Below are 576,716 nucleotides of genomic sequence, written 5' to 3'. Positions count from 1 at the left end.
GTAGAGCCTCTCTGTAGGTGGAGGAGTATGCCTCATGATTAACTCTACTTGGTGCACAAAATATCAGTGCTGTCTCAACTCTGCTCACCAGAATTAGAATATCTAGCAGTTAAGTGCCGTCCTTTTTACCTACCACGAGAGTTCTCCAGGGTCATTTTTAATAGCAGTGTACATTCCACCTCAGGCCAATGTCAATCAGGCATTGGATGATCTGAGCAATGGGACCAACATGCGCGAAACAGCGCATCCTAACGCCTTCACCATAGTTTTGGAAGATTTTAACCAGGCCAGTCTGAAAAAAATCCCTAAGCAATTACCATTAACAGATCACTTGCAATACTAGAGGAAATAACACACCAGACCTTTGCTACACCACCATCAAGAATGCCTACCATGCTATTCCTCGCCTTCATTTTGGGAAGTCTGATCACCTGGCTGTACTTCTACTCCCTGATTATAGACAGAGACTGAAAACTGCAGCACCAATAGTGAGGACCAAGAAGGTATGGACAGGAGACGCACAGGACCGCCTACAGGACTGCTTTGAATCGGTGGACTGGACTGTATTCAGAAATTCATCTTCGAACCTGGATGAGTATGCTGTAGTTGTTACCGACTTCATTAAAACCTGTGTGGATGAGTGTGTGCCCACAAAGACTTACTGGACATTCCCAAACCAAAAGCCGTAGATGAAACAGCAGGTATGTCATCTGCTGAAGGCTAGATCTGTGGCATTTAAGTCTGGTAACCCAGCCTTGTACCAGAAAGCCAGGTATGATTTGCAGAGGGCTATTTCAAGGGCGAAGGGACAATTTTGAACAAGGTTGGAGGTGGCATTGGATGCATGAGAACCCTGGTAGGGTTTGCAAAATATTGCTTCCTACAAAGCACAACCCAGTAGCATGAATGGTAGCAATATTTCACGACTTGATGAACTCAACGTCTTCTAAGCCCACTTTGAAAGGGAGAGTACAATTACAGCTGTGAAGCTCCTTGCTGCACCTAATGACCCTGTGATCTCTGTCTCAGAGGCCGATGTTAGGCTGTCTTTAAAGAGAGTGAACCCTCACAAGGCAGAAGGTCCCAATGGAGTACCTGGTAAGGCTCTGAAAACCTGTGCCAACATTCAAGGACATTTTTGACCTTTCACTGCTACGGGCGGAAGTTTCCACTTGCCTCAAAAAGGCAACAATTATACCAGTGCCAAAGAAGAATAATGTGAGCTGCCTTAGTGACTATCGCCTGGTAGCACTCACATCTACAGTGATGAAATGCTCTGAGTGGTTGGTCATGACTAGAATGAACTGCCTCAGCAAGGATTTGGACCCATTGCAATTTGCCTATCACCACACTAGGTCAACGCTTATGCAATCTCAGTGGCTTTCCACACAGCTTTAGACCACCTGGACAACACAAACACCTATGTCAGGATGCTGTTCATTGACTATAGCTCAGCATTGAATACCATCATCCTCACAATCCAGTTTGAGAAGTTGTAGAACCTGGGCCTCTGTACCTCTCTCTGCAATTGGATCCTCGACTTCCTAACCAGAAGACCACAATCTGTATGGATTGGTGATAACATCTCTTCCTCGCTGACAGTCAACACTGGTTCACCTCAGGGGTGTGCTTAGCCCATTGCTCTACTCTCTAAATACCCATACTCTAAATACTGTGTGGCTAGGCATAGCTCAAATACCATCTATAAATTTGCTGACGATACAACCATTGTTGGTAGAATCTCAGGTGGTGACGAGAGGGCGTACAGGAGTGAGATATGCCAACTAATGGAGTGGTGCTGCAGCAACAACCTGGCACTCAACATCAGTAAGACATAAGAGCTGATTGTGGATTTTAGGAAGGATAAGACGAAGGAACACATACCAATCATCGTAGAGGAATCAGAAGTGGAGAGAGTGAGCAGTTTTAAGTTCCTGGGTGTCAAGATCTCTGAGGACCTAACCTGGTCCCAACATACTGATGCAGTTATAAAGAAGGCAAGACAGTGACTATACTTCGTTAGGAGTTTGAAGAGATATGGTGTGTCAACAAATGCACTCAAAAACTTCTATAGATGTACCGTATTGCTGTCTGGTATGGGGAGGCTACTGCACAGGACCGAAAGAAGCCGCAGAGGGTTGTAAATTTAGTCGACTCCATCTTGGGTACTAGCCTGCAAAGTACCCAGCACATCTTCAAGGAGCGGTGACTCAGAAAGGCAGCGTTCATTATTAAGGACCTCCAGCACCCAGGGCATGCCCTTTTCTCACTGTTACCATCCGGTAGGAGGTACAGAAGCCTGAAGGCACACAATCAGCGATTCAGGAACAGCTTCTTCCCCTCTACCATCCGATTCCCAAATAGACATTGAACCCTTGGACACTACCTCACTTTTTTAATAAATAGTATTTCTGTTTTTTGCACAATTTTTAATCTATTCATTATACGTATACTGTAATTGATTTAGTTATTTATTATTTTATTTTGTGTTTTTTTTCCTTCTATATTATGTATTGCATTGAACTGCTGCTGCTAAGTTAACAAATTTCACGTCACATGCCCCTGATAATAAACCTGATTCTGATTCTGAGGTTAAGAGTGCCATGATGGATGAGATGGCTTGAAGAAGCAAGTATGTGATGGCTCTTGTATCAGACATTGATTAGACTGTTACTGTGTAATTGCATGATTTTGGAAAATGCAATATATGATGTGTACGTAGAAACAAACAGTGAAATGTGTCGTGTATGCTAACAACCAACATACTTGAGAGTGTCCTGGGGGCTGCCTGCAAGTATCGTCACACATTTCGGTACCAGTGTAGTATGCCTACAAATATCAAATATATTTATATGATTGCAATTATATATTATATACACAGTGGCCACTTTATTAGTGTATTCTATATTCAGGGTCTTCAGCAGCTGTAGTCCATCTGCTTCAAGGTTTGATGTGTTGTGCATTCAGAGATGCTCTTCTACACACCACTGTTGAAATGTGTGGTTATTTGAGTTATTGTTGCCTTCTTGTCAGCTTCAACCAGTCTTGCCATTTTGCACTGACCTCTGTCAGTAACAAGGCATTTCTGCCTACAGAGCTGTCATTGGACGTGTTTTGTTTCTATATATTTCTTATTGTGGTATTTTTATAATGTATTGCAATGTACCGCTGTCTCAAAATAACAAATTTCATGACATATGCCAGTGATACTAAACCTGATCCTGATTATGGATTCTGTTGCTTCTGCTTGATTTAAAAGGACAAAGTGCTTCAGAATGGTTGGACTGACTGTGAATACATCAACTTTTTTCAGGATTGCAGTCTAGGTTGCTCAGATTATGAATGTGTTTATTTAGTCCCTTTCATTTGAGATAGGTATGTCAGTGTCTGCAATATTAGACCCATATAATATAGAATCTATTAACGTACAACATTATCTTTCTGGAGCTACTTAATATTGGTTTGCCTTTTGGTAGTTTTTTACTGCGGTATATTTGGGATTGCAGTTTCCAATTAACTTGATCCCAAAGCTATGGCAGTTCGAACAACGGAAATTTGACGTTGTAGAATTTACATACATGTAAAAACAAACAATGTATATTTTTTCAACTCTTACTTCCTGACACAAGCACATTATGGAAAGTTGCTTTACAGTCCGATTAATAGGATCTCAATTCCCTCACCCGTAAGATGGGGGTTGCCTACATCTACTCAGCCACATACACATTCTCCAGTGGCATAGCAACCAGCAAAAAGCATTCTTATTGGCCAAAAGGAGCAAGAAGCTTTAAATGTATATTCTCACTAAAAGGATGATCCTCCTGATGCATAACAAATACTTGCTGTAGTGTTAAGGTTGGTAATGCAAATACTTGACAAGTCACTCTGATCTATCAAGCAGATTCAATGGGCTGAATAGCCTAATTCTGCTCACAGCTAACACCGAGGGCCATAATTTCTCATAGTCCTATGCCTTAACTGTACAGAGAAGGAATAAATGTTTTGTGTCAACAGCCCTTCATCATTTAATCTCTCCTTCCTTCCATCCTGTTGTAGATCTTTTACAATTTTCCTCTTAACTTCTCAATTCTGGTAAAATCTCTTTGATTTGAAATGCTAACTCTGCATCCCTCTGTAGACAGGTCCTGATTATTTGCAGTATTTTCTGATTTTTTTTTCAGATTTGAAATATCTTTGGACCATAGTCGTTGGAGCATGAGACTGGAGATTTGATTTAAATCTTACACTTTGTCATTGGTTTTAAAATTATTTTACTATTTGATGGTTGAGTTTTATTATTGTTTAATAGAAAAACTCGCACGGTGTTTTGTTCCCCTCAGAGCAGAGCAAATGAAGAAGTGAATTGGCCATGGTGTTTAAAGCCATGAGAAGTTACTTTAGATGAAGGGTTTTGGTTTACAATTGTCACATGTGAAAAGCTTATCTTGCATACTATTCATACAGATCAGTTCATTGAGAAAAAACGGGAAAACAAAATGCAGAATAAACTGTAACAGCTATAGAGAAAGTGCAGACAAATAAACAATAAAGTCATAACAAGGTAGATTATAGATAGGGTCAAGAGTCCCTCCTATTGTACAAAAGGTCCATTCAAGAGTCTGATAGCAGCAGGGTAGAACCTGTCCTTTAGCCTGATGGTTTATGCTTTCAAGCTTTTGTTTCTTCTGCCCGATGGGAGGGGGGCGAAGAGAGGCTGTCCGGGGTGAGTTAAGTCTTTGATTATGCCGGCTGCTTTACTGAGGCAGTGAGAAGTGTGGACAGACAAAGGGAAAGTCTTTCCTATGATAGGATGACTCATTAATCAGATTGCACACATTTAATTTGCTGGTTTGCCAGAAGGGTCAGAGATGACACAAGGAGAAGTACTTATTGATTGATTAATATTCACGGTGCACAAGCTGATGGAGATGTGACTGGAGCTTTAACTTATAGTTTTCAGAAGTAAATTGGACAAAATGCTGGAGTAAAACGACAGTGCAGATATCATCTACATCATTTGCTCTCCTTTCTGCTTTGTAGCCGGACATCCTGTTTAGATGATAAGACATAGGGGCAGAATTAGGCCATTCGGGTTATCGAGCGTTCTTCGCCATTCCTTCATAGCTGATTTATTATCCTTGTCAACCCAAATCTCCTGCCTTCTTCCTGTAACCTTTGGCTCCCTGACTAATCAAGAACCTATCAACCTGTGCTTTCAATATACCCAATGACTTGGCCTCCATACCGTGCCATTGGAGGTAATGAATTCCACAGATTCACCATCCTCTGGCTAAAGAAATAGCTCCTCATCTCTGTTCTGAAGGGACCTCTTTCTGTTCTGAGGCTGTGTCCTCCAGTCCTAGACTCCACCATGATAGGAAAATCCTCTCCATGTCCATTTTATCCAGGTCTTTCAATATTGGGTAGGCTTCATGAAATCTTTCCTCATTCTTCTAGACTCTAGCAAGTACGGGCCCAGAGCCTTCAAATGCTCCCTTATCATTCCCACAGTTAATCACAAAGCCTCTAAACCTGGCCTGCAGAGGATTGTAGACTCGTTCATTTCCAACATGGGTACAACCTTCCCCACCATCAAGGAAATTTTCAAGAGGTGGTGTATCAATTATTAGAGGATCCTCATCACCCTCTTTTCAGGGAGGAGCTATAGGAGCTTGAAGACGCACACATAACGATTCAGAAACAGTTTCTTCCCCTTCACCGTCAGATTTCTGTATGGTCCATGGATCCATGAACGCTACCTCATTCCTGTTCTTTTTGCAGTATTGATTTATTTTTGACTTAATAGTAATTTTTTAAGTGTCCTTGACCATAATTGTTCTTGGCAAATTTTTCGACAGAAGTGGTTTGCCATTGCCTTCTTCTGGGCAGTGTCTTTACAAGATGGGTGGCCCAGCCATTATCAATACTCTTAAGAGATTGTCTGCCTGGCGTCTGTGGTCACATAACCAGGACTTGTCATATACACCAGTTCTCATTCGACCATCCACCACCTACTCCCATGGCTTCACATGACCGTGATCATGGAGATAAGCAGATGCAACACCTTGCCCAAGGGTGACCTGCAGGTGAGCAGAGGGAAGGAGCGCCTTACACCTCCTTTGGTAGAGATGCAGAAGTGACATGCCAAATGTCCTTAAACTCCTAATGAAACAGAGCCACTGGTGTTTCCCCTTTGTGTTGGGACCAGGATAGATTCTCTGAGATGTTGACGCCCAGGAACTTGAAGCTGCTCACCCTTTTCACTGCTGACCCCTCAGTGAGAAGGACTTAAAAGAAAACAAAAAAAAATTCACCTGAAAATGTGACTAAAAATCACAGTACGAATTAAGGTTGTGATTGTGAGCAAGATCAATACATATTACCCTGTATTCTATTTTATTTGTCAGAGTTTTCTAGGCCCTAGCAAGAGAGTGGGGGGTGAATCTGTGGAATCCATTGTCACACATGGTTGTGGAGGCTAGATATAAGGTATTTAAAGTGCACATTAATAGCAACACACTTAGAATGCTGGAGGAAATCTGCACGCAAGGCAGCACCAATAGAAAAGAGTAAACAGTTGATGTTTCAGGCCAAGACCCTACTTCAGGAGATTAGTAGGTTCTTGATTAGTCAGGGTATCAAAGTTCATGGGGAGAAGGCAGGAGAATGGGGTTGAGAGGGATAATGAATCATGATAGAATGGCAGACAGACTTAATGGGCTGAATGGTCTAATACTGCTCTTATGACTGAAGGTCCTGATACCAGAAAGAATCAGAATCAGGTTTAATATCACCGGCACCTGTTCTGAAATTTGTTGTCTTTGCAGCGGCAGTACATTGCAATACATAATATAAAAAACATGAATTACAGTAAGATATAGATATTAATAGTATGTATTGAATAGATAATGTCAGTGAATATTCACTGAGGGACATAAAGTTGTGATTTTTTTGCAAGCTGTCTGTTCATTGGATTGTTTGGCTAGAAATTGGAGGGAAGCTTGCATATTTACACTTGTGCTGGTATATTTGTACAGAATTGTACAGAGTTTGCTCAGAATTCCACTGTATAACTTTCCGATGCAGTGCCGGAAGGGGTTAATTGCAGTTTTAGAGCATTGTACAGAGGTAGAGAATTAAGCTTTTGTGTGGGACCTGTGACAGTTTTAGAAATAGCTGCTTAAATTCTTCTTTCACCGTGTGATTGCTCTGCGTAAGGTGGGGTTACTTGGAGCAGTGGTGATTGGGCAGCCTTCATATCTGTTTGATGTAGTTTGTGTTTCTTAGTAAAGAAGAATAGACTGCAGACAGCCGAGAATGCACAGCTGTTCTCGTGCTTAAAGAATGGAAATGCTGGCAGGAAAATCACAACTATTGTCTCCGACTCTGCCACTGAAGTATTTATTTGGAAGGCATACTACTTGAGTTCAGAGTGTTGGTTGGTTATTCTCTCTTTCTAAAGCTTTTCTTTCTGATATTGGTGTATAAGATCAATAGCACCAATAAAAAGAATTAACTATCATCAGTGGATTAGCAGCTTGATCCTTCCTCACCGTTATTATATGTAACTCTCTCAGATTTATGCCAGTAGTATTTTGAAGGGAAGGCTTTGATTCTTCGGGCCATCGTTGAAAGAAAGTGCTGCGCAGTCTTGCATAGGCAAAGCTTGGAAAAACTGTCTCATTGTTGTTCATTTTTTAGAAGCCCAAGAGATTCTGCAGATGTTGGAAATCCAGAGTAACAAAGACAAAATGCAGGTCAGGCAGCATCTATGAATGTTTTGGGCTGAGATCCTTGCATCGTGTTTAGCAAGGACTTTACACTTCATCTGACTTTAACAAGGCCTTTGACAAGGTGCTGCATGGAAGGTTGGTCAAGAAGGATCAGTTACATGGCATGCAAGATGAAGTAGTAAAATGGATTAAATGTTGGCTTTGCGGGAGAAGCTGGAGAATGGTTGTAGATGGTTCTCTGAATGGAGGCCTGTGACTAGTGGTGTGCAACAGGGATCAGTGCTGGGTCTGCTGCTTCTCATCTTTGTCATTGATCTGGATAATAATGTGGTAAACCCCATCAATAAATTTGCAGAAGACACCAAGATTGGGGACATGGTGGACAGTGAAGAAGGCTAAGAAAGCTTGCAGCAGGATCTGGACCAGCCGGAAAAATGGACTGAAAATTGCAGATGGAACTTAATGCATCGGTGTGAGGTATTGTACTTTGGGAGCACAGAGCAGGGTAAGACTTGCGCAGTGGCTGGTAGGGCACTGAGGAGTGCGATAAAACAGAGGGATCCAGAATTCCTTGGAAGTGATGTCAAGGGAGGTAGGGTTGTAAAGAAAGCTTTGGGCAAATTGGCCTTCATAAATCAAAGTATTGAGTAAGGAGTTGGGATGGTATGTTGAAGTTGTATAAGACATTGGTGAGGCCTAATTTGGAGTTTTGTATGCAGTTGTGGTTATTTACCTAGAGGAAAGATATCAATAAGATTGAAGGAGTACAGGAAAAATTTACAAGGATGTTGCTGGGTCTTGAGGGCCTGAGCTGTAGGGAAAGGTTGACTAGGTTAGAACCTTACTCCTTAGCACATAGGAAAATGAGGGGAGATTTGATAGAGGTATACAAAATTATGAGTGGTACAGATAGGGTAAATGTGAGCAGGCTTTTTCACTGCAGTTTGGGGAAGATTACAACTAGAGGTCATGGGTAAGGGTCAAAGGTGAGAAGTTTAAGGGGAACATGAGGGGGAAACTTCACTCAGGTTGGTGAGAATGTGGCACAAGCTGCCAGTGTAAGTGATGGATACGGGTTTGATTTCAACTTTTAAAAGAAAATTGGATAGGTACATAGATGGGAAAGGTATGGAGGGCTGTGATCCGTGTGCTGGTCAGTGGCACTAGACGGAGTAATAGTTTAGCATAGACTAGATGGGCCAGAGGACCTGTTTCTGTGCTGTAGTGTTCTCTGACTGGAAAGGAAGGGGGCAGAAGCCAGAATAAGAAGGTGGGATGAGGGAAGGAGTACAAGTTGGCAAGAGATCAGGTGATGAATGAGAAGGTGGGAGGTGACAGGTGAAAAAGGTAAAGTGCTGAAAAAAAAGTAATCTGATAGGAGAGGAGATTGGACCATGGAAGAAAGGGAAAGAGGAAGGGTACTAGAAGGAGGTGATGGGCAGGTGAGGAGAACAGAACAGGTGAGAGAGGAGCCAGAATGGGGAATGGTAAAGGAGATGGGGAGGGGAGAAATTACCAGAAATTAGAGAATCAATGTTTATGCTGTCAGCTGGGCGCTACCCAGATGGAATATGAGATGTTGCTCTTCCAACCTGAGGTGGCTTCATTGGGGCAGTCGAGGAAACCATGGATTAACATATCTTCCACCCAAGGGATTGGCCGTGAAGGGAAGAACTCGATTTATTCTGTAACATTCAGGCAATTTAATGTAATAAAATTTTGTTGGTAACCTTTTAATTCCACCTTTGTTTAACTAATTGGACTTGGATTTTCCGGTTACCATGGTGTGTTTGAACTCGAACCTGCAGATCATTAGTCTGGACTTCAGAGCTACTTGCCCAATGGCTGTCCCATTAGTGGCAAGGTGGTGCAGCAGTTTGAATAACGCTTTGCAGCATTTATGATTGGGTTTCAATTCCTGCTACTACCTGTAAGGAGTTTGTATGTTCTCCCCATAGGTTTCCTCTGGTATCCTCCCACGTTTCAAAAACATATGGGTTAGAGTTAGCAAACTGTGGGCATGTTATGTTGATGCCAAAGCATGTTGACGCACATGACACAGTTCACTGTATAGTTTGATGTACACGTGATGAATAAGGCCAATCTTTATCTTACCTGTTTCAGTTAAATTTCAAAGTTTAGAAGTTTTATTATCAGAGCACATATATGAACCATGTACAACTCTGAGATTCATTTTCCTGTGGGCATACTCAGCAAATCTATACAATAGTAACTACAACGGGATCAATGAAAGATCAACCAGGTGCAGAAGACAAACTGTGTAAATGCAAATATAAACAAATAGCAATAAATAACAAGAATATGAGATAAGAAGCTAAAGAGCTCTTAAAGTGAGATCATTGGTTGTAGGAACACCTCAATGGATGGGCAAGTGTAGTTATCCCTTTTGTTCAAGAACCTAATGGTTGAGGGGTAGTAACTGTCTTGAACCTGGTGGTGTGAGTCCTGAGGCTCCTGTACCATCTACCTGGTTGGGGTCAGTGGTGATTCCCAGGACATTGTTCATTGAGTTTCAGTAACGGTATTGCTGTTAGTTATGTGCATTTCTGGTCACCACTTCACAGGAAAGGGTGCAGAAGTTCACCAGAATGCCGTCTGGATGTCAAGAGTATGAACTATAAGGAGAGGTTGGACAAACTACAGTTGCTTTCCCTTGGATATTTGAGACTCAGGTGAAATGATAGAAATTTATAAAGTTATGAAAGGTGTGGATAGACCAGTCAGAATTTTTTAAAATGTCAAATGCTTGAGGATGCCCATTTAAGACGAGGGGGAAAATTCAAAGGTGTGCAGGCCAAGTTTTTTTTTACAGAGTGGTGGGTTTTTGGAACTGGCTGTCAGGGGTGGTAGTAGAAGCTGTAGTAGTAATTAATAGATTGTTAGATGCATGAATTTACAGGGAATGGAGCAATATGGGCCACATGCAGGCAGAAGAGATTTAATTTAATTTGGCATTGTGCTTGACGCAGACATTTCAGGTGGAAGGGCCTATTTATGTGTTGTACTGTTCTCTGTTCTTTGTTCAATGTCAAGAGAATAATTTTTGGGATTAAGATTCATTTATTTATCACATCTACATTGAAAAATAGAGTGAAATCTGTTGATTGCATTTAACAATCAACACAGCCTAAGGATGTGTTGGGGGCTGCCCACAAATGTTTCCGCACATGTTGGTGCCTACATAGTGTACCCACAATGCTCAGCAGATCAACAGCAACAAAACACCAACAGCAAAACAAGCCTTGTTCTTCTCTCCTATCCGGGTGCACGCGCTCACACGTACGCACACATTCACTCTCTCTTCATCAACCCTAGGACAGGCCGCCTCTGGGCCTCCAACCTCCGTTGCACTCAGGGACTTGCAGATGATGTTACTGTGATTTCTCCAGTGGATGTGTATTCTCACAGACTCTGCATCGGTCCCAATCCCAAACTCCAGGCCTTGAACTTCAGACTCACTGATTAAGGGCATGACTTAAAGATTGAAGGGCGCCCATTCAGAACAGAAATGCGAAGAAATTTTTTTAGTTAGAGGGTGGTGAATCTATGGAATTTGTTGCCATGGGCAACAGTGGAAGCCAAGTCATTGGGTGTATTTAAGGCAGAGATTGATAGATATCTGAGTAGCCAGGGCATCAAAGGTTATGGTGAGAAGGCGGGGGAGTGGGACTAAATGGAGAATGGATTAGCTCATGATAAAATGTGGAGCAGACTCGATGGGCCGAATGGCCGTCTTCTGCTCCTTTGTCTTATGGTCTTATGAAGTGACCCTGAATTCTAGGCCTTGAACTCCGGACTTGCCTGGTGAGATAGGGACATGCCTCTCCTAGCATATGAAGTCAGCTCTGGCGGACTGGGCAGATAAGATCTAGTGAGATCCAACGGCCAAGAAGGTGGTTCTGCAACACTTCATGGAGAGTGAGGGCATGATGAGACACAGAAGAAGCCATGGTCACCCACTGTAACCAAAGAAGACCCCAGTACTGATGACTACTCATGCCACCGGACTTGGACTTTTGAAGTCGAGAGAGTGGAACAGCCCCAGTGCAATGGCTTTTCCCACTTATGAAACTCTTCCACACAGGTTTCCTGTCATTGTTGGGTACGACGGACAATCACCATCAAGTAAGATGCAAAAAAAACAGTTCTTAGTGCTGCTGTAGTGGGTGAAGTGCTAAAACGTTGCACGTATTGTACAGGTAAAGCTTTAGCTGTCTCCTGTGAGCTAGGCTACACATGGAAGAACTCCTGACTCTGTGATTTCTGCAACCAAATGTCCATTCACCCACTGACTCTGCATTCATGGTGTAAATGAAACCGACATTGACATTTTTAGATGAAGTTGAAACACTCAAACAGTTGTGCACATTCATCCGTGCCCATGAATTGAAGCCAGTCCATAATGAACCTGATAGCGGCTGTTATTTGGGTCACTATTCCCTTTGGAGCTTCTGAGGGTGTGGATTGCTGTGGGCACCTGCTTTATTTGTATTTTCAGGGTATATATCAGGATAATATTTGGGATTGGGGTGAGAAATGTTCTCATTCGGTATTGTGGCTCTGGGAATCCCTTCTCAGAGGGCAGTGAATGCTCAGCAATTGATGCGCTTCAAGTCTGGAAGTGACAGATTTTCAGGGTCCAAGAAGATCGGAGGAAATGGGAAAACAGGTAGGGAAGTTGGAATCAAAATTGGTATATGCTGTGAATTATTCTTGTGTGGCAGTAGTATAGTGCACTGTGCAAAAAAAATTGCTGTCGTTGCATTAAGAAATGTAAAAATAAAGTAGCCCAGAAACAGTGCAAAACGTGGGGTAGTGTTCATGGAGCGTTCAGAAATCTGATGGCAGAGAGGAAATTTAAAAATTATTATAAGTTACAAAGTTTTAGTGCAAAGTAAATTTCAAAATAAGTTCAAAGTACATGTATATCACCGTGTACAACCCTGAGATTCATTTTCTTGCAGGCATACTCAATAGATCCATAATAGAATAATAACCATAATAGAATCAATGAAACTTGGGCGCTCAATCAGTGTGCAAAGACAACAAACTGTTCGAATACAAAAAAGGAAAGAGATGATAATAATAGTAATAAATAAATGAGCAATAAATATTGAAAGCATGAGATGAGTCCTTGTAAGTGAGTCCAGAGGATGTGAGAACATTTCAATGATGGGGCAAGTGGAGTTGAGTGAAGTTATCCCCTTTTGTTCAAGGCTGACGGTTGGGGGTAGGAGTAATAACTGTTTCCGAACCTAGTGATGAGAATCTTGAGGCTCTCGTACTATCTTGACAGCAGCACCGAGAAGAGAGATTTTCCTGGGTGATAGGAGCCCCTGATGATGGATGCTCTTTTTCATGATGGTGATTCATGCAGATGCACTCAATGGTGGGGAGAGCTTTACCTGTGATGAACTGGGCCATATCCACTACTTTTTGTAGGATTTTCTGTTCAAGGGCATTGTGATGCAGCCAGTCAATATACTCTCCACTACACATCTATAGAAGTTTGATATAGTTTTAGATGTCATGTGCAACAGTTGCAAACTCCTAAGCAAGTAGAGGTGCGTAAATAAGTAGTGCAAAAAGGGAGCAAAGTTATGAGGCAGTGTTCATGGGTTCATGGTCCATTCAGAAATCTGATAGTAGAAGGGAAGAAGCTGTTCCTGAAACACTGAGTGTGATGCTTGTTCCACCTCCTTGATGGTAGTAATGAGAAGGGGACATGTCCTGGATGCTGCAGTTCATAATAATGGAAGCCATCTTGAATGCTGAAACGCTTCGTCGGGACTGAAACATAGACTGTTTACTCCACTCCATAGAGACTGCCTGACTTAATGAGTTCTTCCAGTATTTTGTGTTACTGCCAAGCAGTTTGAATGTCAGTGGATGGTATTTCTCGGAGAAAGAGGCACAACAGTTAAGGGGCTGCTTGATACAGTTGTGCATTTTTTAAATCCACGTCCTTGGTGCTGGTTCAGTGGTTTGCACTTATGCCTCTGAGTCAGGTGGTTCAAGGTTCAATTCCAATTCCATAGATTCAAGAACAAAATCTCAGTTAATACTCAACACACAAGAAAGGAGAGTGTGAGACATAAGAGACGGCAGATGTTGGAATCTTGATCAATAAAACAAACTGGTGGAGGAACTCTGGGTCAGACAGCATTAATGGAGGGAAGTGGACAGAGGATGATTTCAGGTGGAGACCCCTCAGGGAGTGATGAAGTATTAAGGTGCATTATTTTTCCTGTTGTTCTGCTCAAGTTGACTGCAATGTTTTTTTACATTGCAAGTGACTACACTTCAGAATGAATTTTACAGTCTGTGAAACGCTGAGGACTATCTTGAAAGTCTTTTATTTAGAGATCAATACGAGTACAGAACAGACCTTTTCGGCCCCACGAGCCGCACCGCCCATCAAGCCACCTATCTAACTCTGGCCTAATCACAAACGCAAAATAATCTGCAGATGCTGGGGTCAAAGCAACACTCCCAACACACTGGAGGAACTCAGCAGGTCGGGCAGCATCCGTTGAAAAGATCGGTCGATGTTCCGGGCCGGAACCCAGTCCTGACGAAGGGTTCCAGCCCGAAACGTCGATCGATCTTTTCCACGGATGCTGCCCGACCTGCTGCGTTCCTCCAGCGTGTTGTGAGTGTTGCTCTGGCCTAATCACAGAGCAATTTAAAATAACCAATTAACTTGCAAGCCAGTACATCTCTGAACACCCAGAAGGGACCCACACACTTGGAAGAACAGTCAGACAGTGTCAGAATTGAACTCCAAACTCCGACGCCTTGAGCTTAATAGCGATAAGCTAATCGCTACGCTACCGTGGCTTACTTCACTTCTTTCTTTCTTCTGACGATATGGCGGTAGAAATAATTAAGTAATGGCTGAAATAATTGTTCAAAAGTGCAACGTTTTCAACATTACAACAGTAGCTTGCACTTGGCATGTGCTATACCGAACTCTGGGTTGACATAGAGGCAACAATACTGCAATCCTCTTTCATTTTTAAGCGGGGATGGTTCTGGAAATTGTCCTCTTGTTGCTGTGATGAGCAGAGATTATCTTATTTTGACATACTGTGGTGGCCATTCTCCTAAACTCAGAATGAGCAAGGGTGAGTCACTGGGGGTCTTTTGAGCGATTCTCAATTCATTTCCATTGTGACCTTTTGAGTATAATATATATTGAGAATGATCCTGAGAAAGAAAAAGTTAACATATGAGGAGTGTTTGGCTCTGGGCCTGTACTCATTGGAGTTCAGAAGGATAGGTCCATAAGATATAAGAGTAGAATTAGGTCATTTGGCCCATTGAGTCTGCTCCACCAGTACATCATGGCTGATCCATTTTCTCTCTCAGTCCCATTCTTCTGTCTCCTGCCTCTCTCTCCACTCTTCCCTCCCCCCCCCCCCCCAATAAAGACTTGGCCTCCACAGCACTTGTGGCAATGAATTCCACAGATTCACCACTCTCTGGCTAAAGAAATTCCTCCTCATCTCCATAATAAAAAGATGCCCCTCTATTCTGAGGCTGTGTCATCTGGTCTTAGACTCTCCCACCATAGGAAGCATCCTCCCCACATTCACACTATCAAGAATAAGGAGGTTCTCATTGAAATCTATTGAATATTGAAATGCTTAGATGGAGCGGATGTGGAGAGGATGTTTCTGATAGTGTGTGAGTCGAGGACCAGAGGGCACGGCCTCAGAATAGAAGACCGCCCTTTAGAACAGAGATGAGAAGGAATTTCTTTAGCTAAAGGGCAGTGAATCTGTGGAATTCATTGCCATATATGGCTGTGGAGACCAACTCATTGATAATATTTAAAGTGGAGGTTGATTAGATTCTTGGTTAGCCAGGGCAGGGTGTCAAAGCTCACGGAAAGAAGGCAGGAGAATGGGGTTGAGAAGGATAATAAATCAGCCATGATGGAATGGCTGAACAGATATAAATGGCCTATTTCTGCTCCAAGTCTTTTGGATTGTCCATGGCAACAGTGAAAATCCCCTTGAGTTTTCAAGTGTTGATGGCTAAATTTAATAGTTAAATGACACCATGTTATTCTGAAATATCTTTCAGGACCTCAAGACTTATTGGAATATCTGGAGCCAACGAAGTATTTTTGAAATGAAGTAATATAGAAAAAATAGCAGTCAGTTTGTCTATGGCAGTGTGATAATGACCATATAATCTTGCTCTAGTGAAGCTGATTAAGACTAAGTCTGGAAAGAACTCTTAAAGTATTTGCCCTAGGATCTTTTAGATCAGTTTAGGCTTCGTGCTAACACTGACTTTCCCTCAGGATTATTTTGGGACTGCTCGTCTGGATTAGATGCAGAAGTCTCTTTAGTGTATTTTATAACCATGATATCATGGTTTTCTGATCCCACGGTAATAGATGGCTCATTTGTAAGGCTTTGCTTCAGGAACTAAACTTTACATGACAAGCATGTGCAGACTGGAAAATTGTGCACAGAGGTCAGTGCAGGATTTGTTCTTTGAATTTGCCTCAGTGCCTCATTGAATCTGCTCCATCTGAGATGTCTGTAAATCCATGAAATCTGTCGAAGGCCAAACATAGCCTGTCTTGTGATTAGAAGACTGGGTGGGTATGGGGAGGGTGGAAGAGGGAAGAATGGAGCTTGTTTTGCTGTTATTTTATTGCATGGTATGTTCTCCTTTGTCATGTTCTGTGTTATGCTGAACTTTGTGTTGATGCAGGAATGTGTGGCAATACTTGCTGATTGCCCCCAGTCCATCCTTGGATTTGTTCGTTGTTGACACAAATGACACATTTCACTATTATGTTTTGATTTATGTACAGTATGATAAATAAATCTGCTGTGGAGTGTTTTGGTGTTCAGTCACAGAAGACTGAATGGCAAGAAAAAGTCTTGAAGATTTTTACAAGTTGCTTTGATGAGCATTCCTGACTTAGGAGAAAGATGAATTTCAGTGAGACTGCATTATCCTTAAAAACAAAAAATTGTGAAGTAATTTTTTTGTAAATACCTGTTTAAGTGAGGATATAGCCTCTCTCCTGTTGTGTGGGAGAGAGAGGGAGGAACAAATGCTGCTTCCTTGCTGTCCATTGCTTTGCAATAAGCTAAGGTTCAGCCTTTCTGACTCCAAATCTCTGCAGCGTGCTTCTGTCCTTTGCTCTTGAGACGGTCTGAAAGTTGTATGTTCCTTCAGAGCCACTCCTGAAAAATTGCTTGCGTCTGGAGGAGTCTGCAAGTGTATCCAATTTCGTCTTTGCAGCCCTCTTCAGACAAACCCCACAGTCCAGTCCGCTGAAATACTGTGAACGCCCAGGTAGGATGCCGAGGAACTGAACTTTTTATGTAAAACAGTTCATTAAACTTAAAATTCCAGTAAAAAGTTGTAAAAGTATATTTTCTCAGTGGTGATCTGCAATCATAGCTGTTTCTCTTTTGTCTGATTGGAAGCAATTTTGATTTCTTCGATTATATTCCTCTACCAGACAGTGAGCCTGTGTAACTGGCCTCTAACAACGTATATAATTTTACATTCTTGGAGGGAACGATTTCTACAATATACAGAATTCTGTATTTTGAAACTAATTTTGTGCAACATAAAACCGTGTGTCTTTGCTAATGGTCTGAAAGCATATGGAATTTGGTGTCTGGGGAGAAAACATACAATGTAATAATCATGGTCTATTTGAGGACAATTTGTCCCAAGTGTAGGAATTTGTGTCTTTGGGAGCATTCTCTAGTATATAGAATTCTGTATATTTAACTTTCTGAGATTAAAAAATTATTTATTCTTATTTTGCCTCCTAAGCTGTGGTTAGAATGTGTCTGCTTTATATGTTCAAGCATGCTTCCAATGCAAAGTGGCTTCATTGCCAACTTTGACACGGAAGATGACTCTGGAGTCAGAATCAGGTTTAATATCACCAACAGTGGTTGTGAAATTTGTTGTTTTGCAGCAACAGTACATTGCAATACATAATAATAATAAAAATACTCACAAATTACAATGGTATATTTAAAAAAATAATTAAATAAGTAGTGCAAAAAAAAAAGGCAAATTAATTAATTAAATAGTGAGGTAGTGTAGACATGTTCATTGTCCATTCAGAAATCTGATGATAGAGGAGAAGAAGGTGTCCCTGAAACATTGAATGTACAGACTGGGCTGGGATGTCGGGCCAGCAGACCAGCGAGGACAGAGGCAGGTCGTTTCCCGAGGGTAAGCGAATACAAACCAGGTTCTGGAGTTGGAGATCCATGTGGGTAGGAGGAAAGAGTACATTGTAATTCTTCTCCCCCCCCCGCCCCCCATTCGTGAATTGATGAGACTAGAGTTCAAGGCTTAGAGTTTGGTGATCCACGGGTTCCATGGTTGATGCTGAGGATTGAATCGGAAATCTGGATATCAAGGCCCTTTGGGCAGAACCCAAGGTCTGTAAATCTCTGCAAGTCCGCTGGGTAGTCAAAGGCCCAATGTCTGAGTCCGAATCGGAGTCTGCTGGAGGCTGGAGACCGAAGAAGGTAGACTGCCTTGAGGTTCGAGGATTCTCTCTGTATGTACATGGGTGGGTAGGAGGAACAGGGCTTGTTTTGCTGTTGTTTTGTTGCTTGTACTGTTCTGGGAATTCACTTGTGCTCTGTATCGTTTGGCCGAGCATTGCGGGTCTGCTATGTTGGTGCTGGAACCTGTAGTGACTCTTGCGGGCTGCCCCAACACATCCGGGATGTGTTGGTTGTTAACACAAATGTTGCATTTTTACTGCATTTTTTGATGTACATGTGATTAAATAATCTTTCATCTGGGTCTCACTGGAAGTCCTTATCAAGACAGCTACTACTTTTGGTTTGTGGGACTCGTACCTCTTAATTTACTCTGCTTGCACCAGGAGCATTCCTAGCTCTCCAAGTTGCCTCCTCTCGTGAAGAAACAAGTGAGTTTTCACACCAAGCACCAACCCATTTCCATTGTTGGAATCATTGACCAAAAATTATAGCCTGTGGCAACCAAGTTCCAAGCCTACAAACGATGAGAAGTTGCATACAATGGTGTTTCCAACAGGGTACCAGGCGGGGGTGGTGGGGTGAATCCGAATTGCACTCGTTTTATATTCTGTCTGGGTAGCCTCCAAAGATTGATTTCTCCACCTTCCAATAATTACTCCACACTCCCCCCTCTCTTGTTTCCATTCCCCATTTCAGTTTCCCTCCTCCTTCCCTTTCTCCCATGGTCCACCATCCACTCCTGTCAGATTCTTTCTTCTTCAGCCTACAGATGTTCCACTGTCCTCACCTATTATATTCCTTCTAAAGCCCTTTATATTCTTCCACCTATCACCCCCCTACTTATTACCACCTCCACCCACCCACCCAGCTGACTTCACCTGTTACCTGCCAGCTTGTGCTCCTTCTTATCTGCACCCATCTTCTTATTCTGGCTTTTGCCCCCTTTCTTTCCAGTCCTGACGAAAGGTCTCAACCTGAAATGTCAACTATTTATTCCCCTCCATAGATGCTTCTGACCTGCTGAGTTCCTCTGGCATTTTATGTGTGTTGTTGTGGATTTCCAACATCTGCAGAATATTTTGTGTTAAACATCTTTTGTTCTGTTTCTGTTCTTTTTTCCTTGCTCTCTACACTTATTCATATTTTCCTGCTTTCTTGTGTTGTTTGCAAGATCCTGACTGTGCACAGGCTTTTAAATGGAGATGCTCAGGTATGCATGGAATGTCTGTTGTTTTCATAGTGACTTATGCGGAGAATGAACTTAAAACTGTTGGATTTGACTGTTTTCAGTGCAATTCTTGAGGGACGTAACAGAGCAGATTCACCACAGTCTAGCTAAAGAAAATCCTCTCATCTCTGTTTGAAAGGGATGTCCTTCTATTCTGAGGCTGTATCCTCTGGTCCTAGACTCCCCCTTTATAGGAAACGTCCTCTCCACGTCCATTCTATCTCAGAATAAATGTGTCACCTGCCTATCACTTTCCCCTGGTTCCCCCCGCCCCCCACTTCCTTTTCTCTTATGACCCACACTGCTCTCTTTTTCTCCAACTTCTTGACCTTTCCCACCCACTTGCTTTCACCTATCATCTTCCAGCTAACCTTCTCCTCCCTACCCCCACCTTTTTATTCTGGCATCTTCCCCCTTTCTTCTTGGTTCTGAAGAAGGGTCTTGGCCCATATTATCAATTGTTTATTAATTTCCATAGGTGCTGGTTGACCTGAGTTTCTCCAGTTTTTTGTATGTGTGTTGCTCTGAATTTCCAGAATCTGCAAAATCTCCTGCTATGTTACCTTATATTTTTCCAAAACTGCTCCCTGTTCTAACTTGCACCAAATTCCATTCACTGTTTCGCAGCACCGTCAAAGGTAATAATTATTGGGAAGATTTTCAAATGAATGAATTGTGGTCATCCAGATGAAGAAGTCATCAGGGAGAAGGTTGTATTGTAACTGATGAATGGAGGGCAGCCTATCTCAGGGAAGTGATGAGGACAAAGCCATTAAGAGGGAAAGGGACTGAAAAGGTAGAGTAGGGTAGGTCCTGAAGATACTGTCTGTCCATCTAAAGGTAAAATTATGAGAGGGTTAGGGAAGAAATCTCAAATACTGGAGGACATACCTTTAAGTTGGGGGGGACAAGTTTAAACTGGATGGTGATGATTCTGTGGAATTCATTGCCAGAATAGCTGAGGAGCCCAAGTCATTGGGTGTGTTTAAAGTGGAGGTTGATAGGATTTTGATTAGTTAGGGCGTCAAAGGTTATGGGGAAAAGGCTAGAGAATGGGGTTGAGAGGGATAAGAAGTCAGCCATGATGGAATGGTGGAGTAGATTTGATGGGCTGAATTGCCTAATTCTGCTCCTGTGTCTTGTGATCTAATGGAGATGTGTGGGGCAGGGTTTTTTTTTGACATGGAGCTGGTGCTGCTGCATCTCACCTTTGAGGACCAGGGTGTCGATCCTGAGTATTATTTGTATTGGCGTTTGCATGGTCTTTCTGCCACCCTGTGGGTTTTTTCTAAATGCGCTTAAACAGATCCTGCAGATGCTGGAAACCAGGAGTTACACACACAGAAAGCTGAAGGAACTCAGCAGGTCAGGCAGCACCTGTGGAAGGGAATGAACGGTCGACATTTCCTGTCCTTTTTCTGGGTTCTGCCCCCTTCCTTTCCAGTCTTGATGAAGAGTCTTGTCCCAAACCATTGACTTTCGAGATTAGATAAGTAGTGCAAAAAGAGACTGGAAAAATGATAAGGTAGTGTTCATGGATTCATTGTCCATTCAGAAATCTGATGGTGGAGGGAAGAAGTTTGTTCTGGAAATGTTGAGTGTGTGTCTTCAGGGTCCTGTACCTCTTCCTTGATGTTAGCAATGAGAGAAGGGCATGTCCTGGGTGATGAGGGTCCCTAATGATGGACGCCACCTTTTTGAGGCATCGCCTTTTAATGGTATCCTCGATGCTGGAGGAGGTAGTGCCCATGATTGAACTTAGAGTTTGCAACTTTCTGCAGCTTTTTCCAATCCTGTGCAGTTGCTCCTCCATACCAGACCGTGATGCAGCCAGTTAAAATGCTGTCCAGGGTACACCTTTAGAGATCTGCGAGTGTCTTTTGTGACAAACAAGTCTCCTCAAACTCCTCGTGAAATGTAGCCACAGTTGTGCGTTCTTTGTTAATGCATCAATAGGTCTAGGTATAAAATGCACCAGCCTCTGCATGGTAAACAAAGTTGTGTACAGGCGTCCGTCATTACCATCGCCGTAACATAGTGGATATGTAGATTCTGGATAGGCTTCTACAGCCACCTGAGGATCTACCAATAGACAAACCCTTAGGAGAACATCATATCGCCTCGAGTGATAGCAATGAATTAGAGCTGTAATTGCAGGAGCAGTCAGGAAGAATACTTTGGAACCAGTACTGATGGATTATTAGCCTGGGTAATTTTAAATATGTGACACAAAAATCTGCTGTTCATGCCTAAAAATTCTGGGTAGATATGTTAAAAATTGTTAGCCTGGATTTTCCAGCAGAATTTTTATTAATATAAACTGATGAAATGGGTGACTCTCAACGTTAAAAGACTGCCCGTTGTACAGTTGTTTGGCTTGTTCATCCTGGGTGTCAGTTTTAGCATGCATTTATTTTTGAGCACAGTTGGGCTGAAGCAGCCAATATTAGAATGACTGTTAGGAAACATTTGGACTTTGTCACGTGAACTCTTGGGTTGGGTTACTGCCATGCCATTATGCACAGGTATCCATTACTGTGCACGAGTTTATCACGGAATGAATATGCATGGCTTGGCGACCAGTTAAAAGCCAGGCACTCAGAGGTTTGGAGAGTAAATCATTTTTCAATATGGCTGCAGCTTTATTTGTGACTTAGTTTAACATTAGAAAACAGGCAGTTCATTGGATGTGAAGTGTTAGTAATGTAGCACTATCTTGGCTTACATTAGATAGTGATATTAATCACTTCCCCCAGACATCGAAGGCTTTATCTTCATTACTAATTAACAATCCCCACATCGTCTGGTAAAGTCTCTGTTGTGGGGAACCATATTAGTGAATAATGAAAAGGATCATATGCATTTCCTTGCCCTCTGTCTACTGTTTATGCTGGTGGAATTGTGATGAAATAACAACCAAATATGAAGTAAGAGCAGGAAGATTGGTGCCTTTGGTGATAATCTTACAGTAGATCTTTGATGAGAGATATGTCCATTCTTCACAAGCTGCCTGGGTGTCAAAGAATCTCAGGGTTGTATATGGTGATGTATATGTACGTTGATAGTAAATATTACTTTGAACTTTGATTATCTTAAGATGGTGATAATAGCTGAAATTATTCTTGCATCTTTGTTCAAACTTCCTTCTTCACCAAACTCTTGTGTGTGGACACCACTAAAATTCAATTGTTGCTAATGAGACCCCTTTCTCATGTACATATAAAAGTGAAGTGATACTACAACGATAACTGCACTGATTTCTGCTATGCACTAATTGTCTGTCCCTCTGTATTCATCTGTGTTCCTCTCACTTTTAGCCTGTGCCCTCTTGCTTTAGACAACCCTCCTGTACATTTATAAATTTGTTACATAACATGATAGGGTGAACTGAAGATCTGCTGACCTTACAAAAGCATATATCATTGTGATTAATAATTACCTCATTGCAGCTGTCCCGTGAATGAAGTGGAATAAACAGTGTTGCATGGATACTGACTTCCCATAAGCCAGACCTTACCCTTCTTGCGGCTGGAAGCTTGTTTCGTTCAAAGACAAGTTGACGCACTGTACGTAACAAAGCTTTCTTAAGAGGGCTTTCATCTCTTGAATCCCTTGAACCAGAGCTTTCTTGTCTTAACCAAGTTTCCACTGGTCCTCATTCCATTCACCCTCAACCACATGCATCTAAGTAGAGGATGTGTGTTCCATCTCATTGATTTGTGTCGGGAAATTGAAGAAAATCAAAGAATAGTAGTCAATAAAAGGGTACAGTAGTGCTCTCCTGTAGTTATAACGACATAGCATCCTCACCAGTTCCACCAGATCCAAAACTGTTATTTTCCCTAAGCAGTTAGGCTGATCATCACCCCCACCCACTAACCCACCCTTCCACACCCCCAACCACCACTACTTATTATTTCCTGTCGGTCAGTCATCTTACATACAGACACTCCTGTGCCAAGCATCACTTTATAGATATACAATCTTTCAATATATGTAAGCTATCTTAAGTATTTATTTGAATTGTGTTTCTTTTTTAATGATTGTGTTCTTTATCTTATTTTTTTTTTGTGCTGCATCAGATCAAGAGTAACAATTATTTCGTTCTCCTTAACACTTGTGCACTGGAAATGACATCTAATAATCTTGAATCTTAGACCATAAGACGTGGGAGCAGACTTAGACCATTCAGCCCATCGAGTCTCTCCGCTATTCCATCCTGGCTGACTCCAGATCAAACACAACTCCACACACTTGCCTTCTCACCGTATCCTTTGATGCCCTGACCGATCAGGAAACGATCAGCTTCTGCCTTAAATATAGACACGGACATGGCCTCCACCGCAGTCTGTGGCAAAGCATTCCACAGATTAACTATACTCTGGCTAAAAAAATTCCTCCTCAAGGGTGGCCCCTCAAGTTTGAGGCTGTGCCATCTAGTTCTGGATACCCCCACCATCCTCTCCACATCCACCATATCTAGTCCTTTCAACATTCGGTAGGTTTCAATGAGATCCCCCCCACTGGTAAGTTGTCATGCTCTCTTCAGTCATCAAACTAGGGCCCTTTGCTATCACATTAACTATTTCAGAATTTACACTCAGTGGCCATTGTACACCTCGTTAATGCAAATATCTAATCAGTCATTCACATGGCAACAATTCAATGCATAAAAGCTTGCAGACATGGTCAGGAGGTTCAGTTGTTCAGACCGAATATCAGAATGGGGAAAGAGTGTAATCTAAAGTGACTTTGACCGTGGAATGATTCTTGGTGCCAGATGTGGTGGCTTGAGTATCTCAAATTGCTGATCTCCTTGGATTTTCCCCTGTCTCTAGAGTTTACAGAGAATGGTACAAGAAACAAAAAAGCATCTTGTGAATGGCAGTTCTGTGGATGAAAACACCGTGTTAATGAGAGAGGTTAAAGGAAAATGGCTAGACTGGTTCAAGCTGACAGGGAGATGATAGTAACTCAAATAACCACACGTTACAACAGTGGAATGCAGAAGAGCACCTCTGAATGCACAACATGGCGAACCTTGAAGTGGATGGGCTATAGCAGCAGAAGACCACAAATGTACACTTAGTGGCTACTTAATTAGATACAGGAGGTATGTAATAAAGTACCCACTGAGTATATATTCTTGTAACCAAATAAGTATATCTTTGGGCACACTATATTGGTGCTGGAATGTGTGGCGACATTTGCGGTCTGCCCTGGCACATCCTTAGTTTTTATTCATTATTAGCACAAAGGACACATTTCACTGTATGTTTCAATGTACTTGTGATAAATAAATGAATCTGATTCTGAAGTTTGTCTTCCTGAAACAGCATCTAATGCTTTCTAAAATGAGGTCTAAAAACAGCAACTCTTGAGAGACAAGGGCCATTTGGTGAAGTTAGAATCAGAAAGAGCTGCAACAGAGTAGATGGATATTTAGATGCAGTAAGGTAGTTGAGATATGAAGGGGTGGTGATAGACGAGTAAGAGACAGCTGCTGTGATTTGCTTTGATTGTTGTCACAGTCAGAGGTAAGCTTGACTTGGTCTAGTTGGCCATGCTTTCCGGCAATATATCATGGTCTGTGTCATATTCAGTATATTTAAAGCAGAGGTTGATAAGATTCTTGATTAGCTTGGGTGTCAAGGTTATGGGTAGAAGGCAGTGGTAAGAAAGGCAAATGCAGTGTTACCATTCATTTCAAGAGGACTGAGATATAAGAGCAAGATGTAATGCTGAGGCTTTATAAGACATTGCTCAGACCACATGGAGTATTATAAGCAGTTTTGGGCCCCTTATCTAAGAAAAGTTGTGTTAGCATTGTAGAGGGTCCAGAGGAAGTTCACGAGTATGATTCTGGGAATGAAAGGGTTAACATGAGAGGTTGCTAGCTCTGGACCTGTACTCACTGGGATTGAGAAGAATATGGGGTTATCTCAATGAAACCTATCAAATATTGAAAGGCCTAGATAGAGTGGATGTGGAGAGAACGTTTCCTTATAGCGGGTGAGTCTAGGACCAGAGAACACAGTCTCAGAATACAAGCTTGTCCCTTCCAGAACAGAGATGAGGAGGATTTTCTTTAGCAAGAGGGTAGTGATCTGTGGAATTCATTGCCATAGATAGTGTAGAGGCCAAAACATTGTGTATATTTAAAACAGAGATTGATAGGTTCTTGATTGGTCAGAGTGTCAATGTTATGTGGAGAACACAGGAGATTGGGATTGAGAGAGATAATCATCCATGACTAGTCGAGAAAACTTAATGGGCTGAATGGCCTAACTCTGCTCCAGTCTATTATGGTCAGCCCGTGAAAGGAGTACAGTCGGCCCTCTGTATCTGCAGGGGTTTGGTTCCGGGACCCCCCGTGGATACCAAATTCTGCAGCTGCTCAAGTCCCGTATATAAAATGGCGTAGTATTTGCATATAACCTACACGCATCCTCCAGTATACTTTAAATCATCTCTGGATTACTTACAATACCGAATACAATGTAAATAGGTGTTATACTGTATTGTTTAGGGAATAATGACAAGAGAAAAGTCTGTACGTGTTCAGTACAGACGCAACCATCGTAGCTCTTCCGCAAACCCCGAGCAGCGAGTGTGGCGAAAAGCGAAAATAGCATTCAGCATTTGTTTTGCTCTCAAATTAGATTTGAACCTGCAAACTTCTAACACATTGGTGTTACTTGGAAAACCTTGACTGACACCAAGTCTGACATCTTAGCACGAAGGATTTCTGGTTCATGTGTCAGATTGATGCAGTTTGGCATATGCCTCTGGCTGATTGCATTGTAGTCACTGAGAGTCAGACCTAAGGCTAACTGAGGAAGGACATCAATTTTCACTGTTTTAAAATGTAATTATTGAACAAATTGAAGGTTTAGCAATGGGCCTGGAAAAACAGAAACAGAAATTAGTGTTCAGTTGAAGCCAGAGATGACAATTGTTGTGATTTGAAATAATATAGGTAACATCAGCCGTGCATTCCTCAATTTGTATAATTTATTTTCTTTTGCACATTGGTTGTCAGTCTTTCACGCAAGAGATTCTGCAGATGCTGGAAATCTGGAGTAACACACAGAAAATGCTGGAGGAACTCAGCAGGCCTGGCAGCAATGTTCCCTCTAATTTTTAGTAGTCAGAATGTGCAAAAATCTTACGTTGTGCGAATTGTTTTCCTGCGACAAAAGTATGTGCACATAAAACTGCACAGAATAACAACAAAATAACATACAAATTTAAGTTAATCAGTTATTTTTTCTCTCTCTCTTGTCTTTGGCATTTACCCATTCTTTGTAAACTCTGTCTAGACTAATAGAACTTTCATCCAATTGATAGCTTTTGATTCTCATTAACATATCCAAATGACATTCACCTAAACGATTTCTCAGCTTGTTTTTGAGTTGATTCATTAGGCTAAAACCTCGCTCACAGTCCTCACTAGACGCAAGAAAGGTTCCCCCAATGTCCATCAACTGTGCAAGGTCGCAGATCTGTTCATTTTGAAGTACAAATGCCACCATTTGAGCAAAGTTTGACATCAGTTTGCATTTAATGTCTGGGAGTTGAACATACTTTTCCATATGTTCATTAATGTGTTGAACTATATGTAAAGAGTTATTCATTTTAACAGCTAACAACACACTGTTGATAAGAACTTTGATCTCCTCTGGGTTCGATTGTTTTCGCTCTTGCTCATCTGCAGTCAACTGTAACATGCGTAGCGCTCCTGTAACGGGTAATGACGGGTTCTGTTGCCTGAGCTTTTGTACACCGTCCAAATGCGATTTACTTGCCAAGTGACGCTTCAAAAAGTCAAGTTTCCAAATATCATCCCACTTCTTACCTCTAGCAAATTCTCCAACAATTTTTGCATCACGACAATACAAACAGATAACTCCAGTTTCTGAATTATACATAAATATTTCTTGTAGCTGAACGTTCATGACCTCATGAGCTTTCGGTGTAGCAGTTTCTACTATATTGTTAAGCCATTCAACTTTAAACAAATTTGCAGTTTCTTTGTGCTTCACACCCTTCGCTTCTTTTGAATTCGACATAGTGAATCAATTTTTTTTCAATAAAAACTTACTAAGCTATCTACAGGATTTGAAACAGATCTTTGTAAACTTTACGATATGAACACTATCCGCCAAAGATGGCTGCCTCCGTGATGCAGCTGTACAAACTGGAACAGGAAAGGTGAGGTGACGTAAATTAGTGACGTGCATTGTGGTATTTGAAAGACTGACTAACTAGTTAACAGAAACAGTTAGCTAAAAGATTATTTTCAATAAGTATAATTATTAATTACTATATTATTTTAGGTAACTAACCTTTTGTGCGCACATTAATTTCCTTTGTGCGCTGGTTGAAAAACGTGGAACGGGTGGGTTTCCTTTGGGTGCTTCGAATTCCTCCCACATTCCAAAGATGTACTGATTAGTAGGCTAATTGGTCATTGTAAATTGTCCCGTAATTTGGCTAGAGTTAAATTGGGGGTGATGAATGGTGCAGGTCGAAGGACCGGAAGGGCCTGTTCTGCGCTGTATCTCAGTTAATAAATAAAAGTTGGCTATTTATAGACAGATTCTGACAAATGAAAGGCATTGCATCCTTACTGTACTCAGGAACTGAAACCAGCTATTACAACTCTCTCCCTCCTGGCACTTACCCTTGCTATACCTGCCCCTACTCCTCCTCCCTCATTACCATAATGGACCCCAAACAGTCCTTCCAGGTGAGGTGACACTTCACCTGTGAGTCTGTTGGAGTCATATACTGTGTCTGGTGCTCCCAGTGTGGTGTCCTATATATCGGTAAGACCTGATGTAGATTGGGAGTACTTATGCTCCGTCCACCAGAAGAAGCAGGATCTCCCAGTGGCCACCCATTTTAATTCCACTTTCCATTCCCATTCTGATATGTCTATCCATGACCTCCTTTACTATTGCAATGAGGTAGCACTCAGATTGGAGGAACAACACCTTAAATTCTGTCTCAGTTGCCTGTAACCTGATGGCATAAACATCAATTTCTTGAACTTTTGGTAATGGCCTCCACCCTCTTCGCCATTCCCCATCCCTTTTTCCCTCTCTCACCTTATCTCCTTGCCTGCCCATTGCCTTCCCTCTGGTGCCTCTCCCTCCTTTTCTTTCTTCCATGGCCTCTGTCCTCTCCTATCAGACCCCCTCCTCACCTTGTCCAGCCCTGTATCTCTTTCACCAATCAACTTCCCAGCTCTTTACTTGATCCCTCTTCCCCCAGGTTTCACCTATCACCTTGTGTTTCTCTCTCCCCTCTCCCACCTTTTAAATCTACTCCTCATCTTTTTTTTCTCCAGTCATGTCGAAGGGTCTCGCCCCAAAACATTGACTGCACTTTTTTTTCCATTAGATGCTGCCTGTCCTGCTGAGTTCCTCCAGTGTGTATTGTTTGGATTTCCAGTATTTGCAGATTTTCTCTTGTTTCAAGTTATTTGGTTTGGAGGCCCGATGTCTGTGAGTCTGAGAGTTCAGGGTCAAGGAACAGAGGCCTGGTGGTAGTCTGTCCTGGGATGGAATGCCTGTCTGTGTGTGAGGGGGTGGATGGAAAGTGGCTTGTTTAGATGTTGTTGTCATGCTTTGTGTTGTTGTTGTTGATTGTGTTGATCTGCTGAGCATTGTGGGCATGCTATGTTGTGACAACACAAACAAGATTCAAAGTACATTTATTATTAAAGTATGTACACAGAATACAGCTCAGATTCATCCTCCCGCAGGCAGTCAGAAAACAAAGAAACACCATGGAACCCATTCAAGAAAACATCAAACACCCAACACGTGAAAAAGAACAAATTGCACAAGTGACAATAAATGAGCTAACACTTCATAGAATATTGAACTAGGAGTCCAGTAGTGCTCAGTTCAGTGCCATGCCACTAGCCCACTGCAGGCAGCAGAGCCATTTTTGACATAGTGCCCAGGTTCACATCGATTGCCCCAATCAAATAGCTCAAAAACAGCAAAAAATATAACCAGAAGCCAGGGACGGATGCAGTATGAACCTCATAGTCCACCAAAACGAGTCCACAGCCATGAACCTTTTGATCAATCCTTGCAATGTGGAACCCAAGACTCCTGCACTGTCCTGTGATAGCAGCTAGCAAGGAGTGGAAGGCAGGTCAAGCACAGGCAGATGGCGTCGAACACTCGCCTGCACACTCTGCTCTTGTCTTTGTTGACTTCAGTTTTGCTCGATGCCTCACTTGGAGAGGAGCAGTGGAGTTGGTCATGGCCTCACAATGCCACAAACTATAAAACGGGGCGGGGGGGGAGATACTTTTTATAGGCACTGTATGTACTTTAAATAATGGTAAATTTACTTTGAACTTTGAGACATTGCAATATCTATCAATAAGCGTATGAAGCCAAATATATTCCTGTGCTGTACTGTTCAATGTTCAAAAGAAATTATTTAGCCATGTGATTACTAATTTAATTCGTTCGGCACAATATTGTGGGCAGAATATGTTCTATGTGCCATGGTCTGCTGAATGAGATGGGGAGCTGAAATACCAGTATTTGCTAATTTTAGTAGGGTGCCATTAGAGAGCCACAGCTATCACATTTTTGGATAAAATTACCAGAGGGATTGTGGCTGTTGAAGTATCATTGCATCTCTGAAAATGTGCCATGTTTGTAGTTGAGTTAGGTGTTAGAAATTAAAGCTATGTCTGATTTGATCCCACACTTTCAAGAATCTTAGCCTGGTATTTCTAGTTTGCTTCTAAATAATAGGAAATGTATTTTAAAATGAAAGCTGTAAATATATCATTGTTGCTTCCAAATCTGATTCTATGTCACTTCTCCTGATCACTGTAATGTCTTTCAGCTTTATAGCCTCCCGAGATAGTGGCTTTCCTCCCATGTCTCACCTATGCACAACATTGTTTCGTTAATGTACCACCAGTAACCTACAGCCTTCAGTCATGTTCCCATGTTATAGTCATAGAAAACTTCAGCATAGAAACAGGCCCTTCGGTCCATCCAGAGTGTGCTGAACCATTTAAACTGCCTAGTCCCATTGACCTGGACCTGGACCTGGACCAGGGCCCTCCATATCCTTCCTATCCATGTACCAATGCAATCTTCTCCTGAGTGTTGAAATCGAAATCACATCCATTTCCCACTGGCAGCTCTTTCCAGACTCACACCACCATCACAGTGAAGAAGCACCCCCTCATGCTTCATGTTCTGCTTAACCATTTCACCATCACCCTTAACCTATGAACTCTGGTTGTAGTCTCATCCATCCTCAGTGGAAAAATTCTGCTTGTATTTACCCTGTCTATGCCCCTCATAATTTTATATACCTAGATTTTCATCCTGTACATTGAGAGATCTGGATCCAAGTGGGTATCACAGTTCGTTCTGTTTGGGCCTCCTCCAGTCTCCTGACTCCTTAAAACCTACCTCTCCAACTAATCTTTTGGACAATTATTCTAATATATCCTTTTGTGGTTTGCTATTGAAGTTTGTTAATATTCGTTTGCAGTGCCTTATTGATTATATTAGTTGCCAGCACATGTTTAGGGTTCAGTTTCTTATCAGATATATTTTGTTGTTAAACTTGATATATTTTTCTCTCTTGAACAAATAAATTTTGGCTGGTTTGGTACTTGATTCAGGTCAGTTTTACTTAGTGTCCTCCTGTTCCATAAGTTTGTTATAGCTGGGCTGGGGGTGGGTAGTGGGGATAAGCTCCTAGTACTTATTAAATGCTCCGAGTGGCTAGCATCTCAGCCTCTGACAACTAAGTCCAGCTCCTGGCCTTCATGTGTGGCTTAGCTACTAAGCCCAGCACAGGCAGGTTACTGGCACCCTAAAACCAGTCGTTCTCAGGCAGATGGGGCTCATCAGTCATGATTGGTAGCTCATAAAGAAGAAAAACTCTGATCCCAAAATTCTGCTGCCTGGCGGCTTATACCCACTTATGGAGACGGCTTCGGGAGTAAACCCAACAAAAAAATACGGAGCTGGCACATTGTTGAGTTCATTGCTGACTGTCAACTCCTGCGATGCTGCTAGTGCCAGACTGTATCGGTCCCTGCCGTTCATTTTGATTCATCAACTGCATGGAGGGGGGATCCTGCTGCATGGGCAATAGCTTGCTCTCCATATTGTACTGCCTTGGCTTATTTATCATGTAAACAGCTAGGATGTAACATGTATGGTCAACCCCAACCAGTGGAGGGCCTCCTCGGGGTGATAGCTGAGGTAGACACTAGGTCAGGGAGGAGGTTACTGACTTGGAGACACCAGAGACCTCACGTGCTGAAACCCGGAGCAAAAAAACAAGACGCTGGAAGAACTCGGCAGATCAAGTAGAAGGATCTCAACCCAAAACATCCTCTCCACAGATGCTGCCTGACCCACTAAAGTTCCTCCAACACCTTGATTTTGTAGATGAACTACCTGGTGTCACTTTCAAGTTCGATTTGAGGTCAGTCACAGAGTTTGATTCTCTGCAAAGGAGGGGATGGCGGAATGTTGGCCATACGTAGACAATCTTTGGCACTTGTTTCTTGTTGTAGGTACAGCACAGCACATCAGAGGAACCAGCCTCCCCTCTGTGGACCCTGTTTATACTTTTCACTGCCTCTGCAAAACAGCCAGCATAATCAAAGACCCCACCCAGGCCATTTTCTCTTCTCCCATTGGACAGGAAATACAAAAGCCTGAAAGCACATACCACCAAGATCAAGAACAGCTTCTATCCCAGTATTATCAGACTGTTAATGGACGTCTTGTAGGATAATATAGAGTCTTCACAATCTACCTCGTTATATTCATGCACTTTATCCTTTACCTGCATTACACTCCTTCAGTAGCACTTACACTTTACTCTGGATTATTATTGTTTTACCTTGTTCTCCCTCAATGCACTGTGTAATGATTCGATTTGTTTAAATGGTACTCAGAACAGGCTTTTCACTGAATCTTGGTACATGTGACAATAAACTAATACCAAGTTAGCCTAGGTGTCGGTGGCTCCTTCACTGTCCACACCTTAATCAATTTGTGAGGGTGAATAAGGAGCGGACTGTGAGCATTGTCTGTGGGCCATGCTCTCTTCTCACAACTACCATTGGCCAGGTTCAGGAACAATTACTGCTCCTCAACTATCAGGCTGCTGAACCAGCTTGAATAACTTCAACCACCACTACTCTGAACTGATTCTACAACATTACAGCCTCGCTTTCAAGGACTCTTTAGAACTCATGTTCTCAGCATTATTTCTATTTGCATGGTTTTTCTTCTTTTAGAGCAGGGGTTTCCTAACCTGGGGTCCATGGATCCCCTTAATGGCATTGGTCCATGGCATTAAAAAAGGCTAGGAGCCCCTGTTTTAAGCACAGGAGAAGGCCATTTAGCTCATCTAGTTCATCGCAAATTTATTCTGCCTAGTCCCATCGACCAGCACCCTGACCACAGCCCTCCATACTCCTCTGATCCATGTTGTTATCCAAACTTCTCTTAAATGTTGCCATTAAATCTGGATACCTGCTTACCATCCTTTGAGCCTTTGCGTATTTACAGTTTTTTTATAAAGTATTATTGTATTTTTTTTTCCCTGAATCCCAAGGTAGAAAATGGAGACCTATGCATACTTTGATAATAAATTAACTTTGAACTGAGCTTTGGGCTTGTATCTTGTTGCAGAATGTCGTCAGTGCCACAACTAGGTGGTGACATTCACTGGCAGCATGTGAGAGACTGGACTAGTCTTGGAATAAAATTTTCTAGACCTGTTTGACAGCTCAAGCTCAGGAATCAGTGACCCGAATGGTTAGTCTGCAAGAACCGGTGGGTAAGGTACGGAAGAAGTTATGCCCATCATCTTGGGTCGGGTTCAGAGTGACTCTGTTTCTGTCTTGTACCCAAAGAGCCCTCTCATAATTGTCCTACTGTGGTTGGGATGGAGTCGTTTGCAGTCGATCCTGTGTTGTCAAACAGCTGGCCACCAGGCAGCTGTTTAATGTTTTAACTTATTGCTTTCCTTTAGATTTGCGTCAAAGGATTATGGTTCAGTTATTTTAAGCCATATTTCATATTTTGAGCCAAAACTTTAAGCTTTAATTACTTGTGGCTGATGGGCAGACTAGGATTCTGTTCTGTAATGTTAGTTAAATCTACAGTTCTTAGTGACACATAATGCTACCCTCTGAATGCCACCTGTGGGTAGCATACCAATGGAACGACTGACACTTGCTATTTTAATCATAATAGTAGGATTAGCTAATCCACTAAAATAGTACGACATGGAATTGTAGACAACTGCTCTGTTTGTGGTGGAGTTTTTAGGTTTGAGCTATTTATTTCTGTATTGTGACACATTTGTGGCAGGTTTAGATTTTGTTTTGAACTGTCATCATTGGTAATGATGGATTTGATACCTTGAGGCTGGTGTCTTATTGAGCTTCTGACATGTGACTGCCTACCCTGAGCTAAAATGTGCTTTGATTACCTTCTCATACCTCTGTTTATTCAGTGCCTCCATCTTTGTATTGATCCGTAAGTGTTTTATCTCCATTGATCGTAAAGAAAAGCTACAAGATCTAGCAAAATGTTAATAGTTGTGAACATCATGAATCTTATTGTTTTATTATGAGTTCAGATGAGTTAATTTTATTTACCGTAAATTCCGGAGTATAAGCTGAGAATTTGGCTCTAAATTTTGGTCCTAAAATTAGGGGGTCGGCTTATATTGAGGGTGCCAACTTTGGAAGAACGAATACGCAGAAGACAGGTCGTATTTATTGGCTGTTCTTGAGTCAAATTCGTTCCACTGTCGATGCATGAATTCTTTGAATGGTTTGTTTAAACTCACATCTAGTGGCTGGAGTACGGATATCAAACCACCGGGGATGACTGCAATGTCCATATTTCTAGCTTTCAATGCTGCTTTTGTCTCACCAGACAAGTAGCGGCTTTTCCATCCTGAAACCTTCGGGACGTCGATGCCACACCTCTTTAACCCACTTCAAGCAACCCGCTTTGTCATCCAGCAGCGTTTTTGGACGTAAACATCAACACCCCGCGGGAATTTTCTGAGCAATCTTTGTTTTTTGTCTCAACACAAGATCACGTCTATTCATAAATCGGGTGCACCAACTTTGCGTAGCTTTGAAATTTTCACCCACCTCACGGTGCTTTTCGGCCCATTTTAACTCTTGAACTCGGATCATTTCTCTGGTAACAATGTATTCAGACGATCGCTGGTGATTCACCCACTCTAAAACTTTTTCTTCCAGTTCTGGCCACTGGCATATTTTCCTGCAGTTTGCACATTTCGTCTTTGGCACTTTCCCTCAGAGTGTCCTCTGCCGTTCTCCATTCTCTCACTTGTTTCTCGTTTACAGTAAAATTATTAGCAGCTGTAGAATTATTTGTTCCTTTAGCAAAATCAACAACCTTCAGCTTGAAGCCAGCATCATATCGCATCCGTTTTAATCTTTTGTACATGGTGGTCTCAAACTCAGTATTGAGTACATGTACTGATCCTGCCACCCCGTATTATGTTTTAATGAGATTACGATGGGTGCTAAATGGTTTCATGGGGGTTAAATTTCAGAGGATTCTTTACCATTAGAGACCTAATCCAAAATTTCCCTCCCTGATTTATTTATTAAGAATTCACTTATAACGCTCTACAGTGTGTAGGCCTGTTTTCTTAGCAGGTACTGGTTCACAAAATTTCCACGTTCCGGATCTGGCAAAGCTGAGTACTGGCATGTCAGATCTTGCGATCTTTTCTGGTTAAATCAAAGACCTCTACAAAATGGGTCGGCTTATACAAAGGTAACATGAAAAAGTCACTTTTTTAACCTGGGAAATGGTGGGGGGAGGGGTTTGGCTTATACTCTGGAATATACGGTAGTATTCAGCGATATAGAACAGGTCCACTAAACCAAGCAGATCAGCAACCCCCGGTTGCACTCTAGCCTAATCACAGGACAATTTCAAACAATTTATTTATTTATTTTTTAAATTTTTTTTTAGAGTGGTATTAGTGTAATGCTGTTACAGCACCAGTGACCTGCATTTAATTTTCACTGCTGACTGTAAGGAGTTTGTATATTCTCCCTGCAACCATGTTGGCTTCCTCCGGGTGCTATATTCCAAACACGTGGGTTAGTCTCATGGATGTAATTGGGCAGTGTGGGCTCATTGGACTGGAAAGGCCTGTTACTGTGCTGTATCTTCCTTTATTTACAATGATGATTTGGGGAGGTTAAATATAACTGTGCTCCCTCAAAACACGCAGAACACCTTCTGGTCCTGCTTGAAGGGTCTGGGCCTGAAACATTGACTGTACTCTTTTCCATAAATGCTGCTGGCCTGCTGAGTTCTTCCAGCATTTTGTGTGTGTTGCCTGGTGTAGGTTATTATCCTTGAGACTTTCTGGGATTTCTCAAACCCTTTCAGGAAGAATTTTTCATTTGCAGTAGGGTGGTAGATTAAGATAATGTGATGAACATTTTAAGTGACACACATCAAAGTGGCTGGTGAACGCAGCAGGCCAGGCAGCATCTCTAGGAAGAGGTACAGTCGACGTTTCAGGCCGAGACCCTTCGTCAGGACTAACTGAAGGAAGAGCTAGTAAGAGATTTGAAAGTTGGAGGGGGAGGGGGGAGATCCAAAATGATAGGAGAAGACAGGAGGGGGAGGGATGGAGCCAAGAGCTTGACAGGTGATTGGCAAAAGGGATATGAGAGGATCATGGGCCAGGAGGCCCAGGGAGAAGGAAAAGGGGGAGGGGGGGAAAAGCCCAGAGGATGGGCAAGGGGTATAGTCAGAGGGACAGAGGGAGAAAAAGGAGAGTGAGAGAAAGAATGTGTGTATAAAAATAAATAACAGATGGGGTACGAGGGGGAGGTGGGGCATTAGCGGAAGTTAGAGAAGTCGATGTTCATGCCATCAGGTTGGAGGCTACCCAGATGGAATATAAGGTGTTGTTCCTCCAACCTGAGTGTGGCTTCATCTTTACAGTAGAGGAGGCCGTGGTTAGACATGTCAGAATGGGATGTGGAATTAAAATGTGAAGCCACACTCAGGTTGGAGGAACAACACCTTATATTCCGTCTGGGTAGCCTCCAACCTGATGGCATGAATATTGACTTCTCTAACTTCCGCTAATGCCCCACCTCCCCCTCGTACCCCATCTGTTATTTATTTTTATACACACATTCTTTCTCTCACTCTCCTTTTTCTCCCTCTGTCCCTCTGAAAATACCCCTTGCCCGTCCTCTGGTTCCCCCCCCGCTGCCGTCTTTCTTCCCGGACCTCCTGTCCTATGATCTCTCGTATCCCTTTTGCCAATCACCTGTCCAGCTCTTGGCTCCATCCCTCCCCCTCCTGTCTTCTCCTATCATATTGGATCTCCCCCTCCCCCTCCAACTTTCAAATCTCTTACTCACTTTTCCTTCAGTTAGTCCTGACGAAGGGTCTCGGCCCGAAACGTCGACTGTACCTCTTCCTAGAGATGCTGCCTGGCCTGCTGCGTTCACCAGCAACTTTGATGTGTGTTGCTTGAATTTCCAGCATCTGCAGAATTCCTGTTGTTAACATTTTAAGTGTTCAGCTTTGTGATATGTGCAGTATTATTCTAGTAAGCATTTATTGCCATTTCCTAACAGCCATTCAGAAGCTTGTGTTCTTTAAGTGCTGTTCTCTATGTGATGTTCATGATTTGCTACAAGTGAGTGATAGACCGGGACATCTCAGAGGATAGCTGATTCAAACACATTGCATTTGGGCTGGAATCTGATGTAAGGAGGGCAAATTTTCTCTTCCCAGAGAGGATCAGTGAACAAAATGGAACATTTACAACATTGATGGTACTGATCTTGGACTATTTAAGTAATTGAATTTGCCTTCTCTGTCTTGTATGGTATTTTTATATTCATGCCTCCAGATCAATTGTCCAGGTCTCTGAGTTTCTTGTCTTATAACTTAATACGTGCTACATTTTAACCAGGTGTGTTCTGTTATTTGAATAACGCTAATTTAAATATTTAGGACATAAAACAGTAAAGCACAGCTCCAGGCTCTTTGGCCCACAGAGTTGTGCTCAACTCCTTAAATACTAATTAAAAGCACAACTAAACTGCCTTCACGTCTCTGTACTCCCTGCCTATGCAAGAGCCTCTTAAAGACCTCGGTTGATTTAGCCTCCACTCCCACCACTGGCAGTGCATTCCAGGAACCCACTACTCTCTGTGCAAAATGAAACTTGCCTTTCGTTTGAATTTACTCCCTCTTACCTTAAATGCACACCCAGTAGAGTTAGACATTTAACTCTGGGGGAAAAAAAACTGTATCAGCAATCTGTTCTATATATGTCCCACATAATCTTAGTGTCCACGTACCACCTGGTAGAGGTTTTAGAACATAGAATAGTACAGCTCAGCAATAGCCCATGATGTGCCAAACTAATTAAATTAGTAATCAAGTGGCCAACTAAACTAATCTTTTCTGCCTACACAATGTCCATATCCTTCTATTTTCCTCACATTAATGTGCCTATCTAAATGTCTGTTGAAAGTCTCTAATGTATCTGCCTCTACTACCATCCCAGGCAACGCATTCTAGGCATCTACCACTCTTTGTGTTTATATAAAAAACAATTATTGCCCCTCACACCTCCTTTGAAATTACCCCCTTTCACCTGAAGTGCCCCTTTTGGTATTGGGTATTTCAACCCAGGAAAAAAAGATGTTGTGTGTCTATTCTGTCTACTCCTCTCATAATTTTATAACTTTCTAACAGATCTCCCCTCAATCTTGGTTGCTCCAGAGAAAACAACCCAAGTTTGTCCAACTTCTCATTATGACTCATGCCCTCTAATCCAGGCAGCATCCTGGTAAACCTCTACTGCACCCCCTCCAAAGCCTCAACATCCTTCCTGTACTTAGGTAACTAGAACTGTATGTAATACTCCAGATGCAGCTGAACTAGAGTGTTATAAAGCTGCAACATAACTTCCTGACTCAGTGTCTCAACTACTAAAGACAAGCATGCCATATGCTTTCTTAACCACCCTATCAAACTGTGTAGCCACTTTCAGAAAGTTACGAAGTTGGGCCGCAAGATCCGTCTGCTCCTCAATACTGTTAAGGGGATCTTTCACTTTTTAAGAATGGACTGTCTGTTAACATTTGACCTACTATAGTGCAACTCTTCTGATATGGCTGGGTTAAACTTCATCTGCCATTTCCCATATCAGCAACTGATCCATATCTCGCTGTATTTTTTGCCAGTCTTCTACACTCTTCGTACCATTATAATGTTAAACATATTATCATATGTTATTGTAATATTCATACAACTGCACAAAATTTAATGCATATGAGTTTTTATTTGATTATAAATGCAAACCTTGTACTCCTGAAAAATCAGCCATTTTACATTTGCAGTCCAACAGGAATGGAGTGAATATTTTTCTCGGTGTTACCTGCCAATCTTCCATTGAAGCTTAATGTTACATAAATGATGCATTGCATCTGTACCCCCTAAATGCTAGAATTTAATTTGCTTTAAATTGTGGTTTTCCACAAGAAAAAAATTCCACTCTAAAAATTGGCAGGTTCAAAATTGTCCTGAAACTTCTGAAATCAGTCCTTGGTTGGGTTTTTGGAAGTTTCCAGTCAAAATCAAGGGACGTTGCAACATCATCAAATTCCTCAGTGCTGTCTGCATTTGGTAAAGTGGCTTTCTGTATTCTTTGCTAAAGTCCATTTCCTGCAACAACTCAGATGGATGACACTCTTCTGCAGAGAGTAGTAATGGAGGGCCCAGGTGAGTGTGTTGACCCTTGTATGGGATGTTGTATCTCAGTGTAAAATGCACTATAATGTACCCTAGGGGTTTTAAAACAATTATTTTTAAGAGAGTTAGTCTTCTCTTTCAATGGTGAATCCTGGCTATAGATATTTGTTTTTCTTTTTTGGCCAGTGATCAAAGCATTTGGCATTAAACTGGGCAAATCTGATGATGTGTGATTCAGTCGAGTAGAGTTATGTTCATATACAACAGACAGTTTGCAGTCATTTGTTACTGGCAGGTTCCAAGTGGATAAAACAACTTTTTTTGTGCATTCATGTTCACTGATGCAATATTGTACCTGTGCAGTATTCCTGGATGAATGATTAGTTCTCCTAGTCTATTCTTTCTACAGAACAGTGTAGCACAGTACAGGCCCTTTGGTCCACAATGTTCTGCTAACTTTGTAACCCATTGATCTAACCCTTCCCTACTACGTAGCCCTCCATTTTTCTTTCATCCATGTGCCTAAGAGCCTCTTAAATATCTGTGTATCTGCCTCTATAACCACCCCTAGCAGAGTGTTCCACACGTCTACTATAAACCTACCTCTGACATTGCTACTATACTTACCTCCAATCACCTTGAATTTATGCCCCTTCGTATTAGCCATTTCTGACCTGGCTGAAAAGGAAGCTCTCTTGCTACCCACCTGATCTATGCTTCTTATCACCTTGTGCAGCTCTGTATAGTCACCTCTCATCCTTCTTCACGTCAAAGCGAAAAGCCTTAGCTCATAAAACATGCTCTGTAGTCCAGGCAGCATTCTGATGAATGTCCTGTGTAAACATTTAGGGATTTATCTGAATACCTTTTAAAATGCTTCTGAAGAATCCGCTGTTTTCCAGACAGTTGATGCTGGAGATCTGAGTTAAACAGAATGCTACAAGAACTCAGCAGGACAGGCTGCATCCGTGGAGAGAAAAGCTGCCAACGTTTCAAGTCTATGACCCTTCATCAGAACTGGGAATGAGAGAAGTACCAGTTAATTTTCAGTAGGAAAGAAAATGATTGGGGGGATGTGAAGAACTAAGGGAATGATTGTGAAAGGATCCACCAAACTACCTTAATGACAAGAGCCACAAAAACATTAGCGCACACAAAATGCTAATGGGACTCAGCAGGTCAGGCAACATCTATGGAAGTGAATAAACAGTCTCAAACAAAAGAAAATCTGCAGATGCTGGAAATCAAAGTAATACACACAAAATGCTGGAGGTACTCAGCAGGCCAGGCAGCCTCTATGGAAAAGAGTAAACAGTTGACGTTTTGGACTGAGGCCCTTCATCAGTACTGCAGAGGAAGGGAGAAGAACAATAAGAGGGTGAGGAGTGCAAGATGGCAGATGATAGGTGGGACAGTGTAAGGGAAAAATGTGTGGATGGTTAAGGGAGCAAGTGAAATGTGGTAGTAGTTGCCTCAGTTCTTCCCGTTCTCCATTTTGGCTTTCCTCACACCCCTTTTTTCCCTCACCTCTCTCTGCTTCCCCTTCTTCTTTCCTTTGTCCCATAGTCCACTGTCATCTTCGATCAGATTCCTTCTTCAGCCCTTTACCCTTTCCACCTATCACCTCCCAGTTTTTCACTTTATCCCACCTTTCCCCTCACCTGTCAGCTTGTACTCCTTCCCCTTCCCCAACAGCTTATTCTGACTTGTTTCCCCTTCCTTTCCAGTCATGATGGAGGGCCTTGGCCTGAAACATAAACTGTTTATTTCTCTCCATAGATTCTGCCTGACATGCTGAGTTCCTCCGGGATTTTGTGTGTGTTACTTTGGATTTCCAGCATCTGCAGATCTCGTCTTTATGATTCACTAAAACATTAAGTAATTTGGTCTTTGTAATGTCTAATTAGCAAGGTGGTGGGACCTACCTCTACAAGTAGGAGAAGAAAAACAGGCATTGTGATATGCACTCAGTGACCACTTTATTAAGTACACCTGTATACTCCTGCTTGTTAATGCAAATATCTAATCAGCTAATCATTTGCCAGCAACTGAATGCAGACATGGTCAAGAAGTTCAGTTGTTCAGACCAAACATCGGAATGTAGAAGAAATGTGATCTGAGTGACCTGACTGTGGAATAATTGCTGGTACTGGATGGGTTGGTTTTAGTATTTTAGAAACTGCTAATCTGGAATTTTATTGCACGGTAGTCTAGAATTTCCAGAGAATAGTGCTAGAAACAAGAAAACATCCAGAGAGTGTCGTCCTGTGGGTGAAAACGCCTTGTTAATGAGAGAGGCCAGAGGAGAATGGGCAGGCTGGTTCAAGTTGCCAGGAAGGTGACAGTAACTCAGATAACCTTGAGATACAACAGTGGCATGCAGAAGAGCGTCTCTGAACACACAACACATCGAACCTTGAAGTGGATGTGCTACAGCAGCAAAAGTCCACATATAGCAGGAGGTTTCTTTATAAGCCATTCCTTTACCTAATAAAATGGCCACTTAATGTAAAAACAGCAAATGAGAAATACTAAAAAAAAAACTAAGCAGCTCAGGCTGCGTTGCAGGAAGAGAAACATTTCAGATCTGTGTGAAACCACTCTTGATTTTTTGCCAGCAACCTTAAATCTGTATCCCCTAGCCGGTGGAAAGAATTTCTCTCTGTTGGATTCAACTCGAAGGGGCTTTGGAGCCTGCTGCAGTTTTGTTCCTAAAGAAACTGCTGATGTAGTATTGATGTTGCCTCTGGACTTTCCATTGATTCCTTTCACTCCTGGGAAATGAGCAAATGCAGATCACACATTTAGAAAAGGACTTCTCAATAGAGCAAAGGGAAATCCCATGAAAATACTGAGTATTCGCATCATTGCTTTATTTCAAATATCATCTGTCAGATTTTCATTGTTTAATGGTTCTGAAATAAGTCCATAAGGCGATAAGACATATGAGCAGAATTAGGCCATTTGGTCCATCAAATCTACTCTGCCATTTCATCATGGCTGATTTGTTACCCCTCTCACACCCATTCTCCTGCATTCTGCCAAAAACCTTTGACACCCTTACTAATCAACAACCCATCAACCTCTACTTTAAATATATCCCACTCTTGGAGAAGGTTAAAAGGTCAGATGTCATGGATGAAAGGTCTGTGCTGTGCTATACTATCCTATGTTCTGTTATGTCATTAATGCAACAGATTGCTTTGATTTCGAATGCACTGTTTGAAAGGGTGGTCGGTACAGATTAAATCACTGAGTGAGTATTGTTTCTCAAATATTTATTCAATTAAGTGCAGGCCGAGGAGGTTGAAGGAAGTGGTGCTGTTTGGTTAGTTTCCCATGTAACACAGGTATTATTAATGGAATGACTCATGATTCTGAGATCCAACACGTGACCAACTGTCTTGGCAACTCTCAGGTCGTTGGCATTTATTTGGAAGAGAAACTAATATAATGGCAATAGGGAAAATTATCTCTTCCTTTCCCTTAAACCTTTAGTCAAAGAATTGCTTGCGTTGGTGACCGTTTAGCTGTTGGTCATTCTCATACAGCTTACTGAAAGTGGCCGCACAGGTTGATAGGGTGGTTATGAAGGCAGATGGCATGCTTGCCCTGGTTAATTGAGGCATTGAGTTCAAATGTCAGGAAGTTGTGTTGCAGCTTTATTAATCTCTAGTTAGGCCACTTTGGCCTACAGTTGCATACAGTTCTGATTGCCTCATTATTAGAAGGATGTCAGGGCTTAGGAAAGGGTGCAAACAAGGTTTATCAGGATATTACCTGCATTGGAGGGCATCTGCGATATTAAGAGATTGGACAAACTTGAGCTTTCTCTGGAGTGGTAGAGTCTGAGCGGAGATCTGATAAGAGGTTTATAAGATTGAGGGACATTGACAGACAGCATCTTTTTCCCAGGATTGAAATGTCTAATTACTGAGGGCATGCATTTAAGGTGAGAGAAGGTAATTTCAAAGGAGATGTGAGGGGCAAGTTTTTTTTACAGAGTGGTGTGTGCCTGAAATGTGCTGCCTGGGGTGGTGGTAGGGGCAGAAACATTAAGGACTTTTAAAAGGCGTCTAGATAGGCACATGAATGTGAGGCAAACTAAAGAATATGGACTTGGTGGAAGAGATTAGATTAGTTGGCCATTTGATTACTAATTTAATTGGTTCAGCACAACATTGTGGGCCGAAGGGTCTGTTCCTGTGCTGTACTGTTCTGTACTCTATGTTCTAGTTACTGGGGCATTCTCATAGAAATCCCCATGAATCTCTTCACAGATAGTAATTGTGGGTCTCAGACGCTAATGATGCTGCAACTCCTATCCCAGGGAGTTGTCAGGTTGCTTGAGAGAAACCAAAAACCATCTTCTGGCCACTGCCTAGTTTGGTGCAGCATCCTCTCACACTGTATGAAAACTACAGATGGTCGGTAGAGAAAGGAAAGTAGCTGCAGTCTACCATCACTGCACGACTTGTATGTGTCCAGGACAACCAGGAAAAATAATAGTGTTACCAACCACCAAGCAACCTGCCTTTTTCAAGTGCTTCCTTCTAGAAAACACCATAGGGCTATTTTTTTTTAAAGTCTTAATGCCATCTTAAAAGTTCCTTTTGCCATCTGATCAACCATGTTAGTTTGCCCTCCCTCCCCCAACCATTAGATTGTACTGTAGATACTTGAAACTACTTTTTATAATGCTGTTATATTGTAAATACATGCTGGTATTTATTTATTTATATATAGTTTATTCCATATCTGTATTTTAACCTCTAACTTGATTAGTTTCTTTTACTTTTAAATTTTTTTTTGCATTGCATATCACAACCTGCAGAATACACTGCAGCAAATTCCTAATACAGGACATGTATGTGGTGAATAAAGTTGATTCTTGAGACCTTCAACATTAATTTCTCTTGATATTATTCTCATTGTTGTCTTTGGTTAGGAACCTGATTGGAGGTGATAGAGTGGATCCACTACCTTATTGTTCTCCTTTTTTTTTGCGCTATTTATTTATTTTGTAATTTATAGCAATTTTTTGTCTTTGCACTGTATTGCTGCAGTTAAACAGAAAATTTCATGTCATAGGCAATAGTGATGTTGGATCCCGGTGACTGTGTGGTCCAGAAGTTTAGAAGTCAAGGATGTTCAAAGTTCAATGTAAATTTATTATCAAAGTACTGTACATATATGTCACCTTGAGATTAATTTTCTTGCAGGCATTCATAGTGAATACAAAGAAACAAAATATTAATAAATAAGGGCTCATCTTATGCGTATTGCTTAAAAGTGATTTGATAGTTAGTGGGATCAGTTCAGTGTTGGGTTGAGTGATGTTATCCAGTCTGGCTCAAGAGCCGAGTGATTGAGGTGTAATAACTGTTCCTGAACCTGGTGGGGTGGGCCTTGAGGCTCCGGGTATCTACTTCCTTATTGCTTACAGGTGTTTACTTGTTGCATGGGCAGAGAATGAACAAGGTCAAGAACACAGAACAAAGTCGTCATGATTGTTTTAATCCAAAACGAACTCTGACAAAAAAGATAACAACATTCCAATGATAACAATTAACCTATAAAATAGCAAGCTTCAGGCGGCGTGACTCCTGCTGCGGGAGGAGAAAAGTAATAAGCTTCTAGAGAATACAGAAGCAGCTGTACTACAATTACTGGAAAATTCCCTAAACAACTACACATATATGCAGAGGTGATAATAATACAAGCAAGCATAGAAATGCTAAACTACAGAAAAAATTCTAGAAAAGTAACAATTTTGCACCCTAATCCAACAGTGCTAATAAACCTGATTCCTGACATAATACCTTTGCAGTTTCTCAGATTCTGTAACAATGACATTGCCATCCTAAGTGACTCATGACCAGGAGATGATAATTCTAAGAAAACAGTCTTGGGTACACTCTGTTCTAGAAGAGCAAGCGTGAGCAGTCTTCATTGGTTGGGTTTTGCGTCACAGCTGAACTAACCGGACATCTCGGCAACCCTGTAGAGATGTATGATGCACATGACCTCAGGCTCCCTCACCTGGAGCAAGTACTCTACAGTCACTAGCATATTTACCCCGATCATGAAAGCTATTGATGCAGACAAAGCTCACAGATCCTAAGCTCAGTGCAATCTGGTCAATAAGACTGGGTCCAAAGAGTTTCTCAGTCCTCTGTAGCTGATTACCTGTTGGAGTGGATCTATCTGGAAGACATGGGAAATGGTTCAGTTGTGTTGCCTCCACTCCAGCCTAGCTTCAGTCATTGAGCTACATACAAAATGGTGCTTGGCTGGAGTCATGGAATCACAGCACAATAACAGGCCTCTTGGCCCATCTAGTTAATGCTGAACTGCTATTTAGCTTAGTCCCATGGATTTGCACCTGGACATTAGCCCATACACGTACTTATACAAACTTCTCTTAACTGTTAGAGTCAAACCCACATTCGTCACTTCCACTGGCAGCTTATTCACGCTCACACCACTTTGTAAGTGAAGAAGAACCTCCCTCAGTTTCCCCTTAAATATTTCACCTTTCACCCTTAACCTGTGATCTTCAGTTTAGCCTCACCCAACCGTGGTGGAAAAAGCCTGATTGCATTTACCCCATGATCACAGTGAATGGCGGTGCTGGCTCGAAGGGCCGAATGGCCTACTCCTGCACCTATTGCCTATTGTCTAATTTTGTATATCTCAATCAAATTTCCCCTCATTCTCCTACACTCTATAGAATAATGTGTGTCCGACAGAGTGATCAGCAGCACTGGGGCTCCACAGGCGACTGTCTTGTCTCCCTTTCTCTTCACCATTTACACCTCGGACTTCAACTACTGCACAGAGTCTTGTCATATTTGGGAGTTTTCGGATGACTCTGCCATAGTTGGATGCATCAGCAAGGGAGATGAGGCTGAGTACAGGGCTATGGTAGGAAACTTCGTCACATGGTGTGAGCAGAATTATCTGCAGCTTAATGTGAAAAAGACTAAGGAGCTGGTGGTAGACCTGAGGAGGGCTAAGGCATCTCTCGGTTTTTCTGCACTACCTTACTTGCCATTTTTCTATTTTCTATTTATGATTTATAATTTAAATTTTTAATATTTACTATCGATTTGTTATCCAGGGAGCGGGAAGCACAGAATCAAATATCGCTATGTTGATTGTATGTTCTAGTATCAATTGTTTGGCGACTATAAAGTATAAAGTAAATCTTTGGTGCGTTCTGTCCAGCATTTGACTTACAATGTCCAGTGACTTTATATCTATTTGCACCGTTGTTGGGTGCCAGAAATTCCAACTCATTCCAATGCTTGCATTTTTGTTAAAACTTGTTATTTACCAGGGTTAGAAATGAACTTAATATGTCCTGCCTCTTCCATTCCTATCTCCCGCCCACTTCATTCTCCATATCTTGCTTCACTGTTGATTATTTGTCTTGGATGACATAATTTCAGAAAAAAATCCCTCAACTAAGTGAACTTCTAGCCACATTGCATATGTGAAGACCAATTTTCCATCGCTAGTTCTTCAAACATCAGTGGGCTGTCCAGACTTCTGAGAAACTAGTATTTCTCTGTTGCTTATTTTTTTTAAAGCAGGGGAAAAAGTCCAAATTACAGACCAAAACAGGAATTGTATGACTGGATATTCTAGCCAAAGGAAGGAGTCAGTTTATGTAAATTGTGTTATAAAATATCTTCCAAGGCTTGCTTGGTCTAAAGTTTGTAAGTGACATACTCTCAGTTGAGGGCTGGAATTAGAAGAGAAACCTTCCAACTGTTGTGGGCTGTATTAAAGGTGGTGATGAATCAGCATACAGGAGGGAGACTGAAAATGTGGCTGAGTGGTGTAATAACAGTAGCCTCTCATTCAATGTCAATAAGGCCATGGAACTGATAGTGGACTTAGTTAGAGGAAAACCAGAGGTCTGTGAGGCTCAGCGTTGGAGAGGGTCAGTAACTTAAATTCCTGGATGTTACTATTACAGAAGACCTGACCTGGACCCATCGTATGAATATATTTGCGAAGGAAGCACAACAGCACCTCTACTTCCTTAGGTGTCTGTGGAGATTCGGCACGTCATCGAAAACCATGGCAAGCTTCTAAGGATGTGTGGTGGAAGGTGTGGTGACTGGCTGCATTATGACCTGGTATGGGAATACCAATGCCTGAGCAGAAAAATCCTACAAAAGGTAGTGTATTCGGCCCAGCACCCGAGTAAAACCCTCTCAACCATTGAGCACATCTACATGAAATGTTGCCATATAAAAGCAGCATCCATCATCAAAGATCCTCAGCACCCAGGCCATGCTCTTTTCTCGCTGCTGCCATCAGGTAGAAGGTACAAGAGCCTCAGGCCTTGCACCACCAGCTTCAAGAATAATTACTACCCCTCAACCATCAGGCTCTTGAGCAAAAGGTGATGACTATGCTCTTTTAAGGACTCATTTGTCTTGTTATTTCATGGTCATTATTTATTGTTATTTATTATCTGCATTTGGACAGTTTGTTTACAGTTTGTCGATCTTGTTTACAGTGACTATTCTATGGATTTGCTAAGTATGCCTGCAATAAAGAATCTCAGTGTTGTATATGGTGATATGTATGTACTCTGATAGTAAATTATACTTCTAACTTCCTGCTGGTATGCTCCCCTCTCTGCACAAAGTTGGCTGGTTGTCCAGGAACAATGCAGACCTCCCATGCATGATATAAGTTGAGTTAAAAAAAGACAGGGTAAGCTTTTGGATGTCTGCTCAAACATCTTTTCCTTTTGGTTCATTGTTTTTGTCAAATTGCACTCGTGCATCACTTTGAGGTGATTAAGTATGTGAAAGCATAGTTGTTATTACTCCCCCCCCCACCCCCCCACTTGGTCTCTTCATCATCAAGGACCCCCACCACTAAGGCCTTGCTCTCTTCTCATTACTGCTATCAGGAAGAAGGTACAGGAACCTCAGGACCAACACCACCAGGTTCAGAAACAGTTATTACCCTTTCACCATCAGGCTCTGGAACCAGAGGGAATAACTTTATTAGTTCCATCACTGAACTATTCCCACAACCTATGGGCGCGCTTTCAAGGACTCTTCATCTCATGTTCTCGATATTTATTGATTATTATTTTGTATTTGCGCAGTTTGTTGCTTTCCGCACATTGGTTGTCTGTCTGTCCGATTGGGCACAGTCCTTAATTGATTCTATTATGTTTCTTGGATTCACTGAGTATGCTTGCAGGGAAACAAATCTCGGGGTTTATACGTATGTATTTTGAAAATAAATTTACTTTGAACTTTGAATTTTTGAAGGTATCAGCTGCCAACTTGTACTCTTTCCCCTCCTCCTGTCTTATTCTGTTTCTACCCATTTCCCTCTCTGTCCTGATGAAAGAACCTCGGCCCAAAATGTTGACTATTTATTCCTCTCCACAGATGCTGCCTGACCTGCTGAGTTCCTCCAGCATTTTATCTGTGTTGCTTTGGGTTTCCAGCATCTGTAGAATCTCTTGTATTTATGGTTGTCATTACTTTGCTGTCCTTTTCAGCTAAATTTAGTGGGTGACGCAGTAGCAATTAACACAACTCTTTACCGCATTGGCTGTAAGCTCAAAGTCAAATTCCTGCCATGTCTGTAAGGAGTTTGTATGTTCTTCCTGTGACTGTGCAGACTTCTCGGTTCTCGAGGTGCTCCAGCTTCCTCCCACGTTGCAAGTGACGAATAGTTAGGGTTATTGAGATGATGGTGGTGGAAGTGTGGTGATACTTAAGGACTGCTGCTGGCTCAATCCTTGCTTATTTGAATTGACACAAACAGTGCTTTTTACTGTATGTTTTGATGTACACGTGACAAATAAAGCTAATCTTTATATTTATGATGGTGGGATTAAATTCTCCCTTACTGTTGCTTTTACGTTCGCAACAGTGTGAGCCTGTCTAATTTGATGTCATTAGAGAAGGCACATGGGTGCTCGGAGGAAGAATTGTCAAATTCATTAGACAGTGGTCCACTAGTGCACCATCATTTTTGAAAAAAACAGATGGCATTTTCATTTGCTTTTGGATCTAGCTGGCAGGTTTGCAATGTGTTCTGTTAGTTACAACAGGGGTCCCCAACCTTTTTTGCACCGCGGACCAGTTTAATATTGACAATATTCTTGCGGACTGGCCGGCGGGGGGGGGGGGGCGGGGTTGTTCAAGTAGGGTTGCCAACTTTCTCACTCCCAAATAAGGGACAAAGGTAGCACTTGTGTTTACCCCAAGGAAGACTACCATGACCATGAAGCCTTGCGCGGGCACCTGTGTGCACATACATGACGTGCGCATGCATGTACGTGCTGATTTTTTTTTCCTACAAATCGGTTTTGGCTTAATCTTCCCGATTCTGTTAAGTGAAGCTACACTGTACATACATTATTTCTACTTTATATAGGCTGTGTATTTATCATATCATTCCTGCTTTTACTACATGTTAGTGTTATTTTAGGTTTTATGTGTTAGTTGGTATGATTTGGTAGGTTATTTCAAGTTCAACAGTGCGTGACAGGGAATGAGGAAAGGTGCAGCTGACTCATATCGTTTCATATTGCCAAATCATATCGTTTCTGCGCGGCCCAGTAGCACATGCTTTGTGGCCCAGTGGTTGGGGATCACTGAGTTACAACATTATCGGGTCAATATACCACCTAACCCCAAAAAAATTGCAAAAAAAGTTTTATGATCGTTTATTGTACTGTTCGATGTGGAGAACAACATATCAAAAGTTGGACAATTTTGACAAAGGGAAAGTCTCCAAAAATGACATCAAAAACAAGATGGCCACTAGCAGAGAAACGTCAAAAATCTGACTGATAACCATCAAATTGCAAGTTTTTTTAAACCTGATGTTCTAATGAATGCTCTTTTCACCAATGTTTTCAAATAACAATAGTTCCTGGAATGAAAGTTGCATTTATTTGTTCTGACGTCATGACACATAATATGCTATGTTATGGCTTCTCAGATGCAGTCTTGTTCATCATCCTCTTCTATCACTGGCTCGTTTGTCATATTGTCACAGTTGCCATCTTGGCAATGCCCACATGCACTGGTGCATTCCAGTCCATGCTTTCTGCAGGTATACTTTAGCATATTGCACCCTCCTGAACAGTTGCAGTGAATCATCTAAATAAGTACCTCTGGAGCAGGCCTTTTGTCTGTCATCACTGGAGTGAGTGTTTCCCCCTTCTACCCTCCATCCCCAGTCAGACGGCTCCATTTCATCACTACAGCTCATCCACTCCATAACCTGGTAGTAAGTCCGCAGGGAGTGAAATTTACAGGCTGAAGTGGTTGGTGGCAGTCTTTCAAGCATGACAAAAGTCTTAGCTCTCGCAACTTTCTTGCAGAGCATATTGCATCTGATAGATGCCAGGGAGTTGTTCTGGTTTCCATTGAACAACGCCACCATTGCCCCACAGCCATTGGTTTCCACAACATCCTGACTTTGCTTTGGTGAACAGGACGCTTTCGAACAGTCTCTGATTCCCTTTTCTTTCTTGATGATTGTTTGGAACCCTGACTTCTTTCCGATCTCAAATACTCTGGATGTTGAGTCGCATCCGGTAAAGGCATGGAGAAACAATAGATCATTACAAGCTGCTTCTCCGAGTATCTGCTTAAGGACCTTGATATTATAGGCATTTGATTTCACCATGTCCGAGTGGAAATAGAGTTCAGTGCAGTTTGTTACGACTACATGGTAGAGCAAGAGTACGAGGAGATCTGTGTCTTCTCCAGTGAGGGTGGTAGGTTTGAAAGCAGACATTGTGACGGCTGCTTTTGCGATCTCAACGTCGGCATCTCCTTCAGCTTGAATCACTTTGCAGCCTCTCTGTCGCAAACGTTCCATGATGAGCTGGATAATTACCTGTGTGTTTGCCTCATTCGACAAGAAGTCCTCCTTTTTTCCAACAAATTTTGTCGCCCCTGTAATGTTCACCTTGTTCGCATTCAAATTTCTACTTCGACACTGATGAGTACAGTCTTTTATGCTTGGCTCAACCCCATAACCATTAAACACTACAGTGGCTCTGGCATAGTGTTTGACAGTGAATGAGGCGTGGTCATCTGCAGTTGACGGTGCACCCCTCTGTCCATTTTAAGCGGTGCAGAAGTGATCCCCCATCTAGAACATAGTGATCTGTCACTAGGACTGTCTGAGTGACCGCATTGTCCGATTTGGAGGTGACGTAGTTCTTTATCGCTTCTGCCAGTTGTGGCTTATTCGGCTGGTGCAAGATGTTCTTTCCTTCAAACAAAGACATCGGATATGGACAGAGTTCATAGTTCATCACTTCATCTAGCCAGAAATCACCTGTCTGTGACACAGCTAGTAACCTCTGGAATAACAATGCTGGATCTGTGGTATGGTCTTCAGCAACTTTGACTGCCCTGCTGGATCCTAGTGTCTTGACCTTTGAACTCCTTTTGTGCGAATACGAGAAAATAGAGTGTCTGTCCATCTTCCTAACTATGTCATTTCCTATTCTGAACAGGTCATGTACATTGACGTACTCATTTGCATAAACCCCTGTGATGATGTTGCGCCATGATTTACCATCTGAAAATGGCGTGAAACAGTCCAGTTTTGCTGCCACTTTTTCAAGGTCAGCCTCATCCCTACTCGCTCTGGAGATGGACAACTCCTTATGTTGTTCACCTGTTGTGTAACTATCCGCGGTCAGTTCTTGCATGGCAAGGTTGTAAGAGGATGACAAAGTGGAAGACATCGTCCAAACTGCTCTCTGGTGCTCTGACATTCCACTTCCTTGTGTTAGGCCCCCTTGGCTTTTTAGTGAACGCATTAGTGTCTGTTCTATCACAAGATCAGAGCCAAGGCCAGTCCAGTATTGGCTGCTGCGTCTGATTACATGGAACCCAGACTGAAATTTCTAATGAACCTCAGGGTTGTCATCCTCCAATGCATGCATCTTCTGGAGATAGAGACGAGTCGACTTCGGATGGCCAGCGACCGCAATTATCAGTAAGAAAGCTGAGATGGCACTGAGATACATCTCCTATGACCCCATTCAATGGGCTACAACAAGTGCCCTAGCAATCCCTATCATGTGCTGGTAGTTGACCGACAGTGTGCTGGTTTTGGAGGTCCCTGCCAGTTCATCCTTTTTGAGAGTTACAGTTTTGTCAATCCTGCGAATGCAATCTGATTTCAACAACGACTCTAAGTCACTTGCGCCAGTCTCCATCAGCATGTACAGTCTCTCAAGTTCCTCCACTTGGTCTTGAAAACCAGCGTCATCCTCCATGATCCTCCATTTTATACCACAGTAATGGCACTACCATTGTTAGAAACAGTGAAATATAGCAAAATAAGACAGGTATGGGTCCTGCTGCATTGCTGCATTGCTCAATGCTGCATTGAGTCAACGTAGTAGTATTAGGAGTAGCATTGAACTAGTGTGGATAATTTCACTCACCTCAAAACTGAACTGATCACTGAACACCACCTATGAACTCACTTTCAAGGGGAGATTTGATAGAGATGTACAAATTATGAGGGGTATATATCCAAGCAGGGTTCTAGAGTTCGTGGGTTAAGGATGAAGGGTGAAATGTTTAAGGGGAGTATGAGACATGAGGGAGAGCTTCTCCACTCAGAGGGTGGTGAGAGATTAATGGTTTGGCATGGACTAGATGGGCCAATGAGTCTATTTCTGTGTTCTATGACTTTTCAACTCGTGTTCTTGGTGTTAATTTCTTGCTTTTACTTTTTTGTATTTGAACATTTTGTTGTCTTTTTCAGATTGATTGCTTGTCAATCTTTGTAGTTTTTCATTGATTCTATTGTAGTTCTGTTCTACTGTGAATACCTGCACGAAAATGAATCTCAGGGTAGTATATGGTAACATATACTCACTAATAATAAATTTGCTTCGAACTTTGACATCCCAAACTTTCTGCACAGTTATTCTGCAACTAGGTGGAGTCAGTCTTAGTATACTTATTGGCCATTTTATTATCTATACGAGTACACCTACTCATTGTGCAAATACATTGGTCAGCCGATCATGTAGCAGGAAATCAATGTATAAAAGCATGCAGCCATGGTCAGAAGGTTCAGTTATTGTTCAGACTGAACATCAGAAATGCGGAAGACGTGATCTAAGTGACTTTGACTGTGGAATGATTGTTGGTGCTAGACAGGATGGTTTGAGTATCTGTGAAACTGCTGATCTCCCAGGATTTTCGTTCACAACAGCCTCTAGAGTTTTACAGAGAGTGGTGTGAAAAACAAAGCAATCCAATGAGTGGCAGTTCTGTGGGCGAAAATGTCTTGTTAGTGAGAGAGGTCAGAGGAGAATGGTCAGACTGGTTCAAGCTGACAGGAAGGTAACAGTAACTCAGATAACTATGCTTTACAAACAGTGGTGAGCAGAAGAGCATCTCTGAATGCACAACATGTCAAGCCTTGAAGTGGATGGGCTACAGCAACAGAAGACCACACTGGGTTCCACTCCTGTACCTCAAAGTGGCCACTGAGTATATAGGTACTTCGATAATAAATTTACTTTGAACTTTGACATCTGGCATCTCAAACATTCTGCAGTTTTTCTGTAACCAGGTAGAGACAGTCTAGCTATATAAAGAAAGGTGGGCTGGCATAATTTTGCCAAGCATGCTTACACCTTCAGTCTGCTGGAGTTACAAACATCATCCTTCTGGAGGTCTCTGCTGTTCTACTGATAGGTGCATCACAGTGAAGCCAGTTGGACAGGAAGTGTTGTAACAATGCCTAGGGGACCTCCTCTCATTCTCTTCCCCCAGTGTGAGCAGAGCAGGATATGTTTTGGTTCGAGATGGCTCTGAAAAAGAAATGGCAGGCACACCAACAAAAATTCGGGTATGGTTGTTCTATACACTCCTAAGGAGTTTGCATCATGTTTAAACCAGAACACGGTGATTGTTGAGCATTTCAGTCATGTACTTTCTTGACGACTCTTCATATAAAAATCTTTGACATAAGAAAAGAGAATTTTCAGTAGATCTCTGCCTTTAAAACAGACTGAAGGGGAAATATTAGATTTTCATAGAAAGAAGCATCTTATTTCTAGTTAAAGAGTTTGTCATGATTTTCCTGTGACATTAAAACAAATTAGAATTATTTTGAACTATTATTGGTCTTGAAGGGAATGATTATGACTTTATGGTGATTTAATAACATCAGTTGTTCCCTGTTAGTACTTTTCAGGAAATTGCAACAACTTTGAACGTTTTCTTGCTTAAGCCGTGAGTGCTGTCAACAAGGCTTGTTATTGAAGCTGACAACACTTACTTGATGCTCTGTGAAGCACTTGATTTAATGACCTATCCTCATTTTTAAACTTCCAGAAAATTCCTCAGTCCTTTGTTTACCAAGTAAAATTGTTCAAAACCCACCTTGGATCAACTGAGAATGAACTCAATGGACTTGCATTCCAATGGCTTGAGAGGCCATCTCTTGAAACACGTAAATTACTCAAGAGTGCTGACAGAATAGTGCTGGTTGAAATACCTGGAGCTTGAAGTTCTAGATAGAGGACCCAAGCTTGATCATTTATTATTTTTTATTTTTATTTATTTAGAGATACAGTACAGTAACAGGCCCTTCTGGGCCAGCAAGCCCATATTGTCCATTTGAATGACCAATTAACCGACTAACCTATGTGCCTTTAAATTGTGGAGGGAAACTAGAGGACCCAGAGAAAACCCATACGATCAAAGGGAGAGTGTACAAATTTCTTACAATTGGAATTGATGCTGTAATAGTCTTACTGTATGTGCAATGTATTTAGAAGTGAGGTGTGGAGAAATTGTCTTACAGAGATGGTTATTATGTTTGGAATTTTCAACTCTGGAAGGCTGTGGATGCTTTGTTGTTGAGTATATTGAAGTTGGGATCCATAATTATATGGGATCACAGGTTCTGCGGAGACAATGAGATTAGGCTGGAAAGTGGAGATGAAATGGCAGAACAGGGTGAAGTGGCTGCATTTTCCAGTTCTTTATATTCTGGTAGAGTTGTTCATCTCATGGAACAGTCTTTAGTGATGTCTTGGGTGTGAACACTCATGGCCCTATGTTTATTAGGTACCCATAATATATTTTGGCTTGTCTACAAAATAAGAGCTGGGCAAATAACATCGGTATTCTAATTTGGGGAATTGAAATCAAACAGTTTTGTTTTAAACCATTGTCATCTAGTGTGCTGTTCTATTCTAGAACCTTGGCGGTTTGTAGTTTGTGCTCCATGTCAGTCATTAGGATGCCGTATAGTGAATATAGTGAAGTTATATGGATCAGAATGTTGGACAATATCTAGTAACATGAGGAAACTAATTGAAGCAGCAGAGATGTGGTTTTTGAGGAGGATGCAAAGAATATCATGGACGAAACGAATATCTAACAAGGATGTCATGAACAGAGCAAGCACAAAAAGAGAAATAATGTATGAGATCATGAAAAGGCAACGTAACTTCATTGGAACAACACACATCAAAGTTGCTGGTGAACGCAGCATCTCTAGGAGAAGGTACAGTCGACGTTTCGGGCCGAGACCCTTCGTCAGGACTAACTGAAGGAAGAGCTAGTAAGAGATTTGAAAGTGGGAGGGGGAGGGGGAGGGGGAGATCCAAAATGATAGGAGAAGACAGGAGGGGGAGGGATGGAGCCAAGAGCTGGACAAGTGATTGGCAAATGGGATCATAGGACAGGAGGCCCAGGGAGAAGGAAAAGGGGGGGGGAACCCAGAGGATGGGCAAGGGGTATAGTCAGAGGGACAGAGGGAGAAAAAGGAGAGAGAGAGAGAAAGAATATGTGTATATAAATAAATAACGGATGGGGTACGAGGGGGAGGTGGGGCATTAGCGGAAGTTAGAGAAGTCGATGTTCATGCCATCAGGTTGGAGGCTACTTCATTGGACAGGTGATTAGGAAAGAGGAGTTAGAATACGCAGTAATTATGGGAAAGATTGAAGGGAAGAAAACAAGAGGAAGACAAAGACAAATGATCACGGAGATAGCAGCCAGATAACTGGAAATGAATACTAATGAAATGATCCACTTGACCCGAAACAGGAGTGTGTGGGCTATGACAGTCAAGGCTCAATCTGGGCATGGCACCTGATGATGATGAAAGTGAAGTAGTTTATCACGCCTGATTTTCCCATCCAGTGAACCATTCACCGCAGGAACAGACATTGCCACTTGACTAAACCTACACGGATTCAGTTAAACAATGTCCAGAGTCCAAATGGCCATCTGGGGCAATGAATTCCACAAATTCACCATCCTTTGACTAAAGAAATTCCTCCTCATCTCTGTTCTAAAGGGATCCTTGTATTCTCAGGTTGTGCCCTCTGGTCCTAGACTCCGACTATAAGAAACATCCTCTCCACATCCTGGTAGAAGTATCTTACTACTTGCGAATTGTTCAAGTTTTTTGCCTTAGTAATTATGGCTTCTTGGATCTGATAGATTTATTTAAAGAAAGCAGAAACAACTTATCTTCCTGTGATGATCAGAGCTTTCCATTGTGACACCATACTATGATGCAGTGAGCTCTTGGTATCTGCTAACTCTGTTGTCACCTTTTATATCGAAGGATGCAGGGTATATTGAATGGCACTGGGCAACTTCCCATTCGGCACCCAGCCCTGTTTCTCTGATATCACTTGCTGAACTTCATTTGTAAAAGGCAGCAGACGTTGTATGTACTGGTCTTTAGCTAGACATTAAATTTCATCTTTTGGTTTTAGTCAGGAGATGGTGAATCTGTGGAATTCATTACCTCAGACAGCTGTGGTGGCCATGTCATTAGTATATTTAAAGTAGAGGTTGATAGGTTATTGATTAGTCATGGGGGGTTAAGAAGGATAGTAAATCAGCCATGATTGGTGGAGCAGACTTGATGGGCCATATGGCCTAATTCTGCTCCTAAATCTTATGGTCTTACGGTCAGATGGAAAGTTATACTGCACTTATTTCCTGAGTATAACTTACTAACTGACATGCCTTGGTTTCAAGAATTTTCTATCCATCTTGAGTAATCTAAAGGGCATGAATGTGTCCTTCTGCAGTGCATTATTGTATGTGAATATTAGTAAAAATTAAGAAGTCTGACAGTTTTAAACTTTTAGTAATGATGTGCTCTTGAAGTTTTTGGAGTGCAAAACTGTTTTGTTTCTGGTTAAAGAACTTGTTGAATATTTATGTAATATTTCCCAGAAAAGAAAACTTGTTATTCAATGTCTCTTCACTTCTGACCTTGGCCGTTTTTTCCCTCTGCATTGCCAAATAGCCAGAGAACTGATCTGTGGTAGTGGTTCCCAATAAACACCTCAATTGTTCGGACTTGGTAAAATGTGCCCATCCCTCCCATTAAAAGGGCCGGTGACATCATGGGTCACTTCTTCTCAAGCGATAGAGCTGTTGCTGGGATTCCTTAGCTTTGATCATCACTTTAGCCAGGGCAGTAGGCATGTGAAGAATTTTATTTATGAACATTTTAACTAAATTACTTAATCAAAGCCTCAAACCCCCTGTAATCATTGCCCATTTCACCCGGTTCCCAGTTCTTTTGGGAGCCAAGCACCACAGGTTGGGAGTGCTTGAATAAACGTTCTTGCATCACATTCTGAAACCACAAATTGTAACCCTGGACTATAGCCAGAGGACAAGAAATTGGCTCAGTATGGCGGGAATGTTGGTTTTCTAATGCAGTTTCCAACTGAGGTCCGATTTCCTATTAAGACAGAAACAAAACATCCAGTGACACAGATATTTTTGAATGTCTTGCCAAAGGTTATTTGTCAATCAAGATAACTATTTAAAAAAAGATATGAATTTTGCAATTAACTGCAGACATTTTTGTGAAAGATTGCACTGCCTAAATGTCTTTTCTATTAAACGAGTGACTGATGCACTTGGATCGGACGTGTAAGGTTTCAAACAAATGCAGCTGACTAAGATATCAGGATGTATTGATGAGTGGGTGGAAGGTGGAAGAATCAGATTAATTGTCACTACTTAGCTGATGTGAAACGCCATCCCCTTCTCGCAATTCCTCCGTCTCCGCCGCATCTGCTCTCAGGATGAGGCTTTTCATTCTAGGACGAGGGAGATGTCTTCATTTTTTAAAGAAAGGGGCTTCCCTTCCTCCACTATCAACTCTGCTCTTAAACGCATCTCCCCCATTTCACGTACATCGGCTCTCACTCCATCCTCCCACCACCCCACTAGGAATAGGGTTCCCCTGGTCCTCACCTACCACCCCACCAGCCTCCGGGTCCAACATATTATTCTCCGTAACTTCCGCCACCTCCAACGGGATCCCACCACTAAGCACATCTTTCCCTCCCCCCTCCTCTGCATTCCGCAGGGATCGCTCCCTACGCAACTCCCTTGTCCATTCGTCCCCCCCATCCCTCCCCACTGATCTCCCTCCTGGCACTTATTCGTGTAAGCGGAACAAGTGCTACACATGCCCTTACACTTCCTCCTTTACCACCACTCAGGGCGCCAAACAGTCCTTCCAGGTGAGGCAACACTTCACCTGTGAGTTGACTGGGGTGATATACTGCGTCCGGTGCTCCCGATGTGGCCTTTTATATATTGGCGAGACCCGACGCAGACTGGGAGACCGCTTTGCTGAACATCTACGCTCTGTCTGCCAGAGAAAGCAGGATCTCCCAGTGGCCACACATTTTAATTCCACATCCCATTCCCATTCTGACATGTTTATCCACGGCCTCCTCTACTGTAAAGATGAAGCCACACTCAGGTTGGAGGAACAACACCTTATATTCCGTCTGGGTAGCCTCCAACCTGATGGCATGAACATCGACTTCTCTAACTTCCGCTAAGGCCCCACCTCCCCCTCGTACCCCATCTGTTACTTATTTTTATGCACACATTCTTTCTCTCACTCTCCTTTTTCTCCCTCTGTCCCTCTGAATATACCTCCTGCCCATCCTCTAGGTCCCCCCCGCCCTTGTCTTTCTTCCCAGACCTCCTATCCCATGATCCTCTTGTATCCCCTTTTGCCAATCACCTGTCCAGCTCTTGGCTCTATCCCTCTCCCTCCTGTCTTCTCCTATCATTTTGCATCTCCCCCTCCCCCTCCAACTTTCAAATCCCTTACTCACTCTTCCTTCAGTTAGTCCTAACAAAGGGTCTCGGCCTGAAATGTCGACTGCACCTCTTCCTACAGATGCTGCCTGGCCTGCTGCGTTCACCAGCAACTTTGATGTGTGTTGCTTGAATTTCCAGCATCTGCAGAATTCCTGTTGTCTGATGTGAAATTTGCTGTTATTGCAGCAGCAGTACAGTGCAAAGACATAAATTTGCAATGAATTTTAAAAATAAATTGCAAAGAGAAGCACATATGGAATGCATTATATATAGAGAATACCAACTATATATTTCTATATAGGTTATAGAGCTTTAAAATTTTGAATGCCTCATTCATATACAATTAACCAGTGATCCAAATAGCTGTCACATGTTTGTCCACTAAAAAAAGTGATGGATGCAGCCCAGTCTATCACAGGCAAAGTCCTCCCAACTATTGAGCACATCTTAAACACAAAATACTCTGCAGATACTGGGGTCAAAGCATCACTAACAACACGCTGGAGGAACTCAGCAGGTTGGGCAGCATCCGTGGAAACGATCAGTCGACGTTTCGGGCCGGAACCCTTCGTCAGGACTGAAGAGGGAAGGGGCAGAGGCCCTATAAAGAAGGGGGGCGGGGTGGGAAGGAGAAGGCTGGTAGGTTCCAGGTGAAAAACCAATAAGGGGAAAGATAAAGGGGTGGGGGAGGGGAAGCAGGGAGGTGATAGGCAGGAAAAGTGAAGAAGGAATAGGGGAAAGCACAATGGGTAGTAGAAGGACGTGGAACCACGAGGGAGGTAGTAGGCAGAGCGAAACTGGAATGGGGAGGGAGGGGGAGGGAATTACCGGAAGTTGGAGAATTCAATGTTCATACCAAGGGGCTGGAGACTACCTAGATGATATATGAGATGTTGCTCCTCCAACCTGAGTTTGGCCTCATCATGGCAGTAGAGGAGGCCATGTATGGACATATCCGAATGGGAATGGGAAGCAGAGTTGAAGTGGGTGGCAACTCGGTGATCCTGTCTGTTGTGGTGGACGGAGTGGAGGTGCTCGACGAAGCGATCCCCCAGTCTGCATCGGGTTTCACCAATGTAGAGGAGGCTGCAATGGGAGTCCTCTTCAACCCTGACGAAGGGTTCCGGCCCGAAACATTGACTGATCGTTTCCACGGATGCTGCCCAACCTGTTGAGCACATCTGCAAGGAGCGCTACCACAAGAAAGCACCATTCGTCATCGAGAACCCCCCCACCATCCATCTAGGCCATGCTCTCTCCTCACTACTGTCAGCGGGACGGAGGTACAGGAGCCTCAGTTCCCATACCACCAGGTTCGGGAACACTTACTACCCTTCAACCTTGGGGCTCCAACATGGATAACTTCACTCACCTCAACACTGAGCTGATTCCACAACTGACAAACTCACTTTCAAGGACTCTGCAACTCATGTTCTCTACGTCTCTCCGTCTATTCTTCCACAGTTTGTCTTTTTTTTTGCACATTGGATGTTTTTCAGTCTTTGTGTGTAGTTTTTCATTAGGGAAATGAGCACTCAACATTTCGGGCCAAAACCCTTCATCAAGGTCTTCACCCACTGACTACCCATTTCCTTCCATAAGCATTTCTACCCCTATGTCATATGTTATGGGGTGAAAGCTGGAGTATGGGGTATAGAGGGATAATAAATCACTCATGATGGAATGGCGGAGCAGATTCAATGAGCTGAATTGGCCTAATTTTGCTTCAGTGTCTCATGGTCTAAATGCTGCTTAATCTGTGGTGTTCTTCCAGTATTTTTGCACGTGTTCTCCAGATTTCCAGCATCGTCAGTCTCTCTTGCTTCTCTGTGTTAGCATTTGCAAGGCTGAGGTTGTGTTGAATTGTTTACTAATCCTTTATTTTCTCTGTCCATGCAGGTATGGCCTCACAAGTTTTGGTTTGCCCACCACACTTCTATCAAACTCAGACAAGTGCCTTTTGTAGTGTGAAGAAGCTAAAAGTTGAGCCAAGCAGTTGTGTGTACCATGAAAGAACTTATCCACGGACTTACCTAAACGGACGGAACCTTGGGGTTGTCCACCCTGCTCACCTGGCCATCTCTTCCTTCCAGTTGAAGGACTCCGCCGGCAGAGCTCGCGGACAGAGCATCCTGGTGGCGGCGGGTGCGATTGCACTGGACCCACTGTGCGCCGCTGGGGTCACAGCAACGCAGCAGCCTCTGGCAGTGGTACCGCAGGGCGAGAGGCCAGGAGGCCGTCTGACCTCGCTAGAGAGCTACCAGCGATGTGGGCTGAAGAGAAAAAGTGAGGAGCTCGATAACCGAGGTAGCGCCATGCAGATTGTAGATGAGCTGCCAATAATGCCGGCAATGTTGCAGGCGGGTGTTGGGAACCCTGTTACTGTTGTGACCACTGCCCCTAAGCAGAACAGTGCAAGCGGAGATGGCGATTACCACCTGATGCAGCACGAGGTGCTGTGTTCGATGAAGAATACCTATGAGGTTCTTGACTTTCTGGGGCGTGGGACCTTTGGCCAGGTGGTAAAGTGTTGGAAGAGGGGTACGAATGAGATTGTGGCGATAAAGATCTTGAAAAACCACCCCTCGTATGCACGGCAGGGGCAAATCGAAGTCGGCATCTTAGCACAGTTGAGTAACGAAAACGCGGATGAGTTTAACTTTGTGCGTGCCTACGAGTGCTTTCAGCACCGGAATCATACGTGTTTGGTATTTGAGATGTTGGAACAGAATTTATATGACTTTTTAAAGCAGAACAAGTTTAGTCCCTTGCCCCTAAAAGTGATTAGGCCAATCTTGCAGCAAGTGGCCACTGCACTGAATAAACTGAAGAGCCTTGGTTTAATCCACGCGGACCTCAAACCAGAGAATATCATGCTGGTCGATCCCATTCGGCAGCCTTACCGGGTTAAAGTGATCGATTTTGGGTCAGCCAGCCATGTGTCCAAAGCCGTATGTTCGACGTATTTGCAGTCGCGGTATTACAGGTGAGTGCCAGTTCATCTGCGGAGGCACAGCCAGCGGAGTGAGGTGATGAGTTTTGGCAGAGGTTTTTTTTTACATCATGTGCTGTACACATTAACAAGAGGTTGTGAACTTGTCAATTTGGTTTTACGATACAGGGTATGTTTCCAATAGAAAGCTGAATTTAGTGGGGAATTTTGTGCAGCACTTGTTGGTGATAATGCATTTAACTATAGCTGTGCTTTTTTTTTATTATTGCAAGCTTCTACAGTAAATATTTTTCCTATTGTTTTTTTTTAAACTGTTGTATCTTTTAGATATGTTGAATATGAATTCCAGGACATTGGCTGGAGAATTTCTATTCATTTTTTTATTATTGCCTGCAGTAGACTTCTGCGAGGTGGCAAGACCATGAGACCATAAGACATAGGAGCAGAATTAGGTGATTCAGCCATCGAGTCTGCCCCGTCATTTCAACACAGTTGATTTATTATCCCTCTCAACCCCATTCTTCTGCTTTTCCCCTAAAACCTTTGACGCCCTCACTAATCAAGAACCCATTAACCTTCGTTTTAAATATACCCCCTGACTTGGTCTCCACAGCTGTCTGTGGCAATGAATTCCACAAATTCACCACCTCATCTCTGTTCTAAATGGACGTTACTCTGTTCTGATGCTGTGCCCATTGGTCCTAGACTCACCTATATAGGAAACAAGGATGTATTTCTATCTAAGATGATTGTGTGTTGGTGTCGTGCAGTCTGGAAGATCCTCAGTTTGTTTTTAAGAATTCATTTTGAAATCGGTAGAGTATAAAAGTAAGAATGTAATGCGGAGGCTTTATAAAGCATCGGTCAGACCACTGGAATAGTAACTAATCGTGGGTATTGGGATCTCAGAACAAGTCCATTACTAAATTTTTTGTCTGTGTAGCATTAGCTCATCTTAAAACAGCATAACAATTGGAGCAGAAATTTGATCTACAGTTCACGTGGAGTGGTTAGGTTCGTAGTGGTTAGCGCACTGCTTTGCAGTACCAGCAATCAATCATTGTGGTTCAATTCCCACCAGTGCCTAGGAGTTTGTATGTTGTCCCCATTAGTTTCATCCCACATTCCGGGTTGGGATTAGTAAGCTGTGGGCATGCTATGTTGGCGCTGGAAGCATGGCAGCACTTGCAGGATGCCAAGCACAATCCTCTCTGACTTGATTTGACGCAGACGATGCACTTCACTGAGGTTAAAACAAGGCAGCAACAATGTCTTTTACCCCCATAAAGTGGCAGATGTATAGTTTTGAATGGCAGCATTACTCAGTGTGTTTTGAGAAGGATGAAGGGGCTGGCCCTCATGGAGTCGTTTTCCCAGGAGTTGTTGATTGCTTCCATTACTCTGATGTTTTTGGCACTGATGGAGAAGCTTAAAACTATTCCTGGAAGACAGTTGCACAACATCATCATTTTTGCCAGCTACTTTCTTCGTACCGAAGGGCTATATTTAGAGAATCAGATGTTTTATCTATCAGTATTATCACCATGTGTTGTCTGAACACCCACTTTGCTGCTGAGTTACGCATATACAAAGTGCTGGAGGAACTCAGCAATTCAGCTAACATCTATAGAGAGGAATAAGGAGTCAACATTTTGAGCCAAGACCCTTCATCAGGACCTTGCATCAGTAGTCCTGGTGATGGGTCTGAAATGTCAGCTCTTTATTCCTCTCCATGAATAATATCAGACCTGCTGAGTTCCCCCAGCATTTTGTGGATTTTCAGATGACACGGTGATAATGTCACCACATACAACTCTGAGATTCATTTCCTTGTGGCCATTCACTGTAAATACAAAGTAACACAACGGAATCAATGAAAATCTGCACACAAGACAGCCAAATAACCAATATGCAAAAGACAGCAAACTGTGCAAATACAAAATGAAAAGATCAAACAAAATACTAACAATAAATGCAAACATGAAGAAATCTGCAGATGCTGGAATTTCAAGCAACTTTTATGTGTGCTACTAACAATAAATATCTAGAGTTCACTGAGTCCTTCAGGATGTCGTAAAATCAATTGTTCATTAAGATGGGTTTAAAAGTACGTTACTTCAAGGGAAATTCAAGGCTGCAGATACCAAGGAATGTACAAATGTAGTTCAGAGGAAGTATATTTTGAAGTTTTGTAAGCAGCCCGCAAAACATCACCATGTATCGCCAGCGCCATCTTGGATGTCCTCAAACTATACATTAGCAAACACTAATGCAAACTGATGGATGTTACAGGATTCAGAGTATCCGTCCATGTTCTCAGATTCCTTCATGGCTTTATCTTTCAAACCAAATCTATAGGCGTCTTGAGTCTTCAATTTTGCCCTTCTGTTCCCTTCATCAGATTGGATTTATTTGTAGCATGTTTATTAAAATATACATCATTTGTTTCAAATTAAGTCAGTGAGGATTATGCTGGGGCAGCCCACAAATGTTGCCATACTTCCAGCAACAACATAGCATGTACACAATTTCCTAACCGTAACACAATGTGTTTGGAATGTTGGAGGAAACTGGAGCACCCGAACGAAACCCAATGTACAGACTCCTTATAGACAGCGGGAGGAATGGAGCCCCATTTGGTCATCGCTGGTCCTGTAAAGCAATTGCACTTAGCGCTATGCTACCATACTGTCCCTGGATCATCTTGGGTTTGCAAAGTGACCTGCCTCTAGTTGTCTTGATCTAAAGTTTTATTATTGTCCTCCCTAAACCACTGTGTCTCTATCTCCACATTTAAGATCCATTGAAAAAGTTTTCCTTCCATAAAGCTTTTTATCTCTTACAATATAGAACACAGAACAGTACAGTACAGAACCAGGCCCTGTGACCCATAATGTTGTGCTGAACCAATTAAATTAGTAATCAAATGGCTGGCTAAATGGATCTCTTCTGCCTGCACAATGTCCATATCCTTCCTCTTTCCTCACATTCATGTGCGTATCTGAACATCTCTTAGAAGTCCTGAATGTTTCTGCCCCTACCACCACCCCAGGCAGCGCATTGCAGGCACCCACCACTCTCTGTGTAATAAAAAGACACTTGACCTTCACATCTCTTTTGAAGTTACACTCTCACCATAAATGCATGCCCTCTGGTATTAGACATTTCAACCCTGAGAAAAGGATATTGTCTGTCTATTCTGTCTATACCTCTCATAATCTTATAAACCTCTATCAGATCTCCCTTTGCCCTAGTTATTTCCTTGGTGTCAAATTCTGTTTTAAAACTTCCTGTGAAGTACTTTGGGATGTTTTGCAACATTAAGTGTACTATTTTAATGCTTGATGTTCTTGTTGATGGATGATATAATGTGCATGGCCTTGGTTGGTACTTACTGATCAATCTTAGAGCACAGGGAGAAATTGGCTGCTCAGTAATCCATGTTTAATTTTGCTTTACCTTGTTACTCTATTGCAAATACAAAGTGATTTAGTACCTGTTTTGTTTATAAATTGTAAAAGATTTAAAGAAATAGAGATAGAATGAGAGGTGGATGATATAAATGATGTATTGTAAAAAGAAAGGTTGAGATTGGGTATTCAGTATATCTGCTGCCCTTCACTTCTGCCCATGCAATTCAGGGTCGTGCAGTGAACCATTATGGCCACAATTTTGATTCCATCCAGAGGTTTTCCAGTATAAAGGAAACAAAAATAAGAGAGGTCACTAAAATTTGAAGCCTGTGATCTTTTCCCCAAAGTCAAAGTAAAATTTATTATTAAAGTACGTATATGTCACCATGTACTACCTTGAGATTCATTTTCTTGCAGACATTAACAGAAAAATAAATACAATATAATTTGTGAAAAACTATGCATAAAGACTGACAAATAACCAATGTGCAAAAGAGGACAAATTGTGCGAATAAAGAAAATAATAATACTGCGAACATGAATTGTAGAGTTCTTGAAAGTGAATCTGTAGGTAGTGGAATCAGTTCAGAGTTGAGGTGAGTACAGTTATCCGTGCTGGTTCAGGAACTTGATGGTTGTAGGGTAATAACTGTCCCTGAATCTGGTGGTGTGGTTCCTAAGGCTTCCGTAATTCCTGCCCGATGGTAGTAATGATAAGAACTTTGCCCTCCTCACCAGTATTTCAAGTATTTTAGATGTTGTGCATTTCCAGTATTTCCTAATGAAGGGGTGCCCGTCTAATCTGAGCATGCCTTGATGCCTGTCACAATTACAAGAGTGTATTTTTTGTGACATAATAATGAAGGGAAGCCATCATTGGACTGCAGGCTCTCACATTGAATAATGAACCAGATATTCCGCCTTGGTTGAGGGTTAAGTATCGGGTGAAATCCTGTTCATCTTTGAAATGATGCAAAGTGACCTTCCACTTTCACCTAACATGACAGATATGGCCTTGGTTTAATACCTTCTCTCAAATATGGCACATCCAACTGTGTGTACTTCTTACTTCTGATGCTTATCAGGAAAGACCATGGATTTTATCTAATAGTTCACCATATTTTGTCATTTTACCCCACATGTTGGTTTATTATTGTTAAACTTGCAGACTGGGGTGGGCACAGTAGAGTAGTGGTTAACACAAAGCTTTGTAGTACCAATGACTGGGTTCAATTCCAGCCATTGCCTGCAAAGAGTTCCTGCCATTACCTTCTCCCTGTGACCATGTGGGTTTCCTCTGGGTGCTCCGGTTTCCCCTCACAGTCCAAAGACACACCATTTGGTAGGTTAATTGGCCAATGTAAATTGCCGTGTGATTAGGCTAGGGTTAAGATCAGGGGATTGCTGGGCAGCATGGCTCGAAGAGCTGGAAGGGGCTGTTCTGCACTATGTCTCAAAAATATGTATATTTTAAATTCTTCATGTACCGCGATACACTGAAGAGTTTTCATTTTGCATGCCATGTGGACAGATCATATAAGCACAGTGATGTAGTAAAAGAAAACAATGTGATCATAAGACATAGGAGCAGAGAGGCTATTTGGCCCATCAAGTTTGCTTCCCATTCAATAATGGCTGATTTATTATTCTTCTCAACTCCATTCTCTCGCCTTCTCCCTGTAATCTTTGATGCCATGACTAATCAAGAACCTTTCAACCTCCACTTTAAATATATCCAATGACCTGGTCCCCACAGCCATCAGTGACAATAGATTCCACAGATTTCCCCACCCTCCAAATAGTGGTGTTGCAGTTGTAGAGGAAGTACAGTGTAGGTAGACAAATAAAGTGCTAGGACCCCAAAGAGGTAGATTGGGACATTAAGAGCTCATATTTTAATATATGAGAGGTCTCTTCAAGAGCCTGGCAACAGCAGATTCTTCCCTTTTGTTTTCAAGTCCTGATGAAGGGTGTCATCCTGAACATTGACTGTTTATTCCTCTCCACAGAAGCTGCCTGACCACCTGAGTTCCTCCAGCCTTTTATGTGTATTACTCTGGATTTCCAGCAACTGCTGAATCTGTTGTGTTTAAAAGTTGTCTTTGAGTACGGTGGTATGCATTTTCAAAGTTTTGTATTTTCTATATGATGGGAGGAAAGAGAAGAGAGAATGTATGAAAGGGTGGCAGGAAGGTTGGGCAACTTGTGGAGGTTCACTACACACTTCCCATCATTGTGTTTCCACACATGTGCAATGTCACGTTGAGAAAGTCAGAGCGTCTCCTCAGACTGAGAGCCAGGTGCGTTTGAATCTCCATAAGATAGATACGTAGGCTCTAAGTCGTGCACAGGACATGCTCTGGAACATATACGTCATGTTTTATTCACCTTCCTTTTGAAGATCAGAGTAAAAAATATGAGGTGACTCATCAAGTGCTCTTACTTCACTCATCAATTAGCCATTCTGTGTAATGTGGATTATCGTCAGTAGAGCTAGTCTGTCTGCCCTGTGTGGAGAAATAAACAAGAACAGCTGCCATATACTCCCAGGCATTTGGTTACTAAGTGTCATCAGAACAGAAACAGACCCTTTGGCGGCCGACCAAGGTGTCTCCCTGAGTTAGTTTCATTTCCCTGTATCCATATCTAACTTCAGAGTTCCCAACTTTTTTATGCCATGGACCCCTATCATTAACCAAGGTGTCTGTGGACCCCAGGTTGGGAACCCCTGCTCTAAATCTTTCCTATGTTAGGATTCAACTTTCAAGGTTGTTTATTACCGTTCTTCAGTACACAAGTGTAAAAAAGAATGAAATTATTGTTACTCCAAATTGAATGCAGCAGAATATTGAATCTGTCCAAGAAGGACTTGGACAGATTGGGTGAATGGGCAAAGAAGTGTCAGATGCAGTACAGTGTAGGGAAGTGTATAGTCATCACTTTGGTAGAAGGAAAAAGGTACCAACTATTTTCTAAACGGAGAGAAATTCAGAAATCAGAGACGCCAAGGGATTTTGGAGTCCTTGTGCAGGTTCCCTGAAGGTTAACTTTCAGGTTGAGTTGGTGGTAACAAAGGTAAATGCAATATGAATAGTCCTGATGAAGGTTTTGGCTCAAAATGTCGACTCTTTACTCTTTTTCTTCGATGCTGGCGGGCTTGCTGAGTTCCTCCTGCATTTTGTGCATGTTGCAATGTTTGCATTCATTTCAAGAGAACGAGAATATAAGAGCAAGAATGTGATGCCGGGGCTTTATAGGTCATTGGTCAGACTGCCCTTGGAGTGTTGTGAGCAGTTTTGAGCCTCTTATCTAAGATGTGATAGCGATGGAGAGGCTCCAGAGGAACTTCACAAAATGATTCTGGGAATGAAAGGGTAAACATTAAGAGTTTTTGGCTCTGGGCCTGCACTTGGTGGAGCTTAGAAGAAGGAGAGGGATCTCAATCAAACCTTTCAGATATTGAAAGGCCTAGATAGAGTGGATGTGCAGAGGATGTCTCCAATAGTGGGACTCCTCTTTCTTGGGGGAGAATTACTGTGACCACCCATCTTATTTCTGCATCTCATGATCTTATGAACCTTCATAAGGTCTCCACTCACTCTCCTCTTGCTCCAGGAGAAAGAGTATCCAGTCTCTCTCCTTATAACTCAAACCCTTCTGTCCTGGTAACATCCTTGTGAATCTTCCTTGCGCCTCTCCAGCTTCATGGCAGCCTTCCTATGGTATGGTGACCAACAGTGTTCCAGGTGTGATCTCAGCGATGTCTTGTGCAGCTGTAACATGATGTCCTGCCTCTTGGACTTATTGGCCCACCCAGTGAAGACCAGCATGCCATAAGCTTTCTTCACTGCTTTATCTATCTGTGCCACCACTTTCAGGGAGCTATGTATTAGGATCCCTAAGTCTCCCTGTTCTGCAACATTCCTCAAGTTCCCATCATTTATTAAGGTTAAGGTGTTGAGACCAAGGGTAAAAGCCGATCTGGTGTTCAGCCACTATTCCATGAGGTTTTTCTCACCTCTGCACTGAACTGACCATGTAGCTGTGGCCTGCAGCCATCGGGTTCCTGGACTGGCTACGGTGCTGAACTGGCTCCTTGACTGTGGCCTATGGCCGTCACTCAGTCGCCTGAACCGGTTGCAGCACTGAATTGGCTCTGTATCTGTTTACTTTTTTTATTGTTTTGTATGATTTGTTTTTTTTCACATTGTATGTTTGACGGTCTTTGTTATGTGGGTTTTTTCCATGGATTTTATCATGGTTTTTTTTGCTTTTTTGCTGATTGGAAAAAGCTGTTAAAAGTTGTAAACTCAGTCACTCCATCATGGGCACTAGCCTCCCCAGCATTGAGGACACCTTCTAAAGGTGATGCCCCAAAAAAGCAGCCTCCATTATGAAGGACCCTCATCACCCAGGACATACCCTCTTCTCATTGCTACCATCTTAAAGACAAAGAACAGCAACCTGAAGACACGCACTCAACGCTTCAGGAACAGTTTCTTCCCCTCTGCCATCAGATTTCTGAATGGACAATGAACCCATGAACTACCTCAGCAATTTTTCCCCTCTTTTTGCACAACTCATTTATTTTTTTAATATACTTTTTGTAACTTCTAGGTTTTATTAGTATGTATTGCAATGTACTGTTGCTGCAAAATAAATTTCACAACATATGCAGGTGATATTAAACAAGATTCAGATTCTGATGAATCTCAATGCTATATATGGTATACATACTTTGATAATAAATGTACTTTGAACTTTGATTTATTGTGTAAGTCCTGCCTTGGTTTAAGTTCTCAAAATGCATCACTTGGCACATAATCTGAGTTAACTTCCATTTGCCAGTCCTTTGCCTGCTTTCCCAATTGATCTGTATTCCTGTTGTAACCATATAGGACCTTCACTGACCACCACACCATTGGTTTTTGGGCAGCACAGTAACATGGCAGTTACTAGACCAGTATTACAGCGCTAGCAATCACACAAAGTGATAGAGGAATTCAGCCGATCAGGTAGCATCTCCGGAGGGGAATAAACAATCAAAGTTCAAAATAAAATTATTATCAGAATACATACATATCACTACACCTTGAGATACTGCTTATTCTGCAAGCATACTCAGCAAACCTATAGAATAGTGACTGTAAAGAGGATCAATGAAAGAGCAATAGCATAGAAGACAAAAAACTGTGCAAATGCAAATATAAATAAGTAGCAATAAATAATGAGACCATGAAATAAAAGATAAGAATCCTTAACGTGAAATCAGTGGTTGTAGGAACACCAGAAAAAGAATGAGTGCAGTTATCCCCTTTTGTTCAAGAGCTTGATGATTGAAGGGTAGTAACTGTTCTTGGACCTGGTGGTGCAAGTCCTGAGGCTCTTGTACCTTCTAACTGATGGCAGCAGTGAGAAAAGAGTATGGCCTGAATGGTGAGGGTCTTTGTTGATGGATGCTGCTTTTCATGAAGATGTGCCCAGTGATTGGAAGGGCTTTACCTGTGATGTACTGGGCCAAATCCAGTACCTTTTGTAAGATTTTCTGCTCAAAGTTGTTGATGTTCCCATACCAGAGCAGCTGGTCAGCACATTTTCCAACACATATCTTTAGGAGTTTGTCAAGGTTTTTGATAATGCCAAATCTCCTTGGACTCCTAAAAAAAGTAGAGGTGCTGTCATGCTTTCTTTGCAAATACATTTACATGATGGGTCCAGGGCAGGTCCTCTGAGATGGTGACACCCAGAAATTTAAAGTTACTGGCCCTCTCCACCTCTGATCCTCCAGTAACAGTAATAGCTGTTCCTGAACTTGGTGATGTGGGTCCTGAAGATCCTATACATCTTTCCTGATGACCAAGCGAGAAGGAAGTATGGCCTGGATGATGGATGCTGCTTTCCTGCGACAGCACTCCCTGTAGAGGGAGGGCTTCACTGGTTCACTGGTGGGGAGGGCTTTACTCTTGATGGACCAGGCAGAATCCCATTACTTTTTGTAGGCTTTTCCATTCAAGGGCATGGTGTTTCCATATGACGCCATAGTGCATCCGGTCAATATACTCTCCACTGTGCGTCTATAGAAGTTTGTCAGAGTTTTAGATGACATACCCAATCTACTGCCAGCATTTATTAAAATGTCTTAGTCAATTATAGATCTTTTTTCTGGCTTGCAATTGTGCCTTCAACTACGTTCTGTTGTTAGTTCAATCTGTATTCTCTGTGCCATGGGTTACGTACAATGACATGAAAAAGTACTCTTTGGTGAAGTGCATTGTAGTCTCCTCTTCCCACAGAGATAGCCACAAGGATATAAACAACCTCCCTTCACTTATTTCTCTTATTTTACCAAATAAGTACAGATATTTTCAAACTATTTAAAGAATTTATGGAACAAATTCTTTAGCAGAACTTGTCTCTGGCCCCATGTGCATTGCCGTGACTTTCCATTATTTTCTTGCTGAAAAATGGAGTGTCTTTTTTCGACTGTCAGAGCACACGGGATTATATGGGATGTAAACAGGAAAAAGAGCTCTGTTCCCATCTTCTGTCTGGCTGAGTGCTTCAGTCATTGAATCTTTTTACATGCAGGAGTAGTTTTTGAACTGGAGTTTGGATTGCTGGAAGCCAATAAGGCAGCTTAAAATAGTCTTGGGGTAGGGCAGAGCTGTGGATGGAGTGGCATGGACAGCAGTGTGTGGCCTTTGCTCATTTACTTCTATAGATGGTGTGAGAGGCTGGTTGGAAAATTGAAAGAAGCCAGAAGCAAATGCCACATTGGCTCATTGGCATGCCCAGTGCCAGGATGTTCTATAAAGAGCGCGCATGTGTGTGTATGTGATACAAGTCTTACGTCCAGTAGTTTATACATTCAGTGGCAACTCTATTAGGAACCTCCTATACCTAAAAGTGGTCACCAGGTACATGTTTGTGACCTTCTGCTGCTGTATCTTATCCATTTCAAGGTTCAACATGTGCATTCAGAGATGCTGTCCTCCATATCACTGTGTAATGCGTGGTTATGTGAGTTACTGTTACCTTCCTGAACCAATCTGGTCATTCTCCTCTGACCTCTCTCATTACTAGGACAATTTCACCCACAGAACTGCCGCTCACTGGATGTTCTTTGTTTTTCACACCATTCTCTGTAAAGTCCAATGACTTTTGTGTGTGAAAATCCCAGGAGATCAGCAGTTTCTGAGGTACTAAAACCACCAACAATCGCCTTGAAAGATCATGCAGAAGGTACAGAGGAAATGACTCAGTATGAACTAAAGAAAGCTATGGACACTGTCAACCCTACACATACACACTCAGAAGGCGTACACATTTATCCAGTTAAACCTAAACAACTGACTCATATCCAAAGTAGACCTAAAGCTATTTAGGCACCAACAATCGTTCCACAATCAGAGGCACTTGATCGCCTTCACTCCTCATTCTGATATTCGGTCTGAACAACTGAATCTCTTGACCATGTCTGCATGCTTTTATGCACTGAGCTGCTGCCACATGCTTGGCTGATTAGATATTTGCATTAAGAAGGAGGGGTACAAGTGCACCTAATAAAGTGGCCACTGAGTATAATTTCCTTACTCTTGAACTCTGTGCCTTGACTCAAAGGTAAGCATGCGATTTGCCTTTTTAACCACCCTGTCAACGTGTGTGGCTACTGACAGGGAGCTGTGGATGAATCAAGTGGCTACTGAGTGTAACTGCCGAATGTCTGATTGAGACACTGTCCCTCAGCGTTGGAGTTTCTGGAAAATGGTCCTAAAGGTCTTGGAGAGCACTCTGACCTTCTGCTCCTGATCTCACAAACATATTGAAGTGACGTACAAATAAACTCTTCTTACATGTTTTGCCTCTATTCTTTGGTCAAAAAAAAAGCTGGAAATGCTCAGTCGATGCAGCATCTGTAGGGGAAGAGTCGTAGAAAACTACAGCGCAGAAACAGGCCCTTCAGGCCATCTAGTCCGTGCCAAACCATTTAAACTGCGTAGTCCCATCGAACTGCATCCTGACCATAGCCCTTCATACCTCTACCATCCACGTACCTATCCGAATTTCTCATAAAAGTTGAAATCAATATCACATCCTTCACTTCCACTGGCAGCTCATTCCACACCCTCACCGCCATTCTGAGTGAAGAAGTTTCCCCTTGTGTTCCACTTTAGTGTTTCACCTTTCACCCACTATCTCTAGTTATAGTCTCACCCAACAGAAATAACATTTGAAATAGGCATAACATTTCACTTCATCTGCTCAGTCTACATAAGACCATACGATAGAGGAGCAGAATTAGGCCATTTGGCCCATTGAGTGTTTTCTGCCATTTCATCTTGGCTGATTTATTTTCCCTCTCAACCCCATTCTCCTGCCTTTTCCCCCATAACCTTCGACACCCTGACTAATCGAGAACCTAAAAATCTGGGTTTTAAATAGTCAATGACTTTGCCTCCAGAGCTGCCTGTGTCAATAAATTCCACGGATTCACTACCCTCTGGCTAAAGAAATTCCTCCTTATCTCTGTTCTAAAGAGATGTTCTTGTATTCTGAATCTGTGCCCTCATGTCATGGTCTCCCCCACCATAGGAAACACCCTCTCCACGTACACTGTAACTAGGCCTTTGAATATTCAGTCAGTTTCAGTTAAACCGCCCACCCCTCTTCAGTGAGTACAGGCGTGGAGCGATCAAGTGCGTCTCATACATTAAGACTTTCAATGCCAGTGAACCTGGCAGTTAATCATTCTCGTGAACCTGGATCCTCTCCAGTGTCAGGAAAGGAAATGCTAAGGAGGCTGGGGCCTTTGGGAATGTATAGTTCTCTAGCTGATAGAAGGGGACACTTTAACCTGTCAAGTCATTCTAATACCACTCATTTTTTTATTCCACATACTTGGAACAGATTTTGGAGTGTTATCTTTGAATTTGTCTCCATTGCTGTCCCTATCAATTCATCCAGATGTTAAAAAAATGCTTCTCCTTGTACACGATGATTGAATCTGTCCTCCAATGAGATCGAGAGTTACATTGTAAACCAACAAATGTGTATAATATTAAAATCATTAAACTAATAGGGGCTGGGTACAAATTATGCAATGTTTGCCATAGTAATTGTACAATAAGCACAAAATGCTGGTGGGAATCAGCGGCATCCGTGGAGGGGAATAAACAGTGTTCTAGATTGGGAAGGAATAGAGAAGAAGCCACAATAAGAAGGTGAAGGGAGGGGAAGGAGTAAAAAAGTTTCCCCATTCTGATTATTACTCACTCCTATTCGTGACCTCCTGTCACTTTCCTCTAATTCCTCTCCTTCTCTTTTTCCCATGCTCCACTGTCCTCTCCTGTCAGATTCCTCAGCCCTTTACCTCTTTCACCTATCATCTCCCAGCATCTTACTTCATCTCCTCCCCCTCACTGACCCAGCAGCCCCCACACCTGTCTCACCTAACACCTGCTAGTTTGTACTCCTTCCCCTACCCCCCACCCTTCTTATTCTGGCTTTTGCCCCCTTCCTTTCCAGTTCTGTTGAAGGGGTCTTGGACTGAATCGTCGGCCAGTTATACCCCTCCATAAATGCTTTTGTTTTGCTGAGTGCCGAGTTCTTCCATCATTCTGTGTATGTTGTTCAATACAGTATTTGCAGAATCTCTTGTGTTTATAACTGTGCAATTAACTTTATCAAAATAATGAAGTTGATTGCTCCCAAGTTAACTCCTGTTATTGTCATTTTGGAACTTCAAGCTCCCACACTCGTATTCTCCAACTTTAAGCTGAAGGTGTCAATGAAAGGGCATTTCCTTGACCTCACTGACTCAAGAGACAGATACTCTCAATAATAACTGTAGGATGGCTGCACTTTTTTGATTTCTCTCAGTGGACTTGAGCCTGTGTATAAATTTTTTATTGGAGTGAGAAAGTGAGATGATTTCCAACAACTCGTGGTTCAATAGCCTGTGAAGATGGAGCTAGGGTCATCAAAACAAATGAATCGGAATCAGGTTTAATATCACTAGCATATGTTATAAAATTTGTTGTTTTGTGGCAGCAGTACAGTGCAATACATAATAAAAAATAAATTACAAGAAGTTTGTATGTATATAATAGTGCAAAAAGGAAAAACAAAATAATGAGGTAGTTCATTCAAAAATCTGAATGGTGGAGAAGAAGCTTTTTCGGAAACGTTGAGTGTGTGTCTTCAGGCTCCTGTACCAATGAGAAGAGGGCATGTCCTGGCTGACGGAGGTTCTTAATGACAGGTGCCAACTTTTTGAGGCATTGTAGCGATGTGCTACACACAGCGCTAGAATAACCACACGGAGTCGGTGAGTTAGAGTTGCGACGAAAGAGATTTATTCAAACTTCGCGGCCCACTTTAAAGCCTTCCCGTTCCTGCCCTCCCTGGGCGGGATTACTGTGGGGAATGCATAATTCCCAGACCCTTTCTGCGCGCGGGATTTTCCCCCTGCTGGTGAAGATGGCCTGGCGCCCTTTTTGGGGCCGGCCCTCTGTCTGCGCGCGCTGTTGTGAGCCGGTTCGTGTGTGCCAGAAAGTGGGTCGCCACATAACTCCCCCCCCCCCCCACAGAACCGGCGATACCTCCCCCAATGTCCACAGTCTGGATCGGCCTCTGTTTGGGAGGTCTGCCCCTGCGCCGCGGTGCCTGAGCCTGGACCGGTTGCACCAAGTCCACATGGGCCGGTTTGGGTCGGTCCACCGTGAAAACCTCCTTTCTCCCCCCAATGTCCAGCACGAACGTGGACCCATTGTTCCTGATCACCTTAAACGGTCCCTTGTAGGGCCGCTGTAGCGGTGCCTGGTGTCAGCCCGTCGTACAAAAAGAAACTTACAGTTCTGCAGGTCTTTGGGTACGCAGGTTGGGCTCTGTCCGTGCTGTGAAGTGGGTATTGGGGCCAGGTTACCAAAACTCTCCCGTAGTCTGTCCAGGACTGCTGTGGGTTCTTCCTCTTGCCCCCTTGGGGCTGGTATGAACTCTCCTGGGACGACTAGGGGCGCGCCGTACACCAACTCGGCCGACGAGGTGTGTAGATCCTCCTTGGGCGCTGTGCGGATTCCGAGCAGGACCCAGGGAAGTTCGTCCACCCAGTTGGGTCCCTCCAGGCGGGCCATGAGAGCCGATTTCAGGTGACGGTGGAAGCGCTCCACTAGTCCGTTCAACTGTGGGTGGTAGGCAGTTGTGTGGTGTAGCTGTGTTCCTAAAAGGCTGGTCATAGCCGACCACAGGCTGGAGGTGAACTGGGCGCCCCTGTCGGAGGTAATGTGGGCCGGTACCCCAAAGCGTGCTACCCAGGTTGCGATCAGTGCTCGGGCACAGGATTCGGAGGTGGTGTCGCTGAGCGGGACTGCCTCTGGCCATCTGGTGAACCGGTCTACCATAGTTAGGAGGTACTGCGCTCCTCACCACACTGGCAGGGGCCCCATGATATCCACATGAATGTGGTTGAACCTCCGGTGGGTGTGTTCGAACCGCTGCGGCGGAGCCTTGGTATGCCGCTGCACCTTGGCAGTTTGGCACTGCATGCACGTTTTGGCCCATTCACTGACCTGTTTACGAAGTCCATGCCACATGAACCTGTTGGCGACCAGCCGGACGGTTGTCCTGATGGAGGGGTGCACTAAGTTGTGAATGGACTCGAAAACCCGCCGGCGCCAGGCTGCTGGGACGACAGGGCGGGGTTGGCCGGTAGCTACGTCACATAGTAGGGTCCTCTCACCTGGGCCTACGGGGAGGTCTTGGAGCTGCAAACCGGAGACTGCAGTCCTGTAACTGGGGATCTCAGCGTCTGCCTGCTGTGCCTCTGCCAGCGCTGCATAGTCCACCCCCTGGGACAGGGCCTGTATGGTCGGTCTGGAAAGTGCGTCCGCCACGACGTTCTCCTTTCCCGAGACATGCCGGATGTCCGTCGTGTACTCGGAGATGTAGGACAGATGTCGCTGCTGGCGGGACGACCAGGGGTCAGACACCTTAGTGAACGCAAAGGTAAGCGGTTTGTGGCCTGTGAACGCGGTGAAGGGCCTACCTTCTAAGAAGTACCTGAAATGCCGGATTGCCAGGTATAGTGCCAATAGCTCCCGGTCGAAAGCACTGTATTTGAGTTCAGGTGGTCGTAGGTGTTTGCTGAAGAACGCCAGAGGTTGCCAGCGACCCTCGATGAGTTGTTCCAGCACTCCACCGACTGCTGTGTTGGATGCGTCCACCGTGAGGGCAGTAGGAACGTTCGTTCTGGGGTGCACTAGCATCGTGGCGTTTGCTAAGGCTTCTTTGGTTTTAACGAAAGCGGTTGCGGCCTCTTCGTCCCAGGTAATGTCCTTGCCCTTACCCGACATCAGGGTGAACAGGGGGCGCATGGTTCGGGCTGCTGAGGGGAGAAAACGGTGGTAAAAATTCACCATACCCACGAATTCCTGCAAGCCTTTGATTGTGTTGGGTTGGGGGAAGTGGCGGACCGCGTCTATCTTGGCGGGCAGCAGGGTTGCCCCGTCTTTAGTAATCCTGTGGCCCAGGAAGTCGATGGTGTCGAGTCCGAACTGGCATTTGGCTGGATTGATTGTAAGGCCGAATTCGCTCAGGCGGGAGTAGAGCTGGCGGAGGTGGGACACATGCTCCTGCCGACTACTGCTGGCTATGAGGATGTCGTCCAAATAGATGAATGCAAAGTCCAGGTCGCGTCCCACTGCGTCCATTAACCGCTGGAAAGTCTGTGCGGCATTATTTAGACCAAACGGCTTTCGGAGGAATTGGAAAAGTCCGAACGGGGTGATAAATGCTGTTTTGGGGATGTCGTCCGGATGTACAGGGACTTGATGGTATCCCCGGATGAGGTCTACCTTGGAAAAGATCCTTGCGCCGTGTAGGTTTGCTGCGAAGTCTTGAATGTGCGGCACAGGGTAGCGGTCTGGCGTTGTAGCCTTGTTCAGTCAGCGGTAGTCACCGCATGGTCTCCAGCCCCTAGCCTTGGGCACCATGTGAAGGGGGGAGGCCCATGGGCTGTCGGACCGTTGTATGATCCCTAATTCCTCCATCTTCTTGAACTCCTCCTTCGCCAGTCAGAGCTTGTCTGGGGGAAGCCTTCGAGCACGGGCGTGGAGGGGTGGTCCCTGGGTCGGGATGTGCTACTGTACTCCGTGTCTGGGCATGGCTGCCGTGAACTGCGGTGTCAGTACTGATGGGAAATCCACCAGGACCCTGGTGAATACATCGTTGGACAGCGTGATGGAGTCCAGGTGTGGGGCTGGCAACTGTGCTTCACCCAGGGAGAACGTTTGAAAAGTTTTGGCGTGGACTAATCGCTTCCCTTGCAGGTCGACCAGCAGGCTGTGGGCTCGTAGAAAATCTGCCCCCAGCAGTGGTTGGGCCACGGCGGCCAGTGTGAAGTCCCACGTGAACCGGCTGAAGCTGAACTGTAGCCGCACCGTGCGGGTGCCGTAGGTTAGTATTGTGCTGCCATTTGCGGCCCTCAGGGTGGATCCTGGTTCTCTGTTGCGGGTGTCGTAACTCGTTGGAGGTAAGACGCTGATCTCCGCTCCGGTGTCGACCAAAAAGCGGCGTCCCGACTGCTTGTCCCAGACGTACAGGAGGCTGTCCTGATGGCCAGCCGCCGTAGGCATCAGTGGCGGCTGGCCCTGGCGTTTCCTGGGGATTTGCAGGGTGGTCTGCAGCGGCGGGCCTCTGTGCCCCACCGCTGGTGGTAGAAACACCATTGTTCGTTGGGCTCCTCACTCCCGTCGCCGGGTTTTGTAGGCTCTGCTGCCAGGCCTGGTCTGGTCTGTCGTTGGGCACGCGGCTTGGTGATCTGTGCGACGGATGCCCCTCTCTCTTTCCTGGCATTCCACAGCACATCTGCTTGGGCCGCCACCTCCCGGGGGTTGCTGAAATCTGCGTCGGACAGCAGCAGGCATATGTCCTCGGGCAGTTGCTCTAGGAACGCCTGCTCAAACATGATGCAGGGTTTGTGTCCTTCAGCCAGGGCCATCATCTCGTTCATTAATGCTGACGGCGGCCTGTCTCCCAAACCATCCAGGTGCATTAAGCGGCGTGTTCGTTCGCGCCGTGAGAGTCCGAAAGTCCTTATGAGCAGGGTTTTGAATGCTGTGTATTTGCCGTCCTCCGGGGGCGACTGTATAAACTCCTCAACTTGTGCAGCAGTCTCCTGGTTGAGTGAGCTCAGCACGTAGTAGTAGCGAGTGGACTCCGAGGTTATCTGCCGAATGTAGAATTGTGCTTCTGCTTGATCGAACCATAATTGGGGTCGCAGCGTCCAGAAGCTTGGCAGTTTTAACGAAACTGTGTGAACAGATGCAGCGTCGGTCATCTCTGGTCCAAATATCGTTTGGGCCGTCGGGGTCACCAATTGTAGCGATGTGCTACACACTGCGCTAGAATAACCACACGGAGTCGGTGAGTTAGAGTTGCGATGAAAGAGATTTATTCAAACTTCGCGGCCCGCTTTAAAGCCTTCCCGTTCCCGCCCTCCCTGGGCGGGATTGCTGTGGGGAATGCATATTCCCAGATCCTTTCTGCGCGCGGGATTTTCCCCCTGCTGGTGAAGATGGCCTGGCGCCCTTTTTGGGGCCGGCCCTCTGCGCGTGCTGTTGTGAGCCGGTTCGTGGGTGCCAGAAAGTGGGTCGCCACAGCATCACCTTTTAAAAATATCCTGGATGCTGGGTAGGCTAGTGCCCATTATGAGCTGAGTTTACAACTTTCTGCAAGTGTTTTTTTCTGATCCTGTGCAGTGGCCCCTCCATATTGGATGGTGTTGCAACCAGTTAAAATGCTCTCCACAGTGTATCTGTAGATATTCGTGAAGGTCTTTAGTGACATACCAAATCTCTTCAAAGTCAGAAAGAAATGAGAATTATTTTAACAAAGTGATATCATGCGTACTGCCTGAAAGGGATTGGAAGGAGATGATTGGTTGTTCATATTGGGTCAACACTTGATGGGGAAAATTTGTTAGTGTGATAGAGAAAGAGGAGTGAGATAGATTAGATCATTCATTCAGACCCTGCACTGATACAAAAGATAAAGATTAAAGATAAAGGTCAGCTTCATTTGTCAACGGTCCATCCAAACATACAGTGAAATGTGTCATTTGCATCAAACCAAATCAGTGAGGATTGTTCTGGACAGTCTGCCTGCGTTGCCAGCATAGCTGGTCCACACTCACTAACTCAAACCAGCCGCCTTTGTAATGTGGGAGGAAACCCATGGGGTCACGGGGAGAGCGTACAACCTCCTTATAGACAGAGGTGGGATTCAAATCCTGATTGCTGACCGCGATGGTACCGTGTTGCCCGACACGCTTCTAAACACAGTATGCTGGCAGTTGGGTGGTTGCTGCAATGATTGATCTGACAGACAGTGGAGATTGACGCAGTTGGCACTGCATGCAATCAATATTAGTACATTAGTATCCCATTGTTTGTTGGAAATCAAAGCATAGCCTGATTACTAATCAGCCTCCTGCCACCAAAAACATTATGTACTTGTGTTACATGGACCAAGCTATAAAATGACAGAATTATTGAAGGTTCGAAAGAGGAACCAAATCCACTGGCGTGTAGAGAATTTTAAAAGCAAAGAATTCCCCTGCCCCTGAGCTCGCTGGTTGTACAAGGTGTTGAGAGATGCGATGCAGGGTTTTGACCCAAAACAACAAGAATTCTTTCCTCCCACCCAGATGCTGCTAGAGCTGCTGAGTTCCTCCAGATTATTTGTTGCTCTGGGTTTCAGCATCTGCCATCTCTTTTTTGCAGCACCTCTCCACTTTAGATGTTTGTAGAGAGTCGGCATGTCATCTAAAATTTTGATAAGCTTCTGTAAATGTGCAATGTAGAGTATACTGACTGGTTACATCATGGCCTGGTCTGGAAACACCAATGCCTTTGAAAGGAAAAGCCTACACAAAGTAGTGGATATGACTCAGTCCATCAAAGCCCTCCACGCCATTGAGTACATCTGTATGGAGCACTGTCGCAGGAAAGTAGCATCCATCATCAAAGACTCCCACAATCCTTTCTACTTGCTACTGTTATAAGGAAGTAGGTACAGGAGCCTCAGGATTCACACCACCAACTTCTGGAATAGTTACTACCCCCACCCCCAGCCATCAAGCTCTTAACCCAGTGGGGATAACGTAACTTCACTTACCCCATCATTGAACTGTTCCCACAACCTACAGACTCACTTTCAATGACTCTTCATCTCACGTTCTTGATATTTATTGCTTACTTTCTTACTTATCTACCTATGTGTCTTTTATTATTATTTTGCTTGTTCTTTAGTTGTTTCTTTTTATTTACTGTGATTGCCTGGAAGAAAATGAATCTCAGGATTGTATATATGTATTCGTCCATCGTCAACGTCGATGAAGACCTCGACACCATTATGACGATGATGGTGTTGAGTTTAGCGTGTGATTTGAATTTAAGTGAGGGAGAGTTGTACTGCGTCAACCTTACTCTCTCTTCCCAATTCCCATCTGGATCCAGTGACAAGACAGAGTTGAGATGGCTGGAGATGGGACTAGGCGCAGTGGATGACCAGGACGTCTTCTGTGTCTTGTCCTGCTTTACATGTTCCATGACGCTTACAGAGACCGCCTTCTTGACCGTTGGACCTTCCATTGGTCTCATCCGCTCGATCCACCAGTCTCATCCGCTCGATCCACCAGAGTCTGTCTTCACATGCTGGGATAGACAACTCCCTATCTCACCAAGGGTTTGAGACCCGTCGGCTACCTTCACCTGGTTTAGTCAGCTTGTCGAAGCCATCGCCCGCGGTGTGGCCGCTGTCGCATGCAAACAGCTATGGGGAGCCACAGGTGAGAGCTGTGTGCCAGGTGGGAACCAAAGATGGACTAACCACCTTGAAAAGGATGCGATATGTTCCCCCACTAGGGGTACTACCCCTCCCTGACGCCCCATACACCCCTGTATATATGTACTTAGCTAATAAATATACTTTGAGCTTTAAAGATTGAATTTTCTGCAGTATGAACCAGCTCAAATTGATGCAGAAAAGATGGTGAATAACTGGAGTGGGTATTTTTTGCTGAATTGAAGCGATAAGGTTTCATTTCCCACTGTTATCTGTATGTAGTTTGTATGTTTTCTTCTATGGCTGCATGGGTTTCCTCTGGGTGCACCAGTTTCCTTCTACCTTCCAAAGAAGTACAGGTTAAGATTAGTAAATTGTGAGCATGCTGTGTTGGTGCCGGAAGTATTGCTGATAAATGTGGGTTGCTCCTAGCAAGAGGCTGCAGAGGATTGTGAGCTTAGCCAGCTCCATCACAGGAACAACCCTCTTCACGACAGAGGACATCTTCAAAAGGTGGTGCCTCAGGAAGGCAGCATCCATCGATAAGGGCCCTCACCGTCCTGGAAATGCCCTCATTGCCATCAAGAGGAGGTCGAGGAGTCTGAAGACCCACACTCAATGACTCAGACATACCTCTTTCTCTTCTTAACAGTTCATGAACTATTGTTTTTTTTGCACTAATTATTTATTCTTGTAATTTATAGTAATATTTTGTCTTCGCACTGTGCTGCTACAAGAAGACAAAAACCAGTTCATATAACTCACTGATAATAAATCTGATTCTGGCTCTCATTTCTGCTGTGAAAATTCTTTTTGAATCCTTTGCTCAAGTGATTCAGTGCTTTATACCTGTGTCTCCAAGGTTAGATGGAGTGTCAAGGCAGTAAATATTGGATTGAAGCATAATATTCTTTCTTTCTGCTTTGGATTAGTTTACAGACAGGAGCCGAGTTTCCATGACATGGCAATCTCCTGCATCATAAATTGTTCTGGTAATTCCACAGAGGAACTTGAGTAATTCCTTCCAAGGTTGTTGTGTTTTTTAAAAAATTCTGTGTCCTGGTCTAAAAATGAATAAAATCTCTTGCTCCAAAATCAAACAAGTGGATTGATTTTTTGCAACCAGTTTCGCTGAGCTGTATTTTTATAGAACCTGTGCCTGGCTATTTTGAACACTTGGTTGCAATGGGTTTTGACTATAGTCTGGGTTTTCTGCCTGGTCACAATCTCACTAACTCTCCACTTGGTTTTGGAACACCTGGAGAACAGCAATGCATACATGGGACTGCTGTTTACCAATTACAGTTTGGCATACAACACCATCATTCCCTCAGTACTTAGGAATCAACAAGCTTCAAAACTTGATCCTTGATTCCCTCATTGGGAGACATAGTCAGTATGAATCTCCTCCCCGCTGACAATCCACACGGGCGCACGTTAAGGATGCATGCTTAGCCCACTGCTCTGCTGTCCCTACACCCACGACTATGAGGCTAGGCACACAATTTGCTGGTGACACAACTGTCGTCTGCAGAATCTCACATGGTGATGAAGAGGCATACAGGATAGATCTGAGATAAATCAGCTGGTAGAGTGGGGTCGCAGAAACAAACTTACGTTCCATGGACGTGGCCTGACCTGCTGAGTTCCTCCAGCATTTTGTGTTTGTTGCTCTGAATTTCTAGCATCTGCAGAATCTCTTGTGTTCAGAATATGAGGTGTTGCTCCTCCAGCCTGAGAGTGGCCTCAACATGGCATTTGAGGAGATCGAGGAGAGACGTGTCAGAATAGGAATGGAATATGACACAGTTTTCATAACATTGCTAGCCACCCAGAATGGGGAATGGAAATACAGACCTGCTGAGTTCTTTCAGCATTTTGTGTGTGTTTCTGTGGATTTCCTGTATCTGCAGAATCTCTTGTGTCTATGATTTGCTGTTTTAATGTTTGTAATAGATGATGTTCTCACAAAGAACAAAATCCATTTTAAGATTGACCTTGTTGGTTTCTGATAGTATTCACTCTAAAGGAGTATGCTGACTAACTGTTTTGACCCAGGTCTAATATTAAAGCTGGGTTAAAGCAGCCAGTCTGTGTACTCCTTTGGAGTGAGTACGGAGATAGGGGAAGTTGGAAGGTCGATGACGCACACAGCTTTAAATCATTGTAAAACTGCTGTCAGAAGATAATGATGGCTGCATTTGGATGGTGATTTGAGTTGCTTAGAAACATCTTGAAATGCTCACGTAATGAACCTGGAAGTGCAGTGACTTGCTGGTGTATATAGCCAGATTTTGCTAATTATTAATTTGATGAAGTACAATTCATCTGCCAACACAGACACATGTAGACACTGACACAGGCATACAACTGCTCCCAGACACACACAAATACACACCACATACAGGCACAGTTGCTTGGTAATTATCAATCTCTCATCCTGTCAAGTTAAATAGTCTGATGTGAAGTTAATACCATCAAGGAGAAGGTACAGGAGCCTGAAGACCCACACTAAATGATTCAGGAACAGCTTCTTCCCTTCCGCCATCGGTTTTCTGAATGGGCCCATGAATACTACTTTGTGAATCCTTATTTTTGTACTATTTATTTATTTTATAATTTACAGTAAAGTTTATGAATTTGCACTGTACACCTGCCAAAAATAACACATTTCATGTCATATAAGTCAGTGATAATAAAGCTAATTCTGATTCTGGAGAGTTGAGACAAGAATACAAATCCCATTTGTTTTGCCATTCTCTTTGGGGAGATGTGCTTTGTACTTTTGATGTTGTTGTCACTGTTAATGAGTTATGCTTTTACAGTCATTCTTAAGTCAATTTTGTCCATACGTCAGAAAATACACAAAAATCATTCAATTTGGTAACTTTTTATTTAGAGATACAGCACAGAATAGGCCCTTCTGGCCCAACAAGCCATGCTGCCCAGCAACCCACTACTTTAACTTGAGCCTAATCACAGGACAATTTACAATCATCAGTTAATCAATGAACCAGTATGTCTTTGAACTGTGGGAGGAAACCAGAGCACCTAGAGAAAATCCACACGCGCAGGGGCAGAATGTACAAATTTTCTTACAGAGAAGGCCAGAATTGAACTCCGAGCACTGATACCCTGAGCTGTAATAGTGTCGCCCTAGCCACTATGCTGCTGTGGTGCCTCAGTACTCAATAGTCATGCACTTTGGTAGAAGAAATAAAAGTGTAGATTATTTTCTAAACGGAGAGAAAATTCAAAAATCTGAGGCGCAAAGGGACTTGTGAGTCCTTTTGCAGGATTCCCTAAAAGTTAACTTGCAGGTTGAGTCTGTGGTGAGGAAGGCAAATGCGATGTTAACATTCATTTCAAGAGGACTAGACTATGAAAACGAGGATGTAATGTTGAGACTTTATAGAGCACTGGTGGGATTTCCCCCAGGATCAATAAAGTATGACTATGACTTGGAGTATTGTGAGCAGTTTTGGGCTCCTTATCTTAGAAAGAATATGCTGACAATGGAGGGGTTTCAAAGGAGATTCACAAAACTGATTCCAGGATTGAACAGCTTGTCAAATGAAAAGCATTTAATGGCTCTGGGCCTGTATATTCACTAGCATTCAGAAGAATGAGGGTGACCTCATTGAAACCTATTGAATGGTGAAAGGCTGTGACAGAGTGGATGTGGAGAGGATGTTTCCTATGGTAGGAGGGTCTGGGACCAGAGGAAACGGCCTCAGAATAGAGGGACGTCCTTTTAGAACGGAGAGGAGAAGGAATTTCTGTAGCCAGAGAGTGGTGAATCTTTGGAATTTGTTACCACCAGTGGCTGTAGAGACCAAGTCTTTATGTATATTTAAGCAGATGTTGATAGATTCTTGATTGGTCGGGGCATGAAGGGATATGAGGAGAAGGCAGGAGATTGGGGCTGAGAGGGCAAGTGTATCAGCCATGATGAAATGGTGGAGCAGACTGGATGGGCCAAATGGCCTAATTCTGCTCCTATATCTTATGGTCATAATATTACCTCGAGCTGTAAAATGAATTGATATCAAAACACACACGACTAATAAAAAATGTACTCATAGAAAGAGAGAGACAGATGAAACTGCTTATACCATTTGTAAAAACATATATATATACCATAATATCTATAATAAAATATTATATAATATGAGAACTGATAGTTTACAGGTGTCTGTAATGTAACTAGCAACAGCAGAGTGTTAATATCCAAACAGACGTTTATTGGTGATTAAAAATTGGCCAAGACAGAATAGTTGGAAGAGGTTCAATATGTGCACTCAACAGATCTAATGGGGCCTTTGTTAACCCTTGAGAAGCAGACTGACAGCATTGCACTGCACAGTCAACCAAAACTCAACAATGTCTTCTTATCCAAAGGGCATATAGGCACGTAGTGAGAAAGCAACACACACACACACACACACACACACACACACACACACACACAGGAGGCTGGAGGCCGGAGATGGCCAGTTCTGGGGTTGGAGGACTGTGTGTGTGAGGTGGGTTAGTTGGGAAAACGGGGCTTGTTTTGCTGTTGGTCGGTTGTTGTTGTCAACTGTCCATTTCTCTCATAGATCAGAATCAGGTTTAACATCACCGGCATATGTCATAGCTGGTGGGGGTCCTTAATGATGGATGCCATCTTCCTGAAGTACCACTGATGCTGGCTGACCCACCGATTTTCTGTTGCTCAAATCTCCAGCATCTGCACTCTGTGTCTCAATAATGGGATGCTGCTGTTCATGTCTGCTCATTCACTAGCGCAAAAGAGGATGGAAAAGTACTTGCATGCTGTAGGGTAGTGACTGGTGCAATGAGCCTTGTGTATGCTTTATCTTCATCACGGTTTTATCAGCAATTACTATTGGGATGCTTGCCAGAGTTTGGTAAGAAGGGCTTATTGGTGATGTAATCCCATTGCTCTATATTTAACACAAACAGTGATAGCACATTGCTAGAGTTCTGTCAACAGTCAGTCCTGTTAAAGGTCCAAGGAGAACTTGAAGGTTGTTCAGTTGGATTGCTACTAGCAGAGGCTATATTGGGAGCCTGTTTTGTGATGTCGGATCAGGTCTAGTTGAGTGAGCAAGGTGTTCGCACTGCAAAGAAAATTGAGGGGATTGTTAGAAGTTCCAGAGGTTTATCTGATGAATTCATACTTGTTCATTAGCTCTGTTGATTAGAGTTGCCGGGTCAGTTAATAATTATGTGATCTTCAGATGAAAAGTGTCCAATAGAATTGTAAACTGATCCTGTGCACACGGACGCAATTTGATCCTTTGTTTATTTGTTGGGTCTTTAGAAAAACTGTCTCTTTATCTTTTCTCTTACGGCTGAAATATTTTAATTTTAAGTAGCTATCCAGTTTCCTTTGAAAATTATGGTTGAACCTGGCTCTTCCAGATCACAACTCACTACTCAGGGAAAAAAATTGGTTGTCGGCCCTCTGGTTCTGCTTACATTATAAGACAAAGGAGAAGAATTGGACCATTAGGCCCATAGAGTTTGCTTTGGCATTCCATCATGGCTGATTTATTATCCCTCTCAACCCCATTCTCCTGCCTTATCCTGTACACTTTGACATCCTTACTAATCAAGAAGCTATCAACCTCCGTTCCTTGGTGTGCACATAATGGACAATTTAACCTGGACCCCTAACACCTGCTCATTAATCAAGATGGTACAGCAGTGTCTACACTTTCTGAGGCGAATTGAGCTGTGCAAGGCTCCCTGCCCCCTTCCTAACAACTTTCCACAGGAACACCATGGAGAATGTCCTGTCTGGCTGCTTCACTATGTGGTACGGAAGCTGCAAGGCATCAGACCATAAGACCTTACAGAGGAGAGTAAAATCTGCCAAGAGGATCACTCGGGACTTTCTCCTCCCTATTTGTGACATTTACTAGGAGCATTGCACGTGAAGGGCCCGAAGCGTTATTGGGGATCCCCACTACTCATCCCACAATCTCTTTGACCCACTACCATCAGGAAGGACGTACAGGAGCGTCAGGACCAGGACTGCCAGACTGTGTAACATCTTCTTCCCCCAACCTGTGAGACTAATGAATACCCTGCCAACACTGAGGGTGCTATCACTAGGATCGTGAGCTGTTTACTGCTTACTTGCGCTGCACGCTACATGCATTTTAAATTTTTTAGTAACTTATTTATAGTAATATTTTGTTTTATGTGCTGTGTGTGAAATATGTGTTGTGGGTGCATCATAGTCTGAAGGATTATTGTTTCATTTGGTTGTATATATGTACAGACTGATGATAAACTTGAACTTCAATTGTCTTTATTTTAAATTTGGGACACAAGCATCACACCAAAATTTCTCAACTACAATTGTTATGATCAATCATATTGTTATTATTAATAATAATAACACAATTATAAATCATTTTTTATACTGATGATGTAGATTAAAGTCCTTTACAAAGTGATAAAGTGCAAACATGAAAATAAAAGACAAAAATATGTTAGTTAAAACCAGAGTTAAATAAATAGGTTCTGAGCTGGCATTTAAAAGTATCACTTGAGTCTGCATCCTTTATAGTTTTAGGTATTTAATTCCATAGTTTAGGAGTGTATTTCAGAAAAGCTGATCTGTCAATTGTCTTTTAGAAAACATAGAAACATAGAAAACATACAGCCCAATACAGGCCCTTCAGCCCACAAAGCTGTGCCGAACATGTCCCTACCTCAGAACTACCTAGGCTTTACCCATAGCCCTCTATTTTTCTAAGCTCCATGTAGCCATCCAGGAGTCTCTTAGAAGACCCTATCATTTTTGCCTCCCACCACCGCTGCCAGCAGCCCATTCCATGCACTTACCACTCTGTGTAAAAAAACTTACCCCTGACATCTTCTCTACCTACTTCCAAGCATCTTAAAACTATGCCCTCTCATGCTAGCCATTTCAACCCTGGAGAAAAGCCTCTGACTATCCTCACGATCAATGCCTGTCATTATCTTGTACACCTCTATCAAGTCACCTCTCATCCTCTGTCGCTCCAAGGAGAAAAGGCCAAGTTCACTCAACCTATTCTCATAAGGCATGCTCCCCAATCCAGGCAACATCCTTGTGAATCTCCTCTGCACCCTTCCTATGGTTTCCACGTCCTTCCTATAGTGAAGCGACCAGAATTGAGCACAGTATTTCAAGTGGGGTCCGACCAGGGTCCGATATAGCTGCAACATTACCTTTCAGCTCTTAAACTCAATGCCACAATTGATGAAGGCCAATGCACCGTATGCCTTCTTAACCACAGAGTCAACCTGAGTAGCAGCTTTGAGTGTCCTGTGGCCTCGGACCCCAAGATCCCTCTGATCCTCCACACTGCCAAGAGTCTCACCATTAATACGATATTCTGCCATCATATTTGATGCCTACCAGAATGAACCACCTCACACTCATCTGGGTTAACTCCATCTGTCATTCCTCAGCCCAGATTTGCTTCCTATCAATGTCCCGTTGTAACCTCTGACAGCCCTCCACACTTTCCACAACACCCCCAACCTTTGTGTCATCAGCAAATTTACTAACCCATCCCTCCACTTCCTCATCCAGGTCATTTATAAAAATCACAAAGAATAGGGGTCCCAGAACAGATCCCTGAGGCACACCACTAGTCACCGACCTCCATGCAGAATATGACACGTCTACAACCACTCTTTGCCTTCTGTGGGCAAGCCAGTTCTGGATCCACAAAGCAATGTCCCCTTGGATCCCATGCCTCCTTACTTTCTCAATAAGCCTTGCATGGAGTACCTTATCAAATGCCTTGTTAAAATCTATGTACACTACATCTACGGCTCTACCTTCATCAGTGTGCTTAGACACATACTCAAAAAAATTCAATCAGACTAGTAAGGGACGACCTGCCTTTGACAAAGCCATGCTGACTATTCGTAATCATATTATATCTCTCCAAATGTTCATAAATCCTGCCTCTCAGGGTCTTCTCCATCAACTTACCAACCACTGAAGTAAGACTCACTGGTCTATAATTTCCTAGGCTATCCCTACTCCCTTTCTTGAATAAGGGAACAACATCCGCAACCCTCCAATCCTCCGGAACCTCTCCCGTCCTCATGGATGATGCAAATATCCTTGCCAGAGGCTCAGCAATCTCCTCCCTCACTTCCCACGGTAGCCTGGGGTACATCCGGTTTGGTCCCGGTGACTTATCCAACTTGATGCTTTTCGAAATCTCCAGCACATCCTCATCCTTAATATCTATATACTCAAGCTTTTCAGTCAGCTGCAAGTCATCCCTACAATCGCCAAGATCCTCTTCCATAGTGAATATTGAAGCAAAGTATTCATTAAGTACCTCTGCCACCTCCTCCGGTTCCCTACACACTTCTCCACTGTCACACTTGATTGGCCCTGTTCTCTCATATCTTATCCTCTTGCTCTCCACATACTTGTAGAATGCCTTGGGGTTTTCCTTAATCCTGTCCGCGAAGGCAATTTCATTCTTAAGCTCCTTCCTGCAAGCCTTATCATCTTCTAGGTCTCTATCATTACCTAGTTCTTTGAACCTTTCGTAAGCTTTTCTTTTCTTCTTGACTAGATTTACAACAGCCTTTGTACACCGTGGTTCCTGTACCCTACCATCCTTTCCCTGTCTCATTGGAACGTATCTACGCAGAACCCCACGCAAATATCCCCTGAACATTTACCACATTTCTTCCGTACGTTTCCCTGAGTGCATCTGTTTCCAATTTATGCTTCCAAGTTCCTGCCTGATAGCCTTATATTTCCCCTTATTCCAGTTAAATGTTTCCCTAACTTGTCTGTTCCTATCCCTCTCCAATGTTATGGTAAAGGAGATAGAATTGTGATCACTATCTCCAAAATGCTCTCCCACTGAGAGACCTGATACCTGACCAGGTTAATTTCCCAATACTAGATCAAGTACAGACTCTCCTCTTGTAGGCTTATCTACATATTGTGTCAAGAAATCTTCCTGAACACACCTAACAAACTCCACCCCATCTAAACCCCTCACTCTAGGGAGATGCCAATCAATATTTGGGAAATTAAAATCTCCCACCACAACAACCCTGTTTTACTTCTTTCCAGAATCTGTCTCCCTATCTGCTGCTTCATGTCCCTGTTACTATTGGGTGGTCTATAAAAAAGCACCCAGGAGAGTTATTGACCCCTTCCTATTCTTGACTTCCACCCACAGAGACTCTGTACACAACCCCTCCATGACTCCCTCCTTTTCTGCAGTCGTGACTCTATCTCTGATCAACAGTGCCACAGCCCCACCTCTTTTGCCTCCCTTCCTGTCCTTTCTGAAACATCTAAAGCCTGGCACTTGAAGTAGCCATTCCTGCCTCTGCATCATCCAAGTCTCTGTAATGGCCACAACATCATAGCTCCAAGTACTGATCCACTTTATTCATCCGCTTTATTCATAATACTCCTCGCATTAAAATAGACACATCTCAAACCATTGGTCTGAGTGCGTCCCTCCTCTATCACTTGCCTATCCCCCCTTTCACACTGTCTCCAAGCTTTCTCTGTGAGCCAACCTCCCTTTCCTCTGTCACTTCAGTTTGGTTCCTAACCCCCAGCAATTCTAGTTTATACTCTCCCTAATAGCCTTTGCAAACCTCCCCGTGAGGATATTGGTCCCTCTCAGATTTAAGTGCAACCCATCCTTTTTGTACAGGTCACTCCTGCCCCAGAAGAGGACCAATTATCCAGAAATCTGAATCCCTGCCCCCTGCTCCAATTCCTCAGCCACGCATTTATCCTCCACCTCATTCTGTTCCTGTACTCACTGTCACGTGGCACAGGCAGTAATCCCGAGATTACTACCTTTGAGGTCCCTTTTCTCAACTTCTTTCCTAACTCCCTGTAGTCTTTTTTTCAGGACCTCCTCCCTTTTCCTGCCTATGACGTTGGTACCAATATGTACCACAACCTCTGCCTGTTCTCCTTCCCACTTCAAGATATCGTGAATTTTGAGGGAGATTGTTTAAGAGATTGGTGGAAGAGGTCCTGAGAGCCTAGCAGGATTATGAAACAAAAGTGATTCTGTGGTATATTCAGGTCACAGACAACTGAGAGATTTAAAATCAGGTAATAGAACTGTAAAATCAATTCTAAGAGATAGAGCAAGCCAATGCAGAGTGGCTAATATGTGAGTGATTTGCTCCCTCATCCTGGTTTTCATTAAAAGTATAGCAGCAGTGTTCTGAATGAGTTGAAGTTTGTTCTTCGATTGCTTTGGAAGGCCAGCGAAAAGTGCTTTGCAGTACTAAGACCATAAGACATAGGAGCAGAATTTCGCTATTTGACCCATTGAATCTGCTCTGCCATTTCATCATGGCTACTCTATTTCCCTTTCAGCCCTAATCTCCTGCCTTCTCCTCGTATCCCTTCATGTCCTGACTCACCAAGAATCTATCAAACTCTGCCTTAAACATACCCAATGACTTGGCCTCCACAGCCGCCTGTGGCAACAAATTCCACAGATTCACAGATTAATCTCATCTATTCGATATAAAGGTGTGATTTACAATGGGATAATTAATTAATCTAGTCTCATTACACAATACCTGATTTAAAATAGCCCATTCCCTGGTTGTACTCTATAATTGTTGATCCCTCAAAGGAGCAGCTCATCAGCTAAGCAGATTGCTTTACCTCCACTTCGCTAAAGAAGTTACGTTGTTAGTGTCAGGATCTAGTTCACAGCTCGTGGTCTTCTTGACTCTTATTTAACAACTTAAAGTTGTGTAGTGCATTTTCTGTAATTAAAAGACACTAAGACATAGGAGGAAAATTCCACTCAGTCCATCGAGTCAGCTCCACTGTTCCATCATGGCTGATTTAATTTTCCTTTTTAACCATATTCGCCCCATAACCTTTGACACACTTACTAATTAAGAGCCTATCAATCTCTGCTTTATATATACCTAATGACCCGCCCTCCACAGCCATCTGTGGCAATGAATTCCACAGATTCACCACCCTCTGGATAAAGAAATCCCTCCTCATCTCTGTTCTAAGGGAACGTCCTTCTATTCTGAGACTGCGCCCTCTGGTCCACTATAGAAAACATCCTCTCCATCTTGTGATCTGCTTCACAGTTGTGTTACCAAACAAAACAAATTCAACTGGGGATAATTAAATGCGCTAGGTTTTAGGTTAATTGGCTGTTGTAAATTGTCCCTGGTGTGTAAGTAAGTGGTACAATCCAAGGAGAATTGATGAAAGTCTGGGAAGAATAAAATGTGGTTAGTGTAAGCTGAGATAAACAGGTTCTTGAAGGTTGGTGCAGACTGATGGGCTGAATGGCCTGTTTTCCACTGTATGACACTGGTTAAAGCAAATAGCAAAAGAAAACTGGATGAGTAAAGCAGTTTTCAAGGAGTGATTGGCTAATGTGTGTAGGGTGGGAACTTCAGGAGGCTATTACAGAGACACAGCAGATTCTGCAGATGCTGGAAATCCGGAGTAACACGCACAAAATGCTGGAGGAACTCAGCAGGTCGGTCAACATCTATGGAGGGGAATAATGAGTCAATATTTAGGGCCGAGACCCTTCATCAGGGTTTGGACAGTTATAATAGGCAATTAAACTAGTCACTTCCGCTAAGGCCTGGTCCCTTCTTAAAACAGCTCACTTATCCGCATGGCTTGGCTAGAATGTCTCATTTATGTTGAAATGCTGCTTCGGTTGAATTTGCTTTTGCTCCCTGTCTCTGAAATACTTGGCTGCTTACAAGTTCCCTGTTCTTCTGTATTTCAAAATCAAAACTGACTGTTAGTGGTCTGCTTGTGTTAGAACATGCTTATAAATCTCTACATCCATACAGACTAGGAGAAACAGAAATAAAATTCTAGACACAGGATCTGTCTCCAAGTTGCATTTTACAATGTCGTTGAACATATTTGGCATTGTTGCAATCGTTGTGAACTATCTTAAATGTTTCTAGAGTTCATAAAGCTTAAGTCAACCAAATTAACTACAGAGAGAAAATGGCTTCTAAGATTATTTCATTTTTTTTTGTGGGTCTGGCAGTAGAAAATATTGTTGTTGATTAAAATGGGTGAGTAGAATCATCGCATGGACCTGCAGAAATTATTTTACAATGCACTATCACAGTTTACAATTTAGATTAAGATTCAGATTTATTTATCACATACATTGAAACATACAGTGAAATGTGGCTTTTACATTAACAACAAAAGCAACCTCAGAATGTTTTGGGGGGGCAGCCTGCAAATGTCATCACACATTTGGTGCCAATGTAGCATACCCACCACGTTCTGCAGAAGAACACAAGCAACAACAAAAATCACCAGCAAACAAGCCCCTTTCCCACCCTCCCACCCACCCACCCACCCACTGACTTGTACATACAGACAGCCCTCCAGTCCTTGGCCCTGGTCTCACAGACTTGCAACCCTCAGCCTTCCAACCTCCCGTCCCTGACCCAGACTGACAGACATCGGGCCTCTGACCTCTAACCCCTGGTCTTTGGCCCCAGACTGTCAGATATCAGGCCTCCAATATCCACTCCATAAGACCATATATAGGAGCAGAAGCAGACCATTCAGTCCATTGAGTCGGCTCTGCCATTCAGTCATGGGCTGATCCAGGTAGCAGGCCAAGCAGCATCTCTAGGAAGAGGTACAGTCGACGTTTCGGGCCGAGACGTCAACTGTACCTCTTCCTAGAGATGCTGCCTGGCCTGCTGCGTTCACCAGCAACTTTGATGTGTGTTGCTTGAATTTTCAGCATCTGCAGAATTCTTCGTGTTTATGGGCTGATCCATTTCTTTTAGTCATCCCCATTCTCCTGCCTTCTCCCCATACCCTTTGATGCCCTGGCTAATCAAGAACCTATCTACCTCTGCCTTAAATACACCCAATGACTTGGCCTCCACAGCCTCTCGTGGCAACAAGTTCCACAGATTTACCACCCTCTGACTAAAGTAATTTCTCCGCATCTCTGTTCTAAATGGACGTCCTTCAATCCTGAAGTCATGCCTTCTTGTCCTAGACTCCCGTACCATGGGAAATAACTTGGCCATATCTAATCTGTTCAGGCGTTTTAACATTTGGAATGTTTCTGTGAGATCCCCACTCATTCTCCTGAACTCCAGGGAATACAGCCCAAGAGCTGCCAGACGTTCCTCATACGGTAACCCTTTCAATCCTGGAATCATTCTCATGAATCTTCTCTGAACCCTCTCCAATGTCAGTATATCCTTTCTAAAATAAGGAGCCCAAAACTGCACACTGCACTGCAAAGCTGCACTGTCTAAACATCTGAGAGTCCTTGGTCCTGAACTCTCAGATGTTTAGCTCTCTCCCTCTTTCTGGCTGCTTCCTCAGGTCCCATCATTCACTAAGTGCATTGCCCTTGGGTAGTTTAGCCTCGACATCAGGGTGAATTTCATTTCTGTGATACTTCAATTCTAAATAAATAGTGTACAGATGATGGACATCTATATAACCATATAACAATTGCAGCACGGAAACAGGCCATCTCGGCCCTTCTAGTCCGTACTGAACTCTTACTCTCACCTAGTCCCACCGACCTGCACTCAGCCCATAACCCTCCACTCCATCTAGAGCAACACACGCAGAATGCTGGAGGAACTCAGCTGTTCAGACAGCATGAAGTGACTCAGTCAACTGTTTATTCCTCTCCATAGATGCTACCTGACCTGCTGAATTCTTCCAGCATTTTGTGTGTGTTGTTCCACCTGATTGTTCCTCTTTTGTACTATTTATTTATTTATTCATTCATTCATTCATTCATTCATTCATTCAGTCAATCAATCTTACAAGAACTTTTATGTACTCAAACTCAGGAGATTCTGTAGATGCTGGAAATCTAAAGCAACACACACAGAATGCTGGAGGAACTCAGCAGGTCAGGCAGCATCTATGGAGAGGAATAAATAATCAGTGTTTTAGGCTGAGAGCCCTTCATCGGGACTAGAAAGGAAGGGGGCAAAAGCCAGAAGAAGAGGGTGGCGGGCTTGTATATGCTTTCAAAGATTTGCTGTTCCGCCTCTACAGGGCTGCACCGGTCAACCCACTCAAGAGCAACAAACACAAAGTGCTGGATGAACTCAGCAAGTCAGGCACAATCTATGGAGGGGAATAAAGTGAACACATTTAGGGCTCATCTAGGAGAAGGAAAATTCTGATCTCAAACCTCCCATTCATGGGAGAAGGCTTCGGCAGTAAATTCAGAGGAAAAATTTCAGAGCAAATTTCCAGCTCTGTAGTTCAACGGTGACTAGTAACTCTTGCAACGCCACGGATGCCAAACTGTATCGGTCTCCTTTGGATACACTAGCTGGGTGGAAAGAGAGAGCCTGCTACATAGGTGACAGCTTGCTGTCCGTGTCATACTGCCTTGATCTTGCATATCTCTCAGACAGCTCTGATACAGTGGTTGACCCCGACCACTGGAGGCCTCATTATCATCAATCCAAACTTTCACTTGCATCTTGGATCCTCTAAAGACATTTAAGAGATGCATAATAAAACAAGTATTTTAAACCAGTCCTGTGACTAGTGACGTGCGTCCTAACACACGTTTCTACTGGCGCAAGTGAGTCAAGGACACAGATTTTTAAGAAATCAGCAGAGGATCATTCAATGATGGAGAGGTTTTGTTTAAGAGCAGCAAGTCAATATGATATGAAGCACTCATTATTTTGAAAGTTTGGAGAAAGAAAATTTAATGGTAAATTTGAAAAAGGAATTGTGCGTTAATTCTTAGAGTTGTGGGATGGGCCCTTTCAAGGTCTGCGCAGGTTGTAATGTCTCCATTTGTGCTGTGCAGTGCAATACTCTAGTTTTTATATCGATAGATACAGGCCCTTTGGCCCATTATGTGCTGATCTTTCTCCAAGATCAATCTACCCTTCTCCTACATAGCCCTTCATTTTTCTATCATCCATGTGCCTATTTAAGAGTTTCTTAAATGTCCCTAATGTATCTGCCTCTGCCACCACTCCTGGCAGGGTGTCCCCCACAAGTCCTTTCTCATTCTCTTTCTCTCCAAATAGAAAATGTACAGAGTAGTTATTATCAGGGCTGTGCTTATTTTCCCCATGACCTCCCTTGCTCTGCTGTGCTCAACTAAAGTCGGTCCTGTTTTACTTTATTTAGAGTTACGGTGCATTAGGCCCTTCCGGCCCTTCAAACCACACTGCCAGTAACCCACAGATTTAACTTTAGTCTAATCACAGAATAATTTACAGTGACCAATTAACCTACTAACTGGTACATCTTTGGACTGTAGGAGGAATTTGGAGCACCTGGAGGAAACCCACATGCACACGGGAAGGAACATACAGACTTGTTTATAAAGGACGCCAGAATTGAACTTTGAACTCCGATGACCCGAGCTGTAATTGTCCCCAGCAGGCTCAAACCCATTGGTGGGTGGCCTTCTTGCTTTGCATTGAGGGTGTATTTATAACCTCTGTATTTTTAGCCTGCAATCCGAGCACACTGCATAATTACTGGCGCAGATAAGTGGCCAGATTTAGCGACTCAATTCTTGAGTTGAGACTAGAAAACAAACTCATTTTGAAGGAGATTCTGACTCACAGTGTTCTGAAATATCATTCATCTGTTTTGCTGTTTGTTTTAAAATTGATTTTTCAATTGACTTAGATTAGATTAATTTATTAATCACATATACATCAAGACATATAGTGAAATGCATTGTTTGCATTGCCAGCGGGAGGCCACACATTCCAGCATTTGCAATGTTCAGCAGAACAACACAGCCAACTTACAAGCAACAACAGCAAGGCAAGCCCCTTTCCCAATCCTCACCCATGCACACAACAGAATCAACAAACTAATTCGTAAGGCCAGTGATGTTGTGGGGATGGAACTGGACTCTCTGATGGTGGTGTCTGAAAAGAGGATGCTGTCCAAGTTGCATGCCATCCTGGACAATGTCTCCCATCCACTACATAATGTACTGGGTGGGCACAGGAGTACATTCAGCCAGAGACTCATTCCACTGAGATGCAACACAGAGCATCATAGGAAGTCATTCCTGCCTGTGGCCATCAAACTTTGCAACTCCTCCCTTGGAGGGTCAGACACCCTGAGCCAATAGGCTGGTCCTGGACTTATTTCCTGGCACAATTTACATATTACTATTTAACTATTTATGGTTTTATTACTAATTATGATTTATGGCGCAACTGTAACAAAAACCAATTTCCCCCGGGATCAATAAAGTATGGCTATGACTATGACGTGCAGATGGGCCACCTACATGAGGACAGACTGTCTCTGGGCCACTGACCTCCAGGCTGTGACCTCTGATTTGTAGACGTCAGGACTCTGACCTCTGGGCTCGCCAACCTTGGGACTTTGACTATCAGCTTATGACATCTGGACTTGCCAGCCTTGGAGCTTCGACCTCTAGACTCACCAATCTTTGGCCTCCTTCCCTCCTACATAGCAGTTGGAGAGGGGTTCTTTTCATGAAATCCTGCACCTTTTTTTTCTCCAAATATAACTTTGCTCATTGCGGCCAAAAAGTTCTACTTTAACTTCATCAGTCCATAGGACTTGTTTTCACAATGCATCAGGCTTGTTTAGATGTTCCTTTGAACCTTTTGAATAGAACTTTTTGGCCGCAATGAGCAAAGGTATGTTTGGAGAAAAAAAGGTGCAGAGTTTCATGAAAAGAACCCCTCTCCAACTGTTAAGCACGGGGGTGGATCAATCATGCTTTGGGCTTGTGTTGCAGCCAGTGGCACGGGGAACATTTACTGATAGAGGGAAGAATGAATTCAATTAAATACCAGCAAATTCTGGAAGCAGACATCACACCGTCTGTAAAAAAAAAAAGCCGAAGATGAAAAGAGGGTGGCTTCTGCAACAGGTTGATGAACCTAAACACAGCTCAGAGTTCACAATGGATTACCTCAAGAGGTGCAAGCTGAAGGTTTTGCCATGGCCCTCACAGTCCCCTGACCTAAACATCATCGAGAATCTGCGGATAGACCTCAAAAGAGCAGTGCATGCAAGACGGCCCAAGAATCTCACAGAACTAGAAGCCTTTTGCAAGGAAGAAAGGGGGGAAATCCCCCAAACAAGAATTGAAAGACTCTTAGCTGGCTACAAAAAGCGTTCACAAGCTGTGATACTTGCCAAAAGGGGTGTTACTAAGTACCGCCATGCAGGGTGCCCAAACTTTTGCTTAGGGCGCTTTTCCTTTTTTGTTATTTTGAAACTGTAAAAGATGGAATAAAAAAGTTTTCTTGCTTAAAATATTAAAGAAATGTGTCATCTTTAACTTTATGCCTTTTGGAAATCAGTTCATCTTTTACTCGCTTAGCTATTCACAGTAACAGAAATTTTGACCAGGGGTGCCCAAACTTTTGCATGACACTGTATGTTTGTGTGTGTGCGTGTCAGTCAGCTGGGGAATGAGAGGAGGATTGCGTGTTCTCAACACTCGCCCCACAACTCATGGACTCACTTTCAAGGACACTTCAACTCATGTTCTCGGTATTTATTATTTTTTATTGTTCTTATTGTTTTGTTCTTTTTTTAATATTTGCACCATTGTTATCTTTTGCACATTGGTTGTTTGTCCATCTTTGTGGTATGTGGTTTTTCATTGATTCTACTGTATTTCTTTATTTTTACTGTGAATGCCCACAAGAAACTGAATCTCATGGTGACATATATGTACTTTGATAATCAGTGTACTTTGAACTCTGAACTTTGAACAGAACAGTGTCAGGAGCGGTGCATAGTTTGCTCATAGTTCATTTACTGCTATGTGTGGCATTTGGTGCTATCCTCATTCAGCCAGTTCCAGGGATTACAGCATCCTAGTGAAGTAACTGTTTCCTCTTCCAGACCAAGCATCAGACAGTTGTGGAGAGTTGGGCTGTGTTTTACAGGGTCCACTGGTGGCTATAGATCTGACACTGATGGATCTCCAAATTTCACAAATAACAGAATCCATCCCATCACAACTGGGAGCTGTAATCCCACCGGCCTCCAGAGCTCAGCCCTTGTAGTCAGGCTCGTCAGCTGTTCGAAATAGATGCTTTTCAGTGTGCTTCAATGAGACACATTAGCTCACAACAGCTGCAGACCGGTAAATGTATCCCCGCGATGGAGAAGGACATGAGTCTTAGGTTTTTTTTAAATTTAAAAAATGCTTGCTTCACCGTCTGGTATTGAGGGGTCACCGCACAGGTTTGGAAAAAGCTGCAGAAAGTTGCAAGTTCAGCCAGCTCCATCATGGGCACGAGCCGCCTCAGCATCCAGGACACCTTAAAGAAGCGTGCCTCAGGAAGGTGGCACCCATCGTAAAGTACGCTCTTTGTGCCCTCTTCTCGTTCCTACCATCAAGGATGAGGCACAGAAGCCTAAAGGCACGCATTCAACATTTCAGGAACAGCTTCTTCCCCTCAGCCATTAGATTTCTGAATGAACATTGAACTCATGAACACTACCTCACTATTTTTTCCTCACTTTTTACACTCCTTACTTATTTTTCATTTTATATAGGTATTGTAATTTCTTGTTCTTTTTAAAATTGTGTTTTGTAATGTTTTGCTGCTGCGTCCCAACGAATTCCACAAAATATGCCAGTGATATTAAACCTGATTTTGGTTCCTCGAAATCATCACAAATATGACTGATTTAGGGACTTTTGGTGTCCATGCTTTGAATTTTTTATTGTACGTACTAGTGGAATTTCCCAAAGAAACCATAGATGATTTCACTAGATGATGTTGAAGGAGATGATTCTGCTGACTGCCGAGCTCTGTGCATACCACCAAGCCAGTGCTCACCTCCACAATGCACCCTCTGAGTCCCAGATATGCCTGTTACTACGATAGCGTAGTGGTTAGCATAACACTTGTTACAGTGCCGGTTCAATTCACTCTGTTGTGGACAAGGAGTTGGTACGCTCTCCCCATGTTTTTGTGAGTTTCCTCCCACGTTCCAAAGACAGACAAGATAGGGATAATAAGTTGTGGGCATGCTATGTTAGCACTGGAAGCATGGTGACTCTTATGGGCTACCCCCAGCATATCCTTGGATTGTGTTGGTCGTTGATGCATTTCACTGAATGTTTCAATGATTTGATGTATTTATGACATATGAAGCCAATCTTGCACCTTCCCTGGGTCCTTCGGCATCACCACCTTTTTTAACTTCTCACCCTTGTCTCTCCCTGATTTTATCTCTCTCTCTTTCTCCTCTCCCCACTTCTTTCTCTCTCTTTCCCTCTCTTATTCCCCCTTCTCTATCTTTCTCTTTCTGCCTCTTTATCGCATCGGAAGGATAGGCAGGTAGGCAGAGGGGGAGGTGTGGCTTTATTGGTAAGAAATGATATCAAATCATTAGAAAGAGGTGACATAGGATCGGAAGGTGCAGAATCTTTATGGGTTGAGCTAAGAAATTGCAGGGGTAAACGGACCCTGATGGCAGTTATATACAGGCTTCCAAACAGCTGCAGGGATGTGGACTACAAATTACAACAGGAAATAGAAAAGGCTTGTCAGAAGGACAGTGTTATGATAATTGCGGGGGATTTTAACATGTGAGTGGATTGGGAAAATCAGGCCGGCATTGGATCTCAAGAGAGAGAATTTGTAGAATGTCTGCGAGAGGGCTTTTTAGAACAGCTTGTTGTTGAGCCCACTAGGGGATCGGCTGTACTGGGTTGGGTATTGTGTAATGAACCAGAAGTGATTAGAGAGATTGAGGTGAAGGAACCCTTAGGAGGCAGTGATCATAACATGATTGAGTTCACTGTGAAATTTGAAAAAGAGAAGCCGAAATCCGATGTGTCGGTATTTCAGTGGGGTAAAGGAAATTACAGTGGCATGAGAGAGGAACTGGCCAAAGTTGACTGGAAAGGGACACTGGCGGGAAAGACGGCAGAGCAGCAGCGGCCGGAGTTTATGCGAGAAATGAGGAAGGTGCAAGACAGATATATTCCAAAAAAGAGGAAATTTTCAAATGGAAAAAGGATGCACCCGTGGCTGACAAGAGAAGTCAAACAATGTTAAAGCAAAGGAGAGGGCATACAAGGAAGCAAAAATTAGTGGGAAGACAGAAGATTGGGAAGTTTTTAAAAGCTTACAGAAGGAAACTAAGAAGGTCATTAAGAGGGAAGAGATTAACTATGAAAGGAAGCTAGCAAATAATATCAAAGAGGATACTAAAAGCTTTTTCAAGTATATAAAGAGTAAAAGACAGGTAAGAGTAGATATAGGACTGATAGAAAATGATGCTGGAGAAATTGTAATGGGAAATAAGGAGATGGCAGAGGAACTGAACGAGTATTTTGCATCAGTGTTCACTGAGAAAGACATCAGCAGTATACGGGACACTCAAGGTGGCAGGGAAGAGAAGTGTGCGCAGTCACAATTACGACAGAGAAAGTAATCAGGAAGCTGAATAGTCTAAGGGTAGATAAATCTCCTGGACCAGATGGAATGCACCCTCGTGTTCTGAAGGAAGTAGCTATGGAGATTGCGGAGGCATTTGCAATGATCTTTCAAAAGTCTATAGATTCTGGCATGGTTCCGGAGGACTGGAAGATTGCAAATGTCACTCCGCTATTTAAGAAGGGGGCAAAGAAGCAAAAAGGAAATTATAGACCTGTTAGTTTGACATCGGTGGTTGGGAAGTTGTTGAAGTCGATTGTCAAGGATGAGGTGACGTGAGTACCTGGAGGCATATGACAAGATAGACAGAACTCAGCATGGTTTCCTTAAGGGAAAATCCTGCCTGACAAACCTATTACAATTTTTTGAGGAAATTACAAGTAGGCCAGACAAGGGAGATGCAGTGGATGTTGTATATTTGGATTTTCAGAAGGCCTTTGACAAGGTGCCACAGATGAGGCTGCTTAAAAAGATAAGGGCCCATGGAATTACGGGAAAATTACATATGTGGATAGGGCATTGGCTGATTGGCAGGAAACAGAGAGTGGGAATAAAAGGATCCTAATCTGGTTGGCTGCCAGTTACCAGTGGTGTTCCACAGGGGTCCGTGTTGGGGCTGCTTCTTTTTACGTTGTACATCAACGATTTGGATTATGGAATAGATGGCTTTGTGGCTAAGTTTGCTGATGATACGAAGATAGGTGGAGGGGCTGGTAGTGCTGAGGAAACAGAGAGTCTGCAGGGAGACTTGGATAGATTGGAAGAAAGGGCAAAGAAGTGGCAAATGAAATACAGTGTTGGAAAATGTATGGTTATGCACTTTGGCAAAAGAAATAAACGGGCAGACTATTATTTAAATGGGGAGAGAATTCAAAGTTCTGAGATGCAATGGGACTTGGGAGTCCTCGTGCAGGATACCCTTAAGGTTAACCTCCAGGTTGAGTCAGTGGTGAAGAAGACGAATGTAATGTTGGCATTCATTTCTAGAGGAATAGAGTATAGGAGCAGGGATGTGATGTTGAGGCTCTGTAAGGCGCTGGTAAGATCTCACTTGGAGTACTGTGGGCAGTTTTGGTCTCCTTATTTAAGAAAGGATGTGCTGAGGTTGGAGAGGGTACAGAGAAGATTCACTAAAATGATTCCGGATTGAGAGGATTAATATATGAGGAACGTTTGTCTGCTCTTGGACTGTATTCCTTGGAGTTTAGAGGAATGAGGGGGGACCTCGTAGAAACATTTCGAATGTTGAAAGGCATGGACAGAGTAGATGTGGCAAAGTTGTTTCTCATGATGGATCTAGTACGAGAGGGCATGACTTAAGGATTGAAGGGCGCCCATTCAGAACAGAGATGTGAAGAAATTTTTTTAGCCAGAGGGTGGTGAATCTATGGAATTTGTTTCCACGGGCGGCAGTGGAGGCCAAGTCATTGGGTGTATTTAAGGCAGAGATTGATAGGTATCTGAGTAGCCAGGGCATCAAAGGTTATGGTGAGAAGGCAGGGGAGTGGGACTAAATGGGAGAATGGATCAGCTCATGATAAAATGGCGGAGCAGACTCGATGTGCCGAATGGCCGACTTCTGCTCCTTTGTCTTATGGTCTTTACTCTCTTCTCTCTCTCTATTCTTTTCTCTCCTCTCTCTCTCTCCATCCCTGCCCGCTCCCTCTATTCCCCTCCTCTCTCTATTCTCTTTCTCTCTCTCCCTTCTCTCTCCCCTCTTCTCTCCCTCTTCTCTCCCTCTTCTCTCTCTCCCTCTTTTCTCCCTCTTTTCTCCTCTCCCCTCTCCCCTCCATTTCCCCTCTGTCTCTCTATTCCCTACTTCTCTCTTCAGTCCTTCCCCATCTATTTAATATAGTGGTGACAATACTAAGTAATGGAAACTTTGTACTCCTTAAATTCTGTCACAGAACAGAGAACAGTAAAGCACAGAAACAGGTTCTTCGGCCCACGATATCTGTGCTGAACATGATGTCGAACTGAACTAAAATCTTTTCTGCCTGTTCCTGAGGGGTGTGATTGGCAACTAAATATTCCAGGATTTCGTTGCTTCAGGTGTAATAGAATAGGAGGGGCAAGAGGGGGAGGTGTTGCATTGCTTGTCAGAGAATATATAATGGCGGTGCTCTGGCAGGATAGATTAGTGGACTCATCTAGGGAGGCTATTTGGGTGGAATTGAGGAATAGGAAAGGTGTTGTGACGCTTATAGGGGTGTATTATAGACCACGTAATGGGGACCGAGAACTGGAGGAGCAAATTTGTAAGGAGATAATAGATATTTGTAGTAAGCACAAGGGTGTGATTGTGGGAGATTTTAATTTTCCACACATAGACTGTGAAGCCCATTCTGTAAAAGGGCTGGATGGTTTGGAGTTTGTCAAATGTGTGTAAGATAGTTTTTTGGAGCAATACATGGAGGTACTAATTAGAGAAGGGGCAGTGTTGGATCTTCTGTTAGGGAATGACACTTCGGGTCCAATGATCACAATACCATTAGTTTCAGTGTAATTATGGATAAGGATAGGACTGGACCGAGGATTGAGATTTTTGATTGGAGAAAGGCTAATTTTGAGGAGACACGAAAGGATTTAGAAGGAGTGGATTGGGACAATTTGTTTTATGGGAAGGATATAATAGAGAAATGGAGGTCATTTAAAGGTGAAATTTTGAGGGTTCAGAATCTTTTATGTTCCTGTTAGGTTGAAAGGAAAAGTTAAAAGTTTGAGAGAGCCATGGTTTTCAAGGGATATTGGAAACTTGGTTCGGAAAAAGAGAGGGATCTTCAATAAATATAGGCAGCTTGGAGTTAATGAGGTACTCGAGGAATATAAAGAATGTAAAAAGAATCTTAAGAAAGAAATTAGAAAAGCTAAAAGAAGATACAAGGCTGCTTTGGCAAGTAAGGTGAAAATAAATCCAAAGGGTTTCTACAGTTATGTTAGTGGCAAAAGGAGAATCAGAGTGGACAGCTATGTGCGTTGTCCAAAGAGAGGGGGAGATTTTGAACAATTTCTTTCCTTCGGTAGTCACTAAGGAGAAGGATATTGAATTGTGTAAGGTAAAGGAAACAAGAAGGGTAGTTATGGAAAGTATGACAATTAAAGAAGAAGAAGTACTGGTGCTTTTAAGGAATATAAAAGTGGATAAGTCCCTGGTCCAGACAAGATATTCCCTAGGACCTTGAGGGAAGTTAGTGTGGAAATAGCAAGGGCTCTGACAGAAATATTTCAAATGTCATTAGAAATGGGGATGGTGCCGGAGGATTGGCATATTGCTCATGTGGTTCCATTGTTTAAAAAGGGTTCTAAGAGTAAACCTGGCTATTATCGGCCTGTGAGTTTGACGTCAGTGGTGGGTAAATTGATGGAAAGTATTCTTCGAGATGGTATATATAATTATCTGGATAGACAAGATCTGATTAGGAACAGTCAACATGGATTTGTGCATGGAAGGTCATGTTTGACAAATCTTATTGAATTTTTTGATGAGGTTACTAAGAAAGTTGACAAGGGTAAAGCGGTGGATGTTGTCTATATGGACTTCAGTAAGACCTGTCACACAGAAGGTTAGTTAGGAAGGTTCAGTCGTTAGGCATTAATATGGAAGTGGTAAAATGGACTCGAGACGCCAGAGAGTAGTGGTGGATAACTGTGTGTCAGATTGGAGGACGGTGCGTAGCGGTGTGCCTCAGGGATCTGTACTGGGTCCAATGTTGTTTGTCATATATATTAATGATCTGGATGATGGGATGGTAAATTAGATTAGTAAGTAGGCAGATGATACTAAGATAGGTGGCGTTGTGGATGATGAGGTAGGTTTTCAAAGCTTGCAGAGAGATTTAGGACAGTTAGAAGAGTGGGCTGAAAGATAGCAGATGGAGTTTAATGCTGAAAAATGTGAGGTGCTACATTTTGGTAGGACTAATCAATATAGGACATACATGGTAAATGGTAGGGCATTGAAGAATGCTGTAGAACAGAGGGATCTAGGAATAATGGTGCATAGTTCCCTGAAGGTGGAATCTGATGTGGATAGGGTGGTGAAGAAAGCTTTTGGTGTGCTGGCCTTTATTAATCAGAGCATTGAGTATAGGAGTTGGGATGTAATGTTGAAATTCTATAGGGCATTGGTAAGGCCAAATTTGGAGTATTGTGTACAGTTCTGGTCACCGAATTATAGGAAAGATGTCAATAAAATTGAGAGAGTACAGAGGAGTTTTACTAAAATGTCACCTGTGTTTCATCTCCTAAATTACAGAGAAAGGTTGAACAAGTTAGGTCTTTATTCTTTGGAGCATAGAAAGGGGGACTTGATAGAGGTGTTTAAAATTATGAGGGGGATTGATAGAGTTGACGTGGATAGGCTTTTTCCATTGAGAGTGGGGAAGATTCAAACAAGAGGACATGAGTTGAGAGTTAAAGGACAAAAGTTTAGGGGTAACATGAGGGGGAACTTCTTTACTCAGAGAGTGGTAGCTGTGTGGAACGAGCTTCCAGCAGAAGTGGTTGAGGCAAGTTCGATGTTGTCGTTTAAAGTTAAATTGGATAGATATATGGACAGGAAAGGAATGGAGGGTTATGGGCTGAGTGAAGGTCGGTGAGACTAGGTGAGAATAAGAGTTCGGCACGGACTAGAAGGGCCGATATGGCCTGTTCCCGTGCTGTAATTGTTACATGGTTATATATGATGTATATCCATTATTCCCTGCATATTCATGTGTCTATTTAACAGCCTCTTAAAGACAGTGATCGTATCTGCTTCTTCCACTAACTCTTGACAGTCTGTTCTAGGCTCCCTCCACTCAGTGTGTGAAGAATCCTCTCCTGTGCATTTCCTTTAAACTTGGCCCCTGTCTCTTTAAATGTATATCCTCCAGTATTTGACACTTCTACCTAAGATTCTAAATGTCTGCCCTCTCTATGCCTCTCGTAACTTTATAAACTTCTACCAGGCCTTCCCTCTGCCTCTGATGATTCCGAGAAAGCAATGTCCAAGCTCATTTTAAAGCTCATACCCTCTAATCTAGACAGCATCTTCTTAAATCTCTTCTGCATCCTTTCCTAAGCTACCACTTCCTTCTTGTAACAGGGCAACTGGAATTTTGTGCATCTTCATTCTCTTCTTTGTTTTGCTTTTCATTGCTACAGGCTGAGCATCCCTTATCTGAAATGCTTGGGGTAGGAAGCATTTCAGTTTTTGGATTCTCCAAGAGAGAAGTGAATCTGTGGAATGCTCTGCCCAATGAGGCAGCGGAGGCTGGCTACCTCAGTAAATAAATTTAAGACAAGGTTGAATAGATTTTTGCATAGTAACGAAATTAAGGGTTATGGGGAAAAGGCAGGTAGGTGGAGATGAGTCCATGGCCTGATCAGCCATGATTTAATTGAATGGCGGAGCAGACTCGATGGGCCAGATGGCCTATTCCTGCTTCTATTTCTTATGTCCTTATGTTGGAGGGGAGGTGGTTTCTGTGATCTGCTGAACTGTGCCCACAACTCTGTGCAATTGTTAGTGGACTCGTGTAGAGGATTGCCATACCAAGCTGTTATGCATTCAGATATGTTGCTTTCTATGGTGCATCAAAAAAATTGGTAAGGGTCAACGGGGACACACCAAATTTCTTTAATAATCAGATATAAGATTAAAATTAGATGCATGGTTAGCCCAGAGAAGCTGAGATTTCTATCCTTTCAGTAAAGAAGTTAGTGCGGATGCCTTAAATCATGACAGGTTTAAATCTGGTGGAGAGGAGCTGTTCCCATTAAGAGATAGTCAAGGACTGAAAGAGACTGTTCCTTCATAAATACCTTCACATCTCATTCAGTAAGCTCATTTATTATCTTCTCAGTCAGAAATTACTCTTATCCTGTACAATCAAAGCAGTTTCATTTAAATCAGTATGTTCCCATAGTAACCTGACATATTTCTTTGATGCCATTTCTGATGGCTTCAAAGAAAATTTATTATCATAGTACATATTGTGCTTGTCAGCATATACAGTGGATTCTGGTTAATTGGACCATTGGTTAAATGGGGCAGCTGCTTATTTGGGACAGCTCTTAGAAAAACAGAAGCAAATCGAGAAAATAGCTAGATTCCCTTTGTTTGGGACCGGAGACTTTGTCGAATATCTTCTAATTTAGCATCAGTTGTGGGTACTTGTGTGGATGTTAGATACTACACCATGCTCAGAGAGAACTGGGTTTGAATAGCATCAGTTGCATGTTTTCATGTTATGTTATCCATCTGGGTCGACGGATGCTGATTCAAAAAGCCGTGATTTTTGGTCATTTAGATCCTGGAATACAACACTACTTTATGCAGGAAGGCAGTAAAGGAAGTCCATTATCTGCACTAGGTACGCTGATTTTGTACACTTACAGTCAATCGAAAGAACCTGGTGGCATACACTGGATGAATTCCTCTGTGAAAAACTATTAGGAATTAATACAGTTTTATAGTACTGTTGCGGTATTGTTAGTGTTCTAATTTGTTCTGTATATTGTTTAAGTACCTAATTTGTTACTCAGTTAAATGATAGTTTATCTTTTCTGTACTTTTTAAACTGATTCCATGAAACTTTGGCTAATTGAGACGGCTGCTTAATTGAACCAAAATGTTCTGGTCCTGGTGTGTCCCAATTAACTGAAGTCTGCTGAACTACCTTGAGAGTCATTGTCTTGCAGGCATCCACAGTAGGACAAAGAAATACAATAGAATTGAAAAATTACACACAGTCAATGACAACCAACCAACCAACCAAAGAAGACAAACTGCAGATTAAAACAATAATACTGAGAAGACTTAATAAACTTCTAAGGCTGCGCAGTTTCCTCATTCAATCTCCTGATATTGAGGTTCTGTTCATGTGTCTTTTTCACATTTCCAGAACATGAGAAGGGTACAACTGTGGCAAAGGGATTACATTATTAGAATAGTTTGCTGATACTGGTCTTCTTGCACACAAAATCTTGGAGGAACTCAGCATGAATGGTAGTGGAAGGGAAACCATGTTCTTTGAAGAAGGTGGACATTCAGTTGTTCTGGAATGGATAGCCACTAACTTCCAGTAACTTCTTTCCCTTCTCCCTTCCTCTTTTTCTATTCCCCCATTCTAGCTCTTTTCTTACCCCTTCTTCTCACCCTGCCTGTCACCTTCTGGCGTCCCTCCTTCCCTTTCTCCCACTGTCCATTCTCCTCTCCAATCAGATTCCTTCTTAAGACCATTGTCTCTTCTACCAGTCACCTCCCAGCTTCTCCATTCATCTTCCCTGCCCCATTCACCCACCTTCACCCTCACCTGGTTTCACCTATCTGTCGCTTGCCAGCTTGTACTCCTTCCTCTCCTCCCCATCACCTTCATGTGGTTTCTTCCCCCTTCCTTTCCAGTTCTGATCTTGTTCTCAGCACAAAATGTTGACAGTTTATTCCCCTCCACAGATACTGCTGAGTTCCTCTAGCATTTTGTGTATGTTGCTCCGGATTTCCTGTATCTTCAGAATCTCTTGTGCTTATGATACCTGCTCATATTGATTAAGTGACAGAGAGAGAAACAGAGTTGGCCTTAGAGGGGAAGCAAGACAGCTGTTGAAGTCTTGCCAAAGATGAAGAAAAGTTGACACTCTGAGGTTCCTCTTTCTTTTGGAGGCAGAGAGAGTGAATACAGAGTGAGCTGCTAGAGATTGTGCTGATGCTGGAGCAATGCACACAAAATGCTGGAGGAGCTCAGCAGATAAGGCAGCATCTGTGAGGGGCAATGGCCATTCAGCATTTTGATCGAGACCCTTCATCAGGACTGGAAAGAAAGAGCCAAGTTCCAGACCTTCTCTGCTCCTCCTTTCCAGTCTTCATGACAAGTCTCAACCCAAAATGTTAACCGTCCATTGTCTCCTCAGATGCTGCCATGTTCCTACAGTGTTTTATGTGTTGTGACAGGGGGAGCTGCAGTTATGATGGAAAATATAGAAAGGGAGCTGAGCCAACCTGCTACATGCAAGTAAAGAGAACAGACATGATCCCTGGAGCAGTCCCTTTGAGCCACAGTGAGAAGAGGAACAAGGGCTTTAGTGTGGGATTAGGAATGTGGAGCTGGAGCGTGAATGGTGATCTGGACTTGAGAAGGTACATTGTTTGGGGTCCAATATTAACTGTAGTGGAAATGGTGTAAGTAGGGACCAGGATACAGAGTCGTAAAGTACTACAGTACAGAAACAAGTCTTTTGGCCCATCTAATTTGTGTTGAACTATTATTCTGCCTCATCCCATTGGTCCATATCTGGACCATAGCTGTCCATACCCCTCCGTTCATTTTCTTATTCAAACTTCTCTTAGATGTTGAAATTGAACCTTCATCTGGTAGCTTGTTCCATACTCTGAGTGAAGAGGTTCCCCCTCAAGTGGATTGGTGCAAGAGATAACAGGCTGGAGAAGGAAAACCTGATGGGGAGGGTGGAAGGCCATTGAAGAAAGGAGCGGGGAAGGAGCACCAGAGGGAGGTGATGGTCAGTTAAGGAAATAAGGTGAGAGAGGGAAACCAGAATGGAAGAATGGTGGGGGGGGGGGCGGGGGTGGCGTGGTTGGAATTACTGGAAGTTCAAGAAATCGATGATCAGCAGTCGGGTTTTAATTCCTGCTGCCGCTTCTAAGGAGTTTGTATATTCTCCCCATGTCCACGCGGGTTTCCTTTGGGTACTCCGCTTTCCTTCCACATTCCAAAGACATACAGTTAGGATTTCTGAGCTGTGGGCATGTTATTTTGACGCCAGCAGCACGCCAACACTTGTGGGGTGTCCCCAGTGTAATCTTTGCTGATTTGATTTGATTTGATGCAAAAGACGCATTTCACTGTGTGCCCCGATATTTAGATGTACCTGTGACAAATAAAACTAATCTTAAAAAGATCTTTAATCTTTTAAAAAAAGCCTTGTAAACATGCTCTCAGTGTTAACCATTTGAAAACCAGTGACTAAAGGACTGTTATTTAAGCCTCTTAGCCGCTATCCATCAGGCACTCAAGGTTTATTCATCTGCTGTTACACAGTCTGCTGTGTCATTAAATTACAGTCTAATTGGTGACTGCTGCCCCATGTTTTCAGTCTAAACTATGTAGTAATATTCAATGTGTAGGTATAATTTTCGAAATTAGATGTGTCAGTGAAGCATAATGGTAGGCACGCAGTGTTTTGGTTTTGGACTTAATTGAACTGCCAAACAAGATTTCATTCAATATTTAGCATCTCATCAGCATTAGAATGTAAACATAGAAATATAGAACAGTACAACACAGGACCAAGCTCTTCAGCCCACAATGTTGTGCTGAACCAATTAAATTAGTAATCAAATGGCCGACTAATCTAATCTTTTCTGCTTACATAATGTTTATATCTTTCCATTTTCCTCATATTCATGTGCCTATCTAAACGTCTCTTGAAAGACCGTTATGTTTCTGCCTCTACCACCACCCCAGGGCAGCGCATTTCAGGCAGCCACCACAAAAAGCTTGCCCCTCACATCTGCTTTGAACTTATCCCCCTCACCTTAAAAGTTCCAACTAAAATACATATGTGTTACCAAATAAAACGTTGAGATTCAGTTTCTTGTGGGCATATACTCAATAAATCCATTGTAGAATAATAACCATAACCAAATGTTTTGAAATGTTTTGAACGGCTCGTCAAGCCTCATATCACAGCCAGCCTCCCCTCGTCACTGGATCCTCTACAGTTTGCTTATCGTCCAAATCGCTCTACGGAGGATGCAATATCCACCACACTGCACACAGTTCTCTCTCACTTGGACAACAAAGACACCTATGCCAGAATCCTGTACATTGATTCAGTTCAGCTTTCAGTACCGTCATCCCGCAGAGACTAGTGGAGAAACTGTCGCTGCTTGGCCTTAGCACTGCCATGTGTCGCTGGATTCTGGATTTCTTGACAGAGAGACCACAGTCAGTCCGTGTTGGCAGGAACATCTCTGACTCCATCACACTGAGCACTGGATCCCCACAAGGCTGTGTGCTTAGCCCATTGCTGTTTACACTGCTAACACATGACTGTGCAGCCAGATTCAAGGAGAACCTGATCATTAAATTTGCAGATGATACCACAGTGGTGGGGCTCATCAGCAAAAATGATGAAACAATGTACAGGGAGGAGGTCAAACACCGAGAGAGCTGGTGCAGGGCTAACAACTTGATGCTTAATGTCACCAAAACCAAGGAGATGATCGTCGATTTCAGACAGTCTCAGCCCGAGCACACACCCCTCAGCATCAGCGGCTCCACAGTGGAGAGAGTGGAAAACATCAAGTTCCTTGGGGTGCAGATCTCGGACAATCTCACCTAGTCCAGGAACACCACTGGGATTGTGAAATGGGCCCAGCAGAGATTGCACTTTCTGAGGAAGCTTAAACAAGCATCACTCCCCACTAACATTTTAACTACATTCTACAGAGGCGTCGTTGAGAGTGTGCTGACCTTTTGCATCACAACCTGGTACTCCAGCTGCAGTGCTGTCGACAAAAAAGCCTTGCAGAGGGTGGTTAGGGGAGCAGAGAAGGTTATTGGGATCTCCCTACTTTCTGTCCAAGACCTCTTTCAGAGTCGATGCCTCCAGAAGACACGGTACATCATTAAAGACCCCTCACACCCTCTCCATGAACTGTTTGTTCTTCTGCCATCAGGCAAACGTTACAGGAGCATCAAAACTAAAACCACAAGGCTACTAAACAGCTTCCTCCCACAGGCAGTCAGACTGCTAAGTAGTTGCTCCACCTGACTCTGCTTTGGACACTTTTCACTTGCACTGGACACTTATAACTTGATTTTAACTGACGTGGCTGTTGTGTTTTACTATTTATTGTTATGTTTATTCTTTAGTGTTGCGTTTGTTATGTTATGATTGCACTGCTCCTGGGAAACGCTGTCTCATTCTGCCCTGCAGAGCTGATGTACAGTGAGAATGACAATAAAGTTTTTTGAATCTTGAATCAATGAAAAGTCATTTGTCTTTTGTTCAGCCAGTGTGCAAAAGACAAACAATCAAATAAATATGTAATAATTTCATGCTCTCTGGTATTAAACATTTCAACCCTTGGAAAAATATACTGTCTGTCTTCTAATGCTTTCTAATCCAGGCAACATCCTTGTAAACCTCTTCTGCATCCTCTCCGAAGACTCGATATCCTCCCTATAACGAGCTGCCACTTCTGCTGGCAGCTCGTTCCACACTCTCACCACCTTCTTTCAGTGAAGATGTTCCCCCTCATGTCCCCCTTAAACATTTCAATTTTCACCCTTAACCCATGCATGACCTCTCGTTCTAGTCTCACCCAACCTCAGTGATAAAACCCTGTTTCCATTTACCCTATCTATACCCCTCATAATTTTGTATACATATCTTGTACATGGTAACCTATGCATGCAGTACTTTGATAATAAATTTACTTTGAACTTCTAACTTTTGACTTTGGCAGGGGTCGGATGAGTCAAAAGTTTAGGTTGCATGCAATTCCAATTTTAGTGACCCAGACTGCGCCTGCAGAATGACAATTAGTTCACGTCATCAAGCAGTTCAGCCTCAAGCTTTCTGATTACCTACTGGTCCACAGTGCTGGCAGTGTTCAACTGTGGTAGCAACAGTTGTGGACAGAGTTTACAATTGCACAGGAGTTCAAGGGCAGGACAAGCAAACCGAACAACACTGCGCCAAGGAAAAGGGCGTGGGACAGAGTTCATGCATTGCATTTCTCTCCCAGATCTCCCATTGGAATTGGTTTATTATTGTCACTGCTTTGTTGTGTCCTGTATTGTTCTGCCAAGCAGGGTGGGAATGTTACGTTGGCAGCAGAATGTGGGGTGACACTTGCAGGCCTCCCCCAACGCATCCTCATACTGTGTTGGTTACTAACACAGACGACACATTTGACTGTATGTTTCCATAAAGGCATAAGATATAGGAACAGAATTAGGCCATTTGGCCCATCAAGTCATCTCCGCCATTTCAATCTTGGCTGATCCATTTTCCCTGTCAGCTCCAATCTCCTGCCTCCCCCCCACCCCCACCGAACCATATCCCTTCTAATCAAGAACCTATCAACCTCTGCCTTAAATATGTTCAATTGCTTGGCCTCCACAGCCACCTGTGGCCATGAATTTCACAGATTCACCACTCTCTAGCTAAAGAAATTCCTCTTCATCTCTGTTCTAGAAGGACACCCCTATATTCTGAGGCTGTGGCCTCTGGTCTTAGACTCTCCCACAATAGGAAACATCCCTCTCCACATCCTCTTTATCAAGGCCTTTTAACATTCAAAAGGTTTCAATGAGGTCACCCTTCATTCTGCTGGATTCCAATTTCAATGTACATGTGATAAATGAATGTGAAAAGCTTGTCTTGTGTACTGTTGATACAGATTAGATCATCAAACAATGCACTGAGGTAGAACAAGGTAAAACAGTACAGGTGTACAAGATAATAAGACACATACAGTATATCAAGTGGATAGCTGGAGACTTTTGCTCAGGACAAAAATATCTCAATACAAGAGGGCATAATTTTCAGGTGATTGGAGGAAGGTGTAGGAGGATGTCAAAGGTAGAGTTCTTACACAGAGAGTGATGTGTGTGTGAAATACTCTGCCGGGGTGGTGGTGGAGGCACAGACATGAGGAACATTTAAGAAGCTTTTGGATAGGCACATAGATGATAGAAAAATGGAGAGTTATGTGGGAGGGAAGGGTTAGATTGATCTTAGAGTAGGTTAAAAGGTCGGCACAACATTGTGTGCAGAAGGGCTTGTACTGTGCTGTACTGTTGTAATGACAATGCATAATGAAGTGTGAAAGCTACAGAGAAAGTACAGAACAGCTAACTGATCTGAATGCAAAGCAAACCTTGATTCATCATCATCACTATGTGTTACGTTGTATGACATGGGTGATCATGGTCATAAAGATTGTTCTTGGCAAATTTTTCTACAGAAATGGTTTGCTATTACCTTCTTCTGGACAGTGTCTTTACAAGACGGATGACCCCGGCTGTTATCAGTACTCTTCAGAGATTGTCTGCCTGACGTCAGTGCTCACATAACGAGGACTTGCGATATGCTCCAGCTGCTCATATGACCATCCACCACCTGCTCCTGTGGCTTCACATGACCCTGATCGTAGGGCTAAGAAAGTGATATACCTTGCCCAAAAGTTACCTGTAGGCTAGCGATGGGAAGGAGTGCCTTACACTTTCTTTGGTAGAGAGGTATCTCCACCCGACCAATCAAATGCCTTGATTATGGCTTGCACAAGTATGGTGAATAATATAGGATGTGAAGGATGTGGATTCAGACTATTCTGCTTAAAGTTAGTTGTATCCGGCGTGTTGTTGGTTATCGTTGGCTACTGTAGTGTAGAATGCACAGGATTGTTAGTGGTTACAGAATATTGTAGACTCATACGTGAGCACAACCCTCTCTAACATCAAGGACATCTTAATGATGCCTCAAGAAGGTAGCATCCATCAATAACTCTCAGCTCCCAGGACATGCCCTCTTCTCATTACTACTAGCAGGGAGGAGGTCCAGCATCCTGAAGACCCGCACTCGACAATTCAGGAGCAGCTTCTTCCACTCTGTCATCAATTTTTTGAATAGTCAATGAACCCATGAACACTTCCTCATTCCTCCTTTTTATGCACTATTTATTTTGGTGTGGCGGCCCGCACACGCGGGACCCGAACCGCCATCGGGAGCTGCAGGCAGACATGCGGTAGCGCGCTTGGAGCTATCAGCTCAGGGCGGACCTTCTGGGGACAGTCTGTCGTCACGTCCGCCCCACGGGTCGCAGGGGCCCATGGGAGGGGAGACTTAAGCACACGATTTTGAATCAGTGAGGTATATATGTAGTTTGCATGCAACTACATTGGTAATTTATTGTAATTATGTTTTTGCACTGTACTGTTGCTGCAAAACAACAAATTTCACAAATAAACTCTTGTCAGGCTTCCAGCTGGGTACAGATACCGATTATAACCAATGTTTTGATGACAAACTGCCATCTTCATCAGGGTTGCTGAAGATTTCACATCATATATGTCAGTGATAGTAAACCTGATTCCGATTCTAGAGAAGGAAATTAAATAGACCCCTCGTGCCTGTACCGGCTGTTTGAAAAAGAGTAATCAAAGGGCTGTGTGGTAGCATAGCAGTTGGTGCAATCGCTTTACAGCGCTAATAATCACCAGTCAGGGTTTGAATCCAGCCACAGTCTGTAAGGAGTTTGTATGTTCTCCCAGTGACCGCGTGAGTTTCTTCCAGTTTCCAATTTCCTCCCCCGTTCCAAAGGCATGCGGATTAGGGTTAGTGAGTTGTGGGCTTGCTCCGATGGTGCCAGAAACGTGTCGACACTTGCCGGCTGGCCCAGCACAATCCTCCCTAATTTGATTTGACACATTTCACTGTATATTTCAATGTACGTGTGACAAATAAAGCTAATCTTTACTCTTTAAATAAATCCCACTGCCCTTGTAGATGGTTCCCTGCCAACTGCTTATCGTGGTACCCTTGGAAAGTTTCCATTGAAACTGCTTCCACCATCCTTGAAGGCATATTCCAGATTGCAACAACTATTATATATGGAAAGTTTTTAATGGAAAGACTGCTTTTTTTAGATTGTGCGTTGCTTTGTTTTGCATGTCACTCGAATGGCACATGCCAAGTTGGTGTTTATTCTCACACTCGCGATCACCTAGCAGCAGATGTTTGACCTTTGTGAATTCTGTTTCTTCATTGAATCAGTTATACCCTCTGCAGTTTGTGGAAGTGAGATTGTTCTGTGCTATTGCGCAGCAGCCCAAGTTGTGCCATTCACAGGTGGTTGTTAATTTCCTCAAATAAGGCAAGGGGCCAGCCAAGAAACTATTGGGGTGGCATGGTAGCATAATGGTTTGTGTAATAATATAACAGATCTGGGGTCAATGACTGCTGCTGGCAGTAAGGAGTATGTGTGTGCATGGGTTTCCTCCGTATGCTCTGGTTTCCTCCCACGTTCAGGTTAGTAGGTTAATTGGTCACATGGATGTAAAAGGGCGACATGTGCTTGTTTGGCTGGAAGGGGCTGTTAATGTGGTGTATCTTTAAAATAAATTTAAAAAACTAATGTAATTTTATGCCTCGTTTTTGTTTATCTTGTGAATTTTGTTTACTAATGTTAAGTGCCTGTGATGCTGCTTGTGCATCTGGCAATAAACTTAACTTTGACTCTGTGACTGTGTTTGCAATCTCGAGCAGCTCAATGGAAAAGGGTTGATTGAGTTCAAAAAATTGCTATCCACCCCCCATCCCTTCAACCTTTTCAGAATCAGATCTCTTAAAAGATTAATGATCAGCTTTATTTGTTACATTCTATGTCAATGTTTCAATGTATCTGCATCAAGGTTCAAAGTAAATTTATTATTAAAGACCATATTACTACAGTACTGTGCGAAAGTCTTAGGCACATATACAGTATATAGCTAGGGTGCCTAAGACTCTTGCACAGTACTGTAGTAATTTTATGCATTGCACTGTACTCCTGCCACAGAAAGAAAACAAGTTTCATGACGTGAGTGGTGATAAACTTGATTCTGATATGGGTCACTATTGTGGATTGAGAGTGGGAAGGGGGCAAGGAGAGGGAAATCATAGTTAGGAAAAGGGGAAGGGGGAGGGAGTGGGAAGCACCAGAGAGACATTCTCTAATGATCAATAAACCAGAACAAATGTCACAAACTGGGGTCTTCCTTGGTTGCAGTGGATAAGCATGACGTCTTCTGTGCTTTGTCATGCCCTTCACTCTCCACAGAGCGTTGCAGTACAGCCTTCTTGACCGTTGGATTTCTCTGTAGATCTCATCTGGCCAGTCTGCCAGAGCTGACTTTGCATGCTTGGACAGGCAAGTTCCCATTTCCCCAGGGTGTGAGTCTCGTCGGCTATCCTCACGTGGTTTAGCCTGCCTGTTGAAGTGGTACACCAGGGTGTGCCCATTATTGCATGCAAACAGCTACCTGGACCAACAGGTGAGAGCTAAGTGTCTGGTGGGCACCAGAGAGTTTGCATTGATTTTACCCGAAAACACCTGACTGTAACAGAAAACTTTGGACAAGAGCGAAAAGGAACAGGGGTGAGCTGTTATTGCTCTTAGTACTTCTCACTCCTGCAAGTGACAGCACAGAAATGGCCAAGTTAGTTAGAGGTTTATTGTCACTGGTAAGGACATCAAGCTTGCCGTGCTACTCCATTCAGTGCAAAACAGCATACTGGCAATTCTGTTACTAAAAACACAGTGACTACATCCGAGTTAGTTAGAATGACATCTAAATTACAATCAAATTATAACTAAATTTAAAATTTAAAAGGAGATGTTTCTATATCTCCTACAGGATGGTAGGAGATTGAACAGGTGATTACCTGGGTGGGATGAGTCCATCATGATTTTGCGAGCCTGACATAGACATTGTGAATTGTAGATGGTTTCCATGTATCCCAGTGATGTTCTGTGCTTGCTAAATTTAGTAAGACTGAACTTGGAACCAACCAGTCTGCAGATGAAATTTCAATAAAGTTTGTTGAAGGTGGGATCAATGACGGGCGTGTTTTGGAATGTAGGGATACATCAGCTGGTTGAGTGGTGCCACATCATCAGCCTTGCACTCAACATCTGTAAGACTGAGGACCTGATTGTGCACTTAAGGAAGGGGTGGTTGAGAGAACAGATACCAGTCCTCATCAAGGGATCAATAGTGGAAAGGGTGAGCAGCTTCAAGTTCCTTGGTGTCAGTATTTCAGAGGGTTTATTGTGGTTGCAATGCATTGATGCAATCACAAAGAAGGCTTGCCAGCAGCTACATTTCATTAGGAGTGTGAGGAAATTTGGTATGTCATGAAAGACTAGCAAATTTCTACAGACGAACCATGGAGAGCCTTTCTGACTGGTTGCATTGTACCTGGTATGGAGGGGGCAACTGGATAGGATCAGAAAAAGCTGCAGAGGGTTTTAAAATCTCTGAGCACCAGCCTCCCATCCATCAAGAATATCTTCAAAAGACAATGCCTAAAGAAGGCAGCATCAACTCCCACCATCCAGGGCATGCCTTCTTCTCATTACTGCCTTCAGTGAGGAGATACACGAGTCTGAAGGCACACATTCAACATTTTAGGAACAGCTTCTTCACCCCTGTTCTCAAATTCCTGAGTGGTCTTTCAAACCATGAGCACTACACTGACAATTTTGTTCCCTTTTTGCACTATCTATTTTATTTAACATATTTCCCAGTAGGAAAGGGAATAAATTATTATTTTTTGTAACTTATAGTAATTTTTCAGGTGTTGCACTGTATTGCTGTTGCAAAACAACAAATTTCATGACACGTGTCAGCAATAATAAACCTGGTTCTGATTCTGATTCTGCTATGTTGAATTAGTGGAAATATGAGTTCACCTCACACTGTGGCAGCTGAGGCATTTAAATTTGGTGAAATGTGTAATGTAGAATAGAAAGTTGGTCTCAAAATAGTTACAGAGCAATACAGCACAGAAGTAACCTAATATGAGGAGTGTTGGATGGCTTTGCGCCTGTTCTTGCTGGAGATCAGAAGAACGAGTGGGATCACATTGAAACCTATCAAGTGTTGAAAGGTGGATGTGGAGAGGATGTCTTCTATAAAGTTCAAAGTTCGAAAGTTTATTATCGAAGTACAGCCCTGAGATTTATTTTCTTGCAGGCATCCATTGCAGGACATCCATTGAGAGCAAAGCTGAGGAAAAATTCCTTTAGCCAAAGGGTAGTGAATCTGTGGAATTCATTGCCACAGGCGGCTGTGGATGCCAAGTCATTAGGTATATTTAAAGCAGAAGTTGATAGGTTCTTGATTAGTCAGGGATTCAAAGGTTACAGGGAGAAGGGAGGAGAATGGGGTTGAGAGGGATAATAAATCAACAATGATGAAATGGCAGAGTAGATTCGATGGGCTGAATGGCCTAATTCTGTTCCTTATTGTCTTAATTCTAGCCTAATGACTAAATGGGGCCAGGTTTATCCCTCTAAATTTTTCTTCTCCAAGCACTTGTTCAAGTATTTTTTCAATACTGAGTATGAAACGATCAGATTGATTGAGAAACATTTTTGAGAGAAGGTTCTAAGTTAAACGGTGTGCAATCCAGGCTCACATTCCAGTTTGCAAAGTCTTAACTTGACACCAAGCTTTTCCAGAATTACAGCTGTTAAATGTATAAGTTTTTAAAATTTGTCACCTTGCCGTAATTCTGTCTGTGAGCTATGATTCACATCCTCAACTCTGTAGAAAGGGGTTATTTGAGTCCAATAAATAATTTACTAGAACAGTTAATCCTATCTTCCACTCTCTGCAAATACACTATGGTCAGCTACATCTTTCCATTGCTTTCTTCTTCTCTTTTAGATAAGTGATTCCAGACCTACAATAGTGTGGTCTGCTCTTCTTTATTCCCCGAAAATCCAGCAGGGCTCTTGTTCCAGACAGTCAATGTTGTAGTGCCATTCCTACCCCTGCATCCATGACGCAGTCAGCCCATGGAGGTCTTACCCCAACCTGACTGACTTCCAATTTGAACCTTCTGGGGAAAAGAGACCATCTCCACATCTCGTTTATGTCAGAATATGCCTCATGTTTATATTCATTCTATTCCTGACTGGAATTTGCAGGCCTTCACAGAATCTTGAATTTTAATTAGCCTGCACTGTTGTGGTGAAGAATTGGCATATTGGCATACTGCTTATTTGAGTTGCTGTCATTTTCCTGTCAGCTTGAACTGACGCTGTTTCATTGGCTCTTCTCTCAATCCTGGAGTGCCTGGACAGTGAAGATGGATACATCAGATTGCCCTTCATCATCTACAGCTCGACATTCAAAACTATTGTCCCTTCAAATCGATAAGCTTCAAGATCTTGCCCTCAATACCTCCTTGTGCAATTAGACTAACTCACTTGCAGACCCCAGTCATTTGTGACTGGCAACAACAGCTCCTCCACAACCTCCATGAACATAGCTGCACCACAAGGCTGTGTACTTAGCCTCCTGTTCCGCTCGCTTTGTACTAATGACTGTGTGGCTAAGCACAGCTTCAATGCCATATTTAAGTTTGGTGTTGACACCACTGTCATATGCCAGATCAAAGGTGGTGATGAATCAACATATAGGAGGGAGATTAAAAATTTGACTGAGTGGTACCACAGCAACAACCTTCTGAAGCTGAATTCAAAATATCCGCCAATGGGATTTGTGGTTTATTAGGTTACAGAGGATATGGAGGTTATTGTATTCACATAGGGGCTAGTTATGGTTGGAAATGCTCTGCCAAGAGGTAGAGGATGCATATTCTCACAACAACTTAAGAAGCATCTAGGCAACTTGGTCAGGATGGATGAGTTGGGCTGAAGGGTCTGTTTCTGTGCTGTATTTATTTATTTTAGGCCTTTCTGGCTCTTTGAGCTGTGCTGCCCAGCAACCTTTGATTTAACACTAACTTAATCACAGAACAATTTACAATGACCAAGCAACCTACGAACCAGCATATCTTAGGAATGTGGGAGAAAACTGGAGCACCCAGAGGAAACCCACGTATTCCCTGGAGAGAATGTAAAAGACTCTTTACAGGGGACGCTGGGATTGAACTCCGAACTGCAGTGCCCCTAGCTGTAATAGCATTGCGCTAACCACTATGCTATTGTTGCCCCAATAATCATAAGTCACCAGCATTAGGAAACCTCTCAGCCAATGTCAGCAAAACCAAAGAGCTGATTATTGACTGCAGGAGGAGGAAATCGGAGATCCACGAGCCAATTCTCATCAGGGAATCAGCGATGTAGTGGGTCAGTAACTTTAAATTCATTGGCATTATCATTTCAGGGGATCTGTCCTGGGAACCGCACGTAATTCCCATGACAAAGCAGGCACAGCAGCCCTCTGCATTCTTAGAAGTTTGCGCAGTTTTGACATGTTGCCTAAAACTTTAATTATTTTATTTAGAGATGCAACAAGGTAACAGGCCCTTCCAGCCCAGTGAGCACACGCTGCCCAATTACACCCATAAGACTGAGTAACTCATTAACCCATAATTCTTTGGACTGTGGGAGGAAGCCCATGTGGTCATGGGAAGAATGTACAGACAGGTGGCAATTGAATCCAGTTCTCTGGTGCTGTAACAGTGTTATGCTAACTGATATGCTACCATGCCACCCCCAAAAAATTTGATAAACTTAGATAGATGCACCGTACAGTGGTTGCATCACATCCTGCTATAGAAACACCAGTGCTTATGAAAGGAAAAGCCTACAAACAGTAGTGGATACAGCCCAGTCCATAACAAGAAAAACCCTCCCCACCATTGAGTACATCTATCATTGAGATCCCTTAACATCTGCCGGACAATGCTGAGGATGTTCTACGAGTCTGTGGTGGTCAGTGCTATCATGTTTGCTGTTGTGTGCTGGGGCAGCAGGCTGAGGGTAGCAGACACCAACAGAATCAACAAACTCATTCATAAGGCCAGTGATGTTGTGGGGATGGAACTGGACTCTCTGACGGTGGTGTCTGAAAAGAGGATGCCGTCTAAGTTGCATGCCATCTTGGTCAATGTCTCCCATCCACTACATAATGTACTGGGTGGGCACAGGAGTACATTCAGCCAGAGACTCATTCCACCGAGATGCAACACAGAGCGTCATAGGAAGTCATTCCTGCCTGTGGTCATCAAACTTTACAACTCCTCCCTTGGAGGGTCAGACATCTTGAGCCAATAGGCTGGTCCTGGACTTATTTCATAATTTACTGGCATAATTTACATTTTACTATTTAACTATTTATGGTTCTATTACTATTTATTATTTATGGTGCAACTGTAGCGAAAACCAATTTCCCCGGGGATAAATAAAGTGTGACTATGACTATGACTAAGAACACCTCTTCCAAATCTCCCTGAAGGTCACTGTTCTCATTTCTCTCATACACTCTGTCCTGGTTTCTCCTGGTCTCTCTGTGCCACATACACCACTAACCTCCTCCCCAACGTCGTGGTGCTATGTATATTTTGTGTGACCTATTATTGGGACGCAGTTCACTTCTCAAGAACAAGCATCTCTTTTGTTTGGGTATTGACACTAAGGAGCACGCATTTATTTGAAAAACCTTCAAGGTGGTATGACCTTGCAGGAGGAGCTGTGTTCACATTTGATGCCATTGGACAGGAGATACAGAAGCCCTTAGTCCCACACCACCAGGTTCAGAAACAGCTACTTCCCTTCAACCATTCGGTTCTTAAACCAACCGGCACAACCCTTATCACTACCTCAGTATAGAAGCACGATCACCACTTGGCTAACTTTGCAGTTTGTAAATTATGTTTAATTTGTGTTTTTCTTGTGAATGCCACAAGGACCAACACCACCAGGTTCAGGAAGAGTTATTATTCCTCAACCATCAGGCTTTTGAAACAGTGGGGATAACTTCAATTGCCCCATCACTGTACTGTTTGCACAACCTAAGGTCTTACTTTCATGGGGACTCTTCATCTCATGTTCTTGATATTTTGTATTATTATTGTGTTTTATGGTTTTTCATGAGTTTGTATTTTAAAGCAAGATTTTGGTGAATGGTACTTGCCACTTGATTTTACCTTTGTAAGCTATCAGATTGAGTTAAACTGCTGCAGGAATCTGTAATGTGTTGGATTGTTTCTGGTTTTTCTTGGCATATTCTACATTTATCGTCTTGAATTTATTGGTCGTTTATTATGTATTTCTGGTAATTTTGTTGTGTTAACCACCTGGTTCTCTATTGCCACAAGGAACCTCTGTGTCTCTGGGAAGAAGTCTCCAACTCTGAGCCAGGTGTTCAACGCTTCCTTGTCGACATCTAGTCTGCTCAGATCATGGGGATGACTTCTACAGAGGGTCATGTTCTTCCACTGGTTTACCTTTTTTTCTGTAGTGATAATTTCTTCATTTTTCTGAGTTGTGCTTTCACTTAAGTTTAGTGGCGTGTATTGCAATCAGAATTGCGTATGTTTGCATGGAGTGCTGAGTCCTGTTTTCATTGTTGAAAATATACCCTTAGGAGTTTTATCTGACTTGTGTAAATTTTTATTATTATCATTATTATTATTATTATTTTTGTCTTTTGTATTTGCACATTGTTGTTTCTTTGCACTTTGGTTATTTACCCATCTTGTTGGTGCGGTCTTTCATTGATTCTGTTCTGTTTCTTGGCTTTACTGAGTATGCCCACTTGAACTTGAAGTTTTGAACTTTGAAGGAAGTTTTTCATTGTACCTGTATATAGATGTAGTTGCACAGATGATAATAAACTCGACTTTGTGTCATGGGCATTACAAGATGCCACCTTTGTGTTCTGGCTGTTACAAAGTCTTTTGGTTTGTTGTAACACCTTGCAACTTGATCTTGATCACTTAAATCATTTAGAATCAGGTGTGTTATCACCATCTTAGATTACATGAATTAGTTAGATGTTTTGCAGCTTATAAATGAATCATTTAAAAACATTTACGGAAAACTAATTTATGGGAAGAATGCAGTCAGTCTGAATTGGCAGCAACACCTCAAGCTCCATCACACTGAGTACTGGTGCCCCTCAGGGTTGTGTGCTCAGTCCGCTGCTGTTCACACTGCTGACCTGCGACTGCACTGCCAGATTCACCTCAAACCACATCATCAAGTTCACCGATGATACCACAGTGGTTGGTCTCATCAGTGGCAATGATAAGTCAGCATACATGGAGGAGGTAAAAAGGCTTGTCAAATTCTGTTTGAACAACAGTCGGACTCTCAATGTGCATGAGACAAAAGAGATGATTGTGGATTCAGGAAGGTGCCGGTTGACTACTCTTCATTGCACATCAATGGCCCTGCCACGGAGAGAGTGAAGAGCACAAAGTTCCTTTGTGTGCACATAACGAACAATCTAACCTGGACCCACAACACACCCTCATTCATCAAGAAGGCACAGCAGCATCTACACTTTCTGAGACGATTGAAGTCGGCGAGGCTCCTTGCCCCCATTCTAACAACTTTCTACAGGAGCACCATTGAGAGCGTTCTGTCTGGTTTCTTTATTGTGTCGTACAGAAGCGGCAAGGCTTTGGATCACGAGACCCTACAAACTACCGAACGAATCACCAGGGTCTCTCCCACTCCTATTTGTGACATTTACCAAGAGCATTGTGTATGAAGGGCCGAAGCATTGTTGAGGATCCCTACTACCCATCCCATAATTTCTACAGGGGCACAATTGAGAGCATCCTGTCTAGTATGGGAACTCAATTGCTAGACAGTGTCGCACTAACTGCTATGCTACCTTGAGTTGTAGAGTTTTTGAAAGTGAGTCCATAGGGTGTGGGTTCAGTTCAGAGTTGAGGTGAGTGAAGTTACCCATGTTGGTTCAGGGGCCTGATGGTTGTCAGGTAATATAATACTGTGCAAAAGTCTTAAGCACAAATAAACAAAATTCTGTAAGGCAAAGTTGCTTTCAAAATAATGAAACAAAAAGTTTCTGAATATCAGAAAAATTACTATAAAGAGCAGTAAACAGTAAAAAAAAACTAAATCAAATCAATATTTGGCATGACCAACCTTTGCCCTTAAAACTGCATCAGTTCTCTTAGGTACACCGGTGTGCAGTTTTATAAGAAAATTGGCTGGTCAGCTTTTACAAGCATCTTGGAGAACTTGCCACAGATTTTCTGCAGACTTCGGCTGCCTCGTTTGCCTCTGTCTCTCCAGGTAATCCCAGCCAGCCTTGAAGATGTTGAAATCAGAGCTCTGTGGAGGACATACCACCTGAAATCATATTAAAAAATCTAAGGTGCCTAAGACTTTTGCAGAGTATTGTAACTGTCCTTGAACCTGGTTCTGTTTCGAGAGGGTTGTTAGGCTAATTCACCAGGCAATTAAAGCTCAATCACAAGACTGTAGGCCTAAAGATAATTATAGAGCAGATGGATCACATTGGCAAATTCTCTTCTCTTAAGGATAGTAGTATTGAATTCGAAGTGATTTTGTGGAAAATTCTTGGTCGCACTTTCTAATGCTAGCCTTACTTAATCATTGAATGTTAATAGTCTCTCATCGTTTTGGGATTTGGACTTGTCTCTCTCTATTGTAGCATTCCCCAGCCACCGGGCCGCAAAGCATGTGCTACTGGGCCGCGAGGAAATGATATGAGTCAGCTGCACCTTTCCTCATTCCCTGTCACGCACTGTTGAACTTGAACATAGGGTTGCCAGCTGTCCCGTATATTGGGCTAAATTGGTTTGTCCCATACGGGACCGCCCTTGTCCTGTATTTCCCCCACTAAGGTAGTGTTTCTATGAAACTTTTCGTGCCGAAATGGCATAAAGCGCTGAAGCAATTACCATTAATTTATATGGGAAAAATTTTTGAGTGTTCCCAGACCCAAAAAATAACCTACCAAATAACACATAAAACCTAAAATAACACTAACATATAGTAAAAGCAGGAATGATATGATAAATACACAGCCTATATAAAGTAGAAATAATGTATGTACAGTGTAGTCGGGAAGATTAAGCCAAAACTGATTTGTGGGAAAAAAAATCGGCATGTAAAAGCGCACGTCACATATACGCACGTCACGCATGCGCACACAGGTGCCCGCGCAAGGCTTCATGGTCATAGTAGTCTTTCCTGGGGTAAACACAAGTGTCCCGGGATTTGACTGCTACTTTTGTCCCTTTTTTGGGAGTGAGAATGTTGGCAACACTAACTGTGAAAGACATGTTGAGGTGAGTTTAACCTTACTTGAACATCCCCGGCCCCCGGTCGGCCGGTCCGCAAGAATATTGTCAATATTAAACCGGTCTGCGGTGTAAAAAAGGTTGGGGACCTCTGCTGTATTGGATTTGCAGTTTCTAGTCCTTTAATGTAAACGCAGTGCTGTGAACCGATAATGGAATGGCAGGTGAGAGCGGGCACGTGTAAACCTCGGGACAGAGTGAAAGTCAAGAGAGAGTAGGAGCATCAAACATAAAACAGAGCACAGTACAGGCCTTGATGAAGGGTCTCGGTCTGAAGGGTTGACTGTTTATTCTTCTCCATAGATGCTGCTTGACCTGCTGAGATCCTCCAGCATTTTATATGCATTGCTCTGGATTTCCAGCATCTACAAAATCTTGAGTTTATGACAGTACAGGCCTTTCTGCCCACAATGTTGTGCTGACGTGTTAACCCAATCTAAGATCCATCCAGCTCTTCCCTCTTTTATAGCCATCATTTTTCTAACATCCATGTGCCTATCTAAGAGTCTCTTAGATGTCCCTAATCTATCAGCACCCCGGACAGGCCGTTTCATGTGGTTAATGTTCTCTGGGTAAAGAACCTGCCTCGGACATCCCCCCCATATTTTCCACCAATTTCCTTAAAATTATGCCCCCTCATATTAGGCACTTCTGCCCTGGGGAAAATGTCTCTTGTTGTCCATTCTATCTAAGCCTCTTATCATCATGTACTCCTCTAGCAAGACCTTCTCATCCTCCTGGTTAAGTGAGTCATGGGTTTGAGGGGGTTGGATGAGCTAATGTAACCACAGCGTGATCTATATATCTGTCTGTCAATCAACCAGTCTATCTATCTTTCTATTTATCTGTCTTGTCAGTCAGTCTATTTATCTGTCTGTCAGTAAATCTGTCTTTCTACCTAGCTGTCGGTCTATCTAACTTTCTATTTGTCAGTCTATCTATCTATCTTTTATTTTTATTTTATTTATCCCCAATAACAGCAATTTAACCCTAACCTAATCATGGACAATTTATAATGACCAATTAACCTACTAACTGGTACACTTTTAGAATGTGGGAGGAAACAGGAGCACACAGGGATGACGTACAGTGACTCCTTACTGAGGACGTCAGAATTGGACTGTGATCTCTGATACCCCGAGCTGTACTAGGGTTGTGCTATGTGCTATACATGGACAAGAGGTTGAGTTATTTAGATCAGACATCAGAATGGGGAAGAAATTATCTAAGTGACTTTGACTGTGGATTAATTGGTGCCAGAAGGGGAATTTTGAGTATCTCAGAAACTGCTGATTTCCTGGGATTTTCATGCACAACAGTCTCTAGAGTTTATAGAGAATTGTCCAAAATAAACAAAAAATATCCAAGCAACACACATCAAAGTTGCTGGTGAACGCAGCAGGCCAGGCAGCATCTCTAGGAAGAGGTACAGTCGACGTTTTGGGCTGAGACCCTTCGTCAGGACTAACTGAAAGAAGAGCAAGTAAGAGATTTGAAAGTGGGAGGGGGAGATCGAAAATGATAAGAGAAGAACGAAGGGGGAGGGATGGAGCCAAGAGCTGGACAGGTGATTGGCAAAAGGGATATAAGAGGATCATGGAACGGGAGGCCTAGGGAGGCTAGGGAGAAAGAAAGGGGGAGGGGGGAGCCCAGAGGATGGGCAAGGGGTATAGTCAGAGGGACAGAGGGAGAAAAAGGAGAGAGAGAGAGAGAGAAAGAATGTGTGTATATAAATAACGGATGGGGTACGAGGGGGAGGTGGGGCATTAACGGAAGTTAGAGAAGTCAATGTTCATGCCATCAGGTTGGAGGCTACCCAGAAGGAATATAAGGTGTTGTTCCTCCATATCCAGTGAGTGGCAGTTCTGTGGGCGAAAATACCTTGTTAATGAAAGAAGTCAGAGGAGAATGGCCAGACTGGTTTATGCTAACCGGAAGTTGACAGTAATTCAAGTAACCATGTGTTACAACAGCGGTGTGCAGAAGAGCATCTCTGAATGCTCAACCCTTCTAACCTTGAAGTGGATGGGCTGAGCAGCAGAAGACCGCTAATGTACACCCAGTGACCACTTTATTAGGCACAGGGAGTATCTAATAAAGGGGCCTGTGAGTGTAGAAGTGGATTCAGAATTGTTTATCACGTATACATCAAAACATAAAGTGAAATATGTTGCTGGTATTAACAACCAACACACCCAAGAATGTGCTGGGGCCAGCCCTCAAGAGTTGTCACACATTCTGGCACTAACGTAGCATTCCCACAGCCCCAGGACAGATCACCTCCAGGCCTCTAATCCTTGGTCATGGACTCGCAGACATTGTGACTCCAACCTCCAGTCCCTGACCCAGACTCACTGACTTGAGCTTTCTGGCTTTCTACCCAAAATAGATTAGTGTTCTTCAGTTTCCAATACCCAAATCAAGCACGTTCCTTTAATCTTTCTATAAATTGTACATGGATTTAAAGTATAGTTTTCTTGGATAGTGAGAGTTCATGTGGACATGTTGATTAATTTGTCCACATTGGGCATAGGTAAAGTCACTATGCTGTCAAACTATGAGCTGTTTATCCACTGAGCCTCCTGAATTAAAGGTAAGAGTTTAGGAACAGTTATTACCTTTCAACCATCAGGCTTCTGAGCCAGTGTGCATAACTCAGAGTTATAGAAAAGTACAGCACAGAAACAGACCCACCTGGTCTTTGCCAAATCTTTCAAGCTCCCTACTCACCTCAACCTCCACCCGGACCATGGCCTTCCATACCCCTATCATCCATGTACCTATCCAAATTTCTCTTAAACATTGAAATTGAGCTCGCATGCTGCACCACTTCTGCTGACAACTTGTTCCATGCTCTCACGACCTTCTGAGTGAAAAAGTTTTCCCTCATGTTCCCCTTAAACTTTTCACCTTTCACTCTTAACTTCACTTCCTCATCACTGAACTGATTCTACAACCTATGAACTCACTTTCAAGAGTACTACAACTCATGTTTTCAGTAATATCTATCTATTTATTTATTTTTATGTTTATTTATTTAATATTTTTTGTATTTGCACAGTTTGTCTTCTTTTGCACATTGGTTGTTTGTCAGTCGCTTATGTGTAGTTTTTCATTGATTCTATTGTATTTCTTTGTTCTGCCATGAATGCCTGTAAGAAAATTAATCTCAGGGTAGTATATGGTGACGTGTGTATACTTCAATAATAAATGTACTTTGAATTTTGACATTCCCACTCTGACCCAAGTCTGGTACCTCAGCGCTCTTATGCTTCTGGTCTCTTATTGTTAGCTGCTGATGGTGATCTATGTACACGTGATGGCCCTTCTTTGGCAGTTGTGACAATCCGGCCCTGTTTTGATGAGCGTCACATCGGGTAGGTGCACGTGGATGGACAGTGCTTCGGTTTGCCAGGATTAGCCTGCTGTTGATCTACTTACACAACACCGCAGCTGTAACCTCACTGCATGAACAATCCTGAGCTGCAGGCAGCTGGTTGTGAGGGGTATCGTGCACTACATCAGTTACTGACAGCTGGCTCACAGTCGAGCATTAAATTAATTATATAAACCATACCGTCTGCTCCTGAAAGTCTACAAATCCGTGGCTGCAAATTTGCATAAATTACCTGACATACATTTGTATTGTAACAGTCTTTGGAAGTTAAGAATGACTTTCTTTCACTCCTGTTGTGTGGGGTCACCAGACTCTGCCACAGCTGGCATTTGACAGAGTATTCTGTGTGTTTGACTGTTGGTAAACTCCTGAGATTTTTACTTGGCCTCTGCATGCTCCCATTGAAGAAACTCTCTGTTCTCAGTACCTTCCTGGGCACACATCCATTTCAAGAGTTTAGTGATCCCTACAAATTGGACAGAGACTACATTCTATCAAGGTGGGTGTGAAAGCATCTTTGTATCTTTCTCCTTTATTGTCTTGGTAATGTTTTGCTCTGGAGAAAGCATGTGTTTCTATGGTCTGGTATAGGCATGAGAGCACAATGTTCTGTCCAGCAGCGCTGGTTGAGTGTAACTGAGTCAAAAAGTCTTGATGCTGGGATTCGTGAACTGGGAGTTCAGTGACAGAACAAAGAACAGTGCAGCATAGTACAGGCCATTCAGACCACGATGTTGTGCCGACTTCTTAACCTACCCCAAAATCAATCTCAAACGAGAGAAAATCTGCAGATGCTGGAAATTCAAGCCCCACACACAAAATACTGGAGGAACTCAACAGGCCAGACAGCATCTATGTTTTGGGCCAAGACCCTGCACCAGGACTGGAGAGAAAATGATGAATAGAGTTAAAAGGTGGGGGAAGGAGAGGGAGAAACACAAGGTGACAGGCGAAACCAGGAGTGGAAGGGGTGAAGTAAAGAGCTGGGAAGTTGATTGGTGAAAGAGGTACAAGGCTGGAGGTGGGGGCGGGGTGGGGTGCATCTGATAAGTGAGGATAGAAGGCCATGGAAGAAAGAAAAAGGGGAGAGGAGCACCAGAGGGGGGCGATGGGCAGGCAAAGAGATAAAGTGAGGGGGACGGGGAATGGTGCAGAAATTTACCTGAAGTTCGAGAAATCGATGTTCATGCCATCAGGTGGGAGGTTCCTGGTACTTGTCTTTGCAAGCAGAACGTGTGCTATTCCTGCCCCTATATCTCTTCCCTCAGTACCATTCAGGGTCCCAAACAGTCCTTCCAGGTGACATGACACTTCACCTGTGAGTCTGTTGGAGTCATTTACAGTGTCTGGTTCTCTCGGTGAGACCCGACATAAATTGGGAGATTGTTTCACCGAGCACCTACGCTCCGTCTACCAGAAGAAGCGGGTTCTCCCAGTGGCCACCCACTTAAATTCCACTTCCCATCCCCATTCCGATATGACTATCCATGGCCTCCTCCGCTGTCGTGATGAAGCCACACTCAAGATGAAGGAACAATACCTTGTATTTCATCTGGGTAGCCTCCAACCTGATGGCATGAACATTGATTTCCTGAACTTCTGGTAATGGCCCTCCTCACCGTTCCCATCCTCTTTTCCCTCACTCACCTTATCTCCTTACCTGCCCATCGTCTCCTATCAGATCCCCACTTCTCCAACCCTGTATCTCTTTCACCAATCAACTTCCCAGCTCTTTACTTCACCCCTCCCCCTCCCAGTTTTACCTATCACCTTGTGTTTCTTCCTCCCCCTCCCCCACCTTTTAACTCCTTATTTTTTCTCTCCAGTCCTGCTGAAGGGTCTCAGCCTTAAACATCGACTGTACTCTTTCCCATAGATGCTGCCTGGCCTGCTGAGTTCCTCCAGCATTTTGTGTGTGTGGCTCCAAAATCAACCTAACCATTCCCTGCCACATAGCCCTCCATCTTTCTTTCATCCATGTGCCTATCTCTTAAATTGCCCTAATGTATCTACCTCTACCACCATCTGCTACATGCACCTATCACTCTCGTGTAAAAAAAAACTTGCCTCTGACTTCCCTCCAGTGTTTTCTTCCAATCACCTTAAAATTATGTCCCATCATATTAGCCTGTACCCGTGGAAAGGTCTCTGGCTGTCCACTCTATGCCTCTTATCATCTTATATACAGTAGCTCTATCAAGTCGTCTCTCATCCTCCTCTTTTCCAAAGAGAAATGCCCATGCTTTCCTCAAAGATATCCCCTCTAATCCAGGTAGCATTCTGGTAATTTTTTTTTCTGCGCCCTCTCTGAAACTTTCACATTCTTCCTATAATGAGGTGACCAGACAAAATATCATACTCCAAGTGTGGGCTAACCAGATTTTTATGGAGCTGCAGCATTACCAGATGTTGAATTCAAACCATGCTATCAGCTTGCACGGCAATTTCGAGGGATCTATGAATGTGGACCTGGAATGTGAGAGAGCAAGTTCGAGGATCCAATGATTTCAAACAGAAGAAGCTACGCCCCCAGAGGACAGAACCCCAAGACCCTGCAGTTCCTCCACACTGTTAAGAATCCTGCTATTTGTTTGAGTTGTGGTGCACTCCTGAGATTTTCACTTGGCCTCTACATGTTCCTGTTGAAGAAAATCTCTTTGTTCTCTCTTCCTTCCTGGGCACACCTCTATTTCCAGAGGTCAGTGATCTTTACAAATTGGACGGAGAATACATTTTCTCAAGGTGGCTTTGAAAACATCTTTGTATCTTCCTTCTCTGCTTTTCTGGTAATCTTGCACCTTTGCAAAAGCACGTGTTTCAAGGGTCTGATGCAGGCATGAGAGCTGTCCAGTTCAGTATATCTAGAATCTTGATACTGGTGATGGTGAACTGGGAAATTGCTGATGTTGGTTCACTTATTGATTTGGAGGATTCTGTTGCAATGACATTGGTGGTATCTCTGGTGCTTTGGAGAGCCTGTCATAGGTAGTCAAAGATCTTTATTAAAGAGCCCAGAAGAGATTAAGTTCACCATGTCAGCTGGTTTGCCTATATCTATTCTGTCAGATGCAGCCTACTGAAACTCATAACAAATTACTCCAACCTGATTTCAATTCATTAGTCGATGTTGACTCTTCCCAGCTTTATTAATATTTTCTGAGAGATCTCCTGTCATTCCTTATTTGTGTTGGTGTTAGTTTTTTAAGATACAGTGAAAAGCTTGTCATGCGTACTGTAGATACGCATCTACTGATTAACAGAGCATTGATGTAGAACAAAGTAAAACAATAACAATGCAGAATAAAGTGTAACACTTACAGAGGAATTTCAATACAGGTAAACATCATAACGAAGTAGATTGTGAGACCAAGAATTCATTAAATTGTACGAAGCCTTTCCAAGAGTCTTACAACAGTGGGATAGAAGCTGCCTTTGAGTCTGGTGGTATGTGCTGTCAGCCATTTTGTACCATCTGCCTGAAGGGAAAGGGGAGAAGCGAAGAGAGAATGTCCAGAGTAGCTGGGGTCTTTGATTATGTTGGCTGCTTTACTGAGACAATTTAAAATACAGTCAGAGTCCAGAGAGGGGAGGCTGGTTTCTGTGATGTGCTGAACTGAGTCCCTAACTCTCTATGGTTTCTTGCGGTCACTTACAGAGGAGTTGCCGTACCAAACCATTGTGCATTCATCAGAATGGTTCATTGATAAAAATTAGTAAGGGTTGATGGGGACATGCTAAATTTCTTTAGCCTCCTGAGGAAGTAGAGGCATTAGTTAGCTTCCTTGGCCATGACAGCAACGTGTTTGGACCAGGACAGTCAATTGGTGATGTTTACACATGGGAATTTGAAGCTGTCAACCCTCGCAAACTCAAGCCCTTTGATGTAGATAGAAGTATGTGCACTCCTCCCATTTCTGAAGTCAGTAACCAGCTCTCTTATTGATATTGTGGGATTGGTTGCTGCCACGTCACTAAGCTCTCCGTCTCCTTTCTTATTAATCAATCTGGGATTTTTCTTGCCAGAGCCATACTAACTGGTCAATAGTTCACTGTTATCTCTCTCCCCTTAAAGAGTACCCAGAGAAGGAAAGACAATAGATTGTGTAACACTTCCTTGGTTTAAGATGGTGCCACCTAAGATGTATGACAGCTTACTGGTAAATCATAAGGCAAGAGATTCGACTAAAAACATTACTTATAACATCTTTTCTGAAGCAAATTGTGGTGAACCATCGCCATAGACAGTGAGGAGGCAGGTGGAGGTGAGGCTGGTTGGGGAATGAACTGTACTGGGGCTCATTTTGTTTTCTCTCTCTCCTTCTCTACACAGTGGTTTTCAATCTTTTTTAAATTGGGTTATTTGAGTTTCTTGCTTTGTGGCTGAATGAAAGTAGACAAATTTCAAGGTGCATAATTTATACATTCTTTGATATTATATGTGCTTTGAATCGTGAACACCCTAAGACCCAGACCCAAATTACTGAAAGTGCGACAAAAGAAAGTTAACTCACTTGGGCACTGCCTTACCCTCTACGTCAACAGCGTTACCAGCTCCCCATTTAGGGGCACCCTGTACAGAAGGGGCGGGTTATGAGGAGGATCTTCTGGTGGGCTTGTTTCTGGGCCTGGCCAAGATGGCCATTCATGGGTGGAGGCGGAACAAAGTGGAGGGGTGTACCAGGGCCGACTGCCTGCCCCTCTCCGAGGATATGTTCGTGCCTGGCTGTCCTTGGAGAGGGAACATGTGGTCACAATGGGTACTTCGGGGAATTTCCGGGAGCGGTGGCCTCCCCAGGGAATTGACTGTTTTATCGATGATAGTAATCATATTTTAATCTGCGTGTACTCACCATATTGTAAATGCTGAATCTCTGTACCTTGTATATTAGTTGTGTAAATAAACTTTTATAGTTAAAAAAAAAGCTACTAAGAAAAGAAGATACTGTATGAATAATTAGGCAGGAGTGTAGCAAACTGTTGCAAGCTCATTCTATTATAATTGTTTTCTTTGTAGCTGTTACATTTTATTCTGCATTATTATTGTTTTACCTTGCTCTACGTTAGTGCATTGTGTAATCATTTGATCTGTATGAACAGTATGCAAGACCAGCTTTTCACTGTATCTTGGTAATAATTGACCAAGCCTACTCACCCCAGACTTTCTCTCTTCTCCCCTCTCCCACCGTGATGAGATTATTGAATGGTTCCCTAGTACATTAAGATGGGCCCTTGACCTTGCAATCTACGTCACTGTAATCTTGCACCTATCGTTTACCTACACTGTACTTTTTCTGTAGCTGTTACACTTTATTCTGCATTCTGTTATTATCTTGTTCTGCCTCAATACACGATGGAATGATTTTATCGGTATGTACAGTATGCAAGACAGTTTTTTCACTGGATCTTGGTACATGTGTCAATAATAAAACCAATTCCAATTCCGACAAGGAGAAGATAACCTGCACCCACCCTGTGAAATGCATCTGTTCCCCGTTGCATGATGCTTGAAGCTTTCATGTGTACAACCTTAAGGACCGAAGGTAAAACCTTAAGGATAGAATGGAGGTACTCGACAAAGCGGTCTCCCAATTACCCCAATAATTGGGGGACCGCTTTGTTGAGCACTTACACTCCATAGAACTTAGAGCATAGAATAGTACAGCACAGTACAGGCCCTTCGGCCCACATTGTTGTTGCGACCCTCAAACCCTGCCTCCCATATAATCCCCCCACCTTAAGTTCCTCTATATACCTGTCTAGTAGTCTCTTAAATTTCACTAGTGTATCTGCCTCCACCACTGACCCAAGGCAGTGCACTCCACGCACCAACCACTCTCTGAGTAAAAAACCTTCCTCTAATATCCTTCCCACCCCTTACCTTAAAGCCATGTCCTCTTGTATTGAGCAGTGGCGCCCTGGGGAAGAGGTGCTGGCTGTCCACTCTATCTGTTCCTCTTAACATCTTGTACACCTCTATCATGTCTCCTCTCATCCTCCTTCTCTCCAAAGAGTAAAGCCCTAGCTCCCTTAATCTCTGATCATAATGCATACTCTCTAAATCAGGCAGCATCCTGGTAAATCTCCTCTGTATCCTTTCCAATGCTTCCACATCCTTCCTATAGTGAGGCTCCATCTGTCAAAAGTAGAATTTCACGGTGGTCAGCTATTTGAATTCCTATCCTCATTCCTGTTCTGACATGTCGGTCCATAGCTTCCTCTTTTGCCATGATGAGGTCACTCTCATGGTGGGGGAGCAGCACCTCAAATTCTGTGTGGTTAGCCTCCACCCTGATGGCATGACCATTGATTTCTCCTTCTGGTTAAAACAAAAATTCTCTCCACCTTCCCTGTTCTTCAATCCCCACTCTGGCCTCTCAGCTCTCTCTTACCTCTTCTCTTCAACTGCGTATCACCTCCCCCAGGTGCCCCTCCTCCTTCCTTTTCTTCCATTGTCCTCTCTCATCCCCAATCAGATTCCTTCTCCTCCTGCCCTTTTCCTTTTCCACCCACCTGGCTTCACCTGTCAACTTCTAGCTAGTCCTCCTTTCCAGCCCTGAAGAAGGGTCTCTGCCCAAAATGTCAACTGTTTATTCATTTCTATATATGCTGTCTGACCTGCTGAGTTCCTCCAGTATTTTGTGTGTGTTGCTTATCACTATAAGGTGATTGGAGGGAAATATGGCAGGGGGGGGGATGTCTGAGATAAGTTTTTTTTTTACACAGAGTGGTGGGTGCCTGGAACACCCTGCCAAGAGTAGTGGCAGAAGGTGATACATGAAGAACATTTAAGAGACCCTTAGATAGGCACATCCTGCAAGAGAAACCACAACACTGTGGGTGTGGGCCGAAGGGCCTGTACTGTGCTGTAATGTTCTGTGTTCTTAACGCTTTACTGCATTATATCCTGGACCAGAAAGAAACCTTGCACAGTGTAAGGAAACTGGCATGAAGTCTATGGAATTAAGGGAAACAAGTAGTGAGATCATGGAAACTGTACAGATTGAAAAGGAGGAGGTGCTTGCTATCTTGAGGCAAATTAAAGTGGTTAAATCCCCAGGACTTGACAGGGTATTCCCTTGGGCCTTGAAGGAGACTAGTGTTGAAACTGCAGTGGCCCCGGCAGATATATATAAAATGTCGGCGTCTACGGGTGAGGTGCCGGAGGATTGGAGAATGGCTCATGTTGTTCTGTTGTTTAAAAAAGGATCGAAAAGTAACCTGGAAAATTATAGGCTGGTAAGTTTGACATTGGTAGTGGGTAAGTTATTGGAGGGAGTACTAAGAGACAGAAACTACAAGCATTTGGATAGACAGGGACTTATTAGGGAGAGTCAACGTGGCTTTGTGCGTGGTAGGTCATGTTTGACCAATCTATTGGAGTTTTTCGAGGAGGTTACCAGGAAAATGGATGAAGGGAAGGCAGTGGATGTTGTCTACATGGACTTCAGTAAGGCCTTTGACAAGGTCCTGCATGGGAGGTTAGTTAGGAAAATTCAGTTGCTATTTATACATGAAGAGGTAGTAAATTGGATTAGACATTGGGTCAACGGAAGAAGCCAAAGAGTGGTAGTAGAGGATTGCTTCTCAGAGTGGATGCCTGTGACTAGTGGTGTGCCATAGGGATCAGTGCTGGGTCCATTGTTATTTGTCATCTATATCAATGATCTGGATGATAATGTGGTAAATTGGATCAGCAAATTTGCTGATGATACAAAGATTGCAGGTGTAGTGGACAGTGAGGAAGGTTTTCAAAGCTTGCAGAGGGATTTGGACCAGCTGGAAAAATGGGCTGAAAAATGGCAGATGGAGTTTAATACAGACCAGTGTGAGGTATTGTACTTTGGGAGGACAAACCAAGGTAGAACATAAGGGTAAATGGTAAGGCACTGAGGAGTACAGTAGAACAGAGGGATCTGGGAATACAGATACAAAATTCCCTAAAAGTGTCGTCACAGGTAGTTAGGGTCGTAAGGAGAGCTTTTGGTACATTGGCCTTTATTAATCAAAGTATTGAGTATAAGAGCTGGAATGTTATGATGAGGTTGTATAAGGCATTGGTGAGGCCGAATCTGGAGTATTGTGTTCAGTTTTGGTCACCAAATTACAGGAAGGATATAAATAAGGTTGAAAGAGTGCAGAGAAGGTTTACAAGGATGTTGCCGGGACTTGAGAAACTCAGTTACAGAGAAAGATTGAAAATAGGTTAGGACTTTATTCCCTGGAGCGTAGAAGAATGAGGGGAGATTTGATAAAGGTATATAAAATTATGATGGGTATAGATAGAGTGAATGCAAGCAGGCTTTTTCCACTGAGGCAAGGAGAGAAAAAAACCAGAGGACATGGGTTAAGGGTGAGGGGGGAAAAGTTTAAAGGGAACATTAGAGGGGGCTTCTTCACACAGAGAGTGGTGGGAGTGTGGAATGAGCTGTCAGACGAGGTGGTAAATGCGGTTTCTTTTTTAACATTTAAGAATAAATTGGACAGATACATGGATGGGAGGTGTATGGAGGGATGTGGTCCGTGTGCAGGTCAGTGGGACATGGCAGAAAATAGTTCGGCACAACCAAGAAGGGCCAAAGGGCCTGTTTCTGTGCTGTGGTTTTTCTATGGTTTCTATCCACAATCTACACCATGAAAGTCTGCCACACAATACTTTAAATGTCAGGCTGGCTCTCAGTTGCTGTGAATGAACAGGCAGGAGTGCACATTCCTGTAGGTTGATCATCCGAGCAGTGCCAATAGGAGTGGCTGGATAAACAAGGCCAGAGCCTTTGCACTGTTGTGGTTAATGTGTATATTGCAGAATATAGTCCTCGTAAACTGAAGCTAATGTATCCGACCTTGGTGATATCACACTTGGAGCACTGTGAAGCGTCTCATCTGTTTGTATAAATAGGATGTTGTGTGAATGGGGTTCGTGTGGTGAACTCTAACTACCTGGGTGCTGCTGTAAGAAAGCTGAATCCATCATCAAGGACCCCCACCATCTAGTCCAAACCCTCACACCATTAGGCCAATCCCACACCATTACGAAGAAAGCATGGCAGCGGCTTAGAAGTTTGTGAAGATTCGGCATGTCATCTAAAACTCTGACAAGCTTCTATGGATGCGTGGTGGTGGAGAGTATACTGACTGGTTGCATCATGACCTGGTACGGAAACACCAATGCCCAAGAACAGAAAGGCCCACAGCCCAATCCTTCATGGGTAAAGCCCACCCACCATTGAGCACATCCACATTGAGCACTGTTGCAGGAAAGCAGCATCCATCATCAGAGACTTTCACCAGCCAGAACCATGCTTGTAATGTAGCTGGCACTTACTGGCTCCCAGAACTTTATTTTTATTGTTTATTTATTTAGGGTTACAGTGCGGAACAGACCCTTGTGGAGCAAAGAGCTGCTGTGTGTAGCAGGTCACCTATTTAATCCTAGCCTAATTATGGTGCAATTTATAATGACCAGTTAACCTAACCAGACTGTGTTTGGTCTGTGGGAGGAAAGAAGACTGTTTAAGGTGATGGTGTGGTGCAATTTTTCGAGTCAGCCAAAGCACACTGTTGTCAAGATCTGGTGGTGACAGTAAAGTTGGTCTGATAGTTTGAGAAGGAAGAACTCAACAGGTCCGGCAGCGTCTGTGGGGACGGAGAAGGAATAGTCAATAGATTCACTTTCAAGGACTCTTCGTCTGGTATTCTTAATATTTATTGCTTATTTATTATTATTATTTTTTTTTTCTTTTTGTATTTGCACAGTATGTTGTTTTTTGCACACTGGTTGAACACCTGAGTAGGGTGGTCTTTCATTGCTTTTGCAATGGTTATTATTCTTCATACCAACTGAGCCATGATAAAACATGTACACTTACTTTAACTTTCTAATGACCGGTTGGTATAAAGATACCATGCATGAGTCAGAGTGTGTGTGTGTCCACGTATCAGTGTGCTTGTGTGTTGGTACACTCCTTGTCTCTGCATTGAGTCATATAGCACTACAGTACAGAAACAGCCCCTTCGGCCCGTCTAGTCGGTGCCAAAGTATTATTTTGCCTAGGTGCGTTGACCTGCATCTGAACCACAGTGCTCCCCCACCTCGCCCATCCACATACTTATCTAAATTTCTCCTAAATGCTGAAATCAAACCTGCACCTGCCACTTCCATTGGCAGCATTCAGAGGAGAATTTACAAACTCCTTTCAGGTTTATGGGTGGTAGATTTTCTTTTCTCCTATTGCTACTTTGACTGTCCTCGGCCTTCAACCATATCCCTGCCTGTTGCTTTGCCCCTCATCACTGCTGACCGAGGGACTGTTGGAGTCAAATTGTCCTCATCTGACTAACTGGCATGAGACTCAGTCTAGTGGGGAAGTAGATCTGCAAAACACAGCCTGCATCCTGTCCTTTGACAAACAATGGCACTCCGTGACAACAACCAGTTAAAGGCAATTCAGCCTTGGTAATTGCTTGCTGATCTATCACTGCCTGTGGGGCCATTCAATAAATACGTGCACAACTTATTTACACACATATATTCCAAAGTGTGACTTAATGTGATAATATTCAAAGTTCAAAGTATTTATTACCAAAGTAATATTTGTCACTGTACTGTACACAAGCATGAGATTCATTTTCTTGAGGGTTTTCATGTTGTTAGTAAGGAAGGCAAATGCAATGTTAGCATTCATTTCAAGCAGACTAGGATATAAAAGCCAGGAGGTAATGTTGAAGCTTTATAAGGCATTGGTCATAAGACATATAGAGAACATGCTTCCATTAGTGGGGGAGTTTAGGACCAGAGCGCACAGACTCGGAAAACAAGGGCTTCCCTTTAAAACAGAGATGAGGAAGAATTTCTTCAGCCAGAGGGTGGTGAATCTGTGGACTTCATTGCCACAGATGGCTGAGTATATTTACTGCAGAAGTCACTGAGTATATCTAAAGCAGGAGTTGATAGTTCCTTGATTAGTGAGGGTGTCAACGGTTATGGGAAGAAGGCAGGAAAATGGAGTTGAGAGAGATAATAAATCAGCCATGATGGAATGGCAGAGCAGACTTGATAGGCCGAATGGCCTAATTTAGCTCCTTTGTCTCTGGTCTTATATTTATTTGTAGTCTTGGCTTGTCCCTTCTAATGAGGCTTTGTACTTTTTTGTTTCCCACAGAGCGCCAGAAATTATATTGGGTTTGCCATTTTGTGAAGCCATAGACATGTGGTCACTGGGATGTGTGATTGCTGAGCTCTTTCTTGGATGGCCTTTGTACCCAGGAGCACTGGAATATGACCAGGTAAGCAATTATTCTAATCAATTACACAGTACGCCATTGTTATAGGTAACTGCCTGCTTACTAAATCTGGCAGAGTGTCGCATTATTTTTCAAGATAGCATCAAACTGCCATGGCTCAGACCTAGTTGTTATTTGGGGATGGTTTTGGGACAGAGAAGGGAGTTCAGGTTAGGGGTTAGGGACAGTGCTGCGGGGAAGTTAGAGGTCATATTAGGGTTTAGGGATGGGAATGTGGAAAGGTTAGAGGTTAGGGCTCCGTTCCGCGCTCCACGGTCAGAGACCAGTGGTGTTGATAGGTGACAAAAAACATCCACAGTCCAGGCTTCCACTCGGCACTCGAAGGCTAGCAATGTGGACAAGTAACGAATGACAACTGTGGGTGTCATTCGATATTCTCCACTCTGGCCTCTTACCTCTTCTCCTCAGATGCCTATCACCTCCCCCTGCTGCCCCTCCTCCTTTCCTTTCTCCTATGGTCCACTCTCCTCTCTTATCAGATTCCTTCTTTGCCAGCCCTTTACTGTCTTCACCCACCTGGCTTCACCTTTCAGCTTCTAGCTATCTCCTTCTTCTCCACCCACTTTTATCCTGGCATCATCCCCTTCCTTTCCGGTCCTGATGAAGGGCCTCATCCTGAAGCATCAACTGTTTATTCAGTTTCATAGATGCTGCCTGACCTGCTGTGTTCCTCCAGCATTTTGTGTATGTGTGACATCTATAGATGCCAGGCTGTCCCAGTCAGTGTGATCTGGGATCAGATGTCCATGTGAACAAGAAGTATGAGAAAATACAAGGTCAGGTCAGTTGATGCTTCCAAAGTTTGAGCTTATGGTCTTGTCATCAGCAAGTCTGGAAATCGAAACTGAAGATCAGAACTCAAAGATCAACAGGTATTCCAGAAGTCGAAGGCCAATAGCTGAAGCCTAGAGGTCCAGAGGCCTGACTTGGAATTGGAGGACTGCCCATGTGTGGAAGGAAATGGGCTTGTATTGCTGTTGTTTTGTTATTTGTTGATTTTTATTGTTGATTATTGTGGGCATGCTGTCTTGGCACCGGAATGTATGGTGACACTTGTAGGCTGCCCCCATCACATCCTTGTCTTGTGTTGGTTGTTTACGCAAGCGGCACTTTTCACTATATGTTTCGATGTTCATGTGATAAATAAATCTGAATCGGTATCGTGATGGTCTTTCTAATTAAAAGAGCAAGAAACAGCATTTTGTGTGAAAAGCTTACCCTTGAATGAAGAGAATGTGGTTCTATTTCTGCTCTTCCTCATGTCACTTTCTTCGTAAAAGAGAGTTGTATCTTGATTTAGGGTTTACCAAAGGTCACATGATCTAGAGGTGGCGATCAGCAGTCCCTGAGAATCAGGTCCCTTTCATGAATTAAACTCAGGGGACAGAGATTGTAGTAAGCAATACAACGATGGGTAAAACCAGACTGTAAGGAAGAAGGTCGCATGTATTTCAGATTATCGCGAGTTTCAGTGACAGACTGATAATTTCGATTTACGCTCAGTGGCCACATTATTAGGTATACCTGTACACTTGCACGTTAATGTAAACACCTAAGCAGCCAATCATATGGCAGCAACTCAATGCATAAAAACAGGCAGACGTGGTCAGGTTTAGTTGTTGCAACACACACAAAATGTTGGAGGAACTCAGCAGGCCAGGCAGTATCTTTGGAAAAGAGTACAGTCGATGTTTCAGGCCGAGACCCTTCAGCAGGACTGGAGAAAAATGGATGAGTAGAGTTAAAAGGTGGGGGGAGGGGAGGGAGATTTTTCTGCATCACTGGTGTGCAGGGGGCATCTGTGAATGCACAACACGTTTAACCTCGAAGCAGGTAGGCTACAGCAGCAGAAGAGCATCAGCATACTGTACGTGTAGTGGCCACTTTATTAGGTGCAGGAGGTATCAGATAAAGTGGCCATTGAGTGTAAATGCAAGTATATAATGAATACGTTTAAGAAGTAAGAACCGTCTTTGTAGTTAACAATGAGGAGGAACGCTTCAGGATAGGAAAATATGTAGATAGTCTAGTCAGTTGGGCAATAAAGTTGTGAATGGAATTCAATGTTTTGTTTAATAGATGCTTTGGAAGGATGCCAGAAAGCAAGGCAACACATGATAGATAGGGGAACATTGAATGGTTCTGAAGAAAAAAAACTACTTTTGATGTACTATCACAGTCCTCAAGGGTGGTTCAAAGTTTAAAGTAAATTTATTATCAAAGTACTGTACGTATATGTCACCACTTTCTTGCAGGGATTCACAGTAGAACAAAAAAGTATAATAGATTAAATGCACAGCTACACACAAGCTGTTAAATGGTGAAAATACAAAAAGAAACAATAATAATAATAATAAATAAATAATACTGAGAAAATGAGTTGCAGGGTTGAAAGTGAGTCTATAGGTTGTGAAATCAGCTCAGTGTTGTGATGGGTTACGTTATCCACACTGGTTCAGGAGCCTGGTGGTTGAGGGGTAATAACTGTTCCTGAACGTGGTGGTGTGGGACCTAAGGCTCCCGTACCTCCTGCCCAGTGGTAGTTGGAAGAAGAGAGCATGGGGACCTTGATGGTCAGTAAGTTGACAGATCAGTAAATGTGTTGAAAGGGCATGTGGAATTATTTCCTAATTTTAGCCAAGGCTTGGAGTATAGGCAGAGATGTTATGCTAAAACTGTATACACTAGTCATGGACTTAGACAGCAAAATAACAGACCCTTTGGCCCAACCTGTGCGTGCTACCACACTGTACATCCACCTATCATGCCATTGTATTCATTCTCCAAAACCACATCTCTTTGTGCCAGGAAGCTAAAATTCAGCACATAAAATCAAATGTAGACAAATTATTATTGAACAAAATCATTACAACTGCTGTCAGTGCACAGATTATGAAAGTGTTACAGAATTAGCGCTTGTCTGGAAGACAAACTAGAAAGCCTTCGTCTATAGATAACCCTGCATAAGATGAGGAACTGTTGCATGCTTGTTCTTGTGGAAACATGGCTCCAGACAACATCTCATGCATCATCAGTCATCAGGCCATGCCACGCAGGAACTTGGGCTAATATTATTTTTGTGACTGTTTGTGCTATGGTAACTGTGAGCTGTGTGTGACTGTATGTATTGTGTTTTGCATCTTGGCCTCAGAAAAATGCTGTTTCATTTACCAAGCTGTCTACATGTGTATAGCTGAATGACAATTAAACTTCAACTTCAGCTTGTCTGTCAACATTATTCTAATGACATGCTTCAGCTTAAAGTCAGCGTCAAGTTAGTTTAATATAATAAGGTGTTTCTTTTTCAGACATTCAGATTGAAATTATAAAGTTATGGAAGAGGTGGAATCTATCCTAAAGCCTGATTTATACTTCTGCGTCAAATGTACACCGTAGGAAGCGTGTACCCTGTGTTGTAGGGTGAAGTACACCTTCCCAAAAAAGTAACTCGTGCTTCAGCGACGCAGACCGCAACAACTGTGATTGGTCCGCTTGGTAGCATCGCATTTCCTCCTACGCATTTCCGGTTGCTTTTCTCCGCCGTGTCTGTACACTGATGCGAAATAAATGGTTGGAGACGATGAACCAAATCGTCAAATCTACCTGCCGACGTCCGAAAATATTTGAAATCCATTTCCTCGTCCATGTCTCTCACGAAGAAACTCAACACAGTGGCATAGAAACCCCACCGCCAACTAGCGTTTTGGTGGTGAATTGCAGAGCGACGCAGACACAACAATGCATGCTCGCTACGGCGTAGGGCTACGCAGAAGTATAAGTCAGGCCTACAGCATAGGCTACGGCGTAGCCCATATGCACAAGTATAAATCAGTCTTTAGACTGGAATAGGAAAACTTACAAAGCAATACAGCATTGATGCAGACCCTTCGGCCCAACCAGTCAATCACGGTGTCTACCCAACTGATCACAATTTCCCCCATTCGACCCATATCCCACGAAGCCTCACCCTTCCAACTCTTTCTTAAATGCGTTGCACCAGCTTCAACCACTTCCTCTGGCAGCTCGTTCCATTTACTCATGGAAAAAGTTGCCTTTTAAATCTTTCCCCTTTCACCCTAAATCTATTTCCCCCCCCCCTTCGGTTTCAGACTTGCCCAACCTGAGGAAGAGACTATTACCATCCATCTTAACTTTGCTCCTAGAATTTAAAATATATCTATAAGGTTGCCCTTCATTCTCCTACTTTTCAAGGATCTAAGTTTACAGGTGTGCCTCAGTACTAACCTGCCTGATCGTCAGCATTACCAGCCAGATCAGATGACTGGGTATGTGTGCTTTTTAAATTTGCAACTGCAGAATTTTATTTTTATTTTCTTTTTTAATGAACAATGCAGCACAGTAACAGGCCCTTCAGCCCAACGAGCCTGTGCTGCCCAGTTACATCCATGTGACCAATTAACCTTGTAACCCGTACATCTTTGGAACGTGGGAGGAAACCGAAGCACCTAGAACCGGGATTCCCACGCTGGGGTCCACGGATCCCCTGGTTAGTGGGAGGAGTCCATGGCGTTAAGAAAGGTTAGGTATCCCTGACCAAGAGGAAACCCATGTGGTCACGGAGAGAACTGACAAACTCCTTACAGACAGCAACGGGAATTGAACCTGGGTTGCTGGCGCTGTAATAGTGTTACGCTAACCGCTAATCCACTGTGCTACCCACTTACTTCCGGGGCTCCTTGGGAATGGCGATCTCATAAAAAACAGCTTGATGGATATGATTAAAAGTTCCAGTTTCAGCCTGATACAGCTGAGAATCACAACTGCTTCCAAGGTCTGTACAGTTAGTAAAGATGTTTTAATGTGATGAATAAATATCGCTGCTTAAAACTGAAGGAAATTATGTCAGTTGTGGCCATACTTCTAGTGGGATTCCTCGTAGGAAACGTGGTTGCAGGTCAGAGATACAGGTGTAGTTAAGAAAATGGGCTTTAGACTACCAGTGCTGACTATCCTGCTGGCAAGCGTACAGTCTATAAAATTGAAGATCTCAGAGCTAAGGTGCTGTATCAGAGGGACATTAGGACTGCTTGCATCCTTTGTTTCATGGAATCCTGGTTAACCCCTTCCACACCAGATGCAGCAATTCAGATTGACTGGTTCACTATACACAAACAAGAGAAAATCTGTAGATGCTGGAAATCCAAGCAACACACACAAAATGCTGCAGGAACTCAGCAGGTCAGGCAGCATCTGTGGAAAAGAGTACAGTTGACGTTTTGTGCTGAGATCCTTCATCAGGACTCCTCATCAAGATAGGACTGCCGAGTCTCTCAGAAGCAGAGTTGGAGGTGTATGCCTCATGATCAACTCCTCTTGGTGCACAAATGTATCAGTGTTATCCCAATTCTGCTCACCAGACCTGGAATATCTTGCAATTAAAGTGCTGTCCATTTTACCTACTGCGGGAGATTTCTGCGATCATTTTAGTAGCAGTGTACATTCCACCTCAGGCCAATGTCAAACAGGCTCCAGATAATCTGAGCGCTGGGATCAACTTGCACGAAACAGCACACCCTGATGCCTTCACCATCATTTTGGGGAATTTTAACCAGGCCAGCCTGAAAAAGTCACTAAATAATTACCATCAATAAATCAATTGTAGTACCAGACGAAGCAACATGCTGGATCACTGTTACACCACCATCAAGAATGCCTACAGTGCTATTCTATGCCCTCAGTTCAGGAAGTCTGATCACCTAGCCATACTTCTACTCCCTAAGTGTAGGCAGAGACTGAAGACTGTGGCACCAGTGGTGAGGACCAAGAAAATAAGGACAAGGGAAGCACAGGAGTGCCTACAGAACTGCTTTGAATTGGTGGACTGGACTGTATACAGGGATTCATCTTTGAATGTGGATGAGCATGCTGCAGTTGCTACCGACTTCATTAAAACCGGTGTGGATGTGTGCCTGCGAAAACTTGCTGTACATTCCCAAACCAAAAGCCATGGATCAACCGGGAAGTATGTCGTCTTCTGAGGGCTAGATTTGCGGCACTTACGTCTGGTGACCCGGCTCTGTACCAGAAAACCTGGTATGACTTGCAGAGGCTACTTCAAGAGCGAAGAGACAATTCCAGGCGAGCTTAGAGGCGAGATCGGATGGACGTCAGCTCTGGCAGGGTTTGCAAAGCATTACTTCCTACAAAGCGAAACCCAATAGCATGAGTGGCAGCTATAATATATGGACCTATTTCTTTTAGAGCAATGATCCCCCCCCCCCAGCACTACATATTGATCTGTTGTCTGCGCATGTGTGTTGTTCTCTCTCGCTGCAATGTGAATACACCTGTTAAAGCCATCACCTGCACGTGTGCTTTTATTTAATTGATACGTAGTTGTGCACAGACTCAACAAATTGGTGAAGAGTACAAACCTGACTCTCAGAAAATATCACAAACTGCACCGACAGTTACAGGACAAAACAGCGAGAGTTGAACAGCATGCAAAAGCCAGTTCGAGCTCCAAGAACTGGATGCTTCAATCCCTTTGATAAGCAGGTTGTAACTATAACCATATAACCATATAACAATTACAGCACGGAAACAGGCCATCTTGGCCCTTCTAGTACGTGCCAAACTCTTACTCTCACCTAGTCCCACCGACCTGCACTCAGCCTATAACCCTCCATTCCCTTCCTGTCCATATAGCTATCCAATTTAACTTTAAACTACAACATCGAACCGGCCTCAACCACTTCTGCTGGAAGAGGTGGGATTTGGTGGGTGGCAGATGCTTCCCAGGGGTCATCAGGTGGCATTCCCCCCCCCCCCCTTTTTAGATGTTTCATCATTTTAAGCCCACTGTATCTCCAGAGGGCTCAACAGTGCAACTGTGCATCCCAGAAGCAGCCCCCTCCACATCTGGCTATCCATGGGTCATTATAGGGCCCAGCTGCTGTCACTCCTCTTCATCCATAACCAGTGGCTCGGATACCTTCGAGAGTTCTTTTATAGCTGGCCTCAGACTCCCAACCCCTTCAGCAACCTGACCATGGAAGTAGCCACAAATCCTCTGCAGCCAGCCCCTACCGGGAAAATCTGCATCTTCCATCCACACTGAGCATCTGTGGCCAGCTCAGCATACCTTACATGTTTCCGCTCGTACGCTTCGCAGACTGCATCCTCCCAGGGCACTGCGAGCTCGGAGATTACTATAGCCTTCAGACTGCTGGTCTGAGGGTTGTAGTGGCTATCCTCGGGGGAATTATTAGCATTTTGTCAAGGTCGACAGCCCAGTTCCAGTCACGACCAGGCTCCAGTATGCCTGACACCAACCGTGTCAATGAAGGTGGTACTGTCTGCCCTTGCTGGACAAAGGAAATGGTGGTTCTTCCAGTCATATTGGGCTTAGGGTTGTTGTTCAGCCTTTGCTTCTCCACAATGGATGCCAAACATCTGAGGACCTGGTTGTGCCTCCATGTGTATCATCCTTGAGTTGAGGCTTACTTTGCAAGATGAGAGGATGTGCTTGAGGTTTGCTGTTCTTCCACAGAGTGGACAAGCTGGGTCTTCACCAAGCCAATGGTTCAGATTTTTGGGAGTTGAGAGGACATCATACACTGCTCTTATAAGGAAGGTAATCTTTCTTTCTCCCTTTTCCCACAAGTCTTTCCATCTGAATTTTATTTTCTCAGTGTTATCCCACCTTGTCCACTGTCCCTGTTTTGCCTGAGATACTGCTGTTGCATACCTCATCAGCTTCTCCTGTCACTGTACTTCCTCCACCACCATAGCTTGCCTTTGTTTTTGTGTTGTCACCTTTTGCCAAACGGGCCTGTTTGAGCCTGTGCCAAGGCCCCCTCTTCCAGATTGCACCTGGCCCACCATGTCTGCAAATCTGAATGCTGCTTTTGCCTGTTTTACCGACTCTGCTGGACACCACTTTCTCCCTGTTAAGGTTCTGGGTGCAGTATACTTGGACAACACTGCCACAGGATTCCAAAAGAGTCATCTCGAGCCTCACCTTGGCACACTTGAACTCTTCAGTCAGCCCCATGACAAGCAACTCCAGAGCTCCTTTGCATACAGGTAGATGTTACTTAGCGATCTTGGTAGGCCCATCCACTTCTTAATGGAGGAGCTAACTGTCCTCTCCAGCTTTTCAACATGAGTGATGGGGACTTCGTACTGAGTCAGTGGCCACAACACCCGAGGGTGCAATCCAAACTGAAGGTACCAGAGCCTGAGGTTTCCTAGCAGTAAGGTCTTATCGATAGCATTAAGCCCTTTAATGATTTCTTCTCTCAGCAGTTTCACTTGATTTTTATCACTGAGGTTTACATCGTACCAACACTCCAAGGTTTTAAGTGGCATTTCTGACACAGTAGGAATTACTTTGCCAAGCACATGGAACTTACAGTCGACCAGCTGTGCTTTGACTATAGAAATGCTCCTGGACTTCTTTGTTTTAATCGTCATTCTGGCCCATTTGATGTTTGAATGGAGCTTCTCAAGCAACCGTTTGGTACATGGGATGGTAGTTGTCAGGATGGTTAAATAGTCCATAAATGCCTGAATTGGTGACAGGTGTAATTCTGACTTCAGTCGTTCTCCTCCTACTACCCATTTAGAAGCTCCAATGATTACTTCCATTGCCATGATAAAGGCTGGCAGAGAGATGGTGCAATCTGTCATGAGGATCCATGAGTAACAGTGAAAGACACGCTGAATTTAACATGAAAATAACATGGCAATAGCTTCAGTCGGGAAAAGTGAAAATTTGATAGCGCTATTGAAGGCTGGGAGTCGTATATCGAGAGGGTGGAATTATATTGTAATGCGAACAACGTGGAGGTGCAAAAGAAAGCCCCTACACTTCGTAGCTTAATGGGCTCAACAGCCTACAGTCTTGTACACAACTTGGTAACCCCGGCAAAGCCAGCAAGCAAGACGTGATGAAATTGTTACAATCCTACAAAATCACTTGAGCTCTAAACCACTGGTGACAGCTGAGAGATTTAGAATTTTCAAAGGGAAACAGTCAAAAGATGAAAGCACTTTTGAATACCTTGCAGAACTGCACAAATTGTCCCATTACTGTGACTTTAGAGATGGACTTTCTGATGCATTAAGGGACATATAGGTTTATGAAAGGGAAATTGAATGTTTTGTACATATACATTTTTATGTTGCATTAATCTAAAGGGGGAGGTAGTGCTATGTGGGATCTATTTCTTTAGAGCAATGCCCCCCCCCCAGCACTACATATTGATCTGTTGTCTACGCATGCACATTGTTCTGTTTCTTGGTGCAACGTGAATACCCCAGTTAAAGCCATCACTCGCATGTGTGCTGTTATTTAATTGATATGTAGTTGTGCACAGACACAACACCGATGCTTGACTTCCAGATGAGCTCAACACTTTCTATGCCTGCTTTGAAAAGGAGAATGTAACTACAAGTGTGAAGATCCTTGCTGCACCCAGTGACCCTGTGATCTCTGTCTCTGAGGCCAATGTTAGGCTGTCTTTAAGGAGGGTGAATCCTCGCAAGGTGGCAGCCCCCGACAGAGTAACTGGTTCCCATCTGCTTCAGAAAGGCAACAGTTATACCAGAGACCGAGAAGAGTAGTGTGGGCTGCCTTAATAACTATAACCCAGTAACATTTTCATCTATGGTGATGAAGTGCTTTGTGAGGTTGATCATGGTTAGAATGAACTGTCTCAGCAAGGGCCTGGACACACTGTAATTTGCCTATTGCCACACTAGGTCTACAGTAGACGCAATCTCACTGGCTCTTCACACAGCCTTAGATCACTCAGAAAATGCAAACACCTATATCGATAGGTGTTAACGGGTCGAGGCGAGGTAGGTTACCTATGAGGAATAGAAACAGGAAGTATGTCAGTGAGGCTGGTGTTCTGTACTGGGTGTCAGGTGTGGGATGTCCGGGAGACCCCTAGCCTCCTGGTCGGCCACATCTGCACCTGGTGCATCAAGCTGCAGCTCCTTAGGAAACTGGAGGTGCAGCTCGATGACCTTCGTCTGGTCAGGGAAGTGAGGAAGTTATAGAGAGAAGCTATAGGCAAGTGGTCACACTGGGGCCTTTGACAGATATGTGGGTAACAGTCAGGAGAAGGAAGGGCAAGAGTCAGATATTAGAGAGTACCCCTATGGATGTCCCCCTTAACAATAAGTACTTCTGTTTGAATACTTTTGGGGGGGACTGCCTACCTGGGGGAAGCAATAGTGACTGTGCGTCTGGCACAGTGTTTGGCCCTGTGGCTCGGAAGGGTAGGGAAAGGAAGAAGGCAGCAGTAATAGAGGACTCTATAGTTAGGGGGTCAGACAGGCGATTCTGTGGGCGCAGGAAAGAAATACAGATGGTAGTTTGCCTCCCAGGTGCCTGGGTCCGGGATGTTTCTGATCACGTCCATGATATCCTGAAGTGGTTGTGGTACATATTGGTACCAATGACATAGGTAGGAAAAGAGAGGAGGTCCTGAAAACAGACTACAGTGAATTAGGAAGGAAGTTGAGTTGCAGTACCTCAAAGGTAGTGATCTCGGGATTACTGCCTGTGGCACGCGACAGTGAGTATAGGAGTAGAGTGAGGTGGAGGATAAATGCGTGGCTGAGGGATTGGAGCAAGGGGCAGGAATTCAGATTTCTGGATCATTGGGACGACTTTTGGGACAGGCATGACCTGTACTAAAAGGACGGGTTGCACTTGAATCCGAGGGGGACCAATATCCTGGCAGGGAGGTTTGCTAAGGCTATTGGGGAGAGTTTAAACTAGAATTGCTGGGGTTAGGAACCGAACTGAAGAGACGGAGGAGGGGGTGGTTGGCTCACAAATAGAGAAAGCTTGGAAACAGTGTGAGAGGGAGGATAGGCAGGTGATAGAGAAGGGATATGCTCAGACTGATGGTTTGAGATGTGTCTATTTTAATGCAAGGAGTATCATGCACAAAGTGGATGAGCTTGGAGCTTGGATCGGTACTTGGAGCTATGATGTTGTAGCCATTACAGACACTTGGATGGCTCAGGGGCAGGAATGGTTACTTAGAGTACCAGGCTTTAGATGTTTCAGAAAAGACAGGGAGGGAGGCAAAAGAGATGGGAGCGTGACACTGCTGATCAGAGATAGTGACACGGCTACAGAAAAGGAAGAAGTCATGGAGGGATTGTATACTGAGTCTCTGTGGCTGTAAGTTAGAAACAGGAAGGGATCAATAACTCTACTGGGTGTTTTTTGTAGACCACCCCAATAGTAACAGGGACATCGAGGAGCAGATAGGGAGACAGATTCTGGAAAGGTGTAATAATAACAGGCTTGTCGTGGTGGGAGATTTTAATTTCCCAAATATTGATTGGCATTTCCCTAGAGCAAGGGGTTCAGATGGAGTTTGTTAGGTATCTTCAGGAAGGTTTCCTGACACAATATGTAGATATGCCTGCAAGAGGAGAGGCGAACTTTATCTGGTACTGGGAAATGATCTTGGTTAGATGTCAGGTCTCTCAGTGAGAGAGCATTTTGGAGATAGTGATCACAATTCTACTTCCTTTACTATAACATTGGAGAGGGATAGGAACAGACAAGTTAGGAAAGCGTTTAATTGAAGTAAGGGAAAGTGTGAGTTATCAAGCAGGAACTTAGAAGTATAAATTGGGAACAGCTTTCTTTGGGAAATGTACGGAAAAAATGTGGCAAATGTTCAGGGAATATTTGCGTGGTGTTCTGCATAGGTACGTTCCCATGAGACAGGGAAAGGATGGTAGGGTACAGGAACTGTGGTGTACAAAGGCTGTTGAAAATCTAGTCAAGAAGAAAAGAAAAGCTTACGGAAGGTTCAAAAGGCTAGGTAATGATAGAGATCTAAAAGTTTACAAGTCTAGCAGGAAGGAGTTTAAGAATGAAAATAGGAGAGCTAGAAGGGGCCATAAGAAGGCCTTGGCAGACAGGATTAAGGAAAACCCCAAGGCATCCTACAAGTATGTGAAGAGCAAGAGGATAAGACATGAGTGAATAGGACCAATCAAGTGTGACAGTGGAAAAGTGTGTATGGAACTGGAGGGGATAGCAGAGGTACTTAATGAATACTTTGCTTCAGTATTCACTACGGAAATGGATCTTGGCGATTGTAGGGATGACTTACAGCGGATTGAAAAGCTTGAGCATATAGAATTTAAGAAAGAGGATGTGCTGGAGCTTTTGGAAAGCATCAAGTTGGATAAGTCTCCAGAACTGGACGAGATGTACCCCAGGCTGCTGTGGGAGGTGATTGCTGAGCCTCTGGTAATGATCTTTGCATCATCAATGGGGATGGGGGAGTTTCCGGAGGATTGGAGGGTTGCAGACATTGTTCCCTTCATCAAGAAAGGAAGTAGAGATAGCCCAAGAAAATATAGACCAGTGAGTCTTACTTCAGTGGTTGATAAGTTAATGGGAGAGATCCTGAGAGGCAGGGTTTATCAACATTTGGAGAGGCAAAATGTGATTGGGTATAGACAGCATGGCTTTGTCAAAGGCAGGTCGTGCCTTACGAGCGTGATTGAATTTTTCGAGGGTGTGACTAAACACATTGATGAAGATAGAGCATGATAAGAAATACAGAGAAAGAATGTCCGTTCCCTCTAAATTCATGATGCACAGATACCAGTGAGAGGGTGCTGCTGTTCTTGACTGAAGATAAGTAAGTTGTTCACGGCTCAGTTAGATAAACCAGGTGAAACTACACCCTGGATTGTGTGCATTCATTCATTTCAAAATACACTGCGTAACAGACATTTCTGGCCCTGGCCCAACAAGCCGCGGCACCAAGCAACCCCCAATTTAAACCAGCCAAATGAAAGGACAGTGTGCTGCTTTCCTGCTGGGTTCTAAACCAAGCTGATGTGCTCGAGTTGGCTTTATGATGCCTTTCCCGCCATACAGAGCAGAATATTCCATTCATTTATTAATGGATATGTATAAATCTATATATGCTGTTTGCATACCGTTTTTAAGGTAGACACTCTACTTGTTTGTTTTGTAATATGATTGTAACTACATTGTGGGGTGCATCATTGTCTATTTCATATGTTGTCCAAAGATAACTTTATGGGTAATTAAAGATGGTATGTCCTAGTGCAGAATAAAAAGGACCTCTTTGCCTTCATTGGGGGGAGAGAGATAGGGGCTGCTGAAGGTTCACACTGGACAAGAATAAATATGGAGCTATTACTGTGTTTACCTGTAGATATCAATTTGTAAATATTGGCATTTTTCTTTTCACTAATATTTGTAAGTTTGATTTTGTTTTATACAGCCAATAAACACCCTTGCGCTAAAGTGCTAGCAACTCCAGCCATTTTGTCTTTGGTCATAACCCACATTTTTAACAAGTATGTGCACTGACCCCTTCCTGAAGTTAGTGACCACTCCTTTGCTTTGCAGACATTGAAGGAAAGGCTTTTACAATTAATTAACTTTATATAGAAACATTTGTTTTTAAAAATATAGAGCACAATGGAAGCCTGATATAAAGAGCTACAGAAAACTATGAGACTGTGTCACAAAAGGTACAGATAAGCCATAATTTTGCTTATGGCCTTACAGGAAAGGGTACAGAGACTGGAAAATTATAGCTACTCGAAGTAATTGCAAAGGCTGCAGTTGTTTTCTTTGCTTCAGAGGAGGTTGGGGGAGAGTTAGTTAAGGTGCATAAAATTGGGAGAATCCAGTCAGAGTAAATGGGAGGGTATTATTTCCCTTGGCAGAGGAGTCAGACACCAGGGGCACAAGCCTGAAGTCATTAGCAGTATTATAGCATTAGAGGGGAGGTGAGGTAACAAGATTCCATCCAGAAGGTGGTAGGGAATTGAATCTCGCCCTCGAACAGAAAAGCCTGCAAAAAGTAGTGCTCATTTTAAGTTGTCCTGTGATTAGGTTAGGGTTAATTGGGTTTGTTGGGATTGCTGGGGTGGTGTGGCTCAAAGAGCTGGAAGGACTTACTCTGTGCTGTACACTGACCAATTGACCTACTAAACGGTACATTTTTGGACTGTGGGAGGAAACCAGAGCACCCACAGGAAGCCCGTGCATTCATGGGGAGAACTCCTTACAGACAGCGCGGGAATTGATCTCCGAAGTCTGGAACCCCCAGGCTGTAATAGCGTTGCGTGAACCACTATGCTATCATAGCAACCTGCCACACAGCCCCAAGGTAAGGTTGCACCTCTATAAAACCCTAGTTATACCACATTTGGAATATCGTGTTCAGTTCTGGTCACATTATAGGAAGGATGTGGAAGCTTTAGAGATGGTGCGAAGGAGATTTACCAGGATGCTGACTAGACCAGAGAGCATGTCTTATGAGGGATGGTTGGACCAAACTTGGGCTTTTCTCTTTGGAGTGGAGGAAGGTGAGATGTGGCTTGATAGATGGTAAGAGACAGAGGCTGAGTGGACACCCAGATGTTTTCCCCAGGATGGAAATAACTAATACAAGGGGGCATCACTTTAAGGTGATTGTTGGAAAGTAGGGGGGTGGGGAATTGTCAAAGCTAAGCTTTTTAAATAGAGAGAGGTGAGTGTGTGAAATACCGTACTGGAATGGTGGTAGGGCCAATACATTGGGGACTTGTAAGAGACTTAGATAGGTACATGGATGATAGAAAAATGGAGGGTTTTACAGGAGGGAAGTCTAGATCATCTTAGAGTTGGTCATAAGCTTGACACAACAACTGTGCTATAACACACATCAAAGTTGCTGGTGAACGCAGCAGGCCAGGCAGCATCTCTAGGAAGAGGTAGTCAATGTTTCGAGCCAAGACCTTTTGTCAGGACTAACTGAAGGAAGAGCTAGTAAGAGATTTGAAAGTGGGAGGGGGAGGGGAAGATCTGAAATGATAGGAGAAGACAGGAGGTGGAGGGATGGAGCCAAGAGCTGGACAGTTGATTGGAAAAAGGGATATGAGAGGATCATGGGACTGGAAGCCCAGGGAGAAGGAAAAAGGGGAGGCGGGGGGAAACCCAGAGGCTGGGCAAGGGGTATAATCAGAGGGACAGAGGGAGAAAAAGGAGAGAGAGAGAGAAAGAATGTGTGTATATAAATAAACAAATAAAGGACGGGGTACGAGGGGGAAGTGGGGCATTAGCGGAAGTTTGAGAAGTCAATGTTCATGCCATCAGGTTGGAGGCTACCCAGACGGAATATAAGGTGGTGTTCCTCCAACCTGAGTGTGGCTTCATCTGTACAGTAGAGGAGGCCGTGGATAGACATATCAGAATGGGAATGGAACGTGGAATTAAAATGTGTGGCCACCAGGAGATCCTGCTTTCTCTGGCGGACAGAGCATAGGTGTTCAGCGATACAATCTCCCAGTCTGCGTCGTGTCTTGCCAATATATAGAAGGCTGCATTGGGAGCACCAGACACAGTATGTAATATTCTTTATCCCATGGTGTCCTTTGTTATATCTTTGAATAATTCATGACAGACTTCAATCCTTCAGTTAAACCCCACTTCAGTGTGAGTGGTCCGTGTCGCTCCTGGGTGTCCAGCACATTGCAAGGGTGATGTCAAATCACACCTTGCTCATCATAATTGTGGCAGTATGGTGGCATAATGGTCAGCGTAATGATATTTGCAGCGCCAGTGACCCAGGTTGAACTCGCACTGCTGTCTGGAAGGAGTTTGTACTTTCTCCCTGTGACTGCATGGGTTTCCTCCAGGAGCTGCGGTTTCCACCTGTACCCCCAAAACGTACTGGTTAGTAGGTTAATTGGGCACATGGGTGTAACTAGGTGGGAGGGCTGTTACTGTGCTGAATCGTTAAGTAAATAAATAAATAATACCTTGTCTGGAAGAAGAATCATCAAAGGTAGGGATTGGATTTGTAAGGGTATGTTATGCATGCATGAACTGGGTTTGAGATAAAATTGTTATGCTATACAAGAAAATTTTTAGGCTGTGATAAAAATGCAAGTTTGTTTTCCTAATCTGGTGAACTGCTTTTCGGAATGGGCTATGCAGTCAGGAGACTGTTAGCAGCTGCAGTGATGACGACAGCTTCAGGAAATACTTACAACCCAAAAACTAAGTACCTGTTTGACTAAGCTGTTAGTATCGGTGCTGTAAATATTTCTGTCTTCTGCTAGGAATTCTTTTCATTTGCAGCCAGGCCAGTGTCCTGCTTGTCTGGAAAATTAGTGAAAATGTTATTTCTGGCAGGATAGGGCCAACTTATCCGAGTGCTAAATCCCTTCTCTGATCAAAAATGGAAAGTTTGGGCCCTGGTAGCTATTAAAGTATTTTTGCACAGTTTGAGCCCCGCTGTCAGTTGTTTTTAAAAAGAGTGTGCATGAGAGAGATGCACATAAACACAATCCTGTACATAGACGCATGTAAATACTATCTGTGTGTGTGTGTCTGTCTGTCTGTCTGTCTGTCTCTCTCTCTCTCTCTCTCTCACTCACTCACTCACTCACTGCAGGAACACACATTCACCAGTACTCTTGTTTACACTCTGTGCTCAGAAAATGCCATAAATGGATGGGGGCACTGTTGTGATTCCTCACTGTGACCTTCGGAGGCCTCTAATACATGAATCTGAGCCAAGCTGCTTGGCCAGTTACTACAGGATCCTCACTGTTCTGTATAAACGTTCTGCGCCACACTAACTGCCAGAATTCAAAGCCTTCCCCGAAGAGCCGAGCAAGTGCCCTCTGTTTCAGAGAGGAATGCACGTCCTTTTCGTCCTACAAGTGCTTTGCTTGGGCAATACACACGCACACGCACACAGAATGATGGGAGGAACTCAGCAGCTCTATGGAGGGAAATGAACAGTTGAAAATTCAGACCGAGGCCCTTCATTAGGAGGGCATCCATCAGTAAGGACGTCCGTCACCCAGGGACATGCTCTCTTCTCAATCCTACCATCAGAGAGGAGAAGCCTGAAGATACACACTCAACCTTTTAGGGACAGTTTCTTCCCCACCACCATCAAATTCTTGAACAGATTATGAACCAACCCATGAACACCACCTCACTATTTATTTGCTGATTTATTTAGCGGTCCAGCGTGGAATAGGCCCTTCTGGCCCAACGAGCGGCACAAACCAGCAGCTCACTTATTTAATACCACCCTAATCATGGGATAATTTACAATGACCAATTAACCAACAAGCCAGAATGTCTTTGGACTGTGAAAAGAAATGAGCACCTGGAGAAACCCATGTGCTCACAGGCAGAGCACTCCAAACTCCGATTCCCAGGGTGTAATAGTGTTACGCTAACTGCCACGCTACTGTGACGTTCCTGTATCTTGGTACATGAAACTCACGCAGTCAGGGGGGGGAACATGCAAATTCCTTACCGCAGCACCGAAATGGAATTCCCAGCTCCGAAACCCCGAGCTGTAATAGTGTCACACTAACTGCTGCGCTACCACGGTGCTACTGAGTTTCTTTGTTCTCTTTATGCGCTACTTAGTTAATTTATCTCATATATTTCTTACTGTAATTTATAGATTTTTATGTATTGCACTGTCCTTCTGCCATAAAATAACAGCTTTCTTTACATATGCAAGTGATATTAAGCCTGGTCTGTGACCCTCTCCACTAGCTCTCCATTCCCGTTGGTCATTCTTAAGTGCCAAGCAGTAAATCACAAGACCCATGATATCTGGGCTGGAATTGCACCCTCCAGTCTTAAGGCCTCCTGTGCCAAAATAGGCTCTCATTACCTCACACCAGCAGAAGGTATTTTTAAACAAGCCCTCGTTCTCATCTGACACTCTCCACTTTCACTTGGACAGAGAGAAAACAGCTCCAGGCAAAGAGGAGCTACGTTTGTTAAAGCTGTGCCTGTGTAGGAAATTTCCACAGAGCTTCAGTATCAGAATCAGGTTTAATATCACTGGCATATGTCATCAAATTTTAAATACGAGGAAGTCTGCAGGTGCTGGAAATCCAAAGCAACATACACAGATTGCTGGTGGAACTCAGCAGGTCAAGCAGCATCTGTAAAAATGAGTAAACAGTCGACATTTAGGGCTGAGACCCTTCTTCAGGACTGGTCAACTGTTCATTCACTTCCATAAATACTGTCTGACCAGCTGAGATCCTCCAGCATTTTGTGTGTTGTCATGATATTTGTTGTTTTGCAGCCCATTACAGTATGATACATAATGCAGGTTTCCCCCGCCATCCGAAGGTAGAGCGTTCCTATGAAACGGTTCGTAAGCTGTAATGTCGTAAAGTGAAGAAGCGATTACCATTTATTTATATGGGAAAAATTTGTGAGCGTTCGCAGACCCAAAAAATACCCTACCAAATCATACCAAATAGCACATAAAACCTCAATTAACGGTAACATATAGTAAAAGCAGGAATGATATGATAAATACACAGCCTATATAAAGTAGAAATACTTTCCTACAATCATTGCCGCACTGTTCTCTGTAGCGAAAATCTCACGCAAGCGCTCTCGGCAGAAACACTCTCTCCAGTAACCTTTAAGCTATGAAGCTGCCAAATCATACCAAATAACACATAAAAATACACAGCCTGTATAAAGTGGAAATAATGTATGTACAGTGTAGTATCACTTACCGGAATTGGGAAGACAGCGCCGAGCACACTGATGATGGTGTGTTAGGCTGAGTCGTCGGAGGTTGGGGTGGCGCAGTGGTCCCCAACCTCTGGGGCGCCGACCGATACTGATCCGCGAAGCATGCAGTGGTGCAGCGGTGGCCGGGACGCACCCAGCACATCTTTAAGAAAAAAGCCGAAATAAACAAGCTAATTAATTAGGTGCCGCCTGGCATGTAAATGTCAGCCCAGATCAAAGGTGACGCAGTCGACAATCGCCTCTGATCTGGGCCAGTATTTACGTGCCGGGCGGCACCTAATTAATCAGCTTATTTATTTCAGCTTTTTTTCTTAAAGATGTGTTGGGTGCGCCCCGGCTAGCGCTGCATTCTCCGCGGTAATGTATGGGTCCACAGCCCGGGGGTTGGGGTGGTGGGACACTGGGGTGTCATCTCATCGTCGTCTGTTTCCATCAGGGCAGGCAGGTCATCTTCTTCTATGTCTGCCTGCTTCGATGTCGAAGGTCGAGGTTCATTGTCTGCCGTGGCTGATACGGAAGGCTTGAAAAATGACAGTATGCTTGACTGCTTAGCCTCGCGCATTTTCCTATCATCTCAATGCAGTTGCTTCACGTTCAGTTCCTGGACAACTTCACTTACGGTCCGTTCGCTACTGCATTCAGTTTCGATTGTTATCCTTTCCTCTTCCGATTGCATCAGCTCTTCATCTATCAGTTCTTGGTCATGGGATGCCAAAACCTCTTCAACATCATCTTCGTCAACTTCCACAAGCCAAACTCACTTTGTCCTTACTTCGTTCACCACGATCGAAATGCTTAATTATGTCTAGTTTTACGCTAAGTGTAACACCTTTACGAGCACTTTTAGGCTTTTCCACTACCGTAGAACTCATCTTGCTAATGGCTGCTCACAGGCTCGTGTTTAAACAATGCCGGCGAGAATGCAGTTCCAGGGGAGGAGCCTGGCTGCTCGGGGCGCGCGCTGCCTTTTTTCGTAACAGTGAAAACACCTTCTGTTAGCGAAAACAGGTAACTAATGCAGGTTTTTCGTAACAGCGAAGTTTCGTAAAGCGAACGTTCGAAAAGCAGGGGACACCTGTAATTGAAAATACTATAAATTATAATAAGAAATATATATTGAAAGTATTAAATTAAATAAACAAGACAAGTATAAATTAAAACTGAGGTAGTGTTCCTGGGTTCACTGTCTATTCAGAAACCTAATGACAGAGGGGAAGAAGCTGTTGGTAAAGCATTGAGTGTGTGCCTTTAGGCTCCTGTACCTCCTCCTTGATGGCATGTCCTGGGTGATGGGGGAGTCCTTAATGACCGATGTCACCTTTTAGAAGTGTCCCTGATGCTGGGGAGACTAGTGCCCATTATGGAACTGGCTGAGTTTGCAACTTACTGCAGCTTTTTCTGATCCTGCAGAGACCCCTCCATACCAGATGGTGAGGTAACCAACTAGAATGCTCTCCATGGTACATTTGTAGAAATTTCCGAGTGCCTTCGGTGAACTTCAAACTGCTTACTCTTTCCACATATGATCCCTCAATGAGGTCTCGTGTGTGTTCCCTTGACATTCAATTTCTCATGGAGAGTGTGTTGAATGCTCTTCATGGTGGTGGCCATCCGTTAGTCTCGCGGGACCATGGATCAGCGCCTGGAAAGTCTTGCTTCAGTCTGTGTTAGAGCAGCATCTGTTGTGGCTGTAGAGTCTCGGCTGCAGCAACTGCACTTGAAGGCACTGTCCTCCAGTGTTGTCTTGGTGCTGTTTTTCCGATGAGTGCGCTTTTCTTCAGCAGCAAGCCTCAGCTTCTCTTCTCTTTTTAGACCTCTGCGTAGTTCCAGCCTCCAGTGAGAGCGATCGCTTGCGATGTCCTCCCACCTCTCGACGTTCATTTTCAGTGACTTCATGTCTCTCTTGCAAACGTCTTTGAAACAAAGATGGGGCCACCCTTGTGCTCTCTTGCCGGAGGCCAGTTCCCTGTACAGCAGGTCTTTCGGAATCCTCACGTCTGACATGCGGTGTACATGGCCCAGCCAGCAGAGACGGCGTTGTCGGAGCAGGGTGAAGAGGCTGGGTATCTGGGCGCGGGCCAGGACCTCATTGTTGGTGACTCGGTCAGTCCACGTGATATATCTTCATGGTACATCTGTAATAATTTGCACGAGTCTTTGGTCTTGTATCAAGTCGCCTCAAACTCCTGCTGAAGGTTAGCCACTTTTCAGCCTTCTTTGTAATTACATCAGCATGTTGGGCCTATGATGTATCTTCAGTGATGTTGATGAGATGTCTCTCAGTTTGTTGATAGTGTTTTGATGTTGTGATTAGCATCGCACAGAAAAGTGAGGTCATTTCAGGTTGGATCTAAATCTGTCATGGAACATAGAGCACAAAAACAGGCCCTTTGGCCCAGAATGTACTTGAGCTAATGACCCCGACTCAGTTTCAAATTCAGATTCACTTTTTTATCACATGCACATCGAAGCATACAGTGAAATGTGTTGCTTCTGTTAACAGCCACACACCGCAAGTGTTGCCTCACATTCTGACCCCAACATAGCTTTTCCGCAATGTTCAGCAGAACAAGCAGCAATAATAACACAGCAAAACAAAACAACTTCAAAATAAACCCCTTGCCAATCCACCCACCCATTTGCCCATAGATAGGCCTCCAACCACAAGACAGGCAGACTGCCTCCAGGCCTCTAGTCCTTGGCCCTGGAATCTCAGACACTGGGCCTCCATCCTCTGGCCCCTGGCCTGGACTCTCACCTCTGGACAAGCTGGGCTTCGAGCTTTGGACCTCTACGTCCAGACTTGTCAAATTCAGGCTTGTTCCTCCATACCGGCTGAGCTCCTGAGCTCCGGACTTCAACCACCAGCTTTGCCTTTGGAATTTGCCGACCTCTGGGTATCGACCACAGGACCCGCTGATCACGGGTTTGACTTTCGGGCCTCAAGTTACAGATCTTTGGCGCTGGTGATCTGGGGAGTCACTAGCCCTCGTGGCTCCTTCGGACCTCTACCTAATCCCTTCTGTCTGTGTGTGGTCCATATCTCTCCCTTCTCTGAATATTCATGTGCCTATCTAGGAGCCTGTTCAATGCCTCCATTATATTTGTGTTCGCCACCACCCAGGCAAGGCATTCCAGATACCCAGAACTCTCTGTGTAAAAAAAACTTATCCCACACATCTCCTTTGAACTTTCCTCCTTTCACCTTAAATGGCTGCCTTCCAGTATTAGACATTTTGACCCTAGAGGAAATGTACTGGCTGTCTACCTGTACCTTTGATAATTTTATATTCCTCTATCAGGTCTCCCCACAAGAAAAGAACCCTAGTCTGTCCAATGTCTCCTTGTCGTTCATATCATCCAGTTGAGGCAGCATCTTGGTCAACTTCTCCAAGGCCTCCACGTCCTTCCTATAATGGGGTGACCAAGGCTCGCAGATCACAATTAAATTTATTATCACTGAAAATTGTAGCATGAAATTTGATGTTTTGCAGTAGTCGTATTGTGCAAAAGACATAAAATTTCTATAAATTACAAAATTTAATACTGTGGTGCAAAAAATAAATAAGCCATTCATGTATAGTTCTTAAGTCTGATGGTGGAGGTGAAGAAACTGTTGTTTGGTACAGGAGCTTGAAGACTCTCAAATCACTGAGTGCGGATTTTCAGGCTCCTGTACTTCCTTCCTGATAGTAATAACATAAAGAGGGCATGTCCCAAATGGTGAGGACCCTGAGTGATGGATGCCTCCTCTTGAAGCTGTCTTAGTTGTAGGCAGGGTTGTGCCTGAGATGGAGTGAGCTGAGTGTACAGCCTCTGCAATCGTGTGCTTTTGAGCCTGTGATGCAGTCTCAGAATGCTCTCCACTGACCGTCTGCAGAAGTTTGTACGATGTTATGGTGATTGAGTCTCCTCAAGTTCCTCGGGTGGGAGGAGAAGATGGCAGCGCGACACAGCTCTCCGGTGAAATGGTATCGTATTTGTTAAACGGGCCGTGGACAATTCTGATTTGATCAAGGCAGACATGAGAAGCAGAGGAACATCTGGAGAAGTTTCTGAAATGCCCGGTTCGCTGCTGCTGTTACTGTGCGATCGAGAATCTCTGGAGAGAAGGCCCCAACATCCCCGGCTTTGCCTGCTGCTGGTGACCGAGGCTGAGGTCGAAGTGTTCGGATAGAGATGGTGCTTGGTACTCAGTGTCGGAGGGCTGATCAGAGCTCGAAGTTTTCGGACAACTCAGAGTTAGACTGTGGTCGGGCATGGCAAGGAGAGTTTTCTTCCTTCTCCCGTCTGCATGAGATGTGGGACTTTTAAGAGACTTTGAACTTTTTTACTGTGCCATGGCCTGTTCTTCATCAAGTTATGATATTGTTGCACTGTTGTAACTATATGTTATAATTATGTGGTTTTGTTAGTTTTTCAGTCTTGGTCTGTCCTGTGTTTCTGTGATATCACACCGGAGGAATATTGTATCATTTCTTAACGCATGCATTACTAAATGACAATAAAAGAGGACTGCGTGTCCTCATAATCTAATCAAAAAAAAAATAGAGCCGCCGGGGTGCCTTCTTCATGATTGCATCAATGTGTTGGGCCCAGGATAGACTTTCAAAGATGCAAGAACTGGAAGCTGCTCGCCATAACTAAAGCTGCAACATGATAGTGTTATGACAGTGTGTTTTATTTTTTCATAGAATATTTTTTGTATGGTATAGAATTTGATCCTTGCCACCTGGTGACTTTTCACTAGATAAGAGAATGTAGATCTCTTCCAAGCAACTGAGATGAATAATAGAGATATAGAGCAGCATACTGAAGAAGAAACACAGCAAGGGTCACACGAATAGGAGGAGAATGTATATCCTCTTGTGATTAACTTATAGTCACTCATCTCTGCAGCTATCTAATTAGTCTCGTTTTCCTGCATCCCTACATAGCTCAGCACATTTTCCCCTTTTCCAGGTTTTGCACTGTGGCACACATAATATTTTTTTGATAGGGAGAAGGCAGGTAGGTGGAGCTGAGTTCACAGCCATATCAGCCATTGAATGGTGGAGTAGGCGCCATGGGCTGTTTGGCAGACTCCTGCTCTTACTTCTTATGCCCTTATGCAACCAATTTACCAATTTAAAAATAGCAAAAAAATCAAACCATGTGAGCTTCACGAGTGCTAAATCTGTTATCTATCTTCATCTTTTATATCAGAACAAAACAGCTTCATTCCTTCTCAGAGTAATTTTGTTCCAAATTACCTCAACAAGGCAGAGTTACTACCTTATTAGTTGAAAGTGCTTTCAAGTAAAAATGAAATAATTCAACTTGAATCAGGTTTTCCATAACCTGAAAACCTTTTTTTATTTTTTTAATGGAAGCTTTTCTTTGTAATTTTTTTTACTTCATGGTGGCTAGGGAGAGGGCTGAGCCATTAAGGGAAGAACTTGGAAGGGAAAGCTATTTGAAAATTGATGATGCGGGCTTGAAGCAGAGAGATGCGGGCTTGATTTCATGATTTATTGAGTTTAGGTGACGTAAATCAATGATGAGATCATCCTTGGCGCAACCTTATTTCTAGCATCACTATTTTATGCCTTAAAATGTTAATCTTGTGCACTTCTCGTTTAGCAGAAGCACTTTGAACTGAGGTTGCTGTTCTGTGGAGGCAGCACGAGACATGGCGAGTAGTGCTGCTCTGTACAGCTCCAAACATCCAGGTTCCGTCCTGACCTTGGAATCTGCCTGTGTGGAGTTTGTACTGTCTCCCTGTTACCTTGTGGGCTCCCATGCAACATAAGAGAAGAATTAGGCCATTCAGCCCCTCGATTTTGCTCCATAAGACATAGGACCAGAATAAGGCCACTTGGCCAATCAAGTCTCCTCTGTTATTCCATCATGGCTGATTTAATATCCCTCACATCTTCATTCTTCTGCTTTCTCCCCGTAACCTTTGATACCCTGACTAATCAAGAACCTGTCAACCTCCGCTTTAAATATCAGATATGCCACCCTTTGGCGAAAGAAATTTCCCTGCAAATGCTCCGGTTGTCTCCCACAGAAGTGGAACATGGTGATTTAATTGGCCACTATAACTTTCCCCAACATCGAAGCATACATTGAAGTGTATCACCTGTGTCATCATTTGCGATGTGCTGGGAGCAGCTTGTAAGCATCGCCATGCTTCTGGCTCAAATTTAGCACGCCTATAACTTACTAACCCTAAACTGTACATCTTTGGAATGAGGAAACCCACACTGTCATGGAGAGAATGTACAAACTCCTTACAGACAGCGATGGGAGTTGATGGAAGGGCGAGGAGAATTAAATGAAAATTAATTTTATTGTAACAGTGTACGATGGTTAGTGCAGGCTGAAGGGCCTGTTTCTATGCTGTTTGACACAATGACAGAAGCTACTTTGTGAACAGCAAGGACCCACGAGCAGCAGTTGGGTTGGCTCAGGGCAAAACTTGCCAGGCTAAGAAACCATATTTCCACCCTTCTCCAAAAGGTGATTTGCAATCTTGTTTCCTGTCCTTCACCACAGAAACTTGCAAACACAACCTTGGAAATAACTCGGAAGACGTGTAGCTCGTGTGGTTGATGGTTGGGTTGGGTTGAGTTGGAGACACGCACTGAGTCAACAACGCACTGACGACATCCCCTTGCATGGTGATGAAATGGTTGCAAGAAAATTGCCAAGATTGGAGGACAACGCTTGACATCTGAGAGTGGAGCCTCCGGGCGGAAGAGGCTTTCTTAGAATTTTATTCTCAGTCCTTTGCAAATATCAGAGGATCTGTATTGGGACCAGCATGTACATGCCATCACAAAGAAGGCACAACTTCCTTAGAACTTTATTTTCCTACAAGTTTGTGTAGATTCAGCATGTCATCTAAGTTGACAAACTCGTATAGAAGCACAGTGAAGAGTATCCTGACTGGTTGCATCACGGTCTGGTATAGAAACTCCAATGTCCAAGAAAATTCAAGTCTGTAGAAAGTTGATGGTCAAAGTCACTTAGATCACATTTATTCCCATTCTGATGTTCGGTATGGGCAACAACTAAACTTGTTGACCATATCTGCATTAACTTGCGGGTCTATAGGTATACCCAATAAAGTGGGCACTGAATGTTTTTGTGTTTGTCTGAGTTTGATGCTTTGGATTACTGGTCTGTACTTGTGTCTGAGGTTCTCAGATGGTGCTGTTTGGGACCAAGTTCAGGGATTTGGACACAGTGATGAGGGGAGCTGCATTGAACTAGTGAAGGAAATAAGCCTTTTCCCATGAAGTCCTCTATCCACTGTTGACACTTTGTAGACATTGCACCGGGCAGATACATTAGCGACATTTAAGAGACTCTTACGTTCAAGATCAGGTTCAGATTTATTTATCACATGTACATTGAAACAGACAGTGAAATGTGTTGTTTGTGTCAACGGCCATACGTTCCAGTGCCCATTTAGCATGCCCACAATGTTCAGCAGAACAACACAGAACACAACAGAATGGAACATAACAATCAACAAAACAAGCCCCTTTCCTCTCCCACTCATATGGACAGCCCTCCAAATTCAGAACAGGCCTCCAGGCTTCAGCCATTGGGCTTTGAGAACTATGTAGGAGGGAAGCTTTAGATTGCTCTCGGAGCAGGAAAAGGTTAGCACATCATTGTGGGCCAAAAGGCCTGTAATGTTCTATGTTCTATATGTAGCCAATTAAATGATTAGTGATTTTCTTTCAACCCACAGATACGTTATATTTCACAAACACAAGGATTACCAGGAGATCATTTACTAAACGTTGGGACAAAAACGGCACGGTTTTTCTCCAGAGAAACCGACGGAACATATTCAGGGTGGAAAATGAAGGTACATTTTGAATTTGCTAAACTTACCAAATCTAAAGCTTTATTTCCAGTGAGGTGCATTTTGTTTTCTTTAGTTCCTGTTTTATTTGGTGTGTTCCTTTGACTAAAACTCACGCCATGTGTTGTTTCTCACCCAATATGTTTCTCTGTGACCCAAGATATCAATGGGTCATTTTTGTATTACAGCTTAGACCCAGAGTTTGAATTGATCAAAGGGAGAAAAAGAGATTGGCTTTTTTTGTCACATACATCATGTTGTTTTGTGTCAATGATCAACACAGTCCGAGGATTGAACTGTGGATAGACCGCGAGTGTTGTGACGCTTCCAGTGCCAACATAGTGTGCCCACAGTTTGCTAACCCAAACGATTTAGAAAGTGGGAGGGATACGGAACATCTGGAGGAAACCCACAGGGTCACGGGGAAAACGTAGAGGTTCCTTACAGGCATCGAATCCCAATCTTACAGATGACATTGTAAATCTTTACACTGACAGCCACATGTCCATGCCATTTAATTGTAATTAATTGGCAGTAAAGCCTGATGTCCGGTCCCTACATCAGCTCATCTATTTCCAGTTTACCATTTGATCTTTGGCAGCAAAGACACTGTGTGGACAGAGTGGTTAGAAAAAAAGCTTTTGGTACATTGCCCTTCATAAATCAGAGTATTGAGTGCAGGAGTTGGGATATGATGTTGAAGATGTATAGGATGTTGATGAGGCTAAATCTGGAGTATTGCGTGCTGTTCTGATCACCTACTTACAGGAAAGGTATCGATAAGATCGGAAGATTGCTGAGAAAATTTATAAGGATGTTGCTGGGACTTGAGGACTTGAGTTGTAGGTTCACTTGGACTCAGAGTCTTGATGGAGGGTCTCGACCCGAAACATCGACTGTCCTTTTCCCTTCGTAGATGCTGCCCAGCCCACTGAGCTCCTCGAGCGTTTTGCGTTTTGATCCAGGTTTCCAGCATCTGCAATCTTATATAAAGTCAATTAACTGAGAAAGAAAACTGATGCGGGTCGATTTTCCCTCTATCGAATAAGTCATACACTTACTCTTTTTCTTTTCTCAGACTCCAGAGGAGCACGAAGCGGAAACAGGAATGAAATCGAAGGAAGCCAGAAAGTATATCTTTAATAGTTTGGATGATATAGCGCACGTAAGTCACAGAATCATTAAAACAGGTCCTTTTGACTGTCCTCCACAAAAACTGTGATGTCTACGGACTTGAATCCCATTTGCCTGCATTAGGCGCATATTCCCTCCTATCCAGGTACCTGACCAAATGTCATTTAAACATAGTCAAATTTATTCTGTCTCCTCCCCTCTTTCATCAAGCAGAAGACAAAAAAGCTTAATAACACACACCGCCAGACCCAAGGACCTCTTGTACAATAAAGATGAACTCTCAATTTCACAATCTACCTCATGGTGACCCTTGCACCTTATTTGTTTGCGTGCATTACACTTTCTCACTTTATTCTACATTCTGTTATTGCTTTTCTCATTGTACCACCATTTGAACTCTACTCTTTGGTTACTGATACCAAATGGAATGTAATCTACCTCCTCTTGCAATTCGTTCCAAATTCTCACCACCCCCTGTATGGAAAAATTTACCCCTCAGATATTTAAACTCCTTTCCTCTCACCTTAATCGCAAGGTCCTAAAATCTCCACCTTAGAAAAAAAATTGCAACTGTTTATATCCTATCTGTTCCCACAATCTACGGACTCACTTTCAAGGACTCTTCATCTCATGCTGTTGATATTTATTGTTTACTGATTTATTTATTATTATTATTTCTTTCTTTTTGTATTTATACAGTTGGACGCCCTAGTTGGGCAATCTTTCAATGACTTTATTTTGGTCATTATTCTATGGATTTATTGAATGTGCACATAAGAGAATGAATCTCAGGGTTATATATGGTGACATACTTGTATTTTGTGAACTTTGAACATATTTGAATGTATGCAGTATACGGAATAAGGTAGGTGATCTTGTAGCGCAGTTAGAGACTGGCAGCTATAAAGCTGTAGGCATCTCTGAGTCGTGGCTGATTAAAGATCATAGTTAAGAGCTTAACATCCAAGGATACACAATCTATCAAAAGGACAGGCAGGTAAGCAGAGGGGTGGTATGGCTCTGTTGGTAAAAAAGGAAATCAAATCCTTAGAGAGAGGTACATAGGATTGGAAGATGTAGAATCTTTGTGTGCAGAGGGTTGTAGACTCAGCCTCCTCACCGTCAATGGCATCTTCTCATTATGACCGTGAGGGAACAGGTACAGGAGCTTGAAGACACACTCAATCAACATTTTAGGAACAGCTTCTTTCCTTTTGCCATCATAACATCACCTTGCTACTTTGTTCTCTTTTTGCACTATTTATCTATTTTTTTTACTATATTGTGACTAGTAATATTCTATGTATTGCACTGTACTGTTGCAAAACCACATATGTTTCATATGTCATTGATAATAAGCCTGATTCTGGTTCTTAGTTTAACGTGCCTTCTGGCCTTAGGTGAACATGGTGTTGGATTTGGAGGGAAGTGACCTGCAGGCGGAGAAGGCAGACCGCATGGAGTTTGTCAGTCTGTTGAAGAAGATGTTGCTGATTGATGCTGAGAAGAGGATCACCCCGGTGGAGGCGATGAGCCATCCCTTTGTGGCCATGCAGCATCTACTGGACTTTCCACACAGCAACCAGTAGGTCCCTCTCTCATCGATCCCAAGGGCATGGTAACAGGCCCCTCGGCCAATTCATCCAAGCAACCACATCTAACATAATACCATTTGCCTGTGTTTGGCCTAAATCCCTCTATGCTTGCATGGTAGCACAGTGATTATCACATTGCTTTAAAATGCCAACGATCGCGATTGGGGTTCAATTTCCACTGCAGTCTGTAAGAAGTTTGTATTTTCTGCCCGTGACTTTGTGTGTTTCCTCCGGATGCTCTGATTTCCTGTCACATTCCAAAGGTACATGGCTTAGGATTAGTGAGTTGTGGGCATGCTATGTTGGCACTGGAAACATGGCGACACTTCTGGACTGTCCCCAGCACAGCCTCGGAATGTGTTGGTCATCGACACATTTCATTGTATCTTTTGATGTATATGTGACAACTAAAGCTAATCTTTCCATGAACATATTCAAAATGTCTTTTAAGCATTTTCAACCACTTCCTCTGGCAGCTCACCACCCTCTGTGACTGCAACACATACCACTAAGTGCTAGAGGAACTCAGCAGGTCGGGCAACATCTATGGAAATGAATATGCTGTCAACGTTTCAGGCCGGGACCCTTCTTCAGGATTGGAAAGTAGGGGGAAGTTGTTGGGATAAGAAGGTGGGGGGAGTGGAAACAGGACAAGCTGGAAGGTGATAATGAAGCCAGGTGGGTGGGGAGTGGGATGGAGTAAGAAGCTGGGAGGTGATAGGTGGAAAGGGTAAAGAGTCTGATAGGAGAGGAGAGTGGGGGAAAGGGAAGGAGAAAGGGCACCAGGGGAAGTGTCAGGCAGTTGATGTAGTGATTTAGTTGGTGGTTGTCCATTGTGGCCAAGGAGACAGGAAACCTGTGCAGGAGAGTTTTTAGAGTGGAAAAACCATTGTATTGGGGAAGTTCCACTCTCTCAACATCAGAAGACTGGGTACAATGGTATGAATAAAGTGTTACAAACTGGGGTCTTCCTTGGTTGCAGTGGATGGCCATGATGTCTTCTGTGTCTTGTCATGCCCTTCATTCTCCAGGAGCGTTGTAGAACTGCCTTCCTGGCTGTTGGACCTTACTGTAGATCTCATCCACCCAGTCCACCGGAGCTGTTTTTGCATGCTGGCACAGGCATGCCCCTCTTTCACCAGGGCATGAGGCTCCCCAGCTGCCATCACCTGACTTAACCCGCTTGTTGAAGCAGTATACCAGGGTGTTGTTACTGTCGGGCAGCTGAGGAGAAGAGGTAAAGGTCGGAGTGGGAAATTGAAGAAGAGGGAACAGGAAGGGGAAAACTATTACCGGAAGGAGAAACGCAAACACGAGGAATTCTATCTCTTACTAGCTCTTCCTTCAGTTAGTCCTGACGAACGGTCTCGGCCTGAAACGTCAACTGTACTTCTTCCTAGAGATGCTGCCTGGCCTACTGTGTTCACCAGCAACTTTGATGTGTGTTACCGGAAGGAGAAATCAGTGTGAAAAAGTTGCCCATCAGATCCCTGTTAAATCTTCCCCCCACCAACCTTACTTTATTTTTTATTTATTTTAGTTTGAGATAACAGGCCCTTCTGATCCAATGGGCCCAATAACTCCTGTGTGACCAATTAACCCACTAACCCGCACCTCAATCCCATGCTTTCTGGTTTTCATTCCCCTTCTGCGGGAAAAGGAGAGTGCATTCATTCTATCCGTGGGCTTGTGCCCTGCTGAAACATCATGGCTGTTGGCCAGTCTTTGAGTAGTTCAGATGTAACCTGCTGCAGTCTGCATGCAGGAGTTGAGTTAATTATTTACATTAGAGAGCAACTTACCTGCCACAGCATGTTATCATGCTCAAATGCTTTTCACAAACCTACTGTTACGCAGATCAGGGAATGGTTGAATAGTTTGCCGCGGGATCGTGGGAGAATGAGGGGAGATTTGATAGAGGAGTACAAAATTATGAGGTGTACAGATTGGGTAAATGAAAACAGGATTTTTTTTTTCACTGAGGTTGAGTGAGACTAGAGCTAGGGGTCATGGGTTAAGCATGAATGGTCAGATATTTAAGGGGAAACTGGGACAACAGGGTATTATAGTGGTTAACAGAACACTTTACAGCCCCAGCGAGATGGGTTCAATTCCCGCCATTGCCTGTGAGGCGTTTGTATGTTCTTCTGGTGACCGCGTGGGTCTCCTCCAGGTGCTCCAGTTTCTTCCCACAGTCCAAATACATACCGGTTCAGAGGTTAATTGGTCATTGTAAATTGTCCTGTAATTAAGCCAGGGTTAAGTAGGGCCTATTCCACGCTGTATCTTAAACAATAAATTATAGACAGAGGACTTCTTCGCTCAGCAGGTGGTGAGGGTGTAGAACAAGCTGCTAGTGAAAATGGTAAATCCAGGTTTGATTTAATGATTAAAGAGATTAAAGATTACTTTTATTTGTCACGTGTACATGGAAACATTGAAACACAGTTATGTGTGTCGTTTTGCATGAATGACCAACTAAGTCAGAGGAGTGCTGTGGGCTTGCCCGCAAGGATCGCCACACTTCCGACCCCAACGTACCATGCCTATAACTTACTAACCCTGCCTATGTCTTTGGAACGTGGGAGGAAACCGGAGCATTTGGAGAAAACACACGCGCACACACACACACACACGCATGCGCGCGCACGCACTTTATTAGGTACACCTGTCCACTTGCTCGTTATTGCAGATATCTAATCAGCCAATCATGTGGCAGCAGCTCAATCCATAAAAGCATGCAGACATGGTCAAAAGGTTCAGTTGTTCAGAACAAACATCAGAATGGGGAAGGAATGTGATCTATGTGTCTTTGACCAGGGAATGATTGTTGGTGCCAGACGGGGTGGTTTGAGTATCTCAGAAACTGCTGATCTCCTGGAACTTTCATGCACACCAGTCTCTGGAGTTTACAGAGAATGGTGCGATAAACAAAAAACATCCAGTGAGTGGCATTTCTGTGCTCGAAAATACCTTGGTAATGAGACAGGTCAGAGGTGAATGGATAGACTGGTTCAAGCTGACAGGAAAGTGACAGTAGCTCAGGAAACTGCACGGTACAAATGTGGTGTGCAGAAGAGTATCTTTGAATGCACAGCATGTCGAACCTTGACGTGAATGGGCTACAGCAGCAGAAGCCCGTGAACATACACTCAGTGGCCACTTAGTTAGGTACAGAAGGTACACAATAAAGTGGCCATTGAGTGGACAGGCCTGTTACAGACAGTGGCAAAGAGCAGACCTTGATTCATCATTACCGGTGCTGTAAAGCGATTGTGCTAAATGCTATACTACCATGCAGTCGGTTTGTAAGATTTAAGAGAAGTTTACTGGGAAGAATTTCAAGGTTTCAAGGGATGTGGTCCAGGTGCAGGTAGCTGGGACTGGGCAGAAAATCAAACCAGCGTAGATTAAATGGGTCGAAGAGCCTGTCCTGTGCTGTATTGCTCTATGACTCTAAATCTATGAATTGCCCCCTGTGCTGTGGTGTTTTTGATTTAAAAAAAAATTCAAGGGATTTACTGTACTTGGAATGTGGGAAAATAAAACGGAATGATTGAAAGTGGGTCAGTGCAGACTCACTGTGCCAAAGGCCTGGATCTCTGCTGCCTGATTAAATAGCAGAATTTATTTACCGGTGATTGATAAGTTTGTGGCCTACGGTAGAAGGAGTCAATTTTAGAAAACCTAGCACATTTATATTTCAACATAGTCCCCTCCTACATTTACACACTTAGTCTAGCAGTCGTGGAGCATACGGATCTTGGACCTCCAGAAAGTGTCCACAGCAGGGGTGATTGATAAGATTGTGGCCTAAGGTAGAAGGAGATGAGTTATTAGCTTCAAACTTTCTGCATAATCACTCAAAGAGTTGACCTGCATGTGCATGTAACGAGAGCTGCATTACTCATCTCCTTCTACTATAGGCCACAAACTTATCAATCACCCCTGCTGTGGACCACTTCTACAAAGAAGGGATCCGTATGCTCCACGACCGCTGGACTAAGTGCGTAAATGTGGGAGGGGACTATGTTGAAAAATAAATGTGCTAGGTTTTCTAAAATTGACTCCTTCTAACTTAGGCCACGAACTTATCAATCACCCGTCATATTTTTATTTATGGAGATACAGCATGGCAACAGGCTGTTCTTGCCTAATGAAACCAATTACACCCATGTGACTAATTGACTAATTAACCTACTAGCTCAAACATATTTGGATGGTAAGTGGCAACCAGAGCACATGTAGGATCCCACATGGTCATGGGAGAACATGCAAACAGTGGTGGGAATTGAACCCTGATTAGTGGTATGATAAACCGCTACGTTGCTGCCCTTAGGACAGGGGTGGAATAGGATATGGTCGGCTAGGGATAGACTGAGTGAGCTGAATGTGATGTAAACTCCATTTCCTTCTTATTCACGAATGGTATGTTTGAGTGGGAGGTAGATGCACTGTGACATGAGTACACGACTCGGGCAAGTAAACACCATGCGTGTTTCTCTCCCTCAGCGTCAAATCCTGTTTCCATATAATGGATGTCTGCAGATGGAGGCCAAGCTTGTACGACATGATAAACCGCAATAAGATGCCATTCATGAGACCTGTTGCCTCGAATAACACTGCAAACCTGACTGTGGCTTTCAATAAAATGGGCTCAGTACCCAGCCAGGTAAGGGAAGAGATTCAGAGTGACCATCAACTGAGAGTGGGGAAGAAGGAATTTGTAGAACTACCTGTACAGGTTTCCTCCTCTCTCTTCTGACTGCTACCATCGGGAAGTAGGCACAGAAGCCTTAGGTCCTACACACCAGGTTCAGGAACAGTTATTACCCTCCAAGCATCAGGCTCCTGAACCTGAGCCAACAACTTCACTCACCCCAACACTAAACTGATTCCACAACCCACGGAGTCACTTTCAAGGACTCTGCAACTCATGATCTTGGTATTATTTATTTACTTTTTGATTATTTGCATGATTTGTGCTCTTATGCACATTAGGTGTTTGATAGATTTTGTTACGAATCGTTTTGGGTGTGGAGAGGATGTTTCCGATAGGGGATGAGTCTAGGACCAGAGTGCACAGCTTCGGAATCAAAGGATGTCACTTTAGAACAGGTATGAGGAGGAATTTCTTTAGCCAGAGGGTGGTGAATCTGTGGAAATCATTGCCACAGGCAGTTATGATGGTCAAGTCATTGGATATGTTTAAAGCAGAGTTTGGTAAGTTCTAGATTAGTAAGGGCACCAAAAGCTACAGGGGAGAAGACAAGATAATGGGGTTGAGAGAGATAATAAATCACCAAAGTGGAATGGCGGAACAGTCTTGATGGGCCGAATGGCTTAACTCCGTTCCTGTCTTTTAGTCTTGTGGTCGTTCTCAAGGACCTCTATTGCTTTTCTAAATTTTCTTGTAAATACCCACAAGAAAAAGAATTTCAAGGTGACGTGGTGACGTATACATTCTTTGATAATAAATTTACTTTGACTTTGAACATTGAACACAGGGAATGTGTTGCATTAGACAGGCTGAGACAACTTCCGGAGGAGAACGTATATAAATATTCAAAGATTCAGGAAACAAGAATGGCATGGTAAAGCCATCTCTCTGCTGTACTGAGAAACTCTGGCACTCCAAAAGAATTGGTGATGTGTGGCCTCTTTTGACTGAAACACCCAGGACCTTGACGTGCTATTCATGTTGTCTGTGGGCTCTTCCAGTAGCCTGGGCAATTCATTGTAGTAAATTCAGTTTATTTGTTTTTCACATGTACATCGGACCGTACAATGAAATGCATCGTTTGTGTTAACAACCAACAAAACTTGAAGATGTGTTGGGGTCAGCACACATTCCGGCAACGGCATAGCATTCCCACAATGTTCAACAAAGCAACACAAGCCACAGCAGCAAAACAAACCTACCTACCTACCTACCTACCTCTCTCTCTCTCTCTCTCTCTCTCTCTCTCTCTCTCTCGCTCTCTCTCTCGCTCTCTCTCTCGCTCTCGCTCTCTCTCTCGCTCTCCCACACATGCACACACGCAGCGTCCAGCCCTCGAATCCCTGAGCCGGACTCAGACTTGCAGACATCAGGCCTCTCACCTCCAGACAAGCCTGATACAGAGGCTTTGACCTTCGAGCCTGTACCTCTGGACTCACCGAGCCCTGGACTTCGACCTTTAGCTTTCCTCTCCAGACTTTGCCCTTCAGCTGCACCCCACCATCTTTGCTGACCTCTGGGGATCGACCCCAGGACTTGTTGATCATGGCATTGGTGTGCCTCAGGGATCTGTACTGGGTCCAATGTTGTTTGTCATATATATTAATGCTCTGGATGATGGGGTCGTAAATTGGATGAGTAAGTATGCAGATGATACTAAGATAGGTGGAGTTGTGGATAATGAAGTAGGTTTTCAAAGCTTGCAGGGAGATTTAGGCCAGTTAGAAGAGTGGGCTGAAAGATGGCAGATGGAGTTTAATGCTGAAAAATGTGAGGTGCTACATTTTGGTAGGACTAATCAAATTAGGACATACATGGTAAATGGTGGGGCATTGAAGAATGCAGTAGAACAGAGGGATCTAGGAATAATGGTGCATAGTTCCCTGAAGGTGAAATCTCATGTGGATATGGTGGTGAAGAAAGCTTTTGGTATACTGGCCTTTATATCAGAGCATTGAGTATAGGAGTTGGGATGTAATGTTGAAATTGTACAAGGCATTGGTGAGGCCAAATTTGGAGTATTGTGTACAGTTCTGGTCACCGAATTATAGGAAAGATGTCAATAAAATTGAGAGAGTACAGCGGAGATTTACTAAAATGTTGCCTGAGTTTCATCACCTAAGTTACAGAGAAAGGTTGAACAAGTTGGGTCTTTATTCTTTGGAGCGTAGAAGGTTGAGGGGGGACTTGATAGAGGTATTTAAAATTATGAGGGGGATAGATAGAGTTGACGTGGATAGGCTTTTTCCATTGAGAGTGGGGGAGATTCAAACAAGAGGACACGAGTTGAGAGTTAAAGGGCAGAAGTTTAGGGGTAACATGAGGGGGAACTTCTTTACTCAGAGAGTAGTAGCTGTGTGGAACGAGCTTCCAGCAGAAGTGGTTGAGGCAGGTTCGATGTTGTCATTTAAAGTTAAATTGGATGGATATATGGACAGGAAGGGAATGGAGGGTTATGGGCTGAGTGCAGGTCGGTGGGACTAGGTGAGAGTAAGCGTTCGGCACGGTCTAGAAGGGCCGATATGGCCTGTTTCCGTGCTGTAATTGTTATATGGTTATATGTTTTATGGGTGTTGCACACATCCACCACTATGTGAAAAAAACTTACCTCTGACATTGCCTCTATATTTATATACACACTTATAGTAATTTCCACTGTACTGTTGCCAATAAACTACAAATTTTATGACATACGCTAATGATAGTAAACTGGATTCCGAATAAAGTATAGCAAAGTTCTCCCAGCATCAGACTTTCTCTTTGTTAGTATACTAAACAAGATAATCACGTTAATAGCAGATCTCTGTAGCAAATTGGCTGCTACCAGTAGCCTTAAATTGGCTGCAAAGTGCTTTGTGCTGCTGAAATGATTTAAGAAATGTTGTGGACATGCAGTCATTTCTTTATATGGCTCAGAGTCAAATTAAGTCTAAAAATTTTTGTTTGAAGCCCCTTAGGTTGTTTGGCCTTGTCACTAGCCGCACAAACTTCACATCTCAGAAGTGCTGAGCCCTACAAATGATTGTGGAAGCAATTTTAGTGTTGTGCATGGAGGAAGTGGTGACTGTTTTGATGGTTCTTTTACACGAGCGCTGAACGTGACAACGCTCACATAGACTTTCCATACATTGCTCGATTGTGCCACCTTGTGTTGAGCAGTGGATTACTCAGACCCTGTGTCTTCACTAAGGGAACACACAGGGGAAATTCTTTCTTAGCCCTACCCATGCAAATGCCAAAGTCAAGTCAAAATCAAGTTTATTGTCACATGCACAAGTATGCGTATGCACAAATGCAATGAAAAACATACTTGCAGCAGCACGTGTATACACACACACACAATGCTGGAGGAACTCAGTAGATCAGGCAACATTTGTGGAGAGGAGTAAAGGGCCAATGTTTTGGGCCAAGACTTGTGTTTATCAGTGTTCAAAGCTCCAATTTTATTTTTTATATAATCTTTATAATTGTTCAATGTAGTTTTTTTGTTGCATGTCACACCCTGATCAACACACCACAGCAAATTCCAAATATTTGGCAAACAAAGTTGATCCTTCATTAGGGTTAGGGTTAGGGTACATAGCATAATATAAGCACCATTCACAAGAAAAATTATGTTAAACATAAATTATGCACATTTTTTTTTACAAGAAAGAACACAACTAGAACAAAAAAAAAAATGAAGTCTACTTTAGTACAAAGTGGTCCTAGTGTTGCTAAATTGTGGTGATTAGGGTTTTGCCAGTCAATTCAAGAACCGAGTGGTTGAAGGGAATGGTCGTAGCTGTTCTTGAACTTGGTGAAGTGGGACTTCGGGCTTCTGCACCTCCTGCCTGATGGTAGCTGTGAGGGGGCAGCATGAGTGTGTATTTCGAGCACTTTTGTTCCTATTTATTTTTGTTTTATTTATATTACTTATTTTATTTAGCAGTACAGTGCGGAATAGATCCTTCTGGCCTTACGAGCCATACCCCCAGTGGCCTTCAACAAGCCCGACTTAACCCTAAATGAATCACAGGACAATTTACAATCACCAGTTAACCTACCTGGTACATCGTGAGACTGTGGGAGGAAACTGGAGCATCCAGGAAAACCCACGTATCTCATAGGGAAGGGCATACAGAGGCTCCTTACAGAAAATGCTGGGATTGAGCTCTGAGCTCCAACACCTCAGCCTGTAATAACGTCACACTAACAGCCACACTAAAAAGAGATTCATTTCCAATTCTCTAAAATGTCTCGTGACCACAAAGTCCCAAATCGCTGTGTAGTCAGTGATGTGTGCACAGAACATAGAACAGTACAGCACAGTAGAAGCCTTTCAGCCCACAGTGTTGTGCCGATCCTTAAACACCGATCTAACCCTTCCCTCCCAGATAGTTTTTCATTTATGTATTTTGTTCTGTGACATATTTTGATATGTCATCATCACTCCAGTATATGAAATGAAACCACCATAATTTGATAATGATCACAGAAACACAGGAGATGCTGCAGATACTGAAAATCCAGGGTAATCCACACAAAATGTTGGAAGAGCTTCACATGTCAGGCAGCATCTATGGGACAGGAGCAGGAGACTAACTATGTGCTCTCTTCATTCAGCATCTACCACCGTCTGGAGCATCCCTACTACACCAGGGGATTCCGATGCAGTCTGGAGCTGCTCAGTTTGGCTGCAATGAATCCTTCCAGCAGACCCTTATCCTGTGTCCACAAACACTTCAAGGTATGAGGGGCAAAACGGAGGATGGGTGTATCTGTGTGCTGGCTGAGAGTGCTAGGTCTAATCTGAACTTCACGGCTATGAACTCAGTTTTGTAGACTCTGTGTTCATGTTCTGAGTGTTATTTGTTTACTTTCAATGTTTTGCATGATTTGTTCTTTTTTTGCACATTGAGTGTTTGACGGGTTTTGTTATGTGGGTTTTTTTTAATGTACTCTATTTGGTTTCTTTGTTTTGTAGCTGCTTGTAAGGAGACAAATCAGACAAATCTCAAAGTTGTACATACTTGATAATAAATGTAACACAACACGCTGGAGGAACTCAGCAGGGCGGGCAGCAGCATCTACAGAGTATTTTGTGATAATAAATGTAGTTTGAACTGTGAGCTGTTCTGCCATTCCTCTTGTGTCTGCCAGGGTCTTACCAAAGTGTCAGAGGTAACTCTGGAAAGGTGATTGGAATAGAATATGAAGGGGAGGAATATTCAGGATATTTGGGAAGGGGGAAGTTGGGGTAATTGGATTCTAATCAAATTCTGGTACTGTTCCTCCCCACCCATCATGCTGCTCCCCTTTCCATTCTGTTATCTCCCATGCGCTCACATCGTCCCACCTCTTGCACTATGTTTCCTATAGTTTGGGGGGTGGGGTTCGAGAACCAGAGGTCATTGGGTAAATGTGGAGGTTGAAAGGCTTTTTTTTTGGGGAATTTACTTTTTATTGAAGTTCATCATCAAACATACATTTCCATAAGATGTATTTCAGATACTGTACATATATATCATATAGTCATAATTGTCATAAATCTCCACATAATATTTATCTGAGGTATACACTTATAGAAAGGAGAGGAAAGAAAGAACAATCAAAAGAAGAAAACTATGTACAAAGTGGGATTTTTTCTGTCTTTTTGTACTAATTTAATTTTTAAAAATATTTATTTTTTGTTGTAGTTGATAGTTTTTTGATGAATTAACTCTTCTTGGGCTTCTATTCAGGTGCAGGTATCAATTATAACCGCCATTTTGATAACAAACTCTGCCATCTTCGTCAGGGATGTTGCTGGGGCATGTCTAGTTCGGTGGTATTTACACCCCTGTAGTCCATCCCTCCTGATTGGTTAGTCCCCATCCATTCTGGTTTCCACTCTCCCACCTTGCTTTTAATTGAATTCCAGTTCTTTCTTAGAGCGAGACCTTTGTCTTTGTTAAAATTCTTTTCCTCTAGTTTTATTTCTATGGTTTCCTTTACCAGGTGGTCCCAAAAACTGTTGGCACGGCACAATAGTTTTGTGTTGTCAAAGCCAATCCTATAGCTATTGTGAATGCAGTGTTCTGCTAACGCTAATTTCTCTGGGTAACCCAAATGGATACACCACACGTGCTCCTTGATGTGGGTTTCCACCATGCATCCCGTCTGGTTGATATTCACTGCTCCACATTCACAGGGAATTCTGTAAACACCCACCAACCTGAGTCCCAGGTCATCTTTGGTGGCTGTTATTGTTGAGGTACAAGTCAGTGTGAGTAGGTTTCCAATAGATGCCATGCTTGAGCCTCCCATCCGGCTTCTGTCGTATTAGAGTGTCCAGGAATGGGAGGCAACAACTCTTCTCCATCTCCATTGTAAATTGAATGTTTGGATGTATACTGTTCAGATGGTCGTGGAGCTCAGACATCCCACCTCTCCCGGAAGTTCTGGGAGTTTCCCGCATATGAATAGTGGCTCCCTGATGCCTGCAAATTATATACAATATCACAGAAATCAATTTTTTTGAGAGCGAGCGAGTGACAGAAAGCAAACGAGAGAGAGAGAGCGCGAGAGCAAGCAAGCGAGAGAGTAAGCAAGCGAGAGCGCGAGAGAGAGAGCGCGCGAGAGCAAGCAAGCCAGAGAGAAAGCAAGCGAGAGCGCGAGAGCAAGCAAGCCAGAGAGAAAGCAAGTGAGAGCGCGAGAGCAAGCAAGCGAGAGAGTAAGCAAGCGAGAGCGCGAGAGAGAGAGAGAGCGCGAGAGCAAGCAAGCCAGAGAGAAAGCAAGCGAGAGTGCGAGAGACCATGAGAGAGAGAGAGCGCAAGCACGCCATGGCAGAGTGTTCCAAAAAAAAAAGAAAATATAAAACGTATGTCACCCCGGACTACAGTAAAGTGTACCCCTGCCTAATAGGGGTCAAAAATAAAGACAGAGTTGCTCGCTGCACTGTTTGCAACAGTGACTTTTCTATTGCCCATGGTGGGTTAAGACTGTAAAAGACATGTTGAGGTGAATTTAACAGGTGTCATTCGTTCATTATCGTAGCTAACATTATTTAAACTAGCTGGCTAGCTGCTAAAGAGCTACTCTATTGCAGACATCCCACCTCTCCCGGAAGTCTCCTGCAAATTGATGGTGCTACCTCCCTGAAATCAGTTTTTGCAGGGTGGGATGTCTGGGAACTGTTGGTGTGCCTAGAATCCATGAGGCCACACTACGAAGGTGTCATCGACGTATCTGAAGAAATTTATGATGGAGTTGAAGAATGTTGCCTCCCATTCCTGGGCACTCTAATACGATGGAAGCCAGAGGTAGCCTCAGATATGGCGTCCATCGGAAACGTATTCACATGGACTTGTACCTCAACAATAACAGCCACCATCACGCTTCCCAACATAGAGCAGTTCTTTCTACTTTGATTAACCGTGTGAAAACTATTTTGGACCTGGAGAGTCTACCCGAAGAAGTAAGATGTTTACGCATGACGTTCCTACAAAATGGCTAAAATGTAAAGGAAATCAGTCGGGCCTTTAAAAGGGCCGATGGAAAAACCAGGAAACATTATAATAAGGAGGAAGCCGTCGCTACTACCGGTCTTCCCTTATTTCCACTGTTTGATGAGTCACTGGGGCTAGGCGAGACATTGGATAAGTCACTGGGACTGGACGAGATGTACCCCAGGCTACTGTGGGAGGTGAGGGAGGAGATTGCTGAGCCTCTGGTGATGATCTTTGCATCATCAATGGGGACGGGAGAGGTTCCAGAGGATTGGAGGGTTGCGGATGTTGTTCCATTATTCAAGAAAGGAAGCAGCGACAGCCCAGGAAATTATGACCTGGATAAGGAAGTGGAGGGATGGGTTAATAAATTTGCTGATGACACAAAGGTTGGGGGTGTTGTGGATAATGTGGAGGGCTGTCAGAGGTTACAGCAGGACATTGATAGGATGCAAAACCGGGCTGAGAAGTGGCAGATGGAGTTCAACCCAGTTAAGTGTGCAGTGGTTCATTTTGGTAAATCAAATGTGATGGCAGAATATAGTATTAATGGTAAAACTCTTCGCAATGTGGAGGATCAGAGAGATCTTGGGGTCCGAGTCCACAGGACACTCAAAGCTGCTGCGCAGGTTGACTCTGTGGTTAAGAAGGCATATGGTGCATTGGCCTTCATCAACTGTGGGATTGAATTTAAGAGCCAAGAGATAATGTTACAGCTTTATAGGGCCCTAGTCAGACCCCACTTGAAGTACGGTGCTCAGTCCTGGTTACCTCACTACAGGAAGGATGTGGAAACTATAGAACGGGTGCAGAGGAGCTTTACAAGGATGTTGCCTGGATTGGGGAGCATCCTTTACCCCCTCCCTCATAGTGTTCCTTTATCCTCTCCCATACTATTCCTTTACCCCTCTCCCATACTGTTCGTTTACCCCTCTCCCTTATACTGTTCCTTTACCCCTCTTCCATACTATTCCTTTACCCCTCTCCCATACTGTTCCTTTACCCTCTCCCATACTATTCCTTTACCCCTCTCCCATACTGTTCGTTTACCCCCTCTCCCTCATACTGTTCCTTTACCGCTCTCCCATACTGTTCCTATTGACTCCACACACTTTCCCAACAGCACTACTAGACCACGGCTTTTGCACCACATTGTTTCCTGTCAGTCACCTTACGTACAGACACTCCTGTGCCTGGGCGTCATTTTATGAACATATTTAAGCTATCTTCTGTATTTAAATTTATTGTGTTTTTTTATTATTGTGTTCTTTATCTTATTTTTGGCACTGCATCGGATTTTGAATAACTATTATTTTGTTCTCCTTCATACCTGTGTACTGGAAATGACATTAAACAATCTTGAGTCTTGAATCTCTGTGTTGGCAGGCATCCCAGGTAACCCCGGTAAACGCACAGGATTTTCGGTTCGGATGGACAATGCCGTGCCTCTCGCAACGCAGGCTCCCACCATGCAACCGCTCCACCTGCGGCCCGGAGTGTTAGCCCAGGTTTGTACTTTCCACTCCGTTTGTAGCGCCGGACAGTAGATACCGTCACTGTGGCACATCCACGTGGCAGAGGTGATGCCCCGTGAGAGAGGGCGATGCCAACGTCATTGGGTCAGAATTCTGTGAACACTTACAGCAACGGTTCCACAAGGCAGTTCACCATTACCTTCGCAAGGACAATTAGGGTTGGGAATAAGCATCAGCCTTCTCATTCTGTGATTGAGTAAAGTACTCAACAAGTATAATACCAGTCATCCATGGTAGTGTAACAGTCAGCACGATGCTACTACAGCTCAGGGTGTCAGAGTTTGGAGTTCAATTCTGGCGTCCTCTATAAGAAAGTGTGTGCGTCCTTCCCATGGACATGTGGGTTTCCCCTGGGTACTCTGGTGTCTTCCCACGTTCCAAAGATGTACTGTTTAGTCGATTAATTGGTCATTGTAAATTGTCCTGTGATTAGGCTCGGGTTAAATTGGTGGGTTGCTGGGTGGGTGCGACGCAGTGGGCCAGAGAGGCCTGTTTCCATGCTGGTTCTCTAAATAAATAATTAATAATGCTGTTTAAGAACTGTCACTATCTATTTCCACCCCAGACAGGCTCAGTTGTATCTGGCTTAAAATTGCAGTCTGTTGTATAAAATCAGAAGAGGTTTACCATCACCATTTCACGACCAGCAAAGGCCGCATTCAAACTGCATCTATAGATGAATGTTACTGAAGTCTTAAGAACATAGGGGAACAGGAGTGTGCCACTTGGCCCGTCAACCCTATTCTACTTCACAACATGATTATGGCTGATCTCTGCTGACCCCAACTCCTGTGCCCATTCCCCGTAACCCTCAATCGCTGAATTTTTCACATCATCTTTCAGGTGCCTTGCCGTTTCGCGTGGGCGATCATGTCTCTCCATTCATCATGGTCCCTGACCCTCCGAATTGTAGTTGTTGCCTCCCATGTTTCTAACCATGATATTCCATCCATCATTTTCATTCTCTGTCTGCCTCTGCTTCTTTTTCCTTCCAGCTTTCCAGTTGTAACTAAATGTTCTAATGTCTCTCTTCGCATGATGTGTTCAAAGAATTTTGAATGCAGTTTTCTGATTTTTTTAAGTAATGGACGTTTTGTTTTCATTCTCTGTAGAACTTCTTCGTTGGTTATTCCTGTCCGTATATGATATGCATAGCATTCTTCTGAGGAAACACATACCTGCTGCATTGATTCGTTTTTCCATTGCATTTGTGATGGTCCATGACTCGCAGCCATACATCAACATAGGAAGAACGTAGCAGCTGAGAGTTCTAGGGCGGATGTCAATTGCTATTTTCTTGTTCGTTAGGATGTTCCTCATTTCTGTAAATGCTGTTCTTGCCATTGCTATTCTTGCTTTTATGTCTGTTTCACATTTGCCATCAGATGTTACCCATGGTCCAAGGTACTTGAAGTTGTGAACTTGTTTCAGGATTTCATTTCCCAGTATGATCCTACAGTTTGGGATATCAGGTTTTTTTGATAATATCATTACTTCAGTTTTCTTTTTGTTTAAGGTTAGGCCAAGTCGTTCACTCTCTGTGTTGATGGTAGATACTAGTTTCTGTAAATTTACTTCACTGTTTGCTATCAGTACTGTATCATCCGCATAGCGGAGGTTATTGATATTGTACCCTCCTATACTTATTCCAGGTAGGTCTTGTATGGTTCTCATGATGTTTTCACTGTACAGGGAGAACAGGTCTGGTGATAGAACACAACCCTGTCTGACTCCTCACTTTATTGGCTATTATTCACCAATCTCGTGTTGTCTATCCGTATGGCTGCACTTTGTTGCCAGTAGAGATTCCTGATTATTCTTAGATCTTTTCCGTCGATATTATTATCTTTAAGCATTTTCATGATGACTTGGTGTTTCACTGTGCCAAAGGCTTTTGTGTAGTCAATGAAACAGAAGTATAGGGTTCTTTGGTCTTTCCCCTTACTGGTTTTTCACCTGGAACCTACCAGCCTTCTCCTGCCCACCCTCCCCCACCTTCTTTATAGGGCCTCTGCCCCTTCCCTCTTCAGTCCCGACGAAGGGTTCCGGCCCGAAACGTCGACTCATCGTTTCCACGGATGCTGCCTGACCTGCTGAGTTCCTCCAGCGTGTTCTGAGTGAAACAGAAGTATAGGTCTTGTTGTACTTCTATTGACCTTTCATAATATTACTGAGAATATAAGTGGCGTTTGATGTTCCCTTGCCTTTGACAAAGCTGCACTGTTCTTCACTGATCTCTGGTTTAATTTTGTTTCTTATTCTGAGCATGATGATTCTAAGTAGAATTTTTGTGAAGTGGTTCATTAAACTAATTGTTCTGTGTTGCACCTGGTTTCTTTGGCAGTACAATGAATACTGTCTTTAAAAGACCTTCTGGTACTTTGCCACTGTTGTATATTCTATTCAATAAGATTGTTAATTTCTCTACACCAAAATCTTCTAGTGCTTCATACAGTTCAACCGAAATGTTATCTGGTCCTGATGATTTCCCCTTTTGCACTTTGTTCATAGCATGGTCCACTTCTTCTTTCAGTATTGCTGGGCCCTCGTTGCCAATATCAAAGTTGTCCTCTTGGTCTTTGTTATCGTATAGGTCTTTGATGTATTCTGACCATCTTTGCATTATTTTTCCTTTTTCAATAATTGTCTTTTGCTTTTATACATCCTGTTGTTGCCCCGCTTTTCTTCCGATTCGTGACCTCTTTGATCTCGTCGTGCATACGTTTGTTGTTGTTGGTCTTCTGCAATTGTTCTATTAACTCACATTTGTCCTTAATCCACTTTTCTTTTGCTTCCTTGCACTTGGTTGTTATCTGTCCATGCAAGGTACATAGGCTTTTTCATTTTCCTTACATTTTCTTCTTTGTTCCATAAGATTCAGAATTTCTTCTGTCATCCATTTCTTTCTAGCTTTTTTCTGTTTGGGAATCACCTCTTGTGCTGCTTGTGTTATGCTGTCTCTGAGGTTTACCCATTGCTGTTCTATAATAGTGATGTTTTGTAGAGCCTCGAATCCGTTCTTCACTGTTATTTGGAATTCATTTTGATGTCACTGTTTTTTCTCAAAAGTCTCAAATTCAGCTTTGGCACTACTCTTGGTCTTTTACACAAAATAATCTGCAGATGCTGGGGTCAAAGCAACACTCACAACATGCTGGAGGAACTCAGCAGGTCGGGCAGCATCCATGGAAAAGATCGGTCGACGTTTAAGGCCGGAACCCTTCGTCAGGACTGTAGAGGGAAGGGGCAGAGGCCCTATAAAGAAGGTGGTGGGGGGGGGGTGGGAAGGAGAAGGCTGGTAGGTTCCAGGTGAAAAACCAGTAAGGGGACACGTTCCCAGGAAGGAGACGTGGCTGTGGTAGCGGGTCTGGGTCAGGATCTGGTCGAAGAGTCGGAGATCACAGAAAGGCAGCAGTGAGAGTGGGTCTCACTGAACTCCCATCGAAGAGAAGATTTAAACTTCTTCAAGGTAGGCATACCTCGAAGAGACTCCGCAGCGGAGTAGCGAATCGTAAACACAAAATAATCTGCAGATGCTGGGGTCAAAGCAACACTCACAACATGCTGGAGGAACTCAGCAGGTTGGGCAGCATCCGTGGAAAAGATCGGTCAAAGTTTCGGGCCGGAACCCTTCGTCAGGACTGTAGATGGAAGGGGCAGAGGTTTTTCACTTGGAACCTACCAGCCTTCTCTTTCCCACCCTCCCCCCACCTTCTTTATAGGGGCTCTGCCCCTTCCTCCTACAGTCCTGACGAAGGGTTCCAGCCCGAAATGGTGACTGATCGTTTCCACGGATGCTGCCCGACCTGCTGAGTTCCTCCAGTGTGAGTCTTGGTTTTTTAAGCTTTCTGAGTCTCAGGTACATCATGCTGATTATTGGTACATGATCACTGTAGCAGTCTGCACCCGGATATGTTTTGCATGATTTCGGAGCATTTCTATACCTTCTCCTTATAAGCACGTAATCAGTCTGGTTTCTGGTGTTATCCCCGGGCTCCTCTATGTCCATAGTTTACTCGGGTGTTGCTTGAAGATGGTATTACCATTAATATTAATCTTTTTCTGTGACTCATGTAGCTAGTCATTCACCTCTCTCATTTCTCTCACCTATGCCATAATGCCCAATGTTGTCCTTGTCCCTGGTCTTGCCTACGTTTGCGTTGAAGTCACCTTGAATAATGGTATTTTCTGAGCTTTTACATTGTCTTAATGCTGTTTCTAGTTCATCATAAAATTGATCGATCCTTTCTTCACTGCTGTCTGCTGTTGGGGCATAAAAGAAAGATGTTAATGTCAAAGGTTTTGCATGTAGTTTCACAAGTAACATTCAATCTGATATTGTCCAATAGCCTTTTATTGACTTTGCATGTTCTTCATCTAACATAATTCCAACATATTTTTCATGTATTTCTCCTCCTGAGTAAATGATGGTATATCCCTCTGAGCTTGTTTTACCAGCTCCCTTCCACCTCATCTCGCACATTCCCAAGATGTTGATTTTTAATCTTTCTGTTTCCTGTTTGATGTTGTCTAGTTTACCAGGTTGGTTAAGGGTTCTTACATTCCAGGTTGCTAGTCTGATCTTCTTTGCTTTTGATCTGCCGACAGTCGCAGGATAACGGTCGAGGTTCACCTGTGGCACATGAGATCCTCTACTGGATGAGGCTCCTTCAGTGAAGACTCCATTCACATCTCTGAGCTGAGACCGTAGTTGATTTGAGTTCATGATTGTACAAGGGAGGAATACTGAAGTGGTTTCCCATTGCCTTCTTCAGTTGCAGTGCCCATACTGGACGGGTAACCCTGGCCATTGATCAGCAGGTTCAGTTGCCCAGCGTTTTTAGTTTTACAACCATAAATTCCAATTGTAGCATCTGCTTGTAAAACCATCCACCACCTGCAAGCCATGGCTTCACGTGACCCTGATTGGGAGGCTAAACAGGTACTACATCTTGCCCAAGGGTGACCTGTAGGCTATCAGACAGAAGGAGCACCTTACACCTCCTTTTGCTGATCTAACGATTTAAAGTGGGGATTGATTGCTTCTTGATCAGTAAGGGCATCAGAAATTCTGAAGGGGCTGCTCCTGTTCTAGCTGCACTTCAGCCCTGTGTTCCTGGTGTGGACACTTGGGGTATCTACTGGTGGCTTGCTCATGGCCCTGGCCAAGATGGCCATTCACAGGTCCGGGTTGTCGAGGGCTCTGCCTGCCCCTCTTCCGGGGTTACCTTCGTGCCCTTGTGTTCTTGGAGTGGGAGCATGTGATCACTGTGAGGGATTTCCAGGAACGGTGGACACCCCACGGAATTGAGTCGTACCTCTATTTTAATTTGAGTTCATCAACAGCATTGTAACCTCAAACATTGTACGTATATTGTATTTGAATAAAAGTCTTTTTAAATTGGTCAAAGGTTACATGGAGAAGACAGGATAATTGGGATCAGGGTGTTGAATAAATCAGCCATGATTGAATGGAGGAGCAGACTCAATGGGCTGAATGGCCCTATTCTGCTTCTGTCTTATGGTCTCCCTTGAATACATCTGACACTCCAGTCTCCACCATCCTTGGGCATTGGGGAAGAATTTCAGACAATCGCTACTCTCAAAATTTCTACAGGCATCATTTTTAAGTGAACAATCAAATGACTTTTCAAGCCAAGACCCTTCATCAGGACAGATAAGGTCTCAGCCCGAAACATCGACTGTTTATTCCCCTCCATAGAATGGTGCCTGGCCTGTTGAGTTCATCCAGCATTTTGTGTGTGTTGTTCTGGATTTCCCGCATCTGCAGAGTCTCTTTATCAGTTTTAAATGACCAGTTCCTGACGTTGTAGCTATGAAACCTGGTTTGGGACTCTCACACACGGTAAACATTCACTTGTGGAAGAGCCTTGATGTTTTTTTAAACCTCAATTTTTATTTTAAGGTTTTCCATGACACCACCCCTCTCTGCCTCTGTAGCCTGCTCCAGCCCTACACCCTCCTGCATTTCTCTTCTTTCCTACTCGTAAGACCTTAAGAAATAGGAGCAGAATTAGGCCATTCAGTCCATCACCATTCCATCATGGCTGATTTATTATCCCTCTTAACCCCATTCTCCTGCCTTCTCCCCATAACCTTTGACACCCTGAGTAATCAAAAACCTGTCAACTTCCGCTTTAAGTATATCCATAGCTGTCAGGGGCAATTAATTCCACAGATTGGCCACCTCTGGCTAAAGAAATTCCGGAGACTAAAATGTATTCAGAACTCACCACTCAACCACAGGACTTTCTAACCTCTGGAATTCCCCCACTCGCCTTGATTTCATCCCCACCCTTTACCAGGGGTTTCAGCCTGGTCTGATATCTGGTGCTGTTGCCCCCCCCTCCCCCCCCCACATCCACGCTAACTCTCAGTATGGGTATAGGCTTTGTTGCTGTTGTTTGTCTCAAGCTCTCATAGAACATAGACAGAACAACACAGGAACGGACCCCTCGGCTCACATTGTTGTGCTAACCAATTAAATTAGTCAGTCTCCCCTCAGCTGCTGATGCTCCAGAGAAAACATCTCAAGTTTGTCCAACTCTCCTCTCTGTTGATGCAGGCGTGGTCCAGTCGAAGCCAACAGATACTTGTCCCCACCTGGCACCAAGTTACGGCAGTGGCGCCCACCACTACATCGCTTCCATCTGATTCTGTGGCTGGTCCACAGAGACTTGGCGACTGGGGGTACGTACCAATGAGGGGAGTGTGTGTGCGCGGAGCCCAGCAGTCATACTGACAGGGTCTTTTGGGATCTTCTACTGTAGCCATTGGTACCACCATGGTCTCCTGTACTTTGGCGAGACCTGATATAGGTAGAGGGACTGCTTCGTCGAGCACCTCCACTCTCTGCCACAAAAGGCAGGATTTCCTATTGACCAGACATTTCAATCTGACTTCTCATTTCCATTCCGACGTATTGGACCATGGCCTCCTCTACTGCCATCTTCTGCCACAATGAGGTTACCTCATATTCCATCTGGCTAGCCTGCAACCTGACAGCATGAATATTGATTTCTCTAACTTCTAAGGTAATTTCTTCCCCCTCCCCCTTCTTTCTTTATCCATTCTCCATTCTGGCTCCCATCTTACTGTTTCCCTTCTCACCTGCCCATCACTTCCCTGCCTCTCCAGCCCATCCCTTTGGTCACTGATCCTTATGTTTCTTATTTGACTTTTGTTCATCTTCTGTTTGGTGTTATTCCCAGAGTCACAGAGCACTACAACTCAGAACAGACCTTTACCCCATCTAGTCGATGCAAGCTGTGGCCCTGTCCAGTCCCATCGACCCACACCCAGACCATATCCCTCCATACCCCTCCCATTCTCGTATCTATCCAAACTTCTCTTAAATGTTGCAATCAAAACCACATCCACCACTTTCGTGCCAGCTTGTTCCATACTCACACAACCCTTGAGTGGAGAAGTTCCCCATAAATATTTGACCTTTCACCTTTAGCCCATGACTTCTAGTGCAGCCTCACCCAACCTCAGTGGGAAAAGCTGTATTTACCTTATCTGTACACCTCATAATTTTATATTCCTGTGAAGCGCTTTGAAATGATATGCTCCCTTGTTCTATTGTTGAGGTAGAAGTTGTTTGTTAACCTTTGGTAAAATCAGCAGTTAATAAATCGTGGTGATGTTACCATGTTTTCAAACAGGTGCTGATACAGATTGAACATTGCGTAGAGCAGGTTTGAATATAGTACAGAGCATTCCTCTCGCGGAGTTTATGGGCTGATGTGTTTTGTTTTGTCCACTTGACCAGCCCCTTGCCTTTTTCTCTCTCCCCCACCTCAGGAAGGTGCGTGCGCCAGGCAGCTGTTACAGTTCCACATTGCCACAGCATCTCATAACCAATCAGATGGCACTGTCGGGCGCACAGCCCATTAACGTGGGGATTGCACAGGTGGTCTGGACCCAGCCCTGTGCCAGCAACAAGAAGAGGATCAAGCACTGTCAAAAGAGGTCAGTGGAGATGGTGGTGAGGGGGAGGGGGGTTGCTGGAGCCGCGGGAAATGAGGGACTGATAAAAGAGGTCAGTGAAGATTGAGCACTGCCGCTGCAGTTGCAAAAAGCAGAATTCCCCAGTGGCCTCCATTTAATTCCTATCCCCATTCCACTTCTAACATTTCAGGCCATGGTCTTCTGCCACAATGAGGCCACTCGCAGGTTGGAAGAGCCGCATCTCACATTCTGTCTACGTAGCCTCCAACTTGATGGCATGAATGCAAATTTCTCCAACTTCCTCCCAACCCCTTCCCTTTTCATCAGTTCCCCCACTCTGGCATCTTACCTCTTCTTATCCAGTCCTGGTAAAAGGTTACGGCCCAAACATCAAATATTTATTCCATTTCCATAGATGCTGCCTGACCTGCTGAGTTCCTCCAGAATTTTGGGTTCATTGCTGTGGATTTCCAGCATCTGCAGAATCTCTTGTGTTGGTGAAGGTGTTGGGGGAGGTGGGCAGGGGGTGGTTTGGAAGAGGGTTAAATGCCAACTGCAGACATTCGGTTCCCCATGACAGTCCCAGATGATTTGAAGACAGGTTAAGTGAGCTAGGCCTTTAGGAAAGGTGCAGAGGAGGTTTACCAGGATGCTGCCTGGATTGGAGAGATGTCCGATCAAGATAGGTTGGGTGAGTTAGGGCTTCGCTGTCTGGAGCGAAGGAGGATGAAATGTGTACAAGATGGTCAGAGACAGATTGAGTGGACAGCCAGAGATTTTTTCCCAGGGTGGAAATGGTTAATACAAGGAGGCATAACTTTAAGGTGAAGGAAAGTATAGAGGGGATGTCAGAGGTGGATTTTTCACACAGAGTGTGGTGTGGTGTGGAGTGTACTACCAGGGACGCAGGTAGAAGTAGATACTTGAGGGACTTTTAAGAAGCACTCAGATGTGTACATGGACGAAAGAAAAAATTCTGTCCGCTGGAGGTCTGTCCTGGGGTTAAAGGACTGCGTATGGGTGTGAGAGTCGGAGGGAGGAATGGGGCTTCCTTTGCTGTAGCTGATTTGTTGCTTGTTGTGTTCTTTGTTGTTCTGCTGAGCATTATGGGAATGCCATGTTTATTTATTCGAGCCCTGCTGTCCCAGCAGCGCTACAACTCTAACCTAAACGTGGGACATTTGGCAGCACTTGCAGGCTGTGCCCAGCGCACCCTCAAGTGTGTAGTTTAACTCAAACAATGCATTTTGATGTCCACGTGTTAAATAAAATTGAATCTTAATCTTGAATAACTTTAAAGAGTTGGGAGAAAAGTATAGGGGGATGTCAGAAGTAGGTTTTTTCACACACAGAGTGGTGAATTCGTGCATCTCCCTGGTGGTGGTAGAGGCAGATACGTTAGGGGTGTTTAAGAAACTCTTACAGTGGATAGGCACATGGATGTAAGAAAAATGGAGGGTTATGTGAGGGGGGCAGAGTTAGATTGATCTTAGAGTAGATTAAAGGGTTGGCACAATATTGCGGGCCGAAGGGCCTGTACTGTGCTATTTTCACATTCCTAAGAAATGAGTATCACTTTAAAATGCAGCAAGCCTGAACGGAGTTTTCTTTTGAATCCACCCTACAACACTGAAGCAGACCATTTGGCTCGTCTGGTTCATGCTTGCCCTGCCACGACAAGGTGCAGCAGCAGAACATCCTGATCCTTCCTCCCTCACACATTTATGCAGCCTCTTGTCTGATGATTCTGTCCTGTTCATCTCTGTCAATCCCATGTGGTAGGGATTTCTTCAACCTCAGCATTACCCAGATGAACTCCTCCCCCATTTTTGAGTCATCATCTCAGAGGCAGGCCATTCAGCCCATCAGCGTAGCGGTTAACACAATGCTATTACACCTCGGAGCATTGAAGTTCAGAGTTCAATTCCGGCACCATCTGTAAAGAGTTTGTACATTCTTCCCGTGAGCATATGTTTCTTTGGGTGCTCCGGTTTCCTCCCACAGTCCAATGATGTGCTGGTTAGTAGGTGAATTGGGCGTTGTAAATTGTCCTGTGATTAGGCTAGGGTTAAATCGGTGGGTTGCTGGTGGTGCACCTTGTTGGGCTGGGAGGGTCTGTTCTGCGCTGCATCTCTAAATAGAAAAAATAAAATCCGTGTTGACTGGAAAGCAACCGTTCGCGCTAATTCCACGTGAATCTATTTCATGCTTTTTCATTCATTTATTATGAGCCATGTCATAGGACGTGGGTGATCATGGTCTTGACCATGATTGTTCTTGGCAAATCTTTTTACAGAAGTGGTTTGCCATTGCCTTCTGGGCAGTGTCTTTACAATACGGGTGACCCCAGCCATTATCAATACTCTTCAGAGGTTGTCTGCCTGGTGTTAGTGGTCGCATAACCAGGACTTGTGATATGCACAAGCTGCTCATACGACCATCCACCACCTGCTCCCATGGCTTCACATGTCCCTGACAATTTACAGCAGCCAATTAACCAACAAACCCGTGCATGTTGGGAGGTGGGAGGACTCTGAAACACTCAGATGAAAAACATAGGGTCACAGAGCAATCCACACAAAATATGCTGGAGGAACATAGCAGATCAGGCAGCATCTATGACGGGGAATGAACAATCAAATATTTGGGCCAGGACCCTTCAACAGTCACAGGGAGAACATGCAAACTCCATATAGACAGCATGGGAGATAAGAATTGAACCAGGGTCTCTGATGCTGTGAGTCATTGGCTCCCCTAGTCATGGACCATAGCATATAACATAGAACAGTACGGCACAGTACAGACTTCGGTCCATGACTTTTTAACTACTCTAAAGTCAATCTTGTCCTTCCCTCCTGCATATCCTTCCATTTTTCTGGCATGAAAGTCAAGGCATTGAGATCAGAAGTCAGGAAGTATGTTGCAGCTTTATAAAACTTTAGTTCAGCTGCATCTGGAGTAATGCAATCTCAAACGAGAAAAAATCTGCAGATGCTGGAGTAATGCATACAGTTTCAGTCACCCCACCGTAGGAGGAAAATCGAGGCTTAGGAGAGGGTGCAGAAGAGGTTCACCAGGATGCTGACTGGATTAGAGGACATGTACTATAACGAGAGGCTGGACAACCTTGGGTGGTTTTCTCAGGAGCAGGAGGAACTGAGAGGAATCAGATCAAGGTTTGTAAGATTGTGAGAGGCATAGATACAGTATCTTTTTTCCCAGGGTTGAAATGTCTGATACCAGAGGTCATGCATTTAAGGTGAGAGGGGGGTAAAATGGAGTTGTGAAGGACAATTGTTTTTACACAGAGTGGTGGGTGCCTGGTATGCACTGCTTGGGGTGGTGGTAGAGGCAGATACCTTAGGGATTTTTAAGAGATGTTCACGTAAGCCGTGAATGTGAGAAAAATGGAACGATATGGACATTGTGTAGGCAGAAGAGATTAGTTTTGTTGGCCATTTAATTTCTAATTTAGTTGGTCTGGTACGTCATTGTGGGCCGAAGGGCCTTTTCCTGTGCTGTCCTGTCCACATGCACTGGAAATAGACGCAGATACACTGCAGCCCAACTTGGGAAGAGAGCCCGTTGCCCAAAAGGAGAATGAGACCTTTCACTGCATTGACTCCCTCCCTTAGAACTCGGTAGGAGGTGAAGAGAGGAATGTTTCACAGCGAAAAATCAGTGGGGGGATTTGAGAGTCGCTGTGGACTTGATGGGATGAATGGCCTCTTATGTCGAAGGAAATGAGGAAGATTACCAAGCCCCCTTGCCCCGAGAGAGGTGAGTGATCACGTACGGGGATGAGGTGGGGAACCTGTGTCGATTCACTCTCCCCCTTTGTTTCCCAACAGGAGCAATACATCATCACAGAACGGCCTGCAGGGCACGACAATGGCTTCCCCAAAGACCGCCAGCAGACCGAAGGCTGGCAGTGCCGGGGGCTGCCCCACGGCACAGGGCAATCAGAACAGCGAGGGCGCCAGGGGCTTCTGCTGCCCAGAAACGGTGGGCCCGCATCTGGACGGCAACCAGCAGCGCCAAGCCATTGTCATCGCGGACTCGCCCAGCCCCACCGTCAGTGTCATCACCATCAGCAGCGACACGGATGACGAGGAGGCTTCCCAGACCCATTCCCCCGGAGAGTGAGTCCCTTCACTTTTCCCTCTATCTCCGATGGGCTGTGCGGCTGAGGTACTGGTATGTTCAGTCCCTGGGACTGCCTGTTCGAAGTTCAAGTACATTTATCATCCAAGTATGTATACCATGTACAGCCTTAAGAGTAATCTCCTTGCAGGCAGCCACAAAACAAAGAAACTCAATGGAATCCATGAAAAACCACACATAACACAGACGGACAAACATTCAATGTGCAAAAGAGGACAAGTCATGCAAATAGTTAAAAACAAAAATACTGAACAAATAACACATAGAACATGAGCTGCAGAGTCCCCAAGAGTGAGTCTACAGGCTGTGGAGACAGTGCAGAGCAGAGGCGAGTGAAGCCAGTCCAGGAGCCCGATAGCTGCAGAGTAACAACTGCTCCTGAATCTGGGGGCATGGGACCCATGACCTCCTACTTGAGAAGAGAGGGAGACAAGAGGAGAGCCAGTTTAAATCAGTCGTTCACTGACTCCATTCACTTCTGTTTGCTCTAGATCCCGCGATTGCAATTTGCGTTCTCAGTATTATTTCGTTACTTTTGTTTTGTATTTACACAGTTTGCCTTCTTTTGCACATTGGTTGTTTGTCAGTCTTTGTGTGTATGTTCTTTTTCATTGTATTTCTTTGTTCTGTAGTGAATACCTACAAGAAAATGGATCTTAACTTAGTGTATGGTGACATATGCATACTTAGATTAAAAATTTACTTTGAACGTTGAACTTCGATTGCCAGGGGTCGGAGGTGAGTCGGGATCAACCACTCTAGGGTCTTCATGATGTGTGAGGGTAGTGAATCTGGAATTCAATGAGTATATTTGGAATCACTGGGTATATTTAAAACAGAGATTGATAGGTTCTTGATTATTAAGTGTGTCAAAGGTTGTGGGGAGAAGGCAGAAGAATGGGGTTGAGAGGGATAATAAGTCAGCCATGATGGACTGGTGGAGCAGACGATGTGCTAAATAGCCTAAATCTACTCCTATGTCTTATGGTCTAATGGTCTTCTGCAAGGGCGGCTATCTAAGAGCTTCTTGAATGCCGTCGTCATATCTGAAATCAGAGGTGCAATGAGACTTGGGAGTCCTTGTGCAGGATTCCCAAGTTGAGTCAGTGGTAAGAAAGCCAAGTTCATTGTAGCATTCATTTTGACAGGACCGGAACATAATACCAAGGATGTAATGTTGAAGCATTATAAAGCATTGGTCAGACTATATTTGGTGTATTGTAAGCACTTTTGGCCCCATATCTGAGAAAGGATGTGCTGGCATTGGAGAGGGTCCTGAGGAGGTTTACAAGAAAGATCCCGGGAATGAAAGGGTTAATGTATGAGGAGCACTTGATGGCTTTGGGCCTGTACTCGCTGGAGTTTAGAAGAGTGGGGTAGGGGAATCTCATCGAAACCCATCAAATATTGATACTCTCCACTGAACATTGACGGCTCCTCCGTTGAGATCATTAAGACCACCAAATTTCTTGGTGTTCACCTGGTGGAGAATCTCACCTGGTCCCTCAACACCAGCTCCATAGCCAAGAAAGCACAGCAGCGTCTCTACTTTCTGCGAAGGCTGAGAAAAGTCCATCTCCCACCCCCCATCCTCACCACATTCTACAGAGGCTGTACTGAGAGCATCCTGAGCAGCTGCATCACTGCCTGGTTCGGAAATTGCACCATCTCGGATCACAAGACCCTGCAGCGGATAGTGAGGTCAGCTGAGAAGATCATCGGGGTCTCTCTTCCTGCCATTACAGACATTTACACTACACGCAGCACCCGTAAAGCCAACAGCATTGTGAAGGACCCCACACACCCCTCATACAAACTCTTCTCCCTCCTGCCTTCTGGCAAAAGGTACTGAAGCATTCGGGCTCTCACGACCAGACTATGTAACAGTTTCTTCCCCCAAACCATCAGACTCTTTAATACCCAGAGACTAGACTGACATCTACATCAGTTATATTGTAATTTGTCCTCTACTGTGCCTATTGTCTTGTTTATTATTTACTGTACTTCCCTGCACTTTGTGCACTTTAAGTAGTCCTGTGTAGGTCTGTAGTCTAGCGTAGTTTTTGTGTTGTCTTATATAGTCTAGTGTAGCCTTGTGTTGTCTCACTTAGTCTAGTGTAGTTTTGTGTTGTTTCATGTAGCACCATGGTCCTGGAGGAACGTTGTTTCATTTTTACTGTGCGCTGTACCAGCAGTTTATGGTTGAAATGACAATAAAAAGCGACATGACTTGACTTGACTTGAAAAGCCTAAGTAGAGTGATGTGGAGAGGAGGTTTCCAAAAAATCGAGGAGTCTAGGACCAGAGGGCCTGGTCTCAGAATATAAGGGCATCCTTAAGGCCAGAGATGAGAAGGGTTTACTTTAGTCAGAGGGTGGTGAATCTGTGGAATTCATTACCATAGACTGCTGTGGAGGCCAAGTCATTGAGTATATTTAAAGTGAAAGTTGATGGGTCCTCGATTAGTCAGGGCATCAAAGGTTACCGGAAATGGGATTAATAGGGGTAATAAATCAGCCATGATAGAATGGCAGATCATACTTGATGGGCTGAGTGGCCTAATTCTGCTCCTTGTCTTATGGTATTAAAGCAAACTAGCAGCCCCTTTCAAGCACCCAACACCTTTGCACTTGGGAGAGGTTCATGTTTATCGTTGTCATACCCAAGGTATAAATGTCAGGAAAATTAGTTTGTAGCGACAGCACAGCACAATGGTTAGCGTACTGCCATTACAGCGCCAGCGACCATAGTTCAATTACCACTGCTGTCTTCAGGAGTTCTTATGTTTCCCCGTGACCGCATGCGTTATTCTCTGTGCTCCTGTGTCCTCCCACATTCCAAGCACCTACGGGTTGGTAGATTAATTGGTCACACCAATGTAATTGGGCAATGTTGGCTCATTAGGCCAGAAGGGCTGGTTGGTCATTAGGTCGGTCAGTGGGTAACTTAAATTGACACAAGTTGCTTATTACTTACACTTGACCAAATCAATAAAATGAAAAATGCCAGATCTGTAAGTGAGAGAGAGAGAAAGAGAGAGAGAATGTTATGAGGAACCATGTTTCTGCCATATGGGAAAAGGTCTCATTGATTTAATTACGGAACATCCTGTCAGTAATAAATGATAATAAAAAACATAAGATCTATGTTAAGATAAACAGTAAATCATAAACACGAGATTTTGCAAATACTAGGAATCTAGAGCGACACACACAAAATGTTGGAGGAACTCAGCAGGTCAAGCAGCATCTATGGAGGAGAATAAACAGTCAGGGTTCTGAGCTTGAAATATTGGCTATTTATTCCTTTCCTGCTTCCTTAAGGTTGTTTCAGCTAGACGGGTGGTATTGGAGACAAGCGCCCACTAGCTATTAAATGCTCCCAATGGCATGCATCTCAAATAGCCTCTGACGACCAAGTCTAGTGTGTGGCTCAGCTGCTGAGCCCTCCAGAACTATTTCTACTGACAGGAGAAGGGGCAAAGGTGGATTACTGTCACCTTAAAAAGAGTAGCTCCTGGCAGATGAGACTCATCAGCGACGGTTGGCAGCTGATCAAGGTGAAGGAAGGCTCTGATCTCAAACCTCTGCTGCCTTACAGCTATACCCACTCAGGGGGAAGGCTTTGGGGAAATCCTGAGAGTAAAATCCAGAGCTGGAATCCCTAATACAGCCCTGTGTTGAGCTCAACACTGACTGGCAACTCCTGTGACACATTGTTGGTGTCAAACTGCATCAGTCTCTGCCGAATTCATGGTCGACCCTGACCATCAGAAGGCCTCCTTCTGCAACGCAGGGAAAGTGGGCATGATTCGAGGTTCAAAATTCAAGTTTATTTATCACCACTTTATCCTGATTGAAATTTGGATTTATTCATCACATTTACATCAGAAGATGCAGTCAAATGCGGCATTTGTGTTAACAACCAATACAACTGAGGGATATCCATAAGTGTTGCCACACATTCTGGCACCCCAATTGCATGCTCCACAATGCTTGGCAGAACAACACAGAGCCCAACAAGCAACAAAACCAGAACAGCAAACACTGTTCCTCCCTTCCATCCCACACCCCCCCACACACACACACATACCTAAACCTAAGATTGTTACATGTCTCTAAGAGAGAGAGAGAGAGAGAGAGTCATAGAACACTATAGCACAGAAACAGGCCCTTTGGCCCATCTAGTCCATGCCCAACCATTAAACTGCCTGGTCCCATTGACCTGCACCTGGACGATAGCCCTTCCATCCATGTACCTATCCAAATTTCTCTTGTATGTTGAAATTGACCCTGTATCCAACCACTTGCGCTGGCAGGTTGTTCCACACTCTCACCACTCTCTAAGAGAAGAAGTTCCCCCTTAAAACATTGCACCTTTCACCTTTAACTCATGACCCTTAGTTGTAGTCTGACCCAACCTCAGTGGAAAAAGCCTGCATATCCATACCCCTCATAATTTTGTATACGTTCTACATTCTGGAGAATAAAGTTCTAACCCATTCAACCTTTCAGTATAATCCTTGTAATTTTTTTCTGCATTCTTTCAATTTTATTTACATTGTTCCTGTAGGTAGGTGACCAAAACTGCACAGAATACCCCAAATTAGGCCTCAATTTCAACATAACATTCCAACTCCTCTACTCAGTACATGCATTTATGAAAGCCAGTGCACCAAAAGCTCTATTGTGACCCTATCTACCTGTGACATTTCTTTCAAGGAATTATGGATTTGTATTCCCAGATCCCCCTGTTCAGCCACATTCCTCAGTGCTCTAGTGCTGACCGTGTAAGTCTATAACCACTCTCTGGCTTCTTCCATGAAGTGAACGTCTAATTCAGTTTACTACCTCATCCTGAATGCCAAGTGACTGAGCCTTCTTGACCAACATCCCATGCGGGACCTTATCAAAGGCCTTGCTAAAGTCCATGTAGACAACACCTGTTGTCTTGCCTTCATCAACTTTTCTGGTAACTTCCCCAAAGAACTCCCATATCTGGTCCCTTAGAATACCTTCCAATAATTTTCCCACTACTGATGTCAGGCTCACCAGCCTGTGATTTCCTGGCTTATTCTTAGAGCCTTTCTTAAGCAATAGACTACATTAGCTACACTCCAATCTAACCATGGCTAAGGGTGTTTTAAATATCTCTGCTAGGGCCCCTGCAATTTCTGCACTAGCCTCCCACAGGCTCCGAGACCCGATCTGCAAAAATTTCTTCCTCTGTAATCTGTCTAGGGTTAATGACCTTGCTTCTGCATTGCTTCACTTCTATAGACTGTGCAAGCAAAATTGATGGAGCCCGGGCAATAATTTTGATAGATAGTTTTTATTTGATGAAACACACGATATCACAGCTGCCTGCGCTGAGGTGTGTTGGAGCTGTTTACCATTCTACTGGCTGTAAGAGCTGGCAAAATGTTAAGATTAGGCGCCGCCCTGTGGCTTCAAATGGTATTGCTTCAGAACTGAGGAAACAAAGATTTTAAGATTTGTCACATGAAAATCAGAACATACAGTGAAATGCAGCATTTGCTGGGGGCAGCCCACAAGCGTCAGCATAGCATTCCTGCAACTTACTAACCTGCATGTCTTTAGAATGTGGGGGGAAGCTGGAGCACCTGGAGGAAACTGACTTGGTCACAGGGAGAACATACAGACAGTGGCAGGAATTGAACCCCGACTTTACAGTATTATACCAACTGCAACGACACTGTGCTGCCCTTTTATTAAAAACTCCAAATGAACTTTTATTTGAATATGAAATAAACAAAGGACTGGCTAATCTCAGACACGAGAGATTCTGCAGATGTTGGAAATATAGAGCAACACACACAAAATGCTGGAGGAACTCAACAGGTCAAGCAGCATCTGAGAAGATGAATAAACAGTCGACCTTTCGTCAGGACTGGAAAGGGAGGTGGATGAAGTGAGAAGAAGGTGGGGGGAGGGGAAGGAGTACAAGCTGGAAGGAGATACAGGTAGGTAAAGTCAGGGAGTGGCTGAGGGAGGGGGTTGAAGGCGGAAAAGACAAAGGGCTGGAGAAGAAGGAATCTGATAGGAGAGGAGAGTGGACAATGGGAGAAAGGGATGGGGGGGGGACCTGGAGAAGATGATAGGCAGGTGAGAAGAGGTAAGAGGTCAAAGTAGGGAATAGAAGAAGAGGGAAAATTATTAGAAATTAGAGAAATTGATGTTCATGTCATCAGGTTGGAGACTGCCCCGATGAAATATGAGATATTGCTCCTCTAACCTGAGAGTGACCTCATTGTGGCGGAGATGGCAGTAAAGGAAGCCGTGGACCAACACGTCGAAACGAGAATGGGGATAGGAATTAAAATGGTTAACCACTGGGAAATTCTGCTTTCTGTGGATGGAGCGAGGGTGTTCAACTACCCTATCTCACTATCCCAAATTACATTTAAAAATATTAAATTAGTTTTTCATTGCTGATTGTAAATATCAAGTATTTTTTTAAACAGAGACCATCGTTTTTCAATTAAACACTTATTTTACCAAATTCAACTTGAAACTTGCAAGATCTTAAATCCTTGTAAATTAAATTGTTTTTAAAACATAATAAGTCTGACTCCAATCCAAGTGCATCTTGTGTCAAATCCTCATATGTAAAGAAATTAAAGGGTCAACCAATTTTAAATTAGAATTAGATTCTAATCTTTAAATTTTGTAAGTCATTGTACATATCAATATCTAACAACTCACTGGCATTCTGATCTGACAAGTAATAAAGCAGCCTTTGCTATTTAATACCATAGATAATTTATCACAAAAATATTAAAGAACATTGAGCATTTTTCAATGTTTTCTTTGAAAACACTATTACATTATTACAACTTAAAATAGAGCACCACGGTAGCATAGGTCAACTACTAAGTTGGTCAACCGAACTATGGACCAGGCTATACGAGCATCAGCTATTGAACAGAAGGCACGACCCACTCTCGCTGGTATCTACTCATGAGGACGAAGAGGGCACCATTTCAACTGGACAACAGCCATAGTCTTGACTAAGCAAGAACAAGAAAAGAATGAGAATTTCTCGAAACGTGTTTCTGTATGGAAGAATCCATCAACAAACATATCGACATAGATCCGGTTTATGAACCTTTATGGAGAAAAGAGAAATGATGACATCACCAGTAATCTTTGGGATCTGGGCAGTGAAGCAAACACTTCTCCAGTGGATCTCCCTCAAAGCTAGCCAATCAGAATCTTCTACAGTGAAACTGTTCACAGTGTTTTGAACCAGCTGGCCAGATCACGACATCTACATAATATCCATTCGGCCACCGGAGGAGTGTATAAGCCCCATTCTGAGGAGACAACACCCTCAACTGTGCACTGCTGACGGCTTCTCGATTGGAGCTGAAACGTCTGCAAATATTTTGCGAAGCTTAGTGATCAACCAAGCTTCCAGACAGATAGATAGCTGGTAGAAAGAAGGAAAGAAAGAAATTGATAAATTGGATGTATGAATAAATAAATAAGATTAATGAAATAAATTAAATATTAAACCTTAGGTAATATGCTGAGCTGCAGGCAATTTTGTTATTGAGTATTAACGACAGTAAAGACTCTCAGGAGTCTTTTCAATATTTAGCGGCCAGACACATAAATGGGACTCAGGAGAGGGTTTTGGAAAAATCAGGTTTAAAGAGTCTCACATCAACGTTCTCCAGAATTGTTCAGTGTTTTTTGCCGTGGTTGGTAGTTAGAGAGGGGAGTAATGGTCAAAGTGCAGAGGGCTGCAGAGACTTTGTTACAAAAAAGGTATTGATGCAAGGGCAAAGTTTGCAGGAGTCTACATGTGGTCTCCTAAGCTTTTGCTGGAAGAACAGAAAGGGATACGAGGCTTGACAATAGGGAGAAGATGGGTTCTCGTTGTTGGAATTAGTGGGGAGAGATGATTGGAAGAAGCTTTTCTCTTTGGAGAGAAGGAGGATCAGGGATAACTTTCAGAGATGTACAATAAGATAATGTAAAATAGGCAAGAGTGAATATTGGAGCACTGAAGAACGATGCTGGGGAGGTAGTAATGAGGGACAAGGAGATGGCAGATGAACTGAATAATTATTTTGCATCAGTCTTCACTGTGGAAGATGGTAACAGTATGGTGGATGTTCCAGGTTTCAGGGGTCATGAAGAGGGTGAAATTACCATTACTAGAGAGACGCTTCTTGGAAAACTGAAAGGTCTGAAGGTAGATGTCACCTGGACCAGATGGTGTACACCCCAGGGTTCCAAAAGAGATGGCTGAAAAGATCGTAGAAACACTAGTAATGATTCTTCAAGAATCTCTAGATTCTGGAAAGGTTTCGGAAGACTGCAAAATTGCAAATGTCACTCCACTCTTCAAGAAGAGCGAGAAGCAGAAGAAAGGAAACTATAGACTGATTAGTCTGACTTTAGTGATTGGGAAGATGTTGGTGTCGATTATTAAGGATGAGGTCCCAGGGTACTTGGAGGCACATGTAAATTAGGCCGTAATTAGCATGGTTTCCTCAAGGGAAAATCTTGTCTGACAGATCTGTTAGCATGCTTTGAAGAAATAATCAGCAGGATAGACAAAGGAGAATCAGTTGATGTTGTGTACTTGTATTTTCAGAAGGCCTTTGACAAGGTGTCACACATGAGGTTACTTAACAACCTACAAGCCCATGGTATCACAGGAAAGATTCTAGCAGGGATAAAGCAGTGGCTGATTGGCAGGAAGCAAAGCGTGGGAATAAAGTTAGCCTTTTCTGGTTGACTGCCAGTGACTAGTGGTGTTTTTTTACAGGGGTCTGTGTTGGGACTGATTCTTTTTATGTTATATGCCAATGATTTGGATGATGGAATTGATTGCTTTTTTGTTGCAATGATATAAAGATAGGTGGAGGAGCAGGTAGTTCTGAGGAAGTAGAGAGGCGACAGAAGGATTTAGACAGATTAGGAGAATGGGCAAAGAAACAGCAGATGGAATACAGTGTTGGGAAGTGCATAGTCATGCACTTTGGTAGAAGAAATGAGAGGGTTGACTGTCTTCTAAATAGAGAGAAAATATGAAAAACTGAATTGCCAAGGGACTTGGGAGCCCTTGTGCAGGATTCCCTAAAGGTTAATTTGCAGGTTGAGTCTGTGGTGAGGAAGGCAAATGCAATGTTAGCATTCATTTCAAGAGGACTAGAATATAAAAGCAAGGATGTAATGTTGAGACTTTATAAAGCACTGGTGAGGCCTCACATATGGTATTGTGAGTAGTTTTGGACCCCTTATCTTAGAAAGGATGCACTGGAACTGGAGAGGGTTCAAAGGCGGTTCACGAAAATGATTCCAGGATTCAATTCGCTTGTCATATGAAGAGTGTTTGATGGCTGTGAGCCTGTATTCACTAGAATTTAGAAGAATGGCGAATGGCAAAAGGCCTTGATAGAGTAGATATGGAGAAGATGTTTCCTATGATGGGAGAGTCTAATATCAGTCTCAGAATTAAGGGGTGTCCTTTTAGAATGGTGATGAGGAGGAATTCTTTAACCAGAGAGTGTGGAATTCTTTGCCATAAGCAGCTGTGGGGGCCATGTCTTTGTGTATATTTAAGGGAGAGGTTGATAGATTCTTGATTAGTCAAGGCATGAAGGGATACAGGGAGAAGGCAAGAAACTGGGGCTGAAAGGATAATTGGATCAGCCATGGTGATATGGCAGAGCAGACTCGATGGGCCAAATGGCCTAATCATGCTTCTATATCTTATGGTCTTTTGATAAGAGGCATATTTCAAGTAGATAGCCAGAGACTGATTCCCAGGGCAGAAACAGCTAATACCAAGGTCATAATTTTAAGGTGATTGGAGGGAAACATAAAGGGGATGTCAGAGGCAAGTTTTTTTTTACACAGAAGTGCCCTGGCAGGGTTGGTGATAGAGTCAGACACATTAGGAGCAATTAAGAGATTCTTATGCACATGGATAATAGAAAAGTGGATGGCTATATAGGAAGAGGGAAGGATTAAATTGATCTTAGAGTAGGTTAAAAGGTCGTCACAACATTGTGGGCTGAAGGGCCTGTACTGTGTTGTAATGTTATCATAACAATGTATAATAAAGTGTAAAAGCTAGAGAGCAAGTGCAGTGCAGCTAACTGGTCTGAATGCAAAGCAAATCTAGATTATGGCTGGCACAGGTATGGTGAATAATATAGGATGTGGATTCAGACTGTTCAGCTTAAAGTTAGATGTACCCGGCATGTTGTTGGTTATCATTGGCTGCTGTAGTGTAGAATGCACAGAATTGCTAGCGGTTACAGAACGTTGTAGACTCATACAACTCCATCATGGACACAGCTCTCTCTACCATTAAGGATGTCTTCATGATGCCTCAAGAAGGTGGCATCCATCACATGGGTGATAGAAAAGTGAAGAGCTATGTAGGAGGGAAGGATTTGAATGATCGTAGAGTAGGTTAAAAGATTGGCACGACATTGTGGTCCGAAGGCTCTGTACTGTGCTGTAATGTTTAATGTTCTAAGCTGTTTTGTCACAAATGGGTTTGTTTTATCTGACATGTGACGCTGTTGATTTTTATCTTCCCCCCAACCCCCACTGCACAGTTGTAAAGGCAGCCCAGACTGCGAAGCCTGCCAGAGCACGCTGAACATCGACCGCGTGTGTTCATTGAGTAGTCCGGACAGCACCTTGAGCACGAGTTCATCGGATTCTGCGCATTCCAGCCCGTCTCCCTGCAAGAGGCCAAACAGGTACCAGTCGGGGCGGGGGAGTGGGTTCAGAATCAATATTAGGTTTATTGTCACTGATGCACCTGTGCTGTGGATTTGTTGTTTTGCAAGACATAAAAATTAAAGATCAGGCTTTGGTTCTCACATGTACTCCGAAACAGTGAGACCTACAGTGAAGTATGTTGCTTGCTTCAAATCAAATCGGCAAAGGCTGCCTTCAAGTGTTGCCACGCTTCTGGCACCAACATGACATGCCCACAATTCACTAGCCCTAACCGTACGTCTTTGGAATGTGGGAGGAAACCGGAGCCCCCGGAGTAAATCCACACGTTCGTGGGGAGAATGTACAAACTCCTTACAAGACAGCAGTGGGAATTGAACCCCGATCGGTGATCACTGTGAAGCATTTCACTAGCCATTACACTACAGTGCCTGTATATGGTTACATATATATGGTACAATTATACAATTTCTGAATGGACAATGAATCCATGTACACTACCTCACAATTTTATTCTGTTTTTTGCTCTCATATAATTGTATATTACATAATATATTATATTATTGTAACTTATAGCTTTTTTAATATGTATTGCAATGTACTACTGCCACAAACTTTCGCAACATATGCTCGTGATATTTAACCTGATTCTGAAATGCTCAGTGCTCAGAAACAGAACAGTGCTTTGTGTACGTGTGGAAAGGTTTGATAAGGGAAAGTGTATTGCAGTACAGGCACTGATGTTACTAGCCAAGCATGGCATTCAAATACTGGGAGTGAAACTCTGCCTTGTGTACCGAATAATTCAACACACGGTTTTTCCCAGCAAACAACTAATTCAACCTGAAGCTTTCAGAGCTCTCCGTAGTCACAGTGAGGTCCACCCTCACTTACAACACGCAGGAGGAACTCAGCAGGTCGGGCAGCATCCGTGGAAAAGATCGGTCGACGTTTCGGGCCGGAACCCAGTGTTGCTTTGATCCCAGCATCTGCAGATTATTTTGTGTTTGAGGTCCACCCTCAGTCTCTGCATGTGCCTTTCAGAATAATACCTTGCTATACATTGCAGCCCTTCGCAGCTACACTGACAGGAAGTGTACAGTGCACTGCATGCAACACGGGCAGAACTGAGTTGAGCTGTTGCCTTGGTACGCAAGCAAGGAATCTCCAGGTCTTGGCTGGGGTCTCCTGAATGCCTGTGATGCAGAAAGACAAGTTGAGGAGCATTAGAAAGGGGTTACAAGCCGGCCCCTCCTCACTACTTCCATCGGGGTGGAGGTACAGGAGCTTGATGACCCACACTCAACAATTTAGGAACAGCTTTTTCCCCTCTGGCATCAGATTTTTGAACGGTCCAAGAACCCGTGAACCCTTGCTCTTTTGTACATTTTGTCAGCTTAAAACATCAACTGCTTATTCCTCTTCGTAGATGCTGCCTGACCTGCTGAGTTCATCCACTATTTTGCATGTTACATTATTTATTTATTTATCTATCTATCTATTGTAATTTATACCATTTTCATGTATCGCACAGTACTGCTGCCACAAAACAGATTTTATGGCATATGTCAGTGATAAAAGAGTGGATGTGGAGAGGATAGTGGGGGAGTCTAGGAACAGAGGGCACAGCCTCAGAATAGAGGGACACCCCTTTAGAACAGAAATTTGTGCATTGTCAGCTCTTAAAAAGGTAAAACATTTAGCCCAAAGCAGTGCGTGGTCTATGAGAAATTATTCAACTAGAATACTCGTTGGCATTGCCACTAGGGAGTTTTGCAAAGCACCCCCTGGCCTGAGAGGTTTCTGTACGAAGAACCAACCATTCAGCCTGTGAAAACACCACCTTCTGAGATGGAACTTGAAGGGTTCATGGAGACACAATTCAAAAGTTTTATTGTCATTGTACAGTGCACAAGTGTACAAAAGAGAACAAAATAATTGTTACTCCATAAAAAATACAATCAACATAAAGAACACAATAAATATAAAAGTAATCCTATGAAATACAATGTACAAGTAACTGTTATATACATAGACTAACTGCAATTGACCACAGAAGCTGAGATCTGGAGCGCAAAAAGCAAGCTGCTGGGGGAACTCAGGGTGTCAGGCAATGTCTGTGGAGGGAAATGGACAGTCGGTGTTTCAGATCGAGACCCTTCATTCGAACTAAAGGAATAGACAGGACATTGACAACAAATAGGTGGAGCAAGGATGCTTCACTTTCTTTTCCCATCTGCTTTCACCATCTGCAGCCTATTATCGCCTCCACCTATCACCTCCCAGCCCTGGCACTATCTCCACACCTGTCTCCTGATGCTGTTCCCACTCTCCCCATCTGCATCTGCATATCAGCCCCACACCTGGGTCGACCTATCACCTCCCAGCCCCTGGCACTACCTCCACGGCCCCCACCCCCTCATCTGTCTTTCAGCCCCACACCTGGATCCATCTATCACCTGCCGGCACTTACTCCCTTCACTTCTTTGTACTGATCTTTCAGTCCAGTTGACATACTACTGGCTTATGGTCACTATTACAGTCTGCACCTGGATATGTTTTGCACTGAGTCACTGAGTTCCTAAATCTTTGGTTTATAGTAATAAAGTCAATTTGATTTCTAGTATTATCACCTGGACTTTTCCAGGTCCACAAGCATTTTGGATGGTTTCTAAAGTAGGTATTCATAATGACCTGATTATTCACCTTGCACCATTCTACCCATTTCTCACCTCTTTCATTTCTTTCCCGTAGTCCAAATTTTCCTATGGTATTTCCATCAGCATCTTGTCCTACTTTAGCATTTAGATCTCCCATGACAATAACAATACCTTGAGATTTGCTTCCATTCTTTGCTTGTTCAAGCTCTTCATAGAATTTATCTATATCCTCATTTATTCCATCTGTTGTTGGTGCATATGCCTATATAACTGCTAAATCAAATGGTTGTCCTCTGAATCTAACAAGGAGCACTCTTTCTGATATTGAGTAATAATAATAACCCAGTATTATGTCATGTAAAAGTAAAACTTAAAAAACTAAAGAAGCAAAAACCTGAACAATCCCTTGACTACTTGCAATTAAAGAAGAAAACTTAAGACAAAAATTTACAATTGAAGTAAGGAATAGGGTTCAAAGTCTAGAAATAGAATCTGTTGAAGATGATAGCAATCATGTAGAAATGAAATTTAACTCTCTAAAGGATGCCTTGGTAGAATCAGCAAAGTCAGTGATTCCCTAAAAAGGAAAAAGCACAAAGAGTAAATGGATGACAGATGAGATCAAAAATCTAATGGAAGAAAGGAGACGGAAGAAAGCAAATCCTATAGAATATAAGTCCTTCAATTAAAAAAGTTAAAAGCTTCTGTCAAAAAGCCAAAGAAGAATGGTTAAACCAGGAATGTGAGCAAATAGAAAGAATCCTTATTACTGATCCAAAAAGGTTACATTATCAAATCAAGAATATCACTGGTAAGAAGCTCCTCTGTTCTTCAGGTGGATGTTTGAAAGCAAAGGACGGTACCATTATCATGGAAAAAGATGAGATTATGAATAGAAGGACTGAGTGTACTCAGGAATTGTTTGAAGACGATCGAGGCAAAAAACCAGAAATGAAGGAAAACACTGAAGGTCCAAGTATTTTAAAATCTGAAGATCGTAATGCAATAAATAAGTTGAAGAAAGGAAAGGCAGCAGGTCCTGATGAATTAGTTATAGAACAAATTATCACCCTTGAAGATTATGGAATTGAAAAACTTACTGATTTAATCAATGACATTTATGAGACTGGAATAATACCAGAAGAGATGAAAAAATCAGTATTTATCACTCCTCCTAAGAATCCGGGAGCAATAGAATGTGAATTACATTGGACCATAAGTTTAATGAGTCATATCACCAAGATACTTCTAAGAATTTTGATGACTAGAGCTAAAAGTAAGATACAAGCTGAAATAGGCAAAGAACGATGTGGTTTTGTGAAAGACGAAGGTACAAGAAACACAATATTGATGTTAAGGATACTATCAGAACGAGCTATTCAAGTGCAAAAAGATTTGTTTGTTTTATTGACTATACAAAAGCATTTGATAAAGTGAAGCACAATAAGTTTTTGAAATATTACAGAAAACTCTAGATCTAGATTCAAAAGACCTTCGCCTAATCAGAAATCTGTACTGGGAACAAACTGCCGCTGTAAGAATAGGTGGAGAAGTGAGTCAGTTTATAAAAATCAAGCGAGGCATTAGACAAGGGTGTGTTTTCTCCCCTGATTTATTTAGTGAAACAATACAATGAAACAGTGAAACAGTATTACAAAAAATAAGAGACATCTTGGTTTTCAAAGTTGGTGGTGAAAACATCAATAATTTCAGATATGCAGATGACACTGTGTTAATTGCAAGTACAGAGGAAGAACTACAAAACTTAATTGATATAGTTGTTGAAGAAAGTGCAAAAAGGGGTCTATCTATCAATTGCAAAAAGACAGAATGTATGGTGATATCCAAAAAGAAGGAGAATCCTATCTGCAGGCTGAGAATAAACGGGGAAGACATAAAACAAGTACAGAACTTTTGCTACTTAGGAAGCTGGGTGACATCAGATGGCAGGTGCGACATGGACATCAAAAGGAGAATAGGGATGGCAAAAGACACCTTTATGAGAATGAAGAGTATACTGACCAATACTAAACTAGGCATGGCAACCCGCCTCAGAGTACTGAAATGTTACGTTTATCCAGTTATGTTATATGGCTCAGAATGTTGGACAATATCTAGTAACATGAGGAAACAAATTGTAGCAGCAGAGATGTGGTTTTTGAGGAGAATGCAAAGAATATCATGGATGAAACGAATATCTAACGAGGATGTCATGAAGAGAGCAAACACAAAAAGAGAAATAATGTATGAGACCGTGAAAAGGCAACGTAACTTCATTGGACATGTGATTAGGAAAGAGGAGTTAGAATGCATGGTGATTATGGGAAAGATTGAAGGGAAGAAAGCAAGAGGAAGACAAAGACAAATGATGATGGAGACAGCAGCCAGAGAACTGGAAATGAGTACCAATGAATTGATCCACCTGACCTGAAACAGGAGTGTGTGGGCCATGGCAGTCAAAGCTCAAACTGGGCATGGCACCTGATGATGATGATGATGACGGTTCAGTCCAGTTGAAGGGGCTCGACCCGAAGCATCAGCTTTTTATTTCCCTCCACAGACACTGTGCAACCTGCTGAGTTCCTCCAACAGTTTCTTTTTTGTTAAAGGGTCCATGCCCTGTCCCAGTGATCTAAGTATGTAATCCAGTACGGTACCGAGTTGCCAGGGCTTCGTTCTGCCAGCTAAGACATTTAAACCAATCCCCTATTCAACAGACAGAATCCAACATCACAATGTAGAATAAAAGGTGGCACGGTAGCATAGTGGTTATCACAGTGCTTTACGGTGCCAGCAACCCAGATTCAACTCCCACCACTGTTTGTTCTACCGGTTTCCTCCGGGTGCTCCGGTTTCCTCCCACAGTCCAAAGACATTCTGGCTGATAGGTTAATTCATTGTTGTAAATTGTCCTGAGATCAGGCTAGGGTTAAATTGGGTGGCGTGGCTTGAAGAGCTTGTTCCGCACCGTATTGCGACAGACAGACAGGTAGATAGATAGATAGCTGCTTAGACACACGGACAGCTAGATAGACAAGCATTAGAGTTCACCCTGCAGTTGGACCAATGTTTGTTCCACACCAACATGACTAATAAAGTTATCTCAATAAGAAGTTGAGGCGTGGGGAAGGAGTACAAGCTGGCAAATGATCAGTGAGACCAGGTGAGGAGGAAAGTGGTTGTGGGTGGGGGGGATGAAGTGAGAATGGGTGGGGGAATAGATGGAAAAGATAAAGGGGTGAAGAAGAAGGAAACAACCCCCCCCCGCCGCATCCACATACCTCCCCCACCATCTAATCTTACCTATCACCTTCCAGCTTTCCATCCTCTACTCCCTTCCCCACCCCTTCCCCCATCTTATTCTGGCTTCTTCACTCTTCCTCTCCAGTCATGATGAAGGGTCTCAGCCCAAAAGGTCGACTGTTTATTCCCCTCCATAGATGCTGCCGGACCTGCTGAGTTTTTCCAGCATTTTGTGTGGGTTTCTAGCACCTGCAGAATCTCTTGTGTTTATAATAAAGTTATCTAATCATTGCAGTTGCTGGGAACTGGAACAGCACCCAAAGTGCCAGAGGAACTCAGTGGGTCGGGCAGCATCTGCGGAAGGAAATGGACAGTCAACAATTAATTCCGATGACGGCTCTAGCCAACCGCCCATTTCGAGATTGTTTAATACATTTATTGTGCTAGAAGTGTAAAGGAGAACAAAATAATTGTTACTCCGGATTTGATACAGCGTAAAAATCATTAAGCATAATAAATACAATAAAGACACAATAAATATATACACGTAAGGTAGCCTATACATAGATAAATTGTATATCCATAAAGTCATGCTAGGCACAGGAGTGTCTATACATAACGTGACTGATAGGAAATGATAGGTTGTGGTGGTTGGGGCAAGGAGGGGTGGGTTAGAGAATGGAGGTGTTGATCTGCCTTACTGCTTGGGCAGAGTAACTGTTTTTGAGTCTGGTGGCCCTGGTGTGGATGCTACGTAGCCTCCTCCCTGATAGGAGTGGGACAGTCAGTCCACAAGCGAGTGAATGGAGTCCTTCATACCACAAATGCAGCCTGATCCGCCAAGTCCTTCCTGCTGCTTGTTTGTTCCCTACTTTGCTATTTGTGGGAGTTTGTTAAGTGCGTTTTACCTACACGTAGCAGCAAGACAGCCTTCAAAGGGATGGAGCTGTATTTACCTGTGAAGATATTCGGGGGTGGGGGGGGTCTTGAGGTTGTGTGTAAGCCCAGTTTCGCCCTGTACAGGAGCAATGTAGTGGCAGCTTCCTTTGCTTCACAATATCTGAAACGTGTGTGTGTGTGTGTGTGTGAGAGAGAGAGAGAGGGGAATGGGGCTTGTTTTGCTCTTGTTCTTGTGTTGCTTGTTGTGTTCTGTTTTGCTCAAGGTCAAGTTCAGTTGTCACTCAACCATACACATGAATAGGACTTAGCGAAACATTGCTCTGCTGGGACCAAGGTGGAAAACACAGTACCAATAGTCACACAGCACATACAGTACATATAAAAACATACAGTCACAACAAATATTGTTGTGCCTTTTGTTCTGCTGAACATTGTGGGCTTGCCATGAGGGCACTGGAATGTGAGGTGACACGTGCGTTGTTCCCCCAGCTCATCTCTAGGTATGTTGGTTGTTAACACAAATGACGCATTTCACTGTATGTTTTGATGCAGATGTGATAAATAAATCGGAGTTTGAATCAGAATTAGTAACCAGTGCATTGTAACCATTCACATTCCAGCATGTCGGAGGATGAGCGGGAGATTAGCTGCGACACTGTGGATGGATCACCGACCACTGACTCATCCGGCCAGAACGAGAGTCCCTTCCTGGAGGAGCGGTTCCTCCAGGACGCTGCCAACCGGAACACAGCTGGTCTGGGCTCCAAGGTGGCGGACAGCACCAAGCCTGCTGGGCGCAGTGTGGTGGTGCAGAACAACAACTCCATCTCTGTGACGGATCTCAGCGAGCGGGTTTCAAACACAGGTAGGTGCCTCCCTTTTACACCTGGCCCGGGAGAACAGAGGCTGCAGCTATTGCAGAGCGGAGCAACGCGGTAGCCTAGCTGTTAGTGTAAAGCTACTAGAGCCCCAGTGATCCGGGTTTGATTCCTCTGCTGTCTGTAAGGAGATCGTAAGTTTTCCATGAGTGCTTGGGTTTCCTCTAGGTACTCTGGTTTCCTCTCATATTCCAGAGACATACTGGTAGGTGGGTGATTGATCACATGGGTGTAATTAGGCATTGCAGGATCATTCATCCAGAAGGGTCTGTTACCGTGCTGTATCTCTAAATAAAAAGAAACAGCATGAGGAGTGGTCTCAGGTTGAGAAGGGCACAGAATTGGTTAATTATTGTCGTCCCACCTGGTTTCTAGCAGAGTGGCCCTATCAAGGAAAATGGGTTTACGGATCCTTGGCTTTCGAGAGATATTGAGGCCCTAGTTAATAAGGAGGAGGTGCATGGCAGGTTTAGACAGGAAGAAACAAATGAGGTACTTGAGGAGTATGAGAAATGCGAGAAAACACTTCAGAAGGAAACCTGGAGGGCTAAAAGAAGCACGATGTTGCTTTGGTAAGTATGGGAGAAGGAGAATCCAAAAGGCTGCTTTAGGTAGGTTAAGAGTGAAAAGATAGTAAGCGACAAAATTGGTCCTCTGCAAGATCAGTATGGTAATCTATGGATGGAGCTAAAAGAGATGGGGGAGATCTCAATTTTTTTTTTTTTGCATTTGTATTTACTCGGGAGCCGAACACAATCTATAGAACCGAGGCAAAGCAGCAGTGAGGTCGTAGAATGTATGTGGATTACAGAGGAGGAGGTGTTTTTTCTGCCTTGGGGCAAATTTGTGTGGATACTTCCTGAGGGCCTGATAGGATGTCCCTTCAGACCTTGTGGGAGGCTAGTGCAGAATTTGCAGAGGCTCTGGCAGAGGTATTTAAAATCTCGTTAGCCACAGGTGAGATGCTGGAGGACTGCAGGATACCTAATTTATTTCTGGCCCTACAAGCTGCACCACGCAGCCACCCATCTAGCCTGTTGTTTGTCCATCATCGTCGTCGATGAAGACCTTGATACCATTATGATGATGATGGTGTTGAGACTAGCGTGTGATTTGGATTTAAGTGAGGGAGAGTTGCACAGCGTCAGCCTCACTCTCTCTTCCCAATTCCCATCTGGATCCAGTGGCAAGACAAGAGTCAAGACGGCTGGAGATGGGACTAGATGCAGTGGATGACCAGGACATCATCTGTGTCTGGTCGTGCTCTACACGTTCCACGACGCTTGCAGAGACGGCCTTCTTGACGGTTGGACCTTCCACTGGTCTCGTCTGCTCAATACGCCGGAGTCTGTCTTCACATGCTGGGATAGACAACTCCCTATCTCACCGAGGGTTTGAGATCCGTCGGCTACCCTCACCTGGTTTAACCGGCTTATCAAAGCCGTTGCCCGGGGCGTGGCCGCTGTCGCTTGCAAGCAGCTACGGGGAGCCACGGGTGAGAGCTGAGTGCCAGGTGGGGACCAAAGGTGGGCTAACCGTCTTGAAAAGGACGCGATATGCCCCCCCACCAGAGGTGCTGCCCCTCCCTGACTCCCCATACACCCCAATCTAGCCTAATCACAGGACAATTTACAATGACCAATTAACCTACTGACCGGTACAGCTTTGGAGTGTGGGAGAAAACCAGAACACTCAGAGGAAACCCATGTGTTCATGGGATGACATACAAACTCCTTACTGATGTAGTATTTTAGCATAGCCCAGATGGGCCGAAGTGCCTGGTTCTGTATCGTAGTGCACTCTGACTCCCTGACACTGTCGTTGGTGCAGGTTGTTCACTGTGAAACTCTTTAATCTCAAGTCTACTAGCAGTGTGATGGGAGCACTCCACAGATTACCCCGTCTCACATCTTTGCAATGCTTTTCCCTCCTAGATACGATGAGGCGGTCAGGGACAAAGCGCTCATCAGCTCCTGCAAGAATAAACCAACTCTCAGCAACAAGGATTCGCCAGCAGAAGTCCTTATCAGCATTCCAACAGCAACCCATGAATTTTGGTCAGGTACGTTTGGTCAGCTGTAACTCAACCTCCTTCCCCTTGTGACCCTCAGTTACCTTTTTCCCATCAGTTCCTTGGGCTGGAGAGTGAGTTGCTTCCTCTGCAGTGAGAATTGACAAGCGGCAGGGCGTGATTTCTTTCAATTACGCCAGCGAGGTCATGACTCAAAGGCAAGGATAAGGAGGTCCAAGACTTGCTTTACAGACTTAATGAACGTACACACACTCCCATGAGGCACGCATGCACACATGCTCACATATGGTTCGCACATGCACATAGTCTCTCACATATACAAATGCACAGTCTCAGATGTACACACAGATTGTCTCACACAGAAACAAAGCCTCACGCATGCACAGACACACACCCACTCATTCACAATGCTCACACATCAGTGCATCACTGCACAATCCCACTGGTGCAGTCCACTAATGCATAGCTAAACGAGACCCCTGCCTCGTTGTAGTGCATCATTCCACAGTGCACTGCAGCAATGCATTGTTGTTTAAATCCTTACCTTGCTATAGTGCAACAGTGCATTTCACATAAGTTTTTACCATAGCTGCAGTACATCAATACATGCGTTTATCTGTACTCACTCTGCACTGGAGTTTTGGTGCACCACTGCATTTCATAGACCCTGACCGTGATGCGGTGACCTATTACATCACTGCATAAGCCCTAGCCTCAGGGCACTGCATTGCTGTACACACCCGAATGACTGCAGCACTCAGGTGTGATATGCACAAGCCCTAGCCCTGGCTGGATTGCTGCATGGGTCTCCAAAGTTATGGCTGCTGTGACCAGACAGGGGGATGCCAATGGGAGCTGGTGTCTGGGTGGGAGGCTCTGCCAGTCGCTGTAACACACAGAACACACTGGCGGAACTCAGCAGGTCAGGCAACATCTGTGAAAAGGAATAAAGAGTTGATGTTTTGGGCTGAGACCCTTCATCAGGAAGGATTGAAATACCGACTCTTTATTGCTCTCCACGGATGCTGCCTGACCTGCTGAGATCCCCCAGCACTTTGTGTATGTTATTGCGGATTTCCAGCACCTGCAGAATTACTGATCACGGCCATCCCTGTCTCCCCAGGTTCATCACCACGGATCGATGCCTCAGGAACGGAGCGGCAGCTACGGACCCCGCAGGCAGCAGGCCTTCGCCGGCACACACCCCTTCTCCCTGGCCCATGGGAGCCCCAACCACTCCACTGCCCACGGGCACCTGTCAGCGGCCGCCCACCTCGGCGGGGGCCAGCCTGCCCTCCTGTCCTACCCTCCATCGGGGCCGCTGGGCACCGCCGCTCCCGTGGCACACATCCTGGCCTCGCCCGGTGCCTCGAGGGCCGTGATGCAGCCAGCGGCATACAGCCTGTCTCACCCCGGCGGTCTGCTGCACCAGATACCCCTGGGGCTGGTGTCCCGCCGACTGCCCTCACCGGCCGTCCACCAGAACCACTACAAGCCCTTGTTCCACCCTCACTCCTACGTCACCGCCTCCCCCGTCTACGCCGGGTTTCCACTCAGCCCGACGAAACTCAGTCAGTACCCTTATATCTGAAGATTACTGAACAAAGCAGAAAGAAAAAAAAATGATCTCTGGTCCAGTCATGTAAAGCTTCTGGAACGGAAGGAACACATTACCAATTAAAAGAGAGAAAAAAAATTCCAAGTCGTGGCACAAGAAAGTCAACTTCTTTGTGTTTGTTTTTAATCATGGCGGAAACAATGGTTCATAAACATGAAAGGCCAGGCTCTGAATCAAATCCACTTCTGACGTGTCTGTTTGCACAGTCGACGACGTAACTGTTCGCCGTCACCCGGGCTCCAAGGATCTGCATGGCAGCCACGGAGTGTGGGGCAGGAGAGAGGGAGAAAAAAAGAAACAGCTCTCTTCCGTTTGCATTGCCTTTGGTGCAAGACACGTGAAACCCACATAAACACACACACACACACACACACACACACGTGAAGCCATGCTTCTAACACAGCGGGCACACATTATGTCTGCCATGTGGTATACACGCTAATATCATGGTGATTGTCTCGAACCCCCTCCCCTCTCCCCACTGTGTCTTTGATGTTTATTCAGTGTTGAATCATTAATCTAAAACGGGGTGGGGGTGACTCTGCACCTTGCATGCATTTCGCATGGGCAAGCATTGCCTAACGTTGGGGATCTTTTTGCTCTTCAACGTCATCCATTGACGATGGTTTCCACACACGTAGTGCCTTAAATATTCTGAGGTTGTTAATGTTACTACTATGTAATGGACTGTAGCACTTAAAAAATCTTATCTAATCCAGTGATTGGAATGAATTAAAGAGGGAAGGGTTGGGGAAGAGTTATTAACGCATTAGAATTTGGGATTTGGTGTGTCGTATGCTTAATCTCTTTGAGAAGTGGAAATTGTTTTATATTGTACCTCACTTGCCGTGGGCCAATCCTCTTTTTTCTCCTCTCTGGATGGTTTAAAAATAACTTTACAAGCATAGAGCAAGAAAGAGCATAAGAAATTGGCTTAGGCGATTTGATCACTGGTTTTGACTTAAGATTAAACTCGTATAATAAGCAGTGTTTATACTGTCAGAGAAAAAAATAATCTGCAATACTGTACAATCCAAATAGTGTGCTTTTGTGCGTGTGAGAGAGTGAGTGACTTTTTTTTTCTAAAGAAGTTTGCAGTTAATGGAAAAGTGAAATTATTAAATTTCTGATGGCACGGCTTTAATTAGATAACTGAGAAGAATGCAATTCATTTAAATCTATCTCATGAGGTGGTTTCTCCTTAGCTTGGGCTGTACGTGCAGTATTTGATATAAGTAGTAATATAATAATTCGTACTGAAGCTTGATGAGGTGCAGGTTTATAGTATGCAATGTTATCATTTATGCATGTGGCAAATTTACCCACTTCCTTCATCCTTCCTCGCTCTGGGGGTTGGGGAGATGTGGTGAGTTTGATCTCCGAAGCTCGTTCTTGTGTGTCCACTCGCTTATTTTTTATACATTCCGTCAGGGAAGATAAAGAAAACGGCGCGCTCTGCGGTTGAGGTGTGGCGCCGGGAGGAGCACGAGTCTCTCCCGAGCGATGAAGTTGCTTTGCACAAGCACCAAAGACCTTTCTCCTCTCATCCCCATTTCCTTAGCGAAGTTTGCTACTCTGCATAGACCTCAAAATAAAAAAAATCAAAACTAAAAGTGCGTGGCAGAAGGAGAGAGAATTTACAAAATTTAAAAAAAAACTTTTTTTTACGAAAAAAGATGATTTCAAAAAAGTTTGAGGCTATGTTTTAGCTCCTGAGGCAAGTTATAAATTGTATCTTTTATCTTGAATGTATCATAAATAAGCTGCTATTATAATGATTGCCACTTCAAATAGCTGTGAACTAGATGAACATTAATTTCCTTAGCCTTCTCATTTCTGTAAGTCTAATTACATTAAGTAGAAATGGGTTTTAATTAATTTGGCGTTAATGTTTGGAGTGTCTTTGTAACTACTGTATTGTAAATGATGAAACGTTAATTGCTCTTCCTTTTCATTTTGGGTGTGTGTTTTGGCATCAGTATTTTAACCTCTGTAAATCTGAGTTCATTACTGCATATAAATGGATGTATTGATGTAACTTGATTTTACGTTTTCATATCGGCATTGTGTTAGTGAATCGGAATTACTGTAGCTTGCAGAATTGACTTAACTTTTTTTTTAAATGAATTGTTTTATACTAACAGTTCACTATTGCAATCTACAGAATCCTTTAGCAATCTAGTGGAGATCGCATACCTGATTTCTGCAAAACTATATTGACATTAATATGTGTTTCCAAATGCAGATCCTAAAGTATAATTAAAAAACAGCACCAGTTTGAGTTTAATAAGCTAGTTTTGGGAACGACTATTCTTGGACGGGTGGGGCTGTAGTTGGTTTTACCTTTGAATAAGCAAGGCAGTGTTTTATTTAATATCAGCCTTTAGTCATAGCCAAGGACAACAATGTGCCTAAATGCAAAAAGGCTTTTAAACAGCAGAGCAGTTGTACAGTTAAGTCACATTTATATAGTACCTCTTGTGAAATTTGGTGCTTTCTAGCATAGTTCTATTTTTATCAACAGACACCATACGTTTGTAAAAAAAAAACTTACAAAAGAACTCTAAATACTGACAGGATGAAAAGGAATGAGCTAGCACAGATTGGAAAAGCCTTAGCTCTGTCAAACGATACAACCATAAAGCCTAAAGACTTCAACAAAGCATTGCATTGAAATAGTTTCACTGGTGGATGCCTTAAGTGATTCTTAAATAAGACACTGAGATGCAGGGATCAAGCGAAGCGGGACGGACAGGCAAACCGCATTTTAAATCCAGAATGTATTTTACAGGCTGATTGGATTTTAAATCATTTTTACTCTAGCTTACTAATCAAGTTCAGGATCTTGATGAGATTGAACATTAGATCATAAGACATAGGAGCAGATTTAGGTCTGTCCCGCCATTCCATCCTGGCTGATTTATTTCCCCTCTCAACCCCATCCTCCTGCCTTCTCCCCTTAACCTTTGACGCTATTACTAATCAAGAACCCATCAACCTTTGTTTTAAATATACCCTATAACTTAGCCTCCACTGCCCTCTGTGGCGATAAATTCCACAGATTCACCACCCTTCTCCTTTAAACTGTTCCCCTCTCAGCTTAAAGCTATGTCCTCTAGTATTTGTGATCTCTTTGTCCTGACAAAGAATGCCTCTACTGTTTTAGTTGTAATTGCTTTGAGCTGATAGGGTTATCAGTGGGAGGACGGGGAGGGGGGTTGCAATAGGGAGGAGGTAACCAAGACTTTTAATTTTTCCTTTATCTTTTACTTGTCCCTCGCTCCCTGCTGTACCTGCTTTCTGTCCAACAAGCACCCAATCATAATTCGATTAAGAGAGTTAAATCAACACTGCAAGTTATAGAAACTTGTTCAGCTTACGCCCCCAAAAATAACTTACACTTGATTAATAAGTTGGAAGTGTTACTGTTAAAAGAAATTTGTAGATTTTTTTTGTGGCTGTTTGCTTTTGATTTTAACGCTACACTGATTTGCCACGTAGCAATTGCACTGTGCAATATTTACAATATGAGGACTGGGAATTTTTTATGGATGTATGTCTCTTACAATTTGCGATAGTATTTCTTGCTAGTTCTCAGTGATTTCAATGTGACCGAGCCTCAATAACTTCGTCACATAAAGCGGGTTTTCCAGGTGACTCTTTTGGTGAGTGTCAAAAAAAATACGAGTTTATGGTGTATTATTGTCGAAATTCACTTTGAATTAAAATATATATTGCTGCAGCAATGAGTGGTGGGTAATTAATGAAAGTGTCATGACAGGGAACAGCCTGCCGATCTGCCAAACCTCGGTCTCTGGTCGGACATTTCTCAGAACTGCATCCGTTTCAGCTGCCGCTGTAAGTTTCAGAGCGGAGGAGCAGACAGCCGCAAATCTGGAAAACTCTCCACACCCCAGCAAGGAAGAGAGGCAGATGCTTATGCAAAACCTTCCGCAGGCACATCATGTACCATTGGCATTATTGTCTCTGGATTATATGTGACTTTAGACTCGCCATTGTAGTCCACCATTGACTTCCATCTCAATTGCCTGTTAGCCCCCTCACCTGGATCTACCAGCACTCCCCCTCGCCTGGATTTGCCTGTCAGCTCCTCACCTGGATTTGTCAATCACCCCCCCCCCTTTACCCAGATCCACTTTCACACCCTCATACGGATCCACCAATCACCCTCCAACCTGGATCCATCCATCATTACCCTCACTGGGATCCACCTATCACTCCCTTACCCAGATCCACCTATCACTTCCCCTCACCTCAATCCACCTAATCACCTGCTCACCCGGATCCACTGGTCACCTTCCCACCTGAAACACCTATCTCCCCATCACCTGGATCTGACTATCACCTCCTCACTGGATCCACCCATCACCACCTCATCTGGACCCACCTATCACTCTCCCTAACCTGGATCCACCTATCATTCCCTCACCTGGATCCACCTATCACTCCCTCACCTGGATCCACCTATCACTCTCCCTCACCTCGATCCACCTATCACTCTCCCTCACCTGGATCCACCTATCACCCCCTCCCTCAGCTGAATCCACCTATCACCTCCCTCATCATGGGCCAAAGGGTCTGTTCCTCTGCTGCGCTGTACTGTTCTGTGTTCTACAGTCTCTGCTTAGCTATTAGGATAATCATATTAGAAAAACGTTCAAGAGCCTGATAACAGTGGGTTTAGAAATTGTCCTTGAGCCTGGTGATACATGCTTTCAGGTTTTTGTATCTTCTGCTGATGGGAGAGGGATGAACAGAGAATAATCCAGGGTGGGTGGGGTCTTTGATTGGCTGGCTTTTTTACTGAGGCAGCAAGAGAAGTAGAGTCCATGGGAGGGTGGCTGATTCCTGAGAGGTGCTGAGCTGTGTCCACAGCTCTTTACGGTTTCATCCGATCACGGGCAGAGCAGTTGCCATGCCAAGCCGTAATGTATACGGACTTAATGATTTATGTGGTGCATCAATAAAAATAGGTAAGAGTTGACAGGGACATGCCCAATTTCTGTAGCCTCCTTAGGAAGTAGAGGCGTGGGTGGACTTTCTTGGTTGTGACATCAAAGTGGTTGGACCGGAACAGGCAACACAGATTTCCTCTTGTTTCTGATTGGACCAGAATGTGCTATCAGTAATGTTCTCTTCTAGGAACTTACAACTCTCAACCTTCTCAATCTCATCACCATTGATGTAGACAGGAGCATGTGGACACCTTTTCTGAACTGAGTGGGTTCAGGGCTGTCGGACCCTCAGGGCTCCCCCAACAACTCTCGTGTTGCTCCAGCATCTGTATTCTCTGGTGTCACAGAACCACCGCCTCCCCACCCCAGTGATTGATTTATTCCTCACCTCCAGCACTGTCGGAGTGTGGAGTTTGCATACTCTCACTGTGACCATGTGGGTTTTGCCCTGCCAACCCAATCTCCTAAGGAAACCTGCCATTGCATAAGTGGGTGTTGGAATCTTGGCAGCAGATGATGAAAATATGGTGAAAATAATAATTTTTCAAACAAAATATTTATTCATTAAAATTTATTTACTAGAATAAACCATTAAATGCCTTTTCATTCTTTACATTCATAAGTCAATGTTTTCTGTACTGTTCTATTGCATTAATGAAAATGTAATTTTCTATTAGATGGCAAACATAAATGTATTTACTGCTGCAGTAAGTCATAGTTTTAATATGGGAAACAAGGAAGAAACAGTTCAGATAACTGTTAGCATAACTATCACAGAGCCAGCAGCCTTCAATTCTCACTGCTGCTCATAAAAGGTTTGATTGTTCTCCCTGTGACTGCATGGGTTTCCTCTGGGTGCTCTGCTCTCCTCCCATAGCAGACATCCCACCTCTCCCGGAAGTTCTGGGAGTCTCCCGCATATTAATAGTGGCTCCCTGATGCCGGCAAATTATGTACAATATCACGGAAATCGATTTTTTTGAGACCGAGTGAGTGAGAGAAAGCAAACGAGAGAGTGAGCGAGCTACCATGAGAGAGAGAGCGAGAGTGCGCCATGGCAGAGTGTTCCAAAAAAAAAGAAAATATAAAATGTACGTCACCCCAGACTACAGTAAAGTGTACCCCTGCCTAATAGGGGTGAAAAATAATGACAGTGTTGCTCGCTGCACTGTTTGCAACAGTGACTTTTCTATTGCCCATGGTGGGTTAAGACTGTAAAAGACATGTTGAGGTGAGTTTAACAGGTGTCATTCGTTCATTAGCATAGCTAACGTTATTTAAACTAGCTGGCTTGGCTGCTAAGGAGCAACTCTATTTCAGACATCCCACCTCTCCCGGGAGTCTCCTGCAAATTGATAGTGCTACCTCCCTGAAAACAGTTTTTGCAGGGTGGGATGTCTGCCACAGCCCAAAGATGTATGGGTTAGGTTAACTGGTCACATGGGTGTACTTGGGTGGTGCAGGCTTATGGGGCCAGAAGGGCCTGGTACCATACTGTAACTCCTAAAAAAAAATCACAGACTGAATCGGAATCAGGTTTAGTATCATTGGCTTATATCACGAAATTTGTTGTTTTGCAGTAGCAGTACTTTGCAATACATATTCATTAAAAGTTATACATTACAATAAGAAATATATTTTTAAAAATTGAATTAATTAAGTAGTCCAAAAAGAAAACTAAAAAAAAATTGAGGGCATTTATATGGGTTCATTGCCCATTCAGAAATCTGATAGTGGAGGTGAAGAAGCTGTTCTTGAAACATTCAGTGTGGGTTGTCAGGCTCCTGCACCTCCTCCTCGATGAGAAGATGGCAATATAAAAGTAATTAAGTAACTTGTTTCAGTGTTGTTGATTGAGGGTCCCCTGGGCACACCCTTTAGTTCCACCTGGAACTTGTAGCACAGAATCTTTTGCATTCATCCATCAAACAGTGTGGTTAATGCTTCATCCAAAAGGAATCGTCTCCTGCAGTGCAGTTATTACCTCAGTGCCGCATTACACTTTCATCTCTGTTCCTGACCATCTGGTCCAGGAGAGTGCACTATCCCGTGAGCTTTACTTGACAGACCTCACAGTGCAAGCCTTATCTACAATAATGCCTCTGTTGAACATAGATCATAGAACAGTATGGCACACAACGGGACCTTCAGCCCACAATGTTGTGCCAACCCTTTAACCTCATCCAAGATCAATCTAACTGTTCCCTCCCACATAGCCCTCCATTTTTCTATCATCCATATGCCTAAGAGTCTCTTACATGTCCCTAATGTATCTGCCTCTACCACCATCCCTGGCAGAGCTTTCCACACACATACCACTCTAAAGAACTTACCTCTGATATCTCCCCTATTCTTTCCTTCACCTTAAAATTATGCCCCCTTCTTATTAGCCATTCCCACCCTGAGAAAAAGTCTCTGTCTATCCACTCTATCAATACCTCTGATCATCTTGTACTCCTCTATCAAGTCACCTCTCATCTTCCTTCACTCCAAAGAGAAAAAACCTAGTGCATTCAGCCTACCCTCATAAGACATAAGTCTCTAATCCAGGCAGCATTGTGGTAAATCTCTTCTTCACCCTCTCTAAGGCTTCCATATCCTTCCCATAATGGGGTGACCAGGAATGAACACAATATTCCAAGTGTGGTCTAATCAGGATATTTTTGGAACTACGACATTACTTAACAGTTCTTGAACTCAATCTCCCAACTAATGAAGGCCAACACACCATATGCCTTCTTAACCACCCTATCAACTTGCATGGCAACTTTGAGGGATCTGTGGACTGAGAACCCCAAGATCCCTCTGTTCCTCCTCACTGCTAAGAATTCTATCATTAACCCTCTATTAATAGTCCCATTGACCTGAACCTGGACCATTGTCCTCCATTATGTCCCATCTATGTACTTATCCAAACCTCTGAAATGTTGCAATCGACCCTACATCCACCACTTCTGCTGGCAGCTCACTCCACACTCTCATCACTGTCTGGGTGAAGAAGTTCCCCTCATGTTCCCTCTAAATATTTCATTGTTCACCTTTAACCAATGACCTCTAGTTCTAGTTTCATCCAGCTTGTGGAAAAAGCCTCCTTTCATTTATACTGTCTAAACCCCCACAATTTGTGTAAATTTCTATCATATCTCTCCTCATCCTCTTCCTTCTTTACACAAAGAATTTAGTTGGTCAGATCCTCTTCTTGACATTCCGCTGAAAGAGAGTCAAAATTCATACTTCAGTCAAGTATCTGAGAGATGTAATCCCTCGGGCTGATAGACTAATAAATACCCTGCCAGTATTGAGGTTTTGTCACTCGGACAGTGAGCTGTTTACTGTTTACCTGTGCTGTGCACCACATGCATTTTGAGTTACGTACTGTGTGATATTATACTTTGTTAACTTCTTCTTAAGCCCATTACCCCTACTGGGGCATAGGCCACCGAGAGTAGCTCGCCAGAGTCCTCTGTCCTGAGCCAGTCTTGCAAGTTTTACTAGGTGTAGCCCATCTACTTGGTGTATTCTTCCTCTCCCAGGGATGAGGTCGTTCAAACTTTGATCTGTGTTTCTGTAGCATCGACTTTCATGCATTGGGGTTACTAGACCCCTGCCCAATCCTCCTCCTTTTGCAGCCCAGCTTGGGACTGTCCATAGCAAAGTTTCTATTAACTTGTCTGTGGTAATATTTTGTTTTATGTGTTGTGTGTGATATATGTTTTGTGGGTGGACCGTGGTCTGGAGGAACATTGTTTTGTTTGGTTGTATATATGTGCAGTCAGAGGACAATAAACTTGAAGCTGAACCTGAACTTGAAGGGACCCAAGTGAGAAGGGAAGGGAGATCTTCTGGATTTTTCCCCTCCCACTGCAAATTCGTCTGCAAGTCAGATAAGTTGTCCCAAACTCCTCAATCAGTCTGTTCTGCTCCAAGTAGGACAGACCCAGTTTCTCCTCATGTCTGAAACACTCCATCCTGGTGAATCTCCTCTGCCCCTTCTCTATTGCCAATTGCAGACTAGAGCAATAACATCTTATAATATCTGGGCAGTGGGGTAGCAAAGCTGTTAGAGTAGCAGTATTGCAACGCCAACTGTAAGTTCAAGTTTCAATTCCTGCTGCTGTCTGTAAGGAGTTTGTACTTTCTTCCCATGACTGAGTGGGTTTCGTCTGGATGATCCAGTTTCCTCACACATTCCAAAGATGTACGGGTTAGAGTTAGTAAGTTGTGGACATGCTGTGTTGGCTGCCCCCAGCACATCCCTGGGCTGTATTGGTCGTCAATGCAACATGATGTATTTCACTTTATGTTTCAATGTAGATGTGACCTATAAAGCAAATCCTTCAACCTTTACCTGGATCATCTACAACACAGTGGCATGAACATCGAATTTTACAATTTCAGGTAACCTGCAGTCCCCTCCCCACCTGGCACCCATCTTCCCATCAACCCCACATCGTCTGGTTCCGCCTATCACCTGCCACTCCCAGCCTCACCCCTCCTCTTTGTACAGCTACTCCCTCTCCATATTTGCAATCCTGATGTAGGGTCTCAAACTGGAAGGTCAATCTTCCCTCTGCCTCCACAGATTCAGCCTGACCTGAAATCCTCCAGTGGGTTGTTTTAAACTCAACACAAATCTAACCCAACAGTGATGGTTCAAGACCATGGACTTGAGGACCAATATGAGGCTTAAGTAAGTATTCTGAACAACAGGAGCAACTATTCCCATACAACAAGTCTGCTTCATTTGAACATAGCTGCTGTATTTCCCCTTTCAACTTACTGAACACTGACCAAATATGACCGACCTAAATAGAGTGGATGTGGAGAAGACATTTCCTGTAGTGGGGGAGTCTATGACCAGAGGACACAGCCTCAGAAGAGAGGGACATCCCTTTAGAACAGAGATAAGGAGGAATTTCTTTCACCAGAGTGTGGTGAATCTGAGAAATTTATTACCACAGATGGCAGTGAAGCCAAGTCACTGGGTATATTTAAAACAGAGGCTGATGGTTCTTGAATAGTAAGGACATACTGGACTTCCCCACTACTGGAAACATCCTCTCCACATCTACTCTATCTAGGCTTTCAATATTTATAAGTTTCAATGAGACCCTCCTCCCCCCCCCTCCATCTTTCTAAACTCCAAATAATAAAGGCCCAGAGCTTCTAGAACTAGAGGGCACAGATTCAAAATTGAGTGGCAGCCTTCTAGAACAGAGGGAGGAATTTTTTTAGCCAGGCAGTAGTGAATCTGTGGAATGCTTTGTCACAGACTGTAGTGGAGGCCAGGTCTGGTCACTCGTCTGAGTGTTACTGGTACCATGTAACCCAGTACTACCTGTCACATGGTCGGGTGGTCGGCGACTAAACCGGCTCCCCCACCAGGCTTGCCTGGTGAGGAGGGTGGCTAGACACCCAGCAAGACAAAAAGCAAGACCTGTCAAAGGGTGGATGAACCCTCTCGTAGGGTCAACGGCCATCTGGCAAACACGTGCCATGAAGCGCGGAAAGGGCATCCCTTGCATCGAAGCTTGGCCTGGCCATTCACTGCAATAGAACATCCCCCAGCCGTCTTGGACCCCACCATGCCACTGGATCTGGGAGGGGATGTCGAGAGGGCGGGTCTGGACCTGTGCAACCCCCTACTCATCTAAAATCCACTCTTGCACACGCTGTTCCTTTCTGAGGAGTGGGGTCAACCCCACTAACTGACTGAAAGGAACCATCATCATCCTCTGGGATGGATAGTCAGAGAGAGAGAGAGAGAGAGAGTGGAGGCCAAGTCCGTGTGTGTCAAAGAGCATCAAAGGATATGGCAAGAAGACAGGTGCACGGGGTTGAGTGGGATCTGGGATCAGCCATGATGGAATGGCAGAGCAGACTCAATGGGCTGAATGGCCTAATTCTACTCCTATGTCTTATGCTTTTATCGTCATAAATATTTCTCATACATTAACCCTTACATTCCCGGGGTCATATTCATGAACCACCTCTGGACCCTAGCCAATGCTAGCACATCCTTCCATAGCACAAAACTGCTCACAGTGTTGCCCTGTGCCAACACACACCACTTATTTTGTTGCTCATTGGGCAGCCTGTTGGTAAGAGCAGGTGTCCATTACTAGCATGGTGAGAGAAAGTGCCCACCACTGTTTATAACACAGATGCATTGCCATTTGGCTGAACTCCAGTGAATACAGGCCCAAAGTCTTCAGCCTTACTAATCATCTCTGTTCTGGTATGGAGGGAGCACTGCATGGGACTGGAAAAAGCTGAAGAAAGGTGTAAATTCAGTCAGCTCCATCATGGACACTGCCCCCCGCCCCCCCAGCATCAAAGACATCTTCAAAATGCAATGCCTTAAAAAGGTGACATCCGTCATTAAAGACCCCATCAGTGTGGACATGGTGGAGGATTACAAATACCTAGGGATACGAATTGACAATAAACTGGACTGGTCAAAGAACACTGAGGCTGTCTACAAGAAGGGTCAGAGCCGTCTCTATTTCCTGAGGAGACTGAGGTCCTTTAACATCTGCCGGACGATGCTGAGGATGTTCTACGAGTCTGTGGTGGCCAGTGCTATCATGTTTGCTGTTGTGTGCTGGGGCAGCAGGCTGAGGGTAGCAGACACCAACAGAATCAACAAACTCATTCGTAAGGCCAGTGATGTTGTGGGGATGGAACTGGACTCTCTGATGGTGGTGTCTGAAAAGAGGTTGCTGTCCAAGTTGCATGCCATCTTGGACAATGTCTCCCATCCACTACATAATGTACTGGGTGGACACAGGAGTACATTCAGCCAGAGACTCATTCCACCGAGATGCAACACAGAGCGTCATAGGAAGTCATTCCTGCCTGTGGCCATCAAACTTTACAACTCCTCCCTTGTCCCTCAGACACCTTGAGCCAATAGGCTGGTCCTGGACTTATTTCCTGGCATAATTTACATATTACCATTTAACTATTTATGGTTTTTATTACCATTTAATTATTTGTGGTGCAACTGTAACGAAAACCAATTTCCCCTGAGATCAATTAAGTATGACTATGACTAGGAGACTCGGGTTGTTTTCTCTGGAGCGGCGGAGGCTGAGGAGAGTTCTGATGAAGTTCATAAGATTACGGAAGGCATAGGTAGAGTAGACAGAGGGTAACTTTACCTCGGGGCTGAAATGTCTCGTACCAGAGGGCGTGTATTTAAGGTGGGTGTGGGGGGGGGGGTAATTTTAGAGAAGATGTAAGGAGCAGGTTTTTCCCCCACAGAGTGGTGGGTGACTGGAATGCACTATCCCAGGTGGTGGTAGAGGCAGAAACATTAGAGACTTTGAAAAGAGGTTTATATAGGCACATGAATGTGAGGAAAATGGAAGGATATGAACATTAGTATAGTTGTCCATTTAATTACTAATTTAATTGATTCAACACAAATTGTGGGATGGAGGGCCTGTCCCTGTGCTGTACTGTTCTCTGTTCTGTGTAAATATTTGTCACATTGGGGTATATTTAAGTTGGAGGTTGATCCTGATGAAGAGTCTCAGCTTGAAATGGTTTATTCCTCTCCGTAGATGCTGCCTAACCTGCTGATTGCCACCAACATTTTGTGTGTGTTGCTCTGGATCTCCAGCATCTGCAGAATCTCTTGTATTTAGGAGGTTGATAGGTTCTTGATTGATCAGGGCGCCAAAGTTTACGGGGAGAAGGAGGAAGAAGGCAGGAGAATGGGATTGAGAGGGAATATAATAATAATAATAATACTTTATTAATCCTGAGTGGAAAATTCTTTCTTTACAGGAGCAACATTTAAAAACACACTTAGCAGTGTGCTTAACTAATAATAAATACGGAATAATAATATATACAAAAATAGTGTACCAATGTGCAATAATATGCAATAGTAATATACAAAGACTGTTATACTACATACTATTGTACTTTGATGCCCTCATTAATCAAGAACCTATCCTAAACAGATGCAGGAAACCTGGAGCAACACACACAAAATGCTGGCGGAAAGCAGCAAGTCAAGCAGCATAAGCCATGATACAATGGCAGAGTAGACTCGATGGGCTGAATGGCCTAATTCTGCTCCTATGTCTTGTGGACTCATATACATCGGACCATTCAGTGAAATATATCACGTGTCAAGGATACACTGGTGCAGCCTGCAAACGTCGCCACTCTTCTGGCGCTAACACAGCATGCCTTAACCCTAACCCATACGCCTTTGGAATGTGGGAGGAAAGCAGAGCGCCACTGGGAACCCAGCGGCCTCAAAGAACAAACTCCTTAGAGACAGCTGCAGCAACTGAGCTCCAGTCAGTAGCCATTAGTGCTGTAAGCATTGTATTAATTGCTACACTACTGTGTGCCGTACATGACAATAATAAGCCATTTATTATCAATCTCGAGAATTTTTGCAATGCTTCCTTCCTTGGATAGAAACCAGCTCTGTACACGACATTCCAGAGCAGTTGCAATTACGACCAATATTCCAATTGGATTCTAATTCACAGTATGCAAACACTCAGTGATTTATGATCAAGGATAACCCAGTAGAACAGAAGGATCTGGGATTACAGCCCCACAATTCCTTGAAAATAATGTCACAGGCAGATAAGGTTGAAAAGGGAGTGTTTGGCACATTGGTTTTCTGTCAGAGTACAGAGTACGGGAGGTGGGATATTGTGTTGTAGTTGTATAACACATTGGTGAGGCCAAATTTCGAGAATTATGTGCAGGTCTGGTCACCTACCTACTGGAAAGTTATCAATAAGATTGAAAGAGGTCAGAGAAAATCTACAAGGATGTTGCCAGGCGTTGAGGAACTGAGTTAAAGGGAAAAGTGGAATAGGTTAGGACTTACCTCAAGGTGGGTGTTCAAACGATGCCTCATACACCAGGAAGTTGGTTAGCATGATCACCCCTCAGATGCTGGTGAGTAAACAGTCCCCGGTGGGACTCACCGCCCTTCCCTGTCTGTATCTTGGACTCCTTGACAGAAACACCCCGGTCAATCTGAGTTGGCAGTAACATCTCGAGCAGAGCACTGCTGCCCCCTCAAGGATTGTGCGCTCTGTCAGCTGCTGCTCACGCGGCTGTCTCTGGACGGCACAGCCAGATTCAGCTCAATCTGTGTTGTCAAGTTCACTGATGATACGACCTCATCAGCAACAGTGATGAGTTGTCATACAGAGAGGAGGTAGAGAGGCTTGTCAAATGGTGTGAGAACAACAACCTGAGTCTCAACATGGACAAGACAAAAGAGATGACTGTGGGCTCAGGAAGGCACACGTCAACCACTCTCCATTGCACATTAATGACCGCCATGGAGAGAGTCAAGAGTACAGAGTTCTTTGGTGTGCACAGAATGCACGATCTACCCTGGTCCTACAACACCACCTCATTAGTCAAGAAGGCACAGCATCATCTACACTTGCTGAGGAGATTGAAATGTGCAAGGCTCCCTGTCCCCATTTTAACAACTTTCTATAGGAGCACCATCAAGAATATTCTGTCTGGCTGCATTATTGTGTGGTGTGGAATCCGCAAGGCATCGGACAGCAAGACTCCAGAGAGAACAGAAGAAAAATGCCGAGAGGATCACCAGGGTCTCCCCTCCCCACTATTTGTGACATTTACCAGGAGCATTACAGATGAAGAGCACAAAGCATTGTTGAGGATCCCTACCACCCATCCCACAATCTCTTTGACCCACCACTGTCAGGAAGGAGCATCAGAACTAGGTCTGTCAGACCGGGGAACAGCTTGTTCTCCCAGGCTGTGTGACTAATGAATACCCTGCCAGCACTGAGGTCTCATCACTAGGACAAGAAGCTGGTTACTGTTTACCCATGCTTCACACTACATACATTTTGAATTATATTTTATTAACTTATTATGGTAATATATTGGTCTATGTGCTGTGTGTGATGTGTGTTTTGTGGGTGAACTGTGGTCCGAAGGAAAATTAGTTTGTTTGGTTCTATGTACTGTACGTCAGTCCTGGGTATGACTCTAAACTGCAACCGATGATGAGGCTCTGATTGGGGACTTTCAGAGCTTTGGGGAAAATGGAGTTACCCCTTAGTCATTCATTGCTCCCAGGGCCGCTCTGACCCGGAACGGTAGCACCTGCAAGGGTTCCTGCTCAGGATACGAGTGAAGGCCAACGGCAGATCCGGCAGGTTCAGTAACTGAACTTATGATGGAGAAGGCGGATGAGCTACGACCTCAAATGACAACGGCTATAGTATAGGCAGATGAACATTTGATAAAGTGAAGCACAATAAGTTATTTGAAATATTACAGAAAACTCTAGATATAGATTCGAAAGACCTCCGCCTAATCAGAAATCTGTACTGGGAACAAACTGCCGCTGTAAGAATAGATGGGGAAATGAGTCAGTTTACGAAAACCAAGAGAGGTGTTAGACAAGAGTGTGTTTTCTCCCCTGATTTATTTAATGTGTACAGTGAAACAATATTGCAAAAAGTAAGAGACATCTTCGGAATCAAAGTTGGTGAAAACATCAATAATTTCAGATATGCGGATGACACTGTGTTAATTGCAAGTACGGAGGAAGAGCTACAAAACTTAATTGATATAATTGTTGAAGAAAGTGCAAAAATGGGTCAACTATCAATTGCAAAAAGACAGAATGTATGGTGACATCCAAAAAGAAGGAGAATCCTATTTGCAGGCTGAGAATAAATGGGGAAGGCATAAAACAAGTACAGAACTTTTACTACTTAGGAAGCTGGGTGAGATCAGATGACAGGTGCGACTTGGACATCAAAAGGAGAATAGGGATGGCAAAAGACACCTTTACGAGAATGAAGAGTATACTGACCAATACTAAACTAGGCATGACAACCCTCCTCAGAGTACTGAAATGTTACGTTTATCCAGTTATGTTATATGGCTCAGAATGTTGGACAATATCTAGTAACATGAGGAAACGAATTGTAGCAGCAGAGATGTAGTTTCTGAGGAGAATGCAAAGGATATCATGGACAAAACGAATATCTAATGAGGATGTCCTGAATGGAGCAAACACAAAAAGAGAAATAATGTATGAGATTATGAAAAGGCAACGTAACTTCATTGGACATGTGATTAGGAAAGAGGAGTTAGAATGCATGGTAATTATGGGAAAGATTGAAGGGAAGAAAGCAAGAGGAAGACAAAGACAAATGATGATGGAGACAGCAGCCAGAGAATTAGAAATGAATACCAATGAATTGATCCAATTGACCCAAAACAGGAGTGTGTAGGCCATGAGAGTCAAAGGTCAAACTGGGCATGGCACCTGATGATGATGATACTGTATGTACAGTCAGATGATAGAAAACTTGAACTCGATTCCCTGGGGTATAGGAGAATAAGTGGAGATTTAATAAAAGTGTACAAAATTATGAGGGGTATAGGGAAATTATGAGGAGGGTGTGGAGTGAGCAGCCGGTGGAAGTGGTGGATGCAGATATTGATTTCAACATTTAAGGGATGTTTCAATAAGTACATGAATGGGAGGGGTATGGAGGGTTGTAGTTCAGGTGCTGGTCAAAGGCACTCGGCAGAATAACACTTCGACATGGACTAGATGGGCTGAAGGGCCTGCTTCTGTCCTGTGGTGCTCTATGATGGCACAGCCGTAGCTAACAAGAGAAGTCAAAGCCAACAGAAAAGGCAAAGAGAGAGCACATAATACAGCAAAAAATAGTGGGAAGTTAGAGGATTGGGAAGCTTTTAAAAACCAACAGAAGGCAACTAAAAAGTCATGAAGGAGGTAAAGATGGAATACAAAAGTAAGCTATCCAATGATATTAAAGAAGGTACCAGAAGTTTCTCTGGATACATAAAGTGTAAAAGAGGTGAGAGCAGATACCAGACCACTGGAAAATGATGCTGGAGAGGTAGTAACGAGGTCAATGAAATGGTGGATGAACTGAATATGTATTTTGCATCAGTCTTCACTGTGGAAAACACTAGCAATATAGTGGAAGTTCCAGGTGTCGGGGGCATGAAGTGTGTGAAGTTACCGTAACTAGAGAGAAGGTTCTTGGGAAACTGAATGGTCTGAAGATAGATAAGTCATCTGGATCAGATGGTGTGGACCCCAGAATTCGGAAAGTGGTTGCTGAAGAGATCATGGAGGCATTAGTAAGGATCTTTCAAGAATCACTAGATTCTGGAATGGCTCCAGAAGACTGGAAAATTACAAATGCCACTCCACTCTTCAAGAAGGAAAGAGGCAGAAGAAAGGAAACTATAGACCAGTTTGTCTGACCTCAGTAGCTGGAAAGATGTTTGAGTCTATTATTAAGGATGAGGTCTCAGGGTACTTGGAGGCACATGATAAAATAGGCCATAGTCAGCATGGTTTCCTCAAGGGAAAATCTTGCTTGACAAATCTGTTTGAATTTTTTCAAGAAATAATAAGCAGGGTAGACAAAGGAAAATCGGTTGATGTTGTGTACTTTGATTTTCAGAAGGCCTTTGACAAGGTACTATACATGAGGCAGCTTAACAAGCTATGAGCCCATGGTATTACTGGAAAGATAAAGCAGTGGCTTATTGCCAGGAGGCAAAGAGTGGGAATAAAGGGAGCCTTTTCTGGCTGGCTACTGGTGACTAGTGGTGTTCTACAGGGGTCTATGTTGGGACCGATTCATTTTACATTATATGTCAATGATTTTGATCATGGAATTGATGGCTTTGTTGCAAAGTTTGCAGATGATATGAAGGTAGGTGGATGGGCAGGTAATTTTGAGGAAGTAGAGAAGCTACAGAAGGATTTAGATAGACGAGGAGAATGGGGAAAGAAATGGCAGATGGACCGCTGTGTCAGGAAGTGTATGTTCATGCACTTTGGTAGAAGAAAAGAAAGGGCTGATTATTTTCTAAAAAGAGAAAATTTTTTTTAAAAAAAACTGAATTGCAAAGGGACTTGGGAGTCCTTGTGCAGGATTTCCTAAAGGTTAATTTGCAGGTTGAGCCTATGGTGAGGAAGGCAAATGCAATGTAAACATTCATTTCAAGAGGACTAGAATATAAAAGCAAGGATGCAATGCTGAAACTTTATTAAACACTGCTGAAGCCTCACTTAGAGTATTGTGAGCAGGTTTGGGTCCCTTATCTTAGAAAGGATGTGTTGAAACTAAAGAGGGTTCAAAGGAGGTTGACAAAAATGATTCCAAAATTGAATGGCTTGTCATAAAATAGTGTTTGATGGGTCTGGGTCTGTATTCACTAGAATTCAGAAGAATGAAGGGTGACCTCAGTAAAACCTATCAAATAGTGAAAGGCCTTGATAGAGTGGATGTGGAGAGGACATTTCCTATGGTGGGAGAGTCTAAGACCAGAGGACACAGCCTCAGAATAGAGGGGTGTCCTTTTAGATTAGAGATGAGGAGGAGTTTCTTTAGCCAGAGAGTGATGAGTCTGTGGAATTCTTTGGCACAGGCTGATGTCAAGGCCAAGTCTTTATGTATAGTTAGTGCAGAGGTTGACAGATTCTTGATTGGTCAGGGCAGGAAGGGATATGGGGAGAAGGCAGGAGATTGGGCTAAGAGGAAAATTGAATCAGCCATGATGAAATAGCAGAACAGACTCGATGGGCCAAATGGCCTAATTCTGCTCCTATATCTTATGGACTTGCACTTCTCTGACCCGTTGCAAGGCTAAAGTGATAGCAACCATCTCAGATGTGAATACTGATACTTTGATAATCTTTTCTTCCCAGTCACCTGAAACTTTGGAACAGAAACAGAAACGCCTGAACGACCTGTCCCTGGATCTTTTGAACCATTTTTGTAGGTATGTAAGAATCCATTATCTCTGCCCTGCATATACTGCTGAACTTCCCGTGTCTCTGAAATACAGTCAGCCTTCATTTTGATCTTTTCTTGAAGGCTTAAATCAACTACAGGCAAAGGGGAAAATCAGGGAGATGTGACAGAAATAATATTAATATTTCATATTAGACAACCCCAGATTTTGTGCCCATCCACCCAAAACTGGAGATCTTACAAATACAGTGTTCTCAGCACTCTATGTTCCCAAAATTGGATGACTAACTTTATGTCCTCTTATGTTAACCCGATAAACCGCCGCTAAGTGGAATCTGCTTAGCTGTAAAGGTACTTCACCCACTCCTACCAGTAATGCTGAAATTGAGGGTGATTTAACAGCATCACAGCATAATCTCAATGCCTGAGCTTGAACTTTATCGAGAGACTTTAAGGCCACTCCTTTATGGCTCTTTTACAGGAAACAACTTTCCTTTTATCATCTCCCAACAATCTGGGAATTGATTTGAGTACAGAGCATGAGGTATTACTGGACCTCTCGACCATGTTTGCATGCTTTTAAGCAAAGAGTTGCTGCCACGTGAGTGGCTGATGTGATATTTGCGATACCGAGCCGGTGTACGGGTGTACCTAATAGCGTGGCCGCCGAGTGCATCAAGTATTCCAGAACAAGATGATGCCAAACTGGCTATCTGTGTTTGGAAAGATGGGTAGAAAACTCAGACAGGTCATTGATGCGACTGTCGCCAGTGTGAATGAATTGCTCGTGGTTGTAAATCTCCCAGGATTGGCACAGCGAGGACTGGTTCCACCAGAGGTCGTGTTTGCTACAGCGGAGATGCGAACCACCCCCTCCAACTGCAAAGGCTGGACTTGCAAGAGACGTGATTGCTTTTCTCTACTCCCACCACCCCTCTCCTCTGACTCCCTCTCCCTCTCTCCAGAAGAGGGGGGAACGAGGGGGAGAGACAGAGAGGCAGCGACGTACGTGGGCTGCCTTCCTCTCGTCTCCTTGACAATGTCCAGCCACGGAGCGGCGCCTCCAACATCTCCGAAGACGCCCGGTTTTTCTCTCCCGGAGTACAAAGCCCCAGCCGCACGCACCCCTCTCCTGGAGTAGCCGGGAGGGATGAGACAGGCTGTCGGCTCGGACCGCGCTCTGGATGCCGCCACTTGCATGGGCTCCCCTCGCTCTGGGCTCGCTGCCGCCCGCGATGTCGCCGAGCCGCGCCGGAGACTGTGTTCCCAGCGCCGGGAGCGGGCTGCAGGTGACCGCGGCCAGGTGCCTCTGGCTCTGCGCGCTTCTGCTGCTCCAACCCGTCTCTTCATGGAACGGTAAGGGGAGAGGACAAACTTGGGGGTCGTGCTGGAGTGTGGGGAGTGGTTGACTAAATCAGGCTGACGATAAATGCATGATTAGGTAGTGCAGTCCGCGTGGTATCTGATCTCAATTTGACCTCAGCCTCTGTGCGATCACTGGACACATTCTCAAGGATACGTCCCTCCCTTATCAACCTTGCTTCACTTCTTCATCGATTGCTGGAACATCGCCGGTGTGTGTGTGTGTGTGTGTGTGTCTGTGTCTGTGAGAGAGAGAGGAAGGGTGGCGGGATGCAGAGAGGGACTGCTCCTTCTCCCAGAAAACGTTGCAAATCCTCAATCCGATTATTCGCTTTGCTTAAAGATTTACCTATTTGTTGCAATGGCTTGAGACGGAGTAGTGCGTGTCCGTGTGTGTGTGTGTGTGTAGCAGAGAAGGTCCTTTCCATGTCCTCAAATCACCGTGAATCGACTCGCACAATGACAACCTTAATGCACTGTTGGTAATGAATTGATATAGATGTACACTAAGACAAGCTTTTTGCTTAAATGTGACGATTACAAGTCAATTTCCATTCACAACGCAAGATGCTTGGTAAACATGATGAGGAGAATTAGAGCCTCAAATCCATTCTGCCGTCTGGTTATGTCATGGCTTGCCAATAAAACTTAACCCCCACCCATTTTCAACTTGGTTTTATAACCTCTTACCAAGTAAAAGTCCAACCCATCCTCCCTCATCCCTTGCCTTTCCTCACTCTACCTCTCTTCCCCCTCCCCCCTTGCCTATCTCCCCTCTCCACTCTAATGGATTTCAACCCAAAATGCCCACATTCCCCTCCCCTCCACAGATGCTGCTTCACCTCCTGAGTTCCTCCAGCAAAAAAGACAAGCAGCTGGGTGACGTAGTAGTGTAGCGGTTAGCGTAATGCCTTACAGTGCCATTGATGGTGATGGGGTCAATTCCCACTGCTGTCTGTAAGGAGTTTGTACGTTCTCCTCTGGACCTCTGGGTGCTCTGATTTCCACCCACGTTCCAAAGACATACGAGTCAATCACATAGTGAGTGAATTGTGGGCATGCAGTGTTGGCGCCTGCCATGTAGTGAATTTGCGAGCTGCCCCCAGCACAATCCTTGGACTGTGTTGGTTGTTGACACAAAAAGATGCATTTCAATGTTTTGATGTTTGTTCTTTACGTGCCGTGTTGTATGACGTGGGCGATTGTGGTCTTTCCATGCCCATGATTGTTCTTGGCAAGTTTTTCGACAGAAGTGGTTTGCCATTGCCTTCTTCTGGGCAATGTCCTTACAAGACAGGTGACCCCGGCCATTATCAATACTCTTCAGAGATTGTCTGCCTGGTGTCAGTGGTCGCATAACCAGGACTTGTGATATGCACCAGCTGCTTGTACGACCATCCACCGCCTGCTCCCATGGCGTCACGTCACTCTGATCAGGAGGGGTAAGCAAGTACTACACCTTCCCCAAGGGTGACCTGCAGACTAGCGGAGGGAAGGAGCGCCTTACTCCTCCTTTGGTAGAGACCAATGTCATAGACATAGTCATAGTCATACTTTATTGATCCCAGGGGAAATTGGTTCATATTCCCTCTAAGATGAGTGCGTGCACACATCTTTTGCTACTAGTGTACAAAGGAATTTAAACTACACAGAAAAGGTTGTCACCCTCTACCATGTTAAGTATATTTCACGATGGTACACAATCACATTTCCTTTTCCGGTTTCTGTTGCGGACAGTATTGACAACGTGAAGTTTGCGATGATTTGTCTGATTTGGTTTATTTATACTGTTTTAATTTTTGAAGAAATTATTCAGAGCACACATGTTGTTGTCACTGGGCAAAAAGGGAACACTGGGAGAGACGTATCTCCTTCCCGCCACCCAGTTTTGATGTACATATGACAAATAAAGCTCATCCCTTTAACCTTTGAACTCAGCTGGTCAGGCAGTATAAGTTGGGGGGGGGGTAGTAGAGATCCCCTCCCCATGATTCAGGAAGAAGACTGGAAGGCCCACACTTTCTGCCTGTTCCTGCCCCTGCCCCTCCCCCTGGGCTTAACTCCTCAGACCTCCATACTTATCATATCTGCAGTCCAGATGAAGGGTCAATGTTCAGTTCTCTCCTCGGATGCTGAGTTCCTCCAGCAGCTTGACTTTTAGCTGACCAACCCTTCCTAGTTTTGGAATGCCCAACAGTTGTGGGAAAAACAAATCACATACACAAAAGACTGTGCAGATGCCTGAAATCCAGAGCAACACACACACAAAATGCCGGAGGAACTCTGCAGGTCAGGCAGCATCTATGGAGAGGAATAAACAGTCGACATTTCAGGGACATGTGAAGCCATGGGAGCAGGTGGTAGATGGTCGTGTGAGCAGCTGGTGTATATCACAAATCCTGGTTAAGTGGCCACTAAGACGCCAGGCAAACAATCTCTGAAGAGAATTGATAATGGCTGGGGTCACCCGTCTTCTAAAGATGCTACCCAGAAGAAGGCAATGACAAATCACTCCGGTAGAAAAATTTGCCAAGAGCAATCATGATCACCAACGTCATACGACACAACACATAATGAACAAATGAACAGGGACAGGCAGTAAGTACTGGCACTGCCAGTGATATCCATATCCCATGAACTAATAATCCAAAAATTCACATACCGTGGAGAGCATTCTAACTGGTTGCATCACTACATAGTATGGAGGGGTCAGTGCACACGATCGGAAATAGGTACAGAAAGTTGCAAACTCAGCCAGCTTCATCATGGGCACTAATCTCCCCGGCACTGAGGACATCTTCAAAAGGCAATGCTTCAGAAAGGTGGCATCCATCATTGCGGACCCCGGGACATGCTGTCTTCTCATTGCTATCATCAGGGAGGAGGTACAGGAGCGTAAAGGTACACACTCACCTCTTCTCCTCTGCTGCCAGATCTTGAAATGGACAATGAACCAGTTTTTGCATTACTTATTTAATTTAATACATATATATATGCAATGTACTGCTGTTGTAAAACAACGTATTCCACAACATGCCAGTGATATTAACCCTGATTCCGAATCTGATTCTGATTGCTAGATAGAGCCACACTGTCCCTTCAGCCCAGGTCGCCAGCCATTGTGACTGTTGGATGCTGGGGAAGGCTGGGCTGCCCCAGTTACAGATAGATTGGTAACAGAAGCCTGGAGTCCCACACCAGCAAGTTCAATAACAGCTATTTCCCTTCAACCATTCGGTTCATGAACTGACCGCACAACCCTAATCACTAGTTTGGTGAAACTATGACCACTGTATACCAAAATAGATTTTTTTGTGTTCTTTATTGTAAAAATGCCTATAATTTATGTTTGGTGTTCTTTTTGGGAATGCTTTGTATCTGAGGCTCTGTTCCTGTGATGCTGCTACAAGTAAGTTTCTCATTGCACCTGTGCAGACATGGACTTGTGCAGGACAATGTGAAGGTGGGAAGTGGGGAATCTTGGACCACAAGAGTTCAAGGGACCGTGTTCACTGTGAAACAGTCTGTGCTTGTTTTTAAGTGTGAGAAGACAGATAATTATCACAGGCTGTGGCTGTTTTCTTGATCTCGCCAAACGTTACCCTGGCGTAATCTTCCAGATGCAGCCAGGATCTGTTTATCTGCCGCTTGCTGGTCGGAGATCGAATTTGAATGCAGAGATTCTCTCAACCATTTTGGCATGAGCTCAGGCAAACAGTGTAGGGTTTGTTATCACTGATGAACAATTGTGATCCATAGAAACAGCTCCAGGAGATTGGAAATTACATGCTGGAATGAAACTGCTGTGTGGTTGGACGTCAGCGCTGTTACTGGGCAGAGGCAAAGAATCTCTGTTACGATTGTAGTGTGGATTTTTTTAAATGTATATCTAGCTAATTATATTTCAGCCTGAGTCAGGTCATGGGTTCAGTCCTGAACACAATAATGCTGCCAAACCTTTATGGGATGGTAAATTGGAATTGGTTTATTTTTGTTAGATATGCAGTGAAAAGCTTGTTATTACAGATTAGATCATTACACGGTACATTGAGGCAGAACAAGGTAAAACAATAACAGTGCAGAATGAAGTGTAACAGGTACAGAGAAAGAGAGACAGACATTAAGGTGCAGGATCACAATGAGGTAGATTGTAAGGTCAGGAACCCATTTTATTGTACAGGGGATACATTCATAGAACATAGAATAGTACAGCACAGTACAGGCCCTTCGGCCCACATTGTTGTGCCGACCCTCAAACCCTGCCTCCCATATAACCCCCCCACCTTAAATTCCTCCATATATCTGTCTGGTAGTCTCTTAAATTTCAATAATCCTCTCAACATCTTTCTGAATCCTCTTGGTGAAGATGCTCCCAGAGTGTTGTAGGATTTCTCAGGGTTTAATTGGAATTGTTTTATTATTGTCATAGGTACCAGGATACATTGAAAAGTTTCTCTAGCATATTGTTTGTTTATTTTATTTATTTATTGAGATACAGCATGGTGCCCAGCAATTTAATCCTAGACTAATCATGGGACAACAAAGTACATTTATTATCAAAATATGAGTGCAGTATACAACTCTGAGATTCATCTTCCCACGGATATCCACGAAACAAAGACTTTGAATCTTAAAGCGTAATTGCTGCGTCTTGAACACAGTGAAGGGGCCGAGGCTCTCACAATGTTTCAGAAGTATTGAAACAAACACTTGAAATGTTCAGAGGTGGAAGGCAATGGAGAAAGTACTAAACATGGGATTTATAGAAATGGTTACATGGTGGCTAGTATGGGTCATATGGGCCGAAGGGCCTATTTCTATGCTGTGTGACTCTTGAATCTGTTATTTAGTGGAGTTTTGCCTTTACGATGTCCATATCCCTCTGCAGATGCTGAGTTCATCCAGCAGCTTGAAGTTTAGTTGAACAATCTTTCCTAGTTTTGGAATGCCCAACATTTGTGTGAAAAGTAAATCACAACCACAAGAGACTATGCAGATGCTGGAAATCCAAAGCAACACACACAAGATGCTGGAGGAACTCAGCAGGTCAGGAGAAGGCATACAAGAGGGCAGGTGATTGGTGGTGGTCTGGTCTCACCCGCCATCTTCCAGTTTGTAGTTCTTCCCTTCCACCCACCTTCTTATTCCCAATTCTGCCCCCTTCCTTTCCAATCTTAATGAAGGGTCCTGGGCCAAAACATCGAGCGTTTGATTCCTCTTCGTAGATGCTGCCTGAGTGACCCGCTGAGTTCCTCCAGCATTTTGTGTGTGTTATTTGTGTTTGCTGCATCTGCAGAGTCTCTTGTGTTTAGTCGATATCCTTGTGGAGTTGGGTAGACTAGGAAAGTGGTCCCTGTAGGGTTGATGACCTATTAGCGACAGTGTTGTCCGTCACTTCACAGAGGGAAGAACAGGTTAATACTGGAAACAGAGCATTGTGCAGGGAGCATGAGGAGAGGACAGGAAAGTGGGATTGGTTTAAGATACTTCAGTTCTGAGCCTGCACTGAGGGATGAATGGTATCAAACTACTCTGCAGAGAAAGGCTGCAACGTGCAAATAAAAAGGTTTTCAAAATCAGTGAAACCTACAGGAGAAATGGACCACAATTTGTTATCTGATAAAGGGTTGCCTGTTGTGCTGTATCACAACCATTACTATGGGCCTGGAGTTACTAAAGCACACGTTCATAAATCCACAATCCATTTTTAGAGTTATTTTCCTTGTGGGAACAATCTCAGTCAGCCATACACACTTAGCACAATAACAGTGTTTTTTCAATGTCTGACTGCAGATGGACAGACATGAACACAGACACAGACGCGTGTGTGCATGCGTGTACACACACACACACACACACACACAGAGTCAGAAATGGAGACACAAATGGCCAAACACACTCTATACTTATTCTGTACAGATTTGCACCGTAGTGTAGCAGTTAGCCTAACACTATAATGACACCAGCGACCCAGATTCAATTCCTGCAGCTGTATGTAAGAGTTTGTACATTTTTCCTGTGGGTTTTCTCCCACGTTTCAAAGATGTACGGTTTAGGGTCAGTGAGTTCTGGGCGTGCTGTTTTGGCTCCAGAGAATGGGGTAACATTGCCTACGCCGTGTCCATATCCTTCCCTTTCCTCACATTCATGTGCCTATCTAAACTTGTGGGCTGCCCCCAGCACATCCTCAGACTGAGTTGGCTGTTGGCATAAACGACACATTTCACTGGTATGTTGTGATGTACACATGATAAGTGAAGCTAATCTCAAAGGTTCTGGCGGTGATCGACAAGAAGGGTGTCTCGAGGCTGTTGCTCTCCGGCTGGAACCCCAGAATCAGTGGATAATGGTAACTTGGTTACCATCCATAACCAATTCCGAGAAGGCTTGCATGCAAAGTGAGAGGGGGAGGGTTTAAAGGAAATGTGCAGGGGCTCAATCCCTTTTACACAGAGATTCCTGGGTGCCTGAAATGGGTTGCCAGGGGTGGTGGTGGAGGCAGAGACGACCTGATTTTAGTTAAGAGCCCGTTAGGGTGACACATGAATTTGCAGGGAATGGAGGGATGTGGGCAGAGAAGATTTAGTTGAATTTGCCATTGTGTTCAGACATCATAGAGCATAGAACACAGAATAGTACAGCACAGGAACAGCCCCTTCGACCCACAATGTTGTGCTGAACCAAATAAATTAGTAATCAAATGGCCAACAAAACTAATCACTTCTGCCTACACAATGTCTACATCCTTCCATTTTCCATACAGTCATGTGTCTATCTATATGTCCCCTAAAAGGCTTTAATATTTCTGCTTCTTCCACCACCCCAGGCACCCACCACTTTGTGTAAAAAAAAAGAAAATTTGCTCTCATATTTTCTTTAAGTTATCCTCTTTCACGTTAAATGCACATCCACCGGTATTAGACGTTTCAACCTTGGGAAAAAGATACCGTCTGTCAACTCTTTCTGTGCCTCTCATACTCTTGTATCAGATTCCCCCTCAGTCTACACCGCTCCAGAGAAAACAACCCAAGTTTGTCTACCCCCTCGTTATAACACATGCACTCTAATCCAGGCATCATCCTGGTAAACCTCTTCTGTACCTTCTCCAAAGCCTTGACATCCTTCTAATAACGGGGGCAGCCAGGACTGCTCCAGATGTGGCCTAACTAGAGTTTCAAAAATTTGCAGCATAACTTCCTGACTTTTGAACTCAGTGCCTCGACTAACAAAGGCAAACACACCATGTGGCTTTTCAACCACACTATCAACCTGTTAGCCACTTTCAGTGAGGGCTGAAATGCCTCTTCCTGTGCTCTGTTCTAAAACCTGCATAGCAGTGCGATTGAAAGAGTCACTACCTCACAGCACCGGTGACTCACTCTCCTTATAACCCAGGCCCTTGAGTCCAGACAGTTTTCTGGCTTTGTAGCATAGCAGTTAGCTTAATGATATCAACAGCATCAGTGACGTGGGTTCAATTCCTGCTGCTGTCTGAAAGGACTTTGTAATTTTTCCCTGTGTCCCTGTAGGTTTCCTCTGGGTGCTACGGTCTCCACCCACAGTTCAAAGACATACGGGTTAGCAGGTTAATTGGTCACATGGGTGTAATTGGTTAATTGATGAGGTAAATTGTCCTGTGATTCGGCTAGTATTAAGTGGGGGGACTGCTGGGTGACGCGACACAAAGGGCCCATTCCGCGCTGTGTATCGATAAATAAATAAATTGGGCTGGAAGGGCCTACTGCAGTGCCACATCTCCAAATAAAAAAAAAAGTAAAGCTTTTTTTCCCGCACTCTCTCTGCTTTAACAACATCTTTCCCATAATGGTGTCACCTGCACTGTTGGATATTTGCTCAAGCACAAACCAATCCTTTGGGCTCGGCAAGGTTGCCTTTTAGTTTGATTTTTAGCACCAACTCATGGTCACCATGGTAACCTGAAGAAAAATTGTATTGAATGCTTTTGAATTCGGTGATAATAAACCTGATTCTCATTCTGAAATTATTAAATTGATCTATTCTTGTCATACGTACTGAGGTATAGTGAAAGATTTGTTTTGCACGTCGTCCATGCAGATCATTTCATCGTAAGCCTATAAGACAAAAGGGCAGAAACATGACATTTGGTCCATCGTATCTGCTCTGCCATTCCATCATGGCTGATTTATTATCCTTCTCAACCCCATTCTCTTGCCTTCTCCACGTAACCTTTGACACTCTTACTCTTTGAGACCTTCATTGGTCAGGGTCGACCATGGATTTGCATCCCAGCTGTCCAGATATGCAAGCCAGGGCAGTACAATATGGAGAGCGAGCTGTTGCCCATGTGGCAGGCTCCCCCTCTCCATGCAACTGATGAACCCAAAGGAACGGCAGAGACTGATACAGTTTGGCACTAGCAGCATCGCAGGAGTTGCCAGTCAGCATTGAACCCAGTGTAAAACTACCTTACAGACCCCAGCTCCGGATGTTTTTCCTGGGGTTTACTCCTAAAGACTTCCCCACGAGTGAGTAAGGCCGCAAGACAGCGGAGGTTTGAGATCAGAGTTTTCCTTCTAGATGAGCTGCCAACCACAGCTGAAGAGCCCTACCTGCCAAAGCAACTGGTTTTAAGGAGCCAGTGACTTGCCTTTGCACTTGATTCTGCTGGACTTGGTAGCTAAGTCACACGTGAAGGCCAAGAGCTAGACCTGGTTCTCAGAGGCTATTTGAGATGCACGCCATTGGGAGCATTTAATAGACAGGGGAGCTTATCCCTATTACAACCCCACTCTAACAACTTTAAGGAACCAACACACTTACTAATCAAGAATTTATCAACCTCTGTTTTAACTATATCCAATGACTTGGCCTCTACAGCTATATGTGGCCATGAAATTGCACAGATTCACTACTCTCTGACTAAAGAAGTTCCTCCTCATTTCTGTTCAGCATGTTGAGGAAGTACAAGGGAAAACAATAGCAGAACGCAGAACAAAGTGTTACAACTACAGCCGTGCCAGCAGATTGTGAGGTTATCTACCTGTCCAGGAGGTCCATTCAGTAGTGTTAGAACAATGGGGGTAGAAGCTATTCCTTGAGCCTGGTGGTATGTGCATTTGGGCTTTTGTATCTTCTGCCCAATCAGAGAGGGAAGAAGAGGAAATGTCCGGGGTGGGTGGGGTCTTTGATTATGCTGGCTGCTTTGCTGAGGCAGTGAGAATTGTAGACAGAGTCAGTCTCTAGAGGGGAGGCTGATTTCCGTGATGTGCTGATTTGAGTTCACATCTCTCTGTGATTTCACTAGAAGAGAGATCAAGTCAACCAGCAGGGCTGTAGCTGAGACAGCAGAGGAAAGGATCAGCACGGGTGTCGACCAAGTATGTCCAGAGGGGCAGATAGTCGGACAGTGTATACATCTTTTGCAAACCCTTCAGTAGTTACATAGACACCTGAAGAGTAGACTATCTGTTGGATGGAAGTGACTGATAGAGGCAGATGCCAAGTTTTTAAGCTCACCAGTGGGAGGTGGTGCTTTAGCACTGCTGGCCCACCACCTCGAGGGAGTCTTGATCATAAGCGGGCCGAAACTCCTGAAGACAGGTGGCAGATCAACTGATGATAGCACAGGACAGTTAACATCTTAGTCCACGTGTATTCTCAATTCTTAATTCGGCCTTGGGCCTTTGAAGACGTGATACATCCTTTCTGTGGTGCATTGGTAAAATTTGGTGAGGGCAGATGGGGATGTGTTGAGTTTCTTTTAGGTCTTCTGAGGAACTGTCTGGTGAGCTCTCTTGGCCATGGTGTTCACGTTGGACCATGAATGGCTCTTGGTGATGTCCGCGACTGCTTGTTTTATTATAATAGTGTCAGTAACATTATACTGTCTAACGTAAACATGCACTTCACACTTTATGTCAGCCTGTCAATCTTCAGGCCATGTCACCCAGGGATTCGTGCTAGTATTATTTGACCATATGTTCTGTGTTTTGCACCTTGGCCCCACAGGAATAAACAATAAACTTGAACCCTCAATCCTGTCTGCCTCAGAGCTGTTGATGTAAGCTGGAGCACGTGCACCATCCCTCCGCCTGAGGTCTGCGTCCGCAGTAATTTGATTTTGTGTGGTTCTTGGTGGTCCGTCAGTACAGCGACAGGAGACCTCTGCGGAGAGTTTTTAACGTTGCTCTGGGGGCAGTTCCACTCTCTCGACCCCTGAAGTCCGGATCCAGGGTCAGAATCGGATTCAGGTTTAATATCGTATGTTGTGAAAATTGTTGTACTTGTGGCAGCAGTCTTTGCAATATGTAATCATAGAAAAAAAGTGAATTACGGTAAGTATATATAAATCAACACATATCAAAGTTGCTGGTGAACGCATCAGGCCAGGCAGCCTCTCTAGGAAGAGGTACAGTCGACGTTTCAGGCCGAGACGTCGACTGTACCTCTTCCTAGAGATGCTGCCTGGCCTGCTGCGTTCACCAGCAACTTTGATGTGTGTTGCTTGAAATTCCAGCATCTGCAGATTTCCTCGTGTTTGCGAAGTATATATAAATGTTAGTTAAATAAATAGTGCAAAAATAGAAATAAAAAAGTAGTGAGGTAGTGTTCATGGGTTCAATGTCTATTGAAAAATTTGATGATGGGGGAAGAGCTGTTCCTGAATCACTGAGTGTGTGTCTTCAGGCTTCTGTACCTCCTTCCTGATGATAGCAGTGAGAACAAGACATGACCTGGATGATGGGAGTCTTTAATGATGGATGCCGCCTTTTTGAGGTGTTGCTCGTGGCCAAGTGGTTAAGGCGTTCGTCTAGTGATCTGAAGGTCGCTAGTTCGAGCCTCAGCTGTGGCAGTGTGTTTGTGCCCTTGAGCAAGGCACTTAACCACACATTGCTCTAGTCTGTGCGAGGAGTGGCGCCCCACACAGACTTCCAATCTGCGCCTTGTAAGGCTTGAAAGTGCCTGACGCAGGCCTCTCATGGTCTGAGTCGACGTTCCCCTCCCCTTCCTCCCCTCCTTGAAGATGTCCTGTCTACTGTGGAGGCCAGTGTCTGTGATGAAGCTGACTATGCTTTCAAGTCTCTGCAACTTACTGTGATCCTGTGCAGTAGCCCCCACCCCACCACCCCTCTCCCCCAGACCAGACCGTGATGCAGCCAGTTAGAGTGCTCTCCATAGTATACCTGTGGTACGAGTAGTTGTGTGACTTTATGCACAGTTAAGCTGAAAGCATGTTTTGCTTTTTGTAGTTTCATCTGCTGGTGGGTGGTCTTGGCTCCAGTAGAAGTGATAATGGTATAAAGCTAAAGGTGAATGATTTGGAGATAAACACTACTTGAGATTTTTGGTGCAGTTTTAGCAGCTAATTGTTCATTGTGCATAAGGATGTCGAGGCTCTGGAGAGGGTTTTACCAGGATGTTGCTTGGATCAGAGGGCATGTGCTACAACAAAATGTTGGACAAACGTGGGATGTTTTTTCTGGAGTGGTAGAGGCTGACGGGAGATCTGATAGAGGTTTATAAGATGATGAGAGACATAGACAGAAAAGACAGACAGTATCTTTTTCCCAGGGTTTAAATATCTAATACAGTGAGCATGCATTTAAGGTGAGAGGGGGTGACAGTGATGGGTGCCTGGGGTGGTAGTAGAGGCAGATACATTAGGAAGTTTTAAGAGACATTTATATAGGCAGATGAATGTGAGGAAGGTGAAAGGATATGGACATTGTGTAGCCAGAGGGGATTAGTTAGGTTGGCCATTTGATTATTCATTTATTTGGACTGGCACAACATCATGGGCCAACAGGCCTGTTCCTGAGCTGTTCTGTTCTGTTCTACAACAGAACTCACTGTGCAATAAATGTCACCGCTTCATTAAATGCTGTATTGATTGGATGTCCGCTGTATCTAATGATGACAGTTAGATTTGTGCAGCTTCCAGGATCTAGATGGAGTGCAGTGCAGAAAGAAACCTGCGCAGGAGAGTTTTAAAGCGTAAGGTCCATTGCACAGGGACAGTTCCACTCTCTTGGCCTCGGAAATCCGGGTCCAGGGGTACGAGCAGTTGTCACAACTGGAGAATCACACAAAAAATGTTGGAGGAACTCAGCAGATCAGGCTGTATCTATGGAAATGAGGAAACAGTCAGCGTTTTGGAGGTCAAGACCCTTCTTCAGAATGGGAAAGAAAGGTGAAAGAAAGGCCAGTGATGTTGTGGGGATGGAACTGGACTCTCTGACGGTGGTGTCTGAAAAGAAGATGCTGTCCAAGTTGCATGCCATCTTGGACAATGTCTCCCATCTACTACATAATGTACTAGTTGGGAACAGGAGTACATTCAGCCAGAGACTCATTCCACCGAGATGCAACACTGAGCATCATAGGAAGTCATTCTTGCCTGTGGCCATCAAACTTTACAACCCCTCCCTTGGAGGGTCAGACACCCTGAGCCAATAGGCTGGTCCTGGACTTATTTCCTGGCATAATTTACATATTACTATTTAATTATTTATGGTTTTATTACTATTTATTTATTTATGGTGCAACTGTAACGGAAACCAATTTCCCTGGGGAACAATGAAGTATGACTATGAAGATGAATGGGGGATTAGGATAAGCTGGAAGGTGATAGGTGAAGCCTGGTGGGTGGGGGAGAGGCGATGAAGTAAGAAATACCCCTTCCTTTCCAATCTTGATAAAAAGTCTTGGCCTGAAACTTCGATTCTTTATTCCTTTCCATAGATGCTGCCTGACCAGTTGAGTTCCTCCAGCAGTTTGTGTGTTACTCTAGATTTATGCAGTTCTTCTTTGGATGATGTGAATTGCACGAAGAAACCTGTGTGAGAGTATTTAAGGTGGAAAAGTTGTTGCACTGGGGCAGTTCCACTTTCGCGATCTCAAAAGTTCGGGTTCAGTGGTACAAGTAGTCATCACAAACTGGGGTCTTCCTTGGCGCTCTTGACTTCTTCTGTGCCTTGTCCTGCCCTTCGCTCTCCATGAAGCATTGCCGAACCACATTTCTGGCCGTTGGATCTCACTGTAGATCTCATCTCCCCAGTCTGCCAGAGCTGACGTCGTATGCCAGGACAGGCATGTCCCTATCTCACCGGGGTATGAGGGCCACTGGCTCCTCTCACCTGATTTAGCCCGTCAGCTGAAGCTGAGCTTTGGAGGAATATATTATTCCTTATTTAGTTATATATTTGGAATCAAAAGGTTTGATAAAATTGCACTTAAGGTGAGAGGGGAAAGAGTGGTGGGAGCCTGTGGGGTGATGGTAGAGGTAGATACATTAGAAGATTGAGGGGGGATCTGATTGAAACGTATAAGATCCTAAAGGGATTGGACAGGCTAGATGCAGGAAGATTGTTCCCGATGTTGGGGAAGTCCAGAATGAGGGGCCACAGTTTGAGGATAGAGGGGAAGCCTTTTAGGACCGAGATGAGGAAAAACTTCTTCACACAGAGAGTGGTGAATCTGTGGAATTCTCTGCCACAGGAAACAGTTGAGGCCAGTTCATTGGCTATATTTAAGAGGGAGTTAGATATGGCCCTTGTGGCTATGGGGGTCAGGGGGTATGGAGGGAAGGCTGGGGCGGGGTTCTGAGTTGGATGATCAGCCATGATCATAATAAATGGCGATGCAAGCTCGAAGGGCCGAATGGCCTACTCCTGCACCTATTTTCTATGTTTCTATGTTTCTATTAGGAGTTTTAAGAGGCATTTAGATAAACACATGAATATGAAGAAAATGGAGGGATATGGAAAGAAAATGGAGGAATATGGAAGGAAAATGGAAGGATATGGAGATTGTGTAGGCAGAAGAGACTAGTTTAGTTGGCCATTTAATCACTAATTTAATTGATTCAACACACATTGTGGGATGAAGGGCCTGTTCCTGTGCTGTACTGTTCTATGTTCTATGTAAATATTTGTCACATTGGGGTATATTTAAGTTGGAGGTTGATAGGATGGAGGTTGATCCTGATGAAGAGTCTCGGCCTGAAATGGTTTATTCCTCTCCGTAGATGCTGCCTGACCTGCTAATTTCTGCAAGCATTTTGTGTGTGTTGCTCTGGATTTCTGGTATCTGTAGAATCTCTTGTATTTAAGAGGTTGATAGGTTCTTGATTGATCAGGGCATCAAAATGGATGGGGAGAACACAACATTGGGGGCCGAAGGGCAGTTCCGTGCTGTTCTATGTTCTATGTGATTATTTGTCACATTGAGTATATTTAAGTTGGAGGTTGATAGGATGGAATTTGATGCTGATGAAAGGTCTCAGCCTGAAACTTCGACTGTTTATTCCCCTCCATAGATGCTGCCTGACCTGCTGAGTTCCTCCAGCATTTTGTGTGTTATATTAAGGCATCTGTTAGTCTTGCGAGACCATAGATCTGCGCCTGGAAAGTCTTCACTCTCCAGGGCACAAGCCTGGGCAAGGTTGTATGGAAGACCAGCAGTTGCCCATGCTGCAAGTCTCCCCTCTCCACGACACCAATGTTGTCGAAGGGAAGGGCATTAGGACCCATACAGCTTGGCACCAGTGTCGTCGCAGAGCAATGTGTGATTAAGTGCCTTGCTCAAGGACACAACACGTTGCCTTGGCTGGGGCTCGAACTCATGACCTTCAGGTCGCTAGTCCAGTGGCCACGTGCCCACACTTGTGTGCACTTGTGTATGTTTTGCGTGTATTGCTCTGAATTTCCAGCATTTGCAGAATCTCTTGCTGGAAATCCAAAACACAGGAGGTCAGGCAGCTTCAGTGAAGGGGAATAAACAGTTGATGTTTTGGACTGAGACCCCTTATCAGGCTAATTAATCCTTCCCACAGATGCTGCCTGGACTGTTGAGTTCCTTTAGCGTTTTGTGTTCTGGCCTTTTTACCTCTTCTCACCTGCCTGTCACTTCCCTCTGGATCCTCTCCTCCTTCCCTTTCTCCTCTGGTCCACTCTCCTCTCCTATCAGATTCCTTCCTCCAGCACGTTACCTACCCCCACCCATCTGGCTTCACCTATCTCCTTCTAGCTTGTCCTCCTTTCCCTCCCCCCTCCCCCCACCTCTTTTATCCTGGCGTCTTTCCCCTCCTTTCCAGTCCTGAAGAAAGGTCTCAGCCCAAAACGTCGGCTGTTTGTTTCTCTCCGTAGAGGCTGAGTTCATGCAATGTTGATTTAGTTTTCCATTCGTTATCAAGTGTGGAGGTTATACTTTCAGAAGCGGTTTTGTTCCCATGTGTTGACAACCTCTTGACACAGAGAAAGGAAGGTTGGCATATCCAAAGTGTACTTACCTCCCACACACATTGCAGAGTGCTGTGCAGTTATTCAAGTATTTTCGGAGAGTAGTGCAAAAAATCTGCCAGCTAATTTCTGCATAGCAAGATGCCACTGACAGCAATGTTAATGACGGGAATTTGCTGAAGATAAGTAGGCCATTCAAGCCATCGTGTTCAGGCTGTCCGAAATATGGACTTCAGACTAAACCCCATTTCCCACCTCTTTGTCTGTCTCTCCACAGGTTTCCTTTTTGTTTGTTTACAGGACGTTGTCATTCCCAGCTAAGCCAGCTAATTGCCCATCCCTAGTTGCCCTAGAGTAGGTGGTGATGAGCTGCCTTCTTGAACCGCTGTAGTCCCTGAGGTGTAGATACTCCCACACCGCTGATGGGGAGGGAATTCCATGATTTTGACCCAGTGACAATGAAGAAATAGCAGTATGTCTCCAAGTCAGGATGGTGAGTGACTTAGAGGGGGATTTCCAAGTGGTGGTGTTCCCAAGTATCTGCTGCTCTCGTCCTAGATGCCAGTGGTCATGGATCTGGAAGGTGCTGTCTTAGGAACTTTGGCGTGTTATTGCAGTGCATCTTGTAGATAGTACACACTGCTGCAAATGTTCGTCAATGGTGGAGGGATCGGATGCTTGTGGAAGGGGTACCAGTCAAGTGGGCTGCCTTGTACTGGATGGTGTCAAGCTTCCTGAGTGTTGATGGAGCTGCACCCATCTGGGCGAGTAGCAAGTATTCCATTACACTCCTGACCTGAACCTTGTAGATGGTGGACGGGCTTTGGGGAGCCAGGAGGTGAGTTACAAACCGCAGGATTCCTGGCCTTTGACCTGCTCTGGTAGCCATGGTGTTTATATGGCTAGACCAGTTCAGTTTCCTGTCGGTGGTAACCCCCAGGATATTGATAGTTGGAGATTCAGTGATGGTGATGTCTCTGAATTTCAAGGGACGATGGTTAGAGCCTCTCTTGTTGGAGATGGTCGTTGCATGGCACTGGCGTGGCTCGAATGTTACTTGTCAGCCCAGGCCTGGATATTGTCCAGGTCCTGCTGCATTTGGGGATGAATTGCTTCACTATCTGAGGGGTCACAAATGGTGCAGAACATTGTGCAGTCATCTGCAAACATCCCCACTTCTGACCTCATGATGGAAGGAAGGTCATTGATGAAACAGCTGTAGATGGTTGGCCCTCATACGCTTCCCTGAGGAACTCCTACAGTGATGTCCTGAGGATGAGATGATTGACCTCCAACCACCACAACCATCTTCCTTTGTGTCAGGTATGATTCCAACCAGCGGAGGGTTTTTCCCTAATTCCCATTGACTCCAGTTTAGCTCGGGCACCTCGATGCCATACTTGGTCAAATGGTGCCTTGATGCCGAGGGCTGTCACACTGAGAATATTTGTGGAGCTGCCTCCTCCAGTGAGTTATTTGATTGTCCATCACCATTCATGGCTGGATGTGACAGGGTTACAGAGCTTAGATCTGATCCATTGGTTGTGGGACCTCTTTGCTCTGTCTATCACTTGCTGCTTAAGGTATCTGGCATGCAAGTAGTCCTGTATTGTGGCTTCACCAGGGTGCCACCTCATATTGAGGTATGCCTGTTGTTCTCCTTCTCCTGCACTCTTCATTGAACCAGGATTGATCCTCTGGCCTGGTGGTGATGTTAGATTGGGGGATATGCCGGGCCATGAGGTTACAGATTGTAGTTGAGTACAATTCTGCTGCTGCTCATGGCCTACAGCGCCTCAGAGATGCCCGGACTTGGGCTGCTAGATCTGTTCACTCTATCCCATTTAGCACAGTGGTAATGCAACATAACGCGGTGGAGGGTCTCTTCAAAGTGGAGACAGAATTTAGTCTCCACAAATACTGTGTGGTGGTCACTTCTACCGATGCGGTCATGGACAGAAGCTTCCATGGCAGGCAGGTTGGTGAGAATGAGATAAAGTGTGTTTTTCCCTCTTGTTTGCTCCCTCACCGCCTGCTGTAGTCCCAGTCTAGTAGCTCTGTCCAGTAGGACCTGACCAGCTCGGTCTGTGGTGGTACTACCGAGCCACTCTAGGTGATGGACATTGAAGCCCCCACCCAGAGTACATTCTGTGCTCTTACCACCCTCAGTGCCTCCTCCAAGTGCTGCTCAACGTGGAAAAGTACTGATTCATCAGCTGAGTGAGGACGGGACGTGGTAATCAGCAGGAAGTTTCCTTGCCCGTGTTTAAGCTGGTGCCATGTGACCTCATGGGGTTCAGAGTCAATGTTGAGTGTTGCCAGGGCAACTCCCTCTCTACTGTGAACCACTGTGCCACCATCTCTGCTAGGCCTGTCCTGCTGGTGAGACAGTACGTACCCAGGAATGGTGATGGTGGAGTCTGGAATGTTGACTGTGAGGTGTGATTCTGTCAGCACAACGACGTCAGGCTGTTGCTTGACTAGTTTGTGAGACAGCTCTCCCATCTTTGGCACAAGCCCCCAGATGTTAGTAAGGAGGACTTTGCAGGGTCGACAGGGTTGGTTTTGCTGTTGTCATTTCCAGTGTCTATGTTGATACCGGGTTGTCTGTCCAGATTCATTCCTTATTATTTTCTTTTTAGCAGTTGGATACAACTGAGTGGGTTGCTAGGCCACTTCAGAGGGCACTTAAGAGTCAACCACATTTCTGTGGGTCTGGATTCACATATAGGCCTGACCAGGTAAGGATGGCTGGATTCCTCTCCTAAAGGACGTTAGCGAACTGGATGGGTTTTTACGGCAATGGTCATGGTTTCATGGTCATCAGATATTTTTTATATTGAATTCAAATTCGCCATCTGCCAATGCGGGATTCAAACTCCTGTCCCCGGCGTATAACTGGGTCTCTGGATTACTGATCCAGTGGTAATTATCACCATGCCAAACTCACCCTACAGGTTACAGAGTTATAGGGCACTTCAGCACAGAATCAGGCCCTTTGGCTCATCTAGTCCATGCCAAATTGTTACTTTTCCTAGTCCCATCGTCCTGCACCTGGCACAAGCCCTCTGTTCCCCTGCCCTCCATGTGTTTCTTCAAACTCTCTTAAGTGTTGCAATTGAACCTGCATCCACCATTTCCGCTGGGAGCTCGTTCCACATTCTCACCACCCTCTGAGTGAAGAAGTTGCCCCTCCTGTTCCCTTTAAACATTTCACCTTTTACCCTTAACCTATCATCGAGTATCAGTGGAAGAAGTCTGATTCTGCTGTGTTCCAGAGAATGAAGTCCCAATCTGTTCAGTCTTTCCCAAAAACTCTTTATGACCCCCATCTACCTGTGGTGCCACTTTCAAGTAATTATGGATCTGTATTCCCAGAATCCTCTGTTCTACCATTCTTCTCAGTGCCCAACCACTTACTATGAAAGTCCTACACTGGTTTATCCTCCCAAAGTGCAACACCTCACATTTGTCTACATTAAATTCCATCTGCCATTTTTTTAGCCCATCTTTTTTTTTAACCTGGTCCAGGTTCTGCTGCAAGCTCTGATATTCTTCCTTGCTGTCCACCACACCCCCAATCCTGGTGTCAAATGCAAATTTGCTGATCCAGTTTACCACATTACCATCCAGATTGCTGATATAGATGACAAACAACAATGGATCCAGCACCAATCCCTGCGGCACACCAGGAATCACAGGCCTCCACTCTGGTACGAAGTGAATGTCTAATCCAAATTTACTACCTCATCCTGAATGCCAAGTGACTGAACCTTTTTGACCAATCTCCCATGCGGGAACTTGTCAAAGGTCTTTCTAAGGTCCATGTGGACAACATGCACTGCCTTGTCTTCATCAGCTTTCCTGGTAACTTATCTGAAAAGCTCTATATGATTTGTTTGATACGACCTATCACACACAGAGCTATGTTGACTATACGTACCTATCCAAATTTATCTTAAGTGTTGCAATTCAATCGCATCCACCACTTCTGGTGGTAGGTCCCTGCACGTTCTCCCCACTGGATCCTTCACCGGATGGACCGCAGTGGCTCAGCATTACCTTCACGAGGGCTGGTGCGGGATGAATAATACGTCGCAGTGATGAGCACCTCCCAAACAATACTGACAGAATGTTACATTGATGAGGCCAAACTTGGAGTATCGGTGTGCAGTTTCAGTCATCTGTCTGCAGGAAAGACATCATAGATTGAAAGCGTGCAGAGAAAATTTACAAGGATGTTGCCAGGACTTGATGACCTGAGTTATTGGGGAATTTTGAACAGGTTAAGACTTCATTCCCTGGACTAAAGGAGAACGAAGGGATATTTGATAGAGGTTTACAAAATTATGAGGGGAGAGATATGGTAAGTGCAAAGAGGCTTTTTCCACTGAGATTGGTGAGACTAGAACTAGAGGTCATGGGTTGAGGGGAACATGAGGCAGAACTTTTCACTCAGAGGGTGGTGAGAGTGTGGAATGAGCTGCCAGCGGAAGTGGTAGATGTGTCTTTGATTGCAACATTTAAGAGAAATTTGGATAGGTACACGGAAGAGAGAGGTATGGAGGGTTATGGTCCATGTGTGGGTTAATGGGACTAGGCTGCAGACTGAAGGACTTATTTCTGTGCTGTAGTATTCTTTGACTCTATGATGGGAGGGCGATTGAAGGCTATGTTCCAAGTGCAGGTTGGTAGGACTAGGCAGTTCAGTACAGACTAGATGGACTGAAGGGCATGATTCCATGCTATTGTGTTCTACGACTCTATCAACGCAGATATTGACTTACCGTCAGTTTGTTCATGTGGTGGGAGATGTCTGGCTAATGCTCTTGTAATAAAAAATGTATCTGGACAAAATAGAGGCTGTGAGAAGGATGTCGGAGAGTTGTGAATACAAATAAACCGATATGTTCCTGATGAATTATGGCTGTTCTGACTCCAGAGGAGATAGCTCAATTTTCCTACAGTTGTTGGGCTACAGCCATTGTTTCAGCTACTGGTCACTCCTTTTCCTGACAGATATTTCGCAATTTAAAGTTACTGCCTGTTACACTGGTGTTCAGGGCAGCAATGAAGGTCCTCCATCTCAGTCTGTCCTTGGCCATCTTCTCTTGTGTGCCCAGGAATGGTTCAGGCTGTTCATTTCTGCCTCATCGGTACGGGGCCTAGTTGCCTTTGGTCTCCTGTGCTTCGTCCACCCTTCAGGAGTCCAGTGAAGCTCTGTCTTGAGGAAGTTGGCCTCTCTTCTCATCACATGTCTATTCCATCTCCAGCACTTCACATGATGATTGTTGTCATGTCCACTTGATGACACTGAAGGAGTAGGGCGTGATTGAAGATTTTTCTGGGCCAGAAAGTATGTAGGGTCTTCCAGAGGTTCATGATGTGGAATGATGACAGCTTGGTGAGGTTGTTCCCTGTCAAGTGCCAGCATTCTGACGCCCAGTCTATGTAGGTTGTAACGACGCATTTCTGCAGTTATTTGTGCTAGCTTGCCAGAGTTGTACATGGTTCGTACATTCCAAAAAACTATTTTGGTCTTGGTCTTGGCAATGTTTAGGGCTTCCTTCATCATGACAGTAGATTCTTCTTGGTTTCCAGTACTACCAGTCATGCCTGGATTGAGACTCAGGAATACCATTGCACTCAGATATAGAAGAATTCTTCATTGCTGTTTTTGCAACAATTTTTTTTTACCAATCAGGACTATTAGCCCTGAGTTGAACCCCCAAATCTGGAGGACCAATGGACTTGCTGTTAGTCTGGCCTCTATCCTTTGACCTGTTTGGCATGGGTGACCCTACCAAGAGTCAAAGCATAAAGCCCTGACTTCAGCCAACATAGCTTTCCAGGTCATTGAGGCTCGCAAGCCTCCAAACCCGATGACAAGGTTGTGGTCCTCTTGGAGACTGCAATTCAAAAAATAGACCAAAAAGTCAAAGACTGAGGGTTTATTAATGACTGCACATGAAGGAGTCCAGGTATAAGACCATAAGACATAACGGCAGAATTAGGCCATTTGATTCATCAAGTCTGCTCCACCATTTCATCATGATTGATCCATTTTCCCGCTCAGCCTCAATCTCCTTCCTTCTTCCTTCATGCCCTAACTAATCAAAAACTAACAATATCTCTGTTAAGAATCTAACAATATCTCCCCTCCCCCTTTCTTTCTCCCTAGGCCTCCTGTCCCATGATCCTCCCCCTTCTCCAACTCTGTATCCCTTTTGCCAACCAACTTTCCAGCTCTTAGCTTCTTCCTTCCCCCTCCTGTCTTTTCCTATCATTTCGGATCTCCCCCTCCCCCTCCCACTTTCAAATCTCTTACTATCTCTTCTTTCAGTTAGTCCTGACGAAGGGTCTCGGCCTGAAACATCGACTGTACCTCTTCCTATAGATGCTGCCTGGCCTACTGCGTTCACCAGCATTTTGTGTGTGTTGCTTGAATTTCCAGCATCTGCAGATTTCCTCGTGTTTGCGTTTTTAATTTCTCTGTTAGCATCTCTGTGGACCTAACCTGGTCCCAACATATCGATGCAACTGAAAAGAAGGCAAGACAGTGCCTATATTTCATTAGGAGTTTGAGGAGATTTGGTATGTCACCTAAAACACTTGCAAATTTCTACAGATGTACCCAGGGAGCATTCTTACGGGCTGCTTCACCATCTGGTGTGGGGGGTAGGGTGCTACTGCACAGGATTGAAGTAAGCTGCAAAGAGTTGTAAAATTACGCAAACACGAGAAAATCTGCAGAAGCTGGAAATTCAAGCAACACGTACAAAATGCTGGTGGAACGCAGCAGGCCAGGCAGCATCTATAGGAAGAAGTACAGTCAATGTTTCAGGTCATACCGTACTTTTTCCTGTAGATTCTGCCTGGCCTGCTGCATTCCCCCAGCATTTTGTGTGTGTTAGTTGTAAAATTAGTCAGCTCCATCATGGGCACTAGCCTCTGTGGTATCCAAGACATCTTCAAGGAGCGGTGTCCTCCCTCATTGTTCTTAATTCCAGTGAGTACAGGCCCAGAACCATGAAATGTTCATAGGATATTTCATTACCAACAGAGCCTCAGAGGTGCGGATGAGCGGATCCATTGTGTTGGAGAGAATGGGTTGTCTTGCAGTATTGCTCAGTCACTCCTGCAAGGCTCTGTTCGTATTCCTGTGTCTAACTGCATGTATTTGTCTCCTCCTGGGGATTCTGCAATTCCTCTGCTCCTGGGTCAAGTCGTGAGCCTGCCCTCCGCAGCTCCTACATTGAGTTGGTGCAGCAACCTCCGTGACAGAGAAAGCCTGCCATTCCTCCGTACTTGGGTCCAGTCCTCTGTGAGCACACTGTGACAGCCAAGTCATTCCATTCTTACCCTCATTAGTGCGTGGCACAGGCCGCAATCCAGAGATTACTACCCTGGAAGTCCTGCTTTTCAGCTTTCTACCTAGCTCCTTAAAATCTCTCTTCAGGACCTCACCTTTTCTATCTATGTCTTTGGTGCCAATATATACTAAGACTTCTGGCTGCTCACCCTCTCCCTTTAGAATGCCATGGGCCTGATCTGGGAGATCCCTGACCCTGGCACCTGGGAGGCAACATGCCATCCAGATGTCTCTATGGCATCCACAGAATCTTATCTCTGTTTCTCTAACTGTGGAATCTCCTTGCACTACTGCAGTCTTCCTCACCTCTGTCCTGTTCTGAGCCACAGTGCCAGACTCACTGCCCGAGACCTGGTCACTGCAACTCCCCCCAGAAGGTCATCCTCCCCAACAGTCTCCAAGGTGGTAAACTTATTATCGAGGGGTACTCTGTGCTGACTGTCCACTCTCTTCCTTCTCCTGACAGTCACTCAGTTACCTGTCTCCTGCAGCAGAGGAGTGACTACCACCCTGTAGCTCCTATCTATCACTTCCTCTGTCTCCCGTATGAGCCAAAGATCTTTGAGCTGCAGCTCCAGTTCCTTAACATGTCTCTGAGGAGCTGAAGCTCGGTGCACCTGGTGCAGATGTGGTTTACCCACATCTTACACACAGAACATAACACAGCCCCTGGAGCCATTCTCCTGCACTATCTGTGGCCTAACAGATGAGGAATGAAAAATAAAGAGGAAGAAGAAACTTACTTACCTTGCCTAAGCCTGATCTGTCCGAACAACATGCACAAAATGCTGAAAGAACTCAGCAGGCCAGGCAGCATCTTTGGAAAAGAGTAAACATTCTCAGCCTGAAATGTTGACTGTTTACTCTTTTCCATAGTTGCTGCCCGGCCTGCTGAGTTCCTCCAGCATTTTGTGTGTGTTACTTGGATTTCTAGCATCTGCAAGTTTTCTTGTCTCTGATCTCTCTGAAGCTTGATGAGCCAAAGCTACACCAACTCAGGCCCTCTCACTCGATGGCCACTCAAACAGGGGCCGCTCCACTTCCCCTTCCCCCCCACTGTCTTATTTTTATTTGCTCTTTCTAATGAATCTGTTCACTGATTGGACACATTCCAACTCTGAAACTGCCGCCAAGTTCTGCATTTTTTAAGCTATAGCCGTGGGTCTAAATTAAATTGCTGCTCCTTTTCGTGCTCCTACTCACTAATTGGGCACAGTCCAACTCCGAAACTGCCACAAAGCACTGCCTTTTTTAAGCTTCACCTGTGGACCTAAATAGATCAGGCACAGTCCAACTCCTGTATTCACCACATTGGCAACGGGCGTGCTCTCCTTCTGTCGGAAAGCTGTTCTGGTCTGAGATTTTTGCATTGTATTGGTCTAGTAGAATGGTGTGAGCAGAACTTGAGTCTCAAGATGGACTAGGCTAAAGAGGTGATTGTAGACTCTAGGAAGATGCAGGCTGACCGCTCACTACACATACATGGCTCCTCTGTGGAGAGAGTTAGGAGCCCCAGGTTTCTGGGAGTCCACATAATGGACAATTCCACCTCGTTCGTCAACACGACCTCTTTAGTCAAGAAAGCACAGCAGCATATCCACTTACTGAGGTGATTGAGGCTCTCTACCCCCTCATTTTTATCAAATTTCACAGGAGCAGCATTGAGAGTGTCCTGAACTGCTGCATCACCGCCTGGTATGGGATTTGACCGCAAGACCCTACAAAAGATTGCGAGGACTGCTGAGAGGATAATTGGGGTCTCTCTTCCACCTATCAGAAATATTTATCAGGAGCACTGTGCACGCAGGGCCCTTAGCATTGTCAATGATCTCTCCTATCCATCCAACAATCTCTCTAACTTCAGGCAGGTGGTAACTTACAAAGAGAACGAGGACTGTTAGGATGGGAAACAGCTTCTTCCTCCTTCTAACGCCTTATTATTCGTTAATTTATTTGTGTGTGAGTTGTAGGTACTGTGTTGTGCACCTTGGTCCTGAGGAATGTTATTTCGTTTGGCAGTATACATCTATCGACTCAAAGACAATAAACTTGAACTTTAACTTGACCACTTGAGTGAAGCGTGATGTTCCCCTAAGGGGTCATCTATTTGTGGGTTCTTAGGTGGATGTAGAGGCAGATGGCAGATCCAGGATTCACATATTCTGCCCTTAATGGAGGACGCCTGTGTGTGACGTTGTTTAACATGGGGAGGCTGATGTAAAGGCAGTCTCCACATCGTCCTTGACCAGTCAGGGACTAAGTCCCTGTGGCATGGAATGCAAGACAACTGGGGACCCGTTACTGCTGTAGCCTTCCTCCACCTGCGCTACTGTTGTGATGAGTCATCATCTCCGCTAGTTCCACCGTTGAGATCTTTGGTTGAATTGCTCTTTGTCTGGACCCTCGCCCTTGACCTCACTGCCATGGGTGACCTCACCAGGAGCTAACGTCACTCTCGGGATCTCAGAGACTCACAAGCCTCTCTACCACAAGGTGATGATCCTTGAAGAATCGAGGATCTCTCTTTCTGAGGATAGTCACCTTGAGATTTAGTGTAGAATTACACTGAATGTGTTCTATTGCTATGAAGTGAAAAGAACACAGAACGTGGGAAGGACAGTGGAGGTCCTTCAGCTCACAATGTTGAGCTGACTGTTAATCATCTCTAAGATCTACCCAACCCCTCCCTCCCACATAGCCCTCCATTCTTCTTTTAGTGCATTGTTGGTGTTTATCTTCAGGGTTGCTACAAGAATGCAGGCTGAGGTTCACAGGGCAGCACCGGGGGAGCCCCAACTTCCAAACCCTGAAATCTTTGAGCTGCTGCTTTGCCTTGCAGTTGGTGAGTCTTCTTTCTTCTCCCCACTCTTATCAGTCAGAAGATACAAAACCCTGAAAGCACATACCACCAGACTCAAGGACAGCTTCTATCCTGCTGTTATCAGACTGTTAAACAATTGCCTAGTATGATAAAATGGACTCTTGCCCTCACAATCTACAGTACTGTCCAAAAGTTGTAGGACCCTGGTCAGACCCCACTTGGAGTACTGTGCTCAGTTCTGGTCGTCTCACTACAGGAAGGATGTGGAAACCATAGAAAGGGTGCAGAGGAGATTTACAAGGATGTTGCCTGAAATGGGGAGCATGCCTTCCGAGAATAGGTTGAGTGAACTTGGCCTTTTCTCCTTGGAGTGACGGAGGATGAGAGGTGACCTGATAGAGGTGTATAAGATGATGAAAGGTATTGATCGTGTGGATAGTCAGAGGCTTTTTCCCAGGGCTGAAATGGCTAACACAAGAGGGCACAGTTTTAAAGTGCTGGGAAGTAGGTACAGAGGGAATGTCAGGGGTAAGTTTTTTACGCAGACAGTGGTGAGTGCGTGGAATGGGCTGCTGGCAACTGTGGTGGAGGCGGATACAACAGTGTCTTTTAAGAGACTCCTGGATAAGTACATGGAGATTAGAAAAATAGAGGGCTATGCGTAACCCTAGGTAATTTCTAAAGAAATACATGTTCAACACAGCATTGTGGGCCGAAGGGCCTGTATAGTGCTGTAGGTTTTCTATGTTTTTTTTCTATTTGTATATATCCAGGGTGCCTAAGACTTTTGCACGGTACTTGTCAATGTGGAGCGGAGAGTGAGTTTGTAAATCTGGCAGGAACAAGGATGTTGGGAGTGGCAAGGGTGGAGTGTTACAGGAGGGGTGTGGGACAGGTGGCAGAGAAGGAGTGCCAGTGTCTGGGGACACGCCCAGTCCTGAGACACCAGGCAAGGTCACTGGATTCTAAATGAGGCTTAATGGATGCAGGAGAGAAAGGTACTGCAAAATTGTGGATGGCTTTAATCTTCAAATAGGTTGGACAAGTCAAATGGACAGAGGTAGCCTTAAGGAACAGATCAGTCATTGTATTCAGGATTGTGGAATAATATTGCAGGAACCAACCACAGGGCGGATGATGTTAGATCTCCTCATATGTGGAGACAGGTTGGATTAATTATCTCTTAGTAACTGATTGTCTGGGGACTAGTGATCATAGGTGATTAAATTTAACAGATCTGAAACTAATGTCATGAAACTGAAGAAAATCAGAATCAAAATCAAGTTTATTGTCACTGACATATGTGTGAAAATTGTTGTTTTGTGCCAAAAAAAAATTTACTACAAGTTACAATAAGAAATATAAAATGAATTAATAGTACAAAAATAGTGAGTAGCGTTCTTGAGTTCCAAGACTACTCAGGGTTCTGAAGGTAGATGGGAAGAAGCTGTTCGTGACTCTGGCTCTTGTACCTCCTCCCTCAGGGTAGTAATGAGGAGAGGACACGTCCTGGATGGGGAGGATTGTGCCCATGATAGAGCTTGCTGAATCTACAACCCTCTATAACCTCTTGCAGTCCCATGCATTGGAGCCTCCAAACCGGACAATTTAGAGCAGGAGTTCCCAATCACTGTTACGCCATGGACGCCTACCATTAACCGTGAAAGCCATGGATCTCAGTTTGGGAATCCCTGGTTTAGAGGTATATGGCCCAAATGCAGTGAAATTGAACTAGCTTAATTAGGCAACTGGGTTAGCACTGATGAGTTGGGCTGAATGGCCTGCTTCCATGCTATATAGCTCTCTGACTTTGAAGGCAGGTGGAGGGGCAAGTAGTTTTGAGGAAATAGAGTGGCTACAGAAAGATTAAGAGAATGGCAAAGAAATGGCAGATGGAATCCAGTGTGGGGAAGTGTATGGTCATGCACTTGGGTAGAAGAAATGAAAGGGTTGATAATTTTCTAAATGGAGAGAAAATACAAAAAACTGAAGCACAAAGGGACTTGGGAGTTCTTGTGCAAGATTCCCTAAAGGTTAATTTGCAGGTTGAGGAAGGCAAATGCAATGTTAGCATTCATTTCAAGAGGACTAGAATATAAAGGCAATGATGTAATGTTGAGACTTTATAAAGCACTGGTGAGGCCTCACTTGGAATTTTGTGAACCTTTTTGTGCCCCTTATTTAGAAAGAATGTGCTGACACTGGAGAGGGTTCAAAGGAGGTTCACAAAAATGATTCCAGGATTGAATGGGTTGTCATATGAAGAGCGTTTGATGCTCTGGGTCTGTATTCACTAGAATTCAGAAGAATGAGGGATGACCTCATTGAAACCTATCAAATGGTGAAAGTCATTTTGTGAATGGCAAATGGAGAGGATGTTTCCTATGGTGGGAGAGTCTAAGACCAGAGGACACTGCCTCAGAATAGAGGGGTGTGCTTTTAGATCAGAGATGAGGAGGAATTTCTTTAACCAGAGAGTGGTGAATCCATGGAATTCTTTGCCATGGACAGCTGTGGATGCCAGGTCATCGGGTATATTTAAGGCAGAAGTTGACAGATTCTTGATTAGTCAGAGCATGAAGGGTTACAGGGGTAAAGCAGAAGATTGGAGCTGAGAGGAAAATTGGATTAGCCATGATGAAACAGCAGAGAGGACTTGATGGACCAAATAGCCTAATTCTGCTCCTATACCTTATGGTGTTATGAGAAACTCTCAACAAGTTTGAAAGAGAAAATGTGGGAAAGATAAAACAATGTAGTGAGATATTGTTGGTATTGTTAATGTGTTCAATGTCCGTTTACAAATCTAGTGACAGAGGGGAAGAAGTTCAATGATCCCTGAATCATTGAGAGTGTGCCTTCAGGCTCCTGTATCTCCTCCCTGATGGCATGTCCTGGGCGATGGGGGTCATGCTGATGGATGCCACCTTTTTGAGGTATTGGTCTTTGAAGATGTCCTGGATGCTAGGGAGGATAGTGCCCTTGATGGAGCAGATGCTGGAAATCAGGAGCAACACTCACAAAATGCTGGAGGAATCCAGTAGATCAGGCAGCATCAGTGGACCAAGACCCTTCTTCAGGACTGGAAAGGAAGGGGTATGATGCCAGGATAAGAAGGTGGGAAGAGGGGAAAGAGGACAAGCTAGAAGTGATAGGTGAAATCAGTTCGGTGGGGAAGGAATGATGTGAGGTGATAGGTGGAAAAGGCAAAGGGCTGGAAAAGAAAGGGATCTGATGGGAGAGGAGAATGGATCATGGGAGAAAGGGAAGGACGGGCACCTTCAGGTCAAAGATCCTTCGTCAGATGTTTTGATGATTTGGTTAGTGTGAGAACAAGGGCCTCAGTGAATAGATGGGACTCCTCTCTCCTCCACAGGCTCTTTCTCCCTCATTTCTCTCCAATACCCCGCAGCACCTCACTCCCTTCTTCCTTTCCTCCTCCATTAATCCCACAACCTCTAGTCGGTGACCACGTGGGTTTCCTCTGGGTGCTCTAGTTTCCTCCCACATTCCAAAGTAGAGGGCATGCTATGTTGGTGTCGGAAGCATGGTGACACTTGCAGACTCCCCCCAGCACATCCTCAGACAGTGTGGGGCATTGAAACAAACAACACATTTCACCGTGTTATTCAACCTACATGTGGAAAATAAAGCTCATCTAATTTTTAACTGGGTGAGCGCTTATTCCTCAGCATTGGCTCCTATTCTAGATTCTCTCCCAAGTGGAAAGATATGCTCCAGCCTACCAAACCCTTTTCAGTCCCAATTAAGTCACCTCTCTCACTTCTAAACTCTAACAGAAACAAACCTGCAGTGGATTTCCCACTTTCAATGACTCTACATTTCATTTCATAAAACCATTAGATATATTAGCAGAATTAGGCCAATTGGCCCATCGAGTCAGCTTCATTTCATCATGACTGATCCATTTCCCTCTCATCCCCAGTCTCCTGTCTTCTCCCCATATTCCTTCATGCCCTGATTAATCAAGAATCTATCAACCTCTGCCTTGAATATACCCAATGACTTGGCTTTCGCAGCTGCCTGTGGCAACGAATTCCACAGATTCACTACTCTCTGGCTAAAGAAATTCCTCCTGATCTCTGTTCTAAATGGACATCCGTCTATTCTGAGGCTGTGTCCTCTGGTCTTAGACTCCCCCCACCATAGGAAACACCCTCTCCAAATCTACACTATCAAGGCCTTTCAACATTTGATAGGTTTCAATGAGATTCCACTGCCCCCCGCCCCCGAATTTTTCTGAATTCCAGGAGTACAGGCCCAGAGCAATCAGAAGCTCCTCATATGATGTTTATTGATAAATATCCTCTATTTATTGCTTATTTAGTTATTATTTTGTTTTTTTCTTATTTCATAGTTGCACAGTATGTTGTGTTTTGCACACTGCTTGTCTGTCTTTCCAGGTGAGGGGACACTTCACTTGTGAGTCTGTTGGGGTCATATACTGTGTTCGGTGCTCCTGGTGTAGCCTTTTATATATCGGTGAGACCCGACGTAGATTGGGAGACCGCTTTGCATAGATCACATCTGCACTCCATCCGCCAGAACAAGTAGGATCTCCCAGTGGCCACCCATTTTAATTCCACTTCTCATTCCCATTCTGATACGTCCATCCATGGCCTCCTCCACTGTCGGGATAAGGCCACACTTGGGTTGGAGGAACGACACCTGTATTCTGTTTGGGTAGCCTCCAAACAAATGGTATGAACATCGATTTCTCAAACTACTGGTAATACTAACACACCCCACCTTCACCATTTCCCATCCCTTGTCCCCCTCTCATGTTATCTCCCTGCCCGCCCATCCCCTCCCTCTGTTGATCCTTCTCCCACCACCCATTCTTCTTTCTTCCACGGCCTTCTGTCTCTTTCACCGATCAACTTCCTATTTCTTTGCTTCATCCCTCCCCCTCCAAGTTTCACCTATCACGTGTTTCTCTCTCCCCTCCACCCACCTCTCAAATCTACTCCTCAGCTTTTTTTCTCCAGTTCTGCCGAAGGTTTTCGGCCCGAAACATTGACTGTACTTTTTTCCATAGATGTTGCCTGGCCTGCTGAGTTCCCCCAGCATTTTGTGTGAGTTGCTTGGATTTCCAGCGTCTGCAGATTTTCCCTTGTTTGTCTGTCCTGCTGGGCGTGGTCTTTCACTGATTCTATTGTTTTTCTTGTATTTACTTTGAATGTGCACAAGAAAATGAATCTCAGGGATTCAGGACCCTGAGATTCGTTTTCTTGTGCACATTCAAAGTAAATGCAGTGACATATGTGTACTTCGATAATAAATTTATTTTGAACTTTGAACCCCCTTCTCTTTATCCACTCCCCCTGTTGTCACTTTTCCTCCCATCTTCCCCTGACCTCTCCCCGCAAGGGACTAGAACTGCAGGTCACGGGTTAAGGGTGAAAAGTTAAATGTTTAAGGGGAGCATGAGGGGGAGCTGCTTCGCTCAGAGGGTGTGTGTGTGTGGAACAAGTGGTGGGTGCAGGTTCAATTTCAACATTTAAATGCAATTTGGAAGTACATGGATGGAAGGGGTTTGGAGGGCTATGGTCCAGGTGTGGGTCAATGGGACCAGGCAGAGACTAGAAGAACTAGACAGGCCGAAGGGCCTGTTTCTGTGCTGTTATGCTCTATGACTAAGCTTCCATCCTTCCCTCTGGCACATGCACTTTCTCCTGCCCCCCCGCCGCGCTGCCCTCACTGCATCCTTTACCCCTTGCACCTTCCTCCACTACCCTCAGCAGCCTCATCTTCCAGCCCTTCCCTGAACCCTTACCCAATCTCCCCCCCCCCACTCTTTGCCCCTTCTTCACCTTGGCCCCAGAGGAACACTGTTCTGTTTGGCTGTATTAACGTGTATGGTTGAACAATAATTAAACTTGAGCTTTCTCTCGCAAAAACCCCCTCAACTCTCTCATCCCTCACCTCCTGCCCATCTTTTACCTTCCCCCTCCAGTCTCCGCACCATGATTAATTGACTGCAAACCCTCGTTCCCTAGAGCCTCTGTGTTCGTCGGTGCGCTTTACAGACAGTGGTGACCCAGATTCCCTGCATTGCCAGGTGCTGTCTCCTTCTGTCTCCTGTATCGCTGCTGCACACAACTGAGCTATTTCTAGTTGAAGAAATAAGAATCAAGTCTGACTTCCTGAATCCTAATTGATGCTTGTCTGAGGTGTTGCTTCGTTGAGCTGTGAAATCATCGTTCAGGTTCGGAAGAACAACAAAGATACTGGGAATGTCATAATGATGCTCGTAGCATATAGAACATAGAACAGTACAGAACAGGACTAGGTCCTTTGATCCACAACGTCTGTGCTAAGTATGATGTCAGTTCAAACTAATCACATCTGCCTGCACAGAAGATCATAAGACAGCAAAGTAAATAACTACATTTCTATTCCGTCATCCATGTCTTATAGATTTTGTAAAACATTGAAGTCATGAGAGGATTATGCCTCTCTACCCTATTCTCCTGCCTTCTCCCCATAACCTTTGACACTGACTAATCAAGAACCTATCAACTTCCATTTTAAATATACCCAATGTCTTGGCCTCCACAGCCGTTTGTAGCAACAGATTCCAAACCGTTCACCACCTTCTAGCTAAAGAAATTCCTCCTCATCTCTGTTCAAAAAATGGTCCATATCACTCTGTCTTAGAGATTGTTATTGTTCCTGCTTCCTCCAATTCCCCTGCAGTGCGTTCCGGGCACCTTCCACCCTCTGTAAAAAGAAAAACCTTGCCTCACAAGTATGCAGCTGGTGTATATCACAAGTCCTGGTTATGCAACCATTGACACCAGGCAGACAATCTCTGAAGAGTATTAGTCATGGCTGAGGTCACCCATCTTGTAAAGACACCGCCCAGTAGAAGGCAATGGCAAATTACTTCAGTAGAAAAAATTTGCCAAGAACAATCATTGTCATGGGAAAGACCATGATCGCCCACGTCATACAACACGGCACATAATGAAGATGATGATGATGACCTCATGTCTTCTTTAAACTTTCACCTTTCACCTTAAAGCAGAGCATAGAACATCAAACAGTACAGCTCTGGGAGAGGCCCTTCTGGTCATGATGTTGTGCTGGTCCAGTTAAGCTAATGATATCTCATTCTCTCAGTACATGGTCCACACCTCTCCATTTCCTACATATTAATCTGAGAGCCATTTACACATTTCTGTAATGTCTGCCTCCAACACCTCCGTGGGTGGTGCATTCCAGGCACCCACCACTCTGTGTGCAAAAAAAAACTAAAAAAAAATCTGGTCTGCACATCTTTAAACTTCTCCCCTCTTACTGTGAAGCTACACCCACTAGTATCTGATGTTTCCACTCTGCCTGTAAGGAGTTTGTATCTCTTCCCTGTGGCCATTGGGTTTCCTCCAGATGCTCTGGACTCCTCCTAGTTCAAGTTCAATCTCATCTGACTGTACCTATGCGGTGGTTGTCCATTGTGTCTGATGATGATAAGAAACTTCTGTGGGAGAGTTTTTAAAAGTGGAAACGCTGTTGCACTGGGGCAGTTCCACTCTCTCGATCTCAGAAGTCCAGATCCAGTGGTATGAACAAGTATCACAAATTGGGGTCTTCCTTGGTTGTGGTGGACGACCATGACATCTTCAGTGCCTTGTCCTGCCCTTCACTCTCCATGGATTGTTGTCTAACTGCCTTCCTCTCCATTGGATCTCACTGTAGATCTCTCCGCCCAGTCCACCAGAGCTGACTTTGCGTGCTAGGACAGGCATGTCCCTATCTCACCGGGGTATGAGGCCCACCGGCTACCCTCACCTGGTTTAGCCCACCTGTCAAAGCGGTGTACCGGGGTGTGGCCGCTGTCACATGCAAAACAGCTACTTGGACCCACAGGTGAGAGCTGGGTGTCCAGTGGGGACCAAAGGTGAGCGAGCTGCCCTGCAATGGACACCCCATACATCCCGTACATATATATAACCAAATTAAACAACATTTCCTCTCGACACTGAAAGAACATATATCACACAATGCACATAAACCAAAATATTATACTATAAATTAGTAAAATATAATTGAAAATACATGTAGTAAAATGCAGGAGAGGTAAACAGCCCTACATTTCAAAGACGTACGGTTCGGGTTAGTGAGATGTGAACATGGCGCCCGAGACGTGGCAACACTTGTGTGCTGCTCAGCACGGTCCTTGCTGATGTGATTTGACACAAATGACGCGTTTCACTATATACTTCCATGTAACAAATAAAACTAAACTTCCTTAATCTTTCATTCTGGGAAAATGAGTCTGTCTACCTTATTTCAAAGTCGAAGTAAATTTATTATCAAAGTACATAAATGTCACCATATACTACCCTGAGATTCACTTTCTGGCAGACATTTACATGAAAATGATGAAAAACTGTCTGAAAAAAACTTGTGAAAAACTGTATATAAATAAGACTGACAAACAGCTAATGTGCAAAAGAAGACAAATTTTGCGCTATATATAGAAATGAAAAAAATATATAGTACTGTGGAAATGTCTTGGGCACAGATATATAGCTAGGGTTCCCAAGACATTTGCTCAGTACTGTGATAATTTTATGTATTGTACTGTACTGCAGTCACAAAAAAATCAAATTTCATGACATGTGAATGATGATAAACCTGATTCTGATATGGGACTTCTATTATGGATTGTGTAGAGTGGGAAGGGGACAGGGAGAGGGGAATCATGGTTGGGGACAGGAGAGGGGAGGGAGTGGGAAGCAGCTGAGAGACATCCTGTAATGATCAATAAACCAATTGATTTGGAATCAAATGACTGTGCCAGGTGTCACTAGGCTGGGTGTGTCTGTGTCTGCACCATCCCCTATGCCCCGGGAACTCTTTCTCTTCCACCTGACCCACGCTCCTCCTTAATAATACTGAGATCATGAGGTGTAAAGTCCTTGAAAGTGAGTCCATAAATTGTGGAATCAGTTCAGTGCTGAGGTGAATGAAGTTATCCACACCAGTTCAGGAGCTTGATGTTTGAAGGGTAATAACTGTCCGGAACCTGGCGATGTGGGATCTAAGGCTTCTGTACCTCTTTCCAGGTGGTAGAGGCGAGAAGGGAGCATGAGGAACTCAGCAGGTCGGGCAGCATCCGTGGAAGCAACACTCACAACTTCCCCTCGGATTCTGCAACTCCAGAGAAAATAACCCATGTTTGTCCAACTTAGTATCAAGGTGTGCAATGTAACTCAGAATATGCTTGTGGCATTTACTGGTATCTATGGGACAGGGCGAGCTGCCGGTGCTCAGGACTGACCCTGGGTGTAGCGCAGTGGTACAGTGGCTGAGGCAGGTACTTTATAGCTCCAGTGACCCAGTTTGATCCCGCCCTCTGGCGCTGTCTGTGCATGGAATTTGCACATCCCCCTGTGACTGCCTGGGTTTCTCCACATCTCAATGAAACACGTTGGGTTGGTGGGTTCACGCCTGTGTTTTCCCCCGAGTGGTGGAAGCGGGGGGGTGCTTGATGGCGATGCAAGAGGGTGCAAGGAAATAAGTTGGGGAATGGGACTGAAAGGATTTCTCGGAGAGCCGGCACGGAGTTGATGGGCCAAATAGCCTCCTGTGTTATAAGAAAGTAAGAGAAGGATGAATTGTTCTGACTGGAAGAGTTCTTGCAGGGAATTTTTAAAAATTTGAAGTACAGTATGATAACAGGCCATTCTGACCGAATGAGCCCACGCAGCCCATTTACATTCATGTGACTAATTAACCTACTAACTGATAAATCGTTACCTGTGGGAAGAAACCAGAGCACTTGGAAGAGACCCATGTTGTCACAGGGTGAACATACAAACTCCTTACAGACAGCGGCGGAATTACTGGTGGTGAAATAGCGTTAAGCTAGCGGCTACGCTACATTCGTGCTGCTTAAGCACAAGAGATCCTGCAGATGCTGGAAATCCAGAGCAACACACACAAAATGCTGGAGGAACTCAGCAGGTCAGGCAGCATCTATGGAAGGGGATAAACTAGTCGATGTTTTGGGCCGAGGCCCTTCATCGGGACAGGAAAGGAAGAGGGCAGGTCAGAAAATAAAGGTGGGGAGGGGGAAAGAGCACAAACTGGCAGGTGGGAAGGTGGGTGGGTTTGTGGAGGGGGGGGATGAAGTAAGAAGCTCGGAAGGGATAGGTGGAAGGGGCTAAGAGCTGAAGAAGAAGGAATCTGATAGGAGAGGACAGTGGGCCATTCTGAATATTGGCAGGGGCTTCCCCGAACTTTAGATATGTGCTTGCCTGTGTTGATCTCTGAGAATTCCCCTTTGGAATGGGAATTTGAATAAGGAACTCAGAAGGAGCCTCTTTGCATGGAGAACGGGGAGAATGTGGAATTTCACCCCCTCAGAGAAGGTTCGAGGTGATTAGGAGAGATGGGTTTATGTGGAAAACGGACAGAGTCATAGAGCACTACAGCACAGAAGCAGGCCCTTTGGCCCATCTAGTGCATGCTGAACCATTATTCAGCATTATCCCATCGACTTACATATAGATCATTGTCCTCCATACCCCTCCCATCCATGTACCTATCCAAATTTCTCTTAAATGTTGAAACAAAGCCCACATGCACCACTTCTGTGGGCAGCTCATTCCACACTCTCGCCGCCCTCTGAGTGAAGAAGCTCACCTTAATTACTTCATCTTTCACCCTTAATATTTGACCTCTATTTCTGGTCTCTTTCAAACTGAGGGAAAAAAAGCCTGCTTGCATTTACCTTATCTATTCCCCTCATAATTTCCTATTCTTCTGTCAAATCTCCCCTCATTCTCTGCGCTCTGGGGAATAAAGTCCTCACTGTTCAACCTTTCCCTACAACTCAGGTCCTCAAGTCACAGCACCATCCTTGTAAATTTCTCTGTCAAGGGATTATGGATCCGTATTCCCAGATCCCTCTGCTCTGCCTCACTCCTTGGTGCCCTACTGCTCACCATGTGAGGCCTACCTAGTTTGTCCTCCCAAAGTGTAACACCTCACACGTGTTCTGCATTAAATTCCATCTGCTATTTTCAGTCCATTTCTCCAGCTGGTCCAGATTCCACTGCAAGCATTGATAGCCTTCCTTGCTGTCCACTACATCTGTCAGGAAAAGGAAAGGAGGGAGAATGTGATTGGGATGAGCATTGAAAAGAAACAAAAGCATGAAACATCTTTCATGCTGGGTACATTTGTTTGTAATTAGAAATATATTGTGCGAGTGACTCATCTCTCTCACATGCTAACGAACCAAATGCAGGCTGGTCTGTAATGCAAACACAGCAGCAATTAGCAGAGAGCAAAGCCTCTCAAAACACTGGCGATATTAACACCAGCTAAATCAATAAACTGAGAAATTGTTTAACATCTTACTTGAAAGACAACATTTCAGATAATCCAGTAGCCTGGATGTTATGGTTGGGTCTCCATTGGGATTTAAACCTCAACATTCTGACTGGAAGGATGGGAGACTACATTTTGAACATTAGCCTTTCTCAAATAGGCTCAAAGCCAGTCCAGTTTATACCGTACGTGTCTGCACAGGTGCAATGAAAAACTTACTTGCAGCAGTTTCACAGGACAGAGCAGCAGATAAGCAGCATTCATTTATTTTCATCTAATTGTGTTCCCACTTGTAAAAATGTGCATAATTTATGCTTCATTTATATTTTTCTTTTGAATGCTGCTTATATAATGCTACATAACCCCCAACCACCACTAATTTATCGTTTCCTGTTAGGTTTCAATTGATTTCAATTGGTACATTTAATGTCAGAGTAATGTATACAATATACATCCTGAAATTCTTTTTCTTCGCAAACATCCATGAAAACAGAGGAGTGTCCCAAAGAATGAATGACAGTTAAACATTAGAACCCAAAGCACCCCCCAGCTTCCCCCTCCCATGTGCCTTATGTACAGACACTCCTGTGCCTAGCATCGCTTTAAGGACATACAATCAATCTATCAATAGAAGTTCCCTTAAGTATTTATGTTTATTGTGTTTTTTGTTATTGGGTTATTTAACTTATTGTGTGTGTTTCTTTTTGTGCTACATTAGATCCAGAGTAACAATTATGTTACACTCGTGACATTGAACAATTTTGAATCTTGAATCTCGAATATTGATGCTGCTGCAGATAAATTTTTCATTGCATTTGTGCATAGATAGAGCATAAAATAAAGAACAGTACAGCACAGTTCAGGACCTTTAGCCCACAATGTTGTACTGATATTTTCACCTACTCCAAGCTCAATGTAAACCTTCCCTTGTACATAGCCCTCTAATTTTCTTTCATCCATGTGCCATGCATTGACCACTCTCTGTTAATCAAAAATCAAACCAAATCAGGAATAATTATCATTCAAACCATACATAGATACAGCTGAATGGGACAGTGTTCCTCTGGGGCCAAGGTACCAAACATTCAAATAGCAAGCAAACATTCAGAAATAGCGAGTCACATAATGCAAAATAACGAGCACTACCCCATCCCTCAAAGTTGCTGCACAAGTTGACAGGATGGTTAAGAAGTCTAATGGCCTTCATTAGTCAAGTGATTCAGTCCAAGAGCTGTGAGGTAATGTTACAGCTCTATAAAACCCTGGTTAGGCCACACTTAGAGTAGAGCTACTAGGACTTGGATGTTTCAATCCCTATGGTAAGTTGGCACTCTCGATGTTGGCAGTGGGCTTGGAGTGGTGACAAGGAGGGAGGGTAGGTACGTCATCGGGGTCATCAGGTGGGCACCCTCCTTCTTTGACATTTCACTGATAAGCCCACGACATCTCCAGAGGGCTCAACGGTGCTACCTGGCGTCCCAGATACACCCCCTCAGTTCCATACCCTGTCTTCATCTTGCAGCCCAGTTGTTGTCTTTCCTTTTAATCCAAATCCAATTGCTGCTTTCTTCTGCTGTATTTGACAAGGACTTGATTGCTTGTTGGAGGGTGTGACCCCTCACCCCCATTTTCTTCAGTAGACTGGTTGTAGATGTAGCAACGAATCCCCTGCATCCCACTTCTACAGGGAAAATCTTGGTCTTCCATCCATTCTGGGCAGCTTCAGTTGCCAGTTCAGAGTACTTGGTCTTTTTCCTCTCATGAGCTTCTTCGACACTATCTTCCCATTGTGCTCAGTTCTGTTCACCTCATTATAGGAAGGATCTGGAAGCTTTAGAGAGGGTGCAGAGATGATTTATCAGGATGCTGCCTGGATTAGAGAGCATGTCTAATGAAGATAGGTTGAGTGAGCTAGGGCTTTCCTCTTTGGAGCAAAGGAGGATGAGAGGTGACTTGATAGAGGTATACAAGATGACAAGAGGAATAGATACAGTGCACAGGCAGAGATTTTTTCCCTGGGCAGAAATAGCTAATAAGAAGGAGCATAATTTTGAGGTGATTGGAGAACAGCAGGGGGCAGATATCAGAGGTAAAATTTTTTACACAGAGAGTAGTGGTGCATGGAATACCGTGCCAGAGGGGTAGAGGCAGAGGCAGCTACCGTCGTTCAGGACATTTAAGAAAGAGGATAAAATAGGAATATTGATGAAAAAAAATCAAGGCCCACCTGTGGGAGGAAAGGAGGATGAGAGGTGACTTGATAGAGGTGTATAAGGTGATAAGAGGCGTAGATCGAGTGGACAATCAGCGCCAGATTTTGGCGATTACCATCCCACAGATGGCCCGGGTAAATTGTTGTTGCACTGAGAACAGACGCAGCAGTAATGCATACCCAAGAACTGCGGCCCTTGGCATTTGCCAGCAGCTATAATTGGATTTGTTGCCAACTATATAGAGCAGTTCCAGATGGCACTTTCTGACGCAAGGTTCCACAAGTAGTTCGGGAATTACTGTTGCATTTCTTGTCCATCTGACTGATTTTTCACTCCAAGCTGTGTTTCACTATGAATATTTCAGGTTTTCAGGTCTCACTCTCCCTTTACGATACCTTAGAAACTCCAGTCACCGTTCAAACATCGGGATAACGCAAATGCCCATATTGTTGCAAGATTCAGCATGATTTTAAGAACAAATTATTTATTTATTTTTATTTTGAGATACAGTCAGAATAGGCTCTTCGAACCACACTACCCAGCAATCACCTTAATCACAGCACACAGGACAGCTTAATCACAGGACAATTTACAATGACCAATTTATCTACCAACCAGTATGTCCTTGGACTGTGGGAGGAAACCGGAGCACTTGGAGGAAACCCACGCGGTCACAGGGAGAATACATAAACTCCTTACAGGCAGCGGCTGGAATTGAACCTGGATCGCGTTGTGATCCAATGAACCAATGTAAGCTGGGCGCTGAAAATAGAGTCATACGACTCCATGACTTTACAATGCAGAAACAGGCTCTAGTCTGTGCCGAGCCAGTAACCTGCCGAATCCCATTGACCTGCACCTACACCATAGCCCTCTATGGCCATCGCTTTCATGTACCTATCCAAATTTCACTTAAATGTTGAAATTGAACCTGCTTCCACGCAGCTCATTCCACACTCGCACTACCCTCTGAATGAAGAGTCATGACCTCTAGTTCCAATCTCAGCCAACGTCAGTGGAAAAGGTCTGCTTGTATTTGCACTACCTAGACCTCTCATATAAGGCCATTATCACAACTGATTTATTATCTCTCTCAACCCCATTCTCCTTCCTTCTCTCCATAACCTTTGGTGCCCAAACTAATCAAGAACAACTCATGAACCTCCACTTCAAATATACCCAATGACTTGGCATCTACTGGCATCTGTGGCAATGAATTCCCCAGACTCGCCACCCTCTGGCTAAAGAAACACTTCCTCATCTCTGTTCTAAATCCCTCTATTCTGAGTCTGTGCCCTCTGGTTCTAGACTTCCCCACTACAGGAAATATCCTCCCCACATCCATTCTATCTTGGCCTTTCAATATTTGATAGGTTTCAATGAGATCCCCTCCTCATTCTTCTAAACTCCTGTGGGTACAGGCCCAGAACTATCAAACACTCCTCATACATTAACCCTTTCATTTGTGGAATCATTCTTGTGAACCTCCTCTGGACCCTCTCCAATGCCAGTACATCTTTTCTTAAATAAGGGATGAAAAACTACTCACAATACTCCAAGGTCTGACCAGTGCCTTCTAAAGCCTTGGCATGATGTCCTTTTTATCTGAAATAAAACGTGAAACTCTGTTTCTATGTACGCAGGTGTCGAGCTTGCTTTGTGATTAATGTTTAATTTATAATCCAGGTGAATTTCCAACACTTAAAATTAATTTCTTGATTGACCTGAGAACAACCCAGGGAGATCAACCAACACCCTAAAATAGTGGCCCCTAAAATTATCCATTGCTGCCCTGCGAGAAAGACCCTGGCAGTCTACTCTCTCTAAGTATCTTATCATCTTGTAAACATCCATCAAGTTACCTCTCATCCACCTTCATTTCCAAAGAACATTACAGACCCTTTGGCCATCGATGTTGTGTCAACCTCCTTCATGATTAATCCAACCTTTTCCACCTACACAGCCCTACATCCATGTGCCTGTCCATGTCTCTGTTAAATGTTCCAAAGGTATCATCCTCTTCCGTCACCCCCCAGCAGATCGTTCTATTGTGTGTAAAAAAAAACTATCTCCAATACTATTCCTATACTTTCCTCCAATCACCTTATAAGTATGTTCTTTCAATTTCAAATTCAAGTTTATTGTCATCTGACTGTACACGTGTATACCAACAAAGGAAACAGTGATCCTCCGTGGAACCCACAGAACATACATCGCACGCAGCACATAAAACCAAATATTACTGTAAGTAAGTTAATAAGATACAATTCAATATGTATGTACAGGTAATTAGTATACAGTACAGTAAACAGCTTGCTGTCCTAGTGACAAGACTTCCGTGGCGGCACGGTATTCATTAGTCTCAATGCCTCAGGAGGATTAGCCCTTTTTCAGAATCAGGTTTGTTATCACGGGCATGTGACGTGGAATTTGTTAACTTAGCAGCAGCAGTTCAATGCAATACATAATCTAGCAGAGAAAAATATAATAATAAATAAAATTAAAAGACAAGTAAATCAATTACGTATGTTGAATAGATTTAAAAAATGTGCAAAAGTGGAAATACTGTATATTAAAATAAGTGAGGTGGTGTCCAAAGATTCAATGTCCATTTAGGAATTTTTAGCCCTTGCTGCCCATGGAAAATGGTGCTGGCTGTCTGCTGTACCAATGTCCTTTATCATCTGATACACCTCCATCATGTCGTCTTCTCATCCTCCTTTGATCCAAAGAGCAAAGCCCTAGCTTGCTCAATGTTTCCTCTTAAGACATATTCTCTAATCCAGGCTGCATCCTGATAAATCTCCTTTACACCCTCTCTAAAGCCCCAGAGCAATGATATGATCAAATTTAAAGACAGTACTTCAAAAGTGTGGTCTAATCAGAGTTCAATGGAGCTTTAGCCTTACTTTGTAGCTCTTGAACTCAAACTCTCAATGAATGAAGCCCAACACACATTCGCCTTCTTAACCACTCCATCAACCTGTGTGGTATCTTTGAGGGATCAATGGACATGGACCTCATGATCTCTTTGTTCCTCCACACTGCTAAGAATCCTGTCACTAACCTTGTACTCTGTCTTCAAGTTTCCCCTTTCAAATTGCATGACTTCACACTTTTTGGGATTGAACCTCATCTGCTACTTTTTTGGCCCAAATCTGCCTTACGTCATTGTTCCGTTGTAATTGTAACCTTCTACACTATCCACAGTTCCACCAATTTTTATACCAATTCAACCCACTGTTTATCCTTTGAACATCATCAAAACCAGGTTATCTGGCCACTATTGTCTCATTAATTAACTCTCATATTTTCTACAGTAGCATAGATTAGAGTGTTTTAAAAGTGCTTTAGTGGTTGTGAAGCAGATTAGAGTTTCCAGAAAATATACAAGGATTCCTGTTCCCTTTCATAAAACACATTACATTCCAACTACACCTCATTTCTAATGGACGGTGGTTGATTCTAGTGGTGGGCCTGTACGCAATGCAATTTATAAGACTGATGCAGGATCTCATTAAAATCTGCATAATATTGAAGGACCTAGGATGTGGTGAGGATACTTCCAAAATTGTGATCATCTAGGACCAGAGTGCACAGCCTTAGAACAGAAGGTCATCCTTTAGAACAGAGATGAATAAGAATTTCTTTAGCCAGAAGGTGGTGAATCTGTGGAATTCATTGTCACAGACAGTTGTGAAGGCCAAGTCATTGCATATATGCAAAACAGAGGTTGATAAGTTCTTGGTTGGTAATGGCATCAAAGGTTGCAGAGAAGGCAGGAGATTGGGATTAAGAGGGATAATAAATCAGCTATGATCAATAACGGAGCAGCTTTGATGGGCTGAATGGCCTAATTTTGTTCCTATGTCTTATGGCCTTATTGGAAGCACTTTGCCTCTCCACTGATTCTGCCTTCACGTGCTGGTTCAGCATATTCTGGTTAAAGATGGCACTGATGAAACACAGCAACGACTTACTGGCAGCAAACAAAACTACTAACTACTCTATTAAGTACATTTTTTGTGGAGAAATATCTTTCTAATCTATAGCCTGGAACTTCACTTTTGGCATTGAGCTTTTAGACAGCCAGTATGATCTGGCATTTCTGTGGTGTGAACTGAAATCTTGAAGGTGCAGGATGTTTGCGGCGTGGCGTGTACGGGCTGAATTGAGGCAGTGGGGCTTGGACCCGAGAGCGAGGAATGAACCAATGTTTGACCGTTGCTGGACTTGGAGCCGAGTCGAAGTGGCAGAACCAAGGGGAGACGGGTCAGGTATGAGAGTGAGTAAGAAGCTGGTGTTTGACTGATTCAAGCGTTGGCCAGACTGGAAAGTTTGGGTACTTGCCAAATCACAGCAGACCGAGTCCAAAACTACCAGGCCAGATTGAAAAGGTCAGGGTGTCATGGCCAGAGGTGAGTGATGGGCCAGGGTTCAGCTCACTGCTTGGTGAGGTTTACTTGTCTCTGCGCTGACCTGAGGCTGTGGCCTGCAACTAACTGGACCATCTGCAGTGTTGACTGGCTTTGTGGCTGTGAACTCACTTTTGTTAACTTTTTTTTTCTGAATGTTATTTGTTTACTACTTATTGTTGTTCAGAATTTGATCTTTTTTGTGTGCATCTGGTGTTTGATATATTTTTAATTGGTTCTGTTATGCGTCTTTGTTTTGTGGCTGCCTGTAAGGAGACAAATCTCAAGATTGCATATAGTATACAGTACTGTGCAAGAGTCTAAGGCATATATAGAGTTAGGGTACCTAAGACACTTGCACAGTATTGAGAATAAATATACTTTGAATTTTGATAATAAATATACTTTAAACTTTGATATTCTGTTTATCACACAGTTGCTTGCTTGCTCTCGCTATTAACTGGAATGTGCTGTAACCATGGCAACCCACATTGGCCTTGTATCTATCGTAAGGCACCCTGGGGAAACATAGTATTAGAACAACATTTGTTGTTATTTCCCAGTTACTTCATACCTCATAAATCCAGGTTCAAATAAATTCCACATAATACAGAGCATTCCTAAATACTGTATCCGGTTATGCGCTTTACTGGGCTCTTATTTCTGTGTGAATAAGGACCTCCATCATCCAGAACTCTTCTCATTGCTATCATCTAGGAGGAGGTGCAGGAGTCGATAGGCACACTCAATATTTTAGGAACAGCTTCTTCCCCTCTGCTGTCTGATTTCTCCATGAACAGTACTTCTTTTTTTCTGACTCTCTTTTTTGCACTGCTTATTTAATTTTTCATATATTTCTGATTGCAATGTGTAGTTTTTATGTATTGCACTGAGCTACTGCCTCGAACCAACAGATTTGTGACATATATCAGTGATAACCAACCTGTTTCTGTTTCTGTGAATTCTGATATTGAACGAGCTTCGCTCTCCGTGGTCCTGAATCTCATAACTTCCTCAGCACAACACAGTCCAAATAGCAATCAGGTTAATTATCACTGGCATATGTTGTGAAATTTGTAGTTTTGTGACAGCAGTGCAGTGCAATACATTAGGAAATAACCTTATTCGCATTCAATTCCCCCAATGCGTCTTTTTCATTGGAGTGAGGGCCCAGTCTGCCTGCCCTCTCAGCTGGATGTCAGTGATCCAGTGACGCTGTCCAAGCCACTCCAATTGGAAACATCAGTGAACGTTGAGTGTTCCGTGAATGTAGTAGCCGTTCACACCGTGGAGAGTACCCAAACTGGTTGCATCACTGTCTGGTAGGGAGGGTCCACAGCCCAGGATCGGAAAAAACTGCAGAGGGTTATCAACTCAACCTGGTCCATCATGGGCACTAGTCTCCCCAGCATCGAAGTCACCTTCTAAAGACGATGACTTAAAAAGTAAGCATGCATCACTGAGGACCTTCATCATCCAGGACATCTTCTCTTCTCATGGCTACCACAAAGGACAAGATACAGGAGGCTGAAGATGCACATTTAGTGTTTTAGGCACAGCTTCTTCCCCACCTGCACGTACACAACCTCAGAATTTTGTTTTCTTTTTTTGCTTTCTTTCTGCTCTACTTATTTAATTATATAGTTAATTCTATTTATTTATTTTTATAATGTAATTTATGGCTTTTTTCATTAATTGGTTTTGTAATGTGGTGGTTGTCTATCATGCCCGATGATGACAGCAAACCTGTGTGGGAGAGTTTTAAAATGGAGAAGCCGTTGCACTGGGGCAATTCTGCTCTCGCAACCTCAGAAGTTCTAGTTCAGTAGTACAAACAAACATCACGAACTGAGGTTTTCTTTGGTTGCAGTGGATGATCATGACATCTGTGCCTTGTCCTGCCCTTCACTCTCCAGGGAGGGAGTGTTGCAGAATGGCCTTCCTGGCATTGGATCTCACTGTACATCTCATCCACCCAGTCCACTGGAGCTGACTTTTCATGCTAGGACAGGCATGTCCCTGCCTCACCAGGGTATGAGGCCACCAGCTGCCCTCACCTGGTTTAGCCTGCCTGTTGAAGAGGTGTACTGGGGTGTGGTCACTGTCACATGCAAACAGCTACCTAGAGCCACAGGTGAGAGTTGAGTGTCCAGTGGGGACCAAAGGTGAGTGAGCTGCCCCAGAATGGACACAACAAGCTCCTCCACCAGAGGTGCTACTCCTCCCTGGACACCCCATACACTCCACTGTCACATACTGCTGCTGCAAAGCAGCATATTTCTTGACCTGATGTGAAATGAGGCCTCCTTCGGTCAGGGCTGACCATGGGTGTTGTGTTCAAGCTATCTGGATACACAAACCTGGGCAGTACAATATTGAAGGCGTTGTTGCCTATGTAGCAAGCCCACCCTCTGCACACATCTGATGAGCCCAAATGAACGACAGAGACCGACACCATTTGGCACCAGCAGCATTGCAGAAATTGCTACTCAGCATTGAACTCAATGTAGGACTGCCTTAGGGACTCCAACTCCAGATTTTTCCTCGAGGTTTACTCCCAGAGCCTTCCCCATGAGTGGGTATAGCTGCAGGGCAGCGAAGATCTGAGATCAAAGTTTTCCTTCTAGATGAGCTGCCAACCATGGCTGACGAACCCCGTCTGCCTGAAGTGACTGGTTTTAAGGCATCATTAACCCGACTTTTCCCCGTCTCCTGTTAGTAGGAATGGTTCTGCTGGGCTTGGTAGCTAAGCCACACGTGAAGGCCAGGAGGTGGTCTTGGTTGTCAGAGGCTATTTGAGACACACACCATTGGGAGCATTTAAAAGATAGTGGGAGCTTATCCCCATTATTAAACCCCCAGGCTAAACCAACCTTAAGGACCCTTTCATAACAAATGTCAGTGATATTACTCCTCCTTCTGACAGAGGGGAAGTATCTGTGTTACCACGCTGTCTTTGTGCAGCTTGGTGCCTCCTATGCAAGGTAAAATGCTGCTCCTGGTTCTTATGATTATGTTCCAGAGGTAAAAATCCTCTTCTGATCTAGACTGCAAATTTTGCCTAGGGTAACCATTGCCATGGCAACTGTTTAGGTTCTCAGCTAAGCCTCGGTGCGTGGAAAGCCAAATGCTTCTGCGTCATTTTCTCACGTATCCCAGGTGTTGGGCACTCTGAAACATGCACCCATCCTGTTGTTTACTTAACAATTCGCTCCTCAGCTGTGTCCTCTACTAATCCATTCTAAATAACTATGAGACTGTGTCCTTTAGTCCAAGACTTTCTCACAATTGGAGGCATATTCTGAACATCCATTCTATCTCGGCTTTTCAATATTCAGTAAGTGTCAGTGAGATCACCCCTTATTCTCTTAAACTCCGTGAGTACAGGCCCAGAGATATCAAATGCTCTTCGGGCGTTAACCCTTTCATTCGCCATATTATTCTCAGGAACCTCCATACTGTGATGCAACCAGTTGGATCAGTACATCTGAAGAAGTTTGCAAGAGTCTGTGGAGACATACCAAATCTCATCAAACTCTTGATGAAATATAGCTGATGGCATGCCTTCTTTGTCATTGCATCAGCGTGTTGGGCCCAGGATAGATTTTTAGAGATGTTGAATCTGGGCACGTGGCCAAGTGGTTAAGGCGTTCGACTAGCGATCTGAAGGTCGTGAGTTCAAGCCCCAGCCGAGGCAGCGTGTTGTGTCCTTGAGCTTCCACTTCCTGAAGTCCACAATCATTGCTACCAAAAACCTTCACACTCTGTCCAACTGCCTGATTACTTGAACACAGACTCAGTGGCCATATTATTGTGTAGCTCCTGTACCTAATAAGGTGTATGTTCAACGGTCATCTGCTGCTGTTGCCCGTCCACTTCAAGGTTCAGTGTGCTGTGCATTCAGAGATGCTCCTCTGCACACCACTGTTGTAGCACTTCGAGTTCTGTCTCCTTCCTGTCGGCTTAAACCAGTCTGGCCATTCTCTTCTGACCCCTCTCATTAATAAGGTGTTTTCACCCATAGAACTGTTGCTCGCTAGACTTTTTTTTGTACTTTGCACCACTCTCTGTAAACTCTAGTGATTCTTGTGTGTGAAAATCCCAGGAGATCAGCAGTTTCTGAGATACCCAAACCATCGTGCTTGGCATCAACAATCATTCCATGTTCAAAGTCACTTAGATCACATTTCTTCCCCATTTTGATGTTTGATCTGAACAACAGCTGAACCTCTTGACCATGTCTGCATGCTTTTATGCACAGAGTTGCTACCACATGATTGACTGATTAGATATTTGCATTAACGGCAGTTCTAAACGATTACCTAACAAAGTGGCCACTGGTTGCAACTGTTCAATGGCAGAGAGTACAGACGGGAATAGACAAGTGCTTGTCTGTTCACATCATTAAGTGTGGTTTAATTACGTGATTGAGCGAACCTGTTAATGCATCGGCTGATTCTGCACACTGAATGTGTGGCTTCTTTCTCGCAGTGGATTTCGACTTGCTATTGATGGTGTTTAACATTATTGTAAGACTCAGCACATTTCAGCAATTCCAGAATGTTGGTATTAACTTCCCATGATTGGGGTCGACTCTCTTGAAATTAAAGGGAAATTGGACGACAGCTGTGTGCACTTCTCACCTCAACATGAGAGGAAAGTTGTGATTATTTTATTTACAGAAACAGTACAGTAATGGGCCTTTTTGTCCCATGAACCCAGGCTGCCTCATCACACCCATGTGACCAATTAATCTCTTGACCTGTACGTCTTTGCATTGTGGGAGGAAACTGGAGCACCTGGAGGAAACCCTCCCAGTTACGGGGGAGAACGGACAAACTACTTACAGACGGTGGTGGGAATTGAACCCATGTCGCTGGAGCTTAATGGCGTTTTGCTTACCGCTAAGCTAGAGAGGGTGCAGAATGGATTCTCAAAGATGTTGCTGGGATTGGAGGGTTTGAGTTATGATTCAGATTCAGATTTATTTATTGCATGTACATCGAAACGTGCAGTGAAGTGCGTCGTTTGTGCCAGCAATTGCAAGTATTGCCGCACGTTCCTGTGCTAACATAGCATGTCCACAATGTTCAGCTGAACAACACAAGTCGTAGCAACAACATCAAGACCAAACAAGATAACAACGGTAAAACAAGACCCTTTTCCTCCCACCCACCCACACACACACACACACACAGATAGGCCTCAAACTCTAGGACAGGCGCTCTACAGGCCTCTAGTTGTTTTTTCCTCCAGTCTCTCACAGAGTTTGGACAGGCTGGGACTGCTTTTCCTGGAGCAAAGGAGGCTGAGGGCTGACAGTTACAGAGGCTTATAAAATTGTGTGGGGCATAAAAAGGGCAGGAAGACACAGGGCAGGGAAGCCTAAAGCTAGAGGGTGTAAGTTTAAAGTGAGAGGAGAAGATTTAAAGGGGACGGGGGGGGGGCAGGTTTTTCACACAGTGGGTGGTGGGTATGTGCAACAAGTGGTAGAAACAGGTGCAATTGCTTTGCTTAATGAAGCAACTGGGCAACTATGTGGTTAGGACAGGTTTAAAGGGTTATGGGCCACAATGAAGAAAATATGACTAGCTAGGAATCAGATTTATTGTCACTGACTTCAATGAAATTGGTTTTTTTCTTTATTTATTGAGATACAGTGCGGAATAGGCCCTTCCAGCCCTTCGAGCTGCGCTGCCCAGCAACCCCTGGATTTAATTCCAGCCTAATCGCAGGACAATCTACAATGACCAATTAACCTATCGACTGGTACGTCTTCGGACTGTGGGAGGAAACCATGCTGTCACGCGGAGAACTTATAAACTCCTTACAAGCGGGGCGGGAATTGAACTAGGCCACTGGTACCATAAAGCGTTGTGATAACCACTATGCTACCATGTTGCTCCCTCGCAGGGTGAATTCTATGATATTATGCCTTCTAAGGGTTTCCTTAACGTAATCTTCCTGGTCAAATCCAGTTCATTATGCAACATTCAATCCAGAATAGCTGATCCCCAAGTGGGCTCAACCACCAGCCGCTCTAAAAAGCCATCTCATAGGCATTCCACAATTCTCTCTCTTGGGATTCAGAATAAGCAGTAACCTGATTTTTCCAATCTACCTGCATATTGAAATCCCCCATGTCTGTTGTAGCATTGCCCTTTTGACAGGCATTTTCTATTGCCCGCTGTAATTTGCAGCCCACATCCTGGCTACTGTTCAGAATCCGGCATAAAACTCCCATCAGGGTCTTTTTTATCCTTACAGTTTCTTAGCTCTATCCGCAATGATTCTACATCTTCTGATCCTATGTCACCTCTTTCTGAGGATTTGATTTAATCTTTTACCCAATGTGTTGTGGCTAAAGTACAGTGCAAAGATGTAAAATGGCGATAAATTACATAAATAAATAAATATTGTGAAAAATGTAATGAGATAGTAACACACACAGAATGCTGAAGAAACTCAGCAGGTCCATAAGTCTATAAGATATAGGAGCAGAATTAGTCCCATCGAGTCTGCTCCACCATTTCATCATGGCTGATCCAAATTTCCTCTCAGCCCCAATTTCCTGCCTTCTCCCCGTATCCCTTCATGCCCTGACCAATAAAGAATCTGTCAACCTCTGCCTTAAATATACATAAAGACTTGGCCTCCATAGCTGTCTGTGGCAAAGAATTCCACAGATTCGTCATTCTTTGGCTAAAGGTATTTCTCTTCATCTCCGTTCTAAAAGGACACCTAAGGCTCTGTCCTCTGGTTTTAGAATCTCCCGCCATCCTCTCCACATCCACTCTAACAAGGTCTTTCTCCATTCAATAGAATTCAATGAGATCACCCCTCATTCTTCTGAATTCTAGTGAATACAGGCCCAGAGCCATCAAATGCTCGTCATATGACAAGCCATTCAATCCCGAAATCATTTTCGTGAGTCTCCTTTGAACCCTCTCCAGTTTCAGCAAATCCTGTCGAAGATAAGGGTCCCAAACCTACTCACAATACTCCAGGTGAGGCCTCAGCAGTGAATTATAAAGTCTCAACATGACATCCTTGCTTCTATATTCTAGTCCTCTGGAAATGAATACTAACATCACATTTGCCTTCCTCACACAGACTCAACCTGCAAATTAACCTTTAGGGAATCCTGCAAAAGGACTCCCATGTCCCTTTGCACCTTTTTTTTGTATTTTTTTGTATTTTCTCTTTTGTATTTAGAAAATAGTCAACCCTTTCATTTTTTCTACTAAAGTGCATTGTCGTATGCTTCCCAACACTGTATTCCATCTTCCATTTCTTTGCCCATTCTCTTAACTTGTCTGTGTCCTTCTGTAGCCTCTCTACTTCCTCAAAACTATCTGCCTCCCCATCTGTCTTTAGATCATCTGCAAACTTTGCAAAGCCATCAATTCCATCATCCAACAGGAATTCTGCAGATGCTGGAAATTCAAGCAACATACATCAAAGTTGCTGGTGAACGCAGCAGGCCAAGCAGCATCTCTAGGAAGAGGTGCAGTCGACGTTTCAGGCCAAGACCCTTCGTCAGGACTATCATCATCCAAATCATTGACGTATAGTGTGAAAAGAATCAGTCCCAATACAGACCTCTGTGGGACACCACTCGTCACTGCAGCCAGTCAGAAATGGCTCCCTTTATTCCCACTCTGCCTCCTGCCAATCAGCCACTGCTTCATCCATGCTAGAATCTTTCCTGTAATACCACGGGCTCATAGCTTGTTAAGCAACCTCATGTGAAAGGCCTTCTGAATATCCAAGTACACAACTTCAACCAATTCACCTTTGTCTATCCTGCTTTTTACCTTTTCAAAGAATTCCAACAGATTTGTCAGGCAAGATTTTCCCTTGAGGAGACCAGGCTGACTACAGCCTATTTTATCAGGTGCCTCCAAGTACCATGAGACCTCGTCTTTAATAATCAACTCCTATATCTTCCCAACCACTGAGGTCAGATTAACTGGCCTATAGTTTCCTTTCTTCTGCCTCTCTCCCTTCTTGAAGAGTTGAGCGATATTTGCAATTTTCCCGTCTTCTGGAACCATTCCAGAATCTAATGACTCTTGAAAGATCAATTACTAATGTCGCCACCATCTCTTCAGCCATCTCCTTCAGAGCTCACTGCAGTGTGCACCATCTGGCCCAGGTCATTCATCTGCATTCAGACCTTTCAGTTTCCCCAAGAACCTTCTCTCTAGTTATGGTAACCACACACCTCATGCCCCCGACACCTGAAACTTCCACCATACTGCTAGTGTCTTCCACAGTGAAGACTGATGCTAAGTGCTAATTCAGTTTGTCCACTATTTCATTGTCCCCCATTATGACCTCTCCAGCATTGTTTTCCAGCAGTCCACTGTCCAATTTAGCCTCTCTTTTTCACTTTGTGTATCTGAGGAAACTTATGGTATCCTCTTTAATATTGTTGGCTAGCTTACTCTTGTATTCCATCTTTACCTTCCTAGTGACGTTTTTAGTTGCTTTCTGTTGGTTTTTAAAGGCTTCCTAATCCTCTAAATTCCAACTGATCTTTACTCTATTATATGCCTTCTCTTTGGCTTTTATGTTGGCTTTGACTTCTCTTGTTAGCCAAGGTTGTGTCATCTTTCCCTTCGAATACTTCTTCCACTTTAGGATGTATATATCCTGTGCTTTCCAAATTACTTCCAGAAATTCCAGCCATTGCTGCTCTGCCGTTATCCCTGGCAGTGCTTTTTCCAAGGATAGTGAAACATCTGACTTTAACTTCTTTTACTCAAATTGCAGGGTGAATTCAATCATATTATGACTGCTTGCCCCTCAGGGTTCTTTTACCTTAAGCTCCCTAATCAATTTTAGCTAATTGCACAACACTCAATCCAGAATAGCCGATCTCTAGTTGGGTCTACCATGAGCTGCTCTAAAAAGCATCTCATAGGTACTCTAGAAATTCCCCCTCCTAGAAGCCAGCACCAACCTGATTTTCCCTATCTACCTTCATAGTGCAGTCTCCCATGACTGTTGTAACATTGCCCTTTTGGCATGCATTTTCAATCTCCTGTTGTAGTTTGTCAGAAGGGGAATTAGCAGCCAATGTTTAAAGCCAAGTCCCTTCATTATGTCAATAGGTTGAGAGAACCTTGGAGCGATGGAAGATGAGAGGTGACCTGATGGATGTGTATAAGATGATGAGGGGTATTGATCGTGTGACTAGCCAGAGGCTTTTTCCCAGGGCTGAAATAGCTAACACGAGGGGGCATAGTTTTAAGATGCTTTGAAGTAGGTACAAGGGGGATGTCAGAGGTAACTTTTTTACACAGAGAGTGGTGGGTGTGTGGAATGCACTGCCAGCAAAGGTGGTGGAGATGGATACGATAAGGTCTTTTAAGAGACTCTTAGTAGGGAAATGCAGCTTAGAAAAATAGAGGGCTACACAGTAGGGAAATTCTAGGCAGTTTCTAGAGTAGGTTAGATGGTTGGCACAACATTGTGGGCCGAAGGGCCTGTAATGTTCTGTAGATTTCAGTGATTCGATGACAAGCTGGCAGGTGATAGGTGAGACCAGGAGAGGGGGAAGGGGGAATGAAGTAAGAAGCTGGGATGTGATCAACGGAAAAAGGTAAAGGGCTGAGGAAGACGGGAGAATGTAGGGGACCATGGAAGAAAGGGAAGGAGGAGAGGAATCAGAGTTCCAGATGACCATGGAACACAGAGGACAGGCACTTGGCAAAGAAAATTCCCCATGGTTCTATAGCCCTGGGCTATTGTTTTCCGGTAATTTCAGTCAATGCCGCATTGCAGTCCATGCTTCCAGGAACTTCCTCCTGAGATGCCTCTCCCCTTCGTCTACATGAATCTCCTTGATGAGTCATCAATGGGGTCCAGTCACTGATTGGCACTCACCTCATTGACTGATAGAACAGGTTTCAGGGACAGAATGGCCATCTCATGTAGCAGTGTGGATATCACATTAACAGTAGCAGCAGGCTCCCAGCTTGAAACTTTGAATCATTACACAGCACAGTAGGGATCCTATCCCTTCAGCCCAACTCATCTACGCTGACCAAGTTGCCTACCTGGGTTATAGAGCACCTGCAGAGAAACAGGTCATTTGGCCCATCTAGTCCATGCTAACCTAGTCTTCTGCCTGGTCCCATCTATCTGCACCCAAGCCATAGCCCTCCATACCTCTCTCATCTTGGTATCTACCAGAACTTTTCTAAAATGTTACAATTGAGCCGACTCTCCCACTTCCACTGGCAACGCACTCCATGCTTGCACCACGGTCTGAGTGAAGCTCCCCTTCAGAATCCCCTGAAATATTTCACCTTTCACCCTAAACCTGCAACCTCTAGTTCTCGTCTCACCCAAGCTGAGGGGAAACAGCCTGCATGCATTTACCCCTTGTAGCTAGTCCCATTAGCTGGACCCATTTGTCTGCATTTGCCCCCTATATGTATGTCACCAAAGACTAGAAAATTTCTCCAGATGTACATTCTAACATTGCATCGCCGTCTGGTATGGCGGGGGTGCGAGGGGTGGTGGGGGGGAGGTGTGGTGTCACTGCATAGGATCAGAAAAAAAGCTGCAGAAAGTTGTAAACTCAGCCAGCTCCATCATGGGCACCAGCCTCCCCAGCATCGAGGACACCTTGAAAAGGCAATGCTTGAAAAAGGTGGCATCAGAACCCCCATCACCCAGGACCTGCCCTCTTCTCACTGATACCAGCAAAAAGGAGGCACAGGAGCCTGAAGACACACTCAGCATTGTAGCAGCAGCCTTTACAGAATCAGATTTATTGTCACCAGCACCCCTCCACCATTAGATTTCTGAATGGACAATGAACCCATGAACACCACCTCAATATTTTTTTCCTTTTTTCTTTGCTCTCTTTTTTGCACTACTATATTTTTAGATACATTTAGGTGGCACGGTAGCATCGTGGTTAGCACAATGCTTTACAGTACCAGTGAGACCTGGGTACAATTCCCGTCGCTGTCTGTAAGGAATTTGTACGTTCTCCCTGTGACCGCGTGGGTTTCCTCCCACAGTCCAAAGACTCCTGTGTGGTAGGTTAATTAGCCATCGTAAGTTGTCGTATGATTAGGCTAGGGTTACATTGAGGGTTGCTGGGCGGCACATTCTGCGCAATATCTCAATTAAAAAATAAAATAAATATTGTAATTTGTAGTATATTATGTATTTCAATGTACTGCTACCACAAAACAACAAATTTCACAACATATGCCAGTGATGTTAAATGTGATTCTGATTCTCCCTCTAAGCCTTTCCTATCTATGCATCTGTTCAAGTGTATTTTAAATGTAATTACACCTGTCTCTACCACTTCCTCTGGCAGCTCATTCCATCTACACATTATCCCCTGTGCCAAATTTGTCTGATAACCCTCCCTTGCGTTTACTAGGTGCTATATGAATGCAGGTTAAAGATAAAGCTAATATTTGATCAGTCTTGTTGAACTGTTTGGGTGTGCATTTCTCTCTCTGACTCTCTGCAGGAGTGTCTGTGCCAGTTTGGACCTGTGTGTCCGTCCACCCCAGTAAGCAGGGCTGATTTGTTGAATAGAGCCACACGTAGCACAGCGCACTGCCTTTGTCCCATGCTCCGTCTTTCACCCCAAGGCTGGCACAGGTTCGGACAGCTGCTCCTACTACGTTAGAGCTGTGCTGCCAATGGGACAATCTGCAGTGAAGGCTCATTCCAGGTCACCGTCCTTTCTTCGAGTCTCCCCGCTGTCTGTGACATCGCTTCTCTCTGCCTCTGTAGAATATGCTGTATAGACTTGAAAGATCAGGTCATTTTGTGTATGGACTTGAAAGATGGGGTCATTTGGGGTTACAGATGTATTCATTTAATTTGTATGGTGCCACATGTATCTTGCCTGTCTGATAAAGCCTACCCATGTTCACAGTACTCTCAGTAGAGGAGCTGTTGTTACGTTACACAATCTACTTCATTATGATAATGCACTTTATTGTTTAGATGATACGACGCAGGAGCAGAATTAGGCCATTTGGCCCATTGTGTCTGCTCCGCCATTCAATCATGGCTGATCCTTTTTCTCTCTTCCTCAGACTCACTGCTCGGCCTTCTCCCCATAACCTTTGATGTCGTTTCCAATCAAGAACCTATCAAGTTCTACCTTAAATACACCCAACATCCTGGCCTCCGCAGCTGCCTGTGGTAATAAATTCCACAATTTCACCACCTTCTGATGAAAGAAATTTCTCTGCATCTCTGTTTTAAATGGATGCCACTCTATCCTGAGGCTGTGCTCACTTGTCCTAGACTCCCCCATCATGGGAAACATCCTTTCCACATCAACTCTGTCCCGGCCTTTCAACATTCAAAAGGTTTCGATGAGATTCCCCCTCATCCTTCTAAATTCCAGCGAGTACAGACCCAGAGCCATCAAACGTTCCTCATATGATAACCCTTTCATTCCTGGAATCATTCTTGTGAAACTCCTCTGAACCCTCTCCAATGCCAGCACATCTTTTTTTAGATGAGGAGCCCAGAACAGAACTGTTCACAGGATACAAGGTGAGGCCTCACCAGTGCCTTATAAAGCCTCAGCATCACATCCTGCTCTAATATTCTAGACCTCTTGAAATGAATGCTAACATTGGATTTGTTCTCCTCACTACCAACTCTACCTGCAAGTTAACCTTTAGGGTGTTCTGCGCCAGGACTCCCAAGTCCCTTTGCATCTCATATTTTTGGGTTTTCTCCCCATTTAGAAAATAGTCTGCACATTTATTTCTTCTACCTAAATGCATGACCATGCATTTTCCAACATTTGCCACTTTCTTGCCCATTCTCCTAATCTGTCTAAGTCTTTCTGCAATCTACCTGTTTCCTCAACACTACCTTCCCCTCCACCAATCTTTGTACCATCTGCAAACTTTGCAACATTGATGTACAATGATCTAGCTACTTACCTACTAGTACTATTACTTGTGTTGGGCACGTGGCCAAGTGGTTAAGGCATTTGTCTAGTGACCTGAAGGTCGCTAGTTCGAGCCTCAGCTATGGCAGCGTGTTTGTGTCCTTGAGCAAGGCACTTAACCACACATTGCTCTAGTGTCTGTGCGAGGGGTGGCGCCCCACACAGACTAACAATCTGCGCCTTGTAAGGCAAGAAAATACCCGAAGCATTTATGTACTTACTTGCTGCCTATTATGCTGCTGACGTTTAGGGCAGCAATGAAGGTCCTCCATCTCTGGTGGTGTTCAGGGCTTCCTTCATCATGTCAGTAGCTTCCTCTCGGTTTTCACCACTGTCAGTCATACAAGTCCTGGGTGGAGACTCAGGAATACCGTCGCACTCAGATGTAGTAAGACTCTTCATTGCTGTTTCCGTAATAGTTTTTGTTTTACCAGTCAGGGTACCAGTAGCCCTGAGCTGAACCCCTGAACCTGGAGGTCCCTTAGTTTAGCCTCTAACTTTGACCTGTTTGGCATGGGTGACCCTACCAAGAGCCAAAGCATAAAGCCCTGACTCCAGCCACTATTGCTCTCTGGGTCATTGAGGCACACAAGTCTCCAAACCACGACAAGGTTGTGGTCCTCTTGGAGGTATCATTTACCTGCACTGCATTTTCTCTGCAGCTGTTACACTAATCTGCATTCTGTTTTTGTTTCACCTTGTTCCACTTCAACACACTGTGTAATGGCTTGATCTGTGTGAACGTATGCAAGGTGAGCTTTCCTCTGTCAGTACATGTAACAATAACAAACCAGAAAGAATAGATCAAGGCAATGCACACAAGGTGCTGGCCAGGCAGCACGAATAGAAAGGAATAAGCAGCCTGTTGAAGGGTCACTGCCCGAAATGTCGACTACTTATTCCCCTTCATAGATGCTGCCTGACCTGCTGAGTTCCTCCAGCATTTTGTATGCGTTGCTCTGGATTTCCGGCATTGGCAGAATCTCTTGCTGAAAATTCAGAACAACACACGCAAATGCTGGAGGAAAGCAGAAGGTCAAGCAGCATTTAAGGAAATGAATAAATAATTGACGTTTTGGGATGAGACCTTCATCAGGTCTCAAAGGAAGGGGGAAGATGCCAAGATAAGAAGATGTGGGAGAGGGGCAAGAAGATAAGCCTGGTGGGTGGGGGAGGAAGGTGATAGGTGGACAAGGTGAATGGCAGGAGAAGAAGGCATCTGATTGGAGAGCACAGTAGACCACGGGAGAAAAGGAAGGAGGAGGGGCACCACGGGAAGGTGATAGACAGGAGGAAAAGAGGTAAGAAACCAGATTAGGGACTTGACGAAAAGGGAAGTGGGAGAGGAGGAATTACTGGAAGGTGGTGAAATTGATGGAGAAAACAGCAATTTTCACAATATATGTCAGTGTAAATAAACTTAATTCTGATTCTGATTCCAATACCAATTCAAATTCCAATTCAGTGTCAGCACAGTCGGACCGTCTGCCTGTCAGTAGGACTAGTTCAGATTATGCTTTCAGGTAGATTGGTAATTGGTTTACTATTATCACATGTGATGAGACAGAGTGAGAAACTTTGGTTAGCATGCCATCCAGACAGATCATTTGTGCAAACTCAGTCAGCACCATTATGGGCACGACCCTCCCTGGCATCCAGGACATCTTCAAGGAGCAATGCCTCAGATAGGTGGCATCCATCATTAAGCACCTCCATCACTTTTGTCATTGCTACAAACAGGGAGGAGATACAGAAGCCAGAAGGCACACACTCAACAATTCAGGAATAGCTTCTTCCCCTCTGCCATCTGATTTCTGAATGGACATCGAACCCATGAACACTACCTCACCACTAATGCTGGCAGCTCATGCCATCCTTTTTTTTATACTACTTATCTTAATTTAACCATTTTATATATAAATGTATGTACATCTATGTATATATGCTTATATTTACAGTTTTTATTATTCTGTATTGCAATGTACTGCTGCCACATAACAACAAATTTCATGACGTACGCTGGTGATATTAACTCTGATTCTGACAGTAGCAGAATGCAGAATAATGTATTACAGTTACTGAGACAATACAGTGCATGTAGGCAAACAGGGCAGTACGGTTGCAGAGTAGTTAGCGCAATGCTCTTACAGTGCCAGTGACTGAGGTTCAGTTCCGCCGCTGTGTCTGGAAGAAGTTTGTACGTTTTCCCCGTTAGCGTGTGGGTTTCCTCCGGGTGCTCCGGTTTCTTCCCAGAGTCAAAAGACGTAATTGGTCATATGGGTCACATGATTGTAATTGGGCAGGGCAGGCTCCTTGGGCCGGGAGGGCTTGTTATCGTGTTGGCTCCAAATAAAGTAAAATAAATGAAAAAGATGATTTTCCTGTGAGGTTTAGTAACAGCTGGGGAACAGCTGCTCTTCCTCTCTGCCAACAGAGAGGAGCACAGAGAGTGGCACTGGTGGGGCGGGGGGTGGTTGAAATCAGCATGCCCACTCCTTCTGTGCTTGCCAACACCATCTGCAACTGCTTCTGTTGCTGGGAAACAAAGGCTTCCCTTGCTTTTTACCCAATAATTAGAAGCTGAAGGCTACATAAACAACAGTAGATGCTGGAATGGGGAGGTGGGGTGCTCCTTCCCTCCGCTAGCCTGCAGGTCACCCTTGGGCAAGGTGTAGCACCTGCTTAGCCCCCCGATCAGGGTCACGTGAATCCATGGGAGCAGGTGGCGGATGGTCGTATGAGCAGCTGATGCAAATTACAAGTCCTGGTTATGTGACCACTGACGCCAGGCAGACAATCTCTGAGGAGTATTGATAATGACTGGGGTCACCCGTCTTCTAAAGACACTGCACAGAGGAAGGCATTGGCAAAACCACTTCTGTTGAAAAATTTGTCAAGGACAATCATGATTATAATGACCATGATTGCCGACGTCATATTGCACAGCATATAATATTGATGATGAGCTGCTGGAAGTCTGATATAAAAACAGACACCATTGGGAATAATCAACAGGTCAGTCAGCAACTGTGGAGGGAATAACAATTCATGTTTCATGTCAATACCTTATCAAGGAGAGGTTGAGCGAGCTAGGGCTTTTCTCTTTGGCGCGAAGTATAATGAGAAGCGACTTGCTGGAGGTGCATATGAGGTATAGATCAGGTGATCAGCCAGAGATACTTTGCTGGGATGGAAATGGCTAATACGAGGGGGCATAATACTAAGGTGATTGGAGGAAAGTTTGGGGAGATATTGAAGGTAAATATTTTACGCAGAGTGGTGGGTGCATGGAATACACTGCCGGGGTGGTGGTACAGGCAGATACATTAGGGACATTTAACAAACTTTTTAATAGACACACGGATGATAGAAAAATGGAGGGCTGTGTAGGAGAGAAGGGTTAGATTGATCTTAGAGTAGGTTAAAGAGTTGGCACAATATCGTGGGCCAAAGAACCTTTGATATGCTGTAATGTTCGACGATCTTAAAGCCCATTTCCCTGACCGGGTATTGAATCATTTACTTTATGTCTGTCTCTCTCTCTCTGTGGGTCAGGATTAAACTGTGCTTGTTAACGTTGCTGGTAAATGGTAAATTGAACTGTATGAAGAGTGGTGCGTGAATGCCGGTGGCTGGAGTGGTCAGCAAGATCACTGCTCCAGCGTGTGTTGAATCAGCAAGAAGAACCTGCATTTCAGTAGCACCTTTAATGTAGTGAAGATATTCCAAAGCACCCTGTGGCCTCATGCAGTGAATCCTAGACAACAGGCTGCAATGGCAGGATTTGTTCCAAGTGCCAGGCAAAACCCATCTCCAGTAATTGAGAGAGAGTCTCACTACACGTCATCACAGCAGTGTGGGGTTAGCATGACTCAAGGCATTCTGGAGTTCAGAGGTCACTTCCAGTGCTACCTGTAAGGAGTCTGTATGATCTCCCAGTGAACATGTGCCTCGGTTTCCTCCCACAGTTCAAAGATATACTAGTTAGTCAGTTAACTGGTCATTGTAAGTTGCCCTGCGATTAGGCTAGGGTTAACTAGGTGGGTTGCTGGGTGGTGTGGCTCGTTGGGCTGGAGGGGCCTGTTCCTTACTGTATCTCTAAATAAAATTAATAATGAAAAAAATCAATGTACGGGATCATCAGGTCCCACACTATCAGGTTCAGGTACAGTTATCACCCCTCAACCATCAGGCTCTTCAACCAGAGGGGGACAACTTTATTCATTTCAACACTGAACTGACTCCACAACCCACAGACTCACTTTCAAGACTCCACAACTCATGTTCTCAGTATTTATTTATTTAATTTTTTAGATTTATTATTTGCATTATTTGTCCTCTTTTGCACATTGGTCAGTCTTTGTTGTGTGTAGTTTTTCACAACTTCTGCTTTATTTCTTTATTTTCCTGTAAATGCCCGCTGGAAAATAAATCTCAGGCTATAGTATGGTAACATATACACATTTTGATAATAAATATACTTTGAACTTTGACCATATCCCTCCATATCCCTTCCATCCATGTACCAATGCAAACTTCTCCTAAATGCTCCAACTGAACCCACATCTACCACTTCTGCTGGCAGCTCATCCCATACTCGAACCACCCTCTGAGTGGAGACTTTCCTCCTCAGCTTCCCCTCAAGTATTTTGCCTTTCATCCTAAACCAGTGACGTCTAGCTTGAGCTTCTCTCAAAATGGGGGAACAAAACCTGCTTGCATTTACCCTCTTTATACTGCTCATAATTTACTACAAATTTCCCCTCATTCTCCTAGGTTCTCGGGAGTAAAGTCCTTACCTATTGAACCTTTCCTTCAACTCAGATCCTCGAGTCCTGGTAACATCCTTGTAAATTTTCTCTGCACTCTTAATCTTATTGATATCTGTTCTGCAGGTAAGTCACCAAAAATGTACACGATAAGCTAAATTTGGCCTCTTATACATCTTATACTATTCATAACTGCTTTATTCAGTGCCCCGATTTAGATCATAGGAGCAGAATTAGGTCAATTGGCCTATTGAATCTGCTCTGACATTCTATCAGGATTTATTATTCCTTCCAAATCCATTCTCCTGCCTTCTGGCTAAAGAAATTCCTCCTCATCTCTGTTCTAAGGGTATGTCCCTCTATTCTGAGGCTGTGGCCTCTGGTCCCATACACTCCCACTGTAGGAAACATCCTCTCCACGTCCACTCTCTAGGCCTTTCAACATGTGATAGTTGTCACTGAGATGCCCCCCTCATTCTCCAGTGAGTGCAGGTCCAGAGCCATCAAATGCTTCTCACACATTAACCCTTTCATTCCTGGAATCATTCTCGTGAATCTCCTCTGAATCCTCTGCGATGCCCACAAGACAATGAATGTCAGAGTATGACAGTACTGTATATGGTGACAATGTACTGTATATGTGTTTTAGTAATAAATTTACTTTGAACTTTTTACTGTAAGAAGCTAATTTAAAATAACAACTCTGCAGCCAATCAAACCCCTATACCACCCTGTGTATCACTTTATGGAAGTTGTAATCGACATGGTTGTAATGTACTGTGTTGCAGCAGCTAGATTACAAAGTTTATGTTGCTAATTCTTGAAGGAGTTGAAGATGGCTCGTTGTGGGATTACAAGGTCAGTAGTCCTGGAGCAGGACACAACCACGCTTCTGGAGAGAGTGTAGTTATTACCCTCAAGTGCCTTAGATGCACCAGGAGCTGCCATCCACAGGGTCAGCAACACCATGAAAAGGATCCAGCGAAATTCAATGCCGCCATCTTGTTGCAACGCTACGCTGGGTGATCACGCAGTGCTGAGTGAAGGAGATAGTGATATCCCGAATATGTACATCCATCCCATCCCAGACATTCTCTCTTCTCCCCGTCCCATCGGACAGAAGTCTGAAAGCACATCCCACCTCATTTTCGTGGCATTTATACACTGGTATGTACGCCCAGGACTACAAACTTGAACTTTGAACTATTCACAGTTGCAGTTTAACTCTCTGCTTCATCTTTTACAGGACAGGATATGATTTACCAGCTCCTGGACCTGCCCTCACCTCTCCCTCAGCTGGCACAGCAGCCATTCAGGTCGCCCCACTTCTCTGAGGTTTGGTCTTGGGCCACACACCCTGCCCGGCATCCAACGTTGCCCTCCTATCCCCTGTCCTCCTCCTCAGAGGCCGAGGAGCCCTCAACGGATTCCTTTGAGGAAGCTGTGGCCAGGATCTCCCTCCTCAGCCCCCACGCTGACCCCGCTCCGGATGGGGAGAAGGACCTTGACACCTCATCGAGTGTGATGGGCTCTCCCGACCTTTCTTCTGAAACTGAGATGTATGGAGCCCAGAAAGTCTCTGAGGGGCCGGCGCCCACTCCTGTGGAAGAGGAGGTGGTACCCAGCGATCCAGAGGAAATTTCCCCAGGTTCGACTCCAGATCCTACGTGTGCAGGGAAATAAGGAGAAGGGAGAGGGGAGAGAATTAATGGGAAACCAGGGTGGTATCTATGTGGTCGGTACTTGTGCCAAGATGGGGCCATGCTCAGGATGGAGAAACAACTCCTTATATTCCATCTGGAAAGCCTCCAACCTGATGGAATGACTATAGATTTCTCCCTCCAGTAAAAAAAAACCCTCCTCTTCCCCTCTTCTTCTATTCCCCACTCTGGCTTCTTACCTCTTCTCACCTGCCTATCACCCCACCTTGGGTCCCCTCCTCCTTCCCTTTCTCCTATGGTCCACTCTCGTCTCTTATCAGATTCCTTCCTCTCCAGCCCTTTATCTTTTCCACCCACCTGGCTTCACTCATCGCCTTCTAGCGATCCTCCTACCCCTCCCACCACATTTTTGTTCTGGCGTCTTCCTCTATCCTTCTCAGTCCTGAAGAAGGGTCTCGGCCTGAAAAGCCAGCTGTTTATTCACTTCGGTAGATGCTTTTTGTGTGTGTTGCTTTGGATTTGCAGCATCTGCAGACTTTGTGGTGTTTAGTATATGGAGTGAGCTGCCAGAGGAAGTGGCTGAGGCAGCCCTGTAACAACATTTAAAAGTTTTGTGGATAGGGAAGTTTAGAATGATATGGACTAAATGGTTAAGAGACTGAGTTTTGGAAGGAGATTGAGCAAGCTGGGACTTCATTCCTTGGAACGTAGGAGACTGAGGTCGGAGGGGTGACGTTATGGAGATGTGTAACATCATGAGGGGCATAGACAGGGTGAATGCACACAGTCTTTTTCCTAGAGTTGGGGTATCAAGAACCAGGAGCATAGGTTTCAAGTGAGAAGGGAGAGAGTTAATAGAAGCATAAGGGGCAACTTTGATATCCAGAGGGTGGTCTGTATATGGAATGAACTGCCAGAGGAAGTGGTTGAGATAGGTACACTAACAATATATAAAAGGTACTTGAAAAGAAAAGGTGTAGAAGGAAATAAAGCTTTGACAAGCGGCCAATCTAGACATCGAAGTTTGGAGAGGAGGGGACTTCATCCAGGCCCACTGCCTGAGGATAAAAGACAAGAGCGAGTCGCGGTAGCATAGTGGAACTTTGACCAGTGACCAGTCGGCGTTTGGGATTGATTGGTAAGAGCAAACTAAAGGAAGGCAGGGACAAGTGCAGTGGCCATCGTCTCAGCGGCCGTGGTCGGAGTGGACATAGTCAGAATGATGACTAACAGAGGAAAGTCATAGTGGTTAGATCTCTGGTATTCAGTCTGCATCTGTGACTCAGAGGGGAAGTGGGGAGATGAGGCACGCTGTGGTGATAGGGGATTCGTTAGTTAAGGGAATGGACAGGAGGTTCTGTGGGCAAGAATGAGATTCCCAGATGGTATGTTGCCTCCCAGGTAGCTGGGATATCTCAGACTGAGTCCTCAGCATCCTTAAATGGGAGGGCCAACAGCCAGAAGTCGTGGTCCATGTAGGTACCAATGACTTCGGTAGGATGAGTGACAAGGTTCTGAATGGGGAGTTCAGGAAGTTAGGTGCTAAGTTAAAGGACAGGACCTTTCAGGATTGTGATTTCATGACCGCTACCCGTACCATGTGCTAGTGAGGCCAGAACTAGGAAAGTTATACAGTTTAATACGTGGCTAAGGAGTTGGTGTAGGAGGGAAGGCATAAGATTTTTGGATCATTGAACTCTCTTCCAGGGAAGGTGGGACCTGTACAGAAGGGATAGCTTGCACCTGAACTGGAGGCCACTAATATCCTAGGACTAATGAGTCCTGACGAAGGGTCTCGGCCTGAAACGTCCACTGCACCTCTTCGTAGAGATGCTGCCTGGCCTGCTGCGTTCACCAGCAACTTTGATGTGTGTTGCTTGAATTTCCAGTATCTGCAGAATGCCTCGTGTTTACATTTTTAATTATCCTAGAGGGAAGGTTTGTTAATGCTGCACAGAGGGTTTTAAGCTGAAGTTGCAGGGGGATCGGAACTAGAGTGCCAAAACAGTTAGTGGAGAGGTTGTAGATGCAGATGCTGTTAAGACTTCAGACAACGTTAGGAACCAAAAGGTTAAGCATGGCAGCACTATTGTCCTGAGCTGCATATATTCCAAAGCAAGAAGTATCATAGTTTACAAACTGAAGCACTATGAAGGGAGAAGAGGCTGTTGATGGGGCAAAATTGCAGTCAACAAGATGAGTTGCAAAATACAAGGTGGACTAAATCGAAAAGGGTGAACACAAGACTGAAGGTGTTGTATCTGAATGGGTGCAGTATACGGAATAAGGTAGATGAGTTTGCAGCACAGTTGTAAATTGGCAGGTGTGATGTAGGCATCACTGAATCATGGCTGAAAGATTTAAGCTGGGAGCTCAATATACATTGTACCAAAAGGATAGGGAGGAAGTCAGAGGGGTGATGTGGCTCTGTTGGTAAAAACTGAAATCAAGTCATTCGAAAGAGGTGATATATGGTCGGAAGGTGCTGAATAGTGGATAGAGGTAAGGAACTGCAAGGGTAAAAAGACCCTGATGGGAGTTGTATACAGACCTCCAACCAGTAGTAAGGATGCGACCTACAAATTAAAACAGGAGATACAAAATGCATGTCAAAAGGACAATGTTACAATAGTCATAGGGGATTTCAATATGCAGGTATATTGGGAAAATCAGGTTGGTGCTAGATTACAGGAGGGTGTAACTGTGAGATGGGATGGTTTATGAGATGGCTTTTTAGAGCAGCTTGTGTTTAAGCCCTCCAGGGGATTAGCTATTCTAGATTGGGTTTTGTGCAATGAACTGGAATTGATTGAAGAGTTTAAGGTAAAAGAACCCTTGGGGGAAAGTGGTCATAATATGATCAAATTCACCCTGAAATCTGAGAAGAAAAAACTAAAGTCAGATGTATCAGTATTACAGTGGAGTAAAGGGAATTACAGAGGCATGAGAGAGGAGCTGGCCAGAATTGATTGGAATAGAACATTGGCAGGGATGATGGCAGAGCAGCAGTGGCTGGAATTTCTGTAAGCAATTCTGAAGGCACAGCATATATACATCGCAAAGAGGAAGAAGTATTCTAAAGGAAAGGTGACAAAACTGTGGCTAACAAGAGAAGTCAAAGCTAACATAGCCCAAAGAGTGGGCGCATAATAGAGCTAAAATTAGTGGGAGGTTAGAGGATTGGGAACAAAAAAGTCATTAAGAAGGTAAAGATGGAATATGAAAGTAAGCTAGCCAATGATATGAAAGATGATACCAAAAGTTTCTTCAAGATACATAAAGAGTAAAAGAGAAGTGAGAGTGGATATTAGACCACTGGAAAAGGATGCTGGAGAGGTAGTAATGGAGGACAGAGAAACAGCGGAAAAACTGAATAGTATTTTCCATTAGTCTTCACTGTGGAAGACACTAGCAGTATGATGAAAGTTCCAAGTGTCAGGGGTCATGACGTGGGCTCTTGGGAAACTGAAGGTAGATAAATCACCTGGACCTGAAGGTGTACATCCCAGAGTTCTGAAAGAGGTGGCTGAAGAGATCGTGGAGACATAAGTTATGACCCTTCAAGAATCACTAGATCCTGGAATGGTTCTGGAAGACTGGAAAAGTGCAAATGTCATTCCATTCTTCAAGAAGGGAGAGAGGCAGAAGAAAGGAAATTATAGGCCAGTTAGTCTGACCTCAGTGGTTGGGAAGATGTTGGAGTCGTTTATTAAGTATGACGTGTCATGTTACTTGGAGGCACCTGATAAAATAGGCCCTGGTCAGTATGGTCTCCTCAAGGGAAAATCTTGCCTGGCAAATCTGTTGGAATTCTTTGAAAAGGTAAAAAGCAGGATAGACAATAGAAAAGTTGAAGTCTGAAGTTGTGTATTTGGATATTCAGAAGGCCTTTCACAAAGTGCTAGACATGAGGCTGCTTAACAAGCTATGAGCATATGGTATTACAAGAAAAATTCTAGCATGGATGAAGCAGTGGTTGATTGGCAAAGAGTGGGAATAAAGGGAGCCTGTTTTGGCTGGCTGCCAGTGATTAGTGGTGTTCCACACAGGTCTGTGTTGGGACCGATTCTTTTTACGCTGCACATCAATGATTTGGATGATGGAATTAATGGCTTTGTTGCAAAGTTGGTAGATGATATGAAGATAGGTGGAGGGGGCAGGTAGTTTTGAGGAAGTAGAGAGGCTACGGAAGAACTTAGACAGATTTGAAGAATGGGCAAAGAAATGGCAGATGGAGTACAGTGTCAGGAAATATACAGTCATGCATTTTTGTAGAAGAAATGAAAGGATTGATTATTTTCTAAATGGAGAGAAAATACAAAAACTGAATTGCAAAGGGACTTGAGAGTCCTTGTGCATGATTCCCTAAAGGTTAATTTGCAGGTTGAGTCTCTGGTGAGGAAGGCAAATGTGATGATAGCATTCACTTCAAGAGGACTAGAATTTAAAAGCAAGGATGTAATGTTGAAACTTTATAAAGCACTGATGGGGCCTCACTTGGAGTATTGGGAGCAGTTTTGGTCCCTTATCTTAGAAAGAATGTGCTAAAACTGGAGAGGTTTCAAAGGAGGTTCATGAAAATGATTCCAGGATTGAATGGCTTGTCATATGAAGAGCATTTGATGGCTCTGGGCCTGTATTCACTAGAATTCAGAAGAATGAGGGATGACCGCTTTGAAATCTATCGAATAGTGGTAGGCCTTGATAGAATGGATGTGGAGAGGATGTTTCCTATGGTGGGAGAGTCTAAGACCAAAGGACACAGCCTCAGAATAGAGGGGGGTCATTTTAGAATGGAGATGAGGAGGAATTTCTTTAGCCAAAGAGTGGTGAATCTGTGGAATTAATTGCCACAGGCAGCTGTGGAGGCCAAGGCTTTATGTATACTTATGACAGATGTTGATAGATCCAAGGCATGAAAGGATAAAATGGGAAAGCGGGAGATTGGGGCTGAGAGCAAAATTGGATCAGCCATGGTGAAATGGCGGATCAGGCTCGACTGGCCAAATGGCCGAATTCTCCTCCTATATCTTATAGTCTTCAAAAATCAGAGGTGTTAAGGGATTTGGGAGTCCTTGTGTAGCATTCCCTAAAGGTTAACTTGCAGGTTGAGTCAATGGTGAGGAAGGCAAATACATCCATTTCGAGAGGACAAGAATAAAAGAGAAAGCGTATGATGCTGAGATTTTATAAGGCATTAGTCAGACCACACTTGGAGTATTGTAAGCAGTTTGGGCCCCTTATTTAAGAAAAGATGTGCTGGCATTGGAGAGGGTCCAGAGGAGGTTCATGAGAATTATTCTGGGAATGAAAAGGGAAACTGACTGTATGGAGAGCATTTGGTGGTTCTGAGCCTGTACTCAATGGAATTTAGAAAAATGAGGAGGGATCTCACTGAAACATATCGAATATTGAAAGGCCTAGATAGTGTGGACCTGAAGAGGATGTTTTGTACACTGGGGTAGTCTAGCAACAGAGATGAGGAGGAATTTCTTTAGCTAGAGGGTGATGAATCTATGTAATTCATTGCCACAGTTGGCCGTGGAAGCCAAGTCACTGGGTACATTTAAAGTGGAGATTTGATAGGTACTTGATTAGTCAGAGCGTCAAAGGTTACTGGAAGAAGGCAGGAGAATGGAGTTCAGAGGGATAATAGTCTTGCTGTTGTCTGTAAGGCGTTTGTATCTCCCGTGACCAAGTGGGGTTCCTTCATGTGCTCGGGTTTCCTCCCATTGTGCAAACACATTCTGGTTGTGAGGTTAATTGGTCATTGTAAATTTTCCCATGGTCAGGCAGGTAGGTGGAGATGAGTCCATGGCAAGATCAGCCATGATCTTATTGAATGGCGCAGCAGGCTCGATGGGCCAGATAGCCTATTCCTGCTCCTATTTCTTAGGTTCTAATGAGCAGACTCAATGGGTCAAAGCCCTAGTTCTGCTTCTATGTCTTATGGTCTTATTTTGCAGCAGCAGGACAGTGCAATACATAAAATATAGTGTAAACTACATAAGAAATCTACTGTATATATAAAAGTTCAGATTTCAATAACTACTGCAAAAGGAGGGCAAAAATAGTAGCGAAGTGTTCATTGTCCACTCAGAAATAAAATGGCAGAGGGGAAGATGACACATGGCCTGAAAACTGCAAGGCACGTTAAACGCTGAAATGTTAAAAATAGTTCTAGCTGCGTGGCAATAAAGGCTATGTGCGCAGGAGCATTTCAGTAATTGCGCGGCTGCGCACCCATGCAGCTTAGAGGTAACAGAGCAGCTAAGCAAAACTACATTCTTCAGCAACCAAGGAGCAAAACACAGTACATATATCACATGCAACGCTTCAATAACAATAACAGAATAATAATAACAGATAATAAAAAAGTATTTTGTGGAGCTACAAGTTGATATAAAGTGCATTTTCAGTACTGTACAAAGGCCTTAGGCACCTTAGATTTTTTATATGGTTTCAGATTGTATGGAAATCCACAAAACCCTGATCTTAACATCATCGAGGCTGTCTGGGATTACCTGGAGAGAGGGAAGCAAGTGAGACAGCCAAAGTCTGCAGAAGAACTGTGGCAAGTTCTCCAAGATACTTGGAACAACCTACTAGTTGATTTCCTTACAAAACTGCACAACAGTGTACCTAAGGGCAAAGAGTGGTCGCACTAAATATTGATTTGATTTCATTTTTTTTTCTGTTTGCTGCTCTTTCTAGTAAATTTTTTGATATTTGGAAGCTTTTCGTTTCATTATTTTTGAAAGCACCTTCACTTTACACAGCTTTGTTTACATGTGCCTCAGATTTTTACACAGTTCTGTGTAACCCGACAATCCTCAGGCTCCTGAACCAGTGTTGTCAACTTCACTCACCGCAACACTGAACTGATTCCACAACCTACAGACTCACCTTCAAAGGCTTTGCAACTCGTGACATCACGGTAGCATTGCAGTTAGCACAATGCTGTTACAGCTCGGGGTGCATTGGAGTTCAGAGTTCAATCCCTCCATCCCCTATAAGGAGTTTGTATGACCTTCCATGGGCTTTCCCTGGGTCCTCTGGTCTCCTCCTGCAGTAGGTTAATAGGTATTTTTGTTAGTGCAATGCTTTACAGTACCAGTGGCCTGGATTCAATTCCCACTGCTGCCTGTAAGGAATTTGTATGTTCTCCCTCTGGGCGTTACGGTTTCCTCCCACAGTCCAAATATGTACTGGGTCAGTTAAGTGGTCATTGTAAATTGTCCTGAGATTGGGTTATGGTTAAATTGATGTTGTTGGGGTTTGCTGGGCAGCGTGGCTCCAAAAGCTGGCAGACTTTTGCACAGTACTGTATGATATATAGTTGAATATACAACGGTATACTGCTACTGGTGCTGACATAAATAACGTGAACTGGGTTGTAGTAGTGTGTTCAGAAAGCTCACAGCCTGGAGAATGAAGCTACTACCCAGCCTAACAGTCCTTTCTGTGAGCACTGACAGTATGTGTGAGTGGGTGGGTGGGTGGGTGCACGGGAGATGGGCAAGGGCTTGTTTTGCTGTTCTGTAACTTGTTGTAACTTACAGTAATTTTTTTTATCTGTTTCCCTGTACTGCGGCCACAAAACAGCAAAATTCACAATAAACCTGATTGTATCTGTAACTGAAATAAGGCTTGACCAATTCTCTGATTTCAGCTCCTCTGCCAGAGCGCTCAGATGACTCCGAGACTGCCCCAGCAGCCCTGTCGCCTCTCAGTTCTACTCTTTGGACTATGATTGACAATGAGGCAGCCCCGCCTGCTTTGCACCCCCTGCCACAGTCTCCATCGACCGCTACTTTGAACGGGACCATGGCTGTTGCCGGGACAGTGGCCGCCAGAGTCACCTCCATTTCACCGCTAGTGAAGGTGAATGCAGGCAAAGAGACTGGCGCCACCTCACCGTCTGCGCCACGGACATCCACCTCCAGTCTGCGCCCCGTCCGGGCGGGCACCGCGTCCTCTCTGGGAGTTGGAGGCCACAGGCAATCTCATCTGGAGAAAGGGAAAACGTCAGCGGTGCCTTCGCTGGCACTGACGGCAGCCTTGACCTCACTCACCACGGCAGCGCTGGCCACCAGGGATCTGCAGACAACCACACCAGCCTCAGTTGCCGGCAGGGCCACCGCTGCAACATCTGTCAGCTCCTCGTCCTCACCTAGTCTGAACTGCAGGTTGTCGGACCAACTCTGGGTCAGGACAGGTATGGAAACCTTTCAGAAAGAGATTTGTGTGTGGTTATCGTTGAATCATTGATATTTATTGCATGGAAGTACCCTTTAAGTCATCATTTGAAACATGGAGCATTGAAAGTAGAACATACAGGCCATTCAGCCCACAATGTTGTGCTGACCTATATTGGTATTGGAATTAGTATCAGTCATGATTGATCCCTGTACCAAAATACAATGAAAAACTTGACTTGCATGCTGTTCATACAGATCAATTCATTACACAGTGAATAGAGGTACTGTAGAGTGAGGTAAAGTAATAAAGATGCAGAATAAAGTGTAAAAGTTAGTGAAAAAGTGCAATGCAGGTACACCAAGTACAAAATCGTAACAAGGTAGGTTGTGAGGCCAAGAGTCCATCCTATCGAACATGAGGTCTATTCAAGAGTCAGATCAAAACTGTTCTTGAACCTGGTGGTATGCGCTTTCAGGCTTTTAAAACTTCTGCCTGATGGGAGAGAGGGGAATAGAGAGCGTCCGGGGTGGTCAGGTCGTTAGCTTATGCTGGCTGCATTACTGAAGCAACAAGAAGTATCGAGAGAGTCCAAGGAGGGGAGTCTGGTTCCTGTGATGTGCTCAGCAGTTACGACTAGGGCAGTTGCCATACTGAACTGTGATACCTCCAGATAGAAAGCTTTCTGAGATGCATTGATAACAATTGGTAAGATGAATTAGGGGAACTGGTGAGCTTTCTTAGATGTGACAGCAACATGATTGGGTCAGGGCAGTCAACTGGTGATGTTCACACCTAGGAACTTGAAATTCTCAACCTCCGCACCATTGATGGAGGCATGTGAACCAGCCCCTTTTCTGAAGTCAATGACCAGCTGTTTTATTGACGTTGTGGGATAGGTTGTTGTCAGAACACCATTGTCACTCAGCTCTCTATCTCCTTCCTGTACTCCAATTCATCATTGTTTAAGATGTGACCCTCGGCAGGTGGAGGTAGAGCAGATTCTGGCCATGCTTTGTGAGTGTCCAGGGAGAAGAGCACGGGGCTGAGGACATAACCTTGTGGAGCACTGGTGTTTAGAATAATCGTGGTCGAGGTGTTATTGCCCATCCCTACTGATTGTGATTGGTTGGTTAGGAAGTCAAGGATCCAGTTGTAGGGGTGGACGTTAACTCCCAGTGTCCAAAGTTTGATGACGAGTTTAATGATATAACTTACTTCCTTTTCATAGTCATAGTCATACTATTTCAATCTAGCCTTTCCTTCCTATACAGCCCATAGCCTTCTATTTTTTTTTACATCATTGTGCCTTTCTAAGAGTCTCTTAAATGTCCCAAATACATCTGCCTGTACCACCCTGGGCAATGTGTTTTAGGCACCCACCATTCTCCTCGTAAGAGAAAAACTATCGATGACATCTCTCCAAAACCTTCCCCCACTCACCTTGAAATGGATGTCCTCTGCTATTGGTTATTAGCACTCTGGGAAAAAAGGCACTAGCTGTTCACTCTGCCTGTGGCGCTCATTATGTTATACACCTCTATAAAGTCGCCTCTCATCCTCCTTCACTCCAATGATAAGAGCCCTGGCTCAACCTTTCTTCATAAGACATGTTTTCCCATCCAGTGCCCACCACGTCCGAGCTGACCATGATGCCTAATAAAGCTTATCCCATCTGTTTGTTACCATCATTATGTGCCATGTCGTATGACGTAGGCGATCATGGTGTTTCCATGACCATCATTGTTCTTGGCAAAAGTTTCTACATTGCCTTCATCTGGGTAGTGTCTTGACAAGACAGGTGACCCCAGTCATTATCAATACTCTTCAGAGATTGTCTGCCTGTTGCATAACCAGGACTTGTGATATGCACCAGCTGCTCCTACGACCATCCACCACCTGCTCCCATGGCCTCAGTGACCCTGATCAGGGGGTTAAGCAGCTGTTACACCTTGCCCAAGGGTGACTACTCATGGGAAAGGTTTCAAGAGTAAACCACGAGGAAAAATCTGGAGTCGGAGTCTCTAAGCCAGTTTTACGTAGAGCTCAACGCTGACTTGTAACTCCTGTGCTGCCATTGGTGCCAAATAGTACTGGTCTCTGCCGTTCCTTTGGATTCACCAGTTGCATGGAGAGTGGGAGCCTGCTGCATGGGCAATACCTTGCACGCCATTTCATATTGCCCTGGCTTGCGTATCACGTAGACAGCTAGGACACATCATCCGTGGTTGACCCCAACCAACAGAGGGCCTTGAATCCCCCGGTGCCTGCACGTTCTTGTGCCTCTCTAAATACTTCAGTTGCCCTATGGGTTGTTCTTCCTCATACCTGTTTCCTGAGTTTATTTGAAGATACAGCACAGAATAGGCCCTTATGGCCCCTCGAACCATACTGTCCTGCAACCCCCAGCACTCTGATTTAACCCTAGCCTAATCACAGGACAATTTGCAATAACCAATTAACCTATCCGGCACGTCTTTGGACTGTGGGAGGAAACCAGAGCACCAGGGGAAAACCCACGCATTACACAGGGAGGTTATTTGTAAGTCATCGTTACAAATGACACCAGAACTGAACCCCAATCTCTGGCATCCCAAACTATAATTGCGTTATGCTGACCACTACGCTATGGTGGCACCGCAAGCTTAGCCTGAATCTGTCTAAATGGGCTAAAAGTAATCATGATCCAGAGAACACGTGAGTCCCAACTTTTTTAAAGAATTTATTACATTCTTGTAAACCCTGCAATTAATGTACTATAAAATACTTCACGTAATACAGTATAACAGTATATGTGGACCTCCACTTGTCGGGGCTGACCATGGATGTTGTGTCCTGGCAGTCTACATTGGTGGAACGGCACCAGCAGTCGATATGCCAGCCAGGGCAGTACGATATGGAGAGCAAGGTGCTGCCCGTGCAGCCGGCTTTCCCTCTCCACACAGCCGATGAGTCCAAAAGAAAGGCAGAAACCTGGCACCAGGAGTTGCCAGTCAGCATTGAACTCAATCTAGGACTGCCTTAGGGGCTCCAGCTCTGTATTCTCGCTCAGGGTTTACTCCTGAATCCTTTTCCATGACTGGATATAGCCGCAAGTCAGTGGAGATTTGAGATCAGAGTTTTCCTTCTAGATGAGCTGCCAACCACAGCAGATGAGCTTCAACTGCCTGAAAACATTTATATAATAGAACTAGAAACACTGATTGATGATATGAAACCTGATTATATCGGCAGCACGGTAGCGTAGCAGTTAGTGTAATGCTCTACAGTGGCAGGTGTAAGATCGTGGTTTGATAGGGGACAAAACAGGCAAATAGGACTGGCTCAGACAGACGTTTTGGTCAGCATGGATAAGCTGAGCTGAATGGCCTTTTTCTGTGTAGTATGACTCTATGATTCTGTAAAGTAACTCCAGATTTTTGTTAGAAAGCCAAAGAGACACAAGAGGCTGCAGATGCTGGAATCTGGAGCGATCTGCCAGAGGGACTCAATGGATCTGTGGGAGGAAAGGAATTATCAATGCTTTAGCTTGAAATAGATATTGCATTTCTTTAGAGATTAAAAATTTAGCTTTATTTGTCACATGTACATGGAAACATTTAGTGAATTCTGTTGTTTCTGTCAAATCAAGTCAGTGATCATTGTGCTGGGCAGTCCGCAACTGCCGCCAGGATTCTGGCACCAACATAGCCTGCCCACAGTTTACTAATCCTGACATGGGAGCAAACTAGAGCAGCTGCAGGAAAGACATGTGGTCATAGGTGGAGTAGGCAATCTACAAGCTCCTTACAGACAGAGGTGGGGATTGAACCCCAATTGCTGGGACTGTAAGCTGTTACACTACCATGCTCCTACACTCCTGGTGCATTCCCATGAACTCTTGCTGCACACTTTCCAGTTTAAAGGCACCCTTTCTATGCATTCAGAGATTTGGGACTAGCCATCCATTTCTACTCTTTCCAGTAGACTCTTCAATTTTCCTCCATTTGTGAATGTATTTTGTGAAAAGCCTGTGCTTTCATTTGAATTCCAAAGGATCAGTGGATTAATCAGGCCATTGTTTAATTGGGCAGCCGATTATTTGGGACAACTCTAAAAGAACAAAATCTAATCGAGTAAATAGCCGAGATTTCCTTGGTTTATTTGGGACATTATGTCACTTAATTGGGACAGGAGACTGTGGCCAAATAGTTCCTAATCAGCATCAGTCGTATGCACTTGCGTGGCCATTAGACACGACACTGTGCTCAGATGATGGTGATTGCCCATTGTGCGGCTGGCATTTAGGGCAACAATGAAGGTTCTATCTCTGTCGGTCCTTGGCCATCTTCTCTATTATGCCCCAGGTGTGGTTCAGGGTCCTCATTTCTGCCTCTATGGTATGGTGTCAAGTTGTCTTTAGTCTCCCATGTTTCCTTCACCCTTCCTCCAGCACTCCAGTGAAGTGCTGACTTGCTGATGGAGTTGGTCTCCCTTTTCATCATATGCCCAATCCATCTCCAATGTTTCCACGTGATGATTGTGGTCATGTCACTGAATGAGGAGGGCGTGGCTGGAGGTCCATTGTGGCCAGAAGATACAGAGGATCCTCCCGAGGCTCATGGTGTGGAATGACAACAACTTGGCAAGGCCGTTCTCTGTCATACACCAGCATTCTGAACCGTACAGGAGTGTGGACAGAACAAGGCTCTGGTACGGCCTCACCTTGGTGTGCTTAGAGCGAACCATTTTTAAATAGCATCAGCTGCGTGTTCTTCTGTTATTTTATTCATTTGATCTGACAGACGCCGAATTAAAAAGCCGTGATTTTTGACACTACCTCATGCAGGAAGGCAATAAAGGAAGTCCATTATCTGCACTAGGTGCCTATACTGATTTTGTTCATTTACCATCAATCAAAAGAACATGGCAGCATACACTAGATGAATTTCTCCATCGATAACTATTAAGAGCTAATACACAATTTTATAGTGCTCTAGTAGCATTGGTAGTGTTCTAATTTGTTCTGTATTTCAATTAAATACATAATGTGTTATTCAGTTGAACAATAGTTTGTCTTTTTTACAACTTTTTAACTATTTCTATAGGCATCCATTAGTCTCGTGAGTCCATGGATTTGCGCCATGGAAGGTTTCCAGGACGCAAGCCTGGGCAAGGTTGTGTGGAAGACTGGCAGTTGCCCATGCTGCGAGTCTCCCCTCTCTACGACCCCGATGTTGTCCAAGGGAAGGGCACTAGGGCCGATACAGCTTGGTACCGGTATCGTCGCAGAGCAATGTGTGGTTAAGTGCCTTGCTCAAGGACACAACACGCTGCCTCAGCTGAGGCTCAAACTAGCGACCTTCAGATCACTAGACCGACGCCTTAACCACTTGGCCACGTGCCAACACTGTTTCCATAAAACTTCAGCTAATTGGGGCAGCCGCTTAATTAGGCCAAAATGTACTGGTTTCAATTTGTCCCAGTCAGAATCAGAATCAGGTTTAATATTACCAAGTTATGTCATGAAATTTGTTGCTTTGTGGCAGCAGTACAGTGTAATGCTACTACTACGTCAGCTCAGGCCTAGGGGGCTGGTGTCGGGCATGATGATGGACTCTCCACTTCTCTCTCTCCCTCATCAGTGTGTTCAGTTCATCTACATTAGCCGCACCGCTGTCTTCTAGGAGCGTGTTGACCATAGTCTTGGGAGGGTGCCCAGGGTTCATCCTCCCGTGCTCGGCCTCCCATATGATGACTAGGCTGGCAGGTAGCTCGGGGTGGCGTAGACAGTGCCCCGCTAGTTGCAGTCTTCTCACCTCGATTTTAGTGGTGAGCATCGGTAGGTCGTCATAGAGCTCGATGTTTGTCATATGCTGTTGCCAACTCATGTCAAGAGCCATCCGGAGCATTCGTCAAGTAAGAAGAGATGTTTTAGAAATTAAATTGAGCTGGAATTCTGCTGAGGAAAATGTGATGAAGCAGCTGAGACCATGACCTTACACTTGCTGTGCAAGAAGAGAGCAATTGATTTTGTATTGCAAGAGATCAATACAGTGTAATACATAAAAATAAACTGTAAATTACAGTAAAAATATATATCTGCAGTATATAAGTTAAATTAAATAGGTAGTGCATAAAGAAAGTAAAAGTAACCAGAATCCACTGTATTTCAGAGCTGAGCTGGGTTAAGTCCATAACAAGCCTTTGGTTCTGGTCAAAGCCTGCCGGTCAATAGAGGAACATGGCTTCTTGTGATGTCCTGTTAAGCAAAGGAATGACCAATTGCTCTCTTCTTGCACAACAAGTGTAAGGTCATGGTCTCAGCTGCTTCATCACATTTTCCTCAGCAGAATTCCAGCTCGATTTAATTTCTAAAAACATCTCTTCTACTCGATTAGCCAACATTTTTACAGTTTTGTTTCTTTCATTGCTTTGCTCAGTTGGGAATTGATTGGACACTATAGTAATGGTGTCTTCTTCCTAAGCCCACCACCCTTACTGAGGCAGAGGTTACTGACAGCAGCTAATCAGAGTCCTCTGCCCTGGGCCAGCCCATCGAAGATCCTTCCTCTCCCAGGGATGAGGTCTTTGGAGCTTCTGTAGCTCTGGGTTTTGACAGGGTGAGGTTGTTAACACTATGCCCAACCTCCTTGTTTTATAGCCAGGCTTGGGAACGTCCAGCGTAGAGTTGTAGTAATGGTGTCCCAGAGAGAATCAAAACCTGGCAGAAGATTTCTGAGTTGTTGAAATGTTAAATCTTTAAAACAAATGCAGAATAAGAGACTGGTCCCTTGTGTACTCGAAGAGAATAACAACTATGTGTACTGACACATAGAAGAATTGAAAAGGTTTAGATCAGGAGTTCCCCACCTTTTTAATGCCATGGACCAATGCCATTAAGCAAGTGGCCCGTGGATTCCAGGTTCTGAACCCATAGTTTAGATAGATATGGGCCAAATGCAGACAAAAGGGATATAGACATTTTGCTCAGCATGGTTAAGTTGGGCCGAATGGCCTGTTTCCCTGCTGTATTGTCCTGTGAACATGGACATTGTAGAAAGGCTGAGTAAAGTGAAAGTGTGGTAACGAAATATTAAGAATGAGGTGAGACGGATCTAAAGAAATTTTCAGAATGAGAATCACAATCAGGTTTATTATCACTGGCATAAGTTGTGTTGTTGGTGGCAGCATAAGAACACAAGATAGTACAGCAAAATGCAATCACTTCAGCCCACTGTGCTGTGCCGATTATTATCCTGTTCCAAGATCAATCTAACCCTTCCCTCCCACATAGCCCTTCATTTTCTTTCATGCCTGTGTCTACCAGTCTTAGATATCTCAATAATGTAGTTGCCTCTCCCACGACCCCTGGTAGCACATTCCACTCACCTACCACTCTGTGTCAAAAAAAAAACCCTGCCTCTGATGTCTCCCCCTATAGTTTCCTCCAATCACCTTAAAATGTAACCCTCTTGCATTAGCCGTTTCTGTCATGGGGGAAAGTCCTCTATCTATCTATGCCTCTTATCACCTTTATCAAATCACCTCTCATCCTCCTTCACTCCAAGGAGAAAAGCCTTTGCTCGCTCGATCTCTCCTCACGAGATCTAATCCAGGTAGCATCCTGGTTAACCTCCTCTGAGCCCTCTCTAAAGCCTCCGCATCCTTCCTATAATGAGGCAACCAGAAAAGAACATGATACTCAAGTGAGAGGTTATTCAAGAGTCCAATAACAGCAAGGTAGAAATTATATAATTCTTCATGTCAAGGTCAATGGATATCTGGAACATTCCCTTCCAGAAACACTTCGTACTTGGAGATCAGTGTAACATTAATACTGAGGTTGACAAAGCTTTGTTAGGCTGGAGTACGTGGATTTGTATACATAGCATGAAGGGTGATGTTTGGATACAGATTGGATAAGTGTCAGGACAAGTTTGAGGAACTGGAATGACTTTTTCCTGTTCCTCTGCTGGTCTCACCTTAACTGAACCGGCAGGCTTCCTGCCTGAGTAGTGATGAACGAAGTTGGCCTCCACACCAGGTTAGGAGTTGGAGTTCAAAGTTCAAATTTATTATCTAAGAATGTGTACCATATACAACCTTGAGATTCACCTTATGAAGGCAGCCACAAAACAAAGAAATGCAATAGAATTCACCAAAATGCACATGCAAGACTACCACGTTATCCAATTTTCAAAAGAGGACAAATCACACAAACGGTCAAAACAGGTAAAGTAAGGCACATGAAACATGAATTGCAGAGTCCCCGAAAGTGACTCCACAGCTATGTTCAGCCCTGAGGCGAGTGAAGCCAGTCCCGGAGCCCGACAGCTGTAGGGCAACAAAGGCTCCCAAACCTGCTGACAGCATAAGACCCAAGATTCCCGCACCTCCTGCCTGACGGTAGCAGTGAGAAGAGAGGGAGACCGGTCAGATGCAGGCGGACGGCACTGAACACCTGCCCAGAATGCTCACGTGCTCAGCATAACAACCCAGAACACAGTGAGCACCAAACCAACGATGGCAAACAAGCCCCCTTTCCTCCTATCCACACACTCACCCAAGCACATTCACAGTCCTCTAACCCCAGGACGAGCTGTCTTCGGCCTCCAGCCTCCAGCCTCTGCTGGCCTCGTGGGTTTGCAGACTTTGGGCCTTTCACTTCCCAAGCAGACTCGGGGTTCATCCGTTGTGCCTTGACATTCGGACCTCCGATCCACCTTCGGGCTTTTGAATTTGTACATTCTCCGCCTGTTTGTCTCTTTGGAAATCCAGTTTCCTCTCAAGTTGTGCTGCTTGGTTAATTTTTTTTTTGTAATTTGTTACCGCGCGTCGGTAACAGGTGCCGGAAGGGAGCAAAGCGACCCCAGGGTCTCAGTGAGTGGATGGGGAGTGTGAAAAGTCGGATCTATGGGGAATGTCAGCTGGTGCACCAGATAAATCTGAGTCTGAATGATGTTTATTATCACGGACATATGTCATGAAATTTGTTGTCTTGCAAGACAACAAATGGGGACCAGAGTGTCAGAACAGTCAGTGGAGAAGTTGTGGAGACAAATGTTGTTTAGACCTCAGACAAAGTCAGGAATCAAAAGGTTGAGCATGGTGCGACCAGCGTCCTGAGCTGCATATATTTTAATGCAAGAGGTATCGTAGGATAGGTAGGTGAGCTCAGGGCATGGATCAACACCTGGAATTACGATATTGTAGCCATTAGTGAGACTTGGTTGCAGGAGGGGCGGGACTGCCATGAGGGCTAAAGGAAGGCATGAAGTTGCCTAAGCAGACAAGGTGAAGGAGAATCCTAAGGGATTTTGCATATGTTAAGAGCAAAAGGATTGCAAGGGACAAAATTGACCCTCTAGAAAATCAGAATGGTAATCCATGCATAGAGTCAAAAGAGATGGAGGAGATCTAAAATGCATTTTTTGCATCTGTATTTAATCAGGAGATGGCCAGTCTATAGAAGTAAGGTAAAAGTTCATGGACTCTACAGATTACAGAGGAGTAGGTGTTTGCTGTCTTGAGGCAAATAAGAATGGATAAATCCTCAAGGTGTTCCCTTGGACTCTGTGGGAGGCAAGTGCAGAGATTGCCGGGGGCCCAACAGAGATGCTTAATCATCCTGAGAGATAAAGTTGGTCTGCTTTTTAAGAAAAGCTCTAAAAATAAACCAGGAAATTATAGGCCGGTGAGCCTGACATTGATTGTGGGAAAGTTATTGGAAGGTATTCTAAGGGAGCAGATATATGACTATTTGAATAAAGATGGACTGATTGAGGACAATCAACATGGTTTTGTGCATGGTAGATCATGTCTAATTATTCTTAAAGAGTTTTTTGAGGAACTTACCAGTAACTTGGATCAGGCATTGGGTTCACGGGAGAAGACAGAGAGTGGTAGTAGATGGTTGCTTCTCTGACTGGAGGCCTGTGACTAGAAGAGTGCTGCAGGGATTGGTGCTGAGTCCTTTGTTGTTTGTCATCTATATCAATGATCTGGATGATAATGTGGTGAACCGGATCAGCAAGTTTGTGGATGACACAAAGATTGAGGGAGTAGTGGACAATGAGGAAGACTATTGTGGCTTGCAGCAGGATCTGCAGCAGCTGGAAAAATGGGCTGAAAAATGGCAGATGGAATTTAATGCAGACAAGTGCGAGGTTTTGTACTTTGGTAGGACCAACCAGGGTAAGTCTTACGTAGTAAATGGTAGGGCACGGAGAAGTGTGGTAGAACAAAGGGATCTGGGAATCCAGGTTCATGATTCTTTGAAAGTAGTATCACTGATTGACAGGGTTGTTAAGCAAGCTTTAGGCACTTTAGACCTTCATAAATTAAAGTATTGAGTACAGGAGATGGGATGTTATGTTGAAGTTGCATAAGACAACAACATATGACGTTGATGAGGCCTAATTTGGAGTATTGTGTGTAGTTTTGGACACCTACCTACAGGAAAGAGGCAAATAAGGTTGAAAGAGTAGAGAGAAAATTTACAAGGATGTTGATGAGTCAGGAGGACCTGAGTTATAAGGAAAGATTGATTAGGTTAGGACTTTATTCCTCAGAACATAGAAAATTGAGAGGAGATTTGATAGAGATATACAAAATTATGAGGGGTACAGATAGATTAAATGCACGCAGGCTTTTTCCTCGGAGGTTGGGTGGGACTACTACTGGAGGTCATGGGTTAAGGGTGAAAGGTGAAATGTTTAAGAGGAACATGAGGGGAAACTTTACTCAGAGGGTAAAAGTGTGCTAACACAAGTGGTGCATGCGAGCTCGATTTCAACATTTAAGAGAAGTTTGGATAGGTACATGGATAGTAGCGGTATTGAGGGTTATGCTCAGTGTGCAGGGTGATGGAACCAGGCAGTTTAAATGGCTGGGCATGGACTAGGTGGGCTGAAGGGCCTGTTTCTGTGCTGTACTTTTCTATGACTAAGACATAAAAAAAATAAGGAATAAGTAGATACTGTAAATAGTACAAAAGAGGAATTGTGAAGTGCTGTATGTGAGTTTATAGCTTGTTCAGAAATCTGATAATAGAAGGGAAGAACCTGTTGCTAAAATGTTGAGAACAAGTCTTAGGCACATATACGTTATTATATATATATATAGCTAGTGTGCCTGCGATTTTTGCACAGTACTGTAGTAATTTTATGTATTGCACTGTACTGCTGCCGCAAAAAAAAATTCATAACAAATGTGAGTGATGATAAACCTGATTCTGATGTGGGTTTCTATTGTGGACTGAGAGTGGGAAAGGGGCAGGGAGAGGGGAATCATGGTTGAGAAAAGGGGAGGGAGAGGGAAGCACCAGAAAGAAATTCTGTAATGATCAATAAACCATTTGTTTGGAGTCAAATGACCTTGCCTGTGTCTCAGGGCTGGGTGTGTCTGCACCCACAACACTTCCCCACCCCATCCTGTCCCTGGCACTCTTTCTCTGCCACCTGTCCCACACACCTCCTGCGCTACATCACCCTTGCCATTCCCAGCATCGTGCCAGATTTACAAGCTCGCTCTCTGCTCTACATTGACAAATACAGTACTGTGCAAAAGCCTTAGGCTATATATAAGCTATATATAAATGCCTAAGGCATTTGCACAGTATTGTATCGCCTCCCCAATGGTAGTAATCAGAAGGGGATATGTCCTGGGTGGTGAGGGCAATTCACGGTGGATGCCACCTTCTTGAGGGGCCATTTGGGTTTCTAAGTGGTTATACAACATATTACTGGAGTGTCATTACACATTCCTGATAAGCAAGGAGGTGAAATGTTACCACAGACAGACAAGAACAGGGAGTTGAATTGCTCTGACCAAGGTTGCAGGAAGTGGCAAAGTTGTGAATGCAGCCCAGTCTATAACGCAAACAATGTCCACTCCATTGGCTCCATCTGCACTTTCTGCTGCCTCAGTAAAGCAGCCAACATAATCAAGGGCCTCTCCAACCCTGGACAGTCTTCTCCCACCATCAGGTCAAAGATACGAAAGCTTCAGAGCACAAACCACCAGGCTCAAGGACAACGTCTCTCCCACTGTTATCAGAACCTTTCTTCTCCAAGGATCATCACCTTGTGTTGGGGAGGTTTGTGAGTTTCTGAGATCCCAAGAGTGATGTCATCTGCAGCTTAGCCCATGGTACGGTCACCCATGGCGGTAAGGTCAAGTGAGAGCTTCAAGACAAAGTGTGTTCCAACCAAGACCTCAACAGTTGAGCTGGTGGGTGATGTTGACACATTCCAATGGCAGTGAAGATGGAGGAAGGCTTCAGCAGAGAAGGGTCCCCAGTCGTCTTGCATTCCATGGCACTGGACCTTGACCTCAATCTGTCAAGGACTGTGTGGTGGCTCCCTGTGTATCAGCCTCCCCACATTAAACAACGTCACGCAGAGGCTTTCTCCATTAAGGGAATGCAGTCTAACATATGTGTATCTACAGTCCCTGAGGGCCCGAGTTGAAAAGTACATGGATGGTAGGGTACGGAGGGCTGTGGTCCAGGTGCAGGTCAATGGGACCAGGCAGTTTCAGCAGAGGCTAGATGGGCTGAAGAACGCAGCAGGCCAGGCAGAATCTATGGGAAGAGGTACAGTCGACGTTTTGGGTCTCGGCCCGAAACGTCAACTGTACTTCTTCCTATAGATGCTGCCTGGCCTGCTGCATTCACCAGCATTTTTTATGTGTGTTGCTTCAATTTCCAGCATCTGCAGATTCCTCGTGGATGGGCTGAAGAGCCTGCTTCTACTTTTTTATGACGCTATGACTCTGTGACCCACCAATAGACAACCTCTTAGGAGAACATCGTACTCCACTCGAGTGATCCCACTACTGCTACTGTCAGAATCCTGAACCAGCCTCTCATACGCTAAACCTCTTGATCTCCCAGTGTACCTCACCATGGTCAGAATCAGAATCAAGCTTATTATCACTGGCATGTGTCGTGAAATTTGTTAACTTAGCAGCTGCAGGTCAATGCAATGCATAATATTGAAGAAGAAGAAAAATATTAATAATAAATAAAATAAGTAAATCGATTACAGAATATGTATATTGAATAGATTAAAAATTGTGCAAAAATCAGAAATAATATATTAAAAAAGTGAGGTCACGTTCATGGGTTCAATGTCCATTTAGGAATCGGATGGCAGAGGGGAAGAAGCTGTTGCTGAATCGCTGAGTGTGTGCCTTCAGGCTTTTCTACCTCCTACCTGATGGTAACAGTGAGAAAAGGGCATGCCCTGAGTGCTGGAGGTCCTTAGTAATGGACACTACCTTTCTGAGACACCGCTCCTTGAAGATGTCCTGGGTACTTTGTAGGCCAGTACCCAAGATGGAGCCAACTAAATTTACAACCCTCTGCAGCTTCTGTGCAGTAGCCCCCCACCCCAAACCAGACAGTGATGTAGCCTGTCAGAATGCTCTCCACGGTACATCTATAGAAGATTTTGAGTGTATTTGTTGACCTACGAAATTTCTTCAGACTCCTAATGAAGTATAGTCGCTGTCTTACCTTCTTTATAACTGCATCAATATTTTAGGACTAGGTTAGGTCCTCAGAGATTTTGACACCCTACTTCTCACTCTCTGCACTTCTGATCCCTCTATGTGGATTGGTATGTGTTTCTTCGTCTTACCCTTCCTGAAGTCCACAATCAGCTCTTTTGTCTTACTGACGTTGAGTGCCAGGTTGTTGCTGTGACACCACTCCACTAGTCAGTATATCTCGCTCCTGTACGCCCTCTCGTCTCCATCTGAGATTCTACCAACAATGGTCGTATCATCAGCAAATTTATAGATGGTATTTGAGCTTTGCCTAGCCACACAGTCATAGGTATAGAAAGAGTAGAGTAGTGGGCTAAGCACACAACCCTGAGGTGCACTACTGTTGATCGTCAAAGAGGAGAAGAGATTATTAACAATCCACACAGATCTGGTTAGGAAGTCGAGGATCCAATTGCAGAGGGGGGTATGGAGGCCCAGGTTCTGCAACTTCTCAATAAGGAGTGTGGGCATGATGGTGTTAAGTGCTGAACTATATTCGATGAACAACATCCTGACATAGGTGTTTTTGTTGTCCAGGTGCTCTATGGCTGTATGAAGAGCCATTGAAATTGTATCTGCCATTGTGGCGATAGACAAGTTGCAATGGGTCCAGGTTCTTGCTGAGGCATTTCATTCTAGTCATGACCAACCTCTCAAAAGCATTTCATCACTGAAGATGTGAGTGCTACCGGGTGATAGACTTTAAGGCAGTTCTTAGGCACTGATCTAATTGTTGCTTTTTTGAAGCAAGTGGGAACTTCCGCCTGTAGCAGTGAGAGGTTGAAAATGTTCTTGAATACCCTCGCCAGTTGGTTGGCAGGATTATCTGGCTACCTGTACTGCACTTTCTCTAGAACTGTAATACTATATTCTGCATTCTGTTTTCTTTTTACTGACTTCGATGTACTGATGATCCATCTGGAGGGATGCAAGTGATAGCTTTTCACTGTTTACTCATGAAGTTCTGTTTTGTATGACATGGTCTTTCCATGACCATGATTGTTCTGGGCAAATTTTTCTACAGAAGTGGTTTGTCATTGCTTTCTTCTGGGCAGTGTCTTTACAAGACGGGTGACCCCAGCCATTTTCGATACTCTTCAGAGATTGTCTACCTGACATCAGTGGTTGCATAACCAGGACTGGTGATGTGCACCAGTCGCTCAAACGACCATCCACCACCTGCTCCCATGGATTCACGTGACCCTGATCAGGGGGTGAAGCAGGTGCTACACCTTGCCCAAGGGTGACCTGCAGGCTAGCAGAGGGAAGGAGCACCCTACTCCTCCTTTGGTAGAGACATGTCTCCACCCACAACCCAATGTACATGATATTAGTAATGCAAATTCCATCACAATCAAAGTTCAAAGTAAACTTATTATCAAAGTGCATATGTGTCACCATATACAACCCTGAGATTCATAGAACAAAGAAATACAATAGAATCAATGAAATACTACGTACAAGCAAAGACTAACAAACAACCAATGTGTAAAAGACAAACTGTGCACACCCCAAAAAAAAGAATAAGTAAATAATATGAAGAATGCCATGGTCATGTAGTGGTTAGCACAGGACAGTCCGGAGTTTGGAATTCAATTCCAGCGCCATCTTTAAAGAATTTGTACGCTCTCCCAGTGACTGCGTGGATTTCCTCCTGGTGCTCTGGTTTCCTCTCACAGTCCAGAGACGTACCAGTTAGTAGGTTAACTGGTCATTGTAAATTGTCCTGTGATTAGGTTAGTGATAAATAGATGGGTTGCTGGGCGGTGTGGCTCGTTGTGCTGGAAGAGCCTGTTCTGCGCTGTATCGCCAAATAAATACAATAGTAAATAAGTTAATAAGTAATACTGGTTAGGGTCATGACCTTAGGAAATGGAACCGCATGCTCAATTGGCTCGGAATGGCCTACTTCTTTCCTTAATTGATACAATGGTCATATTCAACTCTGATCCTCGCATTACTAATGCAATTCATTGTGTAGAATGAATTGGAAAATTATTAATAATGTTGAAGACAATTAATGAAATGTGTGGCATGACTCATTAATCAGGAGCATGGATACAGTGACTGCTATGTAATAAGCTGTCACTGTGGATATTAATGAGGCAGCTCCAGGGACTGAGGGGGATGGAGTCAGGTCATGAGAACTCCCGAGGGAAGGGGAGAGGAGTGCCATCTCGAGGGAAGGGGAGAGGAGTGCCATCTCGAGGGAAGGGGAGAGGAGTGCCAACTCCAGGGTTTATGGGTAACACGGACAAAATGCAGGAGGTGATCTTTGAAGGGTCTTGGCCTGAAACATCAGCTGTTTATTTCTCACCAGAGATGCTGCATGATTTGCTGAGTTCCTTCAGCAATTTTTGTGTGTGGTGCTCAAGATTTCCAGCTCCTGCAGAATCTCGTGTCTCTGATCTACAGTATATCCTATTGTATCCTCTGACAACCATTCTCACGATCCACAACCCCGCCAGTTTCCTTGTGCCATCTTCCGCTAGTGTTTTGAGTTTGTCTGTTTTTTTTTTCCTTCCTTTCTCAGTGGTGACTTTGACTTCGAGAAGAATCCAAGTGGATGCAACGTTTAAACAGAACTTGACCCGGGGTCTCAACGAGGCACTGAACCGAGCTTTCTTCAGCAATGGTATCCGTGCAGAGGTCAGTGTTTCCCTTCTGTGTTCATGAGCTCTGATCCCAGGTTTAGAAATCCCTGGCACAAACACAAGAGATTCTGCAGATGCTGGAAATCTTGAAAAAGACACAAAGTGCTGGAGCAGCATCTGGGGAGGGGAATAAGCAGTCGACGTTTCGGGTCAAGAGATAGTGCACGAGAAAACAATAGCAAAAGGCAGAATTCATCACGTCATCAAGGACTTTGACAGACTACTGTAGATGCACAGTGGAGAGTGTCCTAATTGATTGCATCATGGCCTTGTATGGAAGTACAATTGCCCAGAAATGGAAATGTCTACAGAACATGGTGGATAGAGCCCAGTCTATCACAGACAAAGCCCTCCACATGAAAGAAACATCCATTATCAAGGACCCCCACTACCCAGGCCAAGCCCTCTTTCACTGCTATCCTCAGGAAGGAAGTACAGGAGCCTGTCACCAGGCTATTACTCTACAAACATCACGCTCCTGAACCAGCATGGATAACCTCACTCTCCACACCACTCTGAACTGATTCTATGGCCTACAGACTCACTTCCAAGGATTTTTCACTCATGTTCTCAGTATTATGTTTATTTGCATAATAAGACAAATTTTCTTAGCCCAGTCCATCACAGACAAAGCCCTCCACACTATTGAATACATTCACAAGGAGAACTACCGCATTCTTCATTTATGGATCGTTTTTCACAAATTATATTGAAATACTCTCTTTTTCCCCGTAAATGAATCTCAAGGTTGTATATAGTAACATATATAAGACCATAAGACAAAGGAGCAGAAGTAGGCCATTCGGCCCATCGAGTGTGCTCCGCCATTTTATCATGAGCTGATCCATTTTCTCCTATTTAGTCCCACTCCCCTGCCTTCTCACCATAACCTTTGATGCCCTGGCTACTCAGATACCTATCAATCTCTGCCTTAAATACACCCAATGACTTGGCCTCCACTGCTGCCCATGGCAACAAATTCCATAGATTCACCACCCTCTGACTAAAAAAATTCCTTCGTATTTCTGTTCTGAAAGGGCACCCTTCAATCCTTAAGTCATGCCCTCTCGTACTAGACTCCCCCATCATGTGAAACAACTTTGCCACATCCACTCTGTCCATGCCTTTCAACATGCGAAATGTTTCTATGAGGTCTCCCCTCATTCTTCTAAACTCCAAGGAATACAGTCCAAGAGCGGACAAACGTTCCTCATATTGTGGAAGTAACTTCAGAAATATGTAGCTTGGGTGCTGTTGGTTGGGTCGAGTTATTCTCCAATCTTGGCAATCCATTTGCAAATGTTTAGTCACCAGGAGGCAGCACCAGTGCACTGTTCATCTGTGGTGTGTCCTCTGAATGCTCGACCTGTATATACTTATCAATCAGCTGATTTGACATCATTATGGAAATGCAATTGTGACGTAGGGAGGGGGTCTCGTCGTTGATCGGTTGCGTGGCAAACTTCGTGCGTTGTTTTCTGGAATTTTGCCCGCATTGGCTGATAAATAGGATCGAGGTCTACATGTCTGTTGACGGAATTGTTTGTGGAAAACCATGCTTCTATGAATTCTCTTGCATGCCACGTGTTTGTGTGCACTATGACTCTCACTGATGACCAGTTGAACTTGTGCCCCTCTTGAGCTTCATGGGAGAGATGGTCATGCTTCCTTATAGCCGAGTGATGTAGATGGATGCTTGTGAACAGTTTTCTCCACATAGAAGCCAATGTGGGCAAAATTCCAGACCACAACACACAGCGTTCACCACGCAGCCAATTAGCGTTGAGACCCCTCCCTACATCACAACTGAGTTTTATATGTATATATATATAAATACAAAGGAACTCAGCAGGCCAGGCAGCATCTATGGAAAAGAGTACATTCAGACCGAGTCCCTTCATCAGAATTGGAGAAAAAAGACGAGGTCAGAGTAAGAAGATGGGGGGCGGGTGGTGGGGAGGAGGAAACACAAGGTAGTAGGTGATAGGTGAATTTGGAGAGGGGGGAGCGGTGAACTAAAGAGCTGGGAAGTCAGTTGGTGAAAGAAATAAAGGGCTGAAGAAGGAGAGGACAAAAGGCCATAGAAGAAAGGGAAGAGGGAAGATCACCAGAAGGAGGTGATGGGCAGGTAAGGAGTTTCTCCGTAACTTCTACCATCTCCAATGGGATCCCACCACCAAGCACATCTCCCCCCCACGCCAACCCACTTTCTGCTTTCTGCAGGGATCTTTCCCTAAGTGACTTCCCTTTCCATTCGTCCCTCCTGGCACTTATCCTTGCAAGCGGAACATTCCTGTCCCTGAGGGTGGCAATGAGAAGATGGCATATCCTGGGTCATGATTGATGCTGAATTTTTGAGACACCGCTCCTTGAAGATGTCCTGGATACTGGGGACGCTAGTGCCCATGATGGAGCTAACTAAGTCTACAACTTTCTGCAGCTTAATCCGATCTTGTCCGGTGCTCCCTCCCATAACAGATGGTGCTGCAACCAGTTAGAATGCTCTGCATGGTTGAAATTTGCTTGTCTTTGGTGACATTCCTGTATTTGGTAAAAAGTAGACCCTATGGCAGGGTCTAAATGAAATCACTGGGCGCAAAGAAAAGGCTGGGAATATCAATAACTCTGGCGCTTCTCTTCCTGATGAACTTAACGTATTCTACGCAAGATTCGAACAGGAGTGTCCCGCTCCCTCCAGATAAACCGGACCTTGTAGCATCGAGATTCATCGTTATCGAGGAGGACGTTAGAAGGGCCTTCCTGAAGATAAATCCAAGGAAGGCGACGGGCCCAAATGGCGTCCCGGGATGGGTTCTCCGGGTCTGTGCAAGAGAGCTAGCTGGAGTGTTTGCTGACGTCTTCAACTGCTCCTTGCTTCAGTCTAAGATCCCCTCGTGTTTTAAGAAGGCAACGATAATCCCAGTGCCCAAGAAGAGCAAGGTGGCATGCCTGAATGACCATGGACCTGTGGCTTTGACATCAATTACTATGAAGTGCTTCGAGAGATTGGTTATGGCACACATCAACCACAGCCTACCTGTCAACCTCAATGCTTTGCAATTCGCCTACCGGAGCAACAGGTCAACGGCAGATGCCATCTCTCTGGCCCTACATTCCTCCTTAGAACACCTGGAAAATAAAGATGCATATGTAAGGCTCCTTTTCATTGACTACAGCTCTGCCTTTAATACCATCATTCCAAATAAACTGATTCCTAAGCTCCGGAACCTGGGCCTTAGCACTCAGATCTGCAGCTGGATCTTCAGCTTCCTCACAGACAGGACCCAGGCTGTAAAAATAGGGGAAACGCTCTCCTCTACAATCACTTTGAGCACCGTTGCCCCACAAGGCTGTGTACTCAGCCCCCTGCTGTACTCACTGTACACCCATGATTGTGTAGCCAAGTTTCCATCGAACTCAATATATAAGTTTGCTGATGACACAACAATTGTAGGCCGTATCTCGGGTAATGATGAGTTGAGTACAGAGAGGAAATTAAGAACCTGGTGGCATGGTGCGAAGACAATAACCTATCCCTCAACGTCAGCAAGACGAAGGAATTGGTTGTTGACTTCAGAAGGAGTAGCGGACTGCACGACCCAATTTACATCAGTGGTGCAGGTCAAGAGCTTTAAGTTCCTCAGGGTCAATATCACAAATGACCTGACTTGGTCCAACCAAGCAGAGTCCACTGCCAAGAAGGCCCACCAGCGCCTTTACTTCCTGAGAAAGCTAAAGAAATTTGGCCTGTCCCCTAAAACCCTCACTAATTTTTATAGATGCACCGTAGAAAGCATTCTTCCAGGGTGCACCTCAACCTGGTATGGAAGTTGTCCTGTCCAAGACGAAGAAGCTGCAGACGATCATGAACACGGTGCAGCACATCACACAAACCAATCTTCCGCCCTTGGACTCACTTTACACTGCACGCTGTTGGAGCAGTGCTGCCAGGATAATCAAGGACATGACCAACCCAGCTAACCCACTTTTTGTCCCTCTTCCCTCCGGGAGAAGGCTCAGGAGCTTGAAGACTCATACGACCAGATTTGGGAACAGCTTCTTTCCAACTGTGATAAGACTGCTGAACGGATCCTGACCCGGATCTGGGCCGTACCCTCCAAATATCCGGACCTGCACCTCAGTTTTTTTGCACTACCTTACTTTCCATTTTTCTATTATCTATTTATGATTTATAATTTAAATTTTTAATATTTACTATCGATTTGTAATCCAGGCAGAGAGAAGTGCAAAATCAAATATCGCTATGATGATTATACATTCTAGTATCAATTGTTTGGCGACAATAAAGTATAAAGTATAAAGTTGGAAGGTCATGGGTGACGAAATGGAAAGACAGGAAATTTTGTTTCACTGGGGCCTCAGTACAAACCGTAAGGTTTTGCGGGATTTGTCACTATGATTAACAACTTCCCTGATATAGATATATTCCCTGATCTGACATTAATACTTACTCTATGCTTCAGAAAGAGCTATTCTCTAATCTTGCAGCATCATCAGCCACCCTGTACTGAAATCTTGTCACTTTGTCACACTCTACTCTTTAATTAACAAGAATATTTGGGATTTGGACAGTTTGACATTTATTTATTGATGTGAGGTGGTTGTCAGTGGCAAGACTAGCAGCTATCGTCTTTCCTTAATGGTCTTTTAGAATCTGGTGGTTAAGCATCTTGAAGTTTGAGTTTATTGTCATTCAACCATACACATGTATGCAGCTAAACGATGGATTGTTCCTCTGCGGACAAGGTGCAAAACACAGTACATGTAGTCACACATAGCACGTAGTTACGATACAGCGCACATAGTTACGATAAAGTCCAACACAGTAACAACGTAGCATTAGCACGAGTCCCGGAGCAGCATGGCCCGAAGAATGATGGTGCCTGGAATGTCACCCTGGAGTCACATTTCAGCAAGAACAAGCACGCAGCAGTTGCTCATCTTGCGTTGGGTCAGCTGCAGATGAAGGTAATCCAGTTTGTTTTCCACTGGAATGGGTGTTGGAGAGCAGTACCGATGGGAAAGTCGGCCTGCAGGGGTTAGCCTTCCAACCTTGCAGGGTTCCAGTCCACTCTCTCACACTGCTTCTGGTGCCTCCCCCCACCTCCCCGGGTGGCTGAAACAGGCGATGCCACGGTATGAGGGACTGGTCCGTGCACTAACCCAAGGCGATGCAACTCCTAGCTGTCAGTCTCGGTCATGAATCAGACTTACAGTATTTTACATTATTAGTGTCCAACAGGGTCTTGCGATCATACGAAAAATTTGTAAGCAAAACATTTGCACCATTTGCTGGACCTGGAGAGGCTGCTGCGATCTTCTGTCTGTCATCCGCCATCTTACCAGAATCTTAAACACCTCAGTTCCTTCTTGTGTCTGTTTATGTCAGATGTATTTTTTCTATATTTTGTGTTTAAAACTTTCAGAGTTAGAGAATAAAAATACTGAGATTACATCTCCTAGACTGTTCATCCCCTCGTTCTTCTATCTAGTACTTCAAGGAAGCTGTCTACCTCTGTCCACTTTCACATCCCATACTTCCTTGAGAAATAGGAGAGGGTCATATTGCCCATTGAGTCATGGAACATGGAACAGTACAGCACAGTGCAGGCCTTTTGGCCCATAATGTTATGTCAACCTTTTAACCGACTGCAAGATCAATCTAACCCTTCCCTCTCACATAGCCCCCCATTTTTCCATCATCCATGTGTCTGTCCGAGTGTCTCTTAAATGTCCCTAATGTATCTGTCTCTACCACCACCCTGGGCAGCGTGTTCCACTCTCTGTGTAAATAATTTACCTCTAGCAACCCCTATACTTTCCTCCAATCACCTATGTCAGTTCATTGATTCATCCCATCCCCCAGCAACATTCACTCCACTAGAAGAACTCAGTGGGTCAAGCAGTATTGAACGTGGAACCTAGAACGTGAAGTATGGAACCGTACACCTTCAGCTCATGATATCGTGGCAAAATAATTAAATTAGTAATCATATGCCCAATTAAACTAATCACTTCTGCCTACTCAATGTCCATATCCCTCCATTCTCTGTACATTAATGTACCTACCTGAGAACCTCTTGAATGTCTCTTTCATACTTACCTTCACTGCCACCTCTTGCGGCTCTTTCCTGGCACCCATCGTGCTCTTTGTAAAAATTCTTGTCTTTGGCATCTCCTTTAAATGTACTGTCCTCACCTTCAATACATGCCCTCTCATATTAAACCTTTCAACCTGGGAGAGAGAAGATACAAGCCAGCTATCTATCCCTATGCCTCACAATCGTATAGACATCATTTAGATTTAGAGTTGTAGAGTCATAGAAAACTGGCCCTTTGGCCCATCTACCTCATTGCAAACTACTAACCTGCCTAGTCCCATTGACTTACACCTGGACCATGGCCCTCCTTATGCCTCCCACCCATGTACCTATCCAAATTTCTCTTGAATGTTGAAATAGAATCCACATCCAGCACTTCAGTTGGCACCTCGTTCCACACTCACCACCCTCTGAGGGAAGAAATTTCCCCGCATGTTATCCTTAAGCACTTCACCTTTCATCCTTAAGCCAAGATTTCCAGTTCTAGTCTCACCCAACCTCAGTGGAAAAAGCCCGCTTGAACTTACCCTATCTATCTCCTTATGGGCGCCACCGTAGCATAGCAGTTTGCGCGACGGTATTACACTTCTGAGCGGCGGAGTTCAGAGTCCATTTCAAGCATCCTCCATAGCGAGTCTCTGTATGTCCGCCATGAAGAGTTTGTGGGTTTCCTCCCACACTCCAAAGACGTACCAGATAGGTTAATTGGTCATTGTAATTTGTCCAGTGATTAGGTTAGGGAAAAATCAAGCTTGTCGAGGCTTGAAGGGCCTATTCTGCCCTGTATCTCCAATTAATTAATTAGTTAAGTAATTTGTATGCATCTATCAGATCTCCCCTTATTCCTCTACGCTCTAGGGAATAAAGTCCCAACCGTTTCAACCTTTCCCTAGAACTCAGGTCATCAAGTTTCTGCAGCTTCCTAGTAAATTTTCTGTACACCCTTTCAATCTTATTGACATCTTTCCTGTAGGTAGGTGACCAAAACTGCGTTGAAACGCTGCTTCAGGATCTGAAAATTGAGAAATCCTTCCCTTCAAAATCTGTGATCAAAGTAAACTTTATTTTTTGTATTTTCCAGATCGAGAGTCTCGACAGAAGGAACAAGGTCTTTATTGGGTTTTATGCTGTAAGTGGGAATGAGGTGTACATTCCAACCACAGTAACAGAAGTGATTACAGCCTATGGTGTGGAGAACCTCAGCCGTGACCTACAGAACTACGTCCCTGATATCCAGTCAGTCCTGATCGCTGCCTCGCCATGGGCCCCGCTCCCAGCTCCCTGGTTCCAGCTGAGGACTGGTGAGTGTTGGGCAAAGAAGAGTTTACTTGGATTTTTTTGGATCTGATGATTTTGCAATCCAGTCATTCTCCCGAATTCAAGAATGAGACATAAAACTTACTGCTTATAGCTATTTCATTGAGTGGTGCAAAGAATAAATAATCAGCAAAGAATCACAGTCAGAATCAGGTTTAATATCCTCGGCACATATGGTGAAATTTTTTAACTTTAGGGCGGTTACATGACAAATAAATGTAAAGAAAAAACTGTTACATGAATATATATGTCTCTATTAAATAGTTAAGTTAACTAAGTTGAGCAAAATAACAGAAATATAAAAATAGTGAGGTAGTGTTCATGGGTTTAATGTCCTTTCAGGTGGCAGGCAGAAGGGAAGAAGCTGTTCCTGAATTGTTGAGTGTGTGCCGTCAGGCTTCTATACCTCCTTCCCGATGTAACAGTGTGAAGAGGGCGTGCCCTGGGTGGTGAGGATCCCAAATGATGGATGCCGCCTTCCAAAGACACGTTCTTCATGTCTTGAATATCACGAGGCTAGTACCCGTGACAGAGCTGACTAATTTTACAAGTTTCTGCGACTTATTTCAATCTTGTGCTGTTGCTCCCCACTCTACGCGCCCCCCCCCATGTGAGGTGCTGATGCAGTCAGTCAGAATGCTCTCCAGAGTACATTTGTAGAAGTTTTTGAATGTTTCAGTTGACAAACTAAATCTCCTCAAACTCCTAATGAAATATAGCCATTGTCTTGCCTTCTTTATAGCTGCATCGATATGTTGCGTCCAGGTTAGGTCCTCAGAGATAATGACATGCAGGAACCTGAAATTGCACACTGTCTCCACTTCTGATCCCGCTATGAGGATTGGTTTGAGTTCCCTTGTCTTACCCTTTCTGAAATCCACAACTAGCTCTTTGGTCTTTCTAATGCTGAGAGCAAGGTTGTTGCTGTGACACCACTCAACTAGCTGGTAAATCTCGTTCCTGTACGCCCTCTCATCACCATCTGAGATTCTGCCAACAATGATTGTATCATCAGCAAATCTACAGATGGTATTTGAGCTATGCCTAGCCCCACAGCCATGGGTACAGAGAGAGAAGAACAGTGGGCTAAGCACGCACCCCTGAGGTGCACCTGTTTTGATCGTCAGTGAGGAGGAGATATTATCACCAATCTGCACAGATTGTGGTCTTCTGGTTAGGAAGTCGAGGATCCAATTGCAGATGAAGGTACAGAGGCCCACGTTCTGAGTATAACAGTGCTTAACATCCATTGTGGTGTCTACACTTAGTGACCACTTTGCAGGAGTGGAACTTGGTATGGTCTTTTGCTGCTGTAGCCCATCCACCTCAAGGTTTGACATGTTGTGCGTTCAGAGCTGCTCTTCTCCACACCGCTGTTGTGTGCATGGTCATTTGAATTATCTTTGCCTTCCTACCCGCTTGAACCTGTCTGGCCATTCTCCCCTGACCTCTCTCATTAATAACTTTTTTTCACCCACAGAGCTGCCGCTCACTGGATGCTCTTTTTGTTTTTCACACCGTTCCCTGTAAGCGCTAGAGACTGTTTTGCATGGAAATCCCAGGAGATCAGTTTCTGAGATAATCAAACCACCCTGTCTGGGATCAACAATCATTCCATGGTCAAAGTGTCTTAGATCACATTTCTTCCCTGTTCCGATGTTTGGTCTGAACAACAACCGAACCTCTTGACCACGTCTGCATGCTTTTATGCATCGAGTTGCTGCAATATAATTGGCTGATTAGATATTTGCATTAATGAGCAGGTGCACAGTGACTACTGAGTGTATAAAGTGATGCCAATGTAATTACATCAACATGCACAAAAAATGCTGGTGAACGCAGTGGGCCAGGCAGCATCACCAGCATTTTTTGTGTGTATTGCTTGGATTTCCAGCATCTGCAGATTTCCTCGTGTCTGCCAATGTTATTACCTTGGGGTTAACCCTTTGTGGTCACCTTATGCAAAAGCTAGCTCAGACGAAGAGATCCCTTGTTAACAAAGAGCCAGTCAAATAGCTGGATTCAAGTGACGTGACATCTGCTGCAGGAAAACTAAGAAGCTTCTAGAAAAATACACAAGCAGCTGTAGTATTGTTTGTGCTGTGCTGTGTTGTATGATGTGGGTGACTGCGGCTTTTCCATGACCATGATGGTTCTGGGTAAATTTTTCTACAGAAGTGGTTTGCCATTGCCTTCTTCTGGGCAGCGTCTTGATAAGGTGGGTGACCCCAGCCATTATCAATACTCCTCAGAGATTGTCTGCCTGGCTTCAGTGGTCGCATAACCAGGATTTGTGATATGTACCAACTGCTCATACGACCATCCAGCACCTGCCCCCATGGCTTCATGTGGCCCTGATCAGGGGTGGGGGATGGCTAAGCAGGGGCTACACCTTGCCCAAGGGTGACCTGCAGGTTAGCAGAGGGAAGGTGAAACGTATAAAATTATGAAAGGGATAGATAAGATAGAGGCAGGAAAGTTGTTGAGACTAGACGTAGCCTCAAAATTCGGGGGAGTAGATTTAGGACAGAGATGAGGAGGCACTGCTTTTCCCAGAGAGTAGTGAATCTGTGGAATTCTCTGCCCAATGAAGCAGTGGAGGCTGCCTCAGTGAATATATTTATGGCAAGGGTGGATAGATTATTGCACAGTAGGGGAATTAAGGGTTATGGGGAAAAGGCGGGTAGGTGGCGAGGAGTCCATGGCCAGATCAGCCATGATCTTATTGAATGGCTGAGTGGGCTTGACGGGCCAGATGGCCAAATCCTGCTCCTATTTCCTATGTTCCTACACCTCATTTGGTAGAGACGTATCTCCACACTGCCAACCAAGCTTTACTACCATTACTGGAAAATTCATTGAATAATTACACTTACATGGGTGATTATATAGAAAAACAAGCAAGCTTAGGGAGGTTAAATTATAAGACAAGTAACAGTTTCACACTGTAATCCAACAGCTTTCTGCCCCTGGACAAGAGCTCAGCACCTACAGCCAATAGTCATTAAATCATAGAGTTAGACAGCATGGAAACAGTTCCAAACCACCAGAATAATCAAGAACAGGTAATTCCCTTCAAGTATTCGGTTCTTGAACCAACCGGCACAAACCTAATCACTGCCTCAGTAGAGCAACAATATACTTTGACACTTTACATTGAAAGAGGGTTTGCTTTGTTTTACTCTCATTGTGTTCTTTCTTTTAAAAAGTGTGTATACTATGAATTGAATGAATGAATGAATTGAATTGACTTTATTTCTTACATCCTTCACATACATTAGGAGTAAAAATCTTTACGTTACATCTCCATCTAAATGTGCAATGTATAATAATTTGTAATAATGTATAATAAATAGAACAGTCAATATAATATAGAGTATACTCAAAAGCGAGGTCGCCTACAGGGAAGAAGTCATTTCTCTGTTACAATGATGTCAAGAAAACAACCTCTCCCTCAATGTTGCAAAAACAAAGGAGCCGGTTGTGGAATACAGGAGGAATGGACCCCTATTGACATCAATGGATCTGGGGTTGAGGGGGTGAACAGTTTCAAGTTTCTCGGCATCCACATCACCGAGGACCTCACGTGGTCTGTGCACACCGGCTGTGTGGTGAAAAAGGCATAACAGCGCCTCTTTCACCTCAAGAGGATGAGGAAACATGGAAACATAGAAATATAGAAAACTTACAGCACAATACAAGCCCTTCGGCCCACAATGCTGTGCTGAACATGTCCCTACCTTAGAACTACCTAGGCTTTACCCATAGCCCTCTATTTTTCTAAGCTCCATGTAGCCATCCAGGAGTCTCTTAAAGACCCTATCGTTTCTGCCGCCGGCAGCCCATTCCATGCACTCACCACTCTCTGTGTGAAAAAACTTAACCCTGACATCTTCTCTGTACCTACTTCCAAGTACCTTAAAATTATGCCCTCTTGTGCTAGCCATTTCAGCCCTGGGGAAAAGCCTCTGACTATCCACATGATCAATGCCTGTCATTATCTTGTACACCTCTATCAGGTCACCCTCATCCTCCGATGCTCCAAGGAGAAAAGGCCAAGTTCACTCAACCTATTCTCATCAGGCATGCTCCCCAATCCAGGCAACATCCTTGTAAATCTCCTCTGCACCCTTTCTATTGTTTCCACGTCCTTCCTGTAATGAGGTGACCAGAATTGAGCACAGTACTCCAAGTGGGGTCTGACCAGGGTCCTGTATAGCTGCAACATTACCTCTCGGCTCTTAAACTCAATCCCACGATTGATGAAAGCTAATGCACCGTATGCCTTCTTAACCACAGAGTCAACCTGCGCAGCAGCTTTGAGTGTCCTATGGACTCGGACCCCAAGATCCCTCTGATTCTCCACACTGCCAAGAGTCTTACCATTAATACTATATTCTGTCATCATACTTGACCTACCAAAACGAACCACCTCAGACTTATCTGGGTTGAACTCATTCTGCCACTTCTCAGCCCAGTTTTGCATTTTATCAATGTCCCGTTGTAACCTCTGACAGCCCTCCACACTATCCACAACACCCCCAACCTTTGTGTCATCAGCAAACTTACTAACCCACCCCTCCACTTCCTCATCCAGGTCATTTATAAAAATCACAAAGAGTAGGAGTCCCAGAGCAGATCCCTGAGGCACCCCACTGGTCACTGGAAGTTTGGTATGGGCCCCCAAATCCTAAGAACTTTCTACAGGCGCACATTGAGAGCATCCTGACTGGCTACATCACTGCCTGGCATTGGAACTGTACCTCCCTTAATTGCAGGACTCTGCAGAGAGAGATGTAGACAGCCCAGCACATCTGTAGTTGTGAACGTCCCATGATTCAGGACATTTACAAGGACACATGTGTAAAAGGAGCCCATAGGATCCTTGGGGATCCAACCATCCCAACCACAATCTATTCCAGGTGCTACCATCCAGGAAATGGTACCACGGCATAAAAGCCAGGACCAACAGGCTCTGGGACAGCTTCTTCCACCAGGCCATCAGACTGATGAACTCGTTCTGAACATGTAACAGTGCAGCAGAGGAACAGGCACTTTGGCCAACAAAGTTGTGCCAAACCAGCTAAAATGTAAATCAAAACCCACCAAACAGTTATTCCTCCTGCCTAAACAATGTCCTAATCCCTTCAGTTTCCTCACCTCCAATTTAGATTAGATTAGATTAGATTCAACTTCATTGTCATTGTGCTCAGTACAGATACAAAGCCAATGAAATGCAATTAGCATCTAACCAGAAATGCAAAGAATAGTGTTATTTACAAAATAACTGCGAATAAAAAGTAAGTGCTACAGCACACAAATATAAAAGTACTGAGACAGTTCAATATGGGTGCAATATTGCTTAGCGCTGTGATGTGAGGTTCAGCAGGGTCACAGCCTCAGGGAAGAAGCTCTTCCTGAACCTGCTGGTGCAGGAGCGGAGGTTCCTGTAGCGCCTACCGGATGGGAGGAGAGTAAAAAGTCCATGGTTAGGGTGAGATGCATCCTTGATAATGCTTTTCGCCCTGCCCTAAATTTCTCTTAAAAGCCTCTAATGAATTTCCCTCTACCACCATATCAGACAGTGCATTCCAGACATCCACCACTCTCTAAGTAAAAAAATTACCCCTCACATCCTCTTTGAACCTATCCCTCCTCAGCTACAATAATTCAATAGTCCCATTTAATATCAAAGAATGTATGCGATTTACAACCTGAAATTCTTGTTCTTCGCACATATCCAGTAATATCCTAGTGGGAAAGTTTGTTAATGCTGCATGAGGCTGCTTAATAAGCTATGCACCCATGGTATTACAGGAAAGACTCTAGCACGGATAAAGCAATGACTAAATGGCAGGAGGTAAAGAGTTGGAATAAAAGGAACCTTTTCTGGCTGGCTGCCGGTGACTAGTGGTGTTCCACAGGGTGTCTGTTTTGGGACTGATTATTTTTACGTTATATGTCAATGATTTGGATGATGGAATTGATGGCTTTGTTGCAAAGTTTGCAGCCGCTATGAAGTAGGTGGAGGGGTAGGTAGTTTTGAGGAAGTAGAGAGGCTACAGAAGGACTTAGATTAGGGAAATGGCAGATGGAATACAGTGTTGGAACATGTGTGATTTTGCATTATGGTAGATGAAATGAAAGAGTTGACTACTATCTAAATGGAGAGAAAATAGAAAAAAACTGAGGCGTAAAGAGACTCGGGAGACTTTTGAGCAGGATTCCCAAAAGGTTGAGTCTGTGGTGAGGATACAAATGGAATGTGAGCATTCATTTGAAGTGGACATTCAAGCAAAGATGTAAAATTGAGACTTTATAAAGCACCGGTGAGGCCTCACTTGGAGTATTGTGAGCAGTTTTGGTCCGTTGTGTTAGAAAGGATGTACTGAATCTGGAGAGGGTTCACAGGAATGTAGTAACAGCAGGTTAGAAATTGTCCTGGAGCCTTGTGGTACATATTCTCTTACTTTTATATCTTCAACTAGGTGGTATAGTAGAAACTGTTTCTCTGTCCAACTGCATAAAGCAAATGGGGCCACAATTTGAGCGGAAGGACAGTGCACGTCCCTTGACACCTCCTTGAATATCAGCCTGGATTGATGATAGGTGACTCAAACAGCCTCAGACACAGGGATGTCTCCACTGAGGCAAGATGACCTTCATTGTAAAACAAATGCAAAATCCCGCAGATGCTGGAAGACCGAAATAGAAGCAGGAAGCACTGGGAATACTTACCAGGCCAGGCAGGGAGAAGCACAGTTAACCTAGAAATGCGTTAAGGCTGCTCCAAAAAAAGTTGCTGCTGTCCATATCAAAATTAGGTTAACTCAATCAAGTTTTTTTTTCTCAAATTTCTGCTTCATGATTCGAGATTGTTTGTGGTTGTCCTTCAGTACATGAATGTAAAGGAGACCAAAATGATTATTACACTGGATCTGATGCAGCATGAAAAAATACAATTAGCATGAAGAACACAATAAAAAACTATAAAACCCACAATAAATCTAAACACAAGAGGTTCTGCAGATGCTGAAACTCTATAGTAACAGATATGCTATAAATGCTATTTATTTTTATTTATCTCTCTATCGATACAGCACAGTCAGGCCCTTCTACTCAATGAGCCACACCATCCAGCAACCCACTGATTTATCTTTAGCCTTATCACAGGACAATTTACAATGACCAATTAACCTACTAACCGATACGTCATGGGGTCATGGGGATAACATACAAACTCCTTACATACGGTGCTGGAATTGAACTCCGAACTCCGATGCCCGAGTTGTAATAGCGTCGCAATTAACTGCCACACTACCATGGTGCTGGAGGAACTCAGCAGGTCAGACAGCCTCTCTGGAAAGGAATAAACAGTCAGAGTTTTGGGCTGAGTCCTGATCAAGGTCTTGACCCGAAATTTCAAATTTCTGTGGGTTCTGCAGGTGTTCCAGTTTCCCCCGTGTCCCAGAAACGCATGGTTTCGTAGGTTAATTGGTCATTGTAAATTATCCTGTGATTAGGCTGGAGCAGGTTCCTTCAGCTGGATGGCCTCACACACTCTGTGTCTTCAATTATGCCTTGCAGAGGGTAAATGTGAGTGTTCTCCCTCAAAACATACTGAGCACTACATTCTGGTTTAAGTTATCATCCCTGAGATATTCTGGGATTTCTCAAAGCCTTTTAGGGGATCTCGGCCTGAAACATTGACTGTTTATTCCTCCTCATAGATGCTACCTGACCTGCTGAGTACCTCCAGCATTTTCTGTGTGTTGCTCTGGAGTTGAAGCATCTGCGATCGTGGCCCACTCTCTTCTCTCCTATGACGTTCTCTCTTCGCCAGCCTTTTCCACCTATCACCTCCCAGCTTCTTACTTCACCCTCCTTTCCCCATCCACTTGGCTTCACCTATTGCCTTCTAGCTTGTCCCCCTTCCCCTCTCCCCGCCCTCATATTCTGGCATCTTCCCTCTTTCTTTCCAGTCCTGATGAATGGTCTCGACCCAAAATGTCGATTGTTTATTCCCCTCTATAGATGCTGCCTGACCTGTTGAGTACCTCCAGCATTTTGTGTGTGTGTGTGTGTTACGATAACTATAAATATAAGAGCAATCCTATAAACACAAAACCAAGTAGGGAATATGTCTTCTTGTGTCTTGATGGTATTTTCATACCCACTTGAACTTTCTCTCAAAGATCAAATGTTGATTCTTGTTAATTATCTATCTATTAATTATTTTGTATTTGTACAAATTGTCTTTTGCACATTGGTTGTTTGTAGTTCTTCATTGATTCCACTGAATTTCTTTGTTCTAATGTAAATACCTGCAAGAAAATTAAACTCAGGGTGGTAATGATGATATACAGTATGTTGATCATAAATTTACTTTGAACTTGCTCTCTCCCTCTCTGACACCAGTGCTCCAGTTTGTGAGTACCACCGACATCATCAGATTCTGCAGCTTTACCCAGACCATGGAGGCCAGACTTCAGAGAGCCTTCGAGGAGGCAGCATCTCGGGCTGCCACCTTCAAAAGTCACTTAAAAGTTCAGGTAAAACTTTCATTTGGACTTGGAATATTGTGTTCCATTCTAGTCGCCTCCATACAGGAAGGATGTAAAAGTTTCAGAGAGGGTGCAGAGGAGATTTCCCAGGTGCTCCCTGGAATAGAGCCCCAGCCGAGGCAACGTGTTGTGTCCTCGAGCAAGGCACTTAATCACACATTGCTCTGCGACGACACTGGTGCCAAGCTGTATGGGTCCTAATGCCCTTCCCTTGGACAACGTTGGTGTCGTGGAGAGGGGAGACTTGCAGCATGGGCAACTGCTGGTCTTCCATACAACCTTGCCCAGGCCCGTGCCCTGGAGAGTGAAGACTTTCCAGGCGCAGATCCATGGTCTCGCAAGACTAACAGATGCCCTGGAATAGAGAGTATGTCTTATGAGGATAGGCTGAGTAAGCTGGGGCTTTTCTCTTTGGGCGAAGAAGGATGAGAGGTGACTTGATAGAGGTGTACAAGACGATAAGAGGCAGAGATTGACACGAAAGCTTAAGATTTTTCCCAGGGTGGAAGTGGCTAATATGCGGAGGTATAACTTTAAGGTGATTGGAGGAAAGTATAGGGGGGACGTCAGGGATAGAATTTTTGCACAGAAAGTGGTGGGTGCATGGAACACTCTGCCAGGGTGACTATAGAGACAGATACATTAGGGACATTTAAGAAGCCCTTAGATAGACATAGGGATTGTAGGAAAAATGGAGGGCTATGTGGGAGGGGAGGGTTAGATTGATCTTAATGTCAGATAAAAGACTGGCACAACCCTGTGGGCCAAAGGACCTGTTCCTGTGCTGTACTGGTCTGTGTTCTCACCATATAGTGAAAGGCATTGTTGGCATCAAACCTTTTCAGCCAGGATTGTATTAGGCAGCCCACAATTATCACATGCTTCTGGCCTCAACATAGCAGGCCCACAACTCACTCACCCTCACTGTACATCTTTGGACCGTGGGAGGAAACCAGAGCACCCAGAGGAAACCCATGCAGATCACGGGGTGAACATAGAAACTCTTTACGGACAGCAGAGGGAACTGAACCAGTATGCTACACAATGATAATCACTACCTTAGTATGCCAACACGATGACCACTTTGAATTTCAATGCACTTACAATGAGTTACACTGAATTTCAGGGTTGTACACGGTGACATATATATACTTAGATAATAAAAGTTATGTTGAACTTTGTTTTTTTATTGCTCTAACTGTGATTTTTAAAAATAATTTTGTATTATTTGTGTTTTTATTTCTTTTGAATTTTGTATTTCTGAACACAAGAGACTGTGAAGATGCTGGAAGTCCAGAAGAGCACACAAAATGCTGGAGGAACTCAGCAGGTCAGGCAGCTATGAAGCAGCTTGTCCTGAAACATCGACTCTTTATTCCTCTCCATGGACGTTTCCTTACCGGCTGAGTTCCTCCAGCCTCTTGTGTGTTTATTTGATGCTCTGTCCCTGTGATGCTGCTGCAAGTAAGTTTTTCATTGCACTGTGCACACAAGGACTTGTGCACGTGACTTTAATCAGTCTCAAATTGGATGTTAAATGGATAGGTTATTGCTGCACTGTGCGGAGGTGACAGGGAACTAGTGGGAACGTGCTTTCGAACAACCAGCCCAATAAAAGTGCCGTCAATAGTTCCCTTCCCTGCAGTGTAATGCTGTCACAGAGAACACACTCTCAGAGTGATATACGTGGGTTGTACAAAATTGATTAAATGCTTTCCAATTTAAATATGTAGTCAGACTTGATTTGCTACCCTTAAGAAAATCATGAATGTGTCTAGGTTTTCTGAAGTCAACATTTCTTTTGGAAATGCCATTAGCTATTTTCCTGAGACACAAGATTTTGCGGATACTGGAAGTCTAGAGTAACAGACTCAAAATGCTGGAGGAACTCAGCAAGTCAGGCAGCATCTATGGAAGGGAATAAACTGTCGAAATTTTGGGCTGAGACCCTTCATCAGGACTGATGATACCAAAGCCCTCACCCCATCCTCCTGCTGTTGTAACAGGGAAAGGGGTTCTCCTTCTCCTTACCTAGCACCCATGAGCCTCCATATCCACCACATTTCTTCTTCTTCTGCAGCCCTTTACCTTTTCCACCTATCACCTCCCAGCTTCTTACTTCATCCCCCCTCGTAGCTTCTAGCTGCACTCCTTCCCCTCCCGCCACCTTTTTAATCTGGTGTCTTCCGCCTTCCTTCTCAGTCCTGATGAAGGGTCTCAGCCCAAAACATCAACAGTTCACTCCTCTCCATAGACGCTGCCTGATCGGCTGAGTTCCTCCAGCATATTGTGTGTGTGCAACTATTCTCCTTCCTTGTCGAATGTGAAGCCAGCGTCCTGACTCATCCCTCGAGGAGGGTGAATGGTGAGCACTTGACAGACTAGCAGTCCATTGCAGAGACTGAAAGGTTTTTAATAAATTCCCACTTGAACTTTAGGTCCACCTGTTCAGGTCTGACATAATGACCAAGGGTCTTTACTTATTTATTTAGAAATACAGTGCAGCACAGCTTTCTGGCCTTCTGAGCCGCATCACCCAGCAAACCAGTGATTTAGCCTTAGTGTAATCACAGGACAATTTACAGTGACCAATTCACTTACTAACTGGTACGTCTTTGGACGGTGGGGGGAAGCCAGAGCACCCAGAACCAGGGGGAGAATATACAAACTCCTGACAGACAGCGGTGGGAATCGAACCTCAGTTACTGATCACTGGCATTGTACAGTGCTGCACTAATCACTAGCCCACAGTGCTGCCCCTATTTAACCTGTTATTTAACTCCAGCCTAATCACAGGAGAATTTGCAATGACCAATTAACCTACTAACTGGTGTGTCTTTGGACTGGGAGGAAACCAGAGCCCCCGGAGGAAACCCACGTTCATACATTAAGAACTTTCTTACAAAGGACGCCAGAAATGAACTTCAAACTCTGATGACTCGAGCTGTAATAGTTTAGTGCCTTACCGCGGTGCTACTGTGGACTTTTCTGAGCAGTTTCATGTCTAAATTCTCAGTGTTTCATATTCGCTATGGAGGCTGGGCAACATTTTACTAAAGTATATTACGAAATAGTGATATCTCTCAAGTAATTGATTAAGTGTCTGTGATGTATCATTCAGCATGTGTTTTCTGGGTGTTGTGTGTGTGTACATGTGTGTGCAAGAGACTGACGTTATATATGTGTGAATATGTGTGTGGAGGTGTGTGTATGGAGGTGTCTGTGGTTGTGTGTCCGAAGGTGTTTGTGTGGCTGTGTGTGTGGTGTGCATGTGGAGGTGTGTGTGTGGTTGTGTGTGGGTTTGAGTGTATGAGGATGTGTCTGTGTGGCTGTGTGTGTGTGAGAATGTGTATGTGCGCTGGTGTCACACCTGAGTGTGTACGGAGGTGTTTGTGTGTGGATATGTGTCTATGTGTGTGTGTGTAAGTGTCTATGGGGTTGTGTGTGTGTGTGTGTGGTTATGTGCTTGTGGGTGTGTGTGTGAGGATATGAGGTGTGTGTGAAGGTGTCTGTGGTTGTGTGTCAGTCGTCGTGTGTGTGGTGTGCATGTGAAGGTGTGTGTGTATGGAGGTTTGTGTATTGTGTGCACATGGAGATGTGTGTGCTGTGTGCATGTGGTTTTGTATGTGAGAACGTGTGCATGTGTATGTATGTGTCATTGTGTGCGTGTGTGGTTGTCTTTCTGTGAAAATTATGTGTGGTAACCTGTGTTTGGAATTGTGTGTGCCCAGGTGAGAGAGTGTGTGTGCCTGTGTAGAAGTGGGAGAGTGTGAGTGTTTGTGTGTGTGCACATGTGGGAGAATGTGAGAACGTGTGCGACTGTGTGTATGTATTTGCCCAAGTGTGCGAGTGTGTGTATGTGAGAGTGTGAGCGCATATGTGTGCACAAGCTAGAGAGTCTATATGTGTGCGTGTGAGCGCATATGTGTGCACAAGCTAGAGAGTCTATATGTGTGCGTGTCTACATGTGTGTGCAATGGGAGTGTGAGTATGTGTGTATGTGCGAGTGGGAGAGTGTGCGTATGTATCAAACAGCAGAGTTATTACTATGCCTGCTTCTCAACAATGTTAAGATTTTCTCCGAAACTCTCGCACATATCCTACTCACATCTGGATTTAACCACTGAATGTGCTAACAGTAACTGTGCTGCTTTGCCGATGAGGGCACATGCTTATGCCGTGCTGTCTCATGGGAAGTGGGCAATTAATATCCATGCTCACTGCCTGGGCGAGGAATTCTGAATCAGCAGAGACCCGCACGGCTCATGAAAAATGAGAAACAGCATTAGACCTTGCACAATGAGCACGCTTTATGCTAAAATTGCTCTAACAGCCCAATGCATCGCCAGCACCAGCATGTCCACCATCAAGGGCATATAAGGAAATAACAGGCAGATGGACAAAGGAGAGTCAGTGGATGTTGTTTACTTGGATTTTCAGAAACCTTTGACAAGATGCTGAACAAGATAAGATTAGATTATGAGAACACTCAGTCCTCTTTTATTGTCATTTAGAAATGCACACATGCATTAAGAAATGATACAATGTTTCTCCGGTGTGATATCACAGAAAACAAGACAGACCAAAGACTAACACTGACAAAACCACATAATTATACCATATAGTTACAGCGGTGCAAAGCAATACCATAATTTGATGAAGAACAGTCCATAGGCACAGTAAAAAAAAATAGTCTCAAAGTCCCCGAGTCGATCGACTCCTGAGTCCCCGATAGCAGGCGGCAAAAGGGAGAAACTCCCTGCCATAAACCTCCAGGCACTGTCAACTTGCTGATACCTTGGAAGCAGCTGACCACAGCCGACACTGAGTCCATCTGTCCGAAAACTCCGAGCTTCCGTGCAGCCTCTCCGATACAGTCTGCTGAGCGCCATCCTCTGCCGAGCGCCTTCAACCTCTCCCTGGCCGCTGAAACACGTAAAGCTGAGGATTTCGAGGCCTTCAGCTCCAGAGATTCCGGTTACCACACAGTAGCAACGTAGAACCCATGGTATTACAAGAAAGATACTAACATGAATTGAAGAGTGGCTGACTGGCAGGAGGCAAACAGTGGGAATAAAGGGGGGCCATTTCTGTCTGATTGCCAGTAACAAGTGGTGTTCTACAGGGGTCGGTGTTGGGACTGCCTCTGTTTACGTTGTTTGTCAACGATTTGGATGACAGAATCGATGGCTTAGTGGCCAAGTCTGCAGACGATACACAGATAGGTGGAGGGGCACGTAGTGCTGAGGCAGCAGGGAGTCTGCAGAAGGACTTGGGCAGATTAGGAGAATGGGCAAAGAAGTGGCAAGTGGAATATAGTGTCAGGAAGTGTATGGTCATGCACTTTGGTGGAAGGATAAGCATAGACTATTTTCTAAATGGGGAGAAACTCCATGTATCAGAGGTGCAAAGATATTTGGGAGTCCTTGTACAGGATCCTTCAAAGGTTAATTTGCAGGTTGAGTCAATGGTAAGGAAGGAAATACAATGTTGGCTTTCATTTTGAGAGGACTGGAATATAAGAACAAGGGTGTGAAGCTGAGACTTTATAAGGCACTGGTCAGACCACACTCGGAATGAAAGGCTTGATGAATGAAAGGGGAGCATTTGATGGCTCTGGGCCTGTACTTGCTGGAGCTTCAAAGAATGAGGGTAGGATCTCACTGAAACCTAACAAATGTTGATTGGTCTACACCGAGTAGATGTGGAGAGAATGTTTCCCATAGTGGGAAAGTCTATGACCAGGGAGCAAAGCCTTGGAATAGAGGGACATCCATTTAGTACAGCGATGAGGAGGAACTTCTTTAGACAGGGGATGGTTAATCTGAGGCATTCGTTTCCATGTTTGGATGTGGAGGCCAAGTCAATGAGTATATTTAAAGTGGATGCTGATAGGTTCTTGGTTGGTCAGGGCCTCAAAGGTTTTGGGAGAAGGCAGGAGAGTGGGGTTGAGAGGGATAATAAATCAGCCATGATGGAATGGCAAAGCAGACTCGATAGGCCGGGTGGCCTAATTCTGCTCCTATATCTTATGGTTCTATGGTTTTATATTCAGAAATGTGTCAGAAATGGGTCAGTAACATCATGAAGGATTCCACCCACCCTTCTCAAGGACTGTTTGTCCCACTCCCATCAGAGAGGGGACTAACGTAGCATCCACATCACGACCATCAGACTAATTAATCCACTAACCCACCTCGCCATACTCCCAACCACCATTACTAACCCTCTAACCCACCTCGCCACACTCCCAACCACCATTACTAATCCACTAACCCACCTCGCCACACTCCCGACCACCATTACTAATCCACTACCCCATCTCGCCACACTCCCGACCACCATTACTAACCCTCTAACCCACCTCGCCACACTCCCAACCACCATTACTAATCCACTAACCCACCTCGCCACACTCCCGACCACCATTACTAATCCACTACCCCACCTCACCACACTCCCAACCACCATTACTAATCCACTAACCCACCTCGCCACACTCCCAACCACCATTACTAATCCACTAACTCACCTCGCCACATTCCCAACCACCATTACTAATCCACTAACCCATCTCGCCACACTCCCAACCACCATTACTAATCCACTAACTCACCTTGCCACATTCCCAACCACCATTACTAATCTACTAACCCACCTCGCCACACTCCCAACCACCATTACTAATCCACTAACCCACCTTGCCACACTTCCAACCACCATTACTAATCCACTACCCCGCCTCGCCACACTCCCAACCACCATTACTAATCCACTAACCCACCTCGCCACACTCCCAACCACCATTACTAATCCACTATCCCCCCTCGCCACACTCCCAACCACCATTACTAATCCACTAACCCATCTCGCCACACTCCCAACCACCATTACTAATCCACTACCCCACCTCGCCACACTCCCAACCACCATTACTAACCCACTAACCCACCTCGCCACACTTCCAACCACCATAACTAATCCACTAACTCACCTCGCCACACTCCCAACCACCATTACTAATACACTAACCCACCTCGCCACACTCCCAACCACCATTACTAATCCACTAACTCACCTCGCCACACTCCCAACCACCATTACTAATCCTGTAACCCACCTCGCCACACTCCCACCCACCATTACTTTACCATTTCCTGTCAGTCACCTTGTGTACAGACACTCCTGTGCCTAACGTCACTTTATGGACATACAATCAATGTATATAAGCTACATTATGTATTTATTTTGTTTTTTAAAATTATTATTATTTGTGTTCTTTATCTTATTGTATTTTTTGTGCTGCATCAGATCTAGAGTAACAATTATTTCATTCTCCTTTACACTGTGTACTGGAAATGACATTAAACAATCTTGAATTGTGAATGCTGAATCTTTAAAATTGATCTCATTCTCAGTAAATCTCATTGTTTACAATTACCAAGTGAATTTGTGCACAAACGCATACAGACATGGTCGAGAGGTTCAGTTGTTGTTTAAACCAAACATCAGAATGGGGAAGAAATGTGATCCCAGTGACTTTGACCGTGGAATGATTGTTGGTGCCAGATGGGGTGGTTTGAGTATCTCAGAAAGTACTGATCCCTTCGGATTTTCATGCACAACAGTATCTAGAGTTTACAGAGAAAGCTGTGAAAAACAAAAGACATCCAGTGAGCGGCAGTTCTGTGGGTAAAAATGTCTTGTTAGTGAGAGAGGTCAGAGGAGAATGGTTCAAGCTGACAGGAAGGTGACAGTAACTCAAATAACAACAGTGATGTGCAGAAGAGCATCTCTGAATGCACAACATATTCAGCCTTGAAGTGGTTGGGCAGAAGATCCTGAGTGTACACATGTGCAAATAAAAGGTGCAAAAGATGAATAATGAAGCAGGGTAGACAGCCCTATTCCCTGGGTGTTAAACAGCAGAGGGCATAGTTTTAAGGTGAGAGGGGGAAAGGTTAGAAGAAATTTACGAAGAAGGTTTTTTACAAAAGGTCTGGTAGGTCCTGGAACGTGCTGCCCCGGGGGAGGTGATGGAAGTAGGTACAATAGCTGTTTTTTTAAGAGGCATTTAGACAGATACATGAACTGGCAAGGAGTGGAATTGGTTCATTTTTATCTAATGTATTGAGGGACAGTGAAAAGCTTCTTTTGCATCTCTTCATGCCGATCTATCTAACTTGCTATCTATCTATCAACACAATGCAGAGTAGGTCCTTATGGCCCTTTGAGTTACATCACCCTAGCAAACCCCGACTAAACCTAACCCAATCATGGGACAACTTACAATGACCAACAGATCTACCGGTATGTCTTTGGACTGTGGTAGAAAACAGAAAGATCTGGAGAAAACCCATACATTCCTTGGGGAGAATGCACGGACTTGACCTCTGAACGCTCCAAGCTGTAATAACGTTCTGCTAAGCACTACACTACCATGGTGACCATGATGCAGTGCATTGAGGTAGAACAAGGTAGAACAATAACAATGCAGAACACAGTGTAGTGTAGGGAAATGATAAAGTGCAAGATCATAATGAGGTGGATTGTGAGGTCTAGAGTCCATCACATTGTACGAAAAAGTCCCTTCAAGTTTCTGTATAGATCAGATGGTATTAGTTAGATTAGCATCAGGGTCAGCACAGATATAGTGGGCCGAAGGGCCTGTTCTTGTGCTGTACTTGCATCACCTCAGATGTGTGCATGACATTGTTTCAAAGTAAGGTGAACTCAGCAACCTGGAGAGGGTGAAATCCTGTTCGACTTGCAGATGCTGCAGGACGTCAGACTGCAAGACCCTACAGTGGATCATTGGGGTCTCCCTCACTCCTATTTGTGACATTTACTGGGAGCATTGCGAACGAAGGTCCCAAGGCATTGTTGAAGATCCCCACAATCTTTTTGACCCACTACCATCGGGAAGGAGGTACAGCAGCATCAGGAATAGGACTGCCAGACTGGGTAACAGCTTCTTCCCTCAGGCTGTGAGACTAATGGATACCCTGCCACCTCTGAGATCCCATCACTTGGATCACAAGCTGTACACTGTTTACCAATGCTGCGCGTTACGTGTGTTTTGAATTATATTTTACTAACTTATTTATGTTAACATTTTGTTTTATGTGCTGTGTGTGATGTATGTTTTGTAGGTGCACTGTGGTCTGGAGGAACATTGTTTCATTTGGTTGTATATATATGTACAGTCAGTCGGATGACGATAAGCTTGAATTTGAACTTGTTTTCCCGCAGATTTTGAACACGTCGGTGTTGGAGAGCTCCACGGCGGTCTCCATGGTGTACATGGTGAGAAATCAGAGCGCACTGCTCAATGGCACTGCTGCCAGCGGCCTTCTGCATCACCTGACACCTGCCGAGCTGGGGTACTACCTCGCCTACCCCCCTCTGACCCTGGCTGAGCGTAAGTAGCCTCCCATCACCCTTCACTTTGTCCAGCGTTTGAACCTTAATGCTGAAAATTGTGTGTTAACGTCGCGCAGTTTGGGGTCAAAGCATTTCTGGTGGTATGTGATTTAAGGCTTCTGTATCTTCAGCCCAACCCATGAACACTACCTCACTATTTTCCCTTTTTATTGCCTTATTATGTTAATTTTATATACTTCTTTTTGTAGCTTATAGAAATTTTTTATGTATTGCACTGTACTGCTGCTGCAAAATGACAAACTTCATGACATACTGTGAGGCCTTCCGTCGGTCGGGGTCAACCATGGACGTTACGTCCCAGCTGATTATGTGATACCCAAGCCTGGGCAGTACGACAAGGAGAGCAAACCGTTGCCTGTGCACCGGGCTCCCCCTCTCCACACAGCTGATGAATCCAAAGGAATGGCAGAGTCTGGTACAATTTTGCACCAGCGATGTTGCAGGAGTGTGTCATTGTATGTCAGTGGTAATTATCCCGATTCTCATTCTGACGGGAGGGTGGGGAAGAGGTGCTGGCAGGGCCTCTGGAGGGGAGGCTGGTTTCTGTGATGTGCTGAGCTGTGTCCACAACTCTCCACAGTCTGAGAAATAGAATCACTATCAGGTTTAATACCACCGACATATATTGTGGAATTTGTTGCTTTTGCAATACATCAAAAAATGATTAATTTCAACAAGAAATATATATTAAAAAATTAAATAAGCAGTGGAAAAAAAGAGGAAAAATAGTGAAGCCGTGTACGTGGGTTCCTTGTCCATTCAGAGATCTGATGACGGAGGGAGAAGCTGTGATACCAAGTTGGGATGCATCCAATTGGATGCTTTCTGTGGGGCACCTATGAAAATGGTGAGGGCCGCAGGAGACATGATAAATTTCTTTAGCCTTTCGGATGATTACCATGCCAGGATATTACAGGATCTGCGACTGACGTAAGTAGTGGAGCTGAGGTTTAGATCTGCTGTGGTGGAGGTGGCTGCAGGGTCTGTTTGACTTATTAACGTGCCTAGCCTTGTTTCTCTGCACCGTAGCAGTGAAGAAAATACTTCTGTCACCAGCAACATATGCGCTAGGAGTAAATTCAAATTTTCCAAGCTTCATTTGCGTTATTATGTTTGCTTGAATGCAATTGATTGTAATTTAGGCACCAATTAAAACAAAGAAAATTGGATGGTATTGGAATCATAAAGAATGTTGGATTTGCAGATGCATTCACTTGCTTCCTTAAGCCCATCACCCGTACCGAGGCATAGGCCACCGAAAGCAGCTCGACAGAGTCCTCTGTCCTGGGCTAGTCTCTCAAGTTGTCCCTAGGTGTAGCCCATCTTCAAAGATCCTTCTTCTCCCAGGGATGAGGTTTCTGGAGCTTCTGTTGGTGTTTCTGTCGCTCTGGGTTTTTATGGGATGGTGTTACTAGTCCCATGCCCTAGTTCCTCGACATCCACATCACTGAGGATCTCACGTGTTCTGTACATACCAGCTGTGTGGTGAAAAAAGCACAACAGTGCCTCTTTCACCTCAGACAGTTGAGGAAGTTTGATATGGGCCCCCAAATCCTAAGAACTTCCTACAGGGGCACAACTGAGAGCATCCTGACTGGCTGCATCACTGCCTGGTATGGGAACTGTGTCTCCCTTAATCATAGGGCTCTGCTGAGAGTGGTGTGGACAGCCCAGAACATCTGTAGACATGAACTTCCCATGATTCAGGACATTTACAAAGACAAGTGTGAAAAAGGGGCCTGAAGGATCATTGGGGACCTGAGTCACCCCAACCACAAACTGTTCCAGCTGCTACCATCTGGGAAGCAGTACTGCAGCATAAAAGCCAGAACCAACAGGTTCTGGGAACAGCTTTTTCCAGCAGGCCATCAGACTGATTAACTCATGCTAACTTGAGTGTATTTCTATGTTGCATTGACTGTTCTGTTTATTATAAATTACTATGATTGCACATTGCACATTTAGACAGTGATGTAACGTAAAGATTTTTACTCCTCACGTATTTGAAGGATGTAAAAAATAAAGTCAATTCAATTCAATTCACCTCTTCTGGGGCATAGACCACCGACAACAGTTCACCTGAGTCCTCCGTCCTTGGCCAGTCTTTCAAGTTGTCCCCCGGTGTAGCCCATCTTCAAAGATCCTTCCTCTCCCAGGATGAGGCCATCGGATCTTGTGTTGGCATAGCTGTGGGTTGCTAGTCCCATGACCAAGCCTCCTTTTGCAGCCGGGGCAGAGTTGCAGAGGTGGATGCTGGATAATTAAGACAGTGCTTCTCAATGGGGGGTTTATCAACGCTGAAGGAGTTTCCTTAACACACATTCCTGATTAAATAGTGTGCACAAGATTCCTTAAACATTTGGAAGTGCAGGCATTAAAAGGACACCTGATTTTCGCATTTGTTTATACAGAAGAAGATACAGTTTTGCAGTCCCATAGTGCCTCTCCACAATGTCCCCAGTTAAGTTGCAGCCAATGCGCTACTTTAAAGGCAGGTCTATAAACACAAGAGCTTCTGTCGATGCTGCACCATGATCTGGACCAGCTGGGAAAAAAGTCAGACAGAATTTAACACAGACAAGTATGAGGTTTATTTATTTATTTACGGTATTTAGAGAGGCAGCCTGGAACAGGCCATTCTGGCCTGACAAGCCGCACTGCCCAACAAACCACCTGATTACCCTAGCCCAATCACAGGGCAATTCACAATGTCCAATTAACCTACTAAACGGTACGTCTTTGGAGCGTGGGAGGTAACTGGAGCACCCAGAGGAAACCCGTGCATTCATGGGGAGGACGTACAAGCTCCTTTCAGACAGCATTGGAATTGAACTCTGAACTCCGGCGCCCCTTGATGTCATCACATCACAGTAACCGCTGTGCTACTGTGGCTCTCCAGGTGTTGCTCTTTGAGAGGACAAACCAGGGCAGAGAAATGCAGTAGGACTGAGGGATCCAGGAATACATATCACTGACTCCATGAAAGTGGTATCACAGGTAAATGGGGTCATAAGGAGAGCTTTTGGCACATTTGCCTTCATAAATCTTTCTTTCTTTTTTCCTTTTCAATCTTTTTATTAGCTTCATAACTATAAACATAAGGTAGCAATAGTACAAATTGTTGGAAATACATTGTTATACTTAAAATGAGTAATTATAAAACCAAATAGTATAAATTGACAAAACTCCTGATCGTGTAGGATAACAATGAATAATACAGGACAAAAAAAACTGGAGAAAAATCATGAAAAATAAAAAAAAAGGAAAAAAAACAAACCCCACCCCCAAAAAAAACTAAACTAAACAGAATTAGTCAACTAAACTAAAAGACTTGGGCAATTCTAACAACGTAAAAATGGAAGATAAGAAAACCTTAGTGTTGACGACTCCATTCCTCTCAACCAATAGTACAGAGAAGTAAAATAAGTTTGGAAATGGTCAGATCACATCATATGAAAATGCTGAATGAATGGCCTCCAAGTTTTTTCAAATTTAATGGAAGGGTTATAAACCACACTTCTAATTTTTTCCAAATTCAAACACAACATAGTTTGTGAAAACCAGTGAAATACAGTAGGAGGGTTAATCTCTTTCCAATTCAGCAAAATGGATCTTCTAGCCATTAAAGTAAGAAATGCAATCATCCAGTGAGCTGAAGAGGTTAAATGATTTGAGTCTATCATTGGTAATCCAAGGATAGCAGTAATTGGATGATGTTGTAAGTCTATATTCAAAACCGTTGAAATAATATAAAAAATATCTTCCCAATATTTTTCCAACAAAGGACATGACCCAAACATGTGAGTTAAAGAGGCTATCTCGGAATGACATCTATCACATATAGGATTAATATAAGAATAATAACGAGATAGTGCACTACTTTAAACTGTATCAACACATGTTTAGACATAAATCAAAGTATTGAGTACAGGAGTTGGGATATTATATTGAAGTTGTATAGGACATGGGTGAGGCCAGATCTGGAGTACTGATTGCAGGAAAATGAGGGGAGATTTCATGGAGGTAGACAAAATTACGAGGAGTATAGATAGGGAGACAAGTCCTGGTTATGCAATCAGTGACATCTGAAGAATATTGATAATGGCGGGGGTCACCCATCTTGTAAAGAAAAAGGTAATGGCAAACCCTTGCTGTAGATTTGCCAAGAAGAACCATGATCACCCACGTCATATGACATGGCACATATTGAAGATGATAATAATGCAAGCAGGCTTTTTCCACTGAGACTAGTGAGACTAGAACTCAGAGTCATTGGTTAAGGGTGAAAGGTGAAGTATTTAAGAGGAAACTGAGGGGGAACTTCTTCACTCAGAGGATTGTGTGAGTGTGGAATGAGCTGCCAGCAGAAATGCTGGATGTGGGTTCAAATTCAACATTTAAGAGAAGATTGGATAAGTACATGGATGGGATGAATAGAGAGGGCTACAGTCCAGGTGCGACTAGATGGGGCTAGGCAGAATAACGGTACAGTGTAGACTAGATGGGCTGAAGGGCCTGTTTCTGTGCTGTAGTGTTCTATCACTCTATTCAGTTAATTGGATTGTAACTTCCTTTTTTAATAAATGAAAAATATTTGCTATTTTCCAATTTAATAAAACTTTCCCCAATCTGAGGGAATCCTGTAAAGTTAAAACATTATAACAATTATCTCGATGTCCTCTCACTTTGAGACCCAAGGATGAAGCTGATCAGGACCTGGAGACATGTTATCATTGAACACCTTGTGCCCTTGTGATTGTGATGCGTGCACAGCTGCAATGAAATACATACCTGCAGCAGCATCAGATGAGCAGCATAAACATATCTCTTTTATAAGAAAGAACATAATTCAAACAAAAATGTCCATTTTAGTCCCAAGTGTTGGAAGTGGTCATAGTGTTGCTATAGTGAGGTCGTGATTATGGATGTGCCAGTCGGTTCAAGAACTGAATGGTCGGAAGAAAGTAACTGTTCTTGAACCTGGTGGTGGGGACTTATTCATTCATTCATTTATCTATCTATCTATTTGTTTGTTTGTTTATTTAGTGGTACAGCGCAGAGTAGGCCCTTGCGGCCCTTCGAGCCATACAACCCCTGACAGGCCTGATTAACCCTAACCTAATCACAGGAAAATTTACAAGGAGCAATAAACTTTCCTGGTATGTGTTTGGACTGTGGGAGGAAACTGGAGCACGCAGGGAAAACCTGCTCGGTTCATGGTGACAACGTGCAGACCCCTTTCAGAAACGCACAGGAATTGAACTCCAAACTCTGGGATGCCTCAAAGGTTCAAAGATTCAAAGGTTCATTTTATTGTCAGAGTATGCATGTACAATGCAACTCTGATATTCGTCTTTTCCAGATGAAATACAGAAAGACCACGGGAATTGTTGAAAGAAAAATCATCAATTCCACCCATGGAATGAAAAGAAAAGGAACAAAACTTGTAAGCCCCCAAATCACCCACCCCTCTCAGCAGACAAAAACAGCAACAATAACAATCTGACCCCCTGACTCGCAGAAAAATACAGGTACAATAGCAACAAATCCACAACCCCTCCCCGCAGAATAAACAGAAACAATAGCAACATATCCACAACCCGTCCCCACAGAAAAAAACAGCGACAATAACAATCCCGACCCACTCACTCACAGAAAAAACAGCTACAATAGCATCAAAGCCACCAACCCGCCTCTCATAGACAAAAACTAACAGGTCACCCACCCGCCAATCGGCCGCAAGAAAGGAAACTGCACAGAACTGAAGGCAACCAATTTACAGTACAGTCCAATAATCACATAGATCCCAGAATATTGGAAACATCTTACCGTCAGCATACGAGGAGAGCAGCCGCATGAGCTCAGTCCTTCCACGAGGAGTGACCGCCACGCCGGGTCCGGACACCGCTGACCGTCATCATCCTGGTGGCCTCCTTTGGGAGCGATCGCTGACCCCTCCCCTCCGCATTCACCTCAATGCTTCAATCTTCCACACTGCTGTGAGGTCAAGTCATTCAAGATCCCACACCCCAACCCTGGTCTTTTCCAGGGGGTCACCTCATGTTCTCATTCCTTTTTGGGTCCCCGTCTCTGATCTTCCCTCTGAGGCAGCTCACCGGGCACAGCCGAGCTCTAGGTCATTCGATCGAGTTCAGAACTGCATGCCTCAGGTTCCAGCAGTTTCTGTGACACAAACAAGACAAAAATAACAAGCAGAAGACGTAGAAAAAGTGACATAATTGAAGACATTGGCTATCTGGAAGACCTTAGCTGAGGAATCGCTGTTCGTTGGCGCCATCTATAATATCATCGCGCCAGCTGCTACACTACCATGGTGCTTGTAACTTGTCCTGACTTCGGGTTTCTGTACCACCGGCCTGATGGTAACGGTGAGAAGGTGGTACGTCCTGGAGGGTGGGGATCTTTGACAATGGATAAGCAAGAGAACGTCTGCGGATGCTGGAAATCCAAGCAGCACACACAGAATGCTGGAGGAACTCAGCAGGCCAGGCAGCATCTATGGAAAAGAGTACAGTCGACATTTCGGGCCGAGACCCTTCATCAGGACTGGAGAAAAAAAAGATGAGGTGTCAGAGTAAGCAGAGCCTTCTGTCGATATTAACGTGATGTATTGGGCTGAGTCTGCAGCATTAGAATTACATTACCAGACAATGATGTAACCATTCAGGACACTGTCAAACCTGTAGATGCATTGGGCAGGGTCAACTACATCACACAGTGTTTTAGACCTGAAATGTTAACTGTCGTTCTTCTCACAGATGCTGCCTGATCCACTGTTTCCAGCATCCTCAGACACAGGAGCAAGGGACTAATCATTGATCAATATCCACAAAATGCTGGAGAAACTCAGTAGGTCAGGCAGCATCTACAGAGAGGGAAGAACAGTCGATGTTTTGGCCCGAGGCCCTTCATCAGGGCTGGAAGCGGAAGCAGGAAGAAGCCAGAATAAGAAGGTGGGGAGAATACAAGCTGTCAGGTGAAGCCAGGGAAGGGGAAAGCTGGGTGGGTAGGGAAGGGGGAAAGAAATGTGAAGCTGGGAAAGGATAAACTTTCTGTTGCAAGTTACAGCAATTAAAGGACATTTTTCACCATTCAGTAAAGAGGCTGAACTTGATTCTGAAAACTGCAGGCTGCTCCCCATTGTGAGCGAGGGAACGTGTGCAAAGTAAGCTCCTTTAAACAGGAAAGTGATTCCAACCAGAGATACAAGAGATTCTGAAGATGCTGGAAACCCAGAGCAACACCCACAAAATGCTGGAGAAACTCGGCAGGTCAGGCAGCAACTATGGAGAGGAATGAACTGGTTGATGTTTCAGGATGAGGCCACTCAGCTACCTTCCCCTTCATTTGGTCTCATCTATCACCTGCCTGCTTGCACACCTCACCCACCTCTCACCATCTTATTCTGGCTTCTGCCACCTTCCTTTCCAGTCCTGATGAATGGCCTGGAATCTCAACTGCTCACTCCCTCCATGGGTGCTGCCTGACTCGCTGAGTTCCTCCAGTATTTTAAAGTTCAATTATCAACATATGGATGTGTCACTATATACTAACCTGAAATTCATTTTCTTGAGGGCATTCACAGTAGATACAAAGAAACACATTAGAATCAATGAAAAATAAGATGCCGTGAAAGTGTAGTGGTTAGCGCGGTGTTTTTACAGCTGGGGGCATTGAAGTTTGAAGTTCAATTCCAGAGTAAGTAAAGGCATCCGTTAGTCTTGCGAGACCATGGATCTGCGCCTAGAAAGTCTTCACTCTCCAGGGTGCAGGCCTGGGCAAGGTTGTATGGAAGACCAGCAGTTGCCCATGCTGCAAGTCTCCCCTCTCCACGACACCGATGTTGTCCAAGGGAAAGGCATTAGGACCCATACAGCTTGGCACCAGTGTCGTCGCAGAGCAATGTGTGATTAAATGCCTTGCTCAAGGACACAACACGTTGCCTCAGCCTTCAGGTCGCTAGTCCAATGCCTTAACCACTTGGCCATGTGCCACACAATTTCCCATCCCCTATAATCAGGCTTGTACATTCCTTCTCATATCTGCATGGGTTTCCTCCAGGTGCTCTGGTTTCCTCCCACAGTCCAAAGACATACCGGTTGGTAGGTTAATTGGTCATTGTAAATTGTCCTGTGATTAGGCTCGGGTTAAATCGGTGGGTTGCATGGCAGGGTTGGTGGGGGTGGGGGTGGGGGTGTTGGGTGGGTTGGGAGGGCTTGTTCGGCATCTCTAAATAAAATAAAATAAATAAAATCTACACTTTGTGTGTGTTACTGCTTCCCTGACTGGGAACACCTAGCGAGGAGCGAAAACATTATCGTAATGAGATGTATAATGGTAATTGGACTCTGCTGGTGAAGGGAGTTATACAATATAAATATCATTTCCCATAAAAGTATTATTTTATATTTTGGGAAGAAGAAGGCTTCAGTGTCATCACTTGCCAGGTTCCGATGACTATACTTTATCAAATGCTTTTAAAAATAAGCAATTGATTTACGTTAACTGAATATTAAATCCCTGTTTATGTATGCAGAGGGAGAATGAAGGATGTGGAACACAGGTTGTTAAAATGCTAATGAATTGCCCTCCATTTTACTTCCTCGTGGATTGTACAATACAATCAATTTTTTTTAAATTCATGCTTGAGGTACAGGGTTTCTGGTTATGCGAGAATTTATTCTGTGGCAGCTAATTGTCCTTGGAAAGGTGACATTGATTCTGACTGTTACTATAAGGGGAGGTTGGCTTCCAAGCACAGAAATCAGGTGGGTGAGCAGGTTATAACGAAAAGAATGAGGGGGATCTCACTGAAAGCTGTCAAATATTGAAAAGACAAGATAGTGTGGTGGGTCTTCTGGTTTAAGGTGGGGCTACTGAAGGTGAGCAACAGCTTGCGGTTACTTTGAAAGGTAAAGAATTTGACTAAAAACATTACTAACATCATCTTTAATGAAGTAAATTGCCGTAAACTATCACCACAAACAATGAAGAGGTGAGTGAAAGCGAAGAGAATTCGAGGGATGAGCCATGCTGGCGCGTCCCAAGTTGACACAGATAGAGTTGGAGTGAATGATTCAGAGAGGAGGAGTCAAGGCAGAGGGGATTTGCTGGTGTCCAACTAACCCCAATGCAAGGTTGGATCACTCTGAGCACCGAGCCGATTTGGAGAGGCCGAGAGTGGCTTTGGGTTGGATGGCAAGTTCCAGGCCCAACGCATTTCGATGTATTGGGGCCTGGGTCCTAATGCAAGGCGCAATCCACTCTTTGGACAATTTAACTGCTGGCCCAGATAGGCTGGAAAGGCAGGCTGTTGGGACTGGAGGTGAGAGTTGGGTCGATTTTGCTCGCTCTCCCAGAATGTTCAATCCGCTCTCCGCGGTGCCGAGGCTGTGAGACTGTTCTGGCTGTTGTGCTGCACGTCTGCGAGCTTTGCGGAAATTTGCCGTGCTAATATGAACAGAGACCGAGGCTTTGGGCCTACCTCGGGCTGCTCCAGGGATTCAGATCTGAGGACTCAATTTGGTTGGCAATGTTGTTGCTCGCTTCTATTGTCTGCATGATTTGTGTTTTTTTTTCTCGTTCTCTGCTCATCGGGTGTTGGTCTTTATTTTTTTAAAATTGGATTCTTTTGGGTTTCTTGCTTTGTGGCTGCTTGTAAGCAAACAAATCTCAAGGCTGTATAATTTATACTTTCTTTGATAATAAAAGTAATTTGAGAACTTTGAACATGGAGAGGATGTTTCCAATAGTGGGAGAGTCCAGAAGCAGAGGCCACAGCCTCTGAATAGAGGGACATCCATTTAGAACAGAGATGATGAGGAATTTCTTTAGTTAGAGGGTAGTGAATCTATGGAATTCATTGCCACAGGCAACTGTGAGGCAAGTCATTGGATATACTTAGAGTAGAAGTTGGTAGGTTCTTGTTTGTTCAGGGCATCAAACGTTACAAAGAGAAGGCAGGAGAATGGGTTTCAGAGGAATAATAAATCAGCCACGATGGAGTGCTGGAGCAGATTCAATGGCCTGAATGGTCTTTTTCTGTTCCTATGTCTTGTAGCATAATGGTCTTATGGAATTGACTAGAAACCTATCGAATATTGAAAGGCCTAGATAGAGTATAGAACAAACTTGATGGGCAGAATGGCCTAATTCTGGTCCTATATCTTACGGTCTGAGGTGTTTTAAAGGGCTGCAGCACACTTAGGAAGGTTTGCAGAGGTTCCTTTTCACAAAAATAATTAGATTGTTTATAATATATACAAGTAAACACAACAAGGAACTGCTAGTCTCAACTTTCGTCAAGTCATGCAGCAGGGAAACATGCCGTTTGGCTCAAGTAGCATTGCTGCCCGAGATGGCCCATGTAAGCTATTCCCGTTTGCCAGTGTAGGCTGATTTCATTTGGAACCTTTCCTCTCCATGTACCTATCCACGTACTCTCTAAATATTGTTCATGTACCTATCCACGTACTCTCTAAATGTTGTTCATGTACCTGTCTCAACCACTTTCTCAGGCAGCTCATTCCACTCTCTGGGTGAAAGATACCCTTCAGCTTCCGATTATACTGCTCTCCTCTGCCCTTGAGTTCTCCAATCCCCAGCACTGGGGGAAAAAGACTGCATGCTGTATCTGTGCAGCTCATGATTGTATACAGCACACCTCTGTAAAATCACCCCTCATTCTCACGCAAGATGCTGGTAGAAACAGCAGGTCAGGCACCATCTAAGGAGAAGAATGAACAGTTGATGTTTCAGGCCAAGACCTTTCATCAGGACTTCCAGCACAATCCTTGCTGATTTGATTTGATGCAAACAGCGGATTTCATGTATCTTTCGATGTACGTGACAAATAAAGCGACTCTTTAATCTCTTTCAACACACACAAAATGCTGGAGGAACTCAACAGGCCAGGCAGCATCTATGGAAAAGAGTACAGTCGATGTTTTGGGCTGAGACCCTTCAGCAGGACTGGAGGGAAAAAGATGAGGAGTAGAGTTAAAAGGTGGGGGGGGGGAGAGGAGGGAAACCACGAGGTGATTGGTGAAACTGGGAGGGGGAGAGGTGAATAAAGAGCTGGAAAGTTGATTGGTGGAAGAGATATGGGGCTGGAGAAGGGGGAATCTAATGGGAGAGGACAGGAGGCCATGGAAGAAAGGAAGAAAGAAAAGGGGGAAAGAGCACTAGAGCGAGGCGATGGGAAGGCAAGGAGATAAGGTGAGAGAGGGAAAAGGGGAAGGGAATTGGTGAAGGTGGGGGCGGGAGCTGCCATTAACAGAAGTTCGTGAAATCGACGTTCATATCATCATGTTGGAGGCTACCCAGACGTAATATAAAGTGTTTCTCCAACCTGAGTGTGGCCTCGTCATGACAGTAAAGGAGGCCAATGATTGACATATCAGATTGGGAATGGGAAGTGGAATTAAAATGCGTGTCCACTGGGAGATCCTGCTTGTTCTGGCAGACGGAGTGTAGGTGCACAGTGAAGCGGTCTCCCAATCTACGTCGGATCTCACCGATATACAGGAGGCCTCACCGGTTTCTCCTCTAATGACTCTGCCTGTGTTGACTATTCATCAACTGATCTAGGTTAGGCAACTCATTACGCAACGTAATTAATCAAAGCTCACACTTTATCATCTCTGCACAAGCAATAACCCCAGGCTAACAACTTAAAACATGAATTCTACTGTTCGCTTGGTACCAATCCTCGCTCAGAGCACTTCTTCAATTTAAAACACCGAAATAGAGCATCTCCCATTGGCCAGACTATTGATCCTTTTTTTTCTTCCAGCCCCTGGTATGGGGTTCTTCCTTGTGATAGTCTCCAGAGTTTTCACTGCTTTGCATTTGAATCCCTTCCTATTTATAGAATTTCCTGATCAGTCCAAATGTTGCATTTCGATATCATTGGCTGGAGGGCATCTGAGTGACCTGCGTCAGGTTCCCATTCAATTATGGGCAGCATGGTAGCGTATGGGGCAGCACGGTAGCGTATGGGGCAGCACAGGTGACCTGGGTTCAATTCCCACCACTGCCTGTAAGGAGTTTGCACCTCCCTGTGATGGCCTGGGTATCCTCTGGGTGCTCTGGTTTCCTCCCACAGTCCAAAGATGTATCAGTTGGTGGGTTAATTGGTCATCGCAAATTGTCTCCTGATTAGGCTAGGATTAAATTGAGGATTGCTGGGAGGCGTGGCTCAATGGGCCGGAAGGGCCTGTTCCACACTGTATCTCAATAAATAGATAAAAAAATAAATTTAGTCATGTCAGTATCAATTTATTGTCCTTCTGAAAGTGACAACTTGTAATTAATGTCTCTTTGTCTGCTACTAGGCTTAAGTTACTCAGGTCAGTCACTGACTCACCTTTTTCATAAACCTGCTTGTTCTATCGTACCAAACAGCTCCCCACGAGTAATTTCTTATTTAGAAATTATCTCCAGTTCAGCAAATTATCAGGAGCATCAATATGTCAACTTTAAAGAACTTTGATAGAACTATTCCTGAGCAAAAGCAGTTCACAAGACAGCTGACAAAATGGAGGTTACAGAGCAGCTTCACAAAATGGCAGCCTCCATTGCTTCAAGCACATGGCAAGAACAAAAACATCTGGTTTGTCTGTGCTCACTGTCTTTGACCCATTCGAGTTTAATGTTTTCTTCCATATTTTAATTCCTTCATGGCCAACATCTGTCACATCTTTGATGACTTCAGGCAAACCTGTCATACATGATTGACCCCTCAGAAAATCAGGTTGCTTAGGCTTGTCGATATTCACCTTTTCTTACCAATTAGTTACTTTCCTTACAACTTGCTACCGCTTTGCTGAGCACCTCTGCTTCATCTGCCAAAAGCAGAATTTTTGGGAGCCCTCCATTTAAATTCCTGCCCATATTTGTGTTCTGACTTGTCAGTCCATGGCCCCCTCTTCTGCCACAATGAGGCAACCCTCAGGGTGGAAGAGGAAAACCTCGTATTCTGTCTCAGTAGCTTCCAACCTGATGGCATTGACATTGATTCCTCCTTCTGGTAATATTTCCCCCCTCCCATTCACTCTTCATCTGTTCTCCATTCTGGCCTCTTACTACTTCTCACCTGACTATCATCCACTTGTTGCCCCTCCTTTCTCCCTTTCTCCCACGGTCCTGTCTCCTTTCCTATCAGATTCCTTCCCCTCCAGCCCATTACCTTTCCCACCCACCTGGTTTCAGCTGTCACCTTCTAGCTAGTCCTCCTTCCCCTTCCCCTACCTTATTGTTCTAACGTCTTCCTTCTTGTCTTCCAGTCCTGAAGTAGGGTTTCAGCCTGAAACTTTGACTTTCCTTTCCATAGATGCTACCTGACCTGCTAAGCTCTTCCAGCACTCTGTGTGTGTTGCTCTGGATTTCCAGCATTTGCAGATACTCTTGTATTTATAGAAATTAACCCCCACTTCCTCCCTTATTATTCCTCTCTTGTTTGCCAATCTTCTGAAACTATCCCGGAATTTAGTGAGTTTTGTAAAATTTCAAACAATGGTGTCCACCGTCTCTGCAGCAACTTCCTTTAAAACCCCTGGGATCGTGCAGTTGGATCCTGGCAATTTACCTGCCTTTAGCCATGTGGGTTTCTCCCCGTTCCGCGAGAGATACAGTTCCTTGTAACTGTGCATCACACTCAAGTGGACCTCTTTTTATGCCAAATTCCACCTTGGGTGTTAAAGGGAATTCCCCCATCCATCTGCTGCCCTAAACCATTCATGTTTTAAAATATTTTTGAAAGAAAATGTTTTTGCACAGTTTTCTCTGAGATGGATTGAACTTCCTGTTTGACCTATTTTCCTTTCAGCTGTGGAGTACAATAACCTGGACACCTCTCCGGCGACCGAGAAGTATTGGGTTGTTACAGGTTTGTAAGTTCCATCGCATGGGAGTATGTGTTGTGCAAGCTACTGTTCGTGGTGTGAGAATTGTGTGAAGTCGCCACTCTTTAAGAAAAAACATTGCTTATTTCCCATTGAGAAGACAGCAAAGATTTGCTTGACTTGCTTCAAGGGTGATGGGATTTCTCTGGGAGGAAGGAATAAATGGACTAAAACTGTACTCTTAGAGGAGAGGAGATCTCATTGAAATTTATATTAAAAATTTAGAGAGCTTAACAGGCTGGTTGCAGGGAGAGTGTTTTCCCTGACTGGTCAATTCATTTTGAATGTTCGACTGTGGAGCCTCGGAACCAGTGCTCACAGGCTCAGAGTAAGGGACCGAGGATCGAGATGAGGAGAAAACTCTTCATCAGAGGAGTGGTGAAAATTTAGAATTCTCTATCCCGGGGGCTGAGGAAAGCGCATTGATTGAGTTCACAGAAGACTAAGATCGATAGATTTTGTTGTAGTATTCGTTTATTCTTGCCACATGTACCGAGATACAGTGACAAACTTTATTTGTGTGCATCCAGGCAGACCATGACATACATGCATGCATAAAGTAAGGCACACTGTCAGGGGTATGTGGGCATCTGGAGCCTTTAAGAAATTTAGATAGGAACATGAATGAAAGAAGAATGGAAGGCTATGTGGGGGGTGGGGGTGGCGGAAGCGTTAGATTGGTTTTAGAGTAGATTAATGGATCAGCAGAGCATCATGGGCTGAAGGGCCTGTACTGTTCTATGTTATTTATTTATATTTCGACCCAGCGAGCCTGTGCTGCCCAATTACACCCATGTGACCAATTGAGCTACATTTTATGTTACATTAATTTTATTTAGAGATACGGTGTGGAACAGGCCCTCAAACTCACCAAGCCACACCGCCCAACAACCCACTTATTTAACCCGAGCCTAATCACAGGACAATTTACAATGACCAATTAATCTACTAACCTGTATGTCTTTGGACTGTGGGAGGAAACCAGAGCACCTGGAGGAAACCCAAGTGGAGGTGGGAAGAATGTACAAGCTCCTTACAGACGATGCTGGAATTGAACTCTAGCCTCCGAAACTCCCTGGGCTGTATTAGCATCGTGCTAACCGCTACACCACCATGGCACTTCCCTATTCTGCTGCCACAAAACAACAAATTTCATGTCAGTATAATAAATCTGATTCTGATGGTAAAGTCTTTGGGTCCTAATGTGTGCTGCCTCTTTTTGCCAACAGTTATCCTGGGGGTGGACAACTCCTCACTGGGCGAGAGGTACCAGCGCTTTGCCAGCCTGATGGAGCAGCGTTTGGCCAACTTGTTTGTGTCTGCCCAGCAGCAGGGACGAAGGTTCAGGCGCGCATCGACCACCGGCGCCTACACCGTGCAGGTCAGACCTGGTCCCCAAATGCCTGCCCCACCCCTGTCCTCACTGCCGACTGCCAGGTGCCGCTTGTTGGCTTGTTACACTTGGAAGGGATCCCAGTGTTCAGTCCGCAGGGAGTGGCACTGGGCTCCTTCTTGCCTGTCACTTTAACTCTCCATCACACACCCTCCCTGACCTATCGGCCTGTGGCCCCATGCCCTGTTACAATACTCCTCAACAAGAACATAGGACATAGAACGTAGAACATCTACAGGACAGGAGCAGGCCTTTTGGGCCACAATGTTGTGCCAAACTGATTAAACTAGCAAATAAACACCAAACTATACTAATCCCTTCTGCCTACACAATGTCCATACCCCTCCATTCTCTGTACATCAACAATTCCTCTTTCTCTTGAACCATTTTGGATTCATTGTGAGAAGGTGGTGGGTCTGCACGTGGTCATTTGTTAGCGCGATGCATCGGTTAGACCCAATCGCGGAGTTCTCTCTCTTTTCTCGGCATGGGCTTTTGAGTGCACGTGTCTTTCGCCTCAGCGGGCCCGGTTCATTGCTCCTGCAGTGCAAATTGCCCAGCGTGTACCGTTACTACCATGACTCAGTAAAAATATTGAATCATACTACTCTATCGTCGTTCTTGCTCCGCATAGACCTAACACTTAAGTGATGTGGTAGTCTGATGCATACAGTCACATAACGACAGAATGCATAATATTCTTGTTTCTGTCAAAGATGCTGACTTTTGGCCTATTTAGTGTGGAATGAAAATCATAGACTGCTATGGCAAAAATGGAAACATTTTTATGCTAGCCTTTGGCAAGGATCATCCAGTTAAACTCCTCTTTCTCCACAGTTCTGCGAATATTTCCTCCTTTAATGATTTAACTGGGGCCTTGAGTAACAGGCGAGGCTGCGTAGATTAGGACTTTATTCCCAGGATTGTAGGAAATCAAGGGGTGAGCTGATAGTAGGACCCTATTAGTCAGGGTTGACCGTGGATGTTGTGTCCTAGCTGTCTAGATACACAAGCCAAGGCAGTGCAATATGGAGACCAATCTGTTGCCCGTGAAGCAAGCTCCCCCCCCCATGCATCTGATGAACTCAGAGGAACAGCAGAGTTTGGCACCAGCATCATTGCAGGTGCTGCCAGTTGGCATTGAACTCAATGTAAGACTGCCTTCGGGATTCCAGCTCCGGATTTTTCCTCGATGTTTACTCCTGAAGCCTACCTTATGGGTGTGTATAGCTGTGAGGCAGTGGAGATTTGAGATGCACAGTTGGGATTCTAGATGGGCTGCCAACTATGGCTGATGAACCCTATCTGCCTGAGGCGACTGGTTTTAAGGCACCTGTAACCTGCCTTTTCCCTTTCTCCTGTCAGTAGAAATGGTTCAGCTGGGCTTAGCTAAGTTGCACGTGAAGAGCTGGACTTGGCTATCAGAGGCTATTTGAGACACGTGCCATTGGGAGCATTTAATAGGTTTATATAGGCATCCGTTAGTTTCTTGAGACCATGGATTTGCGCCTTGGAAGGTTTCCAGGGCTCAGGCTTGGGTAGGTTGTATGGAAGACCAGCAGTTGCCCAAGGTGAAAGTCTTCCCTCTTCAGGGAAGGGCATTAGGACCCACACAGCTTGGCACCGGTGTCGTCGCAGAGCAATGTGTGGTTAAGTGCCTTGCTCAAGGACACACACGCTGCCTCAGCCAAGGCTCGAACTGGCGAGCTTCAAATCACTAGACAAATGCCTTAACCACTTGGCCACATGCCAACACTAGCTATTTAATAGGTAGTGGGAGCTTATCCACGCTACTATCACCTGGCTATGACAACATTATGGAACCAAGCTGACAGAGGTAGATAAGATTATGAGGGGCATAGGCAGGGTGAAAGCACATAGTCTTTTGTGGGAGGGGTGCTAAAAGTAAGAAGTCATAGGCTTAAGATCAGAGTAGAAATATTTATAAGGGTCATCAGCCATATCCTATTCTATGATACATGAATGGAAAGGATTTAGAGGGAGGAATGAGCTGCCAGAAATAGTGGCTGAGGTGAGCACGTTAGCCATATTTAAAAGGCACCCCGATAAGTACATGGAGAGGAGGGGTTGTGAGGGCTATGGGCTAAATGTGGGCAGATGTGACTAGCTTGCTGGGCAACACAGTTGGTACAGAATAGATGGGCCGAAGGGCCTGTTTCCATGCTGTAGGGCTCTGTGACTATTTACTACTGTGTTCTGCGACTCTATCAGGTACATGAGTGGGAAGACTTTAGAGAGAGGTGGGCCAACCAAGGAAAATCGGACTACCTTAGATGTTGCAGCTTTATAAAGCTCTAGTTTGGCCACATCTGGAGTACTGCGTACAGTTCTGGTCACCCCCATTATCGGAAGGATGTCGAGGCTTTGGAGATGGTGCAGAGGAGATTTGCTAGGATGCTGTCTGGATTAGAGGACATGTGCTGTAAGGAGAGAATGGACAACTTGCGTCGTTTTCTCTGGAGTGGTGGAGAGTGAGGGGAGATCTGTCAGAGGTTTATAAGATCATGTGAGACACGGATAAAGTAGACAGACAGTATCTTTTTCCCAGAGCTGAAATGTCTAATACCAGAGGGATTGCATTTAATGTGAGAGGGGGTAAAATAGAGTTGTGAGGAACAATATTCTTACACGGGGAGTGTGGGTGCCTGGAATGTACTGCCTGGGTGATGGTAGAGACAGAAACATTAGGGACTAGTAAGAGACATTTAGATAGACATGAATGTGAGGGAAATGGAAGGATATGGACTTTGTGTAGGCTGAAGTGATTAGAGTCCTGAAGAAGGATCTCTGCCGGAAAAGTTGACTACTTACTCTTTTCCGTAGGTGCGGTCTGACCTGCTGAGTTCCTCCAGCATTTTGTGTGTACTGCCAGAGATTAGTTTCTTTGGCCATTTGATTATTAATTTAATTGGTTTGCGCCAACATCACAGGCAGAAGGCCTGTCCTTGTGCTGTAGTGCTCTTAGTGCTAGATGGGCATTTCTCAGCATGGATAAGATGGGCTGAAGGGCCTGATTCCGTGCTGCAGGGCTCTAGTACGCTCGTTCACTTTTGGAGAAATACAATACTTTTGGAGAAATTTCAGCAGCTCTGACTGATGGTATCAGTAACAGTAACCTTGAAATGACTGGGTTGTGCTTAAAATATCCTCCAGTTTGCGGATGCAGAGGAGAAAGTCTGGTATCCTTGCCTGGGCTGGCTGAATGTGACGCTAGATTCATGAACAGCTCATAGAAAATGCTGGAGGACCTCAGCGTGCTGGGCAGCATCTCACCATCATCATCATTATGTGCTGTGTTATATGACGCAGACAATCATGATCTTCGACCATGATAGTTGGCACATTTTTGGTTTGCCGTTGCTTTCTTCTGGGCAGCGTCTTTACAAGATGGGTGGCCCCAGCCATTATCTCTTCAGAGATTTTCTGCCTGATGTCAGTAGTTGCATAACCAGGACTTGTGTTATACACCACCAGCTCATACGACCATCCACCACCTGCTTCCATGGCTTCACGTGACCCTGATCGGGGGGCTAAGCCAGTGCCACACCTTGCCCAAGGGTGACCTGTAGGCTACTGGAGGGAAGGAGTGCCTTACACCTCCTTTGGTGGAGACGTGTCTCCACCCCGTCACCCTAGGCAGCATCTATGGAAGGAATAAGCGGTCAATCTTTCGGGCTGGCTTTCAGCTGCCCTCTGAAAGAGGCCAGTGAGTTACCCATTTCAAGGGACTTCTAGGAGACGGGATGGTTGGAGGCCCAGTGTCTGTGTGTCTGAGAATCCGAGGCCATAGACTAGAGGTCAGAGGGCTGGAGAAGACCTGTCCTGGATTTGGAGGCCTGTGTGCATGAGCGAGTGGATGGGAAAGGGGCTTGTTTTGCTATTATGATCTTGGTTTGTTGATGTTTGCATTGTTTATGTATTTATTTAGACCATAAGACCATAAGACAAAGGAGCAGAAGTAGGCCATTCGGCCCATCGAGTCTGCTCCGCCATTTTATCATGAGCTGATCCATTCTCCCATTTAGTCCCACCCCCACCCCCCGCCTTCTCACTATAACCTTTGATGCCCTGGCTACTCAGATACCTATCAATCTCTGCCTTAAATACACCCAATGACTTGGCCTCCACTGCTGCCCGTGGCAACAAATTCCATAGATTCACCACCCTCTGGCTAAAAAAATTTCTTCGCATCTCTGTTCTGAATGGGCGCCCTTCAATCCTTAAGTCATGCCCTCTCGTACTAGACTCCCCCACCATGGGAAACAACTTTGCCACATCCACACTGTCCATGCCTTTCAACATTCGAAATGTTTCTGTGAGGTCTCCCCCCCATTCTTCTAAACTCCAAGGAGTTTCTTCATTGAGATACAACATGGAATAGGCCCTTTGAGCTGCACCAGCCAGCAACCCCTGATTTAACCCTAGCTTAATTATGGGATAGTTTACAGTGACCGATTAACCTACTAATCTGCACACCTTTGGTCTGTGGAAGGAAACTGGAACACCCAGAGGAAACCCACGCATTCCACAGAGAAGACGGACAGGCTCCTTACGGATGATGCTGAAATTGAACTCCGAACTGATTGCCACACTACCATGGTCCCCAAGTGGAAGTACATTTATTATAAATTGTCAGTCCTGACGAAGGGTCTCGGCCTGAAACGTCGACTGTACCTCTTCCTAGAGATGCTGCCTGGCCTGCTGCGTTCACCAGCAATTTTTATGTGTGTTGTTTATTATAAAAGTACTTAGATCACCATGTGCAACTGTACCCTGAGTTTTGTTTTCTTGCGGGCAATTACAGGAAAATGAAGAAAATATGACAAAATTTCTGAGCAATGATATGTATTTGTGGACATGCTATATTGGTGCTGGAATGTGTGGTAACACTTCCAAGCTGCCCCCAGAACACCCTTAAGTTGCTAATGCAAACGGCACATTTCACTAAATGTTTTGATGTACATGTGATAAATAAATGAACCTGGATCTGAATCGAAATGCCAGCATTTCCTAGTGATACCCAGAAATAGCAAAATGTCACCAAAAATCCCTCCTGCACCTTCAAGAATGTAGCGGTCACTTAAAAACAAACCAAATCCACCGACAGACTAAACCAGGGTAATTGACACTGTATGATGTGCTTCCAAGTAACAAATTTCCAAATCGATAAAGGTACATTCGATCCTTTATTACCAAACCAGCAAAGAGGTACGATCTTGTAACAACATAAAACGAATGAAACTAAATTAGTGATACAGTGATCTTAGCATTCAAATCAGCGTAACTAAGCATTCTAATTAGCAATATAACTAAGTGATACTCAGCATAATTAGTAGTTGAACTAAATTAGTGTTTCATTTAGCAAAGCAGTCTAATAGCATTCCAGTGAGGGTTACTAGTGTATTTACGTAGCCTAGTAGCGTTCCAAGTATTTAAGTGATCAACAAAAAAATAATCATTCTCCATGACTCACTCCTTCTGGCTAACAACTAACTACCCCCAAGTGTGAATACGTAACTACACTCATTTGCTTCTACCACGTCCTAACCCATGTAACAGATGACCATCATAAACGCGCCGCAAAATACAATACAGACAGATAACAGACACATGGCTCCTACAAAGATCATAAATGACTGAAAAAGACAAGTTCTCATCATTTCCCTTCTGGTTCTTTTGTCAGTTCCATCGTATCTGTGTCCTCTGCTGGGGTTTATGTCAAGTCAGTAAGAAGACACAGTTTCCCCTTGCTTCCTCTCTACAAATTTGAGATGACTTTAGATGCCTCAGTTACGTCAGAATCAGAATCAGAACCAGGTTTAATATCACCGTCATATATCTTGAATTGAATTGTATTGACTTTATTACTTACATGAAGAGTAAAAATCTTTATGTGACATCTCCATCTAAATTGGCAATGTGCAATTTATAGTAATTCATAATAAATAGTGTGTACAACAGGACAGTAATAAGATGGTTAAATATGAACAACAGTCAATATAACATAGAAATACAGTTGTGTTGGCATGAATTAATCGGTCTGATGGCCTGGTGGAAGAAGCTGTCCCGGAACCTATTGGTCCTGGCTTTTATGCTGCGGTATCGTTTCCCGGATGGTAGCAGCTGGAATAGTTCGTGGTTGGGGTGACTTGGGTTCCCAGTGATCCTTCAGGCCCTTTTTACACACCTGTCTTTGTAAATGTCCTGAATAGTGGGAAGTTCACATCTACAGATGCACTGGGCTGTCCGCACCACTCTCTGCAGAGTCCTGCGGTTGAGGGAAGTACAGTTCCCATACCAGGCAGTGGTGCAGCCAGTCAGGATGCTCTCAATTGTGCCCCTGTAGAAAGTTCTTAGGATTTGGGGGCCCATACCAAACTTCTTCAACTGCCTGAGGTGAAAGAGGTGCTGTTGTGCCTTCTTCACCACACAGCCGGTATGTACAATGAAATACATGATAAATACATCTAGAGGAAAAAAATGAATTGCACTAAGTATATATATGTCTATTAAATGGTTAAGTTAAAATAAACAGTGCAAAAAAAGCAGAATTAAAAAAGTAGGGGAAGAAGCTGTTTCTGAAACGTTGAGTGTGTGCCTTCAGGTACCTCCTTCCTGACAGTAACAATAAGAGGGCATGTCCTGTGTGGTGAGGGTCCTTAATGATGGATGCCACCTCTTATCTCTATTCTGTTGCCCCAGACTTTCTGATCTGGGCGGCAGGGTAGCATAGTGGTTACCACAACGGTTTACAGTCGCAACGACCCGGGTTCAATTCCCGCCACTGGCCGTAAGAAGTTTGTATGTTCTCCCCGTGAGTGTGTGTGGGTTTCCTCCAGGTGCCCTGGTTTCCTCCCACAGACCAAACATGTACCAGATGGTTGGTTGATTTGCTATTGTAAATTGTCCCATTGTTAGGCTCGGGTTAAATCGGGGATTGCTGGGCAGTGTGGCTCGAAGGGCCAAAGGGGCCTATTCTGTGCTATATCTCTAAATAAATAAATAATGAAGGTTGACCCTCATCTCTAGAGTCCTCTCTGCATCCTTATCTACAAAAGGGTGTGTTGACATTGGAGGGAGTTCAAAGCAGGTTCATGAAAATGATTTCAGGATGACTGGCTTCTCATATATGCAGTGTTTGATCACTCTGGGTCTGTACTTGCTGGAATTTAGAAGAATGAGGGAGGGGGGATCTCATTGAAAGTTGAAAGGTCTAGACAGAGTGGTTGTGGAGAAGATGTTTCCAATAGTGGGGGAATCTAGGTTCAGGGGGCACAACCTCAGAATAGAGGGACATCCATTTAGAATGGAGATTAGCAGCAATGTTCCCTCTAATTTGGAATGACCAGTGTACGCAAAAATCTTGGGCTGTGCAATTTTTTACCCAGTGACAACAACGCGAGCACCCTGAATAATTTCTTCAGTAAAAGCAGTGTAAATAAGCCAGTTCTAAAATCTGCAGACAAATCATCGCAAACTCCATGTTGTCAACACCGTCTGCATCAGAAACCGGAAAAGGAAATGTGATTGTAGGCGATCGTGAAACATACTTCTTAACATGCCAACGAGGTAGAGGGTGACAAGCTTTTGTGTGCAGTTTATATTCCTTTGTGTGCTAGTAGCAAAAGATGATTAGGAGGAATTTCTTTAGCCAGAGGATGGGGAATCTTTGGAATGTGTTGCCACAGGTAGCTGTGAAGGCAAGTTCTTCAGGTGTATTTAAAGCAGAGGTTGATAGGTTCTTGTTGCGTCAGGCTGCGAAAGATTATGGGGAGGAGGCAGGAGAATGGAGATGAGAGGGAAATGGGTAAGCCATGATAAAATGATGGAACAGACTCAATGGGCTGAATGGCCTAATTCTGCTCCTATGTTTTATGGTCTTATCCCACACAGATCCTTGTGAATGGTATGGCCTAAATAAATCAGAGTGTTGAGGAGGGAAGTTGCGAAGTTATGCTGAAGTTGTATAAGATATTGGGGAGGCCAAATTTGTGGTGGGAGAGTGGAATGTGATGCCAGCGACGGTGGTGAAGGTGGATACAATAGGGTCTTTGAAGAGACTCTTAGATAGGTACATGGAGCTTGGAAAAATAGAGGGCTATGTGGTGGGGAAATTCTAGGCAGTTTCTAGGGTAGGTTACATGGTCGGCACAACATTGTGGGCTGAAGAGCCTGTAATGTGCTGTAGATTTCTATGTTCTATGTTCTAAATTTAGGGTATTGTGTGCAGTTCTTGTCACATACTGGCAGCAAAGATATCAATAAGATTGAAAGAATGCTGAGAAAATTTGCAAGGACATCGCCAGGATTTGAGACTTGAGTTATAGGGAAAGGTTGAACAGGTTTGAATTTTATTCCCTGGAGCTCGCGAAAATGAAGGGAGATATTATAGAGTCATAAAAAAGTACAGCACTGAAACAGGCCCTTCGGCCCATCTCATCCATGTCTAACCATTTCAACTGTCTACTCCCATCAACCTGCACTGGGACCATAGCTCTCCATACTCCTACCATCCATATACCTATCCATGGGGTATAGTAAATTATGAGGGGTAAAGATAGAGTAAATGCTTTCCTTCCATTCCTTTCTCCAGCATGATTTTACCTAGAATGCCCTTTTACCTGCACCCCCCTTAAGGGCTGTACAATGCTCCCAGCACTATGAGCGTTAGTATTTATTTAATTTATTTAGAGATCATTCATTCATGCTGTATGACATAGGTGATCATGCTATTCCCATAACCATGATTGTTCTTGGCAAATTTTTCCTCAGAAGTGGTTTGCCATTGCCTTTTTCTGGGCAGTGTCTTTACCGCACAGGTGATCCCAGCCGTTATCAGTACTCTTCAGAGACTGTCTGTCTGGCATCAGCGGTCACATAACCAGGACTTGTGACATGCACCAGCTGCTCATACGACCATCCGCCACCTGCTCCCGTAGCTTCACGTGACCCTGATTGAGGGGCTAAGCAGGTGGTACACATTGCCCAAGGGTGACCTGTAGGTTGACAGAGAGAAGGAGCGCCTTACACCTCCTTTGGTAGAGATGTATCTCCACCCTGCCTCCCATTCAGAGATACTGCACAATAAAAATCCCTTCCGACCCAAACAACCTGCATCACCCAGTTATACCCATTACCTTTTTGGAATGAGGATGGAAACTGGAAGAATCCCACACATTCACAGGGAGAACGTATCACTGTTTAGAGAGAGAGGAGTGAGTTAAACCAGGGTCGATGGCATTACGATAATGCCATGATAGAGGCATTAGTGGCAATTGATGTTTGTGCCTTGCTTTTCATTCCTCTGCAGCTGGTCAGGATGAATCGCCTCGCTGGCCCCAGGAACCCGGCTGAGTTGACCTACTACGCCCTGGAGGATGGCAGAGCCTTGCTGGGCACCACAGCGGCAAAGATTCTGAACACCGTTGACCCACAGTCTATGGCCTTGGAGCTCGGCTACCGTGTCCACGTGCAGGCGGAGCGTAAGTGAGCCCCTTGCCTCCTTGGGAGAAGGGAGGTGATGAGGGGATCCTTGGATCTGACAGGAGTTAGACTTAAGCAGTAAAATCAGGGTTTACTCCATGCAGTTCTCGTGACAGAACTGTGAAGACCATGGATAGGTTTGAGGTGACCGTGACAGGTATGAAGGTTAATGGGGCAAAGCGGAAAATCACAAGACACAGAGTTTATTTTCAATTCACAGGTACAATGAAAAACGCATTACTGCAAAATTACAGATGCATGCCATCAGGTAAGCAGCATTCACAAGGAAAATGTAAATTTATCACAAATTGTAAACCTAAGAAACCACAACTATAACAAGCAAAAGCAAAGTCCATTTTAGTGCAGAGTGGTCATAGAGTTGCTAAACTGGGGAAATTAGAGTTGTGAAGGGTGGTTCAAGAACTGACTGGTTGAAGGGAAGGAAATTCTTCTTCTTGTTGGTTTTCACAGAGACCTCCTGGGTGTTGGATGAAGTTCTCTGGTAACCACCTTGCCAACAGTCTCTGACTTGGTCCTTTGAAAGTTTTGAGAAGATAGATGCAACATAATGCGCAGAAACCAATCACCAGGAAAGGCGCACCTTAGAAAGTTAGGGAGGTTTGGCTTGTCTCCAAATACTCTAACAAACTTCTACAGATGCACTGTTGAAAGTATCCTGGCTGGTTGCATCCATAGGAGACTCAGTAGTTAGCTGGATTCTCAAGAGATTCTGTGGCCATAAAAAAAGACACCAGAGTGGTGTGTTGTCTCCCAGGTGCTAGGGTCAAGGATGTCTGAGATCGGCTGCAGGAGATCCTCAAGAGGGAGGCTGAGCAAGCAAAGGTTCTGGTGCACATTGGCATCAGTGACAGATGTAGAAAGTGGGAAGAGGTCCTGTGCAATGAGTATAGGGAGTTAGGGAAGAGGCTGACGAGCAGAACCTCCAAGGTAGTAATCTCTGTATTATTCCCAGTGCCATGTGCTAGTCAGAGCTGGAATACAATGAATGAGTGGCTGAGGAAGTGGTTCAGGAGGCAGTGTTTCAGATCTCTGGATCACTGGGGAAGGTATGACGTGTACAAGAAGCAAAAACACAAGAAAATCTGCAGATACTGGAAATCCAAAGCAAAACACACAAAAAGTATGGAGGAACTCACTGGGCTAGGCAGCATCTATGGAAAAGAGTACACAGTTGATGTTTCAGGCCGAGTTGAAGAGTCCTGGTCTGAAACGTCGACTATACTCTATTCCATACATGCTGCCTGGTCTGCTGAGTTCCTCCATCATTTTGAGTGTGTTACCTGTACAAAAAGGATGGGTTAGACCTGAAATTGAAGGGGACAAATATCCTAGATTTGCTAGAGCTGTTGGGGAGGATTTAAACTAATTCGTCTGGGGAATGGGAACCAGAGTGATAGGGCTGAGGATGGGACAGTTGGTGTACAACTAGAGGCAGACGATCAGGCAGAATTGCAGTCAGTTGAAGTATAATGAGGGGAAAGTCAAAGAGGGAGACAAATAGAAGACTAAAGGCGTTATATTTGAATGTATACAGTATACAGAATAAGGTAGATGATCTTGGGGTGCAGTTAGAGATTAGCAGGTATGACATTGTGGGTATCAGAATTACAGAGGCATGAGAGAGGAGCTGGCCAAAGTTAATTGGAAGAGGACACTAGTAGGGATGATGGCAGACCAGCAATGGCTGAAGTTACTGGGGGTATTTCGGAAGGGGTGGGATAGGTTCATCCCAAAGATGAAGAAGTATTCTAAAGAGAGGATGAGACAACTGTGACTGACAAGGGAAGTCAAAGATGGTTGTCATCATAGGCTAGTGCAGCAGCAGATGACCATGATCCAATTCGTCTTCCACTGAGCAAACTCTGGAGAACAACACCAAATGGAGGGGCTAGTCCCCAGTCCATCACGGACTCCAGCTGTCTTCCATACTGCCTCCCGAGTCTCTTTCCCTGGGCAGCTGCTACAGGCAACCCCGTGGCATGAGGACATGTTTACTTAGATTTTCACAACTCTTTGACAAGGTGCCATGCAGGAGGCTGCTTAACAAGATAAAAGCCCATGGTATTACCAGAAATATATAATTTCTGGATAGAAGATAGGCTTACTGGCAGGAGACAATGAGTAGGAATAAAGGGGGCCTTTTCTGGTTGGCAGCTGGTGACTCATGGTGTTCTGCAGAGGTTGGTTTCTTTTCATGTTATATGGCAATGATTTGGATGATGGAATTGAAGGCTTGTGCATGATACAAAGATAGGTCAAGGGGTGGGTGGTGTTAAGGAAGGAAGAAATTTGTTGAAGGTCTTAGACAGATTGAAAGAATGGACAAAGAAGTGGCAGATGGAATATACAGTTGGGTATATGGACTGGAATACACAGTTGGGAGTATGGACTGGAATATAAGAGCAAGGATGTAATGCTGACCCTATATAAGGCATTGAGCAGAGCACACTTATGAACTTGTATTGTGAACAGTTTTGGGCTCCATATCTAAGAGAGGATGTGCTTGCATTGAAGAGGATCCAGAGGAGGTTCATGAGAATGATTCCAGGAATGAAAGAGTTAACTTATGAGGCACTTTTGATGGCTTGGGCCTTTACTCTCTGGAGTTTAGAAGAATAACAGGGGAGCTCATTGAAACCTATTGAATGTTGAATGTTGAAAGGCCTAGATAGAGTGGGTGTGGAGAGGATGTTTCCTATAGTGAGGGAGTCCAGGAGCAGAGGGCACAGCCTCAGAATAGAGCATCATCCATTTAGAACAGGGGTAAGGAAGAATTTCTTTAGCCAAAGGGTGGTGAATCTACTGAATTCATTGCCACAGATTGCTGTGGAGGCCAGGTCATTGATCAATTTAAAATGGAGCTTGATAGGTTCTAGATTAGTAAGGGCATGAAAGGCTATGGAGAGATGGCAGGAGAATGGGGTTGAGAGGGATAATAAATCAGCCAGGATGGAATGGTAGATTAGACGTGATAGGCGAATGGCCTAACTCTGCCTTTCTGTCTTATTGTCTTATCGTCTAATGTATAAAGAGAGCAATGGACTCGACCCAATACATCACTGGCACATGTCTCCCCACTATTGGTTGTATCTACACCACCATTTGGACCATGCCGTCCTTTTGCAGCTACCATCAGGAGGTACAGAATCTTACATCACCAGGTTCTAGATCACGTACCACTTGGTCTTTCAACCAACTCGCACAACCCTAATCGCCACCTCAGTACAGTAACACTCTAACTATCATGCATTATAGTGGACTTACTTTTGTTCTATTTCTGTTTTTCTTGTGAAAATCAAGTATAATTTATGTTTTAGTAGTGAATGCAACATTCCCTTTATTTTTTATATAGCTGCTTGGACCAACCATTGCTCTAAGCAGAAAATTTTTACATGGGCTGAAAACTGTGTGGCACTTTAAATGTTTTTTTTTCATAAAATGCTCATCAAAACAAGCACAAACTACAGTTCACAACACAAGTAAACAATGTCAGGCAGTCAAAACAACTGACAAGTCCAATGGCAAAAATAAAATGTTTTGACTAGATGGCATCAGCAATCAGCAGGCCAGTGGTTTATTAAGAGTGAGCTACTGACTTCCATTCTGCATTTATTGTTACAATTTGTAGCAGTGTTGTAACTGGAAACTGATAATGCAACTATAAAGGTTGTGGTACATTTATTATTTAGAAAAAATTATGGATCATATTCATAACTGCAGGTTATTTCACAATTATATATAACAATTTTCAAAATTATATTAGCATAATTTCATAATTGTGTTAACATTATATAAAAGAAAGTTCCACCTGCACGGTAACAAATGCTGTTCACAGGAGCATTTCAGTAACTGTGTGGCCAGGTACCTGGGCAGCTTAGTGGGAGCAGTGATGTTGTGTATCTGATGTTATGTGCCTGTGATGTTTGCTGCAAGTTTTTCATTGCATCTCTGTCAACAGGTACTAGTGCAGATAACAGTAAACTTGAATTAGTCCACTGAGTGAATGGATTTCTCTCATCCTGCAATGCATCAGGGATTGAAGAAAGGACGGGAGTGATGCTGGTTTGAATTAGGGCTAAATGTTGTAAAATATAAGAGAGGGTGTTGAAGAGATGAAATTGCATCACCTCTTTTAAATTGGAGTAGCACACATAATGCTGGAGGAACTCAGTGGGTCAGGCATCACCTCTGGAGGCAAATGGACAGTTGACTTTTTGGTTGGAGACCTTCATCTGCACTGAAAAGAGAGGAGATAACTAGTAGAAAAGGGTTGAGGGGTTGGGGATGTAGACAAGAATGATCTCTGGGAATGAAAAGGTTAATGTATGAGGAGCGTTTGGTGGCTCTGGGCCTGTACTCACTGGAGTTTAGAAGAATGGGGGAGGGGAGAATCTCATTGAAATCTATTGAATATTGAAAGGCTGAGATAGAGGGGATGAGGAGAGGATGTTTCCAATAGTGACCTAGAGGTCTAGGGACCAGAGGGCACGACCTCAAAATACGTTTGTAGAAGGATGTCACTTTAGAATAGGGACAAGAAGAGATTACTTTAGCTAGAGGTTGGAAAATCTGTGGAATTCATTGCCACAGGTGGCTGCAGAGGCCAAATCATTAAAGCGGAGGTTGATAAGTTCTTGATTAGTAAAGGTGACAAAGGTTATGGGGAGAAGGCAGGAGAATGGGGTTGAGAGGGGTAATAAATCAACCATGATGGAATGACGGAGCAAACGAGGAAGACCAAATGGCCCAATTCTGCTCCTATGTCAATTGGTTTGAATAACAGTTGGGTGACAGGTTCTGGTGTCGTTGGTTTTACGCTAACAGTTTCCTCACATACAGTATCTCCCTGTATGTCATGTCACTGTGAGTGTAATGACAGTAATTGAATAGGTGGGTAGGGCAGCACACTAGCTCAACACTTTACAACATCAGCTGGAAGCCATTGTCTGTAAGGAGTTTGTACATTCTCCCCGTGCCTACGTGGGTTTCCTCCAGTTGGCCCGGTTTCCTCCCACATTCCAAGGATGTACTGCTGAGGGTTAGTAAGTCGTGGGCATTCTGTATTCACATAAGAGGTGTGGCAACAGTTTGCAGCCTGTCCCCAGCACATCCTCAGCACATTTCACCTTGTGTTTCAATGTTTCAGTGTACATATACCAAATAAAGCTAATCTTTATCTTTGGAAGTTTGGCCTTTTTGTTCAGATTAGAAGCCAATGAAGTGAAACCTAAGTACTTCAGTAGAATAAACATTTGGCATTTTCCCCTTCATTGATTTAGGCAGAACATAATGTAATTTTAGTCATTTCAAAGGACCATAATAAAATTCAGATTGTCTCTATTGTTTAATAAGTAGACCAGAATGTATTTTAAATGAATCCCACTATCCATTAACCAAAACATATTAATGAGAGCATTGTGCTGCACAATTAATTATTTGGACACAACTGTCAGTCTCTGCAGCTTTAGGCTGTGAGAAATGTGGAATTGTGAAATTAAGCATAAATTCCTTCAATTAAACATTAAACAGGAATATATACAGCACTCTGCAAAAGTCTTTGGTACATACTGTATATATAATTAGGACACCTAAGACTTTTGTACTGTGCTGTATGTATTCATGTATCATGTTGGATGTATAAATATTTCGATAGATAAGGACTGATTGGGGATAATTATCAATGCTTTGTGCATGGTAGATCATGCCTAACCAGTCTTATAGATTTTTTCAAGAAAGTTACCAGGAAAATTGATGAAAACAAAGCAGTGTATGTTGCCTACATGGGCTTTAGCAAGGCCTTCGACAAGGTCGCCTGTTGGAGCTGGGCAATCAAGATGATGTAGTAAATTGGATAAGACACTGGATTCACGGGAGAAGACAGAGAGTGGTAGTAGATGGTTATCTCTCTGACTGGAGGCCTGTGACTAGTAGAGCGCTACAGGGCTCGGTGCTGGGTCCTTTGTTGTTTGTCATCTATATCAATGATCTGGATGACAATGTGGTAAACTGGATCAGCAAATTTGCGGATGACACAAAGCTATTGTTTCTCTTTCATGCTCAACCTGTGTGAAGTGTTGCACTTTGGGAGGATAAATCAGAGCAAGACTTACACGGTGAGCTGTTGGGCACCAAGGAGTGAGGTAGGTCAAAGGAATCTGGGAATACAGATCTATAATTTCTTGGAAGCAGCATCATAGATAGAAACAGTTGTAAAGAGAGCTTTTGTCACTTGGCGTTGGGATGTTATGTTGAAGTTGTATAAGACACTGGTGAGGTCACCACCAGGGAAAATGTCAATAAGATTGAAAGAGTGCAGAGAAAATTTACAAGGATGGCACCCGAACTTGAGGACCAAAGTTAAAGGGAAAGGTTGAATAGCTGGAGGATAAATGCGTGGCTGAGGGATTGGAGCGGGAGCAGGGATTCAGATTTCCGGATCACTGGGATCTCTTTTGGGGCAGGAGTGACCTGTACAAAAAGGACAGGTTGCACTTGAATCCCAGGGGGACCAATATCCTGGCAGGGAGGTTTGCTAAGGCGATTGGGGAGAGTTTATACTAGAATTGCTGGGGGGTGGGAACTGAACTGAAGAGACGGAGGATGAGGTGGTTGGCTCACAAACAGAGAAAGCTTGGAGAAGTGTGAGAGGGAGGATAGGCAGATGGTTGAGAAGGGACGAGCTCAGCCCGATGGTTTGGGATGTGTCTATTTTAATGCAAGGAGTATTATGAATGAAACAATTGAGCTTAGCGCATGGATCGGTACTTGGAGCTATGATGCTGTGGCCATTATAGAGTCTTGGATGGTGCAGGGGCAGGAATGGTTATTTCAAGTGCCAGGCTTTAGATGTTTCAGAAAGGACAGCGAGGGAGGCAAAAGAGGTGGGGGCGTGGCACTGCTGATCAGAGATAGTGTCGGCTGCAGAAAAGGAGGAAGTCATGGAGGGATTGTATACTGAGTCTCTGTGGGTGGAAGTTAGGAACAGGAAGGGGTCAATAACTCTACTGGCTGTTTTTTATAGACCACTCAATAGTAACAGGGACATTGAGGAGCAGATAGGGAGACAGATTCTGGAAAATTGTAGTAATAACAGGGTTGTCGTCGTGGGAGATTTTAATTTCTCAAATATCGATAGGCATGTCCCCAGAATGAGGGGTTTAGATGGGGTAGAGTTTGTTAGGTGTGTTCAAGAAGGTTTCTTGACACAATATGTAGATAAGCCTACAAGAGGAGAGGCTGTACTTGATCTGATATTGGGAAATGAACCTGATCAGGTGTCTGATCTCTCAGCGGGAGAGCATTTTGGAGATAGTGATCACAACTCCATCTCGTTTACCATAGCATTGGGGAGGGATAGGAACAGACAGGTTAGGAAAGCATTTAATTAGATTAAAGGGAAATATGAGGCTATCAGGCAGGAACTTGGAAGCATAAATTGGAAACAGATGTTCTCAGGGAAATTTACGGAAGAAATGTGGCAAATGTTCAGGGGATATTTGCTTGGAGTTCTGCATAGGTACGTTCCAATGAGATGGGGAAAGGCTGGTAGGGTACAGGAACCATGGTGTACAAAGCCTGTTGTAAATCTAGACAAGAAGAAAAGAAGAGCTTACAAAAGGTTCAAAAAGCTAGGTAATGATGAAGAACTAGAAGATTATAAGGCTAGCAGGAAGGAGCTCAAGAAAGAAATTAGGAGAGCCAGAAGGGATCATGAGAAGACCTTGGTGGACAGGATTAAGGAAAACCTCAAGGCATTCTACAAGTATGCGAAGAGCAAGTGGATAAGAAGTGAGAGAATAGGACCAATCAAATGTGACAGTGGAAATGTGTGTATGGAACCCGAGGAGATAGCAGGCACATAATAAGTACTTTACATCCGCATTCACTATGGAAAAGGTTCTTGGCGATTGTAGGGATGACTTATAGTGGATTGAAAAGCTTGAGCATGTAGATATTAAGAAAGCGGATGTGCAGGGGCTTTTGGAATGAATCAAGTTGGATAAGTCACAAGGACCGGTTGGTAAGTTGATGGAGAAGATCCTGAGAGGCAGGATTTATGAACATTTGGAGAGGCATAATATGATTCGAAATAGTCAGCATGACTTTGTGAAAGGCAGGTCATGCTTTATGAGCCTGATTGAATGTTTTGAAGATGTGACCAAACAAATTGATGATGGTAGAGTAGTAGATGTAGTGTATATGGATTTCAGCGAGGCATTTGACAAGGTACCCCGCCCCCCCCCCCCCCCCCAAGCAAGGCTTATTGAGAAAGTAAGAAGGCATGATTTCCAAGGGGAAATTGCTTTGTGAATCCAGAACTGGCTTGCCCACAGAAGGCAAAGAGTGGTTGTAGACAAGTCATATTCTGCATGGAGGTTGGTCACCAGTGGTGTGCCTCAGGGATCTGTTCTGTGACATCTATCTTCGTGATTTTTATAAATTACCTGGATGAAGATGGGTTGGTAAATTTGCTGATGACACAAAGGTTGGAGGTGGTGTGGATAGTGTGAAGGGCTGTCAGAGGTTACAGCGGGACATTGGACATTGATAGGATGAAAAACTGGGCTGAAAAGTGGCAGATGGAGTTCAACCCAGATAAGTGTGAGGTGGTTCATTTTGGTAGGTCAAATATGGCAGAATATAGTATTAATGTTAAGACTCTTGGCAGTGTGGAGGATCAGAGGGATCTTGGGGTCCGAGTCCACAGGACACTCAAAGCTGCTACACAGGTTGACTCTGTGGTTAAGAAAGCATATGGTGCATTGGCCTTCATCAATCGTGGGATTGAGTTTAGGAGCCGAGAAGTAATGTTACAGCCAATATAGGATCCTGGTCAGACCCCACTTGGAGAACTGTTCTCAGTTCTGGTCTCCTCACTACAGGAAGGATGTGGAAACCATAGAAAGGGTGCAGAGGAGATTTACAAGGATGTTGCCTGGATTGGGCAGCATGCCTTATGAGAATAGGTTGAGTGAATTTGACCTTTTCTCCTTAGAGCAACGGAGGATGAGAGGTGACCTGATAGAGGTGTATAAGATGATGAGAGGCATTGATCGTGTGGATAGTCAGAGGCTTTTTCCCAGGGCTGAAATGGCTAACACGAGCGGGCACAGTTTTAAGGTGCTTGGAAGTAGGAACAGAGGAGATATCAGGGGTAAGTTTTTCACACAGAGAGTGGTGAGTGCGTGGAATGGGCTGCCGGTGACGGTGGTGGAGGTGGATACGATTTGGTCTTTTAAGAGACTCCTGGATAGGTACATGGAGCTTAGAAAAATAGAGGGCTATGGGTGACCCTAGGTAATTTCTCAGGTAAGGACATGTTCAGCACAGCATTGTGGGCCGAAGGGCCTGTATTATGCTGTAGGTTTTCTATGTTTCTAGGTTAGGACTTTATTCCCTAGAGACAAGAAGAATGAGGGGAGATTTGATAGAGGGATACCAAATTATGAGGGTATAGATAGGGTAAATGCAAGCAGAGAGTAGAACCAGAGAACCAGTAAAGGGTGAAAAGTGAACTGTTTAAGTGGAAAATGAGGGGGAAGCTCACTCAGAGGATGGTGGGAGTGTGGATCGAGGTGCCACCTGCAGTCTCTTGTGTCTCCAGCTGTAAGCATTCAATGGTAACAGCAGCCATGGAGAGAGAGCCCCAGGTCATTAGACAGTAAGGAATAGGAGCAGAATTAGGCTATTTGGTCCATCAAATCTGCTTTGCAGTTTGATCACATTGATTTATTTTCCCTCTCAATTCCATTTTCCTGGCTTCACTCATAACCTTGATGCCCTTACTAATCAAGAACCTATTAACATCCACTTTAAATATACTCAATGATTTGGCTTTTACAGCCATCTGTGGCAATGAATTCCACAGGTTCACCATCATTGGCTAAAGAAACTCCTCCTCATCTCTGTTCTAAATGGTCATCCCTCTATTCTGAGGCTGTGCCATCTGGTCCTAGACTCCCCCACAAAAGGAAACATCCTCTCCATGTCCACTCTACCAAGGCCTTTCAATATTCGGTATGTTTTGATGAGATTCTCCCCTCATTCTTCTAAACTCTGGCAAGTACAGATCCAGAGCCATCAAACATGCCTCCTGCGTTAACTCTTTTATTCCTGGGATGATTCTCGTGAACCTCCTCTGGTCCCGCTCCAAGGCCAGCATATTCTTTCTTAGATCATTTGTAATTTTGGTCGAGATTTGTACTGTCAGCAGCAATTGTGGTCTTAACATGTTTCCTCTTTCTGCAGCTGTAGTGAAGAACCCTCCGAACAACTTGTGGATCATTGCCGCAGTTCTGGCTCCCGTCGGCGTGGTAACTGTTATTATCATCATCATCTCCACCGTGCTGTGTCGGAAGAACAAGAGCGAGTTGAAATCTGAGACCATGTCAAACCTGCACCAGAGAGCAAAGGTGAGTGTAAGGCCGTGACCAAGCCCCACTGGGACTAGGTTGGCGAGACGAATCTGTGGAATTCATTGCTACAGGCGGCTGTGGAGGCCAAGTCAATCAGTATATTTAAAGCAGAGGTTGATAGGTTCTTGATGACTAAGAACAGGGTTATTGCGAGAAGACAGGAGAATGGGGATGAGAAGGAAAATAAATTAGCCATGATGGAATGGCGCAGCAGACTCAATGGAACCAATTACCTAATTCTGCTCCCATGCCTTAGGGTCTAATGAACATAGTTCCTTGTGCAGTAGAGTGAGAGGTGACTGTGTAAAGGTGTACAAAATCAGGAGGGGGGATAGACGGCATAAATACACACAGTCTTTTTCCCAATGAAAAGGTGTAGGTTTAAGCAGAGAGGGGAGAGATTTTGTGCAGAGCGCGTTCAGTACAAGCTGCCAGAGGAAGTGGTTGAGACAGGTACATTAATAAAATTTAAACGATATTTGGACAGGTACTTGGATAGGAATAGTTGAGAGGGATATGGGCCAAGCACTGACAATTGGGACTAGGTTAACGCACCCCAACCAACACCATGGCAAATTCCTAATATATGGTAAATGAAGTTGATCCTTGATCCTGAGATGGGTACTGTGGTCAGTGTAGACAAGTTGGGCTGAAGGGCCTGTTTCTGGTGCTGTATTTTTGTCTTTTTTTACAATAACCAGCCCTTCAGTCCCAATACGCCCGTATCCCTACAATTACACCATGTCACCAATTATCTGAACCCATAGGTCTTTGGAATAATAATATAAGACCATATGACATGGGCCGGCTGGTGGCGCAACGACATCGGCACCGGACCCGGGAGCGGAGCTTCCCGGGTTCGAAACTGGTCGGGGCCGCTCCCGAGTACGCTTTCCATCCGTCCCGGGTTGAGTGTCGAGATCGCAACTCGACCTTGTAAAAATAAAAGGGAACATACTGCAAAAATCTCTGTGTGAGGAGTGGCATGCCACACAGTCTCTCTCTCGCTCCACCGCTCGTAAAAGCCATGAAAAAGACATCATCACGGACGCACGCATGGGCACGCGGACGCGCATCCACAGACTCGCACGCATGCACACGCAGATACACAGACTTGCATGCACGCAGGCCCACGACAAAAAAAAAGGACATAAGACATAGGAGCAGAATTAGGCCATTCAACCCATAAATTCACTCCGTCATTTCCACAGATTCACCACCCTCTGGCTAAAGAAATTCCTCTTCACCTCTGTTCTAAATGGACGTCCCTCCATTTTGAGGCTGTGTCTTCTGGTTTGAGACTCCCCCACCGAAGGAAACACCCTCTCCATTTCCACTTTATCTAGGCCTTTCAACATTTGATAGGTTTCAGTGAGATCCCCTCTCAGTCTTCTAAATTCCAGTGAATACAGGTCCAGGGCCTTCAATTGCTGCTCATATGATAACTCTTTCATTCCCAGAGTCATTCTCAAGAAACTCCTCTGAACCCTCTCCAATGTTAGCACATCATTTCTTAAATAAGGGGCCCAAAGCTGCTCACAATACAGGTGAAGGGGGTGCTATAGTAGTCTGTCAGACTGACCTCTACCTTGCTGAGGCCCAGCGACAACTCTCAGACACCTCCTCTTACTTACCGCTCGAACACCAGGCCATTGTCTCCAACACCATCACTAACTTTGTTAGCTCCAGGGATCTCCCATCTACTGCCACCAAGCTCATAGTTCCTGCATCCTGCACCTCCTGTTTCTTCCTCCTACCCAAGATCCACAAACCTGCTTGTCCAGATAGACCCATTGTTTCAGCTTGTTCCTGCCCCACTGAACTCTTAATCTACTTACCTCAACTCTGTTTTATCCCTGCTAGTTCAGTCGCTTCCTGCTTACATCCATGACATTTCACATGCTCTGGATCTTTTCAATGATTTCAAGTTCCCTGGCTCCCATCATCTTAGTTTCATTACGGATATCCAGTCCCTTTACACCTCCGTCCCTCACCAGGAAGGCCTCAAAGTCTTCTGTTTCCTTCTGGACACCAGACCCAACCAGTTCCCCTCCACCACCACTCTCCTCCACCTCGCAGAACTTGTCCTCACTCACACCAATTTCTCCTTTGGCTCCTCCCACTTCCTTCAAAAAAGGGTCTAGCCATGGGCACTTGCATGGATCCAAGATACTCTTGCCTGTTTGTCTGTTACGTGGAACAGTCTATGTTCTAAGCCTACACTAGTGTCTGTCCCCACTTTTCCTACGCTACATCGACGACTACATTGGTGCTGCTTCCTGCACCCATGCAGAGCTCATTGACTTCATCAACTTTGCCTCCAACTTCCACCCTGCCCTCAAATTTACCTGGTCTATTTCTGACACCTCCCTCCCCTTTTGCTGATCTCACTGTCTCTGTCTCTGGAGACAGCTTATTTACTGATGTCTATTTTAAACCCACAACTCTCACAGCTACATGGACTATATCTCTTCCCACCCTGTTACTTGTAAAAATCCCATCCCCTTCTCTCAACTCCTCCGTCTCCACCGCATCTGCTCTCAGGATGAGGCTTTTCATTTCAAAGAAAGGGGTTTCCCTTCCTCCACCATCAACGCTGCCCTCATCCACATCTCTTCTATTTCACGCAAATCTGCTCTTACCCCATCCTTCTCTCCTTACCTACCCACCCCACTAGCCTCCACGTCCAACACACAATTCTCTGGAATTTCTGCCAATGGGATCCCACCACCAAGCACATCTTTCCCTCCACCCACCTCCCCACTTTCCGCTTTCCGCAGGGATCACACCCTATGCGACTCTCTTGTCCACTCATCCCTCCCTACTGATTTACCGATCTCCCTCCTGGCACCTATCCTTGCCAGTGGAACAAGTGCTACACCTGCCTCTACACCTCCTCCCTGACGATCATTCAGGGCCCCAAACAGTCCATCCAGGTGAGGCAACACTTCACCTGTGAGTCTGTTGGGGTCATATACTGTGTCCGGCGCTCCTGGTGTGGCCTCCTGTACGTTGGTGAAACTTGACATAGATTGGGAAACAGCTTCACCAGAAGAGGTGGGATCTCCCAGTGGACAACCATTTTTGTTCCACTTAGCATTCCCATTCTGAATTGTCCATCCATGACCTCCTCTACTGTCGTGATGAGGCCACACTCAGGCTGGAGGAACAAAACCAACGTCTGCGATGCCTCCAAACTGATGGCAAAAACACTGATTTCTCAAACTTCTGGTAATGCTCCCCCCCCCCCACCACCTTCACCATTCCCCATCCCCTTTTCCCTCTCCCACCTTATCTCCTTGCCTACCCATTGGCTCCCTCTGGTGCTCCTCACCTCTTTTTCAGTTCCAATAGATTTGTGGAGGGTTGGAGGAGAGGATTTTGTAGAAGGTGCAGCATACCTATCAGGGTGCTGGAAACAGAGTCAATCAGAACTTTGAAAAGAAGTTGGATAGAGACTTGTTAAAGTATAATTTATTTATTTATTTAGAGGTACAGTGTGGAACAGGCCCTTCAGGCCCAATGAGCAGCACTACCCAGCAACCCATTGATTTAACCCTTGCCTAATCACAGGGCAGTTTACAATGACCAATTAATCTACTAACTGGTACGTCTTTGTATGTTGGAGGAAACCCACACGTTCATGGGTAGAACATACAAATTCCTTACAGCTGGCGCCTGAATTGAACTCTGACTCTCTGAGATGTAATAGTGTTGTACTAACCATCCTGTTACCGTGGCGCCGGTTATAAAAGGGATTGACTGGATCTCCGCACAGGGACCTGGGAGTGCCTCAAAGGGCCGAATGGTGTTCGTCTGGGTTGCAGTGATACTGTATCTCCAGAAGAACCTGGTTGCAGATATAAAAGGTGCTGGAGATGCCATTCCATCACCAAGGGAAAAGTCAGAGAGGAGGTGAAGTACTAATGAGGGCAAGTGCAAAGAAGCATTCATAGATGAGTTTATGAGAGATCATTTTCCCTGTAGCCTAGAGAAGCGGCAGTAACAACATCTTCGATTTATGTATCACCTTCACACTGTAAACTGTGACTCATTGAGTGATACTTCTGCCTGAGAATCAGGAGATGTTGGGTTCAGATCTGTGCGAGATGCTTTAACTCACGAACCATCGCTAATGCTGCTCGGGTAATGATGTTGGAAGTGTCATCTCTTGGCTGAGAGAGAACAGAGGTGAATGTGTTGAGGTTGAGGTCTCACAGTGGTGCTCAGACAGAGAGCAAGCATCCCTTTGTTACCTTAGTAACACACATACACATACACACACACTCAAAATGCTGGAGGAATTCAACAGGTGAGGCAGCACCTATGGAGAGGAATACTGTATATCGTCGGCATTTTCGGCTGAAGACCTTCATCAGGAATGGACTGATGAAGGGACTCAGTCCGAAACACAGACTGTTTATTCCTTTCCATAGAAACTGCCTGACCTGCTAAGTTCCCTCAACATTTTGTGTGTGTTGCTTTGTATTTCCAGCATCTGCAGAATCTCTTGTGTTTATGATTTGGATCCTTAGCCTGGGTTTAATCCTCACTAACATCACAGAATCAATTGAATACGTGACTGATTATTGGCAGCTGAAAATGATCTCCCTCTTCTTTGGCAGAACCATGTAAGACAGTCATGAGCATTACAACATGCACAAATGCCCTTCAGCCCAACTTGATCTGGTGCACACTCGGCTCGTCCAAATTTTACTATGTTTGGCTCATATCCCTCCGAGCCTTGCCCCTCCATATACCTATCAATCTATATTTGGGCGGTGCAGTAGCGTGGTAGTTTTTCCGATGCTTTACAGTGCTAGTGACCCGGGTTCAATTTCCATTGCTGTCTGTTAGGAGTTTGTACATTCTCCCCATGACCGTGTGGGTTTCCTCTGGGTGCTCCAGTTTCCTCCCACATTCCAAAGACATACAGGTTAGGACTAGTAAGCTGCAGGCATGGCATGTTGATGTCAGAAGCATGGTGTCACTTACAGGCTGCCACCAGCACATCCTCGGACTGTGTTATTCATTGACACAAATGATACATTTCTCTGTATGTTTTGATGGACGTGTGATAAATGAAACTAATCTTTAATGTTTAATCTTCTTAAATAGCACTGGTTTACCTGCCTAACCATTTCCTCTATCAGCTCATTCCATTTACCCAATACCCTCTGGAAAAAATTGCCCCTAAAGACCCTTTTAAATCTGTCCCTTCTCCCACTAAAACTGTGCTCCCTAGTTTCGGACTCCCCTACCCTCGGGAAAAGACTGTACTTGTCTACCTTAGCATTTTATAACTTTAAACAATTCTCTATGATTTGTCCTCATTCTCATAAAGATAGGGATCAGCTTTTATTTGTCAGATGTACATCGAAACATACAGTGAAATGAATCATTCGCGTCAACAATCAACGCAGTTCAAGGATGTGTCGGACGCAGCCTACAAGTGTGGTCCTGCTTCCGACCCAACGTAGTATGCCAAAAACTTATTAACCTTTACTAACCAGTATGTCTTTGGAATGTGGGAGGAAACCCAAGTACCCGGAGGAAACCCATGAAGTCACGGGGCAAATATACAAACTCTGTAGGGGCAGCGGTGGGAATTAAAACCCTTTCACTGGTGTTGTAAAGTGTGGTGCTATCCACTATGCTGGAGTGGTTATATGGGATAATGTCCTCATATGATCAGTGATAGCTTGACTTCCTTTTGGTTGGTTGGGTTCTGAGATGCCTGATGAGGCCCTGAGTTGAGGCAGATAATTATTGGAAGGATAGGTTAGTAGGCAGAGGGGGTGGTGTGGCCCTGTGTATAAGAAATAATATTAAATCATTAGAAAGGGATGACATAGGATCGGAAGCTGGAGAGTTTCTATGGGTTGAATTAAGAAACGACAAGGGTAAAAGGACCCTAATGACAGTTGTATACAGGCCTCCAAACAGCAGCTGGGATGTGCATTACAAATTACAGCAGGAGATAGAAAAGGTGTGTCGGAAGGGCAGTGTCATGATAATCATTGGGGATTTTAACATGAAAGTGGATTGGGAAAACCAGGTCAGTACTGGACCTCAAGAGAGAATTTGTAGAATATGTAAGTGATGGCTTTTTAGAAAAGCTTGTTGTTGAGCCCACTCGGGGATCGGCTGTGCTGGATTGCTTGTTGTGCAATGATCTGCAGGTGATAAGAGAGCTTAAGGTTAAGGAGCCCTGAGGGAACAGTGATCAAAGTGAGTTCACTTTGAAATTTGAGAAGGAGAAACTAAAGTCCAATGTGTCAGTATTTCAGTGGAATAAAGGAAATTACAATGGCATGAGAGGGGAAAAATTGATTGGAAAGGGACACTAGCAGGAAGGACAGCAGAGCAGCAATGGCTAGAGTTTCTGTGAAAAATGAGGGAAGTGCAAGACAGATATATTCCAAATAAGAAGAAATTTTTGAATGGAAGAAGGACACTATCATGACTGAGAAGTGAAGTCAGAGCCAAGGTAAAAGCAAAGAGAGGGCATACAGGGAAGCCAACGCTAGTGGGAAGATAAAGGATTGGGAAGTTTTTAAAAACTTGCAGAAGGAAACTAAGAAGGTCATTAGGAAGGAAAAGATGAATTATGAAAGGAAGCTGGTGACTAATATCAAAGAAGATACAAAAAGCTTTTGTACGTATATAAAGGGTAAAAGAGAGTCAAGGTTAGATATAGGACCAGTAGAAAATGAGGCTGCAGATATTGTAATAAGAGACGCAGAGATGGCAGAGGAACTGAATGCGTATTTTGCATCAGTCTTCACAGTGGAAGACATCTGCAGTATACCAGACATTCAAGAGTGTCAGGGAAGTGAAGTTTGTGCAGTGAAAATTACGACTGAGAAGGTGCTCAGGAAGCTTAATGGTCTGGGGGTGGATAAATCTCCTGGACCTGATGGAATGCACCCTCGGGTTCTGAAGGAAGTAGCTGGGGAGATTGCAGAGGCATTAACTATGATCTTTCAAGAATCAATAGATTCTGGCATTGTACTAGATGACTGGAAAATTGCAAATGTTACTTTGCTATTTAAGAAGGGTGGGAGGCAGCAGAAAGGAAACTATAGACTTGTTAGCCTGACATCAGTGGTTGGGAAGTTGTTGGAATCGATTGTTAGGGATGAGATTATGGAGTACCTGGAGGCACATGACAAGATAGGCCAAAGTCAGCATGGTTTCCTGAAAGGAAAATCCTGCCTGACTAAACTACTGCAATTTTTTGACAAAATTTTAAGTAGGGTAGAAAATCGAGATGCAGTAGATGTGGTGTACTTGGATTTTCAGAAAGCCTTTAACAAGGTGCCACACATGAGACTGCTTAGCAAGATAGAACTACAGGGAAGTTACTAGCGTGGGTGGAGCATTGGCTGATCAGCAGAAAATAGAGAGTGGGAATAAAGGGATCCTATTCTGGCTAGCTGCTTGGTTACCAGTGGAGTTCCACAGAGGTCGGTGTTGGGACTGCTGCTTTTTGCGATGTATATCAATGACTTGGACTATGGGATTAATGCATTTTTGGCTAAGTTTGCCAATGATACCAAGATAGGTTGAGAAGCGGATAGTGTTGAGGAAACAGAGAGTCTGCAGAGGGACTTAGATAGTTTAGGGGAATGGGCAAAGAAGTAGCGAATGAAATACAATGTTGGAAAGTTAAGGTCATGCACTTTGGTGGAAGAAATAAACGGGCAGACTATTATTTAGATAGGGAGAGAATTCAAAATGCAGAGATGCAAAGGGACTTGGGAGTCCCTGTGCAGGATACCCTAAAGGTTAACCTCCAGGTTGAGTCAGTGGTGAAGAAGGAGAATGAAATGTTGGCATTCATTTTTAGAAGTATAGAATATAAGAGCAGGGATGTGATGTAGAGGCTCTATAAGGCGCTCGTGAGACCACACTTGGAATATTGTGCGCAGTTTTGGGCTCCTTATTTTAGAAAGGATATATTGACATTGGAGAGAAGATTCATGAGAATGATTCCAGGAATGAAAGGGTTACAGTATGAGGAACGTCTGGCAGCTCTTGGGCTGTGTTCCCTGGAGGTCAGGAGAATGAAGGGGGATCTCATAGAAACATTCCGAATGTTAAAAGGCCTGAACAGATTAGGTATGGCAAAGTTATTTCCCATGGTAGAGGAGTCTAGGACAAGAGGGCATGACTTCAGGATTGAAGGATGTCCATTTAGAAGAGAGATGTGGAAAAGTCACCCTAGTCAGCGGGTCGTAAATCTGTGGAATTTATTGCCACGAATGGCTGTGGAGACCAAGTCACTGGGTATATTTAAGGCAGACATAGTTAGCTTCTTGATTAGCCAGGGCATCAAAGGGTATGAGGAGAAGGCAGGGGAGTGGGGATGACTGGAAGAATTGGATCAGTCCATGACTGAATGGCAGAGCACACTTGATGGGCCGAATGGCCTCCTTCTGATCCTGTATCTTATGGTCTAATAATGACTAACATAACTTGTGAGCGGTGTTTTTCCTCGCCGTGGCATATGTCTGCCTTTGTGCATTGCGTTGGTGCTCTCTTTTAATGCTGCCCCTCCTTATGAAGCAAACGTGAGCCAAGGATACCCAGGAGCGTGCAGGATATTGGAAATTTTCAAACCAACTTTATGTTGCAGCTTGATAAAATTCTAGTTGGGTCGCATCTGGAATATTGCATTCAATTCTGGTCGCCCCCATTATAGAAAGGGTGTCGAGGCTTTGGAGAGGGTGCAGAAGAGGTTCACCAGGATGCTGCCTGGATTAGAGGGCATGAGCTATCATAAGAGACAGGACAAACTTGGGTTGTTCTCTCTGGAATGGCAGAGGCTGAGGGGAGAGATTTATAAGATTACGAGAGGCATAGTGAAAGTAGACAAACAGTATCTTTTTCCCAGAGTTGAAATGTCTAACACCAGAGGACATGGATTTAAGGTGCGATGGGGTCTTTTAAAAAGAGATCTGAGAAGCTATGATTCCTTAAGCTTGTGATAGCTGGGTGAGATAGTGTGGATAAGCTCCCACTACCTATTAAATGCTCCCTTTGTTGTGCACCTTAAATAACCTCTGTCACACAAGTTTTCTCTGGAGCGTTGGAGGCTGAGGGGAGATCTGATAGAACCTGTTTGATTTAAGATAGTGGTCCAGCCTTGATTTGTTCCGTTTACTTTTTTGGGTTTAGTATTTAGTTCTTTTTTTTGTTTTTTTTGGGGGGGTTTTCTTTGGTTTTTTTTTCTTTTTTTTCTATGATTAATTACATCGTGAGTTTGGAAGTCTACCATACCTGTGTCATCTGAAATTTTTTTCTGTATATGTTTATTAACAATAAGATTATTCCAATCTCTTTGTATCAACATTGTTATTTTGTTTATGATCTTGGAATAATTAATAAAAAGATTTAGAAAGAAAGAAAGAGATCTGATAGAGGTTTATAAGATTATGAAAGACATAGGTAGAGAAGAAAGACAGTGTCTTTTTCCAAGAGCATTTGTTTAAGGTGTGGGGGGTAACTTCAAAGGAGACATGAGGGACAAGTATTTTACACAGAGTAGTGGGTGTGTGGAATGTGCTGCCTGGGGTGGTGGCAGAGGCAGATACATTAGAGACTTTTAAGAGACATTTAGATAGGCAGATGAATATGAGGAAATTTAGGAATATGGTAATTGAGTAGGCAGGAGAGATTAATTTAGTTAGCTATTTGATTACTAATTTAATTGGTTCAGCATAACATTGTGGGGCGAATAGCCTTTTCCTGCGCTGTACTGTTCTGTATTCTATGTTTTAAAGCCTTGGGAAGCAGAAGTGTTGGTAGGAGGGTAGATGTTCAATGCAGCATCTTGCACTGCTTGTAGAAACTCCTATTGTACATTAGCTGAAGGTTTCAGTAATTGCATTACGAGGGATCTGAAAACGTACAAGCTTTGTTAAGAACAGTCAGCATGGCTTTGTGAAGGGCAGGCCGTGCCTCACAAATCTGATTGAATTCTTTGAGGAAGTGACAAAACATATTGATGAATGTAGACATTCCTTCCCCTCCATAGATGCTGCCTGACCTGCTGAGCTCCTGCGGCATTTTGAGTGTGTTGCTCAAGATCTCCAGCATCATTCGAATCTTTTGTGTTTATGATGAAGGTAGTACACTGGTTGTGTTGTATATGGATTATAGTAAGGCATTTGACAAGGTTTCCCATGGAAGGCTCATCCAGAAAGTCAGGAGGCATGGGATCTTGGGCAACTTGGCTGCATGGATTCATACTAGGCTTGCCCACAGAAAGTGGATGGTGGTTGTAGCTGGAGTGTATTCTGCCTGGAGGTTGGTGACCAGTGCTGTTCCATGGGGATCCATTCTGAGACCCCAGCTCTGTGTGATTTTTTATAAATGACTTGGATTAGGAAGTGGAATGGTGGGTTAGTATCTTTGTAGATAACACAAAGATTGGTGGTGTTGGGGACAGTGTAGGAGGTTGTCATAGTCCTTGCTGTAGATGGAGGAACCGGGCAGGAGGCCTTGCCTCCAGAGTTGACATGCTACAGTCGGCTGATTGATCCATATGTTGTGTCATCCAATCGCTGGGAAGTACAATTCTCTAATATAACTTTTACGTGATGTTATGCATGCTTTATCTTTTCAGAACTCTGTGTAGACGAATCAGAGATGACATAGCTCAGAATATTGAGTCACTGACAAATTATACGTCGATCAAATTCCTAATCTTACATGAAGTAGCTCTCTGTTGTAATTCTTCCAAATAAAAGCTGACCTTTTGAGATCTATTATCATTGATCCTTCCTGGCAGTGGAACTGTGATTTGAGCAAGGAAAATCAATTGACAAATTAAATGCATTCTTTTATGCAAATGAAGGACATAATCCTTTACTTAATAAACTATTTTCCTACTTAGTCAGGATGTAGCCCTGTGGAGGATTTCCTTGATGCTAATTTATCTGGAGTATTGCATACAGTCTGGTCACTTCATTATAGGAAGGATGTCGAGTCTTTGGAGAGAGTGCAGAAGTAGTTTACCAGGATAACAAAGGGAAAAAATTCTCCCCTCCCCTCTTCTTTTATTCTCCACACTGGCCTCTTTCCTTCTCATCTGATCATCTCCCCCTGGGTCCCTTCTGCCTTCCCTTTCTCCTACTGTCCACTCTCCTCTCCTGCCAGATTCCTTCCTTTCCAGCCCTTATCTTTCCAATCAACTTGGTTTCACCTATCACCTTCCAGCTATTCTCCAACCCCTCCCCTCACCTTCCTATTCCGGCATCTTCCCCCTTCCTTTTCAGTCCTGACCTGAAGAAGGTTCTCGGCCTGAAACATCTGTTTATTTATTTCCATAGATGCTGTGCAGCCTTCCGTGTACCTGCAGCGTTTTGTGTGTGTTGCTCTGGATTTCCAGCATCTAGAGACTTTCGCATGTTTATGGTTTACCAGAATGCTGCCTGGATTTGAGGGCATGTGCGATAATCAGAGACTGGACCAACTTGGGTTGTCTTCTCTGGAGTGTCGGAGACTGAGGGGAGATCTGATAGAGGTTTATAAGATTATAAGAGGTATAGATGGAGTAGACAGGGAGTATCTCTTTCTCAGGGTTGAAATGTCTGAAACCAGAGGGCATGCATTTCAGGTGAGAAGCATAATTTCAAAGGAGATGTCAGGGGCAAGTTTTTTGCAGAGAGTGGTGGGTTCCTGGAACATACTGCCTGGGGAAGTGGTAGAGGCAGATACATCGGAGATTTTTAAGAGACGTTTAGATAGGCACAGGACGGTGAGGAAAATGGAGGGATATGGATATTGTGTAGGTAAAAGAGATTAGCTAGCTATTTGATTACTAATTTAATTAGTATGGGACCATATTGCGGGCCAGAAACCCTTTCCTGTGCTGGACTGTTCTAGGTTCTATGTTCTAATAGAACACTGAAGCAGTGGGTAGTGCTGCTGCCTCACCCCTCCAGAAACCCGGGTTCAATCCTGACTTTGGGTGCTGTCGGTATGGAGTGAGCACATTCTCCCTGCGTCCATGTGAGTTTTCCCAGGGTATTCCAGTTTCCCCCACTTCCGGAAGATGTGCAAGGTTAATTAGGTACTCTCTGTTGCCACCATTGTAGTTGGTTGGTCTCCTAATAGTGGGAGAGTCTAGGACCAGAGGCCATGACCTCAGAATGGAGGGACATCCCTTTAAAACAGAGATGAGGAGGAATTTATTTGCTCAAAGAGTGGTGAATCTGTGGAATTCATTGCCACAAACAGCTGTGGAGGAAAGATCATTGGGTATGTTTAAAGTGGAGTTGATAGGTTCTTGATTAGTCAGGGCTCCAAAGGTCGCAGGAAGAAAGCAGAGAATGAGGTTGGGAGGGATAATAAATCAGCCATGGTGGAATGGTGGAGCAGACTCGACTGTCCGAATAGCCCAATTTTGCTCTTATGGCTTGTGCCTGAAGATGCAAAGAGGAACTGATGAAACAGTGTTCATGGAACTCACTGGAAATTCCGACAGCTATTTCCCCTGTTTCAAAATTCTTCATAGTGCATTTAGTTTCTTTGCGAAAACCACGGTCAAAATCTAAAATAGAAGGACGTGCTTCTAATGCAGGCAAATCAGTGTAAGGAAAACAGAGACTACAGATGCCCAGTAGAGTGACCTGGGGAGGCTGGGTAGCATGACCTAGGGAGGCACCATAGTGTGACCCTGGGGGCACAGTAGTGGAGCCCGGCAAGGTGGGGTGGGTGGTGTGGGGGAGGCACGGAATCATTACCCGGGGATGAGGTTGCGTAACCCGGAGGGGGTGAGCATGGTAGTGTAGATCAGGGCAACATAGCACCGGTCACTGGCACTGTAAAGATCCCAAATTGTTTATTTATTTAGAGATACAGCTTGGAATAGGCGTTGCACCACCAGCAATGCCCAGCAAATCTGATTTAACCTTAATCTAATCACGGGGCAGTTTACAATGACCAGTTAACCTACTCAGTACATCTTTGGACTGTGGGAGGGAACCAGAGCTCCCGTGGGAAACCCACACATTCCTCGGGAAGCACGTACAGAGACTCCGTACAGAATCTGGGATTGAACTCTAGAAACAGAATAGGAATATTCAAGAATAGGTTAAGTACAGGTCCGTGTCCTACTTATCCCTGCTTTCATCCTCTGGAGTAAATAAATTAGGAAATTGTGTATCTTTAATTTGAATCAGAACTGAGAATGAGTAAGCCTTACATGTCAGATACCCATCTCTAGCGTTGTTTATTAATTGCTAGCTTGGTTGACTTATCAAGATAAGTTTAATGGGAAATGCTGTATGCCTTGAAGTATTTGTTTTAACATGAGTGCTGTACTCAGCAGTGAGCCATCATTCAAAGTCAAAGTAAATTTATCAGCAAAGTATGTATATGTCACCATATACAACTCTGAGACTCTTTTTCTTGCAGACATTTACAGGAAAATAAAGAAATACAATTTATGAAGAAACTATACATAAAGACCGACAAGCAACCAATATGCAATGTGCAAAAGATGACAAATTGTGCAGATTCTATCTATGTCTATCTGATCTCCCAGATGCATATGTTCGCAAATTGTATCCAGTTCTCTATGCTTGTTAATAGAGTCTTCCATTGAGAACCAAGCTTGTAAGATGGAAAAACTTTTCTCGGGCTTCCAGCTGGCTACAGGTATCGATTTTAACCAATGTTTTGATGGCAAACTCTGCCGTAATGCCATGAAGATGGTAGAGTTTGCCATCAAAACGTTGGTTAAAACTCATACCTGTACCTGGCTGGAAGCCCAAGAAGAGTTTTTCGTCATCTACACCGGGAAAGCACTAGATCCTTTTCAAGTTTGTAAGAATTCTTATAAGCTTTTGTTTTGTGCTTTTGCCAGGATTTGGTCTTATATCTTGTGGTCTTGGAGTCTTACGGGTTTCCTCAGGGTGCTCCAGTTTCCTTTGATATTCCAAAGCTGTACGGTTAGGGCTGGAGAGTTAGGGGTGTTCTATGTTGATGCCAGAGTGCGGCAACAGTTGCGGGCTGCCCAGTTCGATCTTCACTGGCAATGTATTTTATTGTATGTTTCAATATACATGTGACAAATAAAGCTAATCTTTAATATTTAGCTTTCAGTCCCCTTTTTAGGTTGGGAGGGAAACATTCCAAGGTGAATAATGATTTTGATAGCAGAGGCCATTCAGTGGGATCCTGGGGTCCGTGCTTAGCCAAACAGTTCATATGCTGTACTATTACTCACTGAATATTTGTAGGCCTAGATAGGTAAATTAGCCATGATTGAATAGTGGAGCAGACTCTCTGGGCTGAATTCTACTCCTATTTCTTATGGTCTTATGGCCTTGTCTTTATTACTTGAGGAACTGAGTTCAAGAGTCAGGAAGTTATGTTGCAGCTTTATAAAACTGGAGTAAAGTAAAGGCATCCATTAGTCTTGCGAGACCATGGATCTGCGCCTGGAAAGTCTTCACTCTCCAGGGCGCAAGCCTGGGCAAGGTTGTATGGAAGACCAGCAGTTGTCCATGCTGCAAGTCTCCCCTCTCCACGACACCAATGTTGTCCAAGGGAAGGGCATTAGGACCCATACAGCTTGGCACCAGTGTCGTTGCAGAGCAATGTGTGATTAAATGCCTTGCTCAAGGACACAACACGTTGCCTCGGCTGGGGCTCAAACTCATGAACTTCAGGTAGCTAGTCCAATGCCTTAACCACTTGGCCACGTGCCTATACTGGAGTATGGCATTCATTTCTGGTTGCCCCATTATAGGAAGAATGTGGAAGTTTTGGAGAGGGTGCTGAAGAGGTGTACTGGATGCTGCCAGGATTAAAGGGCATGTGCTTTAAGGAGAAGCTGGACAAACTTGTTTTTTTTCCCCTCTGGAGCCGTTGAAACTGAAGGGAAATCTGATTGAAGTTTGGAAGATTATAAAAAGTGAACGGCCCATAACTTTTCCCCTGGGTTGAAATGTTTGAAATACCAAAGGGCACACATTTAAGATGAGAGGTGTGAAGTTCACCAGGTAAATGTGATGAATGAATGAGTTTAATAATTTGTTTGCCTCCACAGGTGTTGCTCGCTGCTGATTTTCTCAGGCAGTTTGTTTTCTGTTTGCTGCAGTCTCTTAGAACATAGAACATCACAGGCCAATTGGCTCCAATATTCTACTGACCTTTTAACCTGCTCTAAGATCACTCTAATGCTTCCCTCTCATGTAGCCCTCAATTTTTCTTTCACCTATGTGCCTATAAAAGAGTGTCTTAAATGTCCCTAATGTACCTGTCTCTACCGCCACCCCTGGCAGGCTGTTCCACACATCCAACAAACTCTGTGTAAAAAACCTACTCTGATATCCTCCCTATACCTTCTTCCAGTCACTAAAATTATGCCCCCTTGCAGTAGCTATCTAGCTGTTTACTTGATCTATGCCATTGTCATCTTGTACACCTCTGTAGGTCACCTTTCATCCTCCTTTGCCCCAAAGAGAAAAACCCTCTTGTGTCTTGATTGTTCAATAGAGCAGATGTAGCAAAGGAGATGAGACCTAAAAGAAAGAGAAAGGGAGCAATGTGGAGAGACAGAGAGAGGGATAAAGACAGAGAGGATGAGGATGAGGGAGAGAGAGACAGACAGGCAGATTGAGAGAAAGAGACAGAGGTAGACAGAGACAGAGAGAGTGAGAGAGAAAATGTCAGTGAGGGCAAGAGAGACAGAGAGAGAGAGAGACCGAGAGAGTTAGTGAGGATGAGAAACACGAGAGAGAGAGAGAGAGAGAGAGAGAGAGAGAGAGAGAGACCGAGAGAGTTAGTGAGGATGAGAAACATGAGAGAGAGAGAGAGAGAGAGAGAGAGGGAGAGAGTGTGACAGGGTGACACAGAGAGGCAGACAGGGAGGGAGATAGAGAGAGAGAAAGAGAGACAGATGAAAGGGAGCAGATGAGAGAGGGAGATAGAGAGAGACAGAGAGAAATAAAAACAATGCTGCAATTGTGAGATACAGAATGAGGCAGTTGTTAAAAATCTGAAATAAAAGGACATTCTGGTAATGCTCAGCAGATCAGTTAGCACTGTGGAGTGATCTCAGGTACAGCCTCACAGCCCACTCCAGGGACCTGCCTTACATTGACTACAGAGCTGACAGAGAGAAATACAAGGTGACCTTGCGATTGTACACTGCAGTGGCTGTTCCCTGATCCCTTTCCCGTTCCCTTTTTATCAAATGCAGCAAAACTGATGGCTGGTCCTGAGACACCCTTTGTAGGGAACTGTGAACCTCTCAATTAGCAAATAAAAATGTCCCAGTTTCCTCTTAAACAACTCATAAATGCTAACTGAAGGATAGTTTTCACAATAACAGCATCTCTCTGTTTTTTCTTGAATGGATTTTGCTGTCCAGCCAGTCCAAGGCTTTGACTACGCCAAACAACACATCGGCCAATATGGCGGGGAGGATGAAGTGACAATCACACAGGAGACAGTGATCTTACCGATCCCTGGCCGAGATGCCCTCATTCCTCAAGAACGGGAAGCAGCTCCAGAGGCAGATAACAGCAAAGCAACAAAAAGCATTGATATTCGGAGAAGGTAAGCATACCGACTTGGATGTGATGGCATGTCACAGCTTATACACAGTGAGTTAGTTCTGTGGTGTAGTCTTACTGTGAGCACTAATTTCAAATAGTATACACTCAGTGGCCACTTTATTCGACACACTCGTACACCTGCTCCTTCATGCAAATATCGGATCAACCAATCATGTGGCAATAACTCAATGTATAAGAGCATGCAAACATGGTCAAGAGGTTTACTTGTTTCTTGACCAAACGTCAGAATGGGGAAGATATGTGATCTAGTGACTTTGACCGTGGAATGATTGTTGGTGCCAGACAGGGTGGTTGGAGTATCTCAAAAACTGCCGATCTCCTGGGATTTTCACACACAACAGTCCCTAGAGCTTATAGAGAATGGTACAAAAAGAACAAAAAAAAAGCCAGTGAGCGGCAGTTCTGTGAGCGAAAACACCTTGCTAATGAGAGAGGTCAGCGGAGAACAGCCAGACTGATTCAAGCTGACGGTAAGTTAGATTGCCATGCATTACAACAATGTTGTGCAGAAGAGCATCTCTAAGTGCAGAGCATATCAAACCCTGAAGTAGATGAGCCACAGCAGCAGACCTCTATACAAAGCAAAACCTTTTCACTTTATCTCAGTACATGCTATTTTCCGCGCAGATTGCCTTGTCTTTTATTACAGAGACTATTTAATATGCTGGTGACAGAAGATGGTAATGTCTGGGCTTTCAGAGCATGCACAATTAATCAAAGTGGGTAATGTAGATGTAATTCTGCCGGGTTTGTTCTGGCATACTAAAACTTGGACCACCTGTTAGGCTTTCAGGCACATCTCATTGTTTCTCTCTTTGTTGCTATCTGTTTGGAAAATTTTTAGATGCTTTCATCATTAATGCCTTGCAAATCTTTAAGTCGAAGAGTTTTATTTATTGAGAGATACAGAGCAGAACAGGCCCTTCCAGCCCACTGAGCCACAGCACCCAGCAGCCCACTGATTTAACCCGAGCTAATCGCAGATCATTTTATAATAACCAATTAACCTACTAACCCATATGTCTTTTGAATGGGGGAGCAAAACGAGCACCCGGAGGAACCCAAGCACACATGGAAAGTACGTACAAACTTTCTTATAGAGGGCGCTGGAATTGAACTCACACCTCCGCTTTGAGCTGTAATAGGGTTGTGCTAATCCCTACTCTAAAGTGACGCCCCCTCCACCTTTTTGAGCACAGCATATTGGTTTATTATTGTCACATGCTCAGTGAAAAGGTTTTGTTTTGCGTGCCATCCAGACGGATGATTTCATTCAATCAGAGGAGGGCAGAAAATGTTGGCTTTACTGAGGCTGTGAGAAGTGTAGAAAGACTCAATGCAGGGAAGTCTGGTGTGTGCAATGGACTGGGCTGTGTCTACAACTCTGCAGTGCCTTGCAGTCTTGGGCGGGGCAGTTGCCATTCCAAGCCATGAATGTATCTGGACAGAATGCATTGTATTTGGAAATGGTGTATGGGGATGGGGAGGAAGCTGGTTCCCCAGTATGATCAAATTGAATCTTGACCTTCCAATCTACCTCTCTGTGATCTTTAAAGTTCAAAGTAATCTTATTATCAAATTAAATATTTGTCACCATATACCACCCTACAATCCATTTTCTTGTGGGCATTCACAGTCAATACAAAGAAACACGGCAGAAACTTAGAAACATAGAAAGCATAAAGCGCAATACAGGCCCTTCAGCCCACAAAGCTGTGCCGAACATGTCCCTACTTTAGAACTACCTAGGCTTTACCCATAGCCCTCTATTTTTCTAAGCTCCATGTAGCCATCCAGGAGTCTCTTAAAAGACCCTAACATTTCCACCTCCACCGCCGCCGCCAGCAGCCCATTCCATGCACTCACCACTCTCCGCGTAAAAAACTTACTCCTGACATCTCCTCTGTACCTACTTCCAAGCACGTTAAAATTATGCCCTCTCGTGCTAGCCATTTCAGTCCTGGGAAAAAGCCTCTGACTATCCACACGTTCAATGTGGATAATGATCCACACTGGTGTACAAGATAATGTACAATGGTACATTATCTTGTACACCTCTATCAAGTCACCTGTCATCCTCTGTCGCCCCAAGGAGAAAAGGCCGAGTTCACTCATAAGGCATGCTTCCCAATCCAGGCAGCATCCTTGTGAATCTCCTCTGCACCCTTTCTATGGTTTCCACATCCTTCCTATAGTGAGGTGACCAGAATTGAGCACAGTGCTCCAAGTGGGGTCTGACCAGGGTCCTATACTGCTGCGACATTACCTCTTGGCTCTTAAACTCAATCCCACGATTAATGAAGGTCAGTGCACTGTATGCCTTCTTAACCACAGAGTCAACCCGCGTAGCAGCTTTGAGTGTCCTGTGGACTCGGACCCCAAGATCCCTCTGATCCTCCACACTGCCAAGAGTCTTACCATTAATACTATATTCTGCCATCATATTTGACCTACCAAAATGAACCACCTCACACTTATCTGGTTTGAACTCTATCTGCCATTTCTCAGCCCAGATTTGCATCCTATCAATGTCCCATTGTAACCTCTGACAGCCCTCCACACTATCCACAACACCCCCAACCTTTGTGTCATCAGCAAATTTACTAACCCATCCCTCCACTTCCTCATCCAGGTCATTTATAAAAATCACAAAGAGTAGGGGTCCCAGAACAAATCCCTGAGGCACACCACTGGTCACCGGCCTCCATGCAGAATATGACCTGTCTACAACCACTCTTTGCCTTCTGTGGGCAAGCCAGTTCTGGATCCACAAAGCAATGTCCCCTTGGATCCCATGCCTCCTTACTTTCTCAATAAGCCTTGCATGGGGTACCTTATCAACTGCCTTGCTAAAATCCATATACACTACATCTACAGCTCTACCTTCATGAATGTGTTTAGAAACACCATGAAAAAATTCCACCAGGCTCGTAAGGCATGACTTGCCTTTGACAATGCCATGCTGATTATTCCTAATCATATTATGCCTCTCCAAATGTTCATAAATCCTGCCTCTCAGGATCTTCTCCATCAACTTATCAACCACTGAAGTAAGACTCACTGGCCTATAATTTCCTGGGCTATCCCTACTCCCTTTCTTGAATAAGGGAACAATATCCGCAACCCTCCAATCCTCCGGAACCTCTTCCATCCTCATTGATAATGCAAAGATCATTGCCAGAGGCTCAGTAATCTTCTCCTGGTGTACCTCCAATTCGGTCCTGGTGACTTATCCAACTTGATGCTTTCCAAAAGCTCCAGCACATCCTCTTTCTTAATATCTATGTTCTCAAGCTTTTCAGTCCACTGCAAGTCATCCCCACGATTGCCAAGATCCTTTACCTTAGTGAATACTGAAGCAAAGTATTCATTAAGTAGCTCTGCTATTTCCTCTGGTTCCATACACACTTTTCCATTGTCACACCTGATTGGTCCTATTCTCTCACATCTTATCCTCTTGCTCTTCACGTATTTGTAGAATGCCTTGGGGTTTTCCTTAATCCTGTCCGCCAAGGCCTTCTCATGGCCCCTTCTGGCTCTCTTAATTTCATTCTTAAGCTCCTTCCTGCTAGCCTTATAATCTTCTAGATTCATATGATTACCTAGTTTTTTGAACCTTTCATAAGCTCTTCTTTTCTTCTTGACTAGATTTACAACAGCCTTTGTGCACCACGGGTCTTGTACCCTACCATCCTCTCCCTGTCTCATTGGAACGTGCCTACCCAGAACCCCATGCAAATATCCCCTGAACATTTGCCACATTTCTTCGGTACGTTTCCCTGAGATCATCTGTTTCCAATTTATGCTTCCAAGTTCCTGCCTGATAGCCTCATATTTCCCTTTACTCCAATTAAACGTTTCCCTAACTTGTCTGTTCCTATCTCTCTCCAATGCTATGGTAAAAGAGATAGAATTGTGATCACTATCTCCAAAATGCTCTCCTACTGAGAGACCTGACACCTGACCAGGTTCATTTCCCAATACCAGGTCAAGTACAGTCTCTCCTCTTGTAGGCTTATCTACATATTGTGTTAAACCTTCTTGAACACACCTAACAAACTCCACCCCATCTAAACCCCACACTCTAGGGACATGCCAATCAATATTTGGGAAATTAAAATCTCCCACCACAACAACCCTGTTATTATTACTCCTTTCCAGAATCTGTCTCCCTATCTGCTCCTCGATGTCCCTGTTACTATTGGGTGGTCTATAAAAAAACAACCAGCAGGGTTATTGATCCCTTCCTGTTCCTAACCTCCACCCACAGAGACTCCGTAGACAACCCCTCCATGACTTTCTCCTTTTCTACAGCCGTGACACTATCTCTGATCAACATTGTCACACCCCCACCTCTTTTGTCTCCCTCCCTGTCCTTTCTGAAACAAGCCTGGCACTTGAAGTAGCCATTCCTGTCCCTGCACCATCCAAGTCTCTTTAATGGCCACAGCATCATAGCTCCAAGTGTTGATCCATGCTCTGAGCTCATCTGCTTTATTCATGATACTCCTTGCATTAAAATAGTCACATCTGAAACCATCAGACTGAGCACATCCCTTCTCGATAACCTGCCCATCCTCTCTTTTGTACTTTCTCCAAGCTTTCTCTATTTGTGAGCCAACCTCCCTTTCCGCCGTCACTTCAGTTCAGTTCCCACCCCCCAGCATTTCTAGTTTAAACTCTCCCCAATGGCCTTAGCAAACCTTCCTGCCAGGATATTGGTCCCCCTGGGATTCAAGTGCAACCCGTCCTTTTTGTACAGGTCACACCTGCCCCAGAAGAGTTCCCAGTGATCCAGAAATCTGAATCCCTGTCCCCCGCTCCAATCCGTCAGCCACGTATTTATCCTCCACCTCATTCTATTCCTATACTCACTGAATCAATGCAAAACTGCACACAAGAGGGACGAACAACCAATGTGCAAAAGACAACAAATTGTGCAAATAGAAAAAGAAAAACAAACTAATAATAATAAATGAAGAAATAACAAATAATACTGAGAACATGAGTTGTAGAGTCCTTAAAAGTGTGTCTGTAGTTTGTGGAATCAGTCAGTGTTGGGGTGAGAGAAGTTGCTGGTTCTGGAGCCTAATTGTTGATGGCTAATAAATGTTCCTGAACCTGATGGTGTGGGACTTAAAGCTCCTGTCGCTCATCCTTGATGGAAGCTGCTAGAAGAGAGCATGGGCTAGATGGTGGGGGTCATTGATGATGTGTGCCCCTTTCCTGTGACAGCGCTCCTTGTAGGTGTGCTCAATGGTGGGAGGGCTGCTTTGGACTGCACTTTCTCTACAACTGCTGCACTTTATTCTGCATTGTTGTTGTTTTACTTTGTTCTAGCTCAATACGCTGTGAAATGATCAGATCTGTATGCAAGACAAGATTTTGACCCTACTGCATGTGACCACAATCAACCAGAGATGGGACATGGAGATAGACCACCAACCAGCTGGCAGGGGTTGGGTGGGGATTTAAATATTATATTGAGGCATGAAAATCACGCTAATTTAAGAGTGGTTGCCATGTACTCTGAACCTCAGGAAACCTGGATGACCAACAGAAGAAGGTCTAACCTGACGTAATCAGCTGAATTCCTCTAGCATTTTGGTGAAAAAAATATTCTTCCAGCATTTTCTGTCCTCTGCTAGTCTGCAGGTCACCCTTGGGCAAAGTGTAGCACCTGTTTAGTGCCACCTGCACCCACCCCCCGATCAGGATCAGGTGAAGCCATGGGAGCAGGTGGTGGGTGGTTGTATGTGCAGCTGGTAGATATCACAAGTCCTGGTTATGCGACCACTGACAATCTCTGAAGAGTATTGATAATGGCTGGGGTCACCCATCTTGTGAAGACACTGCCCAGAAGAAGGCAATGGCAAACCACTTCTGTCGAAAAATTTGCCGAGAACAATCATGGTCATGGAAAGGCCATGATCGCCCACGTCACATGACATGGCACATAATGATGATGACCTCTATACGAAAGGTTTAGAGGTCTTGCCGTCAGACAGGAGGTAGTGCAGCGTAAGGACAAGGGTGGTTAGGATGGGAAACAACTTCTTCCCCCTGGCTGTGAGACTGCTGAACTTCCTGCCACCACCCAGGTCTTATCACGCATGAAGAACCAGTAACGTTATACTGTTATTTTTTAACTTGTGTCATAAATACACCTTATTATTTGTTTATTTATTTGTAGTAGTATTACTTTGCTCCTGATCTTCACCAGTGAGGAACCAGCCATCATCATCATCAATATTGTTTTATCAGTTGTGTGTGTGAGTTATATGTACTGTGCTGTGCACCTTGGTCCGGAGGAACGTTGTTTCATTTGGCTGTATATGTGTACAGTTGAATAACAATAACCTTGAACTTGATATGGGCCAAATCTGGGCAAATGGGACTAACATAGCTGGTTATCTTGGTTGGGATGGACAGGTCAGGCCAAAGGGCCTGTATCTGTGACTGTACAGCTCTAAGTTGTTTTCACACTAAGACTCTGCTTCCTGAGTCACACACAGCTTCTACACCGGCAGCTGGTGGTGGTGAGAGGGGGGTTTTGTAAACAACGTATTGTAAATGCAGTGCCAGTGACCTGGATTCAATTCCCGCCACTCCACTGTCTGTGAGGAGTTTGTACGTTCTCCCCGTGACCGTACCTGTTTCCTTCGGGTGCTCTACTTTCCTCCCGCATTTCAAAGGCATATTGGTCAGTCGGTTAACTGGTCACATGCCTATAATTGGGCAGTGCGGGCTCGTTGATCCAGAAGGACCTGTTACTGTGCTGTATTTCTTGAAAAAATAAGTCAATAAATAGATAGATAGATAGATTTTGATTACATTGCCTGTATTTCTGTAACGATGACATCAGCGCAGTTTTTCTTAAATGGATCTGAAACCAGGTTAGTTACCATGGAGATTTTCAGTGTTAATTCCAAACCTTTTTAGAGGGGAATGTTGAGCTGTTCCTCATTGTCTATGTAACATTTAAAAGGCTTTTTTGGATCTGTCTCTTACAGTAAAGCTGCCAGCAGAGCTCACATGTCAGTGAATAGACAGCTTCGTGGATTAAATCTCCTCCCCCCACTCATCAGTCATATTCCATACCCCTGAATCATCGATTCAGTCCTGCCTCGTCTTCGTCCCGATATTTCATGTTAATGATCCAGTGGCGGTTTTACACACAGTTACATAGAGTAACTATATAATTTGTGTTTCACAATCCACAGATTGAAATTTCAGCAGCTGGGGTGTAAAGTATGGATACCCTGCTGAAGTAACAGAATTGCATAGTTGTTAAACTAGAGTTGGTCAGAAAAGATGCTCTCATAGAGTACAGAAAATTACAGCACAATTATGGCCCTTCAGCCATGACATTGTGTCGACCTTTTAACCTCTAATCCTTCCCTCCTACATGGTCCTCCATTTTTTTTCTTTCATCCGTGTGCCTATCTAAGAGTCTCTTAAATGTCGCTAATGTATCTGCCTCTGACACTACCCCTGGCAGTGTATTACACGTACCCACCGCTCTCTGTATAAAAAGAACCTACCTCTGACAACACCCCCCCCCCGTACTTTCCTCCAATCACCCCAAAAATTATGTCCCCTTGTTTTAGCTTTTTCCACCCTGGGAAAAAGTTGCTGGTTATCCAATTGATCTTTGCCTCATAATCTTCTACATTTATATCAAGTCCTTGTTCATCCTCCTTCACTCCAAAGAGAAAAGCCCTAGCTCGCTCAACTTTCCTCATAAAACCTGTTCTCTAATCCAGGCAGCATCCTGGTAAATCTCCTCTGGACCCTTTGCACAAGCACATGTACACATCGCCTTCCGTGGCCACAAATTGCACAGATTTGCCACCGTTGGCAGAAGAAATTCCTCATCATCTCAGTCCTAAACGGATGCCCCTTTATTCTGAGGCTGTGCCCAATGATCCTGGACTCCCCCATTAATGGACACATCCTCTCCACATCCACTGTAACTTCTGCCTTTCAGTATCCAGTGGGTTTCAATGAGATTCTCCCCTCATCTTTTAGCACACAAACGCTCCTCATTCATTAAGCCTTTCACTCCCACGATCACTCTTGTGAACCTTCTCTGGACCCTCTCCAAGGCCAGCACGTCTTTCCATGAATACAGGCACCAAAATTGCTTTTTGAAAGATTATCTGGGCCTGTAGCCGCTAGAGTTTAGAAAAATGAGGGAAAATCTTATTGAAACCTATTAAATGGTGATAGGCCTAGATAGGGTAAATGTGGAGGGCATGTTTCCTATAGTGGGGGAGCCTAGGACAAGAGGACTCAGCCTCAGATAAGAAAGATGTCCCTGTAAAGCAGAGATGAGGAGGTATTTCTTTAGCCAGAGGGTGGTGAATCTGTGGAATTCATTGCCACAGATGGCTGTGGAGGCCAAGTCATTGGGTATATTTAAGGTGGAGGTTGATAGGTTCATGATTAGTCAGGGTGTCAAAGGTTATAGGGAGAAGGCAGGAGAACATGGTTGAGAGGAATGATAAATCAGATATGGTGGACTGACAGCAGGCTCAAAAAACCAAATGGCCTATTTCTGTTGCCATGTCTTATAGTCTTTTGGTCTATCAAGATGAGGTTGTTTTCCAAATGAAAAGAAGTAGGAGCACAGTAGAGTAGCGGTTAGCACGGCGCTATTGCAGATCGGGGTGCCAGAGTTGGGAGTTCAATCTGGTATCCTCTCTAAAGAGTCTGTACATCTTCCCCATGCAAAGTGTGGATCTCCTCCAGATGTTCTGGTTTCCTCCAAAATTCCAAAGGCATCTCAGTAAGTAGGTTAATTGGTCATTGTAAATTCCCCGTGATCAGGCTCGGGTTAATTCGGTGGATTGATGCGGGGTGCAGCTCAAAGGGCTGGAAAGGCATGTTCCACGCTGTACCTCAATAAATAAACAAACAAACAAATAAATAATTACATATGCTTGATATGCCAGGATAAAAATTCACAACCTAACAACAACAACAATTTGTATTTCAGTAGCACCTTTGAAGTAGTAAAACGGCTTAACATGCCTTACAGAGGTGTTACTATACAAAACTCTGTGCTGGACAGTGCAATGGTGGATGAGTGAAAGTCAGTCAAAGAAGGATTTAATAGCATTTTAAAGAATTAGATCTACACTCAGTACCTCCTATACCTAATAATGTGGTCACTGAGTATGTTTCTGTATGTTTGTGGCCTTCTTGTAGCCCACCCACTTCAAGTTTCGATGTGTTGTGCATTCAGAGATGCTGTTCTGCACACCACTGTTGTAACGTGTGGTTATTTGTGTTACTGTTGCCTTCCTGTCAGCTTGAACCAGTCTATTCATTCTCCTCTGATCGCTCTCATTAACAAGGTGTTTTCACCCACAGAACTGCTGATCACTAGTTGTTTTTTTTTTGTGGCTTTTTTTTGCACCAACCTCTGTAAACTCTCGAGAGTGTTGTGTGTGAAAATCCCAGGAGATCAGGAGTTTCTGGCACCAACAATCATTCCACAGTCAAAGTCACTTAGATCACATTTCTTCCCCATTCTGATGTTTAGTCTGAACAACAACTGAACCTCTTGATCATGTCCACATGCTTTTTCTGCATTGAGTTTCTGCCATATGATCGTCTGATTAGATATTTCCATTAATGAGCAGGTGCACCTAATGAAGTGCCCACGGAATATATGTGCATAAAATGAATGCTTTGCCCATAATCATTCTATTGATAAACTAAACTCTGGACAGTGCATATTGATTGTTTTTAACTAATTACATTCTCTGTCAAAGTAAAAATTGAGAGAAAGAGTGCAACTTGCTTCCAAAGGAGTTGATCTGAGGTTGCGGAGGGACACGGGATGGTGACCCTGTCTTGTTGCTATGGTGATTTACAGCAGGTTGCAGAGCGACCAGGATTCAATCATCAGTGAGCAATCAGCAAATCTGGACTCGACCACCAACACTGCGGAAAAACCAGGCGCGCAGCAAAAAACTGCAAAAGAGGGTCTGAAGAGGCAGAATGGTGAGTTGAGTTTGCCTGTGTGTTTTCCTTTTGTAGCTCTGCTCCGGAGGCAGGCAACTTACAATAAACCTCAAACGTGCAGGAGTCCATGGGAGGAGATTTAATTCTCAAATCAGGTTCCACTCAGCTCAGTGGATGAGATCTTGTAAGCCATTCACAAACCTCTCTGTTGAAGTATCAAATTTTAATCCAATTTCAGGGAGTCAAACGGCACTGAAACAGGCGCTTTGGCCTATCATTTCCTACTGACCAATTTGCCCAACTAAACCTAGCCCATTTACAACACAGAACATAGATTCAAGATTGTTTAATGTCATTTTCTGTACATGAGTTTAAAGGAGAATGAAATAATTGTTACTCTCAATCCAATGCAGCACAAAAAAACACAATAAATATAAGTACTTCAGATAGTTTGTATACATATGTACGTATAGTGAGTTTGACAGTACGGAGCAGGAACAGGCTCTTTGGCCCACAGAGTTGGCGCTGATGGCAATCCCAATTTAAAAATCACATTGTCCAGCATATGGTCCGTACCGCTCCGTTCCCTGCCAGTTCATCTGCTCGCTTAAAGCCTCTTAACTGTGGCTCTGTTATCTTCTGGAACCTTTTCCCCTGGCATTGTACTCTATGGACCCATCACTCTGTGCAAAAACACTTGGTATTGAATACAGAACGGTATAGCACAGTACAGGCCCTTCAGCTGACGATGTTGTACCAACCTTTTAGCCTATTCCAAGATCAATCCAACTCTTCTCTCCTACATAACCCTCCATTTCTTTATCATCCTTAGATATTAAGGCTTGTCTAAGCGTCTCTTAAAAGTCTCTCATGTATCTGCCTCTACCACCACCCCTGGCAGCACGTTCCACACACCTACCACAGTCTGTAGGAAAACCTAACTTTGCACTCCCCCCATACTTTCCTCCAATCACCTTAAAATTATGCCTCCTGGTATTGCTGCTCTGGGAAAATTTCTTTGGCTATCCACTTGATCTATGCCTTTTATCATCTTGTACACCTCTACAGTTTCACCTCTCATCCTCCATTGTTCCAAAGAGAAAAGCCTTAGCTCCATCACCTTATCCTCTTAAGAAATAAGAGGTAGTCTGTTGTGGATTTTGAGGTGTGTTCAGGATCATTATCCTGTTGTAGGAGCCATCCTCTTTTCATCTTCAGCTGTTTTACAGACAGTGTGATATATTTGCTGGTATTTAGAAGTCTCTAACCCAGGATGCATCCTGTTAAATCTCTTCTACACCCTCTCTAAGGTTTCCATATCCTTCCTGTAACAAGAACAAAGATATAGGAACAGAATTAGTCCATTTGGCCAATGAGTCTGCTCTGCCATTCCATCATGGCTGATTTATTATCCCTCTCAACTCCATTCTCCTGCCTTCTCACTGTAACCTTTGACACCCTTACTAATCAAGAACCTATCAACCTCTGTTTTAAATATACCTAAATACTTGGCCTCCATAGCTGTTTGTGGAAACTAATTCCACAGATTCATTACCCTGTTGCTAAAGAAATTCCTCCTCGTCTCTGTTCTAAAGGGACACTCTTGTATTCGGAGACTGAGCTAGACTCCCCACTATAAGAAAAGCCCTTTCCACTCTATTTCAGCTTTTCCATATTCTATAGGTTTCAATGAGGTCCCTCTTATTCTACAAGTCCAGAGCCATCAACCGCTCCTCATATGTTAACCCTTTCATTCCCAGGATCATTCTCATATTCCCGCATTTGGACCATTTCCATCTCTGTCTAAATCAGGGGTTATTAACCTGGGGTCCAAAGACCCCTTGCTTAATGGTATTGGTCCAAGGCATAAAAATAGTTTGGAACCGCTGGTCTAAATGTCTCTTAAATATAGTGAATCTATTCCACTTCCTCCTTACATCTTCAAAAGTTGATGCTTGAAAAAGATTGCATCTGTCATTTAGGACCCCCATCACCTAGGTCATGCCCTCTTCTCATTGCTATCACAAAGGAGCAGGTACGGGAGCCTGGAGTCACACACTCACCAATTCAGGAACAGCTCTTTCTCTCTGCCATCAGATTTCTGAATGGACAAGGAACCCATGAAGACTACCTCAGTATTTTTGTTTCCTTATTTGTTCTCTTTTTGTATTACTTATTTAATTCTATATATTGTTATTCTGGGAGGGAAATCTGTACTTAACTACACTGAGCAGGACCAACTCTTCACCCAACATTAGTTAAATAAACAGATTATCTTCTCATTATCACCTGACTGTTTGCGGGATTTGCTGTGCAGAAATTAACAGCCACATCTGTAAGATAACAATGACTATAGCTGAACAAAATCTGAGCTGCTGGAGGAACTGTGGATCAAGCAGCATCTGTGGAGGGAAATGCAATGGTCAACACTCTGGGTCAAGATTCTTTGTCTGGTCTGAAAGGTAGATGTTAGATAGCCCAGTCGAAAGATGTAGGGGGAAGAGATGGAGCAAGAGCTGGCAGCTAATGGGTGGATGGAAAAGGGGAGAGTGGGAATAGCAATCGAGGCTGGGAGGTGATGGGTGGATCCAGGTGAGGATGGTGATAGGCAGATTGGAGTGGAGAGTGGGAATAGTGACTGAGACTGGGAGCATATAGGCAGATGAAGGAGGGAAGAGTGAGAATGGTGACAGAGACGGGGAGATGATAAGCCGGGGTGGCAAAAGGCTACAGATGGTGAAATCTGATTTGAGAAGAAGATGGCTCGTGGAACCAAATAAGGGAAGTGGGGAGGAAAGATGTAACAGTGAGGAGAGTGGGCTTCAGTGGAAGGAGTGTGAGGGTGATGGGCAGATGGATTTGAATGGGTATGTTAGGGAGAGCTAGGGTGGGTGTAGGAAGAGCTGGGATCAAAAGGAGAGAGAAAGAGGACTGAGGGAGAGCTGTTTACTTGGAACTGGAGAATTCAGCATAATCTTATTGGGCAGTAGATTTTTTTTTACAAAAGCTCCAAAAGATTATTCACTCTCAAGATATGCACAATGATCAGGGATTTACACAGCTATTTACAATTTCAAATTAGAATACGGTTACTATCATCTACAAATCATTCAATTGTCTGGGGGGACACCATTCATGCAAAACACTACCGTTCCCATAGAGACTGCATGCCCCCTCTCCAAGGACACCTGGGCGGGCACGGACGTAGCCCAGAATAGGGGCAGGTAGTTGGCTCAGACAAAGCCCTCGACTACCTGTCACCTGAACCCGTGAATGGCCATCATGACCAGGCCCAGGAGCAAGCCTACCAGTAGATTCCCCATTGACCCTCTCCCCCCTCCCCACCTCCTTCTGTACCGGGTGCCCGCATATCAGGAGCACAGGGCTGAAGTACAACCAGAACCCGAGGGACAGCCTCTTCAAATACTCAAGCAGGGACTGGAGCCTCTCACACTCCATAAAAACATGCTGGAATTTAAATCTGATGACTTTGAGGTGCTTAAAAATGAGAAATATCCAAAGGGTTAAAGAAAATATAACCGCAGAGAGTCAAGTGTTTTATTAATGGTACCTTACTCCCTTGGAGCACACCCTCTCCCACACAAACAATCAGAGATGTCACATGGAAGCTGTTTCTCTTCAGATGGGAAGTGATTTTTCTTTTAGCTGTTTTCCTAAAAAAAAGGTACAGAAATATAACAAAGATGCACTCAATAGCGACAGGAACAATAGCACCGTATAGCAAAAGGTACAAGAATCTACCTCCATTCCACACGGGGTTGCATGTTTTTTTTGTGTCCTGAGGATGTGCCTGTCCCAGATCCAATTCTATGGCTGCTGTTGGGGTTGTATTTGGTAACAAAGGCATTGCATTTTGGAGTATTATTTCATTGTGTCTTGCAGGAGAATTGCACGTCCCTCTGTAATTAAATCTTGCAGTACTGTCACAAGTATTCCTCCCTCCTAATGCATTTATCCAATACCACATCTGTGACCAAACAAAGATGCAAAGATCATCATTGAAGGTGCAGCAATCTCTTCCCTTGCTTCCCTTAGTGATCTGGGGAGTACTCTGTCCGGCCCTTGACTTTTTTTATCCTCCATCAGGACTAAAGGTGCTGCCTGACCTGCTGAGTTCCTCCAGCATTTTGTCTGTTACACTGGACTTCCAGCATCTGCAGAATCTCTGTATTTGCTTATGTAACCCTCTCACTGTGGCTCGTCAACAAATGAGGCTTGTTAGCCATCTCAGACGAACAGTCACATGACTCAGCAATGCATAGGTAACAGTGAGATGACCATCTCCAATAAACAACACATATCTGGGGTCAGTATGATTCAGGTTCAATCAAACAGAAAAGTTAGAATGTTCTGTTAGGGGATCGAAAGATATGGTGAATGCTATATAAATATTGCCCCATGCAAAAGTTATCATTCTCCAGGAAAACAGAAATTATACCAGCATAAAACCAGTCTATAATGTGCACATAAATGTTGGAGCTCATTACTGGGTAGTCGGGTGGTTCACTTTTTAATTCAAGGTGCTGAACCCATTTTCTGCGTGAAAGATGCCAGCCACAATTTGAACTTTCTTCGAAGTCTGTTACAAGCTAACTGGCTAACATCAGAAGTGTTGGCACTTCCTCCGTGGAACCATTCGTCTGCACAAAGAGCCTCTTACAACGGCGTCTGTCCTTCCGGCAGGGTTCCGCAAGTGCCTTCTGTTATGCTCTCATCCACTCCTCACTTCTCCCCCAGCTCCTGCAAAGAGACCCAAAACCAACCCATGTTCTCCTGGAAATTTGATGCTGCCAATCTCTCTCGAATGTCCATGGCATACCACTGGATAGAATGTTATCAAGACAAACCCAAGTGGCTAACACAGCATTCCTAAGTGGATCAAATGACTAACAAAAACCAAAATGCTGGACTGTAAAATTTGATTAACAGAACACACTGCATTTTACAGAAAAGCTGCAGTAAATAAAATACCCAACAGCATAATTGTAGTAATTCAATAAAACATGTTCTTAGCCAGGGTATTACACTTAAGACCATAAGACATAGGAGCAGAATTAGGCCATTCAGCCCATCGAGTCTGCTCTGCCATCTGTCCTAATGTTTGTCAAAAGTTCCAGCACATCCTCTTTCTTAATGTTGACATGTTCCAGCATATCAGCTTGTTTTTCACTGTCCTCACAAACGTCAAGGTCCCTCTGTGAATACAGAGGCAAAATATTCATTAAGGATTTTCCCTACCTCCTCCAAATCCAGGCATATGTTTCTCATGACCCCTTCTAACTCTCCTAAGTCCATTCTTAAGCTCTTTCATGGCTACCTTGTAACCCTCTGGAGCCCTGTCTGATCCTTGTTTCCTAAAATTTAAGTAAGCTTCTTTCTTCCACTTGATGTTCCACATGTCTTGTCTATCTTCATTCTTTTACCCTATCTTCCTTTCCCTGCCTCAATAGGACAAACCTATCCAGGACACCATGTAAATGCTCCCTAAACAACCTCCACTATCCTGCTGTGCATTTCCCCAAGTACATCTGTTCCTAATTTACGATCCCAAGCTCCTGCCTAATAGCATCATAACTTGCCTTCCCCCAATTAAATACCGCCTGTTCCTATCCCTCTCCAGGGCTATAATGAAGGTCAGGGAGTTGTGAGAGGAAACCAGAGCATCTGGAGGAAATCCATGCGGGTCATGGGGAGAACACTCGAACACCTTATTGACAATGGCAAGAATCAAAACCAGTTTGGTGATTGCTGTCACGCTAATCTGGTTACGCTAACCACTACACTGCTGTGACACCCTAAAGATGCCGGAAATGCTAAAATACACTGATCAAAGTAAATAAAGGGTTAACAGAACGCAGGAAGCTATAATCTATTGAAAGTCAATTTGATGCCAACAGTGACCTATTTCGCGCTAATCTTTCTTTTCTTGGAGTTCTGTTTACTTAAATTAGAACCTGGTACTGTACCTCCTGGGGTTACAGGACTTCTCCTTTGTATGATTTCTTGATGCTTTCTCACGTGGCTCAGCACTCAACCAAACTTGTATGCTGATTCCCTAATGGCTAACCTGCAGGTTGAGTCGGTGATAAAGAAGGCAAATACATGTTAGTACTCATTTTGAGAAGACTAGAATATAAGAGCAGAGATGTAATGCTGAGTATTGGTTAGTCTGCACTTGGAGTATTGTGGGTTGCTCTAGGCCTCATATCTAAGAAAGGATGTGCTGGCATTGGAGAGGGTCCAGAGGAGGTTCATGAGAATGATTCCAGGAATGAAAAGGTCAATGTACGTGGAACGTTTAATGTCCTTGAGCCCGTACATGCTGTAGTTTAGAAGAATGAGAGGAGATGTCTCTGAAACCAATTGAAGGGATATGGAGTGAAGGCAGGAGATTGGGGCTGAGAGGGAAATGGATCTGCCATGTTGAAATGATGGAGCAGATCTGATGGGCTAAGTGGCCTAGTTTTGCTCCTGTATCTTACGGTTATATGGTCTTAAATTAAAAGGTTTAGAAAGTGTGGATGTGGAAGGAAGAGATCTTATAGTGGGTGAGTCTACGACCAAAGGGCACAGCCTCAGGTAAAAGGACATCCCTTTAGAACAGAAATTAGGAGGAATTTCTTTAGCCAGAGAATGGTGATTCTGTGGAATTCATTAGGTGTGTTTAAAGTGAAGGCTGATAGCTCATGATTAGTAAGGGCATCAAATGTTACCGGGGAAGGTAACAAAATGGGGTTGAGTGGGATAGTAAATCAGACATGATGAAGTGTCAGAACTCATTAGGCAGAATGGCCTATTTCTGCTCCTATGTCTTATGGTCTTATGGTTAATGCTCCTGTCGAGGTCAAAGTTTGAAGGGAATAGGGCAGTTCTCAGGATGCAGTGAAGGGGTTCCATGCATTGTCCAACAAAGTATGAACCATCTTTACATCACAAACTGGGTGATTTGGTAAGGTAATACACTGTATTGCACTGCAGGAAAGTTAGCATAATAATTACAAAGGGAATGAATACTTTTTCAGCCTTACAATACTGGTTTTTAATTTTTAGAAAAGCATTGACAGGTTTTGGAATGTTCCTTTTGATTTGATGTGGTGCACAATGTTTTGTAGATTAGCTCAAGAAGTCCTACGAGGCACTGTGTTATAAATACCATGAGTCTCAAACAACCAAGTCCAGCTCCTGGCCTTTACGTGTGGCTTGGCTACTAAGCCTAGTGGAACTGTTTCTACCAGCAGGTGAAGGGGCGAAAGTGGGTTACTGGCACCTTAACACCAATTGCTTTGGGTAGATGGGGATTTTCAGCTGTGGGGGGCAGCTGATCTAGGAGAAGGAAAACTGATATCAAGCCTTTACTGCCTTGTGGCTATACCTACTCATGGGGAAGGTTTCAGAGTAAACCACAAGGAAAAATCCAGATCTGGAGTCTCTAAGGCAGTCCTACGTTGAGTTCAGTGCCAACTGGCAACTCCTGCAACGCTGCTGGTGCCAAACTGTATCAGTCTCTGCAGTTCCATTGGATCCATCAGCTGCTTGGAGAAGGTAAGCCTACTGCAAGTGCCACAGCTTTCTCTCCATATCAAACTGCCCTGGCTTGCATCTACATGGACAGCTAGGACACAACATCCATGGTTAACCCCAACCATTTAAGGCCTCGTATACCACACACAACCTTGAGATTCATTTTCTTACAGGCACCAGAAAGGAATGCAACAGAATCCACAAAAAAACACACACATAACAAAGAATAACAAACTTCCAGTGTGCAAAAGAGAACAAAGCGTGCAAATAATAAAACTAATAAACAAGTAACACATGGAGCGTGAGCTGCCGAGTCCCTGAAAGTGAGTCTACAGGTTACGGAGACCGTTCAGTGCTGAGGAAAGTGAAACCGGTCTGGGAGCCCAATGACTGCAGGCCACGGACATCGGCCCTTCGGCCTGACTCACCCATGTTGACCACAGTGCTCAGCAAGTTAGTCCCATTTACCCACGTTCATTCCGTAAACCTTCCCCTATAAACGTATGTCCATATGCCTCATCATTACCATTGTGCTGCATAATAAGACGTGGGCGATCACGGTCTTTGACCATGATTGTCCCTGGCAAATATTTCTCCAGAATTGATTTGCTATTGCCGCCTTCTGGGCAGTGTCTTTACAAGACGGGTGACCCCAGCCATTATCAATACTCTTCAGAGATTGCCGTCAGTGGTCGCATAACCAGGGCTTGTGATATGCACCAACTGTTCATACGACCATCCACTATCTGCTGCCATGGCTTCAGGTGACCTGATTGGGGTGGGGCACTAAGCAGGTGCTACACCTTGCCCATTGGTGACCTGCAAGCTAGCAGAGAGAAGGAACTCCTTACACCTCCCTTAAGTAGAGGCATAATCTCCACCCTACCACTCTCTGCCTCATAAGTGTTATAATTGTACCCACCTCTACCACTTCGTCTGGCAGCTCAATCTATTGGCACAACACCTTCTGTGTGAAGCTGCCTGTCAGATCTCTTTTAAATCTTTTCCTCTCACACACTGGGTCTATGCTCCCTAGTTTTTAGTTCCTCTTCCTTCGGGAAAAAATACTGTGTGCGTTTATCCTATCTATACCCCCTCTGATATTGTACACTTCTATAAAGTCACCCCTCGGTCTCCTACAGACCAAGGAATAAAGCTGAGGCTTTATGAGGTATTGGTCAGAGCGCACTTGAAGTATTGTGAGCAGTTTGGGCCCTGTCTCTATGTGCTGGCATTGGAGAGGGTCCTGAGGAGGTTCACGAGAATGATTTCAGGAAAGAAAATGTTAATGTATGAGGTGTGTTTAATGGCTCTGGGCCTGTACTCACTGAAATTTAGAAGAATGAGGAGGGATCTCAGTTAAAGCTACAAAATATTGAAAGGTCTAGACAGAGTGGATGTGGAGAGGATGTTTCCTATAGTGGGGGAGTCTCAGACCAGAGGCACAACCTTGGAATAGAGGGATGACCATTTAGAACAGAGATGAGGAGCAATTGCTTTAACCAGTCTGAATGGCCTAATTGTGCTCCTACAGTATGTCGTAGTCTTCACGGGGAGGATGTACAAACTCCTTATGTATGGCACTGGAACAGAATTCAGAATTCCAGACCACCCCCAGCTGTAATAGTGTTGCGCTAACCTCTATGCCAATGTGGCATCTGTTTATTATCACTGGCTTATCGGATGTGAAATTTGTTGTTTTGTGGCAGCAGTTCAGCGCAGGTATAAAATTACAAACACGAGAAAATCTGCGAATGCTGGAAGTTCAAGCAACACACACAAAATGCTGGTGGAATGCAGCAGGCCAGGTAGCATCTATAGGAAGAAGTACAGTCGACGCTTCGGGTCGAGGCCCTTCGTCAGGACTAACGGAAAAAAGAGATAGTAAGAGATTTGGAAGTATAAAATTACTCTCGATTATGAAAGTGCAAAAAGAGGGAATAACAAGGTTATTCCATTGCTGTCTGTAAGGAGTTTGTACACTCACCTTGTGTTTCCTGCGGGTGCCTCAGTTTCCTCTCACAGTCCAAAGACGTACGGGTTAATTGGTCACGTGGGTGTAATTGGGCCAGATGGGCCTGTTACTGTCCAGCACCTCCTCTGCTAAAAACAAGGGCAGCAGAAGATTTCCTACTCCCTGCGAGTTTCCCTCCACCTTGCTTTGGAAGTACATCACTGCTCCTTCCTTCCTTGTCAGCATGCTTGGAACTGCTTCTCCAACACCTCTAGATGGACTGCAGTGGCTCACCCCCTCCTTCTCAAGGCAGATGGGGGATTGGGTAATATAGGCTGCCTTTATCAGTGATGACCCGTTCCCAGACAACAGAAGACAAAATGTTATGTTGCTGAGGCCTAATTTGGAGTTTTGTGAGCAGTTCTAGCCACCTACAGTACTGTGCAAAATTCTTGGGCGCATATATATAGCTAGGTACCTAAGAACTTTGCACAGTACTATATTTATCAATGTGGAGTGGATGTCTGGTGGGAGCAATGGATGTTGGGAGTGATGAGGGTGGGGCACTGCGGGAGGGGTGTGGGGCAGATGGCAGAGAACGAGTACCAGGGGCAGGGGGTGGCACGGGTGCAAACACACTCAACCCTGAGACACCAGGCAAGGTTATTTGATTCCAAAGAATTGGTTTATTTATCACTACAGAACGTCTCTCTGGTGCTTCCCACTCCCTCCCTCTCCCTTTTCCTTTTCCCAACCATGATTCCCCTCTCCCTGCTCCCTTCCCACTCTCAGTCCCCCATAGTGACCCATATCAGAATCAGGTTTATCATCACTCACATACTGTATGTCATAAAATCTCTTTTCTTTTCAGCAGTAGTATGGTGCAATACGTAAAATTACCATAGCACTGTGCAAAAGTCTTAGACATATATAGGTGCCTAAGACTTCTGCACAGTATGGTACCTACAGGAAAGATATCAAAAACCTTGAAAGATTGCAGAGAAAATTTACAAGGATGTTGCCAGGACTTGACCTGAGTTATTGGGGAAGGTTGAGTAGGTTAGAAATTTATTCCTTAGAGCACAGAAGAATGAGGGGAGATTTGATAGAGGTATGTAAAATTATGGGTGAAACTAGAACCAAAGGTCATGGGCTAAGGTTGCAAGGTGAAATGTTCAATGGGAACCTGAGGGGGAACTCCTTCACTCAGAGAGTCGTGAGAGTGTGCAGCAAGCTGCTTGCAGAAGTGGTGGATTCGGGTTCAGTTGCAACATTTGAGAGAAATGTAGATAAGATCACGGATGAGATAGTCCTGGCGAGGGTTGAAGTGACTGGGCAATTTACATTTCGTCATGGACTAGATGAGCCAAAGGGCATGTTTCTGTGACTATTGATCAATTTTCTGCACGCGCACCATAACATTTGTCCAATCCTTGTTTAAATTTGAACAGTAGCATGATGTTCGAAGGGAGAGAGCTTTTTGTAGTTAAGGAGGTTGATGAAATGACTTGGAATGTCAATGTGACAGGCGGTCAATATAGATTTGGCATTATTCATTACCTTTTGGATTGGAGTGCCATTGATGAGACAAGTCAACAGCAGGAACGTGTCAAAGTGCTCGCTGCTGAGATAAAATGGGAAATTATGGTGTCAGTTTTACACTGAATGCAGTGAATCTCTCTGAATTCTACAGAGTTAGAACATTATTTAACCGGGGGGTGCTGAATCAGATGGCAGTGGAGGCTAAGGCACTGGATATATTTAAAGTGGAGGTTGATAGTTTCTTGATTAGTCAGGGCATTAAAGGTTGCGGGGAAAAGGCAGAGGAATGGGGTTGAGAGGGAAAAGGCAACACTGTGTGTCCGACAGAGTGATCAGCAGCACTGGGGCTCCACAGGGGACTGTCTTGTCTCCCTTTCTCTTCACCATCTACACCCCGGACTTCAACTACTGCACAGAGTCTTATCATCTTCAGAAGTTTTCGGATGACTCTGCCATAACTGGATGCATCAACAAGGGAGATGAGGTCGAGTACAGGGCTACTGTAGGAAACTTTGTCACATGGTGTGAGCAGAATTATCTGCAGCTTAATGTGAAAAAGACTAAGGAGCTGGTGGTAGACCTGAGGAGAGCTAAGGTACCGGTGACCCCTGTTTCCATCCAGGGGGTCAGTGTGGACATGGTGGAGGATTACAAATACCTGGGGATACGAATTGACAATAAACTGGACTGGTCAAAGAACACTGAGGCTGTCTACAAGAAGGGTCAGAGCCGTCTCTACTTCCTGAGGAGACTGAGCTCCTTTAACATCTGCCGGACGATGCTGAGGATGTTCTATGAGTCTGTGGTGGCCAGTGCTATCATGTTTGCTGTTGTGTGCTGGGGCAGCAGGCTGAGAGTAGCAGACACCAACAGAATCAACAAACTCATTCGTAAGGCCAGTGATGTTGTGGGGATGGAACTGGACTCTCTGACGGTGGTGTCTGAAAAGAGGATGCTGTCTAAGTTACATGCCATCTTGGTCAATGTCTCCCATCCACTACGTAATGTACTGGTTGGGCACAGGAGTACATTCAGCCAGAGACTCATTCCACCGAGATGCAACACAGAGTGTCATAGGAAGTCATTCCTGCCTGTGGCCATCAAACTTTACAACTCCTCCCTTGGAGGGTCAGACACCCTGAGCCAATAGGCTGGTCCTGGACTTATTTCATAATTTACTGGCATAATTTACATATTACTATTTAACTATTTATGGTTCTATTACTATTTATTATTTATGGTGCAACTGTAACGAAAACCAATTTCCCCCTGGGATCAATAAAGTATGACTAAAACTAAAAACTAAAACTAAAACTAAATCAGATATAATGAAACGGCAGGGCAGGCTCGGTAGGCCAAATGGCCTAATTCTGCTCCTATGTCTTATGGTCTTAAACTGTGCTTTTCATTGGTATCTACAGCTAAGTCTTATTCACAGAAGGAATGAGGATAGATGTAAACATTGCTGAGGCCAGCTGAGATTCATGAACTTATACTGACCTCACAGATGTGAATCACAAGTGTGTCCATGCCAGCCGTCAAACAATCTACACCAAATGTTCAAAGAAATAATAGTAAGTAAATAAGCAATAAATACCAAGAACCTGAGATGAAGAGTCCTTGAAAGTGAGTCCATTGGTTGTGGGCACATTTCAGTGATGGGGCAAGTGAAATTGAGTGAAGTTATTCCCTTTCGCTCAAGAGCCTGATGGTTGAGGGGTAATAGCTGTTTCTGAACCTGGTGGTGTGGGGCCTGAGGCTCCTGTACCTTCCTGATAGCAGCAGCAAGAAGAGAACATGTCTTAGGTGGTGGGGGTTCTGGATGATGGATGCTGCTTTCCTACAACAACATTTCATGTTGATGTGCTCAGCGTTGGGGAGGGCTTTACCTGTGATGGTCTGGGCTGTACCTACTATCCCTTTTACCGGCACTTAGTCTTTGGATTTTAGTACCTTGGCATTTCAAGCCTTTGTGACACTAGGTTCATTCTCCTGCTATTAAACCTGTATAAAATTTTTTAAAACCCCAAGAAAAATCTCACTGAGATGCAATTTGAGTTTTATTTCTTACCTGGAGATACTATGTGGAACTGGCCTTTCCGGCCAGACCAGTGGTGCCACCCGGCAACCCCACTATCTGTTGTTGTTCCTTTCCACACCTTGTGGTGCATCGGGCGGCAACTTTGCCGTTTCTTTAGCATTTGTCTGTTTTTTACAAGGCCGAGTTGCTAGCTGAACACTCAAACCAGCACGGATGCAAAGCATGCAAGGAGCCACTGGATTCAAACGTGGGACCATTCCCCTCAAGGTCTGGTGCAGATGCAAAATTCTTAGGCACCCTGGCTATATTTATCTGCCTCAGACTTTTGCACATTGCTTAGATTGGCTGAACAGCTAGAGAATTTTTGCCAGGGTGAAAATAACTAATACAAGGGAACATAATTTTAAGGTGATTGGAGGAAAGTATAGGGGGGATGTCAGAGGTAAGTTTTTACACAGGAGAGTGGTGGGTGCGAGGAATGTGCTGCTAGGGGTGGTGATAGAGGCACGTCCATTAGGGGCACGTCCAGTAGGGGCATCTAAGAAACTCTTAGATAGGCACATAGATGATAGAAAATTGGAGGGCTATGTAGGAGGGAAGGGTTAGATTGATCTTAGAGTGGGTTAAAAGGTCGGCACAATTTCATGGGTCAAAGGGCCTGTATTGTGCTGTAATGTTCCATGTTCTATTTTCAAAACAACCTGAGGTTATATTATGAGAGTCTTCTTTCCTAGGGGAGAGTTGTCTTTATATTAGAGGGCATAGATATAAGCTGATTAGAGAACATTAAAAGGAGATAAAGGACGCAAGTTTTATGTGTGTTTTGGGTGCCTGGAATGCAGTGCCAAGGGAAATGGTGGAAGCCAGTGCAATATTAATGTTTAAGGCATTTAGCCAGGCACTTGAATAGGTAGGAAATGGAGGGATAGACTGTATACAGGCAGATGTATAGTTTAAATTGGGATTGTGTTTGGCATAACACAAATTGGGATTGTGTTTGGTGTTTGTGATTGTGGTGGTAGACCTGAGGAAAGCTAAGGTAATGGTGACCCTGGTTTCCATCCAGGGGGTTAGTGTGGACATGGTGGAGGATTACAAATACCTGGGGATACGAGTTGACAATAAACTGGACTGGTCAAAGAACACTGAGGCTGTCTACAAGAAGGGTCAGAGCCGTCTCTATTTCCTGAGGAGACTGAGGTTCTTTAACATCTGCTGGATGATGCTGAGGATGTTCTACGAGTCTGGGGTGGCCAGTGCTATCATGTTTGCTGTTGTGTGCTGGGGCAGCAGGCTGAGGGTAGCAGACACCAACAGAATCAACAAACTCATCCGTAAGGCCAGTGATGTTGTGGGGATGGAACTGGACTCTCTGACGGTGGTGTCTGAAAAGAGGATGCTGTTTAAGTTACATGCCATCTTGGTCAATGTCTCCCATCCACTACATAATGTACTGGGTGGGCATAGGAGTACATTCAGCCAGAGACTCATTCCACTGAGATGCAGCACTGAACGTTATAGGAAGTCATTCCTGCCTGTGGCCATCAAACTTTACAACTCCTCCCTTGGAGGGTCAGACACCCTGAGCCAATAGGCTGGTCCTGGACTTATTTCATAATTTACTGGCATAATTTACATATTACTATTTAACTATTTATGGTTCTATTACTATTTATTATTTATGGTGCAACTGTAACGAAAACCAATTTCCCCCGGGATCAATAAAGTATGACTATGACTATAAATATTGTGGGCGAAAGGGCCTGTCCTATGTTTTATGTTAACTTGCCAATACACTTTATTGACTTTAGGCCTTTGTAAGGTAATGTGGACATTGAGAAATAGCTTGTTTTCACTGGATAGGGCGGATCTCTATTGTTCTTGGAGAGCCTCAACCCTTTTTGACCGTATATTTGCCTTTTCCTTTATTGTGACCTGTCATATGCCATCTGCTGGCCCTCAGTCCCCGTCAGCGATGAGGAGGAGAACGCCACGCTATTCGAACACGTCTCCAAGACGTCGGACGACCCATTCGACACACCCTCGGGGTCCGTACAGCTTCTATCCATCAAGCCGCTGACCGCACACCCTGGTTACCCCCAGTCCGGCTCGGAGAAGAGCCCAGAGATGGCAGCCGTCAATGGGGAGGTGAGTCCAGTAGTCTCTCTTCACCTCAGGTAAAGAGTCACAGTCCCACCAAGGGAGATGTCTGTCATCAAAACTTGTGGCTTGTAGGGAGGGCATACACTCTCCAAAGCCTCTGTCATGGCCAACTAACTGGATTCTGACAACCCATACTCGTCTCTCAATCCCACATCATTTACACTTGTGCATGCCTGTCACCACCAGGTTCTGAAGTTTGATCAGAGAAATGCCATCCTTATACAGAATTGACCAACAGTTACAAATATTGACCCTTTGGTAAACTGTCTATGTTCAAATTCTGTACTTGCATGATGAGCAGTCATTCACAATAGAAACTGCAAGCTAACAATCGATGATACTTTGAAGTTAGTAAAGTTGGTGTGTGTGCCTTGCATCTTTCTGTTACATCCTTATCTTGACTCCATACGTGGAATGTCTCTGGTCCCCTGCTCTGCCAAGGAAAGCTGTGCTCTTCAAAGACCTTTCTTCAAAGGCCTCACTTGCCTGGATCAACAACACATTATCTGTATACTATACATGCCTGGACATGATCTTAACCCTCTTACCTAATTACTTGGGCCCTTCGCTCCAAGTGAAGCATTGGCCATCGATGAACTCCTGCATCCATTGTCCTCTGAAGTCTATGGTATGGTTGGAGTTCATCAAGATTTCTGTAAAGGAGTGACTAGAACTGAATGTAAAATCCAGTTGTGAAATAACCAGTGCTTTATAAAGCTACAACACAACATCGTGACCCTTGAATTCAAAGTACTAGCCTTTTATGTGGCACCTTAACAGGTGCCTTCTGGAAATCCAAATACACTACATCTACTGGGTCCCCTTTATTTACGATTTAACAAATTTATCAAACCCAATTTTAAAAAGCTATGAACGAGCCAACAGATGGACAAGCCAATAAAGAACAGTTGCTGAGGGATGTTGCAAGGATATATTTTACTTCTGTACTGCCTATATACTCAGAATCAGAATTAGGTTTAATATCTCTGGCACACATCGTGAAATTTGTTGTTTTGTGGCAGCAGTACATTGCAATACATAATAATAAAAAACTAAAAAGTATAGTGAGAAATATATTTAAAAATTAAATTAAATTATGTAGTGTAAAAAGAGAGCAAATTAATTAAATAAATTGTGAAGAAGCATACATTGTCCATTCAGAAATCTGATGGCAGAGGGGAAGAAGCTGTTCCTGAAGCATTGAATGTCTGTCTTCAGACTCCTGCACCTCCTCCCTGATGATAGCAATGAGAAGCGGGTATGTTCTGAGTGATGGTGGTCCTTAATGACAGATGTTCCCTTTATGAGACATTGTGATTTGAAGGTGTCCTGGATCCTGGGGACACTAGTGCTCATAATGGAGCTGGCTGAGTTTACAATTTTCTGTAGCTTTTTCCAATTCTGAGCAGTCACCCCTCCATACCAGACGGTGATGTAACTAGCTAGAATGCTCTCCATGGTGCATCTACAGAAACTTGCAAGTGTCTTTGGTGACATACCAAGTCTCCTTAAACTCCTAATGAGATCTAGTTACTGTCATGCCTTCTTTGTAATTGCATCAGTAAGTTGGGCCCAGGATAGATCTTCAGAGATCTTAACACCCAAAAACTTGAAACTGGTCGCCCTTTCCACTGCCTGAAATGTTGTCACTGATGTTAGATAGAAAGTCGTTAGACCTTAATAATTCTCAGTAAAAGTCCCACAAATGGCCAACACCTGCTGAGTTCCTCCAACCCAACTCCCGGAAGGTGATTGATTTTGATTGTAAAAGATTATTTGGAACTTACTGAAGAGACTTCTCAAAAAGCACGTTGGGTTCAAAGAGCACCAATGTAGTGGTAACGTAGTGGTTAGCAGGATGCTATTACAACTCAGGGCGTTGGAGTTCAGAGTTCAATTCCGGCATCCCCTGTAAGGAAGTTTGTACGTCATTCCATAAGTACGTGGGTTTCCTTCAGGTTCTCTGAATTCCTCACATAGTCCAAAGACGTACCGATTGGTAGGTTAATTGGTTATTGTAAATTGTCCTGCGATTATGCTGGGGTTGAGTCTGTGGGTTGCTGGGTGCTGTTCATTGCGCTGCACAGTTCTGTTCCGCTCTGTATCCCTAAATAACTAAATAAGTAAAACTGTGGAATAGAAACAGGTAAAATCACAAACACTACAATTGGACAAGAAGCCTTATGAACAAGAAGCTCATTAAACAGCTTTCTTTACTTTCCCCATCTCTGCTGTGTTGGCCTGGCCTCAGTGCATGTGTGTTTCCTTTTTATTGTATATGTCTCCTTTCACTGATTTTTTTTCCTCCTGTCTCATAGTCTTTATTTCTGTTATTCCCTGTATGAGACACGGTGTGTGTCCACCTGGGTCTCTCTTCTTCTAGTTCCCTCTTTCTGGTCTATTACCTTCTATCTATTATTCAACATTCTGTGTCCATTGTCAGATCAAATCACCGAGCACGCTTGGGCAGCTTGTAGCTGTCACCACACTTCTGGCACCAACGTAGCGTGCCCACAACTTACTACCCCTAACCACAACGATTCTGTGCAGCCCCTTATTTTTATAAGTAATTATAATTTACTTAGAGTAACTTTTACGTCTTGCACTGGTCTGCTGCCGAAAATCAACAAGCTTCATGACATACACAGTGGTAATAAACCTGACTGGTTCTGAGATTCTCTCTTCGTTTCTGTCCTCGCTAGGTGAACAAAGCACTAAAGCAGAAATCGGACATTGAGCACTATCGGAACAAGCTCCGCCTGAAGGCGAAGAGGAAAGGCTATTACGACTTCCCCGAGGTGGAGAATGGTCAGCCCAGCCTGGAGCAGCAGAGGAAAGTCTACGAGAAGGGGCAGATGGAAGTCAGTCGCGCCTTGGAGACCGAGATACGGGCATCATCCACGTACTCCGAAGCCCGAAACAGGTGAGGACAGTGGAAGATGAGGAATCCGGGACCAGGGCGGGGAAATTTAATGACCTTAGAATCAGAATCAGGTTTAATATCTCTGGTATACTGAATGTCATGAAATTTGTTGTTATACATTGTAATACATAAAAATAAAAACAGATTACAATAAGAAGTATATATAAATTTTCATATATTCATTTATATGAATATATTATTTTTTAATTAAAATAAGTAGTGTGAAAAGAGAGGGGAAAAAATCTAATGTAGTATTCATGGGTTATTCATCCATTCAGAAATCAGATGGCAGAAAGGAAGAGCTGCTCCTGAGATGTTGAGGCTCCCTGATGATAGCGATGAGAAGAGGGCACGTACTGAGTGATGGGGGTCCTTAATGATGTTGCCTTTTTGAAGAATCACCTTTTGAAAATATTCTAGATGCTGGGCACAAATATCTTTAGTGCCCATGATGGAGCCGGCAGAGTTTATAACTTTCTGCAGCTTTTTCTGATCCCGTGCAGTGGCCCCTCCATACCGGATGGTGATGCGATCAGCTTAAGTGCTCTGCACGTAGAAATTGAGAGTGTCTGTGGTGACACACTGATTCTCCTCAAGCTCCTAATAAAATATAGCTACTGTTGTGTAATTGCATCAAAATATTGGGTCCAGGATAGATTCTCAGAGGTGTTGACACCCAGAAACTTGCAAATGTTCACTCTTTCCACTGCTGATCCCTCAATGAGGACTGGAGTGTGATCCCTCGACTTCCCCTTCCTGAAGTTCAAAATGAATTCCTTGATCTTACTGACACTGAGTGCAATGTTGTTGCTGTAACATCACTCTACCCAATGATCTGTCTCGCTCCTGTACGCCTCCTCGTCACCATCTGAAATTCTACCAACAGTAATTTGTCATTGGCAAATTTATAGAAGGTGTTTGAGCTGTGCCAAGACACACCTTAAGTTATTTTGAACTTAACTGCTGTCGGAGAAGAGAGAAAAGAGTGCAGGTGGTGGAATCTGGAGCAACAGAAAAATGCTGGGGGAACTCAGCAGATTGCTGGAATCCAATTCAATTAGTTTAGTGTATATAAATCAAAGTTGAGTTTATTGTTATATGTAGAAGTATATATATGCACAGGTACGACAAAAACTTACTTGCAGCCAACTAACTGGCACATAGGATTGGAGACACAAGATTGACAAGAACAATGTAAACATAAATTATACAAGAAAGAGCACGATTAGAACAGAAAAATACAAAGTCCAAGGTAGTGCAAAGCAGTCATGGTGTTGCTATTAGCAATTAGAGTTGTGCAGGTTGGATTAAGAACCAAATACCTGAAGGGAAGGACAGTACTGTACCAAAGCCTGAGGCTAGGGTGCCTAAGACTTTTGCACAGTGCTGTGGTAATTTTATGTATTGCACTGTACTGCTGCCACACAAAAAATCATAACATATATGAGTGATGATAAACCCAATTCTGATATGGGTCTCTATTGTAGACTGAGAGTGGGAAGGGGGCAGGGAGAGGGGAATCACGGTTGGGAAAAGGGGAGGGAGAGAGGAGGGAGCAGGAAGCACCAGAGAGACATTCTGTAATGATCAATAAACCAATTGTTTGGAATTAAATGACCTTGCCTGGTGTCTCAGGGCTGAATGTGTCTGCATCTGTGCCACCCACCCCCCCACCCCGGCACTCCTTCTCTGTACCTGTCCCACACCCCTCCTGCAGTGCTCCATCATCACCAATCCCAACATCTGCCCGCACCAAATTTACAAACTTGCTCTCCGCTCCACATTGACAAATACAGTACCGTGCAATAGTCTTAGGCACTGTGTGTGTTAGGCTGTGTTTCTCATACTGAAGCTTTGGAGCTGTACTTTGCACTTTCCTCCAGCCCAAGCAACAACCTTCCAAACCTCTCTGTTTCCCCTTGCTTTGCCAATTATTCAACCAAGATCTTCATTGTTGATGCTTGGCTATTGCACGGAGAGGGATCTGGAGGTCCACTGTGTAGTCACTAAAGATGGCCAGGACTGTGAAAGAGGTTCTGCTGAGGGAATATATATTTATCTATCTATCTATCTATCTAGTATTTAGAGGTACTGAACAGTAACAAGCCTTTCTGGCCCAATGGATTCACAATGACCAGCTACACCCATGTAACCAGTTAACCTACCGACCTGTATGTGTTCGGAATGTGGGAGGAGGCCCATGCAGTCACGGGGAGAATGTATAAACTCCTTACAGACAGCAGCGGGAAACTGCTACTTTACATTGCTGCCTAACTTAAGAAATAGAGCCACCAAACACATGATCTCTGGATTGCTCTTTGTCATAGGGTCATAGAGTGATAGAGAAGTACAACACTAAAACAGGCCTTTCTGTCTATCTAGTCCATATTGAGCCATTTCAACTGCCTACTTCCATCTACCTACACCGGGACCCATACCCCTCCATACCCCTACCGTCCATGTACCAATCCAAATCTCATTTAAACATTTAAATTGGGCTGGTGTGCACCACATGCGCTGGCAGCTTGTTTCACACTTACACCAACCTCTGAGTGAAGAGGTTTCTTGTCATGTTCCCCTTAAACTTTTCACCTTTGACCTCTAGTCCCACCCAACCTCAGTGGAAAAAGACTGCTTGTATTTACCTTATCTGTATCCCTCATTTTGTATATCTCTATCAAATCACCCAACCTTCTACATTCCAAGGAATAAAATCCTAACCTATTCAACCTTTCCATATAACTCAAGTCCTCCAGACCTGACAACATCCTTGTAAATTTTCTCTGTACTCTTTCAACCTTATTTACATCTTTCCTGTAGGTAGGTGACCAAAACTGACACAATAATCCAAATTAGGCCTCACCAACACCTTATATAACTTCAACATAGCATCCCATCTCCCGTACTCAATACTTTGATTTATGAAAGGCAGCGAGCCAAAAGGTTTCTTTATGACTCTATCAACCTGTGATACCATTTTCAATGAATTATGGACCTGTATTCCCAGATCCCTTTGTTCTACTGCACTCCTCACTGCCCTACTGTTCACTGGTTGGCCCTACTGAAGTGCAACACTTCCCACTTGTCAAGCCAAAGAGAGAGGCAAGGAGCATGCCAGTGCTTAGACATAGCCCTTGTCCAGATCCCTAGTGAGCACGTGACTCACAACATGTTTTGTTGAAGTTCTCGGAATCAGAATCAGGTTTAGTATCACTGACGTACATTGTGAAATTTGTTGCTTCATGGCAGCCGTACAGGACATAAACTATGTTACAAAACTAAGTAAATGGTGCAATAGACAGATAGTAAGGTCGTATTCATGGGTTCAAAGACCATTCAGAAATAAGATGGTGGAGGGTAAGAATCAGCAAGTGTGAGTTTTCAGGCTTCTGTTTCTCCTCTCTGATGGTAGCAATGAGAAGAAGGTATAGCCTAGGTGGTGAGGCACCTTAATGATGGATGCCAGCTTCCTGAGGCACTAACTCTGGAAGATATTGTTGATGTTGGGCAGGATTGTGGCCAGATGGAACTGGCTGAATCTATAACCCTCTGCAGCCTCTTTCCATCTTCTGCATTAGAACTTCCCAACCAGGCTCTGATGCAACCAGTCAGAATGCTCTTCACCATACCTCCATAGAAACTGGGTGGAGTCTTTGGTGACACATCAAATCCCCTCAAACTCCTCATGAAGTATAGTCGCTGACATGCAGAAACCAGTTGCAAGTGATTCTTCATTCCAGATAACAACATCCCTCCTGTGTTTATTCTGCTCTGATTTTAATTTTGTTAAAAGGCATTTGGACAGGTGCATGGATAGGAAAGGTGAAGAGGGATATGTGCCAAATGCAGTCAAAAGGGAGCAGCTTGGATGGGTGACTTGTCTGGCATAGACCAGTTGTGTTGAAGAGTCTGTTTCCTTGCTGTATGACACCGTGACTCTAATTCTTTGTTTTTTGGAATGATTGGGGAACCTGCGTAGGCAATCCCAGGTGAAGAATACAGTGTACAGGAGTAGGCAGTCTCTGAACAGCCCGAGTCCGGGAGGGACTGAGATGGACCTGCTAGTCACCAGGGAGAAGTCACGTCGAGGGATTCGCAACAACGGATATGATGTAAGTCAAACTAGATGAATTCTTTTTACACCAGCTTATGTGCCACATACTCCAACCTCCCATGGAAGCATCTCGCTTGTTAGATTGAGTTTGAAAAAAGGCATTTAGCATGCTTGCTCTCCCTGGTTGGGGCATTGAATATAAGAGTCAGGAAGGCATATTACAACTTTATAGAACTTGAATTAGGCTGCACTAGCATTATTGTGTGCAGTTCTGGCTGTCCCGTTGCAGGAAGGGTTTGGAGGACAGGGCAGAGAAGAGGTGTACAAGATGCCGCCTGGATTAGAGGCATGAACTATAAGGAGAGGTTTGACATACTGGGGTTGTTTTCTCTGGAGTGTCGGAGACTCAGGGGAGACCTGATACAAGTTTATAATATTTTGAGAGGCATAGATGTCTTTTTCCTTGGGGTGGAAATATCAAATACTAGAGGACATATATTTAAGGTGAGAGGGAGAAAGTCTCAAGAAGATGTGTGAGGCAGGGTTTTTATACAGATAGCAGTGGTGGTGGAATCAGAGGTGTTTAAGAGACTTTTAGATAGGCACATGATTGGACAGGGAATGGAGGGATATGGACCTTGTGCAGGCGGAGAAGATTTAGATCAGTTTCGCGTCATGTTCAGCGTAGACATCACAGGTGGAAGGGCCTTTTCCTGTGCTGTATTGTACTTTGTTCTATTATGCAAGTTTAATCGTAATTCATTCATTCGTTATGTGCTGTGTTGTCTGACATGGGCAATCATGTCTTTCTACGACCATGATCGTTCTTGGGAATTTTTTCTACAGAAGTGGTTTGCCATTGCTCTCTTCTGGGCAGTGTCTTTACAAGACGGGTGATCCCAGCCATTATCAACACTCTTCAGAGATTGTCTACCTGGTGTCAGTTGTCACATTACCAGGACTTGTGATATGCACCAGTTGCTCATATAACCATCCGCCACCTGCTCCCATGGCTTCACGTAACCCTGATCGCTGGGGTAATCAGGTGCTACACCTTGCCTAAGGGTGATCTGCCTGTTAGTGGAGGGCAGGATCGCCTTACACCTCCTTTGGTAGAGATGTATCTCTACCCCACCTCCCAATAGCAATAGTACTGAGTCCTATTTGGATCCTAGACAATCAGAGGTACACAGGAGGCTTGTGCCAAGAGAAAAGAGGTCTCCCATGAGGTCCCTTCCACCCTTTGAGTTGAGCACGGTGCTAAGATTAATGGGTGTACATTAATGACAAACAAGAGAAAATCTGCGGATGCTGGAAATCCAAGCGGCACATGCAAAATGCTGGACGAACTCAGCAGGCCAGGCAGCATCTATGGAAAAGAGTACAGCTGATGTTTTGGGCCGAAACCCACGCATTAAGGCTCCTAATTCCAGTCCTGCCGAAGGGTCTTGGCCCAAAGTGGCGACTGTACTCGTTTCCATAGATGCTGCCTGGCCTGTGGAGTTCCTCCAGCATTTTGTGTCTGTTGCGTGTACATTAATGAGTTTGGTACATGGGAGCAGGAGGGTCTATGGAGCCTCCTGAGAACTTCTGCCACCTTTGGATACCGTTGGGGGGGATTGACCTAACAGAGGAAAGTCACAGTGGTCAGGTCTCTGGCACTGAGTCTGCCTCTGTAACTCAGAAGGGAACGGGGGAGAAGAGGTACGCTGAGGTGATATAGGATTCATTGGGAAACAGACAAGGGGTTCTGTGAGCAAGAACAAGATTCCCGGATAGTATGTTGCCTCCTGGGTGCCAGGGTCCAGGATATCTTGGATCGAGTCCTCAGCATTCTTAAGTGGGAGGTGAACAGCCAGAAGTTGTGGTCCATGTAGCTACCAATGACATGGGTAGGACAAGTGGCAAGGATCTGCACAGAGAGTTCAGGGAGTTAGGTCCTCAGTTAAAGGGCAGGAGCTCCAGGGTTGTGATCTCTGGATTGCTACCTGTGCCATGTGCTAGTGAGGCCAGAACTAGGAGGCTTATACCTGGCTGAGGAGTTGATATTGGAGGGAGGGTATAAGATTTTTGAATCATTGAGCTCTCTTCCAGGGAAAGTGGGACCTGTACAGAAGGGATGGTTTGCACCTGAACAGGAGGGGGACTAATATCCTACTGGGAAGGTTTGTTAATGTGACATGGCGGGGTTTAAACTGCAGTTGCAGGGTGATGAGAAGCAGAGCGCCAGAACATTTAGTGGAGAGGAATCAAAAGGTTGAGCTTGGTGGGCCTAGTGTTCTGAGCAGCGTATGTTTCAATGCAGGAAGTATCGTAGGAAAGGTGGATGATAGTGCCGAAGACGAGGTAGTTGGTTTACGAATAGAGATAATGTGTACTGAAGATAGGCTGTTGGTAGGGCAAAATTGCAGTCAACAGGATGAGTTGCAATTTAAAAGGCGGACAAAATCAAAAAGGGAGAATACAGAACTGAAGGTGTTATGTTTGAATGTGCTCAGTATACAGAAAAAGGTCGATGAACATGCAGCACAGTTGCAGATTGGCAGGTATGATGTTGTAGGTGTTACTGAATCGTGGCTGAAAGAAGATTATAGCGGAGAGCTTAATATCCAAGGATACACAGTGTGTTGAAAGGACAGGCAGGAAGGCAGAGGGGTTGGTGTTGCTCTGTTGGTAAAAAATGAAATCAAATTATTAGAAAGAAGTTGGTGAATCATTGTGGATAGAGCTAAGGACCTGCAAGGGTAAAAAGACCCTGATGGGAGCTGTATACAGACCCCCAAACTGTAGTATGGATGTGGCCTACAAATTATAATGAGATACAGAAAATGCATGCCAAAACGATAATGTTACGATAGTCATGGAGGATTTCGATATGCAGGTAGATTAGAAAACTAAGGTTGGTGCTGGATCCAAAGAGGGGGAATTTCTAGAGTGCCAACGAGATGGCTTTTTAGAGCAGCTTGTGGATGAGCCCACTAGGGGATCAGCTCTTCTGGATTGGATGTTGTGCAATGAACCAGAATTGTTTAGAGACCTTAAGGTGAAAGAACTCTTAGGGGCAAGTGATCATAATATAATCGAATTCACTGTGAAATTTGAGAAGGAAAAGCTAACATCAGATGTATCACTACTAAAATGGAGCAAAGGGAATTGCAGAGGCATGAGAGAGGAGTTGGCCAGAAATGATTGGAAAAGAACACTGGCAAGGATGACGGTAGAGCAGCGGAAAGGCACAGGATATATACATCACAAAGAGAAAACAATATATTCTTAAGGAACGATGACTCAACTTTGGCTAACAAGATAAGTCAAAGCCAACATAAAAACCAAAGAGAGGGCATATAATAGAGCTAAAATTAATGGGAAGTTAGAGGAATGGGAAGCTTTTGAAAACCAATAGAAGGCAACGAGGAAAGTCCTTAAGAAGGTAAAGATGGAATACGAAAGTAAGTTAGCCAGTAATATAAAAAGAAAGTTTATTCAGATACATTATTCAGTTATTATTCAGATGATAAAGAGAGGCAAGAGTGTATATAAGAAAATGATTCTGGAGAGGGAGTAATGACGGACAAGGAAATGGCGGATGAACTGAATAAGTATTTTGCATCAGTCTTCACTGTGGAAGGCACTAGCAGTATGGTGGAAGTTCCAGGTGTCAGCGATCAAGAAGAGTGTTAATTACTATTACTAGAGAGAAGGTTCTTGGGAAACTACAAAGTCCAAAGGTAGGTAAGTTGCCTGGACTAGATGGTGTACACCCCAAGTTCTGAAAGAGATGGCTGAAGAGTTTGTGGAGGCATTAGTAATGATTTTTCAAGAATTACTAGATTCTTGAATGATTCCAGAAGTCTGGAAAAATGAAAATGTCACTCTACTCTTCAAGAAGCAGAGAAGCAGAAGAAAGGAAACTATAGACCAATTAGTGTGACCTCAGTGGTTGGGAAGATGTTGGAGATAATTGTCAAGGACGAGGTCTCAGTGTTCTTGGTGGCACGTGATAAAATAGGCCATAGTCAGCATTGGTTTCTCAAAATCTTGCCCGAAAAATCTGTTGGAATTTTCTGAAGTAACAACAAGCAGTTTGGACAAAGGAGAATTGGTTGATGTTGTGCACTTGGATATTCAGAAGGCCTTTAACAAGGTGCTACACATGAGACTGTAAGAACCCATGAGCCCCTGGAATTACAAGAAAGATTCTAGCATGGATTGGCAGGAGGCAAAGAGGGGGAATAAATTAGAGACTTTTCTGGATGGCTGCCAGTGACTAGTGGTGTTCCACAAGAGTCTGTGCTGGGTCCGATTCTTTTTATGGTTACATGTCAATGATTTGGATGATGGAATTGGTGGCTTTCTTGCCAAAGATTGTAGACGATATGAAGATAGGTAGAAGAGCCGGTAGTTTTGAGGAAGTAGAGAGGCGACAGAAGGACTTAGACAGATTAGGAGAATGGGCAAAGAAATGGCAGATGAAATACAGTGTCAGGAAGTGTATGATATTGCATGTTGGTGGAAGAAATGAAAGAGTTGACTATTTTCTAAATGGAGAGAAAATACAAAATCTGAGGTTGAAAGGGACCTGGGAGTCCTTGTGCAGGATTCCTTTAAGGTTAATTTTCAGGTTGAGTCTGTGGTGAGGAAGGCAAATGCAATGTTAGCATTCATTTCAAGAGGACTAGAACATAAAAGAAAAGATGTAGTGTTGTGACTTTATAACTGATTCCAGAATTGAATATGTTGTCATATAAGAATGTCTGATGGCTCTGGGCCTGTATCCACTAGAATTCAGAAGAATGAGGGGTGACCTCATTGAAACCTATTGAATGGTGAAAGGCCTTGACAGAGTGAATGTGAAGAGGATGTTTCCTATGATGGGAGAGTCTAAGACCCCAGAGGACACAACCTCAGAATAGAGGGCGTCCTTTTCAAACGGATGTGAGAGGGATTTCTTTAGCCAGAGAGTGGTGACTCTGTGGAATTATTTGTCACAAGTAGCTGTGGAGGCCAAGCCTTTATGTACATTTAAGATAGAGGTTAATAGATTCTTGATTGGTCAGGGTATGAAGGGATACGGGGAGAAGGTAGGAGATTGGGGCTGAGAGGGAAGTTGGATCAGCTATGATGAAATGGCAGAGCAGGTTCGATGGGCAAAATGACCTAATTCTCCTTGTATATCTTATGGTCTTAATGACTTTATTTCCAGGAGTATAGGAAAATTTGTAGGAGCTTTGATAAAGGTGTACAAAATGGTGAGGGTTATAGATAGGGTAAATGCAAGCAGGCTTTTTCCACTGAGGTTGGGCGAAAGTAGAACTAGAGGTCATAGGTTAGGGGTGAAAGGTGAAATAGTTAAGGGTCACCTGAGGGGGATCTTCATCATTCAGAAGGTGATGCGAGTGTGGAATGAGCAGCGAGCAGAAGTAGTGGATGAGGATTCATTTTCAAAATTTATGAGAAATTTGGATAAGTACATGGAAGGGTGTAGTATATAGGGCTGAGGTCCAAGTGCGGATCGATAGAACTGGGCAGAAGACCAGGTAGGCAAGGACTAGATGGGCTGATGGGCTTGTTTCTGTGCTGTAGTGTTCTATGACTCTATGAATTTATAAAACCAATGTAGCAAAGTGACATTTTAATGGATGGTTGTAGGAATGTCTTGTACTGGGTGTAATCAAAGTCCGCAGCAGCGGTCTTGAACTTCAGGAAGGTGATTGAAGTTTCTGATCCGAATGGTAGATTTTTATTGGTTAGTGGTTTACTATTTAATAAAAAAGTAGTTTTGGTTAATGTTTATGCTCCTAATATGGATTGTCCGGAATTTTATAAATCACTGTTTGATCAGTTTCCTAATTTGAACGAGTTTTCATTGATTTGGGGCGGAGATCTTAATACCTGTTTATCTCCAGCTTTGGACCGTTCGGCTCCTTTACGGACTTTACCTAATAAATCTGCAAATTTGATTAATTTTTTCCTTTCTGATTCTGGGTCGACGGACATTTGGCGTTTTCTGCATCCTCAGGAAAAAGATTTTTCCTTTTTTTCACATGTTCATCATTCCTATTCAAGAATTGATTATTTTTTTATTGATTCTCGTCTCATTCCTTCAGTGATTAAATGTGATTATGATTCTATAACCATTTCGGATCATGCTCCACTTAAGCTTTCTATTAAAATTATGGCCAATATACCAAACAATAGACAATGGCGTTTTAATTCGCTGTTGCTTCAGGACTCGGACTTTGTTAATTTTATGAATGAACAGATTGAGCTTTTTTTTACAATTAACCATACAGAAGATATTTCGGTTAACACTCTTTGGGACACTTTTAAAGCCTATATTCGGGGTCAGATTATTTCGTATTCCGTTGCTTTGAGGAAGAAACAGAAGCAGGAGGAGATGGCAATCGTGGACAAGATTAAAGAAATTGATAAGAAATATGTTATGGCTCCTTCTGAGGAGCTATACAAACAAAGAACTGAACTTCAAATGGAACACAGTTTACTACTCTCGTCCTCGATTGTAAACCAATTAAAGAAAACAAGAAGTGATTTTTATGTTCACAGTGATAAAATTGGGAAGCTGCTGGCTAATCAATTGAAATCTAATTATGTTAAATCTCAAATTAATCAGATTTATAACCAAAATGATCGATTGATATTGGATCATGTGGGGATTAATCAAACCTTTTGTGATTTTTATTCTTCTTTATATCAATCAGAGTCTCCTCGAGATTCTAAATATATGAATGATTTTTTAGATAAGTTAGACTTCCCTCAGATTTCACAGGATATGTCTTCTTTATTAGATACTTCCATTACAATGGATGAGATTAAGAATGTTATTTTTTCTATGAATCTGGGGAAAGCTCCTGGCCCTGATGGGTTTACCGTTGAATTTTATAAATGTTTTGCCTCTTTATTGATTCCTTGGCTCTATAAAGTTTTTGAGGCTTCTTTGAAACTTGGTAAACTTCCGGAATCTTTTAATAGAGCATCAATTTCTTTAATACTAAAGAAGGATAAAGACCCTGCTCAATGTGCATCTTATAGACCAATATCTTTATTAAATGTTGATTCTAAAGTTTTTTCTAAGTTATTAGCAAATAGACTAGAAAAAGTACTTCCTTCTATTATTTCGGAAGACCAAACGGGTTTTATTAAAGGTCGTTACTCTTTTTATAATATTCGTACATTGTTAAATATCGTTTATACTCCCTCACCAAATGTTCCTGAGTGTGTTATTTCTTTAGATGCCGAGAAAGCTTTTGATAGAGTAGAATGGCCTTATTTATTTAAGGTGCTTGAAATGTTTAATTTTAGCTTGAAATTTATATCCTGGATTAAACTGTTATATCACTCCCCTGTAGCCTCGGTTCGTACTAACTCTTTAAACTCACCTTTTTTTCCTCTCTTTCGTGGTACTCGACAAGGCTGTCCTCTTAGTCCCCTATTATTTGATATTGCATTAGAACCTCTTGCAATTGCTATTCGAGAATCTTCAAATATTACTGGGATAACTCGGGGATTAAAGTCCCATAAATTATCACTCTATGCTGATGATTTACTTTTATATATTTCTAATCCTGAGAGATCTATTCCTGCTGTTTTAGAGTTATTAGCACAATTTGGTCTTTTCTCAGGTTATAAATTAAATCTTAGTAAGAGTGAACTTTTTCCGATTAATAAACATCTTCCCTTATATTATAAATTTCCATTTAAATTGATTAATAATTATCTTTCATATCTTGGGATTAAAATTACTTGTAAACATAAAGATTTATTTAAGACTAACTTTTTACCATTAATAGACCATATTACTCAACTTTCATCTAAATGGTTTCCCTTATATTTAACTTTGATTGGTCGTATTAATGCAGTTAAGATGTTTTTTTTGCCAAAATTTTTATATGTGTTTCAGGCATTACCAATTTTTGTTCCTAAATCTTTTTTTGATAAAGTCGACTCTAAAATTTCTTCATTTATTTGGCAGAATAAGAATCCGAGACTGGGTAAAATACATTTACAGAAAGCTAAGAGAGATGGAGGTTTAGCATTACCTAACTTTAGATTTTATTATTGGGCTATTAATATTCGACATATGAAATTTTGGTTACTTGACCGGGACATACTATCTATTCCTAAATGGGTAGCATTGGAATTACAATCTGTTCAGGGTTATACACTTGGTTCTATTTTAGGTTCATCTCTTCCTTTTGATTCGAAACGCCTTAAGCAGGTCTCTAACCCGATTGTTAAATATGCTTTGCGTATTTGGTTTCAATTCAGAAAATTTTTTGATCTTAATCAATTCGGGTTAGCGATTCCTATTTTAGGTAACATATTTTTTCCTCCCTCTTTTACGGATCGCGCTTTTCAAACTTGGAAGACTAAGGGTATTTTACGGTTTTTGGATTTATTTTTAGATGGTTCCCTTATGTCTTTTGAACAATTATCTAATAAATATAACTTATCAAGAATACATTTTTTTAGATATTTACAAGTTAGAAATTTCCTAAGTACTATACTTTCTTCCTTTCCAATGCTTCCTCCTATATATATTTTAGATTCGATAATTAACCTTAATCCATGTCAGAAAGGTGCATCGGCTATGATTTATAATATTATTATGAAACTTAGGAAAGCTCCATTTGATAAGATTAGGGTAGATTGGGAACAGGAATTGGGGCTTACCATTTCTGTGGATGATTGGGGGCAGATTTTACAATTAGTTAATACTTCCTCTATTTGTGCTAAACATTCCCTAATTCAATTTAAAGTGGTTCATAGAGCACATATGTCCAAAGATAAGTTAGCGCGTTTTTACTCGCATATTAATCCTTTCTGTGATAGATGTTCGGGGCAGATAGCCTCTTTAACTCATATGTTTTGGTCTTGCCCTACTTTGGAAACTTTTTGGAGAGATATTTTCAATATTATTTCTAAGGTATTAAATATAGATATCTCTCCTCACCCTATTACTGCTATCTTTGGACTACCTAAAATTTCTAGTAATCTTTCCCCTTCAGCCCGTAGAATGATTGCATTTCTTACTTTAATGGCGAAAAGATGTATTTTACAACATTGGAAAGAGCTTAATGCTCCAACTACCTTTTTTTGGTTTTCTCAGACGATTTTATGTTTGAATCTGGAGAAAATTAGAAGTAACCTTTATGATTCTTCATTTAAATTTGAACAGATTTGGGGACCTTTTATTTGATATTTTCATTTAATGTAATATTTACCCTTCTTGTTTTTTTTTACTGTTTTAATGGAGGTCGGGATTGAGGACGTGATTTTAAGTTTAACTCTGTTTGGTTTCAAGTTAGCCCATTGCTTTGCTTTGCTTTTAGTTAGTTGCACGGTGGGTTTTTTTTTGGGGGTTTTTTTTTTCTTTTTTTCCATTGATATATATAAAATCTAGTATACTATTATGTTATCTTGGTTTCTTATGCTTAAATTACATTGTTTGTAGTATTTTCTTTTTGGTATTGTTATCTTTTGGAATTTTATTATACTTTAACATTGTATTAATGTTTATATGGCTTACCTTTTTTGTATACTTACTCAATAAAAAGATTTAAAAAGAAAGAAAGAAAGAAGTTTCTGTCATGTTCCCTGAGGGACGATGTATGTGCCAGGCTAATACAATACACATAAATTCCATCATCTTATTTGAGATGCACAGTTTGTGTCTGGGTTTGTGCCTGAAAACCAAATACAGTGTTAGCATTCGTTTTGAGAGGACTGGAATGCAAGAGCAGGGATGTAATATTAAGGGTTTATAAGGCATTAGACTGCACTTGGAGTATCGTGAGCAGGTTTGGGCCCTTTATATAAGAAATGATATGCTGGCATTGGAGAGGGTCCAGAGGAGGTTCACAGGAATGAAAGGGTGAACGTATTAGGAGCTTTTGTTGGGCCTGCTACTTGCTAGAGTATAGAGGAATGGTGGGGGGGGGGGGTTATCTAACTGAAACCTATCAAATGTTGAAAGACCTAGATAGAGTGTTCATGGAGAGGATGTTTCCTGTCGTGGGGGAGTCTAAGACCGGAGCACACAGCCTCAGAATAGAAGGATGTCCATTTTGAACAATGATGAGGAGGAATTTCTTTAGCTGCAGTGTGGTGAATCTCTGGAATTTGTTGCCCAAGACAGCTGTGGTGGTCAAGTCACTGTATATATTTAAAATGGACCTTAATAGGTTCTTCATTAGTCAGAGTGTCAAAGGAATAAGGTGGATGATCTTGTTTTACAGTGACAGATTGACAGGTATGATATTGCGGCCATCACTGAGACCTGGCTAAAGGATGCATGTCTCTGGGAGATGAACATCCAAGGATACACGATGTATCGGAAGGATAGGAAGGTAGGCAGAGGGGGAGGCGTGGCTTTATTGGTAAGAAATGATATTATATCATTAGATAGAGGTGACATAGGATCGGAAGGTGCAGAATCTTTATGGGTTGAGCTAAGAAATCGCAGGGGTAAAAGGACCCTGATGGCAGTTATTTATAGGCCTCCAAACAGCTGAAGTGATGTGGACTACAAATGAAAACAGAAAATAGAAAAGGCTTGTCAGAAGGGCAGTGTTATGATAATTGTGGGGGATTTTAACATGCGAGTGGATTGGAAAAATCAGGTTGGCCCTAGATCTCAAGAGAGAGAATTTGTAGAATGTCTATGAAATGACTTTTTAGAACAGCTTGTGTTGAGCCCACTAGGGGATCGGCTGTACTGGATTGGGTATTGTGTAATGAACCAGAGGTGATTAGAGATATTGAGGTGAAGGAACCCTTAGGAGGCAGTGATCATAACATGATTGAGTTCACTGTGAAATTTGAAAAAGAGAAGCCGAAATCCGATGTGTCGGTATTTCAGTGGGGTAAAGGAAATTACAGTGGCATGAGAGAGGAACTGGCCAAAGTTGACTGGAAAGGGACACCGGCGGGAAAGACGGCAGAGCAGCAGTGGCTGGATTTTATGCGAGAAGTGAGAAAGGTGCAAGACAGATATATTCCAAAAAAGAAGAAATTTTCGAATGGAAAAAGGATGCAACCGTGGCTGACAAGAAAAGTCAAAGCCAAAGTTAAAGCAAAGGAGAGGGCACACAAGGAAGCAAAAATTAGTGGGAAAACAGAGGACTGGGAAGTTTTTAAAAGCTTACGAAAGGAAACTAAGAAGGTCATTAAGAGGGAAAAGATTAACTATGAAAGGAAGCTAGCAAATAATATCAACGAGGATACGAAAAGCTTTTTCAAGTATATAAGGAGTAAAAGACAGGTGAGAGTAGATATAGGACCGATAGAAAATGATGCTGGAGAAATTGTGATGGGAGATAAGGAGATGGCAGAGGATCTGAACGAGTATTTTGCATCAATCTTCACTGAGGAAGACATCAGCAGTATACCGGTGACACTCAAGGGTGGCAGGGAAGAGAAGTGTGCGCAGTCACAATTACGACAGAGAAAGTACTCAGGAAGCTGAATAGTCTAAGGGTAGATAAATCTCCCGGACCAGATGGAATGCACCCGCGTGTTCTGAAGGAAGTAGCTGTGGAGATTGCGGAGGCATTAGCAATGATCTTTCAAAAGTCGATAGATTCTGGCATGGTTCTGGAGGACTGGAAGATTGCAAATGTCACTCCGCTATTTAAGAAGGGGGCAAGGAAGCAAAAAGGAAATCATAGACCTGTTAGCTTGACAACGGTGGTTGGGAAGTTGTTGGAGTCAATTGTCAAGGATGAGGTTACAGAGTACCTGGAGGCATATGACAAGATAGGCAGAACTCAGCATGGTTTCCTTAAAGGAAAATCCTGCCTGACAAACCTATTGCAGTTTTTTGAGGAAATTACAAGTAGGCTAGACAAGAGAGATACAGTGGATGTTGTGTATTTTGATTTTCAGAAGGCCTTTGACAAGGTGCCACACATGAGGCTGCTAAACAAGATAAGAGCCCATGGAATTACGGGAAAGTTACATACGTGGATAGAGCGTTGGCTGATTGGCAGGAAACAGAGAGTGGGAATAAAGGGATCCCATTCTGGTTGGCTGCCGGTTACCAATGGTGTTCCACAGGGGTCCGTGTTGGGGCTGCTTCTTTTTACGTTGTACATCAACGAATTGGATTATGGAATAGATGACTTTGTGGCTAGGTTTGTGATGATACAAAGATAGGTGGAGAGGCCGGTAGTGCTGAGAAAACAGAGAGTCTGCAGAGAGACTTGGATAGATTGGGAGAATGGGCAGAGAAGTGGCAAATGAAGTACAGTGTTGGAAAGTGTATGGTTATGCACTTTGATAGAAGAAATAATGGGCAGACTATTATTTAAATGGGGAGAGAACTCAAAGTTCTGAGATGCAACGAGTCTTGGGAGTCCTCGTGCAGGATACCCTTAAGGTTAACCTCCAGGTTGAGTTGGTGGTGAAGAAGGAGAATGCAATGTTGGCATTCATTTCTAGAGGAATAGAGTATAGGAGCAGGGATGTGATGTTGAGGCTCTATAAGGCGCTGGTGAGACCTCACTTGGAGTACTGTGGGCAGCTTTGGTCTCCTTATTTAAGAAAGGATGTGCTGACGTTGGAGAGGGTTCAGCGAAGATTCACTAGAATGATCCCAGAAGTGAGAGGGTTAACATATGAGGAACGTTTGACCGCTCTTGGACTCTACTCCTTGGCATTTAGAAGAATGAGGGGGGACGTCATAGAAACATTTCGAATGTTGAAGGGCATGGATAGAGTGGATGTGGCAAAATTGTTCCCCATGGTGGGGGAGTCTAGTATGAGAAGGCATGACTTAAGGATTGAAGGGCGCCCATTCAGAACAGAGAGGCAAAGAAATTTTTTTAGCCAGAGGGTGGTGAATCTGTGGAATTTGTTGCCACGGGCGGCAGTGGAGGCCAAGTCATTGGGTGTATTTAAGGCAGAGATTGAAAGGTATCTGAGTAGCCAGGGCATCAAAGGTTATGGTGAGAAGGCGGACTAAATGGGAGAATGGATCAACTCATGATAAAATGGTGGAGCAGACTTGATGGGCCGAATGGCCGACTTCTGCTCCTTTGTCTTATGGTCTTATGGTTATGGGGAGAAGATTGAAGAATGGGTTTGAGAGGGATAATAAATCCGGCATGATGAAATGGCAGAGCAGACTTAAGGGGCTGAATGGCCTAATTCTTCTCCTCTGTCTTATGGTCTTGTAGCCTTATAGTATTAGCTCTATAAGTCTGCTGTTGAATGAATCATCACTATCGATCATGCCAGGTGCTGATAGACATTCAATGTCTAACCGGTAGCCACGGAAAAGCTAAACACTATCCGATGAACATTCCTGTCCTGTTCGACAGAAGGAAATAATTTCCAGTGATGAAGCACCTTGCGATATTCCAAACTGATTTGCTAGAGATTGATGATTCCAAATTATGTCAGTTCTTGGTGTGCAGCCAGACAGCAACAGCTAGTTTGCACTCAGCAGACATAATGGCACATAAGCAAGTAAGATGGATAGTTCAGTTAAACTGTTATAGGGCCTGTCCGATGATGGAATAGTGTTAGAGAGTTGTAAACCATTACAGCATGGAAAATGGTCCTTATGCTCAGCTGGTTCAAGGTGTGTTCTATTTGCCTGGATTTGGCACATGTCCCTCTAACCCCCTCCTATCCACGTCCTCATCCGAATTTCTTTTAACTGTTGTTATTGTAAACATAGATGCTAGAAATGCAGAGTAACACAGTCCCAGCAACACTGGACAACATAGATTTTGCTGAGTTTCTTCAGTAGTTTGTGTGTGTTGTCATTGTACCCATCTCAACCACTCTCTCTCAAAGATTCAAAGTGCATTTATTATCTAAGTATGTATCCTGTATCCAGCCCTGACTCATCTTCCACACAGCCGTGAGATAAAGAACCATGGAACCAACCTGTTCAAAGATAAATATCAAACATCAAACCCACCCTCCACCTTCCCCCCAAAAATCGCGCAAACGGCAGCGAAAAACATGAGTGAAAGCACTGAATATAAAACACAAGATCAAAAGACATACCTCAGTCCAGTTTGTTTCATACACTTACCACCCCCTGTGTTGCCCCTTATGTCACCAGGTTTGGATATGGCGCAAGTGCGGAGTGAGAGACACTGAACTGGGTCGATAGTTCACAGACTTCAATGTGAACAGAGTTAGAGGGAAAAGAAAACAATTAACGCTAGGCCAAACAGGGCCGTTAGCTAAAACACTCAAATGGAAAATGAAGCCCACACTGCGGCTGAAAGGAATAACTAAATATTAAACGAATACCGCTAGTCTTCAGAGTCAGTTGACTTGACAGTCTAATTCTTCAGGTAGGGCCAAATGCAAGCAGGCAGCGAAGCATTGCTGTGCTGGGTTCAAGTCCAGACAAGCACTACGACGGAAAGAATGGAGTTAAATACTATCACAATGAAATAATAATTAGCTAGTATGTGCCTATTCCCAAGCACAATTGCTGTATCAGCTGCACTGCCGAATCCGTGGTTGTGACACCTTAACTCTCTCCCCCTCACTTTAAACCCATGCATCCTAGTTTTGAACTCCATTCCCCTGGGAAAAAGTCAAAAACTTCCCCCCATGGTAGGGATAGCAAAGCAAGAGGGCGTAGGTTTGAGCGGAAAGAAAGGAGTTTTAGAGGGGTTTGAGGGGAGATGATTTTGCACAGAGATTGGTTGTTATGTAGAACGTGCTGCCAGAGGAGGTGGTGGAATCAGATGCAATGGCTATATCTAAGAGGGATTTAGACACACACTTAAATAAGCAAGGCACAGCTGAACCTAATGCAGGCAAATGAGATGAGTGTAGACAGACCAAAAGGTCAGCATGTACATGATGGGCCAGATGGCCTGTTTCTCTGTTATATGACTCTAATTTCCAATCGCTAGATTCTATCGCTCACCTGGATCCTAGGGGTAATTTACAACAGCCAATTAATCTATAAACTCGAGTACTTTTGTGATGTGGGAGGAACCGGAACAAACCCACCCATTCACAGACAGAACGTACAAACTCCACATAGAAAGCAACAAAGGTTGGTATTGAACCTATACCCCTGGAATCATGGAGCAGCAGCTCTACTAGCTGTGCCAGCCCTCAAAACGTTGCCCACAGTGGGCGAGGCACAAGACTGCAGATGCTGGAAACTCAAGCAACACTCTAGTGTCACCAAAGACTCCAACCAATTTCTTCTGCTGTACCATGGAGAGTGTTCCAACCGGTTGCATTACTGCCCGGTATGGACGGGCTGCCGCCCAGGAATGTAAAAAGCTGCAGAAAGTTGCAAATTCAGCTAGCTTCATCGTGAGCAAGTACCTCCCCAGCATTGATAACACGTTTGAAAGGTGATGCTTCAAGAAGGTGCCATCCATCATTACGGACCCTCACCACCCATGACGTGCTGTTTTCTCATTGCTATCATCAAGGAGGGGGTACAGGAGTGCGAAGACACACACTCAACATTTTAGGAACAGTTTCATCCCCTCCACCATCAGATTTCTGAATGGTCTTGGACACTACCTCACTATTTGTCTATTGCACCATTTTGTAGCATAGTATTTTTTTCTGTCTTGCACTGTACTGCTGCCATGAAGAATAAATTTCACAATTGACAGTAGTATGCCAGTGATACTAAATCTGATTTGGATTCGGATTCTGAAAAATTAATTCCTTTCCGCCCACCCATTGAATTTTTCCAGCAAAACCGAGTGAATATTGAAAGGATTAGATGAAGTGTATGTGGAAAGGATGTATACTCTAGTGGGGAGTCTCAGACCAGAGGGCACTGCCTCAGAATACAAGAAATTCCCTTTAGAACAGAAATGAGGCACAATTTCTTTAGCCAGAGGATGGTGAATCTGTGGAATTCATTGCCACATATGGCTGTGGATGCTAAGTCACTGAGTACATTTAAAGTGAAGATTAATAGATTCTTGGTTAGTCAGGGTGTCAAAGGATACGGGGAGAAGGCAGGAGAATGGGATTGAGACGGATAATTGATCATCCATGATGGAATGGCAGAGCAGACACAATGGTTTCATGGTTAGATTGTTAAGTATGTGGTCTTGTTGGGGGTGCCATAGTAGCACAGCGGTTAGCACAACGCTATTGCAGCTTGGGGCATTGTAGTTCGGAGTACAATTCCAGTGTCCTTTGTAAGCACGTTTTTACGTTCCTTCCCACGTCTGCTTGGTTTCTCTGGGTGCTCCAGTTTCCTTTGACAAGAGAAAGAAGTTCCGGTTGCAAGGTTAATTCATCATTGTAAATTGTCCTGTAACGAGGCTGAGGTTAAATCGATGGGTTGCTGAGTGGCCAGAAGGGCCTATTCTGAGGGTATCTCTAAATAAATAAAGTGTTCCGGCTAATCATTGTTAGAAATCCCAGTTTCAACATGTTCTAGAGCCCTGAAGGCAAGAGATCTGTGTATAAGACATTATCCCTTTGAATTCATTGTAATCATGCCATTGACGGAATGGAATCAGTTAAGAGGTAATTACAGATATCAATGGGCTTTCAAAATGCAAAACGTTCCAGGCTTTTGTTAATCAAATATTGATGGAGGCACTTTGTAATTGAAATCTGCACTGTTGAGGCAAGCAATAATGACTTGAGTTCCAATGTGGCTTTGCAAGGTGCATTTACATTTGCAGTATAGATAGAGCAATACACAAAAAACTGCAGGAGCTCAGAGGGCGAGGCAGCATCTATGGAGAGACAAATCATAAACACAAGGGGTTCTGTAGGTGCCGGATAACCAGACAACACACTCAAAAGACTGCAGGAGCTCAGCGGGTCAGGCAGCATCCATGGAGGAAGATGGACAGTTGACATTTCCATAAGACATAGAAGCAGAATTAGGCCATCTGGATTATCGAGTCTGGTCTGCTCCACCATTCAATCATAGCTGATTTATTTTCCTTCTCCCTGGCACTGGATCAAAATAAGCTGCAGAAAGCTGTGAACTCAGTCAGCTCCACCATGGGCACTAGTCTACACAGCATCCAGGGCATCTTCAAGGAGCAGTGCCTCAGAAAGGCAGCATCCATCATTCAGAACACTTATCAGCCAGGGCATTTCCTCTTCTCATTGCTACCATCAGGAAGGAGGTACAGGAGTCTGAAGACGCAGGAATAGCTTCTTCCACTCAGGTTTCTGAATGGGCATTGAATCCATGAACACGACCACACTACATTTTTCTCTTTCTTTTTGCACCACCTATTTAATTTACCTTAAATATATATATGTTTACTGTGATTTACAGATTTATTATTATGTATTGCAATGCACTGCTGCTGCAAAACAACAAATTTCATGACATAAGCCAATGATATTAAACCTGATTCTGATAACCTTTAACACCCTTAATAATCTTGAGCCTATCAACTTCCACTTAAATATGACTTGGCCCCCACAGCCATGTATGCTGTGGCAATGAATTCCACATATTCACCACCCTTCAGCAAAAGAAATTCCTCCCCATCTCTATTCAAAAGGGATGTATTCTAAGGCCGTGCCATAAGATTTCTGAGTGGTGCATGAACCCATGAACAGTACTTCATTAAGACAAGAAATTCTGCAGAAGCTGGAAATCTAGAGCAACACAAACAAAATGCTGGAGGAACTCAGCAGGTCAGGCTGCATCTGTGGACGTGTATAAACAGTTCTGATGAAGGATCTCAGCCAAATCATTGACTGTTTATTCATTTCCATAGATACTGCCCGACCTGCTGAGTTCCTCCAGCATTTTGTGTGTGTTACCTAACTTCATTATTCTATTTTTATTCCACTATTTATTTATTTTCATAATTCATATTAATTCTACGTCTTTGCAGAAAATTACTAGAAATTTATGATAGCAGTAATTTATAGTAATTTTATTTTCAAGGACAGAAATTTACAATAAATTACTGCTGCAACAAAACAAAACAAAATCATACCATGTAAGTTAGTGATAATAAGTTTGATTTTGATCCTGTTTCTGATTCTGACTGCAGGATTGAAATCACAATGATCCTGTTTAGAGGCAGAACAAGTTTAAGGGATCAAGTGGCCCAGACCATCACAAGAAAAGCCCTCCCCACCGTTGAGCACATCTACAAGGAGGTCTGCCACAAGAAAGCAGCTTCCATCATCAAGGACCCCCCACCACCCAGGCCATGCTCTCTTCTCATGGTTTCCATTGGGGAGGAGGTACAGAAGCTTCAGGGCCCTCACCTCCATGTTCAGGAACAGTTATTGCCCTAAAGCCAACAGGTCTTGAACCAGCACAGATATCTTCACTCACCTCAACTCTGAACTGACTCCACAACCTGTGGACTCACTTTCAATGACTCAACAACTCATGTTCTGAGTAGATTTCATTTATTTATCGCTACTGTTATTTGTTTTTTTATATTTACACATCAGTTGCCTGTCAGTTTTTGAGTTTACTTTTTTGTTGATTCTAGTGTAAGACAGGAGACAGAGGAGCGGAGTTAAGCCATTTGGCCCATCAAGTCATTCATTCATGGCTGACTTATTATCCCTTTCAAACTCATTCTCCTGTAATCCTTGACACCCTTACTAATCAACAACCCATCAACAACCCATCAACCTCTGCTTTGAATATACTCAATGACTTGTCTTCCTCTGCTGTCTGTGGCAACCCTCACCTCTGATTTTGGAATTTTCTCCCCATTTAGAAAATAACCTTCTCCTTTATTCCTTCTACCAAAGTGCATGACCATGCATTTCCCCACAATATATTCCACCTGCCACTTCTTTGCCCATACTCCCAATCTGTCTAAGTCCTTCTGCAGACACCGTGATTCCTATAGTCATAGTCATACTTTATTGATCCCGGGGGAAATTGGTTTTCGTTACAGTTGCACCATAAATAGTAATAAAACTATTACTATTATTAATTAAATAGGAATATGTAAATTATGCCAGGAAATAAGTCCAGCCTATTGGCTCAGGGTGTCTGACCCTCCAAGGGAGGAGTTGTAAAGTTTGATGGCCACAGGCAGGAATGACTTCCTATGATGCTCTGTGTTGCATCTCGGTGGAATGAGTCTCTGGCTGAATGTCTCCTCAACACTACCTGCCCCTCCACCTATCTTAGTGTTGTCCTCAGACTTGGCCACAAAGCCATCAATTCCGTCTTCCAAATCATTGATATATAACATAAAATGAAATGGTCCCAACACCAACCCATGTGGAATATTACTAGTCATTAGCAGCCAATCAGGCTGTTTATTCACTTTCATATATGCTGCCTGACCTGCTGAGTTCCAGCATTTTGTGTGTGTTACACTACTTCATTATTCTACTTTTATTCCACTGTTTTCATAATTCATATTAATTCTCTCTGCATAAAATTATTATAAATTGATGGCAGCATCCTCTGCCTCCTGCTAGTCAGCCAATATTCTATCAGCCTCATGTGTGGCAGCTTGTCAAAGCCCTTCTGAAAATCCAAGTAGACAATATCCACCGACTCTGCTTTTTCTATCCTGCCTGTTATTTCCTAAAAGAATTCCAGGAGATTAGTCAGACCAGATTTTCCCTTAAAGAAACCATGCTGATTTTGGTCTATTTATCGTGTGCCTGCAAGTACCCCCAAAACTTCATCCTTAATAATGGACTCCAATATCTTCCCAAGCATTGAGTTCAGTCTAACTAGCCTATACTTCCCTTTCTTCTGCATCCCTCCCTTCTTAAGGACTGAAGTGACATTTGCAATTTTCCAGTCCTCTGGAACTATTCCAGAATCTAGTGATTCGTGAATGATCATTTTCTTCAGCTACCTCTTTCATAACCCTAGGGTGTAGTCCATCTGGTCCTGGTGACTTATCCAGCTTCAGACATTTCAGCTTTCCCAAGCACCTTCTCCTAGGTATTAGCAATGACACTCAATTCTCCTCCCTGACATCTCTCGAATTTCTGGCATACTGTTAGAGTCTTCCACAGTGATGACTGATGCAAAATACATTTCAGTTCCTCCACCATTCTTTGTCCTCTATTACTACCACTCCAGCGTCATTTTCCAGCAGTCTAATATATACTTTTGCTTCTTGTTTACTGTTGACATATCTGTAAAAAACCTTTTGGCATCTTTTTTGATATTATTGGCTAGCTTTCCTTCATATTTAATCTTTTCCCTCCTTATGGCTTTTTAGTTGCCTTCTGTTGGTTTTTAAAAGTTTCCCAATCCTCTAATTTTTCACTAATTTTTGCTCTATTATTTGCTCTTTCATTTGCTTTTATGTTGGCTTTGGCTTGCCTTGTCAGCCACAGTGACTCATCCTCCCTTTAGAATATTTCTTCATCTTTGGGATGTATCTATCCTGCCCCTTCCGAATTGCCTGCAGAAACTTCAGCCATTGCTGTTCTGCTGTCTTCCCTGCTAGTGTTTCCTTCAAATCAACTCTGGCCAACTCCTCTCCCATGCCTCTGTAATAGCCTATACTCCACAGTAATACTGATACATCTGTTTCAGCTTCTCCGTTTTAAACTGCAGGGTGATTTCTAACATAATATGATCACTAGCTCCAAAGGGTTCTTTGACCCTAAGCTTTCTGCTCAATTCTGGTTCATTGAACAATACCCTGACCAATCCTCTAGTGGGCTCAACCATGAGCTGCTCTAAAAAAATCATCTCTTTCTAGAAATTTGCTCTCCTGGGATCCAGCGTTAACCTGATTTTCCCAATCTGCCTGCATATTGAAATCCCCTATCACTGCCCTTTTGATATGCCTTTTCTATCTCCTGTTGTAATGTATGTCCCACATCCTAACCACTGTTCAGAGGCCGGTATATAACTTTAATCGGGTCTTTTTACACTTGCTATTTCTTAACTCTACCCACAAGGATTCTACATCTTCTGATTCTATGTCATGTCTTTCTAAGGATCTGATTTAATTTTTTACCAACATTGCCAGCCCACCCCCTCTGCCTGTGCTTTCAATGCAATGTGTATCCTTGGGCTGTAGGCTCCCAACTCTGATCTTCTTTCAGCTATTACTCCGTGATGCCTACAATGTCATGCTTGCCAATCTCTAACTGCACTACATGATCATCTACTGCATCCTGTATATTGTGCGCATTTAAATATAACACCTTCTGTCCTGTATTCGTCACCCTTTTTGATTTTGCCCCCATGCTGCACTTTAACATCCCTCTCTCTCTCTGCAATATTGCCCTATCATCTGCCTGCCCTTCTAACCAGTGTCACTACACACTGCATCTAGTAGTATACTGACAGCCCCATCTTCAGCCTTCCCCAGAAAAGATCCCAATGGTCCAGAAATCTGAACCCCTGCCTCTCTGCACCAATTCCTCAGTCAGACATTCTGCCTAATCACCCTACTTTTACTCTCACTGGCTCATGGCACTGCCAGTAATCAGATTGCTACCCTGGAGGTCCTGCTATTTCAGCTTTCTACCTCGATCCCTAAATTCTCTTGTCAGGTTCACTTTCTCTCTGCATGTCTTTGGTACCAATATGTATCATGACTTCTGGCTGCTTGCCCTCGCCTGTTAGAATTCTGTGGACCTGATCCAAGACATCCTTGACCCTGGCACCTGGGAGGAAAATACCATCTGTGTGTCTTTTTCACATCCACAGAATCTCCTGTCTGTTCCTCTAAATATGGAATCCCTTACACACGAGTGCACTCCTTTTTCACCTCCTTCCCTTCTGAGCCACAGAACCAGACACAGTGTATATATTGTATTTCTTTGTTCTACTGTGATTGGCCGTAATAAAACAAATTTCAAGGTTGTATATGGTGATGTCCTTCGATGATAAATTTTCCTTGAACATTGAATATTGGATTGGACCGGGGTAGAGTTGGTGGCATCTGTATGGCTGAATTGTCTGTCTCTGTTGGTCCAGAGTCAGAGAACTGTTTTCCCTGACGAAAAGGAGGCTGGATGGCATCCTTATCAACCTTACATGAACAGGAATGGTTTAGAAGTGTATGAGCCAAACACAGGCAAGTGGGACCAGCTCAGACAGGCGACCAGAAATCTGTGAGGTGTATAATACCATGAAAGGTCAAAGTTTTTTTTTAACCCATGGTGATAGAGTCTAAAACTTGAGGGCAAAGGTTCAAGGTGAGAGGGCGAAATTTAAAGGTGACCCAAGGAAGAGGTTTTAAACAAGGTGGGATGTGTGGAATGAGTTGTTAGAGGAAGTGGTAGAGGCAACTTTATAAAATATTATGGCAGGTTCCTGGATAGGGAAGAACACTCCTATCCCCACTACCTCACCATCCCTCTAGTGCACTGTTAATTAATTTTTGTAAATTATGGTTATTTTTCTCTTGTACTGCACTGCCGCCGCAAAACAACAAATTTCACCACATTTGTCAGTGCCAATAAACCTGTTTCTATTTCTGAAGTTTTAGCTCGGCACCTTCTCTCAAAAACTTCTCTCAATCTGGTCACATCATACTCAGCACTGAGAAGACACTTAGACAAGTGCTTGTGATAGGAAAGGTTTAGAGGGATAAAGCTGGCCCCATTTAGTTAGCGGGCTAGAATTAAAACCATAGGACATAGGAGCAGAATTAGGCCATTTGGCCCATTGAGTTTTCTCCACCATTCCATCATGGCTGATTTATTTTTTCTCTCGACCCCATTCTCCTGCCTTCTTGTAACCTTTGTTGCCCGGTCTGATCAAGAACCTGTTACTATTAAATATACTAATGACTTTGCTTCTACACTCATCTGTGGTAATGAATTCCACAGATTCACCACTTTCTGGCTAAAGAAATTCCTTCTCATCTCTGTCCTAAATTAATGTCCCTCTATTATGAGGCTGTACCCTCTGGTCCTAGACTCCCCCTCAAAACTAATAAATAAACTTCAAAACCTTGTCCTCAATACCTCCTTGTGCAACTAGATCCTAGATTTCCTCACTTGCAGACAATAATCGGTTTGGATTGGCAACAACATCTTCCCCACGAGCTCCATCAGCACAGTAGACCCCCTGCTCTACTTGCTTTGTACTTACGACTGAGCACAATTCCAATGCCATATTTAAGTTTGCTGATGACACCACTGTTGTTGGCTGAATCAGCGGCAGTAATGAATCAGCATATATGAGGGAGATTGAAACTCTGGCTGAATGGTGCCACAACGACAACCATTTAGTTAAGAACATAATGTCAAGAACACCAAGGAGTTTATTGTTGACTTTGGGACGAGGAAACCAGATGTCTATGTGCCAATCCTTATCAGAGGATCAGATGTGGAGAGGGTCAGCAACAAAATTAGTTGGTGTTATCATTTCAGGGGATTTGTCCTGAGCCCAGCACGTAAGTCAAAATCATAATCAGGTTTAATATCACAGGCATATGTCTTGAAATTTATTATTTTTGCGGCCACAGTACATTGCAATACATAATAATAGAAAACCGTTATTATGTAGTTAAGTTTAAAAAGTGGTTCAAAAAAAGTGCAATTACAAAGAAAGCACGGCAGCAACTCTAGTTCTTTAGAAGTTTGCAAAGATTTGGAATGACGTCTAAAACTTTGACAAACTTTTATAAATGTGTGGTGGAGAGTATATTGACTGATTGCATTACAGGCTGGTATGGAAATACCAATGCCCTTGAATGGAAAACTCTACAAAATGTAATGGATACAGCCTGGTCCATCATGGGTAAAGTCCTCCCCACCAATGAGCACATCTACGTGGAGAATTGTCGCGGGAAAGCAGCATCCATCATCAGAGACCCCCACCACCCAGGACATATCCTCTTCCTGCTGCTGCCATCAGGAAGAAGTTTCAGGAGCCTCAGGACTCACGTTATCAGATTCAGGAACAGTTATTCCCCCTCAACCATCAGAATCTTGAACCGAGGGGATAATTTCACTCAATTTAACTCGCCCTGTTACTGAACTGTTCACACAAGCTCTCTTCAAGCTTACCTTCAAGCTCTCTTCATCTCATGCCCTCGATACTTACTGCTTATTTATTTATAATTATGATTTTGTTTGTTTTTTTGTTTCTTCGCACTTTCTGTGAAGGTCTGCAATAAATTGAATCTCAGGGTTGTATCTAGTGACATATATGTACTTCGATAATAAATATACTATGCACAGGAGGGACATGGGCCAATCACAGGCTCAGAGAGGCCCCTTGGCCGGCATGGATGAGTTGGGCCAAAGGCCCTGTTTCCCTGCTGTAGAATTCTATGAGTTAAGTTGCATACCAGAAACTCAATCCAACTATCAAGGTTGACTTCCTCTGCGATATTTGGGCTCAACACACTTACAACGGTGCATATTCCAGATGTTAATGTGAATCAGATCCAAATATGCACAGATTGGAGGCTTTTCTGCCCATCTTGACCATGCTAGCATTGCTTTTCATGGCTCTGGATCTATAGCCTTACACATTACCACTCTTCGACTCCTCCTCAACGGGGATGAAGGATTAACTTTATTCAGTAGATGTACTCGATGGTGACTTTATTAGGTACTTCCTGCTCCTCATAAAGTGGCCACTGATTGTATGTTCATGGCCTGTTGCTGCTGTACTTCGTCCATTTCAAGGTTCAATGTGTTGTGCATTCAGAGATGCTTTTCTGCATACCGCTGTTGTAACACGTGGTTATTTGAGTTACAGTCGCCTTCCTGTCAGCTTGAACCAGACTCTTCATTCTCTCTGACTTCTCTCATTAACAAGGTGTTTCTCCCTCAGAACTGCTAACAACTGGATGTTTTTTTTTGTTTTTTGCACTATTTTCTGTAAACTCTGGAGACCGGTGTGCATGAAAATCTCGGACATTCCAACCACCCTGCCTCACACCAATATTCATTCCACAGTAAAAGTCACTTGGATCACATTTCTTCCTCATTCTGATGTTTGGTCTGAACAACAACTGAACTTCTTGACCATGAGAAGTGCATTGAGTTGCTGCCACATGATTGGCTGATTAGGTATTTGCAGGTGTGCAGGTGTACCTAATAAAGTGGCCTCTGAATGTACATGTATTAGGAAATTCCTGTAGTGTGTTAGTCAGGGCACAACATGCAGCAAGAAACAACAACATTCAACATTTATAAAGAATAAAGAATTATATAAAATAAAGTTAGATATTAAAGTATGGATATGGAACAAAGTGTACATAATTACACAAATACCAGCATGCATTTACACCATAAGGCCATAAGATGTAGGAGCAGAATTAAGCAATTCAGTCCATCAAGTCTGCTCAATAGTTTCCATCCTGGCTGAATGTATCAGCATTATAAAAAGTGGTTTAGAGTATTTACAGTGCAGTGACTTGGTTAAAGATTGAGGAGGGTGGGGGTATTATTACAATGGTTCATCAGAATGACTGCCTGGGGGAAAAATACATTTAAGATGGTGGGAAGTATTTGTTTTAATAGCCCGATTGTGCTTTCCAGCAGGGAGTTATTGGAAAAGGCAGTTTGCAGGATGGGTACTGTCCACAATGATTGTTTTCCTGCCCACTTCTTTGTCCCGGCCACATACAATTCCTGGAGTGATGGTAGACTGCAGTAATGTTCATGGATTTATGGATTGTTCAGAAATCTGATAGCAGAGGGGAAGAAGCTGTCCTTAAAAATGTGGATCTTCAAGCTCCTGTACTCCTTGCCTGAAAAGAGGGCTTTGAAATTTCCTAGAGATTCCTGAAAGCTATTGTTGTTGGGTTCATGGACCATTAAGTAATATGATGATGGAGAGGAAGGAGCTGTTCCTAAAATGCTGAGTGGTTCCTGTCCTTCCTCCCTGATGGCAATAAATGAGAAGAGGACATGTCCTCGGTGATGGGTGTCTTTCATGATGGATGCTGCTCTTTTTTGAGGCATTGCCTTTTGAAGATGTTTTTGATGGTGGGGAGGCTGGTGCCCATCACTGGGTTAGCAGAGTCGACACTTTCTGCAGAATTGTTTTTATTTTATTGAGTGTTCTGAAGGTTTAAAAAAAACTAATATCAGTGAGTGCGTTGACATTTTTTCTGCCTCGGTATTTTCTCTGTTAAAAGACGGAGCCGGAGCTGATAGAAGAGACCAACGTGGACCGGGTAACAGAGCCTCGGAATGCAGCCCGGGTGAGGCAGGCCAAGGGACACTCGGAATCCTCGACCCTCAGCTCCCAGCCATCCATTGACGAGGTCCGGCAGCACATGCACCAGTTGCTAGAGGAGGCGTTCAGCCTGGCATCGACGGGAAGGGTCTCTCACAGCCGGCACCAGGTCCACTGTGCCATGGGGCAACCGTTACCCTATACCGAGCTGGTCACCAGTGCCCCGGGCACTATGAGTAGATCCAGAGCCGGACTTCAGTGGGTGCCTACGCACGGCCAGGAGGTGTGTCAGTACAGTCTACCACGACCTGTGAGTATCCCATCCACACTCTCACCATCAGAAAGTACTATAGTGCAGAAATAGGCCTTTCAGCCCATCTGGTCCATGCCAATCTGTTTTTCTTCCAAGTCACATCAACCTGCATCAGGACCATATTCCTCTGATCCATGTACCTATCTAAACTTTTCTTAAATATTACAATTGAAACCACATCCACCACTTATGCTGGCAGCTCGTTCCTGCCTCTCGGGTGGCGAAGACAGTTACTGTAACAAGGTAACACTTGTGCCAGAGACCCTGGTTTAATTCCTGCCCGTCTGAAAGGAGTTTGTACTCTCTCCCCGTGACTGCGTGGGTTCTCTCGGGTTGCCCTGGTTTTCTCCTACGTTCCACAGTCTTGCTGGTTGGTGGTCACATGGGTGTAATTGAGCAGTGTGGGGTCTTTGGGCTGGAAGGACCAGGAGCCATGCTGAATAAAAAAAATAATAAATAAAGAAAAAGAAGATCCCCCTAAGATTCCCCCAAATATTTCACCTTTCACCCTAAACCAATGACCTCTATTTTTAGACTCACCCAACCCGAGGGATATACAGCGACTCACACAAAATGCCGGAGGAACTTAGCAGGTCAGGCAGCATCGATGGAGTGGAGTTAACAGTTGGCGCTTTGGACCGAGACTCTTCATCAGGAGCGATGAAAGGGGGTGGGGTGGAACAGCAATGCTCTGAAATCTGGCATAGAGTCGATGGGCTGAAGGGCAGAAGGAACTATGGTATTGGTTTACTATTGTCACATGTACGGAGATACAGTGAAAAGTTTGTCTTGCACACCGTCCATACGGATCAGATCATCCCACAGTGCCTTGAGGTAAAGCACGGTAAAACTATAACAATGCACAATAAAATGTAACAGCTACAGAGGAGGAGAACAATTATAATAGAATGAGCTTGCAACAGTTTGCAACACTCCTGCCTAATTATTCATACAGTATCGACCTCACTTTCAACTGGCTGTCACACTGAACGCACAGGGTAAAACTGTGTCCAAGCGAGTTAGTTTCTTTTGTCACATTTTCATTAATGAGGTAGTCAGCAACTAGGTCCCAGCCTGGGGGCATTACACAGTCTAACGTATTTCCAAGGTAAAACAATAACAATGCAGAATAAAGTTACAGAGAGGGTGCTGTGCAGATAATCCACAAAGTGCAAACTCACAACAAAATAGATGTTGAGGTCAAGAGTCCATCTCATTGTACTAAAGAACTATTCAATCGTCTTCAATAACAGTGGGACAGAACCTATCCTTGAGTCCGGCGGTACGTGCGATCGTGCTTTTCTATCTTCTGCCCAGTGGGAGAACGTCTGGGGTGGGTGGAATCGTTGATTATGCTGGATGAGAAGTGGGTAGTGTACACAGGGTCCATAGAGAGGAGGCTGGTCCCTGTGATGTGCTGAGCTGTGTCCACAGTTCACTGCAGTTTCTTGTGGTCACGGGCAGAGCAGTTGCCGTGAAGTGTGTCTGGACAGGATGCCTTCAGTAGTTCATCGATAAAAATTGGTAAAGGTTCGCAGGAACTTGGATTCTTAATGAGCTGTTTCAAACATACAGTGAGGAATATCCTTCCTTGGTGATGGAGCAAAGCGCATGAAGGTGGAATCTTAGAACTCATGCTGCCATTCATCAGTTTCAGGTTTAATAGCTCTGGCATATGTTGTTTTGTAGCAGCAGTACATTGCAATACATAATAAAAAACTATAGATTACAACATCACATTGCATTATGTATACATCATAATACAGTATAATTAAATTAAATAAGTAATGCCAAAAAAGCAAAATAAAAGAAGTAAAATAGTGAGGTAGTGTACATGGATTCATTGTCCATTCAGAAATCTGACCGCTGAGGGAAAGAGGCTGTTCCTAAACACTGACTCTGTGTCTTCAGGCTCCTGTATCTCCTCTCCCACTATTCCATCTAAGCTGTGTGGGTGCACGGCCATGCAGTAACTGAAATGCTCCCACACAGCTGGTCTTTTCTTTCATATCATATTAATATAATTTTGAAATTATGCTAACATAATTGTGAAATTTATAGAAATAGAAAATCTACAGCATAATACAGGCCCTTCGGCCCACAAAGTTGTCCCGAACATGTCCTTACCTTAGAAATTACCTAGGGTTACCCATACCCCTCTATTTTTCTGAGCTCCATGTACCTATCCAGGAGTCTCTTAAAAGACCCTATCGTACTAGTGCCCCTCCTGTAGCCATTAGTGAAACTTGGCCACAGGAGGGGCAGGACTGGCAGCTTAATGTTCCAGGGTTCTGATGTTTCAGACGTGATAGAGGCAGAGGAATGAAGGGTGGAGGGGTGGCGTTGCTAGTCAGGGAAAATGTTACAGCAGTGCTCAGGCAGGACAGATTAGAGGGCTTGTCTACCGAGGCTATATGGGTGGAGCTGAGAAACAGGAAAGGTATGGCCACATTAATGGGGTTGTATTATAGACCGTCCAATAGTAGCGAGAATTGGAGGAGCAAATCTGCAGAGAGATAGCAGACAACTGCAGGAAACATAAAGTTGTGATAGTAGGGAATTTTAATTTTCCTCATATTGATTGGGATTCCCATACTGTTAAAGATCTAGATGGGTTAGAGTTTGTAAAATGTGTTCAGGAAAGTTTTCTAAATCAACATACAGAGGTACCTATTAGAGAGGATGCAATATTAGATCTCCTATTAGGAAGCGAGTTAGGACAGGTGACAGAAGTGTGTGTAGGGGAACACTTTGGTTCCAGTGATCATAACACCATTAGTTTCAACTTGATCATGGATAAAGATAGATCTGGTCCTAAGGTTGAGGTTCTAAACTGGAAAAAGGCCAAATTTGAAGAAATGAGAAAGGATCTAAAAAGCGTGGACTGGGACAGGTTGTTCTCTGGCAAGGATGTGATTGGTAAGTGGGAGGCCTTCAAAGGAGAAATTTTGAGAGTGCGGAGTTTGTATATTCCTGTCAGGATTAAAGGCAAAGTGAATAAGAATAAGGAACCTTGGTTCTCAAGGGATATTGGAACTCTGATAAAGAAGAAAAGAGAGTTGTATGACATGTATAGGAAATAGAGCAAGTAAGGTGCTTAAGGAGTATAAAAAGTGCAAAAAAATACTTAAGAAAGAAATCAGGAGGGCAAAAGAAGACATGAGGTTGCCTTGGCAGTCAAAGTGAAGGATAATCCAAAGAGCTTCTACAGGTATATTAAGAGCAAAAGGATAGTAAGGGATAAAATTCATCCTCTTGAAGATCAGAGTGGTCGGCTATGTATGGAACCAAAAGAAATGGGGGAGATCTCAAACGGCTTTTTTTGCGTCTGTATTTACTAAGGAAACTGGCATGGAGTCAATGGCAATAAGGCAAACAAGTAGTGAGGTCATGGAACCTACACAGATTGAAGAGGAGGAGGTGCTTGCTACCTTGAGGCAAATCAGAGTAGATAAATCCCCAGGACCTGACAGGGTATTCCCTTGGACCTTGAAGGAGCTTGAAGACTCGTACGGCCAGATTTAGGAACAGCTTCTTTCCAACTGTGATAAGACTGCTGAATGGATCCTGACCCGGATCTGGGTCGTACCCTCCAAATATCCGGACCTGCCTCTCGGTTTTTTTTTTGCACTACCTTACTTTCCCTTTTCTATTTTCTATTTATGATTTATAATTTAAATTTTTAATATTTGCTATCGATTTGTACTTCAGGGAGCGCAGAATCAAATATCGCTGTGTTGATTGTGTGCTCTAGTAACAATTGTTTGGTGACAATAAAGTAAAGTAAGGTAAAGACTAGTGTTGAAATTGCAGGGGCCCTGGCAGATATATTTAAAATGTCGGTGTCTACGGGTGAGGTGCCGGAGGATTAGAGAGTGGCTCATGTTGTTCCGTTATTTGAAAAAGGCTCTAAAAGTAATCTGGGAAATTATAGGCCGGTAAGTTTGACGTCGGAAGTAAGTAAATTATTGGAAGGAGTACTAAGAGATAGGATCTACAAGTATTTGGATAGACAGGGACTTTTTAGGGAGAGTCAACATGGCTTTGTGCATGGTAGGTCATGTTTAACAAATCTATTAGAGTTTTTTGAGGTGGTTACCAGGAAAGTGGATGAAGAGAAGGCAGTGGATGTTGTCTACGTGGACTTCAGTAAGGCCATTGACAAGGTCCCGCATGGGAGGTTAGTCAGGAAGATTCATTGGCTAGGTATACGTGGTGAGGTAGTAAATTGGATTAGACATTGGCTCAATGGAAGAAGTCAGAGAGTGGTAGTGGAGGATTGCTTCTCTGAGTGGATGCCTGTGACTAGTGGTGTGCCACAGGGATGAATGTTGGGTCCATTGTTATTTGTCATCTATATCAATGATCTGGATGATAATGTGGTAAATTGGATCAGCAAATTTGCTGATGATACAAAGATTGGAGGTGTAGTGGACAGTGAGGAAAGTTTTCAAAGCTTGCAGAGGGATTTGGACCAGCTGGAAAAATGGGCTGAAAAATGGCAGATGGAGTTTAATACAGACAAGTGTGAGGTTTTGCACTTTGGAAGGACAAACCAAGGTAGAACATACAGGGTAAATGGTAGGGCACTGAGGAGTGCAGCAGAACAGAGGGATCTGGGAATACAGAAACAAAATTCCCTAAAAGTGGTGTCACAGGTAGCTAGGGTCATAAAGAGAGCTTTTGGTACATTGGCCTTTATAAATCAAAGTATTGAGTATAAGAGTTGGAATGTTATGATGAGGTTGTATAAGGCATTGGTGAGGCCGAATTTGGAGTATTGTGTGCAGTTTTGGTCACCAAATTATAAGAAGGATATTAATAAGGTTGAAAGAGTGCAGAGAAGGTTTACAAGGATGTTGAAATGAAATGAATGAAATATCTTTATTGTCATTGCACAGTACAATTTGTCATGCACCAATACAGCGAAAATGAGTTTGCAACTCTCGTACTCAATGCTATAAAACAACAAATAAAATAAATAAACAATAAATAAAATCAAGTAACCAGCCAGTACGAGCGATGTCCAGTGGTACAAAAGCACAACTCAGGTGCTTGACGACCATAAAACCAGTATTAAAAGTAGCAATATAACAAATTTATGGATGATGCTTAATCGATTGGTTCAGAATAATTATAGCTCTGGGGAGAAAACTATTTTTCAGTCTGGAAGTGCAGGCATAGAAAATCTTATAACGTCTGCCGGATGGAAGAAGTTCAAACAGATGATTGCATGGGTGTGTAACGTCCTTACAGATGCTTGTAGCTTTCCTTAGGCAGCGAGAGCTGTAGGTGTCCTCCAGGGCTGGGAGCTGTGTCCCGATGATCTTCTGTGTGCTAGAGACAACCCGCTGAAGTGCTTTCCTATCAGCTGCTGTACAACTGAGATATCACACAGAGATGCAGTATGTTAAGATGCTCTCTATGATGCAGTGGTAAAAGGTCACCAGCATCTGTTCAGGTAGACCAGCTTTCTTCAGCGTCCTGAGGAAAAACAAGCGTTGCTGTGCTTTCTTAACTATTGTTGTGGTGTTAGTGGACCATGTAAGGTCTTCTGAGATGTGTATTCCCAGAAACCTGCAACTGGACACTCTCTCCACTATGTCTCCGTTAATGTAGACTGGAGCATACTCGTCATCCCGTGACTTTACAAAATTGATAATTAGCAACTTAGTCTTTGCTGTATTAAGAGACAGGTTGTTCTCTGAGCACCAGCTCACTAATTTCTGTACCTCCGCCCTGCACACTGATTCATCTCTGCTGGAGATCAACCCGATCACTGTTGTGTCGTCTGCGAATTTGATGATGGTATTGGTGTTAAATGCAGGTACACAGTCGTAAGTGAAGAGGGAGTAGAGTATGGGACTCAATACACAACCTTGTGGTGTACCAGTGTTCAGGATAGTAGTGGAGGACAGGTGAGGGACCAGCCTCACTGCCTGTGAACGCTCTGACAGGAAATTCAGGACCCAGTTGCAGAGTGATGAGCTGAGGCCTAGCTGGTGGAGTTTGGAGATGAGCTTGCTGGGGATGACAGTATTAAAAGCAGAGCTATAATCAACAAGCAACATCCCCACGTATGTGCCCTTTCCCTCCAGGTGTGTCAGGACAGTGTGAAGAGCTATTGAGATGGCATCCTCCGCGGACCTGTTTGCTTTATGGGCAAACTGGTGTGAGTCCAGTGTAGCAGGAATAGTGCCGGGACTTGAGAAAGTGAGTTACAGAGAAAGGTTGAATAGGTTAGGACTTTATTCTCTGGAGTGTAGAAGAATGAGGGGAGATTTGATAGAGGTATATAAAATTATGATGGGTATAGATAGAGTGAATGCAAGCAGGCTTTTTCCACTGAAGCTCGGGGAGAAAAAAAACCAGAGGACATGGGTTAAGGGTGAAGGGGGAAAATTTTAAAAGGAATATTGGGGGGGGGCTTCTTCACACAGAAAGTGGTGGGAGTGTGGAATGAGCTGCCAGATGTAGTGGTAAATGCGGGCTCACTTTTAACATTTAAGAAAATCTTGGACAGGTATGGTCCAGGTGCAGGTCAGTGGGACTAGGCAGAAAAATCGTTTGGCACAGCCAAGAAGGGCCAAAAGGCCTGTTTCTGTGCTGTAATATTCTATGGTTCTATGGTTCTATGGTATCCGCCTCCACCACCGTCGCCGGCAGCCCATTCCACGCACTCACCACTCTCTGTGTAAAAAACTTACCCCTGACATCTCCTCTGTATCTACCTCCAAGCAGCTTAAAACTGTGCCCTCTCGTGCTAGCCATTTCAGCCCTGGGAAAAAGCCTCTGACTACCCACACGATCAATGCCTCTCATCATCTTATACACCTCTATCAGGTCACCTCTCATCCTCCGTCGATCCAAGGAAAAAAGGCCGAGTTCACTCAACCAATTCTCATAAGGCATGCTCCCCAATCCAGACATCCTTGTAAATATCCTCTGCACCCTTTCTATGGTTTCCACATCCTTCCTATAGTGAGGCATAATAATATATGTTAATATATAACATAATAATGTATGTTAATATTATTGTGAAATACCCTGTAATTAATTATGTTAATAAATATGATCCATAACTTTTTTAAATAAAAATGCACCACAAATTTTACTTCAAAACATTTTAGAGCTTTCAATATATAGTAGTTACATTGTCAGTGTTTCAAGTTACAACACTGTTAAAGTCAAAGTAAATTTTTATTAACAGAGTATATATAAAGGCATCCGTTCGTCTTGGGGACCATGGATCTGTGCCTGGAAAGTCTTCACTCTCCAGGGCGCAGGCCTGGGCAAGGTTGTATGGAAGACCAGCAGTTGCCCATGCTGCAAGTCTCCCCTCTCCACAACACTGACGTTGTCCAAGGGAAGGGCATTAGGACCCATACAGCTTGGCACCAGTGTTGTCACCAGTGTCGTATATATATGTCACCACATACAACCCTGACATTCATTTTCCTGCAGGCATTCTCAGCATATCTATAGAATAGTAACTATAAACAGGATCAATAAAAGATCATTCAGAGTACAGAAGAAAACAAACTGTGCAAACACAAATATAAATAAATAATAATAAATAATGAGAGCCTGAAATAACAAGATAAAGAGCCCTTAAAGTGAGATCATTGGTTGTGGGAACATCTCAATAGGTGAGCAAGTGAGTGCAGTTATCCCTTTTTGTTCAAGAGCCTGATGGTTGTGGGGTAGTAACTATTCTTGAACATAGAGGTCCAAGTTCCAAATTGTAACAATAAACACAGAATGGAAGTGGACGTTCATTGTTAATAAACTGCTGGCCCAATGAATGCCAATGCCATCAAAGTTTAAATGATTACGAAACATGAAAAAGGTTCCTTTTGCACTGTATTTCATTATACCCTGCAATTAATAAGTAAAATCAAAAATATTTCATTCTAAATATTCATAATATGCATATTACAAAAAAAACACATTTAAATTACTACACACTTTTTCAGGCTGTGTAAAAATTTCCTGTTCAGAGCAATGGGTGGTCCATGGGGCTGTAAAAAAACTAGAGGGAACTTTGTTCCTCCTTGATGGTAGCAATGAGAAGAGGGTGATAAGGAGACAGGCCTTTTAGCCTGATGTCGTAACACCCACCACTGAGCTCCCATTTACAGCAATCCCATTTAATTTTCCCCACATTCCCATCCACTCCCCTGAGATACCACCCCTCTCCCAAACACTGGGGGCAATTTACAGTGGCCAGCATCACACTGATCTGAATGCTTTTGGTATGTGGGGTGGGGGTGGGAACCGGGGCACCTAGAGGAATCTCACATGGTCACAGGGAGAACATGCAAACTCCAGACAGACAGTACCAGCCCTCAGAATTGAACAGGAGTCTCTAGAGCTTTGAGGCAGCTGCCCCCTTGCACAGAAGTGCAAAAATCTGAAATCTTCCCAAAACAATTGAGCTGTTAAGGTTGAAGGTGATCTGAATAGGTCTATTATTCAAGAATATTGAGAAGATTCAAGATCCAAGTTTATTAGTTAAATTGTACATCATGAACCTTTAGGGCAGTTACCATGAATAAAGACCCCACAAAATTAAAGACCCCATCCACCCTAGGCATTCTCGCTTCCTCTCTCTCCCATCGGGCAGAAGATACAAAAGCCTGAAAGCATATATCACAGGCTCGAAGGCACCTTCTACTCAGCTGATATAAGATTACTGATTGCCCCCGGTGCGATAAAATGGACTCCTGATCTCATTGTGACTCACACTGTTTATCTGCACTGTACTTTCTATGCAAATCTATTCTGCATTGTTATTGTTTGACCTTGTTCTACAATACTGTGCAAAAGTCTTAGGCTCATATATATAGCTAGGGTGCTGAAGACTTTTGCGCAGTACTGTGGTAATTTTATATATTGCACTGTATTCCTGTCGCAAAAAAAGAAACAAATTTCATGACATGTGTGAGTGATGATAAACCTGATTCTGATATGGGTCTCTGTTGTGGACTGAGAGTGGGAAGGGGGCAGGGAGAGAGAAATCATAGTTGGGAAAAGGGGAAGGGAGGGGGAAACACCAGAGAGACATTCTGTAATGATCCATAAACCAATTGTTTGGAATCTCATTTCAGCCTGCCTAGTGTCTCAGGGCTGGTTGTGCCTGCAACCGCACCACCTCCCTCCCCTGGGACTCCCCTGCCACCTGTCTCACACCCCTCTCGTGGTGCTCCCCCTTTCTATTGCCAACATGCTTTGCTCCCGCCACATTGACAAGTGCAGAATAGTGAAAATGCCCTAGGCACATATATACAGTCAGGGTACATAAGACTCTTACACAGTACTGTACCTCAATACAATGTTGTAATGATCTGATTATACTGAACTGTGTACAAGACAAACTTTTCACTGTATCACAGTACATGTGACAATAATAAACCGATTCCAGTTTTATTTCCAATTTTCCTTATGCCCTTCAGCCTATTAGACATACCTCCAGCACATACCCCAGCCCCCAGAGCAATGCCGTTTCCCCACATTTTCACCAACACTGATGAAGAGTCCCAGGCTGGAACGTTGACTCTGTAATTCCCTCCATAGCTGCTGCCTGACCTGCTGAGTTCCCCCAGCATTTTGTGTGTGTAGCCCTGGGTTTCCAGCGTCTCTTGTGTTTAAGGTCTTGTTAGAGTTTTGCATGAGTATAAATATTTGCTGAGGTAGGAAGCGAGGTGGGGAGGTGGGGGTATTGTTTGGAAGATGGAATAAGAATGGTTTAATTTTGATTTTCTTCTCAAATTCTTCCAGGCGTACAGATATTCCCAGCTTCCTGAAATGTCTGTTGGCTCTCCGCCCCCTGTTCCTCCCAGGAATGCCCCGATGCCCGCGCCATCCCTCAGACGGTAAGGCGTCACTGCAGCGACGTGCAGTACAGTACTGTCGAAGTGGCAGGAGATCACGCTTCTCCTTACAGGAACAGCTTCCATGTTAAACTTGTTTCTCTGCAGAATGGTCATTGAATGTGTCCAGGCCAAAGAAGCAGGTTGGAAAGATCATTGCAGATACCACCCAACCTGCTAACTGTTTCTTCCCCCATGCAGTTAATCTGATCAACCATCTCGTTAGGCTCCCCATTCTCCTCAATCTATTGCCCCCATCAATGTACTGCACTGTAAGTATCTTTAACCACTTTGTTTAGTAAAGATCTGTTGTAAATTGCTTCATTGAATACCTCCACTCCATCCACCAAAAGCTGAACATCCCAGTGGCCAAATATTTTAATTCCGATTCCCATTCCCATTCTGACATGATGGTCCACAATGCCAAGTTGAGGCCACACTCAGGATGGAGGACCAACACCTTATATTCCAACCTGATTGCATGAATATCAATTTCTCCTTCTAGTTAAAAAAAAAACTCCCTCCCTCTCCCCTCTTCTTCTATTCGCTACTCTGGCCTCTTACCTCTTCTTCTCACCTGCCTATCACCTCCACCAGATCCCCTCCTCCTTCCCTTTCTCCTGTGTTCCACTCTCCTCTCCCATCAGATTCCTTCCTCTCCAGCCCTTCACCTTGCCTACCCACCTGGCTTCACCCATCACCTTCTAGTTATCCTCCTACTTGTCAGCCCACCTTTTTATTAAGGTGCCTTCCCCTTTCCTTTCCAGTCTGGAAGAAGAACCTTGGCCTGAAATGTTAACTGTTTACTCTTTTCCACAGATGCTGCCTGATCTGACGAATTCCTCCAGTATTTTGTGTGTATCCCTGTTTATTATGCTGGTTACATTGTAAATACATGCTGGTATTTTTTATATATTTATGTATTTATGCACTTTTTAATCCATACCTGAACTTTAACTCTAATTGTATTTTTATATAATTCTTAATTCATATAAATGTTCAATTTTTTTTGTTGCATGCCATGCCCCAACCTACACCACAGCAAATACCTAATATATGGAAATGTGTATGGCGAATAAATTTGATTCCTGATTATTGATCAGTTAGTAATGAAGGCATATCACATGATGAATGGTCTCAGCCCGAAACGTCGTCAATTTATTCCTCTCCATAGATGCTGCCTGTCTTGCTGAGTTCCTGCAGCATTTTGTGTGTGTTGCTCTGGGTTTCCAGCATCTGCAGAATCTCCTGTGTCTCCACACAAGGGCTGACTTTATAGAGAGTTATGAGATCATGAGGGGGGCAGAGATAAGATAGAAGATCACAGTCTTCTTCTCAGGATCATCATTATCATCATCAGGTGCCGTGCCCAGTTTGAGCTGACTGCCATGGCCTACACACTCCTGTTTCGGGTCAAGTGGTATTCATTTCCAGTTCTCTGGCTGCTGTCTCCATCATCATTTGTCTTTGTCTTCCTCTTGCTTTCTTCCCTTCAATCTTTCCCATAATTACCGTGCATTCTAACTCCTCTTTCCTAATCACATGTCCAATGAAGTTACGTTGCCTTTTCACGATCTCATACATTATTTCTCTTTTTGTGTTTGCTCCGTTTATGACATCCTCGTTAGATATTCATTTCATCCATGATATTCTTTGCATCCTCCTCAAAAACCACATCTCTGCTGCTTCAATTTGTTTCCTCATGTTACTAAATATTGTCCAACATTCTGAGCCATATAACATAACCGGATAAATGTAACATTTCAGTACTCTGAGGCGGATTGTCATGCCTAGTTTAGTATTGGTCAGTATACTCTTCATTCTCATAAAGGTGTCTTTCACCATCCCTATTCTTCTTTTGATGTCCACGTCACACCTACCATCTGATGTAACACAAGGGGGAACACGAGGTGGGGTAACACGAGGGGGAACTTCTTTACTCAGAGAGTGGTAGCTGTGTGGAACAAGCTTCCAGTAGTTGTGGTAGAGGCAGGTTCGATTTTGTCATTTAAAAAAAAATTGGGTAGGTATATGTACAGGAAAGGCATGGAGGGTTATATGGTTATATGATGTCACCCAGCTTCCTAAGTAGCAAAAGTTCTGTACTTGTTTTATGTCTTTCCCATTTATTCTCAGCCTGCAGATAGGATTCTCCTTCTTTTTGGATATCACCATACATTCTGTCTTTTTGCAATTGATAGATAGACCCATTCTTGCACTTTCTTCAACAACTATATCAATTAAGTTTTGTAGTTCTTCCTCCGTACTTGCAATTAACACAGTGTCATCCGCATATCTGAAATTATTGATGCTTTCACTGCCTTCTCGGGATAGGGGAGTCTAAAACTAGAGGGCACACGTTTGAGGTGAGAAGGGAAAGATTTTAAGGTGACCTGAGGGGCAAGGTTTTCATGGAGAGGGTGCTGGAGAAATGGAGTGAATGGTGGAGGCAGGTACAATTACAACACCTGGACAGGTACATGGACAGGAAAGGTTCAGAGCAGGGGTTCCCATCTTGGGGTCCATGGCCCCTTCTTTAATGGTATCAGTCCATGGCATAAAGAAAGGTTGGGAACCGCTGGTTTAGAGGATGTGGGCCAAATGTGGGCAAATGGGACTAGCTCAGGTAGGTTGGCATGGACAAGTTGGGCTGAATGGCCTGTTTCCTCTGCTGTCTGACCTATCAGCCTTCACATGGTCTATATCCCTCCATTCCCTGCCTGTACATGTGCCTATCTAAATGCCTCTTAAAATTTGTTATTGTGTCTGCTTCTAACTCCATTACCCCTGGCTGTATGTTGCAAGCACCTGCCAATTATGTAATAAACTTACATAAGAATATAAGAAATAGGAGCAGGAGTCGGCCATCTGGCCCGTCGAGCCTGCTCTGCCGTTCAATAGGATCATGGCTGCTCTGGCTATGGACTCCTCTCCACCTACCCGCCTTCTCCCCATTACCCTTAATTCCCCTACTATGCAAAAATCTATCCAACCTTAAATATATTTACTGAGTAGCCCCCACTGCTTCATTAGGCAGAGAATTCCACAGATTCACCGCTCTTTGGGAAAAACAGTTCTTCCTCATTTCTGTCCTAAATTCACTCCTCCGAATCTTGAGACTTGCTCCATACATCTTCTTTAATCTTCCCTCTCTGACTTTCAATGTATGTCCTCAACTATTTGTACCACGGGAAAATCTCTGACTGTCTACTCTATCTGTGTCCTGCATAATGTTATAAACTTCTCTTGAGTCCCAAACACAAGCAAATCTGCAGCTGCTGGAAATCGAGAGCAACACAGCCAAAATGCTAGAGGAACTCAGCAGGTCAGGCAGCATCAGTGGAAATTAATAAATAGCTGATGTTTTGGGCTGAGACCCTTCATCAGGACTGGAAAGGAATAGGGAAGACACCAAAATATAAAGGTGGGGGGAGGGAGTGGAGGCTAACTAGAGGTGATAGGTGAAGCCAGGCAGGTGGAAAAGGTAAAGGGCTGGAGAAGAAGGAATCTGATAGCAAAGGAGAGTGGACCATGAGAGAAAGTGAAGGAGGAAGGTCACCAGGGGAGGTGAAAGGTAGGTAATGAGAGAAGGTAAGAAGGTAACCCTAAGAGCCCTGAGTGGGAAATAGAAGAAGATAGAAGGGAGAGGGATTTTTTTTTAACCAGAAGGGGAAATCAAATTTGATGCCATCAGGTTGGAAGTTACCCAGATGGAATACAAGGTGTTGCTCCTCCACCCTGAGGGTGGGCTCATCGTGGCCCAGGAGGAGGCCATGGACTGACATGTTGGAGCAGGAATGGGGATAGGAATTAAAAATGATTGGCTATTAAGTCTTCCCTCAGCCTCCGACACTCCAAAGATCACCCAAGTTTGTTCCAACTTCTTCTTGTAACTAATACTCCCTAATCCTGGCAGCACTCTCTGCAAAGCCTTCACATCCATCTTGTAATCAGGTGACCAGACTGCATAGAATACTCCAGGTCGGAACTGACCAAAGTTTTATACATCTGCAATATGACCTGCCAACTTTTATATTGGTATTGGTATTGGTTTAATTGCTGTCACATATGCCAGTCATAGTCATAGTCATACTTTATTGATCCCGAGGGAAATTGGTTTTCATTACAGTTGCACCATAAATAATTAACTAGTAATAAAACCATAAATAATTAAATAGTAATATGTAATTTATGCCAGGAAATAAGTCCAGGACCAGCCTATTGGCTCAGGGTGTCTGACCCTCCAAGGGAGGAGTTGTAAAGTTTGATGGCCACAGGCAGGAATGACTTCCTATGACGCTCTGTGTTGCATCTCGATGGAATGAGTCTCTGGCTGAATGTACTCCTGTGCCCACCCAGTACATTATGTAGTGGATGGGAGACATTGTCCAAGATGGCATGCAACTTGGACAGCATCCTCTTTTCAGATACCACCGTGAGAGAGTCCAGTTCCATCCCCACAACATCACTGGCCTTACGGATGAGTTTGTTGATTCTGTTGGTGTCTGCTATCCTCAGCCCGCTGCCCCAGCACACAACAGCAAACATGATCGCACTGGCCACCACAGACTCGTAGAACATCCTCAGCATCATCTGGCAGATGTTAAAGGACCTCAGTCTCCTCATGAAATAGAGACGGCTCTGACACTTCTTGTAGATAGCCTCAGCGTTCTTTGACCAGTCCAGTTTATTGTCAATTTGTATCCCCAGGTATTTGTAATCCTCCACCATGTCCACACTGATCCCCTGGATGGAAACAGGGTTTGCCAGTGCCTTAGCCCTCCTCAGGTCCACCACCAGCTCCTTAGTCTTTTTCACATTATGCTGCAGATAATTCTGCTCACACCATGTGACAAAGTTTCTTGCATACTGTTCATACAGATCAAATCATTGTACAGTGCACTAATGTAGAACAATAACAGAATGGAGAATAAAGTGTAACAGCTACAGAAGCTCAGTACCCTGACTGATGAGGACAAGTATGCCATACACCTTCTTTACCGCCCCAGTTAATGGTTACTTGTTGCTTGATTAGTCAGGGCTTCAAATGTTGCAGCGAGAAGGCAGGGGAATAGGTTTCAGAGGGATAATAAGTCAACCAATGGCAGAGCAGACTCAGTGGGTGAAATAGCCTAATTATGCTCCTGTCTTGTGGACTTACTCAGAATGCTGGAGGAACTCAGCTCATCAGGCAGCATCTACAGAGAGGAATAAACAGTTGATATTTTGGGCCAAAACCCTTCATCAGCATCTGCAGAATTTCTTGTGCTTATTATTAGTGGTCTGCTTTATTTTGGAAAGTGTCCCTGTGTGCATTGTAGATGGAAGGATGGAAAGAATTCACCTTTGGAACAAACTTTCTCTTTATTACAAGCTGACATCAATAAGGGAGTCACTTGTCCCAGAATGAATGCTCCTCGATTCAAAGTTTTCATTATTTTTATACTATTTCTTATCTACTTTCCCTCCACTACCTCTACCCTACATGCACTGTGTATACACAGTGTTTTGTAAAAGTATTCAGCCCCACAACTACTCTCATTTTCTAAACTTAAATATATTGAAGAAGGATTTTTTGAGCTAATCTACAAAACATTGTGCATCACATCAAATCAAAAGAAAAATTATGAAATCTGTCAACAATTTACTAAAAATTAAAAACCAAAATTGTGAGGCTGAAAAAGTATTCATCTGCTTTGTAATTGCTCTGCTAACTTTCTTCAAGGTGCAATATATAATAGATTACCTTTCCAACTCACCCAATTTGTTGATGTGGAAAACTGGAATTTTCTATGAACTTGTTAGAATAAATAAACCTTTCTCTGTAATGTCCAACAGTATGGTAGATTTTCAGCAGACCAAACCAAAATGAACACTGAAGAGCACTCAAGACAAGTCAGGGAAATGATAATAGAGAAGCACAAATCTGGGGAAGGGTACAAGAGCATCTCAAACATATCTATTGAACATATCTTTTTGCTCAATGGAGTCCATCATGAAAATGCGGAAAAAATACAAAACCACAGCCACACTGCAAACTTAGTTGCTGGAGAAGAATGGCACTTGTAAGAGAGGCTACTGTGACCCCTGCTGTTGAGTGAGCTGCAGAAGTCACTGGCTGCAACTGGAGATGAAATGCATGGTCCCATAATCCCTAAAGCCTTGCAAAAAAGGGTATTTATGGAAGAGTGGTAAGGACTTGGCTAAAGAAAAAGGCATATTGTTCCATATGGACCTGTGCAAAGTGTCACTTAGAAGATATTGTAAAGATGTGGAAGAAGGTCCTGTGGTTGGATGAGACTAAAATAGAACTTATTGGCCTCAACGTGGGGCGTAAATCTGATACTGTGCATCTGCCAGGTAACACCATTCCTACTGTAAAGTATGGTGGAGGTAGCATCATGTTATAATACTTTTCAGCAGCAGGGTCTGGAAATCTGGTCAGGATTGATGGGAATATGAATGCTGCTAAATACAGAAGGATCCTGGATAAAAATCTTCTAGCCTCTGAATGAAAGTTTAACTGGAAAGGAAGTTTGTCTTCCAACAGAAAAACGGCCCAAAGTACACTGCCAGAGTACCGTAGAGTGGCTTCAAATGTACAAAGTTGATGTCCTAGAGTAGCCCAGTCAATATCCTGACCTTAATCCAGTCAAGAATCTCTGGGAAGACCTCAAGATTGCTGTGCACCACCATTCCCCAACCAACCTAGCATAGCTTGAGAACTTTTAGAGATTTATCCAAGAAGACTAAACCGTTAGACATAATGGAATTAGGTCATTTGGCCCATCAAGTCTGCTCCACTTTTCAATCATGACCGATCCTTTCTTCCCACTCCCTGGCCTTCTCCCCATAACCTTTGATGAGTGGCCAATCAAGAACCATTCAATCTCTGCTTTGCGTGCACCCAGTGACCTGGCCTCCACAGCTGTCTGTGGTAAGAAACTCCACAAATTCACCACCCTCTGCATCCCTGTTTTGAAAGGGCACCCTTCTATCTTGAGGCTGTACCTTCTTGTCCTGGACTCCCCCACCATGGTTTCGATGAGATCCCCCCTCATCCTTCTGAATTCCAGCAAGTACAGGCCCAGAGCTCTCAAACAATCTTCGTATGATAACCCTTTCATTACCAGAATCATCCTTGGGAACCTCCTCTGAAAACTCTCCAATGCCAGCATATCTTTTCTTAGATGAGGAGCCAAAACTGTTCAGAGTACTCAGGGTGAGGCCTCACCAGAGCCTTTTAAAGCCTCAGCATCACATCCCTACGCTTGTATTCTAGACCTCTTGAAATGAATGCTAACATTGCATTTGCCTTCCTCATTACTGACTCAACCTGCAAGTTAACCTTTAGGGTGGTCTGCACAAAGGCTCCCAAGTCCCTTTGCATCTCAGGTTTTTGGATTTTCTCCCTGTTTAGAAAATAGTCGACACATATATTTGGATTTTCAGAAGGCCTTTGACAAAGTGCCACACGTGAAGCTGCTCACCAGGTTAAGAGCCCATGGTATTTCAGGGAAGTTACTAACATGGCTAGAGCATTGACTGATTGTTAGGAGGCAGTGAGTGGGAATAAAAGGATCCTTTTCTGGTTGGCTGCCAGTGACTACTGGTGTTCTGCAGGGGTCAGTGTTGGGACTGCTTCTTTTTATGCTGCATATCAATAATTTAGATGATGGAATGGAAAGCTTTGTTGCCAAGTTTGAAGTTTGGAGGAGGAGCAGGTAGCGTTGAGGAAACACGAAGGCTTCAGAGGGAATTAGACAGATTAGGAGAATGGGCAAGAAAGTGGCAAATGAACTACAATGTTGGAAAATGCATGGTCATCCAGTTTGGTGGAAGAAATATATGTAGATAACGTCCACTGCATTCCCTTTATCTATCCTATTGCAGTCTCCTCAAAGAATTCCAAAAAGTTCGTCAGTCAAGATTTTCCTTTAAGGAAACCATGCTGACTTTGTAACTATCTTGTCCTGTGTCACCAAGTACTCCATAACCTCACCTTAACAATTGACTCCATCATCTTCCTTACCACTGAGGCCAGGCTAACTGGTCTATAATTTCCTTTCTTCTGCCTCCCTCCTTTCTTAAAGAGTGGAGTGACATTTCTAATTTTCCAGTCCTCTGGAACCATGACAGAGTCCAATGATTCTTGAAAGATCATTACTAATGCCTCCACAATTTCTACCGCTGCCTCTTTCAGAACCCTAGGGTGCAGTTTATCTTGTCTGGGTGACTTATGCACCCTTAGGTCTTTCAGCTTTTTGAGCTCCGTCTCCCTTGTAATAGAAACTGCACCCACTTCTCTTCCCTCACAGCCTTCAACGTCTGGCACATTGCTAGTGCCTTCCACAGCGAAGACGGATTCAAAATACTCATTTGGTGCACCTGCCATCCCCTTATTATTTCTTTGGCCTCATTTTCTAGCAGGCCTATATCCACTCTTATCTCCCTTTCGTTCTTTATATACTTGAAAAAGCTTTTTTCCATCCACCCTTATATTGTTTGTTAGCTTGCTTTCATATTTCTTTTTTCCCTCCTAACGATTCCTTTATTTGCTTCCTGTAGGTTTTTAAAAGCTTCCTAATTCTCTAATCTTCCCACTAATTTTTGCCTTGTTGTATGCCTTCTCCTTTGCTTTTACATTAGCTTTAGCTTCCCTTGTCAGCCATGGTTTTACTATTTTGTCATTTGAGAATTTCTTTGTTTTTGCGATACATATATACCGCAGCTTCCTCATTTTTCCCAGAAACTCAAGCCACTGCTGCTGTGTTGTTATCCCTGCCAGCATCTCCTTCCAATTTACTTCGGCCAATTCCTCTCTCATACCTCTGTAATTTCCTTTACTCTACTGAAATACTGCTACATCAGTCTTTATTTTCTCCCTATCAAATTTTAAGTTGAACTCAAATCATATTGTGATCACTGGTTCCCAAGGGTTCCTTTACCTTAAACTCCCTAATCGCCTCCAGTTCATCACATAATACCAGGTCCAGTATAGCTGACCCCCTAGTAGGCTCACCAACAAACTGCTCTAAAAAGCTATCTCATAGCATTCAACAAATTCACTCTCTTGAGATCCATTACTAACCTGATTTTCCCATTCTACCTGCATGTTAAAATCTCCCATGACTACCATAGCATTGCCCTTTTCACATACCTTTTCAATTTCCTGTTGTAATCTATGGTCCACATCCCATCTATTGTTTGGAGGCCTGTACGTAACTGCCATCAGGGTCCTTATGCCCTTGTGATTTCTTAACTCAACCCACAAGGGGGATGGCCGCAGGGGTGCTTTGTGCTAGCTGCCTATTCCCCTTCCCATTCCTACACCTGACGGTTACCCAGCTACCTGCTTCCTGCAACTTAGGGTGACTACTTCTTGTAAATCTGATCGATTATCTCCTTATCTCCCGTAGAAGCTGAGGGTCATTTAGCTGCTGCTTCAGACCCCGAACACGGCCTTCAAGGAACTGCAGCCGATGCACTGCACACAGTTGTAGTTTCCTGGGAGACTCTGGGTCTCCCAGGACTCCAACATCTGGCATGAAGAACACAAAATGGCCATTTAAACAACACTAAGTACCCCTGACACAGTAGAAAAACAGGAAACTTAACTGAAACTTACCTGGACAACTTACCGAGAGCCAATGCCTCTTCTGAGCTGCTGATTGGGCCACCAGAATGCCCAGCCTGACTACTGCTTGTAAAAGCTGTGAGAGGTGGTACTGAGCAAAAACCTGCTAACATTTCAGCTTTTGAATTTTTAGTTTCTCATGCTGAACCATTTTTCCTGTTTCTTGGGGCTCTGCTGTGTAAAAAAGGAGCATGTGATTCACAAATAAAAATCCTCAGTTGAATTGATCAAAATCACTTACGTGAACAAAGGTTTGGGGGCTGAATACCTTTACAAGGCACTGTAGAGTGAGATATTTATTCATTTATTTAGAGATAGAGTGTGGAACAGGCTCTTCCAGCCCTGTGAGCTGCACCACCCAGCACCCACCTATTTAATCCTACCCTACTCACAGGGCAATTTACAAAGACTAATTAACCTACTAAGCAGTACGATTTTGGACTGTGGGAGGAAACTGGAGCACCCGGAGGAAACCCATGCGTTCACAGGGAGAACACCCTAATGTGAGCTGTGTGCAGTTCTGCTTTCACCTCATGTGTATGACAGCGAGCTTCCCTCCTGGAGTTTTATGAAGCTGTTGCTAGGCTCGTAACAGGGCATGAGTTCGCTATAGTTTACTTTAGCCTACAACTTGTGGCTTGGGCCAGTCAGTTATGAAGTGATTCACTTTGAAGGTTCAAACGAAGAGTTACAAGGTTCACTGAGTTAATGACAGGATTCTTAACAGTGTGGAGGAACAGAAGGACCTTGGGGTCCACGTCCATAAATCCCTCAAAATTGCCGCATAAGTTGATAGGATGGTTCATGGCCTTCATTAGTCAGGAGATTGAGTTCAAGAGCTATGAGATAATGATGCAACTCTATAAAACTCTGGTTAGAGCACACTTCAGTTCTCGTTGCTTCTTTATAGGAAGGATGTGGAATCTTTAGAGAAGGTGCAGAGGAGATTTACCCTGAGACCATGTCTTATGAGGATAGGTTGAGTGAGCTAGGGCTTTTCTCTGGAGGGAAGGAGGATGAGAGATGACTTGGGAGAGGTGTACAAAATGATAAGAGGCATTGCTTGAGTTGACAGTCAGAGACTTTTTCCCAGGGAGAAATGGCTAATACAAGGAGACATAACTTTAAAGTAATAGCTGGAAAGTACAGGGAGGATGTCAGAGATAGGTGAGTACATGGTACACCTTGTCAGAGACAGATACATTAGGGACATTTAAGAGGCTCTTTGAGAGACACACAGATGAATGAAAAATGAAGGGCCACGTGGGAGAGAAGAGTTAGATTGATCTTAGAGTAGGTCAAGGGTTAGGCCCTACATCATGGGCTGAAGGGCCTGTACTGTGTGGTACTGTTCAAGGTTCTATGATCCCATTATAGACTTTTACGACTTGGTATCAATCCAGTAGCAGACCCTTTATCTCTCTGCTACCTGCTCATCTCCACATCTCTCTTTGCTGTGCCACAGAACCAACAATTCACTATTCCCCACACAAACACAAGAGGTTCTGCAGATGCTTGGAAATCCATAGTAATACACACAAAATGCTGGAGGAACTCAATAGGTCAGGCAGCATCTATGGAAAGTAATAAAGAATCGACATTTCGGACCGAGACTTGATAAGTCTTCTGTTTCCTACTACGTGGTTATGATGTATGCTTTGATACTGACCGTTTTTCTTTCAATCTCTGCTCTCCTCTCCTGGTCTCCGTGTCCCACGTCGGCAGTTCCACTTCGGAAAGCAGCAACAACACCCGAGTCGCTGAGGGCCACGGCTCTGACCGGTCGCAACATGAAGCTCCCTACGTGCCAATTTCCAAGTCTGCTGCCCCCGCAGATCAGGCGACTAGTCACTACTCAGGTGAGGACTGGCAGTCCAACCACAGGCTGTGCCTCATTAATCCTGGAGCCTTCCTCATGTAGTACCTGTTTCAACCCTGGGGCTCTGAAAACTGCATGACGACAGATAAAATGTGGCTAAAGATGTGGTTTAGTTATTTTTTTCCGGAGTGATGAAGGCTGAGGGGAGAGCTGATAGAAGGTTATGTGAGCAGATCACCAGTAACCCCCTCCTGCCTATTGGAGATATATTTACTGGGAGCATTGCAGACGAAGGGTCCAAAGCATTATTGAGGATCCTTACCACCCATCCCACAAACATTTTGGCCCACTACCATCAGGACTAGGACTGCCAGACTGGGTGACAGCTTCTTCCCTCAGGCTGTGAGACTAATGAATACCCTGCCACCATCGAAGTCTCCTCACTAGTACAGTGAGATGTTCACTGTTTATCTGCACTGCACATAACCTGCATTTTCAATTATATTTTATTAACTTGTTTGTGGTAATATTGCTGTGTGTGATATCTGTATTGTGGGTGCACCATGGTCTGGAGGAACGTTTTCTCGTTTGGTTGTATGTATGCTCAAGGCGTTCCGGAGTTTGGAGTTCAATTCTGTAAGGAGTCAGGAAGATGGTACAGGAGCTTCAGGACCCTCACCACCAGGTTCAAGCCCAGTCATTACCCCTCATCCATCAGGCTCTTGAACCAGAAGGGATAACTACACTCAACTTCACTTGCCCCATTATTGAACTGTTCCCACAACTAATGGACTCACATTCAAGGACTCTTCATCGCATGTTCTCGATGTTTAATGCTTGTTTTTTTCCTATTATTATTTTTTTCTTTTGTATTTGCATAGTTTGTTGTCTCTTGCATATTGGTTGTCTGTCCGTCCTGTTGAGTGTGGTGTTTCATTGATTCTATTATGTCGTTTGGATTGACTGTGCATGCTCACATGGAAATGAATCTCAAGATTGTATATGGTGATGTATACATATGTTGATAATAAATTTACTTTGAACTTTAATCCTTGAAATTTTATTTGCACACTTTGTCTTTTTTTGCACATTGATTGTTTGTCAGTCTTTGTACAGTTTTTCATAAATTCTATTAAATGTCTTTACTTTCCTGTAAATGTCTCAAAGAAAATGAATCAGGGTAGTAGTATATGTTAACTTATGTACTTCGGAAATAAATTTATTTTGACTTTGACCATCCTGTCATAGTCACCTCTGGAATATTTCATATCCCCTGAGAGGGCAGGTAAGGCCTCAGGGCCTGACCCGTGACCACGGTGTTGCATTTGGAACAGCCGTGATTCAGGAGCAGGGTGAGTCACCCAGAGGTGGGAGTGTCACACCAATAGCCCCATGATGGCGGAGAGACCCTCTTTAGGGGGAATAACATCGCCAGTCCCTTAGCTTTTTTCTGCGGCACAGTTGCAGTGGAATCGGCCTCACGCAGGTCGGGGAGCGAGAGATTTAAAAATAGCTTTCGCAGGATTCCAGCTTTTTTCAGTGGCACAGTCGCGATTTATTAACAAGGGCAAATAGAAATAAGACAGGGAAAAATGGAGTGGCCTTTGTGTGAGTGGACCAGTGTTAGAGTGGGTGGCTTTAGCTCATCAGGGTTGGGCGAGTTACATAATCTGGTAAGTTTCTTCTTCTTAATTCTTCTTCGTTCTTCATTCTTCATCTGTTAGTACATCACTAGAGTAGTGAGCATGGCTCCAGGGGTTGTGTTGTGTTCTTTATGTGAGATGTGGAAATTCTGGGAGACCTCCAGCCTCCGGGAAAACCACATCCGCACCAGGTACACCGAGCTGCAGCTCCTCAGAGAACGTGTTGAGAGATTGGAGCTGCAGCTCGCTGTACTTAAACCACAAAATACTCTGCAGATGCTGGGGTCATCTGCTGAGTTCTCCGAGCTCGGTGCACCTGGTGCAGATGTGGTTTTCCCGGAGGCTGGAGGTGAATTGGAGTCGAATTTGGCTCTTATGGGGAAGTGAGGAGTTGGTGGACAGGAGCTACAGGGAGGTAGTCACCCCTAAGCTGCAGGAGGCAGGTATATGGGTGACCGTCAGGAGAAGGAAGGGCAACATTCAGTCAGTACAGAGTACCCCTGTGGACGTTCCCCTCAATGATAAGTATAACATTTTAGATGCTGTTGAGGGATACGGCCTACTGGGGTGGAGCCTCAGTGACAGGGTCTCTGGCAATGAGTCTGGCACTGTGGCTCAGGAGGGAAGGGGGAAGAAGAGGACTGCAGTAGTGCTAGGAGATTCCATAGTTAGAGGAGTAGACACGAGATTTTGTGGACACAATAGAGACTCCCAGAAGGTAAGTTGCCTCCCAGGTGCCAGGGTCAGGGTCAGGGACATCATGGATCGGGTCCATGACATTCTAAAGGGGAGGAGTGAGCAGCCAGAAGTCTTGGTATATATTGGCACCGATGACATGGGTAGGAAAAGCGAGAAGGTCCTGAAGAGTGAATTTAGGGAGCTCGGTAGAAAGCTTTAAAGCAGGACCTCCAGGGTAGTAACCTTTGGATTGCTGCCTGTGCCACACACCAGTGAGGTTAAAAATAGGATGTTTTGGCAGATGAACGTGTAGCTGAAGAACTGGTGCAGCAGGAAGAGTTTCAGATTTCTAAATCATTGGCCTCTCTTCCGGGGAAGATATGGCCTTACAGAAGGGGTGGGTTGCACCTAAATCCCAGGGAGACCAATATGCTTGTGGGCAGGTTTGCCACAGCTGTGAGGGAGGGTTTAAAATAATTTGGCAGGAGGATGGGAACCAGAGTGATAGGGTTGAGGATAGGGCTGTTCATTTACAAGCAGAGGTAGTGTGTAGTCAGACTGTCAGGAAGGACAGGCAGATGATAGGGCAAAATTGCTGTCAGTGGGATGAGTTGTAGTACAAAAGACCATAAGGGCCATAAAATATAGGAGCAGAATTAGGCCATTTAGCCCATTTCATCAAGGCTGAACTATTTTTCCTCTCAGCCCCAATCTCCTGCCTTCTCTCCATATCCATTCATGCCCTGATCTATCAAAAATCTATCAACCTCTGCCTTAAATATACATAAGGACTTGGCCTCCACAGCCACCTGTGGCAATGAATTCTACAGATTCACTGCTCTCTAGCTAAAGAAATTCCTCCTCATCTCTGTTCTAAAAGGATGGCTGTCTATTCTGAGGCTGTGTCCTCTGATCTTAGACTCTCCCGCCATAGGAATCATCCTTTTCACATCCACTCTATCAAGGCCTTTCAATTAGATCACTGCTCATTGTTCTGAATTCTAGTACATACAGGCCCAGGACCATCAGCCGCTCTTCATATGACAAGCTATTTAATCCTGGAGTCACCTTCCTGAACCTCATTTGAACCCTTTCCAGTGTCAGCACATCCTTTCTTATATAAGAGGCTCAAATCTACTCACAATACTCCAAGTGAGGCCTCACCAGTGCTTTATAAAGCCTCAACATTCCATCCTTGCTTTTATGTTGTAGTCCTCTTGAAATGAATGCTAACATTGCATTTGGCTTCCTCACCAAAGACTCAACCTGCAAATAAACCTTTAGGGAATCCTGCACAAGGACTCCCAAGTCAGGGGACAGAGGTAAGTGCAGTTGCTATTATTATGGAGAAGGTGCTTGGGAAACTGAAAGCTCTGAAGGTAGATAACTCACCTGGACCAGATAGACTACATCTCAGGGAACAGAACGTGGTAGCTGAAGAGATTGTGGAGGCATTAGTAATGATCTTTCAAGAATCATTAGATTCTAGGATGGTTTTGGAGGACTGGAAAATTGCAAATATTACTCCATGTTTTATGGAGGGATGGAGGCAGAAGAAAGAAAACGATAGGGCAGATAGTCTGATGCCAGTGGTCGGGAACATGTTGGAGTTGATTGTTACGGATGAGGTTTCGGGGTACTTAGAGGCAACTGATAAAATAGGCTGTAGTCAGCATGGTTTCCTCAAAGGAAAATCTTGCTTTTGGAATTCTTTGAGGAAATAACAAGCAGGATAGGCAATGGAGAATTGGTGGATGCTGTTTACTTGGATTTTCGGAAGGCCTTTGACAAGGTGCCGCTCATGAGGCTGCTTAATAAGAGAAGAGCCCATGGAATTACAGGAAAGATACTAGCATTGGCTGATTGGCGGGAGGCAAAGAGTGGGATAGAGGGAGCCTTTTCTGGTTGGGTGCAGTGACTAGTGGTGGTCTGCAGGGGTCGCTGTGGGGACTGCTTCTTTTTACATTATATGTCAATGATTTGGATGATGGAATTGATGGCTTTGTGGCCAAGTTTACAGACAATACAAAGATAGTGGGAAGGGCAGGTAGTTTTGAGGCAGAAGGAATAAAAGCTTAGACTATTTTCTAAGTGGGGAGAAAATTCAAAATTCCAAGTTGCAAAGGAACTTGGGAGTCCTCTTCCTGGAATCCCTAAAGATTAACTTGCGGGTTGAGTCTGTGGTGAGGAAGGCAAATGCAATGTTAGCATTAATTTCGAGAGGTGTAGAATATAAAAGCAAGAATGTAATGTTAAGGTTTTATAAGAGATTGGTGAGGCATCACTTTGATTATTGTCAGAAGTTTTGGGCCCCTTATCTGAGAAACACGTGCTGATATTGGAGAGGGTTCAGAGGAGGTTCACGAGATTGATTCCGGGAATGAAAGGCTTATCGTATGAAAAGCGATTGATGGCTCTGGGCATGGGTATGGTGCGTAGGCTGGTTGACAGAGGGAGACGGAGGGAGTGAGTTTCCAATGTTCCAAAGTGGCCCCCTGCATTGTTTTGTAACTTCAGAAATTAGTTGAAGGAGAAAGAGCCCGAATAATGTCTCTACTTCATTTAGCTTGAGTGAAATGTTCACACGTGACGTGGTGGCATAATGACATTCTCCTACTTCTTACATATAATCCGTAGTGAATTATGTAAACAGAAAGTGCTTCATCAAACAATATATTTACAATATTACTCAAATATTACTGAAATATTAAATACATATCACTCCTCCCTGCTTAGCTGCAAACTCCGACTCAATATAGAATGCATCGCAAATTCCAGTATGTAACATATTGTTCTCTAGTCATCTTATACCGTGTGTGTGTGTGTGTGTGTGTGTATATACCGTGTGTGTGTGTGTGTATATATATACCGTGTGTGTGTGTGTGTGTGTGTGTGTGTGTGTGTGTGTGTGTATATACCGTGTGTGTGTGTGTGTATATATATACCGTGTGTGTGTGTGTGTGTGTGTGTGTATGTGTGTATGTATGTGTGGGTGTGTGTGTATATATATATATATATATATATATAGATATATATGAGTGTGTGTCTGTGTGAGTATGAATGTGTGTATGTGTGTGCACGTGTGAGTGTGTGTGTGTGTATGGGTGTGTGTGTGTGTGTGTGTTTGGAGAGGCATTGCTCTTGGCATTCTCTGTACGCGTTAGCATCCTGAATAGTTTATGGCAACCTGCTCCATCTGCTGACCTACCCCAGGCCACCAGACAAAGCTTCCAGTCAACCCCTTCACTTTGACCTCACCTAGATGACTGGCATGTAGCTCCTCCAACACTTTAGCTCTTAGCTTGGATACAACTCGCACTCCCCCCTTCAAGGGCAAATGCATCCTGGCACTGGCAAAAATGGGGGAACTGGAATTCCTGCTGCATATTCCAACCATTTTGGGTTGCCATGTAGACCTGAGACAGTGTGGAGTCTTTTCTGGTTTCCCTTTGCATTATCTCTGCCATAACAGGAAGATTTTCAATGTGTATTCACGAGAAAATGTCAAGAGGAGTGTCCTCTTTTGTAAGGTTTTTAGGTATTTCCTTTTCCAAGGGTAAACAGGACAATCCATCATTATTTCCATGATTAGTTGTCGTCTTGAATTTGATCTTGTAATTGTGTCCTCCAAGAACCAGAGCCTGCTGCTGTTGATAGTGGAACACCCTTCTGTGGATTGGAAATGGACACAGGTAGTTCATGATCAGTAATGAGGGTAAACTCGCTCCCATACAGGCACTGGTTGAAACGTTTTACACCCCAAACCAGACTCCAGGTCTCTCTGTCACTCTATGAGCCAGTTTTCTCTGTAGCAGTAAGGAATCATGATACAGATGCTATGGGTGTTCACTTCCGTCACTCACAACATGCACGTTGGTAGTAGAAATAAACATGCAGAATATTTTCTAAATGCGGAGAAAATCCAAAAATTCTGAGGTACAAAAGGGACTTGGGAGTCCTTGTACAGAACACCCTAAAGGTTAACTTGCAGGTTGAGTCAGTGGTGAGGAAGGCAAATGCAATGTTAGCATTAATTTCAAGAGGTCTAGAATACAAGAGCAAGGATGTGATGCTGAGGGTTTATAAGGCACTGGTGAGGCCTCACCTTCAGTATTGTGAACAGTTTTGGCTTCCTCATCTTAGAAAAGATGTGCTGGCATTGGAGAGGTTCCAGAAGAAATTCACAAGGATGATTCTGGGATTGAAAGGGTTATCACACGAGGAATGTTTGATGGCTCTGGGTCTGTACTCGCTGGAATTTAGAAGGCTGAGGGGGGGATCTCATTGAAACCTTTTGAATGTTGAATGACCTAGACAGAGTAGATGCGGGAAGGATGTTTCCCACGGTGAGGGAGATTAGAGGGCACAGCCTCAGGATAGAGGGACATTCGTTTAAAACAGAGATGTGGAGAAATTTCTTCAGCCAGCGGGTTTTGAATTTGTGGAATTTATTACCACAGGCAGCTGTTGAGGCCAGGTCGTTGGGTGTATTTAAGGCAGAGATTGATAGGTTCGTGATTGTACATGGTTATGGGGAGTGGGGCTGAGAAGGGGAAAAATAGATCAGCCATGATTGAATGGCAGAGCAGACTTGATGGGCCAAATGGCCAAATTCTGCTCTTATGTCTTATTTCTTATGTCTAACATGTGATGTGACTGCACTTATATCATAAGGCAAGGTGTCACAGACAAGTTTCACTGGATGATGTGAATCACAGTGTGTGAGTACAGTGTCTGATTGTCACCATTTCCTTTGCCTTTTGGAAAGCCACCTCACTCTGCCTTGTCGATTGCAATATCTTCCCGATCTCTGGAAATCAGTTCAAGGGGTGAGCACGGTAGCCTGATTTAGCAGGAACCTATTATAGTCATTGACAAATCCTAAAAAAGATTGGCCTTCGGGAATCCACCACTTCTTGAGTTTCCTCAGTACACTTGTGTGATCGTGCACCCATAGTGTGACCACGGTAAGTGTTGCTTGGTTTAAAGAATTCACACTTGTTGCGTTGTGCTCTGAGGTCATAGCCTTCTAATGTCTTTAACACTGCCTTGAGATTTTGGAGAGGTTCCTTGCTATCCTCACAGGTAACACTGAGTGCCTGGTCAGCCTTGCATCTCCTGGTCCATAGGTTTATGCCAGAGTGCAGGTGCAAATGCTACCCCGACAATAATCCTATTAGAGCAATAAAGTCCTTTGTGAGTCTTTATAGTGAGAAACACTTCGGACTCTTCTATCTCCATCTGCAGGGAGGCCTCACCAAGCCCACTTTGCTGAAGTGTTTCCCTCCAGAATGGTTTGCAAGGATATCCCCTATCCTGGGTAGAGGGTATTGATCTACTTTCAGTAATGGGTTGATGGTGACTTCAAAATCACCACAAATCCTGACAGACCCATTTTTCGTGACTACCGAGACCACTGACACTGCCCACGGGCTGCCGTTGGCACCCATGTGAACCAGCTCACTGGATACTTTATCACAGATAGTATAAGGAACCAGACGGGCTTTGTAAAATGTGGGTGTGGCATTTTCATTTAACACTATTTTACCCTTGATATATTTGAGTTTTCTAATACCATCCTTGAACGTTGCTGTGGTGCATGTCTTACTTTGCTTTCAGTTGACTCTGTTGCAGGAGATATGGCATGCAGATGCTGGAATGATCTCCAATCCAGTTGTAGTTGTCTCAGCCACTCATGATTCCACAATGCTGACCCTCCTGATTTTACTACATACAAGCCCAAAGTGACTTGTCAGTTGTTAGATTTCACTGCTACGCAAGTCATTCCCATAGGAGTTATCTTTTCTCCAGTGTAAGTTCCTAGTTAGATATCTGCAGGCTTCAGTTCAGAATCTTTGAAATGCTGTTCAAACTCATTTTGTGAAATGACTGAAACAGCCGAGCCAGTGCCCAATTCTATTTTAATTAATTTGCCATTCACTTCTGGTGTAAGCCACATTATATATCTATTATTAGTTTTCACATTGTAAATCTTAAGGCTACACAGTCCTGCCATTTTCATCATCATTGTCAGAGTTTTCAGCCACTGCATGCAGATTAGTGCTCTTTTTGAAACTGCAACTTAAGTTTTTATCTTCTTCTTTGCCATTTATTTTTGCCTGCCTGAATGCTCTTTGTACATGTCCCACTTTTTTTGCAAGTTTTGCCCTTAAATCTCACTGGTCTGACGTGGGTGAGCCCGTAACACAACAGTAACATGATTTGTTCAGCCAGGCCGGTTTCCGTTTCGATGTTATAGTTTTGTTCATGTTCGCCTTCATTCCAGACTACCTCAATTGTCTCTGTCTGTGGTTTACGTTGACACAGAGATTTCAGCTGCTCTTTTAAGTGTGAGCTGGGCTGTGCTTTAGTTAACAGCCGTTTATGCATCTATCTTAAAGTAGCCATCCATTTCTGCTTTTTTAAAAATGTATTATAATTATCACTGTTATGAGCCCATGAATTTCCTCCCATTCCTGATTTTTTTGTACTCTACCATCTCTCTTACCTTGTGAAGAAACACGACAGCACTTCTTTCTAACTCGAACATCTCTCTTTCCCCTTTCTTAAAAAACAAGTTGTGCTGTACTTCAACAGGTAGGTAGTTATCTCAGGTTCGTTTTAAGACTTCCTCGTTGCCAGTGTTATGTTCTGTAACTCCAGGAATTAATTGAATAAAAAATATGGGAGCCGGGATATCTTGTCTTCACTTAATTTCAGTGAGGCACTCACGTATGACGTAGCAGCATAGTGACCTATGCCATTCATGTACTCCTTATGTATGAATTATGCTAACAAAGAAAGAATGCTCAATCAAACGATATATTTACAATAATATTCAAATATTACTGAAATATTAAATACACTACAGCTCTCCTAGAGCAGCTCTGTTGCTTTGTTTACCTCGGTGTCTGCTGTGACCTCTCCAGTCTGTGTGTGTGTGTGACAGTGAGAGACTGGAATTGTGTGTGTTTGTGTGTCTGTATGAGTGTGTGTGTGTGTGTGTGTGTGTGTGTGTGTGTGTGTAGGGGGATGGGGGAGGAAGAGGCTGTGCAACCTCATGTATGTGCGACAGCCTCAGTTTCTGCTCAGAATGTGGTAGTTGCTGCCCTCTTGTGTGTAAACGGGGCAATGCTGCCCTCTGGTGGTCACACTGGGCACTGCAGTGCCTTTTGCTTTGTGCAGTGAGCACTGCTGCCCTCTGGTGTGTACAGTGAGCACTGCTGCTCTCTTGTACACTGCGCACTTCTGCCTTTTGGTGTGTACACTGGGCACTGCTGCCCCCTGGTATGCACACTGGGCACTGCCAGGTTAGTCAGCCCTGGCCTGACACCAGCCTGTGTTTGTGATTTGGCTGTGCGGCAGCAAATGCTTAGCGTGAGCTGCTGGCTGCTCCTCAGTGATGTTTCAGTCTGTTTAAAGCAACAGTTTTCTCTACTCTGCTTGCCTGTAGGGTATTCAGACACTGGTACTAATTGTTACATTAATTGGGTTGTTATTGCTCAGGTCGAGAGAACAAGAGTGTTTCAGAAGATTGTGGAGTTTTGAGTGAGTGACTTGTGAGCGGTGTTGTCTAACTGGTGGGCTGTTCTTTGTGATGACAGCTGGTCCCCAGGATGATCCTCTGATAGGATAACACTGAGGAGTTTAAAATTGCTGACCCTCTCTAATGAGGACTGGCCCATGGGCCTCCAGTTTCTTCCTCCTGCAGTCCATAATCAGCTCCTTGGTCTTGCTGACATTGGGTGAGAGATTGTTATATTGGCACCATCAGTCAAGCGTTCAATCCCCCTCTTATATGCTAATTTGTCACCACCTTTGAGTCAGCCTACGACAGTAGTGTCATCAGCAAACTTAAATATATGGTGACCTATACATACTCTGATAATAAATTTACTTTGAACTAGACAAAGGGGAGAAGGCATCACGGTAGTGTAGCGGTTCATGTGACGCTGTTACAGCTCCAGGAGTCCGAGTCTGGGGTTCAATTCCGGCGTCCTCCGCAAGAAGTTTGCACGTCCTTTCCGTGAGGTTGGGGGTGCTCTGTGTGCCCACTGTCCAGAGATGTACCAATCAGTAGGCCAATTGGTCACTGTAACTTGTCCCGTCATTAGGCCAGTGTTAAACCGGTGGGTTGCTGAGTGGTGAGGCTCGCTGGGCAGGAGAAGCTGATCAGTGCTGTATCTCTGAATAAAATGAATAAGAAATCTCTGGCTCTCTCCCCACCAGTTCCAGAAACTCACATTCATCAACTTCACAACTGATGGGCAATGATTCCATTGCCCCTTTCTGTCACCAAGTCACTTGATGCTCCTAGAACATAGAACAGTACAGCACAGTACAGGCCCTTTGGCCCACAAGGTAGTGCTAACCTATATAAACTACAATTTTGGAGATATGTCTCTCCCAAAGGAGGTGTAAGGCACTCCTTCCCTCCACTAGCCTGCAGGTCACCCTTGGGCAAGGTGTAGCACCTGCTTAGCCCTGATCAGGGCCATGTGAAGTCATGGGAGTAGGAGGTGGATGGTCGTATGATCCGCTGGTGCATATCACAAGTCCTGGTCATGTGACCACTGATGCCAGGCAGACAACCTTTGAGGAGTATTGATAATGGCTGGGGTCACCCATCTTGTAAAGACTCTGTCCAGAAGAAGACAATGGCAAACCTCTTCTGCTAAAAAATTTGCCAAGAACAATCAAGGTTATGGAAAGACTATGATCATCTGCATCATACGACACAGCACATAACGAACGAACCATTAATGTAACTGTTCCTCTCCACTCAGCCCATAGTCCTCCATTTTTCTTGCATTGATGTGTCTATCTAAGAGTTTTTTACAGGTCCATAACATGTCAGCCTCTCCCACCACCCACAGCTGTGTGTTTCAGACACCCATCACTCTTTGTGTTTAAAAAAAAAACCTGCCTATGATATCTCCCCTATACTTTCCTCCGCTCACCTTAGACAGCTGTCCTCTGGTATTAGTCTTTGTCGTCCTGGGATTAAACGTCAGGGGCTGGTTGGAGAAAACTTAATTGCTGAGTTTGTCGGGACTTTGTTGCCAACCATGATAGAACTGAGAAAATACAAACTAATCCTGATTCAGAGTGTCAAGCAGTGTAGCAACAGGCCCTTCTGCCCATTGTGTCCATGCCACCCCTTTCTCCCATCTACAGTCGTCCCATTTACCCATATCAGCTCTGTGGGTTTGGTCTTCTATGCCTTGCTGATGCAGTTACTTGTCCAGTTGCTGTGAGAGTCTCTGTCTGCACCAGCCCCTTCTGTCTGTGTGTACCAAATTCTGCCCATCCTCTCCTAGCTCAGACTAATGGCGTGCCACAGAGATTGGCGCTGGGTCCATTTTTGCTTGCCATCTATGAAAAAAGGGGCAGGAAAAGGGCCAGTAACATCATGAAGGATCCCACCCACCCTGCTCACGGACCTTTTGTCCCACTCCCGTCAGGGAGGAGGCTACGTAACATCCACTCCAGGACCACCACACTCAAAACAGTTACTTTCCCCAAGCAGTAAGGCTGATCAACACCTCCACCCACTAACCCACCCCTCCACACCAACCATCACTACTTTATCATTTCCTGTCAGTCTCCTTGTATATAGACACTCTGTGCCTAGTGTTGAGGAAGCAGGGGGTGTGCTGAAGGACTGAGAAAGATTGAGAAAATGGTCAAAGAGGTAGCAAATGGAACATACTGAAGGTAAGTGTGTGGTCATGCACTTTGGTAGTAGGAAGAAAGGCATAGACCATTTTCTAAATGGGGAGGAAATTCCAAAATCAGAGCTGCAAAGGGACTTGGACGTCCTTGTGCAGGATTCCCTAAAGGATAAATTGCAATTTGGGTCGGTGGTGAGGAAGGCATATGCAATGTTAGCATTCATTTTGAGAGGACTAGAATATAAAAACAAGGATGTAATGCTGAGGCTTTGTAAGGTACTGGTCAGACCACACTTGGAGCATTGTGAGCAGCTATGGGCCCCCTTACCTGACTAAAGATGCGCTGACATTGGAGAAGGTGCGGAAGAGGTTCACAAGAATGATTCTGGGAATGCAAGTGTACGAGTAGCATTTAATGGCTTTGGGACTGTACTCACTGCGGTTTAGTATGGGGTGGGTTGGGGCGGAGGAGCTCATTGAAAGCTATCGAATATTGAAATGCCTAGATAGAGTGGATGTGGAGAGAATGTTTCCTATAATTTGGGAGTCTGGGACCAGAGGGCACATTCATTGCCACAGACGGCTGTGGAGGCCAAGTCATTGACTGTATTTAAAGCAGAGGTTGATAGCTTCCTGATTAGTCAGGGCATCAAATGTTACTGGGAGACAGCAGGAGAATGGGGTTGAGAAGGAAAATAAATCAGTCATAATGGAATGGTAGAACAGACTTGATGGGCTAAATGGCCTAATTTTGTTCTTGTGTCTTATAGTCAATAATATGGCAGCAACTCAATGCATAAAAGTATTCAAATGTGGTCAGGAGGTTCAGTTGTCGTTCAGTCCAAACACCAGAATGACTGTAAGTGACTTTGATGATGGAATGAATGTGGGTACCAGACGGGATGCTGATCTCCTGGGATTTTGACGCACAACAGACTCCAGGTGAATAAACTCCTCTTGGATATCCAGCTGGGTACAAGTTTGATTTTAATCAATGTTTTGATGACAAACTCTGCCATCTTCATCGGGGATGATGCCTAGCCATCTATAGTGTGGTGGAATATATATACCCCACCGTCATCCGTCCCTCCTGATTGGTTCATCCTCATCCAATCAGATTTCTGCTGTCCCACCTTGTTTACAGTCGAATTCCAGTTCTTACTTGGAGCGAGACCTTTGTCTTTGTTAAAGTTCTTTTCCTCTAACTTTATTTCTACAAAACTACTGTGCCACGCCAATGGCTTTTGGGACCGCCTGGAGAAGGAAGCCATTGAAATAAAACTAGAGAAAAATAATTTTAAGGAAGACGAAGATCTTGCTCCAAGTAAGATTTGGAATTTGATTGTGAGCAAGGTGGGACAGTGGAAACCCTGACTGGATGAGGAGTAACCAGTCAGGAGGGATGAATAATGGGGGTCTGATTACCACTGGACTAGACATGCTCAGGGTTCATCTCTGATGAAGATGGCTGAGTTTGTCTTTGAAACGTTGGTTAAAATTGATAATTATACTCGGCTGGAACCCAGGGAAGAATCTATTTGTCATATAAACTGGGAAAACACTAGATCCTTTTTCAACAGTCTCTAGAGTTTACAGAGAATGGTGTGACAAAATGAAAAAAAAAATCCGGTGAGTGGTAGTTCTGTGGGAAAAAACATCTTGTTAATGAGAGAGGTCAAAAGGGAGTGGCCTGACTGGTTCAAGCTGACAGGAAGGTGACAGTAGCTCAAATAACCGTGTGTTACAACAGTGATGTGCAGGAGAGCTTCTCTGAACACACAGCACGTCAGACCTTGAACTAGATGAGCTACAACAGCAGAGGACCATGAACATAATTTCTGGACCTAATGAAGTGGCTACTGAGTATATAGTCTCTCTGCAATCTTTCAGTCAGAATGCCTGAGGTGTTGAAGGTTCTATTCTGTTTTGTTTCCCCTGCAGGTAGCTCAGTTCCGGCAGTTTACGCTATCCCAGCGAACAGGTCTGGGTACCCGAATTACTTCATCCCAGCCCCTGCATCTTACCGCAACCACGGCTGGGCACCCTACGTCGGTGACGGAGAAGGACCAGGCCCCTGGGCAGAGAACGTATGTATAAGTCGTCCTTTGCCAAGTGGTAGTTAATTCCCAGAGCAACACATGCACAATGCTGGAGGAACACAGCAGGTCAGGCAGCATTGATGGAAATGAATAACCAGTCAACGATTGAGGTTGAGACCGTTCAACAGGACTTGGGCCGAAGCGTTGACTGTTTCTTCTTTTCTATAGATGCTGCCTGACATTCTGAGATCTCCCAGCATTCTCTGTGTGTGTGTTGCTCTGAATTTCCAGCAACTGCAGAACCTCTTTGGCTAATACTCACTTTTTCTTTCTTATGATCTGGAGAGGGGCCTCTCGGCCCCCGCGATGGAACGATCTGTATAGGTGGCATGCAAAAGAACACTTCTAAATGCATCTCAGTACATGTGACAGTAATAAACTGATTACAATTATAATAATAATAATAATGTGTAAGAGAAATTTGGATGGGTATAGGGATGAGAAAGATTTCAAGGGATATAGGCCAAACACAGGAAAATGGTTGTTTCTGACCCTTACCTTGGTCAACTAGCTGATGTTCAGAAAGTGACTACACACTAGGCTATGAGATACTGGAGCAGAATTAGGCCATTCGGCCCATTGAGTCTGCTCCACCATTCCATCATGGCTGATTTATTATCCCTCTCAACCCCATTCTCCTGCCTTCTCCCCATAACGTTTGTACCCTTACTAATCAAGAACCTCAGCCTTAAATATACTTAATGATAGCCTTGACAGCCATTTGTGGCAATGAATCACACAGATTCATCACCCTTTGGCTAAGGAAATTCCTCCTCATTTCTCTTCTAAAGAACATCCTTGTATTTTGAGGCTGTGCCTTCTGTTCCTGGACTCCCCCATTATTGGAAATATCCTCTCCACATCCACTCTATCGAGGCCTTTCAATATTTGATAGCTTTTAATGAGATTCCTCCTCATTCTCCTAAACTCCAGTGAGAACAGGCCCAGAGCCATCAAATGCTCCTCATACATTAACTCCTGAATTCTCAGGCTCATTCTTGTGAACCTCCTCCAGACCATGATCAATGTCTGCACATCCTTTCTTAGATAAGGTGCCCAAAACTGTTCACAATAGTCCAAGTGCATCATTAATTCAAACTACTTGCAACCTTATCATATCAACTTTATCAATGCAAACATCCAACTAAGTTATATCTACAATTTAATTATTGGGGATGGCATGGTAGCGTAGTGGTTAGCTCAAAGTTTTATTGTACAGACGGCCTGGGTTCAATTCCCGCCCCTGCCTATAAGAAATCTGGACATTCTCCCCGTGACTGTGTTGGTTTCTTCTGGGTGTTCCAGTTTCTTCCCACAGTCCAAAGATGTATTATTTGGTAGGTTAATTGTCCCATGATTAGGCTAGGATTAAATCTGGGGATTTCTGGGTGATGCGGCTCAGAGGGCTGGAAAGGTCTATTCCACGCTGTAAATAATTAAATGAAAGTCAAGATTTCCTGAATGGTGTTGTTCCTTCCACACCGGGTACTGATCCAAACAACATCTCCTGCCTGCAACACCAGACAGGGATTTTCCCGTCGTTCCTTTTTCTCCTTGCCCTAGTAATGCGTTATTTAGTCTCCAGAGTTCTCACTGCTCCACCTCAAAACCTGTCATTACCTTTCTCTCCTTGTTAGTTCTGGACAGTTACACTTTGGTTCTGTTGGTTCCAATTTATTGGGATAGCCTGAAATATGGTATTGAAATTGGTGTATTAGTGTCACATGTACTGAGATGCAGTGAGAATCTTGTCTTGCATACTATTCATGAAGATCAGATCATTACACAGTGCATTGAAGTACAATTGAACAAGATAAGACAATAACAAAATGCAGAATAATTTGTCTTTTGCACTATATAAGTCACGAGGTGTGTTGGCAATATCGGAACCCAAGGGCAGAGTAAAGACATACTCTAAAGAAGAGGGTGACGAGACTTTATTCATAAAAATTCCAACCGGACATCGATAGCTCCGCGAGAAGTAACATCCTCAAAACTAGGACCCCGTGATTATCACTAATCAGGCATCCACTTAAATAATACAAGTATCACAGAATCCCTGGGCCTGTCAAAGTAAACTTAACAAGTTTAAACAGAAAGCAACAGGAGACCATATTAGAAAAAGTGAGTCGCTCGAGAAAAACACAAGCAAATCTAAAACAATTAACAATTTTCGTTGAACAACGATTAACCACTTCAAGTGCTCTTATTTTTGTAACTCATGGTAATTTTTATGTACTATTGCCATAAAACAATAAACTTCATGACGTACGTCGATGATAATAAATCTGATTCTAATTCGGATTCTACCATCAGATTTCTGAATGGTCCATGAACTCATGAACACTAACTCATTATTCCTCTTTCACATTATCTATCGTTCTGTCTGTCTATCTATCTGTCTGTCTGTCTGCCTGCCTGCCTGTCTAACTATCTATCTATTTATTTATCAGTCTACCTGTCTATCGGTCTATCTTCCTCTCTAACTGTCTATCTGTCTATCTATGTATGTATCTAACTATCTATAAACTGTGGTAGTTTTTATATCTTGCACTGTACTGCAGCCACAAAACAACAAATTTCACGAGGTATGTCGGTGATAACAAATCTGATTCTGAGTTGATCTGTCACGGTGTGCACTGACAGACAACTGAACCCAGATGGAAAGGAATAACAGACTCCTCTGTTGAGACAGCAACCATATAACCATATAACAATTACAGCACAGAAACAGGCCATCTCGGCCCTTCTAGTCCGTGCCGAACTCCTACTCTCACCTAGTCCCACCGACCTGCACTCAGCCCATAACCCTCCATTCCTTTCCTGTCCACATATCTATCCAATTTAACTTTAAACAACAACATCGAACCTGCCTCAACCACTTCTGCTGGAAGCTCGTTCCACACAGCCACCACTCTCTGAGTAAAGAAGTTCCCCCTCATGTTACCCCTAAACTTTTGCCCTTTAACTCTCAACTCATGTCCTCTTGTTTGAATCTCCCCTACTCGCAATGGAAAAAGCCTATCCACGTCAACTCTATCAATCCCCCTCATAATTTTAAACACCTCTATCAAGTCCCCCCTCAACCTTCTATGCTCAAAGAATAAAGACCCAACTTGTTCAACCTTTCTCTGTAACTTAGGAGATGAAACCCAGGCAACATTCTAGTAAATCTCCTCTGTACTCTCTCAATTTTGTTGACATCTTCCCTATAATTCGGTGAGAGTTTATTCATCAGAACGCTAACTAAACTCCGGTGGCTTGACCGAGTGACAGTGCAAGATGAATCATTCTTGAAATGCGCGTGCATGCACGCACGCAAACACGCACATACTGTGATAAGTGCTAATTGGGAGCCCACTCCCAATAGTAATCACAGTAGGTGAAAACCCATGCCAGTCACAATTAACTTGACAAGATTATACAGAAAACACAAGAGCTTAACGACTCTGCTTAAGAAAGCAATTAGTAAGTACGGGTGTTTGAGAAACCTCCCAGCCCAACGATCCACAGCTTGCTGCAGAGGCCCGCAGGGGCCATGACCACTGCCATTAGATTTTTGAGTAGTCCATTGACCCATGTAACGCTGCTTATTTATTTTGTAGCTAATTTATTTATTTTGCAACGTATGGTTATTTTTATATCTTTGCACTGTACCGCTGCCGCCAAACGATAGATTTCACGAGGTGTGTTGGTGTTAATAAACCTGATTCTGAATTCACTCTTCAGGTGACCCTGCCGGGTTACGTGGAGGCCTTCCCTCACACTCGGTATCCACACTGCTCCCCGCCTCGACAGTACAGCCAGACGCAGCCTGCCCACCTGCCTCGGCACGGCCCCTCCACCGCCGTCTCGCAGCAGAGCCTGGCGGACACGGAACCGCCCGAGGCCCCCTACAACAACATCTCCACCACCGCCCTGGTGAAGGCCATCAGGGAGGAGGTCGCCAAGCTGGCCAAGAAGCAGACGTGCATGTTTGAATTCCAGGTGTAATGACGCTCTCCGGGGAAATGTCCCACCAAGAGAACCGCCAGACACTCTTCCTCCCGCAGCCATTGGGAACAGCCCACAGACCTCTGACCGGCTTGCCTTGGCCACTGTTAGAACGAAGGCTGAAATAACTCCGCTGTGGATTTGGGCCATTGTTTTTTACGGAGAGAGTAGACTATTGATCGGGTTGCTTTGGTTCATCCGGAGAACCTCCTCCTTATGACATTGTGTTTCATCTGGAAAACCATAAAGCACAGGAGCAGAATCAGGCCATTTGGCCCATTGAGTCTGCTCTGTCATTTTATCATGGCTGATTTACTATCCCTCTCAATTCCATTCTCCTGCCTTCTCTCCGTAATCTTTGATAACCTTACTAATCAGGGACCAATCACCCTCCGCTTTAAATATACCCAATGACCTGGCAATGAATTCCACAGATTTACCACCCACTGGCTAAAGAAATTCCTCCTCATCTCTGTTTTTTTTAAGGGGACGTCCTTGTGTTCTGAAGCTGTGCCCTCTGCTCCTAGCTTCTCCCAAGATGCTGTCATTTAGTATGAAGTTTAACCTAAGCCCACTGTGTTCCTAGAACCTGTGTTAACTCCAGTGAATACCCAGGAGGTGGTCTTTACTGTGATCAGGTGCAAAAGTTTGAAATGTCAAGATGCCTGACCAGGTGATAGCTGTCACTCCGCCTGACTTCTGAACACGCCCGTGGGGGGTGGGGGAGATCAGCTTTCTGCAGATTCTACGTACTGTAAGTCATGGTTACCTGATGTTTCCAGGAAGGCTGCCAATCTTCCCTCTAGCTAAACCGACATTCCAGCAGCTCTGATTGCGGATCAGAGCAAGCTGCGCCTGATGCCACGGTCTAGCGAGACGACCCCTCCCTGGTGACGGGAGTCGCTCGTCTGTCTGAGGCCTCAGTCAAGTTTGAGATGGAGATAAGAGATTAGCTTTCGAAACCTACGGTGAAATGTGTCAACGAGGATGTGTTGGGGGCAGCCCACAAGTGTTGCCCTGCTTCTGGTACCAACATGGCATTCCCACAACTCACTAACTGTAACTTGTACATCTTTGGAATGTGAGAGGAAACTGACGTACCCAGAGGAAACCCACAAGGTTATGGGGAGAACAAACAAATTGCTTACAGACAGCGGCAAGAGTTGAAGCCGGGTCATTGGCGTTGCAGTGATGTTACACTACGGGGCTACGCTAAGGGTCTATCTGTCAGACAGAGATGGTGGATGGTGTGATGATGGATCTCTGGCGTTCCTCTGTAACGTGGCAGGAGGGGGGCCCTGCAGGTAATGGACAACTGTTTCCAACGATCGATTCAATGCTCATCACTGTAAATCCTGTCTCCTCTCATCATCAGAAGGCCTTGTACTCATACGAAGATTAAACCCTCCTGATCAAACATTGGCTTAGACATGAAGTGATGCATTAATGGTGCCCTGTGCCACTGATTAAGGGTAATGACGGATCTCAAAGGCGAGGGAGAGAAGTTTGTACCAATGAGTGACTATTAATATTGGAAACAGCGGATGATGTATTGAATCAGCACTTGACGACAGGGCAGGCTGGAGGAGGTGAATGGCTTTCAGCTGTTCCCCGACACTGGAGGTGAATTTACCTCACACGGTAAACATTAGTTACCTGACATATATTGAGCTCAAAGAGCTGCAGGATTAACAGTGAAAGATCAGATTATTTGTCACATGTACAGTGAAACATATAGTGAGACACACCATTTGTATCAACGACCATCACAGTCTGAGGATGTTCTGGGGGCAGCTTGAGAGTGTCGCTGTGCTTGTAGTGCCACAGTTTACTGACCCTAACTCGCATGTCTTTGCAATGTGGGAGGAAACCAGAGCACCTGGAGGAAATCCATATAGAACGTACAATGAACCAGGGTCACTGGCACTGTAAAGTATTGCAATACTACTGTACCCGCGTCTCACAGAGATACTTTGTACAGAACGTGTCTTTTCATTGTAAGACTTGTTAAGCCACCATTCTTCGATGCCGGCGTGGACCAGTAGTTGTTCTGTGACTCCCTGATGATCAGAAGAGTATAATTGTTCTGAGTTTTACAGTTGTATTCCTGCAGTCAGTACGATTGGTTACAGTTCAGTTTTTTTCATCAGTACAGCCTGATTGTATCATGCAGCGAATTCGGCTTTTAAGTAATCACCTTACTGAGATTTCTCTTGGGCCAAAGGGGAGTTGCCCCATTGCAGCGTTAATCTCCGCTGTTTCATATTCTACTGACAAAGTGGTGTAGCAGAGAGTGCAGACACACTCAGTGGCCACTTAATATTAAATTTCTCCTATATCTAATAACGTGGCCACCGAGTGTATGTTCATGGTCTTCTGCTGCTGTAGCCCATCCACATCAAGGTTTGACACATTGTTTGTTCAGAGATGCTCTTCTGCACACCACTGTTGTAGTGTGTGGTTATTTGAGTTACGGTTGCCTTCCTATCAGCTTGAATGAATCTGGCCATTCTCTGTGGATCTCTTCCATTAACAAGGTGTTTTCACCCACAGAACTGCCTCTCACTGCATGCGTTTTTTTTTTCTTTCTTGCACCATTCTCTGTAAACTGTTGTGCATGAAAATCCCAGGAGATCAGCAGTTTCTGAGATGCTCAAACCACCCCATCTGGCACCAACAATCATTCCACAGTCAAAGTCACTGAGATCACATTTCACCCCCATTCTGATGTTTGGTCTGAACAACAACTGAACCTCTTGACCATGCCTGCATGCTTTTACGCATTGAGTTGCTGTCACATGTTTGGCTGATTAGATATTTGCATTAACGAGCAGGTGTACAGGCGTAAAATGGCTACTGAGTGTAATTACCCACAGTGGCGTCAATGTAAAGGATGGTGTTAAAGTTGATTTATGAAGAAGATGGCATGTACCGGTAGTCTGTGCTTCCCAGTAGATGGCAACTTGGTCTGAAATCTGTAGCTTGGACCAATATTCAGAGATGCATGTTGGGGATAGACATGGAGAAATATCAGCTACCATTTATAGTGGAGTTTGGTCATGAGACCACACAGGATTTACCGAATCATATGGTATACATGGAGTATTTGGTCCATTGTGTCCCTGTTACCCAGAAGGATTGGTGTCGGTTTATTATTGTCACGTGTACTGAGATACGGTGAAAAGCTTGTCTTGCTTATGTCCATACAGATCAGATCATTACACAGTGCAGAACAAGATAAAACAATAACAGAACGCAGAATAACGTGTAACAGCTACAGAGAAAGTGAAGTCCATAGAACATAGTACATTACAACACCTTTGGCACACAATATTGAGCTGACCTTTTAATCTACTCTAAGATCAGTCTAACCTCCTGCCTAGATAGCCTTCCATTTTTCTATCAGCTATGTGTCTATTTAACAGTTTCTTAAATGTCCCTGCTGTCTATGTGTCTGCCATCACCCCCGACATAGGTTCCACACACCCACTGCTCCCTTTGTAAAAGATTTACCTCTGACATCCTCCCTAGACTTTCCTCCAATCACCTTAAAATTGTGCCTTCTTGGATTACCATTTCCACCCTGGGAAAAGATCTCTGGCTTGTCCACTCCATCTACAGCAAAAATCTTAGGCACATATATATCTCTAGGGTGACGAAGAATTTTGTATAGTATATCATTCCTATTCTCTTCCGCCTCCAGGTTCTCTTGGTAGGTTGTGTTTTCACCAGTCTTGCCTTTAAAGCCAACACCTGCTTTCACTGTCTGTCAGGACTGGGAATGGTGGTGAACCAGCCAAATGTAGAGACCGCGGTAGTTCAGCTCAACCCGTCCCAGTCTAGCAATAAATGGCAGGAACCCAGTAAACACCCAACATGTCGCAGATAGACCACAGAGCACTAGTGCTGGACTAATCAGTAATCACATGTCCAACTAACTAAAGCAATGCACACAAAAAATACTGGAGGAACTCAGCAGGTCAGGAGAGGAATCTAAGGAGAGCAGTATCTATGGAGAGGAATAATGATATGAGGTTTCGGACCGAGGCCCTTCATTAAGACTGGAAAGGAAGGGGGAAGATGCCAGAACAGGAGGGTGGAGGAGGGAAAAGGAGGACAAACTAGCAGGTGATAGGTAAAGCCAGCTGGACGGGGGAGTGGTTGAACTAAAAGCTGGGAGGTGATTGGTGGAATCTCTTCTGGTGGTGATTGATGGAATCTCTTCTGGTGGTGATTGGTGGAATCTCTTCTGGTGGTGATTGGTGGAATTTCTTCTGGTGGTGATTGGTGGAATTTATTCTGGTGGGGATTGGTGGAATCTCTTCTGGTAGTGATTGGTGGAATCTCTTCTGGTGGTGATTGGTGGAATCTCTTCGGGTGGTGATTGGTGGAATCTCTTCGGGTGGTGATTGGTGGAATTTATTCTGGTGGTGATTGGTGGGATCTTTCCTGTCTACACATTGTCCATATTCTTCCAATTCCTACACATTCACGTGCCTGTCTAAGAGCCTCTTAAATGCACCTTTACCTCTTCCATCTATTATCTCCCACCTTTTTACTTCATTGCCCCTCTCGCCCATCACCACCCCTGGCATCCACCACTGTCTCTATAAAAAAACGTGCCCCGCACATCTCCTTTGAACTTTACCCCTCTTACCTTTAAATGTATGTGCTCTGATATTAGACATTTTGACCCTAGGATAAAGATACTGGCTGTCTACTCTATCTATGCCTCTTAGAAACATCTGTCAGATCTCCCCTCAGTTTCTGTTGCCCCAGAGAAAAGAACCCAAGTTTGTCCGACACCCCCTAATCCAGGCAGCATCCCAGTAAACCTCTGCACCCTCTCCGAACCTCAACATTCTGTTGGAATGGGGTGGCCAGAATCATATGCAACACTCCAGATGCCGCCTGGAGTTTTATAAAACTGCAACATAACTTCCAGACTGCTGAACACAATTTTTCAGCTAATAAAGGTGCTCATGCTGTGTGCCTTCTTCACCACAGTATCAACCTGTACAGGCAGAATGGTCGCCAACCAGAACAAGTCATATGTCCTGGTTCATTATGACTCGGTGGGCTGTCCCACGGGTGTTTGGTTTTGATGCGGCTGTAAGCGTGAGCAGGGGCAACCAGTTTTGACTCGTAACAGGGCATATAACTTTCCACTGTTTTCTCCACGTCCACCTACCGGTCCATACGTCTGCAACTCTTGAAGCTGTCTGCTCTCTCCATCCGAAACGGGTTGGGTGGGGATTCATTTGAAGATGCTTCAGAAGGCAGATCCACTCTGGTAGATAGTAGGCCTCCAACCCCTACCCACCACCAGCTTCATCATCTGAGGGAGCGTGAAGCTCTAAAAGTTGCAAATGGCTGAAAATACCAGCAGCACCATCTATTGCTGCCTGACCTGCTAAGTGTTTCTGGCATTTTTTGATTTTATTCTGGAGAAAGATTTCAAGAAACAAAACCTAATGGAAAAGTGTCCTTCAATTTTTGGTATTACACAGAACAATGTATTAATCCCCACCATTTCCGCTCCCTGCTCTTCCCTCTCTCCTTCTCTTTTTCCATTCCTCGTTCTCACTCCTTCTCCTCACCAGCCTATCACCTCCTTCTGGTTTCTACCCCTCCTTCCCTCTCTCCCATGGTACACTCTTCCTCTCCTATCAGATTCCTGCTTCTTCAGCCCTTTCCCTTTTCTACCTATCACCTCACAGCTTCTTACTTCGTCTCCACCCACCCACCCACCTTCCCACCCTTCACCCACTTATTGCCTATCACCTGCCAGTTTGTACTCTTTCCCCTCCCCCGTCCCTCTTATTCTGACTTCTTCACCTTCCTGATGAAGGGTCTCAGCCTAAAACTTTTCCTCTTTCCCCCCGCCAGTCAGGCAGAAGATATAAGAGCTTGAGAATATGTACAACCAGGTTGAAGGGTCTTAGCCCAAAACATTGACTGTTTAATCATCTCCACAGATGCTGCCTGACTTGCTGGGTTTTTCCAGTATTTTGTGCCTGTTGCTCAAGATTTGCAGCATCTGCAAAACCTCTTGTGTTTATCGTGGATTACTCACGTCTCAGAAAGGGTGTAAGGTAAGAGGAGAAGGTCTAAAGGAGATTTGCAGTGCAAGTTTCTTACACAGAGAGCAGTAGGTAGGTGCCTGGAACATGCTGAAGTTCCATTTGTGATGTTTAAGAAGCTTTTAGTCAGACACATAAGCAGACAGGGAATGGAGGATATGGATCATGTGCAGACAGATGGGATAAATTGAAATTGGTTTCATAATCAGTATGGACATTGAAGCTGAACAGACTGTTCCAGTGTTGTAATGTACAATGTCCTTAAAGTATATTGTGTTGGCATAACTTCCTGTTGAAAAACTTTTCAGAGAATCAATTCCAAAGGATGATTAATTCAGATAATTTGTTCAGGGAACTGGTCTGATCAGCAGTCCAACTACCCCTTCACATTTCAAACAGGTCATTCTGCAGCTAACTGAGGATCCTAGATGATTAGGCTCCCTTAAGTAGTTGTTGTGGGTGTAAAGACCCCCATGGTTTGTGTCCAGCACAGAGCTTTTCCTGTACAGTACCCCAGTATTTTAGATTGGGGGGAAAGATTGTGGAAAAGACTGGGGGAGAAAAGACCGGACTTTTACCCTGGGGAAAAGACTGTGAACATAGAAAAGTACCTCACAAAATAAAACCTGGAAGAAGACAGCAAGTGAAAGACAATTAGATTTACAAACCAGCGGATTGATATGACGAATAAAACTCATCAGAAAATTACAGTGTGGTCACTCAAAGGTTTTTACTTTATATTTTAAACTTCACCCCATCCAGGTGAAGCACAGAGTATCCCAGAACATGTTTCAAAGGGCAAGAAATCTCCCCCCAAGGCATTGTTTGTCATCTGGTCAGCCTCCTAATGGAGCAAGTTTTCTGGTCATTGTCACATTAAGCTGGTGGGATCTTGCCGTGTGCTGCCATTAAATTCCATTCCTATATCATTGTCTTTGGGACATTCTGACATTGTGACAAACATGTCTCTTTCTTGTTTTTATCAATAGAATGTGATTTAAAGATTGTATTGGGATTTCAGGACAATGTGAGCAGTTCCAGTCAACACTTATCGTGAAGGATTTGGGAGGAATAAGGACTGGGTGCAGGTAGACAGGACTAGGCAGAAAATCATGGAGTGGATGGGGCGGGCGGTGGGGAGAAGGTCTGTTTCTATCCTATTGTACTCTATAACTCTATGGATTGTTCTCTTAACTTATAATCAAGAAGACAACAAGTATTGATTTACCAGCACTTATGGTGGCAGGACTGCTATTCCATCTGACTCCAGCAAGGGCATGTGACCAATCTCCTGATTCAAGAGTTATGGAGTTTCTTGGCCTCTAGACTTTCACCTCAAGCTCCAACTTCACAGAGAGTCATATGGAATGGAAACAGGTCCACGTCAACTCAGTTGTCAATCTGAGTTTGTCCCATTTGGTCCATAGACCTTTACTGTCCACATACATGTCCAAATGTCTCCTAAAACATTGTAATTGTACCAACCTCTACCACTTCCCCTGGCATCTCATTCCACCTCTCCACCATTCTTCTCTGTGGAAAAAGTTGCCCCATAGGTCACTTGTAAATCTTTCCCCTCTCACACTAAACCTATATCCCTCGGTTTAAGATTCCCCACCCTGGGGAAAAGACTGTGACCACAGAAAAGTACCTCAGAAAATAAAACCTGGAACGAAGCAGCAAGCGAAGGACAATTGGTCTTGCAAAATGATAGTTTGGTAGGACCAAACAAAACTTCCATCAGAAAATCACTTCGCTTGGAATGAATTCACTCAATTTTTTAACTTTATGCTTTAAAAGTACTTGGAGTACTGTATACAGTTTAGGTCACCCTGTTTTAGGAAAGATGTGGTTAAACTGAAAAAAATTCACAAGGAGGTCGCCAGGACTAGAGGGCCTAAGTTATAGGTGGAGGTTGGTGAGGCTAGGTTTTTATTCAAAGATTTGAAGTACACTTATTATCAACGTGTATGCAGTATTCAGCCCTGAGATTTGTTGTTCTGCAGACAGCCACAAAATAACGAAACACCAGGGAGCCTGTTCAAAGAAACGTCACACACCCAATGTGCAAAAAAAAGAGCAAATTGCGCAAACTGCAAAAACCACAGAATTTTAAGAATCAAATTTACTCCTTGGAGTGTAGGAGAATCAAGGGCAACCTGCAAGAAATGTTTAAAATTATGAGAGTCTTAGATAAGGTGGATGGTAACAGTCTTTTCCCCAGGGTAGGGGCATCCAACATATGGCGGCATTGGTTTAAGGTGAGAAGGGAAAGATTTAGAAGAGCCTAGAGGGGCAACTTTTTCACACAGAGGGTGGTGAGTCTATGGAATGAGCTGCCAGAGGAAGTGGTTGAGGAAGGTACAGTAGTCATTGGATAGGTACATGGAGGGTGAGGCTTGGAGGGATATGGGCCAAAGGCAGGAAATTGGGACTGGCTGGGAGGTAACTGTGGTCAGTATGGACTGGTTGGACCAAAGGGCCTGTAATCCATGCTGTATTGCTTCAGGACTCTAAAGACTAAAGAATGCCAGAAGTGTTCATTAGGGCCCACCGGCATCTGTGGAGAACCAACAGTTCAGGTCATTGCTGTACTCTTGCGTCTGAGGAAAGATGAAAGGTTAACCCCGTTTCCTTCTCCGCAGATGCTGCCTGACTCATTGAGTATCCCCAATTTTTTAAATTGAGATTTCCAGCTAAAAAGTATAATTCTTTTTTTTTTGTTTTAATGTTTTGCTCTGCCACCAAGATTTGTAGGTGAGGGACTATCTCACAAACCAATCAGGAGGCTGTCATATTGAAAACAGTACTTTCCAGCTCTTTGTGAAGACAGATATCTGTGATTTAATAACGTGCTGTTTCGGAAGGTAGACAGCCCAGACTAAGTTGCATCTTTATGAACACCTTCCAGAGCCAGTTCTTGTTGTGGCTGAAATCACACAGCTTATTTTCTTTAAATTTCTCCTGTGTATATTTAAAACCCCAGCTGACACTTTTAAACGCCAGTTCAAAACCTATTTATTCAACCTTGCTTTTAACTAACATAATTTTGCCTTTTATTTTCATGTTTGCACTTTATCCCATTGTAATGCACTTTGAACTACATTGTATCTATGAAACTTGCTCTGTAAATAAGTTATTATTACTGTTACTATTAAATTTGATTCCTGGATACTGGCGTCAAAGTGGGAAAATGGTCATAAACATCAACAAATGCCTGGGATTTTGGAATCTGTTTATGGCTCTGCAAGTTAAAGGCTTTCTGGGAACCAGGACTTAACACCCAGAGAGAAGCTGATGCTTTATACTCAACTATGGACCTGTTTTAAACTCCACAATAATTCTGTGCGGTTGTTTGTCAGTTTTTCGCATTCTCCAAGTGAACCGTTAATAATGAAAATATAATTCTGTTGTTTCAAAACAAGAGCCAAATAAATAATATTGTCTAAAGATTGAATTTTGAAAATGTCTGTGTGTGTGTGTGTGTGTGTGTGTGTGTGTGTGTGGCTGTTGTTAGTTCTTCATTTATTTTCTGTTCCCTAGGGTTTTCCAGGAGTCAGGGATGAAGAGCAGTTTTAATTCCTAGGTTTCAGTTTATTTTAGAGTACAAACAAACATACAAATACTAAGGAAACTAAATAAAGAGCTGAGAAACAATAGTAAGGTGTATACTGTAGATGTGAAGACAAAGGAATAAGGAAGCCTAGATGGCACCTCTGAAAAATACCTCACTTTTATAAATAAGACATTCCTTAGATAGGAATAAACTAGTTAGTAAGCTCCATAATTAAACAAATACAGTAGCTATGCTTCAATAGGAGTTTGAAGAGATTTGGCATGTCAACAAATACACTCAAAAACTTATATAGATGTACTGTGGAGAGCATTCTGACAGGCTGCATCACTGTCTGGTATGGAGGGGCTACTGCACAGGACCGAAAGAAGCTGCAGAAGGTTGTAAATCTAGTGAGCTCCATCTTGGGTACTAGCCTACAAAGTACCCAGGACATCTTCAGGGAGCGGTGTCTCAGAAAGGCAGCATCGATTAATAAGGACCTCCAGCACTCAGGTAGCAGGTACAGAGGCCTGAAGCCACACACTCAGTGATTCAGGAACAGCTTCTTCCCTTCTACCATCCGATTCCTAAATGGGCATTGAACCCTTGGACACTACCTCACTTTTTTAATATACACTGTTTCTGTTTTTTGCATGTTTTTAATCTATTCGATATGCATATCCTATAACTATTTATTTATTATTATTATATTTATTTTATTTTTTTTTCTTCTATATTATGTATTGCATTGAACTGCTTGCTGCTAAGTTAACGAATTTCACGTCACATGCCGGTGATAATAAACCTGATTCTGATTCTGATTCTGAAATATATCATGTGGGTGATGTGTTATAATGTAGCCAATGAAAAATGAGAAAGGTGATAAACCGTTAGTTTAGCTGCTATTCTGCTTTCTGCCAGTGAGTGGGGATGATCCACCACATACTATGAGAAATACATGAGTTTGTTAAAATCTTACAAAAAATATTATTAAACAACAGTGGTTTCTAATAGTGTACATGTGTGTTTGCATTAACATGCCATATGTGTGCATGTGTTTGTGTGTGTGGCTGTATATATGTGTACACAAATGCATCTGTGTGAATGTAGGTAAGTTTCCATGTACGTGTGCAGTACGCATGTGTATGCACACTTGTGTGGGTGTACATGTGTGCATATATGTACATGTACTTTGTGTGTGTCCGTAACTGGGTTAGTCGCAGATTCCGGCTGACGCTCCTGGTACTGTGTCACTGACCCGTTCCATTCCCATTTCCATCCACTTGGCTTCAAGGGGAGTTAACATCTTACTCTCATGGGTAGAGAATTCCAGCGATTCACACCTTTTTATTCTGGTGTCTTCCCTTTCCTTTCAATCCCGAAGAAGAGTCTCGCCCTGAAACATTGACTGTTTATTCATTTCCAATAATGCAGCCTGATCTGCTGAGTTCCTCCAGCATTATATTCCCCATAGACTCTCCTTCCTGATTTCCTCCAGGAGATCATTTATTAGCATTTTGAGAAAGTGGGGTAAACTGTAAAATTAACCCCCTCCCCATTTGAAAAGAATAGAGAGAATTATTTTGAAATACTTGAATCATTTACAGTATTGTGAACATAAAAACATGATGGCAGACTGTGAAGGTGAGAAGTGTGCTTAAGTGCTGGAGAGCAGGGACGCACACCTGGAACATTGTGTTCACTTCTGGTCGCCTTATTATAGGAAGGATGTGGAAGCTTTCGAGCGGGTGCAGAGGAGATTTACCAGGATGCTGCCTGGATTTGTCAGACCAGCGAGGTGCACCAGGTAGCAGCAGGTCTCAACGCACCGGATCGTTATTTATTTGAGTTTATTTGATTTGTTTAATGACTACTTTTATTATTAAGCTGCCACTGTGTTTTTTGAATGTGAATAGGGCTTTCTTTTGCTTGATCTTAAGTGATTAGTTTTTGATTTTCAATTTGCACGGGTTTCTTGTGTTTGACATTCTATTTAAGTTTATTCTGGATCAGCGCTCATCGGTAAGACCTGTATTCGAGTTCTGTGTGAACCATCGTTCTGTGTGCTCAAATAGGTGACCTCTTAGTCCGATCATTCCCTGTGTTATTTGCCGAATAAATCTTCATTACTAGTTTCCACTCTCGAGTCCTGAGTTTATTTCATACCTGGGTCCACTCATCTGAAGACTCTTACAGGGTTACAGAGCGGGCCTTAAGACGATAGGTTGAGTGAGTTAGGGGATTTCACTTTGGAGTAAAGGAGGATGAGAGGTGACTTGAAAGAGGTGTACAAGATGAAGAGGCAAGATCTAATGGACAATCAGAGACTTTTTCACAGGGCAGAAATGGCTAATACAAGGAGGCATAATTTTAAGGTGATCAGAGGAAAGTATAGGGGGATGTCAGAAGTAGGTTTTTTTGACACGGAGAGTGGTGGGTGTGTGGAACGTGCTGCCAGGGATGGTGGTAGAGGCAGATACATTAGGGATATTTAAGAAACTCTTAGATAGATGCATCGATGATAGGAAAATGGAGGGCCATGTGGGAGGGAAGGGTTAGATTGATCTTAGAGTAGGTTAAAACATGGGCATGATATCATGGGTCGAGGTGTTGGTACTGTGCTGTACAGTATGTTCTGTGTTCCATCAGGAGACACAGGAGATGTTGGAATCCAGAGAAACTAAACAAGATGCTGAAGGAGGGAAGTGTGCAGTTGACGTTTTGGGTCGAGACGCTTCATCGAGACTGTAACTGTGACTAGTGTAGTGGCTACTTGAAAACAAACCAAAAGTCACTCAGAGGCTAAGTGAGGGAGTATCGCACTGTATGACGTGCTTTCAACTATCTGAACTCTAAGTCCAAAAAGTACGTTTAATCTTTTATTACAAACCAACATTCCAAAATCGTTCAACTCTTCCATGATTCCTGTGAAATAAAAGGGAGTGAGACAAGTGGATCAAATTCAAACAAGGATGAGTGGTCAATGAAAAAATATGTGCTCCCTACACACCTCTTCTCTATGCCGCCATGCAGGTGAACAGGTGACTATTTTCAGTTGTTTCTACCGCCACCCAAACCCATGTGATTAATTACCTTAACCCAGACTGAGGATACACAACACAACCCAGAATCAGAATTGGGTTTACTATCACTGGCACAGATTGTGAAATTTGGTAACTTCGCAGTAGCAGTTCAATGCAATGCATGATGATAGGGAAAAAACAGTGAATTACAGTAAGTGTGTGTGCATACATAGATTAAGTAGTAAAATTAAATAAGTAGGGGAAAAACAGAAGTTTCAAAAAAGTAGCGAGGTAATGTTCAAAGTCCATTCGGAAATTGGATGGATTCAATACAGCCAGACAACAAATAGATACATGGCTCCTACAATTGGAAAGCCAGTACATAGGTGTAAGGGGAAAGGGTTGGACAAGAGATGTGAAGTGATAGGTAGAACCAGGGTAGGGTCTGTGATAGGCAGATGGAGGAAATTAAAGATTAAAGATTAGCTTTACTTCTGACGTGTACATCAAAACACACAGTGAAATATATTATTTGCTAAAGCAACTGATGCTGCCCAAAGATATGATGGGGACAGCACACAGGTGGTGCCACACTTCTGGTGCCAACAAAACAGGCCCACAGTTTACTTATCCTAATCCGTACATCTTTGGAATGTGTGGGGAAACCGGAACACCCGGAGAAAACCCAAACATACAGGGGGAGAATGTGCAAACTCCCAACAGAAAACGGTATGAATTGAACCCTGAAAGTGTCAGGTGAATCAGAATTAGAAACAGATTTATACTCACTGATAAATATTGTGAAATTTGTTGTTTTGTGGCAGAAGTCGAACTGAGTTCCTTTTCACACCTTGTTTGGTACATTAGGCAGTATTCTTGCCGTTTCTTTAGCATTTGTGTGTGTTTTTACGAGGCTGAGTTGCTAGCTCGACACTCAACCCAGCCCAAATGGAAAGCATGCATGGAGCCGGCCGGATTCAAACCCCACTTGCCTAAAAGTCTGGTCCAGGTGCCGCTCTACCACTGGCCAGCCAGCAGCAGTTGAGTGCAAAACATCAATAATTACCAAAAGTGACAATTATAACGAAGAAATTGTGTGAAAGAGGAATAGCAAAGTAGTGTTCATGGGTTCATCTGATGGCGGAGGGGAAGCAGTTGTTCCAATATCATTGAATGTGGGTCTACAGGCTCCTGTGTCTCCTCGCTGATGGTAGTAAAGAGAAGTGGTCATGTCTCAGATGTGAATGGTGATAGAGAGTGGAGATGGGGCCTGAGGCTGGGAGGTGACAAAAGGCTGCAGATAGCGGAATCTGATGGAAGAGGAAGGTGGATGGTGGAACCGATAAGGAAAGTGGCGAGGACAGACGAGAACAGTGGAGGAGAGGAACCCAGTAGGGTGGGGTTTGTGGACGATCAACAGAGTGCGAGGGTGGCGGAGAGTAAAGGAACAGGGTGCTGGGGGCTGAGATGGGTTTTGGAGGAACTGGGTAGGTCAGGAGAAGAGAGATCAGGGATGGCGGAGGCAACAGCGGTGTGACATGTTTACACAGGCAGCTTCCACCTTCAGCGGCAACACTGAAACTTGGAAGGGAAAAAGGAGGAAATGTGCAATAAAAAGAAGTAAGATTTCTCCAGGGTAGAATAGAGCATGGGTTTCTTTTAGCCGTATAAAAAATGAATAAGATGAAACAAAAAAAGTTCTCTCAGCTGTAAAATCCCAAGAAAACCTTTGGGGGAGCTTGTGTTCTATGCTGTCTGTGCACACTATATGAAACTTCAGTAATAACATAAAACATAGAAACATAGAAACCTACAGCTCAATACAGGCCCTTTGGCCCACAATGCTGTGCCGAACATGTACCTACTTTAGAAATTACCTAGGGTTACCCATAGCCCTCTATTTTCCTAAGCTCAATGTACCTGTCTAGGAGCCTCTTAAAAGACCCTATCGTATCTGTCTCCACCACCATCGCTGGCAGCCCATTCCACGGACTCAACACTCTCTGCGTAAAAAACCTACCCCTATCGATGTCCCGCTGTAACCTCTGACTCCCCTCCACACTATCCACAACACCACCAACCTTTGTCTCATCAGCAAATTTACTAACCCATCCCTCCACTTCCTCATCCATGTCATTTATAAAAATCATGAAGAGTAGGGGTCCCAGGACAGATCCCTGAGACACACGCAACACACACAAAAAATGCTGGTGAACGCAGCAGGCCAGGCAGCATCTATAGGAAGAGGTACAATCGACGTTTCGGGCCGAGACGTTGACTGTACCTCTTCCTATAGATGCTGCCTGACCTGCTGTGTTCACCAGCATTTTTTGTGTGTGTTGCTTGAATTTCCAGCATCTGTAGATTTCCTCATGTTTACCTCAGACACACCACAGATCACCTACTTCCGTGCAGGATATGACCTGTCTACAACCACTCTTTTCCTTCTGTGCGCAAGCCCGTTCTGGATCCACAAAGCAATGTCCCCTTTGATTCCATGCCTCCTTACTTTCTCAATAAGCCTTGCATGGGGTACCTTATCAAATGCCTTGTTGAAATCCATATACACTACATCTACTGCTCTACCTTCATCAATGTGTTTAGTCACATCCTCAAAAAATTCAATCAGGCTTGTAAGGCGCAACCTGCCATTGACAAAGCTATGCTCATTATTCCTATTCATAATCATATTATACCTCTCCAAATGTTCATAAATCCTTCCCCTCAGGATCTTCTCCATCAACTTACCAACCACTGAAGTACGACTCACTGGTCTATAATTTCCAAGGCTATCCCTATTCCCTTTCTTGAATAAGAAAATAAAATCTGCAACTCTCCAATCCTCCAGAACCTCTCCCGTTCCCATTGATGATGCAAAGATAGCTGCCAGAGGCTCAGCAATCTCCTCCCTGCCTCCCACAGTAGCCTGGGGTACATCTCATCTGGTCCCGGTGACTTATCCAACTTGATGCTTTCTAAAAGCTTCAGCACATTCTCTTTCTTAATATCTACATGCTCAAGCTTTTCAGTCTGCTGTAAAAGCTTTTCAGTCTGCTGTAAGTCATCCCTACAATTGTAAGGTCCTTTTCCGTAGTGAATACTGAAGCAAAGTATTCAGTAAGTACCTCCGCTACCTCCTCCAGTTCCACACACACTTTCCCACTGTCACACTTGATTAGTCCTATTCTCTCACATTTTACCTTCTTGCTCTTCACATACTTGTAGAATGCCTTGGGGTTTTCCTTAATCCTGCTCACCAAGGTCTTCTCAGGGCCCCTTCTGTCTCCCCTAATTTCATTCTTAAACTCCTTCCTGCTAGCCTTATAATTTTCTAGATTTTTATCATTATCTAGTTTTTTGAACCTTTTGTAAACTTTTCTTTTCTTCTTGACTAGATTTTCTACAACCATTGTACATCATGGTTCCTGAACCCTACCACCCTTTCCCTCTCTCATTGGAACGTACCTATGCAGAACACCACGCAAATATCCCCTGAATATTTGCCACATTTCCGCTGCACATTTCCCTGAGAACATCTGCTCCCAATTTATGCTTCCAAGTTCCTGCCTGATAGCTTCATTTTTCCACTTACTCCAATTAAACATTTTCCTGACTTGTCTGCTCTTATCCCTCTCAAATGCTGTAGTAAAGTAGATAGAATTGTGATCACTATCTCCAAAATGCTCTCCCACTGAGAGACCTGACACCTGACCAGGTTCATTTCCCAAAAATCTTAACACTAGTAATATTCTATTCTGATGCAATTATAAGCCCACCCCTGTCTCCTGCTGCTGTAGCTCATCCACTTCGTTTGACACGTTATTATGCTTTGCATTCATTTATATTCTTCTACACACCACTGTTGTAACGTGTGGTTATTTGAGTTACTGTTGCCTTCCTATCAGCTTAAACCAGTCTGGCATTCTCCTCTAATCTAACCTCATTAACATGGACACGAGGAATTCTGCAGATGCTGGAAATTCAAACAACACACTTCAAAGTTGCTGGAGAACGCAGCAGGCCAGGCAGCATCTCTAGGAAGAGGTACAGTCGACGTCTCGGACCGAAACGTCGGCTGTACCTCTTCCTAGAGATGCTCATTAACATGGCACTTTCACCCACAGAATCGCCGCTCACTGGATGTTATTTGTTTTTCACACCATTCCCTGTAAACTGTTGAGACTGTTGTATGTGAAAATCCCAGGCAGGAGTTGCTAACCTGGGTTTCAGGGACCCCTTGGTTTATGGTAGGGGTCCTGGCATAAAAACGGTTGGGAACTCCAGATCCCAGGAGATCAGCAATTTCTGAGATACTCAAACCACCCCATCTGGCACCAACAATCATTCCACAGTCAAAGTGACTTAGATCACATTTGTTCCCCATTCTGGTGTTTGATCTGAACAACAACTGAACATCTTGACTGTGTCTGCATGCTTCATGCTTTTATGCACTCAGTTGCTTTGCTGTCACAGAATTGGATGGTTAGATATTTGCATTAATGAGCAGGTGTACGAGTGGCCACTGAGCGTAGATCTCCTGTCAGAGTCACCTTATGTACAGACACTCCTGTGCCTAGTGTCACTATATATATATATACACACACAATCAGTCTGTGTATATGAGCTAATCTTATGTATTTATACTTATTGTGCTTTTTTATTGTATTCTTCATGTTTATCGTGGGTTTTTTTATGCTGCATTGGATCTGGAGTAAAAATAATTTTGTTCTCCTTTACATTTGTGAACTGAGGAATGACAATAAACAATTTTGAATCTTGAATTTCTATTTAATATTCTGTCATGAATTTATCCACGGGCGTTGAGAAATAATCCTCTCATATTTCCAAGCATAGACATTTTACATTATTTTTTATGTTGGATATTCCAATGATATACAGTTTCAATTGCTCCATGCATTTGCTGACACAGACCTCTTTTTCAGTGTTTTCTACATCTGTTAACAATTCTCACCCATTAAATGCAACACCGATCAAATTGTCTTTCTTTCAAATAGTTATGATGAAATGCTTTTTGCCTTGTTATCAAGAGAAATATAAAGACATAATTCTAATTGAAGCCTCAGAATTTTTACTTGTATCAATCTTGGGTCACAGCAATTATTCACAAGGATCTGATATATTAACTTTTACCCCGTTTGTTACTTTGATTGTGTGGCAGCCAATCTTTAAAAACTGTTGATTATTACTGGAAAACAGCTTGAATGATATCACATCTGTGTGGGAAAATTGGCTATCAGAATGATTTTTTATTTACTTATAATTCACAGGACACAGTTGTATTTAGTCATGCCAGCATTAATGGCTCCTGATCTGGTTGATAATCTATCTTATCGGTCGGTTAGTTAGTTAGATAAATCAGGAAAGAACTGTAGATGTCCTTCCTTAAACAACATAAAGAAGCTACATTGGTTGGTTAACACATCTGCACCAACATTTTCTGATTTTTGGCTTTTCAATTCATAGATTAATTTAATTAATTGAATTTAAAATGCCTAGCTCCTGTGAAGGGACTGGAATTCACATGTCCAGATGTTAGCACATTAATGTAATCACTAGTAACTGTTTTGCTATAATCTGAGGAAGGATGCAAGGAGCCAAGTCCAACAAGCCTCCAGTATTCACACATGTGAAATCACAGGATAGCTTTCTTCCCCTGATGTGCCCAGCTGTGACCACACCCCCTCCCCCTCCCGTGAACAAACATTGCATTGCACTCCAACTAAAATGGCCCAGTGCATTCCATGACCCTGCAGTGATGCGATTAAAACTTTTCATCCCCATCTGTACCATTTCTGGCAGTGGAAGAGATGGCTGAAATGCTTAAACAACATACCTGAGAGCCGGGGATGTGGGGATATCATAATGAATAAGTAGACCTTTCAACACATACTCAAGGTGAGCATTACAGGAAGCCATTAGTCGAAACCAATATACTTGATTCAATCAGTGTTAAGTATTCACGGGCATCCAAAGGCAATGCTCCCTGGGGGAGAATCCTTTCAAAGGAAATAGGACTGGCTTTCAATTGCATATGGTGAAAATATGAGGAAATGATTTAATCTTTTATTGCACAGTCAGAACAAAGTTTGCCTCATTGAAATAATGGAGATCTAAACCTTCTCCTATCATTCCTCCAAGTATTTCCTCGGTCAATCGATGTCCAGCAAGAGTCTCAAGCAGAGGATGAGGAAATGGGAAATGGAAGAGAGAACAGCTTCCATGGAGTGGAATTGAGTAATGGATTAAGTAATTGTGCAGGATAACTATCCCCATGGCGCCCTCCCCTCCTGTCACCTGCCATATAGGTCCCACCAAAGTGTCCTGTCACAGCAAAGGGTTTTACCACAGATCACGTTCGTTCAGACCATCTTGCATCTAGACACCCTGCTAACTTTACACTGTTATAGAATTTCCCAAATTTTCAGAAATTTAATATTAATCCTTCAGACAATGACATAGCTAAGAGGAAAAGAAAGAAGATTTTCCTTTAATGCTCTTCTTTGACGCAATTTCCTTAAATATTTAATAAAATGGAATTAATGAAGGTGGGGCAAGATATCGTGAACTAAACCTTCACAAGAGTTGATCATTCTTGGTCTATGAAAGAAATCAGATACTGGTGGATCAAGTTAGCCGATGATTTGGTCTGAACACACGTGATCTGTGGTAAAACCCTTTGCTGTAACATTCTGTCTGGGGGATGTGCACTGTGTGTTCAAAAATAGCCCCATACGAGATTCAAAGAATACGGTAAAATAACACCGAACTCAATTCAGCTCAAGTTGAGTAAATATACTGAAATATCTTATTTAGTGAATTGATGATTTATAGTTACAAATATGGAAAAAAAAATCCTAGCAGTAATGAAGTCTGATTTAATATTTTATATATTAGCCCCTACATTTAATATCTTTACAGATTGGCCAACAAATGGGGCTGAGATCTCCTCAATGGGAAGGCTACCATTTTTTTGCCTTATCCTTTATGACCTGAAGGTTCTTTTCCTTGGCTGTCTTGATATCTTGCATCTTCTCATCTTTCAGCATCTTTAGGAACTTATCTGTCAACAGACACGTGGTCATAAGAGTTGAAGTCAGTACAATGATAAGCAACAGAATTAGGCCATTCAGCCCATCAAGTCTACTCTGCCATTCCATCATGGCTGATTTATTATCCCTCTCATCCACATTCTCCTGCCTTTTCCCTGTAACCTTTGGCACCCTGACTAATCAAGAACCTATCAACCTCTGCTTTAAATATAACCATTGACTTGGCCTCCACAGCTGTCTGTCTGTAACAGTGAATTCCACAGATTCACCACCCTCTGGCTAAAGAAATTCCTCCTCATCTCTGTTCTAAAGGGATATCTGTCTGTTCTGTGACTGTGCCCTCTGGTCCTTGACTCACCCTATATAGGACACATCCACTCCATGTCCACTCCACCTATACCTTTCAACATTCGATAGGTCTCACTGAGATCCCCCTCATCCTTCTAAACTCCAGTGAATACAGGCCCTTAGCCATCAAATTCTCTTCATACATCAACATAGTCATAGTCATAGTCATACTTTATTGATCCCGAGGGAAACTGGGTTTCGTTACAGTTGCACCAACCAAGAATAGAGTATAGAGCAAAATTATCTGCAGCTTAATGTGAAAAAGACTAAGGAGCTGGTGGTAGACCTGAGGAGAGCTAAGGTACCGGTGACCCCTGTTTCCATCCAGGGGGGTCAGTGTGGACATGGTGGAGGATTACAAATACCTGGGGATATGAACTGACAATAAACTGGACTGGTCTAAAAACACTGAGGCTGTCTACAAGAAGGGTCAGAGCCGTCTCTATTTCCTGAGGAGACTGAGGTCCTTTAACATCTGCCGGACGATGCTGAGGATGTTCTACGAGTCTGTGGTGGCCAGTGCTATCATGTTTGCTGTTGTGTGCTGGGGCAGCAGGCTGAGGGTAGCAGACACCAACAGAATCAACGAACTCATTCGTAAGGCCAGTGATGTTGTGGGGATGGAACTGGACTCTCTGACGGTGGTGTCTGAAAAGAGGATGCTGTCCAAGTTGCATGCCATCTTGGTCAATGTCTCCCATCCACTACATAATGTACTGGGTGGGCACAGGAGTACATTCAGCCAGAGACTCATTCCACCGAGATGCAGCACAGAGCGTCATAGGAAGTCATTCCTGCCTGTGGCCATCAAACTTAACAACTCCTCCCTTGGCGGGTTAGACACCCTGAGCCAATAGGCTGGTCCTGGACTTATTTCATAATTTACTGGCATAATTTACATATTAGTATTTAACTATTTATTATGATTTTTCTATTACTAGTTATTATTTCCATGACTATTACTATTTACTAATAGTAGTATTACTATTACTACTTATGGTGCAACTGTAACAAAAAAACAATTTCCCCCGGGATCAATAAAGTATGACTATGACTATGACTATATAGCAATATAAAACTATAAATAATTAAATAATATGTAAATTATGCCAGATGGAAATAAATCCAGGACCAGCCTATCGGCTCAGGATGTCTGACCCTCCAAGGGAGGAGTTGTAAAGTTTGGTGGCCACAGGCAGGAATGACTTCCTATGACGCTCTGTGCAGCATCTCGGTGGAATGAGTCTCTGGCTGAATGTACTCCTGTGCCCACCCAGTACATTATGTAGTGGATGGGAGACATTGTCCAAGATGGCATGCAACTTGGACAGCATCCTCTTTTCAGACACCACCGTCAGAGAGTCCAGTTCCATCCCCACAACATCACTGGCCTTACGAATGAGTTTGTTGATTCTGTTGGTGTCTGCTACCCTCAGCCTGCTGCCCCAGCACACAACAGCAAACATGATAGCACTGGCCACCACAGACTCGTAGAACATCCTCAGCATCGTCCGGCAGATGTTAAAGGACCTCAGTCTCCTCATGAAATAGAGACGGCTCTGACCCTTCTTGTAGACAGCCTCAGTGTTCTTTGACCAGTCCAGTTTATTGTCAATTAACCCTTTCGTTCCCAGAATAATTCTTGTGACCCTCCTCCAGACCCTCTCCAATGCCAGTACATCTTTTCTTCAGGTCTAAGGTAGTTAATACGGTGAGAGTGTGGGGAACACTGCGGCAAAGAGTGGTTGACATACTTGGCACTCACGGGTTTAATGGAATTGAGAGACAGATGGTTAAGTGATGGGGAGGAGGGGAGGTGGCTGCTGGAGGATATCTCAAAGGTAAATATTTCTTTCCCTAAGTAAGGGAGAGATTATTTAGAAACATTTAAGTATTTCAAAAAAATTGACAGCTGGAAAAACTGCAGCAATACAAACAAATTCCTGGAGGAATTCTGCAGGTCAGGCAGCATCTGCGGAGAGAAATAAACGGTCGATGTTTCAGGCCAAGACCTTTCATCAGGACCTTTTCTCCAGCATTTTGTGTTTATTAATCTGGATTTGATGAAATATGAAAACCAACTAGCAAATAATATCAGCGGACAGTAAGAGCTTTCTCAAGTATATAAAAAATAAAAGAGATGAGAGTGGATATAGGACTGCTAGAAAATGAGGCAGGAGGCACTGTGGAAGATAGTAGCAGTGTGGTAGATGTTGTAGTGTGTGAGGGAAGAGAAGTGGGCGCAGTTACCATTACAAGGGAGAAGGTGCTCAAAAAGCTGAAAGACTTAAAAGCACAATCCTGATTTGATGGAGACGGACGTGAGAAGCACGGAGGAACACCTGGAGAAACTTCTGAAATGCCCGCTTCGCTGCCGCTGCTACTGTGCGATGGAGAATCTCTGGAGGGGAAGGCCCCAAATCCTCAGCTTTGCCTGTTGCTGGTGGCCGGGGCCGGGGTTGAAGTGCTTGGCAGAGATGGTGCTCGGTGCTCAGTGTTGGAGGGCTGGTTGAAGGCTCGAAGTTTTCGGACGGACTGAGAGTTGGACTGTGGTCGGGTGCTTCCAGGATGCTGCATCGGCAAGTTTGTGGCGCTGGAAGCTCATGGCAGGGAGAGTTTTCTTCCTTCTACTGTCTGCGTGAGATGTTGGGACTTTCGAGAGACTTTGAGACTTTTTTTTACCGTGCCCATGGTCTGTTCTTCTATCAAGTTATGGTATTGCTTTGCACTTTTGTAACTATATGTTATAATTATGTGTTTTTTGACAGCTTTAGTCTTGGTCTGTCTTGTGTTTCTGTGATATCACACTGGAGGAACATTGTATCATTTCTTAATGCATGCATTACTAAATGACAATAAAAGAGGACTGCGTGTCCTCGTAATCATTATAATGATATTTGTAAGAACTTGTTCATAAGCGGTTTTTACATGGAAGCTGTGCTTTTACAACCATGACCCTGCCACTTGTGGTCCCTGCCCTGTCGAGGACCTCAAGGTTTGTGACTTGGTCCTGCTAACGGATGCCGAGGATGTGAAAGCACAGCTTTGGCGGACAGGCCATGTCATCCACATGAAGGATTACTGAATCCCCAGGCAGCTACTATCTGGTGAGCTGTCACCGGGCAAGAGGTTCAATGCCTGCATGAAAGCTAACACTGTACACGCTGAGCTTGTACCAAAATGGCAGGGGCAGAGTGCGTGAGACCAAAGTGGCTGGCGAGCCTTGGTTAGAACTGCTCATAACAGTCTGAAGGTGAGACGCTGAGCAGTACTAATCGCTGCCTGACAAAGAAGGAAAGCAGTGGCAGCTGCTCCACCTCCAGATCCAGCACAGCTTTCATGTCCCTATTGTGGACGTCCATGTTGTTCACAACTTGGACTCAGCAGCCACCTACAAACACATGACTCTTCCCCTCATGTTCTTGATACTTATAGCTTATTTAATATTATTATTATTATTTTCTCTTGTATATTTGGCTGTCTATATATATTGTATATAGAGAGCTTGTTGTCTCTTGCACCCTGATTGTTTGTCCAGCTTGTTGGTGTGGTCTTTCATGGATTTTATTACGGTTCTTGGATTTGCTGAGAATGCCCAGAAGAAAATGAACCTCAGGGTTGTATATGGTGACATTGATGTAATTTGATAATAAATTTACTTTGATATTGGAACTTGGAACTTCGAAATACAAATGTTGTAATAGAACATAGAACATTATGGCACAGTACAAAGCTTTTCAAGATTCAAAGAGTCAAAGCATGTTTATTATCAAAGAATGTATAAATTAAAGCATTTCAGGATGTATATTGTATACATTTCTCTGACATTAAAATGGACCTTTTGAACCTTTGAAATTATACACCTTGAAATTTGTCTGCTTACAGGCAGCACAGGACCTAAAAAAAAGATCAAATACAACTGCGGAGAGAGAGGGAGGAGGGGAAGCACACATCAAGCAAACAATAGAAGCAAGCCAACAGCATTCTGAATCAGACTGAGTCCCAGATTGGCTCCCAAAGCAGCTGGACTAGACCCAATCTTTGGACCCCAGTTCATCACACTAGTGGGGCAGAAACACACAGAAGCTGGATCTGTTCACAGCCTCGGTGCGGCAGAGAAAAGAATATATATTTGTGGAAGAATGAGTGAAATCAGCCCGACCCTTGCCTCTGTTCCTGCCACTTGGAACCGGATTCCTGCGCCCCGATACTCCCAGGCTATACCGCCTGAAGCCATTCTCGATCTCACCAAATTGGCTCGGCACTTGGAGTGATCCAACCTCACACCTGGGATAGGTGGACGGGCACCAAAACTTATCCGCATCGACTCCTCTCCAAATCGCTCACTCCATCTCCGGAACACATGAAGAAGGTGGAGCTTAGGAGGGTTAGTGACGCCTAACGGTGACTCCTTTGCTTGCATCTTTGGAAACAGCTCTATTTCCATCTTTAATACCTCTATTTTTCATTTTCAGGGTTCTTTTGAAGACCCTGACCTGGAGTTACACGTTGACTACGGTTCTTTGCAGGAACGGGACCCGCTCGCGGGGTTTCACAACTGGCCGTTGTTCGGCACGCCAAGAACTCGGCCTAAGAGCTCTGCTCGGCTTCGGAGGACCAAGTTTTCGTGGCTCTGGAGACGGGAGGATCGCAGGTTGGTGTCCAAACAGAAAACCGGTATGTCGTGACAGATGGAAGATCTAAGGCTGTGTGCCCAGAGACCCGAGATCTTTGGGCACAGAGCTCGGAAAAAGCGACACAATGGACTTCTAACATCATAAACCAGCGAGGTGTTCATTATGCCTCCCCTCTCGCTGTGAAATGGAAACACCTCTTTCTCCCTTATTAGGGAGAGAGAGAGAGTTTGTGGTATGTTGAATACTGGGTGAACAAGTATTCTTTGGAGTACTACAAGTCTGTATCTCTACTGTTGCTTTTCTCACACTATGAGAGCTCGGTGGTGGGTGCCGATGATTTTTTTTGCCGGTGGGGGAAGCGGGGGGATTGTTGCTCGCTGCCGCTTACGCATGGGAGGGAGGGAAGCTGAGGGGGGGGGACTTCGGGGGCACTCCTCTGTTTTCGGTTGTGATGGAAAAGCTTTTCAGGATGTATATTGTATGCATTTCTCCAACATCCTCCGACAGGGTCAGACACCCTGAGCCAATAGGCTGGTCCTGGACTTACTTCCTGACACAATTTACATACTACTACTTAACTACTTATGGTTTTATTACTATTTAATTATTTATTGTGCAACTGTAACGAAAACCAATTTCGTCCGGGATCAATAAAGTATGACTATGACTATGACTATGACTATTAAATGTACCTTTGAAACGTTTGAAGGCGATGCGAACCCCACCTGCGACTCTGGCTCGAAAACGTTGCGCCTCACAATGCCCCAGCACGCTCATGCCCCAAGCCACCCTTGCCTCCACCTGCCTCCCCACTCTCTGTGGTGATAGTTCACTACAATTTGCTTCAGAAAAGAAGCTGTAAGTCATGTCTTTAGGTTAAACCTCTTGCCTTATTATTCTCTAGTAAGCTGTTGCACATCTTTGGTAGCACCATCTTAAACTACCATGTTGTGCTGACCTACTCTAAGATCAAGTTAACCCTTCTCTTTCTCTTGGCCATAAATTTTCCTATCATCCATGTGTCTAACTAAGAGTTTCTTAAATGTCCCTGATGTTTGCCTCTACCAACACCTCAGCAACACATTCCATGCACCCACTACTCTCTGTGTGAAAGACATACATCTGACATCCACCAATACTTTCTTTCAAACACCCTAAAATTAAACACCTCATATGTGCCATTTTCATCCTGGAAAAAAAGTACCTGGCCATCTGCTCGATCTATGCCTCTTATAATCTTGTACACCTCTGTCAAGTCTCTCACCATCCTTTGCTCCAAACAGGAAACCCTGAGCTTGCTGAACCTACCTTCATATGACACACTCTCTAATCCAGGCAGTATCCTGGTAAATCCCCTCTGCACCCTCTCTAAAACATTCACATCCTTCCTATAATGAGGTAAACAGAACTGAACATGATATTCCAAGTGTGGTCCAACCAGGGCTTTTAGAGCTGCAACATTAATTACCTTGTGGCTCCTGAACTCAGATAAATCTGCAATACTAGCTAGCGGCTCTTGAGTTTGATAAAGACCAGTAAGTGAAGGTTAAAGCTAGAACTCACATCGCCGCAAATCAAAGCCATCTCCTGTCAGTGTAAGAAGCTCCATCTCCTTCAGCCTGATGTCCAGCTCACATATCTCATCTAGTTCACTCCAGGTGGAATCCCCTCCTGCTGGGGGGGAGAAGAACTTGAGGGGCTCGTAGGGGTTCTCGGCCAGTCCCTGTGGCCACAGCGGAGCACTGGCAGCCTTGTTTTCCGTGACCTCCTCGGCCGGGAACAAGTTCTTCCAGATGTTGAAATTGCTGAGCGAGGAGAAGATGCTGTTGGAGTCGTAAAGCGAGGGGAAGTACTTGGGGGCTTTCTTGCTCATCCTTTCTGGATGGTGTGGAGCTGCTTTGCTTATATCTCTGATGTCCCTTTTGCTGCTCTCTCCAAGGGTGTCATTATCCCTTTGCATCATTGCATTCCATGTGAGGTTATCTTTAAATTGAAAAGATGCACATGGAAACTCTGGAACTCAGTGATGGATCCCGGACTCAACATTCCAAGAAACAATCACCCCCCCCCCCCCACAGCTCCTGGCCTTGATTGGCTGGAGGCTTTTGCTAGCCCCCCATTGGTTGAGTCACAATGTTGCTGTGCTGTCAGTAGGTTAAGCATTTGTACAGGTGAGGAGTGGTTTCAAAGTTCAAAGCAAATTTATTATCAAAGTACATATATGTCACCATATACAACTCTGAGATTCATTTTCTTATGGGCATTCACAGTAAATGCAAGAAACACAACATGAGGCCCTCTGTTGGTTGAGGTTGACCATTGGATATTGTGTCTTAGCTGTCTGTGTGATATGAAAGCCAGGCCAGTACGATATGGAGAGCAAGCTGTTGCCCACGCAGAAGGATCCCCCTCTCCGTGTAGCTGATGAATCCAGAGGAATACCAGAGACCGAGACAGTTTGGCATCCGCAGTGTCGCAGGAGTTGCCAGTCAGTGTTGAGCTCAGCGTAGGGTTGCTTCAGAGACTCTGGGAAACACAACAGAATCAATGAAAGACTGCATGCACCATGACAACAAGTGTGCAAAAAACAACAAATTATGCAAAGAAAAAAAATATTATGAATAATAAATAAACAAGCAATACATTTCGATAGCTCTACATGAAAAGTCCTTGACAGTGAGTCCATAGGTTGTGGGAACAGTTCAGTGATGGGGCAAGTAAAGTTGAGTGAAGATATCCCATACACTATATTCATGTGTATGGATGAATGACAATTAAACTTGAATTTGAACTTGATTGGGCCAATGACTGATAGGCTGTCCACCCGGATTGTCACTTTCCACCTTTGCCTCTAGAGAGTGTCCTTGGACTACGCTTTTTTTTCTGTCTCTATTCCTCTATCTCTATTTCTATTTCTATCTAGCTTACTATTTCTCTATCTCTCTCATTTACTTTCAGTCTGCCTGTCCTTCTCCCTCTCCTTGTCTCCCCCATCTCACTCTCACTTTCTGTGGAGAAATGTATGGGAATGCATTTGCAGAGCAACCCGGCAGCAGAAGTGTGGATAGGGGTTTGATTTCAGCATCTCAGAGAAGTTTGGATAAGTACGTGGATGGGAGGGGTAGAAGGGAATAAAAGCGTAGACTTTAGAATGTAGAACTGCCGTTTTGAACACTTTTCATAACTTTTTTGGTGGGCACATCACAGTAAGGATGTAGACTGATTGGGGAAGGTGCAGAAGACTTACCTGGACGGGAGCTGGAATAGAGAGCATTAGTTGTAAGAAGAGGCTGGAGAAACTTGTTTTCTCTCAACTGTCAGAGACTGAGAGAAGATCTGGTAGAAGTTTATAGCTTTATGAGAAGTATAGATAGGACAGACAGATAGTCTTTCACCCAGGGTAGAAATATCAAGTACCAGAGAGCATGCACTTAAAGTGAGATGAAAAGGAAGGTTCTTTACGCAGAACAGTAGATACTTGGAAAATGCTACCAGAGTTAGTGGTGGAATCAGATATGGCAGAGACGTTTAAGAAATATTTAGGCAGACACACAAACAGGCGAGGAATGGCGTGATATATGCCATCTGCAGGCAGATGTGTAATTTAAATTGGCATCATAGTCAGCACGGTGATTGTGGGCTGAAGGGTCGGCCCACAGAGTCATAGATCATGACAACACAGAAACAGACCCTTCAGCCCATCTAGTCTGTGCCAAACTGTTATTCTGTCCTGTCCCCTGAACCCATGCCCAGACCATATCCCTCCATACCCCTCCCATCCATGTGCTTATCCAAACTTCTTTTAAATGGTGAAATCAAACCCTCATCCACCACTTCTGCTGGCAGGTTCCTCTGCACTTGCACCAATCTCTGAGTGAACAAATTTCCCTCTCAAGTTCCCCTTAATTATTTCACCTTTCACCCTTAATACATCAGTGATGAAAGGTGAAATATTTAAGGAAAACCTGAGGGGGAGCTTCTGTTTAAATTGGCGTTGTGGTCAGCATGGGCATCTTGGGCTGAATGGTCTGCCCCTGTCCTGTACTGTTCTGTGTTCTATGTTTAACTCTTTCGGTAGCACGGGCACTTTGACCATGTTGGATCCACTGAAACTAATCTTACTTACGACAGGATCCACCCTCTTTAGTGGCACTGACGTATGAATTGTTTGCACAGGTCACTGGGGAGGATGGCCCTGCTTTTGAAGAAGGCAAGTGATGCGAGGTGGTGAAGGCTTGACGGAAGCTCTACTTAATTAGGAGTTAGAGGAGTATGTCACCAAAAGACTTCCAATTTTTGACACAAGTACCGTGGAGAGCATTCCGACTGGTTGCATCACCCCCTGGTATGGAGACTCCAATGCCAGGATCAGAAAAAGTTGCAGATAGTTGTAAACTCAGCCAGCTCCATCGCAAGCACCAGTCTCCCATGATCGAGGACATCTTCAAAAGGTGACGTCTCAAGATGGACCCTACACGCAAGATGTCTTCTTCTCGTTACTAACATTGGAGGAGGTACAGGAACCTGAAGACCCACACTCAACATCTTAGGAAAAGTTTCTTCCCCTCCATCATCATGAATGATCAGATAAGAACGACTCATTATTCCTTTATTGTTGCAACATATATTTTGGTTAATTGACAAATTTTTATTATTGTCATTGTGTTAGTCCTACACTAGTTTGACTTTACAAAATGTATCACTTTACACCTAGCTGCATTGAAATCCATTTGTCCCTCCTTGGCCCACTTCCCTATCTGATCAAGATCTTCTGTAATCTATAGTAATCTTCCTGATTTCTGTCCTCATTACAGAACTGCTCTCTTCCAGACAACATCTTGCTGAACCTCCTCTCCAGCCCTCTGACAGTGAGGTAAACCTGGGTTACCAGGTTCGATTTGCCAGTGATCAGACTTCAATTCCCGCTGCTGTCTCTAATGCGTTTACACATTCTCCCTGTGACTAGTCCACGTTCAAGTTTAATTGTCATTCAAGTTGAAAATTAATTTGTTCTCAAAGTACATATATGTCACCGTATACAACCCTGAGATTCATTTCTTGTGAGAATACTCAGTAAATCCAGGAACCATAATAGAATCAAGGAAAGATAACTCTCAACAGCACTGACAAACAACCAATATGCAAAATACAACAAACTGCCAATACAAAATAAATTAATAATAATAAATAATCAATAAAAGGGGAACCTGAGGGGAAACTTCTTCGCTCAGAGAGTCGCGGGGGTGTGGAATGAGCTGTCAGCACAAGTGGTGCATGCAAGCTCGATTTCAATGTTTAAGAGAAGTTTGGATAGGTACGCGGATAGTAGGGGTGTGGAGGGCTATGGTTCCAGTGCAGGTTGATGGAAGTAGGCAGTTTAAATTCTTCGGCATGGACTAGATGAGCTGAAGGGCTTGTTTCTATGTTGTACTTTTCTATGACTCTAAAATATCGAGAACATGAGATGAAAAGTCCTTGAGAGTGAGTCCATAGGTTGTAGGAACAATTCAGTGTTGAGGTGAGTGAAGTTATCCTCTCTGGTTCAAGGGCCTGATGGTTGAGGGGTAATAACTGTCCCTGAACCTGGTGGTGTGGGTCCTAAGACTCCTAAACCTCCTTCCTGTACCATACATAAGAACACAGCCACACAAAACAGAGTTCCTCCAGGGCCACGGCGCAAAACACAGTAACAACAGTCACACACACAATGTACACAAATGCTGGAGGAACTCAGCAGGCCAGGCAGCATCTATGGAATAAAGTAAACAGTTGATGCTTCAGCAGATTTTCTCATGTTTGTGAACCAACAGTCAAACGTTGCACAAGGCACAGATTAGCACATAACATTTCGACAGCAGTAGAACATACAATCACTGAAAGAATTATAATAACAGAGCCCAAGAGCCTGAGTGTCATGTCCTGTAGATTGATGGTGTACAGATGTTGTCCTGGAGCCATGTTTCTGCAAGAACAGGCACGCAACTGTCCAATCATCATGTGCTATATGAATGCAATCCAGTTTGTCTTCAGCTGAGCAAACACTGGAGAACAGTGCCAACTTCGCCCAAATGCTCGCAGTACCACGCCACCTCCAGCATCTCCTCCTCTGGGCACTCACAGCGGGCGACCCTGTGAAATGAGTACCTGGTCCACGGATCAACTGAGGCCACGCGGCTTCCTCGCCATCGGTTTCACCAATAAACCAGTGAACCAGACTTGCAGTATTTTACATTATCAACGTCCAGCAGGGTCTTGTGATCATAAGAAAAATATCCAAGACAATCATTTGTATCCTTTGTTGGACCGTTCACTGCCGCTGACACCTTTCTCCTTGGGTGGCCTCCGCAGGCAGAAATAGAGTGCTCACCAAGTCCAGCTCCGCTGCTATCGAGCAACTCGCTGATGGGGTAGACCTGCTGTATTTGCTGTTCTTAATATCTGGCAGGGTCTTGCAATCAAAAAAAGACGTAAAGGATGAACAATTACAAGAAGTAGTGGCTACAGCCCAGTCCATCACAGGTAAAGCTTTCCCCAGCATTGAGCACATCTACATGAAATGCTGTCATGGGAAAGCAGCATCCGTCATCAGGGACCCCCACCATATATGTACCTTGATGATAAATTTACTTTGAGCTTCGAACTTTAAAGAACTTTGAAGCAGATGGGGACCTCAGACTACCAAAGCAAGAGGTTAAATATGTCAGTTAACATCCCAGCCAATTGACTATCACAGGTCTTCGGTAATCTGCCAGGTACTCTGTCTAGGCCAAATGCTTTCCATGGGTTCACCCTCGTGAAGGATGCCAACACATCGGCCTCAGAGACTGAAATCACAAGGTCATCTGGGGCAATGGGAGTTCATGAAGTTGCCTTCGTGTTTTGATGGTCAAAGCAAGCATAAAAAGCATTGAGCTCATCTGGAAGCGAAACGTTATTGTTGTTTATGTTGCTTGGTTTTTCTTTGTAGGAGGTGATGGCACTCAAGCCCTCCCACAGCTGTCGAGCATCCTTCAGTGATTCAGGTTGGTCTGGAATTGCCGTTTCGCGTGTGAGGTGGCTCTTTGGCGATTGTACTTGGACTTTTTGGATTTTTTTGTGTCGCTAGTCCTGAATGCCACTGATCTAGCCCTCAGCAGATTGCAAATCTCTTGGTTCAACCAGTGCTTCTAGTTGAGGAAGATGCTGAATGATTTTTTGGGGACAGACTCGTCCTTGACTTTCTCTATAATGTCTGTAATAGAACCACAGTGTATTCGTTTAGATCCTCTGATGAGAGTTCTTGAACTTGACCCAGTCCACCAACTTGAAGAAATCTTGTAGCCGATCCTCTGCCTCCCATTCCCACTTCCTTGTCCTTTTCTCTAGAGCCTTGCTCATTAGTCTCTGCCTATATGTAAGCAGGAGATTTCCTGAACAGATTTCCTGAAATGCGGTCTAGCAATGAAACGGTAGGCATTCTTGATGGTAGTAGAGCAGTGGACAAGTGTGCTCAGTCCTCTGGTGATGCGGATGATATATTGTTGATAATTGGGCAGATATTTCTTCAAGCTAGCTTGATTGAAGTCCCTGGAAAGACATGAAAGGTGTGGAGGTTGGTTGTTTCTTGTTGGTAATCATGGCACTTAATTCATTGAGTGTTTGCTTGACACCTGCCTTGGGAGGTATGTAAACAGCCGTCGTGATTATGAAGGAATACTCTCTTGGTAAGTCGAATGGTCAGCACTTAATCATTAGATTTTCAAGATTGGGAAAACAAGAGTGAGACAAGACCGTGACGTCCAAGTACCCTGACGAGTTTATCATGAAGCAGGCAGTCTTGCCTCTACCCACCAGGACCATTCCCTCTTCTATCTTCAGGGAGAAGATACAGGAGCTTGAAAACCCAGACGACCAGACTCAAGAACAGCGTCTTCCCAGCTGCTGCCAGACCCTTGAGCGGTCATGTCTGTCACATCTCCCTCCCCAGTGGTGTTGCCTCGTTCTCCAGCCCTCAAAAATCTACCTCTTCCATTATTCTCACTTCACCGTTTCTTTTCGCACTAACTCAGTTTGCACGACTATAATATTCTGACATTCCCCCCCCCCTTCCTTTCCAGGCCCCTCCATAGTTACTGCCTGACCTGCTGAGTTCCTCCAGCACGTTGTGTGTGTCGCTCTGGATTTCCAGTATCTGCAGAATCTCTTGTGTTTATGATTTGCTCCACTCTGTAGCTTTGTACTTCTCTGTGTATTTGTTATTGTACTGATTATTACAAAGCCAAATGTTTACTCTGTGAGTTTCATACAAACAATGAATTCGATTGCACCCTGGTGTAAATAACAATACAGAAATCTGAATCAGAACCTAAATGAGCTAGAGTTGCCACTAGAGGGCACTCTCTCCCTCTTCTCGGCCCCAAATCTGAGACTACCTGATTATTTTATTTTCCGCTGTTAAAAGTTCTGGGAAAGAAATTAAGTTGGACCAACCTTTTAAAGTGGTGATTAACTCTCTGTCTTCTCAGAACCTAGGTTGTACTCAATGCTGCAGCTCATAAGCCAATGGAATATTTTCACTGTTTGGGCCGTTGGTGTTCAGATTTCAATTCCAGTGGCGTCTGTAGAGGTTTGTACCTCCTTCTGCTGAGTGTGTGGATTCCCTCCGGGTGCTCTGGTTTCCTCCCACACTCCACAGTCCAAAGTCATACCGGTTAGTAGGTTAATTGGCCATTGTAAAGTGTCCTATGATTAGGCTAGAGTTAACTAGGTGGGTGGCTGGGTAGTGTTACTTGTTGGGCTGGAAGGGCCTGTTCTTCGCTGGAGAGAAAATACTTTTTCTAAGAATATCTGCAGTCTTTTTTCCAGGGTTGAGGAATCAGATCAGAATCAAGTTTAATATCACCGGCATATCTCATGAAATCTGTTGTCTTTGTGGCAGCAGTACAATGCAGTGCGTGACAACAGAGGAAAAAGACTGTGGATTACAGTGAGTGTGTATACATTAAATAACTAAATTAAATAAGTAGTGCAAAAATAGAAATATAAAAAGTAGCGTTCATGGGTTCATGGGTCCATTCAGAAATCTGATGGCAGAGGGGAAGAAGCCCTTTTGGAATCGCTGAGTGTGTGCCTTCAGGCTCTGTATCTCCTTCCTGACGGTAGCAATGAGAACAAGGCATGACCTGGGTGATGGGGATGCTTAGTGACGGATGCTTTTTTGAGACATCGCTCCTTGAAGATGTTCTGGATACTGTGGAGTTCAGTGCTCTTGACGGACCTGACTAAGTTTAAATCTCTCTGCGGCTAACTTCGATCCTGCGCAGTAGCCCCAACACAACACTCCCCCCACCCACCCCCATACCAGACGGTGATGCAGCCAGTTAGAATGCACCCCAGGGTACATCTGTAGAAAATTTCAAGTGTTTTTAGAGACATACCAAATCTTCTCCAGCTCCTAATGAAATATAGCGCTGTCGTGTCTTTGTAACTGCATTGATATGTTGGGTCCAGCTTTGACCCTCAGAGATATTGACACCCAGGAATTTGAAATTGCTCACTCTTTCCACTTCTGATTCCCCTATGAGGACTGGTGTGTGTTCCTTTGTCTTACCCTTTCTGAAGTCCACAATCAGTTCTTTTGTCTTACTGACATTGAGTGCCAGATTGCTGCGACACCACTCAACAAGCTGATATATCTAACTCCTGCACGCCCTCTCGTCACTGTCTGAAATTCTACCAAAAATGGTTGTATCATATGCAAATTTATAGGTGGCATTTGAACTCTGTCTAATCATGTAATCGTGGGTGTAGAGAGAGTAGAGCAGTGGGCTAAGCACACATCCCTGAGGTGCACCAGTGCTGGTTGTCACGAGGTGTTGTTTCTGATTGGCACAGATTGTGGTCTACTGGTTAGGAAATGGAGGATTCATCGCAGAGGGAGGTACAGAGGCCCAGGTCCTGGAGCTTTTCAATCAGAACTGCAGGAATGATTGTGGGAATCGAGAATAAGAGGCTGTAGGTGTAAGGTGAGAGGGGAGAGGTTTGGTAGGAAGAGGAGGGCAATGTCTTCACCTAGAGGGTTGTAACTATATGGGATGAACAGCCAGAAGAAGTAGTTGAGGCTGATACATTAACGACATGAAGAGTCACAGAGTTCTGGAGCCGCAGCACAGAAACAGGTCCTTTGGCCTGTCTAATCCATGCCGAACTGTTTTTCTGCTTAGTCCCATTGACCTGCACCTGGACCAAAGCCCCCTATTTGCCTCTCATCCATGTACCTATCCAGATTTCTCTTGAATGTTGAAATCAAATCCACCATTTCTGCTGGCAGCTCATTCCACATTCTCACCACCTCCGAGTGAAGAAGTTCCCCCTCATGTTCCCCTTAAACAGTTCACCTTTCACCCTTAACCCGTGGCCTCTAATTCTAGGCCCACCCAACCTGAGGGGCCAAAAGCTTGCTTGCATTTATCCTGTTTATACCCCTTATAATTTTGTATATTTTGCTTTACTATGCTTCAGGGAATAAATTCCTAACCTATTCAACAAATCCATATAATTCTGGTCCTCAACTCCTGGCAATCCCTTGGAAATTTTCAAGCTTTTGATATCTTTCCTGCAGGTAAGTGACCAGAATTGCACACAATATTCCAAATTCTGCTCCATCAACTACCTATGCAACTTCAATGTGGCCAGCTGGTGGCGCAGTGAGATCAGCGGCGGACTCCAGAGCGAAGGTTGCCGAGTTCGAATCCAGGTCGGGCCACCCCCGAGCACGCTTTCCATCCGTGCTGGGTTGAGTGTCGAGCTAGCCACTCGGCCTCGTAAAAAATACAAGGGTCGAGTCAGGAACGTTCATAACGTGACCCGGTTAATCCTGACACCACGTGCCAGACAAGAATGGCTGAATGTCTGGTATGATAAGCTTAAAAAAAACTTCAATGTAACACCTCCCAACTCCCCTTCTCATTTGGACATATGTCTGGATAGGAAGGGTTTAGGGAGACATGGGCCAAATTTGTGCAAGTGAGACTACCTTATATGAACATCAGTGGTCTCATAACCAGGACTTGTGATCTCATTTGACCACTCACCACCTGCTCCCGTGGCTTCACATGTCCCTGATTCCGGGGGGGGGGGGGTGCGGTAAGAAAGTGCTACATCTTACCCAAGGGTGACCTGCAGGCCAGCAGACGGAAGAACGAATTCTGTAGCTGTGGGTTTTTATGAGATGGGATTGCTAACGGAGTTCGTAGCGGGTTTGGTACTGCCCATGGCGGAGTTAAATCTGCTTGTGGAAGCATTATTTCAGTGAGCGGCTGTTCAGTGAGGCGTTGGAGTTCTTCAGGTGAACTTGGAGATGGTTTCCTCTGCTGACCCCACTGGGGGTTTCTGGTCTGGCGTTTTGGGTCTATTGGTGTCTCTTTCACAGAGGGAGTTCAGAGCTTAATCAGGTCTTTAGTTCACCAACAGTTGGTAAAGAAGGTATATGATTGCTTGCTTTCATTAGTAGGGGGGCTGAGTTGCAGAGTTAGGAAGCCATGCTACAGCTTCAGTCAGACTTACCAGGCATTGTGTGCAGTTCAGATCGTCCCATTGCAGGAGGGATGGGTGAGTGCCAGGGTAGTGTGGTTGGATTATGAAGACACGTAGTCCTCTTTTATTGTCATTTAGTAATGCATGCATTAAGAAATGATACAATACTCCTCCGGTGTGATATCACAAAACACAGGACAGACCAAGACTGAAAAAACTAACAAAACCACATAATTATAACATATAGTTACAACAGTGCAACAATACCATAACTTGATGAAGAAGTTCATGAGCACAGTAAAAAGTTCAAAGTCTCTCAAATGTCCCACATCTCACGCAGATGGGAGAAGGAAGAAAAACTCTCCCTGCCATGCCCAACCACAGTCCGACTCTGAGTCGTCCGAAAACTTTGAGCTCTGATCAGCTCTCTGACACCGAGTACTGAGCACCATCTCTGTCCAAACGATTTGATCTCAATCTTGGTCGCCAGCAGCAGGCAAAGCTGGGGATTTGAGGCCTCCCCTCCGGAAGATTCTCGATCGTGCAGTAACAACAGCAGCGAACGGGTGTTTCAGAAATTTCTCCAGATGTTCCTCTGTGCTTTCACGTCTGTCTCCATCAAATCAGAATTGTCCACGGCCCCTATTTAACGGATACGATATCATTTTCACCGGAGGGCTGCGCACGCGCAGGGCGCTGCTCTCTCTCCTCCTGCCGGATTTAGCGTGGCACTATTTCAGCTGAGGGTGGTGGAGTTTGGAGCTCAATCGTGCCATCCTCTATCGGGAGTTTGTTCCGCTTTCCTCCTGCAATTCAAAGATGTACTGGTTAGTAGGTAATTGGTCATTGTCAATTGTCCTGCGATTAGGCTCTGGTTCAAATTGGAAGTTGCTGGTGGCTCGGCTCAAAGGGCTGGAAGGGCTTGTTCTGTGCTGTATCTCAATAAATAAAATAAAATAACTGTGGAGATTGTGGAGAGGGCTACCGGGATGTGCCTGGATCACAGTTTATGCTGTAATGAAATGTTGAACAAACTTGGGTTGCTCTTAGAGCATCAAAGGCCGGGAAGAGACCTGATAGAGGTTTTTAAAACTAAGTGAGGCAGGGATAGTGAAGACAGTCAGAATCTTTTGTTCAGGGTAGAAATGTCAAACAAGAGTGCACAATTTTAAAGTGATTGGAGGAAAGTATAGGGGGGAATGTTAGAGATAACAAGCCTGATAGAGTTCTTTGAGGAGGTGACCAGGCATATAGATGAGGGTAGTGCAGTGGATGTGATCTATATGGATTTTAGTAAGGCATTTGACAAGGTTACACACGGTAGGCTTATTCAGAAAGTTAGAAGGCATGGGATCCAGGGAAGTTTGGCCAGGTGGATTCAGAATTGGCTTGCCTGCAGAAGGCAGAGGGTCATGGTGGAGGGAGTACATTCAGATTGGAGGATTGTGACTAGTGGTGTCCCACAAGGATCTGTTCTGGGACCTCTACTTTTCTTGATTTTTATTAATGACCTGGATGTGGGGGTAGAAGGGTGGGTTGGCAAGTTTGCAGACGACACAAAGGTTGGTGGTGTTGTAGATAGTGTAGAGGATTGTCAAAGATTGCAGAGAGACATTGATAGGATGCAGAAGTGGGCTGAGAAGTGGCAAATGGAGTTCAACCCGGAGAAGTGTGAGGTGGTACACTTTGGAAGGACAAACTCCAAGGCAGAATACAAAGTAAATGGCAGGATACTTGGTAGTGTGGAGGAGCAGAGGGATCTCGGGGTACATGTCCACAGATCCCTGAAAGTTGCCTCACAGGTGGATAGGGTAGTTAAGAAAGCTTATGGGGTGTTAGCTTTCATAAGTCGAGGGATAGAGTTTAAGAGTGGCGATGTAATGATGCAGCTCTATAAAACTCTGGTTAGGCCACACTTGGAGTACTGTGTCCAGTTCTGGTCACCTCACTATAGGAAGGATGTGGAAGCATTGGAAGGGGTACAGAGGAGATTTACCAGGATGCTGCCTGGTTTAGAAAGTATGCATTATGATCAGAGATTAAGGGAGCTAGGGCTTTACTCTTTGCAGAGAAGGAGGATGAGAGGAGACATGATAGAGGTGTACAAGATAATAAGAGGAATAGATAGAGTGGATAGCCAGCGCTTCTTCCCCAGGGCACCACTGCTCAATACAAGAAGACATGGCTTTAAGGTAAGGGGTGGGAAGTTCAAGGGGGATATTAGAGGAAGGTTTTTTACTCAGAGAGTGGTTGGTGCGTGGAATGCACTGCCTGAGTCAGTGGTGGAGGCAGATACACTAGTGAAATTTAAGAGACTACTAGACAGGTATATGGAGGAATTTAAGGTGGGGGCTTATATGGGAGGCAGGGTTTGAGGGTTGGCACAACATTGTGGGCCGAAGGGCCTGTACTGTGCTATACTATTCTATGTTCTATAGGTTTCTTATACAGAGAGTGGTGGCAAGTGGAACACCCTGCCAGGGATGGTGGTAGAAGTAGATACATTAGGGACATTTAAGAGACTCTTGGGCATGTGGATGAAAGATAAATGGGAGGGAAGGGTTAGAATAGTCTTGGTGTAGGTTAAAGGGTTGGCACGATATTGTGGGCTGAAAGGCCTGAACTTTGCTATACTGTTCTGTTAGCTCCAGGGTCATTTGATCCTGAGAACACCTTGACAAAACAACAGAGTTGACGTTATCTGAAATAAAACCAGAAAATATTGGCATTAACCAGCAAACCAGTGTGAAGAATTAGTAAAGTTAATGTTCCAGTTAATATTCCTTCATTATTACATTATTGTATTATGTGGCCATGATTATGTGGCCCCTTCTGAAGCTGGAATTAATTGTCCATCTTGAATTGAATATTAATTGAATCACTTTTTCGACCATTTCAGTAATTAACCCCCTCATATCACTGGAGTTATATAGAGGTGGCAGTCAGTAACACAGGGTACAGCAATTGGTCCATCCCCACCTTGGGTGCTGGTGGTAAGAAGTTTTCATGTTCTTCCTGTGACCACATGCTTTCCAAAATTCAAAGTAAATTAATTATCAAAGTATGTATACCATATACAACCTTGAGATTCATTTTCTTGCAGGCACCCACAGGAAATCAAAGAAGTATAATAGGACGCATGAAAAACCACACACGACTGACCATAGGACTATGAGATATAGGAGCGGAATTAGTCCACTTCGAACATCGAGTCTGCTCTGTCATTTCATCATGGCCGCTCCACTTTCCCTTTCAACCCCAATATCCTGCCTTCTCCCCGTATCCCTTTGTGCTCTGATTAACCAAGAATCTATCAGCCTTTGCCTTAAATATATCCAATGACTTGGCCTCCGGAACCACCTGTGGCAATGAATTCCACAGATTCACCACTGACAGGCTAAAGAAATTCCTCCTCATTTCCAGTCTAGACGGACACTCCTCAATTCAGAGGCTGTGTCCTCTGGTCTTAGACTCTCCCACTACATCCACTCTTCCAGCAGAGTATTACTGCACAAGTGATCTGTTGGGAAGTTGTAACTTCTCCCTGTGACAGTGTGGAATTCCCCCGGGTGCTCTAGATTCTTCTCACATTCCAAAGATGTACGGGTTAGTGGATTAATTGGTCACATGGATGTAACTGGGTGGCCGAGCTCATAGTCATAGTCATAGTCATACTTTATTGATCCCGGGGGAAATTGGTTTTCGTCACAGTTGCACCATAAATAATAAATAGTAATAAAACCATAAATAGTTAAATAGTAATATGTAAATTATGTCAGTAAATTATGAAATAAGTCCAGGACCAGCCTATTGGCTCAGGGTGTCTGACCCTCCAAGGGAGGAGTTGTAAAGTTTGATGGCCACAGGCAGGAATGACTTCCTATGACGCTCTGTGTTGCATCTCGGTGGAATGAGTCTCTGGCTGAATGTACTCCTGTGCCCACCCAGTACATTATGTAGTGGATGGGAGACATTGACCAAGATGGGATGCAACTTAGACAGCATCCTCTTTTCAGACACCACCGTCAGAGAGTCCAGTTCCATCCCCACAACATCACTGGCCTTACGAATGACTTTGTTGATTCTGTTGGTGTCTGCTACCCTCAGCCTGCTGCCCCAGCACACAACAGCAAACATGATAGCACTGGCCACCACAGACTCGTAGAAGATTCTCAGCATCCTCTGGCAGATGTTAAAGGACCTCAGTCTCCTCAGGAAATAGAGATGGCTCTGACCCATCTTGTAGACAGTCTCAGTGTTCTTTGACCAGTCCAGTTTATTGTCAATTCGTATCCCCAGGTATTTGTAATCCTCCACCATGTCCACACTGACCCCCTGGATGGAAACAGGGGTCACCGGTACCTCAGCTCTCCTTAGGTCTACCACCAGCTCTTTAGTCTTTTTCAGATTAAGCTGCAGATAATTCTGCTCACACCATGTGACAAAGTTTCCTACCGTAGCCCTGTACTCAGCCTCATCTCCCTTGCTGATGCATCCAACCATGGCAGAGTCATCAGAAAACTTCTGAAGATGACAAGACTCTGTGCAGTAGTTGAAGTCCGAGGTGTAAATGGTGAAGAGAAAGGGAGACAAGACAGTCCCCTGTGGAGCCCCAGTGCTGCTGATCACTCTGTTGGACACACAGTGTTGCAAGCACACGTACTGTGGTCTGCCAGTCAGGTAGTCAAGAATCCATGATACCAGGGAAGCATCCACCTGCATCGCTGTCAACTTCTCCCCCAGCAGAGCGGGGCGGATGGTGTTGAACGCACTGGAGAAGTCAAAAAACATGACCCTCACAGTGTTCGCTGGCTTGTCCAGGTGGGTGTAGACACAGTTCAGCAGGTAGAAAATGGCATCCTCAACTCCTAGTCGGGGCTGGTAGGCGAAGTGGAGGGGATCTAAGTGTGGCCTGACCATAGGCCGGAGCAGCTCCAGAACAAGTCTCTCCAGGGTCTTCATGATGTGGGAGGTCAATGCCACCGGTCTGTAGTCATTGAGGCCGCTGGGGCGCGGCGTCTTCGGCACAGGGACGAGGCAGGACGTCCTCCACAGTACAGGAACCCTCCGGAGCCTCAGGCTCAGGTTGAATACATGGCGAAGTACTCCACGTAGCTGAGGGGCACAGGCTTTGAGCACCCTGGTACTGACACCATCCGGTCCTGCAGCCTTGCTCGGGTTGAGACGTTTCAGCTGTCTTCTCACCTGTTCAGCTGTGAAGCCCACCGTGGTGGTTTCATGTGGGGAAGGGGTATAGTCATGAGAGCAGGGTGGGGGACTGTGAGGAGGGGTAGGAAGGGAGAGTGGAATATGCGTTGGTTGGGGGCCGACAACAGATGGCTCATGTGGGGGGTGGGCAGGGGCCACAATGTCAAATCTGTTAAAGAACAGGTTAAGTTCGTTGGCCCTGTCCACACTGCCTTCAGCTCCTCTGTTGCCAGTTTGCCGGAACCCAGTGATGGTCCTCATCCCCCTCCAGACCTATCTCGTGTTGTTCTGCTGGAGTTTCCACTCAAGTTTCCTCCTGTACCTGTCTTTAGCCTCCCTGATCCTGGTTTTCAGGTCCCTCTGTATTGCCCTCAGCTCCTCCCTATTTCCATCTCTAAACGCCCTCTTTTTAGCGTTCAGGATGTCCTTAATGTCCTTTGTCACCCATGGCTTGTTATTTGAATAACAAAGGACAGTTCTTGTTGGAACACTACAGTCCACACAGAAGTTGATGTAATCAGTGATGCACTCTGTGAGCACATCAATATCCTCTCCATGTGGCTCACAGAGTGCCTGCCAGTCTGTCACCTCAAAACAACCCTGGAGCGCCTCATAAGCCTCCTCCGACCATTTCCTCACTGTCCTCGAGGTTGCAGGTTTACTCTTCACCAGAGGCACGTAACAGGGTTTTAGATGCACCAGGTTGTGATCTGACCTTCCCAGTGGGGGGAGGGGAGAGGAGCTGTAGGCATCCTTAACGTTAGCGTACATCAAATCCAGAGTCCTCTCCCCTCTGGTTGTACAGCTCACATACTGCGTGAAGTTGGGCAGTGTTCTAGCCATGGTAACATGGTTGAAGTCACCCGAGATGGTAATGAGGGCACTCGGGTGCTGGGTTTGTAATCATGGCCCGGAAGGAACCTGTTACCATGCTGTCTCTCTAAATAAAATTAAAATAAGTAAAACCAGCAAAGACCAACAAACTTCTAATGTGCAAGAGGGGGACAAACTGTGAAATCACTAACAAGTAAACAAATAATACATAGAACATGAAATGTAGAGGGGGAGGGTCTCGGCCTGAAACGTCGACTGCGCCTCTTCCTATAGATGCTGCTTGGCCTGCTGCGTTCACCAGCAACTTTGATGTGTGTTGCTTGAATTTCCAGCATCTGCAGAATTCCTGTTGTTAACGTTTTATATTCTGTCTGGGTAGCCTCCAACCTAATGGCATGAACAACAATTTCTCCTTCCGGTTAAAAATAACTTACCTCCCCCTCCTGTCTTCTATTTCCCACACTGGCCCCTTACCTGTTCACACCTGCTTATCACCTCCCCAGGTGCCCTCCTCCTTCCCTTTCTCCTGTGGTCTCCTCTCCTATCAGATTCTTTCCTCTCCAGCCCTTTACCTTTCCCACCCACTTGGCTTCACCTATTCTTTATACTTTATTGTCGCCAAACAATTGATACTAGAATGTACAATCATCATAGCGATATTTGATTCTGCGCTTCCTGCTCCCTGGATTACAAATTGATAGTAAATATTAAAAATTTAAATTATAAATCATAAATAGAAAATAGAAAAATGGAAAGTAAGGTAGTGCAAAAAAACCAAGAGGCAGGTCCAGATATTTGGAGGGTACGGCCCAGATCCGGGTCAGGATCTGTTCAGCTATGCTCCTGTCCCTCCCCCACTAAGATCTTTGCTTGCGTCTTTCTATAGATGTACAGTAGAGAGCATCCAAACACGCAGTTTCATTGCGTAGTACGGAAACCACACTGTGGTGGACAGGAAGGCGCTACAACGGGTATTTAAAACTGCCCAACACATCCTGGGCACTTAGCCCAGCAACGGTCGAGGACATATATACAAAAAGCTGCTGTGAAAGGGTCAGTAACAACATGAAAGATCCCCTCCCCCACCCCGCTCACGGACCGTTTGTCCCACTCCCATCAGGGAGGAGGCTACGTAGCATCCACACCAGGACCACCAGACTCAAAAACAGTTACTTACCCAAGCAGTAAGGCTGATCAACACCCCCACCCACTAACCCACCCCTCCACACCCCCAACCACCACTGCTTTATCATTCCCTGTCAGAGTCACCTTATGCACAGACACCAGTGTGCCTCGAGTCACTTTATCGACATACAATCAGTCTGTGTACAGTACATAAGCTAACTTACGTATTTATATTTATTGTGTTCTTTATCTTATGGGGTTTTTTTGTTCTGGATTTGGTCCGGAGTAATAATTATTTCCTTCTCCTTTACAATTGTGTCCAGGAAATGACACTGAACAATCAACACAACAATCACCTGTTGATATTGAGTTGCTATGTAAGCAGCGAGAGGACTTTTATAGAGGGATTGTATTCACAGTGTGCTAGTGGGTGAGAAAACGAATGTCACATTTTTGAATCACAGCAGTGGTGCTGATGAAGGTCCTCCTGCCTTGCTGGGTGGGGAGTTTCATATTTAGACCCAGTGGCGTGACAAATTGTTGATATCTTTCCAAGACAGAATGATGTGCTTCTTGAAGGGGAACCTGTATGATGAAGTTCCTCTGCAATAACTTCCAGAATCAGATTTATTATCACTGACTTAGATGTCAAAAATCTGTTGTTTTAGAGCTGCAGAGACATAAAAATTATTATAAATTGCAGAAGCAAATACAGAATAGAAAAAGGAATAGTGAGGAACTGGTTGTGGCTTCCATACCTGATTGGTTTCATGGGGTAGGATGGCAAGGTAGTGTATCTACAGAACCTGCAGTAAGATCAGGGTTCAGTCTCAACTGCTATCTGTAAGGAGTTTGTATGTTCTCCCCATGTCGTTGTGAATTTGGTATTTCAATAATATTTGCGTAATCTTTTATAAGATTACGCAAATATTATTGAAATATATATGTTAATTGCATATGTCATCACGCTACCATGTGATGAGTGCGTGCCTTGCTTAAGGTAAATATGAACTACACCCATGTTTTTGGATTCCCGTAAATTTCTTGGAATTAATTGAATGTTTTGAAGTTACAAAACATACCGCACCAGGTGGGTTTCCTTCAGGGTCTTTGGTTTCGTCCCACAAAGGCGTATGGTTAGTGTTGGTGAGTTGTAGACCTGCTATGTTGGCTCCCAGAGCATGGGAGCTTCTCAGCACATCCGTCGCCGGATTGATTCGGTGTAAACACCACATTTCATGGTATGTTTTGATGTACCTACGTACCTGGGCCCTCAGCTTCCAGTGAAGCATAGGCCACTGGTGACCTTCCATCTCATTGTCCAAGGTCGATGGAATGGTTGGAGTTCGCCAATGTTTCTGTCATCCGTTGTATCCAGTATAGAGTCTGGCCTATACAGTTTCACCATTGTTGGCTGACCTTACCCATTTCCACCTCTCACGATGGGGATGTAGGGTTGGACTTTGAGAGGCATTTTGAATAAAACTGATCTTTTTTCATAAGACCATTAGATGTAGGAGCAGAATTAGGCCACTCAGCCCATTGAATCTGTTCTTCCAGTCCATCGTTGCCCATTTATTTCCCCTCTCAAACCCATTCTCCTGCCTTCTCTCCATAACCTCTGACACGGTTACTAATCAAGAACCTATCAGCCTCTGCTGTAAATAAACCGAATGACTTGACCTCCACGGCTGCCTATGGGAATGAGTTCCACAGATTCACCACCTTCTTGCTGAGCAGCGGTGTGGAGCTCTCCAGCACACTTTCAGTCTGAGTCTCAGCCTGGAAAGGGTCCCGACTGTGTGGAAAACATCATGTGTGGTCTCAGTACCCAAAAAGGGCCAACCAAAAGCCTTGAATGACTACCGTACAGTGGTCCTGACCTCGTACATCACGAAGACCCTAGAGGGGCTGGTCCTGACTCGTCTCCGACGCCTGGTCAGATCAACCCTCAATCCCCTGCAGTTTGCCTACCAGGAGCACGTCGGAGTCGATGATGCTGTCATCTACCTGCTGAACAGAGCCTACTCCAATCTGGATAAGCAGGACAGCACTGTGAGGGTCATGTTTTATGATTTCTCAAGTGCCTTCAATAACATACAGCCCTCAGTGCTGGGGGAAAGCTCCATTCAATGCGGGTTGGCACTTCCATTGTATCCAGTACAATGGACTACCTGGCGGGCAGACCACAGTTTGTGTGGCTTCACAGCTGAGTGCCAATCACTGCTGTAAGCAGTACTGGGGCCGCTCGGGACTGTGTTGGCTCCCTTCCTGTTTACCCTGTATACGTCGGACTTTAGATACAACATTGAGTCACGTCATCTGCAAAACTTCTCTGGTGACTCTGCAATAGTTGGGTGTATAAAGAGAGGACCGGGGGTGGGGGAGGGGGATGAATACAGGGCCCTGGTGGAGGACTTTGTCAAATGGTGCAAGCTGAGTCATCTGCAGCTCAACATCAGTAAGACAAAGGAGATGGTGATGGACCTTAGGAAGAATAAGCCTACACTGCTCCCTGTTACTACTGATGGTGAGGACGTGGATGTGGTGAGGACCTACAAGCACCTGGGGGTGCAGCTGGATGACAGACTTGTGTGGAGCACCAACCCAGAGACCGTGTACAAGAAGGGCCAGAGTTGTCTCTACTTCCCGAGGAGACAGGACCTTTGGAGTTTGCAGGCCTCTACTTCACCCGTTTTATCAGTCTGTTGACACCATTATAATCTGCTGTGTGGTGGTGTGCCGGGGCAATGGCATCAACATGGGTGATGCCAACAGGCTCAACAAAGTGACTAGAAAGGCTGGCTCTGTTATAGGAGTCAAACTGGACACAGTGAGGCTGTGGTAGAACAAAGGACCCTCGGAAAATCTTGGCAATTCTGGACAATGTTTCTCACCTTCTCCATGCCACCTTGGCTGAACAGGGGAGCACTTTTAATAATAGACTAAGACAACTGCACTGCTCCAAAGTGTGCTGTATGAGGTCATTCTTACCCTTGGCCATTAGGCTCTATAATGAGTCGACTGATATCCGGGGAAGTGATCAAACCCTCCTGTTAGACTGTTTGAGGTAACTTATTTTTTATTCTTTCTTATCTCCCTTCTAATATCTGTATATCTGTGCACTTGTAATTCTACTGTGACACTGTAATTTCCTTTGGGATCAATAAAGTATCCATCTATTTAATGAAATTCCTCCTCATCTCTGTATTCAGAGTCTGTTCCGTCTGGTCCTCTACTCTCCCACTATTGGCAACATCAAATAGTTCATGGACCATTCAGGAATCTGATGGTGGAGGGGAAGAAGCTGTTCCTAAAACACTGTGTGTGGGTCTTCAGGCTCCTGTACCTCCTCCCTGGTGGTAGTAATGAGAAGGGAGCCTGTCCTGAGTGGTGAGAGTCCTTCACGATAGATGCTACCTTCCTGAGCACCACCTTTCGAAGATGTCCTCGATGGTGGGGAGGGTGGTGCCCGTGTTGGAGATGGCTGAGTCTACAACACTTTGCAGCTTCTTGCCATCCTGTGCATCCGAGCCTCCACACCAGACTGTGATGCAACCATGCAGGATGGTCTCCACCACACGTCAATAGGAATTTGCAAGGTCTTTGTTGAGATACAGAACCTCTACAAAACCCAAATGAAATAGAGTTGCTGCCACGTCTTCAGTGACCGGATATCCCTGACATTGTTTCTGTGGGCTTTGCTGGTAAGACCAACGTTAGCATCAAGAATCGAAGATCAAGGATCAGTTTTATTCGCCATATACAGTTACACGTGTTAGGGATTTGCCGTGGTGTGTTGGTGCGACATTCAACAAAATCAACCTTCAACAATGATAAAGAATTATCTAAAAATAAGTTAGAGGTTAAAGAGTGGATATGGAATAAAAAGTGCATAAATACATAAATGCCAGCATTTATTTACAGTGTAAACGACATTATAAACAGTGGTTTCAAGTGTTTACAGGTCAGTAAAAGAAAAAGACAAGAGAAAGATGATGCCTAACATGAAACATCTTCTTATACTACATAGATAAGTACATAGGTAGAACTCTCTTACTAACTCTTCCTTCAGTTAGTTCTGACGAAGGGTCTTGGCCTGAAATGTCGACTGTACCGCCTCCTAGGGATGCTGCCTGGCCTGCTGCGTTCACCAGCAACTTTTATGTGTGTTGCTTGAACAATTACATATACAATCCATACTCTGACCACTAGGGGACACACGGAACAATTGCATATACACACTTTGACCACTAGGGGACACACTGAACAAATGCATATACACACTGTGACCACTAGGGGACACACGGAACAATTGCATATACACACTGTGACCACTAGGGGACACACTGAACAATTGCATATACACACTGTCACCACTAGGGGACAGACTGAACAATTGCATATACACACTTTGACCACTAGGGGGCACACTGAACAATTGCATATACACACTGTCACCACTAGGGGACACACTGAACAATTGCATATACACACTTTGACCACTAGGGGGCACACTGAACAATTGCATATACACACTGTCACCACTAGGGGACACACTGAACAACGACATATACATATTGTGATGACTAGGTGAGATACTGAACATTTACATATACATACTATGACCACAAGAAGGCATATTACATAGTTATTTGAATATAAGTCATAATGTAAAATGCAAGCAGATAATTAATTGTTAAACTGCCAAGAAATTAGCAATTAAACAGTTGAATCCAACATGGGGCCTGGATTTCTGTGCTGCTCTTGACAAGGACAAACAGAATGTTCCCATCTCTGAAGGACATTTGTGAGAATGGACAACTGATAATAAGATGAATCTCTTAATGTTTTGCCATAAATTAAAGAATAAATCTAATCAGATGTGGAAGTCAATTCTCTCTATTGTCTCCAGAGAATGGATTCCACTTATTCAATCTCTTAGAGCTATTCTGGTGCTCTCTCTTTCTCTTCTCACTTGCACTCTCTCTACCTCTCTAAATCATTTATTTTCCTTTCTTCTTCTCCCTTCCCCATTCTCATTATTTATTTATGTATATATTTATTATTAATACCTTTATTATTTATATTTGCATAGTTTGACTTGTTTTTGTACGTTAGTTGTTAGTCAGTTTTTGTGTGTAGTTTCCTTCCATCGGTTCTGTTGAATTTCTGTGTCCTACTGTGAATGCCCACAATAAAATGAATCTCAGAGTTGCATATGGTGACATATATGCATTTTGATAATAATTTACTTTGAACTTTCCATCCCTTTCAATTCACTGTCACTTTTCATTTTTTCCTTATACATTTTCTCTCTCTCTCTCTTGCTTTTTATCTTCTCTATTTTCTTACCTCACCCACAGATTCACCACTCTCTGGTTAAAGAAATCTCTCTCATCTCCATACTCTTTACCGCCACCCTTTCGGGGCCAACACCCCCATTGTTACCTGCTCCCACATGTTCAAGACTTTTTTGGCACGTTTAGCCGGGAAGATATTTTTCTCTAAAATGGACCTAGTCGGGTTCCTGTGTGTGCTGAGGGTATTCCAAAACTAATGTTATAACCCCATCGGCTTATTTGAGTTTCTGCACACGCTGTTTGGGCTGAAAAATGCAGCACAGATTTTCTAGCAACTCTTGGACTCTATTAAAAGACACAGATTTTCATTTTACATGTATTTACCTGGATAACATACTTGTCACCAGCGCATCCAAAACTGAACACTTTTCACATCTCCGCACACTTTTCAAACTCTTCAGCCAACATGAGCTGATTATTACCCACAGTAACTGCCATTTCGGGTGTCCACTATTGACTTTCTTGGCTACTGCATCTCTGCAGAAGGTGTGACACCCCTGCCGTCAAAAGTCGCCGCTATTATGGACTTCCTACTGCCCCGCACTACCAAAGTACAGCAAGAGTTTTTAGGTATGGTGAATTTCTATCACCGTTTCATTCCACGACCTGCTGAACTCATGCTCCCTTTGTATAATGCCCTTAAAGGCAGTGCCCCTAATCGCATGTTTGAGTGGTCAGTAGACTTGACCAGTGGATTTGATTGCACCAGACCAGCTCTTTTGAACGTGACCTTGTTGGTGCTCCCCTCCCGCTCTCCAATGTGCCCTATAGCCATCACTGCTGACAGCTCAGACTACGTGTGGGTGCTGTGCACCAACAGTTGGAGGCACGTGGCAGCCACTTGCCTCAGCTCTACGTACCCACCCGCCCTCCCCTCACCACCACCGAGAGGAAACCGAGTGCCTTTGACCGCGAGCAACTCAGCCTCTATCTGACTGCTCACCATTTTCGTTTTTCACTGAAGCATCAGCATTTCAAAGGGTTTGTTGACCACAAACCCCTCAGGCACACGATGGCCAAAGTGTCAGACCCTTGGTCTGAATGGCAGCAACGTCATCTGGGCTATCTTTCAGAATTTGCGACTGAGATATTATTGAAGGAAAAAATAATACCATGTCTGATTGCCTGTCAGGGCCCGCTGTTGAAGCCATACACACCGGGGTTGACTATGCCAGCATGACAGCCAATCAAGCTACTGACTCAGAGGTCCAGGCTTACTGGATAGCAGACACAGGCCCGTGGTCGGCTGATGTCAAGTCTGGGGATGCAGGAGTTTCTCTCCTGTGCGATGTCTCAGCTGGTCACCCTTTCCCCAGAGTGCCCGTAAATTGGAGGTATACCGTGTTTAACCCCATTCACGGCCTCTCGCATCTGGGCAGGAAGGCTTCACAGAAAATGGTTGCTTTATATTTCGTGCGGCATGGCCTCAGAAAGGACGTGTATGACGAGTGCAGCCTGTGTTGTGTGTCAGCGGGCGAAACTTAACTGTCACATTCGTGCATCTTTCGAGGTTCCTGAGTGATGGTTTGACCATGTCAATGTAGGCCTAGTTGCTCCCCTCCCACCACTCCCTGTGGTTTCGCACACCCTTGCATGGCGGACCGTACCAGCAGGTGGGCAGAGGCTGTCTGTCCCTCCAACGGCGACGTGGCTCGAGTGTATATCATCACCTGAGTCACTCGGTTCAGCACTGCAAACGGCTCAGAACCCCAGCGTTACACCATCGTGTGTTGCCCGCAGCCCAGCGGCCTGCATGAATAGCTTCACCGATCATTAGAGGCTGCTCGGAGGGAAGAGTGTTGGCATGATCATCTCCTGTGAGTCCCTCTGGGGGTCAGAATGGCTCCAAATGAGGACATGCATTCCTCCACTGCAGAGCTGGTGTATGGGCAGCCGCCACGGGTGCCGGGTGATTTTATTCCTGACACCATGACCGCCTGGTCAGTGTCTCAGCAACATTCCACCCTCCCCAGTAAACAATTCTTTTATACCTATTCCTACCTCCCATCATGGCATACAGCACTCTTGGGTTCTAGTTGACCTACGTTCTACCTAGTTCATTTTTGTCTGCCCTGTTGCACATCAACATCCCCTTAAGCCCCCTTACAATGACCCGTTCCATGTTTTGTAACCTGGCAAAAAGACTTTTATTGTAGATAGGAACGATAACCCTGAATCTATTTCTGTAGGTCGCCTTAAACTGGCCCACCAAGACCTGGATGGTTTCATTCACCATACCCTCTGCATCACAACATGCTGAATGTATTGTGTATATCGCCTTAAGCTGGCCCACCGAGACTTGGACAGTTCCATTCCCATACCGCCCGCCTCACGACATCCTGGGCGAGCCAGAGGAACCTGTTATAGTCCAACTAAGGCACAAAGGACCAGAGCGCCAGTTAGAGTCAGAATGCCGGTTTTGGTGAATTCTGGGAGATCCTATGTAGGACAACGTAATGGGTGACATGACACATATTGTTTATTACAGAAGCTGTTCTACATAATTCACAAATACCGTCATTGAGTTGTTGTGTTCACTTTAAGAGACAGTACCTGACGTAACTATGTCAGAATAAGACGACTACTTTTATTTTGTTGGTAATGGAAGTAAGTGGGCACGTGGCCAGGTGGATAAGGCATTGGACTAGCGACCTGAAGGTCGTGAGTTCGAGCCCCAGCCGAGGGAACGTGTTGTGTCCTTGAGCAAGGCACTTAATCACACATTGCTCTGCGACGACACTTGGTGCCAAGCTGTATGGGTCCTAATGCCCTCCCCTTGGACAACATCGGTGTCGTGGAGAGGGGAGACTTGCAGCATGGGCAACTGCTGGTCTTCCATACAACCTTGCCCAGGCCTGCGCCCTGGAGAGTGAAGACTTTCCAGGCGCAGATCCATGGTCTCGCAAGACTAACGGATGCCTTTAGTTTAATTTAATGGAAGTAAAGGGCTGCAGCTTTTATTAAGCACATAAACTGACTCCCGTATGTCTTATTCACAAAATCATACAGGAGCATACTGGATGGGCTGAATGGCCTAATTTTGTTGAGTGGTGGAGTGGTCGCGAGGAGGTTGAGGAGTTTACTCATCTTCCTAACTCTGTTCTAAAGCCATGAAGTGTTTAGATAATGGAGAAGGTTTGTCTTCCAGCATTTGCTTCAGACCATGATTATGTGAACACAGCACTGTAGCAGTCTTTTAACTGAAAACAGCATTTTGTTCTTTCTGTTATCCGAAACTCTGAATGTGACTCCAGGACGGTAATCTTTATTAAACTAAATAATAAATTTTCCCTTCTGCTTCATGCTGACTGGGTTAAAGATTGATGTTATCTTATCGGGGGATCTTTTCCTCACTCTGTTCCAGTCAGACAACTTCTTTCACACCTCGTTTTGTCTCACCCCGCCCCAGAAAGAGAGACAGACTGACAGAGACATAGAGAGAGGGACAGAGACAGAAAGATAGAGAGAGACAGAGGCAAAGGCAGGGAGACAATGACAGTGAAAGATAATAAGCAGTGCAAGGGACCAAGAGAGTGAGAGACAGCAAGAGAGGCAGGCGCAGAAACAGAGAGGGAGTGAAAGGGCACAGAGAGGCAAAGAAAGACAGTGACGTAATGTGGCAGACAGAGAGAGTGACATATATATATATACTTATAGAGAGAGTGAGAGAGAGAGACAGAGAGAGATAGAGAGTGAGAGAGAGGTAGAGAGATAGAGAGAGAGAGAGATAGAGAGAGAGAGAGAGAGAGATGGGAAGACATAAATAGAAAATATGGGAAAGGAAGGAAGATAACAAATGAGGAAGAAAAGTAGAGAAATAAGAAAGAAAGAACATAAGGGAAAGAGATAAAATACAAAAGTGAGAGGGAAGAATGATGTATAAAGCAGTCAGAGGAGAGAGAGGTGTACACGAAATGATAAACATGAGGCTGACAAAGAAAGAGGGAAAAAAACTTGAAAAAAAAACATGGAATTCATTGCCACAGGCAGCTGTGGAGGCCAGATCTTTACATATATTTAAGGCAGAGGTTGACAGATTCTTGATTAGTCAGGGCGTGAAGGGATAAGTGAGAAGGCAGGAGATTGGGGCTGAGAGGAAAATTGGATCAGCCATGATAGAATTGCAGAGCAGACTTAATGGGCCAAATGGCCTGACTCTGGTCTTACAGTAATTGCTGGATGGATAGCAACCACTACTAAGCTTTGGGTCTAATGGAGGGGTGAAGCCCAGGGGCTATTCGACCTGTATACAATGGCAAGTATTTCCATGTCAACAAGCTGAGCTTTCACACTGGCTAGCTGTTCTGAGTTTAGTCTATGCACATGGGCATACACTGGTGAACCAGTTGTGGAAATGTGGTGGTCAGCCCCAGTGCTTTGTGACGATAGTGAAAACGTGGGCTTGGTGAAGTTTGGGTTTTCCAGCCTGTGAGTAAATTTGCACGTGGTGGTGCGTGCACTAGTCGGAGCAGTTGTGGCAAACTTTTTATTTATGGTTTATTTACTCATTTATGGTATGTGGGCATTGCCAGCTAAGCCAATATTTATTGCCCATCCGTAGTTGCCCTTGAGAAGGTGATGAGGAGCTGCCTTCTTGAACTGCTGCAGTCCCTGAGGTGCAGGTACACTCACAGTGCTGTTAGGGAGGGAATTCCATGATTTTGACCCAGTGAAAATGAAGGAACAGCGATATGTTTCCAAGTCAGGATGGTGAGTGACTTGGAGGGGTATTTGCAAGTGGTGGTGTTCCCAGGTATCTGCTGTTCTCATCCTTCTAGATGGTAGTGGTTGTGGGTCTGGAAGGTGCTGCCTTCGGAACTTTGGTGTGTCTTGTAGAGCATCTTGTAGATAGTACACACTGCTGCAAATGTTCGTTGATGGTGGAGGGATTGGATGCTTGTGGAAGGGGTACCAATCAAGTGAACTGCCTTGTGCTGGATGGTGTCGAGCTTCCTGAGTGTTGATGAAGCTGCATTCATCCAGGCGAGTGGTGAGTATTCCATTACACTCCTGACCTGAGCCTTGTAGATGGCTAACAGGCTTTGGGGAGGCAGGAGGTGAGTTACATGCCGCAGGATTCCTAGCCTTTGACCTGCTCTGGTAGCCATGGTGTTTATATGGCTAGACCAGTTCAGTTTCCTGTCAATGGAAACCCCCAGGATGTTGATAGTCGGGGATTCAGTGATGTTGATGCCATTGAATGTCAATGGACGATGGTTAGAGCCTCTCTTGTTGGAGATAGTCATTGCCTGGCACTTGCGTGGTCGAATGTTACTTGCCACTTACTGGGGGTACAGGGAATAAACCAAAGTCCTTTGCATTCACAAGCCGACAGTTTAAGATTTACTAACAATTCTTTGGCGCCCAGGAGATCTGTGCCGAGCAGAGGTCTAGCAACTTTAACCAAGACAAAGTCCCATGTGTAGTGTCATCCGCTGAAACAGAGATGGTAAGAGGCTTAGACAGACTGGACAGCCCGAGACTTTTCATCAGGGTGTTTGTTCGCTATGTGCCACGTTGTATGACATGAGTGATCATGGTCTTTCTATGACTGTTCCTGGCAGCTTTTTCTACAGAAGTGGTTTGCCATTGCCTTCTTCTGGGCAGTGTCTTTACAAGATGGGTGACCCCAGTCATTACTTTATACTTTATACCTTATTGTCACCAAACAATTGATACTAGAATGTACAATCATCACAGCGATATTTGATTCTGCGCTTCCCGCTTCCTGGATTACAAATATTAAATATTTAAAATAGTAAAAAATAGTAAATATTAAAAACTTAAATTATAAATCATAAATAGAAAATAGAAAAATGGGAAGTAAGGTAGTGCAAAAAACCCGAGAGGCAGTTCTGGATATTTGAAAGGTACGGCCCAGATCCAGGTCAGGATCCGTTCAGCAGTCTTATCACAGTTGGAAAGAAGCTGTTCCCAAATCTGGCCGTACGAGTCTTCAACACTTCAATTATCAATACTCTTCAGAGATTGTCTGCTTGGCGCCAGTGGTCGCATAACCAGGACTTGTGATATGCACCAACTGTTCATACAACCATCCACCACCTGCTCCCGTGTCTTCACGTGACCCTGATCGGGGGCTGAGCAGGTTAAGTAGATAAGGCGAAGCAGGTGCTACACCTTGCCCAAGGGTGACTTGCAGGCTAGCAGAGGGAAGAAATCTCCTTTGATAGGGAAATATCTCCAAACCACCATCCATTTTAAGGGCAGAAATGGCTAATACAGGGGAACAAAATTTTAAGGTGTTTGGAGGAAAGTATGAGTGGGGGGGTGTCAGAGGGAAGTTCTATACACAGAGAGTAGTGGGTGCATGGAATGCCCTGCCGAGGGTGGTGGTACAGACAGGTACATTAGGGACATTAAAAAATTCCAACATAGATCTGAGGATGGAAGAAAAATGGACCATTATGTGAGAGGGAAGGAGCAACACACACAAAATACTAAGCAGATCAGGCAGCGTGTATGGAGAGGAATAAAGAGTCAATATTAGGGCTTAGATTCTTTGTCAGGACTGGAAAGAAAGGGGAGAAGCCAGAACAAGAAGGTGGGAAAAGGGGAAAGAGAACAAGCTGGCAGTGATCGGTGAGACCCGGTGAGGGTGAAGGTTGGTGAGTGGGAGACGGAGAATGAAGTAAGAAGCTGAGAGGTGATTGGTGGAAAAGGTAAAGGGCTGAAGAAGAGTGAATCTGATAGGAGAGAAGAGTGGATCATTGGAGAAAGGGAAGGAGGTGAGGCACCAGAGGGAGGTGATGGGCAGGTGGGAGGAAAGGGTTAGTTTGATCTTGAAATAGGTTGAAGTGTCAGCACAACATAGTGGGCCAAATGGCCTACACTGTGCTGAAGAAATCTAAGTTCTATATTCTATGTCTTAAGCACCATTCTGCTGGAATGGTGTATATTGTTGTGTTTATGTACACTGTTCATTCTGTGAGCTTCATGCGAGCAAAGGATTTCATTACACGCTGGTGTATATGACAATAGACTCATCTAATCAGATTGAGCCACTTAGGAGTTGAGAAGGGGGCAGATTTGCAATTGTTTCATTTGATGATTAATCCAAAAGAGGAGAGAGTGAGCTCTAGCTGTGAAATGTTCTGCAGGAGAGTTACTGCACTTCAGTAACGGGTCAGAGCCTTCAGGAGGTGACCAGATTCAGCCGGAATTTGAAAGGGACGGTGATATAATTGAAAGGTAAATGAACTGGGACTAAGATTGTAACTCAGGCAACTGAACTGATTACATGAGTAACTCCTGTTAAAAATATCAATTACCAGAGTGTCTTCCCCGTTTAAGTATCAAAAAACCAAAGCACATCTTGCTGAATATGCATTCCTGCAAATGGCATTATAATGAGCAACACACGTTAGTAATTATTTCGAGATACTAAGTATTCCCACGTGCACTGTGGCTCTTTCAGCACACTTTGTTATAATTGTTGGTGTGCACTGTTTATGGAGTGCTTAATGGCCCGTCATGTGCTGTTGATGAGGTTCCAGTTATTGATAATATCCAGAGGTGACAGCCCACTGTGTGATTGGATTGTTACAGCTGGGAATGAGAGAATGCGCCATGGGTAGATGCTCGTAAACCTCATCGGAAGCGGGAGTTTGAGTGCACAGTACTTTAGGAACGTCATAGTAGGATATATCTAGCTAGGGTGCCTAAGACTTTTGCTTCGGGCTGTACTTGTCAACGTGGAGCGGAAAGCGAGCTTGTTCGTCTGTGGGAGCAAAGGATGTTGCGAATGGCGAGGGTGGAGTTCCGCGGGAGGGGTGTGGGCAGATGGCAGAGAAGGATGGCCAGGGGCTGGGGGGGGGGAGTTGGTGTGGATGCAGACACACCCAGCCCCAAGACATCAAGTGAAGTCATTTGATTCCAAAAATTGGTTTATTGATCATTACAGAATGTCTCTCTGGTGCTTCCCACTCCCCCCTCCCCTTCCCCTTTTCCCAACCATGATTTCCCCTCTCCCTGTCCCCTTTCTGCTCTCAGTCCACAAAAGAGACCCATATCAGAATCAGGTTCATGATCACTTACATATGTCATGAAGTCTGTTTTTTCAGCGGAAGTACAGTGCAATACATAGAATTACTACAATACCGTGCAGAACTCTTGGGCACCCTAGGTACCATATATATATGTGCCTAAGACGTTTACACACTACTGTAAATTCTTGCTGGGAAAGGGTCTACTACAGTGAAGCACACCACAGTGCGTACTCAATCAGAATCAGGTTTAATATCACTGGCATTTGTCCAGAAATTTGTTAACTTTGTGGCGCCATTACAATGCAATACGTGATAATATAGAAAAAAGCTGTGAATTGCTTTAAGTATATATGTATATTAAATTGCTAAATTAAATAAGCACAGCAAAAGCTGAAATTAAAAAAGTAGTGAGGTAGTATTCATGGGTTCCGTGTCCATTCAGGAATAATAGGGCAGAGGGGACGAAGATGTTCCTGAATCACTGAGTGTGTGCCTTCAGGCCCCTGTACCTCCTTCCTGATGGTAACAGTGAGAAGAGGACGTGCCCTGGGTGGTGGGGACCCTTAATAATATGAAGATGCTCACGATGGATCTGACTAATTTTATATCTCTCTGCAGCTTACTTCGATCTTGTGCAGTAGTCCCTCTTCTCACCCCACCCATACCTAACAGTGATGCAGCTGTGTCAGAATGCTGTCTGTGGTACATCTGTGGAAATTTTTGTGTGTTTTATGTGACATGCCAAATCTCCTTAAACCCCTAATGAAATGTCACCACTCTCTTGCCTTCTTTATAGCTATATCGATATGTTGGGACCAGGTTAGGTCCTCAGAGATATTAAAACTTAGGAACTTGAAGTTAGTCATTCTCTCTTTTTCTGATCCCTTGTGTGTTCCCTCATCTTATCCTTTCTGAAGTTCACAATCAGCTCTTTAGTCTTACTGATGTTGAGTGCAAGGTGTTGCTGTGACACCACTCAACTAACTGGTATATCTTGCTCCTGTACACCCTGATCTGAGATTCTGCTAACAATAGTTGTATCATCAGCAAATTTATAGATGTAATTTGAGCTGTGCCAAGCCATACAGTGTAGAGTGCCCTCCTGCTTCAAATAATCCACCATTGTCCCTGTACCAAAAAAGACCAAGGTAACATGCCTGAATGACTGGCGTCCTGTCACACTCACCTCAGTAATCAGCAAATGCTTTGAGAGGCTGGTCAAGGATTACATCTGCAGCTTGCTATCACCCAAACTGGACCCCCTACAATTTGCCTCCCGACACAACTGATCGACAGATGACGCAATGGAATCACTGCCTGGTATGGGAACTTTACTTCCCTTAATCATAGGATTCTTCAGAGAGTGGTGCGGATAGCCTAGCGCATCTGTAGTTGTGAACTTCCCATGATTCAGGTCATTTACAAGGACAGGTGTGTAAAAAGGGCCCGTAGGATCATTGGGGACCCAAGTCATCCCAACCACAAACTATTCCAGCTGTGGTACCGCAGCATAAAAGCCAGGACCAATAGTCTCCGGGACAGCTTCTTCCACCAGGCCATCGGACTGTTGAGCTCACACTGATTTGAGTGTACTCTATATTACAGTGACTGTTCTATTTGTTATAAATTATTATAGATTACAATGATTGCACATGACACATTTAGATGGAGATGTAATAAAGATTTTTACTCCTCATGTATGTGAAGGATGTAAGAAATAAAGTCAATTCAATTCAATTCAATTCAATACAATACAGTCGTGGGTGTAGAGAGAGTAGAACAGTAGGCTCTGCACACTTCCCTGAGGTTCTGAAATAAAAGCTGAGAGCGGCGTTGGAATTATTCCTGGTTTATTATTGTTACCTACACTCAGTGGCCACTTTATTAGGTACACCTGTACACCTACTCATTAATGCAAATATCTAATCATCTCAATGGATAAAAGCATGCAGACATGGTCTACAGCAGGGGTCCCCAACCTGGGTCCATGGGTCCATTGTTTCATGGCATTGGTCCATGGGACCCTTGCTTTTTGGCATTGGTCCATGGGCTCCTTGCTTTATGCATTGGTCCATGGGTCTCTTGCTCTATGCCATTGGTCCGTGGGCTCCTTGCTTTATGGCACTGGTCCATGGGCTCCTTGCTTTATGCCATTGGTCCGTGGGCCCCTTGCTTTATGCCATTGGTCCATGGGCTCCTTGCTTTATGGCACTGGTCCATGGCTCTCTTGCTCTATGCCATTGGTCCGTGGGCTCCTTGCTTTATGGCACTGGTCCATGGGCTCCTTGCTTTATGCCATTGGTCCGTGGGCCCCTTGCTTTATGGCACTGGTCCATGGCTCTCTTGCTCTATGCCATTGGTCCGTGGGCTCCTTGCTTTATGGCACTGGTCCATGGGCTCCTTGCTTTATGCCATTGGTCCATGGGCCTCTTGCTCTATGCCATTGGTCCGTGGGCCCCTTGCTTTATGGCACTGGTCCATGGCTCTCTTGCTTTATGGCATTGGTCCATGGGCTTCTTGTTTTATGGCATTGGTCCATGGCTCTCTTGCTTTATGGCATTGGTCCACGGGCCTCTTGCTTTATGCCATTGGTCCATAGGCCCCTTGCTTTATGCCATTGGTCCGTGGGCCCCTTGCTTTATGGCACTGGTCCATGGGCTCCTTGCTTTATGGCACTGGTCCATGGGCTCCTTGCTTTATGCCATTGGTCCATGGGCCTCTTGCTCTATGCCATTGGTCCGTGGGCCCCTTGCTTTATGGCACTGGTCCATGGCTCTCTTGCTTTATGCCATTGGTCCATGGGCCCCTTGCTTTATGGCACTGGTCCATGGCTCTCTTGTTTTATGGCATTGGTCCATGGGCTTCTTGTTTTATGGCATTGGTCCATGGCTCTCTTGCTTTATGGCATTGGTCCACGGGCCTCTTGCTTTATGGTATTAGTCCATGGGATCCTTGCTTTATGCCATTGGTCCATGGGTCACTTGCTTTATGGCAATGATCCATGGCATAAAAAGTTTTGGGATCCTCTGCTGCAGAGGTTTGATTGCACAATACTGTAAGAAACTGAGAATTGACCCGATAGGGGTATATAAGATCACAAAGTGCAGGAATTCACCCTCTTTTTACCCCTTGTGATCTCATATACTTCTATCAGGTCACCCCCTCAATCTCTTATGTTCCAGGGAATAAAGTTGTAGCCTACTCAACCTCTTCTTGTAACTCAGCCCACACCCCTCCAATTCCAGGCAACATCTGCTAAATATTTTCTGCATTTTTTCTAGTTTGATAACGCCTTTCGTCTCACAAGGTGTTCAATGCTGCCTGCAATAGAAAACATGTTATGTAGAAAGGTGGAGCAAGTTGAGGATTTGAGGATTCCTCTTTGGAGCAAAGGAGGAAGAGAGATGAATTGATAAAGGTGTATAAGATGATAAGAGGCAATGATAGAATGGACAGCCAGATACTTTTTCCCAGGGCAGAACTTGCTACGACAAGGGAGCATAATTTTAAGGTGATTGGAGGAAAGTATAGGAGGGATGTGAGAGGCAGGTTTTTACACAGAGGGTGGTGGGTATGTGGAATGTGATGTCAGGGCTATGGTAGAGGCAGAGACATTAGGGGCATCTCATTGATAGACACATGGATGAAAAGAAATGGAGGGATACAGTATGTGAGAGGGAAGGGTTAGTTTGATCTTCATTAGATTGTTCTAATGAAGAGTTTGAGCCCAAAATATTGAGTGTTATTCCTCTCCGTAGATGCTGTCTGACCTGATGAGTTCCTCCAGCATATTGTGTATGTTGCTCTTGAATTCCAGAATCCGCAGAATCTCTTGTGGTTAGGTTGATCTTAGAGCATATAGGTTAAAAGGTCAGCACACTATTATGGGCTGGAGGACCTATCTGTACCGTACTGTCCTATGTTCTAACCCTGTAAACAATACTTCAATTGTCTCTCACCACATTGTATACAATTACACCATTACTTCCCAGCTCCTAGACACAGTGCTCTGCCTAATGAAGGCGAGCATGCAAATGCCTTCTTCAGCAGTTTATCTATCTGTAACACTGCTCTCAGCAACTACACGTTTTCACTCCTAGGTCCCCCTGTTCCACAGCAGATTTTTAAATTGGCTGCACTATATCCTGGAACGGAATGTGCTTGTGAAAAGCATAGTTGTTCTTGCTTCTGCTACCGCTCAGTAAGTGCCAAAGCACTTTGCAGACTACCAGCCGGAGACGTGCTCTCACAAACAACAAATAGTTATCACGCACATTGAGGGAAGTGTGATGTATGTGGAGAGAGCTGTACTGGCCTGGAAGCACTTCAAGATTCCCAACCGTTCCTGCTTCTCCTACTGCCTTGGCCGAGATTCCTTCTGTTAAACAAAACACCTCCCAAACAACAAGCTGTTGACTTCTCTTTCATATTCTGGACATTGGAAAGCATGGATAGAATGTATGTGGAGAGAATGTTTCCTATAGGACCACAGGGCACAGCCTCAGAAAAGAGGGACATTCCTCGAGAACAGAAATGAGGAGGAATTTCTTTAGTCAGAGGTTGATGAATCTGTGGAATTCATAGTCACAGATGGATGTAGACGTCAAGGCACTGAGTATATTTAAAGCAGTGTTTGATAGGTTCTTGATTAGTCAGGGTGTCAAAGAGTATAGGGAGAAGGCAGGAGAATGGGGTTGAGAGGAAAATAAATCAGCCATGATCAGATGGTTGAGCAGACTTGATGGATCAAATGACCTAATTTTGCTCTTATGGCTTATGGAGCTATCACTGTCCATGGGTCCTCAAGAGGTGTTGTTAGGTGGCAGCTCTTCAACAGTGAGTGAGCATTAAATCCGTAGTTTCTTGTTGGGTGAAAATGCTCCAGTACTCAGATGATGAAATGAAGTTCTACTTAAACCTAGTTGTTTGTGCATGACACCGAAAGACTGAAGGAAGAGAATTGGGCCATTGGGTCCACTGAACCTGTTTCATCACCATCACCATGGCTGATTTATTATCCCTCTCAACCTCATTTTTCTGCCTTCTCCCTGTAACCTCTGATGGCCCCTACTAATCAAGAATCTATCAACCTCCACCTTAAATATACTCAATGATATGGCTTCCATAGCCATCCATGGCAATGAATTCCACAGGTTCACCATTCTCTGGCTAAAGAAATTCCTCCTCAGTTCTGTTCTAAAGAGATACCGTTCTATTCTGAAGCTGAACCCTCTGGTCTTAGGCTCTCCCACGACTGGAAACATCCTCTCTATGTACACACTCTCAAGGCCCTTCTTTATTTGGTATGTTTCAGTGAGTATCCCCTCACTTTTCTAAACTCCAGCTAATACAATCCTAGAGCCATTAAATGTTCCTTATACACTAACCACTTATACGCTAACCATTTCTACGTTAACCATTTCTACGCTAACCTTTTCTAAGCTAACCATTTATACGCTAATGCTCCTTATACTATACGCTAACCATTTCATTGTTGGTGCCATCTTTGTTAATCTTCTCTGGACCTTCTCCTACGCTGGCGCATCCTTTCTTAGGTACGGGGCTCACAACCGTTCACAGTACTCTAAGTGTGGTCTGACCAATGCCTTATAAATCCTCAGCTACAGTCCAACACAAGGTTGACAGTAACAACAATTACAATAGTTTACAGACAGACTTTAGTTCCTTGCCCAGCTCAGGAATTGGTTTTAAAACTTCCTATAATTTATCCCCTTCAGCGCGTAGAATGATTGCATCCCCTACTTTAATGGCAAAAAGATGTATGCTACAACATTGGAAGGAGATTAATGCCCCAACTATGTTTTTTTGGTTTTCTCAAATGATGCTATGTTTAAATTTGGAAAAAATCAGAAGTAATCTTTATGATACTTCAGTTAAATTTGAACAGACTTGGAGATCTTTTATTCAACATTTTCATTTAATGTAACTATTTTTTTCCTCTCTGATCATATATAATCCCTTCGTGGATTTTATCTGCTATTAGTGGAGGTCGGGTTTGAGGACGTGATTGCTTAAGTTGTTTAAGTCTACTTTGTACCTAGTGAGCCCATTGCTTTGCTTTGCGTTGTAGGTTAGTTACACGGTGGTTTTTTTGGGGGGGGTAGGGTTTTTCCTGTTTTTTTTCCTTATCAATATATATGGAAAATTAGTATATAACTATATTACCTTGTTATTCTATAACTAACTTACATGGCTTGCATTTTTTTTGTATTAATATTACTTGTATATTTATGTCGAAACAATGTATTAGTTGTTGTATGTTTTACCTTTTGTATACTAATTCAATAAAAAAATTTAAAAAAAGGAATTGGTTTTAAGATCAAGAGCAACTTCTGATAGTGAGGCCGCAGAGAAGGTGCAAAGCGAATGGCTGCGATTATATCACAACTGAGCAGTAGTGCAATGTGCTTCTGCTAACTACAGACCCAAGCAGTCCCTTATCTGGCCAGGCAGCATCTCTAGGAAGAGGTACAGTTGACGTTTCGGGCCGAGACCTTTCGTCAGGACAATACCTCTTCCTAGAGATGCTGCCTGGCCTGCTGCGTTCACCAGCAACTTTGATGTGTGTTGCTTGAATTTCCAGCATCTGCAGAATTCCTCGTGGTTACTGTCCCTTATCTCATTTCTCTCTCATGATCCCACTGGTCCTCATCACCCTATCTGTTTCCCCTCCCTCACTCTCTCCATCTACCTACCACCCACACACTCCTCCCACTGGGTCCTGTCCTCACCTCCCTCCCTTTATTCCATGATCTTTGAACCTTTCCTAACAGACTCCATCCTTCAGCCCTTTGTCACTTCTCCTATCGACTCCCAGCTTCTGATGCCATTTCCACTCTCTCCCCTCCTCCATCTGCCTATCACCGCTTGTGTGAATTTCAGCTCCCTGTCTCTGTCGCTATTCCCACTCTCCCTTTCTCCATCTGCCTGCCTTTCACCCCTCCTCACCTGGATCCACCCATCACCTCTCAGCTTGTGTCACTATTCCTACCTTTCCCCCTCCATCTGCTTATCTTCACTCTTTACCTGGATCCACCCATCAACTCCCAGCCTCTGCCAATACTTCCACTCTCACCCCATTCCCATCTGCCTAACACCACACTTCCCCTGGATCCATCCATCTCCTCCCAGCTCTTGCTTCACCCCTTCTCCCCACCTCTTTATACTGGCTATCTTCCATCTTTCTGTCTCGCCCAGGTGAAGGTCTTGAACCAAAACGTTGGCTATCCATTTGCCTCTACAGAGCTGCTTGATGTATAGGGTTCCACCAGTGTTCTGTGTGTCAAGTAGTAGCAAGGTTGAGATGAGGTTGTGGCAAGTAAGCAAAAATCATGAAAAAGTTTGAGAGGCTTTGTGGGAGGGAAGGGTTAGATTGATCTTAAAGTAGGTTAAATGGATGGTACAACATTGTGGTCCGAAGGGCTAGTACTGTGTTGTATGGTTCAATGTTCATACTGCTGGAGGAACTCAGCGGTCCAGGCAGTATTTGTGGAGGGAAATGGACAGTTGATGTTTGATATATACTTGTGAATCTGCTAGGGTGGTCTATTGTATCCGTTTTTCCTGATGCAGCCTTCTCTGCCTTGGTGAAACTGATCATAAATTTGGGGATCACTTCGTCATACACATCCATTCATCTGCCAAGACCAAAACTTCCTGGGAGGTAAAAGTTTTAATTCCAATTCCCATTCTCATTTTGACATGTTGATCCATGACCTCCTCAAGATGAGGCCAATCATCTGAGTAGCCGCCAAACTGATGGCATGAACATTGATTTCACATTTCGGTTAAAAAAATTAACCAAAACCAGTCTCAAAAATAGTCACTTTCCTCAAGCAGTAAGGCTGACCAACACCTCCACCCACTAACCTGTCCCTCCTCTCCCCCATCATGTATGATTCCGGATCCCATTCCTATGTCTTCCTTTGAATTAGTCTAATGTTTTGAAGTAACAAAGCACAACAAAATGATAAAATATTGGTGGTCGGGGGGGAGGAGGGGCGGGTTAGTGGGCGGAGGTGTTGGTCAGCCTTACTGCTTGGGGAAAGTAACTATTTTTGAGACAGGTGATTCTGGTGTGGATGCTACCTAGCCTCCATGAGCAGGGTGGGTGGGATCCTTCATGATGTTACTAGCTCTTTTCTGACACCTTTCTATATTCTTAACAGCAGGTAGTTTGGAGTTAGAGATGCATTGGACGGTTTTGACTACCCATTGTAGAGCTTTCTTCTCTCACTAATAGGAACATTAGACTCGATGGGCTGAATGGCCTAATTCTACTCCTATGTCATATGGTCTTATTGTCTTCTGAAATGCAGGTCTAATTTTGAGTTACTATAAGCCGGACGTGCACGTAACGCTTGGCAGCATGGTAATGTATGCAATACACATCTTTAGACAATTAACCCGTAATGAATTATTTAAAGTAACAAGGCTGCTTAATCAACCAACCGTTGTGACATGAACAAAGTCACCCGAGACACCCTGAAGCTAATGGATATAGAAGTGTTTTTTTCGGCAAAAACATGCAATGGACGTCATATTGAGACGCTCTTGGAAGAAGAGGCCACTTGACCCAAAATTACATGACATTTTTATATGCTGAAGGTCAAAGGCACCAGCAGGACAACTCTATAGTTACAACGTAGCTATAATGTTTCCTTCGAATTACAGACAGTTTTCAAACACATCCGTCTTCATACCCATACTGTAGACACCAAAATGAATATTAATCCCCACTGGATTCATGGCATCAAGTGAATGGACGTTTTCTGGTTTGTAATCAACCCAGAAAAAATATATATACACCCAAGACTACTCAAATATTACTAAAATATTAAATACTTAATAATTTCCTGTCAGAGTCACCTTGTGTACAGACACTCCTGTACCTAGCGTCACTTTATGATCTCACAATCTACGTTATATATAGAAGCGATCTTATGTATTTATATTTATTTTTTTATTGTAAGGTTCTTTATCTTATTATGTTGTTTTTTGTGCCACATCAGATCTGGAGCAACAATTATTTCATTCTCCTTTACACTTGTGTCCTGGAAATGACATTAAACAATCTGAAAGAATGAGTTGTATTTGCTATGAAGGGGATTTGTCATAAACCTAAGCAAGCAATTTGTATTAATGGCCCCTAAATCAAATCTCCTCCAGCACAATAGGAGCAGCCTCGCTTATCTTTCTCCTCCACCAATGATTGGAATGCCTACAGCCAGAACTACAGGTTGCTGCCTATTGTCTGGTGGCAGGTGTGTCTTTTCCACCCCCAAACCAATTAAGTAGTAGAACCTGACAAGTGTGAATGTGTTCCAGGGAACAGATGCCCTTTGAGCTGCGGAATGGGACTGTTGAAATGATGGGGTGATTTTTCATCCGGACTTGTTCGTCTCTCATGGTTCCAGTGAGATGGTTATCAGTAATGGTAAACAAATCCATTCTGTGCCCGTGTTGTGACTCATTGCTTCATGCACAAGGTCTGGCCTGATGGATTTATGCCATGGTTTCGTGTCGGCATTTGTCATGATTGTCTGCAAAACTAGAGATGTGTATAGCATAGATGGAGAAGCACCACCTCATATTCCATCGGGACCTCTGGTTTCCTCCTCCTAACTAACCTGATGGCATGAGCATTAATCTCTCTACTTTATGTAGATTCTTCCCCTTTTCTCTACTTACCTTCCCCGTTCTGGCCCCCCTCTTACCCTTTCTCTTCTCCTCACCCGCCTTCAACTCTCCCTGGTGCCCCTCCACTTTCCATTTCTCCCATGGTCAACTCTCCTCTCCTATCAGGTTCCTCCTTCTTCAGCCCCTCACCTTTTCCACCTATCACCTTCCAGCTTCTTACTTCAATGTCCTTTCCCCACCTACTCCTTTTCACCCTCACCTGGCTTCACCAATCACCTGCAGTCTTGTACTCCTTCCTTCTTATTCTGGCTTCTCTCCCTTCCTTTCCAATTCAATGAAAGGCCTCGGGCCGAAACGTCAACAGATTATTCCTCTCCATAGATGCTGCCTGACCTGATGAGTTCCTCCAGCATTTTGTGTGTGTGTTACTGTGAATGGAGGCATTTAGCCCTGCCTTTCCCTGCCCCTTGGCAGTGTGAGTCAATACCGCCCTTAAAATTGAAGACTTTTCTTCTTTTAGCTGGGGTGGGAGAGGGACCATCACACATTGACAAAGCTGACGGCGCTTTGCGTTCCTTATCAGAGCCAGGAGTCGCATGAGACTGCTGAAGCTTTTCAGAACTTTGGTTAGGCCATTTCCCCCAGATCATCAGGCTGATCAACACCTCCAACTTTAACCCATCCACCAACTCCAACCACCACTATATATACATCACCTAGCATCACATTATGTAAATACTATCAGTCTATCTATATAACAGTTACTTGAACATAGTGTTTTACAGACACAAGAGATTCTCCAGATGCTGGAAATCCAGAGGAACACACACACAAAATGCTGGAGGAACTCAGCAGGCCAGGCGGCATCGATGGAGAGGAGCACCTTCAGTCCATCCACCAAAGGTGGAACTTCCCAGTGGCCAAAAATTTTTATTCCGGTTTCCGTTCCTGTTCGACATGTCAGTCTATGGCCTCCTCTTTGCTGCAATGAGGCCACTTTCAGGGTGAAGGAGTAACTTCTTATATTCTGTCTGGGTAGACTCCAGGCTGATGGCATGAATATCAATTTCTCCTTCTGGTAAAACAAAATGTAGGCAAGAAAAAAGGAGCTTGGTCAGGAGGAGGATACCAGAGGTCCATGAGCCAATCCTCATTGGAGGATCAGAAGTGGAGAGGGTCAGCAAATTTAAATTCCTTGGTCTTGTTATTTGAGAGGACCTACCCTGGGCCCAGCAAGTAAGTGCAATTAAAAAGTATAGTGTGACAGTGCCTCTATTACCTTAGGAGTTTGCACAGATCTGGCATGATATCTAAAACCTGACAATCTTCAATAGATATGCAGTGGAGAGTATATTGACTGGCTGCATCACGGGCCTGGCATGGAAACACCTCTGCCCTTGTATGGAAAATCCTACAAAAAGTAGTGATATGGCACAGCCCATCGAGGGTAAAGCCTTCCCCAACAGTGAACACATCTACATGAAGCATTGTTGCAGGAAAGCAGCATCCATTATCAGGGACCCCACTGCCCAGGACATGCTCTCTTCTCACTGTCGTCATCAGGAAGAAGTACAGGAGCCTCAGGATTCACACCACTGGGTCCAGGAACAGCTATTACCTCTCAACTATCAGGCTTTCGAACCGAATGGGATAACTTCACTCAACTTCACTTGCCCCAATGTTCCCACAACCCATGGACTCACTTTCAGGAATCTTCATCTCATGTTCTCGCTATTTATTGCTTACTCATTCACTATTTTCTTGTAGTTACACAATTTGTTGTCTTTTGCACACCGGTTGAATGCCCAAGTTGGTGCAATTTTTTATTGATTCTATTATGGTTATTATTCTATAATATGGTTATTATTGGGTATGCCTGCAGGAAAACTGTCCACATTGCTTCAGAAAGGAAAGCAGGGAACCAGTGAACTGGAGTTTTGAAAGATACTTATAAAATGATAAATATGAGGGTGTTTTCACAAAATTGATGTACAAACGATAGTATATTGCAGATTGGTTAAGAGATAAAAGAAATAGAAATGAGGGGTATAGATAGGGTAAACGGGGACAGCTATTTTTCCCTTATTAGGGAGTGAAAGAACCTGTGGTACGTCGAATTACTGGGTGAACGAGTAGTCTTTGGAGTACTGCAAGTCTGTGTCTTCATTGATGCTTTGCTGCACACTTGAGTGCTCGGTGAAGGACGCAGATGCTTTTTTGCTGTGCTTACGTGTGGGGGGGAGCTGGGGGGGGCTTTGGGGTTCTAACATTTAACTGTCATTCATTCTTTATGGCTCTCTTCTGTTTTCATGGATAGTTATGAAGAAAAAGAATTTCAGGATGTATATTGTATACATTTCTCTGACATTAAATTTGACCTTTGAAACCTTTGAAATGCAAGCAGGCTATTCCCACTGATGTTGGGTGAGAATAAGACTAGAGGTTATAAGTTTAAGATGAAAGGTGAAACATTTAAGGTGAACCTGCAGGGAACTTAGTCACTCAGAGCATGGTGAGAGTGTGGGATGAACTACCAGAGGAAGCGGCGGATTTCAATTTCAATATTTAAGAGAAATTTGGATAGGTACATGGATGGGAGGGGTATGGAGGTCTATGGCCCAGGACGAGGTCAATAGGAGAAGCAGAATAGCAGTCCGGCATGGGTGAGATGGGCTGAAGGGTCTGTTTCAGTACTGTAGTACTCTATGACTCTATCACTGTGGCAGAGCGCAGGTATAAATCGGTCATATCCAACTTGGCAGGCAGTTTCTCTTGGGGTTCTGCAATGATCTATTATATTTGTGATCTCGATTAATGCCTGATTTGAGAATGTGCACTTAATCAACTTTGCTAATGGTACTCTTACCAGGAGTGAATGAGTGTAATGTGGTGAAGCTATTAACATAATGCTTACAGCGTCAATGACACAGGTTCAACTCCCGCATGGTCTCTAGAGAGTTCTTGTTCAACACATGACTGCTTGGATTTGCTCTGTTTCCTTCCCTATTCCAAAATGTTCCGATATTTTGATGTACAGTACATGTGTTTATGTCTCTCATAATTTGTATGGTAGTGTAATGCTTTACAGTGTCAGCGACTGGGGTTCAGCTCCCAGTGCTGTCTGTAGAGAGTTTGAACGTGTGGCTTTCCTCTGGGTGATCTGGTTTCCTCCCACATTCCAAAGACATACGCATTAGTAAGAGTGTCCCCAGCACATCCTTAGACTGTGCTGGTTGTTGATGCAAACGATGCCTTTCGCTGTATATTTCAATGTGTATATGACAAAGCTCATCTTTAATTTTAGCTGCCCCTGACAAAAAGCAATAACATTTTGCCATTAATTGTGTTGGCAGGCAAGCTCCTTGCTTGTGTTATCTTGGAGGGGTTTATATCAGTAATGTGCCACAGAGAAATGTGATTTTCTTTGTGTGTGAAAGAATTTGTTGTTTCTGGCAAATCAGCACAGCATAAAAAAGCATTGCCTTAAACCATGACTGATCTCGGAAACTGATACTCTCTGATATCGGTGCCATTGCCTGAGAATTGTCTGTGGTTCAGCAATTTTTATCAACTCCTGAGAGTAATTGAATATAACACCTAAAAGATGAATTGGCTGGAAATAGAAGACTTTGCACATTATTTTAATAGGTCTGTGAATTGCTGGTTTGATTTGTTTAATAACAGAATCTGGCTTCGAAACACTGAGCAAATCTCTCACATTTCTGCTTAGTTTACTGAAGCTTTTTTGCTTTCGAATTGTCTCCTTTGACAGGGCTTTCAGTCCATCAAATCTCAAATTGCTGTTAATGTATTTTCCTATTGTTTTGCCTCTCGCCCAGAGGATTAAATGAAGTCTAGCTTCTAGAACTTGGATCTCTCCTCATTTCTGTCCTACTAAAAGTCACTGTGTATAGAGATTACATCTAATTTTGAGGTATTAAATGAAAAATGAGATTGGTACGTTGCAGCTTTAGGAATCTAAGTTTAGTCGATGCACCACAGAGAGCATTCTATCCAGATGTATTGTACTTATCTAGCTATACAGTGCAGAGTAATCCCTTCCGGCCCAACGAGTTACAGCACACTAGCAACCCCACAACCCCGATTAGCCCTAACCTAATCACAGGATAACTTACAATGAGCAAGTAGCCTAGTCTGTACATCATTGGAGTGTGAGAGGAACCCGGATCAGCTGAAGAAAACCCATGAACATACAGTTTCAATACAGAATGGTGCCGGAACTGAACTCTGAACTTCAGTAGGCCTGAGCTATATTAACGTCGTGCAAACCGTTACAATACTTTGGCGCCCAATTTTGAATTATGATTTATTGATTTATTTGTGGTAATATTTTGTTTTATGTGCTGTGTGTGATATAGGTTTTGTGGGTGTACCATGGTCTGGAGGAACATTGTTTCATTTGTTTGTATATGTGTACAGTCAGATGTCAATGAACTTGAACTTTCCTTGGTGTGGTATCTTCTCTGCCTGTGACTGCAAGAAACTACAGAGAGTTGTGGACACAGCTCAGCACATCTGGGAAACCAGCCTCCCCTCTATGGATTCTACCTGCACTTCCCTGGTAAAGCAGCTAACAAAATCAAAGACCATAATCTGGACACTCTCTCTTCTCCCCTGTCCCATCAGGCTGAAGATCTAAAAGCCCGAAAACATAAACCAACAGGCTCAATGAAAATTTCTTCTCATTGGGCTCCCTGTTCTTTCTACCTTCCATTTGTTATTTAGATCATGACTTTCCTGCTGGGAATCTGCCTGCAATTGTCCTTAGATCTATGTCTTTTCTTTTGAAGAATGGTGAAGCTTCCAAGCTTGGAACATCTCATGTTCGCTCATTGACTTTATTTATTTTTCTTCCTCTCAACTTCCACTAGTGTTGTTATGCTTGTTCTATTGTGTAAATTGTGTACAATATACGTTAATTTAAGTTACGTTTGTCATGTTAGCAATGTACTGTGCTGATATCAAGTTTCGGAGAGTGCACACATAACGGGCGATCCCACCTGGTCCCTCAACACCATCAATACTCTTCAGAGATTGTCTGGTGCCAGTGTCTCCACTTCCTCCCTCACCACCATTCTAACCAGTTTTTACAGGAGCACCATCAAGAGTGTCCTGACCAGCTGCATCATCGCCTGGTACAGGAATTGCAAGGCACATGACTGGAAGACCTTGCTGAGAGGATCATCAGGGTCTCTCATCCACCCACCTGAGGTATTTAATGGCAGCGCTGTGAAACAGGGCCCTTAGCATTGCTAAGGATCCCTCCCATTTGTCCAGCAATCTCTTTGACCCCCTTCCATCAAGCAGAAGGTACTATACTATGAGGACAAGGACTATTAAGATGGGAAGCCACCTCTTCCCCCAGGCTGTGAGATTACTAAACTCCCTGCCACCGCTCCAGGTCTCATTACATATGAAGTGCCAGTAGCATTATACCGCTTACTTTTTAACTTGTGTTGTATATGTCAATCTTCTGGAATATATTTTATTTGTTAATTTATTTGTGGTAATATTACTTTGTGTTGTGTGGGAGTTTAATGCACTGCGTTATGCACCTTGATCTGAAGGAACGTTGTTTTGTTTGGTAGAATATATATATATGGTTGAATGACAGTAAACTGAACTTTAAATTGAGCTTTCTGCAGTTGTATTTTTCCCCATTTCAACCTGAAATGGCCTGTCTCTTGTTCTTCAACTTTATCTCCTTGTCAAAACTTCTCCATCAGGGAATGATGATGAACTGATGATGTATTTCATCATCATCATTATGTGCTGCGTTGTATGACGTGGGCCATCATGGTCTTTATGACCATGATTGTTCTTGGCAATCTATTTTACAGAAGTGATTTGTCACTGTCTCTTTCTGGGCAGTGCCTTTACAAAACAGACGACCCCAACCATTATCAATACTCTTCAGAGATTGTCTGGTGCCAGTGGTCCGATAACCAGGACTTGTAATATGCACCTGTTGCTCATACAACCATCCATCATCTGCTTCCATGGCTTCACGTGACTCTGATCAGGGAATGGGGGAAGAGTGGCTAAGCAGGGGCTACACCTTGCCCAAGGGTGACCTACAGGCTAGCGGAGGGAAGGAGTGCCTTACACCTCCTTTGATACAGATGTATCTTCACCCCTCTATCCATAAGGAAAAAGACATAATGAAATAAAATGTTACCCCAACAGTCTTCAGAACAGATTTAGATTACAGTGACTGAACAGTTGGAATTCAGAATCCGCATATCTGAATCATGGTGGGGAACCGGGATCCCTGTGAACACGGGGTATAAAATCTTTCCCATACTCAGAGAGAGAGTTTGTCCCAAAGTGCTGTCTACCAGTTCCCTCATCCACCAGCCCTCCTCCCTGTATACAGATACAGCACCTTTAAGCATTTGAAGGTATTGCTGGAAAAGGAGGACAGCACTCCAAGTCATACTAAAATAGCGGGGTATAAAAGTTCCTCTACCCAGTAAATTCAAAGTTCAAAGTAAATTTATTATCTAAGTACATATATGTCACCTTATACAACCCTGAGATTCAGGTTCTTGTGGCCATTCACAGTAAGTATAAAGAAACAAAATAGAATCAGTGAATGACTGTACATAACAGAATGGACAAAAACCCACCTGTAAAAGATAACAAACTATGCAAATACAAAAAGGAAAGTAAAATAATAATGATAAATGGAACGTGCTGTAAGGTTTCACTGTTAACGTAATGGGCTCTCTGTAATGTTTCACTGCTAAGGTAATGGTTTCTCTGTAGCAGCAATGTTTGGGTTATGACTAGAGATAACGGGGGCTTTGGAATGTATGCTAGCCAATGAGAGGCATGTTGTTCTTTCTTGTAGGTCTGGAAGCAGGGATTTTGCGTTCTTTTGTTGTCGAGAGATGAAGAGAGATGTGAGTGGAGAGAGTTGGTAGACCGCTGGGTGGAATGGACTAGGAGCGAGGGTCCGACGGTCAGCGATGCTCAGAGGAGGTCGATGGGGAACAACTGGATGAATCTGTGAGCTCCAACATGCACATTAAACTGTTTTATTAAAATGGGCCCTTTTTCTTTTTATTTTCCTTACAAACCCTATAGTCAGATTAAGATTTCTAAAGTTCAATTGTTTAATTGCATATGGTGTACTGTCTGATATTTTGTGGTTCGGATTTGTAACCGGGCAACACATCATGCAGCATCCACACAAACGAGATTTCTCAGTTTGGCTGGGCCAGAGGCTGTCTTCCCCTAGACACGTGCTGGCCAAACCTAAGGGTTACATCAACAAATAAACAACACATATCAAGAACATGAGATGAAGAGCCCTTGAAATTAAGTCCATAGGTTGTGGGGACAGTTAAGTTATGGGGCAAGTGAAGTTGAGTCTGGTTAGCAAATGTACAATCACTGGAGAACAAGACTGAGAACCTAAGGGCAAAATTGCTGTATCAGAGGGAAATGAGGGATTGCTGCGATCTGTGTTTCATGGAAATGTGGCTCATTGAAGATGTGATGGATATGGTGGTCCAGTCTGAGGGGTTCTTATCTATTGGATGGATCAATCTGCATAACGTTTGGGGAAGGCACAAGATGTGGGGTTTATGTTTCATGATAAACTCTTGGTGGTACTTGGATGCAGCTGTCTGGGCACTCTCTTATTCCTCTGACCTGGAACATTTAATAATAACTATTTTACTCCATGTACCTATCCAGGAGTCTCTTAAAAGACCCTATCGTATCTGCCTCCACCACCGTCACCAGCAGCCCATTCCATGCACTCACCACTCTCTGCGTAAAAAACTTACCCTTGACATCTCCTCTGTTCCAAGCACCATAAAACTGTGCCCCCTCATGCTATCTAATTCAGCC

At 43.9% G+C, this 576,716-nt stretch overlaps 3 protein-coding genes across 13 annotated transcripts in view; 2 read left to right on the top strand and 1 right to left on the bottom strand.

The window, feature by feature from the left end:
- Positions 1-222,361, top strand: part of LOC134353567 (homeodomain-interacting protein kinase 3-like) — a 251,827-nt gene extending 29,466 nt beyond the window's left edge. For 7 of the 8 annotated variants that reach the window (XM_063061621.1, XM_063061618.1, XM_063061615.1 and 4 more), the window contains 15 exons: positions 61,384-62,470; positions 142,564-142,687; positions 169,030-169,149; positions 170,225-170,311; positions 171,681-171,865; positions 176,388-176,547; positions 181,201-181,324; positions 185,451-185,572; positions 192,186-192,310; positions 193,427-193,594; positions 197,425-197,715; positions 208,344-208,490; positions 215,894-216,138; positions 218,086-218,213; positions 219,307-222,361. In XM_063061621.1, coding sequence (XP_062917691.1) covers positions 61,386-62,470; positions 142,564-142,687; positions 169,030-169,149; positions 170,225-170,311; positions 171,681-171,865; positions 176,388-176,547; positions 181,201-181,324; positions 185,451-185,572; positions 192,186-192,310; positions 193,427-193,594; positions 197,425-197,715; positions 208,344-208,490; positions 215,894-216,138; positions 218,086-218,213; positions 219,307-219,774 — 3,579 coding nt within the window. In that variant the 5' untranslated portion in view covers positions 61,384-61,385 and the 3' untranslated portion in view covers positions 219,775-222,361. Of the gene's footprint in view, positions 1-47,306; positions 47,512-61,383; positions 62,471-142,563; positions 142,688-169,029; positions 169,150-170,224; positions 170,312-171,680; positions 171,866-176,387; positions 176,548-181,200; positions 181,325-185,450; positions 185,573-192,185; positions 192,311-193,426; positions 193,595-197,424; positions 197,716-208,343; positions 208,491-215,893; positions 216,139-218,085; positions 218,214-219,306 lie in introns of all 8 variants that reach the window. The other variant, XM_063061617.1, reaches the window with a different exon arrangement.
- A 17,072-nt stretch (positions 222,362-239,433) lies between these two features.
- On the top strand, positions 239,434-512,484 carry kiaa1549lb (KIAA1549-like b). 4 transcript variants are annotated; one of them, XM_063061612.1, is made up of 22 exons: positions 239,788-239,923; positions 301,895-302,235; positions 302,315-302,716; positions 310,402-310,947; positions 326,995-327,110; positions 334,319-334,538; positions 342,973-343,106; positions 352,371-352,539; positions 366,412-366,471; positions 367,717-367,868; positions 377,212-377,383; positions 387,654-387,817; positions 404,214-404,401; positions 414,308-414,435; positions 429,439-429,623; positions 432,341-432,561; positions 436,541-436,673; positions 462,640-462,990; positions 472,774-472,868; positions 484,228-484,361; positions 498,258-498,403; positions 502,145-512,483. In XM_063061612.1, the coding sequence occupies exons 3-22, from the start codon at positions 302,323-302,325 to the stop codon at positions 502,406-502,408; spliced, it is 3,972 nt and encodes a 1,323-aa protein (XP_062917682.1). In that variant the 5' UTR covers positions 239,788-239,923; positions 301,895-302,235; positions 302,315-302,322; the 3' UTR covers positions 502,409-512,483. The 4 variants fall into 4 exon arrangements, with proteins under 4 accessions (XP_062917681.1, XP_062917680.1, XP_062917684.1 ...); XM_063061611.1 differs by lacking the exon at positions 301,895-302,235 and having other exon boundaries at positions 239,434-239,923; positions 414,311-414,435; positions 502,145-512,484; XM_063061610.1 differs by lacking the exon at positions 301,895-302,235 and having other exon boundaries at positions 239,434-239,923.
- A 9,566-nt stretch (positions 512,485-522,050) lies between these two features.
- Positions 522,051-528,998, bottom strand: LOC134354193 (uncharacterized protein C11orf91 homolog). The gene is made up of 2 exons (XM_063063087.1): positions 528,689-528,998; positions 522,051-522,151 (listed from the first exon to the last, which is right to left on the bottom strand). The coding sequence occupies exons 1-2, from the start codon at positions 528,996-528,998 to the stop codon at positions 522,051-522,053; spliced, it is 411 nt and encodes a 136-aa protein (XP_062919157.1).
- Between the last annotated feature and the right edge of the window lie 47,718 nt (positions 528,999-576,716).

The sequence above is a fragment of the Mobula hypostoma genome, chromosome 11, assembly GCF_963921235.1.
Source record: "Mobula hypostoma chromosome 11, sMobHyp1.1, whole genome shotgun sequence".
Taxonomy (NCBI): Eukaryota; Metazoa; Chordata; class Chondrichthyes; order Myliobatiformes; family Myliobatidae; genus Mobula; species Mobula hypostoma.
This window is presented reverse-complemented; position numbering and strand designations above follow the sequence as displayed.

Excerpts from the sequence above, each read along its gene's own strand:
- kiaa1549lb (XM_063061610.1), top strand. The coding sequence starts at position 239,752 with ATGCCGCCACTTGCATGGGCTCCCCTCGCTCTGGGCTCGCTGCCGCCC. Across the intron at positions 310,948-326,994 it reads CCAACTCTGGGTCAGGACAG|TGGTGACTTTGACTTCGAGA; the intron begins GTATGGAAACCT and ends TTCCTTTCTCAG. Across the intron at positions 432,562-436,540 it reads TACTCCGAAGCCCGAAACAG|GCAATCCCAGGTGAAGAATA; the intron begins GTGAGGACAGTG and ends GAACCTGCGTAG.
- LOC134354193 (XM_063063087.1), bottom strand. The coding sequence starts at position 528,998 with ATGAGCAAGAAAGCCCCCAAGTACTTCCCCTCGCTTTACGACTCCAAC. Across the intron at positions 522,152-528,688 it reads TGGCTTTGATTTGCGGCGAT|ATAAGTTCCTAAAGATGCTG; the intron begins GTGAGTTCTAGC and ends GTCTGTTGACAG.